General features: G+C 40.7%; 15 protein-coding genes, 1 long non-coding RNA gene and 1 other non-coding gene across 39 annotated transcripts in view; 12 read left to right on the forward strand and 5 right to left on the reverse strand.

Annotated features, from left to right (window-relative positions):
* Nucleotides 1-23,325: 23,325 nt before the first annotated feature.
* On the forward strand, nt 23,326-51,392 carry CTDSP1 (CTD small phosphatase 1). Its single transcript, XM_026665533.2, has 7 exons — nt 23,326-23,525; nt 38,504-38,652; nt 40,636-40,737; nt 41,320-41,376; nt 44,258-44,350; nt 45,931-46,116; nt 46,493-51,392. Exons 1-7 carry the CDS (start codon nt 23,459-23,461, stop codon nt 46,619-46,621), a joined length of 783 nt encoding a protein of 260 aa, XP_026521318.1. The 5' UTR covers nt 23,326-23,458; the 3' UTR covers nt 46,622-51,392.
* A 3,478-nt stretch (nt 51,393-54,870) lies between these two features.
* VIL1 (villin 1) lies at nt 54,871-104,040 on the forward strand. 3 transcript variants are annotated; one of them, XM_026665532.2, is made up of 22 exons: nt 54,871-54,983; nt 71,387-71,607; nt 71,706-71,843; nt 74,748-74,841; nt 77,679-77,753; nt 79,477-79,673; nt 80,733-80,841; nt 81,200-81,310; nt 82,596-82,798; nt 84,669-84,747; nt 85,544-85,642; nt 86,448-86,601; nt 86,909-87,009; nt 88,704-88,841; nt 89,623-89,781; nt 90,566-90,745; nt 91,043-91,188; nt 92,208-92,352; nt 94,951-95,139; nt 95,327-95,395; nt 96,954-97,091; nt 98,171-104,040. In XM_026665532.2, exons 3-22 carry the CDS (start codon nt 71,722-71,724, stop codon nt 98,282-98,284), a joined length of 2,622 nt encoding a protein of 873 aa, XP_026521317.1. In that variant the 5' UTR covers nt 54,871-54,983; nt 71,387-71,607; nt 71,706-71,721; the 3' UTR covers nt 98,285-104,040. The 3 variants fall into 3 exon arrangements, with proteins under 3 accessions (XP_026521317.1, XP_087806508.1, XP_087806509.1); XM_087950382.1 differs by having other exon boundaries at nt 71,387-71,580; XM_087950383.1 differs by lacking the exons at nt 54,871-54,983; nt 71,387-71,607; nt 71,706-71,843; ... (1 more) ...; nt 77,679-77,753; nt 79,477-79,673 and adding an exon at nt 80,083-80,204.
* On the reverse strand, nt 102,490-146,073 carry USP37 (ubiquitin specific peptidase 37). 4 transcript variants are annotated; one of them, XM_026665535.2, is made up of 24 exons: nt 145,947-146,073; nt 142,203-142,409; nt 141,173-141,341; nt 139,017-139,114; nt 131,966-132,141; nt 131,591-131,662; nt 126,880-126,977; nt 125,526-125,610; nt 123,977-124,132; nt 123,065-123,196; nt 121,798-121,921; nt 118,601-118,806; nt 117,695-117,812; nt 117,043-117,122; nt 116,195-116,359; nt 115,183-115,248; nt 114,327-114,471; nt 113,225-113,477; nt 111,809-111,975; nt 109,406-109,466; nt 107,573-107,688; nt 105,797-105,866; nt 104,858-104,996; nt 102,490-104,040 (listed from the first exon to the last, which is right to left on the reverse strand). In XM_026665535.2, the coding sequence occupies exons 2-24, from the start codon at nt 142,356-142,358 to the stop codon at nt 103,965-103,967; spliced, it is 2,928 nt and encodes a 975-aa protein (XP_026521320.1). In that variant the 5' UTR covers nt 142,359-142,409; nt 145,947-146,073; the 3' UTR covers nt 102,490-103,964. The 4 variants fall into 4 exon arrangements, with proteins under 4 accessions (XP_026521320.1, XP_026521319.1, XP_087806506.1 ...); XM_026665534.2 differs by having other exon boundaries at nt 109,406-109,469; XM_087950380.1 differs by having other exon boundaries at nt 145,622-145,960.
* Nucleotides 145,848-160,809, forward strand: CNOT9 (CCR4-NOT transcription complex subunit 9). 4 transcript variants are annotated; one of them, XM_087950385.1, is made up of 9 exons: nt 145,848-146,029; nt 146,213-146,372; nt 148,690-148,869; nt 153,164-153,279; nt 153,434-153,543; nt 155,971-156,080; nt 157,631-157,729; nt 158,376-158,467; nt 159,212-160,809. In XM_087950385.1, the coding sequence occupies exons 2-9, from the start codon at nt 146,349-146,351 to the stop codon at nt 159,378-159,380; spliced, it is 900 nt and encodes a 299-aa protein (XP_087806511.1). In that variant the 5' UTR covers nt 145,848-146,029; nt 146,213-146,348; the 3' UTR covers nt 159,381-160,809. The 4 variants fall into 4 exon arrangements, with proteins under 4 accessions (XP_087806511.1, XP_087806510.1, XP_026521324.1 ...); XM_087950384.1 differs by having other exon boundaries at nt 145,935-146,029; nt 158,376-158,466; nt 159,205-160,809; XM_026665539.2 differs by lacking the exon at nt 145,848-146,029 and having other exon boundaries at nt 146,066-146,372.
* An 11,510-nt stretch (nt 160,810-172,319) lies between these two features.
* PLCD4 (phospholipase C delta 4) lies at nt 172,320-223,796 on the forward strand. Of its 2 annotated transcripts, XM_026665541.2 has the most exons (17): nt 172,320-172,459; nt 184,601-184,664; nt 187,658-187,716; nt 189,721-189,879; nt 191,323-191,551; nt 191,997-192,126; nt 194,553-194,784; nt 195,119-195,320; nt 196,171-196,315; nt 203,151-203,303; nt 205,018-205,185; nt 205,817-205,973; nt 207,142-207,258; nt 214,346-214,524; nt 216,038-216,173; nt 218,993-219,142; nt 220,686-223,796. In XM_026665541.2, the coding sequence occupies exons 3-17, from the start codon at nt 187,692-187,694 to the stop codon at nt 220,787-220,789; spliced, it is 2,286 nt and encodes a 761-aa protein (XP_026521326.1). In that variant the 5' UTR covers nt 172,320-172,459; nt 184,601-184,664; nt 187,658-187,691; the 3' UTR covers nt 220,790-223,796. The 2 variants fall into 2 exon arrangements, with proteins under 2 accessions (XP_026521326.1, XP_087806518.1); XM_087950392.1 differs by lacking the exon at nt 184,601-184,664 and having other exon boundaries at nt 172,382-172,459; nt 220,686-220,891.
* LOC148133204 (Nuclear RNase P) lies at nt 205,508-205,765 on the forward strand. The gene has a single exon (XR_015746998.1).
* A 1,873-nt stretch (nt 223,797-225,669) lies between the features above and the next one.
* ZNF142 (zinc finger protein 142) lies at nt 225,670-240,886 on the reverse strand. 2 transcript variants are annotated; one of them, XM_087950387.1, is made up of 9 exons: nt 240,795-240,886; nt 238,135-238,343; nt 236,989-237,078; nt 236,379-236,900; nt 233,545-234,357; nt 232,745-232,922; nt 228,438-231,648; nt 227,104-227,209; nt 225,670-226,363 (listed from the first exon to the last, which is right to left on the reverse strand). In XM_087950387.1, exons 2-9 carry the CDS (start codon nt 238,295-238,297, stop codon nt 225,876-225,878), a joined length of 5,571 nt encoding a protein of 1,856 aa, XP_087806513.1. In that variant the 5' UTR covers nt 238,298-238,343; nt 240,795-240,886; the 3' UTR covers nt 225,670-225,875. The 2 variants fall into 2 exon arrangements, with proteins under 2 accessions (XP_087806513.1, XP_026521325.2); XM_026665540.2 differs by having other exon boundaries at nt 238,054-238,343.
* A 419-nt stretch (nt 240,887-241,305) lies between these two features.
* BCS1L (BCS1 ubiquinol-cytochrome c reductase complex chaperone) lies at nt 241,306-252,364 on the forward strand. 7 transcript variants are annotated; one of them, XM_026665544.2, is made up of 8 exons: nt 241,306-241,500; nt 242,982-243,367; nt 244,755-244,894; nt 245,117-245,311; nt 246,554-246,617; nt 247,642-247,811; nt 248,650-248,767; nt 250,833-251,228. In XM_026665544.2, exons 2-8 carry the CDS (start codon nt 243,048-243,050, stop codon nt 251,083-251,085), a joined length of 1,260 nt encoding a protein of 419 aa, XP_026521329.1. In that variant the 5' UTR covers nt 241,306-241,500; nt 242,982-243,047; the 3' UTR covers nt 251,086-251,228. The 7 variants fall into 7 exon arrangements, with proteins under 7 accessions (XP_026521329.1, XP_087806522.1, XP_087806523.1 ...); XM_087950396.1 differs by having other exon boundaries at nt 241,436-241,504; XM_087950397.1 differs by lacking the exon at nt 241,306-241,500 and adding an exon at nt 241,826-242,010.
* Nucleotides 252,365-252,486: 122 nt separating this feature from the next.
* On the reverse strand, nt 252,487-263,542 carry RNF25 (ring finger protein 25). Its single transcript, XM_026665542.2, has 10 exons — nt 263,442-263,542; nt 259,890-259,961; nt 259,463-259,565; nt 259,308-259,375; nt 256,636-256,705; nt 256,445-256,516; nt 255,818-255,958; nt 254,503-254,592; nt 253,813-253,947; nt 252,487-253,423 (listed from the first exon to the last, which is right to left on the reverse strand). The coding sequence occupies exons 1-10, from the start codon at nt 263,492-263,494 to the stop codon at nt 252,734-252,736; spliced, it is 1,494 nt and encodes a 497-aa protein (XP_026521327.2). The 5' UTR covers nt 263,495-263,542; the 3' UTR covers nt 252,487-252,733.
* On the forward strand, nt 263,543-289,057 carry STK36 (serine/threonine kinase 36). 4 transcript variants are annotated; one of them, XM_087950390.1, is made up of 27 exons: nt 263,543-263,601; nt 265,025-265,142; nt 265,425-265,565; nt 267,078-267,155; nt 268,161-268,291; nt 268,377-268,626; nt 270,175-270,268; nt 270,380-270,549; nt 270,651-270,847; nt 270,935-271,049; nt 271,156-271,299; nt 271,751-271,930; nt 272,700-272,797; nt 273,105-273,210; nt 274,616-274,748; nt 277,079-277,206; nt 278,090-278,194; nt 278,467-278,562; nt 279,022-279,116; nt 281,139-281,202; nt 281,799-281,909; nt 282,922-282,996; nt 283,411-283,582; nt 283,835-283,982; nt 285,608-285,767; nt 286,050-286,793; nt 288,296-289,057. In XM_087950390.1, the coding sequence occupies exons 2-27, from the start codon at nt 265,059-265,061 to the stop codon at nt 288,437-288,439; spliced, it is 3,963 nt and encodes a 1,320-aa protein (XP_087806516.1). In that variant the 5' UTR covers nt 263,543-263,601; nt 265,025-265,058; the 3' UTR covers nt 288,440-289,057. The 4 variants fall into 4 exon arrangements, with proteins under 4 accessions (XP_087806516.1, XP_087806514.1, XP_087806515.1 ...); XM_087950388.1 differs by having other exon boundaries at nt 263,553-263,601; nt 277,076-277,206; XM_087950389.1 differs by lacking the exon at nt 263,543-263,601 and adding an exon at nt 264,539-264,613 and having other exon boundaries at nt 277,076-277,206.
* Nucleotides 289,058-290,162: 1,105 nt separating this feature from the next.
* RETREG2 (reticulophagy regulator family member 2) lies at nt 290,163-306,906 on the reverse strand. 2 transcript variants are annotated; one of them, XM_026665549.2, is made up of 9 exons: nt 306,519-306,906; nt 301,672-301,778; nt 297,783-297,813; nt 297,239-297,374; nt 296,253-296,337; nt 295,567-295,704; nt 295,216-295,310; nt 294,077-294,212; nt 290,163-293,082 (listed from the first exon to the last, which is right to left on the reverse strand). In XM_026665549.2, exons 1-9 carry the CDS (start codon nt 306,764-306,766, stop codon nt 292,388-292,390), a joined length of 1,671 nt encoding a protein of 556 aa, XP_026521334.1. In that variant the 5' UTR covers nt 306,767-306,906; the 3' UTR covers nt 290,163-292,387. The 2 variants fall into 2 exon arrangements, with proteins under 2 accessions (XP_026521334.1, XP_087806519.1); XM_087950393.1 differs by having other exon boundaries at nt 301,672-301,736; nt 306,519-306,853.
* Nucleotides 306,907-308,644: 1,738 nt separating this feature from the next.
* Nucleotides 308,645-320,353, forward strand: CNPPD1 (cyclin Pas1/PHO80 domain containing 1). Its single transcript, XM_026665550.2, has 8 exons — nt 308,645-308,878; nt 312,369-312,471; nt 313,985-314,066; nt 315,033-315,153; nt 316,010-316,138; nt 317,027-317,088; nt 317,676-317,793; nt 318,724-320,353. The coding sequence occupies exons 1-8, from the start codon at nt 308,810-308,812 to the stop codon at nt 319,306-319,308; spliced, it is 1,269 nt and encodes a 422-aa protein (XP_026521335.2). The 5' UTR covers nt 308,645-308,809; the 3' UTR covers nt 319,309-320,353.
* LOC148133205 (uncharacterized) lies at nt 308,748-311,159 on the reverse strand. The gene is made up of 2 exons (XR_015746587.1): nt 309,302-311,159; nt 308,748-309,260 (listed from the first exon to the last, which is right to left on the reverse strand). It is a non-coding gene; the product is annotated as an uncharacterized LOC148133205 (long non-coding RNA).
* A 3,098-nt stretch (nt 320,354-323,451) lies between the features above and the next one.
* Nucleotides 323,452-333,747, forward strand: SLC23A3 (solute carrier family 23 member 3). Its single transcript, XM_026665321.2, has 12 exons — nt 323,452-323,658; nt 324,075-324,238; nt 325,518-325,612; nt 326,240-326,313; nt 326,888-327,069; nt 327,715-327,838; nt 328,187-328,334; nt 328,412-328,665; nt 329,640-329,745; nt 331,101-331,268; nt 332,025-332,120; nt 332,782-333,747. Exons 1-12 carry the CDS (start codon nt 323,560-323,562, stop codon nt 333,183-333,185), a joined length of 1,914 nt encoding a protein of 637 aa, XP_026521106.2. The 5' UTR covers nt 323,452-323,559; the 3' UTR covers nt 333,186-333,747.
* Nucleotides 333,748-334,589: 842 nt separating this feature from the next.
* NHEJ1 (non-homologous end joining factor 1) lies at nt 334,590-431,580 on the forward strand. Of its 2 annotated transcripts, XM_026665551.2 has the most exons (8): nt 334,590-334,854; nt 336,795-336,984; nt 338,739-338,948; nt 342,932-343,070; nt 343,531-343,589; nt 427,168-427,285; nt 429,376-429,506; nt 429,938-431,580. In XM_026665551.2, exons 2-8 carry the CDS (start codon nt 336,796-336,798, stop codon nt 430,016-430,018), a joined length of 927 nt encoding a protein of 308 aa, XP_026521336.2. In that variant the 5' UTR covers nt 334,590-334,854; nt 336,795; the 3' UTR covers nt 430,019-431,580. The 2 variants fall into 2 exon arrangements, with proteins under 2 accessions (XP_026521336.2, XP_087806524.1); XM_087950398.1 differs by lacking the exons at nt 427,168-427,285; nt 429,376-429,506; nt 429,938-431,580 and adding an exon at nt 355,396-355,695.
* A 16,541-nt stretch (nt 431,581-448,121) lies between these two features.
* Nucleotides 448,122-473,021, forward strand: IHH (Indian hedgehog signaling molecule). The gene is made up of 3 exons (XM_026665553.2): nt 448,122-448,822; nt 465,525-465,786; nt 470,184-473,021. The coding sequence occupies exons 1-3, from the start codon at nt 448,517-448,519 to the stop codon at nt 470,831-470,833; spliced, it is 1,218 nt and encodes a 405-aa protein (XP_026521338.1). The 5' UTR covers nt 448,122-448,516; the 3' UTR covers nt 470,834-473,021.
* A 34,353-nt stretch (nt 473,022-507,374) lies between these two features.
* LOC113410667 (motor neuron and pancreas homeobox protein 1-like) overlaps nt 507,375-520,407 on the forward strand; it is a 23,914-nt gene continuing 10,881 nt past the window's right edge. The window contains exons 1-2 of one of the 2 annotated variants that reach the window (XM_026665322.1): nt 507,375-507,437; nt 507,507-507,813. In XM_026665322.1, coding sequence (XP_026521107.1) covers nt 507,375-507,437; nt 507,507-507,813 — 370 coding nt within the window. Of the gene's footprint in view, nt 507,814-520,407 lie in introns of both variants that reach the window. The other variant, XM_087953738.1, reaches the window with a different exon arrangement.

The following is a 520,407-nucleotide window of genomic DNA, read 5'->3' on the forward strand; positions in this document are numbered from 1 at the left end:
GAAGATGTTCGAATCAAAAAAATATTCTTCTACCTTGTTAAAAAAAAAAATAAACCTTTTGAAATTGACAAGGAATGGCATGCCACATTGCTACTGGATTTATCTTTGTAGAAGAAGTCTGTAGAGATTCTCAGTCATCCAGGTCCTGGATGTCCCAAAGGTGCTTTTTCAGGAGGCAACTGGACTTTCTTTGAAGACATTTCGCTTCTCATCCAAGAAGCTTCTTCAGCTCTGACAGGACAATGGGGAATGAATTTTCTCATATCTCTCACCATTCCAGATTTGGGCCTGTCTCATCAGGGCCTTCCATTCCCCACTGTAGAAGTAAATTAGGTTAAGGGGAGAATCGGGGCCCTGCAATGTGTGGAGTTTGTTTGTTCGCCCAACTGTTGCATTCTACGAACCATGGTTAAAATCATAATGATTTAACACAATATGCTACCTTACATCAATCAAATCCTCAGAACTGAGCAGAAGTTTGGACTGGCAACATCTCATATCTAACTAAAACATTCCATCCACTGTGGCACAATCAGCAATCAGCACTTTAGTTGGCACTGATGATTATTAATGTTATGCAAAATCAAGCATTCTTTACAGTCAGTCAAGTAAGCAACTCTGCCATCTGCCTCCTGAATTGCTTGCATATCTTTCTTTCATCACATTACATTGCCCTGATCAATGCTCCACCATGTATCATGAAGCCACTTGTAGAGTTGTAATTGCAGGAATGTTCCAATCTCGGATGGCAAACCTCAGATAAAGAATGTTTCCAAGCAAATACAACTCAGGTAAACAAAGTCACTAATCTAAAGGAGGATTAGAGAGAGGAAGTAAACATATGTTAGACTTTAACTAGAGATAATTAATTGTATGGATTACTGTGCTAAACAGTAACGAAAGTTAAGCAGTAACAAGTTAACCAATGATGGAGGATAATTAAAAATGTGTATAAATGCAAGACTAGACTCCAATAAAGATCATCATGATTCAGTTGTTCATGATCAAACAACTCGACTGCCTCATCATTACAACAGCCACTCCCCATCAGCCCCATTTGGCAATGGCTAGTGATCAAGAAGGATGGGACTTCTAGTCCAAAGTCATTCAAGAGTGCCATATAGATTTTCCACTCGGATCCATCATCTCTGGTTTGGTTCCTAGGAGGGTCCCACAGCTAGCATTTCCCGATGAGGAGAGATGTTCTTTCACATGCTCTGGTGTGCAAGCTGAAATCCTTCATGTTTCCTGCAGCCTTTCCAGCACCAGCCTACATGAATTAGGAGCCCTTGAGATGTTCCTATCCAATTAGTGCCTTCTACAGGGACTAAGCTTTCTAATCTGAGCACCAGGCCTGTGGGTCTTTTCTACTTAGCCAATAAATCTGTGACTTCCAGGGGAATAAGAATTGGCAAGTCAGGCCCCCATAATTGGTAGATTGGCCTGTGAGCCGAATAAAGCATAAATGTGGAAGCCAGCATTGTCCCCAATACGAACCCTGTCTGCTCAAGAAGAACCCTCTAACCCTGCAATCTCCAACATGGCACTAACATGGCAAAAGACTTCTGGATTTTCTTGTTTTCTTTAATTAAAATAATAATAATAATAATAAGCTAGCATTCAGAGTAGCAGCCTCCTGCATTATGTTTAGCTCCAGGAAAGCCTCTATGCTCCATAGAGAGGTCTCACAAGGTTTCTTAGAAAATATGGATAGCTACAAACTAGAATTTTATAACGGGCATCCACCTGCCCAGAATAAAGGTAACAAGACTGGTAGTGGGTTCTTAAGGCTGAGAGTGAAAGTGACAAGTAGAATTTTGGGAACTTGCTACCATTTCATGAATGGACAAACCATCCTAAATAAAAGAAAAAAGAAAAATAAAAGAAACAATAGAACAGGTGTTGTAATGACGAGGCAGCCGAGTTGCTTGATCATGAACAACTGAATCATGATGATCTTTATTGGAGTCTAGTCTTGCATTTATACACATTTTTAATTATCCTCCATCATTGGTTAACTTTGGTTACTGCTTAACTTTCGTTACTGTTTAGCACAGTAATTAATTATCTCTAGTTAAAGTCTAACATATGTTTACTTCCTCTCTCTAATCCTCCTTTAGATTAGTGACTTTGTTTACCTGAGTTGTATTTGCTTGGAAACATTCTTTATCTGAGGTTTGCCATCCGAGATTGGAACATTCCTGCAATTACAACTCTACAGACAGGGACGGTAGGCATGTTGGTGCGCTTATGCACGCCCCCTACAGACCTCTTAGGAAAGGGTGAGGTCAATAGCAGACAGTCTAAGATCATCCCAGTGATCATGTCACAAGAATGTCCACTGCATACTTTTCAAATTCTTTAGCGTGCTCACCGGCTCTAACAGACGAATGCAACTCTGAACATGTAACACCAACGTCTTTCCAGCCAGGAACCACAACACATTTTTTACAAAGGTGATCAAACTGGAACTTTCTAGATCGACTTTTTAAAATCTGCTGATACAGCCTTTTGATGGTGAAATTGATAGGAATGCTTGCCTTGCGCATACTGAAAAGCAGCTTTCGCACAAGGCAGAATTCTGACACTCAGTAAAGGAAGTTAACCGAAGGTTATTATTGGCCACCTTCTGCTTTAGCTGGCTGGAATGTGCTTATATGTCTATGGAGATTCTCAGTCATCTACCCAGGCCATGGTTGTCCCAAAGGCGCTTTTTCAAGAGTCAAGCTGGACTTTCTGGTTTTTCTTTGAAGATGTGTCATGCCCATGTTGGAGTCTGATTCCAAGGGGGAGGTCAAACAGCTGACAGGAAGTGGGAATGTGGCTCCGGTGGCTGTGGAAGAAACTGAGGAAGGGCACAGTCTGTCTGGGCATTCAGAGGAAGACCCAGGCCCACCCCCTCTTCATCCTAGGGCACACAGGGAAGAACGGATAAGCAGGGGTGGGATTCTACCAGTTCGCACCTATTCGCTAGAACCGGTTGTTAGCATTCTAAGCAGTTCGGAGAACCAGTTGTTAGAAGAAATTACTGGTCTAATCCCGTAAGGAAGGCAGGAAGGAAACATTCTGGTGTTGCTTACAGAAACTGCCTCTCCGTTAACCCTTATTACATTCTTGGTAGGACTAGACTTCCTGTCTCAGGAACTTCTCTGGAGTTTTTTTCCCCTCCTTTGCTGGTACTTTGCTAGTGTTACAATGGCACTGAAAGTTACAAAGTTACAATGGCACTGAAAAAAGTGACTTATGACCATTTTTCACACTTACAACTGTTGCAGCATCCCCACAGTCATGAGAGGCCAGGCGAGGAGATGCGTGCCTCGATGTGAGTGATATTGAGTTGGCCATGCCCAGCCAATAACATGACCACCAAGCCATGCCCACCAACTAAGCCACGCCCACAGAACCAGTTGTTAAAAAATTTGAATCCCACCCCTGCGGATAAGGGAGCAACGTGGGTTATGGGGGAGAAAAAGGCCCTGATTCCCTTCATTAGCTACAGCTGGGGAAACAGGATAATGAAGGTGTTTGCGCACAGAACCTTGCTGGAAGCAAAGCGTGCATTATCTTTGTTTGTCAAGTCCTATCTGGGTTCTGGCATCCTCCCAATTGTATGTGTTTTGTTTTCTTTTGAGTTCTGCAATTCCTTATCCTGCCCTGCCTCATTAATTGCTGCAGCGTGGTTTGTGTTGGTCTTTATTTATAATTTATATGTACTTTTGGTTCCGACTAAATTTCTTCCCTTTAAAAACTGTTCTTGGAAGAGTTTTTTCTCCAGCCGATGATAACTGGACATTGGAGGCCAAGTTGGAGGAGTTAAAGGGACTTTACCTACTTTTGTGACTTTGTTGCTTTTGTGCCGTGCCCCGAGTCATCACAGGACGTTTCGCTTCTCCTCCAAGAAGCTTCTTCAGCTCAGAGCTGAAGAACCTTCTTAGACGAGAGGCGAAACGTCTTTGACGAAAAACCAGAAAGTCCAGTTTGCCTCTTGAAAAATGCTTATAGCCATGTAGAATAAAGAGTGAGTTTCCCATGAATTAAAATGAGAGAAGTGTTCAGCAGTCTTTAAACCATATTAAAATACACATGATTTGGAATTAAATACAGGTAGTCCTCGACTTACAACAGTTCATTTAGTGACCGTTCAAAGTTAGTGGAAAAAAGTGACTCATGACCAATTGTTACAATTCCAACCTTTGCAGCACCTCTATGGTCATGTGACAAAAATTCAGATATTTGGCAATTGGTTCGTATTTATGACCTTTGCTGTGCCCCAAAGTCATGAGATCACCTTTTGTGACCTTCTGACAAGCAAAGTCAATGGAGAAGCCAATTTCACTTAACCACCGGGGTACTAATTTAACAGCTGCAGCGATTCACTTAAGAGCTGTGGCTTGAAAGGTCATAAAATGGGGCAAAATTCATGTAACAAATGTTTCACATAGCAACAGAAATTTTGGACTCAACTGTGGTTGTAAGTCGAGGACTACCTGTATTGAGTTCTAGAACAGGTAAGTGACCACAGCACTGAAAAAAAAGTCACAACTGGCCTCACACTTGTGACCATCTCAAGATTCCCACATTCACGTGATTGTGATCCGGGCGCTTGGCACCTAGTCTGCATTTCTAATGGTTGCAGCATCCCAAGGTCATGTAATTGCAATTTGCAACCTTCCCATCTGACTTGCAAGAAGCAAAATCAATGAGGAAGTCATCAGGGAAGGACAGGAATCATGATCATGTGATGTCTTACTTAACAATTGCAGGGGGAGACATTGTAAAACTACCGTAGTTTTACCACCTGTGATGGTTTGTTTAACAACTGCACTGCTTAATGACAAACTTTACAATCCCAATCGTGATTGTGAATCAAGAACTACCTTTACAGAGAACCCTTTTGTACCCCATTGCTGATTTTTTAACATGAGTATAATGGAATTTATAAGGGATGCAGTAGCTCAGTGGCTAAGACACTGAGCTTGTCGATCGAAAGGTCAGCAGTTCGGTGGTTCAAATCCCTAGCGCTACTTAACAGAGTGAGCTCCTGTTACTTGTCCCAGCTTCTGCCAACCTAGCAGTTTGAAAGCATGTAAAAAAATGCAAATAGAAAAATAGGGGCCACTTTGGTGGGAAGGTAACAGTGTTCTGTGCGCCTTCAGCATTTAGTCATGCCAGCCACATGACCACGAAGACGTCTTCGGACAGTGCTGGCTATTTGGCCTTGTAACTGAGATAAACACCACCCCCTAGCACGTATGTGCGAAACAACTAGCACGTACGTGCAAGGGGAACCTTTACCTTTAATGGCGTTTATAACATAGACAATTAATGTTCCACTCCTTTTAGATATAGCTTCAACCTAACCTGAGGGATCTAAAACATCCTTTTAGATATAGCTTCAACCTAACCTGAGGGATCTAAAACATCCTTTTAGATATAGCTTCAACCTAACCTGAGGGATCTAAAACTTCTCTCCAAACTAAAAAAGTTGTAGTCAGATATCCAAACCCAAATATTTCCAAATTCTATGTGGGGAGCCAACATTTGTACAGCTGGAATAAATTAAGCATTCCATTTTCACAGCATATTCTAATTTCAGAACCTGAGAGTTCTCGGATTCAAGAGCACTAAGCTCCAGCCTTTTTCTCCCACTTACTAAAAACCGTCTATTTCAGGACTCCATCCAGATGCTCAAACAGCTTCAACTGCAGGAGGCTAGAAAAGTTAACAGTGCCAAAAAAAAACCTGGGAGTTAAAACAGGTTACCCTAAGAAAGATGACACAGGCCATCATAGATTGCTGTTGCCGGGGGGAAGGTTTGTGCAAATGTTCCTTAGAATCAAAGGGGGGAAAAAAGGAAAAGATAGAAAGATGACATTCTCCACATACCCCCATGCTCATCCATGAAGCATGTTCTTTATATGTTAAAAAAAAAAAAAGGAGCATATCAGAGGAATCATGCTTTGCCCTGGTTTTTTTTTTTTTTTTCCTTTTATGTTATTGTATATACCGCACTGGGTTCTTCCTCTTGACCTTTGCCACTGGAAAAGCATTTCATAAAAAAATAATCCCTACATTTACAGCTTAATAAATACCATTCACGACGAAACCTTTGCCGTTTGCGTCTCCCTAGACATTGAAACCGCGGGCTCAGGGTTTTTTTGTCCCCGACACAGGACAATTCTGCTGATGCCCTGGATTTTTTTTTTCCCTCCCTCCAAAGCCCTCCACATCCACATAGCACTACTGTTTACCCTGAAAGAGGCATCAATGCGGGTATTGTAAGGAGAGTCAGGGACTGAATGAAGAGGGAGGGAAAGAAAAGCCAGGAATTGCTAAGCATGCAGGAGCCATTGATTCGGGCTTTCACTCACAAGCCTGGAAAGGGAAGAAAGAAGCAGTTGATGAAATGGAACCAGTTCAGAGCCCCCCCCCCCACATTACTGGGAATAGGCAAGAAGCAGGAAGTGATGAGGGTGCAGCAGCTCCCGCTGGCCTCAGAAAAATAACCTTAGGAAATGAATGGGATTTTCACAGAATTAGCAAGTTTTGCTGCCGGGAAATAACCCCCAGAAAATCAAGGGACACCCAATATAAGCAACTATGTATAGGTAGCTCTCGACTTACAACTACCCCGTTTCGTTGAGTGACCATTTGAAGTTATAAGGGCACTGAAAAAAAACGGTCTATGATGGTTTTGCACATGACCATTGCAGGCTCGGCAGAGTCTTGTGATCAGAATTTGGGCACCTGGCAAGAGGCATGTATTTACGATAGTGGCACGGCCCTGGGATCATGTGATCACCATTTGTAATCTTCCCAGATGCTTTCCAAAGAGTAAAGTCAATGGGAGAATCCAGATTCGCTTAATGACTGTATGATTCACTTAACAACTGCATTGTAAAATGGGGCCTTCGCTTTTGTTGTTTTTTTTTATAAATAACCCAAGGTGGTGAACATACCCAATATCATCTTCCTTCTATTTTCTGCACAAAACAATCCAGTGAGATAGGTTGGACTAAGAATGAGTGACTAGCCCAAAACCACCCAGCTGGCTTTCAATGCTTAAGCCACACTAGAACTTAAGTCTCCCATTTTCAAGCCTGGTGACTTAAAGAACTTTTAAAAATGTTTGGTTTATCACATTTAGGAACATTTAAAAAAGCAAAGATGGGGCAAAGATTAATAATTACGGTACTCAAGAGAAAGAAACCGGAAGGCATTATTTATTTCTTTTTTCTTCTTCTTCTTCCTTTTCATCTTTTGTGAAGCCCTGTTTGCTTACAGATGTTTCTAATGCTCAACTAGATAACATCATCAGTTCAAGAGAGTGAGCAGATTTACCCCATTGATATACATTAGTTTGCCATGCTTGTTGGTGTGATTTATTTTATCTTTAGAAGTTTTTGATAAGGGTATTGTTTTCTGATCATTTGTCTAGTGTTCATCCCTGCTTATCTGGACGTGGGCTGCTGGAGAGGATGTGTCCTGCTGCTTTTGTTTCCTTCTTGGCTTTTTGATTATCTCTTTTGAATGGTGGAAATCTGATTTATTTATATGCGTCTGTTGATGGCTTGTAGAGTTGTAATTGCAGGAATATTCCAATCTCAGATGGCAAACCTCAGATAAAGAATGTTTCCAAGCAAATACAACTCAGGTAAACAAAGTCACTAATCTAAAGGAGGATTAGAGAGAGGAAGTAAACATATGTTAGACTTTAACTAGAGATAATTAATTGTATGGATTACTGTGCTAAACAGTAACGAAAGTTAAGCAGTAACAAGTTAACCAATGATGGAGGATAACTAAAAATGTGTATAAATGCAAGACTAGACTCCAATAAAGATCATCATGATTCAGTTGTTCATGATCAAACAACTCGACTGCCTCGTCATTACAACAATGGCTAATATTGCTGAATGCCAACCCTTCCAGAAATTCCCTAACATTTTTGGATTTGGGTTGATGTAGGATGCCCAATTTCCCAGTTGAAATTATGGTTGATTCTGACCATGTGTTGTAAAATAATGAGTTTTTATCATGTCTTCAAATTGCTAGTTGGTGTTCATGGATTCACCCTGCTAGTCTTCTACCTGTCTGTGTTATATGGTGGCTATTACGGTTCTTACTGTGTATTTTGTAGATAGACAGTTGTAACGTAAAATCACACATCGCAGTCACATGTGTCTCACTTAACAATCATGTGGGACTTTATTTTATTTATTTATATTTATTTGTCAGTCGCTTACAAGGTATAAGTATAAACATGAGTAAGAATACAAGAAATAGGTACGAATAAATGGGGACAATAGGACAGGGACGCTAGGCACACGATGGTGCACTTATGCAGGCCCCTTTCTTAACAACATGGCAAAAGTGAAATTGAAGTCATGTGAGGCCTCGCTTAACTACGGTGTCACTTAGCAACAGAATTGCCAATCCCAATTATGGTCATTAAGTGAAGACTATCAGTTCATTGTTGGTATTCAAAAATTAGTAACTCAAGAACTAGCAGTCCTGAATGAGAGCCTGCTTCCAAAGTGCCATGCTGAGTGGACCATCCCTGTGGTGGTTGAAATTTCATGGTTCACTACATCAGGGTTCTGTGGAATCCTGAGGAATTTCATGAGAATTTGACGGGGGTTCTGAAAAGAGACTAGGAGCAATAACCAAAAAAGTGCATTCGTTTTCTTATTACACCTCTGCTTCTTGTTCCACAATGTTTTTAAAAACACGTTTTGGGGGCTTGAAAATGTATGAAATCCCCTGAACTAAGAAGTGCCACTTCCAACTTGTTCCTAAGCAGACATGATTTGGCAAAGTATTTTTTCTGCTATGTCCCACAGGGTTGCTGGGATTCCTCCCTGCTTTCCTGGCTTATTTTAATCCTTGCAGTGAAAAAGGCTCAGGAGGAGCCCTGCAGTTCTGGCCTGCCTAATGGGGAACAGATAACAGGATCCCCAAAATCTCTTCGTAGAGAATTACTATATACTCTGTTCCCAAGATGCTTTTTCCAAAAGGCAACTGGACCTTCTTGTTGAATGTCAAACATTCTTTGAAAATGTTTTGCTTCTCATTCAAGAAGCTTCTTCAATTCAGGCCTTCTTGGATGAAAAGCGAAACATTTAAACAAAAAACAAAAAAGTCCTGTTGCCTTTTGGAAAAAAAACACCTTGGGGACCACCACAACGATCTGGATGGTGGAGAATCATCTCAACCATAGGGGTGAGGTACACCAGGGGTGTATATATCAGGGGTGTCAAACTCAAGGCCCCCCAGGCCGAATCTGGCCAGTGGGGTGCTTAGATCTGCGGGGCCACCCTGGAAACAGCAAGGGACCGGCCCACAGTGCCTCTGCCAGCGAAAACAGAGCTTGGGAGCCCATCTTCACCGCCAAAGGCCACCACAGGCACCCCTGACACAAGTCAAGTTGGCCACACCTATCCTGGCCACACACACCCATCCATCCATCCGTCCCCCTGAGGTCAAACACAACCCTGATGTAGCCCTCAATGAAATAGAGTTTGACACTCCTGCTATATACTCTGAATATATCTTGGAAGTCCCACGGTTATTACATTCGAGGTGGAGTCAGAATATGCAAAATGAATTCAACATACTCTCCTGTGAGGGCTGCCATTCATAGGCTATCACTGATGATGCCACGGTGGCATCTTAGGGATCCATTTTAAATCGATCGCAAGGGTAAATGTTACTCTAGTTAAGCGAATTGGTCAAAACCCCAGACAGAATTCAGAGGGGCAGTTCTTACAATGCATGAAAGGACAGTTTAGGAAGCCTTTGGAAGGAAGCATCAGAGGTGTTTTCCCTTATATTGTATACTACCGTAAGTACCCATGAATGGCATTTGGTCTCTGAATTTATGTTTGGAAAACAGGAAAGCAAAAACTGAACATCTTTCAGATTGCAAAGAGAGGGGAAGATAATGCAAGATTCAAAAGCCTCTGGATAGTCCAAACCTATTTGTGTGTTGTTGTTTTTAAGGAATTGGCCATTATGCCTATCTCTTTGCATCGATATCCAGAGTTTAGGAGGAGTATATATTGCTAACAGTTCATTGTAACAACAATAATCCCAAACACATCTATCTAAAACAATCACATTTTTTTCTTTTTATTCATCCGTCTTCTCCCTCCCCCTTCTGCCATTTATTTTTTATTTTGAGATTGCAATTGGGATAGGAACCTGTCAGGCCTAATATCTAGCAAATACTACATATCTGAATTGTAATATATAAATAATGAAGTAGAGCAACAACCAACAGTAGCACTTAAGGCACCAGGCGAGAAAAGGGGAGAGGGTCCCGAGTTCTAGTCCTGCCTTAAGCGCAAAGCTAGTTGGGTGACTTTGGGCCACTCACTCCCTCTCACTCTGGAAGGAGGTAGCAATGGCAAACCATTTGGGAAATCTTGCAAATAAAATTGCACGTACTTGTCCAGCCACCAGGAGTCAAGATTGACTTGAAGGAACACACAGAGAATAATAAATAACAACAACAACAACAGGACCATCAATGAAAAAGTTAAATTGCTCTGGGACTACAGAATCCAGACAGATAGGCACCTGCCACATAACACCCCAGATTTAACCACTGTCAATAAGAAAGCCAAAAACGTCTGGATAGTGGATGTGGCAGTGCCTGGAGACAGCAGAATAGAAGAGAAACAACTGGAGAAGATAACAAAATACAGAGACCTACAAATAGAAATAGAACGGCTATGGCAAAGGCAAGCAAGGGTAGTACCAATAGTGCAGTCCCAAAACAAGCGGAGCACCACTTGAACACCATCGGCATTGACAAATCAGCCATCAGTCAATTGCAGAAGGCAGCTTTACTTGGAACAGCTTCCATCCTGCGGTGATATCTGTAACATCATCAAACATCCACATTTGCCTATCCCAGGTCCTCGGTAAGGACTCGATAGGTAGACAAAAATGCCAAACCCAGTCTGAACATCTGGCTGACTGTGCGATGAATAATAATAAAACAACTATTGACAAGGTTCAGCTCTGAAGCAGGGGAAGAGAAATTGTGCTTCCTAAACAGAATTCTGCAAGAAAAAGGTTGAGATGACCAGTGTGCCTTGGAGGGAGGCTACAGTATTTGAAATACAGGGAGTCCTTGATTTACAACAGTTCACTTAGTGACTGTTTGAAGTTAGAACAGCACTGAAGAAAGTGGCATGACCGTTTTTCACACCTATGGCTAAAAGACAAAATACAGAGGGATGAAAGAAACAATGTAATCTGCAAAATCAACTGTAACCATTGCAACCAATCATACGTGGGACAAACATCAGGTCAATTAAAAAAAACTAGGATCCACGAACACCGGCTGGCAGTCAAATGCCACGATCCCAAATCCTTAATCTCTAACCACAGAGACACCAAACCAGCATCAGTTCGATTGGAACAACACACAAAAAATAACCATCGGCCACGCTACCACCCACCACACTCATGAGTTCATCGAAGCCAGGCACTCCACAAGCAATTCCACCAACAGACCCATTGACCTACAACCAGCCTCCAAACCCCTCAGAATCCAAATCAACCGCTCAGCCAACCAGAGACAGCACCAACCCTCAACCAACCTGCACAACCCCGCCAGCGGTTCACCTCCCAATGACCTTGACCCGATATAATCTCCTTATCACCATGTTGGCGAACCTATGGCATGCACGCTGGAGGTCGCCCGGAAGAGCCCCACTGCGCATGCGTGTGTGCCACCTGCCAGCTGATCGTTGGGTATCTGGCATGCATGTGGGAGTGTGGGGTGTGCGTGAGATGCATATGCACGGGGTGCAAAGATGCACAGGGGTCTTGCGCACATGTGCAGATGCATGGTGTGTGTGTGGGATCACATGCGCATGTGCAGGGGGAGTGCATTGCCTTCTGAGTGCTGGCACGCAAGCACACACACGCAGGCGTGCATGCAATTTTCGGCACAGAAGCCCCAAAAGGTTAGCCACCACGGCCTTATCACAAGACCCATCACAAGACTTACTGGTGACTCCCACTTGACCCATCACAAGACCCTCACTTGACACACCCACACCTGAAGCCCTTATAAACAGAACAACACTGAAACCGACATCCCCTAAATTCTTGTGAAGGTGTTACCTAGCCTGGTAAAGAAACATTCAGAAACCAACCCACAAGCTCGGAGAACGAACCTCCACCCTCACACTTATGACTGTTGAAGCATCCCCAGGATCAAAATCCAGGTGCTTGGCAAAACCAACTACCACTGCAGTACCCCAGGGCCACATGCGACCCCCTTTTTGCATCCCTTCTGACAAGCAAAGCCAAGTGGGGGAGCCAGATTCACTAAACCCCCACGTTACTAATTTAACAGACTGCAGTGATGATTCACTTAACAACGGTGGCATGAAAAGTCCTAAAATGGGGCAAAATTCACTTTAACGGCTGCCTCGCTTAGCGACAGAAATGTTGGGCTCAAATTGTAGTGGTAAGTTGACTCCCTGTGTGCACGGGGCAGAGGTTAGCTGGCGGAACTGCCTGCTACAAGAGACAGTTATGGCAGATGAATGCTACAGCGCCAGGAATAATCACACAGCAATTAAGAGAGGCGGCCATTATGTCGCACCCAAGGGCTCGTTCCGCTCCCTCCTTCGAATCACAAGGAGCGGCAGCAAAGAATAGAAATCTTCACTCCGCTATCCAGGACCACAGACGTCGTCGTGGGTTTATTTTTAGGCCTTCTTCTATCCTCCAGCACTTCCGGCGAGATCTGGTAATATAATACAAGGAGAACTCTATCTATGAAGTTACGTGGGGTGGAGTACGTGCCACTGCGCGCCCTTCCGTCGATCTGGGCCGGAGGAACTGAGATCCTCAAGAATTTGGCCCTGTGCTTCTCAAGGAAAGGGAAAGAATTTTTAACCGATCCCTTACTGTAGGACAGACTCTACGACCGGGGGAGCGGGAATCAAGGAAAGTGGTGCAAAAGCAGCCCAGAGGGGAAAATAGGTTCTTCCTGCAGGGACTGACCCGCCTCTCACCAACCGCGGCGCAAATGAAGCGTCGCGGCAAACTTAGTTAAGATTCCGGCGCATCTGCGCACTGTTCAAAAAGGGTCTTTGCGCCTTTCGTCGTTTGAGTTTTCTCTCTCCCTCCCTCTCTCTACCCCTCCCTCTCCTCTCTTCCGCTTTCTCTCGCTCCTCCCTCCTTTTCCTTCCCTCTCTCCTCTCCCTCCCTTTCCTTCTCCCTCCCTTCATCTCTTCCCTCTTTCCCCCCCTCTTCCTCTCCTCTCTCTCCTCTTTCTCTCGCTCCTCCCCTCCTTTTCCTTCTCTCTCCTCCCTTCATCTCCCTCCTTTCTCCCTCTCCTCTCTCTCCCTTCATCTCCTTCTCCCTCTTTCCCTCCCTCTCTCTCCTCCCTCTCCGCTTTCTCTCGCTCCTCCCTCCTTCTCTCCCTTTCATCTCCTCCCTTTCTCTTCCTCTCCTCTCTCCCTCCCTTTCCTTCTTTCCCTCCCTTCATCTCCTTCTCCCACTCTCTTCCTCTCCTCTCTCCCGCTTTCTCTCGCTCCTCCCTTTCCTTCTCCCTCCCTTCATCTCCTTCTCCCTCTTTCCCTCCCTCCCTCTCTCTTCCTCTCCTCCCCCAACCCCGCTCTCTCTTTTTCTCCCTCTCTCTGCCAATCTCCCCCAAGGCTTTTTATACGATTCCTTCTAATTCCTTATATTTAAGTTGGGAGGAATCTGTGTATGCCAGCCCCCAAAGGAACGAAATGTTGCAGGTTGTTACGAAGCTGCGAATTAGGCTTCTTTTTTCTTTTTTTTTTCTTTTTTGCACCGAGGGCGTCCCGCTTCCACCGCTCGTAGCGTTACTTCCCCGTCCGTTTCGGCCGCGACTGCGGAGCCTTCTTGAAAGACGCTCCCTTGACCGTTTCAAGTCTCCCCTCCCTTCCCCTCCCGTCTTTCCAAAAGCGCCGTTCGGTGCCTCCCAGTCCGCTGCGTCCCCGGATTTGAGGGCCGCTTTCGCTGCGAAAAGCAAACCGTTTCGGGGAGAACGGGCATTCCCCTGCCCCCACAAAGATTTAGCAGCCAGCGATTCCCTCGCCTCAGTTTCCCGCCCGTTCCCCTCGAATCTTCCCAAGTCTGGGGCGTCCAGCTTCCAGGCCCAAAAGCTTGTTTATGCGAAGAATTTCTCCTCTCTTAAAAGGGCGACGGCTGCATTGCACTAGGGACCAGCCTCAAGCTGTTTCGTGTTTGCGCGCGCGCACACACACACACACACACACTCGCGAGCTATAGATATAGGAATGACACAATCCCACTTCCCTCCCAGTTCCCAATCAAGTGCAGGTTGAACATGCGTATAAGTTACACCCGATGTCAGCGGGGCTCGGAAAAACACCAAAAAGAGAGCAAAATGTGGTTGGGGCATTTGATTCACCGTAGCAACCAGCTCTCAGTTACAGCCATTTGGCAAATAATTTCCGGAGCGACAACCGCGCGTCCTGTATTCTAATGCCTAGGCGAGTCTTTAGGATATAAGTTGAGGCTAAGCACTCGCTCGTTGTTCCAAGCTGTTCCGTGAACATTATATCTATATCTATCTATCTATCTATCTATCTATCTATCTATCTATCTATCTATCTATCTATCTATCTATCTATCTATCTATCTTCCAGCTGAGAAAACTGGAGAAATGTGCTTACAGTTAGAAAAACAAAGAGGAACCCCATTTTGCCTTCTGTTGACCCCCACATCCGTCAGTGTGCTTTGTGAGATACCAAAGATAATCCTCCATTGTTGATGTATGTCTAGGTCCTAGGAAGCTAGCTCTTCTGTGTTCAGAAATCTTGCCCAGACTGTTAACCAGTTAACAATCAAAATTTATTGACAATTTTGTAGGATACTTTCAAAGTGGGCTGAATTAAAACAAGTAAATGAACAAATTTTAGTGCTATAATGTGTAGTTTAGAAGCCAAACCAGAAACACTATGAGGCAATCTCCAGATGCCAGCCTGCCTCTAAATATGGTTGCAGGATAGAAAGATGCCTCAGCCTCCCACTTGTGAACACACCAGGGGGTTCCCATTTGCCCATGTGAGAAACAGAATGGGAGACTACCATGGGCTGTGTGGTCTGATCCAAGAGAGGACTTATTACATGATTGGGTGGGTCCTACCCAGTGGTGGGGTTGAAATTTTTTTACTACCGGTTCTGCGGGTGTGGCTTGGTGGGTGTGGCTTGGTGGGCGTGGCAGGGGAAAGATACTGTAAAATCTCCAGTCAGAGGTGGTAGTTGCCGGTTCTCCGAACTACTCAAAATTTCTGCTACCGGTTCTTCAGAACTGGTCAGAACCTACTGAACACCTCTGGTCCTACCACATTACACTCCAATCTATATTTCTACTAATTGGTCCTGCTTACTGGGAATATAGTATTTGCACTCATTTTCTGAGGGGAAAACATACATTCTTGAAATATCAACTCTTCATGTTTGCTATTCAACTCGGTTAATTGGACTGCAAATCAACCAAAGCTATTCACAAGATCTATTGCCCTGTGCAACGCCACAAATGGAACTGCCAAGTCTACGTGTCTATGCTACATATTTACAGATTTGTTCCCTTCCACAATCAATCCTCCCTTCAAATATACCTTAACCTCTCCCTCCCTCCTTCTCTCTCTCATCTTTGCCCCGTTTATATTTATATGTGCTTAGAAATTCCTTTGGGGCAGGGTTCCTCTTTTAACATTTAGATGCCTTTGTTTTGAGTGGCCTTGTTCAGTGTCCCACCTGATAGGTATTCCATCTATAGCACATCTTAACCTGGAAAGGAATCTTTCCTCCTTTAAATCCTTGCAAACTGGGAAATAAGCTTGTGTATATAATTTATCTACCTCAAAGACTGCTCCTCCAAGTGTATGAGGTACCTGCATTTGTCTAAAATCACAGAAAAGATTTTGTTTTTGTATCATTGTCATGCCACTAAAACTGATTGCAAACTTAGGAAACAAAAATAGAATGTAATATGTCCTTTGGACTGGAGGAATCACACACATATACAAAAACACAATCCAACATATTGGTGGCCCTTGTCCTGTTCCTTTTTTTTCCTTCCTGCGACTCTTCCTCCTTCCTTCCTTCCTTCCTTTTCTGTGCAATTGAAATAATATTTAATAAAATTCTGTGCAATTGAAATAATATTCCCCACCCACCCACAAGCACAAGCTAGGAGGCAGGAGGCAAATGGTATTTGTGATGACACAGCCATACAACTGCTGCGACTTACAACTTTGTGTCAGATACCATGTCACTGACTCTGTAATGGTGTGTCATTTGCATACTGATGTCATCATCTGCAGGTTTTCCCACCTCCCCTTTAGGTATTTTTGGCACTGCTGCCTGCAGAGGAAAAGAGGGCAGGACTGGAACTCTGCCTGCTTTTCCTTCATTATGATTTCTATGGTTCCGATTTAAAAAAATAAATGTGATTGGGCACCAAGTATATAGAATTTGAGGTGCTGCTTGGCTCTGAATCCGCACTGAGTGATCCAGCCATACTCCCGTGGGGAGGGCTGGATATCCCGATCAGTTCTCCTCCCTGCAGAACTGCTGCTTCTCCAGCTAGATCTGCTAATGTGACTTCTTTCGACCTTGCCTGATTTCCTTCTCATTCTTGTGGGTCTTCCTTCCTTTGAAGGAAACCAGGCAGAAGTGGTTTTGCTTCCCCATCTCTGGTTGGGATGCGATTCTAGCCAAGAAGGAAAGTGCAGACTTACTGCCCTTATCCGGTGGCTCAGGTGGGAGGAGTGGGGGCGGGAGGGTTAAATCCTTGGCCATTTTGGCTGGGAATGCCTCTGCCTCTTTTGCCCCACAAAATCTCTGCCTCAACAGGGAACACGGAAATGACCAGCAAACAAATTGGCTGAAGTGCTTAGACCAATGACCAGGCTGGGTTTGCTTTTCATGCTAAGCCATCATCACATGACCACAACAACCATGACCTGGATGACGGAGAATCTCCATAGACCATTATCACATGGTTTTCTTGCTTGTTTGTGATGCATAGGCTGTTGGGTGAACTCAGCCACTCGATGTGGTTATAAACCTTATGGCTCCAGTTGATGAGTGTAACCCAGTCTTTTTATGGGACACTCAACAAGCTATGGTTGAACAAAATTTACCTCTGTGGCTCTCTATGGGGAGGGCAGAGAGGATGAACTTAATCTGGCAGGTTTTTTCCTAAAGTCTCCATATTATGTCTTTATTTTATGGCCATGATAAACTATCTACCTCCACGTACTTCATTCCTATTAATCAAAACAGAAAGGGATTATTCAGAAATTTAACTACTAAGAAAACAGACAGGGTGTCCATGGAGATTCTCAGTCATCCAAGTCATGGTTGTCCCAAAGGTGCTTTTTCAAGAGGCAACTGGACTTTCTTGTTTTTTTCTTTGAAGACATTTCGCTTCCCATCCTAGAAGCCGAAGAATCCAAGAAGCTGAAGAAGCTTCTTGGATGAGAAGCAAAACGTCTTCAAAGAAAAACCATAAAGTCCAGTGCCACTTGTAAAAGTGCCACTTGTAAAAGGGAAAACAGACAGGGTGTGTCCACATTCTGTGTGCCAGAAACTACAGAATGACTGATACTGTTTTATGATGAAGCCCTGTCCATTTTGTACATGCCTCCATCATAATACATCCATCAAATGCATAACATTCTTTTTCAGTCAGTACAACACAGGGCTTGTGTTGTTGAGATAGGCAGTCGTAGAAATGGACATAAATAAAATATGAGTTAAATAATGTGTGAACTCTGCCAATATAAGGCACTTTTCCCCATCAAGAGTCTGGTATTCCTTGAAAGACAATTGGGAATGAAAATGAGGCACACAAAAAGAACAAACTGGAGAAACTTCTTCACATTGGTGACAGGAAATGAAGATTTCTAAGGAAATTCCTCACATTCCAGATACTCTACAGGCAGTGAAGAGATTGGACAAAAGAGAGAAGCCTTACAGTGGGCAAATTCAGTAGCTCCTCCAATCCTTTCCTGGGCTGGAGCAAAGATCAACTCCCACCCTTTCTCTGTGTGGTAAATGACTCTGTGCATATGGATGCATGTGTGTTTATGCAAATAGTCCAATGGAATCTCATCTGTACTCAGACTTCAATTTAGAGCAGAGTACAAACTGACAATATTTACCTAAACTTACAAGAGTTAATGATGGCTGTGGAATATCCCAGTATTCGGTTTAGACTGTCATAACAAGAACTTGTGCCATTTTTTTCTTCTTCTCATGATCGGTAATGTGATCCTATGCATACTTGCAGAAATAAAGCTTGATCGTTCCTAAGTCCCAAAGTTATGCAGATAAGAACCAGAGCTGGAATACACATTGCCAAAGCAAGGACCGGGTTCCAAAATTCGTCTCCCGATCTTTGTTTAACATCTTTGAAGAATATTCTACACAGAACACCTCCAGAAATGCTTATGCCATCACACACCTGGAGACACCATCAAGAGCCACATGACATGTTAAGAACAAGCCATATAAGCATGTGAGGGCAAGTTGCAGTGGCCTGATTTGTACTTCCGTGAGCAACGATCCCAGTCATTGTCTTTTTATGGGTCAGTATGTCACGTAAACCAGAAACCGAGTTCATTTCCTGACCTGACCACAAGCAATCTAAGATTTAATCAATTAATGCCCCTTTTGTGTTTCCAGGACAGGTGGGGCTTGTGCTGCTGAGAACGGATAGGTAATCCTGGACTTCTGATCACAATTGAGACCAGAATCTTCATTGCCAGGAAAGTCAGTTGTTAAGTGATACCCCATTTAACAATTTTTTTGTCATGGGCAAGGCCAATCACTGCAATTAAGTAATCATGTGATTGTTTTTTTAAAATAAAATTTTATTTCAGTTTTCCACATATTAAAAACATCTTTTTTTAGTGAACAGCATGATTCCAGGTTATCACATTTCCATACAAACATGACTTTAATTTCATACTCATCTTTCATATTTAATTTCATCTTACCATTACTTTACATATTTTCTATTATTTTTGTCAGATACGTTCCTCCAGCTTATTTTATATATTTTTTCAATTCATTACTTAACCTATTTTCTTAAACTTTAAATAACTCTCATATCTTTATATTCATTGTACTTTATGCTTTTATCTGCCAAGTTTCCAATTTCATCCCATATTCTTATTTCATCATTCCAAAAATTCCATCTCAATTCAAACATTTCAAAAAAGTTTCCCCCACAATTACCAATTAGAGTGTGCCACCCCTACAGCTTATATATCATCTAATTAATCCCCCTTTAAATCCCAACAATTATTTAACTAAAAAATTAATAACAATAATCTTCTAACAATTACATTGCATATATACCTTTTAAGTCAAATTCCACAAGTTTCCCCTTTAATTACATAAAAAAATAATTATGATTTCAAAAAGAAAAATTAATTCATCATAAAGACTGATAATTATTCTCTTTAATCATATGATTGCTAAGGGAATCCAGCTTACCCATTGACTTTGCTCATTGGAAGCTATCTGGCAACAGAGGTGGTAATTCAGCAAGTTCTGACCAGTTCTGGAGAACTGGTAGCAGAAATTTTGAATAGTTCGGAAAACCGGCAAATCCCACCTCTGACTGGAGATTTTACAGTATCCTTCCCCTGCCACACCCACCAAGCCACGCCCACAGAACTGGTAGTAAAAAATTCTGAATCCCACCACTGGGAAGGTTGCTAATGATGGTCACATGACCCTGGGAGATTGAATAAATACATACCGGGCTGCCAAGTGCCCAAATTTTGATCATATGACTATGGGACAACTGACTGTAGTAAATCACTTTTTTCAGTGCCACTGTAATTTTGAACGGTCGTTAACGAATGGTTGTTCAGTTGAGAACTACTTGTACAGTGAAGATTGATTTTCAGGGTTTTTTTCCCCCCATGTCTGCAAAGTCAACAGTTGGTTAATAGTCAGAACTCTCACTTTGTCCCCTCTCCTTACCATGTTTTTGTGGCTTTCTAGCTACTCTGAGAAATGGCTTTGTTGGTTCTCTTGTTATATAAAAAGTACTCTGGAAGAGGAATCCATAGGATGTGATCAGGGGTGGGATATGACAAGGTTAACTACCAGTTCGGGATTTACGAGCTTCCCTACACTCTGGGAGCCATGCGCCTGTAAATCGTCATCAGCATGCTGTGTGCAGAGATGCAGCCTTTGAAACAGCCCTCTTTTCCTGCTTTTTTAACTGCAGCTATGCCTCGTTCGGCAGCTGAAGTTGAAAAATCAGGAAATAAAGATCAGGTAAGAGCCTGGGTGGGTGGGTGGGCAAAAACATCAGCAGACATAGAACTGGTTCTATGTCTGTTGCTCTTCAGAGCTACCAGTTCTACAGAGGTGGACAGAACCGGTAGAAACCCACCCCTGGATGTGATAAAAAAAGCCAGGGTGGTGGAAATTAAAGCAACATGTTTTTAATGTGCATCGTAAAAAATATGTCGCATTTTGACTGCACCAATGCAGCCATCTTGAGTAGGAGGAAGCTTCCTCCTTTCTGGCCAATCACATCATTGCAAAAAGGCTGCAGGTCAGGGGTGTCCAACCTTGGCGACTTTTAAGACTTGTGGACTTCAACTTCCAGAATTCTAGAGCTAGCCATGCCGGCTGGGTAATTCTGGGAGTTGAAGTCTACAAGTCTTAAAATTGCCAAGGATGGACACCTCTGTTCTAGATGGTTTGGGGAAGGCAAAGCTTCCTGGGTGAATCAGGGATATCTCTTGTGGACCCAGCCAGCCTCCGAGGAGGGCATCACTCAAGACGCAAGTTAGCTGCTGACCGAACTGGGAAAGGGCCCTATTACACAGAGAATTGCAACTCTTCTTGTTGCTTAAAAAGCATACCTCTGTATCTTTATATGTAAACTTTATGTGTAAACAATTTCAGTTTATGCCTCAAAAGTACACCTGTGTTTATCCCTAGATATGTGAGCCAACAAATTCAGTGAGCGAGTTGCAGCTCACCCAACTATCCTTTAGCAGCTCAGTATTTGTTACTGAAATGTGTGCTCTGGTATCTAATCTAACACAGAAACGCTGTCCCAACTGCTGCCATCTGTTTTTAAAAGAGGGGAGGTTGGAATTTTAAACCTGTTTCTCTTTTGGGTCCTGCCCCTGCCCTGTTTTGAATAATCTCTCCTTCTCCATTGCCCCAGCCCCAGTATAAGGCCTTGAGCAGGGGGGGTTGGGCTAGAAAATCTCTTAAGTCACTTCCAGCCTTAAGATTCTATCTAGTTACAACCCCTCCTGAGAAAACATGCCCCACCTTCCTAAGATGGTTCTACACTTGCCCCAACTATGTGACACAGTCTAGCAAGCTCTTTTTATTTTTTATTTTTCCCCTATTCTGTCCCCAGGATATCGCTGTCAGACATTGGCATTAAGTAACACTATCTTCCTTGTTCCGATGCCTTTCAAGGCCAGCCTCCAGGTGTGTAAAATCTATTCAGCTTTGTCACCTTTTAGCTTGGAGGAGAGCCAGGAGACTGGCAGTGGTTGGAAAAAGATGTAATAAGAGGCCGACTTGGCAATGGCACAAGCCATGTTACGTACGTCAGTGGCTTTCTGGTGGGTCAAAGACAGACAGGTATTCAAACCTCGGAGGAAAGGCCCTTAGATGGACACATTTCTTAACTGCCAAACCAATGCACGGTGCTAAAAAGCCAGGTGAATACCTGCAGACCAATTTGTTTTATTCCCTTAAGCCCTCTTGCCATTTCTGTCACCCAACAAGGTCAACCATGAGCACTGACAACTCTTCCTTAGTAAATCATGAATTTTCTGGAAGGTTGGTGAATTACTCTTATTAAGGGAAGTTTGCTCTTCTGGAACAATGACCCATCAGGGACTAGCCAACACTTGGAAATTCCCTCTGAAAAGGATACTCAGGCCTTCTCACCAGAATCCCAAACTGGTAATATTTGCAGGAATGTCTGACAAATTCTCTGCTTGTTTCGGGGAACCCATCTTGACAAAGGAAGCAAAGATTCCCACAAGGAAGCTTCCACGTCTCCCCATCAGACCTGTGGCAGCGTGGGTGGGGGAACAAACTCCACGGCTCCACATTTCCTTCCTGGCTGCTATTTTTTCAGTTTTTCCCGGAACGCCATCACTCTGCTAAACAAATAATTACCTCAACACTGTCCAACTAAGTCTGCATTACTATAACTATTAATCCTTCCATCCTTCCTTTCATTCATCTCCTCCCACTTATGACTGGATGACTGTAACTTTGTATATTGACTGTTTTCCTAGCATGATTTGATTGCTGATTGTACCCTATGACTATCATTAAGTGTTATGATTCTTGACTCTTGACGAATGTATCTTTTCTTTTATGTACACTGAGAGCATTTACACCAAGACAAAATTCCTTGGGTGTCCAATCACACTTGGCCAATAAAGAATTCTATTTCTACAGGAGCAGGCCAGGGTCGCTCCGAAAAACGACTCCATCCCTGGAGACAAGCGGAGGATCAATCGATTCTAAATCCTGCCCCCACCTCACAAATCAGGCTAGGCGGAAAGGCCCAGCGGATCCAGCCACAACTTCCCACGAGCGCCGCCGGCCGCAGAAGGGGCTTTTTTTTTTGGTGGGGCGGGGGGGACGGGGGCAAGGAAAGGCAAATCGTCCAGAGTTTGGAAAGTCCGCTGGGGTGGGGGTGGGGGCGCAGATCTAAGATGAAAACCAAACCCCGCCGCCTTTCCCTCCCCCCCCGGCCCCCATTTCGCGCCCAGAGCGATCCCACATGTGTGGCGGCCTGGATGGGTGTGTGTGTGTGTGGGGGGGACCCTGCCTGTTGGAGAGCGGCGGCAAAACGTCGCTTCGTTCCCGAGAACGCCGCTGGTGGCTGTCCCGGGCGGCCGCGGGAGCCATTGCCCTTTTAAGGGGTAGCTTGAAACCGCGCCTGGGCTCCATGTTTGTATCAGAACCCGTGAAGAGGGAACTCCATGTTGTAACAAAGTTTCCTTCGCCGCCGTCTTTTTTTTTTCTCCCCCTCCCCCCTTTTGTTTTGTTTTGCTTTTCCCTTTCCCCCATCTCCCCCCGCCCCTCCCCCACCCTCTCACTTCCCTTCTTCCGTTTTCTTTCCTTTTATTTATTAGTTTCTTCCTTCCTTCCTTCCCCCCCCTTCTTCTTTCGTTCCGTTCTGTTCCGCTGCTGCCGCCTCGGTTGTTGTTGTTTTTTTAAAGAAAACAACCGGTGGAAGGACGGGGGGGGGGGCAGGCGGAGGAAATAATAATAATAATATATACAGATATATATATCTGTGCGAAGTCCCGGAAAAATTCCCCGAAGCGGCGACGGCGGCAGAGGAGGAGGAGGAGGAGAGACAATCGGAGGCGGGAGGAGAGCGCTCTGCGCGTCTGGTCTAATGGACAGCGGACCCATCATCACCCAGGTTAGCAAGGAAGAGGTGAACAGTCCTCTGCAGGAGAAAGGTAAGCATTTTTAACATCTCCCCCCCCTCCTCTTCCTCCTCCTCCTCCTCCTCCTCCCACGCGGGGCATCGGCGCGGGTGCTTTGGGGATCGCGCCTGCCTGCACTCCTTCGGGTGAAATGCCTGGTGGGAGGGGGGCTCTCTCTCTACAGGTCGCCCAAAGCGGAGCTGCAGAAGCCCGGCGGCCTTCTCGGGTTTGACAGATCGCCTTCACCCCCCCGCCCCACGGCCCGGAGGAGAGAAGCGCTGGGTCGCCCTGCGCGCTTTCGGTGCCAACGGCTCGGACCGGGGGAGGGGCGCTTGCTGACTTTCCCCCCCCCAAAGGGCCTCCGGAGTCACTCCGATTTGAGATTCCGGTGGGAAAACCGAAGGGGACGGGGGGGGGTGAGGGGAAAGCGGCGGACGGAATGTCTTAACACGCGTGTTTCTTCTGGGCTCGGAGATGCTCCCCGACTCCCTCCCACAACGTCGAAGCCGCGTCCCGCGAATTCCAGCCCTTCCCTAACGCGGGGGTTGGGGAGGGGAGGGCGGGCAGAGCCATCTTCAACCCGGGGCCCGCGGGTGGTTACACAGTTGCATGCCGTGCGCCCGTGAGTGGGGCAAGGGCGGTGGGAGCTGCAGCCTCACGCATCCGGAGGAAGCAAAGTTGGAAGGGTGGGGGTAAGCCCGCTCGGGACCCATCCCGTCCTCTGGACAGCAGGGCGCCGAGACCATCAGCGCAATCGCTTGGCGCACGTGTGCGTGCATTTTCTCGAGGCACGGTTGCGAAGTCCGCGCACGCTTTCCAAACCTAACCGTGCTCGCTTCTGTCGGGAGCTGCCGCAAAAGGCCTCGTTTTGCCATAGCGTAGCAGATCGCTTGATACCTCGTACCTGGGGAGAGGGGAAGGGCCTTGGGTGCGTATTTAGGGTCTTTGGGCGCCTCTGTTGCCCCCCCACCCACTCCAGCTCCTTTGCCTCGAATATTATGGCAGAAGTCCAGCAACAGGTTTTATTCAGAGCTCTCAAGACAGCCTTGCTTTCCTCAACCTGGTGGGTTCCAGGGATCGGATTACCATTCCCATGTTCTTGGCAGAATGGGAGCTGTAGTCTGAGCCATCTGGAGTGGGCCAGAGTGAGATAGATTAATGCAAAAAAACCGGCATCCTGTTGCATGCCCTCCCCACCCCCATATCCTGGATGCCCCTCCCCATCCAACCGTCTGTCTGTCAGTCACTGTTTTTCCAAAGGGTGAGAGAACTGGAGAGGGAGAGAACTGGGCCATTTGCAGTGGAGGTACCTTTTCCAGATGTTTCCAGCTGTGCGTTTCCGCTGTTGCTGCTTTGGAGGGATGGAAAGTAAGGACGGGAGGGTGGAGATGGGTGTTTTTTTAATTGGGGATGGACAAAATCTCCTAGCAGAGACTGGGCGCTGCATACCAGCCAGTTTTGTGCCAGGTATTAGTAAATCAACCAGAAGGCTCCTCTGTTGGACAGAAGCCAGAGGCACTGAACGGGGTGTTTTTATTGATGTCTCAGGATTGATCTCTTAACTTGCAGAAATCCAGAGTCTCCCTGAGCGGTAGGAAGGACAGCATTTTCTCAATCTTTTGGCATATCGCCTCCTACCCACTTTTCCTTCCCATATGGCTCATTTGCAGCGCCTAGATAGGAGCCCCTCTGATGTTCCGACAGAAACGTCCCATTGCTATCGTCCCTGTTTTGAATCGTGAACAGAGGTCTACCAGTGGCAATCTTAACAACAGCAACCACAAGAGGGGTGGGAGGAAAGAGAGAGAGAGTGTGACCCGTGTCTTTACGACTCTTCTAGACTTTCTACACCACTTCCTGGTGAACATTGAGGAAGGAGCTGGTTAGCAAGAAATCTGAGGCTGCCTTCATTAAAGTAATTCAGACCTCTTGCCCATCCGATGCTTTGACCGTGAGGCAAAAGGTGGTTCTTCACTGCTGGGCAGGCCGGACTTGTGAATGGAGGCATCCCTGGTCATTTGCAGCAATCTGGGGGAACGTAGCTGTTTGGTTCTTCCGTCCGATTTCCACCATTTGAGCCTGGATATGTCAAGCCAATAAAGAGGGAGGTGCAGAACCACTAAGGAGGATGGGGGAAATGGAAAATGGATTTCCTTCTGACCACAGTTCATCTGAGCCAGAGGATGCCATGGTTGAGCCAGGAAGACCACAGGGGTCTTGGAAGACAGTGCCAAGCTTTCTTAATATATGTCATAGGAAGGAGTCTTTCACTGGACTATGATGAAATAATGCTTGGTAGAGAGGCAATTCAAGGTTAGAGTCTAGGAGAAAGTATCAGGGCTGTTGTAAGCAGTGAGCAAAGACGTTTGCGCTAATTCTACTCTAGCAACTCAAGAAATCCCACCAGTCTACTTGAAAGTAGTTATACATCTGTTTCTTTGCTATTCATCTGAGTAAGCGAACCCAACCGGAGGCTTGTCGGGCTGCCAAATATGGCCGACAGGCTGTCTGCCTTCAGGAGCCCCATGTGGAATTAGGCCACGTATGTAAGACCTCATAATGACTCGGCGTGGTTGAAGAGTTTGCACCTCTCAGTGGACCACCAAGAAGCTGCCTTATGCTGCAATGAGCTACCACAGAAGGAATGTTGTCTATAATTAGACAATATGGACACGGTTAACTTCAGACCAACAATCAAGTAAGCAATACCCCAATCAAGACACTGCCAAAGAGCCATCAGTAAACAGCCCAACCAAAGAATCTCTAAGACACCCCCCACCCACCCACCCACACAGACAGGCAAGACACCAGAATATAAACTGAACGGCAAACAGCACTCATTACTCCCTAGCACTGATGTTGTTACCTAGTTTGGGTAATGAAACGCCTGCAAGAAAAGAAGCAAGCTCAGAGAGCACCAAGGATGCTTCACTGTCTATAATTATTGTTAATGAACTTTCAGGGCTCCTGGTTTCAGTTTTCCATCCTGCCTGAAGTCCTTGAAAGTTCATCCTTGAAAGCACAGAGAATCCAAGGTCTTTCTCCCATGCCAGGGAAGAGCCTTGGAACAATAATAAAACAGTAAGCTAGAAAAGGCAGAAATACAGGCAGAAAATAACCTGCAGGGATGCAGAAACTTAAGTTTTAAACATTTGGCAATTTTTATTTATTTGTTTGTTTGTTTGCTTGTTCACTCACTGACTCACTTACTTTGCACACTACCCATCTTGCCTAAGTGACTCTGGGCAGTTTACAGGAAGTCCTTGATTTAAAAACCATTCATTTAGTGACTGTTCAACGTTACAACGGCACTGGAAAAAGTGAATCATGACCGATTTGCAGACTTAATTACAACCATTGCAGGCACACACACACCCCTCCCCGGGTCACATGATAAAAATTAAGATGCTTGGCAACCGGCATGTATTTATGGGGGTTGCAGGATCCTGGGGTCATGGGTTCATCTTTTGCAACTTTCTGACAAGCAAAGCCAATGTGGAAGCCAGATTCACTCAACAAGCATGTTACTAGCTTTAACAACTGCAGTGATTCACTTAACAACGGTGGCAGGAAATGTTGTAAAATGGGGACAAAACTCACTTAACAATTGTCTTGCTTAGCCATGGAAAATTTGGGCTCCGTTGTGGTCGTAAGTCAAGGATAACCTGTGCAATACCACCATAAAAGTTAACAGTAGAAAGGTTAACAAGGCAATGGAAAGCTGTTTTGGAAAGCAGAGTATGTTATGGAAAGCAGAGTAGACAGTAGGGTAGGAGATATAGAGGCATAGCCAGCCACACCAACAGGCTGAAGAACATCTTCTACCTGTGGGCTGTCAGACTTCTGAATGGAAAATAACTTCATTTCAACATAGTATGATAGACTTGCGGGGCTGGCACATTGTACACATGTTATACTCGTGACAATAAAGGCAATAATAATAACACTGCAGATTTGAAAGACAGCCTAATATAGAGAAATTTAAAATCCCAGCCCTTAGAGAAAAGAGCCTTCAAAACAGAACTTAGGGAAAAGATTCAGGGACTTTCCGTGACAGGTGATTCCCACGTAGGACTACTGAGACAGGATTCACACATAATATTAAGTGGGGTCCTTAGTGAGCTTGGTTATTTGACTTATAATATTAAATTTTAGTCAGTTTCCCACCCCCCTCATAACGCTGAACCTTTATGGTTGTGGTTGCAGTTCATGCTAAGCCAGAAACAAGTGAATCGCATCATGGCTTATTGCTGTACTGTGTCCATTAGGTGCACTGGGATGGCAGACGATGGGGAAATGTGGCAAATGCCTTTGTTCATTCCTCTTCCCTTCAAATGCTCCCCTGAAATAGGCCTGCAGGTTCTATTTTTAATAAGGGAATGTTTCCAGACATGAATCGAATATATCCAGGCTGCTTGGAGGAGGTAGGTGTTGAATAGGAGTTCATCTGGTTAAATATTGTTTCCTCTGAAAATTGTCCTAAGTGTATGAAGCCTTAATCTATAAGGTTTACTTTGTTCTTCACAATACTTTATGGATTATAGTGAGAAAAGGCTCATGTTTAAAACTCCCTATTTCATCTCTTTTGGCAGGATAACTATATCAGGGTGAAAAGAAATTGAATTCTAGCTCCCTTTCTCTATTTTGAATGGTACTTAATCATTCTTCTCAAGCCTGTTGTGATAATTCCTTCTATAAGTTGAACACATTCAATTCCCATGGCATTTCACTGTGGAGAGAATTTACAAGCTCTTATATAATAGAAATTGTAATAGTTCTTCACAGTATCTATCCCAAAGTTTTGTTTTATAATTATAATTTACATATAATTATTTCTGTATTTATTTTTATCCCATTGTTATTTTATTAATAACTCTAGGCCACAAACATACTGTATCTAATACTCCTTCAAACAGTAGTTAGAATACAGTACTGCAAACTACTTCTGCTGACTGCCAGCTACCAGCAGTTTGGCAGTTCAAATCTCACCAGGCTCAGGGTTGATTCAGCCTTCCATCCTTCTGAGATTAGTAAAATGAGGATCTAGATTTATTAGGAACAATATGCTGACTGTAAACAGCTTAGAGACGGCTGTAAAGAACTGTGAAGCGGTATATAAGTCTTAAGTGCTACTGCTATTCCTCTTCCTCTTCCTCTTTTCCTCACAACAACAGCCCTGTGAGGTAGGTTGGGTGGAGGGAGAGTCTTTGGCTGGCCCAATGATTCTATAATATTTATTATATTTACAATTCATAATAATTACGCTAAGTTTTTAATTTATAAATATCATTTATAATTTACAATAAAAATATTTTATTCTGCTATTATGTCAGTTGCATAAAAAGGCTCAACCTGGGATGGAGCTGGGAATTGGGAAGTCTCTGATTCAAATGATACAACTTCATCAGGAAAGTTTCCTTCTGGAACCCCTCTCTTAGTTAACCCATTTGCAATATGGAAGATCATAATAATGGTGCACCTCTAAAGTTAATTGCAAGGATAGCAAATGCAAGTGAAGCAATAATAGCAAATGCAAGTGAAGTCATTTTTACAGGTGAATGTGTCATGCTAGGATAACTGACAATTGTATTACTTTAATAAATTAAAATAAAGGCAGGATACTGTAAACAGTCCATCTCCTTTATAAGTTAACATTCAACAGAGAAATGTGTTGCTTTTCTTAAAAATATGATTGAAGGCTAAAAATAAAAAAAAAAGATCCCACTTGATTACACAAGCTGGTTTTGTTTATGCTATTTTGTAAGAAGTAGGAGTTAAAAGTCCCAGACTTACTAAAATCTCCATAGGAAAGTGCCTCTTCATAAACAATAAATGAGTTTAAGGGGCAGCACAGTTCAGTCAAAGCTTTAGACTTAGACTGACTTGCTTCAGTTGTAATTTGGCTTTGGTTTGAGCTACAGAAGTCACAGCTATTGTGTATGCCTGACTCCCAAGCACACAGTTTGTGACCGTTCCCCCATCAAGACTGCACCTCCCCCCCAAAAGGGCAACATTTTCATCAATTTCAGTGGTCTTTGGGGCACAGTTAAAGTGTGGCTGGAAATAGCAATAGCACTTAGACTTATATATACTGCTTCTTAATGCTTTGCAGCACTCTCTAGGTAGTTTACAGAGTCAGCATATTGCCCCCAACAATTTTGGGTCCTCGTTTTACCCACTTCGGAAGGAATGGAAGCCTGAGTGAACCTTGAGCCGGTCAGGATCAAACTCCAGGCTGTGGGCGGAGTTAGTCTGCAATGCTGCATTTTAACCACTGCGCCATCATGGCATGCTGCAATGGGAGGCATGAAAGCCCCTTGAAAAGAAATATTTGAATGTGTTCAACTGGTTGTATTGGGACTGAAAACTCTCATCGGTTGCTTGGCCCATATTTTTTTAGATTTGGGAGGAGGCTTTGCGTGGGAATGAAAGTTGATTGCTCCCTGAAGGCTAAACTAAATGGACATTTGTCCCTACCCTTTGCTGGCCTCCTCTGCCTTCTGAGAGGGTGGGCAGTCAGTCATGGCTCACCTGGCTTAAGGTGGAGGGCAGACCCATCCATTGTATTATACATAAATCAGACCACTACAGTTCGTTCTGTGTGCATAAATAAACCCTGGCTGTGTGTTAAATGAAAATGCAGTCTTTATCTAAGAAAGGTAGGGCACTATTATATCTTGCATATATTTGTGGGATAGGGTGAAACGAAGACTTTCAAATCCCATAAGCCTTACCTAACACCGTTTGCAGTAAGGGATGATGGAAGCTGCAGCTCAAGTACATCTGGAAAACAGCATGTTACCCTTCCCCCTGGCACGAGGCCATGTAGTGACTTCACAGCTGAAGTAAGATTTCTTGGACTTTCTAGCCACTGCAGCCTCTCCTCCTTTAATTTATTGTTGATTTATTTGTTTTACGGTTATTTTTTTTTACAGCCTGGCCCCTAATCCCAAAGCTCTTGGCAGGTTAGAACACATTAAAAATATTAAAAACAACAGCAATAAAAATAAATCCGGCCCCCACCTTCCCCAAGATAGATGCCAATAATAACACTTAAGTAATCTTCAGGGCTTGGTGAAATAAAACTGTCTTCAATGATCTTCTAAAGGCGGTGAGAGAAAGAGTAAAAATGTGAGCAAAATCATTGTAGCAGCAGTCCAGGGAGAAAGGGAGTTGTCGGGAGTCTCAGGTAGCATATATATTGAATGGATTCAATTAAAAGGACAGCTCCTGTGTCAATCTTATTGCAGCTCCTTCTAGGTCTTGGCAGCTAAGGAGATCTGTCCAGAGCTTCTGTTGGAGGGTCGAAGCAGAAGCTGAAACTGAACTGAAGAAGCTGCTTGGATGAGAAGCGAAATGTCTTCAAAGAAACACCAGAAGGTCCAGTTGCCTCTTGGGGGAAAAAAGCACCTTTGGGACAACTGTGACCTAGATGACTGAGAATCTCCATAGACATCTCAGATTTAATCTCACCCCAGTGCAAATATAAAAAACTAGTACATCCTTTCCTCCCATTCCCATATAGAATACAGGGAGTAAGTGAATACTAACTTGCCTTAGAGGGCTGCTTGTAAATCTTACAGAAAACAACAATCAAAATAAAATATACTCTTTAAAGTATGATTAATATCAGTGAAATGTGGTGAGTTAGAGCCCGCCAGGAAGCTTATTGGGTGATTTTAAAGTAAACCATTGATTGGGCTGAAACATTATCCTAACAGTTTATTTAACCATGGTTTGTGAAATGAATCAGAGTGGCCTTATTCATACAGAACATCCCCACGATGTATACCATGGTTCATTCAGCACCACGGCAGCATACACACATTTGTGGCAAGTCAAAACCAATCAAATCTTGCTATAGTTTTGTATAAAATAGGAACATAGGCATGTTTAATCAGTGCCACTTAACTGCCCAATCATATTTTTCCTTGGTGATAGAAGCAGGAGAAGCATCAAGTTGCTTTCTTCTTGAGATTAGCTGTCATTTGTTGTGATGGGAGTGTGCTGTGTTTGTTGAGAAATAACTGTGTATCTTTTTGGAGCACTGCACCAGTGACTATAAACTCCAGAAAGTCATGACTGAGGCCAGAATAGAAACTGGATTCAATTTTGTTGTGATTAAACATAATCCAAATTAAATGTAGTTGATCTGATTATGTTCCAGTCATATGGTTAATCATTTCCCCTCCTGTCACATTAACAGTTACAATTGGGTAAAAACATATGGAGGTCTCTGGTGGTTATAATAAAGGGAGGGGGTACCAGCTGGACATCTCTGCACTAAGAAAACAGCTGAAATCTTCCTTTTTCTTTTTTCACTCTACATTGATAATTGTAATAAACATGTAAGTGTGCTTAATCAGACTTCTTGTGCAACTCTCTTAATTAGACACATTCATGGAAGGCACTTATGTTTCAATATTGATAAATAATGGCTTAATGTTAAGTCTGAATGTGGCCTTTATCTCAGAAAGACCTAATACAGTTAGTTCTATTAAAAGGATTTTCTAGGCTTAGGAGGGGTGACCACTGACTAACAGTTGCTGAGATAGAAGTTGTACGATCATCGTACTCCCACCTGTGGTTTGCAAGTTGGCTAGTAGGGGTAACAATGTAGTGTTTTAATTGGACCATAGGTCTAATTTGGGCAGTGAGATATTTTTGATGATTTCAATGCTAGCTTCAGGCAAGTGACCTGCCAATGATGGTTTATCTCCCCACCACTTAACCATTTTTGCAGTTCAAGGTTTCATTAAGCCCCTGGTGCGCATGGATGGTGAACTGTGGTTGGTTGGCTTGATGGGTCAAAAGGCGGCCAGGCCTGTTGCGGTGTGAAGTTGTGATCTTTTCTGAGCTCCTTCCCGCTAGTTTAGAATGTAGGCCTTGTGTTCCTACACAATCTCTGTGACCAATCCCATTTGCATGCCGTGTTCCATGAGTGCTTGTCTCATTTGTATATTCATAACAGTGGCATCATTTGCCACTGCCATCCTATGGAGGAGAAATCAGTGGAGTCCGTGGCTTTGCTTGTTTGGACTTTAGCCTTCCTCGTTAAATCTGGAGTAAAACTGGAGGAAGAACTGCATGAGCCATTTTATTTATGAGTTGCTTTAAAGCATCTGTACTTTGCTCTTTGCCCAGAAAAGCTCTAGTTGTTGCTAACAGATCAATGAAACCAGAACAGGCTGTCCTCAAGTTTTAATCAGTATACAGACACAACACAGAATTGGGAAGGGAAGGGAAGGAAAATATTTTAATATTGCTTTCCTCTCTTTTTTTTTTTTTGCAATGACCTGCTGAAATACAGCAGGACCCTTGATATTGATACAACAGTTGGAACAGAAATTGTGCTGGCAGGGGAAATTACAGAGCTTTCTGCTGAGCAGAACTAAGAATGGAACAAGTTTCCTTTGCTGGGCCTGTTGTAAAGAGGCCTGATTACTAAATGTAGCCATGACTAAGTGTCATTGGCAAAAGTCACTGTATACTTGGAATGTTTTCTTCAAGCTGCTTGTGGCATTCTTCTTTGCAAGGGTGGGAAACTACCTTCTTTGATTAGTAACAATCTCAGACACCAGATATTAAATATTGTTCATTTACAACAAGAAATCTCTTAATTCTGATCTCTATTTAATAATGGCAGGATTTTGGGGACACCTTAACATTTGGTATCGAATTCTTTTGGACCATTCCTTGGCCATATTTGTTATGGCTAATTTTATAGCCCTGATCAACTCCTGGTTGAAGAATTCTGAGAATTGAAACCCACAAGTCTTAAAGTTTCCAAGTTTGGAGATCCCTGTAGTAGGGGCACAGATAGGGGGGGTGGGAAACCCAGAGATCTGGGAGTGCTGAGAATGGGTTGTGACACTTGAGATTTTGCCTCTGATTTTCCAGGGGAAAAGTCCAAGCCAGTCAGATAATGTTAGTGCAACAATGTGCATTTAGTGAATCTTAGAATTGATAATATGAGCATTTGGATGTCCTTGGCTGCACCTAACAAAGACATTAGAGGAACGTACTATTCACAAAAGTCTGTCTTAATGGCAAATTCCTCAACCATAGCTGGTGGAAGAATTCTGAGAGTTGAAGTCCACAGGTCTTAAAGTTGCCAAGTTTGGAGAGACTCCTGCGCTAGTGTTCAGTGAGATTTTGTTTCTCATTTAGGCTGGGAAACCGGAATTGGGCTTTTGAGCATGATGGTTCTTGGCAAATGACAAATGTTTTAGTTGTATTTTGGCTCTGGTAATCCGTTCAGTATTCAGGGCTTTGCCTCAGCAATTCTGTGTTTTGTATTCATGTGGAGCACCCCAGATCTCAAGTTTCCTTAAAAAAAAAAAAAAAGACTGAATGGTTGATGAATTGAAGCTGCTTTACTTTCTGTGCTGGTTTGGCCCACCTTGAATTTTCTTGTGTTTACCTGATGAGGTGTATGATTTTCTTCTTGTTACCCTTGTTGGTAAAAACAATATTTCCAGTAAAGAACTGAATCAGAAAGAGCGGGCCTGAATAAGGATATGTTCCTCTTTGAACATGTTTACAATGTGCAGCTGCCAATCAAAGTGTAGGGTGTTCCTGAAACAGTCTGCGGAAGGTCGGAGAGGTGGGTTTGCCACTGTAAGGAAGCAAGTGGTTCTTGAAACTGAGGGCTTCTGGAAATTGAAAGCTTTTTGTGGTCTGAGAATGGCCTTGTTCTGTTCTCAACTAAGATCTGTCCTTCATAGTTACTCATTAGGATCTGCCTTAGATTTCCTCTGGTCACAGTGACAGCAGCTCCTAATGGCTCTAGATTATGAATGGGGGAATTTGTGGTCCCAGGCTCACTTTAAGCTACTTTGGATGACCCTCAGAGAGGGCTCGACTATCAAAATTTTGTCTGCCTCCAAAGGGGAAAAAAATAGAAAACAAGGTGGCTAACTTACAACCTATGGTAATGCCCTCCTCCAATTACCCTGCTGAAATTCAGCAGCAAAGTACAGAAATTAGATCATTTGATTGTTCCTGTAAAAATATCAAAACAAAATACTCCAATAAGATTGGTAGGCCTATTTTGGTTTCAACTCCCCCCTCAAAAAGGCAGAAAGGGAGAGATTTGCTGCATCTTTCCAAGGTCACCACTTTGCCTTCAGAAGCTCAACATGGTGGTGTATTTACTGTCTTGTTTCCTACCATTCGTGTTGAGCAATATCCTTGTGGTCATCGCATAGCTGGCTGAACAAAATATGTGACCCAACAATTTGTAACTCTTTGTTTTCATCACAGTTGGATATTCAGATTCATACTCGGCTTACATAGCTGGTGTTCTTCTTCAAGAAGGTAGGTAGGAACTACTGCAGTCAGGGCACTGTGCTTATATGTGCCTGTGAGAATGAACAAAAAGGAAAGGCACCTGCAGGCATGACGTACAACTTTATGTTTATTTTGCGCTGAACACATTACCATCAAGTGAGATGGCGGCTTTGTATCAGTCCATGAATAAGAAGGAAGTCAAGTGCTAGGCATATTTTGGGGACTACAATTCCTGCCAGGCCCACAATGCACAGCTAGAAGCAAAGGATTATGGGAGTGTTAGTCAATACCCTCTCGAGAGCACCAAACTGCTTTCGAGAGGGTAGATAAATCTGTGAGAAACTATTCCTTGTTAGGATGGAATTTTCATGTTTCAGAATAGCACGCCGCTCGTTGTGACTGATGGGTCAAATGTAAGAAGAGCCTCCCTGTGAATCTCCACATTTTCTATTTAATTGCCAAAAGATCTACCTGTGAGTCTGACCTAGCAAGGTGACACTAAACATTTACTTGATATGATCCTCTTTGACATTAATTTTGGCTGCAAGAAGGCTGGACTATGTCAAGCAGGTTGACAGTAAGGCTGCAATCCTAGACACACTTGCCTGGAAAGATCACACTGGACATGCATGCATTTCTGATTGCAAAGCTGAAGAAAGAGAAGATCTTTCCCCTTCCCCATGAGACACTAAGCAATTCCAAGGGCCCGTTTATTTATTTATTTATCATATGGCAAAAGTGTTAACAAAGTACACCACAGTTACGCTCTCAATGAGCAAATATGAAACTATTTTACTCTCTTTACAAGTTCAGAAGTAGACTATGTAGTCAATAAATGATGGAGTTGCATGCAGAAAGTACCTGTCTCCAAAGCGAGACAGTTCGACGTGTCGAGGAACAGTGCCCTCTGAGCACATAACCAGGAGCCTAAATGTTGCAGGACAATACAGCAAAGTGGGTATGGCCAAGTTACACATTTGGGCAGAACAAGGATTTTCCATTGTTTTGCCAAGTGTTTGCAGGCCATGGTGTGATAGTCGTGGTGGTAGTCGTGGTATACTTTTCATGTGTTTTCAGGCCTCAGAGAAGCAGGATCCAGCATCATTGACTTTTGGCAACTATACCACTGACATTTTGAGATAGGATTAAATGTGTGTGTGTGTGTGTGAGAGAGAGAGAGAGAGAGACAGACAGACAGACAGACAGACAGACAGACAGACAGACAGAGAGGGAGGGGGGAGGGAGAGGGGGGAGAGTGTTCAGGTACCATGTATGGCCCTGGGACTTCTCGTGTTCTAAATAAGTTCTGCTTATGTCTGAACCTTGTCCATTCATTTTAAAAATAAACATGGTAGAATACTTTTGCAAGTGCTACTTTGGATTTCATAAAAGCAACATCTTTCTACCACAGAGCATCCAGCCTTGAGTATGGTTAGGACAAAAGAGATCTGCTGGACTTAGATAAACTTACAACAAAGTGAGTTTAAAAACCAAAAACAGATCTTGTGACTCTTAGAGTAGGGTTACTGGGAGCAAAAGTGCTACTTTCTTGCTATGTAGGCTTTCTGGCTATTTGTTCTTCTGACCTACCATAGCCCTGGTCCAGAGCGTCTCAGGGTGAAGACAATCTCGTGATTTGGGGCTGGGTTAGAGAGCAGGAGCCAGGCATAGCATAGCAAAGAGATGGGAAAGTGAATCTAACTTAAAGCTTGAAAGATGATGCATGATTAAAACTGCTCTGGAGTTTTTCTAGTGTTGGCATCAGAGATGATATTCAGCAAGTTCTGACTAGTTCTGGTGAACCAGTAGCAGAAATTTTGAGTAGTTCAGAGAACCAGCAAATCCCACCTCTGACTGGAGATTTTACATTATCCTTCCCCTGCCATGCCCACCAAGCCACGCCCACAGAACCGGTAGTAAAAAAAAATTGAATCCCACCACTGGTTGGCATCCTTGTGTCACTAATGAAAATTTGGATGGGAGGAGGGGGGAAGAACACACACATATTTTCCATTTCCATAAAACAGATATAGATTTTTGTGTGGAACTTAGGAAGAGGAGTTGGTGTTTTCTTTTCTTTCTTGCAAAGTATGGCTTCAGTTGTCGGGGTCAGAAAATCAGAAATAGGAACAAAAATGTCTTAATATTGAAAAATATTTTCAACAGCTAAAATCAGATTCCTTCAACCTGGTCTCTTCTCACTTCAGCAGAGCCCTGACTAATCTCTCTCCCTTCCATAATTAGGCCTAGTACTTGCATGCTCCTTTCCCCCCCTGTTCAATCATACCCACGCATCCTCTTGGTCTGGCACTTTTCCATTTTTGGGAAAAGCTCCATATCTCCATTGAGGATCCAACCTGCTTGATTTCTCCCCCAACCTCCTACAAGCTGGTTCTGCTCAGATGCTTGCGTTTTTTAATCCCCCCACCCCCACCCACCCCAGTTCCCTGACCAGATAACCGTGTTGGTTGGAGGATGGTTGAAATCCAACTGGAAAGTATCAACCTGTGGGAAGCCTGACTTAAGAAAAGCTGCCGATCGGTCTTGTTCAATGTCTCCTTGATCCACCTTTTTCTCAAGTGAACCAGACCTACTTCACTTACAGAGCTGAATGCAGTTATGGGTTTATTTAGAAATCCATGATCCAACCAAATATCCTGCTTAAACCTTATCTTTTTTATTTTTTTCTTCCTTGCAATGATAAATGCACGCACTCATAGAGAGATGATATTTTTCATTGGCAGGTTATATCCATTGTTGAAGTAATAATTTGAAACGAATGACTGTATGAATCAATATGCATCCTTGCTAAAGTCAGCCTAGCGGGGTGTTAGGTAGAAAGCCATTGGTCTACAGCAGGGCTGTCAAACTCCCAGCATATGGGTCAGATGCATCACGTGCTGGCCATGCCCCCTGGTTTAGCGAAGGAGGGGAAAGTCCCGATATATCACATCACGCCACCGTGACAATGTGAGTTTCACACCCCTGGTCTACAGTATTCACTTAAATAGTGTTGTGGTTTCCCTCCCCACCTCTCAGCCTTCATCTCAGGAAATAAACTTATTTTGATCATAGGCATCCATGCACAATATGGTACCATGGCAAATGTGAGCTTACATCTTCAAAATATGAGTATGTGAAGAGAAGAGAAAGCTACTCTACTGATCAAGTAAATCCTATTATAAGAGCTGCCTAATAGATGTCGATAGTTTGCAAGATAATAATATCATATATTTCACATATACACATACTGCATTTGAGTATGGAACTTTCCAATCTTGCAATGGGTCAAAGACACTTTAAAGAAAGGAAGCTTGAAAAGGAAGAAGATAGATGCTTGGGTAAGGCTTTCATTTTGGGCAGAGGTTGAGTAGAATACCTCTCCTTAGGGCCAGCCTACTGTTAGGTAGAATGAGACAGGTGCTCCAAGCAACAAATTCTGGAAGACAGCAAAAGAGTGTTGGGTTTCAGAGCTGTAAATCACAGAGTCTTGTGTTCCTCAGCCAGCCCGTGGTTTTCAGATGCAAGGAGATATGTCCTCCTATTTCTGGGTTGAAGGAGAATTCCTCCTGCAGTCCACTTGGCTTGTACACATGGAATGCGAGGGATGCTCCTTGTTCTTGTCTTAGGCAGTAAAATCTTTTGACAGGACAGCTGTGCAGTTTCATTTCCACTTGTTTGTCTTTTCTGGCCACCTACCCCCCTCTCCAACCCTGCAGGTGTTCAGAACCAAACATCTTCCAAGAAACCCAGGAACCGCAGCATCTTCCAATCCCTTTTTTGCTGCCTTTGCCATGACAACTCAGAGCCTATCCCTGTCAACAACAATGCCCCACTGCTGGTGGAAGAAAACGGTTCGGTGACCAAGGTATGTTGAACTGTCTCTTTGATTCCTGGGATATATATATTTTTTGGTCATCAAGGGTCTTACAGGATGGAACCAGTCTCTTTGGTGCTCCTGAGAACAAGAGATCCATTTGTCGGAAGGAGTTCATACCCCAACCCATGACTTTCCAGATATGTGGGATTGAAACATCGTCCTCCTAGCAAGCAAAAGAAATGATTGTGCACCATTGGGACTGATGACTATTGTAGTCCAAACCATCCAATAGATGCTATGTTGGGAAAGGATATGTTAGGTTTCAGGAAAAGACTGTTGTCCACACCCTTCTTTCAGTTCATGATATTTCTACCCATTGAGAATTCTCAGGCCAAGTTTAGCTCCAGGTAAAATTCCCAAGCTCCTTGGTCAAGTGATAACATCTTCAAAACAGTAAGACTCCAGGCTCTAGGTTGGAGAAGGTGTAAAAACTTTAATGGATGTCATCAGGTGACATTAAGCTCTGGGAACCAGAAAACAGCTTGAGAAATTAGAATACCCATTGCAGACCATTTACTATGCATTAATCACCCTCCACAATGCTTTAATTTCTTTCTTAAACTTGGATAAGGAGAATTGGTTACATTCCACATAGATGGCACATCTGCCATGCAACCCAGAGATCTTTGAAATGCATTTGGCTGCAGCTCTTGTCACATGATCCCTTGTTGCTTAGCTGCCAATAGATAATGTCAGGTGACCAGCATGAGGGGATGGGCAAAAAGAGGCATGGCTGTCTTGCCTAGCATTTCTCTGATGTCTAAGCTGCAAAGATAGCAATCTAGTTAGAGATTGGGTTGCGTCTATATTTGAAAGACCACTCCGTAATAGAACAAGTACCCAAGTGGTATTTGCACTGGACTACACAAAAATCAAACATTAGCAACTTAGGCTGTCCACTCACTAATATTTAAGAAAAAGATTAGGACCTTATTAAGAGCCTTTTATATTTCTGGCATCACTCAAGATTTGTAGCTTGTTGCCTATAGGGGCTGGGCCAGAGGTGGTATTCAGTAGGTTCTGACCAGTTCTGGAGAACCAATAGTGGAAATTTTGAGTAGATTGAAGAACCTGCAAATCCCACCTCTGACTGGATATTTTACAGTATCCTTTCCTTGCCACGCCCACCAAGCCATGCCCACAGAACCGGTAGTAAAAAAATGTGAATCCCACTGCTGGGCTGGGCGGCCAGGACAATAACACACCCTTTAACCGATAGATTTTTTTTTAATAAAAAAAACAATGATGAAAGAAGCTAAGCTTGGTGCTAATGTATGAATTTTCTAGTTAATTTTGGGAGGTCACCAGAGCCTTTAATTATTCAGAGCTCCTGAGGTACCAACTCCCTTTAAATGCGACCCCAAGCTGATTCGTTTTTTTAGATCACCTGAGCCTTGATATACTAGTGCCCTCTTTTGCCCAGTTGTATAACTGCTAATGCTTAGGCTTGGCTTCCAAACTTCTTCCCCCTGTTTTCAATTGTAAAGCACCCCATTGCAGCTACTTTATCTTCCCAGCCTATATTTTATAGTTATGGAATCATAAAATAGGGAATGGGTGATAGATGGAGGGAGGGAGGGAGGCAGGGAGGGAGGGAGAGAGGGGGGAGGGAGAGAGGGAGGCAGGGAGGGAGAGAGATTCATTTATTCTAATCCTCAGTTTTCCTATCTTGGGTGCTGGCTATCCTTTTGTCTAATATTGTTCTATAGAGGACTGAGGGCAGAGTTTTTGATGCCTGCCAAATATTCCTTGATGCTAATATGGGGAAGCAAACTAAAAGAAGACAGCATCCACTTTTCACAAAACACACGGAGGACCTCTGATTGTAGAGCATTCATGCTCTTTACAGGTTAATTCCCATTGTCCCTCATGCCAGGTGTCAGAGGTTGAAATTCCTTGCTTCCATGTCTTTTTAAAATCCAGATGTTTAATCATATGCATACCTGTCTCTCTGTCTTTCTCACCCTGCAGAGCACAGTCAAATACCTGTTGCCAGAAATCAAACCCCAAGATGCCAGTAAAATCTGTGTGGTGATTGACTTGGATGAGACATTAGTACATAGTTCCTTTAAGGTCAGTTCTTACATACTTACCTCTCTTCTTTCTTTCTTTCTTTCTTTCTTTCTTTCTTTCTTTCTTTCTTTCTTTCTTTCTTTCTTTCTTTCTTTCTTCCTTCCTTCCTTCCTTCCTTCCTTCCTTCCTTCCTTCCTTCCTACCTTCCTTTCTTCTTCTTCTTCTTCTTCTTCTTCTTCTTCTTCTTCTTCTTCTTCTTCTTCTTCTACTACTACTACTACTACTACTACTACTACTACTACTATTACTACTAGTACTACTGTTACTACTACTTCTCCTTCTCCTCTTCCTCTGCTGATTTTTATTCGAGGCAGTTCTATTAAGTGAGATTTTTAACAGCTATATTTTTAAACTTTCTACATCAGAGCAGCTTTCCCCAAACTTACTCCTTCCAAACTATTGGAGTGGATGAAGGAAGGATATACATGGTTATTTGTTGGCAGAGCAAAAATAGAAGCTGATCTTGTTTCAGAAACCCAGGAAGTGTTTCCAACATAACTTTTTCAAAACCAGGGAGATGGGTAGTAGGAAGAAGTCTTTCAGAAGGTGTGATTTACCTTGTGCTTCCTTCCTCCTCTGTAGCCGGTGAACAATGCAGATTTCATCATCCCAGTGGAGATTGACGGGGTCATGCACCAGGTATGGAATCTATGCTGGAAAATGGGAGAAGAGAGATTGTGGCCAGTCTGGATGGTCCTAGCATGGCAGACAAATTTCACATTAAATCTAAATTGGTAATGGTTGCTATGGGATACCCCTTGAGAGCAGCATGAGGAGAAAGGTCCATCTGATAGTACAGCATCTGTTTCTGTGAGAAGATCTTCTACTCAACCCTAGCATGTCTAGATCAGTTAAGAAGAACATATCTGATCATTAGACCATGTGAACCCCAATGGCCTGATTCAACATACGGAAATCTCCTCTCTACTCCTAAACACCGGTCAGGCTGAGCTGTGATGGAGCTGAGGTTGAAACCCAAAACCTCCATATATATCATGATTGCTATTCCCAATTACAAAGGCTGCGGCTAGGTTCAAGTAATCCAGGATAGGCTGTAGGTACTGCAACCAGCCTGTTCTCGATTACTTGGCCTTGGAGGCAGCCAGCAGCATCAATCACAGTGGACATGACAGTTATACGTGCTCACTTTCAAAAAGGAATCAACGGCCCAGCATGCCTTGAACAGTTCTCAGATGAGATTGCCCAGTGGCATCATTCCGTACCTTGGAGTTTGAACCCTTTCAGATGGATGTTGTGTGCTACATGTTGAAATGTGGGGGAGCTTCTTGCTTTGATTCGTTGTGCAAAAGGTGCAAGCTATCTTTTCCCAGCCTTTCTTGGAATTGTGGAGGATCTTCAAGGTGGAAGATACCTCCATCTCTATCTCTGTGTTTGGTAAAAATCCAATAAGTAAAATCAGAGCAGGTACCAGAGAAGAACCACATCTAGAAGTACCTTGGCTTCATAGGTCAGTTAGAGGCTTTTGAGGTTGGGGACCATACATCTTCAGTATTCTTCAGGGTGTCAGCCCTTTGAGGTAAACCAGGCTTGAACACCAAAATCACGAATAATAAGAATGAACTTTTATTATAGGGTCACAGTAACAGAATCATACAACTCTGAATGTGCCTCTCCCATCCCTGCCTTTATCCTAAAGAGAACTAGGGAGGGTGCAATCTGAAATGCTTTCTCAAATTCCACCCCTGAGTTAAAGATTTCTCTTATTCGACTATTGCCTTGGCTACAGTTCTTCCTCCTGTTCTTCAAGGTTACTCTCACAGCCATTACACAGAGTGAAGTGTGGCAGGTGAAGTTCTGGGCTACTGCTACGAGAGGAGGATCATCCACACGTCCCCTCTTTTAACCCAGCATTGCCATTCTCGTGCTGTTTTTTATCTTCTGTACGAAACCTTGGGTAGATATCATTGGTCAGTTTGCAGTGAGGTATCTTCAGCATCCTCATGACCCTCGACAGCACATTGTCCTCTCTGCTGCGACAGAGCTGCTGGAAAGCCCTAGCCCAGTGTGTGTGTGTGTCAGGGGCGGGGGAGTGTTGAGGATCTGGATAGTAGGCAGAAGCTGAAAGTAAATTCTAAATTCCAGCAAGCTGGAGCTTCTAAAACAGTTTTGTGATTAGCTTTGATTAGGATTGCCCTCCCTCACTTGAAAAGGTCTGGAGCTTGGTGGTCTTGCTAGACTCATGGCTTCTGCTGGACTGAGTATCATCCCTTCGAGGAAGGCCAGGTCAGGAAACAAGACCCAGCAAGAACTCATGGAACTCTATTTTATTCTTATACGGGCATAAGAACAGAATCTTAAAACCCTTCCCTCTTCCCTCTCTTTTACTAAATCAAGGTGAGTTTATTATGGGCCTCTTTCTCTGGCTTTTCTCAGGCTGAGGTGTCATTTATTAGCTTTTTAATCTGCTAAGGGATCTTGCATTCTTTATTATCTCTGCCCTTCTCTCCCCAGAGGCCCTGTTTATCCAGGAGCAATCAGTTCCAGTGATAATTCTGAATATGATCCTGTGTAGAACACCACAGAAAATGTCTCTTGCTTGGGTTTCTCCAGGACTCACGTCTCCTGCTGGAGCAGTGGGTGGAGGTCATGGCCAGGGGACTTTTACCCAGCTAAGCTGGTACATTTGCAACCTTTACCTGGCAGTTGTGACTCATGCTCTTGGCAAGATATTTTCAGAGCACAGCAACAGGTTTTATTGGGGGCCGCTTTTGAAGATGGCTTGCAAACTGGAGTTGGTACTGATCCTAGTGGCCAGCCTGCTAACAGGGGGACATGCTACTGTGGTGTTCCACCAATTCTTTGATAGCTTTTGAGCCCAATTCAAAGATCTGCTTATAACCTATATAAAGTCCTACAGTATAAGGAGCAGTTCCAGTTTGCTGTAGGGGCTGCCTCCTCCAAATGGCATCTACCCATTCTGTGTGGTCTTTTAGGGGAGGAGACGCTTAGGATCCCCACCCCTTGTGATGGAAGGGGACATGAACTGAAAGAAAACCATCTTCAGGATGACCCCAATTGACAGGAACACCTGGTTGCTGGACATGCACCTACTCTCTCTGTTGTTGGTTTTCCATTAGGCAGGGAAATTCATTTCATTTGTAGGGGGAGGTATTCAACTTTTAGTGATTCAGACCTCTTGTTTAGTTGATATTTTATTCTGATCAGGTTTTATTGCTTGGGCCAGTTTTGTGGCTGTTCCTATATGCAGTGCTTTATTGAATGTTTTGATATTTTATTCTATTGCTGTTATCAACCACCCAGAGTCTTAGAAGAAAGGCAGAATATACATATGCGTGATACATAAATAAATAAATAGCCTATTTTCTGGGCAACCAGTTTTGCCATCTAGTCTTCAGGTGGGCTTATTCTGATGCTAAGCACTGCCTTCTTTTAGAAAGGAACTGGGTCCATTGGTTTGTTGGCCAAGTAAGTAGATGTAGAGCCCCCATCTTCAACTTGTTCCATGATCCCCTTCCATGATTTCTCTTACTCTCACCAGGTGTATGTACTGAAGCGACCCCATGTGGATGAGTTTCTGAGGCGGATGGGTGAGCTCTTTGAGTGTGTACTCTTCACTGCTAGCCTGGCAAAGGTATGATTCTCTTCTTTTGCCTATCGTCCTGTTTTCTTATGAAGTATTCAAAGTAATGGCCTTCAGTTTGGAGAAAGTTAGCCAACAGAAAGAGAGAGTTTAAGAAGATGCTCATGACAACCTTTTTGGCCAGTTAACTTCCTGATCCATTCTAAACTCAGAATTAATCCAGAAATTCTGGTCCCCAGAAATCCATCTTCCCTCTTGCAAGCTGCAGTAGAAAGCTACTCCCACTGATCTGAAATAAGATTCTGTGCTTTGGGTTTCTTCACCCCAGGATTTCTGTAACATTTTGTTCGATGAAAAATTCCGAAATATTTCAAAGTTGAGACATTCTTTTGTACCATTTTCCTTGATCCTAAAAAAGCAAATGTACTACAAGTAGACCTTGACTTAGAATCACAATTGGACTGGAATGTCTGTTGCTAAGCAAGGCATTTGTTAAGGAAGTCGCATCAGATTTTATGACCTTTTTGCCGCAGTTGCTAAGTCAATCAAAGCAGTGGTTCAGTGAAATGTGGTCATTGAGTAAATCCAGATTCCCCCATTGACTTTGCTTGCTGGAAGTCAGCTGAGAATGATGATCATATAACCCTGGGATGCTACAACAGTTGTAAATTGATGGTGTCCCAAAGGTGCTTTTTCAAGAGGCAAGTGGACTTTCTGATTTTTCTCTGAAGACGTTTCACTTCTCATCCAAGAAGCTTTTTTAGCTCTGGCTGGATGGTGAGGAATGGAAGGATTTATACTCCTTGCAGAAAGCTGGTCATTTGCATTCTTTTAGCAAGTCGTTAAGGTCACCTGGAAATATCTATCTCTTCAGGGTCACCTGAGTGGTGCACATGAGTGTGGAGCCTTCTTGGAACGGTTGAAAGGACTGTATTATAGACTGGAGATAGACAGTGTTGTATCCCTCCCCCTTTGTTGAGAGGGGGCTGTTCAACTTTGACATAGTTGGCCTTTTTGACCCCTCTTTCAAACCAGCAGTCCCCTCTATCCAAAATGTGGACTTTGCTGTCTTCAAAAGAGAGGACTTTGTCTTTTAAATGCAACCATGACCTGTATAACTAAGAATCTCCATAGACGTAAACACACAGCGGTAGCCAAGCACCCAAAATTTGATCAGGTGACAGTGGGGAAGCTGCGATGGCCGTAAATGCAAGGACCAGTTGTAAGTCAGTTTTTCCAGTGCCGTTGTAATTTTGAAAGGTCACTAAATGAATGATTGCAAGCTGAGGACTACCTGTACTGTAGATGTTGGGTTTTTCCTCTGTCTTTTGCAACTAAAAGGCAATCTGGACGAAGTCCTCAGTAGAAGTCAACTTTAATTAACAATTAGTTGGAAAAGCCAGGCCTCTTTTGGAGAAAGAGTTTATTAATCTTGATTTCCAATTTAGCCCTGAGGAATACAAAACTTTCAGGCTTTTGGCAGGAAATAAACCAATAGGAATAAATAGTGTATCCTAATGCTACACACACACACACACACACACACACACACACACACTCTTCCCATTAGAATGTCTGGAGAATCTAGTCAAACTGGTTTCCCTTAACTCCTGTTGGTCCTCCAATTTTAGTATGCCGATCCGGTGGCTGATCTATTGGACAAGTGGGGAGCCTTTCGTGCTCGGCTCTTTCGTGAGTCCTGTGTCTTCCACCGGGGCAATTATGTCAAGGACCTCAGCCGCCTGGGACGCGATCTGACACGGATCATCATTGTAGACAATTCACCGGCCTCTTACGTCTTCCACCCTGATAATGCTGTAAGTAGAGGAGGGAGCTAGCAACTTTCTAAATTGAGGGGGTTGGGGAGGCAACCATATCAATTTGGAAGCCTTGCCCTCTGCAGTGTCTCTTGAACAGACCTGAAAATATATGCCTGAAGAAGAGAGGACATGGGGATAACTTTCTACTTGGTACTTGGGCCCCAAAGGGTCTTTTTCTTAATACCATTGCATTGTGCAGATGTGTTTTTTTCTTTTTCAATTGAAAGCTAAATAGTAGAGCGACACCATATGCAATCCATAGCACCACATAAAGAAGCGTGCTTACATAAAATAGCTGCTCCTGGTAGCTTTTACTTGAATTACCAGTAGCCACCAATGCAGTAACCCCTTACTTTTTTTTCACCCCCGGCAGGTGCCTGTGGCTTCATGGTTTGACAACATGGCTGACACGGAGCTGCTTGACTTGCTGCCTTTCTTTGAAAGACTCAGTAAAGTAGATGATGTATATACCGTGCTAAAGCAGCACCGGACTACTAGCTAGTGACCAATGGAGGGGGCAGGGCTTTGGGCAGGGGAAGTCGGAGGGGTAGGTGTGCCCATTTTGGCTACTTCCTTCTGCTGAGCAGGATGGCCTGCTCCCTCGGCCTCGACAAGCAACGCAGTGCCCAGGAAACCCTGCAGGAGGCAGCAGAGAGCAATTATTCCCATGAGGCACTAGAAGAAACTTCAGCATCTGAATGTGATCTTGAACCCCAGGAAGGAAACCTCCTTGCTGCTATGGTTCAGAGTTTCTCCCCTTGAATTATGGGTTGCAGAAACCAGGACCTCAGCCCCTTTCCTCTCCACATACACACAAAACATCAAATGTAACCAAAGCTATGATCTAGCTATGGTCCTTTCCCTCCTAATCAGAACAGTTCTCCACTCGTTTGCCACCATCTTGGGGGCAGATACACAAATCTCTTTCCCAGGTATTCACTGCACTTCATTGTTGTATCTGTGCATATATCTCCATTGTCCCAACTTCAGGAAAAGTGATTTCTAAAATCACTGATCGGCTAGGAAGAGCCCAGATTGAAAACATTCAAGAAAAGGTGGAGAAGAAAAGCTAAAAAGAACAAACAGAACTAAAGTGGTGTGGATGGAGCAGGGATACAGAAAACTGATAGAAAGATGTGAGGAGGGGGTTGACTTTTTTTTAGTGGACTCAGCTCCACCCTTAAAGGAGAAAATGTTTCTGCTTCATCAAAAGGCTTAAAATTTAAGCCGAGTCTTTCACAAAGGGGCTGTGGACCGTGTATAATAACTATTACACATAAGCTATCTCTTGGGACTAATAGTGAGGTCAGTTTTGTCTTTTGCTCCTCTTGGAAATACCTCCCCCCTCCCCTTGTGGGAAAATTCCTAAATTTCCAAACACAGTGAGGGGAGAAGAGAGAGATTGGAAGAATTCCCAGTTTTAATCATTTCCCCCCTCCTGTAAATTAGATAATAGAAGGGCTGGAGATGTTTCGTAAGGAGGAGAGGGGGGGAAATCAGGTTTGCTTCTTCCTGCTGAGACTTTGGGCGAATCAGCTATGTCACCTTTACTAGCAAGAAAATAAGACGAGTTGAGTCCCTATTTTTTTTAAAAAAAAAATCTCTGGAAATAGAACTCTCAGGCCACTTATGTGATTATATTGGGATAAGGTGGTTCATGATACAAACATTTGCTTAGGAGGAAAGACTTGAGGTGGCATTGGAAGGCCGAGAAGGGTCTCCTTGAGATGTGAAATATGGCTGACAAGAAAGAAAATTCTATGGGAAAGAAAGGATAGTCAAGTTCTATAATTGAGAGAATCCAATATTAAAGAACAGAAGCTGGGAAGCCATGGTTCCATATGTTGCTGAAGAACATTCCTGGTTTCCTCAGCTGTTATGATATTGATGAAGGAGGCACAAGGGATCCTAAAGCAATAGCTGGAGAGCCACAGATCCCTCCCACAGCTTAGAGAAATGATTAATGATCCCGTCCTACAGTATTTACATTGAATGCTTTGGAATCTTCCTCTTTGCATCTTCTCCATATCGTGTGTCAGCCCTTCCTCCTTCCTCCTCCAGCCTTTAAGCCCTTTTTTGACACTGTCCTTTCAGTGATACAACATCAGTCAGAATTAGACTAAACAGAGAGATGGGATGTGGGAGGTGTATTCATTCCTTGACCACTGTGTGTGTGTGTGTGTTTTTTTTTGTCTTGTGCTACAGTCGGTGCCTTCAAATCCCACTGCCTCCCTAGAAATCTGTAATCTTTCTGGATTTGCGGAGTATGTGGGGCAAACTGTGCCTTTTAGAATCAACAGACTTGCTGGGATAGCATGAGGAAGAGAAAGCAGAGGTCATGTGCCAAAAGGAGGTGTCTCCATTTCTGCTGCTTTGTCCACAGTGCTGGGGGGGAGGGGCGCGGTTTCCATAAGGTGATGCTTCAGCGAAACTAAGCTGACCCATCCCTGTGGTTCACAATGTTTTTTCCTAATTTTTTTCCAGTATCTTTGAAGCCTGTTTAATAGAAAATTTTGATACCAAACAAGAATTTTCTTGGAATTCTGCCTAGTTACTATTTCTGGTTATGGATTTGCCTTGGTTTCCTCTCCAGTGCCATCTTAAATTTGCCTTAAAATATTTTCGGGATGTAAGAATTCCTTGTGCCTTTGCCCATTTCTCTTTTTTATTATTATTAAGATGCCGTAGACCCCAAGAATCTTAACTCAGGCATAGGGTACTGCAGATCTTGGTTGCTCATTAGTAGCTCATTTTGAACTTCACTGCTGTCTTCTTCAACATGAAACAACAATTAAATTTACTGTTACAATGGACCAGAAATGGTTGATGTAGCTGATCACTGCTGGTCTACATCTGGCCAGACAGTTCTGATTAACATACTGCTCCCTCTGAATAAGAGTGACAGGATGTTTAGAAACCACAGCTGTCAGATCAGGTATGTTTGAAAATGATAATTAAATTCAGGTCATCTTTCAACAATGCAAACTGCAGATTCCTTGAACAGTAGATAAACATATTCCTTTTTTATTTTATTTTTATTCTCCCCCAAAAAAAAAAAGAACCATTAAAAAAACAGCATTGTTCTAACAATCTGAAGCGAGTGGAAGAAAGGAAATATAATGGACGGTCAAAGAAGAGAAGCTTTGTTTTTCCTTAAGACTACTGTCATCATCTTTTTTCCTTCCTTCTTCTTCTTATAGGTATGGCATCGATTGCTAGTACTGTATGGAAAGACCGTGTAGGTCTAAGGTCTTTAGCAGTCCTTGAGAAATTGAACCTGGCGATTTTCTCAATGGCTTGCCAGATTTGCACTTCCTGGATAAACATGCATTGAAACACTGAAAATATGCATTGAATAACTTTCTCCAGATTTTATAGTTCTTCAAATGTTGTGTCACGGTTTTCAGCAGCGAAACTGTTTCGAAACACATTTTAAAATGTACAGTATTTCTAAAATATTTTTTTTTAAATTGATGTGAGGCAAAAGTAAAATGTAGTGCAAAATGATCTTTAATCATTCCATATGATCTTTTAAGCCAATCTATATTAATGTCAGGTTGAATTAACAAGGAATACTCTTGTGATGTTTTAAGGCTGGTTTTTGTTATTTCTCCAACCACAGAAACGCCTGTGGGGGCAAAAAAAAAATATGGTTACAATTTATGCACACACCGTTGGGCAGAAAACTGTTTTAAGAGTGAACTTTCTATTGTGTAAACTTAGACTGCATATTTCTTTGCTGCTTCAATGGATCATCTTGATTTAAGGATGGAATCAACCTCCTTTGGCCTGTACATAGTTTTTCCATTGGAGTAGCTAAATTTGGCCTGAACTGTATCTTTTTTTTTTTCCTTTTCTCACCCTACCTCAGTTGCCTCCTTAATGCTGTGTTCGATGGTATAAATTGAGAACATGAGAAATTGCTTCATTCTGGCAGGACCAAGAAATATTTCCTCCTTCCCTACCCCCAAAGAGGCCAAAGGCCAACTTGGACCCATTAGCTCCCACAAACCAAAAGATTCCCTTTAAAGATTAATCCAAATTCTGTGTAGGGAGTTGCCCAGTACACCCCATTGTGGGGTGGGAATGGCTTTTTTTATTTTATTTACAGAATGTAGAAAGAATTTTAACTGGGCATGCTTTTAGATCATATAAATATGTATACCATGTATATATGTGTGTATATATTAATAGGAAAAATAGGAAAATGTGGAATGGGAAAAAGTATGATGATTTTTTTATTGCTGTATTATAATGCTGTTCATGGGAGATGGTGATTATTTTTGTGTGCTTTGTTGTCATTTCTGATATAAAAGGAAATGCATTGGGAATGTTTTCTGCCCATGAGTTGATACTTCTATTGAGAAAGCCTCTGCCGTTTTTACCAAGTGCCTGAAACCTTCCCAGTCCTTCTTTGAGGCAAAGGAATGAAATAATCCACACAGTATTGGTCAGGGCCAGTGTTACTAGCCACATTGGCTAAGAGTTAACATGAGACTAAGTCAGTGGTCTCATTCCACAGAAAAACTCATTTTTTTCATCTGCATCAAATATACAAAGCCCCAAATTGTTCCGTGGAAGAGAAATAACTTCTTTCTCTTCTTTCTACTTTCCTTTTTCACATATTTGTGCTTTTATTCCCTTTTCCCTTCTCCACTGCTTTCTGTCCCCACTGGAGACTGGTTCTCATACCAAACCACCCCATCATAATCTTTTAAGGTAACAGCAAACAAGCCCCTTTTTAAACAGCTGCTTGAGCGACGCCTCTCTCACTTTCTCCACAGAGTTTCTTCCCACATCCTGTTTCATTTCTTGAATTAGGAAGGCTAACGGTTCAGTGCCAGCGAGCCAGTTTTGATTCTAACAAGAGTATTTGAAAACTCAGCACTTCACTGGGATTGTTTCTCAGTGCCAGTTTGAGGGCTCCAAAGAGCTACACAAATCTCCATCTAGATATTTCAAGGAACCGAGATAGGTTGGCTACTACACCATGCTCCTGGAGTTTCTGAAGTGGCTGAATAAGATGCCACATCCCCATCTTCTCACATTATTCATGTTACTAGTTCTCCTCCCCGTGAATGGAGAAATGATTCCCCATTCAGGTTTTTCAGGCTGTCTCTCTTTCTCTCTCTCTCTCTCTGAAGACCACAAGCTGAATCTTTAATCATGAAGGAGAGTGTGTGATAAAATTGCCAATTGAAAGTGCCTTCTTGTGGGAGTCAAAACTGTAAAATAATATCTGAAGAAAAAAAAATACAAAACTGTAAAAAACAGTCTCTGTCTTTTTGTGTAACAGAAAGTGAAAGCTGCGTGGGTAGAGGGAAAGCAATTGCTTGTATTTATCCAGCCTTGTTTATGTAAGGGAGTGTCTCCAATTTTGCGTCACCTCATTTACTCTAGGTCAGTAGTTCTCCTTGTCAGATAGAATCTCTGGGAAAAGAGACTTATAATGGCATGATAATGCAGCTTATTTTTTTTATCGGCCTTAAAACAGACGTGTTAAATTTTAAAAGGCTTGACTATGTTATTTTATTAAACCTCTCCAAGGTTTTAGAAGAGAGTTTTCTATGTGAGAACTCCAGCTCTGTTGTATAAATCACACCATTGTCATGTTTCCTGCTACCCATGGGAGAAAAAAAAAAGTTTTTAAGGTAGCTTTTGGAGGTAGAAAGTATCCTGCCCAGTACAAATGGTTTTTTGAAAGGTTTGAATACTTGTCTTCATTGGATCATTGGTCTGTTTTTTGAAGCAAATTAGAGAAAGAGGGAATGATAGACCTACTGGTAGTCCTTGACTTACAACAGTTCATTTAGTGACAGTTCAAGGTTACAAAAAACAGCACTGAAAACATTAACTTGTAATTGTTTTTTACAATTACAACCTTTGAAGCATCCCCGTGACCATGTGATTAAAATTCAGATGCTTAGCAGCTGATTCATATTTTTAACCATTGCTGTGTTCCAAGGTTGCTTGTCAGAAAGCCCTTTTGCCACCTTGTGACAAGCAAAGCCAGTGAGGAAGCCAGATTCACATAACAACAATACTAACTTATCAAGTCACTTAACAACCGTGGCAAGGAAGGTTGTAAAAATGGGGCAAAACTCACTTAACAAATACCTCACTTAACAACAGACATTTTGGACTCAATTGTGGTCATAACTTGAGGACTACCTGTAGATGATGATTTTAGTGCTTAGAAAGAGGTTCTTTTTTCAATATAGCAGGCAAAGCCAAGCCATTAGACATTTTCCACGATTTTATTCCTGTGTTCTTTATTTAGAACCCCTTGAGGAAAACAATGAGCACTGTTAGTTTGAATAACTTAGATTGTGTGTCCTAATTGGAGAGCTGGAAATATTACAGAGAAGAGAAGGCATCATCACCGTTATGAGCAAATAGTCAAAGTAAGGGTGAGGAATGGGTGTGTAACCCTCTACATGTTGGAAGACAAATTCCGTTATTTGGAGGGTCACAGACACCCAGATCTGGATTTAAGGAAATGGACAAATTTATGGGGAGGGGTCAGTTAGTGGTTTTGGCCGTGAAGACTGTATTCTTCTTTAAGAGGCAGTATAATCCTTGAGAAGAAATGCTAAGATAAATTAGAATGTCCTTGCAGGTGTCTGTGTTTGTGAGCTTTTTAAGCTGGTTGGGTGGACACTGTTGGAAACAAAAGATTTTATTAGAACTGCAGTAAACAATCAAATGGTGTTTATGTATTTGGGATGCCACAGTTCCATTAAGTTCTGGCCAGTATTACCAATGGTAAAGAATGATGTTAGTAACAGTCCTACATCTGGAGAGCATCAGAGTGGAGAAGCGTAGAATAAAATCCCAGCTTTCCCTAGTTCCGGGCCGCGAGTCCATTTCTTTTATTAAAAAGGAGGAACGAAGGACCCATCTAAAGGCCTTCTGTATCTTGGACTTCTGAATAACCTTCAAAGGAGGAGATTTCAGTATTGTAAAGGAAAGCAAGCCTCGTGAACAGAACTGAACTGCACAAGAGCCCAGAAAGATAATATCATTATTATTGTAAATAGTTTTGCTACTAGTTGGAATGATGTTGGGGGAAAGGGGCATCCGGCCATTTTGCACACAATAGATCTCCCCTCTCTCAACTACAGTTTCGTGCCAGTCTTTCATCACCTATGAGGCTCCTCCTCTAGATACCTTTGTCCTTTCTGACTCTGTTGCCATCACACCATATATCTTGCATGTAATGTTCCTTGTATAGGCTTGCAAAAGCAAACAAACAAAGCTAGAGGTTAATTGCTCTCCCTCACAAGCTAACCTCTTTCCAAACCCTTGCAAGGTTACTTTTAAATGATCAGAACTACAGAAGGTGGCACAACCTTACTTTTACAATGTCAGTGTGGTTCAGTGGTCGTTAGGGAAAATTGTTCACTTTCCGGAGAGGAATTGGGCTGCTCCAGATCAATAATCTACTATTGTGAAGTCAGGAGACTCTGAGTTCTAGTCTTGCCTTGGGCACAAAGCCAGCTGAGTGACCTCTTGGGTCAGTCACTTTCTGTCAGTCCTAGAAAGAAGCCACTTCTGAAACCTTACCAAGAAAATTGCAAAAGACTTGTCCAGGAGCCAAAAGTCACTCAAAGACATCGAAAGGACATCCAGTTGCTGCTTTCAGATATGCATGCACGGCCGTTACTTGAATTAAATCGAGTCATTTTGTCACCGGATTCTGGGTCATTCCTAAACACATGTACTATAGAGTTCTAAAGGTTTTATCCATCCATCCCTCTTTTTTTTTTCTTATAACACACTGTTGGGGCAGGGGGAGAGAAGTTGGTTTTGCTTTAAAGCGCAACTACACTTCTCCAAATTAAATCACCCCTCTAAAAATGGGGATTTGCCTTTCCCCTCCCAGTTGTATTTCTCAATGTATTCTGAAGCTTCATCTATTAATTGTTTACTCATCCATTCCTCCACAGGGATCTAACCAGGCACCAGTGGTGTAGTAACATGATTTTAGAATCCAGATGTAAATGATTTCCAAGCAGTTGCAGTTTGACTACTGTGGGTATCATTGGAACCAAGCATTGCAGAGAGTCATTATATAATTTTAAAACAATTAAATGAACATCTATAAATTTGTCCATGTTCAGCTGCTTCCTTTCTGATTTTAACTATTAAAAAAAAACAAGGAAAGAATAATGTGAGGAACAGCAGTAATATGTATGTTACCTCAAGAATTGATACAGGTTTGTTTGCTGCTACTGCTGGAGTGGAAAATTGTCCCTGGCTCCAAGCAGGCATGTTTGGGGAGGGAGATCTTAACTGCAGGGACACTGTACTGTGATCCAAAATCCAGCCACCGTGTGGAACCCATCTGAGTCTAGTACTGAAGCCAAATGTGTGTCTTTCTATTATGCGTTTGACCTCAGCCATTCATTCGACTCAGAGGCAGCCCAAAACTCTGTATTCATTGCCTTGTTTGCTTCTCAGCCTCTGATCTGTCTCTGTCCCTCTTTTTATCTATTATTGTCTCACAAACAAACACACACACAAACAGAAAGACACAGACAATCCATTAATGGGCTACTGTCTTCCCTAGCTGTAGCTTGACCATCTTTTGGTAAGTACTAGCTGGAATTCAGCTCATTAGAGACCAAAGTGAAAGGGGTGTGTGTATGTGTGTGTTTGTGCAAAAGCTGGTTGTCTAATGGAGCAGGCATAATCCAACGTTTGGCCACTGGCTTTCCCCTCCCTTTTTCAGGGTTGCGCTGCGCTCTGTTTCTCTCTCTCTCTCTCTCACTGAGAGGCAAGCATAGCAACCAAACCAGCAACAAACTCCAGAAAAGAATTTATATTGGGGGGCAATTTAAAACAGACATCCACAACACCAGGTAAGCTGTAAGGCTATTTGTTGCCTTTACCTCATACAAATGGTGGGTTGGCTTTCCCAGGTTATGGGCCTCCTCTGTATCCCTAACCACAGCTTGAGAGGCAGGTGTGGGATGTTTAACTCTGGTTCAGTTGTCAGCTTCGAGGCACAAGAATAGGCCAGGCGTTTTCTTTCCATGTTTCAACAGACCTAAGATTCATTGTAAAACTAGATTCAGTGTAAATGGGGGGTGGATTTAGGATAAGAGGCTTTGCGGAGATGGCTATGGGCAAGTGCTGAATATATTTCAGAAATAGGCTAGTAGGAAAAAGAGTCAAGAATTATTAGCAGAAAAAACTGCTAATTCAAGGGCTAAAGATATTATAGGAGAAGGGCCATATTAGTCGAGCTAGGACAGCTCAAAATCAGAAGCAATCTGGATGGTAGCTCTTTTTCAGATTAACAACTTTTACTAAAAGGCATAATTTTTGGTGAGATATAGCTTACTTCCATCTCCTTCTGATTAAGATTTAGAAGAATAACCTCAACTTTAGCAACTCAGTCTGCACTAAAAGTTTCTTTCAAGTTGCTCTCATGACTTCATGGAAAAATATATTACTTTCTTCACAACAGAGCAAAATAATTTTTTTGCCACATCTTTCTTGCAAGATCTTATTCAGTTTCCAAATCTATCCTATAGCCCTAGTTGTCTCTCTTCCAAGTACTAGCCTGTTCCAACTCTCCTTAGCTTCCAATCTAGAAAAGCTCAGTAAGGTGCTGGCAACAGTTATGGCTTTTCTTGATCTAGAAAATCCATTAAAGTAATAATAATAATAATGAGCAATATAATACCACAGATTTGACAATTGTTGATAAAAAAGACAAAAAAGGCTGGATAGTGGGTGTTATAGGACCCAAAGACAGCAGAATAGAAGAGAAAACTGGAGAAAATCACAAAATACAAAGACCTGCAAATAAAAGAATAATTATGGAAAGAAAAAAAAGGAAGGAAGGAAGGAAGGAAAGAAAGAAAGAAAGAAGAAAGAAAGAAAGAAAAAGAAAGAAAGAAAGAAAGAAAGAAAGAAAGAAAGAAAGAAAGAAAGAAAGAAAGAAAGAAAGAAAGAGGAGGGAAGGGAAGGGGAGAGAGTGAGAGAGAGGAAGGAAGGAAGGAAAGGAAAGAGAGAGAAAATGAGAGAGAGAGAGAGAAAAAGAGAAAGAAAGAAAAAAGGGAGGGAGGGAGAGAGAGATGAAGGAAGAAAGGAAAGAAAAGAGAGAAAATGAGAGAGAAAGAAAAAAGAAAGAAAAAGAAAAAAGAAAGAAAAGGGAGGGAGGGAGAGAGAGAGGATGGAAGGAAGAAAGGAAAGAAAAGAGAGAGAAAATGATAGAGACAAAGAAAGAAAGAAAATAAAGAGAAAGAAAGAAAGAAAGAAAGAAAGAAAGAAAGAAAGAAAGAAAGAAAGAAAGAAAGAAAGAAAGAAAGAAAGAAAGACCAATAATAATAAGCACCTTGGATGCGATTCCAAAACATCTGAAGCTCTTTGAACAGCATCAGCATTGACAGAATCACCAACTGTCAATCACAAAAGGCAGCGTTACTTGGAGCAGCTTACATCCTGCAGCTTTAACATTAAATAATAATATCTGGCAATCCCAGGTTCTTAGGAAGGATTCGATAGGTGGGTAAAAACGCCAAATCCAGTCCCTTTTTTCAGTGCTGTTGTAACTTCAAATGGTCACCAAATGAACTGTTATTAGTGGAGGACTACCTGTATGTGCTTTAATAATTGAAGGAACACAGAGTGCACCAAACCTGCAATCTTGAATCAGCAGGACAGGTGTCATGGAAAACAGGCAGCCCTTCAATGACCAGGCCCTATTGCCATATAAGGCTTTACAGCTAACAACCAGCACCTTGAATTACACCCAGAAGCAAATTGATAACCAGTGCAGTTTGTGAAGCAGAGGCATGCCCATTATTCTTCGCACCACCATTTTGTGGACTAGTTGAAGCTTCTGGATGATCTTCAAAGGCAGAGAGCATTGCAATAATCAAGCTGCAGGGTGGATATCCACAACAATCTGTTCTTTGTGTTTTGTCCTTACTAAAAGTATGTGGGCGGTAGGTTTTCTGCCAAATTTGATTAAACTAGAACTTCTATCCTCTCTACATTAGCACCCAAACTGATGGGAGTTGGAGTCCTGCCACATCTGGAGCACCACCACTTTCCCCATTGGTTTCTAATGTTACCTGCTGATACCCATACACCATAGTTATAGTGATCTTTCAGATAGAAAGGATGAATGTAACTGTTTGAATGTATGCCTTGTCTAGCAGGACATCAAATATGTAACAGGTTCTTTGTGAATGACAGAAGCAGAAAGCTGAACATTAAACTAAAAGCGTCCTTTTGTGAGGAGCTTAGGAAAGGTGATTGTACTGAATTTTAGTGCCTGCTAGAGAAAAATAGCAACATAATCAGCATAAACCCAACTATCTTTTTATTCTCTTGTTTTTAATTGCTAAGATAAATGATCATTTTAGGGAATCTTGTGAAGTGTTACGACCTAGGCTTCCTTAGAAAGTATAAAACACAATCTTAGTCCTGGCAAAACCTCTTTTATTTCCACAGCTGTGAATTACATTCATTCACAGCCTACAAGGCTTCACAGTCTTTCAGGGGAATGTTTATAAACACCCACCTTATCGCACTTGGAATGCTGCCAGAGAACTAACTGCCAAACGCAGGGCAAGGCCAAACTTGACACAGAGTCAAATAGAACTTTTCAAAACTTGAATCGACCAGATGAATTAATTGCTTCCTGCAAAAGCTCACGTCCCGTTTGCTCCTCTTTTGTGTCCTATGGGAGGGGCCAATCATCTCTGAGATGTGGCCTTACTCCTGAGTCGACCCTGCTTTCTCAATTATTCTTGTCTTCTGGTAGCCCTGCACACGCGCAGGCTGGGAACCAGTTCCAGACACTCTCCCGCCTCACTGCTGAGTCTGAAGGCAGGTGATGACTGCCAGCCTGCCCTGCCCCCATCCCTGCCTCTGTTGCAGAACCCTCATCTGAACCCTCCTCAGCCTCCAAGACTGGCCCAGGTTCCTCCCTAACCTCCTCGCTACTGTCCAACTCTGCTGCCACAACATGAAGAATCTTAGAAGAGAAATTGGGCCAGGCAGAGCATGTTAGTACCTATTATTTTTCTCAGGCCCCAACTTCCTCCATCTCATACTGGGCAACTCTGAAGTTCTTTTTAGAAAGTATGCCCAGCTGGTCCACTGGATGTCATCCTTCCAGTCATGTGTGAGTTTTCATCTGGGCTTCACCAACAAAAACAAGCATATCACAGCCCTGGAAGGTGTTTTCTTTTGTTCAGAGGGTGGATGGCTTTACACGTACAAGCCAAAATATAGTTTGCTTGGTTTGGGCACAGCTGATTATACAAATCCAGCTAAGAATAGCCTAGATCCGTGATGGTGAACCTACAGCCTGCGTGCCAGAAGTTGCACACAGAGCCCTCTCTGCCAACACGCGAGCCGTCGCCCCAGAGCAGGTCCACTGCGCAGGCACACCTGCCGCCCACCCATCAGCTGATAGTCGGGTAGCTGCCACGCATGTGCGGGAGACGGGGTGCGCAGATGCGTGCACATGGGCAGGAATGTGCGGAATGCAGGGGGCGTTGCACACGCATGCGCAAAGGTGCATGGCACACATGGGGGTCGCGCACACATGCACAGGGGGCATGCCCCCCCACGTGCATTGCCTTATGATAATATGGTTAAGCAAATCGTGGCTTTGCATGTTGTGTGAATGGCTGAATCTTCTCACTCACGGGAACATTTGAAACAGAAATAGATCAATAGGCAAAACAGGCTACCCTGTGAAACGTTAACAGCTGATGTTTTAATCCAGAGTTCCCCAATCTTTCCGGCTCGGCACAGTGACACTGACAGCAGCAGTGAGGGGGAAGGAGAGGGGATGGTTTCACATGTGCATGTGCTGCTTTCACAAATGCAACTGCGTACACGCGTGTTCGTCCACCACAGGCTGTGGCCTGGCAGAGGGCCACGGACCAGGGGTTGGAGGCTCCTGTTTTAAACAACTAACATAGACTTGAGATCATGTATCTTCCAGAGATCTCAAATCATAATTCTCCTCTCCTTTGCCATTAACCATGTCATAAGGTGAATGAGAATTGAAATACAAATTATTTGGACGGTACCATATTACTCAGCCTAGCCGTGGGCAAAAGTAAGCCTGCATGCAGTGTATGAGAAGGAGAGAGATTAATTTACTCCAGTGTATATAGTCACCTGTTTCCAAAATTCCAAAACAAATATATAATTAATATTCCATCTACTTTTCAACGGGGATGAGAACTAGAAACTGCAGAAATGAAGAGACGTCTTAGTAGAAAGCAAAGTCTTCTGTTGTTGGTTTTCGTGGCTAAAGAGCTGTGTGGACCAGTTCAGACCAGTAATGCAGAGGGCAATAGAAACAGCATTTTTCTGTAAGCTTCAAGGTGTTGCTGAAAGTAACACCATGTCACATCCCTGCTTCATGGTTACATGGGGACCTATTAAAATGAACGGTGGTCTTGCCAAATTGCCATTTTATATTTATCTGTTTATTAATTTTAAAGAGCATTGAAACCGGCCATTTAAGAGGAATGGAATACAGGTCCTTTCCATATGTAAAAACTACACCACTCTGGAAATTGTTAATTTCTACCAGCTAGTGCTTCAAAGGATAGGTGATAAGTATAGGTTTGGAGGTTTTTCAGTTGCAGGGTGACTGATATTGCGTTGGTGGGAATCGTCACTGTAGTGTATTTAAATAGAGACTTCTAGGGCGATGTTCCTATTGGTTAACAGAAGCAACGATACAATTGGTTAGTAATGTTAGTACCTGATTGGCCGCCAATAGCGGCGGGAAGTTTAACTAAATGTCATTGGTTGCGAGCCATGGAGCAGCCGCTATAAAAAGGGCTGCTGCGATTCGACTGCAGTTGAAGTTACTGTTATTATTAAAGAGCTGAATTCAACTCCAGTCTGCGAGTCTCTTTACTGGCGACAGAACAGTCACCTTGGCCCGGCTCCAGGACTTCCCCCTCCCTTCTATAAAGGCAAAATGCTGCAATGTCTGGACACCATTCCTCACCCACTGCACCCTATCCCCAGGGCCATTTTTTAGGAGCAACTGGATTGGAAGTTTTGCTCCTCTCCCTGTACAGCTATGGCAGAGCAGGATGCCCTCAAAGAAGCAAATGCAATAAAGAAACAATGGGCCCTGGAGGCATGAAAGCTACTGGAACTAAATGTTTGTGCTCCCCATCCGTACAAAGCAAGAGTGTGGCTCTTTGGCTGCAGCCATGAACTTTTTGCCGAGGTTAAAAGGTCAGAGGCCAGTGGCTGAGTGGAAATGTCCAATACTGGAATCAGCACATCAGTGCAGGAGTGTCTCAGTTACCCCCAGTTGTCTCTAGTAGTTAGCACTGAGAGACAATTTCAGTGTCTTTACTTTTCATTTCCCTCCAATTTCTCCAGTTCGTATATGTTTGTCCAATTAGATGAGGGAATAGAAGGGGAACTTACCAAATTGGCAGATGATACTAAGCTGGCAGGAATAGCTAACATCCAAGAAGATAGGCTCAAGATCCAGATGGATCTTGACAGACTGGAACACTGGGCCATATCTAATAAAATGAAATTCAATGTAGAGAAAACTAAAGTCCTACACTTAGGCAAGAAAAACCAAAGGTACACATATAGATTGGGTGAAACCAGGCTCAATAGCAGTAACTGTGAGAGGGATCTTGGAGCCTTAGTGGACAACCAGCTAAATATGAGCCAGCAGTGTGCAGCAGCAGCCAAAAAAGCTAACGCAATCCTAAATTGCATTAACAGAGGGATACACTCAAGATCAAGTGAGGTACTAATACCACTCTATAAAGCCTTAGTAAGACCTAAGAGTACTGCATCCAGTTTTGGTTGAGGTTCTAGAAAAAATCCAGAGAAGGGCAACCAGGATGATTAGGGGACTGGAGGCTAAAACATACAACAAATGGTTACAGGAACTGGGCCTGGCTTGTCTAGTGAAGAGAAGGACCAGGGGAGACATGATAACAGTGTTCCAATATTTGAGGGGCTGCCACAGATGGGAAGGGGTCATCACTTGAGACTTTCAAGAAGAGATTGGACTGCCATTTGTCATCACTTGAGACTTTCAAGAAGAGATTGGACTGCCATTTGTCATCACTTGAGACTTTCAAGAAGAGATTGGACTGCCATTTGTCAGAAATGGTGTAAGGTCTCCTGCTTAGGCTGGGGTTGTACTAGATGACCTACAAGGTCCCTTCCAACTCTGATTATCTGTAAAATTCAGTGATGAATGTTACAGAATATCTCTCTGTCCCAAGATGGTAATCATGTGTTTGATGATGTAGATGGTAGTTCACAAAAGCTTATGCGATAATAAATCAATTGGATTGAGATATAAAAATTGAATAAATAAATAAAACCAGCCTTGAAGGTATCAGAATATTACTTTTTTCAACTGTTAATTTTAGTTTGTCTCCAACCCTTCGCGTTTATTTAGTCATTCGGACAGTTCAGTCATCTGTCCATTTTTATGCTCTTCCTCATCTACTTTATTTACTTTTGTTTACATTTTCCACATGATGCACAACTTTTTATCTGTATCCATGTGTATGTCTCCTCCTTAAATGCACTCTTATGGCTCAGGATAACTCACAAGATATCCCTTTGCACAATAGTAACTATCAACATAACTCTGGAAATTTGAATGGACATTTTCTATGCAGCATCAAGGACAAAGTTAACTGAGAAAAAAGTTGTTCCAGAAATATAATGAGATGTAGCGTCCATTAACTATCTGGCTCTTTTCATGCTTTAATTAACTTCTAAGCTGTTGTAAAAGAAAGTAGAGAGTCCACAAGCTTGGGCAGAGTAAACATCATAAATGTTTTCTCATTTCCATTTGCTGTTTGTTTTTATTGGTGCCATAAGTGGAAGAACAGCTGGTTGATATTGGAATAAGCAGGTGGGTTAACCACCAGAAAACAGATGTCTCTCTCTGCAGCCAGGATGTGCCTTGAAACTCCCAAATTATCATTTTGGCTTAGAAGACAACTCTGCCAGGCCTTCTCCATTTAAAGAAATAATCAAAGAAAATATCTCTTACGTAAAGTTGCCCTTTAATTATCAATTCTGGATCCTTGTTCTCCCATACTTGTTTAAGTTGCTCAGCCTCTCCCTTGAAGGGTTCCAGGGGAGGGATTCTACCAGTTTGCACCTATTCTCTAGAAGCGGTTGTTAACATTCTAAGCAGGTCAGAGAACCGGTTGTTAGAAGAAATTACTGGCCTAATCCTGTAAGGAAGGCAGGAAGGAAACATTCTGGTGTTGCTTACAGAAACTGCCTCTCCCTTAACCCTTATTACATTCTCGGCAGGACTAGACTTCCTGTCTCAGGAACGTCTCTGGAGTTTTTTCCCTCTCCTTTGCTGGTACTTTGCTTGTGTGGAGTGACCACTCAAAGTTACAATGGCACTGAAAAAAGTGACTTATGACCATTTTTCACACTTACGACTGTTGCAGCATCCCCACAGTCACAAGAGGCCAGGTGAAGAGATGCGTGCCTCGATGTGAGTGATATTGAGTTGGCCAATAACATGACCACCAAGCCACGTCCACCCAGTCACATGACCACCAAGCCACGCCCACCAATTAAGCCACACCCACAGAACCGGTTGTTAAAAAATTTGAATCCCACCACTGAAGGATTCTTTTTAAGATGTGATCTTTCTACTCTGGGTATGTACTTAACTTTGTAACAAGGGACATCTCTTTTGTCTGTCCCTTCCCATTCTCTCTGCTAATGGCAACAGGAAAGTTAAACCATTTGCACTGAGGAACTCACAAAAAGCCATTTTTGAACACACCATGCTCATTATCTTGATTTCAATTTTGTGAGACTGATGGTTAGCAAAATAATAGCGCAAAAGAATAACATAATTACTAACTAGTATTCTTTTTAAAAAAAATCAGAACTCCCACTATTCTGAGCTATAAGTTCTCCTGTCTCTTCTTAGATTTTTGGTTTCTTAAGACAAGGTGAACTTTTCCTATGTTTTGACCCATTTGCAATGTAGTATCTTTGTGGACTATATTTTCATTTACTAGCTAGTGAAAATTAATCAATTTGGAGTACATGCCATGTCTCCCATTTTCAGGAAGAGATGTGTATATATTCCATTCTCCCAAACTTTTAAACCTTGAAAGACAAACTCAAATAACTAGCTATTTTGACAGTGAAAGAATGTTAATATTACATTCTTTGTTATCCTCATATGACAAACTCAATTGTCACAATTAATTGTTGTATTCAGTCATTAGATTTGTACCTTGTCTTTCCTTCAGGTGCTTAAGGCAACATACATAATGCTCTTTCCTTGCATTTTTTACATAACATAATAGTAAAATAATCACCCAGTGAATTTTCATGGCTAGGAGTAAGTAATACTTACCTATGGTAAGTATCCACAGATTTCAGTCCAGCTAATCCCTATACCTCAAGGTGGGTTTTCTCTTCCATATAACCATTACAGATCAGTGGTGGGATTCAATTTTTTTACTGCCGGTTCTGTGGGCGTGGCTTGGTGGATGTGGCAGGGGAAGGATACTGCAAAATCTCCAGTCAGAGGTGGTATTTGCCAGTTCTCCGAACTACTCAAAATTTCCGCTACCGGTTCTCCAGAACTGATCAGAACCTGCTGAATACCACCTCTGTTATGGATCTTTATCTTCTGTATCTGATTTTCCCATTATAAGAAAATCACCTAAGTTGCATAACCATCTGACAATGTCCCTATATTATAGATGCTACATTTTTTGGTTGCTTATTGCTTGTGGCACCATAGTGGAGAACATATAATACTCAGGGCTGAGTTGCTTCTTGTTGTTTTCTGAGCTTGCTTCTTTTCTGATGATGTTACCTAACATGGCAATGAAATGTCTGCAGAAAGAGAATCTTCAGAGGACATCCAGAATCCAACAAATATTTATTTATTTATTTATTTGATTTGCCAATTGTTTACAAGATAATAAGTATAAGTGTATACATAGTTGTGAATACATGAAATGGGTACATATAAGAAAAATAAAAGAAGAATAAGAGAAACAATAGGACAGGGACGGTAGGCACGTTGGTGCGCTTTATGCACGCCCCTACAGACCTCTTAGGAAAGGGGTGAGGTCAATAGTAGACAGTCTAAGGTTAAAGTTTTTGGGGTTTGGGAAGAAACTACAGAGTCGGGTAGAGTATTCCAGACATTGACCACTCTATTGCTGAAGTCGTATTTCCTGCAATCAAGTTTGGTGCGGTTAACTTTGAGTTTGTATCTATTGTGTGCTCTTGTGTTGTTATGGTTGAAGCTGAAGTATTCATTGACAGGTAGGACATTGCAATGTATGATTTTATATACCATGCTTAAATCAGACCGAAGACAGGCGTAATTCAAGGTTTTCTAGTTCTAGAATTTCAAGTCTGGTGGCATAAGGTATTCTACAACGAGTAGAGGAGTGGAGAACTCTTCTTGTGAAATATTTCTGGACTTTCTCAATTGTGCTAATATCAGATATGTAATGTGGGTTCCAGACTGATGAACTGTATTCGAGTATTGGTCTAGCAAATGTTTTGTATGCTCTGGTTAGTAGTGTGATATTACCAGAGAAAAAGCTACGTAGGATTAGGTTAACAACTCTTAATGCCTTTTTGGCTATGTAGTTGCAATGGGCTCTAGCACTTAGATCATTAGAGGTGAGTATTCCAAGGTCCTTTACAGAGCTTGGGTTATCAACAAGATCTTGACTATTCAGCTTGTATTTTATTTTCTGATTTTTTTGCCAATATGTAAGACAGAGCATTTATTTGTTGAGATTTGAAGTTGCCATTTGTTTGACCATTCTGATACATAGTCAAGATCTTTTTGTAGGGTAGCAGTATTGTCTGTGGTATTAAACAGCTTTACATCATCAGCGAAAAGAACGCAATTGCTCTTAATATGATCACAGAGGTCATTTATGTAGAGTATGAAGAGAGTTGGTCCTAGAACACTGCCTTGGGGACACCACTATTGACAGGTACAGAATTTGATAGGGCGCTCCCAATTTTGACCATTTGTTGTCTGTTTGCCAGGAATGCTTCTATCCAGTTATTCAGTTGTCCAGAGATACCACAGGATTTTATTTTTAGTAGTAGTTTGTCGTGTACCACTGAATCAAAGGCTTTACAGAAGTCTATGTAGATTGCGTCTATGTAGATTGTATGTGGTTCTTTACACTGGAACAAGTGAATGGGTAGGCAGGGCTTCCTTCTGAGTAGATGATTCTGTCCACATAGATTTCTGGGTAAGGAAGAAACTATTTTTTGCACTGAACCTAAATGTTCTGTATATGCCATTACAAGAACTCCTCAACTTGGTCAGTTTTGCTTTTCAGAAAGCCTTCTGCCGGCTGGCACAGGGAGTAAGAATTTCATTTGGTGATTTATTTTATTTCTGCTATCTTAATGGTGAAGATAAACAGAGTCTTTTCTTACATTTACAAAGAAATATATGTCACTATGTATATGTGTATATATATATATATATATATAGTGTGTGTGTGTGTGTGTGTGTGTGTGTATGTTGTGGCCCCGATTCCCAAGCCTATGCTGTCAGAGGAAGAAGACCTGGAAGATGAGGAGGAGGAACTGGGAATGCCTTCCTCCCCAGGACCTTCCTCCCTGATAATGCCTCAGGTTCCATCAGACAACCGAGAGGAACAGCCTGAGATTAATCAGGAGGAAGGCATATCGGAGCAGCCCCTGATAGGGAGTAAAGAGGAAGAGTGTTGGCTCGATCCTAAGCAGCAGGGAGAAACGTGAGCAGCAACATAGGAGGTGTGGGAGGTTCAGAGAGTGAGCTGAGTCATTGAGCCACACCCCACAGGGGATAAAAGTAGGTGTGTTTTCTCCTGAAACTTTGTACAAGACAAAGTTTAACCTTACTTCAGCTTTTCTTCGTGAATGACTATTTTTGTGGACTGCCTCATGATTTTCTGTGAGTAAAACTTTATCAGTTCGGACTTGGCAGGCAGGACATGTGGGAATGCCAAGAATATTATCAGTTCCAAAGAATTAACTCTGTGAAGTCCAAGCCAGCTTGCCTGCCTGTGTTGGTGTGAGTTTGTACTCTTTCATATTTTGGGAAAGAGGAAAGGCGAGACAGAACGTATATGTATATGTATATGTATATGTATATGTACCGTATTTGCCGGCGTATAAGACGACTGGGCGTATAAGACGAGCCCCCAACATTTCCACTCAAAATATAGTTTTTGTTATATACTCGCAGTATAAGACGACCCCCCACTTGGAGGCATGCTTTTCAAGGCAAAAAGTCGTCTCATACGCCGGCAAATACGGTAAGTTGTAACACTTGGGGTATTCTGGATATAATTCTTGATTGACACCCCCAACCCCTTTCCCCAAACTTAAAAAGCCACCAAAATGCTTTAGAGAGGCAGCTTCGCCTTTCTCAGGCTGGCACTCAATTCCTCTCCCTTTCTTTGTGACAGCCCCGCGTGCGTGCCATCGGGACTCAAGGGTGGGGGATGGACAGCTGCCAACTCTCTCTCTGTGTGTGTGTGTGTGTGTGTGTGGTGTGGAGGGTAATTCCGGCTATCTCTGGCCTCCGCTCGGTTTTAAAGTTGCTTGGCCGGTTCCCAAGTCGCAGCGCCCGCTGGCCGGGAGCGCGGCGCCGGGTGGAAGCTCGGTGCAGGGAGGCAGATCTTTCTCTCTTAAGCGGGGAGGGAGGAGGGGACAAGAGGAGGGACGGGACAGGGGGCGGGAGGAGATTGCTCGCCTTCTTCCACCGCCCACGGACCCTTTTCTTCCCAAGGGGACCCTGGAAAGCAGCTCGGGAGCCGGGTGGCCCTGCCCAGCGGGGTCCCATCAGGAACTTCCTGAGGACACCCCCCGCCCCAAGCACAGCCCTCCCGGTCTTTCAAAGAGGGAGGGAGAAGCGGGAGGAGCAAATTGCCGCCCCCCCGCTGCCCAGAAGGAGGGCGCCACAGTCCACCCCACCACCTTCTCCCCCCCACTCCCGGGCCATTACGCGCTCGGGGCTGGCTGGCGGCGGCCCCGCCAGAGACCCTCCCGCTCCACCCCCACCCCACCTCCAGATTGGCCTCCGCAAGCGCCCGAGCCGGGCGGAGGGTGGGTGGGTGGGTGGGAGGAGGAAGAGAGACTTCGGCTGGGCTTGAAGGGGCTTCGCAAGTTGCGGAGCTCCGCCCCGTCGCTCTTGCACCAGTGACAATGTATTTACCGGCGTATAAGACGACCCCCCACTTGGAGGCATGTTTTTAGGGCAAAAAATCGTCTTATACGCGGCAAATACGGTATATACACTACTCAAAAAAATAAAGGGAACACAAAAATAAGACATCCTAGATCTGAATGAATGAAATATTCTTACTAAATACTTTGTTCATTACATAGTTGAATTTGCTGACAACAAAATCACACAAAAATTATCAATGGAAATCAAATCTGGATTTGGAGTTACACTCAAAATTAAAGTGGGAAGAAACACTACAGGCTGATCCAACTTTGATGTAATGTCCTTAAAACAAGTCAAAATGAGGCTCAGTAGTGTGTGTGGCCTCCACATGCCTATATGACCTCCCTACAATGCTTGGGCATGCTCCTGATGAGGTGGCGGATGGTCTCCTGAGGGATCTCCTCCCACACCTGGACTAAAGCATCCCCCAACTCCTGGACAGTCTGTGGTGCAACGTGGCGGTGGTGGATGGAGCGAGACATGATGTCCCAGATTTTTTCCATTAGCCTCTCGTGTTTTAACGGCTTGGGTAATGAGTTGTGTGATGGGCTTGCGAGTACTTTTGTTGTGGTATCCTGGGTCCTGTGTTGTAATCTCCTGGGTTGTTTGTGTTTTGATCTCTTTTCCATTAGTCTCCTGTGTTGTAATAGCTTGGGTAATGGGTTGTGTGATGACCTTGTGAGATTTATTGCTGTGGTATCCTTGGTCTTGTGCTGTGATTTCCTGGGTCATTTGCTGTGTTACAACTTCTTGAGTTCTTGTGGTGTAATTTCCTGAGTTTTCTGATGTGATATCCTGAGTGGGTGGCTGTGATGTAGCATTCTGGGTTTTGGTCTGGCTTCGAGTTTGGGGTCTGGGTCTGTATTCTTGGCGTGTGTCAGCTTGTTTGGTTTTGGGGTAGGGGGGTGCGACAGCTGTTGAAGCAGCCGTGGTCTGGTTTCTGGATGGTGGTTGTCCTTCGTTTATAGGATGGGTTTGGGCTTGGGTCTGATGAAGGGGATTGGTGGTGGTGTCCCGTGTTGTAATGGAAGAGACTAATGGAAAAAAGATCACTACAAAACAAACGACCCAGGAGATTACAGCACAAGATCCAGGATATCTCCACAACAAAACTCACAAGGCCATCACACAGCCCATTATACCAACATCAACTCCATCAACCAATCAAGAGGCAGCAGCGCAGCCAACCAGCCCAGCACACCAGCCCCCACCACCAGTATTTATAGAGAGACGGCAGCTCCGATCACACACTGCTTGCACTGGCATGAAGCCAAAAGCACCAGCCTGAGGATGGCGAGTGGGACCTCACCAAAACGTCGCCAAGATACTCTCAATCTTACATGGGAAAAGACCCAAACTCGCCAAGACCTGCAGATATGTGTGTGTGTGTGTGTGTGTGTGTATCTCCTCTGACCTTTATGTAACAATTCAGTATATGTTCGAAGAACCATAGAGGACTTGAGGACAATAGATTACTAAATTATTTGGTAGAAATAATCCATGAGGTTAGTAGAGTCACTTCAGTTTATTTGAAAGTTCTTCCACACAGATTTCCCTTCTGCAAATTCTCTCTCTCCCTCCCTCCCTCTTGGACAGAGAATAGTTTGGACAGAGAATAGTTCCTTATATCTATTGATTTTCCAAAGATCATTTTTCTACCTGTTCTCTAAAATGATACAATCCAAGAACAGCTGTAACACTAGATTCTAGAACTGAAATGTGAATAAACTATAACCTTTCGGGATAAAAGAGAAAAGATGTACTCTCTCTCATTAATGCCATTGTTCAGTAAATATATATACTATACCCTGAAAGAGTATATTATGGTAAGAAGCAGGCTGTATGAAAAGTACCAAAGGACAACTCCTGTCTCACCTGTGATTATTGTGCTTACGTTGTAGAAAATGTTCTTGCAAAATCAAATCAAATTCATAAACTTGACACATGTTATTTATATCTTTATTCTATTTATGTGGCTGCCCATTTCACAAAAATCTGACTTTGGGTGCCATACAATAAAAAAAATGAAATAATATTTAAAAAATCCCCACAATTAAAACATTATTGTTATTAAAAGGCTAAGTGAGAGCATCAGATTGTTTAAAATGAGCCACCTCATTAAATCACCATTTCCTTCAGACCCATAAGCCTGTTGACACTTCATGTTTTGAGGGACACCTGAAAAGATAACTAGGATGGGGCCATTCTCACCTGGGGTGGTGAAGGGAGATGATGTTCCACAGGGTGGGTGCCACAGCAGGAAAAAAAATATTCTAGAGACAAGGCAGGAATCATTTGTATCTACATTACCAAGAATACTGGGTTTACTAACTGGCACTATGATGTTGTTGTGCTGTGGAAATTTGAGGCCACAAGGGAAGTATTTGCCACTGGTCTACCCAGGGTCCGGTTTCCTTTGGCATTTTTTGTCTCCTCCCTATGATGTTCTACTACTACCGTCAGACAAAAAGAATGAACTTTTCCCAGAGGACCATGGTTCAGCCTTGTACTCTTTTCTGATCTATGATCGTAATAAAAATATTTCATTGGATTGGATTCATCGTGGACTCTTGCACGCTATTAACTCTCAGAAAATCTGGACCTGTATTTCAATTGGACAGTTTTGACCTGCTTATCTTTTGTAACCTTCTTTACTCTTGAGTAATTTTTCCACAGCAGATAAATTAGATTTATGTTCACAGGGTAGTTAATAAAAGAATGAGCCTAATTCTCACGAATGTTCTTTCACAAAATGGTTGCCAGCCTGTCTAATCAAACAACCATCATGGTTAAAATATTGGACTAAGCCTGGGAAGGTGCAGTTTCACATGGAAACTCACTATGTGACTTTTGGGCCAATTACTCACTCTCAACCATCTTGTGGCAATCAATTGCAGGGATAGCCCCATATAAACTGTCTTGAGCTCTTGGAAGAAAAGCAGGATAGAAATATAACTAATAAGTAATAAATAACAGTACATAAGAATAATATAAACTAAACAAGACAAACAGAACGATAATGTTTTTAAAAAACAGAAGCATTGCTCCTTTGGGGAGTATATCACCATTATGAAGAAAATGATTTATCTTGAGCAGTGGTGGGATTCAAATATTTTTACCATTGGTTTGGTGGGTGTGGCTTGGTGGGCACGCTTTGCACACGTGCACACACTTTGTGTACATGCGCCAAACACACACTTTGCACAGACGCAGGGGCATTTGTGCAGGCGCAGAGGCGTTCTAACTCACCTCCTGAAATCCTGCACAATCCCGGTCGCTTCAGCAGCTGCCGCGCAACACTCTTCTGTGCCACGCAAAGCAGCTGCGCTTCAAATTCAGAGGATAAAGGTGAGTATGGGACAGGGTTGGGATTCAAATTTTTTAACAGCCGGTTCTGTGGGTGTGGCTTAGGTGGTGGGCATGGCTTAGTGGTCATGTTATTGGCTGGGTGTGGCCTACTCAATATCACTCACATCAAGGCACGCATCTCCTCGCCTGGCCTCTCATGACTGTGGGGATGCTGCAACAGTTGTAAGTGTGAAAAATGGTCATAAGTCACTTTTTTCAGTGCCATTGTAACTTTGAATGGTCACTCCACACAAGCAAAGTACCAGCAAAGGAGGGGAAAAACACTCCAGAGACGTTCCCGAGACAGGAAATCTAGTCTTGCCAAGAACGTAATAAGGGTTAACGGAGAGGCAGTTCCTGTAAGCAACACCAGAATGTTTCCTTCCTGCCTTCCTTACAGGATTAGGCCAGTAATTTCCTCTAACAACCGGTTCTCCGAACTGCTTAGAATGTTAATAACTGGTTCTAGCGAATAGGTGCGAACTGGTAGAATCCCACCCCTGGTATGGAAGCCTGGGCAGGCGGGTGGGCCCAACAGCAGAGCGACAGAGAGAACTAGTTCGGTTTCAGCTGCTCATTGCTGCTACCGGCTCAGCAGAACCAGTAGAATACCACCCCTGATCCTGAGCCTTAGTGGGGCAATTGACCATCTGGTTGTTATTTCCAAATTAGCAAGAAGACAAGGACCAAGGAGGAAGAGTAAATTAAATGCAATGAAATGATGACCAGTCTGAAGGCAAACTTTCAGCTATCCACTGACACTCAATAAACCATCCACCCATCTTTTCGGACCAGGATTGAAAAAAGGGGCGGTTTACCAAAATCAAGTGGCAAGCAGGCTGCATTTGTTTCTCTGGAGGTCACAGGTGAGTCCAGCTTCCTCTGGAAGACAGGTGAGTAGCCCTTCAACTGCAAGCTAGATCTTACCCAGGCCAAGGGCACAACTCAGGTGAATCTGCAGGGACTTTGGCTCTCCTTCTTACTTTCCTAGGCATTCCTGCCCTTATATGGCAAAGGCTGGTGGCGACAGAGGGAAGGAAGGAACAAAGGTTGCCCTGGCACTTCCTCTGTTCAGGCACAGTCTTTCTCCAAGGTGCTGCGTGCCCACTAAGCAGACACCCCAGCCAAGGTAAGACGTTTCTTCTGGGGATCTAGAGGGACAGCTCCCGGCACTGGCCTCACCGGGCCTGATCAGGAACTGTGGGGAATGGGTTGTGTGTGTGTGGGGGTGTTGCAGTCTGCTGGAGCCTGACCCCCAGCTTCTCCTTGCTCCAACTTGGTTTATATAATCCCACGGTTGCCCTGCTCAAAGATAAGGACTGAAAGCTGTGTGTTTGCAGTGTGATAGCTGAGACAAACCACAAGCTTTACAATCCAAACAGGAGGTTTTTCTCTGGAGCTGCTCTCATCCCTTGAGGTCTCCAGTGCTGTCATCGGTTCTCCCAGGGTGAGAAGCCTTTCTGAACTGATGATAACGGAATCCCCCTGCGTGTAAATCTTCATTTTGTACCGATAAAGGAGAATATTTGCAGCTCAGGGGTGACACGAGGGGTCCTTGGTGCTCTCTGAGGTCTCTTGTTTTCTTGCAGATGTTTCATCACCTAAACTAGATAACAGCATCAGTTACCTAGTTTGGGTAATGAAGACAAGCGAGCTCAGAGAGCATCAAGGACCCTTCTGAAAAGGCTGGACAGACGGTCTAGCTAGAGAATCAGTGTGAACCTTTGGAGGGAGAAAGAGTCACGTTCAGGAAGGAAGGAAGAAGCTTCCCACAGACCATAGATGTGTTGGGCCATGCCTTTGGATGAAAGGGAATTGCCCCCCCCCCCCCAAAAAAAAATGCAGAATGAAGAGTCTCAGATTCAGAAAGGACCAAGTGAACTTCTCCATGGGATCCTAAGAAGGTTCCTCTGAAGGCTGTCATTTGAGAATTAGGGACCCTAATGAGATAATAGCTGCATTTGCTTAGATTTGCCCTATTTCAAGCAACAGGTGGGTATAACAGATATCGGGAATATCAGTTCTCCAACAACAGCTGAAGCTTTTGGGTCTCTATTATCAGTCAGGTTTAACTACACAGGTAATTGTTGACTTATGATCACAATTGAGCCCAACATTTCTGTATCTAAGGAAGACAGATATTAAGTGAGTTTTGCCCCATTTTACGAGCTTTCACACCACAGGGAATCCCTGCATTTGTAAAAAGGGTAATGCGGTTCTTAAATGGATCTTAGCTCCATTTGAAGGCTGCAAAAGGTGATCACAGGACCTTGAGCCATTGCAACTGTCATGAATACATACCAGTTGCCAAGCGTCTAAATTTTGATCATGTGACCATGGGGATGCTGCAACTGTCATACAGATAAAAATTGTCATAAGTCACTTTTTTCAGTGCCGTAGCAACTTCAAATAGTCACTAAATAAATGGTTGTAAGTCAAGGACTACCTGTATCACCACATTTGATTAGACCTACTTCCAGTTGATAAGCCCTACTTCCAGTTGATTAACCCTACTTCCAGTTGATAAGCCCTACTTCCAGTTGATTAACCCTACTTCCAGTTGATAAGCCCTACTTCCAGTTGATAAGCCCTACTTCCAGTTGATTAACCCTACTTCCAGTTGATAAGCCCTACTTCCAGTTGATTAACCCTACTTCCAGTTGATTAACCCTACTTCCAGTTGATAAGCCCTACTTCCAGTTGATAAGCCCTACTTCCAGTTGATAAGTCCTACTTCCAGTTGATTAACCCTACTTCCAGTTGATAAGCCCTACTTCCAGTTGATAAGCCCTACTTCCAGTTGATAAGCCCTACTTCCAGTTGATTAACCCTACTTCCAGCGGTTGTTAACTTTCTGAGCAGTTTGGTGAGCTGGTTGTTGGAAGAAACCATTAGGGCAGAGAACCACTTGTTAAATTATTTGAATCCCACCCCTGCCTACTTCTTATATTGAACCCTGATATAAAGTTCAGCTACTTTGAGAAAAGAATTCAATGGTTTAAAACTGAAGCAATTTAAAAATTATATTATGTTAGCCAATCAAGAAAGTTGATCATTGTCAACATGATAGCAAACTATGCTAGACATAGCAATCTCCCCCCATTGAATTGCAAAAGGCATTCCCACTGATTCTGCTGCTTTATTCCAGATAATATTTATTAATGTTTCCAAGAGTGAGGGAAGTGAGGGAATGAATACAGCCCAGGAGTGCAAGGAGAAAGCCCCAAATGTAATTCCTGACCTCCCCAGATAATGCTGGAAGAGATTCCCATCTGAAATCATGCTGCCAGTCAATGAAAAAAATACTGAATTAAATGGATCAGTGATTTGTCTTGATAAAGGTTTCCATGCTCCTCTTCCAGAATTTGGGATTGTTTTCCTCAGAAATTGTCTGAAATTGTCAAATGCACAACAACAAAAATAGAGTGTCTTCCAAGCTTAATTAAATCTATTTTTAAGATTTCTATGCATGTTACTGAAAAAGCATATACATAAGGAAATTACACAAATGTCCTGCAGCAGTAATTGTGCATTAAGTGCACTGATAATTATATCTCACATTGGAATTTTTCTCCTTACTGGAAAATTCCCAAGGATGCTCAAAGGCCCGACCAGAAACTCACAGAGTAGAGGAAGGCAAAACCTTGTGTGCTCTCAGTCTCTCTTAAGATATATCCTTCACTGAGTTCATCTACCTAATAATTAAGATCGTAATTCTCCAAAACGGCACTTGCTAACTATTGACGCTCAAGCTGTACAGGTTTAGCATCCCAAGGAAGTACGAAGCATTCATTTAAGCGCATGAGCTGAATGAATACAAATGGTAAGATATTCCGTGTTTGTCTTTTTTTTTTAAAAAAAAAAGTTAATTAGCAATATCCAACTAATTAGAATTGAGTATACTGTAGAGATGAAGTCTGGGGATTCCAAGGCTGGTCGAGTTACATCTGGAAAGTTCAAATGTCACTTGGCACATACTATTTTTGTCCTGGGCTGTTGCTAATGTTCTTTTCCATCCCCTGTCCAAATCCAGCTACAAAGGATTAGTCACCATGCCGGAACTTAATACCAAAGTCACCAAGACTCTGAACAAAACCACACCTGGACTTCAAATATGGAGAATTGAGGTGAGAATGAATGTGAATATGCATAAAAGTGCACATGGATGGATGGACAGTAGTCCATAGAACGGATGGACAGATGTACTCTGTAGAAGAAACCAGCAGTTGATGGCATTTTTATATTCCAATATTCCACCAAGAGCTATTCAACTTGTAGCTTCCCAAAGGGTGAAACCAGCCTCAGGAAAATCAAAAAGGTGTTACCAAGATCTAATATTAATATTACAGAAAAAGGGATTCTTTAAAGAACAAGACTGAACATACTGGCTACCTTTAATAAATTCAAATTTAAATGCTTATTTTGGCCTTATCCGTTAGGCTTTTATAGTAATGTTCTTGTGGATTATAATCATAACAGCAAAAACGAATGCAAACTGGAAAAAAAAAATAGAAAGAACTGTTTACACTAGTAACTCAACAGCTGGTAGTCAATCCGCTATTTTAAGAAATAATCCGGGCATGTTTTATGGGAAACAATTTTCAGGGGGAAAAAAATGTAAGTCAAGGAAAGGGTTAAGACTCAGCAGGCCTACAGTGCTGCCCCCTCCCTTCCACCCTTCTTGTCATGTTTCCCAACTTAATTCTGCTCTACATATTTGACATTTATACAGGAAGCCACTTGTGACTAGCCTGCTCTGTACGCTAAGCAAGGCTACCTTATACAGGTAGTCTTTGACTTACAACTTTTTATTTAATGACTGTTCAAAATTACAACCTTCACTGAAAAATGTGACTTACAACCTGGAGCTGGAGCAAGCAACAGGAGTTCACCCTGTCGTGCAGCGTTTCAGGTCTCAAACCTGGGCTGTCCATTTTCAGCTGTTAAGATCAGCCCTACCCCCAGACTATCTGTATCGGATGCAAAATCCAGGCAACTATTAATTGGTAGCAAATGCCTTGATGCCATCTAGAGGCTTCCTGGATTTTTGCAGTCAAGTTTTGATAATCCTCATGGCAGACAGAAGGGTTTTTCCTCTCCATGCAAAAGGCAGCTTTAAAGAAAGGATCCTCCTGCAAGTGTAGAAGGGAAAAAAAAAAAGATTGAATTATCCCTTCCTGTTGACCAGTGCAATTCTTTCAATATCTCTGGGTTCCAGCAGATGCTATTTGCATGCATAGTTTTCTAAAGTAAAGTGGATCTCATTTTGCAGCTAAGCAAAGTGATCAAGCTTTTATTAGCCAATTCCAAGCTTGCTGGCTTGTTAGGAGACCTGACCAGTGGGAACAGAGAGGTGGGCATGTTGGTGAAGGCTCCCCTCCTATGAAACAGCTCCATTCAGGGCCAAGAACAGCCTCTTCCCTTGTGGTGGCTCATAAAAAACCCTCTTTTTTTTTTTTTTTGCTTATTCTGGAAGGCCTTCAGCAAACAAGAATGTGAGGCTGTGAATGAACATTGATGGATAATGAGTGCATTGTATAATGCTTGTTATTTTACACAATGAGGACCGTTGTGTTGTTTCAATAACTGGTTTTAATGATGTGCATTGTTGAAGTATAAACGGCTTAGAGCCGTCTAAAACTCAGGTAATACAATATTGCATAAACAAATCAGAATGGCCAGGAATTATATTCTGTATCAACTCTCCCCACCTTCCCCATCAAGAAAAAATCAGGAGATCCTGTAAAAAATTTAGAGAATTTTCAGAAGGAGAAGGATAGTATTATCTGGCTGCAATATGGTTGAATATATAGGATTCAAGTGAAGGACAGAAAAAATTGTCCCAATCAGTGCTTTTCAAAAGGCAACTGAACATTCTTGGGTATTTTTTTCTTCCTTGAAGACATTTCGCTTCTCATCCAAGAAGCTTCTTCAGTTCTTCAGCCTCTTGGATGGGAAGCGAAATGTCTTCAAGGGGAAAAAAAAATACCCAAAAATGTCCAGCTGCCTTTTGAAAAGCACCTTCGTTTGGGGCAACTGTGACCTGGATGACTGGGAATCTCCATAGGCAGAAAAGATATATTTTAAAAGCCGAAGAAATTTGCTGGAAAAACAAGCAGAACAAGTAGAGAGAATACAGATAGTCCCCAACTTACAACCATTCCTTTAGTGACCTTTCTAAGATACAATGGTACTGGAAAAAGTGACTTGTGACCAGTTTTCACACTTATGACCATTGCCAGGGTCACGTGATCGCATTTTGGGCGCTTGGCAACTGGCATGTATTTATGACAGTTGCATGGTCCCAGGGTCACATGATCACCATTTGTAACCTTCCCATCCGGCTTCTGACAGGCAAAAGCCAGATTCACTTAATGACTGCATGATTCACGAACAATGGCAGTGATTCACTTAACAGCTGTAGCAAAAAAATATGTGTAAAATGGGACAAACCAAAGGTGGTATTCAGCAGGTTCTGACCAGTTCTGAAGAACCGGTAGCGGAAATTTTGAATAGTTCAGAGAACTGGCAAATGCCACCTCTGACTGGCCCCGCCCCCATCTATTCTCTGCCTCTCGAGTCCCAGCTGATAGGCTGGGTCTTCTTTTGTTGTCCTGCACAGGAGAACAGAGCTGCAAAGCAGGTTAGTGGGGTGGGGAGAGAATGGAGATTTTACAGTAACCTTCCCCTGGAGTGGGGTAGGAATGGAGATTTTGCAGTATCCTTCCCCTGCCATGCCCACCAAGCCACAACCACCAAGCTATGCCCACCAAGCCACGCCCACAGAACTGGTAGCTAAAAAATTTGAATCCCACCACTGGGACAAACCTCACTTAGCAACTGCCTTGCTTAGCAATGGGAATTGGGCTTAACCGTGTTGTAAGTCGAGGGCTAAACTGTACATGAGAGATCTAGTTTTTTTGTTTTTAAGCCTCCTGATTCTTTCCCCCCGTTTTCCTTCCAGAACATGGAGATGGTGCCCATACCACCCAAGACCTACGGGAACTTCTATGAAGGGGATGCCTATATTGTGCTTTCGGTAAAAGGAACTAAGAAAAGGAGAGGGGGTGTTTCGTATCCCGTGAACTATGCGGGCTGAATGCTGGGACATAATAAGCTCAGAGGGAGGAAGGTGGCTTACACGGAAGTTTGTGCACAACTAGGGACAAATCTAAAAACGTTTGACACAGATATGCAAAGCTTGCTTTTTTTTACAAGGGAAGTGCAACTAATCCTGGACGATTGATAGTGTAGAATTAGAACAGGAGGAATGTTGCCTACTCTTATTACTGGTTATACATTAACACGGGGCTATCTGCCAGAGCTTATGTATAACTCTCATTAAACGGCAGGTAGTTTTCAAAACCACTCCTATTTACGTTCCCATCTTTCGATCATTTCTTTAGGTCAAAAAGCAAAATTTTGTTTTCTTGCTGTTTTTTTTTGTCAAAACTTGCCATGGTTGATCATTATATTGATTTTATATATCAGGAGTCCCCAACCCTTGGGCTGCAGCCCACTCCAGAGCCTTGAACAATTTGGAACCAGACCGTGGAAGGGGCGTGCGAGAACGTGTATGCGCATTCCCACTAGCACAAGTGCCATGTGAGCACGTGCACACACTCCCTTTGCACATGTGTCAAATAGAGCTGCGTGTGCTTGCCTGCCACATACTGTCCCCTCTCCCCCCGCCTCCCACCCTGGCCGGTCTGCAAAGCCGGAAAGAACCGTTGTTATATATTATGTAGTAGTAGTGGTGGTGGTGGTAGTAGTAGTAGTAGTCTTAGTAGTTAATGCAAAATGTATGAGTACATAGGTCTTGCTTAAAATCTGCGCATAGGTGAAAAACTGTTGAAAGCTGATGCAGCAGGTATTGCAGAGAAGACTGTAATTAATCAAGACACAGTGCACACCCAGGTCAAAGCTCATCTCTGGCATTAATTTTCAGGTGTGGTTAGGCACCACTCTTACTCAAACTGGAAATAATAATTTGTCTCTGCCTTATGTTAAAAGATTTCTTTTGAATCACTACAAGATAATTGGTTAGAGCTAAATTTAATCAGAATTGGCTATGGAATTTTCCAATGACTTCGATTAATCTGCTAGAAGTATTTAAGTACAAAAAGAGCTTTGAACAGTCTAAAGTCAAGTGATAAATTAAAGCTTGGTTTTTTTCTCATTTATTTTAAAAGCTATTACACTTTAAATCTTCTTTAAATGTTAGCTCAACTACTATGCTGTTTTTGCTTATTGGAAACTGCACTGAAAGTTATATTTGGCCAAAAACTAGGGTGGACATCCAAAATCTATTTCCCATATTCTATTCATTCCCACCTTTTTATTATTTGTGAAATGTGAGCATACACATCTCTTTACATTGTACATATTCTGGATTATTGACATAATGATGACCTGAAATGCAGATACTAGTATAAGAGATGGGTAGAGGCACAGAAGAAATTGAGTTAGATCAAAGCCCAAACCCTGTAATACCTTATTCTTTTGCATATGATACAAGCAGGTTAAATGTTACAAGCTTACCAAGACAGCTGAGCATTAAAAAAGAGAGCCAGGACTTGGGAGTTTTGAATAACAATAGAAAAATATAAGTGAAATGCAACAGTGGGTTGCTATTCATAGTAGTAAGCAGTCCTTAATATCATGGGTGGCACTGTGTTGTTTACAGAACTGAGTTTAGCTTTTCAGGGTTTTGAAACAAACAAACTTGATTTGATCTTAGCTCATTCTTTTTTCTAACTCAGACAAACAAGATTCAGAATACGTTCACCTATGACATCCATTTCTGGCTGGGCAGTTCATCATCTCAGGATGAACAAGGTGCAGCTGCCATCTACACAACACAAATGGATGAGCACCTGGGTGGAGCTGCTGTACAGCACCGGGAGACTCAAAATTATGAGAGTGACACATTTCGGAGTCACTTCAAGCAAGGCCTTGTGTACGTAAGGCTCTGGGCCATCTTTTTGGGACCAGTCTGCATAATTCTGGTGACTTACCCAGCACCCAGCTGGGGCTGAAATAGAGCTGCCCATGCTGAATAGATCAACATCAATAGTTATCTTGATTAGCAACAGCTGCCCTAAGTAGCTCTGCTATGGATTTAGAAATATGTCTGTTTTTCATGTGTTTTCCAAATGCAATTTTGGTCTTCAATATTTGGAATTAAGAAAAACAAAACAGAACAGAACTAATGTGGATGGGCAGAGCTACCACGATTATAGGGTGAAACTTAGAATTGGTTTAGTAGTGGCAGCAGGACTTTCCTGAAGACCTATGTAGCCGATAACAGAGCTTTGGATTGATCTGAAGCTCTGTTATTGACTACAGAGGCCTTCAGGAAAGCTTTGCTGGCTGCAGAAGAAATGGGCCCAGGTGTGCAAGGCTTAGCTGCAACTATCCGAAGGCTGAAGAAGTTACTGAAGGCCTCTAACAGTGAAGAGGAAGCTGGGGGTGATGCATCCAAAGTGAGGTGGGTCAGTGGATGACACCCCCCTCTGAAAATAAGACCTGGTGCCTTTTTTGGTGACAAAAAAAAATAAGACAGGGTCTTATTTTCGGGGAAACACAGGTATGAATATTTGTGGATTATGATTTAGTTCATATGGGGACTCCAAACTCTGATATGCTTAGCCACATTTTGTTGGATAAGCTATGCTTGTTGGGTTCACACAACATGCTAAGCCATACATCATAGCTTCTGTTCAGAATGGCTAGGCTCACACAAAAGGGAGCATGCCGTTTTGTGACTTAGTGTGATATTTATGACAAGGAGCAGCTTGAAAAAAAGGTGATTGCCTAAATGGCCTGAAGATAGAAATAGGAAGCATGAAAAACATGAAGGCGTACATGGAATTAGATAGTAAAAAAATATCTGGTTATTTTACATACGACAACCGGGGAAACATTTTCCCCCCCTTTTGTGGAGAGACTGAACTTGTTATCGTGGTGGAGTTATATCTTTTGCAGTCCACAATATGACCCTGTATTTCTTCTGCAGCTATAAGAAGGGTGGTGTGGCCTCAGGTATGAAACACGTGGAAACCAACACTTACAACGTGCAACGGCTACTGCATGTCAAGGGGAAGAAAAATGTAGTGGCTGGAGAGGTAGGTCAGAGATCAAAGGGGAAGGGGACGGCAAGGACTAGTAGATGAGCTGCTAATAAAAGCTCCTGGGTTAAAATACCAGGTTCTTTAGATACCATTTATGAAGGTGCTAAAACATCATATTCATCCCTGTACACTGGCATGATACAAATCTTCTATGAAATGTTTACTTTTTTTAGATGTGCTAGCACTTTTATCCTCACGACATAGCCATGCGATCACTACTTTTGCAAATGTTGTGCTTCCGTCTTTGGTAAAGTCTTCTACTCTCCCCCACCCCAGAACATCCCCCTCTGAGAATCCAGCTGTGCTTCCTTTACAGTTAGTCTTCTCTCATCTCTGCTCTTGTCTTGAATAGGTGGAGATGAACTGGAACAGCTTCAATTTGGGAGATGTCTTCCTGTTGGACTTGGGGAAGCTCATCATCCAGTGGAATGGTCCTGAAAGCAACCGTTTGGAACGGCTGAAGGTGGGTCAGGTGGAAATGGAGGAAGCTGGGTGGAGAGGCAGGGAAAGAGGAGATTGGATGTTGAGCTTTGCACAATGATGGGTATAAGGAAATTTGATACCTGAAATCGAAAAGCAAGAACCCATATAGCTAACAGAACATACATGTTAGAAACTGAAGTTGGGAGCAAATGTAGCCACTACCAGTATATCATCTGTATTGTTTTGTTTATGTGTATTTTTTGATATTTGGTTATATTGTTTTGGGTTGGTGGTGGTTGTGGTTTGTTGGTATATGTTTACGTATTGTTAGCCGCCTAGAGGCTCTGTGTTGAGATGGGTGACATAAATCACTTAAGGAAAAAAAGGAAAGAGAACAATGGGATAATTTCTTTCTTTTTCAAAGGCTGCCATGGAATATTTACTGAATCATCTTGAGAAATACTTCACTTTGGAAGCAAACAGCCACTCAGGAATAGAAATTCAATGCATTCAAAAAGCTATTTTTTGTCATTTTTGTCCATTCTATTCCTCAAATAGGTATACTTAACCACAAGATATTGAAATGTCTCTTAATTATGTGAATTTGCAAAAAGAGAGAAAAGAAATAGAGATTGCTGTGGAATTGTAAACGGTTCATCTTTGGAAATTGCATCTCTCCTTAGCAACACCCCCCCCCACCCCGGGTTATATTCTAGACATAAGATTTTTCAGGACATGCCCTTTGCTTTTTTGAATCAATAGCACAAATAAACAGGAGAGAGTATGAAGAATATTTTGAGTAGGTACATGCTACATGTTTAGTAATATAGCTTAGCCAATTTTAAAGCTGATGCTTTCTTTGTTCTCCATTTCTCCATATGTTAACTAGCTTCTAGTTTATTTCTACACCCATGAACAACTCAAGAATGCCTTCACTTTGAACAACATTCTCATAATTTACTTTCTTCAGAAATTTCCACTCATCTGTCCTCCAAATTCTGTTGCATGAAAAAAAGTCATGCTCACTTTCTTCCTGTAGCAGGAATGAAATCAAATGTCAAGGAATCTACTGTATGATTGTTTCAAAATCCAGAGATCTCTATGAGTTACTTGAAGTTGCCAAATTCTTGGTCTCCCTGTGTATGTGTGTGTGTGTGTGTGTGAGAGAGAGAGAGAGAGAGAGAGAGAGAGTGACACAAGCATGTAGGGCTTGAGCCACAATCAAGTAGCCGGTTTTATTTCTATAACTCTTTATTAGTTCAGCATTATTCTGATTTTCTTTTGCAACTTCTAACATTGGCTTGAGATGGTGACCTTTTCCATAGGGCATGAATCTAGCCAAGGACATTCGTGACCGAGAGCGTGGTGGCCGAGCACAGGTGGCTATAGTGGATGGTGAAAATGAAGATGCATCTCCTGCACTCATGAAAATCATGTTCTATATGCTTGGAGAGAAGAGAAACATCCAACCGGCCATTCCAGATGCTGTAGTGGACCAGAAACTGAAATCCTCTCTAAAGCTATACCAGTGAGTATTACTAGCAGGTTATTCTGGGAGCCAGAGGTAGGCAAAGATGTTGCGTGGACGATATAATTGCAGGAAAGAAGGACAAATCTTTAGGTGCAAATGGGAATGATCATTTCCTCAGTATTCAAGAAAATAAAGGTTCACTATAAAGCATTTTTACCCTTATTCTGCAGTGACGTTGCATTAGCCAAATAACTCTCTACTGAATAGGGGCTGTACTTAATGCTTTTAGAAAGATGAGGGCAGAAACATGGCAAGCAGGACAATAATACAAAGATGTCATACGATACATGTGGGTGAATCCACTATTTTGTTCTCTTGCACGTCTACCAAATACAGCATTAGAGGATATTTACATAAATAAAATGCTATTTTAAACTTTTATGTTCCCACCTCCAAGCGATGAAAGGCCGCACTGCTGTTTGTGGGCAAGTGTAATTAGAGAGAAGTCTGGAGGCCACATGAACAGGATTTGTGAGGCGGGCAATCCTGCTTCATCTCTTCATACAACCATGGAACTTCAAGTGATTTCAGGATAGTTACTCTAACAACCTGAGACCCCCCCCCCCACCTTTGTTATTTGGTAATACTAGCGTTGCCAAATGTTTCTTAATTTCAGTTCGTAAAAACTAGCCATGTTATATGAGTTAGTAACAGAAGGCATCTAACAGCCTTTTACGGCCTGCAACCCTCCAGATGTATTAGTCTACAGCCCCCATCAACAACTGGTCAGGAAAGAGAAGACTTTGAGGAAGGCTGCAATAGAAACAGCGGTCCTTAGATATTTGAAGGGAATATTAAGATAGGAAAAGAGGCCTTACGGGAGATTTCCCTTGCCCTCCAGTGTTTGGGGAGACACACTGCTATATTTGGGATGGCAAGGACTTCGCTGCAACTGCAACAATAAAACAAAACAAAAGCATTAAAAAAGAATCTTCTTCCTTTCCCTGCTCTTTGCATCGATCCTTTTAAACAATAATATGAAAGCTTAAAAGTAATATAAAAATCAGATTTTTGTGCAGGTGGGATAAAGAAATCATGTGTCATATATCTGAGGGAAAAAAATATAAATCTGTGTATGAGATTCTCTAAAAGATGAGGTCCCCTATGCCAGGGGTCCCCAACCACCGGGCCCCGGACCGGTACCGGTCCGTGGATCATTTTCTACTGGGGTGCCGGTTTGCTGGGCGCCGCCATCTTGTTTCGACGAGAAAGTGCTTCTGGATGAGCTTTTCCGGTTGGAAAGCGGCATTTGGGTCCTGAAGGAATCCTCGTGCCTTAGTTTCATCAAGGGGGGAGCGGCTTCGAACGAAGAGCCGTCCCGATGGCGGAGGAGATTAAGAAAGCACAAAAAGGTACAACGGAGGAGTTGAAGGTGGCGGGGATGGCTGGCTGGCCTTGTCATGCGTGCTGATGCCAGTACCGGGCTACGGATCATTTTGTGATGCCGGTACCGGGCCACTGCCCTATGCTACATATTAGCCCAATCTTCATTTTTTGTTGTGGAGATCTTAGGTTGTAAGCCAGAGTTCACCAACCTTTCTGGCTTTGAGGATCAAGGAGGGGAAGGAAGAGGGGAGAAGGGGATGGTTTTACACAAGTGGCTGGCAAGCAACCACACATGCGCACAGCTCCATTTGCGTGAGCGGCGGCACGCAGGCCTGCTGCTCCCACAAATGGAGCTTGCAGACACACACGCACACACACACTCACCCGTTGCTCACACATGTGGGTATGTGCTCACTGTTTCCACGCCCCAGTTCCAAATGACCCATGGCCTAGTGGTGGGCCACACCCTGGGGCTTGGGGAGCCTTGTGGTAAACAACCCCTTAAGATTTGTTCTGTGACAACACTCTGCTTTCTTCCAAGTGTCTCTGACGTAGAAGGGAATCTACTTGTGCAGGAAGTTGCCATCCAGCCCCTTACCCAAGACCTTCTGAAGCATGAGGTAAGAGATTTCCATTAGGTTGAACTTGCACATTTGTTGGTGGAGGGAAGAAGCAATGACATACCTCAGTGCACAACTCTCATAAATGGACACCTTCTACTGCCACTTTAATCCCAGACTGAGAAGCAAAAGAGGGTGTTGTGCTGTCCAGACAGTTTAGAGTTAATGGGATAGTTAGGAATTGTGAACTGTCCCCTTAAGGGAATGCATCATTGGTAAATATAGTTAAGGTATCCTGGGAAATGTAGTCCATGTCATGTGGTCACATCTGTAATCCTGACTGGTCACTAAATTGACCCTTGTTGGGTGGGGGGAGGCTCCCTCACTCTTGCCTGAACATCTATCCCATAGTCACAGAGGCAGGGGGTAGAGCCATGGTGGCAGCTCTACCCCCTGCCTCTGCGACTATGGGATAGAAAGATTAATATCATTTACACTACGATTTCAACTATGCAAAGAATTGGACATCAGATGCATCTCGACATAACTGTGAGTCACCTTGAGGATACATAATATAATCCAATAAAAGAAACTTTGTATGGAAGAATTTGTAGAGTTATTCTATCTGTTTTTATATTCAGCAAGTGAATCATAAAACAGAATAGTAAATGATATTAATCTTTCTATTCCATAGTCACAGAGGCAGGGAGGGGGTAGAGCCAGAGTTTGACAATAATATCTGACAGGAAAAAATATTCTGTTCACACAGCTGTCTCCTAATAAAACAATCTTAGGAGACACAGCTGTCTCCTAACAAAATAATCTTAAAACAAGAACTTGCTTTGTCTCTTGTTAGGATTGCTACATCTTGGACCAAGGTGGTATGAAGATCTTTGTGTGGAAGGGCAAACACTCCAGCAAGGAAGAGAAGCAGCAGGCCCTGTCAAGGGCTTTGGTGAGTCAAGATGTGATTATCTGGATAAATGTCTTTGGGATGGAGGCAAAGTTGGGACCACAACACAAAAGTTTCAGGAATCTTGACCATCCTAGAAGAGGGTTTCCATATTTGTTCTCCTAACTTTTAAAGAGATTCAATTCTTTTGACTCGATCGCCATCCATATTATTTTGAACCAACATATTGCTATTGCAACCTGTCTTTATTCTTTGTGTCCTTTTTCATTTCATAGGATTGGGTAGACATCAATAAAACAAAACAAGAAAGTATATCATATGCAGTGAAAACTTCCTCTATCCCTAATTGTAGGAATTTTTACAAGAATGTTCTTGGTTTGACAGTAAATTCCAGGAAATATTAACTCAGATTCCTCAAAGAATACAAAATGCCTGGCTATGAAATGTTAAGAACAACTACTAATGCTTACTAGAATTAATTGGAGATACTTTATGACACAAAGGAAAATACCATTACGAGGAAGAAAAATTATGTTTAGATAAAAAGATAATCTTGAGCCCCGCCCCCAAATGAATAAAAAACCCATAAATATTAAAATAGTTGCCTTTTTTAAAAAGAAAACAATCCATGGTTTATTTTAATTTCTTGTGGCATGATACCTGAATTATAATTCATCAAATAATTCTAAATATATGCTTTATTGAAAGCGATTTTTTCTGTTATAAAGAAGTTTCTATTTTAGATAATTTAGTGGAGACCAGTAAGTTCTCTTGAATGAAACTGTTGGCTCCCTATGAAAAAGAAGAATATGATTCCTATTGTGAATATTCCTATTTTCCATTTCAGGGTTTCATCAAAGCAAAAAACTACTCACCTACCACTAGTGTGGAGACCGAAAATGATGGCTCTGAATCGGCCGTTTTCAGGCAGCTGTTTCAGAAATGGACCATTCACAGTCAAACCACTGGCTTTGGGAAGACTCATACAGTTGGAAAAATAGGTAAATGCTGGAGTCTGTACACAGCAGAGGAGCAATTAGGCAGAGGCAACTTCTGTCAAGTATGGACTCAGCCCTTCCTTACTACAGGTTCTTTGCCGGCATGATTATATTGTAGCATTCAGAATAATAGAACAATAGCTAGAGGGTAACAAACAGTAGAGGACTTATATTAAAGTACCTTGTCACATATTCCATCCATACAATCAAAGCCTGTTCCATCTTGTTGCTACCTACTCTCATGCAATAAACTGAACTTGCACCAAAGAGCTGATCTATCCGTTAACCTTCTGTCTCCCCCTAACAACAGCCAAGGTGGAGCAAGTGAAGTTTGATGCCACGAGTTTGCATGCCAGGCCAGAGTTGGCTGCTCAACACAAAATGGTTGATGATGGTTCTGGAGAGACGCAGGTAAAGAATATATTTGTTTTCCTAAAAAACTCATAAAATAGAGCATCTGTATCAGTGATTCCACTAGTTGAGGAGTGGCAACATTTATGCCATGTAGGTACAAAGACTTACCCAGTAAAGGAGGAAAGTATACCACTTGATAATCTGGGATTAGTATCAGTCCATGGACCAATTGATTGCTTTGAAATAAAGAACCTTCTTTATTCCAATCTCATCAGCAAGATTTGTTGTACTATAAAGTTAGAATCTGTTAGATTCATTGAAGACAGTTTGATAAAAATATAGGAATAGAAGGTCTTAGCAAAATAACAAACTTCTACACTAATCCGGGAGATAATCAAGCATCTGCAGTAAGGAAGCCATTGGTTTAATTCTAAGTTCATTTATTCCAGGGGTGTCCAACCTTTCACCTTCCCTGGGCCACATTAGAAGATGAAAATTTGGTTTGGGCCGCACATAATTAAATTAAATAATTAATTAAATAATTAAATTAAATTAAATTAATAAATAAAATAAAATTATTATTTATTATTTATTAAAAAAATTATTTTTATTTTCCGGCCAAATTTTGCGGGGGAGAAGCTCGCCCGCCTCGTGCCTACCTCTCCTCCTGCAAATTATTTATTTTTTATTAATTTTCCGGCCAAATTTTGCGGGGTGGGTGGGAAGAAAGCTCGCCCGCCTCATGCCTACCTCTCCTCCTGCAAATGCAGCAGCGGTGGCGGCGGCGGCGGGGCAGAAGCAGCAGCGGTGGCGGCGGGGGCGGCAACAGCAGGAGGTGGCGGGGCGGGACTTTTGGGCTGCGGCTGCCCGCCTTTTCTGTTGCTCGCCTCGCCCCGCCTTGTGCCTACCTCTCCTCCTGCAAATGCAGCAGCGGCGGTGGCGGGGGCAGAAGCAGCAGCGGCGGTGGCAGGGGCAGAAGCAGCGGCGGCGGCGGGGGCAGAAGCAGCAGCGGTGGCGGCGGTGGCAGCAACAGCAGGAGGTGGCGGGGCGGGACTTTTGGGCTGCGGCTGCCCGCCTTTTCTGTTGCTCGCCTCACCCCGCCTTGCGCTTGCCTCTCCTCCTCCTCCTCACTGGATCTTTCATGAAGGTTGGGGTGGGCGTTGGGCCGCATTACGAGGCGACCTGGGCCGCATGCGGCCCGTGGGCCGCGGGTTGGACAAGCCTGATTTATTCAATTTGCATATGTTTCAGAATTACTTTTCCTAATCTTATAGCAGCCTTGAACTACGGTACAGCAGTTGTTTATTTCCCAGTATTCTTGACAGTATAAATTTATTGAGCTGCTTTTGTCTGAAACTTTATGCAAAAATATCCATATTGAAGCACATCACTGTAGCCACAATTTTTAAATTTGACTTCATAGACAGGTAATTTGTTTTAAATGAAAGTGGTGATTCTTCCATTTTGCACCTATAATTAATTTATTGCCCTTTTAAAAATAAGTAGAGCATCATCAATTGAAAACAACACTATTCTATATATTTATCACTCCCAATTTCCAAAATTTGATTCACTTTTCATAATGTGAAGGATGTTATTTTTATAGTTGGGGAGGGGGGGAGACATCAGACACTGTTTCCAGTTACGGGGATCCTTTGTGTTAACTTTGCCCACATCATTGGTTATGCAAAGGATTCTATTTTCTTACATAGCAGGCATCTTGCTCTAATTTTGTACTTTTTACTTGACAGGTTTGGAGAATTGAGAACTTAGAACTGGTGCCAGTGGAGGGTCGCAGCTTTGGGCATTTCTACAGTGGTGACTGCTACCTTATCCTCTACCAATATTTAGTTTATAATAAGATACACTACATCATTTACATGTGGCAGGTGAGCATGCCAAGAAAGGAACAGATAGAATGAAAGCATAGGCAGAGAGGATGTAGATTGAGAATCAAATGCCATTCAGGAATTCATTGAGAAATAGAATCATAGGGTTGGAAGGGACCTCAGAGGTCTTCTAGTCCAACCCTCTGCTCAAGGCCTTATACCATCCCAGACAAATGATTATGCAATCTTTTCCTGAGAATCTCCAGTGATGGAGCAGCTATGACTTCTGGAGACAAGTTGTTCCACTGATTAATTGTTCTCCCTGTCAGGAAATTAACCCTTAGTTCTAGATATTCAATGTTACTCCCTTAAATTTAGTAAAGTATTAAGAAAGAATCCTAACCAAAGATGACTTTGATCACAAGGCACAAATGTAGTCCAGGAATTATTTGCAAATTCGAGTCAAGAATGAAGCCTGAGATTCATCAGAAATGCACTACCTTGGAACTGTGCTACCTAAGCATCACATAGTCATCTTCAAAAGTTGAAACTGTAATTTCTAACAAGAAAGAGAACCAATACTGGGAACAATGATAACTGTACATTCATTTAAAATGAAATTTATTTTTTTACTGTGGTCTGGCACTTATCACTCAAAAAAGCCGACGTGATTCTTTACCAAAAGAAAGTTGTGCCCCTCTGCTGCACTAAATGCAGATATAAAATGCACCAGACGGTGAAGCATGGTAAAGTTTCCAAGATTCCTTAAATAGAAATCCTTTGAAGGAACAACTGGAATGTTCTCCGGAAGGATTCAGTGGGTTTTCTCTCTGCTCCCCAGGGCCGTCATGCCACCAAGGATGAGATTACTGCCTCTGCCTACCAAGCTGTCACTCTGGACCAAACATATAATGGTGAACCTGTGCAGGTGCGAGTGACCATGGGCAAGGAACCTGCTCATCTTATGGCCATTTTCAAAGGACGCATGGTGGTGTATGCGGTAAGTAGGGGAGAGGCAGACTGCAAGATAATTTACCTGCTTTCATTCCCCTCTTTCCAATAAGACCTAACAGAGAGGTGGTGGAGATGATCTCTGATGGGTTATCCCAAAGGCTCTGCCTGAGCAATGGCATTGGGATAGAGGCATTTTCCTTTTCCTGCTAAGCATTTTTCTAACCTCATTTGACTCCTTCTGAACAATGCTATTATAAGTCCTTCTGTTGGAGGAAGTTATTTCCATTTGCTTACCATTATGAAGACCCAGATTGTTGGGGGCAATATGCTGACTCTGTAAAGCGCTTAGAGAGGGCTGTAAATGCTATTGCTATTATGGTTAGTAGCAGTTTCTGGCACATGGGATAAGTGAAAGGACAGGCTAAGTATGGAAAAATGACAAGTAGTAAAGGATTAAGCACTTTGTCTTCTTCTAACTAGATATGGAGGGAGGGAGGGAGGGGAGGGAGGGAGGGAGGGAGGGAGGGAGGAGGGGAGAGAGGGAGGGAGGGAGGAAGGAAGGAAGGAAGGAAGGAAGGAAGGAAGGAAGGAAGGAAGGAAGGGAGTGATGGTTCCAGACAGCAATTTCCAGAGCCAAATTTATTTACTAACATACTTCTGTCAAAGGGATGGGTTTTTTTTTTTTTTTACTCCTGAATACATTTTCTGTTTTGAAAGAAAATGAGAGATGAACAGGGGAAACTTGGGATATTGATAAGTAGAAGGTACAGTACTCAGCTCTATTGTCTGCATTTAATTTCTATTTTTTTTTCTTTTGCCTTCTTCCCCAGGGTGGTACTTCCCGAGCTGGTAATACAGAACCAGAACCTCCCACCCGTCTTTTCCAAGTTCATGGGACTAATGAATACAACACCAAGGCTTTGGAGGTGTCTCCCAGAGCCTCCTCCCTCAATTCCAATGATGTCTTCATTCTTAAAACCCAGAGTTGCTGTTACCTCTGGTACGGTAAGGTAGGTACTGTACCATGATGGGGAAGCTCATGCATTAGAAATAAGCACAGAAGCCCTAATTTTAGTACTGCATGCAAGACAGTAGAACTTAATAAACTAGGACATCAACCAAGGACTAAGTTAGTGGATGGGTAGTAATTTCTAAGGGCCATAGTTTCCTGCTATGAGAAGGGAGACCATAACTGGCATCTAAGCCTCAAGCTGGAAAGAAACAGGCAAGGTATGGCTTAAAAAAATAGCACAGTTCAGATCCTCCCTGATCATTTCCACAATTTACCACATTGGTTCCTTCCACAGGGCTGCAGTGGGGACGAGCGAGAGATGGCCAAGAGTGTTTCCGACCTGATCTCCAGGACAGAGAAAGTTGTGGTAGCAGAAGGCCAGGAGCCTGCAGCATTCTGGGTTGCACTAGGTGGGAAGTCTCAGTATGCCAACAACAAAAGGTAACATCTTCCAAGCATCTGGAGAAGGGGGAAGAGGGGAAGAGCAATCTGCTCTAGTGCTGTGCAAACAACATTTGCAGCGGTGGCTCAGGGGTTAGAATGCAGTATTGCAGGCCAACTCTGCAGACGGCCAGGAGATCGGTCCTGACGGGCTCAAGGTTGACTCAGCCTTCCGTCCTTCAGAGAGCGGTAAAATGAGAACCTAGATTGTTGGGGGCAATATGCTGATGCTGTAAACTGCCCAGATAGGGCTGTAAAAGCACTATGGAGTGGTGTATAAGTCTAAGTGCTAATTGCTACTGCTATTTGCTCAGGCTACACCATGGGTGGCTGAAACTCTGGCCTATCACTACAATTCTCAACTTTTCCAACCTATGGGATATATGGGATGCTGGGAGTTTTAGTTCTACAGCTAAAAGGCCACCATTGATCCTGTCCCCTCCTTAAACCTTCTGTTTAACCACATCTGTTTCTGAACTTCCATAGCCAAGCCATAGTCTTTCTTAGTGATAAGGCCAGCATTGGATACAACAGCCAAAAATGTCATCTTCAGACAGAACTCCAGAACACTATCTGGGGATTACATCTACATAGTCTCTTTAAAAAACAACACCTTCAAAGCCAGCCGAATAAGTGCCATGTTTTGGACTCTTGAGAGCCAGTTGAGTTTTTAGCTAATGTCTTGATGAAAGGCAATTCTGTTGGAATTCAAAAAGGGAAGCAGGGGAACAATAGTGAAGAAGTGACCCATGGGCTGTAGTCAGTTTGAGGAGGTCCAATTCAAGGAGTGATTTGATAAACATTCTGTTTCATTCATGAAAGCTGAGGCTGTGATTATGGTTGAATAGAAAAGAGTTTGAGCAGAGAACTCTTAATCATTTTCTGCCCTGCCACCTCTCTGCTCTAGACAGCACCCCTTTCAATGCTGCTGAGTGGGGAAATCCTGTATCATAATTTCCCCACATCTGCCAGGAGGTTGTTCCAGCAGCACCTCGAGTTGCTTTATCTATCTTACGCAGATTGCAAGAAGAAACTGTTTCGATCACGCCTCGGCTCTTTGAGTGTTCCAATAAGACAGGCAAGTTCCTTGCCACGGAGCTCACCAATTTTACTCAGGATGATCTAGAACAAGATGATGTGTTCTTGCTGGATGCCTGGGACCAGGTGGGTATGAACGTGGAAGATGCAACAGAAAGAGGAAGACATTTATCCACAGTGACTATTTTTCTTTCAGAAATTGAAAGAATCAAAGGTGCCTCCTATTATTGAGCAATTTGCATGCCCACCCACATCACATCTGATCCGATTACTAATATAGTCCGCAGTTGATTGCAGTTGCCTGTGCTATATTGTCAAAGAACTTTTAGAACAGAATGTTCTCTTCCTCTCACTCTTCATCACTTCCGCTTTTTTTTTTTTTCACAGTTCTCACTTCTATCTCATAAACTGTTTCCCCTACCACCACCCCTAGCTTAGGAAGAGAATGCTTATTGGAATTATTCACTGGTATCAAACACCAATTCCCTTTCTGCTTTTTCCACTGTATAGCAGCAGTGGGCACCTCAAGGAACACCTGTAGCCACCTAATCCTTATTTCTCCTTTTCTGGACCCTGTGGAGATTGTCACAATTGAAATTCAGTTAATTGCCAGATCACAGAGGCAAAATTTTCCATGGCAACATGTAATAAAATAAGTGTAATCTCCAATAAGCCTAACACACATCATCTTTGACAAGAGTAGCTGGGCTTGAAAAAAAGATAGCCTATCCCTGTCATAGAAGTGGCAAAATCTGTCCGTTTCAAATGAAATCGGTGGATTCTTCTCCAAAACCTATGTAAAAGCCAATAAAAAAGCCACAGTATCATTGCAGGAGCTGGGCTCTGCCTTATTTTATGCTATCCTATATACAGACAAATGAATCCAAAAATAAAAATGGAAAGCATTCAACTGCTAATTTAACGGGGAAAAACCCACAACTCTTAAGTATTTGAGTCTGCAGACCATTTCTAACACTGCCACCAGTGGAATATATGCAACAAAGATCTTTTTCAGAAATAGATCATACATTTTCTTCTTTGTAGAACTGGTTGCAAGAGTCAGTTGTTAAATTGTGCAGTTACCTGATGGGTAAAGCCACCAAACAAAACAAAAATCAACCCCTTATCAAAGCTTAGGATTCACCGGTCAGCAGTGTTTGTGTATCTTTGTGAATGCGTGTGATGGGTGTTTTATTCATTCACCAGAAGATATACATAAGTAAGAATCTTTAATTCTTACTTTGACCTATTAAAGCAACTTTGTATTTATGGAGGGTGAATGTCTAACAGGAAGAATTGCCCAAGGAGCTGCTGATAGTTCTACAGAGGAATTATTGAGTCTGTCATCTGTACTTCTATAGCTGTCTGGTTTGGTTCTGCAACCCAACAAGACAGACACAGACTTCAGAGGATAATTTGGACTGCAGAAAAAATAATTACTATTCCTTCAATCAAGGACCTGTATACTGTATGAATCAGAGGGCTGTGAAAATATTTACAGACCCCCTCACTTCCCAGACATAAACTGTTTCAACTCCTACCCTCAAAGCGACGCTATAGAGCACTGCAGACCAGAACAACTAGACACAAGGACAGTTTTTGCCAAACACCATCACTCTGCTAAACAAATAATTCCCTCAACACTGTCCAACTATTTACAAAGTCTACATTACTATTATTATTGTCTCATCACTCCTTATTGCCCATCCCTTCCCACTTGTGACTGTATGACTGTCACTTTGTCGCTTGCAATCTTACAATTTATATTGTTTCTTAGTATGATTTGATTCCTTATTGTACCCTATGACTATTATTAAGTGTTATACCTGATGATTCTTGACTCTTGATGAATGTATCTTATGTACACTGAGAGCATTTGCACCAAGACAAATTCCTTGTGTCCAATCACACTCGGCCAATAAAAGAATTCTATTCTATTCTATTCTATTCTATTCTATTCTATTCTATTCTATTCTATTCTATGTATACTTCACTGCTTCAGAATCCCAATTGCTCCCCTTAAATTTATACCTATTTCCATCGCATAAATTTTTCCTGTGTACCTGAAGGAGGGGAAGAGGCAGGTAGAGCTAGTATTTTGGACTCTCTTGAAGAAAGTCATGGTAGTGGTTTTATCTACTTTCCTGCTTCCATTCCAAACACTCTTTTATGATTTGCTTCTCTTGACTCTCCGTTGACATAAATATCCTTTTATTACCGCATTCTCAATTAATGCAAGCTGCCTTCCAATTTGTAACAAACATACTTCCAGCCAATGTTTGTTGAAAGACTTTAACTCTTTTTAATTAACACCAGAAAGTCACTTTCGCTATTAATTTGTTAAATGTGTTATATTTAGTGTTGCCAGATTCCATCTTAATTCCCCAAATAATGTACATTCTTGCTTAGAGAAGAGGCAGATGGAAATTTGGAGATGGGATGGAACAGTTCTTTTGAAGACTATCCTTACTAGGTTCTAGAAAAGAGCTTTTCAATTATTTACATTAATATGGATTTAGCTGATTTTTTTTTTAAAAAAACCCTCTTTTATAAGGTTCTGTCTTTGCAGCTGTAATTCTATGTAATTCTGACCTGAGTTTTATGCTTGCATGGGCTTGTTCCTCATACCTGGATTCATTTTCAGCACGGTAATTCTAATCTTGGAACAGTGGTCCAAGCTGCATAGTTTTTTTATGATCAGAGAGACATTTCCCCCCCGCGTAGGTTTACTTCTGGATTGGTAAAGATGCAAACGAGGCTGAGAAAGAAGCAGCAGCTGTCACCGCCCAAGAATACCTGCGGACTCACCCAGGCTGTCGGGACCCAGACACTCCAATTGTGATTGTGAAACAGGGCAACGAACCTCCAACATTCACCGGCTGGTTTGTAGCATGGGATCCTCTCAAATGGACAGTAAGTGACAAAAGGTTCTTCTTTTGACTTGGAAAAGGTAGCTGCCTGTACCATGCGTGAAGAAAAGTGACCTATTCCTCCTCAGAATCTCAACGTTCTTCTTTGAGAAAGTCTGTAGCGTATTTTCATTGCCCAAGCTTTCAGTTATAAAGTAAAAAACAACAACATTCTGCCTGTCTCCCTGCAGGACAAGAAAACCTATGAAGAACTGAAAGCTGAACTTGCCGATGAGGACAGCCTTGACCAAATCACTTCTGTAAGTATGGCTGATAAGGCGAGCAGTAGCACAGAATGTTAACAGCAAGATACTGTACAGCTTTCCACTATGAAAGGAATAGGAAATCCTCTTTCAAATTATTTCAGTGCCTGTAAAGAAGTGAAGCCTGCATTGATCTACTTTCAGTTGAAGAGAAAAGTGAAGGAATATGAACCAAATCTATTCTTAAAGACCAAGCAAAAAACGCTGGGCCTTAGTTTACAGCTAATTCTTCAGATTTGGAACTTTCTCTTATAGCATACAATGAACAAGGAATGTTGGACTATTTTAAAAATTTAAACATTCGGCAAAAACTTTGATGAACTAAAAACTCCTAAGAGCATGTCTATGGAGATTTGCAAGTCATCCAGGTCACGGTTGTTCCAAAGGTACTTTTTCAAAAGGCAATTGGACTTTATTTTTCCTTTGAAGACATTTTGCTTCTCATCCAAGAAGTTTGTTCAGTTCTGACAGTCAGTACTGAAAAAGCTTATTGGATGAGAAACAAAATGCTTTCAAGGAAAAACAAAAAAGAAAAAACACCTTTGGGACTCCTAAGAGCACATTTTTCCACCTGGGGCATCAAATCTTATTATATTCATGTATTTGTTGGTATACATATGCCACTTTGGAGGGACAGTGCAAAGGTAGCAGGGAAGTCAGTGAAATGGAAGAAAATATAAAAATTACAACTCTGACAATTGTATATTAAATGCATACAAATTTCCCATCAGCATTCAAGCAATATTGAGGACACCATAAACATTCAGGAGATTTATTCTTAAACCTAAAATAATTTTTCATGAATATTGATGGTCCTCAGTTAGTGACAATTAGAGCTGGCATCTTGGTTGTTAAATGAAGTGGTCACTAAGTAAAACCGCAACTGTGCTTATGATCTTACTTCCATTTTTCTTCGCTTTACAGACCTGAGAAGGGCATAAGTATGGGAACTGATCATAAAGTTACTTTTTCATCACCATCATAATTGCAGCCGCTAAAAAGGCAGCTGCTAAACAAGGAAACCTGTAAAGGAAATGCAAAACAAGATTGAGACACAGAATAATTATAATTTGTTAAGGATTCTAATTTCCAGCTCTATGTTCCATGGCCTAGGCATTGATAATCCACAAAAAAACTCTGAAAGGTTTTTGACTGAGACAGCAATGGGTTTTTTTCATTCAGCTTATGATGCATCGGGGCCTGTTAATTCATACATTCCATCTTCTTGATCTCACTATTTACACTTACTGAATGACTCCATGATGCTGCAACTCTTTAGCACAAAATTGCCTTTTTACGTTGCGTCGAACACCATTTGTTTTTAAAAAGGACACTCTAAATGATTCTCACCAAAAGTTCCTCAACCACAGCATATTCATTGGTCATTTGCACTGCATTGTCCCTTTTCAAATACACAGCCCCTCCTATCTATAATGTTAAAGATAGTCAATTTAGAAAAGCCCAGCCTGTAACTCTTTCTTTTTTTTAAACGAATTCAAACAAGGACAAAATGGACATGGGAATAGCTTTGGGGCTTCCCCTTTTTCTATTTCAGGAAATCTTGGAAGGAAAAGAAATTTTTACTGCCAAGACAACTTTTGGCAAGTTGTCATTCTCTACATACCCCTTGGAGAAATTGGTGAATGTCGCTCCAGAAGACCTTCCCAAGGACATAGATCCCAGCCGGAAGGAGGTGAGAGATCAGAAGGCTATAGTCAGAGTTTCCATGGGGACAGTGAGGGCATTTCAAGAGGAGTTGCTGATATTTGCTGAAAATCCAGGATAAAAAACAGTTGCTCGTTACGAAGTTTATTAAATGGCTTTGGGAACTCTCTTTAATCTGATATGAAGTTAAAGCACTATTCTTGCCTCCTCCTAAAATGTTTAAAAGTTTAATTCAAACATTTTAGATTTCATAGACCAAGTAGTCCTCGATTTGTGACAATTGAGCCCAAAATTTATGTTGCTGAGACAATTGTGCATTTTGCCCCATTTTACGACCTTTCTTGCCACAGTTGTTAAGTGAATCTTGCTTCCCCATTGACTTTGCTTGCCAGGAGGTCGCAAAGGGTAATCACATGACCCCAGGGACACTGCAACAGTCATATTAGTCAGCTACCAAGCATCCTAATTCTGATCACATGACCACAGGGATGCTGCAATAGTCATAAGTGTGAAAAATGGTCATAAGTCACTTTTTTCAGTGTCATCGTAACTTTGAATGGTCACTAAATGAGTCGAGAAGTCAAGAATTACCTGTACTTTTTAAAATATATTTTGACATTTTATTGTACACCGTTCAGAGTCCCTCTTTGAGATAGGTGGTTCAGAAATGTTAAAAATAAATGTGAGTAAAACATAAATGAAACAAAATGAGAATATTCTCACTTTAGTTTGGTGTACGCGTAAACATTTGATCTTTGCTGTGATTTTAATGCCTGCAAACACACACTTGGTAAGTGCAGCTTACAAAGAATTATGCAAAACCATACTAGAATAGAAATGTTACTTCCATTGTGACTCGGGGGGGAAAAAAACCCCTTATATTTAATAATATACAGTACTTCAGGGGTGTCAAACTCATGGCCCGTGGGCCAGATGCATCACGTGCTGGCCCCATCCCGCCTGGTATAGCGAAGGGGAAAAAGTCCCGATACGCCACATGACGCTACCATGAGGATGCGAGTTTGACACCCCGATCTACTTCATTTACTTTTCTCGCTGTTTATAAGACTAGCTGTCACTTATATGTGCTTTTCTTCCATTCCACAGCAATACTTGTCAGAGGATGATTTTTTTCAGATTTTTGGAATGTCCCAACGGGATTTTGCAGCACTGCCTTCATGGAAACAAATGTCTCTCAAGAAGGAGAAAGGACTTTTCTAAATGGAAATATGCCTGCCATTATTTTCAGCCATTGCAGACCTTAATGTCATTTTTGGTAAAAGCTTGATAACGGAAGCATTCAGAATTTTCTACTAGCAGTTTTTCAAAGACAAAAGGGCTTCCTTTTTTTTTTAAAAAAAAGTATAGATAATCTTAGTGCAGACTCAGAACAGCTGCTTTAACATACTTTCTTCCAGTTATGAAGCTGCCCAAAACTATGTTGGAATCATTTACTCTTTCTCAATAGCCAAGTTCCAATCTGACTTAGTGACAAAGCTGGCAAATGGGGCTACCCTAAAACTTTATTGTGGAACAGGTGCAGAAAAGCAATTGGTGGATTTCCTGCTAGTGGAAGACAGAAAAAAAAAAAGCCACCACCATTTTTCCTAAAAGGAGGTTGAGCTGGGGTGGATTTTGAATGAGGCCCATACATTTTGCTATCAAAAGCTCACTTGTTTTCCAACTGCCTCTTTTTATAGGGAACCCCTATTTGCACCACAAGTCAGGTGTGCCAATTCTCCACCTATTGATGATTGCTCTTGTTCATCTCCCTTTTGCACATGCTGTAGCACTTTCTTATGCAATCTCTCAACTGCCTCTCTTTCTCACACTCCAGTTACTCTCAATTATTTTGTCCAATCTGGGGAGACTCCCTGAGCGAATCAGTGCTACTTTTCTGATTCAACTGCCCTTGAAAGATTTTCCTACTTGGAATTTTAAAAACACTTTGGACCAAAATCTTTCAAAGCAAGGACATCGCAATCTTGTAACCTGGCCAGAAACGACTTAAAAAGCAGGTAATTTATGCTGCTTAAAAACACAGCTTTGCCAATAGAAGTAAATATAACAGTCCAGGAGTACTGACCCTCCAAGTCTGCCTTAATCTGTTCTTATCTATGATCATAACTGTCTACATGATTATAGTTAGAGTTTTCAACTGCCAATGAAGAAGATGCCTCCAAAATAGTCTTTGAGGTGACCCATAAAACAGAAGGCATTCCAGATGGAACCACTGTTCTCTTATGAAATGTATCCCAGTGCAAATAAATCTTCTTCATGCAAACTGAGAAGCTATCCTTGTTTGTAAACGGCAAGTTACCACACCACTAACTCACAGAATTGAACAGAATTGGGCCATTTTATCATCAGGCCATTGCCATTGTAAATATAGTTTAAAGTTAAACTATGTTGAAACACTATACCTAGTCCATTTGGCAGAAATAGTCTGTCCTCAAAGAAAAAGCAAACAGGATTGACATTTTGCGGCTTACAATAGTAATTTTACCTTCAGAGAATGACAGCTATTGAAAATTAAGGACCCCACTGCTAATGGACATTTCTTTTCCATAATGAATTTTAGTACCTTTTTAAATATACAGTGATATCTTCTCCAACACGGTTATGTACTTTTAAAACAAACAAGAACAGATTTTAAATTAATAAAAAATGTGGAATATCTAAGCAAAATCAACGTGAAAAAAATACCATGATTTTTGTAGTGCCAATTTTGTGGAGGAAAAACCGCAATCAAATGGCAGTAAGGACAAATAGAAATGTAGTAAGGCACTGCATTGCTCTGGAAAGAAATATCAGATTCGGCATTAATAAAGAGCGTTTAATTTCTCAGAAATTGATCTACACATTATTTAAAAAGAAAGAATAAAAGCAGAATTTTGAGGAAGAGAAGAACAGGTCTGCTAAAACACAGAAAACTGCTGCTCCACATTATGTCAAAGGATACAAAGTGATTCCCAACATAATCAAAGCAATCTTCTCAATGCACCTAAGAAACCCTTGTCATTTTTATTTGTTCCCTTCCACCAAGATTTTACAAAGTAACTTCTTAAAGTAAAAGCAAAGGAGTAGGTTACTGCTGCAGGTCAACAGCAAAGTGTTATGAACTTTCTTTGATTTTCATTCATGGGCTATTAATTCTCTATTTCGGGTTAGTTTTAAAAAGCACCCTGTTCTTTTTCAGAAACACATGGCAATCTTTTTTTCCAGAATATTCACTTCATCGTGAAATATTAATTTTATGCAATTTAAAAGCAATTATTTTGCCTTTTACTTTGTTGCAATGCAAGCAGCTTTCTCTTAGCACATCTAGCAACAAAGGCTCATAATACAGAGAGCCATCCTTAAATGCTGTCAGGTCCTCAGAATGTGAAAAGGCATCTCAGAATAGAGAAATGTCCCTGAAACTTTTGCACCTTGTCACGTATGAATATTAGGTTTTATCCAAACAGAAGCAATGCTGCTTAATATTCTATAATTGCATAATTCTAAACTTTTGTTGTTGTTTTTTAAAGTAAGCTACCTGAGCTACTTTTAAATGTCACGTACGCACAAGGTTTGATTCACTTTTGAGAAGAATTTAGTTACTTAGTACAAACATGTTATGGCTATTTCTTGTATAAAAAATAAGTGCAGGAAAAAGAATTGACAGGTATAAGTGGAAAGGAAGAGAGGAATTTAAAATACACTGAAGTTCATCCACTACTGGATGAACTTATAAAGTTAGGCCTCATTTCAAAATCTAAAATCAATAATCCTAGAATTAAGATGTCTAGAGTTGTGCCATATCATGCTGTTTCAGAAATATAGTATAACTAAATCCAGTTGTTTTTTTAAACAAGCATTTTTTTAAAAAATACTAGCAGCTGCAGTTCAGGTTCCCAAGAGATTTTCCAGGTTCCTTGGTATAATTTCTCAAATGGAAATATGATAAACCATTTAATGTGAGGGTTTAAATATAATCCAGTATGGTCAGCAGTGTCAGAGTTAAATATTAAAACTTAGATGAACTGCAGCACAAATTCATTGCATTGCCACAGAATTTGATCTGATTTGTAAAATGCAAACCAGGCAGGATTAACAGTCACCACTTCTTACTGAATGAGAATTATTTTCTTCCAAAGGTATATAAATTTATCTCAGGCTACATACTTTTCAGGTTTAGATGAAGCAAATCAGTCATTACACACAAAGGGCAATTCTGCATTCTATTATAGAAGACACCAAATTAGAAACTGCATATATATTAGTTAATTTGGCTACACTGTTAAGTGTGGAACCAAAAACATAACTGCATAATTACAATGGGTTGTATAAGACCCTTCCATTCAGAGCAGGAAATGAAAGCTAACAACACTTTCTGCAAGAAGGGAGAATGGGAGATGTACCGTATTTTTTGAAGTATAAGACGCTTTTTCCACCCCGAAAAATGGGTGGAAATATCTGTCTTATACAGCGAATGTTATCAAAGCCCCACCCACCCGCCAGCCCCCACCCTTCAGCCTCTGCCTCCCAGCAATTTGCCTCCTTGCAGCAAACAGCCTGTTTCAGCTTCAGCACAGCCTGATTAGTACAAGCAGCCAATTGTCAGTTGGATTGGCCTGCCGACAATCAGCTGTTTCAGGCTGCAGGGATTGCCACTGCCTATTGCCACCTCTGCGTGCCCCATTTTTGGCCTCACCACGCCCCGTTTTCCACCGGTTCTGATCCCCACCACCTGGGGTGAAAATGGGGCGTGTGGAGGCCAAAAATGGGGCATGCGGAGGCTGAAAATGGAATGCAGAGGCTGAAAATGGGGCGCACAGAGGCGGCAATCGGCAATGGCAATCCCTGCAGCCTGAAACAGCTGATTGTCGGGAGGCCGATCCAACCAACAACCAGCTGTTTGTGCTAATCAGGCTGTGCTGAAGCTGAAACAGGCTGTTTGCTGCAAGGAGGCAAATTCTTGGAGGCAGAGGCAGATTTTTTTTCTTGTTTTCCTCCCCCAAAGCTAGGTGCGTCTTATACTCTGAAAAATACAGTACTTTTAATTTTCTCTTGAATCTGAGTTTGCCACCTCCCCTTATATTTAAAGGCCTCAACTCTCCACAGCCCCTTCTCAAGAGACCACAAGCACTGAAGAAAAATACCACCACCCCACAGAGTCCATTCATAAGGAAATCTAGGATGTATCTGGAGTTGGGTGAGGCAGAAGATGGACCAATGACTCAGAGTACCATTCACTTGAATGGAAGTTCAGCTATCAGTGCACTACAAATCCTGCTTTTTCCTGAATTGTACCAATAACTGCTCAAGCAAATAGAAATGCAGGTTCTTTTCAGCTTCTGTCAAATATCTGAAGGGTTTTTTCATTAACAGAGAGCTAGCCTTACTCTAGAATCAAGACTATCACATTCTGAGATATACTCTTCTTTACAAAGAAAATCTCTTTATTCTTTGTTAAAAACACATCGAAATACCTTTGTGAACAGTACAAAATTATGACAGAAGTTAGCATATTATGCTTTGGTGCAGTGTAGTTTTTGAGAACTTTATCTTCTACATCAGATAACATTTTACTCTGTTGGTATCTTCTATATTTATTTATTTAGAGTTCTCCAATACTGCCTGAATTATCAATAATCTTTAAACCTTTCAGCAACAAATAATTCTATTGTCTATGTGACTCATGTCTATTCTCAAAACATAGTGTCCGAAGGTTCTAATAGTAAAGAACAGAAAAATCCCCAACAAGTAGGGGCAAAATACATTTTCCCATGTAGCTGCTGTCTTTTTCAAAGAAAATATTTTTACTATGAAGCAAATCAAGAAACATCTCAATTATTAGCAATTTCATTGCTATGAAAGTGAAAATGGGATAATAGTTATTAACTTCCAACACTGAAATGAGGGTTGGGCACAAGTAATTTCTATATAATTTTTGCCAATATAAGTTATTCAAACACTTTTAAGTGTGTAAACTCCTCTACTGCTGCTCTGAAAAATCTTGCAAATGCTAATCATTTAAGAGTTTTATTTTTTATCAACCCCACGAGACGAAACTCAGTTATATTTCCATGTTCCTGTTACCATATTACTTGCCCACTTTCAAGCACATACAGCTCTGGAGGCCAGAGCAGAATTGAACTATTTCTGTTTCATTCACTGATTAGCGTCAGCTTGGAAAGGGACTGCCGATCACCACCCAACCAGTGCAACTCTTCCATGAAACACAAGAAATATAGAGATATATATACACACCCATGCACTCAAGGGCAAAGGGAACTGTTCTGCAAATGACAGTACTTGGAAACTAATGCCTTCAGAAAGAATAAAAATTTTAAAAAGGTAAAATATACATATATGTATATATTATTTGAAGTGATGAAAATGAAGGATTCTGGAGTGTTACAAATCATAGGTATTTAAGTCCATTTGTTTTAGCAAAAGACGGATCCTTCCATTTAACCAATCAGCCACTTGCACTTTCCAGGGCATAGTATAAATGTAGTATAGCTTATGCTTTTTTCTCCCCCTTTTTCTTCTGTAGGAAGAAAGTCAACCTATGTATGAGGTCTTCTCTATTTGTTAATAATAGGTGATCTTGTGGTCTTCTCTCATACTATGCTTTTATAAGTTTTGGAAGAAGTTTTTAAATTCTGTAGCTTGATCGTCTCCACTGCAGGTAAAATTATTTGAGTAGCTCAACAGAGAACAAAACCCAAACAATAAAAAGAAATCAGGATAACAGAAGATTAACTGCTGAAGTCAAAGAAAGGGGTGGAATGGCCCTTTCATATCTGAAGCAGCATGTCTCTCAACTACGCCCTGAAGTCTTCAGGTTTGTGTCTCCTGTGCATTAGGCAAAAGTTCTTAACTCTTTTATGCTCAGGTAAAGGGTTGTTCTTCAGACTGGCTTCCCCACTTCTGTGCCAGGCAGTTGCAGGTTCTTTTCTGTTTCAAGCAATTCATCCAATATATCCCTAGAGAACAGAACACATTAGGAACCTAAGAGAATCTATACAGAGCAGCCAAGGCATGTGATGTACCCAAGATAGCACTTAAAAGGAATGTTTTGAAAGAAGTAATAAGAGATTCTACATGGTACAGTATAATCTAGCTTCTTATACAGTCACAGAGATGTTCATAAGGACATTTGGAAAAAATGCAGGTTTGTTTTCTGAATTAAAAACGTAAACTCTTTGTTTATCTCTTTCTCTGTTACACACCCAAACTTTTATTTCATGACTCAAAATCTAGCTGGTCAGGCTTGGTATGAATTCTTAAAGAATCAATGCCAAAAGCCCTTATTGCAATACCCCAGTTCGTGTGATGGCTCCAAATTACTACAGTACTTCTGCCAATACTTGACTAATTCCAGTTGGAGACTCTTCTTGAGCCTGGTACCTCTCCAGCCCCTAAAGAATTCACAAAGAACTCATCCCTTGTTCTAAGAACTATTTCTTGTTAACTGGTCTTCATTCTGGTATTTTTCCACAAGATGCACAAGCTGAAAATCTGAATAAAACCCATGATTCTACAGTGTAGGTTTCAATAATATCGTCTTCCACCTTGTCTATTCAGTCATCTACATAAATAACACGGTAGAAGGCTATGTTAACACAATATTCTCCCTGCAACAGCTGTAAACTTCAGTTTCCTACAATTTTCATACTGAAAAAAACATGCAAGAGCTAGGAAATGGGGTGGGGGTGGGAGGGAGAGGAGTATTTTTCATCTTTTCACAAGGATGGAAATGAAATAAAACATGCAAACAGTAAATAATATAAAAATATTTACTTGTGCATATAGAAGAAGATATAGCCACTTCGGTCTCTATCACTCTGGACAGAGGCCTCTCGAGTTCTTGATACTGCCAGGTCATTATACGTGAACCATGCCTGCTTGCGAATGTCATATACATCACTAATATAGTGACCTTAAACATAATGAAACAGACAAAAAGAATTATTTATTCATTCATTCTTGTGCTGTCCATCTCAATAAGTGAGTTTGACAGGCGAACTGTTTTCAAACTTTTTTAAAAAAAAACCCTGTTACAAATACAAAAAATTAAAATACACAATAGTTGAGGAAGATACCACAACTGACAGTCACTAGTACAGCAAAGGATGGGGCCTTCACACACTTGGAGCTCCAAGTCCTTAGGGCCTTACAAAAGACCAGCCATCCTAATCGCGACAGAGAAAATGTTCCCTAGGGAAGGTGCTATGGCAGAGAAGGCAGGCCCCCTTGTAACCTTTGGGCTTCTGATGTCTTTCATGCAGAAATATACAGGCTGAAGTCTCTAATAAATGACGTCCTCTGCACACAAATTTGCTTTTATTATTTTAAATTTGACTCATCTTTACTGTGCTTCAACATCTTTTTATATGCCAGATTTATTGATTAATAACAAATTGTTTAATGGTACCTCTCACTCTGTAAAACTTGTCTGGAAACTGTTTTTTTAACCATAATATCAACATTTGCTAACTGTTGGTTGTTTTTTTATATTAATTTTATAGTGTTTATTTAAGTTGCCCAGAGTCATGTTTTGTGAGATAGGCAGCCATATAAATATGATGGACGGGACAGATGGATAGATTAAAATCAAGCATACAAAATCAACTATTTTTATCGCATTTCTTTCTTCATTTTGAATTCTGGTTACCTGAAAAGGCCCCCAAACACAACTTTGAAAAACAATAAGGATCAAAAGCACAGCCTTTTTCTTACCTGAGGAGGATGTATCTCCAATGTGACTTACAATGCTAATGAGACGATATGAATTAGGAAGCTCTCCTGTCTGTGAAAGAATTCTGCTATTAGTTTTAGTTTGCTTCTGTATATATCAGACATTTAACTTTATGAGACTTTATAGCAAACTTAGGACACACTGTATCGAACACTAGAATAATTCATTTCAAATTTGTAGTTAACTCAGGCTTTATAAAAATGTATTTTTTAAAAGATCCGTTAAATACAGGTAGTTCTTGGTTTACAACAGTTCATTTAGTGACCATTCAAAATTACAACGGCACTGAAAAAAGTGATTATGACCACTTTTTCACACTTATGACCATTGCAGCATCCCCATAGTCATGTTGACAAAATTCAAACACTTGGCAACTAATTCATATTTATGAGTTGCTGTGTCCTGGGATCATGTGATCAGCTTTTGCAACCTTCTAACAAGCAAAGCCAATTTGGAAGCCAGATTCACTTAACAACTGTGTTACTAACTTAACAAATGCAATAATTCACTTAACAGTGGCAAGTTGTAAAATGGATCAAAACTCACTTAACAAATGTTTCACTTAGCTACAAAAATTTTGAGCTCAATTTGTGGTTATAAATCGTGGACTACCTGTAATTCATCGAAGTGTAATCAACAATATCTTTTTCTCCTAGATTGAACTATAATCACAGACACCACTCAGAATAACTGAGTTTTTCCTTACTCCACCATAGAAAAAATATTTATTATTAGTTCATAAACACTCTGCTATTAAATACATATTTTTACTGCACATATCTTTGTACAGTAATAAACACAGGAAGGTGCCATCCACTTGTCATTCCTTCTTCACCTACACAATAGAAAGGCAGGTAATGGTAACTCAACTGGAATGCAACTTATGCCTCTCAATTCTCTTTCCAAGTACATGGGCAGGCAAAAAAGAAAAAGAAGGAAATATAAGAAGGTAAGAAACCAATCCATAATTCAATTGTTGAGAACCATAAGAATAATTCACAATCAGGCAGAGTTCCATTTTAATGAAATGTTATCATTTCCTACCAAATAATCATTGGTAAGAACACAACACCGGCACCTTGCAGGAAATGGACCTCAGAAACCAACTGGAATTTCCCAATGTGTTGTCTACCATTGCTGTACTCTCATTATAGCAGCACCTCATGGTAGGAGGAAAAATGGAATAAGACAATCCTCTACCAAAGCTCCATTTCCAACTCCACCCTCACCATATATGCATTGTTGGCCCTGTTGGCTTGCCTAGGCCAGACCAAGAAACCAACTCCACAAGTTAGACTGGAACTATATTTTATTGATTTCGGCTACAGTAACGGTACCTTGAAAGCCTGTGATTTTTCTTCCATCCCTTTTGTACCAATGGAAGTTAGGGTAGAGCCAGTAGCCAGATAGCCAAAGCCAAGCTATCCTTATCCAGGCAAATTTAACTAGCTGATAAGTCACTTCATGTTTCCAATGAATATTTTAATATTTTGGGGCATGAGGGAAACACATTTGCTTTTCACTTTAGGAAGTAATTAGTCTACCCTGAAGTAGGGATTTGGAACTGCATCTCCAAGGGCCGATATTATCAACAATCCACTATTGCTCACCATTGGTCATCACTGAGAGAGCTTAATAAAGATGATCCAGTGTGCCGTATTATGCAGACTGAACTATCCAAGCCACAAAACCTTGCTTAAGCATTTACCACCTGTTAAACATGCTAGTATTCTTCCCCTGGTTTCCCAGATCATCACCTCAGCATTTCTTTTCAGTTCCTCAGCTTCCGCTTCAGAGTACTCCATGTCTAGAAAATCCTCATTCCCAGAGTCCTCATCAGAACCAAGACTATCCAGGAGAGAACTGTTAAACTCTAAACAGCATGAAAAGAATACTGCATAAGATTCCTGATGTTGTGCATAAAACAGAGATGACAAAACTTTACATTCCAGTGCATGATACACTATCTCACTAGAAATACAAACTATTTAACCTCTCTTTATTAAAGGAAATAAACTACTATGCCAGAGCAAGTAATAAATATACAATGGGTACAAAGTTAGGATTTTTAGAATGTAAACAGATCAGTTTATGAGGGGAAAACTTTCTTTCCCAAAATGCAGTTTTTAAATGTTTTTGCACTAAGACGCCAAAGTAACACATAAACTGATTTGCATCAATAGAAAAAAAAACATGATACAATGCTGCAAGAAACAGAAAATGTATGCTAAACTCTTATACAACACCTTCACTTAAAAGAGTTTCAGTGAATTATTATAGCAAAATGTTTAAAATATTTTGAAAAAATTACCGCTCATCTCCCACTGCTATATAAACTAGCCCTACTTTGGAATCATGACTGAATTAAAATACATAACTCTTGCTAGTTTTTATAACTTTCTTTGCAGAACATCAAACCTGAGAAGAACACCAGGAAATTAAATCTACAGTTCATAGAACCAATAAATCTTTTAGCAGAAACCTCTCGTTCTCCTTTTTCACAAATTAGGAATCCCAGGCAGACTTACTTGCTTTTATCTCACTTAGGATTTATGAAATAGAGTCGAGTATGCTAAGTAAGATATAGTCAAATTGTGGTATAAATAAAACAGATTGGAGAAGCCACTCAAAACTGCTGAGACTCTGTATTCTGCTTGTTTACAGGGCTCCAGCAGTATATCCACTTAATACCAATGGCTAAAACGTTAACTATTTTTGTTTGTAGTTTCCCTATACAACATCTGATGCCAACTTGTACTTTTTCCTATTCAGTTTTATGTGGATTCATGGACATATATTACATACCACTGAAGTTGTATGTACCATTTGGTTCAGAAAAGACAACAATTTAATCTTTTAAAATAAAAATAATGACATAAGAGATTTACTGAAATTAGAAAATTACATTCTGGGAATGTTTGGGGGTTCTGTGCAGCCACTTATGTCTACTTTTCAAGCTCAGAGCCAGGGGTGGGATTCTACCAGTTCGCACCTATTCGCTAGAACCAGTTGTTAATATTCTAAGCAGTTCGGAGAACCGGTTGTTAGAAGAAATTACTGGCCTAATCCTATAAGGAAGGCAGGAAGGAAACATTCTGGTGTTGCTTACAGAAACTGCCTCTCCGTTAACCCTGATTACATTCTTGGCAGGACTAGACTTCCTGTCTCAGGAACATCTCTGGAGTTTTCCCCCCCTCCTTTGCTGGTACTTTGCTTGTGTGGAATGACCATTCAAAGTTACAATGGCACTGAAAAAAGTGACTTATCACCATTTTTCACACTTACGACTGTTGCAGCATCCCCACAGTCATGAGAGGCCAGGTGAGATGTGTGCCTCGATGTGAGTGATATTGAGTTGGCCACACCCAGCCAATAACATGACCACCAAGCCATGTCCACCCAGTCACATGACCACCATGCCACGCCTACCACCTAAGCCACGCCCACAGAACCGGTTGTTAAAAATGTTGAATCCCACCCCTGCTCAGAGCCAATCACTAGTTTACTTGTACAAAAGCAAATTTCATTCTTACTCTGAACAATTAAATTATGCTTTTAAAAGATGTCCGTTTTTCTGTTCTGTATCTCACCTTGTAGACTTAATTCAGTGGCACGTTTAAGATCATCATCCTCCTTCTGCTCCCGCGCCTCCTGCTGGGGTAGAGATTCAAGCTTAGTTCTCTGAGACACTTCCTGTTTTTATAATTGCTCTATTTTTCCTACTGATACTGCATGAGGTTAGTATGCAACCCGTCAAGTCCCTAATCTTACCACATGCTCTCAGCAAGAATATGAACTGCTTCCCAACAAAGTCCAAGGACAATTTTTTTTTCTCTGTGTAGTGGAATGTATGGTGTACTCAAATCTAGCTGAGGACACACACCTGAATAAACAGTATCGGAGAAATCGCCTTCATTTAGGAAAAAACTAGAATATCAAAGGTTTGCAGATACATGGCTTCTGTAGGTTTAGGTGCCTCTCCTTTCACTGGTAAACAATAAATGGGCAAACACATTTGAAAGTTTTTCTTCTTTCTTAACCTATTCACATGTGCTTCCATGTCCATTTTGTTTCTTTATGCGTTTGTAAATATTTATACAATATATATAAGAAACATTTTAAGAAACTAGTAATGAAATGAAGGATATCTCAGAAGGGCTATACTCTGCTGGTTGTTTTTTTTACGATACTGACTGACAGTTCCTCTTTGTGCAAACGGGGCCTTCCAAGCTATGCCTGAAGAAGCACCTTTCACATACTCCCATCTTTCTTTCTAATAAAAAAGTGAGGCATTGTTTTTTTCTCATACACACATCATTCTATAATTTATCTTTCCTTAATTATTAAGTGTTCTCAGTTTTGATTGTTGATCCTTTTTTTTTTAACAAATATTTCTATTCTGCCTGCTCTTTTGATTCTAGGCCTCTTGTAATTTAGAAGCAATAAAATCATAAGATCTGATCATAAAACCTAATGAATTAAAAACTAAACTATTAAAAACTATCAGCAGTCTCCAACTTACAACCTCAACTGGAGGTTGGACTGGAATAGCCATCACTAAGCACTGTGGTTGTTAAGTGAGTCATCACACGATGACACCCAATTTTATTTACCTTTTTCCTGTGATCATTAAACCAATCTGCCCTCTCCCATTGACTCCCCACCCCCCGGTCAGAAGCTGGTTGGGAAGGCTGCAAATGGTGATCACATGACCCCAGTGTGCTACAACTGCTGTAATTATGTGCTAGCTTTGTCTTGCTGATGATTACATTGCATGCTGTTTCCCACCCATCCAATCTAATTTCTTACAGCCTCTAGGCACCAGGTCAGAACTCTGATTGCACCTCCTGCTCAGCCTGGGAATAAATGATAAACCTCGGTATTATTATCATATAGATTGGACTTAAATCAAAACAGAGCTATGATCTACCCTGACTGTTTCAGACGGTTGCTGAATAAAATGAGAGATAGGGCTTATTAGTATTTGTGGATTGTGATTAAATTGCTTTTATTTATGTTTTTGGAGTTTTGTGCAGGTTTCATGGGTCTTTGGGACACAGGTTAACAAAAATCTCATCCAAGGAGCAGGATTATAGTAAAATGAAAAATAGTTTAATTATGGATATCATGTCAAAGGAGACAACAAAAGCAAAACTTTCCAAAAACTATTTTTCTTAACTCTGGAACTATTTTTTCAAAGATATAATTTAGAAGAAAGGAGATTCCAACATGGGATGGATACCTATAATCATTTAAATATGGATTCTTGAATACTAAATTATTAAATGAGGAGAAACCATGGGCTCAAAATTACTGTAAGTTATATTTTCAACTGCCCAAATATCACAGAAAGAAAACCTATGATCTCTTCCTTCCAGGTAATAAAGAATATTTTCTAAAATATGAGAAAGGCCACTAGGGAATTTATTAGAAGTAATAACTTTTGAAAGACAATGAGAAAATAGGTAGAAACAAAATATAAGCAGCGTGGTGGTGAAGTGGTTAGAATGCAGTATTGCAGGCTACTTCTGCTGACTGCCGACTGCTAGCAGTTCGAGTCTCACCGGCTCAAGGTTGACTCAGCCTTCCATCCTTCTGAGATCAGTAAAACAAGGACCCAGATTGTTGGGGGCAATATGCTGACTCTGCAAACTGCTTAGAGGGGGCTGTAAAGCACTGTGAAGCAGTATACAAGTCTAAGTTCTATTGCTATATAAGAAAAATATTACAGAAGAGCATCTCTGATGGACAATGACCTCAGATGACTTCTAAATCCAAATTTGCTAAAATTGATATTTTAAAAAACGCATTAAATTCATTATCTTGGCTAAAGGATTTCTATAAAAACCTTGTTCATAAAAAAAGATTTCTAAGTTTGCAATTATGAAACAAAATCATGCAGTGCCATATTATAAAGTGAGGTTATTAAGAGTTCTTTCCCTAAAAATAGTGAGACAGTCACATATCATTACAAAAGGTGCACTGGTTCTTACTTGTTCTTGGAGACTCTGAGCCAAGGCTTGCTGTAGTTCTTGTTCCTCCCTCTCCCTTTCCATATCATACTGTTGCAGCCAATCAACATCCCCCTGAGTGCCTTCTGGGGTTTTGTTTTCCTTATTTTCATCAAAATCTTTAGTTACCTTGGTCAAGTTGGCATAACCTATGGAAACAAAACGGTGTCTTAATATTTTTTGCAGGAGTTGTGGGGGGCTGCTAACTGGATTGCAACTGGCTAAATTAAGGATGGATAACCTTTTAATGACAATTGCATTTAATAGGGGTGTATGTGAGGATGGCCACAGAAGCCTATCACACATTTGAACAAGGTTTCATTTTTATGAGTTGGACTAGTTTTTGTATGCACATTTATGTTCTCATATTTAATGCCTATATCATCCTTACCTCATAAAAATAGAAAACTATGCTGGCAATTTTCAGCAGAAAAAGAAAAAACTTGAGAACCTCGTGCAGCTCCAGGACAACAGACTGCCTTATTCCTGGGCTAAATCTTTTTCATGCTATTCAGATCTCAAGAGCAAAATGAGCACATTAGTCCATGATCATTTTGAAAAAAAAAAAAAAGGATAAGGGGAGAGAGGAAATAACTGCTTTCAGTACTTATTTACTGTTTTCCGATTAAGTCAGTATGTGAAATTTATCTCCCATTTTTGCTCTTGCCTTTCAAAATTGTGACTAAAGATTTTTTAAAAGACATTCCTACAGTAAAAAAGATAGCTTTGCTTCATTTTTCTATTTTAGTTGAATGTTATTGACAATTATGAATCGTAGAATGAAATATGCCAGGCATAAACTTCATTGCACATTTTAAAATGCAAGCCATTAGGACATAACCATTCAGTCTTTTTTAAAATGCAATTTAATACAAATAATTTTACAATAATAAAAATAGACTCAAAATATTTTTGTCTATTGGTAGCACAACCCTTGCCTTTCTCCCTTCCCCAAATAAAGATGGGATTAAAATATAATAGTGCAGGAAGGTAGACCATCCCCACTCCAACTCTTAATACCTTCCTTGCAACTGTAAAAAAAAAAAAAAAAAAAGAGCAGAAAATTAAAGCACTGAAATCAGACGTCTACCCAACAGAATTTCAGCAGGGTAATTTTGAGGCTAATAAAAATTGAAAATAAAAGTAGGAATCAAGAGTGAGAGGTATTTGGAATTGTGTTGATTTCTATCCTTCTGTTCTCATCTCCCCACCTCCAAAATAACAATAAACAAACAAAAACCAAAATGAAACTGTCCATTCTGTAATGTCTCCAAGTCAACAGATTGCTTTTTGTAGCCTACTGGAGAGTCAGAAATCTGAAGAGGAGAATAGCTTAGTTGCTCACCATCCCACTCCATACATCGTCACTCAAATTCTAGCCTTTTCTTCCCCTCTTACCAGACTCTGCAGCAGCTTTGGATTTATCAGCGTCCTTAAGTTCTGTATTATCTGGCAATTCTTGCATGTCATCATCTCCAAAGCCAGTATCAGGACTATTTGTTGGCTTATCTTCATCGTGGCTGGACAGTGATGCTTCACATTTGCTAATCTCCAGGACAGCTGCTAGAAGTTCATCTTCACTCATTGTTTCGAGCCCACTGTTTCCTGACTCTGGGGACTTGGGATTTTCTGTTTTACTTTTCTTTGAGCTCTGCAAATAAATAAAAGGCAAAACTCACTGGGATCCATTCTCTCTCAGGATACTATAGCAATCACCACAGTAAAATGAACATACGTAAAACATAAAAATGAGATGGACACTCTGAACATATAATCGTAATTCCAACACTGCTCTAATATACAGAATTGTTCTGACATCACCAAGAAAAGACTGGCTTTGAGTGAAGATAAGCTATATTAAATAAATAAATAATGAATAATTAAAAAAATTCAGCCCTGCTCCTCTTAAAAATATCCTTGCATACCTGCCATATCATCTGCATCCACTAGAGGCCACTCTTAAAAGTTAAAAACAAAACAGTCCTCTATTTATGAATGAGTTATGTTCCAGACAGTGTTCGTAAGTGTGATTTGTTTGCAAGTCCAACAAAAATAAAAATGTGCAATGCAGTTCTTGCCTTGCACGGGTGGCATGCCAATGGGCTTTGGGTGGTGGCAGGACGGGGTTGGTTTCTGGCACACTGCACACATATGCATGGCATGCTGGAAACGGACCCTTTCCTGCCTTTTCCCACTACTGCAGAGGGTTCACTGGACCCTTTGCTGCAAACCTGTTGCTTGACTGGAATGAGAACTACGCTGCACCTGGCTGCAACTCCAGCTTATAGGGTACTGGAGGTCAGGAGAGGATAGGAGGGGATGTCACTATGTATAACAGTGCAAGAGAACCTGGCTGTTTCCTGCCTTCTCCTGTGACAGGTTTATTTGTATTGGCAAAAGCTCACAACTCAAAAGTTCATTACTAATCTTGTATCTAATTGCCACACACAAAAAAAATCTGATCACAATACATTCGTCTTCTACTAAGCTCTTTTCTTACTTTCTCAAGCTCTTCTTGCTGCTGTTCCCTGCTCTGGAAATCACACTGTTTCTGACTGTTTGCAACAGGACGTTTTATTGATTCTTCGTCGCTGTCTGAATCCAAAGAATTTAAAAGGTGACCTTTATTCTTAAATGCATATTTTCTGTAAAAGAAACAAAGAACTCTAATTAAACCCTTTCAAAAAAAGCCAACTAATGATGCTGATTAATATCAGTTTAAAAAAATATTCACAGAATAGCTAGGCGGATGGTAAACTATAATTCCAGGAATATAGTATAAGGATTTATTCAAACAGTAACCCTCTGCAAAATCTATTCAAAATACTACCTCAATCTAACATTTAGAAAATTCTTTATAACACAAACATTAATATTCCTGGGTTTTTTAAGCAGAAAATTGGATTGGTACAAATTTGGGGTCAACTTTTCTTGTTTTACAAATGAAACGTTTTATAATAGGCCAGTATATATGAACTGGAGTATATATAAAGTATATTAAGTAGAATGTTTCATGCAAAACTTCATTTCATAGTGGAATATGTAATGCTCTCATTAAATATTTAATGTATTTTTAAATATTAATCTTGTATTCACTATATTTTTCTCCGTTCTGGTAAAGGAAAACAAGTATGTTCCCATAAAGCTACCATGTGATCTATCCAGAGTACTTAGTGCCTTAACAATGCATTAGTAAAAGCTTTGCTGAGACTATGGGCAGTCCTCGCTTAATGACCTCGCTTAATTCAGCAACCAACCAAGTTACAAATATCAATGTTAACAATATTCAATAATGCACCAAATTTTCTTAAACATTTTGGTATTTTTTTCAGATACTTCAAAATCATGCTACTCACCGACAAGGTGTAGAAGTTGTTACAGAGCAGGAATTCACCATCTGGGACACTTTCAATGGCCGAGAACTGATTATAAAAAAAAGCAGTATTTATTTTGGAAAACTATTACCTATAGCCATTTTAATGGGGATCCAAGTTCATGCTACAATTTGAAGAAAATATGACCAGCAGTCTTTGGATTAACTGGTCACAGTTGACACAAAATTTATGAATTTTTTTTAAATCTGAGTTCTCTACAATGTTGTTTCATAGATCAGCATCACTGCATCTCACATTTTCCCAAAAGGCACCCTTAATCTTAATAATTTAGAAAAGTCTAGATTCTCTAGACTTCTGTCCATTATTTCAGGGGTGATATCTGAATGTAAATTGTATCTACTGTTGTTGTGGTTAGCCGGCAGCAGGTGCAGATGGCTGAGGAGAGCGATGGCTCTGATGAGGGGCCAGGACCATCAGGGAGTGGACTGCTGCCTTCAGAGATTGTGGGGGCTGACAGCAGTGATGATGAGGTTCCTGAGGAGCCTGTGCCAAGTGCACGTGCACGAAGGATTTGCTCAGAGGAAAGAACAATAATAGCAGCACATGTGACTAGGGAGTAAGGCTGCAAGGTAATGGCCCCTCCCTCAAGAGGATAAAAGCCAGGTTTGAAAAAGCATTCTTTGCAGAAAGCAAAGAAGCTCTTAAACTCAACTGGTGGACATCTTAGTTCGTGTTTAGAGAATTTTGTAAATTAGTTCTTATCCCTGGGTTTTTGGCAGCCTTGACAACAACTTGGCAAGGCTCTTTCTTGTCGGAGCTAATTACTGGAAAGCAGCTTTCAGAACAGAATTCGTTATTAAACCTTAAAAGGTGGGTGCTGCTGCCTTTGTCTGTGTTTGGTCTTTGGGAACCTGGTTGGGTCAGAACAATTGTATCCAAAGGCCATTAAAGAAAGATCAGGTAAAATTTCATTGTAACAAAAATAAACCAATCTATAAACGCTATTACTAGAACAAGGGTAGGAAGAACTCACACGACTGATTGTGCACTCCATCCAAGATTAAGTGGGGGCCTTGTGCTTTCTGTACAGTGTGACTGCAGGGTCAAAAATCTTGGAATAATCACTTGCTGTCCTACTTTGTGATTGAGGGAGAGCACCACATTGAAGCTGTACCGTTTCAGATGAAGTATTAAAACTCTTTAAGAGACAAGAAGGAATGGAAATGTATAAATTGTTTGCTATGTAGAAACAACTATTAATAATACATAAAAACCGTAGGCTCTCCCTCCTGTCAGTTCCTTATAAAATTATGTACTCTTAACTTATAAATGCTGTAGATGGATTCAGTTTTTCTTGTTCCAAAGTATGGAATCACAGCGAATTTCCATCCTACCTCCAGCCACAAGCAGAGGAAGGTAATGGTTCAGATTTCCTTTTCCTTCTGCAGTGTTCCCTCATTCTAGAACAACCCCCTCCTCACTATTCCACAGAGTCTGAGAACCTTCTAGAGCAAGTATTGGGGAATGAGGAATCTGCAGAAGGAACAGGAACTTAGGAAAATCCTTACAACTACAGGGGAAAGAATTGGGGTCCAACCTATCATTTTACATCTAGTAATCAATGTAAATGCGTTTCTGCTGCTTTGCCAGTTTTTAACAAAAAGAAATTTGCTTTTAAAATTTGATGGAAGCATTGTCAAGATGCTTTACTAAACTTCTAATTTCCAAGAATGACATTCTGTTCAAAATTTAAATTCATGTACTTCAGTTATTCTAGGACCGATATCAAGCACTTGTTTTTGCCCTAAATATTTTTATCGCATGGATTCTAAAAGTTGCCAATATTTTGGTATAACTTTTGTACGAAGTTCATATACCTACCTGGGAAACCGACTGAATTTGTGTGTAACAAGAGCAGATTTTCCACTGCACTTCTCACAGGAGTATTCTATTTCTTCTGCCTAAGAGTCACAATAGGTGCAAGGTTTGTAATCTGATAAAAAAAAATTCTTTACAATAAAGTCTTTTCTTTTCTCTTGTCAGTTTGGTGGAGTGCTTATCCTCACTAAAACAGGACTCCAAAACTAACTGTTTTGGTATTCCTCCCTCCAAACAATTGAATTCATTTACATCTAAGGACAGACAATCATTCATTACAATCACACCAAATATCCATGTAAAAGAACCAGAAACTCTTAACTAATTTGTTTTTGAGATTAATCCAGTTAAAGTTGGCCCAAAAGTTACATGACAACTCCTATACAGAATTAATACCTTCAGGATTTTTTTTACAATAAAAAATTCTACCCACTTACCCTCCCCAGTCCTTCCTCCATGAAGGAACTTCAAATAAACCCATGTAACTCTACTCTAACATATTTCCACAAGAACATATAACTTCAACATATAACTGATTTGCATTCAATTTGCAATCTAAAAAAATGTACAGTAGAAATAATATTCAGAAAACATTTATAAGAAGAAGTAAAATTTAAAATATAATAACTCGTAGAAGGATATATATATTGTATACCCGGAAAAAGAGGTCCAAAGAATCTTGGATTGATCGAGAAGGAAGCAGTTTTTTCCTTCGTGGCAAGTCAATGGAAAGATCATTAAATTGTTCCCGCTTGGTGACAGTTTCACCACACCTGCAGGGAAAAGTTTTACTTCATTTAGTTTACCAAATTTTTAATACCATACACAGATAACATTTTAGCATAAGTTAGAATGCAACACCTTTTAGTCCAGCTGGCTCATTTTTTTTGACATTTGTCTCTTCTCAGAATATTTTCCAGATGCTCTGGAGGTTCTCATAACTTTCTGTAACAGATTTTTGGGGATGGGATATGGGTAAGCTAAAAAAAGAAGGACCAAAATTGTTCCCATGCTTCTTTATTGTGAGAGCATTTGCTGAATGAAAAGCTGTGCCATAAGAGGAATGGTACTATTGGACTCCTCATAAGAGTTCAAGTATTCTTAAATAAGAAGAATACAATATTAAAATACTGACTGCAGCTCTTTCCCTGGACAATTGCAATCTCTGTGTTGGCACCTGTTTTCTCCCAGATGTTTCTGAATTACAAATCCCAAGATGTCATTAATTGCAAGCTGAGGTTCAAAGCCAATGGTTGGAAATACTTGTTTAGATAAATTAAAATATGCCCACTTTTCACTATTTTCAACATCTTTGAGAAAATATGTAGAGCCTCCTGAATTTCAACTAAACCAGGAATTTGAATAGGATGTTTATCTGTATATTTTTTCCAAGCTATGCTAGCAGTGACCAGTGAATGATGCTTAGTTACATTAGAATCATCCACTACTTAAATTACTTGAGAAGCTAGGCCTTGTGTGTATTAACATCACACTCAATGAGAATCATATGAGGAAAGGGAAGCAACAGGAATGTGAAAAAACCATCTCTTTAAAGACTTACATTTTACATATGATTGAATGCTGAACTTCAAATTCTAGATTTGCAACTACTGGACATGTATAAACTCTAGTGGCTGAAAAATCATCAGATATGCGTCCGGACAAGTTGTCTTCACTAGAAATAGGCTCACTCTTCCAAGTTTTGTTCAGCTTCTCCATGTCCTCCTTCAACTGATCCAAGCACTGGCTTAAGAATTCATGAGCATCCTAAAATCATCAGTATGTTTGTTAAAAGTACAGCTTTAACATCCCCTCAACATATTTATACATAGTATAGATTCAATAGTATAGTATACATCATTTAAAGCTGGTTCAATGTACTAGAACCACTGCAGATAGTCCTCATTTAGTGACCACAATTGGGACCAGCAACTTGATTATTAAGTAAAACAGTAGCTAAGTAAAACATCACAATTTTATGATCATTACAATTTTATGATCTTTAAAAACTTGTGAAATCATAACTTTGAGGATTGGTTACAAAGTTACTTTTTCATTACTGTGTATACAAACATTTGCTTAGCAAGACAGCTGCTAAATGAGAACTACCTCTAATTCAATTAAAATTGGCAACATTGGGATTCATTGTTAAGAATCATTATGATAGTGGAAATTAAAATTTCACATTTTATTGAAATGATGAATCCCCTGTACTTATTCATGTTTTATAATCATATTATTTGCTTTAAACTATGTGCTTACATTTTTCTTTTTCAAGTGGCAAAATACATACCAAGATATAAAATGTAAAGTTCAAGAAATAATTTCTGGACAGCGTATTAGGACCCCAAACTCTTTCCAGTATTTGCTACATTTTAATTGTTCCATCTTATCTCACCAACAATTAGTTTCCTAGAACTACATAGAACAAATCTAAGCTATTCTCAGTCACACTTTTGTTAAAGTTGGCTAAATGCAAATAAATAAAACTCATTAATTAAAAAAACAACTGTGAACTTTCCTTGTGAATTGAACAGACAATGCAATCAGTTATGTTCTAATATGCAGAGAGAAATGTCTCAACATTTCCTCAATTATAACTGGGTGTGTTGGTGTGCAACATCAATGCTATTTTAAGACTTGGCAGAAATTTCTCCCTTTTAAAATCTTTATGCAAGGGACAGTATAACAGACAATGAATGGTATATTATTCTCCACAAATACAACCATATTGTAAAGATATTTTTTAAAGGATTGTCAGAGTACTAGTCTGTTACCAGAGCAGAGGGCACGGTTTGAAACTGTAATTCAGTGCAAAAGCAACACAACTGAGGAAAAGAGAGAAAATGAAAATAGACTATTCTCCTTTACTAAACTATAACATTTCAAGAAACAAATTAGCTGTCAGCCTTATCCTCACTCAAATGATAATTGTAAACGTAATCTATGTAGGTTAAAACAATCATTTGTCAAAAAAAGCTCCTATTATGAGATTCCCCTTCTTCTCCAATGCTGCATCTATTCAACATCTCCCAATTGTCTAATCCAGGGTCATTATGGAGGCCAACATCTTAACTATTACTCAAGCTGTGCCAAAATTTTGTGTACCTTATAACAGGGATCCCAACCCCTGGTCCATGGACCGGCACTGCGCCTTGGCATGCCAGCAACCGAGCCATGCAAACAAGCAAAGCCCCAGGCACAGAATGCAGGCAGCATGTGAAACCATGCCCCCTTCTGGTCTGTGGAAAAACCTCTCTCCATGGAACTGGTCCCTGGTGCCCAAAAGGTCGGGGGACACTGCCTTATATGAACATCAGCTATGATAAATGTTAGCCACAGTTCTATCTTGGAGGAAAAGCTGCAGGTATACAGTGAAGATCAAGATTCCATAGAGGAATAGTTTACCAATTAGTAGCTAAAAACTATATGTTTGTTCAGACCTTCTGAGATAGCTTTTTAACCTCATGTGAAATTTCTTTACAAACTCAACTGAAGCAGCAGTAAGGTCAGCACAACTGAGCATGAAATAACTGAGTTTATACATCAATATATTTCAGGCTATCGTAGAAGGTCTAAACAAACAATAGTTTTCAACATTATAATGGTTAATTGACACAGAACATGTACCCCATGGGACCTTCATTTGCATAACAATCCAGTCTTGTCCTCCCTATTCTCTCCATGTATTTAAATCCTAGATCAGTTAAGCCAGGGGTCCCCAACCACCGGTCCGGAACAAATCCTACCGGGCCGCTGGTTTGCTGGGCGCCGCCATCTTTTTGATGAAAAAGTGCTTCCAGTGAGCTTTTCTGGGTAGAAAGCTCACCGGAAGCACTTTTTCATCAAAACAGATGGCGGCGCCAGTGCTCTGGTGAGCTTTTCCGGGTAGAAAGCCATTTCTACCTGGAAAAGCTCACCGAGCGCTAGGCGCCGCCATCTTGTTTTGATGAAAAGTGCTTCCGGTGAGCTCACCGAAGCACTTTTTCATCAAAACAAGATGGCGGCGCCCAGCTGATGCTTGCCGGGCCGCAGCGCCCAGCTGATGCCAGTACCGGGCCGCGGCATAAAAAGGTTGGGGACCACTGAGTTAAGCCACTCACACATCAGTTGAAGCTCATGAAAGTTGAAGCCGTGTGATAAAATGCATTACTCTTAAAAGCTGATATCAGACGCCAATTTTGAGTTACATAGATTACCACAGCTCTTTCTAGCACTGATTATGTTACCTAGTTTGGGTAATGAAACCTCTGCAAGTAAACAACCAAGCTCAGAGAGCACCAAGGATCCCCTCATATCAACCTTGAGCTACAATTATTCTCCTTTATTGACACTTCTCTCTTCTTACAAGGTTTATAGTAGGGGAATTCTAATAATTTTCTCTGAAATTTATTCTGATGAGCATCTTCACTTTTTTCAATTTTCTACTCTATACAGTGTTGGAGTAATACACTTGGCTGAAAAAAAGGTTAATAAGACAATCAACTTGTCACATTTATGAGAGATAATATGGATAACTGTTTTATTATTATAATTTTATAGCCATGAGCGAGCTTTCCAAGAAAGATTTACATCAAAAATCAAACCCTAAGGTCATCTAACAACTTGTATTTTTTCTGGCTCTTTTCCCAAATAAGATTACTTTAGTTTGGGGTACTTTTATGAAACAGCTTTTATATAAATACAATGTAACAAGTGACAAAGCTCATAAAGTAGCTCAAATTACTGACTACAGTTACTTCAGTGTATGATACTTACATTTTGCATATAGCCAGAGAATCTCTCTGCCGTAGCTGAAATTGAAGTTTTCACCTTCTTGAGTAGTTCTTTCTTTACTTCAGGGCTACATGAATCTTTTTTAGCAAGTAAATTGGTGAATCGTCTAGAAAAAAATACATGACAATATTTTGACATTAAAAAGCATGTTGGGGTTACCAGACATCTGGCAATTTTGTCTTCATGTCCTGTCTGACAGGCAGTACCTTAAAGTCAACTATTGTGGCTTTTGAAGTTATATACAAGCTTTCTGTTCCTGAGCACTTTTCTCCCACATTTCTTAATGAATGCTAACCACAAGTTAACAAGGTCAGCTTTGTGACCTTAATTAGTTGATTAGTACCCTCTGGCTGGGTTCTACCACAACCTGAAATTGGTAGGATCTTAATCAGTCACACACTGGAAGCTTTTACCTCCTAACCCACATTTGCCACATTCTTCCACTGAAAAGCCAGTCTTTCTGTTGCTGGAAAAAAATAATTTCATGCAGGCCTAAGAACTTTCATTTCTACACTCCTTTTCTAATTTTTGGCATGAACGCCAAGAAAGTTAAACAGCATGTCCTCCTTGATTCCTTTTTGTCCTCCTTTCTAAACTATCATGTCCTCCTTTGCCTATTAACATATCTGGTAACTCTAAGCAATGTTTAATTATAAAAATATCCTCCAAATTCCACTATCTTTGCAAACATGCTCAAAGGCAAGTAATTTTTGCTCTCAATTTTGCCATTATTCAAAAAGCTATTTATGTTTAATAGTACGATAGAGCTAGAACATCGCAATATATAGAAGACTGAAAACAAGTAACAAACAAACACCAAGAAAAGCTCAAAATTTGTTCTTGGTTGATACAATCCTTAACATCCTATAATTGCCTTTATAGGTTTTCAAAGTTTAGTTTTAAACAATCAAAAAGCAGCAGAGATTTCATAACAAAGCCAACTGATTTCAGGAAATATAACATTTTCCCTTTGCAGCATTATTAAAAAATGTTTTAAAAGTTGAAATAGGAACATCTCTTTTCAAGGAGTTTCACAATACTGAACGATCAACATTCTTGCATTTTCATCTCATTTTTATTTGTGTAGCTGGATTATATATAAAAGAAATACATTTCTATTTACTTTTGCGATTGTCAGATTATATTTCCAAGAAGGACAATGTATTTTAAGAGTTATAAATTGCATAAACCATTTGGATGCTTGAGATGATATTCATTAAAAAAATGTATTCCCCAAACTGATGCTTACCTGATCAACGCATTGAACGGAACTTTTTTCCATGGGATACTTTGCTTCAAAAGGTCATTAGCAAATGATTGAATTGAAAATAAAGACTGTAAAATAGCATTCATGTAACAAGTGTTTCCTAAATTTGTAAATCTGTGAAGAACAAGACATTAGGATCAAATTAAAATATTGGTAGCATTAATATAATTCACTACACAGGTTACATCATGCTTTCTTAGAAAATCTGCTATGGGTTGCCTAAACAACAACAGCAGGCTAGACAACACACTGAGAAAATGTAAATTAAATCTTCCTTGAAGACACAGCTGAGTGGTCCCTGGGGCAGCAAACCAAAGACCATAGAATAGCATAGGTCCCCCAGTCAATCTGTAGATGAGTGGAATACAGTCCTATCAGCAGCAAAGCTGCTGTGGGAGAATCAGAAAAGCAGGTATTCTGAAGCAGAGCTTGGAACAGCCAGGTCTAAAATTCTCACATTGCTCACCCAGAACTTGGCAGAAAGAGGGATAGCAGGAAGATACTGTATGGGAAAACTAAATAGCAAAGAGCTAAAAAAAAATGAGGAAGGGGGAAATCTATCTGATATTGACTAGTGGTCATTGCCTAGCTATCCTAATTACAAATATTTAATTTATTTATTTATATGTTTTAGAAATAAAAAAGGAAAACTCATTTGAGAAGACATTATAATTCTAACACTGTATTTGTGCATAAGCATGGTCCTTTCCTACTCATTATCTTAACAAGAAGGAAAGCAAACAGCACTTCCTGAAAATAAAGTGCTATAGAAAAGATAATAAAAATAACTGAATAAAGAAAATGCTGAGAAACCCGAAGTGAGTTTCTATTTCCTCAACAGTCAACTTAGCACATGTATACATAAAAAGAGATGTTGAAGATACAATAACCAACCCTTGTAACTGCTGCTGTGGATGAGTGGTAAGGGGGACTCGAGGCTTGTTCCATCCAGTGTAATCCTGATTAGATCTCAGTCTTTTGACAGAAAGAGGGGCTGGCTGAGAGAGAAAGCCTAAGCTTCTTTTGGCGGAAGGGTTCAATACATTAGACCTATAAAACAAGAGGGATAAAAACCCATTTCAAAGATGACAAAAATTATTACTACAATTATGGTTAGATTATGTGGTTAGATAAGCAAAGATGACACCTACAGAGAAATATCAAAGCAATAAAAGAAAAATATTGTACTTGCCTTAAAAGGTAAATTAGTTTTATTTTCATCTAGATAATTTAGTTGTAACAGGGGCCATCTTCAAATGTTATGAATAAAATGAGGGAAGCATATGAAGGAGTTTTTATCTAATAATTCTTGGTTGGGGTGCGACATGTTTTGAATTCAGCATTGCAAGTTCCTCACATAAAGCAGCCACAGATTTTTCAGATATGCTCAAAGAAGAGCTAATAATATACGGACAAGTTTTAAAAACTGATATATAAAAATAAACAACACAGTTTGGACTGAATCTAGCCAGTTGAAATAGCCGTTTGTGCAGCAATTGCCAAGTTCTCTGTTAGGTACATCTGTATCTGTTGATGGGACAATATTCTTCCTGAATGAACAGGTCTTTTTGGGAGTCCTAGGCTCCAGTTGGTGTTAATCGCACAGATGGCCTGGCATTTGTCTAGCTTCTGCCCTACATGAAGCAAAAGGACATGGTGACAATGTTTTATAACCCATCACCATTTGTGGGTACTACTGCACTAAGCTATACATGGGACTGCTTTTGAACATCACCTGGAAGATGCAATTGATACAAAATGAAACTGTCCCTATTGGAGAAAAGAGGTAAGAGTTGCCTCAGACAAGTGACACTAATGTTGTGAATGCTGCATCTGTTATCAATAGGTTTCCAAATGTAATTCAACATGCTGGTTTTAATCTTTAAAGCTCTACAAGGCTTGGGACCAAAATTCCTTTGAGACATTCTTCTGATAGGACTTATTTATTCTCTATGCTCATTTCAGGGGAACCTGAGGATACCACATAACAATAACTGGTTAAATGGTTCCTGGCAGGTCTAAATATCCATATAAAACCTTCCTCAAATTGCCCTCAATTCCTGGTGTCTAACTAAAGTTAACCATGTTGTTTTGACAGACCCAGTAGAGAAAAGATATGCTATTGTGTTTCCCAGTCTGGTTAATAACCCTCATTATCTCCTTAAGGGATACTAGGTCAACATTACTTAGCTTCTTCCTGGCACCTGCTGAGACTGAATATCTGTAGCTAGTCTTTTATACAATACTTGGAATGGCTTCTAGTATCCTAACCTAATTAAATCAGCTCACTTCTTGGCACCACAAAATGAAAAATATTCATTTTGGCAAGACTATTTTGATAAGCAGCAATATAAGATGATTTCACAGAAAACACAGATTCTTTGATGAATACAGCATTCTTATGATAAAGCATTTTAAAGGAGAGTAGCTCTTTGGTACCTACCTGTCCAAATTAGAATTACTAGCTGAATAATCCTTTGTGGAAGATCTGCTACCGTAAAATGAAGATGACTGTAAAGGCAAAACCCCTGGAAAGGAGACAGATACAACTTTTTGTAAAAACTTAAAGGCCAGCAATATCACTCAAACAAATATTCAATAATTCAAATGAGATTAAATTCAAATGAGATTCAGAATCATTTACTAAGCAAAGCAGAGACAGTTCTCAACAAAACTAAAATACTGGAAATTTATTTTGCAAACACCAAATTTCTCAAAATTCTATTCCCTGGCCAGTAGTATCACTTTTAATCCCTGTTTTCTTCTACTAATTATTATGTCATATTTCAGTTTTATTAGAATTTATTACCTGATCATTTATTTCAGGCAGCAGGATCATATCAATACGACCATATTAATCATATTCTTAGAAATAAGAAATGCATTAAATATTTTACATGCAACATCTTTAAAACCTGTCTAAGGCAGAACTTTTATATCATGTTACAGTATGGTTTTTCAAACTGGGTTCCCCAACCACTTGATGGGATTTAATAGATAATCAGAGTTGGAAGGGACCTTGTAGGTCATCTAGTCCAACCCCCCACCCAAGCGGGAGACCCTACACCATTTCTGACAAATGGCAGTCCAATCTCTTCTTGAAAGTCTCAAGTGATGGCGCATGAGAAACCATGGGGGGAAAGGTTCAGTTGAGCACAGCCAATTTTTAATCGACAGAACTCAGAGTCAGGGATTCTGAGAATATTTTTTTTTAAGTAACAGATTAATATGGCCTGAAAATTTGAAAATCCCTGTGTTAGAGTAGACCTGGGGAATACTTTCCCGATTTGGAAGCTGAAGTCCAATAGCAAAGGCATGGTCTCTTCAACTGGCATAGTTTATTAAGCACTTATTCTGTGACTTCATTTTCTATAAAATAGCTAATTTGTCTTAATTTGCAATTCACATGATGAGATAACATTAAAACTGAAACCTTCTAAATTTCTATTTTAGTACAGGATGCCTGATTCAGGATGAAGGTAGGAAACTTTGCTGTTTACTAAGGCCATTTTCTTATTAAAATTGAGAAGCAAAAATAATTTGCCACTGATGTAAATCAATGTGCTCTGTTGTTAATATTATTATAATTTATATGCCATCTGATTCTCAGTGACCCTGGGAGCTTCTAAAGAAATAATGACTTGGACTTTTATATTCTGAACTAATATATACAATTACATGTTAATTATTGACAATTATATAATTAGTAAACCAAATCCAAAATAATTCTACAATATTTTAAAATTAATTCTTAGAAAACCAACTAAGTACTGTCAAAAACAGTAGCATTTCTTTACCTGATATCCTGTTTTCTTCAGCCTGTTTCAAATTAATCTGCTTTTCTCTGCTATTGTGTAAAAATTTCCTTGATGGATCAGTCATGGCTTTGTTATTGCTATAGAGAAATACATGTGATCTTAATTGCATTATTTGTAAAATGTGGTAATATATTTTATTAATCATTTTATCATTTTCTGTAAGGCCTTTGAATACTAGCAGTAAGTCTAGGGAGATGTGGGCATTCTTGGTGGGGGTAGGAGTACCTTTGCTCATGAGTGTCTCATCCTGTTTTGATTCTGCAAGTTTAGAAGGAATAGGAAAATGGGTGAAAGTTCAAGGTACACAGTTGTGCTTTCTCATGGGACTTTCCAAACTTTCCCATGAGACTTTCCGTGGCTGTATGATCTCATCCTAGCAAGGTAACATCTGGGACTTTCCAAGATTGTGTGTTCTCATGCTGGTGAAGTAATCTCCTGTTGAGGTCATTGTTTTCTGAATATGCATACTGTATATTTGCTTGTGTTTTTTCTCAATAAATACTGCTACCTGAGTTCACTCAGGGCTGGCATTTTCTCAGAGACATTTCCCTGTGTCTCATTTCAAATGTCAGTCCACCATAAATGGTGACCCCGACGTGATAGCTTGAAGGCTATACGTTTCCCGCATCCTATACTCATCGTCGCGGACGCCGACTGGGCCCTCATCTTCTTCGCTGGACGAAGATAGATTCTTTTCGTGAGTATGGGGGAGATCTCTCGAAGGCTCAGAAAGAGCACATCAGGGAATTGAGAGGGATCATTGGGAATAGTTTTGGGTTTGGAATTGGCAGTAGGGGTTGTGCTGTAGGAAAGAAAGAAATTGAGGACTTACTACAGTATGTTTGGAAAAATATTAAGTCATATCCGGAGGGAGGTAGTATTAAAGTAGAGTCCTGGAAAAGATAGGAAATTTTTGCACGAGGAACCTCGTGCCCCTTCTTCAATTTTGTTAACCTGGAGGGTGATTATGGATGCGTTAGCTACTTATGAACAACCGCTCCTAGCACCCCCCAAAGAAGGTTTGCCGCTTTACCATGCGGTGCGTTTGTTGCCGCCGACGGCACCTCCAGATAAATCTGGGGACTGTCTGGCGCTAGAAATACTTTGTCAGAGGATAAGAGTTTACCTTTAAGGGTTCAGGTGGATGCAGTTACTGCAGCTATTCAAGAAGCAAAGAATAGAGGGGAACTATCAGGAGATGATTTGGTGGAGTTTGGAGTAGAAGTTCAACTTAATCCAGTAGAAATTGTCATGGATGCTGCGTTGAATCCGCAGCGGAGTGGAAGCCTTTACCTCTCAGGATTTTGAGGGAAGTTAAGCAAGCAGCAAAAAGAATATGGTGTTAGATCGCCATATACTCAGGCATTGTTAGAAGCAGTTGGTTATGGAAATAAAATGATTCCGGCTGACTGGAAAGCTCTGTTGAATATGATTTTAACTCCAGCTCAATATTTGGTGTTAGATCAGAAATGGAGACAGCTGGCAGTCCAGAGGGGAACAGCAAATGTTACCCCAGATCAGCTTTACGGAGCTGGTAATTTTACAACAGTGGAACAACAGAGAGATGGTATGCCTGATGAGGGGTTCGTTCTTCTCCCACAATTAATTTTTCAAGCTGTAGGGGCTCTCCCTGACGGCGAAGGTGGTGAGAAGACCTTTACTAACATCAAACAAGGGAACAATGAACCCTATGAAAATTTCATTAGCAGACTGAAATTGGCTATTGAAAGACAAATTGATAATCAATTAGCCCAGAAAGAGTTGCTTTTTAAGTTAGCAGTAGAACAAGCTAACAGATTGCAGAAAGATTTTAAATCCACTTGTAGCAAGTGGAGAGCGAAAATCGCGGATTTGATTAATGCATGTAGGAAGGTTGGGAGTCAGTCTTTTAACATGGAGACTTTAGCTTTGGCTTTACAAGCAGGACATGCTCAAAAGGGGAATTGTTTCAATTGTGGGAAGCCTGGACATTTTAAAGCGCAATGTCGGGCTCCTGGAGGAGGTCAAAGTCAGCAGAATAAGAGATCAATGGGACAGGGTGTTCATCCTAAATCAGTGTGCCCAAAATGTAAGAAAGGATACCATTGGGCATATCAGATGCTCCTACAGTTTTTACTGATGGAGGGAAAGTTTTTGGTGCTTGTGTTTGGAAAGATAAATCTGGAATTTGGCATACAAAAGTGACTTCAGAGCAGAAGTCTGCCCAGCAGGCAGAACTTGCTGCTGTAGTTTTGGCTTTTCAAAATTTTCACAATCAGGATTTTAATTTAATAGTGGATTCATTGTATGTGTATAATTTGTTACCCTTTGTAGCAGGTTCTTATTTGTCTCCTGGAATATCACCTGATATTTTAAGATTGCTTTTGCTGTTACAAGGATGTTTGGAGCAGTGTGTGAATGTGTGTTTTGTTGCTCACATGCCACGCTCAAGACCATGTTAACTAAATTAAATAAAAAAGGAGGGAAGCTCCTGGGGCTTCCGGCGATTCAAGATCAATTAAATCTAGCTTTGTATACTTTAAATTTTTTAAATTTGTCTGGTAACCCCCTGCGGCGCGGCCAGCAGGCATTTTTCTTCTCCTTCTACAGATGCGGTGAGACCTCGGGTGTTGGTGCGGTTTCTTCCGGATCCGGCATGGGTTCCTGCTGAGCTGATAACGTGGGGACGTGGTTATGCAGCAGTTGAACATCTTGGTCAAATTGGGGTTCCTGGTCGGTGTGTTCGACCTGATCATTCGCAGGCACCTGTGAAGGAAGTTTCGGAGGAGCAGGATGGCGCATCTGTGGTTCCTGATCCTGTTGATTCTGCCTAATCTGTCCTGGGCTGCTCGGGTGCGGAGAGAGCAGCGACAGCATGTTCAGCGTGCCGGAGATTTGGGCGATGATTTGTGGACAGATAATAATTACATTAAAGATTTGCGCACAACTGCCAAAAACTTGAACATCACCAATTGTTGGTTGTGTATGCACCTTCCTGGGAGAGTGGGAGAAGGACTAACATTGCATGGAGTGCCTTTTGAGGAAAAAGATTTAATAAAGAATGCAACCTGGAGAAAACAGTTGTCTTGTGCTACAACAGAGCAATTCCAGATGTTCAAGCAGAATCCGCAACAAGCGTGAGCTGAATCAGGTCTAACCATGGGAGGTAATCTATGGACACAAATTTCTCGAGGTCTTATCCCGCCTTTGGGAATTGCTATGAACTATAGGGATATTCATATTTTAAATAATTTTACTGTTGCTATGTTTAATGATACTATAAAGAATATTAAGATGATTAATGTAGAAATGTCTGAAATTCGTAAAGTTACTTTGCAAAATCGATATGCTTTAGATATTGTTAGCTGCTCAAGGAGGAGTTTGTGCTTTAATTCATTCGCATTGTTGTGTTTTTATACATAATTATGAGCCAAACATTACAAAGACTGTTCAGGACATGGAAGATCGTATTGCTCAGCATCAATCTGGAGCCGATGGGTTTAATGCATCATTCTGGGACAGTCTGTGGTCCTGGCTTCCTGATGGATCATGGTTTCGCTCCTTATTGCAAGGGGTTGTTATTATTATTGCTATATGTATCTTATTATGTTGTTTTATTCAATGTATTCCTAATCTATTACAAATGTGTACCTCAGTTTTCCGGCGTGTGGGATCAGGTCATGAGGGAACTGTGTACTATGCCACTAAAACACCCCCTATCTTTGAATAAATAAAAAAGGAGGGAATGTGGTAATATATTTTATTAATCATTTTATCATTTTCTGTAAGGCCTTTGAATACTAGCTGTAAGTCTAGGGAGATGTGGGCATTCTTGGTGGGGGTAGGAGTACCTTTGCTCATGAGTGTCTCATCCTGTTTTGATTCTGCAAGTTTAGAAGGAATAGGAAAATGGGTGAAAGTTCAAGGTACACAGTTGTGCTTTCTCATGGGACTTTCCAAACTTTCCCATGAGACTTTCCGTGGCTGTATGATCTCATCCTAGCAAGGTAACATCTGGGACTTTCCAAGATTGTGTGTTCTCATGCTGGTGAAGTAATCTCCTGTTGAGGTCATTGTTTTCTGAATATGCATACTGTATATTTGCTTGTGTTTTTTCTCAATAAATACTGCTACCTGAGTTCACTCAGGGCTGGCATTTTCTCAGAGACATTTCCCTGTGTCTCATTTCAAATGTCAGTCCACCATATAAAACACTATGCTATTTCAACTTGATATACTAATTCTTAAGTTTAAATTTATCTGTAGTCACAAATGGTTCTTTAAAACTTTCAGGCCTACAAAAAAATACACCCAAGTATAAATCTGCCTCTTTCAAACATTTACCAGTAATTTAGCTCAGCTTTAACCTCTCATCTCTGGGTTGTGTACAAATATGAAAACATAAAACTATATATAACATGTAAAAATAAGCAAAGATGGTTAAAATTCAATATTAAAGTTAATTAAAAGGCAGAGTAGGGCCTTCAGGGTGCTAACCAGCCCCACACTTCCATGCTCCTCTGTGAGCCCCAAGCAAAACATCAGAGCTTTAACTAGCACAACGAAGTACACAGAAAATACGCATGCATCCACACCCACCCACACACCCTCTCACACACACATATATACTCAATACTTAACTAAAATACCTAATAGTGAAAGTACAGAGAAAAAAAAAAGAATCAGAACTTAATAAAAACAAAAAACACACCTTGATGAATCATTTTCTTTAGGGTAATCTTCATTCATCTCAACTGCAGTGGGTGTCCTTTTCCTCCTTTCACTATTTCATAAAGGAAAAATAAACATCTGTTCATCCACAAGGAAAGAAAGATTTTTAACTTGAAAAATTAAAACAAAAAGCTTAAATACTTTTTTATTTATTATTAAATTTATTGGCCACCTGTCTTGCCGCAGGGCAACTCTAGAAATGGTTTCCAACATTTTCACATATATTCTAGACATTTCACTCCTACATAAAATCAAATTGCATGCACCTGAAAATCTATTTATTAATACACCTTTACAATCTATTCCTATTTCTACCATGAATACTGAAGTTGTGTTGCTTTTAAAGTTTTCATACCGATTTTCTAATAATCCATTTCTGTGGGGTGTGGAAGCAGCAGTAGCTGAAATATTAACTCTGCTGAAAGACATTCCAGTTACTGGAGAATTCTTAATTGATGCTCTTCCTGGGCTGACCAATACTTTACGAAATGAGGCTTCATCTTTATTTTCTGTAATCACTCTTCTAGGAGTCTAAAAAAATCAAAGAGAAAATGCTAAAATCAGTTGAAACATACTAATGGTGTGCAAAATACTTTGAAACAAACTAATTTCAAACCTGAGGTACCCATTTTTGATCTCATAGTTTTAAAAAGTGACAAAAATATTTCAAGATGACTGAAGCAGAAAATTCTGAAAATAAAACAGCTGATCATTCAAATTTGAAGTGTTTTACATTCTACAACTCATATCAGAAAGTAAAAATCAGGATTAGTGGAAGCCATCATGCAATAAATACAGAGTTTAAATTTGCATGAATCAGGGATTTGTTACAGTTGCAGTTTGCTTAACATTTATCTCTCATTTTCATCTGAACACGGTGAAAAAGGTTACTCAGAACTATAAGAAATAAAAAGCCTTGATGAATGTAGCTCTCTGTAATTTAAACAAGGGCTGCTCAGCTCTTTCTCTACTAGTTAAAGCAATAAGATTACTAACATGTCATCATGCCCAGAAAAACACCTTTCTATTAAGTTCAATACAAGTGGCAGCACCTGGAAAGTAAAGCAGAATTTGATTAGCTAGCATTTGGCAGACAACCGCTATAAATTCCAGAGCTACAGACTAGACTAGGAAATTTAAAAAGCACTCCACGGGAAAGTAATGGAAATTCACTTTCATGCTGCTGCTAAGAAACAATATAGGCATGTAGTCACCAGGATTAATAAATATTTTTACCCTCCTAATAAATATGTTGAGACCTTTCAATTGACCAATACCAGAGCCTGAGGTAGTTTCTCTCTCCCTCTCCCTACCTACCTACCATTCCCATAACCTTTAACCAAGCAAACGGCACATCATAGGACAACAATTTTTGAATGAAGGTACTTCAACTTACAGAATGTGTCCAAAATCTAGGAACTATGACTTCTCTGGAATTGAAATATAGCAAAATTTATTTTAAAAAAATATTTTGTGCTGGTGTTTGTGCTAAGTAATTCAACGGGCTATTTTTCAAGGCAGATACATCTCTGAACATATCACAACTTTTTTTTAGTGAAAGCAGTGTATAAGAAGTTCTGTCATTATTGGGCACTGAGGAATCTGGTAAGGAAATGTCTTTGAAAGAATGAGCCAATGGGTCATGGGTTGTCTAGTATACTACTAAAATACTCCTGTTTGTCTTGTATCAACTTTTCCTGTTATATTGGTGGCTCTTTGTTGATTCACCTGATTTGATTCCAGCTATCAAGTTCATTCAATTCATTGTGATCCTACAGTGTTATTTTTGCTATAAGTTCCCATTCTCTATTTCTTGATTTGAAATCTTTGTTTTTGACTTTGATCAAGACAACTATCTTCCCTCTCAGTAATTGCATCTGCTAAGTCCAATCATTTTAATGATCCTTAAATCAATGATTTTCATGGACAAACCATAAGCCACCCCATGAATACTGCTACTAAAACTTTAGGAAAACTATGACAACTAGATACAGTAGTTTTGACTTCAGTTTAGCTTCTCCATCACTATTATTAAACTTGCTGTGTAAGAAAATATATTTGGCTGTTTCTAGCTAACACTGCTCTGGAGTATGCCAACAGATAGCTGTGGCATTTTACTTAACTTAAAATTTCATGTGTATGTAATTTTATTTTGAAATTATCAAGAAAATAATGAGAATAGGTCAGCTGTTCTATTCCAAACACTGCTGTGCTTATATTCTTAAGTCTATAAATTCTAATCTCACCATTTTCACTGGAAACTGTTTTCCCAATAAATTTACTCATCCAACTGAATTATTTTCTTAAGACTTTCTTATTTTCCACTTTTAGTAAACATTAGATCCTTTTTTCTCCACTTTTTCTATCTTTAGTTGAAAATATTTAAGTCATGACTTTCATTACTCCACCAGTCTGATTCAAGCTACAATAATTAAACTGGAATCAAGAGTTTATCCACAAGACTTAAATCATTGGAAAGCTGGAGAACTGAATGCTTCCTATAAGTGCCTGGCTAAATAGAATTGCATAATGTTAGAAGATCCTTCTGATGGGCTTGAATATTGTATGTGCACAAAAACAAAACTAAATGTGATTGAAGAACGTGACTTTAAACAAGGGAGGGAGCTGTTTTAATCTTAATTTACTGTACTCTTTCTAAATTTGTTTACTAAATGCTTACTCTGTAAACTGAAAAACAGATAAAAATGTAGTTGTCTGAAATTCTTGCACAAAACTTACTGTTCATGTCTAGATAAGACATAAATGCTGGGATTCGATCACAATAGGCTTCCAAGTCCTAACTTGAATTAGGCCATATGAGTTTCAGATTCATAAGTAACAAAATTCTGTAAGAACATTGGTCTAAAACGGAACCCTGGAATTACTCTCAGTGTTCTTTCTCCTTGGAGATGGATTTACATCCTAAAGTTACCCCAACCTTCATTTACACAGACAAAGTACTTATTTCCAGTCTCAGCTATTAAAGGAAGGAAGCCTTTCCCCATTACAAGTGATAATCAGTTACTCAAGCAAAAATGTTAAAGAACTTTTGAAAACATTCTCTGTGACAGCCAAACTGATCTGAAACTCAGGAAAAGAACAGATATATCAAACACAGCAGGAAAGGAACATTTATTTTTTCTCTAGAAACTACATTTCCTAATTGTTTCCTTTTCTTTCTTCCTATGTCCAACAAAAGCAATATTCATGTTAAATATGATCTTCTTGTGAAACTATACCCTGTAGAAGAATGTACATTATTCTGAGAAGAAAAAAGACCTCACAGTTCTGGGACAGGTAATATAGTGGAGTCTTCATTTACATTATGCTTGAATGACATTCTCCAAAAACTGCACATAAAATGAATTCACATAAAGTGAGACACTCCATCAGTGGGATAGGGCTACAGGGTACAGTGTCAAATTTCATCATCCAAATCTATTGATAAATGTACTCAATTTTTAGGGCTTATTTTTAAGTACTATGTTATCCAAATATATTTTCTTCCTTGTGTTGTACATACAGTGAAAACGTTTTCTCCATTTTTTTCTACAATTAATTTTTAATGCACGTGGTTACCATGGCAGACAGACATAGAGAATGCATCATAGTGATATGAATCCTTTTTTACATTGCACACAGTACATTCACAGCAGGGAGGGTCTATGAAGGCATGAGATGTACCACATGGGTTGGGGGAGGTATGAAGGGAGATGTGGCTCAGGAAGAGTGCATGGGGATGGGGAGGAGGGGTTTACTGGTGCGTGAGCAGCTAGCATGGCACAAGTGCAGAAGGGCAGGGAGAGGGCGCACTGATGAAGGAGACACATCCCAGCCCCTTGCAATCTTCCCTGTCAGCTTTCCCTTTGACTTTCTGAAAAAAACAGGTATGGGATATAATAAATAGCAATTATGTGATTTCAGGGTGCTTGGCAACTGCTCATTAGTAAGATCAGGTTACCAAGGACCCAGATTGTAATCATATGACTGCAGGGGTACTAAGATGGTCAGAATTCCAAGGACCAATGGTAACAACTTTTCATTCAGTGCCATCATAATTTTGAACAGTTGCTGAACAAATGGTTGTAAGACAAGGGCTACCTGTAATGTATGATCAATTGCATTGTTGTGAATTCACATATAGCTAATTTCCATAAAGTAAGGAAAACCTGTAATTTCCTACCAAAAGTACCAGAGAAAATATATTCATTTTATAGTGATGAAAGAATTTAGTTACAAGTCTTAACAATGTCATTCAAGGAAATGTTTATATCAAAGATCACTAATAGGAGTGCTCTTTCTGCTCTGTTGGCCCTGATACTTTCCAGAATTGAAACTCATTGAGGTGAAACTGAATTAACAACCTACTCTGGACAAATTCAAAACCTTCTTGCCTTGGATAATTACCACAAATACTGCTATATATCATAAGCAGATGGCAAAGGTAATGATAGAGGGAGAACTGACAGATTCTATCGATATAAGAAAAGGAACAAGACAAGGATGCCCACTATCACCTCTGTTGTTTGTTTTAACTTTGGAAGTGCTAAATAGAAATATTAGAGATGAAAAGAATATAAAAGGGATGAAAATTAAAAAGGAAGAACTTAAGTTGCAAGCATTTGCAGATGATCTGGTTTTTATCTTAGAAGAGCCACTAGAAACAGCATCAAAATTGATAGAAAAGATAGAGACATATGGAAAGGTGGCTGGTTTGAAAATAAATAAAGATAAGACAAAGATCTTGACAAAGAATATGCTATCAAGACAAAAGGAAGAACTGGCAGACCTATTGAAAATTCAGGTTACAAATAAGATCAAGTACTTGGGGATATACTTGACAGCAAGATGCAGTACACTAAAAGAGAATAATCATATCAAACTTAAACAGCAGATAGTGCTAGATTTGGCAAAATGGGAAAATTTACAACTGTCATTAATAGGGAGAATATCAACAATCAAGATGAATATATTACCCAGAATTTTATATTTGTTTCAAACAATTCCAATTAGGCTTGGGAAAGACTACTTTGAAGATTTAAATAAAATTGTGTTGAAATATATATGGCAAGGTAAGAAAGCGAGAATAAAGTTAAAACTTTTGCAAGATGCTAGAATAAGAGGAGGATTTGGTTTGCCTAATTGGGAGTTGTATTACCAAGCTACAAATTTGATGTGGGTTAAGGAATGGATAACATTAAGAAATACTAGATTGTTGACATTAGAAGGACATGATCTGTTGTTGGGGTGGCATGCTTTTTTATGGTATAAAGGAACTAAAACACAGGGGTACTTTAGAAGACATTATATACGGGAGTCTCTGTGGTTAAACTGGGAGAAGATTAAAAGACAATGTTATTTGAAAATTCCAGTCTGGCTATCGACTATTGAAGCATTTTCTTATCCTATAATATACGAAAAGGAACAAACAGTTAGATATGGTGAAATATTGAAGGAAAAGGGTGAACTTAAATCTACACAGAAACTAGAGGAACAAGGTATAAAGATGAATTGGTTTTCATATGCGCAAATACATTCAAGGTATGATAAAGATTCTAAAACAGAAGGTTTCTATGATAAACTGACTGACTTAGATAAGATTTTGACAGGTGCTGATGAAAAGGTGACTAAAAAATTATATGGATATTTATTAGAAATTAAACTAGAAGAACAAGTTGCTTGATTGCTTGGGGGAAGAATTTTGGATATGGGATTGATCTAGAGAAATGGCAAAAATTGTGGTCTCAAAATTATAAAATGACAATGTCAACAGCATATAAAGAAAATTTGTATAAGATGTTTTACAGGTGGCATTTCCCCCCAACAAGAATAGCAAGAATGTTCAAGAATAAATCCGAAAAATGTTGGAAATGTCATCAGACACCTGGCTCATATTACCATATGTGGTGGACTTGTGCGGATGCTAAAAAATACTGGACTAAAATCCACACGTGGTTGGAAAAAATGACAAAAAAATATATAGATTTGAAACCAGAGATATTTTTATTGGGAATTTTACCTGAAATATATAGTAAAGACTGGAAATACCTGATTGTAAATGTATTAACAGCGGCTAGGATTGTATTTGCTAAAAACTGGAAAAATGGGAAAATACCATCACAGGAGGAAATCATTTAAAAAATTTTGGAATGTGCTGAAATGAATAGATTGACATTTGAAATTAGATAACGAGATGATAAACAATTTTATAAAATTTGGGATCTATTCTATCAATGGTTAGACAATAAAATATAGTAATGAAATATGTAGATTTTTAGAAAATAATAAATATACAAAGATGTATTCTTTTCTTATTATATCTACAAAATGATTCTTGGATAGATCTGGAATGATAATATGAATTGACATAAAACATATTAAGTAAAATATGATCATTTTGTAAAACATGAATGAATAAAAGTATAGTCAAATGATTAATAATGATATTAATGTATTTGATATTTGATTGAAAATACGAGATTATATACAATGTAATTATAATTGAAGACTATGAAATGGAAGCACAAAACAATTTGTAAACCAACCGGCACACTGTATGTACATATATGGAAGATGACTTGATGTTTTTATGTTTTGTTTATGTTTGTTTTAAAAACCAATAAAAATTAAAAAAAATACTGTAGTAACTTTGATATTAAGGCAGATATTCAATTCTCTACACAACGTGCTATTTATTCTCACTTTGGTGTAAGGGTTTGAGGCATAAAATTGCAAAGATTATCTTTGACAGAAAAGACAGAAATGGAGAAAACACAGAAATGGCCTTCACCATGCATAACTGATCAGTCAATAGTGGCAGAGAATTATGGTTGACTGACATAAAAATCTGTGGAATAATAGACGTAGTTAGTATGCAAAAAAGTATCTGGATCTAGGTACTCGTTCTGTAACAATTTTTACAGCTACACAGAGGTTCCCTTTAATTTGGCCCCATTCTGCTTTTTCTATGGATATAAAACCTCAAACTCCTAAGAGGTACGAACTGAAGCTGCTCATAGAAGTTATGCACAGAGATGGTAAGATGGGTTCTGTCATCTTATGAACATCCTTATTGCCATAAAAATGAATTTTGTCACTTATTTCCCAATTTATTCTAAGACTGCTTTTGCTCCTGAGAATGAATCAGAAGGGAATTTCCAATATTGATCATTGAGGTTTCTAATTTGCTCTCATTTCATCACTGAAATCTGAGGGAAGAATATGAATTAAATGCACAAAACATTATTTGGAGGAGTGCTGTCCTTTAGCCTAATACGAGAGCCCACTTAAACAAACTCAATTCATATTGTTCAAAAAGGCATAGCTCCAGTGCTTCTGACTGATACATCACACTGTAAGTCCCCCAAAAAGAGAGAAGATTAAAAAAGAAAAGGAAGAAAGTATACCTGGCCTTCGAGGGAAGGTAACTGTCTGTTAGAATCCTTCTGCATGGCTCTATTGCTTAAAACTCCTCCAAAACTGCCAGATCCATGAGATTTCACAACTAAAAGCAAATCACAATTCCATATCAATTTTACACGCTTTGTTTACATATAGCTACTACACTTCTTTTCCTGTAACACTAGAATCATTGAGAAAAACACAAATTTACATATTGATGCTGCTCACAAAAATGATATTATTTAAGGTCAGCTTTGTGAGTTTAAAAATTAAAATTCCCTTCACACCTCAAGGGAAATATACATCTTCCTTAACTTTGGTTCTGAGATCAGAGACCTGGGAGTTTGAGAGTGCACTGGTGTTATGTATTCTCCCAGTTTGTGCTGTTGGTTTTTCCGCTGTTACTTTTTGCACTGCAGTTGAGAGTACACCTTGGATGGTTCTTTGGAGAACAGAGTATTTATCTTCGTGGCCTCTGCTTCTCTAGTGTATCTCCTTAGCCTGGTAGGCAGTGCTGAGGACTTTTGTTTAGCAGTCTGTAGGGTTCCAGGTAAGTCAGGCCACTGTATTCTTCAGTAGCTGAGTCTTATTCTTAATCTTCATACCCTTCTGTAATTCTACCAGCTAACTAACCTCTCTCTAGTTTCCTTGAACTTAACCTCTAAACCTCATTTTCCAGTGATGGTGGATGGTAGGGGTATGTGCCGCTATTATTCTTGCTTAGGTAGCAAAAAATCTCCAGGGTTATAGCAGCTGTAGCATATAGCAGTTCATTGGCTTGAGTTAAGGTGGTAGTAGAGATTATCCTGAGGGCTCTACTAGCATCTCCTAGCACACTACCTGATGGTACATCTCTATCAAGCCTTGATAACTAGTCTCAAGAATTGACCGTATCTGATTTATCCAAACTCTTACGGCTTATATCAACTGCTGTGCTCAGCAACTGATGGAATGGTAGTGATGTTCCAGCTTCAGGTGCTGGTACAGTACATAGCTGAATGTTGACAAAGTTGTTCTCTCAGCTCTTCTTGAGTCTGAGGTGACAAATGTAATTGGTCTATCTCAAGCTGCGTGAACAGCTTCCTCTTCACAATGTTGAAACATTGGGTAATTAGCTGTTTTCAATTAGTATCTTTTGTCCATTCAGTTTCCTCACGTTTCATATATCCGCTCTCGTTAAATCCATTGCTGCAGTAGCAATCTATCAGTTCTAGGCTATCTTGTCCCATCCATGCCTGGTTTGTTCCAGCAGCCCACTTACTGTCAGACTGTCCTAGTTCCTCAATATCTGACATGAACCTTGTTAATCCAGGAAATATCCAGGCAAGCATGACTCTCCGTGTCACTTTCATATTTGAGACAAGCAGTAGAGTGTTACAGGTCTTTGCCCAGGATCCTAAGTGACAAGCCATGATTAGGTTAATGGACGGATGTTAGGATTGGTGAAGGTGGGTGGGATGCTGTTATAAAGAGTGCAGAGAGGCAGTTGCTCTCAGCGCTAGCTTTCTGTCTGCCTCAGCTTGGTACTGGATAGTCTTGTAAACAAACCACGTTACTCAGTTTTGTTGGTGAATGTTATAGGTTTATTTTCACAAATCCATTCCTGATAAGCAACAATGGAGATCCCAAGTAAAGCTAGCACTGAGAACAACTGCCTCTCTGTGCTCTTTATAACAGCATCCCACCCACTTTCACCAAACCTAACATCTGCCCATTAACCTAATCATCTCCCGCACCTCCTCCCCGTGCCTATGTACGCCTCATAATCACAGCTCCAAACTGGTCCACCTCCCTCCCTCACTAAACATGTCAGTGTCAAAAACTCAATGCCTAACGTTAAACATAGCTAACACGCTGTTCTCAGACCCCTGTCAGCTTTGAAAATGCTGTGGAGCAACTAATTCATCCTCCGCCCGTCAGCTGGCTGTAGAAGAGGCTGGACAAATGCAGAATAGCTGACCGGCATAGGAAAGCAATGTGGAAGACATCTAGCGCTCCGATAATGTGTCGGGCTGCAGGCATGCCCCACAGAGCCGGCATGCTCCCTGAGCTGGCAGTCGGTAGGTACTAGCAGGCATTTGAATGTATGTATGATGTGTGTGTGTGTGTGTGTGTGTGTATTCCCCACCAAGAAATTAGAAAATTAGTGTTTTATACTAACCTGTCTGAATCTTGTTTTGAATAGCTTCCAGACGCAGCTTCATTTCATTAGCATCTTTCGATGGTATTTTATCAAGAGTCAAAACACTAGAATCCTTCAGTGTTATCATCAAACAACACAATTTCCCTTTACTTTGTCGTACAACTACATTTTTTATATTATGGTTCAGCTAGAAAGAAAATACACAAAAACCATATATGAACAAACATAAAAGCACATATGAATAAAAAAGCTTATAACATAGCCTGTGTATATTCACAAACTCTATACACATCCAAACACAAATTCTAAGCACAATAACACTTTATACAACCTTATTACAAAGGGAAAGCCTTTCTGACAAACAGGGCAATATTTACATTTGTCTATATGACACCACAATATAAAATGGGACTACCATTCTTCATTTTAAAACTGCTAACCAACTTTCAAACGATAATTCCCATTCTAGGTCTCTTTTTAAAAAAATTAATAGAGTTAATATTTGTAATAAACAAATTTGATATTTCTCAGCTAAACATAAAGCAACTATAGACAAAAAAATCTGGGTGCTCTAAAATGTAGACAGAGGGTTACTCATTACTCATTTTATTCATTAGTAGGGCTTACTCCAATATAAACATGAATATGAAATTTCCAGAATTTGAGACACGATCCCACATATATTTTGAAACTGACATAGAAATAATGCATATAAAGGAGCAGAACCATAAAAATTAATCTTCAGTCTTTCAACACTAGAATTAGAACAAAATTAAGCAGTGATCAAACAGCTTTATCCTTAACATCCTAATTTTAAAAATGCATGATGCTTACAAAAAAACAAATTTAACATTTTTTCTTTAATAGATAAATCCATTGAACATACCTAGCTGAATAATTCCCAATATAATAATGTCAATGTTTTGGAAAAGTGAAATGAATCTCTGAGGAAAATTCAAGTGACAGTTAAATTAATTTGAAAAAGCTATCATAAAGGCCCAAATAATAAAATTCTTCAAATAAAAAAGGCTCTGAAAATCCAACTCACCGGAAATATTTTTGGAATTCCTCCAGCATTGTAGTGAACTACCAAAATCACTTTACTGTCTTTATCCACAATTTCAAATGTTCCTTCTTTCCATTTTGTAGTCCCAGTTTGTATGCTCCGCATGCGAACAGACCCATGTAATTTCAATGGAGTCATGTTTTCATAAAAATATTTTATGAAAATAATGAAGACTACTCTTTAACACACCTGTTTTTAAAAAATAAATTTAAGAAGTTGATTACTATGGTTGACATCTATTTCCAAACAAAAAGTTTGTACATTAATTTTCTAAAATGTGACTACCTCAAGCCAAAATGCAGCCTGACTTCAACTGTGCTTGCTTACCAGTGAAACAAATACCATTGATATAATTAATTCTCCATGACATTTGGGAGATCAATGCCCCATGAATCCCAAACTATTCCAGAATATTAAAGGACAGGAAAAAGTACATTGGAAAAAATGTTGAATGTTGACAATTTATCACAAATATAGCAGAGCAGAAATAAATGATATATTTTGATGAGTTACCAACTTCCAAGCATAACTGAATTGGATGAAGTGACTGAAAGAGATAACAGCTTTTCTAAAGAAATTTAGGAATATGTGGTGTGCAGATGTATACACAATGAATATTGTAGGATTGGTTTCCTAAAAATTAGCATTCAGTATTAAAGTGCATTATAAACCAATCCTACAATATTCAATGTGTTGAAAGCTGACTAGAATCATGAATTTAATTTTTCAGTTTACTGAATTTAAACACTTGTTGCAAAGTGGCTTTTATTCTTAAAATCTTAATTAGAAAACACACAGATTTTATATATCTACATTTTAAACGTAACAGATTTCTATTGTATATTTTAAAAGAAAAGAAAATTCCATTTTTAAGTTATACTCTTCGACAAAACAAGTATGAATTCTTCCATATACATTTTGGGAAACAATGTGTCACAAAGGACAAAAAGTTGCAAAGTGGATTTTCAAGTAATGTAGTTAATCACCACTGCTGAGATACGGGTTCAAAGAGACACAAATCCTAAAAAGATGTCAATAGATGCTAGTATGTCCTTATGACCATTTTTCTTATTCCTTCAACCCACGTACCCACAATGACCAATTGCAGTTGGGAAGATTTATAATAAATATCAGGGAGTAATCCCCTTAAAATGTCAACTAACAATACAAAAATCAAAGGCTACCACAGGTAGTCCTTGACTTACAATGGCAATCAGGATACAAATGTCCATCAGTAAGTGATGCAGTCATTAGGCAAAACACCATGTGACCGCACTGCTTAGCAACAGCAGTTTCAGTAGCCTCAATTGCAGTCGTTAGGCCAGGATAGCACTGTCAGTAGGTGAGGACCTTATGCTTCTCCTGTCCTACCATCTTCGCTTCAACTCCCCCAACCCAACTATCTCCCACTCACCTCTTTGCCCTTTTGGCTGCTCTGCACTCTGCCACTTACCCCTGCCACTCTACCCTACCCCCACCGATCTTTGCCATCTTCATCCTGCTTTTGGCCTGGAATCCAGAACTGGCAAGGGTGGAGTCCTGGGATGTGTGTGGTAAGCACAACAGGGTGACAGAGTTTTGAATGCCAAAGGAGTTTGCCATGCCCAGCCAAAGAAAGAGGAAACAGAGTTCTGCATCACGAGATAAGGCAGGAGAGTCGATGGCAACTCCAGTCACAGATGAAGCCTATATAAAGGTACTGTTTGAAGTAGTGGCAAAACCAAGGAAAACAGAGGGATGCAGGCACTTGTGGCACAGCGTAGTCTGCAGCTTCTGTTGGAAGGCTCCTGGAAAACCAATCTGCAGGCTTCAGCAAGGGGTAAAGGAAAGCCCATAACAAGCAGAACCTACCCAGACTCTCTGCACAATCCAGCCTGCAAAGCTTTGCAAAGGTCAGTAGCTTCCAACGCACTTAAACCTGCAAACTGGGTCTTCAGGGGCACTTTTAGAGCACTCTCTGTTAGAAGCTGCTGGTTGCTCCTGTGGCTCACTGGGCTTATCTTCATCTTTTCAGCACCATTGTAATTTTGAATGGTAATTCAACAAATAGTCACAAGTTGAGGACTACCTGCATAAACCAAATACTGACTGGCAGAATAAAATTTCATCTAAACTAGGATAAACACACAGTTGATTCCCCGTGTGTTCATTTTCTTCTCAGAAAGCCAGTTCCCAGTATAGTTTACAGTATATCTAATGCTTGAAAGGCAGCTTCAAAAGTTTCAAAGCAGCAAGCAGATGAACACAAGGCACCTGCAGCCAGGATGTGCACTTTCTATGCTGCCCAATTTTAAAAGTTTTGAAGTAGTTTATCAGTAGACAAGTATCATCTATATGAAGCTTTTCCTTCAACGCCATTTCCACGCCAAGGAAAATTCTACATGCCAGGTTTCTGCTAGAGATATAACAGCAAAGTCAATAGGCCAGCAACTACCCTGGTGGTCAACCTCTGAGGCATTTTTTGCATAGGATAAGGAGCCTTTGTTGGAGAAAATGAAAGCTAGATTAAGGTTTAGATTTCAATCTGGAGCAGCAAAAAAGTCAGATGGGGTGGGGCGATGGTAAATATAACAGGAAGACTACGAGGAAGTTGAGGGACTATGGGAAAACCTCGACTTACCACAGTTCATTTAGCGACCATTCAAAGTTACAACGGCATCGAAAAAAGTGACTTATGACCATTTTTCACACTTACAACCATAATAGCCATGCAATCCCACTTTCAGATGCTTGGCAACCGGTTTACATTTATGACGGTCGCAGTGTCCCGCGATCCCCTTTTGCGACCTCCTGGGAAGCCAAGTCAACGGGGAAGCCAGATTCACTCAACAACTTTAACTGCAGCCATTCCCTTCACACCCGTGGCAAGAAAGGATGTAAAACGGGGCCACGTCCACTTGGGCTCGATCGTGGTCGTAAGCTGAGGACCATCCACATACCAATGGTTAAAAAGGGTGCGGCGAGCCCATGTCATCACACCTCTCTGGATCCAAATCCCCCCATGAAGAAAGATGCGCCCGCTGCCTTCCCAGCAACTTAACTGGTAGAATACAAGCAGCTTTTTTTAAAAAAATACACCGTTGAGGTTGTGTTGCACTTGGGCGGGAGAGAAGGGGAGGGGGGGAGGAAAGAGAAGCAAAACGTCCAGAGTTCCCAGGTGTAAGAAATTGAATTTCGGCCCGTTCGCGAAGCTGCTACAAGTGGGGTTAGCCGTGGAGGCTCCAGCGTGCCACACCAGTCCAGCAAACAGCTCTCTCTCTCTCACCCGCCCCCCGGTCCCTTGCGGTATCCTCTCATCCCTTCACCTTTCGTAGCTGCCCCAAACACATCACCTCACCCACCCCCGGGCTAATTCAATAGGGATGGCGGAGGCGGCGACGGCACTTCCCCCCCTTCCTTACCTTCTCGAGCCTCTCTTTGTATAAACGCCGCCGCCGTTCGGGGTGGTCGTGGGGGTGTCTCTCTCCTCCCCCCCCCTCCTTTTTCTACCTCACGGCGCTTGCCAGCCCAGTTTCGGCAAGTGGAGCCCAAAGCGGAGGAGCCTCCTCCTCTTCCCCGTTCCCTTTCGGTTTTGTGGAAAAGGGCAGCTGGCGGGAACCAGATCAGCCGCGCGAACGTCCGTCTGACGCAAAGACGCACGTGAAGGAGGAGGAGGAGGGGGGGAAAGGTGGGGAGAGAAACAATCGCGGGTGAGAAATGAAGGGGGAGACCTCCTTCCCTCCTTACGTCATCACGGCGACGGCCGGCTGCCTTTCCCGCCGCAGACCTCCACGCGGATGACGGCAGGAGCAACTTTCCCCGAGACTACAGTACTGTACTTAGTTCGCGGGGCCGAGCGACGACTCTCTCGCGCTCGGCCTTCTGCGCACGCGCGCGGGGAGGGAAAGAGGAATCGGGCTCCTTCCAGTGCGCGGTTTTTTAAAGTGGCTTCAAAGCGGCCACGGCGCATGCGCTCCGTCCCCCCTTTTATTTCCCCCTCCCCTCGGGTCCAGAGGTCAGAGGTCACGACGGTTGGCAAGAGCGGCGGAGCCGGGAGGGCCGAGAGGAAGAGGCGGTGGCTTGCGCTCGGATCCATGATGGCGGCAGCTGAAGTTGAAGCGGCCTCCTGAGCTCGAAGAAGTCCCGACCATGCACAGTTTGGCCACGGCTGCGGTAAGGCCAGGTTAGGCAAGATGCCGATTGCGCCTATGGAGGGGAACGAGAGAGGCCTGTTTGCGGAGTCACTCATTCCTCTCATATGGGAGGAGGATGAGCTTAAAAAGGAAGGGGGCTCCGAGACCAAACCGTCCGGGGTTTGGTTGTTTTTTCCCGCCAAATTGTCCTCGATAAGAAACGCTCATCATCATCGCCGCCGCCCATCAGGAGCTGAGCTTGTCTACGGGGAAACGAGAGTAGTGCGAGCCTCCAGCGACCTGGTGGTGATGATTGCGTGCATTTCCATATGCTAAACTATGCGGGTTTGTAATTGCCGGTGCATAACGCCGGCACATAGGAACGTGGCTCCAGAGAATTAGTGATTTGGAGGAAGCTTGTTAAGGACCAGCTGCTGGGCGTGTAGATCCTAGGTAAAGTTCTGGGGATGGTATGTCGAATTATCTGCAGTCATTTAGTGTTATTCGTGTGTCTTTTAATTAAAAGTTTTTCAAAAAGTACTGTTTGGGGAGCCTATTAGTTATGGTTGCGTGAAAGTAACCCGAATAATTAAAAAAAAATTCTAAGTACCGTATATATATAGGATGTAGCTTTGAAATGGCAGTAGGTTGAGTTAAAGTTTCTACCAGTTACTTCTCAGCAAAGTAACAATAACTTGATGGAAGTTTAACTAAATAAAAGTATTTGAATAGGTAGTTGTGAAAAGCAAGATGCGATTTCTGTTAAAACCTGCAGTTGTAGATTGCTTTTCTAGGTATCAATGGAAAACCAAGGCCTCTTGTGTACTACTCTGTACTTTGCATACTGTAATGGTGGAATATAAAACTTTGGAAATAATGAAAAAAACATAATTCTTTGTTGGTGCTTGATACAGGTAGTCCTCAGCTTATGACTGCAATTGAGCTCAACATTTCTGTTCCTAATCAATAATAATTAAGTGAATTTTGCCCTGTTTCCTGCCACAGTTATTAAATGAATCACTGCAGTTGTTAATAACATGGTTAAGTGAATAAGGATTTTGCTTGTTAAAAGGTTGCAAAAGGTAATCAGTGATTCTGGGACGCTGCAACTGGTCATAAATAGGTGCCAGTTGCTAAGTGCCTGAATTTTGGTCATGTGACCACAGGGATGCTGTGACAGCTGTGTGAAAAACAGCCATGTCACTTTTTCCAGTGTTGTAATTTTGAATTGTCACTAAACAAATTATTGTAATCCCGGGCTACCTGTTCCAGATTCTTGTGAATGTTGCTGTGAAAAGACTTTACCTCAACTCTCTATTTAAAAGAGCAAAATTTTTTGCTGTGGTATAGTTAGGTGATGGCTACACACCCATCATGTTATGCCCTTGCAGGATAAGCAACATTATGCAAAGCACAAAACAGGAGTAAGTAATTATACTATACTATAGAACAGGGGTGTCAAACTGGCGGACCAGGGGCTGGATGCATCAGGTACAGACCACGCCCATCCCAGCTCTGCAAAAGGAAAAATGTCATGATCCCTAACATGATGACAGTGTGACATGGCAAGTTTGACACCAGTGTGGTAAAACATGATGTCAGGAAAGGAAATACACCTGAATGTAGTTAACACTTCACTATAACTCTCCCTGACTTTCTATTCTTGTAAATACTTTTGCTTTTATCATGTCTGTAAACTGCTTAACACTGTCTTTTGTTCTACTTTGAAAACTTGTCACTTTATTTTTTAGGATCTTGAATCTCTTTTTTTGTACTGGTCACTCATTTTTTATCCAGGCCATGTTATCACCCATTCTTTTATGAGTCTATATCTTGTTTTCCACAAGTATGCTGTCCCAAGGTTTTCACGTTCCTTCTGACATACCATAGATTCATAGTTTGGCACCAATTTATTTTCGGTCTTCCACCTCTCTTCTCTGTCCTGTATTACTGAGGCTGTCAGCTTTTTTTTTTTTTTTAACTAGGAGCTCACTATTGAATATAAAGTCATATCCCTACTCAATGACTTCTTTTTGATACAGTGTGTACTTAGGGCATCCAATACACTAATTAAATTCTGTTTATGGCATTTGAGGATACAAACAAAATGTTTTAAGATCTCCACCTTAACAAATTCACTAACAAATTCACTCCCATCTTGGTTCATTTGAGCTAACTGTAAGGGATTGATTGGGGAGCTCCACAGAGTAGGATGCATCTTTGCGTGATGGGCTCATGCCACTAGCCTTCAAAGAGGCAGAATTTCTGAAGAATGCCACGTAATCTGCTGCTTACCCTGTTTCAATAAGTTGATCACAATTAAAACGTTTCCTTAAGTGTGTTCTCTCTTTTTAAAGCCGGTGCCAACGGCACTTGCACAGGTTGATCGAGAGAAGATTTACCAGTGGATTAATGAACTATCCAGTCCTGAAACTCGTGAGAATGCACTATTGGAGCTGAGTAAAAAACGAGAGTCTGTCCCTGATCTTGCCCCAATGTTATGGCACTCGTTTGGCACAATTGCAGCTCTGCTACAGGTAGGTTGAATGCAACTTTTAATTGAGATAGCTTGCCCACCTATCTTAAAAGCAATTGATTTTGCACATATCTTAGATACACTACAACTTCAGCTGAGAAAATGAATACATGACAATACATGCCAGACTAATCTTATTGCATTCTTTGACAAAGTGACAAAATTAGTTGACCAGAGGAATGCTGTCGATATAATTTACTTTTGTTGATATAATTTACTTGGACTTCAGTAAGGCATTTGATAAAGTAGACCATAACCTACTACTAGATAGTAGAAAAATGTTGGTTAGATAGCATTACCACCAGATGGATTTGTAACTGACTGACCAATCACACTCACCAATCACTGTGGTCCTCAATGGAACTGCATCTACATGGAGGGGAGTATGCAGTGGAATACCCCAAGGTTCTTTGTTTTAGGCCCAATATTCTTCAACATCTTCATCAATGACTTGGACAAGGGGATAGATGGGGAACTCATCAAATATTCTTCAACATCTTCATCAATGACTTGGACAAGGGGATAGATGGGGAACTCATCAAATTTGCAGACGACACCAAGCTGGCAGGAATAGCCAACACTCCAGAAGATAGATACAGAAGGATCTTGATAGACTTGAACACTGTGCGGTCTCTAACAATGAAATTTAGTGGTGAAAAAAGTAAGGTTCTACATTTAGGCAAGAAAAATCAAATGCACAGGTGCAGTATATGTGGTACCTTGCTCAACAGTACTAACTCTGAGTCTTAGTAGCGATCTCTGAGTCTTAGTGGACAACCATTTAAATATGAGCCATCAGTGTACAGCAGCTGCCAAAAAAGCCAACACAGTTCTAGGCTGCATAAATAGAGGGATAGAATCAAGATCATGTGAAGTGTTAATACCACTTTATAATGCCTTGGTAAGGCCACATTTGGAATACTGCATTCAGTTTTGCCACGATGTAAAAAAGATGTTGAGACTCTAGAACAGTGGTTCCCAAACTTTTTCGGTCCACTGCCCTCTTGGTGCTACAAACTCATCCTCGGTGCCCTCCACCCAGGGGTGGGATTCAAATTTCTGTGGGTGTGCCCTAATTTGAGGGTGTGGTTTGCTGGTCACATGACTGGGTGGGCGTGGCTTGCTGGACATGTGACTGGGTGGGCGTGGCCAGGTGACTGGCAAACCAAATACAAGTGGTCCTCACTTAATGACCGGTTGTTTAGCAAGTGTTCTAACTTATGACTGGCCTCCCCAGAGCTACTTCACCAGTTTTTGGAGTTTTGACAGCTTTAGATCAGAGGTCTAAATCCCACCCCTGCCTGTGTGTGGGAGAGAGAGAGGTTGGATCAGATCTCTTTCTCTCCCACCAACGCCAGAAAGCCACCGTCAGTCAAAATTCATATTAGTGGTCTCTGGGATTTAAAGAGTTTGGTGGTCCCTGAGGTCCAAAAGTTTGGCGACCCCTGATCCAAAGGGATGAGCCTGAGAGAGAGAAAAGAAAGAGAGGAAGAAAATAAAGAGAAAAGGGAAAGAAAGAAAGAAAAAGGGACAAAGAAAGAGGGGGGGATGGAAGGAAGGGACAGAAAGAAAAAGAAATAAAGAGGGAGGGAGGAGAAAGATAATGAGATATCTATTCTAGTCCAATCACCTGCTCCAGCAGGGTTAGAAGGGAGTGTGTGTGTGTGTGTTCTTGTAATTTACTAATACATTTTGGTTTTGCCTTCTTCAGAATTGGCACTGTAATACATTGGGCAAAAGAAATTTTTAGGGTGGAGATCTGGTCCAATGGATCCTGTTTAAAGCCTCAACATAGTCTTGACCATATTTCGTCCACAAAACCTTTAACAGAAGCCAAAGATGTTTCAATGTGGAAAAGGGCCTCAGGATGTGGAACTAGGCCTCATTCAATCTGATGCATCAGGTCTCTCTCTTTTTCTCTCTCTCTGTCTCTCTCTTTCTTTCTCCTTCCCTCCCTCCCTCTCAGACTGGCTTTGCTCTACTTTCCCAATGTGCCTGCGGGGCCGGCACTTTGAACATGGATGGATGGATAGAGAGACAGACAGACAAGCAGGCAGGCAGGCAGGCAAACAGGCAGACCTTTTGGATGGATTGATGGACGGACGGATGGACAGACAGAATGCGACAGCGGCGGCACTTTGGGAAAGCGGTGGCAGCGGCATTTCCCAACGTGCTGCCGCATTCGAGGCACCGGTTCTGGAGCATTACTACAGTCAATGGGAGAACCTGCAGGGCCGGTGCCTCGAACGCCCCCCTGCCGCCTCTTAGCATCCCCAAGGGGGCCGGCAGAGGGGGGCTAAGAGGCAGCAGGGGTACGTTCGAGGCATCGGCCGGCCCTGCAGTTTCACCCATTGACTAGCACTGCTCCGGAGCCGCCGCCTCCAATGCGGAAGCGGTGGCACGTTACATGCCGCCAAGGCCGTGTTCGATGCGCTGCCGCCTCTTAGCGCCCTTCTGCTGGTCCCCTTGCGGATGCTAAGAGGTGGCAGGGGGGCGTTCGAGGCGCCGGCCTGCAGGTTCACCCATTGACTGTAGCACCGCTCTGGAGCCAGCGCCTCAATGGGTGAACCTGCATGGCCAGCTGGCGCCTCGGACGCCCCCCTGCCATCTCTTAGCGCCCCTCTGCCGGCCTCCTTCGGGACACTAAGAGGTGGCAGGGGGATGGTGCATTGAATGCTGCCGCAGTGACACATAACATGCCACCGCTTCTGCATTGGAGGCGCTGGCTCCGGAGCGGTGCTACAGTCAATGGGTGAACCTGCAGGACCGGCACCTCGAACGCCCCCTGCCGCCTCTTAGCGTCGCCAAGGGGGCCAGCAGAGGGGCGCTAAGAGGCGGCAGGGGCGCAGCACTTTGAACGTGGCTGTGGCGGCACGTAATGTGCCACCGCTTCCACATTGGAGGCACCGGCTCTGGAGCAGTGCTAGTCAATGGGTGAACCTGCAGGGCCGGCCGATGCCTCGAACGTACCCCTGCCGCCTCTTAGCCCCTCTGCCGGCCCCCTTGGGGATGCTAAGAGGCGGCAGGGGCGTTGAGGCACCAGCCCTGCAGGTTCTCCCATTGACTGTGGTAATGCTCCAGAACGTGCCTCGAATGCGGCAGCACTTGGGAAATGCCGCTGCCACCGCTTCCCAAAGTGCCGCTGTCGCATTCTGTCTGTCCATCCGTCCGTCCATCCATCCATCCAAAAGGTCTGCTCTGTTTGCCTGCCTGCCTGCCTGCTTGTCTGTCTGTCTCTCTATCCATCCATCCATGTTCAAAGTGCCGCCCCAGCAGGCACATTGGGAAAGTAGAGCAAAGCCAGTCTGAGAGGGAGGAGGGAAGGAGAAAGAAAGAGAGAGACAGAGAGAGAAAAAGAGGCGCAGGGGCGCAGCACTTGAACGTGGCTGTGGCGGCACGCAATGTGCCACCGCTTCCACATTGGAGGCACCGGCTCTGGAGCAGTGCTAGTCAATGGGTGAACCTGCAGGGCCGGTGCCTCGAACGCCCCCCTGCCAGCCCCTGCCGCCTCTTAGTGTCCTCCTAAGGCATCCCACCGCCCCCCAGGGGGCGGTACCGTCCACTTTGGGAACCACTGCTCTAGAAAGAGTGCAGAGAAGAACAACAAAGATGATTAGGGGACTGGAGGCTAAAACATATGAAGAACAGTTGCAGGACCTGGGTATGTCTAATCTAATGAAAAGAAGGACTAGAGGAGACATGATAGCAGTGTTTCAAGGGGCCGCCACAAAGAAGAGGGAGTCAAGCTATTCTCCAAAGCACCTGAGGGCAGGATAAGAAGCAACGGGTGGAAACTAATCAAGGAGAGAAGCAACTTAGAACTAAGAAGAAATTTCCTGACAGAACAATTAATCAGTGGAACAATTTGCCTCCAGAAGTTGTGAATGCTCAAACATTGCAAAGTTTTTAAAAAGATGTTGGATAACTATTTGTTTGAAGTGGTGTAGAGTTTCCTGTCTAGGCAGGGGGTTGGACTTAGAAGACAAGGTCCCTTCCAACTCTGTTATTCTATTCTAATATAGTGACAGTTGTCTTGAACCAAGTTCCAAAGGAACTTGAAAGATAGTAATAAAGAATTTGGAATCAAAACTATGAAAGTCTCCAAAATCAGAATTCATGTAATTGCTATATTTTATATCTTCAGCTTTTTTTTAATGATTTGCTTTGTCTAGTCAGTATATGAGCAAAAAAATTAACAATTCTTTCTGTCAATGGATCATAACTAATTAGTGGGTGTTCGGTAATGCTTCATTAAGAAATATTTTCACGCTAGTGTTTTTTTTTTTTTTTCATAGGAAATTGTAAATATCTACCCATCTATAAATCCACCAACTTTGACAGCTCATCAATCCAACAGAGTATGCAATGCTCTGGCACTTTTACAATGTGTTGCATCACATCCAGAAACCAGGTATACATGCTTTGCATATAGACATTGTGGGAATCATAATCGTTAGGTAATAAAGGTATCTTAATATTTAAATAGTTATTTTAATGTAAGTTATAAGAAAAGGTATCTCTTCCTGATTGCTATTTTGTCAACTGCATCTTTCCTTCATGTGTAGGTCAGCTTTCCTCGCTGCACATATCCCTCTCTTCTTGTATCCCTTCTTGCACACTGTCAGCAAGACTCGTCCCTTTGAATATCTGCGACTCACAAGTCTAGGAGTAATTGGTGAGCTGCTTTTTATGCTACCTATGATAAATCCTTGCTTTTGAGAAATGAAGAGTAATCTAGATTCATCAATAGAAAGTATAGAAAAGCATTGTATTAATTCGGGTGGGAATTTTCTGAAATTTGGCTTGAGAGTTTAAAACTATGTGGAATTATATGGCAGATTGTCAGTGTTAGAACTTCCACATTGGCAGTACATCTGAAGGGTAAACATGTTGAGAAAAGCTATACTAAAATGATCTATGCCACTAGATTTCTGACGTTTATCACAAATGCCAGCTCAACTAGAAGAAAACTTAGGGGATCCAGGTTAGTCCCACATGTATGCCCCACTGCTGCATTTTTTAGTTCTTTTTTTTAAGTCCATATGATTTATTTTACAAATTAATTAATGTAAAATGGAAGTCCTCAAAATATTGACGGAACTGATATAACTTTGTTTTTATTTTATGTGGTTTAAATGTGCCTATAGGTCCCATTGGCGATTTTGACAAAAACCACTTTAAAATTGTATTTGATTCATCTGAAGTTTTCCATAAGGTATAAGCTCCCTCTCGTTTGTGGGGGCTTTCTCCAAGAGCCTCATAATGCAAACACTCCATGTCAAAATCCTACTTGGGTTTGGGGACAGACCTTTTTCAGCCAGCCCCCAGAACCAAAGGGAATTGTTTTGGCAGGTAGCAGCTTGCGGCCTTCCCTGCCAGCTTCCCCATTGACTTCTGGGAAAGCCAGCAGAGAAAGTTGCAAATGGCGATCACATGATTATGTGGTGCTTGGCAATCTGTTGTAAGTGGGATTGCCAAGGGCCCAGACTTCAATCACTTGACTTGGGATGATGCAGCAACCATAGCTTCAGGCGTGTCGTAAGTCCCTTTGTTCAGCACCATTGTAATTTTAAAAAGTTGCTTGTTAAGCAAGGACCACCTGTATCATCTATGAATTGTTTTTATGATCAATCCTTAATAAGATAATGAAACAGGTTTAAAAAAAACATAGAGTTCCATATTGACTCATCAAATTTAAATCACAAGTTCATTTTTTATGCTCTGCATAGCTTCTGGCTGAAGAAACTACAGCCCATCATGCCTAAGCCTCAGTTAAGCTCTGGAGTAAGGAACAGCCAAGGAGAGCAAGGCATCCTGGTGGCAGAATGAGATAACTCACTGCTGCCAACTTGCCATGGCAAACTCACCACGGCCAACTAGCCACGGGACAATTAGCCACAGGATAATTTAACAATTCAATTTAATTATTTAAAATAAATTAAAAGCTATTTTAATTTTTGTCATTCACATTTCATTCTGTCCCTCCTTTTGCAGTCTTTCTTTAATAATTCCATTCTACCATTTCTTTGATACTGATCTAACTCTTGTTCTAAAGCAAGTTGTCCCATGGTGAGTTGGCTATGGCATATTGTCCCGTGGTGAGCTGGCTGTGGCGAGTTGTCATAAACCCTCCTGATTGCTGCCTATCAGCAACATCCTTGTTGGGAGGTCAGCATTATCCAATGACTGCCATGCTCCTTGGCCTGCAGATTTGCTAGCTGTTCCCATGGTTGCAGAATAGAGGCAGAATCTGACCCTTTACAAAAAGTTGATGGCCCCTGGAATAGCCTCTTATATCTGATGTAAGAGTTTATGTAGTATTTAAAAGGGTCCTTTGATTTGTAAATGATGTGATGTCACAATTTTTCAAATGTTTTTTATAGTTTAGATTAGGTATATCCAACCTGTGACCCTGAACAGAGCTAGTAAAATAGCCCCACAAAGAAATAAAAGTATTTTTAAAAATGAAGCTTTATTTATATGTTAACTATATTACATATTTATATGTGGCCCAAGACAAATCCTCTTCACTCCGTGCAAGCCAAAAGGTTGGACAATCATGGTCTAGAATTGTTAAGATTGAATATTCTTAAGAAATTATTACATACCTTATTTGAAACAAAGTTGAAATTTCTGGCCATTTTTTTCAATGGACTATATTCAAAGGGGAAAAAATGTTCCATCAGAAATCAAGTCTCTAATTCTACAAATCTTTTCTGTAATTCTGTCCACTCATTTAAAATTTGGTCAATGAAGGAATAAAAGAAAGCAAGGGCCTGTTAGTTGTAAACTTCTATAGTGAGTTTTAGATTTGTGACAGCAGACGTTTATTTATTACAATCATGAAGCAATGATTTTGCCTTGATTAATTTGTATCATAAATCAACATTATTTCTGATTAATGTAGATATATTGTTTAATTAATTGAAAAATACCAAAGTAGCATTTGAGCACATTTAGTTGAAATTGGTTTGTGGTTCTACCATCTTTCCATTAATAAGTTATAATTTACCAATTTTCTTTTAGCTGTGGTCAGTTCAACTTCCATTAGATTATTGTCAAACTATATGAAATTTTATCTCACCTTTCTCTGTTTTTAAAGGGGCTCTTGTGAAAACAGATGAACAAGAAGTTATCAATTTCCTACTAACAACTGAAATTATCCCTTTGTGTTTGCGCATCATGGAGTCTGGCAGTGAGCTTTCCAAAACGGTATTGCTTTCATTATTAATGAAATTATTCGAACTTCATGGTTGCTTTCTTTTATTTGCCTGTACATCTTATTTCTACAATACACCCAAAGTTAGCAAGTTAGTTATTTCGACCAAGAGAGTGCAGATGTACCTGTTCAAAATTGTCGTGAATTGACTGATACTGAGCTTTTAAAAATGCTACTGCTTTTAATTCTTTGATTGTGTCTTTTCCATTCAAATTATTGATACTTCAGTGCAAAACAAACTTGTTTTCCATCTAAGATTAGCAAGCTATTTTTTTCTCAGCAAAGTGATTGAAAATGTGGCTTTCAAATTATCATGATTCTCTGCTTCATTTGAAAAAACATTGCTTTGAAAACAAAGCAAAATCATGGAAGCCTGTTCTGCATCTTTTATTTTTCATTTCAAAGTAGCTTTATACTTATTCATACCATATGTAAATCTTAAATTATTATGATAGTACCACTCTTCCCTCTCTGTTGAGGGAGGGGTGTTCAAAGAATCCATCTATGTTAGAATTGACCTCCCCTCCCTCAACAGTGGGGGAAGAATGACACCACCTATCTGTAGTCTACAACGCAGCCTTTTTTCAGCAGTTCCAAAAGATCCCACAACCAATTGCACCCAGATTCGGGTGACCCTGAGGGACAGATAAACTCCCAATGACCTCAATAGCTCTCAGACAGAGTGCTAAGGACCAGATGATTGCAAAGAAACACAATCCTTTCATTTCCACCCCTCAAATCCTATCAGAACCTATCCTTCCATCCTGCCACCATCACAAGTGATGAAGCTTCTTAGATGAAAACCAAACATTTTCTTCTTCCTTGAGGAAAAAATAGTCCAGTTGCCTTTTGAAAAAGCACCTTTGAGATTACTTCGAGATTACTTTTGGTTGTATGTGAAGGAATGGTATAGTTTCTAGATGCTGCATCACAGTCTCTGTTGAGATTCCTCAGAGTGATGGTTCCATGGGTGTTCCTATGATTTGTTGTTACATTGGTCCATGAAACTGAAAGTGGGCATTGAGACAGAGTTTGATGAGGTCCACAGTTCTGGATATTTCAGTCTTAGTGTATTTGGTTAAGTTGGGTGTATTGTGTAGTACTGTTGCCTGGGTTGATTTGCTAATTCTGGGACTCGAGTGTAAAGTCTGCTGTGTTTATCTGTACATTTGAAATTGTTTATCTCTTACTAGCTTAATAATTACATTTATACACTGCCCAAATCCTAAACACCTTAGAGGTTGCTTATAATTAAAAAAAACTAACATGTAACAAACATGCCCAACATCTTACAGCTTGATGATTGATAGTATTTTATGGCATTAGGAAAGAGAGTTGCGATAATATTCTTTTTTCATCTAGTCTTTTTGCTGTGTTTTATGGGGATTGGATTCAGTTTTACAGTATGTAATTCTGAATCCGCAGATTTAAATATTTAAGTATTTGGCTTTGGTGATCAAGATACTCAGATCTGCCCTAGTCCTGTACCATTTTCAACTCAAGCAGTTACTCAACCTGCTTTTCTGTCTTTTCTGTCTTTCAGGTTGCTACTTTTATTCTACAGAAGATCCTATTAGATGATACGGGATTGGCATACATCTGTCAGACTTATGAGCGATTTTCTCATGTTGCAATGATATTGGTAGGCTGTTGTGTTTATAAAAACTTAATAGCTCAAGATAGGATCCTAGTTATTATGTTTGAAACTTTGCATGGCATGGAAAGTATATTTTTATAGGATCATTCCCCCTGAGGTTCCACTATGCTGGACAGGGTGGATAGTTCCAGGTCTCTTCCATTAAATGTCATCTGCAGGACCTAGGAAGTGCACTTTCTCCATAGATGCCTCTGCCCTGTAGAATACTCTCCCCCCTGAGGTCCAGCAGTTCTCCACCTTGAAGGCCTTGAAAAGCTAGATGTTCCCCCAAGAGTCGGGTTAGGGTCAGGCTGGATCTCTATAAATGTGCTTGTTAATATCTGGGGGATATGTTGTTTGAGGGCACTGGGAGTTATCTTTGATCATTGTTTATATGTTCACTTTTGTTTTGGGAGAGCTGTCTTGGGTTACTATACATACAATGGGCTACTAATTATGTTCTTCAAATAAAATAAAATCTATATACATACCATTGTAGGTGTAACATTTTGCAGCGTAATATATGAAAAGCTGTTTTGCTACCTAAAAAGGCTTTATGTTGAATTAAGCACTGGACAGCAAAGGCATTGAAGAATGACTATGAGGAAGTCAATATGTTTCTTCATTATTCTTGTTTTCTGTTTTAACCTAGGGTAAAATGGTCTTGCAACTTTCCAAGGAGCCTTCTGCCAGGCTGCTGAAACATGTGGTCCGTTGTTACCTTCGCCTTTCCGATAATCCAAGGTAGACATCTTAAAAGTTTCTAGGGGTCTTTTGATTAGGTTAGGGAGGATGTTACACTTGGAACTAGTCATAATTGCAGTTTAAAGTGCTAGGTAGTAATCCAGTTCCTTCCCATGTGCAGAGCATCTTTCAAGTGAAAACTGATTTCCCTCCAAAATTAGTACTGTTACTTGAGAGTCTGGATGTATTCTTAGGCTTCCTCACAGAGATTTTAAACAGCAACAATCAAATTGTTTAAACAGATGAAATAAATGCAGTACTGGCCAAACCTGTGATCATAAAATTCCAAGATCAGGGGATGGGTCTTTTATGAGCAGCAGGGGCCAAAGGAAACGTAGGAAAACTCTTCCCTTTTTCTAAGCCACTTGTAGAAAACAAGGTTATCACATAGCTATCTTATAGGAAGTGCTGTGCTGTCATCTTTTCATTCAAAACTAGTATTTACTGGTTCAAGGCTACCAATCGATCTAGCCTTTTACAGAGTCCAGGTACATTTCTACAATTATTTAGTTAAATAGCAGTCATGATTAACAATTAACGTCTTCCAGATGTTAATATTCAGCATTCCAGGGACTGTGATAGGACAGGAGAAGGATGCAGGGTATAGAGATGCAATGTGATACCTGGGCCAAGTTTGTTCCTTACATGAAGGACAGTAACTGTATACCCAGGTGAGGGGCATGCTCCCCTCTTGTCTCTGTGAGTTTATTTGTTGGCCCTCCTTTTTCTTGTCTCTTGATGTAGGGCACGGGAAGCCCTCAGGCAGTGCCTTCCTGATCAGCTGAAAGACACCACCTTTGCCCAAGTTCTGAAGGACGACACCACTACCAAACGTTGGCTAGCCCAGCTGGTCAAGAATCTCCAGGAAGGCCAAGTCACCGACCCCAGGGGTATCCCCCTTCCTCCACAGTGACAGCCAAGGAGGTGGCAGAACCCAGGAGGAAACAGCTCAGGTTTACAGAGAGCCAGGAACCAATGACCTCTTCCAAATCCTGTCAGGCATGTGTGGACAGCTCACTAGACTGTCAGTAGTCACCTGGACTGCAGGCCCTTTCTATAGCAACTTCTCACTATGTCTTTGAGGATTATGACACCAGCAAACACAGTCGGGACAGACAAGCCTATTTGAAGGTGTGGGCTTCATTGCAATGATCAGTTGAACACTGAGCTGGGCACTGCCTGCCTGGTTCAGTCGAACAGGCTTGGAAAGTGTTCCCCAGTTTTCTTGTGGTTCACTGTTTACATGTAAGTTCAATAAATGTTGATCTGGTCATTTGACCCTCTTACGAGTACCTTTGGAGCTGCATCTAGCTGTAAACAGGGAGGCCTCTTTGTTTCTTCCTGCCTAAAAAATGGCATTTTCATAAGAGTCTCTTGATTTGTTCTTTTTCATAAGGTTGGCCATCGGGACTGGGGTTCCTTAGACTTTTATCTCTTGGGGAAACGGAGGAGACAATAACGTATCCTCAGTTTCCCAAAGGATTGTTCCTAGCACATCAGAAAGCAATGTGTTTTTTTTCCCCTATTGTATTCTTCTAGCCACTAATTAGAACAGTTTTAACGGACGGCAGTTGAAATGGTGTCAAACTTTCCATGGACCCACATCTGTTAATGCCAGTCTGTGGGAATTCATAATACCACAAAAGGAGTACTGTTCCTTTAACATTCAGACACTATTGGAAGGAAAAGACTGTATGGCTGCTATGGTCTTTTGTTGCAGTTAATGCCCCAGTTTAATATAGAATGAATTCCAGGGTGGATAAATCAGACTGACCAAGAGCTACTTCAAGCATTTCAGTAAATATTTGCAAGCATTTCAGCCTTACAGACAAGGCTGAAAAGTGCAAGGGCTCTCATGCTCTTTTTCTTTCCTTGCTGCCAAGCTAAGTGCACACAGGTCTTCACTTTGTGACCCAGTTTGTAGGTGCCTGCCACAGCTGAGGAACCCATTAAGCAGTCTGCAGAGGCAGCCTTTTCCCCTGTTCTAAATGGGAGTAGCAAACAAAACAAAAAAAAGGGAAATTTAGAGAGAGGGAACCTTACAGGCTCTTAAGTCAGTTGCACAACACCTATGAGCGGTGGTGTGTACGCCTTTTGACCTTAGCTAATGCTGCTGCTTGGGTGGGAACCCATTTTCCTTTTACTCATTCCCATTTTCTTTCCCCCTGCTTCCCCAAATGGCTGGCCAAGCCAAGAGTGTAAACACTTCTGTCTACATAGGTTGCTTTTGCTCTTAACAGCAGCTCCCTGTTTTAAAACAGCCTTGTTTTTCATCCCTGCCTTGAGTGGACTTTACCAACTGCTTCTGTTTTGTAACTTGAATAAAAAATAAGCCAAATCAATCCTGACCCTCTCTGATTCACTCTTAACTTAATGCCACTCAGGTCCCAGGAGCAATATTGTATTTCTCTTTGGGGTGGACTCTGAGGGGAGTGATAGATCCCTCAAAGTTAAGATGATAGAAGTGTTAGCATTTTAGGATAAAGGAATTTATGGGGGGGGGAGATGGGGGGGATTGTTGTTGTAATCAACATAGACCAATGAAGTGAAGTTTATTATGTTGAGCAGTTCAACATGGTTTTAGCCAGACAATCCTAGTTCAAGAGTATGTTTTCATCCATATTGCATAACAGTTGATAGTCTTGACAGTCCTGCCAAACTAAGCTATATGGTCTTGAACATATTTACATGTAGACCTTGGGTTACATGTTTGACAATTGGGCTAGATTGCCACTTCTAAATCATGCGGTTGTAAAGTATGATGTCACAGGACTGCATTGCTTAGCAACAGCAGTCTTAGTTGCCAGGATAACCCCAAGGTCTAGAGTTGTTAAGCGGGAAGAACTGGGAGTCCCAGGTAAGGGTGCTAAGGAGGTCTTCTGCATGGGCAGGACAGTGAGGGAAAAGGCAGACTAGAGGGGGCTGCAGGGGGCTGTGAAACACAGCAGGTAGGTTGGCTGGAGCCACAGGCAAGGCCTGAAGGAAGCAAACAGGACTGGCAGGTGTGGGCTGGCACTGGGGAACATGGATGGGCTGGTGGACACACACTACAGTGGGGTTCCTTGGGGAAAAGAACGGAGCAACTTGTGATCTCTCCTGCTGGCTTCCCCATTGGCTTTGCTTGGGGGAAACTGGCTGTGAAAGTTGCAAATGGTGATCACATCACCTTGCCTCGCTATTATCGTTTTGTGCTATAATAATTTTGAATGGCCGCTGAATGAACTGTCATAGGTGAAGAACTACAGTACCTGTATTTTTGAGCCACATAGATGATGGAATTAATGATCCTAATGAACCAACAGACTTTTACATCCAAAGCTGTGGGTTCTAATGCCCATAACTGTTAAATTCTTGACTAAGGTAGTTTAAAACATTTTTGCCTCAAGTTTTTCTCATTTCCTCATATGGAACAAAATGTGTATTGTAGTTTGATAGTTTATTTGGAATGTCAAATATTTGAAGGGGCCCAATTTGAGTGTTCTGATTGCTCCAAGACTACAACAGGATTCTTCCTTGTCTAGCTTGTAATAAGTTATTTCCCTCCCCCATCTTTTTTCCAGACTAAAAAGTCAGAAACCTATTAGGTCCTAGCTGCTATTTGATGAAACAGGATGAGCTTATTTGGGAATGGAGGCTTGAGAGAGAGAAAAAGAGCAATTAACCATATGGCCAGATAGAAAAAGAGCTCGCAGCCACCTGCCTCCCAGCATACCAAGTTAGTGCTTTTTTAAAATTCATTTTGCTCCCAGAAAGAGCTCTTGTGGCTAAACGGGTGAGAGCTGGCTGTTGTCTGTGTTTTGCAGGCAGATAAGCAGGAATAAACGTATGCATCTGCATTCATTTGCTTCATCCCCCCCCCCTCTCCCCCCAAGGACTGCTAACACCACTGGAGTTGGAGAAATGCAAAAGCTACCAGGAGTTTGTTGGCTTGTGTTGTTTTGATGAACTTTGATTTGCAAGTGTATTCTGTCAATATTACAACAGAGAATTTTCCTTATTTATGTATTTATTTGGAAACAAGCACCTGCTGTGCAAGTAGATCTACTGAGAAAGTAGAATATAGTTAGGGTTTGGGGGGGCTTCTAGCAAGCAGGCTGGAGGAAAAAAAGTGCCTCCAGAAAATTAACCAACAGGATTACTTTAAAAAAAATAATAAACTTAAAATTTCTTTTTTAGGAATGATTCAAAGGTTAGTTGATGTTGTTCCATAATCTATCTGAGCAAATTGAAATGTTCATTTCGGGAAATTAAGGCTTCTGATACTTTTGGTGGTGAGGTAGGGTGACAAATGCACATCTAAACGTTTCAGTTGTTGCTTTAATGGGTTTTTTATGAGTTTGTAATACAGCGTACAAACAAAATACAAAAGTTAATAGGGAAAATAAGGAAGGGAAAAGGGAAAGGAAAAGCGAGGGAAAGAAAAGGAGAAAAAGAGAAAAAGACACAGACTTCTGACTCCCTTTGGTGCAGTAGAATGAGGCATTAACATCAAACCTCAACTTTTATTATTTTACCCCAAGACCATAAGTTGTTGAAAGCACACGCTACATTCCCATTATTTCTTATTTTCAATGTCATGTTCTTAACCAAACCTTTTTCAACATGGATTCCATTGATTATAACTTTACCTACTTTGCAATTCTGGAGGGAAAAATAAGGGAATAGCTACTTGTCCCAAGTCCCCCTTGATTCCTAGGGCTGGAATATTCAAACAAAACTGAAACACTGAAGTTGTTTGGAGTTTTTGTCCAGTAAAAAGGTGTGAACGTTTGATAGGGCTGCTTTGAATTAAAATACAGGTAGTCCTCAATTTACGACCCACAAACAGCCCAAAATTTATGTTGTCAAGTGAGACATTTCTTAAGTGAGTGTTGCCCCTTTATATGCCCCATTTGTTAAGTGAATCGTTATAGTTAAATCAGTGACACTGTTGTTAAGTGGATTCTCCATTGTCTTTGCTTGTCAGAAGGCCGCATATAAACATGGGTCTTCAAACTTGGCAACTTTTAAGACTTGTGGACTTCAACTCCCAGAATTCCTGGGCTAACATGGCTGGAGGGGGAATTCTGGGAGTTGAAGTCCACAGGTCTTAAAAGTTGCCAAGTTTGAAGACCCATGTTTATATGCCATAAGAAGCAGAGAACGGCAAATCATTTTTGAAAACGTTGCCAGGAAAGGTGCAGGGACTTGTCCAGCTGGTAGCCACAAGTCAACACTGAGCCTCAAAGGGACACAAAACATAAAATAATGTTTTAAGACAGTAATTGATACATTAAAACACAGGGTATTTCAACCCGATTCCAAAGTTCTTGCAAATTAGAAACCTTTGCCATGTCAATATTTTTATCTATCCAAAATGCAGACATTTACGATCATCCAAAATATCTTTGTATGTTGATAGTAACTCAAGAATTTTACAATGCTAGTAATGCCACAAGGAAAAATAAAAGTGAAATCAAAAGATGTTTTCATTGGCTGTGTTGCCATTTCGTGTTTTTAGACAATCCAAATTCCTCTTGCAATTAGAAAGTTTAAAATAAGACACCTAAAGTATATGACTATTTTTTTACCTTTTTTTTTTTACAAATATGTCCTGCTCTTTTCAGATTCCATTGTATACATTTATATGATTCAAGACTGCAATTGTACTTCCATCTTAACAAATGGTGGAAATAAAGTAGAATCTTGACCAAAAAAAGGGGGCCAAGCCCCAGCATATTTTAAAAGGTCACACAACTCTCTAATTGTGTCCATAAGGATTGCACACTTCTTGGTAGAATTCAAGATGCTAATACCTAGTTGTAAAGTCCTTAAGGGCACAACAGCACCTGGGTTTTTTGCAGGTCTACCTTATCTCAGATTTTTCTGCCCATCCAGTACGATATGAGAGGATCACCAAACTCCGAATCCCATCATCATTTGGTGGGGTCCAAGAGACATGGCTTCTCTATTGCTGAGCCTCCCCTTTGAAGCCGAATCTCCTTGAGATTCACTTGGCTTCCATCCTACCTGCCTTTCAAAAGCCACTATAAGCAACTCTTTCCCAGTACCAGCCATTGAATCAGGAAATCAAGTGATTCTACTACCTGGTTTTTTTTTCTGGCACATACACTTTTTTTTTTTTTGCTTTTTATTGTTCAATGTGTCATTTTAGATGGTTTTAATTGATGTTTATTGATGTACTCTATGTATACCACCCTGTCATGTGCCAAGTGGGCAACTATATAAATCAAACATTTTAAAGAATTCAAACACCAAGTGAGATCCCAATTTTTACAGATTTCCATAGATATCCTACAGCCAATGGGAAGTAAAGAATTCATTAACTAAAATGAAAAGATAGTAAACTACTATACAATACCTATGCATTTTGTTTAGAGCATCCATTATCATCCAGCAAAACCACCAATGTCAATTCCAGATTTTCTAAAAGGATCTCAAATATAATTTTTTAAAAAATTCTAGCCTTTATGTTTTTTCTCCCTTTTATAAAGCTAAATTGTTCCAAATGGATAATAAAGGCTTCTGTATCTGTGTACCAGGATTATTGTAAAACTTTGGGACCAACATTTTGCAAGAAAATTTGACAATAACCCATACATCTTAATCCTTACTAGCCTTCAAAACCTCATTGGTTTTGTAAAACCTCATTGAAGGAATGAGGTTTTAAAACCTAACTGAAGAAAAATAGGAAATGTATTCTATAAAGCATAAACCAATAATAAAGGATTAAAAAATATTTTATGTACCACTCAAAAGAATAGATCGTAAAGACCATAGGTTTTCTTGTCTTCTTAAATTTAAAATCCTATCTTGAAGAAATGTAGCAAGATATATAGCATGGCCATATATAAACTTTGAAACACCTACATTTAAAAAAATAAATTTGAGGGAGGGGTGAAATATTGATTTAATATTGTCAAGTTCAATATAAAAGAATTAATTATTTTAACAAATTAAGAGTAATATACTTTTACCCTGTGCATCCTTAATAGAAATATTTATTGCTGTTTTAGTATCGAATCTTCTCCCTTGCTTCTGTGTCCACTGTTTAAAGGGAATTAAGCTCAAATACTGTACTGTATAACAATGTTCACTTTATTGAATTTTTTCCTTGAACATGTGCTACAATATGAGCACAGGAATATGCCTTAAAAGTATTCCAAACAGCTATTACACTTATGGATTGTCTGTTCATTAAAAAAATATTGATATATAATCTGGTTTCATCTGTTTTGTGAAAATGTAGGTCAGACCTTTGAGGCAGGCAAGGTCAAAGGCAGGCGTGGTGGGGATTCCTGGAATGCTCTGAAGTGTTGTAGGATAGAATAACAGAACTTTTCTTTCTTTCTATTTCTTTCTGCCCCACCTTATACCAAACAAGAGCAAGAATTACTTTGAGCTTCCCACATTTTCCTCTTTCTCTGGACTGAATTATCTTTCCTGACAAACCCCCCGTAACGCGGACATTTACTCATTCTTTCCCCACCCTAGAGGCCAGGTCTACATTTCTTTGCAGAGGGGAATCTTTTCATAATAATGTATTTAAACACCATCTCAAAAAATTGTTTTCTTTCTTACAATAATTGATAATGTAATTAGAGCACGATCAGATAACGTAATAGAACCAGTGACTGGTCAACTAAGAATGAAGATACAAAAAAGAGTAACCTACTAAAAATAATAATAAAAACAAGAGATGGGGATTTTCTTTATAAGTATATTCTTCCTGTGAAGGTTTAAAATGTTGTTGCATATTCCCCAATTGAACAAAGTAAAAGTTTACAGTGCTACCCTTCACATACAGCAGAATTAAATTTATCTGAACAGTATTTGGGTGGGTGTGGGTGTGCTAAGTGTGTCCATATAAACCATTCTAACATTTGTTTAAAATCTCCATTCCTGATCCACGAGGACTGAAAGTTCCTTTTTAAGATTCTGATTTGGAAAATATTGACCTCTCTCTGCAGAGTTATTTGTTGTGAATTGCTTCTTTCTGAAAAGGGAAACTCTTGTTTGCCATTTATAGAATAGAGGTAGCTTTTAAAAGGTAATAAACTTTTGAAATATTTTACATTGAGTATGTCTTGGATCTTCTGTCCTGAGATGAATATGTCATGCTACTATTGCAGGAACAGACATTGAGAGGGGAGGGCTTGCTTCTCTAAGGTGGCAAAAAAGTCCAGAGGGGTTGCATCTATGGAAATTTATGCATTTTAATGACATTTGTTAGTTGGAATAGGTGCTATCATCAGACTCCTTCTGATTTATTGGGGAATGATTGGAATCTCTTTGGGTCTCTTCTGCATGGCTATTTTGGGCTCAAAATAGCAATGAAACATAGCTTAGTTAATGCAACAACAGTGGGTACTGCCAAAAGCATCAATCAGCAAAACTCCTCTGGCATGATGAAGCCTAAGCTTCCTGTGCAGAAGAGGTAGAAGGCTGGATTATGCAGAGAGTGAGAGGGGGAGGGAGGGAGGGAGGGGAGAGAGAGAGGGAGGGAGGTGGATAGAGAGAGGGGGAGGGAGGAAGGGGAGAGAGAGGGAGAGGGAGGGGAGGAAGGGAGAGATAGAGTGGGAGGGAGGGATAGAGAGGGAGAGAAGGGGGAGAGAGGGGGAGGGGGAGAGAGGAGAGGGGGAGGGGGGAGGGAGGGGCAGAGAGAGAGAGAGAGAGAGAGAGCACTTGTATTCACTAAATCTTGATGTTTTCAATGGTTCTGTGTTCTGCATCTCTAGCCAGCTAGAGTAGGGGTCGACCACCTTTTGGACCTCAGGGACCACCAAACTCATAATTTTAAATTCCGCGGACCAGAGACCCTGGGAAAATCCCAAAAAAGTCTGCAGGGAAATTCCGCACCCCCGTGTTCCTACCGATCAATCACTCTTTACTTGGGATCGCAGGATAGCGTCTCCAGCTCCATTCTTGGGGGGAAGAGGGAGGGAGAGAGAGAGAGAGAGAGAGAGAGAGAGACTCTTTTGGCTTCATGCAAGGAAAGCAGCAGAAGTCTTTCTTTCTCTCCCCCAAATTCCGCCAGAAATTAGTCTTTGTGAGACTTGTTGCACTGGCGCAGCCTATTGGAGCAGGATGCCTTGCAGGGTCCCAAAGTGTCATTTCTGGCAGAGTTTGGGGGAGAGAAAGAAAGACTTTTGCTGCTTTCCTTGCGTGCAGCCAAAAGCAGAAGAAGAAAGAAATGGAAAGAAGCAGCCCGGTGGCCAGGTCAGGCGCTTGGGGCAAGTGGGGTGAGTTCCCCCCTCTACCCTTTCCCCCCCCTCCCCTCACTACCTCGTGTTGTTTGCAGTGCAAGCAATGCGAGCCTTATGTTCCTGCAGGCCATGTGGGTGACGTAGCCTTGTGTTCCCACGCAACCTGGATTAATTGCTTTGGGGGATGTTTTGGGGTGACATTGCTCTGTGGACCACCAAAATTTTCTTGCAGACCACCAGTGGTCCCCGGCCCACTGGTTGGTGACCACTGAGCTAGATAAAGTAATGTGTATTCTATCCATATGTGCACTGTCCATCCGAATTTTCCTGTGTGTTGATGGAAACAAAACTCTTGAGTGGACTGCAGCTCTCTCTCATTTCTCAGCTGCTTTCCCCCCCTTTTTTTTACAGTAAGGGTGATCTGAGTCTATTTGTCTGTTTAAGTCAAGGCCATGAATCCAATACCAAAATAATGTATTTTTAAGGTTACGGTCAGTCATACAAAGGACATGTTAGTAACATTCCCAAAGTGAAATACAGATGTCAAGGGAATCCATATCTGAATACAGAGGAAACCATGGTAAGATAAACATCTGTATTACATTTTAGAAAAATAAACACTAAAAAGTTTCTTATCACTGTTGTACTACTGTATGTACCAGGTTTCACAATACTATTTAGCTAATGGTACCTAAGTTTAACCAAGAAAACATAAAGTTCTCTATTTTTCTACAACAGATTTCCATTTTTTCCACAAATTGCCGACTGAATTCTCTTCTAAAATCAAAGTACTTTGTTAGAGACATGTGGAAGATCTATTCTTGCACCGCAGCATGATTGTTCCCTTGGCGTTATTTTTAATTAAAAATTAATGAACACAAGTTTTTAGTTTGGGTTTATCATATACCTGGGGGAATCGGTCCCTGTCCTAATGTTGAGTGAGTCAATGTTGTTCGACTTTTATTTGCTCTTTGATTTTAAAACGTTTTCTAATCCCAGGAGATACACTTGGAATCTTTTCTAACTATTGAGTTGGGGTTGTCTCCATCCATAATTGGATTAGTTTTTTAAAAAAAGTACATTAGCAGATAATTTTGTTTCCTCATTACTGATTCCTTTCATGCTCTACCGCATCAGTTTAAGGTTTCTCAATCTAGGCAACTTTAAAATATATGAACTTCAATTCCCAGAATTCCCCACTCATCCATGCTGAGGGTTGAAGTGCACATGTTTAAAATTGCCAATGTTCCCATATTGCCTAATTCTGATTAGTCAGTTTGAGGTGATAACAATTCTAGAAGTTGAAATCCACATGTCCTAAAGTTGACAAGGTCCCCATTAGTGGTGGGATTCAAAAACATTTTACTACCGGTTCTGCGAGCTTGGTGGGCATGGCTTGGTGGGCATGGCAGGGGAAGGATACTTCAAAATCCCCATTCCCTCCCCAACCCACTAACCTGCTTTCCAACTCCGTTCTCCTGTGCAGGGCAACAAAAGAAGACCCAGCCGATCAGCTGGGACGCGGGAGGCAGAGAATAGATATGGGCAGGGCCAGTCAAAGGTGGTATTTGCCGGTCCTCTGAACTACTCAAAAATTCTGCTACCAGTTCTCCAGAACTTGTCAGAACCTGCCGAATACCACCTCTGGTCCCCATATTGTCTAACTCTATTTAGTCACTTTGAGATGGTTGGTCTTTTAGACTAATCCTGCTTCTTTTTGCTTTAAAAGGCTCTGTCTCCTCATAGATGGAACCGAAAGCTTCCCCTTGTTTGAACGACCATCTGGCAAACAAATAAGAAGACAGGCTTTGCAGTGGCCACAGTGGGAGAATATCTCAAAGGCCAAGACAAAATGTTTTGTATAAAATCCCTAATCCCAACACATTTTGGACCATTCCTTTCTCAAGAGCACTATAAAACCAAACTAGGTTATAAAACACTGTCCGCATAAAGTATTCATATCTAGTTAAAACATGATTAGGCTAACATTCAGCACAATGCATTATTTGAATCTACAAGAAAGGTAGGTGCATATATATTTTTAAAGGAACAATATTTTATAATTGTACTTATTTACTTTTATAAATAAATGTGTAGGGCTGTGTGTAATTTGTAACCCAAGTCATAACAGTGGATAACAATGTTTTTGTGCCTAACAGCAGGTTTCATACTCTGTCATTCTTTCAGCATTCAAGGGTAGAAATTGATGGCTTCAAATAGACCAGTCATTATATTTTTGACATAAAAAATAAACATAGAAAGAGACATTGATTTATACTTACAGCCCTTCTGGTCATCATACAGTATATGCTACCAGACTTTTATTTACACTGATCTTATGATTTATTCAAGGCTCTAGTAGAGGTCGAAGTCCAAATCTTCACCCTTGATCCACTACACATTCTGTTGCCCGTTTATTCTAGGTTTTCTAAAATCCCTCTTCATTTTCCTATTCTGAGAACACATCCATTCATATGTTCATAATTCACATGTAATTCAAATACTATATTTTTGTACTTAACATTTATGTTTTAAATCAACTGCTGTCTGGAAAGCTGCATCCAGTCTCCCAAGACCTGCAAAGAGGCAGGCGCATGTATTTTCAGGCATAAAGAACTTTAAATGTCTTTGACCTCTGGCATCTGAGATCATTCAATTAGCCCTCTGAGTTCTTATTTCTTATAAACACATGCTCAGTCTACTGGTAATAATTGCTTTCATTCTGCACGTGACATCAATTACAATTGTTGACCCAAAGCTAACTGCGAGAGGTAAATTTAGTTCCCCAGCATATTACTTCATCTGTATTATTGAGACAGAACAACTATGGACTCCTTATTTTGGCTGACCAATAACACTTAGCAATAACATTTAGATTATATACAGCTTCATAGTGCATTACAGTCCTCTCTAAGCAGTTTATATATTGCCCCCAACAATCTGGGTCCTTATTTTACTGTTCTCAGAAGGATGGAAGGCTGAGTCAACCTTGAGGTGGTCAGGATCAAACCGCTGGCAGTTGGCAGAGTTAGCTATCAGAGTTAGCCTGTAATACTGCATTTTAACCACTGCGCCACCACAAAAAAGCTATTTCCATTTCCAAAGGATCTACAGCCATCTGAAATCTGGGAACCTAATCATATATTAATTATTATTATTACATTTTTGACCAACCTTTATTACTATATTTTATAAGTAACTCAAGTTGGAAAAACATACCTATTTTACCCTACTTTCCACACAAAGTCCTCAGGATTAGATGATAATTGAATTTTTGGTCTTGTTTTATTGAGATACTTTGCCAAGAGTCATATTTATGCAAGTTGGATGGACATCTATGTATTTCCTAAATAAAAGCTTTTAAATCTAGTTTCCCGTTGGAGAAACTTTTTATATCTCAATTAAACAAGCTGAACTAAAAATAAACTACAAAAAATGTCCAGCCAGCATATTGAGATGAAGCTGATAAAAATGAGTTCTACAAGATAACAATGTGGAGTGTCCCTTATTGCTTCCTCTTTGCCTCGTAAATTGTTATCTTAAACACTTAAGTCTTTTTCAAAAAAACTAACTTTTGATTAAAAGTACAAGAAGCATTCTAATCAATTTGATGTATACAGGTTATCAGAAGGAAAAACTGCTTGTTTTGGTTTAGGAAAGAAAATCTGTCAGGTGCGAATAACCTGACCCACACATGTAGAGTTCAATCTAGCTACTTTATTTTTCTATGCCTATTTTGCAGGAATCTCCCTAGAGCCTAGACTGATAGCTTTCACCTGGGAAAGATTTAGATAGTCCATAGACATTGAGGGTGGGGTGTGTGTGTGTGTGAGAGAGAGAGAGAGAGAGAGAGACCTTGCTCTCTTGTGTTTACATAAGGGATCTAGGCTAAGTCCCCTCTTGAACCCTCCTCCTGTCTGGGACAGTTGCTCTCCAACAAAATCTTATTAATGTACTTCATAATATGATAGAATAAGATAAGTAAAGTTTCTTACTTCCTTCAGTTATATAAGCCCTTTATACTATTCCAAAAATAGATCAAAACATACTATTTCCAAAAGCCTTCTTTATCTACTCAATCATAAGAAAATAATTATTAAAGGAGCAAGTGAGTTTAGAAAAAACAAAATCATTAGTCTCTCGCCATCTATGGATAGCCATTTTTTCAGAAGAAATGAACTCTAGTCCACGCTTATCGACCCACTGTACAATGCAAATATTTTTGTGCAGAACTAAATTACGTATTTCCAGGAGAGAAGACTGGTTTCTTTTCAAATTTCAGACTCTGTGTGATGCTATAGCAATGATAACCCAAAAGAGTACTGACAAGCTGTGTGATATTCCTCACGGTTGGGTATATTTTATAAGAAATGTACCTGGTTGGTCAATGGAGAAAAAGGAGACATCAGATATCAGGACAGTCCCAAAGACCAGGATCAATCTATTTCATTGTTTGCCCTAAGGTGTATATAATCCACCTGAGCAGCTTTTTCAACTCTTCAACTTCCCATGCAAGTCAGACCAATTTTACCAAACATCTGAGTGACAAATGAGCATCTTGCTCTGCGCCTTTAAGGGAAGAGGCAAAGCCCCGGGCACAGCTGAGCTGCTGTGTGCATTTTTGCGTGTGCAAATGCAATTGCTGCGTCAGTAGCAGCTTCAAGTACCAACAGGATGAGGTGGTAGGGCAAACTCAGGATACTTGAAACAGAAGCCATCATGCTATCTCAGGGCATAGAGACACTTTGACACAATATTCACCCAAGCTGGGATTCTCTGTCCACTGGTAAGAGTTTTCATGCAAAGAATGGTGTATTTAGGAAACAGTGAGACTTTTTGCTGCAGTGCTGTTTTTAAAAAAGAAAGCGGGAGATCAGGAAAAACAAGTGCTTGAAGACAAACCAGGGCAGTGAGCCTTACGTTCCTAAAATAAGAGATGCTGCTGAACAAGAGTATTCATGAATGGTGCTGGAGGGATTTAAGCCTAATGAGAGACGGGGGGGGGGGAGAGAATGTGTATATGCATACACAGTTTGGTTAAGGAAAATAACTGTGTGTCTTCAGAGGTACAAAGTTATTTCATTTTCTATGGCTTAGTTACAGCACAGAAAAAAGACTCTGGAAATGTAAATCAAAAATGGAAGAGGGAAGTTAATGCTAACCGTGAGCTTATAAGCCTGTGCGTAAGTATAATTGCAGATGCAAATCTCAAGTGTGCCAAATGTTTACATGGAGGTGGAAGAGTGTGCTGTGAGTCTTGGATTAGAGCAGGATGTCGTACATCTCTTCTTTGATGCACGTCTAATTGGATTTCTGATTCTCAAGGACAATCCTGGATAAACCAAAGCTGCTGTTATATATTTGGAGAGGTTAAATCATTTCTTGAAAGAAAGCCCTTGCTAACATCTGAGCATTAGAATTTCAAAAAGAGTGAGACACGGAAGCACTTTGTGAAGGAACAGAGTCAGTTAATTTAAATATTGTTTTTAATACTGCAAGGAATTGGACAGCCATTGCTCTGAAAAACTGTTTGACTACTTCTTATTCTGCTAGTATTTATGCATTTTGTATGTGCATGCCTATATTTGATAGTAAAGTGGAAAAGGAGTCTTGATTCCTACCCACCCACCACCACAAATCTTTTAGAAACCTTCCTGAGAGTTTTATTTTTAAAATGTTCTAAAATGTTGAAGCGTGTTTACCTAGTTGCTGATCATGACATCATTTTGCATATTTCTGCAAGTTTAAAGATAATAGACCATAAGCAGAAAATAAATTGGTGATGATGGCAGAAAAACAAATGTTTTATTAATGGAACAGTAAGAAGTAAAAAACAAAGGAGGTTTGATTTTATTATTTGTTAAGTCTGCCCAACTCCAAGAAAACTTTTTGAATTTTCCTTGAGAATTCAGTTTATATATTCAAGGAAGGAGACTGAATGAGAGTTGTTTTTTAGAGGTGAATGGTGATTTATAAATAACAGCTAGGATTTTCAAACAAAGTATAGGGTTTTTTTATATAGAGGGAGGTTGAGGAACTTCTAACCCCCTCTCCATCTTTAGCCCGTCATTCCCAAATCACTTGAAAGCGGTAAATTCCCACTTCTGTCTGAAGAGAGAACGAATAGAATAGAATAGAATAGAATAGAATAGAATAGAATAGAATAGAATAGAATAGAATAGAATAGAATACTTTATTGGCCAAGTGTGATTAGACACACAAGGAATTTGTCTTGATGTAAATACTCTCAGTGTACATAAAAGAAAAGATACATTCATCAAGAGTCAAGAATCTTAAGGTACAACACTTAATGATAGTCATAGGGTACAGCAAGCAATCAAATCATACTAGGAAACAGTCAATATAAATTGTAAAGATACAAGCGACAAAGTTACAATCACAGTCACAAATGGGAGGGGATGAGTGATAAGGAGTGATGAGAAGATTAACAGTAATAGTAGTGCAGACTTTGTAATAGTTGAACAGTGTTGAAGGAATTATTTGTTTAGCAGAGTGGTGGCGTTCGGGAAAAAAACTGTTCTTGTGTCTAGTTGTTCTGTATGCAGTGCTCTATAGCATCGTTTTGAGGGAAGGAGTTGAAACAGCTTATGTCCAGGATGTGAGGGGTCTGTAAATATTTTCACAGCCCTCTTTTTGACTCGTGCAGTATACAAATCCTTGATTGAAGGCAGTTAGTTAGTTGTTAATTTTACTTTCTACAGTCTTTAGACATTTTAAAAGTTTAGCTTAACTTAACCACTAACATCAGAAGAATGTCTCTTTGCCTTAGTTGGTCACTTCTATTGCTAATATTTAACCTAACAACATCCTGTAGTAATCCTAGTTCTCATTTTACAGGCAGTAGACTGATTATGTACAGAGACATGACAATAAGTGTCACCTCTTAATTTGTTATCTTTCAGATTTATTATGCAGTGGAGGAATGTTTTCAGGATGCTGACAATTTTTGAGTACCTTCTAATATTTTCTGCCCCTTTTGTTGAAAGTCTGCCTGTGAATGGACATAATGTGATCCACAGCTCCATCAAAAATCAAGCATAGCCACGGGGGCTGTGGCTGTTTCTATTCCCTCAGACACTCTCGGAGGGCAACTCCATAGCATCTTTCAAAACTGGGCACCATGTTTCTGTAGAGCTTTTTAATTAGGCATGTTCCCAAATGTGCTCTTGCCAAATTCCACTTCATTCAACCAAGATTCTATTTTCCATTGCTGACATATACCTATAACTGCAATGACAGCACTATTGTGCAATAATTCAAAATGTGGATGTACCTTAGCTGCCTTTTAGTGTCATTAGAAAAAGCAAAAAAATGCAATATATTGCTACTTTTACTTGGATGAAAATTCATTTAAGGCATTTCCCTGTTGATTACAGTATCTTTAAGTCAGCAGAAAATCGTATTGATTTGAAATTTCTGTTCCCATTGCCAATCCACACTGTGCCTCAGCGGCCTCTATTTCAAGTCATTGCAGACATCTGACTTCACTCCAAAGTAAAGGGAGAACTAAACAAATTTGTAGTAAAGGGTGAACTAAACAAATTTGACACATCCTGAATAAAATTTGGAATAAGAGGGAAAAGATACTTTACCATCAATAAAGAGAAAGATGACTTAAGGCTAGTTCAGTTGTGGGCTGAGAGCAAAGTAAAGGCAACATAATCAGAAATGGCAGAAAAAAAAGATGTTCCCAGGCCATATTTGTGGTTTTGGTTTAGTATAAGTAGGGGCTGGCCATATACAGCTCATGAACATTAATATAGCAATAATGTTAGCTTTTTAGATGCTATATGATTCTATGGCTGCGTTGCCATGGCATGGAGAACAAAGTTATGGCTATTTCAATCTGGTCTCACAGAACAAGAAGGCTAAAATATGAGTGGCTGGTTTATGATTCATTGGGTTGTATCTAATTTTGCTGCAACAAACAAAACACCATTGTCCTGGAAGCAGCTTACCAAAGTAGCTTTTAGGTTCTTCAGAAATCATCAGTAAGAAGGATGGCACCAGTGGTGGGATTCAAATTGTTTTTACTACCGGTTCTGTGGGCGTGGCTTGGTGGGCGTAGCAGGGGAAGGATACTGTAAAATCTCCAGTCAGGGGTGGTATTTGCTGGTTCTCCGAACTGCTCAAAATTTCCACTACCGGTTCTCCAGAACTGGTCAGAACCTGCTGAATAACCACCTCTGGATGGCACCCCCCAAAATTATATGGATTGGAAGAGAGTTAAGATAAATTGTTATGTGCTACAAAGCAGCTTTTGAAATGTATCTGAAGAATATCCTATCGTGTTCCACTGCCAAACCCAACACATGCAAGATCGGGTGACATACACTCTTTCTCTTCCCTGTGTATCCACAGAGGCAGCAAGCAGTTCATTCTTGTGGGACTGAGATGAGAGATTATATTTCACTGCCATCCCAGAGGGGTACTAAATATACGCTCTGGCAATTCAACCTTGTATACATTTCCTTCAGCTTGTAGGGAAGCTTAGTATGAGACACATTAGGCTTGATTTTGTATTGATGAGGAGATCCCATACATCTGAATATGTTTTGAGAATCAACCTTTACAAAATGATCTTTTTACATTTTGGGAGGAAGGGAGGGAATCTCTTATCTTATTCGACAGAGGATCAGAGTAGGATCCAGCTGTTTTGCAGTAGTGAAGTTGATTGACTGCTCAGAGGACCAGAATCATTACCTCCTTAGAGAATATGACTCTAACTAGGACTAACTAGGATTGTTCCTTTACTTCTTCCCTGGAGAAAGAGGTGGAGGATTTGCTGAGCAATGATGCCATTTACTCATGAAAGCTCCCTGTATTTTGTGAATGGATTCTGGAAGTTAACAGCCTTAAGAACACCTCCAAAGCACCTCCAAATGTTGCTGCCATGCAGGAACTTACAGCCAGCTTATGACAACAAGCTCAATATTTTCTGCCACCACAAAACATTTACCAAAGCAAACTCAAAGGTTTCTGTATAGAAAGCAGCCATAGCAGTTTACGCCAGGAGACAGTCTGAAGAGTCAAAAGTTCAGGAAGAGCCAAGAACAGTGCATTTCCATTCCAAGGTCACAGGTAACCCCAAAATTGCAAATAGACAGGTATAAACATCCACTGTTACTTGGTACAAAAAGCCAGTTATGAAGTGTTTTTTTTTCTATTCTATTCCTATCAGTTTGACTAGTTGGTGGACCCATGCTCCTTTCCTTCTTCCTTTCCTTCTTTCAGGTGGGTGGCTTGACTCCTCTTCTTCATTTGTTTGGTGGACTCAGAGCCGAGTCTAGTTCAGGTTCTGGATCAGAGGGTCTTTAAACTTGACAGCTTTAAGACTTGTGGAACAACTCCCAGAATTCATCTTCCAGTCATGTTAGCTCAGGAATTCTAGGAGTTGAAGTCCACAAGTCTTAAACTTGCCAAGTTTGAAGACTCTTGTTCTGGATCAACTGACTCAACCGACAGCTGGATCTTCTCAGGTGTTCTCCTTTCAGGCAATTACAGTAGTGCAGGTTGGGGACCAGATTGGCCAAGCTCTTCTGTATCAGAAGATTCAGATTGAGGTACTTGAAGCAATGGTTTTCTGTTTGCCTAACCGTGGGGCTGGTTGTGAGGGTTACGATCTTCATGCCATGATGCTCTTGAGCAGCGTAGGAAAAAGTAGAAGGCAAAGCTATAATAGGCAGAAGTAGAATTTTGTTCAGAAACAAGGCTGCAGTATTAATAATGTATTGTCCTGTTCCATCTCTTAGAACAGAGATCCCCTGTTCAAAACCGGGCCCCACGCTCAGCTCCACTCATGAGAGTGGTGGACATCACGAAGCTCCACTCATGCGAGGGGAGGGCGCTTGAGTAGAGGGCGCTTGCACAAAGGGCACTTGCATGAATGAAGCTTCGAGCGAAGGGCACGTGCACTCATGCGAGAAGTTCCATTCATGCGATGGCGCTATGTGTGCAAGGGCCTTCTTCTTGCACAACTGGAGCTTTTGAACGCAAGCATGAGCACCCGGCACTCAAGCACCCTCTGTTCGCATTTGAAGCTTCATGCACACGTTGCACTTGCCCATCACTTGCACAGCCCGATTTCAAACAGGCCATGGCCTGGTGGTCGGGGACCCCTGCAGTAGAGCATGGTGGAATGATAGTGAAAGCCTACTCTCCAAAGAGTTCCATTAAAGGGTCTTTTCTCATGTTGCTAAGGAGTACACTCCCTCAAGAGTTGAGTCCAGTCCTCGTTCTTTCTATTTTTCAAGACTTTCCTCCTGAGTCAGGCCTTTTGGGTTTGAACAAACAATTTTAAATCCTTCACAATGTTTTAATTATGTTTTCATTGCTTTATTGTTAGGTGTCTTGACTGTTTTCCAGGTAGAAAAGAGAAATGTTGCTGACATAAAGGTCTAGGCACGCAAGGAAGGAATAAAACTCTGGCTGCGGTCATGAATTCTGTTTTTAATGGTCACAGATGACAAATGGATGGGATTGGTAGGGATTGAGCTAACAATCCTGGACACAAATCCCATTGAATCCAGTAAGTCTTAAGGAGCCTAATGACCGCAGCAAGTGAGATCTAGAAATATACCTGTATATTGCAGTGGGGTAGGCAGTGATGAGAAAGGGTCTTCTTTGTCACAATTTAACCTTGTCTCTTTATTCACTTGAGCAATCACCCTATGTAGACATAAATGCCTAGTTCATAAATGGAAGGTGCCAATGTAGAGAGAAATGAAATAATCTTTTATCAAAATATTAATAGGAACCAGGTCAGACAAGTTGGAACATAAATTTATTTTTTAGTTATTTTCCAATTCATAGAGATAGCCCTATTTAGCCTCCAGTGGTCAGATCAGGTCAATGCAATTCGGACTGCTTAACTTTAAAAAGAATTGAGACAAACTGAAGTGGATATAGAGAAGGCTAGTAACAATCATCTGTCAGCTGGAAACCAAGCTCTAAGAAGAGGGAACGAAGAGAGTAGGTGTGCTTAATCTTGAGAGAATAATGAATTGTAAAGTGATCCTGTACAGTGACATTATTCAGGGTCAGGTAGAAAAAGGCAGCAGACTCTTCTCTATTATCATAAAACGCAGGAGGATAGATTCCAGCTGGATGTATTCATGCAGACATTAGCTAGTCATGTCTCACAAATACTATAATTTAGATTCCTGCGCTCTGAGAAGGATTGACCTAAATAGTGCCTTCTAATTCTGTGACTTTATGAAATGGTTGTTAGATAAGAACTTCAGAGCTTACTGTGCATTGTCAATTAAATAATGAAACAGAGTTCTGGAATCTAATGTAACAAAGTAGTAGAAATCTGTACTAAAGTTCCATCATACCTTATTGATGTAAAGTAAGTCCAGTTAGCATTGCTATTGTTATTTAGTACCTGTTTATATCTAACAAGACATATTTTTTTCATAAAGTTGATAGGAATTGCACAATTACTGTAGTGAAGATGTAAATTCAGCTGGGCTATTTGTATTAGTGAGAACGTAAAGAAATTTCTACTGTATTGCTTAGTATGGATAAACTGGAGCTGAAGGGCTCTCTAGAGTCTAGACCAGGGGTGTCAAACTCAAGGCCCGGGGGCCAGATCTGGCCCGCGGAGTGATTAGATCTGGCCCCAGGGCCACCCTGGAAACAGCGAAAGACTGGCCTGCGGTGCCTCTGCCAGCAAAAACACAACTCGGGTGGACTGCACACAGCCCTCTTGAGCTCTGTTTTCATTGGCAGAGGGTTACTTACAGGAGGCCGTTGCAGCCAAAAACGGAGCTCAGGAGCCTGTTTTCTCTGGCAGAGGGCTCGGGCCACCACAGGCACCCCTGACACGAGTGATGCCGAGCTGACCACACCCACTCTGGCTACGCCCACTCTGGCCCTCCGAGGTAAAATACAATCCTGATGCGGCCTTCAATTAAATCGAGTTTGACACCCCCTGGTCTAGACTATATACTTAGCATACCTTCCCTTTTAGCGAAGCAGAGTGAGCGAGCCCATTTATATCGGGTAACAGAGGGAATGAGTCTGAAAGCAATAAAAAAAAAAGTACTGGAGGGTACAGCCATGACTACCATTTCATCCTGTTCTGCGGCCTCTTTCTGGCCTCCTGGCTTCAAATTTGGTCAGAAATTCTGCCCCGATACTACAGTGTTAGTAAAATTTGTCTGCCGGGCTAGCTGACTTTTTATAGATGAAGTGTTGATGGCATCTTGTTTCAGGAGGCAGCAAAATTTTGTGGCTGACCTTGACCTGAAGTAATGCATTTATTTTAATTGGAGTGGTTGTACCATATTAATAAGAGAAAGGAAGAGTTATATTTGTTCCCTTTAGAAATGTATCATTTTTATTTCTGATGTGATGGTGTTGGCCTCTTTTAAAAAGGTCTCTATTAAGTCATACATTTTGGATCTTGTTTTGGCCAACTTGATTAAAGAAAGCATTCTAATATCCAGATTATAATCATAGGCTACTCTTATATATTAGATACTGCTAATGATTCCAGTAAGCTTCGGAAACTGATGGCCTCTTTAAAGCTAATATGTTTATTATATCATAGATTTTTATATTCTCCTCTAATTATTGTGCAATATTCCTAAACAGTAAGAACAATGGAACTAATTTAGCCAAAAAGATGGTAGACTACATGTGTTCTGTTAGTAGCCAAATGTACATATGTGTAAAATGTACTGTATATATCATGGCTGATGCAATTACAAAACTCTTGGCAGCTCATAAGACAAAAAAGAACACTAAATAAAGTAAAACAAAACAAAACATATACCTAAAGCAAACAAAACCCAGTACTAAATTTGGCATCCACACCTAAGAGTTGAATATGATGGCCTTCTCATTCCTTCTGTATAATTATATACTCTATACTCATACTCAGCTAGAGAAAAAATGAGTACATATAATAAATTAATAAATTGTGTATATATATATGCACATATGCATAGTGCACGCACACACACGCAAATATGGCAGGAGATATTGTCATGGTGAGGCCTAAGAGATATTGGATCAGAAAATACAGTTATTAATAGTAGCAGAATAGCCATTGTTAATGATACAACAGAAATCCTGGCATTCATAAGATGATTAATTTTACAGAATGTTTTTTTAAACATCACACAGAGGGCAGAAATAATGATCCTGATATTTGCAAACTATATAATAAGTTTGAAAGACTCAGTCATGTTAGTTTCTTGCAGGAAAAACAAGCCTTTTGACACCTTGGAGAATACCAAATTTATTACTGCATAAGTATCCTACACAATACTCTACTTGATGAAATTAAAACACTGCCAAGCACTTTTGTTATGAAATAAACTGCCTAAAATATTACAAATGACCAAATGATGTAATTTGAATACGGCAGAAATAACAAGGAATCCCATTTTGAATCGATCTGTGGAATGTAGTAGTTTAGCTCCATCAGGTCATAGAAGGAATTATTTTTGCCACTGAGGAAACAATGTCCATTTGACTGTGCTCCAGGCCCCTTGTTCAATGTGATGGGCTTCTTCAGAAAAATATACAAACCCCACCCCTTTAGAGCAGTGTTTCTCAATCTTGGCAACGTGAAGATATGTTGACTTCAGCTCCCAAAATTCCCTAACCAACATGGCTGGCTAGGGAATTCTAGGAGTTGAAATTCATATATCTTAAACTTCCCAAAATTGAGAATCACTGCTCTAGAACCTACCCTTGCCTGTGTGTGTTCAGCATGTACATTAATGGTTGTGTACAGTATGCGTGTGTTTGAAGGAGTGAGAAACAGCATGTAACTCCAAGGTCGGAGTTATTTGAGTTATTTGACTTGAAGTCAAAAGAGCCATCAAACTATATGTACCAACAACAACTCCCAAAACAAAACAAAAAAGCAGATTACCCATAACAATAAGGAAACTTCAATCCAAAAAGAGATCACTCTGGCGGAAAAACAAATCTGGTCACGCCAATTTCAAAAGCCGATACAAAAATTTATGCCACCAGATAAAGACCGAATGCACCAATTATTACATTAAACAAGAGGAAAACCTTCTAAGCACCAATTCCACCCGTGCTTTTTACAATTTTGTAAACAACAAACTAAAAGACTCAAGGTCCATCCCACCCTTGATAGGACCTGATGGTAAAGACTGCAACGACACCATTAAAGCCAACCTCTTTAACACATTCTTCGCTCAGTATTTGTAAACAGCAACGGATCATGCCCAGTATTTCCTAGCCGTACCACAGATAACAACAATGATCTAATACATATCGATTTTACAGAAGACAATGTTGAAAAAGCACTACGCAATCTAAAACCATCTCTATCTATTGGACCGGATGGAATATGTGCCTACTTTTTAAAAAGCTATCCACTGCCATAGCCAAACCTCTAAGCATAATCTTTGAAAAATCTTTCAGGACCAGCTCCTTGCCTAACCTATGGTCACAAGCCACAGTCATCCCCATCTTCAAAAAGGGAGACCCAAGCCTAGTTGAAAATTACAGACCAATCTCCTTATGCTGCGTCACCTGTAAAGTCATGGAATCAATTATTAACCAATCCATCATCCTCCACTTAGAGACAAACAACCTACTCTCCAATAAACAATTTGGTTTCAGAAAAACTATCCTGTAATCTGCAACTCTTACACTGCAAAAACATATGGACGACACAACTCGACCAGGGCAAAGCAATAGACGCAATCTACATAGACTTCTGTAAAGCCTTTGATTCAGTGGTACACGACAAACTACTCCTAAAAATAAAATCCTATGGTATCTCTGGACAACTGAATAACTGGATAGAAGCATTCCTGGCAAACAGACAACAAATGGTCAAAATTGGGAGCGTCCTATCAAATTCTGTACCTGTCAATAGTGGTGTCCCCCAAGGCAGTGTTCTAGGACCAACTCTCTTCATACTCTACATAAATGACCTCTGTGATCATATTAAGAGCAATATGCGTTCTTTTCGCTGATGATGTAAAGCTGTTCAATACCACAGACAATACTGCTACCCTACAAAAAGATCTTGACTATGTATCAGAATGGTCAAACATATGGCAACTTCAAATCTCAACAAATAAATGCTCTGTCTTACATATTGGCAAAAAAATCAGAAAATAAAATACAAGCTGAATAGTCAAGATCTTGTTGATGACCCAAGCTCTGTAAAGGACCTTGGAATACTCACCTCTAATGATCTAAGTGCTAGAGCCCACTGCAACTACATAGCCAAAAAGGCATTAAGAGTTGTTAACCTAATCCTACATAGCTTTTTCTCTGGTAATATCACACTACTAACCAGAGCATACAAAACATTTGCTAGACCAATACTCGAATACAGTTCATCAGTCTGGAACCCACATTACATATCTGATATTAGCACAATTGAGAAAGTCCAGAAATATTTCACAAGAAGAGTTCTCCACTCCTCTACTCGTTGTAGAATACCTTATGCCACCAGACTTGAAATTCTAGAACTAGAAAACCTTGAATTACGCCTGTCTTCGGTCTGATTTAAGCATGGTATATAAAATCATACATTGCAATGTCCTACCTGTCAATGAATACTTCAGCTTCAACCATAACAACACAAGAGCACACAATAGATACAAACTCAAAGTTAACCGCACCAAACTTGATTGCAGGAAATACGACTTCAGCAATAGAGTGGTCAATGTCTGGAATACTCTACCCGACTCTGTAGTTTCTTCCCCAAACCCCAAAAACTTTAACCTTAGACTGTCTACTATTGACCTCACCCCTTTCCTAAGAGGTCTGTAGGGGGCGTGCATAAGCGCACCAACGTGCCTACCGTCCCTGTCCTATTGTTTCTCTTATTCTTCTTTATTTTTCTTATATGTACCCATTTCATGTATTCACAACTATGTATACACTTATACTTATTATCTTGTAAACAATTGGCAAATCAAATCAAATAAATAAATAAATAAAAATAAAATAAATTTTAAACTTAAAGTATTCACTTTGCACAAAGAACCAATGTTCAGAGGCTTGTACCTAGCCAGTTTCAAATCTTTTTCAGGCCTTTTGCTAGGATGTCCATTACTGTGAGGACTTGATTTTGTAATAGGAAAAAAGGAGTTTAGATGAAATTATAATTTCTTAATGTACTGCATGTATTTTGAGCAGTTGTGCCAAAAAGCAACAACCATTTGTTCCAAAAGCTCGGAGCTCTTCCCAGAAATCTATCACATCACTCCATTAAATGCATGCCACATGACCTTTCTTAACCCAGATTCTTGCCTCCAAGCAGGTACAAAATATTCCAAAAGCATTAAAGAGGAAAGGTGATGGTTTTAAAGAAAGGATAACATTAAGCATCTCCTTCACTTCCAGAAATAGAGTGCCAGTTCTCCACCTCTACTGTCAATTAGGAAAGGGAGCATTCAATCGAGATAGATTAAAATATATAGATGCATGATCATTTTAACACTGCAGGTAGCTCTGTGTAACTTGGAATGATAGAGGTCCGCTATCAATAATGAGATATGTTAAATTAGCAATATATGCCCAGATTTGTTCTCAATGGATGGTCACTGAAATCTAATCTTACTTCTATTATGCAGGTAGTCCTCAACTTACAACCACAATTGAGCCCAAAATGTCTGTTGCTAAGTGAGACAGTTTTCAAGTGAATTTTGCCCCATTTTATGAGCTTTCTTGCCACATTTGTTAAATGAATCTCTGCAATTGTTAAGTTAGTAACACCATTGTTAAGTAAATCTGGCTTCCACATTAACTTTGCTTGCCAGGACCACACAAAAAGTGATCACATGACCCTGGGACAATGTAAGTGAGAACCAGTTGCCTAATTTTGATTATGTGCTCATGCAACGATTGTAAATGTGAAAAATGGTCACAGGTTCTTTTTGTTTTATTTCAGCAAAAAGTCCATAAGGGATTTCCAGTTACTGACAACTGTAATTGGTTGTCTTTCCTCTGGTCAAGTAAGTTAATTTTGCCATCCCTGCAAATTGTTTCATCTTCACCAACCATTCCTCTGTTGTGGATATCTCAGCATCTTTCTATCTTTGGGCATATAATGTAATTGGAGGGAGGTAAACAAACTACCAATTGTTTTCTTTAGCCTGTCAGTTCAACATCTGTTGCCAGATGCATTCCTGTGATAGACTAGAAATTGGCAGAGAGGGGGTTGCAATTTGTACCTGCTCAAGGAGTGGGAAACAGCACTTTAATGTGCTTTGAGGCAGAGTCCTGAACATACTACCTTGAAATCCCCCCTGGATGCATTATCTTCAGAGCAACAGCACTTTGGATATCAGCATTGATTGTCAGATGCTACAACTTTTCTATCCTGCTCTACGGAGTGGAGAGTTGGTCTCTGACAGAAAGCCACATGAAGAGACTAGAAGCATTTGAAATGTGGATTTACAGGCAGCTGTTACGAATAAGTTGGGTTGACAAAATGGGCAGGTGATAGGCTGGGAAAGCCAAGGGAAATTATCAAAACCATAAAAAAGCGGAAGCTATAATATTTTGGACATGTGATGCCACACCCAGAAAAATACGGCATATTTCACTTAATCCTCCAAGGAATGATTGAAGACAAACGAGGTCCAGGCAGAAGAAGAACATCATGGCTTCAAAATCTAAAGGACTGGTTTGGACAAAACTTATCAGCACTTTTTCATGCGATTGTTGATAAAAATAGGATTGCCAATATGATTGCCAACATCTGATGACGGATATGGCATAAGAAGAAGAATTGGTTTTCTCTGTACAGAAATCCCTATTATTACCAGTGTGATGGTAATAATAATAATAATAATAATTTAAAAACACTTTCTCCAGTGTAATGGCCAGACTGGAAAAAGGTTTCCTAGAACAGTTTTTTCCAAATGGATGTTCTCCAAACATATTGGGATTAAAGATCTCAGAATTTTCAGCTAGGGTTGCCTAACTATTTTGGGAATAGTACTCTCAATACAGCTGGAGGATAGCCAATTTGGAAAAGGGAGAATTTTAAGGATCAAAGGTCACTTAAGACCAGCTGGTGATGGGCAAACACAAATAGGCCATTAGTGTTGACACTGCTCCAAAATATCCTTCCTTTTTGCTTTTAGATGCGTTTTACAAACAGCTGGAGATTACCATTCTCCTCCCCCCGCACCCTCCTCCCTCCCTCTCTCTCTCTCTCTCTTCCCTCCCTCCCCCCCCTCTCTCTCATACACACATCCCCCCAAAAATAATTGTCTACCCTTAAGTAATAGTGTTTAATCCAGCCAGTAGTCCCAGCTCTATTTTATTATAGAAGGTACAATACAATACAATATTCTTTATTGGCCAAGTGTGATTGGACACACAAGGAATTTGTCTCCAGTGGAAAAGCTCTCAGTGAACATATAAACAATAAAGTGATATAAACATACCAATAGTAGAAGGTAATTGGAAAAATGAGAAGGATAATACAGCCCTACTTCTAGGATGAATATCCTTAAACATAGGACAGTGCTTTGGGAATTAGGTGTTCAGCAGAGTGATGCAGAAGGTATGATCATGCCTTGAGCTTAAAATGCCATTATTTATTTTATTTATTACTTAAATAGATTTATATGGTCACCCACCTCACACACAGTGACTCCAACAGGCGTACAACATTAAACAACACTTTACTCAAGTGTTAGACCTGGAAAACAGATTTGTATGCCAGGAATATAGAAGCACTTGTAAATCATGCAGTGCTGTTGTGGACATAGAAAAATTGTATCACTTATTTTGTTTATAACAGTATGATGTAAGAGATCCTGTTAACAAAATCAGTGAGCACCCATGAGACCATTACATTTAAGATCTAAAATTTCCTAGCCATTCCACTCAAACAGCTTCTATTATCTGAAACCTTCATAATCTTCCTCAACAGCCTCTGGTGAATACTGCTAACCACAGGAATTTGTGATAGGAGAGTTGTAATTACCGAAATATAATTATTGACTGAAAGAATAAGCTGTCTGAATTTATAGCGAGCTGGATATTTTGAGCTTTGGCTTGGTTTAGCTTTGCTTTGATGCTATGTAATGAATGATGCTGTTTGTTTTTTTAAAATAGCATTTGCGGTCTTTGTTATACATTTTCAAAGAATCAATTTACATATTGTTTATTTGTCCTCATGATGGAACTGATCCTACCTCGGGAACTTTTTGTTGCTCGGAATACTACAAATTATATACTTTGCTAACCCATAAAAATATGATGAAGCTGGTATCTTCCTGAGCTCAGAAGTACAAAAGAAAGTCTCAAATTTGCAGAGCTATCCAGTTAGGGAGGCTGTGAGGTGCACAGAAATAAGGTTTGGGAGTTGCTAACTTTGTACTCGTGGTTTGCAACTTTTGCTACGCTCAATATATGCCAACCTTTCCTCTGGGGATTCAAGGTGTCATATAAATATTAACTTTAATTTTATCTCGTGTGAGGTAGACCAGGATGAGAGATAGGCCCTAAGTCATCCAATGTGTTTCCATGACTGAGTGAATTTGAACCTGGCCTCTTTCTAGTCCTAGTGCAATATCCTAATCAACCACTGTCTTAATCTGTGACATTATACCATTTCCCAAACTGATGTCCTTCAAATATATTGGTCTGCAACATTGTTCCCCAAAAAAGCAATACTCAACACAGTTAGAGAACATGAAGCTCATAGAAGGAATTCTAGTTCAATATAGAAGTGCTACTATGGTGTTGGAGAGATAAGAGAGAATCCTGCATCTAAACAAGACTAACTTCTACATCTTTCTAGTTACGGTAGAAGTATGCCTTATTGGGAATAATTTCCAAGTAAATGTACATAAGATTCCACTGCAGATATCTCCTTGCCATAGAAGTGCTTTTGAGATGTTTTGGGGAAGCCAAGAAACATAGTATTCTGTCTAGTCCTCCACTTGCTGCTTTTCTTTTCACCTCCTTCTACTTTCTTATCTTATAGGTGTCAATTTTTCCAAGCTAAAGGAGGAAGAACCATGTCTTCACTTCTCTATAATCCTCGTAAGTATTTTCTGGAATCTCTGAGAAGCTACTGCTAGTGGCAAGTTGTTCACAGTGGGCTTCTGTAATTAAGGCCCACACATCAATTCAGTCCTTGTAGCCATTTCCTGTATTGCTTACTTGTTTTCCGATCTCTCTGTGGGCCCAAGGGTTAGGGTTATGTTGCCACCCTCTCATCCATCCCAAACAATACCATAAATGCTTTAAAAAAATAAGTAAATAAATGCCAGAGGCTGCCTTAAGTCTTCCTTAGTTGTTCCAGCTTTAAAGGAGAATGTTTCCTCATAACTAGGCCACAAACAATTCCAACTTTATCATTACAAACTGACATGGTTTATTGATATTTCAGTGGAGTTAGATTATCCCTGAGCATTTATTGAGTACTTTTAGCTGGTATAGGCATCTCCACCTCTTCTCTCCTCCCTGGTCTCTGCTCTCCAAAACCAAACTGTTTTCTCCTCCATACACCAGACTTTAGAGGAATTAGCCCAACTAAAAACTGACAGGTGCAGAATATGATGTAAAGAGGCTATTGTGGTGCTATCCACATACATACATATCTGCCAGCTTTTTAAAGTTCTATTTTTTTATTTTAAAAAATGGGTTTAGAGCTGTTGTCGAAAAACACTAAATAAGCCCAGTTTGACAGGGATTACAGGATTCACAGTGGTAGGAGGGAGACTCCTGCAATACCATGGAACCCCACCATCACATGCCCGTCAGTTGTAATATCTAACAGGGCTGTGAGAGGTGGCAAGAGAAAGGAGGAACTGACTCTGATGTATCCTTGGAATCAGAACCTTGAGGACATTGAAGAAGCTAAGTAGCACACACACACACCCCATTCAATCTGCTGTTGGGGACTTGTGGATAGCACAAAGTATGTTTCAACCGATGGCTGAACCTGCAGATTTGTTATTTGCTCGAACTCATCAAGCAAATATGAAAGGAAAACATCAGCCTCCTTCTGACTTGAGTCACAGCAGCAGAATATGAGTACTGAGTTTAAAAGTTGCTCTGGGGTTGGAGGAGAAGGTTGAGGAGACAATAGATGCCAGAGGTCAACAAAGAGAAGCTTACAGAGAAAATGCTTATTATAGTCCTAATAAGCATTTTCTCTGTAAGCTTCTCTTTGTTGACCTCTTTGTTGACACACACACATTAACTCTTCCACCCTCCTTTACTACTTGTTTGAGACTCATCTCCAGTAGAGAAGAGAGCTGGTTCCTCAAGCAAGAAACCTTTCCTCAGAGGGGAGGAAGGGGCCAGAGACTTCTTAAGTAAAGAGTTGCTTCTATGCCCAAAGTTGAGGCTGAAATGATTATTGAGATTGCTGGTGTGAGGACAGAAGGAAAAGCCTCAAACTGTTGCTGTGAGACTTCTTGACTTCCTTGGGTGGACTCTGAATGTTACTTTTTGGTTTGGACTGCTGAGGCTCTAAAAAGTTTTCCCCCCCCTCCAATTCTTGTCCCTGAATGCTCAAGTGCCTGAAGGGAGTAAACTTCAGCAACTCCCTACATCTTATGGAAAGTCCAGAGTTTGCTTTCCATTCTAATAGCCAGATCCTCACTACTCTGTCTATAAGGATCCCTTCCGTATCCAGTTCCAGCTCCAGTCTGGCCCTTGGTTAAGCAAAGTGATTGGTGGATATATTCTTAGATGCTTAGCTGCATATAGGAAATGTTTGCAACCTGCTGAGTATTGAGTGAATTGAAAACCACTGAGTATTGCAAAGCAGTGAGTGAAAGGATATCTAAATTTGTGCACCTGTTAAATTCACTGGTTTCTTTTATGGAAACAACCATATTCTCAAATACTGCACACAAATAATAAATATGCATTTCAATTTGGAAAAATATGACACTTTAAACGACATATCAGATTGTGTTCACTTAGGAATTCACAAACATTGACCAGTGTGCCTAACCTTTGCATGTAATTGCATATGTTACTGTACTAGAACTAACACAAACCCTGACTAGAAATGTCTGATCCTCTTCTCAGGTATTCAACTGGATGACAATCTAATTCAAATGCAACAAGGAACAATGATGCGTAAGGTGAAATCTAAGAATTGGAAGAAACAACGATACTTCATGTTACAGCAGGACTGCATGACGGTCTGGTACAAATCTAAGATGTCTGGCAAAGCCAAATCAGCCTGTAAGTTTGATTACCTGCACCATATTATTTGCAAGAGGGCTGATTCTCAGAAACATTGTCTTCGAGTGTGGGCTTTCAAATAGTGTAACTGCAGAATAGAAAAATTGGGAAATCTTGCAGAAATTTACCTACAAAACTGTATAAAAATGTTTCTGAGTAGCAATTCTGAGAAAGATTTGGGGCTCACAATAAGTGTGGAAAGACAACTAAAGCTGTTATAAATATTGGTTTGCACAGCTTCAGAGAAGAAGACAAAGTTTCACATAATATTATGGGGAATGTAGATGCATATGTCCATATGTGTGCTCTCAAGCCTCACAATTTCTCATGTGTATGACATTTTCTAGAATAAATTTTGTAAGGTTTATTTAAAGTGTTTGTGTTTGAGAAAACAAGAGTTTGGGGTGTAGGTATAGCCATCCCCATGATTGTCTATACAATGCAATTATTATTGCTACTTCGACTAGTGAATATTATGCAATTGATCTCATCTAGAGGATACCAAATTAATAGAAGAATGTTGAATAGAGTAAATTCAGGCATTAAATATATTGTATCAAAATGCCAATCAAGGATATTTTTTGCTGCATGTTGTTGTATCACCCATAGAGGCACACAGTGCCTTATTGAAATTTTTCTGCTGCTGAATAAGTGGCATCCTGAGTGCAGTCAACTAATAATGAGAATCCTACTTTAGGATTACCCTGGATATTTTTTTTCAAATTATTTTTTTGACTCTAGTTAAAAGAAAACTCTAATCACTTCGATTCCTCTGTTTGTGTTTGTGTTTATGTTCAGATAGAGAAGCAAGGAATCTATATATATAAAAGTGAAATACCACTCATGCATCATCACAAAATCTCCAGAACCGTAAAGCCTACAAACTTGAAATTTGGCACATATGTTCCTCTTGGCTTCTAGGTGCTCACTAAGGAAGGATTTTTCGAAATGACCATCAAAACATTAGTATTTTATATATTATTATTAACATGCTCTGATGCTACTCCCCCTCCCCACCTGAAAAGAAATCTGTTCCAAATGCAAAACACAAGCAGAGGAAAGGAGTTTCAGTTTTAGTTTCACAGCAGCAAGCAGCTTTAGTACAGAACAGTTGAGCTATGGAAAGTTCAGAGTTTGCTTTCCATTCTAATAGGAATGGAATTCAATGTCCTCAAATGCTAAATGCTTTTAGGCTCCTTGCTGTCTCCTTCTTGCTCACACAGCAAATACTATTTCACTTTCCAAACAGCCCTCAACTCTCTCACACACTGACAGGACGCTAGCCAGATGAATACCGATGGATGCTGGTAGGCAGAGGCACAATTTGTTTTTCCTTATTTTCTTCCCCCCAAACTAAGCCCGACCACATAGTTTCATAGTGAAGCATGGGTATCGAACTAGTGCTTTTATAACTTAATCTTTTCCGGTTATTATTCTTTCAAGTTTCTGTCAGTGATGTGGAGACAATCCGTGAAGGACATCAGTCAGAGGTGCTGCGAAGTCTGGCTGAGGAGTTCCCTGCTGAGTGCTGTTTCACTGTTGTCTTCCATGGGCGGCGAAGCAACCAAGACCTCATTACCAGTTCGGCCGAGGAGGCTCAGTGTTGGATCCAAGGTCTGAGGCGCCTCATAGAGATCGTCATTAACATGGATCAGAAAGAGAGGCTTGATCAATATCCTTACTTTTAATTATCTGCCATCCTTTTCAGAGCTTTTCCCACAAAAAAAGGGAGGGGGGAAGGGAAGCTCAGTTTGAGTCTAATATGGGAGACACATTAATGCATCTATGTTTATTCCAGAATGACATTTTAAACGAAATGTCTTTATTTTTCCCTGTTATTTTAACCATTAATTTAAAATATAACACTTAGTTATAAAATGTAATACTTTCCTCCTTTAATAAAACATAGGTCAACAAACAAGACCTATAGGTCAACAAACAAGAAAAGAGTTTTCTCTTCCATTGCAGTTCCAGATCACTTCCATTACAATCTGTCCTGAACTAACAAAGTGTCAATGTGTGCTCGTTCCCAGTGTGTTTTGTTTTGACAAAAATATATACGTTTGTTTGCTCTGATCCCATGAGTCTCTTTTCCTTAATCCACACCTGAGTCTCACATGGATCTGTGACTGGTTTTTAAAAGCTGATAAAGACAATGATGGGCGGATGAACTTCAGAGAGGTACAGCATTTGCTCAGGATGATGAATGTGGATATGAATGAAGACCATGCCTTCCAGCTCTTCCAGGTAAATCTGTCTGAGCCAAAGTGGAGAATAGGTGGGACTAGGTTACATAAAAAGTGATTTATTTGCTAGTTCATAAGAAGGCAACACAAATTTACCATTGTCCACTGATGAGAGTACCGATGTACTTCTAGCCCTTCTTGGTCTCTGCACATAAGGTTTATCTTCAGACTGTTCAATTTGTTTTCAGTGACTCTATTTATAACCCGATGGAATATCCATTTGGCTGTGGCTCCTTGCCAATCTAAATGCTTTGTTTTCTGGAGTACAATTACACAGGCCAAACTGATGCCGTCAGTCATCAGTTTAATCCTCTCTCCCACAGTCAGCACAGTGGATGGAAGTGGTAGGATTTGTAGCCTGGCACTTTTAGAATACTACAATCAACTGTAAAATTGAGTGATAAAAGGGTTAACCAATAATTAAACAGCCTCTATTTTCTTATCTTGTCTGCTTAAACTAAAAGGCAAGTCCATTAGGTGAAGTTCACACAAAACACTGCAACACACAGTTCATGTAATAGCAGCAATGGTATTATTCTTCCTCTGTTGCTGAATTAAATTGTTCTGTAGTCATCTTTGCATTAACAAAAAATATACCAGGATGAAATTTATCTTCCCTTTGCCAATCCCTATTCCCCCTTCTCAGGGGTAGGCTGGTACCAGTTCGCCACAGTTCAGGCGAACCAGTAGCTAATTTTATTTGTTTGTTTGTTTGTTTTGTGAAACAATTATTAGATAACAGGTATAAATATAAACATGGTTCTAAATATATGAAATGGATACGAATACGAAAAAAAGAAACAATAGGACAGGGGCGGTAGGCACGTTGTTGCGCTTATGCACGCCCCCTACAGACCTCTTAGGAAAGGGGTGAGGTCAATAGTAGACAGTCTAAGGTTAAAGTTTTGGGGGTTTGGGGAAGAAACCACAGAGCCAGGTAGAGTATTCCAGACATTGACTACTCTGTTGCTGAAGTCGTATTTCCTGCAATCAAGTTTGGTGCGGTTTATCTTTAGTTTGTATCTATTTAGTGCTCTTGTATTGTTTTGGTTGAAGCTGAAATTTCATCATATTAATGACTACTTTTGCAAACTGGTAAATCCTACTCCTGGCTGGCCCTGCCCACCCCACCCCTCCCCTCCCAGGAGTCCCCACACAGCCTGTTTGGATGACAGGTAAGTACAGGGCCCACATGGAGGCTCGGGGAGGCAAAAAATGAGCCTTCCGGAAGTTCCGGAAGGCTGGAAACGGGCCCATTTCCAGCCTCCGGAGCATGGGGAAACTGTTTTTGCCCTCCTGGAGGGTCAAGGAAAGCCTCCAGAACCTGGGGAGGGTGAAAAATGGGCTTCTCGTAAGTTCTGGAACTTATGTTTCTGGACTCCAGAGGGCATCCAGAGTCCGGGGAGGCCCGGAGGCTCAAGGCAAGCCTCCAGAGCCCAGGGAGGGTGAAAAACAGGCCTCTCATAAGTTCTGGAAGGCTGGAAATGGGCCCGTTTCTGGACTCCAGAGGGCCTCCAGAGTCCGGGGAGGCCCAGAGGCTCAAGGAAAGCCTCCAGAGCCGGGGAGGGTGAAAATGTCCCCCGTCATGGTGCAGGAGGCCAACTAGGCCACGCCCACCATGGTCACACTCACCCAGCAACCAGGCACAGAACCGGTGCTAAAATTTTTGAAGCCCACCCCTGCCCCTTTAATTGCCTCAACCACTACCAACCACCTGATTTCCTTCCAAATCCTAATAGATGTTATACAAGTTTTCTTCAGGTAGGATAAGAATTGTTGAAGATGAGAACCCAGTGACACTGAGCGTTTAGAACCTCAAGACTACCCGTCCATGAGACAACTGTGAGATGTAGACAGAACATTAAGGATATACTCTGTGTGTTCTATATTTTATGAGATTGCTTAATTCAGATCATTTTTATTTTATTCATTAGCATCTGCGTGCAAACTCACACATGGCTTATAGTTTTTGATTCAGTGTCTGGTAACTACTCATTAGTTATGTGCTAGACTTTGCCTATCCTATAATATATTTCCTGAAAAATAAACCTTTTTGTTATGAAGTTATATACTTCATTAATATTTTTTTTCAAGTTCAGTTTTCCTAGTCTCGGGAATCATACACACATATACACAGAATGCTTCAGTTTTTAAGAAGATGAAGGAAAACATTGGTTTAACATCAATATGGATGATTGAAATTTGTCTCACTCGTGGATTCAAGATGAGATGAAAGCAACCTTATGGGAACTAGCAGAAAAAAAAGACCTTTGCTAGGGCACATTTGCTCTTAAATCCATGTGAAGAAAGGCTCTTAATTCCACTGGCTCCCTCAGTGGGTAGGAGGCCTTCTTTGCCTCAGTTTGATTGTTTTGTTGTACTTCCTGCCCAAGGAAACTGTTGGTCAGAGCCCTCCATTCCTTACAGATGGCTGACAAATCAGAAACAGGGTCACTGGAGGGAGAGGAATTTGTGCTGTTCTACAAAGCACTGACTCAGCGGGATGAGGTGCTTGAGATTTTCCAGGAGTATTCTGAAGATGGGAAGAAGCTGACCCTCTTGGAATTTGTGGACTTCTTGCAACAGGAGCAGATGGAGGTCAATGGCACCGATGAGCTTGCAATGGAGCTGATTGACAGATACGAACCCTCTGAGACTGGTGAGATGGTGGGGAAACGAAAGGAGAATTGGTGGGGCTGTAACTCAGCATCCAGAATTGGGACAGGTTGTCCAATTGGGACAGTGCCCAATGGTCCATCCAAGGTGTGACTTTCTAGTGTTAGCAGAATTCCCTCAAACCGGCATTGCTGTTTTGTAACAGTTACATGACTCCATTGTCCTAGAGACTTCTAAGAGCTGTTCTTTCCAGACTGATCGAAGGCTCCTGCTTCATTTCAGCCTTTATTTAGTTCAGTGTCTGTCTTAGCGGGGCTTTTGTCTTGAAAGGCCTATTTCGGTTTCTGTGCCTCCTCACCCACTTTTTCTTCCGATAGGCAAAGCTCGTCATATCCTGAGCCCAGATGGATTCCTCATGTATCTCTGCTCACCAGACGGCTCCATCTTCAACCCTGAGCACAGGAAGATTTTCCAGGATATGTCTCAGCCTCTCTGCCATTATTTTATCTCTTCCTCTCACAACACATATCTGATTGAAGACCAGCTGCGAGGACAAAGCAGTGTTGAAGGATACATCAGGTATCAAAATGAAAGGAGAGATGAAAAAGTAGCTGCATCAATAGTTCTTTCGCTGATTTTCCAAGCCCTTTCTCAGCTCATCATACCCCCTTGACTGATATCCCCAATTAGCTTTATGATTAAACTTATGGCTCTTCCTTACAATCAAGTTAAGTGCTATCCACCAATCTTTGAACTCGCAGAAAAAAATAGAAATGGTCCTTCCTGAGTTTCTAGATCTTATTGTGGATTGTGGTAGAATCCTCTAGGATTATAGTACTTGGAGGACTTCTGCTTGTGTGTCCTGGGTATGGGAACTAGTGCTGCTCAGGATTTTTTGATCCCCCATACAACCATGGGCTCTGGTAAGGGTAGTCATGTGTTAGACCTAGAATTTGGTTCAGACCCAATGGTGCAACATCAGAAGAAGAAAAAAACCCAAACCCAAAAACTTTAACCAAACCCCACCCCCCCCCCACAAAAGCAAAAAAAAAACACACACACCCCCCAACCCCCCCCCCCCCACCCAAAAATAATCATTCATCTGCATTACTTGAACTTTCTAATCAAGCTGAACATTACTAATTTCTCAGGCCCTTGCAAAGGTGGAACAATTAAGATAATCCTCCCCCTGCATCTGATAGAACCAGTTAATTTTTTTGGTTGACACTTGGGGATTTTCCCAGTGTTCTGAAGGTCAGTTCTGCTATGCATTCTCCCAGCTGTCTGTGGAATAGGGAAGGTGTTAGATATAGTTTTTCAAAAAATATTTTCTCCATGTTCACTCTTCAACCAGGCAACAGATGAGGAAACTGCTAACATCGTATTCTCAGGGCTGAAGGGCCAATGAATTGCTTTCTCTTTCTTGCAGGGCTCTCAAACGGGGCTGCCGGTGTTTAGAGGTTGATTGTTGGGATGGATCGAATGGAGAACCAATTGTCTATCATGGCTATACATTCACTTCTAAGATCCCTTTCCGTGATGTGGTGACAACTCTTGAGAAATATGCCTTCTGGGTAAGTTGTATGCCTCTACCACAGCGGTGTCAAACTTGCATCGTCACGTGACATATCAGGACTTTTTTCCCTTTCATTAAACCAGGTGGGGGCGGGGCCAGCACGTGACACATCCGGCCAGTGGGCCGTGAGTTTGACACCCCTGCTCTACCACAAGGAATCCCTGTAGGGCTGAACTCCACCTATAGGTGGGAAGGAGGTAATGATAAAAGTATGGATTTGTTAGGCTTGAGCAGAAGGAGTTCAATATAGCATATAGCATTTAGAATAATGCCAACTTGCAAGGTATATTTTGGGCTCAGCTCTTTTTGAACAAGTGTTTGGAGATCAAATCTCTCTCTCTCTTATTGTAACTCAGAATCCCTTCAAAAACAGCTAACAATGGCCAATTATTTACGGTGATGTTGATGATCATGACGACAATGATGACGATGATGAATATTTGTATGCTGCCCAACTCCCAATGAATAAGTATAGCTCACAAAAGTACTTTTTAAACACACAATAAGAGAAAAAAAATAAAAGTATAAAAGATGGTAAAAATACAAGACCTGGACAGGAATGAAAAAGAAACAAACTCACACAACCCAAGAGGGCTTCACTTGCACTTGACAAAGGTTTAGCAGGATGGGAACCATCTGGATCTTGGGGCAAGTCTCATTTCAGAAGGCAGGCATTGCTACCGAGGTGTGTTTCTAGGGTCCTGATAGATGGCATTGTTTAATCGAAAGTGTTACGAACTAAGCAAACGCGTTAGTTTAAAATCCTAAATAGTTTTGCTTCCACGGCAGGCTCGTAATCCTGCACTTCTGATTGGCCCGCGAACAGCGGATCGTGATTGGTCGTTTCTGGCTGATCTGATTGGCTGATAACGGGTCGCCGCTGATTGGACGCTCCCAGCGCGGCAAACTCAAATCATTGGTTGTTGTGACAGCAGCCAGCTCTATAAAAGGAGCTGCTGCTGCCCAAGTATTTTGCTCTGTTCTGAAGTCACTAATAAAGAGTTGGAGTCACTATTCGATGCCTCGTCTCCGTTCCTTGCGCCCACGCTCCAGACTTAACACTGGCGACGAAGGTGGGATGCGGAGACGATAGAGCTGACTGAACACTCACCGAACGCTAACAGAGCACGTGGCTGAGAGCGCACCAAGAAGCGGCAGAATGACCAGCAGCGCTATACCACCCGCTCCATTCGACCCGGCTAACGAAGACTGGGACTCGTATATAGACAGGTTCCAGATGTTCCTGGAGACCAACAATCTAAAAGATGCTACGCCTGGCAAGAAACGAGCTGTGTTCCTGACCCATTGCGGGCCCGCCATTTTTAAGATGGCGAAAGCACTTGCGAAACCGGCAGAAGTCAAGACAATGGACTGGGACAACCTCGCCCCAATCCTCCGGGCCCATTATGCACCGGCAGTGCCAATACTCATCAGGAGACACGAGTTTTACCAGAGGGACCAACAGGAAAGCGAAAGTGTTGGAGACTTCATCGCTGACCTCAGGAACCTGGGGGGACTCTGTGGCTTCGCAAATCTCGAGGAAGCCATGAGAGATCGAATTGTTCTGGGCCTAAAAGACCCCATGACCCAGAGCAAGATTATGGCGAAGGGAGACATCGCCCTCGCAGATGTCATCGCTGATACTACTGCAGCAGAAGTAACCAGAAAGTCAGCCGCTCGTATGCGCCGAGCGAACGCACCGCACCGCCAACTCGCCAGTGACACTACGCCTTTCTCCGAGAGGCACACAACGACCACCCACCATGAGGACCTCGAATCCTCATCAGAAAGCGAGGAAGAGGAGGTCAACAGACTCAGGTTAGAACGCGACCAGCAAGACCAGCGAAATCGCAAATCTCCATGCCAATGTGCTGGATGCGGGGGAAATCACCCGCAATCAGACTGCAAATTCCTAGACGCACTCTGCCGTTCCTGTGGAAAGAGGGGCCACATCGCAAAGGTCTGCAGAAGCAAGCGAGGGTCCAGCCCAACCAGAAGAGAAAATAATTTCCGGCAGACAACAGGCACCCCACCAGTAAATTGGGACCGCCTAAGCAATCAATGGAACCACCACTACAGAAATCGAGCACCTGCCACTTCATCCAGACGAGAAGAGGCTCATCAGACCATCACCATCGGCCACGCTTCATCCCTTGATGCAAGGAAAATACGAGTGAAGGTCGCCATTGAGAATCGACCATGTGTTATGGAGGTCGACTCTGGATCGTCCCTATCCATGGTCTCCTGGAAAACCTTCAAACAGCTGATCCCTGACATCCATTGCCAGGACCTCAGCACTCAAAAAATCATATTGAAAGACTACCAAGGAAACAGAATTCCAGTTGCCGGTTCCAGCCACGTCCGAGTATCCTTCAAAGACCACACCGCAACCCTACCTCTGACCATCGTTGATCGAGATCGGCCCAGCCTGCTAGGCTTGCAGTGGTTCGCGCCATTAGGAATTGAACTAGCTGGCATCAACCAGACCGGAAGTGATGACTGGGAAGCGGCCCTCGTCCAGGAATTTCAGGACGTGTTCACCGAGAAGCTAGGCAAGTACAAGGGATCCCCCATATCTTTAACCTCAGCCCCGAGGTTGTGCCCATTCGCCTTAAGCCTCGTCGAGTGCCCTTTGCACTCAAGCCAAAGATTGATGAACAACTGGACAAATTAATAGCCCAGGGCGTGTTGGAACCGATTGACCACGCCCGATGGGAGACCCCAATCGTAACCCCCATAAAACCTGACGGATCTTTGAGAATTTGTGGGGATTACCGGGCCACCCTAAATCACGCGCTCCAGCAGAGCGCTTACCCTGTACCTGTGGTCCAACACCTTCTTCATTCCCTGGGAGGTGGAAAAATATTCGCAAAATTGGACCTAGCTCAGGCGTACCAGCAGTTGCCCGTAGATGCACAGACTGCAGAGGCCCAAACTATAGTCACGCACAGAGGGGCATTCAAGTGTAATAGACTTCAATTCGGAGTGAGTGTAGCACCTGGCATTTTCCAGAGTTTGATGGAAAGATTGCTACAGGGCATAAAAGGGGTCGTGCCCTACTTCGATGATGTCTTGATAGCTGCCCCCACTAGAAGCCTATTAGAAAAACGACTCAGAATGGTTCTCCAGAAATTTAAAGACGCTGGCCTGAAGGTCAAAAAGGACAAGTGCCAACTATGTACAGAGAGGGTTGAATTCCTGGGGTACCTTCTTGACAAACAGGGAATTCACCCTACTGAGAAAAAACTGACTGCAATAAAAAAAGCCCCAAGACCTAGAAATAAAACAGACCTCCAAGCCTTCCTGGGACTCATTAATTTTTATAACATCTTCTTGCCTCAGAAGGCGACTGTTGCTGAACCCCTGCATAGGCTCCTCGACAAGAAGGCTTCCTGGGTCTGGGGACATTGGGAAGAGCGAGCTTTTCAGCAAGTAAAAGACCTTCTAACTTCAGATGCTGTATTGATACAATATAACGAGACTTTACCCTTAACTGTCACCTGCGATGCCTCACCGTTTGGGGTAGGAGCCATCCTGAGCCACGTCCTGCCAAACGGTACTGAGGCACCTATTGCGTTTTTTCAAGAACTTTATCTAAAACTGAGAGAAACTATAGCCAACTTGATAAAGAGGCTCTCGCTATTGTGGCTGCGATCAAACGATTCCATGAGTATGTATATGGAAGACCCTTTTCCATTATTACCGATCACAAACCATTACTTGGCATTTTAGCGGGAGACAAACCAACACCCCACATCTTATTGCCAAGAATGACACGTTGGTCAGAGTTTTTAGCCGCATACGATTACCAACTGCTACACCGCCCGGAGAAAGCCATTCCCCACGCTGACGCCTTGAGTCGCTCGCCGCTACCCGCAGTCATAGACGACCTAGCTCCAACCCTAGCCACGCTACAAATCGAAACCCTTCCTTCACCACCACTGACTGCACAAGACATCGCCTCGGAAACAAGGAAGGATCCTTGTTTGGCACGAGTCCTCAGTTGGGTGGAAAGAGGTTGGCCTGACAACGAACCCAACAACACCTTCAAACCATTCAAAAACCGACAGACAGAGCTTTTCTCACAAAGAGGATGCGTCTTGTGGGGAGACAGAGTCGTCATTCCGGAGCGGCTACAGCATAAAGTTCTGAAACTATTGCACGACGGACATCCTGGCATCGTGCGAATGAAGGCACTAGCGAGGAGCTACGCTTGGTGGCCAGGTATAGATAAGCAAATAGAAACCTGGGTGGCCACTTGCACCAAGTGTCAGGAAACTCGCTCAGCTCCACCAAAAGCCCCGCCAACTGAATGGGAAACACCCCGGGGTCCCTGGTCCCGTATCCACATCGATTTTGCGGGACCTACCAAGGGGCATACATTTCTCATAACTGTGGATGCCTATTCCAATTGGCTAGAGGTCCACAAAATGAAGAGCACCACCACAGAAGCAGTCGTTAAAAAACTAAATAGACTATTCGCTACGCACGGGTTGCCAGATGTCCTGGTTTCAGATAATGGACCCCAATTCACTGCTCTTGCATTTGAGCAGTACCTAGCAAACCGGGGGATACGCCACGCCTTAACATCGCCAGCTCACCCTGCGGCCAATGGCAGGGCTGAGCGAATGGTCCAATTCATAAAGAAAACTTTACACAAGATGGAGCAAGGGGACATCGATGATAAGGTGACCAGGATGCTCCTCCTCCAACATATCACCACAAACAAAACCCCAGCCGAACTCCTGATGGGCCGGAAACTTCGCTCACATCTTGACCGCCTACACCCTGCCTACACGCCGGAAAAGCCCTGGGGTCCAGCAGCAGGTATCACACGTTCAAGGTAGGCGATCCAGTTTTTGCAAAAAACTTCTCTGGTGACCCATTGTGGGTTCCCGCTACCATAACTCAACTTACGGGGCCCCGTTCCTACCGTTTACAAACTGCTAAGGGGAAAATGTGGAAGCGCCACATCGACCAACTTCGCTCCAGACTGGCACCTACTCCCGTCACAAGCCCTGAACCTCAAACCTGGGGGGGAAGGGAAATCGAGGGGGCCGGAAAAGAGCTAGCATACGACCCAGCACTCGAAACCCAGAAATCAGCACAACCAACCCTGGGATATTCACCTTCCGAAGGAGAGCTGGACCAGATGATCGCCTCACCACAAAGCAGCACTGCGACAGCAGCAAATCCAGGGAATCCGGATGACAGCCTTGACGGAAGCAGGGAAGACAACCCTGAGTCGCCCAGCGAAGAGGTTGGACCAGCCTTGCCGCTGAGCTCAGCGAACAGCCCATCGGAACCAGAATCAGGGCAAGGACTGGTGGAGCAACGCAGATCAGGTAGACAGGTGAAACGACCTGCTTACTTGCGAGAATACATCACCCCACCCCTCAGATGGAACCTAGGGGGGAGGGATGTTACGAACTAAGCAAACGCGTTAGTTTAAAATCCTAAATAGTTTTGCTTCCACGGCAGGCTCGTAATCGTGCACTTCTGATTGGCCCGCGAACAGCGGATCGTGATTGGTCGTTTCTGGCTGATCTGATTGGCTGATAACGGGTCGCCGCTGATTGGACGCTCCCAGCGCAGCAAACTCAAATCATTGGTTGTTGTGACAGCAGCCAGCTCTATAAAAGGAGCTGCTGCTGCCCAAGTATTTTGCTCTGTTCTGAAGTCACTAATAAAGAGTTGGAGTCACTATTCGATGCCTCGTCTCCGTTCCTTGCGCCCACGCTCCAGACTTAACAGAAAGAGCACACCAACCCTGCCAAATTGAATTTGATGGCCAGATATTTATACTGAGGTTTCCCATCTTAGAACAACTAAATATTAAAATTATTCAAAAAGAAACAAAACTCCTGAAGGGTGAGTTTTAAACATGAACAGTAATCAAAAATGTACTGTGTGCATTTAGTACCACAGATTTCGGCAAGCTGGCCTCCAATTTGATGTACAGTCAGAAAAAACTCTCTGAGCTTGGTTGTTTGCTTGCAGACATTTTTTGACCATCTAAATAACATCTTTAGTTTTATCTTCAGTAGCACTGAAGTTCTTACCTAGTTAGGTAATGAAAAGTCCACAAGCAAACAACTAAACTCAGAGAGCCCTAAGGGACTCCACAGTTCAGTCCTAAACTACATATATTCTCTTCTATTTTGAACAGTCAGAAGGCCTATAGTGATATAATTATGTCATGCGAAGCTGGTAAAAATAAAGGAGCCCCACCAGGTTCTAAAATTACCATCTAGATCAGGGATGTCAAACTCGTGTTGTCATGGCGGCGTCATGTGATATATCGGGACATTTTTCCCCCTTCACTAAACCGGGCAAGGGCAGGGCCAGCACATGACGCATCTGGCCCACAGGCCGCGACTTTGACACCCCTGATCAAGATTTAGAGAGCCATAATTACAGAGGCCCCTATCCCAAGACTCCTGCTGTCCCTAATGAAAATAATTTCAAAATTACGGGTATTGCAATGTCACAAATTACACAAATACATATGGGATGGAGCTTGTGCTTAGACATCACAATGGACTTTTTATTATTTGGCTTTTCTTGCCCCCTCCATGAACATCTAGGCTAGGGTTCACCACAGATCCTCCGGTTACAATTGACTGTAATTTTGCAACTTTCTTGCAATAACATTATTCCACAATACCAAGGATTTTCAAGGAATTTGGCTATTTTCAAATTTCCTGAGTAAAAAGGCAGCTTTGAGGATATCCATCCGTTTCCAGTGACAATAACTCCATTGTCCTCTTTCAGTTTCCGTGCTTCAATTTTAATCTCCCAAAAACTTGACCATCATTCTCTTATTTATCCAGGTTTCTCATTATCCCATCATTCTGTCTATCGAGAATCACTGCAGCATAGAACAACAAGACATCATGGCACAACTGCTGAAAGGCATCCTGGGAGAACGTCTCCTCATCAACACCATTAATGAACTTGTTCCTGTGCAATTGCCTTCACCTGAAGTAAGAACGTACAGCATAATTCTTTCATCTAATGATTATCCAGGCTGCCCCTTTGTTACATTTGATTGTAAAACTTAGTAGGAGATGTTTTCACATTCATAGATAAGCAGGTGGATACTGAGCAACTAAAATGCTGGAAAATAACATACAAGTTATTGAAGTTTTCAAAATTCTTCATCAGGCTAGATGGTACAAAGACCAGGAGAGGAAGAGGAAATAGAAATGCCCCAAAATTATGTCAGAGTTAGCAACAAAGTGAGCTTACATACAATCTTCTCTTGACTTACATCTACAGCAGTGCAAATATGCACAGCTAACCCCTCCTTTTTCCCCTGCTACATCACCATACTGTGTTTTTTGTCTCGTGCCCAATTCATATGAGACAGCTTTAAAACATCCTGTTTTCTCCCTTATGTTTCACAGATTTTGACATTGAAAAATGCATTTAATTGAAAAATGAGTACAGTCAGGTGTGCCACTTGAGATAGCATCAGGCTCACATCTCTTGGTCACTTTAAGCTGTTGTAGGTGTCAACTGATAAATTATTTCTATGGTCTTTTTAAAGTTGCCAACAGAAAGAGAGGATGGGAAAGGGGTTTGAAACAGCAGCTTGGAAATCGAAAGTGCATTCTATAAATAGTTTTTCAAAGATAGTAACTAGGTGACTGAAGTTTCTGCCACTCAAATATCTAACTGGAGAACATGATTGATGACTCTTGCCTATGGATGTGCCTCATTGGAGAATATGAATTATGATACACCCAGGGGGTGGGGGGGAAACCAGGGTGAAGCGTGACAATGAATTATGTGTCTTAGAGTTGGCTACATCCAGGCAGTGCAGGACATTTTAATTCCCAATAAATCCTTTTGAAGTTCTGGAAGTTTGGCTCTAGACTCATGATTTAATTGGGGTAACTGCCGGAATCCTGACAGTAGGCACATTACCTCCCTGGGCCTTGTTTTCCAGGACTGTTGGACATTTTCTAGGGCACAGGAAATTTCAGGTCTTTCCAACCAGGATTTCCTGATTCCCTGATTCAAATGACCTGATCATTTCCAGGCTCTTAGTTGGCCCCAGTTTAGAGATCTGCATGAAGATCTGCATCAGCATGAACAAAAGTTGAGTGGATAGCGGGACTGCATAGTGGTTCTCTGCTGCTTCATGGAGCAATGCTCCTTGAATTTTTAAACCAGTGTTTCTCAACCTTATCAACTCTAGATGTGTAGCCTTCAATTCTCAGAATTCATCAGCCAGCATGCTCTATGTCAGGGGTGTCAAACTGGTGGCCCACAGGCTGGATGCATCATGTGCAGGCCCCGACGACCCCAGCTCTGCGAAGGGAAAAAACATTGCGATACATCACGTGATGGCAACATGACGTCACAAGTTTGATACCCCTGCTCTAAGTAGTACTCTAAGTTTTGCTTTGGGTTGCTTTTTAAGAGGGATTTACTACTTTTCCGGAAAAGTGTGACGTCTGCATCCAAAAATATCCAGGAAATAGTTGGACATCCTTTGAATGCACCAATGCAAAACGTTTGTCACAGTGAGTTTTGACAGATATCTAAACTCAGCAATCTTGCCATACATCAAAACTCATTCTTGTGGAAATGCTGGGATCTTATAACCAAAAGCAACTTAGCTGGTCTGCTTCTGTCAAAAGCAATGGAATTATCTTCCTGTTCCAATCTGCTCTGTGTGTCCACATGCAGGAATTGAAGGGCAAGATCATTCTAAAAGGCAAGAAGGTTGGATATCTAGAAGATTGTCTGAATGAGCATCCAGACAAGATGCCTGAACGGGAAGAAGTTACTGAGGAAGAAGGAAACGAGATAGAAGAAGAAGAAGCCTTGCGCAGTGAAGACAAGAGAAAAGAGAAGGTATGTGGACACTCTCCTGGATGGCCTGCTGTTTACAATTAGAGAATGTAACCTGGATCCCTATTTTGTACTTACCACAAAGTTCCCCAAAATCATGCCACCTAAATTCATTGGCAAATCTTAGAAATAGCAATATTTCTGCTGATTTCATCCCAAAATGGTGTCCAGCAGATTCATTTATCTATTAATGTTTAATCCCTCCCTTCTCGCTTTAGCTTCTCTCCCACTTTTGGCCAAATGCAGCTTCTAGGAAAGTGCCACTATCATATTTTAACAATAGCCATTTTGGATACAACACTTGGGGTGGGAGGAAGCTCTAATTACTGGGAGGAAGCTCTCCATAGAGGCCCACGTGCTGGGTGTCCATCACCCTTTGTCCCGCCTCTGGGAAGGTCTGAGAGAAGGGCCAAGTTTGCCACCCTAGCAGGGTGCCACCTTCTGAAGGTGGGTGAGTTCCCAGCAATGCGGGTGTACACTGCTAGACTGATCAGTTGCGTAAAAGCCAGAACTTGAACAGATGAAATTACAAAGATGTCAAGCTCCATATGCAAAAAGGGATACTTTCCTCATTTTTGGCAGGAGTATTATTTATTAATAATCTGCAGATGAACATTATATATATATTTTTCAGAAAGGTAAACAGTCCCTTTCCAAGGAACTTTCGGATTGTATTATCTACTGTAAGAGTGTACCTTTCTGCAGCTTCCAGCATTCTTGCAGTCACTACAAGTCATATGAGATGTCTTCCTTCACTGAATCCAAAGCTCGCAAGCTCATCCGAGAAACTGGTGAGAAAGTTGGGATGAAATCTGCTGTCAGGCAAAATGTTTGGGCCAAGGATTAATGGGTGTACAACTCTGCCAAATGCTATTCTTTCTCATTCAACTTCCTCTACCGCTAGAATATATAGCAGATAGAGGCAGGCTGCAATTTCAATAACTTTGTATCAGATTGAAAAATATAAAAATATGTACAGCCAGCCATAAAGACACAATGAAGGTAAAGGTTTCCCTGTCAGTCATGTCCAACCCTAGGGCATGGTGCTCATCTCCGTTTTTTGGCTGAGGGAGCCAGCATTGTCCAAAGACAATTTCTGTGGTGATGTGGCCAGCATGACTATAGGCCCACATAATGTGTTATCTTCCCACCAAAGTGATACCTATTAATCTACTTTGAATCCTTTTGAATTGCTAGGTAGGCAAGATATAGTAAATAATACTAATACAGTAGAGCCTCTGGTCACGACCATAATTCGTTCCGTAACTTTGGTAGCAACCTGATTTGGTCGTGATCGGAAGTGAGACTGACTGAGCTTGGGCTTACAAAAAAAATGGTGCGGAAGGGGTAATCGGCACGGAAGGGGAAATTGGTGTTTGATCGCCACTCAAATTTGTTTGTGACTAGATTAAAAAATTTTGTGAATTTTTTGGTCGGAACCCAATTTGGTCATGGTCAAAAGCGTTTGTGACCAGAGGTTCTACTGTAGTATAATCATCATCATCATAATTATCATCATCAATGTTCATAAACTCAGAACTCTCCCCATGTGTTACTCATCCATGAGGGAATTTTCAGCACTAATTAGACCTGCAGCATTGGTTAAAATGAATTTTACTAAACCTGGATGATTCTGCAATTTACAAGCCTTGGAAGAGATGCAAGAAATGTCTATTTTCCTCCTTTTGTTATGAAGTAACTATTCTACTTACGTTAAGGTTTTCTACAACACTCTTTCTTATAGCTCTGAGAAGGGAGGGTCTCTTTTCTTAAGCTTGTCCTGAAGCCTAGCAAGGCATGCATACATAGCACCTTTGTGTGTGTGTGTGTGTGTGTGTGGTTCTCGATAAATGCTAGGTATTCTAGTATTAAAATCCTGCTAGGCTTCTTAATTAATTATATAATTAATCACTGCTGCCTTTACTGAATTCTTAACAATTGGTGCACTCTCTCTCATAGGGAATGACTTTGTCCGCCATAATACCTGGCAACTGACACGGATCTTCCCCAGTGGGCTACGGACAGACTCCTCCAATTTCAACCCCCAGGCAATGTGGAATGTGGGGTGCCAATTGGGTACGCAAAAGAGGAAAGGGACAAGGAGAAGATGAGGAGGGAAGAGAATGTACTGTAATGGTGAGGTTGCTTGATAGCCAGCACAAGGCACCTTGGCACTTTTACATAGAGCAAGGGGGCTAACTTTGTTATTTCTTGCTGCAAATTGTCCTGAAGATTCCCTTACTGAGTGGCTTTCAAAGAGCATCAATAAATGAATGAGAAACTTGGTCACAAGAAAGGTTAAAATGATCAGCAAGGTAGGCAGTTTTAAAAAGAGGTAAAACAAAGCCATGAGGCTATTAGAAGCTGCTAGTGGTTATCTACCATTATCAGAGTGAAATACACCCTATCAATGAATATCATTTGATGGAGCAAAATAGAAGGAGTGGGCTATTCTGTCATGTCCTTCATATTGCTGGACTCCTCAGACATAAGATCAGGGGTGGGATTCTACCAGTTCGCACCTATTCGCTAGAACCAGTTGTTAACATTCTAAGCAGTTCAGAGAACCAGTTGTTAGAAGAAATTACTGGCCTAATTGTTAGGAATAACCATAGTTACCTAACGTTGTTTGGGTAAATAATATATAAACCATGATAGCAAAGTTTAAATGTGTTTTTCACTTTAAACTCTAAATGATATAATTTGGGTGCGGTTGAGAAACTGCCATAAGAGGGAGCTAGAGAACCTGGATTACTACTAGATTGATGGTTGATTGTTCTGCGTGTTCCCTGTTGCTGACGTCGAAGGAGGAAAGAGTTTTGAATGCTGCATATCTAATCTACTGTGAGAAGATATTTACTGGACTGATTTATGGATTGACATTGTAAGTTAACTGACCTTTTCTTCGACACTGGATTTTTGCAATTGAACAATCTCCGGACTGAACTGATTGAACACTAGTGAATGATATTTGGACTGTTTGACCCTGCTAAACTCTTAATGGAATAAACTATTCAACTAAGACAGTGTATCCGTTTTTACTGAGTGTGTAAACTAAAAAACGCTTTCTCTCATATTCGCCTGAATGCCTGACTGCTGTGCACATTCTGCTAGGGTATATCCCTAACACTGGTTATGGGCCCAGGCTGCACAGTCAGACTAACCAGGATACAACAGGCTTATATAAATTGAGAGTTAGTGTAGTTACACAATACTGTAAACCGACAGCTGTGTTTTATTAGTTTATTATAGTTTAATATCCAAAGAAAAATGGCACAAGTCAATTTACCAAGTTTGTCTCTAATATCCAAACTGGATGGAACAAACTATGTTTCATGGTCTATGAAATGCAGTCTACTTCTACGCAGAGAAGGTTTGTGGAGTATAATTCAAAACCCACCAGAGGTATGATTGGGATCTGGAAGATGAGAATGATGCCCAGAAAATAAATGAATATAAACTGAAAAATGAGCAAGCTCTATGTATAATAGGACTGACACTCTGTGACCAGCAGCTTGTCCATATTCGTGGAGAAGAAACAGCTGCTAAGTGTTGGGAGAATTTAAAGAAGATTTATGTTCGAGACAATGTAGGAGCACATATAAATCTTACACGGAGGCTGTTCAGAACACATCTTCAAAAGAATGGAGACATGTTGACTCATATAAACACTATGAAGAGGATTTTTCAGGAACTGCATGAAAAAGAACTTATCTTCACAGAACTGCATCAGGTTTATATAATTTTGTCTTCGTTAGATGAGAGCTATGACGACTATGTAACTTCACTGGAAGTACTGCCAAAAGATAACCTCACATTAACTGACATTACTGGCAGATTAATTGAAGAAACCAGGAGAAGGCTTGAAAGGGATCAACTGAGAAGGGAACAACCACAAGAAGAGAAATTATCTTCAACAGCCTATACAATTAAAAAATGTTTTAATTGTGGAGGAAAAGGACATTTGGCTAGATTCTGCAAAAAAGGAAAACGCCAGAATGCCAAAAAGCATCAAAAAGATGAAATTTTTTTTGAAATAGCCATGTATACCAGCAAAATTGTAAATAATAATTTATGGGTTGTAGATAGTGGAGCGTCGCACTGCATAACAAAAGATAAGAAAAGATTTATTAAGATGTCAATGAGTTCACAACAGATATCGTTAGCTAATGGCTGGAAAATGAAAGCAAAAGCTGAAGGTATTGCACATTGTTCGTGTATAAAAGAAAATGTTAAAATGTTGTATGTACCACAACTTAAGTTTAATTTGCTTTCAGTTAGAGTTTTGATTAAACTAGGTTATGTAGTTACCTTTAGGGGAGAAAACTGCATAATAGAAAAGGAAGGTAAAAAAGTGACTGCAACTTTAAAAGATGAATTGTATGTATTGAATGATAATCAATTAGAGGTGGCTAATACAGTGTATAATAACGTTAAGTCTCATGACGAATGCATACATTTGCTACACAGACGTTTAGGGCATATCAATTTTAAAATGCTCAAGCAAACGGTTGAACTGTCTGAAGGTATAAAACTGAAGCCTTGCAGTAAGTATTTGCACTGCAATGCTTGCAGTCAAGAAAAGAGCAAGGTAATACCAGCAAATAGAATTAATGGATTTAAAACTAAAGAGCCTCTAGAGGTTGTATTTGCTGATATTATAGGTTCTAAAAAACCTAGTATGGGAGGTGCTCGTTATATATTAAGCATAATGGATCATTACTCAAGATATGGTTTCTGTTATTTAATGAAGAGTAAAACGGAAACATATCGGAATTTCTTTAATTGGTTGAAGTTTGCTGAAAGAAAAACTAAAAGAAAACTAGTAACTCTTGTAACTGATAATGGTACAGAATTTATAAATAAGAAATTCCAAAACAGACTGAAGATGGCAGGTGTTGAACATAAAAAGTCTGCACCATATAGGCCACAACATAATTCTTTTATAGAAAGACGAGGCCAAACAATACAAGCAATGGCTCGTACTATGTTGTCAGATTCAGGATTACCTGAAACTTTGTGGGGAGAAGCAATAATGTGTGGTAATCATATATTAAATAATGTTGTTAACACAACAACAGGTGAATTACGATTCACACGGTGGCATGGTAGAAAACCTGACCTAAGCTACATGCACACATTTGGAGCACCAGCATGGGTGCACATTCCTACACAACTGAGACATAAGGGGCAGCATAGGGCTAAAAAGTTATTATTTGTAAGTTATGAATCTAATCACAAATCATACAGATTCTGGGAAAAAGGTACATCTAGCATTTACTGTAGTGCTAGTGCACAAATCCTTGAACATGTAGGATGGGAAAAACTGGAGCAAGATTCAAGTAAGGATATAATCATAGAAACCTATAGAAGATCAAAACAATATATCAGTAAGCAAAAGAGTACAATTAAAGAAGAAGTACAGGAAGAGCTCATAAAACCAGAACAGGAAAGAATAGATGAACAGGATGAGGTAGATAAACAGGAACAAGTAGTACATGAAAGTCCACCTGTAAGCCCTGTAATACCTAGACATTCAACACATGAAACCAGACCACCTGACAGGTACCAAGCAACTGTAGTTTGCCAAGTTAGTAAAGTTCCAACTACTGTTGAAGAACTTAGAATGTATCCTGCAAAGGATCAAAAAAATTGGCATAGAGCGATGGAGAAGGAACTAAATTCACTGAAACAAATGGAAGTTTATGAAAACGTTAAATTACCTCCAGGTAAAAAATCCATTGGCTGTAAATGGATATTTAAATTGAAAACAGGTAAATATGGAACTGTTACCCATAAGGCTAGGTTGGTAGCTCAAGGATTTAATCAAACTGCAAGTGATTATGATGAAGTATTTGCACCGAGTCTAAAAGCAACAACCTTGAGAGCAGCTTTAGTGTGGGCAGCTAAGAAGAACTATATCATAAATCACTTAGATGTAGAAACTGCCTATCTGCATGCACCATTGCAGCACACAATATACCTAAAGAAACCTGTAGGAATTAAGAACGATAGAACAAATAATGACTGTTGGAAGCTTAAAAAGAGTCTCTATGGATTAAAACAATCTGGTTACGAATGGAACCAATATATTGTTAAGGAGTTAACCAATATAGGGTTTAAAGCAGGTTTAGCTGATTCATGTTTATTTAAGAGAGAGACTAATGGAACAGTATCATTGTTATTATTATTCACTGATGATATTGCCTTAATCACAAAAACTAATAATGAAGCTACTGAAATAATATCATTATTAGATAAGAGGATAAAATTAAAGCAATTAGGAGAAATAAAACAGTATCTAGGATTGACAATAAATAAAACCAAAAGTGGCTATAAGATATCTCAAGAGGATAAGATTTATCAATTACTAAAAACATACAAGATGGAACTTTGTAAGCCGGCTAAAACTCCAATGAGTCAAGAATTTAGCCACACTGATATTCAAAGTCCAAAGTTTGATAAAACTATCTATCAATCGCTAATTGGTAGTCTATCGTACATTAATAATTGGTCAAGGCCAGATATTGCGTATAGCGTTAATCAATTGGCACGATTCAACGCTGAACCTACTGAACGACACTGGCAAGCGACAAAACGTATCTTAAGATATCTTAAAAGGAAAATGCACTATGCATTGTTTTTGGAGCCAAGAGATGATCTGATTTTAAGTGCATATGCTGATGCAAGTTTTGCAACAGACATAAACACTAGGAAATCAACTTCAGGTACGGCTATACTGTTAGGAAAGGCACTGATTGGTTGGAGGTCAATTAGACAGCAACACATAAGTATGTCTACAATGGAAGCAGAATTTTCATGTCTATCTTTGTTGTGTACTGATTTGATTCTTTATAAACAATTGTTAATGGATATGGGAATAAATGTAAATGATTCCATTGTAGTATATGAGGACAATCAAGCAGCCATACAAATGGCTACAAATATTGCTGTGAAAACGAGAACTAAGCATACAGATATTAGATATCTAAATGTAAGGCAATCTGTACAAAGTAATTTGATAAGACTGGAATATTGTATGTCTGAAGACAATATAGCTGATCAATTTACAAAGGCCCAAGGTTCAATCAAACACAAAGAAAGTTGTGATGATTATGGGTTAAGATTGTAAAGAGATGTATATATTTTTATGTTACCCAAAAGGGGAGTATGTTAGGAATAACCGTAGTTATCTAACGTTGTTTGGGTATATAATATATAAACCATGATAGCAAAGTTTAAATGTGTTTTTCACTTTAAACTCTAAATGATATAATTTGGGTGCGGTTGAGAAACTGCCCTAAGAGGGAGCTAGAGAACCTGGATTACTACTAGATTGATGGTTGATTGTTCTTCGTGTTCCCTGTTGCTGACGTCGAAGGAGGAAAGAGTTTTGAATGCTGCATATCTAATCTACTGTGAGAAGATATTTACTGGACTGATTTATGGATTGACATTGTAAGTTAACTGACCTTTTCTTCGACACTGGATTTTTGCAATTGAACAATCTCCGGACTGAACTGACTTAACACTAGTGAATGATATTTGGACTGTTTGACCCTGCTAAACTCTTAATGGAATAAACTATTCAACTAAGACAGTGTATCCATTTTTACTGAGTGTGTAAACTAAAAAACGCTTTCTCTCATATTCGCCTGAATGCCTGACTGCTGTGCACATTCTGCTAGGCTATATCCCTAACACTAATCCTGTAAGGAAGGCAGGAAGGAAACATTCTGGTGTTTCTTACAGAAACTGCCTCTCCGTTAACCCTTATTACATTCTTGGCAGGACTAGACTTCCTGTCTCAGGAACTTCTCTGGAGTTTTCCCCCCCTCCTTTGCTGGTACTTTGCTTGTGTGGAGTGACCATTCAAAGTTACAATGGCACTGAAAAAAGTGACTTATCACCATTTTTCACACTTTACGACTGTTACAGCATCCCCACAGTCATGAGAGGCCAGGTGAGGAGATGCGTGCCTTGATGTGAGTGATATTGAGTAGGCCACACCCAGCCAATAACATGACCAAGCCATGTCCACTCAGTCACATGACCACTAAGCCACGCCCACCACCTAAGCCACGTCCACAGAACCCGTTGTTAAAAAATTTGAATCCCACCCCTGCATAAGATGATGACCGAGGTTAGCATTTGATCCGATCCAGTGTCTGGTTTCTTCAGCTCTTATTTACAATTATCCATCACAAATGACATCTCCAATCATTTTACCATCATTGCAGTTCTACTCTGTTGAAAAACAAAATGATGAAGTTATTTTTCCCTAGGGCAAAGTCATTCATTTGTGCTACATCATTTTTGTTATACACTTAATATATTAAAAATATCATTTGTGAAGGTATATGAAATTTCACTCTTTTCATACTATTTGTGTTTGCATTTTATGGCCTGAGTGAACAGTTTTAGGCCAGTTTTTTATAGTGCTGCTCTTTATATGGGAAAGGAACGTCCTCCTCCTTCTTTTTCCTCTCTTGTATGTATATATGACGAACACAAGGGATAAGGGGAGTAGAGTTTAGATGATAGGATAAACAAAAATGTGTGAGAAAACAACAGTAATGTCAGGTCACACTCTTTTTTCCCCAGCTACAGTACACATTAATTGGAGATGTGATCTGTATTGTACTTCCCCAACCTGATGTTTTTCATAGTTCTTATAACGACAATTCTCAGAATTTCCAGAATGGATGGCATTCATTTGAGCAAGACTGTTATAGATGAATAATTCACACAATACTCTTCATAGTTGTTTGCTTAACCAGGACTTACAGGGTAAGCTCCTCTTTGCAGAGTTTACACTTTGCACTGAGGCATTTTACAAACCACAATAGATGATTTCACATATCGTGTGAATTATTCTCTGCTGCACCATGGTTTATTAAAACCACAATCTACTGGCTATGCATACCAAGAAGCAACCCACATTATGGCTTAAAGTATTGTGTGAACTTGGTCAGTATGTTAGACTGGGACTTAATTTGTATTGCAGATAAAAAGTGATGTTCCTCTCTCTCTACTGCTTTTTCATTGGTCTCTTCTCTCAATTGATACTTATCTGGCAGAACTCTATGGAGGATAGATCTGAGATTCTAAGGGTAAAAGTAAATAATAAAATAACTGTTCCTTCTGATCTTTCTCATTTCAGTGGCCTTGAATTTTCAAACAGCTGGTACAGAGATGGACTTGTATGATGGATTTTTTAGTCAAAATGGCCACTGCGGTTATGTGTTGAAGCCAAGTTTCATGAGGGATAGAGAGACAGCCTTCAGCCCTGAGGACCCCCAAAGCAGGGGTGAAGGTAGTCCCTTGAGCTTAATGGTTAAGGTACTGTATGTGTCTGTAGCCATACTTTAACTTTAAAGATTTGGGGGAGGTTAAAAAAAATATGTATCTTCCTTATATTCATCCAGGCCAATGATCATAGAGTTTCATCCATCCCCAGGTTTTTAAAATTATATATATTTGTTACTATAGTTTTATGGTCCACAACAACCAATAAAAACAATAATTTCATTTTAAATGAATTTTCCCTTACATTTCCTCTGTATATTGGCAATTTCTATTGGAATGTCCCTTCTTTTACACCAGAAAGTCTACGTATGAGGAAATTAACCAAGGAACTAAATTTGGGGAGAGCTGCATTTTATGTTGCCTGAAATTGGATGGGGGTGTGGGGAGAAGGGCCACATGGCAAAAGGCAAAAACAAAAACAATACTCAAAGGGAAGAGTACCTTTTTCCCCACCTTTCCTTTTCTTATTACTGCTGCCATCCTACTCTTCTCCTCTCTCCCTTCAGTCAAACCAGTCATTTACTTTCGTTTGTATAAAATTCACATCTCCTCTTTCTTGGAGCACAGGTTCAGTTTTCTAGCCACACAAAAGAGCAAAGGATAAGAATAATCATTATCCAAGAATAATGGCTAGAGTATCTTCTAGCATAAGGGTCCCCAATCCCAGGGCTGTGAAACGGTGCCGGTGTGCAACCAGCTAGGAACTAGGCCACACAGGCAGTGGGCGGGTGAGTGAGCAAAGCTTTATCTGCCCATGCAGAGGATCTAAGTTGTGTGCAAAACTATCCCCTCCTGGTCTGCAGAAGACAATTTTTCTTCCAAAACTGGTCCGTGATGCCAGAAAGCTTGGGCACCGCTGCTCTAGCAGACCCTCCAGTTTCTGCACTCTAAGGAAACGCTGGTTGGAGACCTTTGAGAGCATTTTCCAAAGCAATGGCTATGTTCTGTCTTTAACTTTCTGGCTGAATATAAAGACGGTTAGTTAAACTCTACAAAGGCTTCCATAAAAAGTTTCTTTATTGGAGGCATCGTCAAGGTATAACTCACAGTTATGTTGAGATTCATCTAATGTCCAATCTTTGCATAGTTGTCCTCATACTGTGAAAATATGGTTATCTTCATCCCATAACGATGCAGCAAAGGGAAAGACACCAGCACGATGCTGGGGTCCAAGCAAGAATAAAGGAAACTGCCCCAACCCACCAAGGGTCAATTCAGTGACCAATCAGGATTACAGATGTGACCACATAACATGAACTACATCTCCCATGAGGCATTCCCTTACGGGGACAGCTCCCAATTCCCCACTAACTTTATACTGTCTAACCAGCACAGGCTGGCTCAGTAACATCAGTGCCAATGGAAAAATGGCACTTCTAGGGTCAACTGGCAGCTGGGGGCAAAAGAAGCCTTGGGGATTCTAGGATTCCTGATGACTTGGTCTCTGTGTTGAGCAGCATGTTGCAAGTTTCAGCAGTTGGTACTTTGCAGCTTCTGCCTTGTAGCTTTGACATGAGTTTCATGCTTGTGCGATTTTCTCTTTCAGATCATTAGTGGGCAGCAGCTGCCCAAGATTCCCAACAGCAAAGAAGGCTCCATTGTGGATCCATTCGTGCGAGTGGAGATTCATGGGATCCCTTCTGACAGTGCCAAGCAGGAAACCAAATATATTGACAACAATGGTGAGCCAATCTTACTGTAAAGATGAAGGAAGTTGGGCTTTAGATCTTACACATTTTCCTTATTTTTATTTCATTTCATTCAGTTCCTATAGCTGCCCACCTCATAAATGTGGCTCTGGGCAGTTTACCAGTTAAAACAGCAAAAAATGAACTCATAGAAATTAAATTTGATTTAAAAAATCAAAACAGATAAAACAACCAGAAATTTTTTTGTTAAATGAGATAGTAAAGCTCACAAACAATACAGCCACCTTGCAAGTTCCCATCTCCATGGGACCCCCAGGCCTGATGACATAGCTGTATCTTCAGGGACTTCCTAAAGACCAACAAGGTTGGGACCAATATAACCTCAGGAGAAATGTTGTTCCAGAGGGTAGGTGTTATGGCAGAAAGGCCCTCCTTCTGGGTCCTGTCAAATAGAAATTCTTCATAGGTGGGACCTGTGATATGCCCATTCTTCAATCTGTGCCAATGAAGTTCGGTTTCTAGATGGAATAAAATAAATCTTGCCACTGGAATAAATATGCAAGTTTCATCACCTCTCAGCCTTTTGGCTAAGATCAAGTATAATACACAAAAGTTCAACTTTTAGCCATCTTAAACTTGTCTTATATCAAATTCTCACAGAATTTCATTCATTGTAGGATTCAAACCTGGGTAATGGTACTCAAGAAATTCAAGGGCAGGCCAAATAAATAGAGAGCTCTGGAGACAGACAATATTATCTAAATATAGGTAGTCCTTGACTTACAACCTCACTTGAGGTCATTATATCTGGTGCTAAGCGAGACATTTGTTAAGTGAGTTTTGACCCATTCTGTGACCTTTCTTGCCACAGTTGTTAAGTGAATCACTGCAATTCTTAAGTTAGAAACACGGTTGTTAAGCGAATCTGGCTTCTCTGTTAACTTTGATCACAAAAAGTGATCAAATGCTCCCGGGGGTATTGCAATCGTCATAAATGTGAGTCAAGCATCTGAATTTTGATGGCAATACCATGGCAATGCTGCAACAGGTGTAAGTCTGTAAAACAGTCATAAGTCACTTTTTTTCAGTGCTGTTGTAACTTTGAAGGGTCACTAAATGAACTGTTGCAAGTCAAGGAGTATCTGTATGCCAAACTTCTTAAGCCACAGGGTATTATTGCAATGTATGTACCTCTCTGGATTAAGTGGAACAAAAACTAGTTGTGGCAAAGCCTTCCTCTCACAAGTGGAAAATATTGTTCTTGTGCTGTTTTATATCAATTCAATTTATATCCATTTAATACATAAATTAAATCAGTTATAGCTTATGCGGTTTTACAGGGCTATATTTATTTTAAAGTTTGTTATTAGATTTAGATTTTAGAAGGTTTATTTGAAAAGCATCTCAAAAGTATATTGGCTAAACATTCCTATACAACAAGACAGTGAAGTATAGGAATCATTGTTTAAAAAATCCCAAAACCGAATTTAATTTTACCTCAGAATGCAGCTGATTTGCTATGTTTAATTCAGTGAAATCTCATTGTGGCTAACTTTTTCTTCATAATTTCAGTTGCTTAATTCCACCCAGTTTCAATTACATTTTCAATTTTTTTCTTTTGTATTCGTGTTGGAAACACGAAACAATATTTTGGAAAGAAAGAGGAACTTTGCCAGAAAATATTTTTTTTCGCTGCCACTTTACCAGATTCCATACTACCAGTCATAAGGATTTCCCCCCAAGCATTCAGAATACAGTAACACTCTTCAAGATTAGGATGTTAAGATGATGGGAGGTTGTGAGGCAAGAAGGGAAATAGAAGACAACCATTTAAAAAAGCATATTAACAGTACTGAAAAAGGGAGCTGTGTGGGATTTTTAGGGATGATTGAAACAGTCTGTCCCAAAAGTTTTTTTTCAAGTGGCAACTGGACTTTCTTGTTTTTCTTTGAAACGTTTTGCTTCTCATCCAAGAAGCTTCTTTGGGACAACTATGACCTGGATGACTGAGAAGCTCCATCAGTGTCAGGTCCCCATATATCCCTATGGGGATGCTGCCATTCTGAGGGGAGAGGGCCTGGTGATGTTTTATGAGTTTTTATAATATCTGGCCTTTCCTTTCCTTTGATGTATCTTCCTGGGCTAGGGAGCAGGGAGGGATTGGCTTGGGGCTCTCTGTTTGGTCTCAGCTCTGAGGGGAATGAGCAACCTGCACCGGAGAACAACTTCTTATCACCTTCTCAGCTCAAGGTTCCCACAACAACTTCACACCTGTGGATTGGCTCGTCTCAGACTGGACAGAGGTTTCTACAATGATTAACCTAACAGATTAACTTCAGATCCTGCCTATTCCTCTTGCTATCACTATCTCCCAAAAAAGTTCCTTTTGAACTTTTGAAATGCTGCCTGTTTCAAGAGTTCTGCTTTCTTGAGGGGATAGAAGAGGCAAGTCCTCACTGAGGTGGCACAGTGGTTAGAATGCAGTACTGCAGGCTACTTCTGCTGACTGCCTGCAATTTGGCAGTTGAATCGCACCAGGCTCAAGGTTGACTCAGCCTTCCAACCATCTGAAGTGGGTAAAATGAGGACCCAAATTGTTGGGGGTAATATGCTGACTCCGTAAACCGCTTAGAGAGGGCTGTAAAAGCACTGTAAAGCAGTATATAACCCTAAGTGCTATTGCTATTAGTCTCAGCAATTTTAAGATGTGGAATTGCCGATTCTAAGAGCTGAAGTCCACATTTCTTAAAGTTGTTGACATTGAGAAACACTGGTCTAAGGGAAAGTTAAAAGAGACATTGAAATACCATTTAGTGATGGCATCTTCCCTTTATTTTGAAATTCTTAAACAGGTTTTAACCCACAATGGGGTGAGTCCTTTCGGTTCTACGTTTGGGTGCCAGAACTGGCCCTTCTACGTTTTGTGGTGGAAGATTATGACAAGGCATCTCGGAATGACTTTGTGGGGCAGTATACACTACCTCTCACCAGTGTCAAAGCAGGTATGGGACTCCTTATTACACTAGTCAAGAGGTAAAGTTACCTCACACCAAGTCTTGGGGCTAAAAATAATAACGGTCCTTATGACAAATAGGTTGGGGAAATAATTTGCAACTACATTAGATATTCCTTTTCCAAGAGTGCTGCAGTAAAAGTTAATTTTAATAGGCTATGATCTATCTGGCTGAATCTCCTGTCAGAATCTTATCTGTACTGCTGGGAATTTGTTAGGTCTCCTACCAAGGGGTGTCTTCCTTTCAGCCCAGCTCTAGCAAAAAAAGAAAAAAAAGTGCTTTGAATCTTTCTTCAGGTGGCATCAATGAGCTATATCATATACTTCCAAATTTAAAGTTCTACGATCCTTTATGTGGTAGCAACTGGCGTATCAATATGCTATACAAACCAATAATGAGCCTTCATCAAAATGTGTGTAGAATAATTTACTAAGTTCATTTTTAGTTCAAACATATTTTTTCACAAGTTCACTTTCTACTACAAAATGTCTAAAAGTAACTTGCCATATAGAAAAACAAAGATATAGAGACATGGACATGGATGGATCAACCCTAAGAAGTTCCCTCACTCTACTTTGTCCTCGTTATTTGGATTAATTTTTGCAAGTATTGCTTAGATGGGATTTTTATCTATGTCTGTTACTGTAGCAGCCAAACAAGAAAATGTGGTGGAAGAAAAAGAGATCACATTGTCTTGTCTTGTGAATAAGAAACTAATATTGTTCATGTATAGCCAGTGATGTGGTGGCCGAGCTCTCATGGAGCTCTCACCTCACTATCAGGAGGTTGTAAGTTCAATCCTAGGTAGAGGAAGATAGTTCTTTCTCTGGGCACACTGAGAATATATCTGCTGAACAAAACTCCGCATTGGAGACAGGAAGGGCATCCGTCTATTAAAACACTGTGCTAGCTCCCTTCAGTTGCCCAGACTGCACCCAACAAGGGATTATGGGGCCTTTAAAAGAAGATGGTGATAGCCAGAGTCACCATGGGTCAAATAAAGGTGATGGAGGAACACAAAATGTTTCAAAACTACCTGAAGGATCAAAGCTCAAAATGTGGTCCAGTTCAGGCAGGAATCAACAACTAAAAAAGGATGTTTCTAACAATAAGCATCCTTCTGAACTTCCCTCTGGCTATTTACCAGGGACAATCCAGTGTTTAAAGTAAAACTGCAAGCTATGTATGCAAATACTTCGGCATCTTGCTTTGCTGCTATTTCTTATATCTAAAGACTGAGGTAGCAAGAGTGGGAGAGAACTTAACAAACTGGTGGTCAACGAGAGGAGGCAGTTCTGAATGAAACAACACATGGGATTCTATTCAGGGCTAGTCTTATGAACCCAAGTGTCCAGCGCTGGCAGGTGGGAAGTGTTGCAAAATATGCTGTTAGAAGAGCTCTGAACTCCCCCAATGTGTCCTATGGTCTCTTAGTTAGCTTCTTCTACAGACGAAGAAGACAGAAAAAAAAATGGCCTTGTCCTGCTTAAAATAAGCCCCTCCTTTTTTTGCACCTTCTTTTCCTGTACAGGATACCGTCACATCCATCTTCTTTCGAAGGATGGCACTGGGATCTCACCAGCATCACTGTTTGTCCACATTCGGATAGGGGAGTTGGCAACTGAGAACGATTAAATGGCATTTCTGCATCACACAATGCAACTCTTCCTTCTCTGCCCCTTTTGGTTTGGAGAATGAGGGTGAAAGAAGGGGACAAGAATTAAGATTTTGTTTTTGTTTTTCAAAAATCACCCTATCTGCCAGCCATCTCTTACTTCTATGCAGAATGGGATTTGGACACAAACATTGTTTCCACTAGTATATTTATTTTTTTAAAAAAAGAATACCAATTGCATTATTTTGCCTGTTTGTTTATTTTTATGATTGTGATTTGCTCAGGTCTCACCTTATAATCTACCTCCACCTTGAAAGGAATCCAGCCTACCCTGACAGAGCAAAATTCTTTTAACAATGTTTTCTATAATCGTGGACTTACCAGAAGAGCTTTGTTAAAGTACTATTCACCAGGCCTAGATCCAGCAGAAATGTATGCTGGCATAAAGTGCGCTGCTTTTATTGCTGACTGGTGCTGCAACAGTAAAAGGAGGCTAATGAAAGCTTTATCCTATTGTGGGCCAAGTCTAAGAATATAATTGATATATTTTTTCCAGCCTGGTTTCCCTTATAGGCCCCAGTAGGAAAAACAGTCACTAATCACTCTCCCTTATATCGTTCAGAACTGGGTAGGGAAGGAAGGTGCTTAAAATAATGAATTAGCCACCTGTCAGATAGGGAGGGATATGTGGCATGAAGCAGGAGGAAGTGTCTTTAATCCTCCTGTTTGGTACAACTCTTTTTCTTCAGTGGCGACATGGCAAGAAAGCTTTTTATAAAAACAAGACTACTCCATTGTAGAAAGAGTACAAAGCCCCTGTCCAAACATTATGTGGCTGAGATGTATAGAAAGGAAAGAAGATGACCTCGACAGAATCATTAGCCAGGCAAAAAAAGCTGGGGGAAAGAAGATAATATTCAGGAGCAGATGCTCCCTAATCACAGGATTATAAGAAAAGGGAGGGGGAGAGGTACAACACAGATTTGCAAGACTGATCTCAACCTCGCTAAGCAAAACCAGAGAATGAGATCAACTCTATAGGAAGACTAGCACTATCTTTACTGAGATTGGCTGGACAGGTAGTCCTTGCTTATCAATCACTTCTTTGGCAACTATGCAAAGTTATGACAGAGCTGAAAGAGACTTGCAACACACTAGTTTCTATAAAAGGCAGCTTTTGCAGTATCTACATGGTCATGATTCAGGCATTTAAGCATTTACGATGGTCACAGCATCCTATGATCAAGTGATCACCGTTTGCGCCCTTCGAAAACCAGCGGCCAACAACTCCCCCTCTCTCTCTCCCACCCCCCCTCTCCCTTTCCCTCCCTCCCTCTCTCCCATATATATGATTAGGGGCTTGTCAAGATCCCATTGGATCCCTTCCAATTCATGAGAGAGTTTTGAGTTAGGATGCCCTTGGTAAAATCTTATATGTGAACCTGACATGTGTAACACTGTGATCTGTATTTTCTACATGGGAGCAATTCATGTTTAAATGGATGTCATCAAGCATTATAAATATATGAATTTGGGTGACTTCACTTTCAGGCAAGAAGTAACAAGAACATATTGCATTGATTATTATTTTTTTTGACAAACCTTCAAGAGGTTATAGGACCAGAATAACAATTGGAAGGGACCTTGGAGATCTTCTAGTCTAACCTCCTGCTCAAGCAGGGAACTACCATTTCAGATCTATTTCTTTTCTGAGATCAGTGGAGTAGCATTTGTTACCAGGAAACTTTTGAAAGCCAGGTGCAATCTATTAGTTTTATAAAAGAAACCAATGAGCTAGGATCAAATCTGGAATAGTTTTCTGAAATTCTAGCAAAAGATGTTTATGGATAGATTTATTTTTTCTATGACTCCTCTAGAATTTTTTTCTTTGAACAAAATATTTGGGAACATTACAAAACATTGAAATCTCTTTCCTGGTACATTGAAGTTGCTCACCAGCCATCAACTATTTCAGCTTTTTACATTATATTGAGAGGCAGCTTCTCTCATGTAGGGTATTTGTTGGAAATAGAGATTAGCAGCTGGAATGCCACTTCCAGAATCTAACAAAACAAAATTGATAGCTAACGAAGAGGGAAATTGCATGTTGTCTTTAGATTGAGTAGCATGCCATTAAGAATTTCATTTGAACCTGTTGAACCTACTTTAATCAGGACCAATATAGCCCTGAAAATCTATTTCAAAACTACTTTTCCTGGTTACAGCTTGCTCATCTGCTATGGACGCCGCATCGACGCTTTGCTCTCTAGCTCACCTAAACATTCAATATGCTTGGCTTTCGACATGGTTGTGCTTAATTTGTTATCTAATGTAACTGCAGTGTGTGCAAAACTCCCTTGAATTCCATTGTCTCTCAAGTATGGCTTCCTTTGTAAGAATCTATACAAATTGTTTATCCAAATAAATATATTACTTAAGAGAATGGTTCAAATTATATTTAAAGTACAGGGTTTTATTACTATTACTATTAATTATTTTTATTATTATTTAATTTCAGAGCAGATGTTATTGCAACATTTATTAGTGTGCGCATTAGAAAAGAAAGTAGTCTTGATCGGTGACAGTGATCATAACTCCAGCCTCTGAACCTAACATTAGTTTCATTAGGAATCTATCAACATAACAAGATAGATTCTGCAACCTAAGCTTCCTATTCCCCACTTTAGATAGCAATAGCACTTATGTACCATTTTACAGCCCTCTCTAAGCTGTTTACAGAGTCAACCTATTGCCCCCAACCATCCGGGTCCTCATTTTACCTACCTCGGAAGGATGGAAGGCTGAGGCAACCTTGAGCCTGGTGGGATTTGATCTGCCAAATTGCAGGCAGCCGGCAGTTAGTGGCCTGCAGTACTGCACTCACCACCGTGGCTCCTGATATTTTGGTGCCATGCGATATACAGGAAGAAATGTAAAAAGGTAGAGAATATTTATCAACCTCACCTTCTTATGCTTTTGGCTTATTTCCCCAAATGTGGCAATCCTTCAGCATTAGTGAAGGACCCTCTAAAAAAAAGTCTGGTTGAAAGTCTGTTTAATTATGCTGAGATTCGTTTCTGAAATCAGAATTGAAACTGAATCACACAAGTTACTTTTAAAAGTAAGAACATGTTTAGTGCAAGCAATTTCTGTTAAAAGTGTCAGAAAGTAGAGACATGCAGGGTATCTATTTTGTATGATTCTTTTCTAAAGTAGAGCAGAAAGTCTCATATAGCCTAATCTTATGCTTATTCACTCAAAGATGTAATACTTGGTCCCTGGGCAGGTTGCATAGGATTATATCTTGTTGCAACAGAACTTCCTAGCACAGATGCAAGGTTATGTGATACATTCATGGAGGTATAAGCAAATCAAAGTAAAAGGAAACAAACATATAAGCAACAGGATCAATCTGGACAAGAAAGAACTATAGACTCTAATGGGGAAGGTGCAATTATTTCCTTCTTCCGTTTTGCTACTTTTATATGCTTGCTTTTGATTGTATAATTTTGGTTTATTTGGCTGATGAACTGCAGGCAGAATAAAGAAGAAAAATTGAGAGCTGTATATAAAAGGGACAAAGAAATTATTATCCCCAAAATAATTATTCGCATGTTACTAGAAGAAATAAATACTACAACAGAATTTTGTTGATTCCGTGTCTTATAGAAACACACAAGCCTATTTGCTTATCTGAATATCCACAAAAATTGGCACATTTTAATTGTCGCATCCACAAACACAGCTTTTATGGTGTGTGATACATGTAAGAATTATGTGGCATTTCAAGCCTGGAAGACAAGGCTTAATGTGGAAGTTTCCCAGCCCAGCTTATAACTTAATCTTTGCTTGTCTAAAACACCTGGCAGGAAATATCTCAGGGGACAAAACTCTGCTTCCTTCTAGAAGACTGAAATGATATTACCAGAAAGGATGAGACCATATTTTCTTGACCGTGTAAGACTACTAGTAAGAAAGCTGCTCTATTTTACTCTTCATTTTACAGGCTGCTTTTTTTCAGAATTTAAGAGTAGAATGGCGACTCCACCTCGAGGCTCTCCCCTGTTCCCACTCTTAAAACATGTACTAAAATAAAAATGGGTCTGAAAAACAGAACCATCAGGCCACTTTGAAAGATATTTTGAAAAATCACAAGTGAAACATTGTACCATTGAGTTACAAAGTAACCATTCAGTTACTTTGCCACTTAATTTTGATGATACAATCTCTGGAAACCGGGAGGCAACCTGGTAGGCAATTGCTAACCTAGGTACTGCAAAGCAGCGGCTCAATAAATCCTCTAGGACAGGGGTGTCAAACTCACAGTCCGCGGGCCGGATGCGTCAGGTGCTGGCCCCGCCCCTGCCCGGTTTAGCAAAGAGGGGGGGAAAATCCCGATAAATCATGCAACAACATTGTGACGACGCAAGTTTGACACCCCTGCTCTAGGAGCTCTCATCAAATGATCTCATTATTTAAAAGCTGAAGCAACTGGATTATTTACAAAGCTCCAAGACTAGCAGGTTTCCAAGCACTTGGGAATATCAAAACCTGTCTTCCATCCCTACTCTGTTGCTAGTGTAATTATGATTTTAAGTTATCCTTGGTGTTCTTTGAGCTTGGTTGTTTCATTACCTAAACTAGGTAACATCATCAGTGTGCTAATAAAGTGCATTCTGTGCACATGAAGTTCCATCTGGAGTTATTTGCATGCATCTGTAATTCACATTTTGGAGGAACTGTCTGAACAATTTCAAAAAGTATGAAAAAGTATGCTTTTTAGAGTATATGAACTTAAACCAAACTGTCTCAGAGCTGAAGGCCTTATGGAGAAACCACCAGAAGTGTTATCACCACCATCATTCTTGCTCTACTCTGTAAATCAAGGAATTACATGCCATCAATGGAAATAGCTTTTATATAATCACATATTTTACATCCCATATATAGAGATAAATATAAACAACACGAGAGCACAGATAGGTGGTAATCGCCCTAGTAGACATCAAGCATCTTAGACCAGACCTCACACACTGCTGGGTAAGAAATTCCACCCAGTTCTGGCTCATGGAAACTACAGCCATGCAGTCTTGATGTACAAGTCCCTCAGCCATGTGGAGACATTTGAGCCGCTCTCTCCTCTAGGTGCTTGGAGGAGGAAATCTCAAGCTGAACATCATGCAGGTGGACACTGAGAATACTTGGGTCCTTGCCCACTCCTTTGCTGAGATCCCCTTCTAGTTCTTCTTGCTGGGGATGGTGCTTCTGTAAATGTTTTATCACTTGGAACTTCTGCTTTGCCTTGTAACTGCAGAAGCGGCAGAAGAAAGGGTGTTCGTTTGTGTGAATGAGATAGTGATGCCGTAGGCCTGCCGCCCACCGGAAACCACGGTAACACACATTGCAGATGTATGGCTTTTCTTCACTGTGCTTTTTTAGATGTGTCTTGAGGAGGAACCGAGTCTTGAAGGCTTTCCCACATTGCTCGCAGATGAAAGAACGGGCCTCTCGATGTCGTGTCTCCTTGTGAATACGCAGGGCATCGGCACGGTTGGTACAGTACTTACACTCATCACACTGGTATGGCTTGATCCCTACACAGGAAACAGACCAGAAAAAACAACCCACCAGAAATGGAATTGAGACAATATTTGCACATTATCAAAACAAAACTTTCACTTGGTGGATTTCCATTACAAGAGACCTTAATTCCACCAGATGATGCAGAATACCTCATGCCCCGCCCCCATGCCCCCAGGGAAGGGAAAGCTCAGAGATCATCACCCAGGGCTGCCGCATAGAACTAGATGGTAATATCATATGAAAATGAAGTATCCAAGAGCCCAATCTCCAGGCATGCCCAACAGCCACTGGAAATATGATAATTCTTAAGTTATTATTATATTGATTGATTGATTAGCCTATAAGCCATATCAGTGTATAGGTTCAAACATATATTACCAATCAAATTGTAAACAACCAATTTAAAGTAAGAGAAGGGTAAAATACAATAGTTATAGGATATGCAGTAATTTAATACATAAATATGTAAAATAGTATAAAGTGACATAAAAGTATATTTCTGTATCATCACTCTAACCCGATCAGGCCCATATATGCCAATCTCAGTTGGACCATTTTAGTCAGAAATTGTGCTGTATTAAATGTCATTTTCAGATTCTGGTCACACATGAGGTATGTTGCCTTAATATGGGCCTCTCACTTAATTCTTAAGTGAGAAATTAAAACAACTTATCCTTTGCCATTTTTATCCACAAATCCAGCACAGTCTGATCCCAGGACACAAGCCTACACCATTTGTGTGAAAACCTACCTGTATGCTTTGTCATGTGGTACTTCAGCTGATTCACCCACTTGCACTTGTAGCCGCATTCCGGGCAAAGATACTTTCGCTCCTCTTTATGGATACGCATATGATACTAAGTAAAGAAAAGAAAGGCAGGCCTGCGTGAGACACCAAAGCTAAGCTGCTAGCTGTTAACACCAAGTATTATAAACTTGATCAAAACCTTAGGGGCTGAATGGACTATGCAGAACTCAATAGACTTCTAGATATAACTGGTTGGTGAACTTTAATGAGTATAAAAACGGAATAATGAAACACGTTGAGTTAGTGTTGAATTTTAGTAAAGCTCTGTAACTTTAACAATGATTTAGTATAGGTGCTTTAGACTTTGCAGAAAGAGAACATTTATCGGCTGACCCCCTCAAGCTTCTTCTCTTAGACTTAGTGACCTCTTTAGAGTGATTGCACTTTTTTTTTCAGGCTTACCTACAAGTATGAATAAAATATTGTTTTAGTGAATATCAAACAAATACCATGCTCACACAGGAGCCAAAACACTGCTAAATCATTTCTAAGGTGGCATAGCCCTATCAGACAGTGAGCCATACAACTGGGGGTTTCTTTTCAGTTCCACAACTGAACTGGATTCACATTTTTAAAAAGTCCATTCTTGATTAGTTCAATTTGTTTTCAGAGTGTAAATTAAACTAAAGTTTAAAATTAAATATAACTTTTAAATTAAACTTTTTAGAGTGAGAAATGTTTGCTCATTTTCTCCAAAATGGTCTGTTGCTATAAAAGGTCTGAACTCCATTTTGAATTCAATTACTTTTCCATATCAAGAAGCAGGTTAATCCCCCCAAAAGACAGTAGCAAATTAAATGACATGGAAAATAAAGACAGAGATCCTTCCATTGGGAAAACAAATCTGTTAATCAAGTATTACATCGTAAAGATGGCTCAAGATTGTGTTTGTTTGAAGGAAAGAGATACAATCCACCGGGCTCATCATCCAGGGTTTTCACAAAATGTCAGTCTGCTCTGCGCAAGATAAAACAGATGCAAACACAGAGCTGACTGCCAATTATAGGAGCAGGAATGAATTCTTTATCATATACAAGACAAGACACAATGAGCAGAAAAGTCAATTAAGCAACGTAATTTAATGAGAAGCCATTCCTTAAAGTGTGGGTTATGCACCAGACTACCAGATCTATTCTCTTCTGCTCCAATGTCTTAAAAATCTGGTCCCTGAAATAACTGATAGAATCTCAACTTTGCCATGGCAATGCAGTTTGGTTTATATATCTCCCACAACAACCTTCCACTATCAACTCACCAAAGCTGCCCAGAGTTCTTACCTTGAGGCGTGAAGGGTCGGCACAGGCATACTGGCATTGATGGCATTTGTAAGGTTTCTCCCCAGTATGGATGCGGATGTGCCATGTGATCTTCTGCTTGTTCTTGGTGCTGTATTCACAGTCAGCGCATTTATAGATGCGGGTGCCACCATGGCCTTTCATGTGATGGTCGTACACCAGCTGATGGTGACAACCAAAGTCACAGAACATGCATTTGAGTGGCGGTTCAACACCTACAGAGGGTTCATGAGCCTCCAAATAGTGGCTCACTAGCTGCTGCCGTTCCTTGGCTGCAAAATTACAGATGTCACAGCGGTGATTGAAGTGGACTTTCTTATGCTCTTCCAACTCCTCCCGAGTAGTCAGAGTCTCCTTACAGGTGGCACATTCCAGATGTGGGTGCTGCTTCTGGACATGGCACTTGAGGGTGGCCTCACTGTGGCAGACAAAGGCACATCGAGGACAGCAATAGGAGATCTTTTCTTCGTGCTGTCTCAGCGTATGTTGCTTCAGGGCTGTTTCTGAGCTGAAGCAAGCTTCGCAGCGGGAGCAGGCAAAATTCAGCTCCCCTTGATGGCAGCTACTGACATGGCGAGTGATGTCATTCTGGATATAGCCACTGTAGTCGCAGAACGGGCAGAAGTGGGTGGGCTTCTTCTCGTGGACACGCAAGTGGTGAATGCGCAGTTTGGAATTGGTGCCAAACGTTTGGCCACAAGCGGTACAGGCAATGCGGCCCACACCGGTGTGCAGGGACTGGTGCGCATCCAAGCGGTAACGCCGGGTAGTGCTGAAATCACAGTAAGGGCACTTGTGAGGCTTCACGCCTTCGTGCTTGATGCGGACGTGCTGGCGGAGGCAGCGCACCTGCTTGCAGGTGAAGTCACACTGCCGGCAGGTCAGCTGAGGCCGGGCTTTGAGATACTTCCGGTGGAGCTTACGGTGGAGTCGTAGAGCTGCTGCAGCCTTGGAGGTAAAAGGGCACAGTGTACAGCGAAACTCCCCCAGCTTCAGGCAGCCACGCTTTTTGTGAGTCTTCAGAGCTCGTTCCTGGTGGCATGTGAAAGGGCAGGTAGGGCAGGAGAAGTGGCGCCTCTTCTGGGTGGCTACTGGAGGTGAAGGTATTACTGCTGCCAGCTCAGAATGCTGGGGGGTTTCCTCACAGCTGATGTGTTCATTTCTTTGTTCGGCTACAACCCCTGGGGATGTGGTGCTGTTAGACCTTTCAAGCAGGCTAGGGAGGAGAGCTTCAGCGTGTCCCTCTGACTGGTGGATCTTAAGTGCCCTCTTAGAACGAAAAGGCTTACAGCACAGGAGACACCAGGACTGCTCCAAGCCACGGCAGCTATCCTCTACATGAGAGCGGATGGTGGATTCTCTTGAACAGAGGAAGGAACAGGACTTACAGTGGAACTTGCCTTGTTCCAGGACGTATCTCTCTGAGACACAGCTGGCAGCATCTGTCATAGTCTCTGACAATGGTTCTTCTACCACAGATTCAGAGTCGTGATGAGATGACTTGTCCTGCGGGTGGAGGGCCAAAGACTGTGCATCAGGAAGTACAGTAGGCACAGATTCAGCATTAACAGGCCTGTGTTCTGCGTCCCAGGAAACTTCTGGCAGGTTGTTTACCTCTGCCTCATCTAGGATTCCTATATTCTTCTTTCTGATTGCTGTTCTTTCCAGAGTCCTTCCGCAGGGCAATACAGCAGCATGCTGCTCTAAGCGAGCTGCTTTTCCACTGTTCTTTTTCGTTAGAATTGGACATTTCTTCCGGAGATGAGTATTCAGTCCTCTCTGCTGCTTAAAGATGGCCCCACACTCCTGGCACACCAAAGGGCATTTCTTGCTTTGGCAATCAGCTTTGCAGTGCACCAACATTGACTTCTCCTTCCTGGTGATGTAAGAACATTTCTCACATTTGAAGACCTGGCTCTTGGACTGGACTACCAACATTTGCACTCTGCCTTCAAGGACCAAGGTTTCGGCCTGCTCTTTGTCTTGCCTCCTTAGAGCTTTAAGCACCGATTCTGACTGAGACACCTCTTCTGAAGAAAGTGCATCTTCCGGAGCAAGGGAAGTTTCAGGGCTACTATCAAGTTGGAGGGAATCTTGTTTTGATGCCCCCGACCAAGGCTCTGATTCTTTGTACCCTAAATTCTGCTCAGAACTAAGTGGTGTCTGCAAAGGTTCAGCATTCTGGCTATCGCCACCGCTGTTCTTTAAATTCTGAAGAGCATACTTTTCTCTATTTCCGCCAGTATCAAAGCGGTTATTTTTCTCCAAATCTGCACCGTCATGGATCTCCGCTTCTTCTTCAAATTCAGGAATATCTTCAAGGGTAGGTTCGCTCTCCTCCAGGATAAGTGAATCCTTGGAGCCCAACACTTGATAAGCTGGTTCTACTTCCTGGGTGTTTAGAGATTCGTCATGCTCTGACAAAGCCGCGGGCGTCCCATTGGACAGCTGCTCCAGAGCGGGTTCTGAGTTACACAAGGGCTCTAAGTGCAGGATACAACCTTCAGCAGACCTGTCAAGTTCCTCTGGACTCTCAGAAGATGCGTTCCCAGAGAGATCTTTGGAAGAAACCACTTCCGTGTTCTCACAGTCTTGTTCTCCCACTGATTCTTCTCTTTCTGTCACAGTGCTGCCTTCATCTGAACACAGGGCCTTCTGGTGGCAGTTTTCTTCCTTTGCCTCCAAAGCAGGGAGCTTAGCTTTATCCTGACATGGTTCTTTTCCAGGCAGAGAGAGACTTGACTCCGAATGCAGAGTCATGGCAAGGTTGTAGCTAAACAGCACTTCAGTAGAGGAAACCTCTAGCTCTCTGCTGGCATAGTTCTCCTGCCAGCCTTTGTCACCAGGCACATAGCCGTGAACCTTGCGTTTATGGAAAAAGAGACTAGTGTTGCTGAAAGTACGGTAAGTGCACAGGGCACAACAGAACTCTCTCTGTTTGGTATGCTTGCAGTTCTCATGGTTCAGGAGGGCTTGCTTGTACTTGGTCTGGTAGCTGCAATACTGACACTGAAAAGTGGGTATCTGATAATCCTGGGAATGTTTGGACTTCATGTGCTTCTGCAGCTCATATTTGCGTTTGCAGGCAAAGCCACAGATCTCACAAATCAAAGACTTGCCCTGATGGCGCAACTTGTGGCTGCTCAGCTGATCAGCCCGATGGCACCGATAGGGACACTGGTTACATTGGTACCTAGTATAAGAACAAGAGTGAATCAGAGATTGAGACAAAACATCAGCACAGGCAGCCTTCCCAAATCTGATGTTCTCCAGAAATAGTGGGACAGTTCTCCAAATTCCCAACCAGCATAGCCTTCCACAGGTGAGGATTAACTAAGCAAAAACTACTTTGCTTTATAGCAGAGTTACAATAATTACCACTTGCTTAAATAAAACTAATGATTTTAGCTCTTTATTTGCAAACTGGGAAACAGACAGAAGAAAATTGCTTATCAAGTTCACCAAATCATTTCACAGAGGAGCTGGGATATGCATAGGGGCTTCCCCAGCCTAAAACTCCTAACTCTCTTTGTGGTTTTTAACAAAGTTCAGCTCAGTGACAAAAAATGCACAGCTTCCCTTAGCTTGAAAGCAAAAACTCAGGACAGCTTTCTCTGAGGTTTTTAAATACCACCAGGTTGGAATTAGATTTTTTTCCCCTTTACACTTCCAATCATAAGAAGTGGATTCATTCTTTTTAACATTGTAATGCAGGAATGCAATAGACTTCATTATATATCTGTACTACCGTTTTCAAGATAGTTCCAGCAGAAAAGACAGAATATAAATCAAACAGGAAAACCAAAACCAAAACATTCTCCCTCAAATAATGCTAATATTTTTTATCAGTAGTTTATCAGTCAAGTACTCCCAGATACTAATGGGTTCAAATATTCAGATTACCATCCAGACAGTGTAACCAGTACCCGATTCATGAATATCTCAATATATCTTAACCAGAAATCTTGCCCAGTCTTTAACTCTGCATTATTTGATATTTTGTAACCGCGTTGTACAGTATCTAGTTTTAAACCATACCCATGGTGCAGGGGTGTCAAACTCGTGTCATCATGGCGGTGTCACATGATGTATTGGGACTTTTTCTCCCTTCACTAAACCAGGCAGGGGCATGACACATCTGGCCCGCGGGCCGTGAGTTTGACACCCCTGCCAAGTGGGAGCTTAGAGCTGGAGATGATTTCATGATATAGATATGGTGTTCAGTCAATTCTAGCCTTTACTTACTTAGAAAATAAGCTTAACATAGTGAGAAAGAGGCTGCTAACTACCTGAGATCTCCCGTGTGCTTCCGCATGTGAACATTCAAGTAGTGCTTCCACTTTGTCACATAGCCACATTCTGTACACATGTAGTTCTTATCGTCCGAGTGGGTCAGCATATGCTTGGAAAGATAGCTCACATCTCGGCAAGTGAAGTCGCAGAGTTGGCATTTGTGAGGCTTCTCTCCTAAAGTCACAGAGCAAACCGGAAGCTGTGGGTCGATGGCCCTGCCCCTTGAGGTCAGCAGATTAAATTTAAAATGGAGTTGTATTCTGCCCCTCCCCTCCCCCTTGAAAACTGATCTAGGACTTCTCACAGAGAGTAGAATAGTACAGACCCTGCTCAGGTTTGGTGGGTGAGACCAAAAACTCAGATGCAAAAGCTAAGTATTTTCAGAAAACTAGGGAGAAGGAAATATGGTAATTTAATGCCAGTAAATTTTATAAACAAACATTTAACATTTTTTTTTCAGGCGGGCTTGCTCCCAAAGCCCTGATTAGCTAAAAGCATTTAAAGTAACTTATTCTCCTCTCCATTCCAATAAATGAACGCATTAGGGATATATATATATATCAGTTATAAGGTATTTGTCAGTATTTGATCCTGTGAGGAAAAAGGGCCCAAGAAACTCCCCCAGTCTCTGCTTATCCACCGATATAAATTATGAAAAGCCAATAACTGACACCTGCAATGCTGCATTCTGGATTATAGGCCTGACTTGCAAAGCTCTTTTGGAGAAAAACTGAGGCAGAGAGGAAGGATGTATTTGTACGCATGCAAGTATCATCGAATTGGGAGGAAAACTTGCCTGTATGAAGAAGCATATGGCGGATGAGGACCCTCTTGTGGGCGGTGGCAAAGCCGCATTCTGTGCATTTATGTATCTTCTCACTGGCATGCATCTTGCCAACATGATCCTGAAATTCCACCGAGTTAAATGTGGCAAAGGGGCAGAAGCTGCACTGCAGCTCCTCATTTCCTGGGTGGCCTTGCTTTTTATGCTTGCGGAAGACATGCTTGTTGGAACAAATAAAATCACACTGTTGGCAATGGAAGGCATAATGGGTTTTACGATGGATCTCCATGATCTCTGTCGAGGGGAAAAGCAGAGAACAGGCGTAATACTTGCACTCCACTGCTTTGATCTCATGAACCTCCTTGACGTGTCTCAGAAACTCCTTGCGATCTTCGGTGCCATAACTGCAGCCAGGCTGAAAGCAGCTCAGTTGTTTGGGCTCTGTCTTGTGGGTCTTCAGATGTTCCTTGAGGGTCTGGCTCAGTTTAAACTTCTCTTTGCACACAGGACAAGAGTAAACATCTGAATAGAAATTGGAGATACCCTCGTGCATGCTGGCCATGTGCCGGTTGAGGGCATTCTTCTCAACAGAGCTGTAGTGACACAATGGACAGTGATGGGCTTTCTCTCCGGTCTCACGCATCATGTGGATCTTCAGTTTGCTCTTGCTAGTGAAGAATTTCTGACAATTTGGGCACTGCAGCCTGGGGTCTGGGAAGTGGAGGTGAAGGTGTTCTACCAAGTGTGTCCGCTTTTTGAAGCAACGCTTGCATTCTGGACACATGTGGGTCTTGAACAAATATTTGGACTCCTCAGTGATATTTCCTGCACAAGACAAATCACAGTTCATTAGAGAAAAATGAAAAGTGGAAGGCTGTTATGTGTTTTGTCTCACTTCCAGGAACAATCAACTTTTTGAACAGGAATCACTTTCCATGTCTCTTTTTATAGAACTCCATGTTATTATTAAGAGCAGGGGTGATTTAGAGCAACCCATTAACAGGCCGTGGCCTATATCAAACAGGGCCATATGAGTGGCGGACCGGCATGCAACATGCAAATGAGCATGCGGGGCTTTACTTGTGCAAGCAGCAGGCCGGCTTGCACATACATGTGCACGCATGTGTATGCACTGGCCCGCTGTTCGCCCAAATCAAACTGCAGGCATGCGCACCAGCTCACTGCTCATGTGGCTCAGTTGCTCTCTCTCCTCCCCAGCCAGGCATCAAGATGCAAAGGATGGGAACCGCTACTTTAGAGGTAATCTGAAAATCTCTCAAGACCGACCAGAGAATAGCTATTTTACACAGCGATCTATTTTACTCCAGAAAAAAAAAGACATCGGTTTAAATGATTTATCTTCTTTTCAACAGATAATTACAATCTTATTATCCCACCTCCCTATTAGATGCTATTCAAACCTCTTCAGCCTTTAGTTTAACCCACATTCTTCTTAATCTTCAAATCCATACATTTCTTTTTTTTTTCTTTCAGCAAAAAATCCATATAAGGTTTCCAGACTTTCAAAAGTTTTTGTTTTTTTTCTCTAACCAAATAGATCAGTTTTACCATTTTGCCAAATTCTGACATCTTTACCGTTCATTTTTCCACTGTGGGATTTCATTATTCTTCCACTGCTATGTACACAATAATCTTGCTGGAATTACAAAAATCAATCTACTATATGTCTTTTCCACTTCCTTGTACATAGATCCCAATAAAAAGAATTCTGGTTTCCTCACAATATTAATCTTTAAAATTCTTTGTGTTATTCTGTAAATTTGTATTCACGGTTTCTTAGCTTTCTCATAAATCCACCATGCAACACAAAATGTCCCTTCATGTTTTTCATATTTCCAATACTTATTTAAAATACTTTTGTATATTTTTGATAATTTCTCTAGTGTCATATAGCAGAATTACACAATTTTATTAAACATGTCTCTTATGGCACAATATAAATACCAATTACATTCTCTCCCAAGTGTCCTTCTCTACGTCATATCTAACATTAATAGCTCATTTGTCTTTTTGTTTCAAACCTTAACAAAAGTTTATACACTTTTGCTATTACGTGTTTATCATTTGTGCATAATTCAATTTCAAATTCCATTTTGTATTTTTCAATTCCAGTTGTCTTTTTATCCATATTAAACTTTTAACGGTGAATGAAAACCATTGAAAACTAAGTCTCTCTACAGTCAATTGTTCTCTTAACTTCTTTATTTCTCTGTCTTCCTGTATTAATAACTCTTGTTAGGCATTTCTCCCTATCTGCTACTTCTCTACTACAAAATGCTTCCTGTGCTGAGGTCCAGCACAAAAAGGTATTTTTAGGCACTGCCTGGATTTGCATTTATTCCATACTCTCAATTTGGCATAGATATGCAAGTAACTGCTTGCTGCAAGTGAAAATAACTAATTACAGAAATAGGAACCTCAAAGGGTTAAAGATGGATGGATATCAGATGGAAATCAGGCTCTGTTTAGCACAAATCAAGATGAAATATTAAAGTGTTCTCAAAAAGAAGCTGCTGCTTTTAATTTCCATATTCCTCTGAAACTGCTCTTCTTAATCCTATTTGCTTCAGCTATCATCCCAACTCTTGCTCTCTACTTCTACTTTTCAAATTACATTTCTCTTGATCAACATAAATTTGCAATATTCCTGGTCCGACACAGTTATGACAAAGTATGGATATTAATTTCAATAAAGCTGCAGTAGCTACTGTATATACCAAAATTAAATATTTCGTAATTCCAAAGTTCTGGGGCACTGAATAATGTGCATCAGTCTACAATATTCCTTTCCATCCACCCTAGTCAAGTCCAGAGTGTATGATTACCTGTGTTCAGAAGCAGATTATCCGTCAATCCCTTTTTCATTATAGAAGGGAATTTGCCCTCCACGTTTTCAGCAACCATCTCTATGTCCTCCTGCTGTATAGCTTCATGGAGATGGATCTGCCTGTGTAGGCCAAACTGCTTGATGTTTGAACTGATAAAGTCACAGTGATCACAATGGAATGGGAAGTGGTTCCTACGATGAAGCTCCATGTCCTCATGGTTTCGGAACAAAACCGGGCAGCCACGGTACGTACAGGCTATTGGTGATACTTGGTGAACATGCCGAAGATGCCCTCGGAGCTCCTTGCGATCCTCTGAACTATACTGACAGCCTTCCTCAGGACAGGCTTGGGCACCCTGGGGTTTGTGGTGTTCCTTAAAGTGCTCTTTCAACTCAGTAGGCAGTGCAAATTCCACCTGACATATAGGACATGGGAGAGGTTCAGTGCAGAATTGAGGGTCTTGTCTGCTTTCATCCAGAAAGTTCTGCCCTTCCACCTGACCAACAGTTGATTGTTCTCCTGAAACAGATAAGTTTTAATTAGTGAGGCTTAAGGATAACCCTTGGAGATGAAGGAAGTTTAGCAAATTGTCATTCGAAAAGCTTACCACACTGATGTTGGGAAAGAAGGCTGGGATCAGGGAAGCTTCGTCCACACTGTTCACAAAAATAGAGTTCCACAACTTTGACTAAGACCTCTGGGGGGGAAAAAAAGTTAAAATTTTATATTAAAAAACAAATATACCTTTCCTTTTCACCCCTCATTTCCAGTAGTTATAAACTTAACAGAAATTATATTCAATTCTTCTAATGTCCATCAGGAACAGTGACCATAAATGATTGTCTCTATAAACTACATCAAAACACTTATTATCATTTCTTTTAACACATAGAATTGGCATCAAATTGATTTGTGGGGTAAGCTTCCTATGCAACAGGTTCCCAAAAATGTTTTCAAAAGCAAGATTATAACATAATACAATGTTTAAAAAACAACAGTAATAACCTCTTCCAAAGTGGACTAAAATAAGAGAACTGAAATAAAGATATTTTTACAGATCTTCTGAAAATCACACTGGTTTATTGGGGGTAGGGGGAGAGGCAGGGACAACTTTAAGAACCTCAGGAGGGACAAAGTTCCAAAGTAGGGGGGCCACTACAGAAGAGACTATGGATTCATTCACCTCCTTTTAATTTCAAAGAGAGGGGAGACTTGGCCAGGAAGGGGGGGGGGGGATTGGTATCACTTGGAGAGTAGTGAGGAACTTTGGAGGAATTTAATCTGATCTTATTTTGCCTCATTTACACCTTGCAAACTCCAGACACCAAAAAGAGTTCAAGCTTCTCATGGCTCTTCCAGTTGATAACTTAGTGTCATAGCTAGCACAATTCAACCCATGCCTACACATGACCTCTACCAGCATATTCATGATGGTATTTGATCCATATAAATATATTAAATGCAAAAAGATCAAAGCATGCATTCAACAGTTCTACTACCTGTTATGGCATATCCTTGTCTGTTCATTGCTTAAGAGTAAAAAAGCATTGACTGGAGAAGTGAAAGCCCATGAAAACAGGAACATCTGAGGGGAAATCTTTTTTCCCCAGGCCATTATATTTTTATGATATGGAAACCATAAAAAAAATAATTCTATCAGAGCACAACATACCTGTAGGGTTACCCGGATTGCTGAGAGCCATGGTGCTACTCATGGCTTCTACAAATATTTCAACATCACCCGTTTCTGTACCTACAACAGAAGCCTCTGTTAAGAGCAAACTCTGTCCCACTGGTAGATTTTCATGGCTGTCTTCATTCACTGCAATTCCTGAGTCAGGTAATAACAGCTCCTGGCAAAGTCCACTCATTTTGTCGTCTCCAATGGATTCTGTTACTACTGCTCCTCTGCTCATTGTCTTTCCTCAAGCAGCTTTACACCATGACAGACAAATACAGATCCTGTTAAAGAGATACGAAAAAAACCCGCTCAATTTGTCTTCTAAAGGGAATAAGGATAGAATGGACTGATACAAGGTATTAACAAAAGGGGAGGAAAACAGAGGAAAGCATATGACAACCATCATAGAAAACTGTTCTCCATGAGAACTTCTTCCCCTTCCCATAGGGGAATTGCTAAGTTAGCTGTGGCAGAAGATATTTACAGAGGAAGGGACAAGGCTTCCTTAGCTAAACTCTGCCCTCCCTTTTAGGGCTATTACCACCATCTACCCTGTAAAAAATGGTACTAGAAGTTTATTTGCTTTTCAACATTTACTGCATTGTTATGTGTTGTTATATATATATTCTAAATGCTTTGAAACAATTAGTGTCTTTAAAAGTGGAATATCAATAACTGTAATAAAGAAATACATTATTAGCAGCTATAATTGCTCAGTATTTCTAGTAGCCACACCTGTATGGAAAAAAATGCAGTAGGGCAGTTAATATAGGATGTGAAATAATTCAGTACTTTGTTCTTCCAAAGAACTAAATAAAAGAGGAAGTATTATAATTGTACAGATACAAACACAATAATTTTCATACTAACACTCTCAAATACGTGAAACCCGAACTTATACCCATAAGGGTTTCCACTGTAATAGTTTAACTTTAAATACATAGGATTTTAAATGAGGGCAAACAAGGATTATAAGGGATTTGAAAAAAAGAGACTTTATTTTAATCTCATGAGGTCAGGATGAAAAGGGAAGTGCTAAACGTCTTCTACCAATATGTTCAAATTAAAGCTGGAATGTACTAGTATGTTATCACAGATTGTTGATAGATTCAAATACAATAACTGGATTTACGTTGCATATTAAGTTATGATATAGTTTGATTGATCCTAGCTTAGTGTTTTGTGAGAATCCCGTTGTTCCAGCTTGTACATCATAATCTATGACACACTGTTTTGTGTAAGATGAGTCAATTCCGATTTTTCACACAAATTATAAAGAAAACACGTGTGTTGTGTAAAGTCTGATTTATCAACAGGCATACTAATACACACAGTCTAATTAGCCTGAGCTGAGGAACCTTATCCCAAGGTAGGTTTATTATATATACATTTTCAATTTCAATCCAGAGAATATGCAAAATTTTGCTTGCTCTTTTTTCACTTTAGCAGATAGCTCAATACTATATTTTTAAATGCCTCTTATATACATGTGTGCATGGATCTATTTATCTATCTCATAATCCTAATAAAGCCATTTATTGAATTATTTAGAATTATATCTTATATAATTATGTTTCTAAAGCCAACATTCAGTGGCCCATTCATTACTCAACCATAGCTCTTCCTGATCTGTTTAGTTTTCAGCAAATTGTATTATTGATGAATGGCTACTTTATAGTATAGAAATCACATTAGGATGCATACATGTATTTAAATAAGACTGCTCTTAAGTAATTCCATAGGCTACAGGTACAAGGGAAGAACCAGCCGAAGGTATTTAATATTTCTGATCTGCATTATCAGAAATTTATCTACATTATACTTGATGTTATAGAAAGGCTGAGTGATTTAGTCACAAGCATGATTGTTTAAAGAACAAGTTTCACACACACACACATGTGTGTGTTATCTCTCTCTCTCTCTCTTTCTCTCTCTCTCTCTCTAGAGGAAAGTATACAGACCTGTCACATTCCTTTGTCATTCTGGAGTCCGATATTTCACCTGGTTCTCTCAATAATGTACGTTATATATACAGGTAGTTCTCAACTTATGACCACAATGGAGTTCAAAATGTTGCTGTTGTTAAGCAAGTTGTGCCCCATTTTACAACCTTTTTTGCTAGTTGTTAAAGGAATCACTGCAGTTGTTAAGTGAATCATGCGGTTAGGTGAATCTGGCTTCCCACATTCTCTATGTTTGTTGGAAACCAGATGGAAAGATGGTGATCACATGATCTCAGGACAGTTGAACTGTCATAAACACGTGCCAGTTATCAAGCACTCAACATTTGATCACATGACCATGGGAATGCTGCAACAGTCGTAAGTGTGCAAACTGTTCAAAAGTCATCTTTTTTGGTGCAGTTGTAACTTAGAATGGTCACTAAACAAATGGCTGTAAGTTGAGGACTGCCTATACTTTATATTATTTCACTGCACATTAGCCCATACTTTTATTTCCTGGACACAGGATTCCTTCATGATCTCTCTTCTTTATACTTTCAAGCAGCCCTAAGTTGTTGAGCGTTGGGTTTTATATATTGTTATCATAGTCATTGTAACAAAAAACATAAGCATTTGTGATTAAAAACTGTAACCATTGCCCTCTTTTTCCCTTCCTCTCCTCTTACTTTTCCATCTTTCTTTTCTTTGTATTTTATACTTCGATACACTAATTAAAAAAAAATGGTAACTGTCTGATTAGGCAGGATAAAAAATGATTAACTCACACACCCAGTTTCCTCTTCTTCTGGTGGGCTTCTTCTGCAATCTTCTGGATTCTGTACGCCAGGCGTGAACCATTCTTCTCCGCCTCTGAAGACCTTGCAAGAGAAAAGAAGACACAACCACCAATTTAATGACAGCATCTTTCGGATCCGAATGGACAAACCGCCAATTCTATAGGACTTAACGAATCTCAACTGGAGCCGGGGCCTGCTCCTCTCCAGGCCCCTCGCCGCAGAGCCCCCATTGCAGTACCCACATTCAAAAGCGCCTTCAGCATAAGGGATCCCCGAGAGCAGCACAGAAGCTCACCCCGCCATTCCCTTTCCCGCAAAAAGCCCATTCAGTCCTTAGAAACATGTCCTCTTGCCTTTCTGGCTACCTATTTCCCCCACTCCGCCGCCCCAGGAGAGCTCCGCTGCCGTCCCGACTCGCGCTTCCTCTCGCCTCTCCTCACCCTCCTCACCATTTATTTACAACGCCGGGATCCCCACTCCAGGCAGCGTGTCAACGATCCCTCCTTCCCCGCGCCGGTAAAAAAGCGCCCATGTTTTCCTCTCTAGCCTTTCTCTCTCTTCACCCCCGCCTCCCTCTTTGTTGTCGCTTCGTCCGCGCTCTCCCCGAGCAACTCTATGGTTAACTTTTGACGCAGGCCTCGGCGTTTGGGGAACGAAGGCACTGCCACAGACGAGGTGCGCAGAGCGTCTTCCTCGCGGTAGGTACCTTAACTTAAAAGCAAAGCGAGGGCAGGGCGGGGGGAGAGAGAGCTTTGTCGTCTTCTCTCAAATCAAAATCCCGATATTCGGATTCCCCGCGGCGAAGGTTGTATTATATAGGAAGTTAGGAACCCAATGCTTTCCCAGAAACCATAGAGTGTAGGATAACTTCATAGAAAGTAGCTAGCCTTCGGTTCCCCGAAGCGGAAGATGGGAGATAGAGCTAGGAAAAAGTAGAGTCGCCCATCCTGGTCTTCAGTCATAACGATCTCTGCTTTCTAATCATGTTTATTGTAAAGTGCAGTTTCCCTGCAGCTTTTCCGCCTTTGCAGGGAGAGGAGATGGCTCCGCGCGAGCAGCCAGCCAAGCGTGCGCGTGCTCGTGCTCGTCCACTGCTCGCGCAAGTGGGGATGAGCCCGTGCACTCGCCCGCCGCTTCCACGGCTCGGTTCCGAACGGCTCGCGGACTCGCGGGCTGCTCCAAAGCGGTTCCACTGTGCCTATATCAAAGTTGAGGAGGAGTCGATGGCTCCTTTGCGTTTTATTTTAAACCGTTCTTTCAACCTAAGGGTGGGGTGGGGGGACTTTTAAGTGACCTTCAAATGCCAGAATGATGGGAGGTTTCTGAGAGTTGGTCCAGTTAAAGACACCGAGGCTGCTCTATAAAACCGACGCCTGCATGCCACGGAGCTATCTCGGTAGGAACAAGAGGGTGAAGAAGACTATGGAGATTCTCGGTCATCCAGGGACCATGTTGTCCCAAAGGTGCTTCCCCCCCCCTTCCAAGGGGCAACTGGACTTCCTTCCTTTCTTTCTTTCTTTTTCTTTAAAGACGTTTCGCTTCTCATCCAAGAAGTTTCTTCAGCTCTGAAAAAGCTTCTTGGAGAAGAAGCGAAACATCTTCAAAGAAAAAAAGCAGAAAGTCCAGTTGCCTCTTGGAAAAAAAAAAGCTTTGGGACAAGAGGGTGGAACCACAGAAATGAGAGGGCGGCGCTGATTGCAAGAGGGGGAAGGTCCTTCAAGGAAGGGCAAGCAGGAGAGAGCGTGTCTTTAATAGTATATTGTACTCGGGGAAGTGGGTTTTTTCTCAAGCTCCGGTTTGGAGTAAGAGGTAGGGCAGATTTCTCGTTTCTTTAATCTGCATAAAGCTGCATCTTTCTCCAGTAGACCGGGAGAGATGGAGGGAGGGAGGAAAAAGACAAAATTTTAAGCTAAAAATCCAAGGAGATTCTCCCCAACTTATTTTAAGAAGTGAAGGACACTTATGGGAATCTGTACAGCTTTTGTTTTGTATAGACAGTAGAGACAAAGTTCTTTTTGATTTCTGAGTTTAGTTTGCTATGCAACTGCAGTACGCTAAAATGAATGGCGTGGTCTGCCATCTAGACATTGCAAAAAAGTCTGGTGTATTTGATGCAAGGTGTTTATGCCTTTGAGTTTTTTTGTTCATGAGTTTAACTGCTTTCTCTTTTATTTTTCAGGCTTTAAAAGAAATGCTGCACAGAGTGATTATTTAACTTCAGCATTATTTGCTCCTCCCGCACACAATGCCTTTTTCTGACTTTGTCTTGGCCCTAAAGGACAATCCATATTTTGGGGCAGGCTTTGGTTTAGTTGGTGTGGGCACAGCTTTGGCCCTGGCACGTAAGGGGGCCCAGGTTGGCATGATGGCTTTCAAACGGCATTGTATGATCACCCTGGAAGTACCAGGCAGGGACAAGAGCTACCACTGGCTGTTGAACTGGATATCTCACCATGCTAAGCACACCCAGCACCTGAGCGTGGAGACTTCTTACCTGCAACATGAGAGTGGCCGTGTCAGTACAAAATTTGACTTTATTCCCAGCCCTGGGAATCATTTCATTTGGTAAGGGAGAACTGTGAAATATCTCCAGGCTGGAAGTAGTGGGAAGATTGTGAACATGAATATTTATACTGTATTTTGCAATAACTCCCAAAATACTTCTATGGCAATAAGCAGGAGTTTGTAGTGCACAACTAACAGAAGAAAATAAATTTAAATGTCTACATCCTGAACTTCACATTTCTAAAATTGCAAAATAGGCAAAGAACCAAGAAAACAACAAAATGCATGTGCAGGAGTATAGAATGGATATTTACAAGTGTGCACTCAAAGCAAATTCTGTACTCTGCTGAATCTCAAAAGGATAGTTATTATGCCAGTGATTTGCAACAGTGTGGCTAAATGTTTGTTTCAGCAACTGTCTTATTTTTGAAACATCATGCTGTTATTCTATACTCTTATGCCTCCATATTTAAGAATAAATCCCATTGAACTCTAGGATTTAAAGGTAAGATAAAATCTCCCTTGAGCTCAGCTTAAATCCTTATGGGTGCATCTGTGCAGGATTTTTTTTTAGCAATCATGCTATTGCCTTACTCCACAGTGTTTTTACTTATTTTAGTTCCATGAATCAGTTCCAGTATTTCATTTTTTTTATTTTCTGATCTGATCAATAGGAATTGATTTAATTATCAACTTTGTCTTTTAAGATTAATATCAGCTAAGCACTGAATTTTTTGTAAGCTTATTTGATTTCCAGCAAACAAGCATACAATTAGATCTGTTCTTTACTCCTCCAACTCAGATCATGATGATACAGAACAATGTTAGGTAACTTGAGATATTGTAAAATATTTTAAAATGCTGTTATTTTAATAGCTAAATTTCTTTTTTTCACAATTTTGTGGTTTGCATTGTATACATATAGTTTTATTTTTCAATATGTTGAGCTATTCAAACAGTGGAATAGAGACATTTTAAATAAGCAGAACTGATTGGATGAATAACTTTTGCTTATTCCTACCATTGTAATGCTATAGGCTATATTGCTACACAAGCATAAAAAAAAAACGCACAGAACAAATTTCTCCTTCCTGTTTTCCTTTTTCAGAAGGCTAGAGAAAGTCCTGAGGAACATGAGCTATATGGCATGGCTAAACAGCAAAAATGGAAATTCAGACAAAAAAAATTCAGGCAAAAAACAAAACCCAAATATTTTTGCATAAGGAGAAATTTTTAAGCTTGTAGGTTGGGAGAGTAGGTAGTCACAAAAGAGATTTCCTTGTGTTATCTCTGCCACTGCGTTTTTTGTTTGGTCATAACTGAACATATGTAAATCCTAGGTTACCTTTTGTTTGATTACAGATCAACAGACATGGAAAAGGCTGTTTCTGGAGGTGAAAGTCCAGAAAAGGTTTTCCTGCTCAGGTGTTCCTTGCTCTGCTTTCAGGTATCAAAAGAAGTGGATCCGTATAGAACGGAACCGGGAGAACCAGATGATTGATCTCCACACAGGCACTCCTTGGGAGTCTGTCACGTTTACAGCAGTTGGCAATAAAAGAGATATTTTTTTCAACATCCTGCAAGAAGGTATGTTAGCACCAAAGCTCCTAACACCCCTGAATGGAATATTGCTCAGAGCAAAGTCCAGACCAACCAGATTTGGACATTGTGTCTAAACAATCTCTTCTATGTGGTATTTTGATTCTTTTGTTGTTTCTAGGGATGGGGATTTTGCTTCTGATTTGTCTTGTCTTCCTTCCTATTTATATCCAAATATTTTGTATAATCAACATTTTACTTTCTCTTCAGCCAAGGAATTGGCTCTGAGGCAGCAAGAAGGCAAAACAGTAATGTATACAGCAATGGCTACTGAATGGCGGCCATTTGGTTTCCCACGACGACAACGCCCACTCACCTCTGTAGTGTTTGACAAAGGAATATCAGAGAGGATTGTGCAAGATGTGAAAGAATTCATTGATAACCCCAAATGGTACATTGATCGAGGTGAGTGCATTTCAGAGGCTGACAGTTAGATGACATAATGCGCTGACTCTTCTTTATAACAGGATGTATTTGATGCCAAACAGACGGAGCATATTCTCTCATCTTGTCTTATGTCTGTATTCTAAAGAAGAGACAACAGGCATCCCAGTTTTGTCCCTTTTTGTATTTCACAAGGTTTTGTTAGTTCACAATTCATTCACAATTATTTATGCTTTCTGTGAAGTGTAGATCAATCTTATGCATTTACAGTAATAGAATTCTCTCCAAAATTCATATCTTCCAAAACTTTAACCAGGAAGATGCAGTTCAAATTTCCAAAGGCCTTATGTGCATCTAAGAAAATCAATGCAGCTTCTCATTATGCTGCTCTAAGTATTCCAAAATGTCCAAGACATTTGTTAAAAGACAGTCTTTTAAGTCAAACTCACATTGATTCTTATGAATGAATTCTTACAAAATTATTTTCATCTGGAGCCATGTAATCTGCAGGGATGCTGAAGGTGGAGCAGCCTGCTCTCCTTTCCCAATCTGAGCTCTAGGAATCAGTGGTAAGAAACCAGGCCCAAGGCCTGCGAGAACTCTTAAGAGCTATGAAGCAGAACAGGTGTTTGAGGGGCAAGCTATATGTAATAGCAATATCATTTAGGCTTATATACTGCTTTGTAGTGCTTTACAGCCCTCTCTAAGTGGTTTTACAGAGTGGTTTTTATATTGCTGCCAACAATCTGGGTCCTCATTTTACCCATTTCCAAAGGATGGAAGCTGGGGAAGTGCTGAAATTCAGGCCTGGGCCTATGCTAGGCCTTCCAGGGACTCTTCCACTCCGAAGAACCCTATGCTCAGCTTAATTATCTGCACAATCACTAGACCACACCATGTGGGAGTCTCATTTAATAACCATCACAATTTGCAGTTGTTATAGGCAGTGGCTCCATGATGGTTTTAAGTTGAGTACAACCTGTACAATAGTCTTTTAATAAAATTACATATAATGTCACCCAGGATAAGCCTAAATCTTAAGACTGTAAGAGAAAATAAGAAAATATGCTTCACTCAAATATAATGCAGTATTCTTGTGCAACTTTTTCACAAAATCTGGAGCTGATCGTTAGAAAACTGATTGCTTGTTTAGAAGTGGCAGAAGAATTCTCATGGACTTTTAGAGCATGGTGGTTATAATAACTCATAAAGTAGGAAGTTGGATAATTGAATAGTGTCTTCTAATGAGTTTTTTCTCAACAGGAATACCTTATCGGAGAGGATACCTACTGTATGGGCCCCCAGGTTGTGGCAAGAGCAGTTTCATGTAAGTGTGAGCTCTCTGTAGTCTTGATAATGAATCTGTTCTCCCCATCCTTATTTATCAGTGCTTGAGAAAATTGTATGCCAATGTGTTAATTGGAAGAGGTTTGATTTGATTCTAAGTTATCTCAAAGTAATAAAATGTTATCTCAAAGTGATAAAACCTGTGTTTGAATGGAATTAAATTGTCATTTGGAAAAAAGGGTTACATGTTTTAAAATTAATAATTAATCATCGGTAAACCAATTAAAACAAGTATTTTAGGATCTTTTTAAAGGCTGAATTAATGGCTGTTAGCTCTATTGTATTAGGAAGTAAGTTTCACAAATGCAGGGCATAAAAGTGATGTGATAAATGTACTTTTGATAAGGGCTTGTTAACCTAGTGTCTCCTTTCCTCACATTTGTGATATTTGGGAAAGAATTGTTCATGCAATTTAGATATTTATTGCCTCTTTCCCTGCAAGCTGATTATATCAAACTATATTAAATGGATAAAAATGCATTTGGTTCAATCTGTTGCACAGTTAGAATTTGCTGTTTTTAACTGCTCCAAGTGAATTTACCTGTAGAGTATCTGTTCCTAGAAGTTATTATAAAAGCCATCCTAGAGAGATTATAGTACATACACGTCAAGAAAGCAAGAAGTAATGGAGCTGTGATGTTGCAGGGAAAAAGGGATATAATTCTCAAAGAGATTTTTATTTCTAAACAAAACTTCTATCACAATAGATTTTCTTAAGAGTTAAGCTGATTCTGCTATTCTAGATAATATCTTCTTACTCTGAATCTTTTTATTCTTCTTACTCTGAACTTTTTTTATTCAATAGTGGTTTTGGCTAATTTAGAAATTTACCATGGTGTTTCCATGTGCGTAAATACAGAACTCTATTTACAAAAGATTTGGAGCAAACAAAGGTGTTTTAATTCTGAGAGGAACATGTAGGATTTTACCTTTTCTCCCTTGTCTTCAACCCCTTTTTTTTCTTGTGTGTTTACATTCTGTAATGAAAATCCCACATATTACAGCACAGCCCTGGCTGGAGAATTGCAGTACAGCATCTGTCTTCTGAGCCTGAGTGATCGAAGTCTCTCGGATGATCGCCTCAATCATTTGCTGAGTGTAGCTCCACAACAGAGTATCATTCTCCTGGAAGACATAGACGCGGCCTTTGTCAGTCGGGACCTTGCTGCTGAAAGTGAGTGAGAGGCACATCCTCCTTCTTGCTTCCTATTCCAAATTGTCTTATTCTTTCTTCCAGCTGGAGCCTAACTTTGGACATGTCACAGAATCATTGCACCATGGAGACATCATATGAAATGCCTCTTTGGAGCAGTTTTCCTTTAGTTCTTGGAATAAGCCACCGTCTCATGGCCAAGGGCTGCATTTAGTATTTTTCCAGCAAATTGGCTTGAATAGCACCACATATGTATGTAAGCTGGGGTGGTGGTGGATTTTTTTTGCCTTTTAATAGTGACATACATGCTAATTTAATACATGCTAATTTTGTATGCGTTCCAATGAAATGCATGGCTTCCAACTTCTAACATGGTTGTAAAACGACACCATCAGTTTTCTTCAGCCATGGTTGAAAGATGACCCAAGAACTACAAAATCAGGAATTGGGCTGCAAGTCATTCGCTTTTGCTTACCCCAGATTAACAATTGCTCTGATAAGCAATCAGTTGAGAACTTAACAGTAATATTTGTCTCCCTCCTCCCACATAGCAAAAGAGAGAGAAGAAAGGGAATAGTTTGCCAGCCTTAGTGTTGTATTACTGCTGGCAACCTGCAAATTCTTAAATCAGTTACCCTTGAAAGAATACAGCCCTTCATAGGGAAAAAAAGGGTGTTTTTGCCCCTGTGGTAGTGAATGATGGGAATATGAATAATGAGAATTGTAAAACCAATTGGTTGGGTAAATCTGCTACTATAACTAGGCAGAATGCAGTAATGTTTACTTATGTGTTTAGTCATATTGTTAATTTTCTATTGTTCCATATTTCTGAATAATGTTCTGTTGTTTTTCTCTTCAGATCCCGTTGCATATCAAGGCATGGGACGCTTAACTTTCAGTGGCCTTCTCAATGCATTGGATGGCGTAGCGTCTTCTGAAGCCAGACTAGTATTTATGACTACTAATTATGTGGACAGGTTAGAACTGATGCACAAAAGTGGGATAGGCTGGAATTATTAACTTAGCCAACCTTTCGACTTAGGAGAACATTCGTGTGGGCTAAGAACAGTTGTTGATATTGGTGACATAACTAGTTAGCAATTTTTGCTGCTAAATCAAAACCACAGAATAGAAGACAAACAGCTGTCATTCCCAGAGTTTCTTCCGATTTCTTTATCAATTTTCAGTCATAGAATTGTTTCCAGTAATGCCCTGTATCACCTGCACGCTGAAATGCTACTTCACAGGCAGTGGAAACCCTAATAGTTTGATAACATAAATCAACTCTTTCCACTGTATCTTATACAATATCCAAGCATATCATTAAGAAAATAACTATTTGCCACTCTTTTCTTTGACTTTTCTCCTGCTTTTTCCTCCAAAACAATGCCTTACTATATGTTCTATTGTCAGTCAGCACTTGCCTTAGGAGAGTTTTTACCTTTTCTGTCTTTTGAACAAGAGGGGCACCATAAGCTTCCAATCCATAATCAAGTTAGTTACATAATCCAGGAGTTGGGAGGAAACTAGTTTGTATAGTAAACCCAGCCTATCTGGAGGGGCCTATCTGGAGGGAGAGGAATAAACCTCTTTAAAGAAGGAAGAGGTCCACTTGGACAAAAAAATGTATACTGGATAATAGCAAGCGTGCACAAAGGAATCTGTTTACCTTCTTGGATACTTTGATGCAAGATCCCCAACCCCTGGCCTGCTGCCCGGTGCTGGACCACAGCCCGTTTGGAACTGGGCTGTGGAAGTGGTGGACAAGTGCATATGTGCAAAGCTGCATTTGTGAAAGCAGCGGGCACATGCAAAACCATCTCCTCTTCCCCCTTCCTCTCTGTCGCCTTGCCGGAAAGGTTGGGGAATGCTGCTTTGATGCATCAAGAATAGTTGGGACAAGTTGGATCCTATTCCCTGTGAGAAACAAAAATGCACCTTATGCCTTTGTAGGAGGGAGGAAGAAGTAGAAATGCAACCCTTTTGCAAAGAATAAATGTCATACTTCTCATCCCATCCATGAAAACTAGGAACAAGCTGAAAAGAAGCAGAATGGCTCTTGCGAAGTATCCTAGAAACCCCACCTGTATAATTTCAGCCTTTCTTTCCAAGCTTGGGGCAGTGCTAGCCATACAGCCTGCTGAGAAAGGATCCATAAGTCAAGTGTTATGAGTGACAAGGCTGAATTGTTAGATTGAATTGAATTCGGTCAAGAGTGGGATTATGTTTGTGCATTGGTGCCGTGATCTGAGAAATGTATAGGCAGTGGATTATCATTAATGGCCTTCGTCATGGTTTGAAACATTTGCAGCGTTGAACCTGCAAAATATACATGTGGTTTTCACTCTGTTACCTTTCCTGGCTCCATATTGGCTGCTAGGACTGTAACAGCAAGGAAGTGGGCAATTTCAAGGTACGTGATAGAGGAGGAGGAGGAGGAGGAGGAGGAGGAGGAGGAGGAAGAAGAAGAAATGTCTGTGTGGTAGGCTGTGCAAGTTTTAGATAGGATTTTGTAAAGGGGGTTTATAGTAGTATATGGGAGTGCAAGTATATCATTTGTCAGTGACTCATTATACTATGATTGATTCTAAGAATGTGCAATAGCTATGAAAATAGATGCAGCTGCTTTAATGAATCAGAACTGAATATGAAGTATTGCATAGTTATTCTGTGTGGAAATGGACACAATTATTTAAAATGCTACCTTTGTTCTACACACCTTAGAAATAGTTCTCTTATTCTGTGTAGGACCCTTTATTCTGGATTGAAGTAGTATAGCTGAGGAAAAACTTAAAAGATTTAATTAAAATAGGACTTCGATTGGTATTAATATATTTATTTGCCACCAAATTTATATTTTTTTCTGAATCTGATGACCAACTATGCAGACAAAATAAAACAGATTTTAAGATTTTTTTAAGCCTTGTTCTTGTTGGAATTTTAGAAATAATAGCATTTTGGGCTTGCGTGTAAAGAGGGAAGCTATATTTGCAAGGTTAAACTTTTAACTGAGCTCCTTTGTTACTTTTTCACTTCTTGCAGGCTGGATCCAGCCCTGATTCGCCCAGGCCGAGTAGACCTCAAACAATACATTGGGCATTGCTCGGAGTGGCAGTTCAAACAGATGTTCCAGAGATTCTATCCAGACCAGCCATCTGCTGTAGCGGAGCAGTTTGCTAAACGAGCCCTGTCTGTCTCTGATCAAATCAGTGCTGCACAACTTCAAGGTCATTTCATGGTACACAAAGCAGATCCAGTTAAAGCCATTCAGAATGTAGAGATGCTTATATCTTGATTCTGAACAAACACTGAGAAAACATTGAAGGTAGTTGCGTGGGCTGTTCACCCAGCACCCAGTAACTAAGGGTGATACCATCAATATTTCTGCCTCAGTGAGGTGGTCCTTTTTGTAAAAAATAAAAAAAGAATAAACCAAACAATCTCATTGCATATTTCTTAAAAAGAAATTGGGAGTTCAGATTGAATGACTTCTCCCTTCTCCTCTCCAAACGAGTCTGTGCCTCAACAACCACTTAGTAATATACTGAGAAGGCACTTGGCTCTTCAGAATGTGGATGGCTCTAGTCTCGGGCATACCATTCAACTTTAAGTAACATACAGGCTCCAGGTTAACTGTATGCCTGGGCAGTTCAATGGACTGCAAATAGATTAGTTTTAATTTTGCTTGGAGGAAATGAAATCTCTCTACTGGCGTTAGGAGTTAAATGCTTTTTATAGAATATGATATTGAAATAGAGCTGCTCACATTGCTCTATGTTGCTCTCGATCTGTTGGACTTCCATTCACTTTGTACTGAGAACATAGTGAGCCTATAACTGTTCCAGCCCATTCTTGCAAATACCATCAAATGCAGACAAGGAAGTTTCGTGCTACTCTTACTTTTCAACCATTAAAGAACCATTTTTTTTAGATCATTGTCACTAGCACACCCATTTGTGGGGCATGATAACCCTACAAAAGTTCTGGAAATTGTATATTGATATAAATTCTGATTTCTGAGAACTATTGAATAACATGTATGTGGGTGTATGTGAGCAAAAACACGTTTACATTTTCCCCTCTCCACTACTGTGGTACAATACAATCCTCTGATTCCAAGATTGGGTACAACAAATTTGGGCCAAAAATGGTAGAAGAGAAGAAATCACTGCTTGCATTGCTTTTAATATTTCTGGCACACTGACATTTAGAACTGAAGGCTCAGTGTGATCTCTTTTGAAATACAAGAATCTCAAAACTCTGGAGAGCAACTGTTTAATCATATAAAATAAAAGGTACTTTGGTACTGACAGTAGTGAAAAGATCACTAAAAAAAAAACTCCTCACATCCCAGTATGAAGCCTAACTGCAGACTTCTGTGGTTCAGAGGACCATTTACACATAAAAGGATTAATAGGATTAATTTCCAGGGCTAGTTCTACATTATGTAATCTAATATCAATATAGTGTACTCTTTTGCCATCATGTTTAGCACGAGTGACCATAAATAGTAAGCAATGTGGCAAAATTGATCCAAGCACCTGGACAATAAAGAGGGAGACCTGTACTTTTTTTTTTAATTCTAAAAGTGTTTAACAGTGCATTTTCCCAATGACCTTTCTAACTAAGGGATTTTACCTCCTGATCACTAAAACAATTCTATTTTGCTAGAAGATATTTCAATATACGTATAAACTGTATTTGATTGTCATTTATTGCTCTCTCAAATTAGACATTTGTCCCTCTGCAGCATTCTAATCACAAACAGAATATTTTTTCGCAAAGCTGATGCCACCCCAACAAAACATACTGCCAGTGCATTAGAGGAAACTCCCAAGACAGCTGGTAGGGGTCATTCCCCCCCCCCCAAAAAATAAGGAAGAGTCAATGTCTGAAAGGCAATATGACAAAGTGATCGGTGTCCTCCCTTTGATTGCCATCTGCTAAGAACTTCCTTCTGTCACTGGGTCCTGCGGTTCTTTCCGTGGCTTTGCCCTGGATTGCCCCCGGTCTCTTGGCACTCTAGGGTAGGTTACAAACTCTCTCCCTTTGGTTTTCCCCCATCTCTCACAGTTCTGAATACCATGCTGACTTTGCCATGTGTTCCGTCCTCTGAGCTCACCATAGCAAATGTCCACTTTTTCTCTGTTTGAGGTTTGAGTTTTTGACATTGGTATCCACTTCTCCGTGTTGTTTTTCTCTTCTTTGGTTGATGGGAGATCTTTGGCGCACACATCTTTTTTATCCAAGAATGAAGGCTCCTGGTTTTGGCTATAAGATTTTGAAATATCTTGGTTGTATCTCCCATAGTTCCACCGCCCTCTTTCCCTCTTCCAATTAGATCTCCTACTTAAGGCTTCAGATTCTTCCTCGACATACTTTCCTGTTGCCATCTCCAACGTCTTATAATGTAATTGCCAGCTAGGATTTTGTAAAGATGGCTTCTCCCCTCTCTTTCTTTCTCTCCTGTTGTGATGCAAAGTAACTGATGATGTATCTATATTTTTTAGCTCATCACTCAAGGGTGTTGTACTTTGAGTGTGTTCTGAAATGGCTGGTGACTTCAGCTCATTCTTAGTTCCCAGGTCGTTTTCTGAGGTGGCTGTATGGTCATATTCCTTGACATCAGAGGGCTGAGAAAAAAGCAAATAAATTAGGATAAAATGCATGAATCAGAAAGATCACGCAGCAAGGGCTAAAATATTCATATTCTTCAGCATGATTCTATAATAAATCTCTCATTGCAAAGTGGCTGCAATGTGCTCTTGACAACAACAGCCATCCCAAAATGGCTTTGATATTTCAATCTTAATTACCTAAAAGACACTTTATGGAATTGCTTAAGATGTAAATATCAGAGTCAGCTCTTGTGTTCCAAGACTGTCAACCAAGTAAAAGCTTACCCCTTTCACTTATCTTTCCCTGCAAAGAGGATTAATAGCTTCCTTATTTTGGATGGCATATTCCTTTTCTTCCTTCCTTAATAACTCTTGTTTTCTTTCTATTCTGCTTATCCACTCACCCTTTGCAGGGTAACAAAATAGCGATTTCTCTCCAGCTCCACGTCAATGATGCCACCTTTTTCTTGCTGCCTCTGGAAGTGGTGACGCAGCTGCTCTCTGTGTTGTAGGGTCTGTTGGTCAGGCTGGTATACTTCCTGAGGGGGGGAACAACAGCTTGTATTACAAGAGTGTAGCAAGTAGAACCTTTAGGCCCAACACTATAACTATGATGCACAGCTGGAAAGGTGCACAGTTTAGAAAAAGCAGGGGAAAAAAACTTGATACTGTTCTTGGAAGGACAAAAAGTTTAGGCAGACCTCCCTCCCCCAGGCTGAGTTCTCCAGACATCTCACACCAAAACTTGCATAATTTTCAGACCTACCTGGAAAAGCAGAAAAAAATATTTAGATTTTTCACTACACATTAGGCTATGTGCACATAGCTAAAAACTGTTATGCATAGTGAGAATGAGAACATGCTGTGGACATTTAGCCATTTTGTTTCTCCATCCCTCCCACACCCTGCAGAGCTAAAGAGCTCCACTGAAGTAACTATTTATAAATAATTCAGCAAACCTCATTTAGGGGGTGTGAGATTTCTTAGACGGTTTGATATATGACAAGTAGTTTAGGCCACAAGCCGCTTGTTTGTTCCATCTTTTTTAACAGTAATGGTTCCATGCAAAAGATCCGGCTGCCAATTTTCCTTACCATTGACTGCTGTGGTAGTGGTGCTGCCTGCAGTGTGGCCAGGTCATACGCTAGAGGCTCCCTGCACACAGGGCATTGCACTTCAATATCCTGTGCAAGAAAAGATGGCAGAAGCAACCGTGAGCATCATGTAATTAGGCCACACCATGCGATATTCTGTTTCTACTTTCAACTCCTCTGGTGCTCTGCCTTAATAGGTAACAACTGCTTTAGGAGAATTCTAGACAATGGCTACTTCTCAATCAAAAACAATTATCCCAGTACTAAGCATTAATGGAAAAACCTAGATCCCAAGCTTTTTTACCAAGGTTTTCTAAGAATGCCCTCCCCGGTGCCACAACAGAGAGGAAATGATATGACATACTACTAATTATGTTATTCATGATGGAGTCTACATGGCATTTCATGCTTTTTTTCTTTTTCTTTTTTTGCACTGCTGCAGCAATCTTACCCCTAACTACCACAATTCTTGCAATCTCAGGGAAAGATGCATTCAGTGCTGCCCTCCTCTCTTATTTTTTATGAAGGAAGGAAGGATCATTTCATACCTTAGCAAATAACATGTCCCACAAAAGAATTATCCAGAACATAAAATATATTCCCGTCCTCTTTCATTCACTAAAAAAGAACTAGCTTGGTCAAAACGTTACCATTTCCTTGAAGAAAAACTTGGAATGTGTTCTTCAAAAATAATGCACATGGTTTTTGTTCTTCTATAACAAAACCAGAAAGATTATCTCTATTCACAGAACCTTACTAAAACACTTCAGAAAGATATATTATTCATCTGCCACAAATTTTATTTATTTATTTTATTGCCTCTGGGTCAGACTTGATTTAAGATGACTACATGGACAGGCCCTTGCCATTTTCTTGGCAACATTTCTTCAGAAGTGATTTGCCATCGCCGCCTTCTTCCTAGAGCTGAGAGAGAAGGACTGGCCTAAGTCACACTGTTGGCTTGGTGACTAAGGCAGGATTAGAATCTGTTTCCCGGTTTCTGGTCCAGTGCCTTTACCACTACACCAAACTCTTCCCAGACTTAAGCCTCTGACTAAAGCCTCCCCACCCTTATACATAGGAAATGGTGACTGAGAACACAGGGCTTGCATCAGTTAAGAGGGAAGCGGTTTATCGTTTAGCCTTAATTTTATTAAAATCCATTGTTATCCCCAATATTTTGTTCATAGTACCATAATTGGATAAACTTAAATAATCTGGTAGTATTAACCTAGTCCTAGAGTAAGAAGCCATTCCTGAGCAAAAAAAGAGCAGTCAAGCAACTGCAATGGAAAAATAGCAAACCATTCATTACCTCTTTGGACACAGCTGTCAAATGCTGCATTCTTTCTTTCTTCTGTGCATTGATTTCTTTCTCCATATATTCTATATAACTAGCAAGACAACGTGAGTGGAAGTAATGGTAACATGGGGTTTTGGTGAAAGCCTCATTCTCCTGTGAAGATGAAAGAAGTGATTCTCAGGAGTACATTAAGTTAAGCATGATACTTTGTGGAAATATTGCAGAGGGCAGTGTTTGCCATGTGTAAATCCTACTTCTATAACGGGTTAATTCCAAAGAATCATATAAAACTTTCTGCATATAACTAAATTTATTAGATTTATTTTTTATTCCACATATTATAATATTCTGTTCCTTTGTGCGAAAAGCTGCTTCTGAGGGTGGGTGGGCAGCATTTTCAAGCAGGGTACAGAAACAGGAGTACTCTAATAAACTCCTATGCCATATTCGACTGTCCTAAAATCTCCATTTGATTCTCTTTTGCATCAAGTTAACTGCATCACAACCAAGAGATTCCTATCTGGGCATCTGTTCAAGAAGCTCACCCACATTTCATTTTTTTCTCCTTTTGTCAATGATTTCAATTCCTCTAATTCCCAAAATAATAATAATAAAGGTGCCAGTCCATCATGCTCTTACCTGAAAGCCATACAGGCAAATCACGCACTGCCCATGAGGGATGTTGTTGTCTGTGAGGATTTCTTTTCCTTTCTTGTTGAGAGAAAAAGCCAGTGTGTAATTTCACATCCTAAAGCAGAGACAGTCCAAGCTAAAAACATTCCTTACTACCACCCTGCATAACCTTGCAGGTCTCTCTCCTGTCCTCTTACCTCTATTAGTTCATACAGCACAGGTGTACCCAGTTGGCTCTCAGCAATATATTGCAGTGTCTGGGAAATTCTAGATAGGCAGCAAAGGGGCATCAAGAGAAAAAACAGAAGGCAATACTTAATAAGAATGGCTAAATTGATCAAAGGCAATGACAAGGCTTATTCTGAGAGACTGTAATCTGCAGCCCTGCACAAAAAGATACATCCAAACACTTTAAAAGGAATGACAATAGGAAACAACTATACTCTTCGTATACTATGTCATAGGGGTAGGCTACTACAACCTATGGAATGAGCACAGGAGAGGAACCCAAGCTGCCTTTGCTATGGGATGAATGAATTTATGATAGTGGCTTAATAATTTCAAGACTCCCCTCAATTTACCCCATGGTGGGGGTGCATTTCCCTCCTCATTTGGTAAGCAGCAACAGCAGCTTGGGTTGCCCAGCCTTTGAGACCCCTCTGAGGAAAGGGAAAGAAAAGGGCAAGGCCTTACAGAGATTGGTAAAACAGGAGTAAAAAAAAAAGGTGGAGCAGATAACTCTGTCCATTTAGTGCTTTAGCTGGTCAAAAATTCCTTCCATAAATTTCTCCTTTAATCCCCACTTCCAAAACAAATCCCATATACTGGACAGTAATCCCCCCCCAAAAAACACACACACACAAAAACCCAAGTTCCTGAAAAAGTTTTGGTGATTATGATAGACTTCTTCAAACTGAACACAAATATAATTTCAGAATGATTGCATCACATAGGAATCTTGAGAAACATGAAATTAATTTTTAATGACAATATTTAATTGCATAATGTTTCCGACCTGCTGCAGAGTTCAGCAAGGCTAAAAGTGTTTTGCTGCTGATTTTTGTTTATACTTAATGTCTGATGCATCTCACTCAACAGCAGTCAGACAGCACTGATAGATTACAGTTGCCCTGATACTGTTTTTCCATTGTGGCAATGTTAACTTTGCATTGTGTTCGTCACTGATTACACCTAGATTCTGGGGAAAGAAATCCAAATGTGGATACAGAAAATGAATCTTCAGTGACATGTTGCACTTCATGATCTTTTATATTGTAAGAAGTTCTAAAGCAGTTGAATGTAGGATAATGATTTGTAGTTGCCAAGAAAATTCTCTATGATATCCTTAGATGCTTTCCAGGCGATTTTCTCTGGTCTCACTAACAGACCTAGGCATTTTACAGCCCCTGGGTCACATCCAGCTCTTTGGTTGACCCTATCTGGCTCGCGTGAGTCAATCGGAAATTAGAAATCATGTAAATAAGACATATGTATTCTTAATAGCACTACTAATAAAAACCATTTAATTTACTGGTTTTTACAAAGCAATAAAATATTGAGCCAAATTGACCATCCACAACAGTCTCAGTTTCTTATGTGGCCCTGTGGGAAAATTAATTGTCCATCCCTGCACTAACAGTCTTCAAACTGCTTGTCACTGATGGTGAATCTGGTCTGTTGACCAATAGAAATGTGTTCCTTGATCTTGGTAACAGTTATTCTTGGAAACACTTGTCTCAAGTAACAAAAACCTTCATATCTTCCTTGCTCATTACTTTCACAAAATTTTTCATCAGTCTGGGTTTTATGTGAAGTTGGGAAAAATATCTTTGTTGGGTCAACAAATGGTTCATATGCCATGTTTTACTCTCGTGGAACCAAATTATTTCAGAGTGGTCATTTTTTTAGTATAATGAACGGTTGTCTTATTCACATATGTAACAACAGTACTTGGTGTATCTGAGCTGCATTCCAAGCAGCAGAGCCACAACTTTTAGATATCCATGTCAGGATTCTGGCAGTTACTCCAATTAAATCATGAGCCTCAAGCCACACTCCCAAAACTAAAAAAGATTCATTAGAAGTTAACATTCCGGCATTAGCCTGGGGGTAGCCAACTCTTGAGATACGTGATTCACTGTCACCCTTGATCCTGCTTTTCCTCCCACCCCTCTGGGTGTATCATCCAACAAAACACGTCCATAGCCAAGAGTCATCAATCATGCTCTCCAATTAGATTTTTGTGCAGAAGCTTCAATCATCTAATCAGTCTCTGAAGAAAATATGAATGGAATGTACTTTTGATTCCACACTGCAGCCTGCTCTTGGGGAAAAAAAGCTTCTTTCTGTTGACAACTATAAAATATGTATACAAAATGTTTTATACATTGACAATCCACAGATATGCTGGTTATATACTTGGAGTACTGGATGTGCTTCAACAACAGTTCCATGTTTTTGTTTTTGTTTTTAATGTGTGCAGCATAGCCAACAGATACTGAAGGATATACATTACTGTTGTACAAAAACAAACTATTTCTACAAAATGGTATGTGATAGGTTAAATTACATGTTATTTTTATGATTAGCAACCAAAAACCTACAAGATTCACTCAAAAGTGTTCAGGAAGCAAATCTCTGTTGCCCAGTTAATCCACAATTTTATATATTCTATATTTTATATATAGAAATTACCTTCTTTTCTCTATCACACAATGGTATCCTTAATATTAGAACAGAAGCATTATCTGAAGGACAGCTATGTATTAAGGAACAGAACTACAGAAGTAAAAATGGGTATCAAAAACCTACTTCCAAAGGAAGTGTGCAGCCAATCGATAATTTTGATGATAAAATCAAAAGTACTTACTTTTGGATCTGTTCATCTGCTAACCCTCGAGGATTCTGTATAGCAATCTTTGGTATTTCATTTGGATACTAAAAGAAAACCAAGCCAAGTGTAAATATATAGCACAGTCTTATACCATGATGAAATAACTAGAAAAAAAGCATTTAGATATTTACCTGCAGAGGCACAGACAATACAAGGGTGAAACAGACATACTGAGAATCTTGGTCCTCAGCAGTTGCTGGGTGTAGGGTGATGGAGATTTCCCAGGGAACAGATCTAGTTTGAGAGAAGCACAAGCTAAAGTCAATTGTCAGAAAAGAGAGCAAATTTTAAAAATAACACCTTGGAACTCTCCTACACTGATGACGTTAACAGACAGCTTCCTTTACAATCTTAAGGATTTGTATCTATGTAACTCAGAGAGTGATGTAGGAGTGATATGTCAAGTTTACTCCTTCCTTTTGGCATGTAAGCCAGAGAAGATTATCCAAAAGGAAATCTGGCCTCAGGTTTAATTAATTTGTAACTATTTACATATTAATACTCTTGTTATGTTTTACACTTGTAAGACAACAAAACATCTGACAATAAAACAAATACCTGTTTCCTTTAAACACATGAAGCTCATCCAAATAGATAGACTCTAAGACTTCCACTTCTGAAGGCAAACCCCTAAAGAAAAAGAAATATTACAGATATATCTCATTTTCTTAAAATTTCTTCCACCTGCATAGTATGTGATGTTTTTACAGTAACAGAATAGGAGGCAAGCTCCTTTCAATTGAGTCACAGAAACTGATCTTTAAAACAACACAAAGTCACTTTGAAAAGTGGTATTTGTAGAAATCATATAAAATTATTTGAATTTACAAAATGCCCCGAAAACTGAAAATTTTTTAGAAAAGGAAACATTTCCAGTCTCAGGGTTAGAATAGCACCATTAGTTTTACAATAGATAAAGATCAAAGTCACCATTACACTGCCCACTATTTTCTAATATAGATTTTCTATATGACACCCCACACTCATCTGTATTCAAAAGCTCCAGTTCTGTCAACTGCTTTAATTTCATACAGCAATCACCAAAAGAACAAGAGCAAAATAGATGAAGACAGTACTAAGTTTATAGCATTCATAAATGAGGGCAGGAGGGGAAAAGTAATTCTCTCTTAGAATAACTACTTCCTTAGTTTAAATCATTATATTTGTATCTTTTGTCCATTTTTTATCATCCCTTTGTCTCATCCCTTATGAAAAAAAGAAAATCAGTTTCTCCTGAAATCATTAATCAGAGTATGATGCCTTTCTATCTCCCCCTAAGTTAATCAAATTAATCTTTAAAATAATATCTAATACCCAATCAGATTTTGCTTGGTACATTCTATCTAACTAATACATCCAACACAATTAAGTGCATAATTAGAGAATAAATCCAAATATTAAAAAGAAATACTATAATAAAAATTTCATAATAACATCAATACCATAATTTTATTAAACTCTTTAATTAAAACAATATTCTAAACCCCTCCTATTATTAAGTTTTAAAACCAATCATTTTTAAACATTTTAACATTTTAATCTCTTATCAACTCTTAAACCATTGCAATACTACCATCTCATCTTATGTACCTTGCAAAATCTTTTTACTTTATCCATTATCCATAAAAATTCCTTTTTCCATTTAATTTCAAAACGTTGTAGCTTTTCTCCACCTTTTCCCTTTCTTTCTTTTCCCAACAAACCTTTCTACCCCCTTCTTCTAGCCTCTGCCTTACCGGCTTCCCTTCTCTGTCGTATTTCTTTTCCCCTTTGTTTACAATCATCATATTGGTTTTGCACTTTATTTTTCCCTTTCTTAAATGTTTTTTTAGATCTTAAGTCCTTAAATCCTTTAGTTTTCTTCTTTTCTCTTCTTTTCTTTTCTTTCTCTCTTCTCTTTTTCTGGATCAAATTCTGAGATTCATTAAAGATGGCTCCTTCCTTTCTTTCTTGTTCCTCTGCTGTCTTCATCTGTTGTAATTTTTGTTGATAATTAGTAAGCGCCATTTCTAAGAAAAGGAAAGCTTCTTCCACACCATTTCTTAGTTCCTCAACAGAAAGAGCCATTATAAATCTTTCTTTTCTTTTCTCCTTCTTTCTTCTTACAACAACCAGAATATTCAAAAGAAAAGAAAAGATAAAACAGTCCCAAAGTTATCAATCAGTCCAAACCAAGGCAGAGTTCTCACTTTCTCCTTCTGGGGTGATATCAATCAAAGAGAAAGAAAGTCCAAATCTGTTTAAAGTCTTGTTACAATATATTCTAGTCTTCAAATCCTTAAGGCATCTGCTCCAACAAATCTTAGCATACAAATATTTTCTTTTTAATCCTCTCTCTTCCCACTCATCGCTTAAAACCCATTTCCACCTAAAAAATAGGTTTCTTAATATCCAGTTATTTATTCCGTAGGAAAAGAGGAAAGCTATCCTTTCAGCACCTTCAAGCAGCCGCTTTTTTCCTCTTCTGGCAGGTATTATTCAGAAAGTCATACTTTTCAGGAATTTTATTAAATATGTCTTAGAGTCCTAGGAGCCAAGAAAAACTTTCTCCTCTCAATCACTTTCTCCACTTCCTCCTGCGCATTCTTACCCGGCTGCCAGCTTCTTTGTGGCGGCCATTACGGACCGCCGCTGCACTGTCCTGGGAAAAGGGGTTCTGCCGCCAGGAGGGGTCTGCAGCACCCCCAAACCCTTCTCCGGATCCCCCTACCTTCAGCTGCCCCTGCAGGGCAGCTAGCTCCGCACCCGGCTGGGTCGGAGCCCCAAAAATGGCTAGCGCGGCAGGGGATCGCAGCAGTCGCAAATCCCTGCCGCCGCGAAGCCGACAAACCGGAAGTCCCCAGAATAACTACTTCCTATACTTGTATAGCTAATGACTGTAACTGCTTTCATTCCTTCTTTGTAGGAAGGAAAGGCATTTTTTTAATCTACTAAAAAAGGAATATTGAAGAGTTTTGTCTCAAAGTACAAAACAAAGGAAACTACTCACATCTGTAGTAGTGAACTGAACAAAATTTAATTCCTGTTCCTTGAGTCCCTGAGTCAGACCTCTTATTTTTCTGTCTCTGTATCCTATGTCTGAAACAGTATCATATCTGCCTTTCTCTAATTTGTAATAAAAGCAACATAAAAACATTTGCACTCTTAAGTTACAAATATAAAGAAATAAATCAGAACGAGATTAAATATCTGCATATAATAATTCAGTAAAGAAAACAGGAAGAGAAAAGAAAGAGAAGATTAAATCTGTCATCTACTACAAGCCAATTTTTCTAGCTGAAAAAAAAAAAAACAGCCTGGCAGATAGTCCCCAAGGTGCTTTTCTGAATAAGCTTCTTGGATAAGAAGCAAAATGTTTTCAAAGATAAAAACAAAGAAAGTCATGTTGTATTTTGATAAAGCACCTTTGGGACAACTATGACCCAACTATGAACTATTAAGAATCTCCATGGACATTGAACCTGGCAGTTGCTAAAGAAATGCTACCATATATAGGCTCAAAAAAATCCAGATTACTATTAGATGGCAGCAAGAAATATCTAACTCTTTGAAAGTACTGATGAGCTTTCAGGCCGAATGACCCAGGTTACTTAGCTTTTGTCCCAAAAGTGCTTTTTTCAAGAGGCAACTGGACTTTCTGATTTTTTTCTTTGAAGACGTTTCGCTTCTATCCAGAAGCTTCTTCAGCTCTGAAGAAGGGGGGGGAGCACTTTGGGGACAACGATGACTTGGACGACTGAGAATCTCCATAGACCTTTACTCTGCTTTTTGTTCTGACGTTTCCCCATTCAGCCGGAAAGCTCATCAGTGCTTCATTGAAGCCAGCCGTGAAAGGCTAAGAAAAAAACCCCAACTTTTGGCTGCCATAATGGCGGGTCCGGATGGTTGCAGCTTAGATCTACTTGCCCCAACATTAATTATACTTCAAAGACAAGAGAATGATTGGAAGTTCTCAGTTAAACTCTCCGCTTCCTTATGAACTCTTAATTAGGGTTATGACATCCAGGCTTAAAAAAAAAAAAAAGGTGAGGAGGTTAAGTAGAAGACAGCAAGCAAGTACAGAACCCAGTTTTGGTCATCCGGACAAACCGACACCAACCGCCCTCTTACCAATCCTCCCCTCCTGTCCGCTCTTCTTCTTCTTCTTCACCTGCCGCAGCCATCTTTGACAGCCAAAAACCGGAAAGACGGCCAAATCGGCCACGAGTACTTCCGGCTCCAGGAGTTGCTAGGCGATAGGTTGGCGACGCCGTCGTCTGGCGCTTGGCAGGTAATGGGGGTCTGGAGCGTGCGGGCTTCCCTCCTTTCTCCCTAAACCACATCGCTCCCTTCCTGGCGAGGAGCCCCCTTGTTAATCCCCCTCCAGGTGGGTCCGGGGGAAGGGAAGAGGGACGACGGTGTTTTGTTATGAGCTGAATCGCTAGCTAATGAACCGTGCGCACGTTCTGCACGGGTACTTAGAAGTAAGTCCTAGCGGCGGACGAATGTTCGCTAAACCAGCGTGTGGACTTCAGTTCCCAGAGTCCTCACGCCTTAAAAGCGGCTGAGCTTGAGAAACGCTGCTCTAAATCGAAAGGGTTACAAGGAATTCCAGCCTTTCCGTTGCAGTGCATCTTTCCAAACATTTCGGAAAGAAACAGGTCTAAGCAGGATGGGATGAAGCCAAAGGAACTCTTGACAGCAGCTGCAGCTGTCATCCTTTACTTTCTTTGTTGGAGAATAAGCCTCTTCTCACTGTTGTGTGTGCTGTGTGTGTTGGAAAATACAATAAAAATTGGAGGGTGGGGAGGTGCCCTTGGGAAGAACTTTATTGCTTGTTGAAACTGTGTGGCAACTGAAATTTGAGAAAGGTTGCTGATTAAAAATAATAATAATAAAATATAGAATGAAAATATAATGAAATGACCAATGTCAGATAAAAAGAAGACAAAGGCATCAAAATAAATAACAAAAGTAAAATGCAATCTATAAATTCCCACAATCTTCTTTGAGTCTTCAAAAAGCAAGTGCCAAATAGCTGTCACAAGAGACCTTTCTTCCTTTCCAGTTTGAAGGATGAGTAAAGCAGAAAACTTTGATTTTCTTTGCTTAATGTATTGTGCCCCAAAGAAACGTGCTATGAAAAGTCATCAAAGATGTTTCAATGTTACTGGACTCTTTGATTTTCCAATTCTGTGGGATTTGTCTTGTATTTTAGGACTGTTAATGGAAGCCATCAGAGCCTAATGAAGTTTCCAGAAACTGGGAGATACACTGTGAAATCAAAAGGTTTTAAAACAAAGGTTAGAAAGATATGGTACATATAATAATGACCAGACTTCCAATGAGAAAAAGCAGCCAAATGTAAACCAGAGAAGAGACCTTGTATAATTTCACCAATGTTAATTGAAGTAAAGGTAGATATTCTTGCAGAATCTAGTTAATAGAGAAATTTAGTAATGCTAGTATTGCTCAGCAAAGATCTAATAATCAAGCTCCTTTGTTACAGGAAGACTCTAATACATGTGTGTGTGTGAAAAATATATCATAATTTGATATGGAGGCAACTTCTGAATTATAAAAAATCCAGAAGAGAAAAGGACAAATGTCAGAAAATTATTAGAGAAGAAAAGAGGTCAATTCAAGAATGTGGCAGAGGGAAGTACTGATGACTCAACATGCAGGAGCTAAGTTTCTGTTTCTGTACTCAACAGATTATGCACTCGTTGCTTTCCATACATTCTAATCATGGACAAGTATCATGTGTTGGAAATGGTTGGAGAAGGCTCTTTTGGAAAAGTCTATAAAGGACGTCGCAAATATAGTGCACAAGTAAGAGCAAAAGAGAAAAGTTATAATTGACCGAATGTTCAGTGGGGATTGTTCTACAAATAGATTGTGTTTACTTATTCTGATTAGCAATGATTTGTTGACTAAGCCACAATTATCTGGGCTTCCATAACATGCAAAATCAAAGTCAAAGAAATCTTATTATGGGTTATTAATTCAGACATAATTGGGAAAGAAACATTATTTGACAAAAAAAATTAGGAAAGAAGGCAAATAATGATTTAGCATGTTTCCCCAGCCTTTTCTTTTCTTCAAACATTATAGATTGTGGCCTTGAAGTTTATTCCTAAAGTGGGTCGGTCTCAGAAAGAGCTGAAGAATTTGCAGCGAGAGATTGAGATCATGAGGGGACTTCATCATCCCAACATTGTCCAGATGCTTGACAGTTTTGAAACTGACAAAGAGGTGAAAACATATACTTTAAAATTAAGTGTAGGAGAGATAGGAAAAAGTGTGCACTGCTCATCTTTAAAGCCCTTTCTGATGGATTATGTGCCATAGCTAGACCTTCTCCAAGAAGATTGAGGGCCGTAGAGCAGGGGTCCCCAACCACCGGGCCGTGGACCGGTACCGGTCCGTGGAACATTTCCTACCGGGCCGCCGGTTTGCTGGGTGCCGCCATCTTGTTTGACGAGAAAGTGCTTCCGGGTGAGCTTTTCCAGTTGGAAACCGGCGTTTGGGTCCTGAAGGAATCCTTGCGCCTTAGTTTCATCGAAGGGGGGCTTTGAACGAAACTAAGGCACAAGGATTCTTTCAGCACCCAAGGCAAGGCGAGCCGAGTGACCGTCCCGAAGCTGTCCCGAAGCGAAGCCCATCGACAAAGGTACAAAGGAGGAGTTGAAGGTGGCATGGAGAAGCGGGGGACGGCTGGCTGGCCGGTCGCTTGGCTCGCCTTGCCTTGTCATGTGTGCTGATGCCGGTACCGGGCCGCGGATCATTTTGTGATGCCGGTACCGGGCCGCGGCACAAAAAAGGTTGGGGGCCACTGCCGTAGAGCATATTTTTACTTCACTTCCCAATAAAGCCATTTCATTTTGTTCAACCAACCTGAGAATGTTTGGATTACAGTATGTTCCTCTTGTAAAAATCTGGGAATGGCTACCAGTAGTTTCTCAATGGGATTCAGAGTAAAGCTCCCTTTTGCAATTGACTAATGGTGATTTGGTCAATGCCAATGAGGTTGGAAATGTTTGGAATTTTGCCAAAGGCATCTATTACTACTGGTACTACTTTTGCTTTCTTTTGTCACAATTATATTTTGTAATTTTCTCTTGTTCTTTCTTTTTTTTCTGCTGTCTCTAGGTATTGCAATGTCCACTATCCAGACTTTTTTTTTAAAAAAAAACACCATTATATTCCTTTCTTTTACTTCTAACAATGTTAATCTTTAGTCCAATCAAGTAATGTCATAAAACTGATTTCATTTCTTTTTTGCGCCTTCTCAAAATTTATCTAAGCTTTAGTAAATCTCCTTTGTAAATCTAACGTATAAAATCATTCTCTTGGTTTACTATGTACAATTCCTTTTTGATTTTTAAAACATCGAATTATTTCTTTTGATGTCCAATGAGATCATTTTCCATGTCATTTGTAGATCCATTTCCAGTTTCAACACTCTGTCTCTGTCTTCTCAGATAAAACTTGTTTCTCTTCTGCCCTTTCCTCAGAAACATCTTTTGGACATAGTCTATCCATAAAAAAAAGTTTGGAATTGACATTATTGATGTTAACTTCTGATTCCATTTCTCAAAAGGGTCCTGCAATGTTTTCAATGTTATAACACTTTATAGTCATTTTGCAGCTGTTAATTAGATTTATGCTCAGTGCAGAAACGTTAGTCAAGTATCACTATGTTCTTTCCCTGTGCTCCTTTGTGAATTATTATATTGGCTTACTTTTCTGGATCTTGACTGCTAGGTGGTTGTGGTGACAGATTATGCTGAAGGAGAGCTCTTTCAGATCCTTGAAGATGATGGGAACTTGCCTGAGGAACAGGTAACCGCAGCCTGAAGAGTTAGACTGGAGAAATAGGCACACAAGCTGAGAAATATTACAGAGTGAGAAGAATACTGTAATAGCAGTATAGGGGTCGGATCTTGTTAGGTCATGTGCCCCATGCTGTGTACATGGCATGAGTTATTGCATCTGCAAAGAGTGAATGGGGAATCACAAGACTGAAGAGAGGCAAGAATTATCACAGGTCTCAAAACAGAAATTTATTTATTTATTTAGCATATGGCACGTGTTAGCCAGGGATCACCAAGGCTAGGGTTAGGGTTAGAAGTAGGGCTGCCTTTGTGAAAGGAATTTTTTTGGGCAGTGTTATCTTTATCCACGGGACGCCTGAATGCCGGTGGGCAGTCGGGGGAGACTCCTTTGTTGTCCCTCCATGGTTTATTCACTCACGGGAATCGAGCCACTGCGCTGTCGACCAAGCGGTGTGCAGGCCCAGCGTTTTACCATGTGAGTCACCGCAGCCCCTAAAGAAAATAATGAGGACCAAGAAAGTGCTGTCCATTCATCTGTCTTTTACCAAGACAAATACTAGAACAAATGATAATAAGGTCAATTTTGACAATAGTGCAGTAGTTAGTAGAATCTAATGTGGATTTTTAAAGAATGAACTCAGCCTATGTGTCTTCAAGCAAATGCTTGTCAGGTGTTGTTCATGGTTGAATCTGAATGTCCTTCAGTGGAGAGAAGTATCACTAAAGGACACTAAATTATGTGATCTCAGGCTCCTTCCTTATACCAAATCCCCCCCAAAATCACATTGCAGTGTACATTGAGAGCAAACCTCTAATGCTTGGCCTGCAAATAGGATAATATAGGTAGAAGTGTATGGTTTTATAATTTATTGGGGAAAATATTAGATTCAAAATTAAGCAGCATCAGAGATTATAAAAGTTATGAAGGTGTTATACTCAAACTGGGAGACGTTTTTACAATTGTAAGTAAGTAAGCCTCTTCTCAGGGTTAGGATTACAATTTCTCTTTCAGGTGCAAGTTATTGCTGCTCAGCTGATTTCTGCACTCTATTACTTGCATTCCCATCGGATCCTACACCGTGACATGAAACCTCAGAACATCCTGTTAGGGAAAGAAGGCATGATCAAACTCTGTGATTTTGGGTAGGTACCTTATGATCTCCCTCCATTTCCAATTCCTGATCTAAGCATTAAAAAATCTTGGTTGTGTTTGTTTGTTTTCTGGAAGGTTTGCCCGGGCAATGAGCATTCAAACCATGGTACTGACATCTATCAAGGGCACTCCACTTTATATGTCTCCTGAGCTTGTGGAAGAGAAGCCATACGACCACACGGCTGACCTTTGGTCAGTGGGATGCATTCTGTATGAACTGTACGTGGGGACCCCACCCTTCTACACCAACAGCATCTTCCAATTGGTCAGCCTCATCATCAAGGACCCGGTCAAGTGGCCAAAAAACATGAGCCCTCATTTCAAGGTAGCACTTTTTTTTTCCAGATCCACTTAGTAAGATTAAGGTTGATTTCTATATGAAAGCATCCCAAAAGTGCTTTTTCAAGAGGCAGCTGTATTTTAACCAGAAAGTGCCTCTTGAAAAAGCACCTTTGGGACAACCATGACCTGGATGATTGAGAATCTCCATATATGTGAAAGCATGTGTTCTTTTTTTCCATCCTCCTAGAGCAGTACTTTACATTGGTGCACCACAAAAAGTCAATAAGTGTGCCACATCAGTGAGCCACAAAGAAATGTTGGGAAGTGTTGTGCAGCTGCACAGCCGGAACCCCATCTCTGTGACATCACATGGGTCAGACTTCCTCTGAGTCTCCTTCCAGCAACCTGTGACATCATGGGACTTTTAAGATTTGTGACCTGGAAGTCCCGCCTATAAAATAGGCATTCACACATGTTAACACCTTGTAGTATGCCATGAGATGAAAAAGGTTGGAAACCACTGTCCCTAGAATTTTTAGTCTTTCAATGCCCTGTTACACTCAACATTACCTATATTCTCTTTGGCCCTTTGCTCCCTCACATTGTTTCTTAACTTTCTCTCACTATTTGTTATCTGTGTTCAGCCCACATGAAGACTTTAAACAGTATTTTAAAAGTCTGTGGAGATTCTTAGTCATCATCCAGATCGTGGTTGTCCCAAAGGTGTTTTTCAAAAGGCAACTGGACTTTCTGGTTTTTCTTTGAAGATGTTTTGCTTCTCATCCAAGAAGCTTCTTCAGCTCTGACTGGATAGTCTGGAATGGAAGGATTTATACTCCTTGCAGAAAGCTGGTCATTTGCATTCTTTTAGAGTTGTTAAGGCCACTTGCAGGTTTATCTGTGTCATCAGTGTCACCTGAGTGGTACAAATGGGTGTCGAGCCTTCTTGGAACTGTTGAAAGGACTGTGTTGTAGATTGGAGATAGATGATGTCATATCCCTCCTCCTTTGTTGAGAGAGGGCTGTTCAATTTTTATATAGCCTCTTTAAGCCCTCTTTCAAACCAGTGATCCTCTCTGTCCAAATATATATTTTAGTATTTTAAAAGAGTATTTTAAAAGATTAGCCTCTGTTACTTCTTGACTTCAAGCTACTGCTGTACATAGATTTGATGCTATCTAGGTTATTAAAATCTGCACTGCCATTATAAACTAACTTTTGTTGCTATTTCAAACAGTTCCAAATATACAATATGAACCTCTACCTTATTACTGGTTCGTGTCCTGCCTAATTTCTTGGTAGGGAGATGAAATACACTATTTTTCAAATGTAGTTGTCTCTTAAAGAATATTTTTGCACAATATTTTTGCTGAAACCAACAGAATTTTTAAGCCACGGTTTTCCTGAAACTTTAAGAACTGTAAATTTAAACATGGAAACAAAAGTAACATTCCAAGATGTCTTATGCTGATGATAGCCTCATATACAGTTGGATTACAGAGACTCACCCAGTCAAGTTCAGTGAGGTAAGCTAGCCATGCCTACCAGTTTAATCAGGAGAGCTTCTTTCATATGTTACATTACTTTATAGAGCTTCTTGGAAGGTCTCCTGACGAAGGATCCTCGTCAGCGTCTATCCTGGCCAGAGTTACTCTATCATCCCTTCATTGCTGGACAGGTGACAGGTAAGTATGGTGCTTTCCTTTCTACTATCTCCCCCTAATCTTGCTTTTGACTCTGCTTTAATGTATGCAGTCCATCAAAATCTGGTTACTGACTCGGATCTTTCTTTGCAGTGATCAATGACACAACAGAACAGGGTATTACAAACCCTTTCACTACCAAATTGACCCCTGAATTACAGGCTCTGAAAGACCAACAGGCACATTTCCTGGCCCCTCACAGTGGTCAGTCAAAGATTTTGAAGAAGGCACGTCAGAAGATGGCCCAGGAGGCTCAGAAAAAGGTGAAATGTATAGCCCATAATCCTTGGGAAGGGTCCTTTTGATATAGTGAGTCTCAGTCCACTACAGTAATGTAACATATGTGATTTTTTTGGTACTACAGGTGAGAGAGAAATCCAAGCCTCCTTTGAAAGGAGAAATAGCTAAGGAAGGCCAGGGCCTTCCATGGAAAACCTGCCTAGTTCAGGAAGATCCCAGAGAAAGGCATCCGGTGTCTTCTGGATCTGGGGAACAGAGGCTCTGTGTTCTAGAAAACCAAGGGGCAGAATGGGAGCAAGCCGAGCCACCTCCTACGCCTCGGTGAGAATTAAGTATTGGAGCTAAGGAAAGAACAGCTCTCTGCTGTGCAGTCTCACTTCAATCTTTATCTTTCTTCTTCATGGATAGGGAGAACAGAATTACACATGATTATGACCGGGAATTCCCAGAGGGGAAGCCAACAAATGGTGGATCAGAAGCACGAGACAGATGTAGCCTCAGCACTGTAGATCTGGAAACTGAGGTAAGCATATATGTCTATATACCTCAGCACTTTGCATAATAGCAAAGACATTTTTTCTTGACTTCCAGGACATTGTAGCCCTTATGAACACATTCTTTTTCTGTAGGAACTGGATAGTGATGAAGAATGGCAGCACCTCATTGATGCCACAGATCCTGCAAATGTACAGCTGTGTGCCCCACTGAGTCTTTTGGGAGACCCTGATTTTGTGCAGCGCATCCATACCCGAATCCAGGATTCTGGTCAACAGGTGAGATGTACAAAATGTCAAAGAACACCAGATATGTTTTAGGAACTGGTTCTTCAGAAATTAAACTACATGTACTTTAGAGAAAAGAGATGAGGACTTAAGTGGAAATACACTTCTGTGGTCAAACCCCTTTGGCAATTTTGGCCATTTAGCTATTATTCCTAGGAACTGGTGAGGCATGAAATTGAAGGATGAAGTAAATCTTTAAGGGTTGAAGAAAGTCAAAGTCAAGAAAGTCAGAGTTCTTGTAGGGGTCAAGGGAGTCTAAAAGCTAAGCCAGAACATGCCATTGATTCTGGGGGAAATGGCTGTAGGAGGTATATCGAGTGAACTTAGCGATGGTTGTGCATATTATTGAAGACAGTATGACTAGAATGAATAAACTGTAAAATGTCACACTTTAGGGGCTGGTAGTTTGCTGAATGTTTCTGTTTCTAATACGTTTTTACAGGTCTTAGAAGGAATGCTTGAGGGTGCTTCCCATCTTCGTCCTGTTCTTCATGTCATTTGCAACTTGTTAAGTACACAATGTAATTCAGAACTACTGTACACCTTCTGCAGGGACATAGACCTATCCCATTTCGTGATGCATCTAGTGAGGGACATTTTGGAGAGCTCCCGTATCAAGCAGGTAAGAAAGAGATATTATTTAAACAATCAGCTCAATTTCAGAAAAATGATCTGGGTGGATGGCAGGCATATTTTGCTGTATGTATTTGTTTAGGTTTTTTTTTATATGAGCATAATTTAAATTGGCATTTTAATGTTTGATTTAAAAGACAAAAATCATATTTATTGCGCTTCATCTAGCCAAAGTTGATAGCAGTATTGGAGTATTTGAAATGCAGAATTTGGTGGGAAGAATAGCAGGGAACTGAAGAGAATAGTACTACGGCTAGCCTCATCAGTTGATTTCTGGAAGTTTTCATTTTGCTCCAGTTTTCCATAGCCAGTGTCTTGCATTTAAAGTGCACATGAGCAATCAAGAAAACCAGCAGATTTTATTTAAGTTAAAGCTGAAATTTCATATCAAGATGCCTGAATTTTATCTCAATGCTGCAGGAGCCTCACAGTCATGCAAGATAGTTTTGTCTAGACAGATCTTTCTTTCTTTCTTTTCTTTTCTTTTCTTTTCTTTTCTTTTCTTTTCTTTTCTTTTCTTTTCTTTCTTTCTTTCTTTCTTTCTTTCTTTCTTTCTTTCTTTCTTTCTTTCTTTCTTTCTTTCTTTCTTTCTTTCTTTCTTTCTTTCCTTTTCCCCTTCCTTCCTTCCTGCTTTTTTGCATTAGTATAGTCTGCATCTTGCACAAAATTCAGCACTATTTATGCACTGAGATATTTATTGATCTTTTGCAGATGCCTAGACAATTTTCAGAATATGCACTCTTTTCTTTGTCCTACAGCAGCCATGGCATATTACACTGCTAATAGATCTAATTGCCGTGATGTCAGCCTTCTTTGCTAGTGATTTCAATCAAGAGAAAGATAAAGAAAAGCAAAGGTAAGAAACTTGCAGGATAAACAGAATAAGAAGGCAAAACAAGTTGTAATACTATTTTCAGCAGAATAGGGCAGGCAAAATTGAATCACAGAATGAATGAGTAGGGCTGAATAACCTGTGGTTCTATTCTCCTGCTATGTCTTTTTTTTTTTTTTTGAAAGCGGAGCATGGCAAATAATGTCTCCAAATAGAAGCCCCTATACTGCAAGAATTGAACTAGTTAGAGGATGGAGAAAACTGAGTTGCTGTGGTGGGGTTTCAGAGTTAACTCTTATGTCTTAAATCATAAACATAAATGGTTTTCTAGTTTGCAGGAATTTTACACGTCTGCTAGTCACTTCCTAACTCTGCTACCCATACTACTGACTCAGCCAACAGATCAAGAAAGCAGGCTGCGAGAACAAAGCCTTATGGTAAGTATCCATGATCTGATCTTTTTTTAAAATTTATCCAGCTGAGTTCTGTTGCTAGCTCGTTTCTTCTCCTCATTCAGCTTCATTATCTGTTGCCCCAATCCATATGTATGCTGATACACTCATCCCTCTAGGCTCTCCTCAGCTAAGGAATATGGCTTCATTTAATTAGAAGCCATTATAGTATTATTGAATTCTGTGTATAGGACAGCTTTTTTTTTTTTAGGTAAGAAAACCTTTACTGTAAATCTGATTTTTAAAAAGTCCTGCACAATCAGATGTGTCTGGTCCAGCAGTTGGTACCAAGGCAGGAAAAAAAAAATTGACAGTCCTCTTGTGCTTCTGCTTCTCAGTTTCTGGTATTCAGTAGCATAGTTTCTAAATATCTTCCATGATTAAAAGCCTTGACAAACTTACCCATATGGATTTGTTTGTAAAAATATACCAAATTATAAATCTTTCAAAAAGGATTTGGAAGCTTGATGTTTTCAAGTCTTCGTTTTCCAACATACTTTTCAACCTGTGGTACATTGAATCTAAGTCTCGTGTAATATTGTTTCCTTAATTGTAGGTAAATCAGGGAAATGGTCTTAAAGAAGGAATCCAATGACCATGAGGAAAACCCCAGTTGTAGAACACACATGTGTTAAATCCAGAGAGGCAGGAGAGCATTACAAAGAAAGTCAGAGTAGCCCCCACAAAATCCCTGAATCCATGACTGAGGTATAAAAGGGGGAGAAGGGAAAACATGGTAGACTTGCAATAACCTATTATTATAGCCTATCTTAATAATCTTACTAAAGTGTAATCCTTATCATCATATGGAGTCTATCTGGTCTACCTTTCAAGAGGGACAAGAAGGTTCAGATTACTTCACATACGTCTTACCATTCTATTAAAGAAAGATCTCAGAAACAGTTGTTGATTTGTTTACTCTCCTAGCCCAGGAGTTCTCAATCTTTGTAATGACATGGCCCTTTAAAATCACTGATTGTTTGGAAACACTCCAGAAATGATACTAATGGTGGCAGAAGCAAGGAGTGTCCCATTTTTAACAGCACCTACCCAAAATGCTGCACTTGGTGCTGTGATTTTTTGCTAGCTTTGAAAAGTGGTTGTACCTTCCCTCCCTTTCAGCTGGGTATCCGCATAACATGGGACTCTTCCCTCCTGCTTTTCCAAGAAGTTAGTACTCTGTAGGTTCTGCATTCCCCCCACCTCCCACTGTTCAATCCATTTGGCCACCAAGCAATCTGTGAAGTTTGCTAATGGACCTAGGGAGAGTATATTTATCTTATTTCAGCAGCACAACTTCCCTGTGTTGGTCTGGGTATTATTCTTTCTACCCACCTTTAAACCTGCTCCATCAGAATTGTAATATTTGCCCTTTTTTCCCTTCCTTTAGTGTTTCATCCATTTATGTGACAGCATGGATCGCACCTGTCCATCAATCTCCAACACTTTCTACACCAGCTTGCTTGAAGATCATCAAGCCCTGCTGGATGCGTTCTACCAGGGTGCAAGCTCAGCTCAAGAAGGTAATGGATGCAGTGGCAAAGAGACTGGCCTCCTTGAATTTTGAGGATATTACAAATTGGCCATTATATTTCTCCATCAGAACTTTCTCTGATTCTTAATCGATGGCTGCTTGCAAGCATTATGTTTCACTTATATTCTCACATAATTATTACAATGTTTTTCACCTCTGTGCTCTGGGCCAATTAGAGAACACATAGCAGATGTGATATTGATGTTCCATATAGTGCAATCAAATTGTTTGCATTACTGTTTACAGGGAATAGTAATGAGTACCTAAGTTTGTAAGCCACTCAGACTCACTTATGTGAGATGAATCCCCCAGTCTTTATGTAGATTAAACAAATCAAATAAGTTCTCATTATGATGTATCTGGGCTTATTCTTATCCCGTTGCCTTGAACTTCACTGAAAATGCCCCAATAAAGCCAGATTCTTCTCAACAGTGACAACGGTAGCTTTTAACATCTTAACGTATATTTTTAAATTTCATTCCATGTCTTAACATAATTACTTTGAAACCACATACAATTTATATTTATCAAATAAACACCCAAATGTTTTACATTTTTCTAATATTGAATTCTGTTTTGTTCATCAGTTCTATTTGCTCTTCATATTTCTGTTGTTTTCTTTGTCTTCAGTTTATTAATCTGAAAGCTAGCTAATGCACCAAATTCTTTTAATTTTCTCATTGTTGATGGTTAGACCGAAAACCAAGAAAGATACATAGTGATTCTTCCAAGCAGATTTCTTTATTGCTCCACACCTATAGACATAATTTTGCAACACTGAAGGACTCTACTACTTACATCAAATATATATTGTGAGAACTATTGGAGAAGGACTGTCTTCACCCTCTTTCTCTCACACCAACTATTTGAACAAATTCTTCTGGAATGCACTGCCTCTCTCTTGTGAAGATGGACCACAACCTTCTATTGCACGGGTATCAAATCCATGGCGTCACATTGCCGTCACATGATGTTTTGTGATGTTTTTCCCATTCGTAGAGCTGGGGTGGGCATGGCCTGTGCGGGCTGCCAGTTTGACACCCCTGTTCTATCGCATCATTCAATGCCCTTTAAAGCATCTTCCAATACCAACACAAATCTCTCAACTTGTAAGCCTCTTTTTTAATTTGTATACCCTAATATCCTCTCCTCTCATATCTCTATTCAAGGTTTCAAGACCCAAGATAAACAAGAAAGGGATAATAGGCAGCCTTGTCTTGTTCCCTTTGCATTGTTAAATCTTCATTTGTGCTTTCTGTGAGGTATAAATTGATTTTACCCATTTTATAAAATTATCTTCAAAGATAGTATCTTCTAAAACTTCACATAAACAGGCCACTTTAAATTATCAAAGCCTTTCTCTGCATCTAAAAAATTAGCACAGCTTGTTTTTTATTATGCTGTTCCAAGTATTCTATAATGTCTAATACCATTCCAATATTATCTTTTAATTGTCTTTTTAAGTAAAAATCCACATTGATCTTTATGAATAACTTCTTCCATAATTATTTTCAATTTGTCTGCTGAAATCATTGTAAATAACTTATAATTGCTATTCAATAATATTTGTTGCTGGAGTTAAATCTCCTCCCTCTTTATGTATTAATGCTATATTAGCCTTTTTCCAAGTCTCCGCCTCTATCCCAGTATAGAATTCATTATATTTTGGAGGGGCTGTAAAAATCTATATTCAAAGCATTTGTACTAAGAACCTGGTAACCCATCTGCTCCTGCTAGTTTCCCTGGTTTAATATTTTTTTTATAAATTCAGAAATTTTACTTATTGTTACAGGTCCATTCATAATCTGTCTTTGGTTCTCTGTAAGACTTGGTAAATTTTGTTTTTTAAATAATCATCCTTTTATTCCAAGGGAATCATCCTTTTATTCCAAGGGAATATCAAGTCCTTTGTACAAGTTAGAGTAACATTAATTGAATAGCCACATAGTATGTCCCTCTTAACATTTCAAAATCCTTTTCTTTCTCTGTTCTTAATTTATACACTAGCCATTTCATTCAAGTGTTGTTTTTCTGGTGAGACCAGTCTATTTAGCCATTTCACTGGTTTATTTTCAAATTCAAATTAAACTTCTATAGTAACAGATATCTCTGTGAACAATAACAGAAAGTGAACTATGTGAAGCAAAAGAATTCTGAATTTGCAGTAATCATTTTTGGGTGTGAGGCCTAGCAGCATGTCAGTACTAGTTGACTTGTCTCCATGTTGTACCATTGTAGACACCAAAGCAGGGAATTACAAAAAGGGTTTATTTTGTATACATGTAATCTTTCCATTGTATTCTTATTCCTTACCAGCAGTATTTCCAAAACCAGCTGAGCCAGCACATGGGTCGTGTCAATGCTTGGCAGCTGCTTTTACAGAAGCCCTGGCTGCATCCTGTGGCATCCCAGGAGGGCACCTCACGCTTCAAAAGGCCAAAAAGCAGGTGTGAGTTGACTTTGCATGTATACTTATCAGCCACTGGCAATATAGTCTATTAAAGCAGCAGGGGTTGGCAATATCATTGGCATCACTTGCAATGAAAGTGTTGCTTCCTGCTGGAGAGAAAACTTACTGCTTACAATGCAATACTTGGCAATGGTACTTAGCATTAATAATATCAAGAGCCACTTTGGTCTAGTGGTTAAGGTATTAGACTAGGATCCAGGAGCCCCAGAATTCTAGTCTCACCTTAGGCACAAAGCCAGCTGGGTGATTTTTCTCCTGAGAGTAACTTTCTCTCAGCCCTAAGAAGGACTAGTGTGGAGGGCTATTATTTTATTATGTTATTATTTTTCTTTTTTCTTTTTCTATATGGTGTTTTTATATTTTTGTAAGATTCCCTGAGTCATCATATGCAAATAAGTGGCAGTATAAATTTTTGAAATCAGTAAATAAAATAAATGAGGCATGGCAAATCACTTCTGGGAAATGTTGCCTATGAAACTGCAGGGATTCATCCAAGCAGTCTCAAGAGAATCAGACACAATTGAATGGAAGATAATAATAATAATAATAATAATAATAATAATAATAATAATAATAATAATAATAGTAGTAGTAATGGTACTAGTAGCCAAACCAGTCCTGCTGAATTACATCCTTGCTATATTTCTGATCTGAGCTTGTGATGTCTGGAGAGTGACTAATATTTAACCCTGTTGTTTGTGATGTGAAAGCAAGTTAAAGTAGATACAGAATCCTATAAAAGAGGACTCAGGCTCCAAGTCCCGTTGTCTAATATTTCTGAAAGAGTTGCTCCTGTTGCTTTTATTTTTCCCTTTTATCTAGTCAATGGACCAAGAGTTTCTCTTGTGGCTTTCTTGCAGATTTCCCAGCAAATAGCTGAAAAGCTCACCAAGAAAGATGACCGACTGCTTCCATGTCTTTTCTCATCCACCATGTGTCCTACTTCTTCTATGAGTGGGCTAAAGGTAACACTTTTGATCAAGGGTCTTCAGACTTGGCAAGTTTAAGACTGTGGACTTCAACTCCCAGAATTCCTGAGCTAACATGACAAGGAGGATTTCTGGGAGTTGAAGTCCACAAGTCTTAAAGCTGTCAAGTTTGAAGACCCCTGATTTTGACGGTTTGATCTTATTTGCAACTCATTATGGTGTAATGAGCCTCTTTTTCCTCCTTCAGCTGGGGAAAGAAGGGATAAGATTTCAGCAGTCCGTTGTTGTTTTGTCTTTCCATTGCTTAGGTCCTGTATGCCTGCTGCCATGTCAATCAGGCTCTGTGCCATCGCATAGCAACTCCAGAATTCCTGAGTCTGCTAATCTGCCACCTGCAGGGCAAGGTATTCATTTTCCTTTCATTCTTCACTTAGAAAGAGAGCTGCCTGTGTACAAATACAGATCCTTAACTCAAAGACTGCTCTGTTTTGTTCATGAGGAGAAAAAGCAAGTACCTACCTTCTGTCCTGTTAAGGTATCTATCCTAGTGCTTAACATTGCCAACTCTGATTGGCAGTGCTTTTTTTTCAGGAACTTTTCCCATTACCTCTTTCATCCATTAACTGGCAAAACTAAACTTCTCAGTATTTTGAGAGTTCATAAACTGGTAACCAGAAACAGTCTGGATGAGAAAGTGATGAGGTAAAAAGGGCGAGACAATAGGAGATGACAGGGAAGAAGAATTGAGGCAGCTATGAAATAGTACAGAAGGAATACTAAATGGGCTCCACGTTGACTAGATCTTAGAAAGGTGAAGACTTGGAGATAGAGTGCTTCAAAACTAAGGTCTGTGTCTTTAAAAGGTCTTGCTGCCTGAAGTTGCACGAGTCCAGGCTGTGGAAGCCTCATTGAGGCTCATCTCCCTGATGTTGCTCCAGTGCCAGATCCTACCTCCACAGTAAGTACCAGAGCAAAGCTTTTGAAAATGAATTGATGAAAATTAGCAGCAAAATGCTCAAAATTTGGCTGCTCGATTTCAGGTCTCCCGTTTGAAGTCTTAAATCTCTCCTGCAAAAATGCCAACAGGTAGATGGAAAACTTTTAGTCATATTATGGAATGCCTGAAACTCCCCCAAAACTGGGGAGTCTGGCTTGTAGCTCTGGCCTTTCAGGGGTTTCCAAGCCAGATTAGGAAGGAGGTAGGGGCTAACAGGGGTTTTTCTTAGTGTTGAAAATGAACAATTCTTATTTCCACAAGGCATGATCTGTAAATCCTTAAATTCTTCATTTGCCTTGCTTTAAGGAAATATTCTTTCATCACATAAAACAAAAGACCATTTACAACAGTGAGAAATGTTTGCTGTACACTGTAAATTTATAAGCAAACCTCTCTGAGTATTTGCCGAAATTACCTCAGATTCATCTGTAGCTGTTCGAAAGAGGGCATCCCTCAGCAGTGAGATGCTGCAGAGAGCCTCCTTTTTTTAAAGCATTCAATGGGAATTTTGCTGGCAAGATGTTAAAGGTTTTAAAGCAGGGAGGGAGCCATGTGTTTCAATCCCATACCCATTGTACATGAGGAAATATTGCTGAAATCAATAGGTTGTATTTCTCTGATTTACAGACCTTTGAGAATCTTTATCACTCTGCAGGGCAAGAGCAAACTAGGGGAATTTAGGATACTCTTTTCTTTCTACCTGAAGTGGCTTCTGATAGCTTTCAGAGGAGAACATTGTACTACATACGTCCTTCAATAAAAATTCCACTTGAGGACTTTTTTAAAAAATGGCACATAAAAAGAAAAATAAAGAAAAACTTTCTTCTTGGGCAAGCAAACACAAGTAATTCTTGCGTATAGTGAAATGTGAGTGGGTGTAATGAACTTCTTTTAATCAAAGAGCAAAAGCGAAGGGAAGGATACATGCAGCGCTTTCCACCAAAAATGACAATTGAGTTCTAATGAAAGTTGGCACTTCCTGAGAACTGAAAATGTCACACTTTTTTTCCCAGGAATGTATGAATTCTTAAATTTGACTGTCAGGCTTGGAAGTATTTGAATTGTGATGGCCCAGCAGGGAGTATATCTTAAATTTAATCCAAGCACATCCTCTACTCTAGATATTATAGGTTTGGGAAATAAGTTCAACCTTTGAAGGAACTTTGTTAAATAAGGATATTCCGGAGTCACTCTGCTGAAGCAGCAGTGATTCCACTATCATTTCATAGCACCAGAACACAGTAGATTATTTTTATGTTCTTTGCACATAGCCTTGTAAATTATCTTCTAGGAGTCATATGGTTTCCAGTTTGATTACCAACAGTTGTATGGACTGTACTTCAGCAGTTCTAGATGATTTACAGTATATAGACTAAAAACAACCTGAAACTGAAACATTACAATCAAACAATGTAATAGTTATCATGTAAAAATTGCAGTCTAGGAAAAGTTTCCTGAATGAATTCAGATAAAATCTTCATTCATGAAGAAAGTGGGGAGGCAACCTGGAGATGTATAATTTCAGGAACAAAAGCTGCTACTGAGAACGGTGTTCTATGGGTCCCAGCCATTCTGATCTCTCATTGGGTAGGCATCCACGGCACCTTTCCCACTGGATAAATGGCGGCGACGCGACAAAGGTGACTCCCCACAATGTTTTGGATGACAGATCATTCACCAACACCCAACCACAACTATTCTCAAAAGCATATCTGGTTCTCAAATGATTTTCAGAGGCTGTGGAAGCTGCATGAGCATGGGTCAGCCTTTCCAAAGGCAGATAATTCTAAAACTTAATCAAGAAAAGATACCTTCAAGTGATGCTCAACTGATGATTTCATGGTTATGTAGCCTCTGAAGTGCCAGTGCTTTATTCCTTGTACTTATTTTCTTAGTCACTGAGCAAGTGCTTCAGAGAACATTAGGGGTTTTATATGATTTGTTCTTTTTCTTTTAATTATATATATTTTTATGTTGGTTCAGGTCTGATATTGTGTTAAAAGAGACCATGCGGCTTTTCAACCACAAAGCAAATGCCTCTATTCTAGTGAGTATTCCTCCCAGCTGAAACTGAAAAGGATTTATAATTTCCTACTTAAATTCACCCACCTCCTAGACACAGTTCACTTGTTAATTCATTTCTGTAATAGACATTTAAGTAAAAGAGAATTTCAAACGTATTGCATTATAGATGATGGTATGACCAGTATTGTGCCCAAAATTTCTGTTGCTCAGACATTTGTTAAATGAGTTTTTCCCCATTTTACAACCTTTCTTGCCACACTTGTTAAGTGAATCACTGCTGTTGTTAAGTTAGTAACCCAGTTGTTAAGTGAATCTTGCTTCCCCACTGAGAGAAGATTACAAAAAATGATCACATGACCCTGGGACACTACAACTGACATAAATATGAGTCGGTTGCAAAGTTTCTGAATTTTGATCACATAACCATGGGCATCCTGCAAACATCGTGTGAAAAATGGTCATAAGTCACTTTTTTCAATGCCGTTGTAACTTCAAAAGGCCACTAAATGAACTGTTGCAAGTTGAGGAATACCTGTATATCTTTTCATATTTTCTCTTCTAATTTTTTCTTTATGTTTCTGTAGTTTTTAATGCTGTGTAACCTCTTTTGTCATGTAGAGTGCTGCAGGATTGTTACTGGCCTACCTGATCCAGTATGGCGCTTCAGTGAAACTGAGCCCAAAGCAAGCCTTGACAAATATAGCTTCTGCACTCGCAGAACCTGCAGAGGTAACAGTCCAACTATATAGAGCAGGGGTGTGAAACTCCATTTCATTGAGGGCCGCATCAGGGTTGGGTTTGATCTCGGGGGATGTGGGTGTGGCCAGGAGCGAGTGTGGCCAGGGGTATGGCCAGCTCAGCATCACTTGTCACAGCTCTGTTTTCAGCTGCGACGGCCTCCTGCCAGGAAAAATGGAGCTGGTTCTTCGGTGTTTCCAAGGCCGCCCACGGGCCAGATCTAAGCACTCTGCCTGTGGGCCTTGAGTTTGACACCCCTGATATAGCGTTTGAGACAAGTAGAGTAGAGTAGAGTAGAGTAGAATAGAATAGAATAGAATAGAATAGAATAGAATAGAATAGAATAGAATAGAATAGAATAGAATAGAATAGAATAGAATAGAATAGAATTCTTTATTGGCCAAGTGTGATTGGACACACAAGGAATTTGTCTTGGTGTAAATACTCTCAGTGTACATAAAAGAAAAGATACATTCATCAAGAGTCAAGAATCATCAAGTACAACACTTAATGATAGTCATAGGGTACAATAAGCAATCAAAAAATACTAGGAAACAGTCCATATAAATCGTAAGGATACAAGCGACAAAGTTAGTCATACAATCACAAGTGGGAGGGGATGGGTGATAAAGAGGGATGAGAAGATTAACAGTAATAATAGTGCAGACTTTGTAATAGTTGAACAGTGTTGAGGAATTATTTGTTTAGCAGAGTGATGGCTTTCGGGGGAAAACTGTCCTTGTGTCTAGTGAAAAACATGAAAAACAGAAGCCTCTAAATGGATTCATAAATGGATTCACACCCTTACAGAGTCGGGTGAAACCTGTGTTCCTCCAGATATCATTGAATCATAATTCTTTGCATCCTCAGTATTGGATGGACTTCTGAGATTCATCATTCAGCAACATCTTGAATGGACTGTTCCTGCCATATAATACAGTGGCCCATTTGTGATTTAGACATTTGGTGGTAGTCTATTGCAAACCCTTCTCATGTCTTTCAGCTGTACCTGCCTTCTCCCATGGGAGCTGGCTTCTATGATGGGCTCTTGTTTTTGCTGCTACATTTATTAAGCCAGGTATGGGTTTCCTTCTCCGTTCCACTAAGGAACTGCTCTGAATTGTTAAGAGTGTATAAGTTATCCAACAAATAAGACAGTTTTCTGCCAAATGGTAGTGAGTGAGAATTGACCCGCATTATTTCTTTGCTGTGCTATACCCAGTTCCACTATATGAATGAGTAGAAAAAAGGCTCCACTTAAATGTTGCCCCCCCTTTTTTTTTTTACAAAAATATCCTTGGATTGGGGGCAATATCAGAAGACTGAAAGAAAACGGAAAAAGAATCTAGAAATGGAAAATGCAGTTTGCCGTATGATTACACCAATATGTGTGGTATATTTGATAAAGGCGTGTCGGATTTAAGAGGGAACGTCTGCAATAAGACCTTCTGCCTTCAACCGGGTGGTTTGAATCTGGATTCTCTTGGACTAGGGAGATACAGCAACCGTGAGAGAATTTGTGGCCTCAGAGCTCTGGAGCATTGTATGGCATCGCTTTGCTATGGTGTTCCACTTGACCACTTGGCAGCCAGTGATGGAAGGTGAGACCCCGAGAGCTGGCCAGGAGCCACCGGTGCCTGATTGGAACCTGCTATCACCGCACGGTGAGTTTTATTTTCGTTAAGGGGCCCTGCGTTATAAAGTCAAGTTCGATCTCTTGGGAATCATTTCCTTCTGTCCACATAACTAGAAGACAAAATGTGGGAATTCTAGTCCATAAGGCTGAGGAGAGGCTGTATAACGTCAGGATGTCCTTGCTCTCTTTCTGGGCATTAGACGTGGACATGGGCGCTGTGAAAAAGGACAGGAAAGCATTGAGCGGATGCATCAGGGATGTTCTCTCTCTCTTGCTGTAGGGACCTTGCTCTTCCTCAGCTTAATCCTCTTCGTCTTTACCCAAGAACCTCACCAGTGCCTTTTCCAGCTGGCCCAACCCAGTAGTGTTATGATGGCAATGCTGAACAAGCTACTTGAACCCAGCTTCTTGAAACACTTGGCCCAAATGTGAGTAATCAACAATCCAACCTTGACCTAAAGAACAGACAAAATAGACGCAGCAGAGAGTTACGCTCGAAGGCCTACGTGCTTGTTTTCCGATTCCGATTCTGTAAATACAACCATAAGGTGCAACAAAACATTTTGAGGTGGAAATGGCATTGTGAAACTACATGCTTTTCATTCACCCAAACGCTACTAACATCACCCAAAACAATCATACCATCTCTCCTGCACCTAATGTTGGTCGCATTCTTCAGCACTGGGCTTTTCAAGAAGGATCTGCCAACAGGGGCAAATATGGAACGATGTGAGCACCCCACTCCCAGATATTTTCCTAATGTGATCACTTTTGAGAATATTTAAAATGTATGCAGCATAATTTGTTTTCCCACTAAAGATTCTAAGTTACTGGACTAAAAAAAAAATGCATTTTTAGTGTCTTTACCCATTCCAAACTTTCAGCACCTGTACTCATATTCTAATTAATATTCTCTGTATTCCTTATTATATTATTCCAACAGCAGCAAATAGGGAACCATCTGAGCACCCCACTTCCTCACGTCACTTCCAGATCCTAAAAATTACAATGGATTATAATGGATGAAGATAACCCTCTTCTTGCAGAGACCGAGAATTTGAGATAATTTAGTTTGACATAACGTTTTGTTTGTTCTCTATGAAACATATACAGGATTTCAGTCTCCTCCAAGTTCATCTTCAGAGGATACTTGGGAGTGGGCTTTTGGAGTGGTAATCCTCCAATTTTGGAATATCTTTTCAGCAAAGGTAGCATCTCTAGTCTAGTCCCTGTCGCTGCTAGGTGGCAAGATTTAGGAAAGCAAAAAATGAGACATTAATCCTCTTTATTACATTTTTTATGCAGGGAAAGGCTTTTGTATTCTTCCATGATGTTTAATATTTCTGCAGTGATATTTTTATTGCTGCTTGTACTCTTACCAGGGCATTACTTATTATTCTATATTTTTTCAGGTTTTGAATGTGTTTACATCAAATGTTGGATTTTCATTGTAAGGCACTTTGAGATCTTTTGAACAGGAAGCACTATATATCATAAATAAATTATACACTTTCCCCCTTGAAAGATATCCCCTAAAATTGAAGAGTGACAAGCCAGGGAGCAGTTGGTGGAACTTGGGAAGTTGCCGCCTCCTAAATCAGACCATTGTTCTGTCAACTGCTGTCTGCTGCACTGAATGGATGGCGCCTTTCCCAATTCCTGAATGAAAATGTCAGGCCCCGAAGCATCCCTTCCGTTTTGCACGGGAAGCTCTACCGCTGAGCTACAGCACTGCAGCCCTTCCTTTACCGCAGTTACTGCTTTACTGTTAACCTTTTGCATAAACCAAGGGTCTTCAAACTTGGCAAGTTTAAGACTTGTGGACTTCAACTCCCAGAATTCCTGAGCCAGCATGACTGGAAGAAAAATTCTGGGAGTTGAAGTCCACAAATCTGGAAGCTGTCAAGTTTGAAGAGCCCTGGCATAAACATTTCATTTGACTTAATGTTTTCTGAAGCCACTGATGCTTGGGACTGCAGCTGATATACTAAATCTGGTGGAATTTGATCAGCCTAATGCCTGACTTGCTGCTCTTTTTCTCCTTAATCCCCAGGCAGGTGCAGGAGGACAGTGATCCCAAACTGGTGCCCACTGTTGTGCTCCAAGTCTGTCGGGTATTCTGTTTCCCGTTTGCTCTGGATGTAGACCCAGAAACTTTAGAATGTATCATAGCAAGCCTGAGGGACTCTCAAATCCCTGCCCATTTACTCCAGGTAAAATCTGTTCCATCATTTAGGTACTTGCAAGGGGGTGGGGTCAGGGAGAATAGCCTTATAGTTCCCTACCTGTGCCCCGGCTGTTCTTTTTCCTGCATTTCATCCTGCTTCCCGTTGACTGCACATGTAAAGGTGGCCTAGATAACTAGAGAGAAGTTGTACTTTTGGTGTAAGATAGAAATTCCAACCTTTGGAAAACATAAACGGATTTTGATTCCATCATGCTGTTCTTCATAAGAATCTCAATTCATTCCTGGACTCCTTCCTCTCCTTTCTTAGGTCTCCGTTCAACATCTTCCCATCTCAGAGACTGAGTTGCCTTTGAGCCTTTTGTGCCGCTTGGTATTGAGTGATGAGGGAATCATTGGGCAAGTGGTGGAAGTAGCCACCTCAGAACAAGCCCTTGTCTTCTTGTCGGCCATTTTGCTTTCAGATCAGGTAGCTATTACTGCAGACCTGCTCTCTCTGCTCACTCACATAGCCCGGGCCAGTCCAGCTCACTTGCCTTTCCTGCAGAGGCTCCTGATCGACACCGATTCAGCTTCCCAGCTGTTGAACCATGTGCTTCGCCATCGGGATTGCCTGATCCGAGCCAGAGCTTGTAGCCTTGTAGGCAATCTTTTACGACATGGAGAAGGATTTCCTCATAGACTCTGGCACAAGGCTGGATTGCAGGAATTTTTGGTGGATTGTCTTTCAGATGAAGATGAGCACGTGCGTTGCTCAGCCAGCTTCGCCGTCGGTAACGCAGCCTACCAGGCTGGTCCTGTAATGCAGGGTGTTAACAAAGCCGTGCCTCGGCTTGTTCGGCTCCTGGGAGATTCTCAGGCAAGGACCCGTTGCAATGCCGCTTCAGCACTGGGCAACTTGGGACGACAGTCCGTGGAGGTGGGAGATTTGCTGATCCAGAGCAGAGCACCTGAACTTCTGTTGGATGCGGCCTGCCACAACTCCCATCCTGCTGTGCAAGAGGCAGCGCTCTTTGCTTTACGCTCCATTGGTCAGCAGTCCAAGATTCACCAGGTACAAAGTCTGTAATTTTGAAGGGTGATGATGGATGACTATGAACTCTGGTCCAGTGAGGAAAGGATTGGAGACGGGCAGTACTTTAGTGTAGACCCTCAATGCACCACAGAAGTTTTCTTCTCAAACTTTATTTACTAGGCCAGAATTAAAATATTATGCATTAGATCTAGAAAGGTTATTCTATTAGACTGTTATTTTTAGTCTTAAAGAATTCCATTCTAAATACTGGCACCCAACGTTACTGGAAAAGGAAAAGTCCAGAATGTTTATTTAATCTCATTTTGTCTCCTGGTTTCTATTAACGTAAGACTGGCACTCTCTATCCTCTCTTAACTTAATAAACAGCCATCAGGAAGCCTCCATTTTTTTGTACAACGATCACGATTGGGAATGCAAAATTAATTTTATGATAGCTAAGCATAGGATCTTTAGCAGTTTTGTCCTAGTATCAAGTGTTTTTAATATATTTTGATAGATATTTGTTTTTTAAAAATTTCCTGTGTCACAAATGTTTTGTTAACGAGATACAGTAGATTTTTATGTAAAGATATATGATGTAGCTTTTCTAGCTACTAGTTTGTGGAGGGAATAAAAGAGGCTATTTGGAAAAATAGAATCCTTAGTGTTCTCTTAGTTTGTTTGCTTGCAGACGTTTCAGTACCCATCTAGGTAATTGCATCAGTGCTGGTGAATGTGGAATTGTGTCTATGGATGCTTGATTTGTCTGAATGCCAAGCTTCCAGGAATGCCAAGCTTTTATGGATTTAGTTTGTTCTAGGCTGCTCAGTTCACCAGTTAGAACTATGGTTGAGTCTGTCCACGTGTTATGAGATTAAGGAGTCTTCCCACTGACTGCTGGCTGGGGTACCTGCATGCGCTTTGCTTGTCTTCTGCCTGTCTGTCCCACATGGCAGCCGCTACAGTCCTTACATTCCACACTATAGATGACGCCTGTTTTTTTCTTCTTGGCCTAGTGAGTCTTTTGATTTACTTAAGATGTTTTGGAGGACTTTAGTAGGTTTGTGTGCTACAAAGATGCTGTGTGGTTGTAATAGTTGTTTCTAAGATGCTTATGATGTATGGTAGTGTTCGTGTTTGTATAGCTTGTATTGGTTATGCTGTAGTGGGTTGAGTGGTCAAGCACTTTTTGATTAAGTCGCATGGTATCCATTTTGTTAGAAGTTGTTGCATAGGCGTTTACTCTTTCTGGTGTTTTGGGTTGCTTTACTCTTCTGAATAATGTTCTTACCCAGCTTTACTTGTGGGAGGTTGGGTTGTTACTTTGATAATGGAGCACTTACTTTGTGCAGATTGTTTTTCAACAGAATTGCATTTCAAATTTGCCCTTGATTCCTTTGCTGATCAGCATATTCAGGAAAGGTAGTGCTTTTTTTTCTTCTTCTTCTTGTGAATTTTATTCCTTTGAAAATGGAGATATTTTTAGAACTGATTGATTTGTGAGAACACAGCCCTAGATAACTATTAAGTTTCCTTTCTAGGTGCTGATGTCACTCCAAGCAAGTGAAAAACTGGAAGCCCTTTCCATTCATGGATCTCAGGCTTCAATGTATAGTAGTCCTCGGCCAACATCAAGGCACTGTAAGAAACTGATCCATCTCCTCCAGGCTGCACACAGTGTATAAGATCTGAAGAACAGATACAACTTTTCATTTTTTCGGAATGCTTTAGGTTTGGAGGACTGTAAAGTAGTAAACTCCATTGTAGATACTTTTTGAAAATAGACTTTAGTGCGCTTGGAATATCATTTTGATTCTTGCCTGAGATTAGTCACAAACTGTTTTTTTTAAAAAAACCAACACTATAAACTGCCTTCTGTAATGACAAGTCTACGCATATAATAATTCTTTCCTATTGTGAAGAAGCTATGCTGCACTGTTATCCAACATCTTGGAAGAAAGACTTTCATGAAGTTGATTCTTGTGACAGTTTTCTTTGGAATGCTTATGGTGGACATCTACCAACATATAACAGTCTCTGCTGAAAAGAAGAAAAGGTGTTAGCAGCATTGCTGGCTAAAATGTTTGCTTTTAGTTTTGCAGAATAACACAGGACAGAAGCTATAACACTTTTTAAAAATCTTGAATAGGAATAGAATTTCTACTTCAACCGACTGATCAATTTTGATCCTGCTCATGAAGGTGTCCCATTTTTATTTATTGAGAACTTTTCTAGAATATTTCCCTGGCTAGTCTCCTGCCTTTATTATTGTTAAGTCTTTGTAATAAAAGCTAGTGTTGATATCCGGTGTTCTTGCTTATCTATGTACCATTAGAAAACTGTAAAAGGTATTTCGGATTCTGAAAAGTGACAGCACAAACTGGGTCCTGTGCGTTAAATATTTAAGGATTATATATATGACTAGAAAGACTTTGAATATATTTTTCTAAATAAAAGAGAGAACAGATTGAAACAATGCTGAGAGGATGGCCTTTCTGGAATTTAATATTACTGTTCTCATGCACTTCCCTTCTTTTTCCTATTTAAAAATTATAACTTTACACTTGGAAATCAAACCAAAGATCTTCAGGATGATACAAGAATTATATTTTTCCTATCATTCCTATCATATCACCTATTTTTACAAGCTTAGTAACTTTCAAGACACTTAAGAGGTTCATAGTACATCTCTTTGGTGAAATAAAGAACATTTAGTATGAAAAAGAATTCTACATATATTCTTTCTAAGTGTTGTTCTCCTGCTCAAGGTTAATCAGACGCAACCTTCATTGATAAGTGACACAATTACCTGAATTTGTGTCTGTAACGAGCTTAACTGAATTGAAATGTACATTCAAATGAGTATCACCCTTGGTATGGTACAGGTAGTCCTCAATTTACAACCATTCATTTAGTGACCGTTCAAAGTTACAACGGTACTGAAAAAAGTGACTTATGTCCATTTTTCGCACTTCCATCCGTTGCAGCATCCCTATTGCCACAGGATCAAAATTCAGGTGCTTGGCAACTGGTTCATATTCATGACAATTGCAGTGTCCTGGCCTGGGGTCCTGGGGTCATCTTTTGCAACCTTTTGACAAGCAAAATCAAGGGGGAATCCAGATTCACTTAAAAATCATGTTACTAACTTAACAAATGCAATGATTCACAACAACTGTGGCAAGAAAAGTTATAAAATGGGGCAAAACTCACTTAATGAATGTTTCACTTAGCAACATAAATTTTGGGCTCACTAGTGGCTGTAATTCAAGGACTACCTGGAATAGCTTTCCGGCATTGACTTAGGAATCACTGCTCACACTTGCACACACTGACCAAAGTAAAAAAAATGTACAAACTGGGACTCTTTAAGTTGACTAAGAAAAAAAACATATCTTTCACCCAAAATTCAAATCTTTAAACTTTTTTTTTATTAAAAAGACTACATTTCATTTTTAAATATTTAGTCATAGAATAAACACTGCTACACAATTTAGAGCCTTTCACCTTTCCCGGGCAATGATAATAGCTATTTTCCAGCCCTTCATTAGGAGTCTCTATCCTGGAGCAGCAGGGCATTGCTGCCACCAAAGGAAAGGAAGAAAGCATAAAGAACCAGAGAGAAATATCAACACAATACATGCCTTCTGCACCAGAAAGAAAAAGTTAGAGCTTTTTCACCGAGTGGAAAAATTATTGCCAGGGCACAACACAAAGGGTGGGCAGGCTTTACACTCAGTGCCACAAAGCTGCCTGTTTCCAAAGTGCAGACAGTAAGAGGAAGCTGTTATTCACAGTCACCCCACTCCACTCCTTTTGAGGGAGGGGCAGGCAATACAGGACAGAAAAGGAGCCAGCTCTGGCTGACAAAAACAGTTGTGCTTGCAGACATCTACAAATTCATTGCCGTTTATCAGAAGTCTGAATGGAGAAAGAGAAAGAAGGCAGTAAGTACAGTTATCTTCCTAGCAGTTGCCAAAGGCAGGGGGAGAGGTTAAGTATGGAGGCCAAAATTGCAGAGCCATTTGGATTTCCTTCAGATGCCCTTCGTGCATCTTAATCAAATAACTTAAGAAGCGCAGTTTAAGGGGAAAGTCCTATGGGACCGGTAACAAGAGATCTGGAGCCTGCATTTATAAATCTAAGTTGTAGTTTCTCTTTATCCTAGCGCACCAACAGCTGGGTGACATACTGTATATTTTGAATACTTTACACAATGAGAGGACAACCAACTCATAATGCTGTTTTTGCACTATGGCTTGTAGTCCCTTGGAAAACGAGCAACAATACCAAGACTGACAATTCATGGGAAAACTGGCTGAAACGGGCAGAAGTGAAGGAACAAACTAAGAGCCATTCAATTAAGGAAGACCACTGCTAAACAGTTGTAGCTTTGCAGCAACTCTGCTGCTTTAAAATAAAAGTATTGACCCATTTTGTTTCCATTGTGTTTCCCGTAACATTTCACAATCCATCCCTATGGACATTGACCACTTTTGGGGAGGGAGGGGAGACCAACCATCTTGCCCAGTTCTTTCTCCTGAAAACAGAAATGGACCTATTGCTCTAATTAGCAAAGATATTGCAATTGAAATGCTTGGTCTTTCAAAAACGAAGGGAGTCGATAGGCAAAACGAGTCCCCTTCCTCCCCTTTGACACTAGAATTATTTCTTGTGTCTCACATAATGTCTTATCTAGCTGTTCTGCTTCTCTCCCTGAGGCGAGGCTAAGGGCATTAGAAGAACTCATTTTGCCCAGGATATTTTAGGGCAGGGTTGATACCAACAAGCAAAACTATTTGTAAAGTGCAGCAGAAAGGGAAAGGGAAGAGGAAAGAGGCTTCCAGATTCTACAACTAAATTTGAGTTCTTCCAACTGAATTTTTAAAAATTCCAGACAACTAGATGTGTAGTTCAGAATAAATAAAATCAGGCTGTGCCTTCCCAGAAACCTTGGGCATAGTGTATATTCACCCTATGTATAGTGGAAAATAGGCTGAAGGTTTAAAATATTTGAGAACATAGAACTGGTTCTTGGAACGGTAGAAGCACCTGCTTTCTGTGCAAGACAGTTAAAGTTCAGATTGCCTTCATTTTCCCAGAAAAAAAAATTCTCTATATGGTATCACTACATGAAAACATACTTTCTATTCCCCAACTTTCTGTGAAAAAGAAAACCCCTCCCAAATCTATTTCTCCAAGAATGTTTTTCCTTCCTGTTCAATTAACAGACCAATGTCCTCTTTAAATTATTTACACCCTCTCTGCTGAATAAAACTCCTTTATTTCCTACTGGATATATGGGGATGAGCAGTAAGTTGTAGTGGCAGGAATATCTAGCAGAAAATATGTGCGAAATAAAAACAGCAAAACAGACTAATACAGAAAAATTACAGCAGCAGACAAAGACTGCATCATCACTAAGAAGCATGGGCAGAAACAGAGGCCTGGTGGAAAGGCCAATACTAGGAGGAGGAGGACAACAACTTTCAATTCCAGACATAACACTGCAAATATGGGTGCTTTGCTTGGACTTTGGGTGCTTTGCCACACGTCTATCTGTCCTTCAGTACAGCCTAAACTTCTCTGTTTGTCCCTTCTGGCAGCTACGGAAACAGAACTGAACAGTGAGATCAGGGTGATGGTTCTTTAGGAGGTTGAGAAGGAGCTCCTGGAGCTTCTGTTTCTCCAGCAAGGCCTAGCTCTGTATCCATTTGCTCCAGCTCCTTCTGATCCAGCAGCTCAAAATCATCAGCTTCCTCTTCCTCCTCTTCTTTCCCAGGCAGAGGAGCTGCTCCCACTTCCTCATTCGCAGATAGCTGTGCCTGGAAACTAAGTCTCTCTTCAGGTTCAGTAGGCAAGAACTCAGAGAAACAGGGCCCTTCAGTGTCCTCCGAGGAGTGGAGCAGAGCTGACAGGGTGTTCTGCACAACTGTGCTGATAGCCGTAGTAACAATCTCTTGACTCAACGAATCGATGTGTAGCCCCAGGCCTTGTGCACAGGTAGCTTGGGATTCAGGGATTCCTCCCACCATGGCCTGCCCATTCCCATTGAAATGGGTATTTACAAAATGCAGGGGTGAGGCCAGGCACAGAATGGATGTGTCCGAATTCACGGCGGCAGCTACTGCTGATGCCGCCGCCGCCTCCTCCTCTTCCTCTTCAGCAGAATTTAGCTGTTGTGCACTTTGAATGGGAATCCCAAAATTGTCATCTTCATTGGATGGTCCCAAGTCTTTGGAATGGAACTCTTCTACAGAAGGGAATTCTGCTAAATCCTTGGAGAAGCATTCTTCAGGCTCACTGGGGAGGCTCTGCTGGTCCAGATCTAAAAAAGCAGATAGGCAGTTAGGAAGCATGTAACTTTCAGCACTTGAGATTACGGCTCTGAATCTTTAATGTGGCTGCTAGCTCCACTGTGGGTTTCACTCTTGTTTACTAGACAAATTTCTGAACATGCTTGTCTGGCTTTTGTTCTTTTTTTCCCCCTTCTGAGCTGCATTACAATGTTTTTCCGTCTGCTCTGCCTGAAGTTCTATAAGCCAAGAGCTGTACTGCTAGCTCAAATCTAAAAGTCACAATCCAAACAGGCATGCTTACTAAAACTTTTCTTTATTATATCTTGTTATAAGGAGAAAGTGCCATTGGTAAATACGCATTATACGATTTCAATCAGTTTATAAAGAACTCCTAATTATATTGGCCAGTCATAATATACAGCTTTGCATCTCAAAAAGTCATTTCTGAGTCTTGTCAAAACAGGTTTAATTCAAAACTCTCCACTCCAAACAATGAATGGAAAAATAATATTACAATATACTACCCCTGCTTTGGATGGATCTATAAGGAACAGAATTCCTCATTGACAAAAACCTCTTCTACAATTGTTTTCAGGAAGAGTTACAGGATAGGCTATGATCTAGGCCGGTGTGGTTGTTGTAAGTAATCATCTGGGTGCCATTTTGTTAGAGGATGGAGGTGAAGGAAAAAAGAATGGAAGAGCAGTGGAAACCAATTCAGTGAAGCAAAGTTTCAATTCAGTGAAGCTTTTTTTTTGTTATAATTCTGTACTATAACTGGGACAAAGACAGGGGAATTACTAATTACTTCCAAATTAATTAACAGTTACAAAATTAACATGCAAAAGACACTGCAATCTACATGTACTCTGAAGCCAGAAACATTCAGAATTATGTGATCCTTTCCAGTTCTTGCTTAATTTTTCTTAGTTCTGCCACAAAGCAATATAGAGTTTGTATTGTATCATTCAATGGCTCCAAGTTGAAATATGAAACTTGGTACGGGGAGAAGGAATGTACCACCTTCAGACACATCTGTCAGTTGTGGTGTTGTAGCTCTGGAGACGGTGAATCCTCCACTTTCTAGGATAGATGCCTCCTCATCGGAGAGTTCAGAATCTGTGATTGCTAATGCCAGAGCTGTCTTCTTCACATCTACCTGCAATAGAGATAACATTAAGATTATATTGCAAGGCTGGATTTGCTCAGTTAAAAACTCAATAGAGAGAATGCATCTTGAATGCCAACCCAGCCATATCCCCTATCAGATCAATGCTTGTCCTAGATGCTGCATACTCCTTCAACAAATTATGATGAATATGACAAGTGAAACGACAATCCAGAGCAGCAGCAAGTCCAAATAGCATGGTTAGCAAAGATATCCCATATGGATTGCTAGAATGCTCCTTCTGATTGTTTAACGAACTGCCACATTGGGAAAAGTAGTTCATAATTTAAAAATTAAGAGGATCTTACTACCTATGAACCTGAAGGAAAGGTGTTGCAAACAATCAACATTGATAGAATTTATATTATTATATTCAAAAACATGAAGAATCTGCCACTTTTAGTCTGCCAGCTTTAAGAATCTCTGGAAAAAATTGGTCTGAACCATATCACCTGCTTTTTCAGAGGAGGCTATGACATGATTATTGTTCAAAAATAAATAAAAATGTGTTGAAATACAGTTTTTTTAAAAATAAAATATAATTTCATTCCTGAGTTGAGGGACACTTGAATATACTTATATGTGAGTATAAGATTTTTTTAAAAACTTCCTTAAAATTTATTTACCCCTGCTGGACTTTAAGTATCTAATACAAGAGAACGCTATTTCCAGTGGAGTAGACTTATCAAAGTCAATGTGGGTTTTGAGATTTAAAAAAATTCCCTTCCCGTCATTACTTTGCCTCTATACAAATCATGAGAAACCTAAGGATGCTCTAAACAGGAAGCAGTCATGCTTAAAGAGCTCAAAGGCCTACTGGGTTGAAGCATCCAGTGATACAAACCAAATGACTGTCCTCACACACACCCTCCTCAATGTGAAGTTCACTCAGTCATTGTGTCAACATTGTGTCTTTATCGATGTCATGTCTCCAGCCTCCCCCTTCTTTCACCTGATCATGCTTCACCCTTTGCTTCTTTCCTTCCACCCTTACCACTGGAGAGTAGCCAGACAGTTCTGCTTCACTCTCACTTTCTGTTTCTGCCATTGGTTCATTGCCAGCTTCTGGCTCAATCTTTCCTTGACGCTCTGTAGAGTAAAACAAAATAAATATTGCCCATGGCTTCTGTGAGTTAGTCCTACAGAAAAGAAAATATTGTTTTACAAAAAGTTTCTTTTAACAGTGTGTGCTTCTTCGCATTCCTTGCCCCAATTTGCACACCGACATCCATACATTTTCTACAGGCTTACTATAGACCCTGTTCCTACTGGAGAAACCAGTCAATCCAACTTTCTTTAGTAATTTTTGATCTGTATTTTTAGTAGTAAGCAACAGTTGTCTTACTTTTCTTTTCATGTTTAAGATGCAAAGTCTCCACCTTCATACTGTAGTCCAGTTTCATTAGGATGGGCTCCAAACGAGTATACATTCTTTGAATGAGTTCATGGTAAACTACCAGCGGCCACAGTAGAATACTAAGTACTGGAAATATGGATAGAACTCAGAGACGTGTTAAAAGCATATATATTCTCTGGTGCTAAGTCAGTTAATGTCTTCTCTAGGACCATCAACTTATCAGTCCCTCTCACTGTTTCTTATGTTCAGTAATTCTTCCTGTGCCTGACATAGTACCAGAAGTGTACAAATTCAGCACTCAATCTCTCTATCAATGTTGTTAATAATGCATAAATAGGAAAAAAAAAACCTTAGATTCCACAGCTGAAATTGAATAAACTGCAGGTTTTTGCATTAGCTTCCCCCACACTAAAAACACAATTGCCCTTATTCCCCAAGCTTTATTTCCTCACGAAACTGGCAGAGGAAATATATATCACCATTTGAAAGCTCTACTACTGGCTTTATATAAAGGTTTTTACAATACCATTTGAAAGATGTGGCTGTATTTTCTTTTAAATTGTTTTGCTGAAAATGCCTGCGCCTGCCTAAAAGGTGCCTAGAAGCTTACAATATTTGTTATTAAAATGGTGTCTTTAGTTTTAAAAGGGATGCAAAGGATTAAACATACTCACAGGCAATGTAGGAGATCATGATGCCCGGAACATAATGTCCCACAATTGCTAGAATCAAGCATCCTGAGCAGATTCTGGCACAGAACTGGACAAACAGAAGGAAGAGGGATAAAACTAATGTTTAGAAAAAAGAAATGCTCACAGAATAGCTAGTATACGTAGCCTTCTTTGTAACAGATTTACAGTGCCTCCCAAATTACAAGGGCCTTTCATTCTTTAATGTTGCTTGCAATTATCCACAAATCTTTTTATATACTCTAAGACTAATCTTCATAAGAATAGCTAGCTAATATTTAGCTTCTGAAGAGAAGAAAAAACAACAACAGCAAGCTACATGCCTGAAACATATTGGTCACTGGCCTTCTTGCATATATTAATTAAGATGCTTTTTGCTTCCCTAGGACAAGTCATAATTAATCCACAGAGAAGGCCGCATCAAAAGAAGTAATATGCAAACAATGCACAAGTGCACAAAACTAAAGTTATTAAACTCTAAATTAATAAGTATAACAGTAGAAAACAGGAAATGCTTAAATTATGAAATTATGAACAAAAATTCTACGAAAGTCTTAAGAACAGCTTTGTTAGCAACAAGTTAATGCAAATAATGTTGTGAGTGGGCCATCAAAGAGATGCTTGTCCAAGGACAATGGTTGGGAAATAACTTGTGTTACCTGTATTTCGACTGAAGTGATGTAATAAAACCTCTATTACAGTTTTTTTGTTTTCACATACATTGGGCAATGCTTTTTATTAAGCTCACTACTTAAAACACTGTTTGTACAGCAGGATGACCATGTCCAAATATAGTTGTTTTAACATCCATGCAGAAAAATGTCTAGATATGAATCAGTTCTAATTCCCAGAGACAATGCATTTTAATGCCTTCCTCTGAAGTCAAACATGGGACAACTTTCCCTAGAACAACAGTGACTATAGTACGCTTTGGCTTCTTACATGAAAGGCCCTACAAATTCCGTGCCTACCTTGGCAGGGTTTTGCTTCTTATACTGCAGAAGTTCCTGCAGGTATAGCCTAAAGGTAATCCAGCTCTCAGCCAAGCAACGACAGAGTTCTGAAATACTGAGCAGGTGAGGTTGTGCTCCTGTCATCTCATGGTCACTGGAATAAAAACAACATATTAGTAAGCAAAGCCTTCAAAATGACCCCCAATATTGTATTTGATACAATAATTTTCACAAGAAGATACTCGGGCTAACCAAGGTCCAATTAAAAACACCACACTTTGTTTGAAAATGTAAACATATTTTCAGAAGAAACATCTACCCAGAGGAACAATTTTTGAGGGTTTGAAAATACAGTATGTTCGGTGATCTGATCTGATCGGATAAAGTAATAATTAAATGTTTGTATTTCAGTTCCCAATCCTATAAAGTAAGATCAAATAAATAGGTTAAAGAATATATTCTAGAAGGGACTTTTCAAATAATATCACAAATCAAAATACTGAGCTACATGAACAAGAACAAGGAAAAATGACCTTCCCCAGAATGTTAAGAGCACACCTACCTGTCTCCCCCCGGTTCTTCTATGGGTTGTACTGCAGGATAAAAAAAAGTGGTGTTTTTTTTAAAGCATTCATTGAGAAATGAAACATAGAAGTTCGTCTTTAGCAATCATCTAACATATACAGAGCTGAAGAACTTAGCTTTATAAGTGTAGGTATTACAAGGACTAAGGAAAAGCAAGACCCACACTTTGGAAGTTGCCCAAATACTGTGGTACTATATTAACGTATACTAACAACTATTTATTAACCATTTAATATATACTAACAATATTTCATGGACTAAATTAGGCACTGGAAGTCATGTGTCATATAAACTTAATAAACTTAATGTCATATTAACTTAATAATAGTAATAATTTGCAAATTGAAGTTGAACAACTATGGAGGAATATATCAATGGTTGTTCCAATAGTAATAGGAGCCCTTGGAGCAATAACCAAAGGGCCGCATAGATACATGGAAATTTTGAACTTACTATACCTGAATATCCTGACTTTGCAGAAAACCACCCTAGTTGGTACTGCCTATATACTCAGACGCTACCTTAACAGGTCTTTGGTTAGGACTTGAACTGTTAAATTGGTACCAGTCCCAGACTGTGAATTGAATTGAAGATTGACAACAACAGTATTTTCAATTGAGACTTTGAAATTTTCCAAATAGCACATAGATGTAGTTGACACTCGGAAGAACTTTCCTGAACACTTGAACATCTGGTCAAAACTAAATGCAGAACTGGAATTCTCATGGATTTTTCCATAAGTAGTAGCCAAATAAATAAATCTTAGCAAAAACACTCAGCATACTATACAAAAGCTTCCATACTGGAGAAATTCAAGTTCTTTGTTGTATTTTTTAAAGTGTGTTTCTGACTACTATGGTTAAAGTCATGAAAATATGAAAATTATAAAATGTTCCAATATTCAAATGTATAACTTATTTGCTATGCTTTCACCTACGACCTCAAATCATATTTTTTCCATTAATTTCACACCGTATTTTCAGATTTTTATTTTGCAAAATCTCTTTAATGTTGATTCAGTAATAATAAAAATATAACTAACTAAAATAACTATAAATACCTAAAGAGAATTGTTGAAGAAACTGAGACTTTCTTGGCACACAGCATGTCAAACATGGAAATGCAAAGCTGCCAAAAGAGCAACTCAGTTGTGCCCAACCATTTAAGTCTTAACCATATAAAACTGTTTGTGAAAAAACTCATTTGCAACAGAGAACTGAATCCGGAAAAGTTTCACCAGTTTTTAGCAGCTGTCATGCTGTTCTGTTCCTTATAATATTAAGGCCTGTATATAGTCCCTTACAAACCGCAATCAGGGTTTTTCTGTTGTGTACAAACTGAACAGCTCATTGAAACAATCTTGTGAAGTTTGTGGGCCAGATTTCGCAAACACAAGCACCCAATAATCACAGTTACTGTGCTCATATGAAAGACAGCGTTTATTCTATCACATGAAAAAGTACTGTTAATTCAGCAGCTTAACACAATGGGTATTTACTACATCTATGAATATTCTGAATACTGTGCTGCCTGCAAGACAGTGGAAGCTAGTCATTGTGTGTTGGAGCACTATGACTGGCTTACATCAGCCTATTTTGCTCTTCCTAGGAGATTAAAGGGCCTGTACAGCCTTAATTAACCCATTCAGTAATATTACCCCTGTTTTACCCATTTCACCCTATTTTATTTTGGAAGCTTAGAAAATGCAAAAGAAACTTCAATTCCCCAAACCGGTGCAAAATTGATAATTTGATAAATTTGATAATTGGGGTTCCCTGATTAATCCAAAAGAAACAAGTCTGTTTTGCCAATTTCCTAATTACAGAGCTTTAAGAAAATGCTCAGCATGATAAAACAGCATGCAGTATGATACTTAGAAAAAGAAGATTGTAGATTTCAGTTTGAACAATAAGTGTTCAGCAAAAAGATACCTAATTTTTAGAATTCCAATGCACCTCTGCAAAGAGCAGCTATATCAAAATGATTTATAAGTAAATCTGAAAAATCCCAAGAAATCCTTTTCTTGCTAACACGTTTTATGAAAACATATAAGTTCCTGAAAGCTCATGTTTTTTAATAAAAATGTTATTCAGGCTCCTGCTGATTTTTTTGCCACTATCAAGTATTACTGTAATCCATGTGTTCTTACAAAGTCTACAAAGGAAAGCATCAGGTTTAGCTATACGGAGTGGAAATATATAAAAATTATGAAGAAACTAGCATAAATACAAGCAAACAGAATTTTTCTAACCAAATGCAAGAAAACTGCACAATGTTACTCCTTTAAGAGCTGAAAGCGAAGAACCCTCTATTATGGACTACGGCTAAAGATTATGCCATACTCTCTCCATGAAATTCCTAATCATCTAATCATAACTCTTTTTAAGAACCAACAATGAATCACCAATGCCATATGTCCTCCGTAATTTCAACTACACCAGGATTTTATCAGAATAAGACAAGAAATGTACACTATGGAACTTATCTTCTTGAAGAAAAAGAAGATAGATTGTCCAAATTTCCACAAGCATCCACTCACCCGAATAGGAATATAGGAATGTCATATGAAAACTCCATTACTTAAAATATAGGGTAATAAACACTCCTGAACATTTATTTTGTAACATTATGAACACTGTCACCAATCAAAAATATGAAGTTAAAATGGCAAGATGCATTTCTTTGGGCAAAAAACATGGGAGAAAAATCAGGTTATTCATAAAGCATTAATTCAATGCTTACTTCTTAAAATAGGGACTCTGACAATTCCTTTCTTTTATCATTCACTCCTTCAACCAATATTATAAATGATATAACCCATTCATTGTTAATGAGCTATTAATTAAATGCATCATTATTAAATTCATGGAGATTAACATCTTGCAAACAGTTTCTTTCTTGCGATAGTTATTTTAATCTCATGCATATTGAGAAATACTATGTCTGCAGTGTTTTCTGAATAACTTTCAAATCCCAGATCTCCTACTACAACATACCTGTTCATTATCAATTATAGTGTCCATTTCTACAGTTGGTCATAAACAACCTTCACAGGATGAACAGATAAATGTACTTTTTGAGCAGAAAGAAAAGGAGGCTGTTGCATAGTTCTCAATTACGATAACCCTTTACTGAAAAGTTGGCTATGGTAGTTTTGAATCAGATAAGTTATCTAAAATAAAATAAATTACTACAAAGCTCAGAAGTCAAAACCTCTAGTCCCGGTGACCAACCCAGATTGGATCCTGCAGCATTATTCTGGGACACATATATTCGTCTTCATTTGTATATTACTTCACAACTTGCTTCACATACACAGGACTTGTCAGATGGATGTCCTAAATGTCCAATCATCAAAAGCTAAAGCTAAAATGAGGGCAGAGCTATCATAAAATCGTAATTGCGGCTTATGGTATTCAAATATTTAGGACCTAATAATACAAGATATGTGTTATTTTCTACAAATCAACCAAGATAAAGGATGCATATAAACAAGGAATCAAATACTGTACTTTTAGATGAAAAAAAAACCCTTTAATTCTCAGTGGATTCCAAAGTGGACAATACAATACCGTGCAAACCAACTGAAATACAGCATTGCCTTAATTCAGTTTAAGTAAAATCCAAGCAAATTGTGACACAAATGACCTCATGAATAGATGTGCTCCTCAGTCAGCAATTCCCACTGTCAAATAGTGTTTAGTATCAGTTCGTAGATCTGAAACACCCTTGCCTGCTACATAAAGTTCTTAAGGAAAAAGCCTAGCCTAAATTTCACTAGTAGGAAATAACAGAATTAGAACCAAAAGTAAAGAACTATATTTGCAAAAGACTTAACTTCTACTGCATTTACTATGTTCACTTACCTGAGAAATCCAATAAAAATTGGGGCTTCCATCTCTCCAACAGCAGAATACCAATAAAACCAGTACTAAGGAGGAAAAGGGGACGTAATGAAGTAGAGGAAAACAACCTGGAAAGTCAGAGACAAGACATTACATAAAGTATTGGCAAAAATATAACAAAAGATTCCATTTCTCCTGACTCAATTGTCTTATCAGCTATTGATTACTTTCCCTTTCCAAGTCTTCTGGACCATAGTGAATTTCAAGGTAGTAGTAGCTTCCTCAACTTGTGTCAGAGTTGGGGGAAAAAGGCAGAATGGAATTTCTCATCCAATTTTTGATCCTTCCCCAATCATTATAGGTTGGTTAACTTTTCTGTCCAAAGGTCATCCTGGTTGTCTGACCAAGGTTTTAGACAGCAAGAAACCAGCAGTCTGTTGCCACTTGATCATCTGGTCAGCAGAAAAACAGGTAGGGTTCTTTATGACTCCAAACTGAATATTTGTGATCTATAAGAGACCAGCATACTGCCTGCTCCTGGCCTAAGGCTCAGTAATGGCAACAGTGCTAATGTTCCATTTTTCTTTACCCACATTGATTTTTTTCAGAATGTTCTTGCCATAAGTACAAATAGATTGCTAACTACAGTACCAATAAAGGAGAATATTTGCAGCTCAGGATTGAAATGAGGGTCCTTGGTGCTCTCTGAGTTTGCTTGTTTCCTTATAGACCTAACCCTAACCCATTGCCCTAACTAGGTAATATCATCAGCACAAGTCTTGACTAAATATCCCAAAGGTGCTTTTTTTCCCCCAAGGGGCAATTGGACTTTCTAATTTTCATTGAGAAGTTGGAGCTGTGCTTTCTGCAGATGTTTCTGTCCTGTGTCCCTTCACTGTTGAAGACAGGCGCAGGCTGTTGGGAATGAGTCCGTTGTGTCTGCATCTCAAACTGAAGCGTAAATGATTCCTGTAGTGTGCAATATTTCTGGAAATCCATTCATACTCCTGCACCATTTGAAGAGCGTTTCTCAGTCATCCAGGTCATGGTTATGCCAAAGGTGCCATGTCCTGGATGACCGAGAATCTCCATAGACAGGTTGCTAAATAGATAGCTTTTCCTCTCACAGCTGTCTCATATTTTGCTACAGGGTTATGGATGAGACAAGGCAGAGAGATGTGTAGTTCTCAGAAATAAGTATTCAAGTATGAGTACTACGTTTGCAGATACTTGAACATATCTTTTGGGAAAGAAATGTAAGACCAATCAAAATCATTCACAGGAGTAGAAAGGGTTTAATTATACAGTAAATGCAGTCATGATAAAAAAAATTTATAATAGTTGCAGCTATATTAATATTTTAAAAAAAACATCCTTTTTATACATGAGAACAACTTCAATTACTTTCTATTGTTTTATCAGTATTCAGTATCTTTTTAATAGAGCAGCATCTATATTCCATCTTAATAATCTTGGAAAATTTGTTTTCTCATTATAAAAGAAAATTGGAAAAAAATAGCTTCAGAGCCCAAAGCAAGTCTTTAACCTTAAGTCTAAGATAGAGGTTTGACTTACTCAGAATCTGTTTTTTTTTTAAATTTGCATTTATACAGATATTTCAATTTTTATTAGATTTTTATTATTATTCCCTAGGATACGAGTGTACATCATAGAAACATATATTCTGAAAAATGAAGTTATATGACAGGCACGTACACATTTATAAGGGTTATGCAGATATTATCTAGGAATCTGAAATGACTGGTTTCTAAAAATGTAATAATGACTATTTTTCTGGTAGAGCCCCAATCAATTGTCATAGAGCAGGGGTGTCAAACTGGCGGCTGGGCCAGATAGATCACACACAGGCCACACCACCCCAGCTCCACGAAGGGGAAAAACATCGTGAAATATTGTGTGATGGCAATATAACCCTGCAAGTTTGACACCCGTGTAATAGAGTATCTAAAAAGTTACTACACAGAATAACAACAACATTCTCTGGCTATTTTTAATTCAAGTCTTCATAGCAGCAGTCAGTAGAAATACAATTCCAATCCCTGCATGGCTCCAATCCATGAATATGCTTTGCTGAGAGTCAGCTCATTGTCTCTAAGAGTAAACAGGATGTTTTGTTTTGGGGGGTTTTCCAGCAGTTGCTGGACTCTACTACTCAGCCTTGTTAAATGTTGCTGTCTGTGCAGAAACCACATAGCTAGAAAGGAAGGAATGTGCTAGCATAACAATTCCCAGCAATTATAGGCTTGACAAAATCTCAATTGGCAGAGGGTAAGCGAAAGCTTCTTGAGCTTACAACCTAGTACACACTGCCAGGAGTGACTAAGCAATCAGTTCCAAGATTTATACTACAAACCATGTAGTTCGTATGCAGTGAATACACAGCCTAATGAGAAACACACCTGGGCAAACCTCCAGGTATCTGTAACTACTAGTAACAGCTCTTGTTTATCACAAGTCAATCCTAGAACTCTTGGCAATACTTACAAATAGAAAAAAATCCATTTATCCACTGAGAATAAAGAACAAAAATTATTTATAAAGCCACAGATAGCAAATATTAAATTTTGCATGATGAACTATGACTACTCTTTAGATCAACCTGCAAAGAACTCTGGAACAGATAACCCAATGCATAATCTTCTTAGGTTCACATAATACTTTTTTACTTTGTGGTTCCACTGGAAGTAAGATTAGTGGTATTTACCTGAATAAGAACAGCACAGGATTGTTTATGTGGCATCACTCAGTGACACTCCCTATACTTCAATTGCTAAAAATCAGAGCCTGGCATTTACATTTCTATCTCAGGGCAAAGCTAGAAAGATTTTAACCTCTCTGGTGAGCTACCATAAGGCAGAGTAGATAATACTGGCATACTTTAGAGTTTAGACAAATAGAATACCTGACTATTCATCAAGTAGGTGAGTCATTAATTCTGAGATGCAATCCCCTCTTTGAACTATACTTTCAACCCAAGACACTGTACTGAATCTCTATATAGAGGCAACCAAAAACAGTGTCAAGCCTAATTTTGTTCAAGTAAAACCAAAATATTTGAGATTTACAATTTGCATCACATAGTTTCAAGACTCTTATATCACTGATACATCTCACAAAACAATTTTTACAGCACTCTATCCACAACTATCCATTTTTATCACTGATACATTTAAATCTTATTCTTTTAGATTTATCTAACTACTCTCCATTCATTACTGTATGGCAGAGAATGCTTAGATATAAATATTAAATGAGACTACATATGCCTTCTGTTTCACTGCCTAGAAAACATTTATTTTGGAAATTGGAAAAAAAAGTGGTGTGTAGTTATGTTGTTAGAAACAATGTATTGCAACAGCAAACATTATAGGATATATAAAAGAAATCTAGAAACTTCCAGAATGTAAAATCAAGAATACAGGCATCAAATAACACAAAAGGTCTATCTGTTATTCAACCATGTGATCTCCACAAATTATCAATTAACAGTATAATTTGATATTTATAACTTAATATCATGCTATCCTTCTTACTGCTCATACATTAGAAAAAAATTCTACTCTTACTAAACTGATTGCAATTTGTGGCTTGGATCACCCCTTGTTATATACGTCTAATTCAATAAACTAAGTGAGGCATTGAGAGAAATATCCTGATAGCAGGCAGGGGATATTTCTGCAGAGACATACAAAAAGTAATTTACATTTACATTAGAACATCAGATTCATTTATTTCAATCAGTTTGTATTACCACTCATTCACCAGCCTCTTGACAATAAACAAAATTCATTATTTTATTACTGCATATCAGATTATCAAATGATCCTTATTTCAACACAGCCATCATATTGTGCTGCAGTATTCAGGAATATATAAATAATTTACAATCTGCATTAGAAAATATTTTTCTAAGTACTGGACTTGATCTGAGAGAAACCTGGATACTACTAGACTGTATTGTACTATCTAGCACTGCCCACATCATTACTGCTGAGTTTAATTTACCACACAAAGTTATGAGAATTTGGGATAGCTCCCACTCCCACATCTCTACACTACTGACCTGAATTCTAAGTGAAGACTATGGAATCTTTAGTTTAGCCCTCAATTCACCATCTAATTATAGTTCTCACATATGCCCATCTAACACAGCGTAGATAGACCAAGTTTCTCATTCCCTCCAACTCTTTTCCAAGACAGCCAAAAGAATACGGACAGCTGATTGGTAAGATTAATGGGAATCGATCAGTGAGGAATCATTCTTAAGGCGGCGGTCCATGAGAACACCCATATGCTTAATTTAACCTAGGTTAACCAGCAACCAAATGCAACTTTCTATTTATCCACAAACCTAATTGGGTGACTTCAGTCAGTGGTTTGTTTTTCTCAACCCAATCTTCCTTCAGAAGATTGTGGTTTTTTTGTGCCCACGAGCCTATGCATGCCACCTTGAAGTCTTGAACTCCTTGAAGGAAAATGGGAGGAGAAGGGGACTACAAGACCCAAAGCGAGCATAAGATCCGAGATCTCACGCAGCCCTTTCAGGGAAAGATTTATGCGGTCATTTATGGCTCTCGTTGGGCATTGTTTCCACCGCCAGGAATCAATCCCTTCTCAGCCTCTGCAGGTATTTCGGGCTCCAGTGGCAGGCCTGCCCCCTTTTGTAACAACCCTCTTTCAGCAGCCTCAGTAGCCACAACAGGGCCAGGGACTCCGGCTCAGAGTCCAAAAAACAAAACAAACCCTCCCTCGGCACCACCTCTACAGCTCCGCTCGCCTTCCCCTCCGGGCCCTGCCCCGTGAGAGCCACGCTCTGCTTTGCGCCGCCGTCTCTTCCCTCCGCTCACCACAAAGCAGCTCCCAGCGCCACGGCCCCGGCCAGGCTTTGTGGCGGCCTCTCCCAAACCAAGAGCCGCTGCACGGCCGTCACGGTGGCTTCCCAGCCCCTCAGACGTCGCCTCAGCCGGACGGCTAGAGCCAACACCTCCTGCTCTTCCTCTTCCTCTTCCTCAGCTTCTGCCGCGCCGGGTCCGGACAGCGTCGTCACCGCCTCCCTTTCCTCTGTGAGTGGCACGCTCGGGCCTCCGCTCGCCATCGCTTCAGCCAGCGATGAGCAAAGAGGTAAGGGAGGAGCGCCGAGTCCTCCTGACAGCCGTAACCGGAAGTAGCAGCAGCGGCGGCAGCAACAACAACGCACGGAGGCCAACTTGGTGGTAAAGACAATCACGTGAATTTCCCCCCACCCCCTCGGCACGTGAAGGAGGATTCAAACCCCCCCAACACACACACACGCTCGCGCAATGCTAAAGTAGAGATAGCAACGGCTTGGAGCGACTGTTCGAATTTTCTGATTGTTTTTCCTTGGATAGTTGTTTCTGCCTCTGTCAGAGAGGAAGTGACAGCTTTTCGGAAGAATCAGAGGAGGCTTCAGAAGCCTTAATAGCCCATTAATAAAGTCACAGACCGCAGTGCTCCAAGAAGCTCCATAGTTCAAATTCATTTCCATGGAGACTTTATGATTTAAGACGGCTATATTTATAATCAGCGCCAGAATCCGCACCCTGCTGACAACCCGCAGCGATTTACCACTGGACGCCATATAAATAATAAAACCAACAGCTAATAAAACGTGATGCCTACAATTAATATTAAAATGGCAATAAAGCAAGCTGAAATTTGAGGTGTTCAGTGTGGCATGGCGGACTGGTTAGAACAGCGATGTGTGTCTATGGAGATTCCAGATCATGATTTGTCCCAAAGGTGCTTTTTCAAGAGGCAACTGGACTCTCTGGTTTTTCTTTGTAAATGTTTTGCTTCTCATCCAAGAAGCATCTCAGAGCTGAAGAAGCTTTTTGGATGAAAAGCGAAACGTCTACAAAGAAAAATCTAGAAAGTCCAGTTGCCTCTTGAAAAATCATCTTTGGGACAGAGGCAATGAGTGCATTGTTAAAAGAGGACCAGATTGGGGACAGATCTTCATGGAGAACATGTGGTCGACTTGATGGTGCATAATAATCATAGTCCGTCAGGGTGGCATGAGGCCATGAACTTTTGTGGGTATAGAGCCAAACTGATTTACAGCAGCACAGTACGCCTATCTTGTGGATGCAGGAAAAAAGGGGCTCTCTCTCAATGCTATTTTACCTCTACAGCACAACTCTGCCGTTTTCTGTGGATGTTAGATTGTTGTCCTTATGAACCATGGAACCAAAGCGCACAATACAGTAATATGTTCGCTTTTCCTCATTATGTAATCTAACCCATGCTGTGAATGAACCTGACACCAGGCTGTGAACAGAGTCAGACACCTATTTGCTACTTATTTAGGGAGGCTAAGAAACAAAAGAGCAGATTCTGAAACAGCTTTGTTCCCTGTGCCATCTGTCTAGTAAAAACTCACAAGATTCATTTTTCTCACCAGGCACATGTATACATCTGAACTAGACTGTGTTGTTTCTCTGTGTCATGTATGTGGGTATATGCATAATTTTGTATCTATTTTTTGTCATGTTTATGTAGTGTATATTGGAAGTGATGATGCTTTAAGAGCTGTATGCAACAAAATTTCATTTTAATGTATGCTGATTAGTGTACATTCAAAGTGACAATAAGGTCTGTCTATCTATCTACTTACCTATTTACCTACCTACCTACCTATCTTTGACTACTATCCTCTGACAGTAGGAGGGTAGGAGCCTAGCAGTCAGTCCCCTTATGCCTCCGACTCTGGGGCTAATTCCACGCTGTGCCAAGAAAGAAACTGCTCGGCTTCCCTTTCCAAAGGCAAAAATTCGTCCTTCCCCGCATGGTTTATTTGGACCTGAGGTGGAATTATAGCGTCAGTCGCTCCGTAACTCATCCTCCAACCAGACCGCCCAGCCTTTTACATCTGGCTGCGGCCGCAGAAAAGACCGCCTCTTCGCCCGCCCCAGGAAGAGGAAGGCGAGAAGCCGCGCCGGGCCTGGGTTCCTTCTTTTCGGAGGCGCAGCTCATCTAAGGAGCTGCTCGATCGCTGGGGAGCTGGGGTCCAGAAACCGGGGGGGATTCGGGCAGTGACAGACTCCCATCGCCGCTCCGCTCGAAACGGGGAGTAGCCTCGAAAGCCTCGTCCGGCACCTCTTCGCGCCCCTCGATCGAGATGGACCTAGACAAGCTTCTTCTGGACGAGGAGGGCGCTTTCTCCCTGAGCGGCTTCCAAGAGTTCACGGTGAGTTGTCGTCGTCGTCACTGTCGTCCAACCCACCCCGACCGCTAACGCTGTTTTGGCTTTGAATGGTCGCGGCCTCTTCCTGTCTGCCCTGTGCCTTTCTTTCTTTATTGATCGATAATCGATCTGTGACGCGCCCTTGCTTTTCATTCAGGCGGAAAGATGCGTCCGTTTTTATTGTTAGAACCGAGACAAAAATCTTTACTGAATTGTTTCAGATAGCCCCGAGATCTTACCAGCAAACCCCGCTTTTTTCCCTTTCAGCCCACTTACATTTCTTCCTACAATAATGCTTCTGTTTCAGTGATCCATTTCTTTAAAAATCACATTGAGGCTTGAGTTGTAACATCCCTTATAATTTCTGAGCCTGATTATTTACCTCCTTCTTCTGAGGAAATAAGACTGCAAGCCCTGTGACAAAACAAGAGATCAAAAGAATAAAATATAAATTATGATCAGACAAAGGTATAACAAGAGAGGTTTAGAAACAAGGACATTCTGTTGTGGAGACAGAGGTGTTGCCAGTTCTTCACTATGGCACCTTCCACATCTTCATAGGATCAACTAGATCTAGTCGTTTCTGCAGCAATATTTTAAAGCCTGTCTGTTTACTGTAATTTTATTTATTTATTTATTTTTATTTGTCAATTGCTTACAAGATAATAGGTATAAGTAAAAACATAGTTATGAATACATGGATACATATAAGAAAAATTTAAAAATATATAAAAGAAACAATAGGACAGGTACATTGGTGCGCTTATGCACACCCCCTACAGACCTTTTAGGAAAGGGGTGAGGTCAATAGTAGACAGTCTAAGTTTTTGGGGTTTGGGGAAAAAAACCACAGAGTCAGGTAGAGTATTCCAGACATTGACCACTCTGTTGCTGAAGTTGTATTTCCTGCAATCAAGTTTGGTGCTGTTAACCTTGAGTTGGTATCTATTGTGTGCTCTTGTATTGTTATGGTTGAAGCTGAAGTATTCATTGACAGGTAGGACATTGCAATGTATGATTTTATATACTATACTTAGATCAGACCGAAGGCGGCATAGTTCTAATTTTCTAGGTCTAGAATTTGATGGTCTGTATTACTCTAGATCTAGAAGATGCTATAAATCAAAAGTGCAGAAATTACCATAATAATGTTTTGTGTTTTCATGTATCAGCACAACACACTAGGGAAAGTTGTTGCTTTGTGCTTCATTTTCTTAATACTATTAAAATTACTTTGCCAGTGGAAAAAAGGCATTGACAAATAGAGAAGGACAAACCTGTGGTTGGAATATCAAACTAGACTGAAAGCAGGTGTTAAGAAAGGGCTGAGCTTAGAGACCTTGCATTGCAGGAAGTGGAAAAGGCCTAACCTCCCCAGAATCCCTGAAGCCTTATCTGACTATTCCCAAGGGAATGCAGTCAGTCTGGCTAGATTTTTCTAACATAGGTGACTAATAATAAAGCTTCTGCTTGAGACTATCCATGAAGGTTCTGGTTGCTTGCACCTGACTCCTCTCCACACTTGAAAGGGCTTATTGGCTTGTTTGCATGTATTAATGTTCTCCTAAGATACAGACTTCCATGCAAAAGAAGTGAAGAGACTTGGGGGGCTTATGTCATATTAGTTATTACCAAGTCAAACACTGCTTTCCCTTAAATTCAATGTACATTTCGATGGTTAAAATTAATAATACTTATTATATTATTCTGCACTCACTAAAAATTATAATTTAATAACTTTTGGGAGACTCCCGAAAGCCATATCAAAGCTTTGGATGACCTCCTAAAACACTGGGAATCTAAGGTCCTAGATTGTGCTCATTTGATAAGAATTGTTGAAGATCGGTGAAGTCTAGGAGAGTATAAAAGGGCTGGCTTAGTATTTACCTTCAAAAATAATGGAAAAACTGGTTGGAAACCATATATGCTTGCTTCTCTAATTCTTCCCATTTTAAAAAATTGCTCTATGCAATAAATAGCACATATATTACAACCTTATATATCTCTAGAGAATATAGAATAGAGTACAGAAGAGCGAAGTAGAAATTCTGGTTTGCGTGAAAGCTTTGTCCGTATTTGCGGCATGTGCACAAAATATGCCAAAACTAACCAATGAGCAGGAAATACTTGCGGTAGACATATGATTAAAGCATTATTCTTGGTAAATATGGACCTATTTGGTGATGACCATAGCATATGAAGGATTGCAACTTGAATTTAAAGAGGAAGAAATGATAGAGTGTACACTGAAAGAGAAAAGAAAAGTAAGAAAAGAAAAGAAAAAACTAAGAAAAAGGGGGAGTGTATAATTACAGAATAACAGATGTCTGATTTTGTCTAGTGGAGTACATACATGGAAGTAAAGTATAAGTTTAATTCTCATTGAAAAGGCCAAAATGTATGTCAGAAAGTGTTCACTGAAGTTCTAAGTTATATTGAATGTGAAGATATTGTGAAGGTTGCCCTACCAAGCCTGTTGCTGCCACAAGGTACTCCCAGTTTTTCAGCTGCGTGTCATGTTACTGCAAATATTTTGAATATGCATCTTGATCTCAAAGTCAAAATATGCTTTTCCCTAAGCCTTTCTTTTTGGAGGAAAAATATTTTGATCTTTTAAAATCCAAACTAAGATAAACAGAGAAAAAAGAGCTTCCCCCCAAAACGAGAGGCCAAGTTGAGAACCAAGGCTAAAGAGAGCAGCCTCAAAAATAATTTAATTGGAATTAGAAAGTGTGCGTGCACAAACAGTTTTGCTCTTGCATTAGGCTGAGAGAAAAGTCAAGGCCAGGATATTTATAATTGAGTAAAATTCATGAGATTGTAAAAGTAATTACTATTATGCTGCTGTTTATTTTGGTTTTATTATATAGTGAATTTGTATTTTACTACTATAAACCATTGTGCGGTGGTAGCTAAATTTCATAAACAAATCAACCAACCAGCTATACAATAGTGGGATTTATATAATTGCGGCTTTGCCTATGAAGCCAACTGTTGTGGTCTGTGACCTCTGAATTATCGATTACTGTATGTTATTACTGTATGGTATATGAACCCAAAAAAGTCATAGATCCTCAACAGGGCACTTTTGCAGGTCATGCCACTCATTGAAATGTTTTAACATGAACCACTAATTCTTTCTTTTCTGAGGGAAGACCTGTTTTGGAACAATTTGCAACTTGAATTAAGTCTGACTTAATTCTGATAATGAGTTTTTGGCCCAGCTGGCTTTCATGTCTAAAGTGGGTGTAGAAATTATAGGTTCCTGATTTCTAGCCTGACACCTTATCTATTACACCAAACTGGCTCAGTAATGTAGATCTAGTCAGATTTTTCTTAAGAACAAGTGACAAGATGAAAGTTGCTTCCAATATTCCTATAGGTGATTAGGACATGTTTATGTACTGAAATGTAATCTTAACTTGTTTGTGATTGGCATGGGGGGAAAGATGGTGTGTTTGCGTACTACAGTGTTATGGATTTCTTTTTTCAGTTCCTTCCCAAGCACCAGCAGTTGAGTGATCGTGTACGTAAACGACTTTATTATGGCTGGGATAAAGACAGTGCCCTTGATAATCTCTCAAGTCCAGTTGCAGGTGAGGTTCATTTGGAAATTTTATATTTGGCCTTAGGGAACGTTTAAGAGAGGGAAAAATGATATGCTGGAGAAAATTGCAAGCTATTAGAATTGGACCATGGCTTATCTTCACATGTACAATAAGTTGGCTATATAATCAATTCTGCAAAATTCTACCTTAGCTTTGAAATAGTTCAGGAATTCTCACCCTGATTTGCTCATTTGTCAGCATTACTGGGCTACTTAAACACCTGAGAAAGGAGTGGAATATATGTTCTCTGAATTATGTTGTGAATATACAATATTTCACAGGTAGGCCCAAGCACTTGATAGAAAGTGCCATAAACTAAATGGGAAAGGGTTCAAGAAAAAAGATCAGTGGTTTTTCCCATAAATTTTTCATTTTAAATAAAGTATAAGGCGAGGTGTGGGCAGTAGGTATATATAAGAGAGATAAAATGAAGAACAGAATAATAGCGCTCTCCTTCTTTCTGCATTTAGAAATTAATCATGAGTTGACCATTTCTAAGAACTAAATGAATGAAAGAATAAGAAGAACAATCGAAGTCTAGTCTGTCCCAACAGAGTATATTACTCTATTATTTCATTTAAAAATATAACAATCACATTTATTATCATGTGTAATTCCCCAAAGATATGCTTTTTCCTATAACTTTATATGAATTATTTCCAAATGATATTCAGTAAATTAGGTATTTATTTTTGTTGTGACAGAATCTATTGAAGCAGATCCTGTTGTTTAAGTTGACAATAAATTTATAATTTTGTTTACATTCCAAATTTTAGCCAATAGGTAGTTTTCTAACCAAAGTTCCTGATCAATACTGAAATTTTGGAAAATGTTCAACAGAAACAAAACAGCTTTTTTCAATGCTATATATTGGTTTGATGTTATTATTGCTTTTATTGTAATAAATCTTGCTAAAGAGAACTTGCTGAGATTGGAATACTTTTAGATCAGACAGCTACTAAAGTTCTAACAACAGACTCTTAGTACAAATCTGATTAATTATAGAGACACCATTAAAAGGTAAATCAACTTAAACAAAGGATTGGGGTTAAAGAAAATAAATCTCACAAATGCAAATCTATAGTGGAAGGAGTCTCTTTTTTCTTCTTTGCCTTCTCTCCAATAATCTACCCTGTAACTTTCTTATGTCAGAGAGGCTTCTGAGGGAAATCAGATGGAGAAAGGTGCAAAAGAATTTGTTTTGAAATATTTTGGTGTGAAATTTTGCAAATCATTTCCCCCCACCTCCAAGTGAGAAACTGCTACTCTGAGCATGAGACAGGCTGTTTTGAATTCATTCTCAGCATTTGTGATTTCTCAATCTTGAACAATTATTTTAATCAAGTGAGAGACAGAAAGAGACATAGAGAAAACAATTTCAGAAATGGATGTTACAATAGATTCTGTTATGTTACAGGAAAATGTGAGCAAGAAATTTCCTCAGCTTGAGAAGAAAGATCTCTTTGTATTGCATTGATGCTATATATTTTTTTGTGTTTAGATATTGCTGTTGAATTACTTCAGAAAGCTGCTCCTAGTCCAATTAGGAGACTTCAAAAGAAATACGTTTCTCATGTCTCCCGGTATGACCCAATTCTCTTTGTCTACCTTCGCACCAATTTTTTCTCTGCATTCATGTTTATTGTTGTACCTTTTTACATATGGAAGAAGATATTTTCTGGTTTGGGGGAAAGAATGGCTAGAAAGAAAAGTTTATTTTTCATTTTATTTTTTATTAGATTTTTATTCCAACTTTATTACTTGATAAGTAACTCATGGCAACAAACATATGTACTACTTCTTCTGTTTTCCCCACAAAAACAACCCTGTGAGGTGAGTTTGGCTAAGAGAGCTTAACAGGCCCAAAGTCACCCAGCCAGCTTTTGTGCCTATGGTGAGACTAGAACTCACACTCTCCTGGTTTTTATGCCACCATCTTAACCACTGCACCAAGCTGGCACTGTTGTATGATGGCTACTTATAATTGTGAATAATTACTTTATAATTAAGAATTAATATAATTAATATAAGGAGAGTTCTTTCCAAAAATTTCTGCTTGGAAAAAAAAATTAACAGGATCAGAAGGTAAAAAGTTGGCCTTGACAACAGATTTTTAGTGAGAGATGATTGAAAAAATGCTGCTGTAAATCCTAAGAACCCTATTTTTCGTGTTGTTCTTGGGACTTCCAAAAGAGCAAACTAATGTATCTAAATTTGCTTTAACATCTTGCAGACACTTTTTGGAATCATAAGAGGAAGCATGTTGGTTCAGAATAAAGAATCCTTCTGTTCCCGTGGTGCCCAATTATAGAAAGGCAGTAAGCAAAATGTGATCAGGATAGTATTTCTCATTTTTTAAAAACCCAATCAGGAAGGTTTCCACTTCTCCTTGTCAGCATTCAAGAGTGGAGCTTGTAAATACACAATAGCTATGTTGCAGAATATATCACAAGTTTAATAATGTTTGCTTGTGCAGCTAAAATGGCCTCCAGGAAGGTCTCTTATTTGAGTCCTGTGGGATGAGATTTTCAATATGCTGTTTCTTTTAGGGAGGCTTGTATTTCTCCCTGTTCCATGATGTTGGCCTTAGTTTATATCGAGCGACTTCGGCACCGTAATCCTGAATACCTACAGCAGATCTCATCCTCCGACCTTTTCTTGATTTCCATGGTGAGTAATTGGGTTGGGATGGAGGCAGGCAAATCAGAATGCTTGTGTGTGAGAGAGAGCATGCGTTTATTTATATAACTATCCGCACGTTTAATCATCTTAGAAAATAGGAGTTACATGTACTTTTATAATGAATCTTTTCCCAAGAAGTGTACAACTGTAATGCTATGAAGAAAATGTTCAGGATCTTTTGTCTGTACTACAAGCCGTCTTGATTCTTCCAGATTCCATCATTTCAGAACATTATCACCATGAAGATATGATGCCCAGTTGATAAAGATATGATGTTTTTAAAAAGTCTGAAAACTTGTATTGGGTCCTGAACTACTTGTATTTATGGAAAATATTGAACTTTAAAGTATTATAGGATGATTTTTAAGCATTACTGAACATTATTGTGATATCTATTGAACAATATTTCTCTTGATATATAAACTTTAAATCAATTGGTGCTATGTATCTAGTTGTAAACACCCCCAGGTTTAACCCATCATTGTTCCATTCCCATATTTTTTTCTTTTTATAATGCATTCCAGATGTCCTGTCACCTTTTTAGCTTCAAGTCGATCACACTGTTTATCTACACTGTATATATCTGCTGATATTTAGCTTTGTGAATTGATCTTTCTCATCTAACCTTTGGCATTTAATTTTTCACACTGGCTTTAAAATCTACACTGGAAAACTCTCCCTCCATTCCACTTCTCTAAATATCTTAGAATTTGGAAGTTGAGGATTGGGGTTTTCTTCCAATCTTAGAAATAGGGGAAATTGCCATTTTTTTACCCCATTCTTATACTAAAGCAAACCACAGTGATGGTGTTTTTAATATAGCCCCTCCTCCTGTTGCTTTCAGATGGTTGCCAGCAAGTACCTTTACGATGAAGGAGAAGAGGAAGAGGTATTTAATGACGAATGGAGTGCTGCAGGCAAGGTGGATGTACAGACTATGAACATGCTGGAGATGAATTTCCTCCGTGCCATTGTAAGACTTCTAAAGATGTGTTATGTGAAGGAGATGCACAAATCTTCATTACTTTCATCCAAAGTTCAGAGAAATCAGTGAGCTAAAAGGACATTAGAAGATATATGGACTTTAAGAGTGACCAAGCTGTAGGAGTTTGCAATTATAATGAAGATCGAATAATAGATAGCACTAGCACTTAGTTTTATATACTGCTTCGCCGTGCTTTCCAGCCCTCTCTAAGCAGTTTATAGAGTCAGCATATTGCTCCCAACAATTTGGGTTCTCATTTTATCGATCTCAGAAGGATGGAAGGCTGAGTCAGTCTTGAACCTGGTGAGATTCAAACTGCTAAATTGCAGTCAGTCAGCAGTCAGAAGAAGTAGCCTGCAGTACTGCATTCTAACCACTGTGCCACCACAGCTCTTGTTGGGTATTATGTTGTTAAAATGCAAAATAATATAGATTTCATTTAGTACTGTAATGCCTAAGTAAACTCAGAGCAATAGATTCATGAATGAACCCCAAACACTTGCAGCAACAACAATAACAACAATCCAAAGTGATAACAGTAATTGTCAAGCAGACGTATTGTTTTATCCAGATGTCTGCAAGACTTAAGGGATTTCTCTTCCACTTGAAATAGAAGAACATTCCATGAGCAGAACCCCACACCAGCTGCAGTTGAAAATTCGTTGAAGAGAAATAAGAGAGAAATAAAAGCATTACCTATGGCTGTTATGAGGCACTGCCCAAACTGAATATGGGGAACGTTTTTACATTTAAATGTAGTCAGCATGGCGCATCATTCAATCCTTCCCTCTTATATTTCATGCACTGTTCATGTAAAAAGAGGGATAGGTAAACGATTCTAGCTCATAGTTTCAATCATTATTTCCTTATCTACAGGACTGGAGTCTTTTTACAGATCCCAAGGAGTTTTTTGAAGTGTTCAGCTGGCTGGAAGGATGGTAGGTATTTTTGATGAAGATGCTAAAATTTTTCTAGAACTGGCATAAAAGGAGTTCTTTGAGTGGGATGGAAAAACAATTATTTTGTATTCTAAATGGACTGAATATGATCAGAAAGTGACTTTATGTTCTGCTGTATCTATAGCTAAACTGCAAGTCCTTGATGAACCACTGTTCAGCCAGTCTTCTGTCTTCCCACATGTGACTATACAGCGTATCAGAATGTACACTGTACATTTTTGCTGAATTTTGCAAAAAGAATGTGTTTTGTTCTAAAACTGGAAGTACTGTCCATGTGACTTAGTCAGCTTTGAAAATCCTCTCCAAAGAAGACTCCTTTTATTCTTCATGTTCCACTGGAGTGTGTGTGTGTGTGTGAAGTGAGGAGTGTTCTCTGACTGACACCGTAAATTGATTAGCTCTGTTGCTAAACTGTATCAGTGCTACAGTAGTAGTGACAAATATAGCAGCATGGATATGTCTGTCACTGTAATATAACAAGGAAGTGGTTTGTTTGTATAGGTCTGACGACACCAGAAATGGGGATGTTCTTGAGTAAAGGCTCTGCAATTTTTTTGTTCCTACAGTGTGGCTGAGAAGCAAGGTGTTAGACGTGGCTGGTTCACCTACACTGATCTGTGCGTTCTACTGGAGCAAACTTTATGGCAGCAGGCTTTGGGTCAATTCTACCAGCAGGTAGCCAAGGTAGGAACCAAATTGCCTAAAGGGTGTGACAAAGAGTACAAGGGGTTGTAAATGAGATAGGTAAAAATAGGGACAGGTCAATAGGCTATTTAGGGTGCGGTATGCAAATGAGAGAGAGAGATCCTAATTCTGAGGTCCCTCATATGTTTACTTGGGGTAAAAATGATAGGATGCTAGTTTTGTTAGCTGCCCAACTTGCCCAAAGGGAAAAAAACAAAGAGAAACTGTGGATTGATATTAATTGTGGAGGTGGGGATGGGAGTGTCAGAGAGACAGCAACCCCATCAATAACATGCTAAATTAAGGTTCTGTGACTATCTGCACCCTGCAAGGACATTGTATTTTCTTTGAATAGCTATTATATACTTTCAAATGTCACATGCGCTGACTGGTCCAAAGAAGCCGGGTATTCCAGTCTGGATTTCTGCTAGATAGAATTTTATAACCCTCTGTATTATTTCATCTGTGATTTTACAGATTTTCTACACCATTTTTCAATTTAGAAGCCCTTAGAGTGGTGACAATGCAGACAGATAAAGAAAAGTTAAACACTTATAAATCAACAAAATCCACAGTAGAGTGGGCAAACCATGAAGATTTGTTCAACCAAGATTTATTAAATAAGACACAATGACTATCCTTGTACCCTCAAAGTCGTACCGCATTATGGTTTAGAATGATATGTGTGAACTCTGCAATAAATACTCAGAAACTAATATATCTAGCAGCATTTGTCTCACTTGACCTTGCTAGATAATGGAAGTTTTTTCCTTTATCGGTTTACAAATTCCTAGTCTTCTGCATTTGAAAGGGAGTGGGATATATAACTGGAGTTCTTGGTGGACAATATATTCTGATCCAGTGGATTGCGTCAATTCTAAGACTAAAAACAGTGCATAATCCGGTTTCTTTTTTTCCCCCCTTCCACAGCTAGCATGCATTCTTGGTGTGGTGTATCTGACAGGTGTTGCTGCTGTATTTGCTTCAGCCGCAGTGATGCATCACACTGTCCATGTGAAAAGTTCTGGTCCTACTGCTGTTACCAGCACCAGAGATGCTCTGGTTTCGTGTCTGCCTCTTTCCTCTTCAGCCCAGAATATGGATTGCAAGCAAGAGCCACCATATTGTCCTTCATGGCCCAGAGTGAAGAATCGAACCTTACAAGATGAAAAGCAGCAAAGAGGAATCAGTGGGATTTCAGTTACAGCGCTGTATCTCTGGGGCAAAGTCGTAAAGGCATTATCTTATTCACCGGTCCCCATCAGCTCTTCACTTTGCCCACACTGCCATCAGCCCACTTCCTGCATGACAGCCAACCACACAGCTTGCACCTGTTTTGCTCAACAGTCAACTCGCTTTGGACTTCCCTGTTGCTCTAGCAACTCATGCTGGGACAGACCTCTTCGTTTGTCTCTTAATTGCAAAGACTGGCCGGAACCTCTAGCATTGCAACAGTGTCCTTGGCAGGCTTCCTTAGAGCTTGGCAGGTTCAAAACTTTTATGTTTCCTAGTTAAGGTTGGAAAAAAAGGACATAGCTTAGACGTAGGGGGTGAACACCTTGATAAATGCTTTGGTACATCAGAGTCATGGGACACAAGGCAGGAAAGGCCAGAGATGGAAACGAACCGCTTGATACACTGTATTGCCGCAGATATTAACTCACTCACCTTTTAAAATTTGACTTCAATATCTTTCTCTTCCCCCAAATTGACAGTGATGCTTAAAAAGCTTTAAGGAACTTATTGGAAGAATGCATCTCATCTGAAGTGTTGAGACTGGGACAGGGAGCGCAAAGTCTAATAAACCCTTCTTCCATTTCATATAAGCCAGTTACTTGCACTGGAGGCTGGTTTGAGTCCTTTCTTGCTGTATTGGGTGAGGACACTAATATCAGGATTGCTTGCATCAGCCACCATGGATCCTCCCAGCTTAATTGTACTTGTCGAGCAATTTGCCAAGTAGACTTCTCTGTGAGTTCAATGGGATCTCGCTACCACAGTGGCGAATAGCAGCAACTCTACACAATTTAGGTTTAGCAGTGATTGTTACATAATTAAGTATGTAAAGTCATTACTCGTATTCTCTGCCTGTGTCTTACCGGTTGTTTTCCTAAAAAAGCCATGCAGGTCTTGCCTGGGATTATCTTGTGCTGTTACATGAGGATGAAGGTAGGGTGGGATGCCACTTGCTGAGGGAAGGCTCAGTACTGTTAATTAGGGTATGGAAGATTAAGGATTGTTTGGAATCCCTGGTCTTATTTATGAGTGCTTGACTGCCTCCTTTGCTTTTTGTGACAGAAACGGGTAGAAGGGTGGCAGCTTTTTCTTATACCTGCCTTTTGTAAGCAGATTGCCTCCAAATATGTTGGATTACTACTTTCTGTGATCCCCAGTTAGCATGGCCAATGGCTGGGGGGAGTGATAATTCAAACTCTCTGGAGGATTCCTGAATAAGATAGGCTGTCCTACCCCAATTACTTCCAACACTTTTCTGCTGTAGTTTTCCACTGTAATTTGTAGGTGGGATCTCTTCTAATAAAGGTATTTGTGTGTTCCTGTCTCTTTGGGTTTTTTGTTTGTTTGTTTGTTTCATGATACCAAACTTTCATCCAGTACCATTAGTTGCTTTCTCTTCTTTCTGGGAGCTTAAGACAGTGTTTCTCAACCTTGGCAACTTTAAGATGGGCGGACTTCAACTCCCAGAATTCGTGGAATTGAAGTTGTCACGGTTGAGAAAACACTGCTCTGTGGTATGTGTGACTCAGAGACATTACTCCTGAACATTATGTTCTTGAGTATCTTACATTTTATTTTAAAGTACTCCCCATGTCCAGTCCTCTAAAAGTAGCAGAATAGTGTAGCTGATATTCTCACCCTGTTCTCTTTTGTGTATAGACATATCTATACTAAAATATTCAGAAGTAAAGGAGTCTTATGGATCTGTGCCTCAGAGCTGTTCAAAGATATAGTGTGATTCACTTAACTCCCTAATATTCTGGATATACGTAGTCTTGTGCAGAAAATGCTTCTGTAAGTTCTTAACATGCATATATAGTCCTAGAAAGACCTTGGGCCACTTTTTTTTCTTTCTTAGCTCTAGGGAAGAGGCAATGGCAAACCATTTCTAAAATTTGGCAAGAAAACTGAAGGGACTTCTCCAAACAGCTGCCAAGGGTCAAAACTGACTGGGGGGAAAAAACACGCACACACACACACATAAATAAATCTTCTATAAAGCCATGACTGAGTTGTTTATGTCTGTTGGACAACCATTTATTATTCTTTGAACTAGATTTAAACTAGATTTAAAAATTATATTGCACTAATGCATTTTGAGGAAGTATCAGAACATTCCTCTGGAGACTGGGCTTTCTTTGTGATATAGAATATAATGGCTGTGTAGAGTCATAGCTAGAATGCAAGAAAAGAACAAAGTCCTAAGGTAGGATTTTGAATCAACTTGAAAGGAGCAGTTGTGCAAGTTTGTTTGAGAAGGACATACCAGCACTGAAAAGGCATCTTGTTAAATAGCTATCCACCACACCTCATTTGACTGAAGCAACTAGAAAACGCCATGATACAGGAATATAGAGGGTAGATGATCTTTCAGATAAAATAGGCTTCAACAGATGACCAATATCAATTGCACTCGGAAAAGCTAGTGAAAATGGAAAGGTACTAATACAACAAAGTCATATTTCTAGTTAGATATTGATGTTTATTATTTATTAAACAAATTTATATAATCACACATAGGTGGTTGAGTACTGGTACGTATAATAAAAACTGATTAAAAAACCACTCCATCTGCCCCTGGCAGAAACAACAATGAAGTTGGCCACTTGATCGGCTCTGTCTCCATTTGTGTTCCCAGGCCTGCTGAGAAAATGGCCACTAAATTAAATTTACTTGCCACTAAATTAAAATGTCTTTAGCTGGAGGAATAGATCTAGCTCTAACAGGCTGAACTTCGAATGGTTAGGCAGAGTGCATTCTCACATTTTATTCAAAAGGTTCACAGCGAACAGCAATGGTGTCAAAATTACATATGCATGATGATGCAAATGCTACTGTCATATGTTTGCATCCCAGCATTTGACACAAGCTGCATTTTCTAATTCACTATTTGGCTACAGATACCCATGTTTGTATTGGGCAATACAATGCAATAGAGTGTTTACTATCCGGGTTCTTTACTGTAAAAAACACAATTTAGAACACTGCTTAGTTCTTTTTATCTGTCAATAAGTTTATAGGAATTAACCTTCCTATTGCATATTCATAGATAACAAGAACCAAAATGCCAAATACAAAATAAATAATACAAGTTAAAATTATTAACAATAAAAGTCTGACAATGGCTATATACCTTGCTTGGTGGGAAGGGGGAAGGAGAGTATAATTTTTTAAGGAATGTTTGAAAGCAATGCATAAGAAAACCCTTGCAGGTGTTAGTTCAATGGACCAGGTAGGAGAGGAATTTTCTGGAGATGGATCTGCAGATTTTAATACTTGGACAGATTTGTAAAGTGAGGTGATTTCTCAGATACCAAGACCCTCAACCACCTAAGACTTTCAAAAAGTTAATAAATTCATTTAATTTATACTTGGGAAAGAATAGGTAAATTGTGTGGATCTTTTAATATGGACATCATAAGATCCTGTGCATCAGTTAGCAGTATACAGTAGATGCCCTATTTTCTACTGTTTGCAACTTTTATACATATATAAAAAATAATCCCAAACAGAATATCTTGCAGTAATCAAAGTGAAATCAAAGTGAAATGTACAGTAACTAAGGCATGGAGGATAAAAACTATATTATTGCCAAATCCAACATTTTCTCTAGTGCTGGGTTTTTCTTTGTTTTATGGTATGTTGGTCTTTAAAAATATGTTTGACTTTTGGTAAAACAAACAGAAACCCTCTAGATCCTTGGTTATATATGCATATTGAAAATAAATAAAAAGTGCAGCCCAAGTAGTAATCTGCAAAGTGTACATAAAATATATTTGACTTTTGGTAAAACAAACAGACACCCTCTAGATCCTGGGTTTTATATGAATATGGAAAATAAATAAAAAATGCAGCCTTAGTCTGCAAAGTTGTAAATATGATACAGTCACCAGCAATGCAGCTATCACATCAAGACTTATATTAAATAACATGGAAAGGGGACTACAGGGCTGAAGGAGGAAATATAAATTTGAAGGCTGCTGTGATTAAATAGAGTTTCTGATTTGGTCTGAAGATCAGACCCTCAGGTCTTGCTCATTTCTTTAATCCTACTGTATTAACATTCCAGGAAAGTTGGTAATGTCCACAGAAATGCCAGTTAGGTAAATGCAGCTATTTTTCACCCAGATAATTCTTGTTTTCTCTCCACTTCCATTACGCCTTAGTTCAACATAAACAATGAATCAGCAATGAACAACACATTAACTTATGAACAGCATATGTTACCATGGTTCCTATTTTAGAACAGTGAGCAATATCTAAAAATGCTTCTCTCCTTTTGCTTCTTTCATCCCAGCTCATTCATGTCTTACCCTCCCAATGCAGGACGCCTGTTACTTGGCAAGCCAAGTTAATAGCTAATGGACTGAAGAATTGTGGCCTGGAAGGGCCAAAGGTGGAAGTTCAGACCCGAATAGCCAATAAAACGAACAACCAAAGGAAAGGGAGGAGCTGGAAAGAATCTCTCCTGTTGCTAGGCCACTTTCCAGACAGGAGTGCAACATTAAGGGAAAGGAAGAAGTCAGCAGCATGAGCAAAGCCAACAGAGCCTCCCAAAGCATCCTGTCCCTTGCTCAAATAGAGCCCAGATGGCCTCCCTGGCCTATAAGTTGCTTATTGGCTTTGCAGGTGAGTAGAGTTACTAGGAGGTAATAATTCAGTGGAGAAGAATTGAGACTGTCTTGTGATGGGTAGTGGCAGGTGAGAAATTGTTTCTAATGAATTGGAAAGTGATTTCAGCATGTTGGTTGTCCAGCATTAATCCTGATATGCATGTGTGTCACATTAGTAAGGCAAAATCCATGGAGTGTTTTAATTATTGGCTGATTATTATTATTAACTGATGAGTTACACCTTGATGTGTTACTCTAGGGGTAGGGTAGAAATTGTAGGTCTCATTGAAGATGTTGGCCAGCAATTCTGGAAATTGATAGACAAGCCTTCTAGATACACTACTGTGTTGTCTTATGAACAAGGACACTAGCTTTGTAAAGGTGTGTGTGTGAGAGAGTGCTCTACTCTAACCCATTGTTCCTTCTCTCTAGCATCTCCTGGTCCAAGTGTCTTTCCTCTGCGTGTTTCATTTTCTCTTAATTGCCAAACTGCCCAAGGAGCAACTGAAGGAGACTCCATCTTGGGATGGACTTCTAGCACACAATCTCTTTGCCTGTGGCATCTCTACGGCCATTCAGTGTAGTATGGGTACCAGGTAAGCTGGTTTTAATCCCTTCTTCCCCATATTCCCATAATCTGCCAAGGATTACCTTCTGCCAAGGATACCTTCTGCCAAGGATTCTCCCAAGGTGATTTGGGGCTAGTCACTACCCAGCTCCAAAAGGTTGCTGTTGAAATATAGTTGGAGGAGGGAGGTGTTTAATACCGTCTCTAAGAGGAAGAGCTGCCCATAGGTTTGACAAACAGAGAAAATAAAATAGGCAATCCACAGTGGCAGAGCTATTGGCATGGAATTATGTCATGGGAGGCTGAAGAGAAAGGAGGGTAGGCTGGTTGCTGCATTCTACGCCTTTCAGGTTATGATCCTTTGTGCTGCTGTTCTGGATTTTTACATTTTGCAGCCTTCCAAGACTGGGACAGGATGTCAGAACAACTAAGGAACAACCAGTATGTTTACTCTTTGTCCAACAGCCAGGATACCATTGGCCCCATGATCAAAGGAGATGATCAACATATCCAATATGGGTGTATTTTGTACTACATAAAAAAGCACCAGTAAAACTTTTACTGAAGAAAACTTCCCTCAGCCTGGGAGATAATTGTAGGTCTGCTTCAAATGTTCAATTTCAGGAAAAGATTGGTCAAAAAGCAGCTCCAGGTTGATATGCAGCTCAAGATACATTTGAAAGATAATGGATTTTCTGGTTCAATTTCAGTCAAGCTTTCAGCTAATAAATAAAATTTTCAATAAAATATCCTGTTTTGCAGTCTTGATTAATGACCTTCATTAGATATGGGATAGGAGAAAGAATGGCCTTCATCTGGATCTCTTGGAAGCTTTGGGTACCATCAACTATAGCATCTTTTTAGAACCTCTGGTGGAATTGGGGCTTGGAGCCATTATTTACAGTGGTTCTAGTCCTTTCTGTCAGACTGTGCCCAGAAGGTGGGAGACTATTATTCAACACAACAAAGGCATATCTTTCTTGATTTTCTGGATAATCATATTAACAGTTTTAAAAAGGAAGATAAAAGCTAACACAAACTGATAAAAAGAAAGGGGGAAAAAGAAAGACATCAAAGAGGAAGCTAAAAGTGCAAGAAATAAAAATAAAGAAATATATATATATATTAAAAAGTGCCCCCCCAAAGTTGTTGTACCTTATATAATCTTATGTTCCTAGAAGTTTAGGAAGAATATAGAAAGGATATTTTGTGTATCTGGAAAACTAACTTTGGAGATGGATAATAACTCCTCCGTTTAAGTTGCCACCAGTCTTTCCACATGTTTATTGCCTTTGTCATCCCTGCAGATTGCCTCTGGTGCAGGCTCCGTCATTTGAATTCCTTATCCCAGCCATGGTACTGACTCAGCAGATGGCTCCTCTTCATCTATCAAAAGAAAACAGTGAGTTATAATCTACAGCACCTACTACTGCTCCAAAAAACATATCACTAGGCACAAGGCATTGAAATGACAATAGCAAACCTGGCAGGATTCCCTATGCCACTTTCTTTGGATTTAGCAAAAGTTGTCATTTTTGTCAGTGGAAACCAGGTGGTGATGACAGGTATCTGATCTCATCGTAAATCCATCCCTTAGAAAACTAATGTAAGCATCTCATATTATATCAAGACAAAATGCACACCTTGCCTTGTCCAATCAGTAGAAAGGCCATCTAAAGCAGTCTTCTGTTTTGAACTGTGCTCCCTGTACAGGTAAAATATGGAAGGTAACAGCTGCCTTTTATCCTTACCTTTTGATACACTATCTCTATTTTTTTCTTTCCTTCCTTCCTAAATGATGAAAAAGTTTTAATCAGAGGACTGTAGTTAATATTTTCAGTTATTGTTTGGGTTCAGATTTTGTTCCATTTGCCCTTAGATTTCCATTCTTTCATTTAGAATCTTTTCTACAGTCAATTCTATAGATTTCTTTCACAAGATATTGAATTCTGGGGTTTCCCCCTTTCCCTAATATTATTTTTGTTCTGAGAACCCAGTACAAATTTACGTATCCTCCTTTTTCATCTAGGTACTGAGGCTCCTGAAATATGTGCTGGGCTAGGCTGTGAGAACACAAGAAACCCGATGCAATTATTCCATGAGGTTGGTAGGTTTGGTCTGTCAGAGAGCAAGAGAACAATTTGGTTATAATGCCAAAGCCATAGCTTCTTGACAGCAAGAAAGGAAATAGTTATTATGTAATAGTTGAAAGGTAAAGAAATGACTAGATTTTTCTCTTGCCAAATTGGTAGGTTGTCTGAATGTGTTTCCCCCCACCCCTCCAAATTAATCTATCTTGTCTGCATGGAAGTAGAAAGATGGAGCAGCAATCATGAGAAGGCATTGCTATTCCCCCCCTCACCCCGTCCTCACAACTCTCTTTCAGATTAGGATAAATGTAACTGGTCAAAAACCACTCAGTGAGCTTTAGAGTTAGTGGTGATTTGAATTTAGGGTTCCCTCAGTCCTAAATCAGCATTCCAATTCTGCTTCCCCAATGTGAGCATGCTCCCAGAAATTACCAGATAGTATGACCATTACTGAGAATTTTGGGAGCTGAAATTCACACATTGGGACTGATGAAATTGGTAAGTGGTGCTGTATTATTATATTGCTCTGGCTTTTCTGCAGTAATAAATCTTATAGCTTTAATAATATTTCCTCTCTTTTCCCCCAGATTTCAGGTGCAGTACTAGTCTCTGGTCTAGTACAGATACTGTTGGGAGTCTCTGGAGTCTGTGGATGGATTGTCCATCATTGTGGCCCCATGGTCCTGGCCCCAAGCCTTTCTGTGATTGGACTTTCAGCTTACAAGCCTGCTGCTCTTCTCTGTTCTGAGAACTGGATAATCGCTGTGCTGTAGGTTCTTCAACACTCTTTCCCTAACTCTTTTCAGAAAACCAGCCAAATATCAGATACCTTTTTCAACCATTATCTGGCAACCAGATGTTCTCTAGAAGTGGCATGAGTATCCCAGCTGATTGGTTCTCTCAGCAGAAAGCTCTAAGAGGGCTTCTTAATGCTGAAATTGAAATTCAGGTGTTCTTAAAACACAATATTTTTTCTCATTTTTAAACATTCATCTATGAAATTTTGAATTCCACAAAACTTTTTGTGAGGTAGTGGCTGACTTTAGAATTTTAAAACTTGAGTTTCCCTTCTAGTAATATAAGCACAATTTAAATATATGCATTACCCTCACATTTACTTTTAAATGCAAGATGTGCAAAATTCCATATCCTTAACTATTTTTGTGTGCTTGGCATTTCTCTAAATGTACCGCCTCTAATACCAGAATAGGGATTTTAAATATATATACGTTAATGCCCAGATATCCTCTTTGTGCAAAGGGGAAAAGGTTGTGTGTAAGGATGCTTCTGTTTGTGTCTTTCACTGCAACTAAAGAGAATAAAGCTCCTGTATAGGCAGATCTGTGTAAGACCAAGTTCCCTCTTCCTTTGGCAGTATATTACACAATCTCATCTATTCTATCATCTTTTTCAGGATTGTGTTGCTGTGTATTTTGATATCCCAGCACCTGGCCTCTTGCCGACTGCCTCACTGTCAGTGGAGCCAAACAAAGGGACTTTCTGTGACATTTGATGATCCAGCCCTGCACATGTTTTCGGTATCAATTCATGAGTCATGAGTTAAAAGTCAAGAATCAAACATCAGTGCAATAAAACAAATGGAAGGAGGTGATATCCTGGAGATCAACATCCCCAATATAGTAATGCATTTCACTCTCCTCTCTGAATCCAGGATTTGGGGAAACAGATATGTTTTCAAGGTCCATTTAAGAGATAGCAAGATTGGGACTACTTAAACCTTCAGAGTGATTCCCATTAGGTCACATCAGAGGATGCTGTGTTAAAGATGGGTGGATCATGCCTACTTAAACAAATTGGGGGGAATTGAAGACTCAGCCTCTATGTTGAGAAAGAGTCGTCTCACGCTCACTTTATATTTCCTGCAGGTTCTGCTGCCCTTCTCTAGCATCTGGGTTATCTGTGGAATTCTTAGTCCAGTTGCAATCCCTTGGGACAGTTTGCATCCTTCCACACAACATCTTAACCTCAGCAACAGCACTCTGCAGTCCCCATGGTTCAAAATACCTTACCCAGGTTAGTGAATTGGACAAGCCAGACTCTGCTTTTCCCTTGTGCTAATCTTCAGATTCCAATTCCTTTCTCTATTCCAGGTGAGCAGGGCTGGCCAGTGCTTAGCACCCATGCAATTGGTATTGGTGCTGCCATGGGGGTTACTGCAAGTGTGAACTCCATAGGCTGCTACCTGCTGTGCAGCAAAGCCCTAAAGAATCCACCCCCACTGCGGCATTCATGTAACAGAGGACTCTGTGCTGAGGGCCTTGGTAGTCTCCTATCAGCTGTGCTGGGATGCATGTCTGGAACTGCCTCCAGTATGTCCAACACCTGTGCCAGCAGCCTGACTCAGGTAACAGTATGGGTTGGGGCCATGGGATTGCTCAGTGCAGAGATCTCACATGGGAATCAGTAGGTACTTGCCCTTAAAGAATGGGGACATCAGCCCAGTTTCAGAAACAGCCTACAATATTCTCCATTTGCATATGAAGATATAGTGTCTAGGTTCATAGAAGAACCTAAGCCTGAATACAGTTTACCTTTTGTGGCTTAGAATGTTTTAGGATTCCATAGATTTGCATTTTATAGGCCACAGTTCTTTGGTAAATGTTGTGTGAGCCCACCCAGGTGAAATATATTTCATAACCATCCATGGCTAAATATCTTATGTGAACATAGACATTCAGGTAGATAATGACTCTATCTTTTTACATTTTTTCCCTAAGAATAAGCATATAACAATTTATTCTTTTTGATTTCTTTCACTTTGGGCTTACCATGTTCATTGAGCTGAACATACTTTATTGAATGATCTGTATTTTATTAAATTATTATGATGCTACAGTTATAATCCATTTTTCCTTTGGGAATTCAAGTCAATTTAATATGGAATTTCTCTCCAGTTTTTAACTTAACAAGTTATTGTTAACTTAAATTTAACAATAACAAGGAGGAGCATGATTTTGTTTGAGTTATTAATAGTATAGTAATAGTTAATAATAGTCATGGTAATCATGAGATTTCCACAATTTGAGCTGCAGGAGGAAGAACATCTGAGCCCATCCAGATATTGCGGGGAATGGGAAATGCCAGAGTAGTACAAAGTGAAGATTCCCACACAGTATGACACGTGCTCAAAAATCTGTTTCCAAACTAATGCGATTATCACGTAACTGAAGTTTTTTTTTTCCTGTTTGCTTCATTTGATGGAGTCCTTTTACTCTGAGCCTCAATTTTTAGTTTGCTGGCATGTAGAGAGATCTGTAAGATAATGTCCATGAGGCCAACTTAGTAGGAGATGAGCTTCCATTCTGTTTTCCATTTCAGGCTACCTCGTTTCGCTCAGTGTGGATTGGGGCATTGGCATGCGTAGTGTTGGGCCTCTCTCCTCGTCTCATGGGATTTCTTACCACCATCCCTCTTGGAATTCATGGTAATAAATTCTTTCTGTATATCACACTGGGCATAGATTGGGGGTATCTTGGACCACTACCTGGTTATTCACATCAGTGAGGTAAAATGGTCCTGCCTCTTTTTTGAACTGTCTTGAATACTTTATTTGGCCAAGTGTGATTTGACACACAAGACATTTGTCTCAAATGCAGAAGCTCTCAGTGTATACGCAAAGCAACAGAGTAATTATAATCACAATAATAATACCAATAAGAGGGGGGAGTGAGAAAGATAATAAGAAAGATCAGTAATAATGCTACAGCCATATTACGTGGGTAAATATACATAGACATTAGACAGCACTGGGAGAATTAGGTGTTCAGCAGATTGATGGCACAAGGGGACAAAAACCTGCCCCAGTGAATAATTATTAGGGCCTGCAATGCCCTGTACCACCATCCTGAGGGAAGGAGCTGAAACAGTTTATGTCCAGGGTGTGAGGAATCTACAGATATCTTCTAAGCCCTCCTTCTGACCTTCACAAAAGACAAATCTTCTATAGAAGGCAGGCTGGTTGCAATTGTGGTTTCTGCAGTCTTAACTATCAGTTGGGAGTACCTGTTCTGCTTAATTATTGTACCTAAATCAAAATTAAAAAACAACAACAGGTAATTCTGGAACTTTATTTCTGGAGACAGGAACTCTGCATGGTCATTTTTAGCAGTGCTCAATTCCCAGAAAATGTCAGGGTGCACTCCCTGATTGTGCGTACTTCCTGATAATTTTTAAAACTCACTCTGTGTTAGGACTCCGACATGCACCCCCATTCAAATCATAAGTCTCTAGCTGCATCTCTCAGAGTAAAGAAGATTGATTTATTAGGCGTTGACATGTCAGGTTTCCAGGTTGCAGTCGACTCTGACACATCATTCATTTCACCCAAGACCTCGGTCTTCCCCCCACCCCCTGGACAAATCCATAGTCAATGAGACACATCCATAGCCAAGAATCATCAATTATGCTCTCCAGTAATAATTTTGCGCACCAGAAACTTCGGTTACCAAAGTGATTATCTGAAGCCTTTAAGGAATGCACTGCTTTCCCCCTTCCCTTTCTGTTGACAACTACAAAGAAGTGTTTTTTTAGTTTGCATTCTGTCTTATTTATGGGATATTATGGGAACAGAGGCATTATAACAGATTTCTATTTGTAACACTATTTGCAACAGCCATTAGAATTTTTCCATCTTTTTTTTTCTTACCATAATGATTGGTAGCATCAGGAAATGGCCATCTAAAATTACTCTTTATTTTACTACTCTGTCCTAACATCAGATGAATTCTGTTCTGCTTTTTTCATTCATGGGGGATCTTTGATCGCTGATGCTGTCTTCAGGAGGAGTGCTTTGCGTAACATACAGTGTAGCTGTGGGCAGCGGTGTCTCCTACTTCCAATACACAGATATTGATTCGGGCAGGAATATCTTCATTGTGGGCTTCACCATGTTCATGGGACTTCTGGTTCCAAAGTGGCTATTTGGAGCACCTGGATCCCTTACTACAGGTACTGGCTGTGGGGTGAAGTGGGGTAAGGATTTCTACATGCTCAAAGCTTTAAGAAGTATAGCAAGACAAATGAAAAAGGCATGATTTTTTAAAAACCAGATGTTTTATTTTAATGACTTGTTTCATTCCCAACCAACAAGTCTATTTCTAATCCTGGCCTATAATAAGAGTTATAATCAAAATATCTTAAATCAGCACATTTAAACTCTGCCTGTGTTAATACATTCTACAAGTAAACTAGAATTTAAAAAGAAATAAAATCACTCTTAAAAGTCACTGAAACATGTTACTTTCCCAAGAAAGTACATGTGTGAACTGAGTCTTTTAATTGCAAGTAATTCTTTATGAAGTTATAATAATGAGAACACTTAGAACCATCAAACAATTAAGTGTTCCTTGATTCAGGCTGCTGAACTAAGCTATACTGAAATTAAATGAGTTTAGATAAATTGTTCAAGATGTTATCTTTCCCATATGAAGCTTCCTAAGTATGAAGATGTGCAGATTGGGCTTTATTTGTGTTATCACTCATTCTGTGGAGATTTAGATCTTCCTGGCTATAGGATTATTCTTTAGGAATTCCCTTTCAAATGTAATTGCTAGGCAAAAGCTCTATTTCAGCAAATATCTTTTTTTTTGCCACTTCTCTTTTTAATTCTTTGCTTTTGGATTAAATTCGATCAACGCGGGAAATGTTACATATAAAACATCAGGACATGACATTGTTAAATTAATAATGATGCTCTTTCTACAGGCTATATCCCATTAGACCTCTTTCTGCTTTCTTTGTTGATGGTTCCTTCTTTTATAACTGGATTCCTATCCTTCTTCTTAGAAAACACAGTCTCAGGTGAGGAGACAGATTTACTTATTCTGATGAGTTATTGAGACAGGTTTTCTAAAGTTACTCATAATTTAATGTTATTTAATGTCAGAGGACAATAATTGTTGCATGTAAAATATTTATATTTATGGCTATTCTGGTAAGACTTTTGGATTAGTCACATTGCTGAAAATTCTTTGTATATTTATTGATTAGTGGGAATAACTGTTAATTGTAAGCTTATTGGTATTTTGATTGTTATTCTGAAGGTTGTTTTCTCAAAGTTTTTTAGAGATGGGACATAACTGTTGCATTCTTTGAACAGAAGCATACTTGCCTAGACTATAAGATATACTGTTCTCAGTTGAGTCACCCTTTTAAAAAATTCTCTCCTGAAATGTTAGCAAGGTATTGTTATCAAAGGCAGCAAGTCAAAACAATTTTTTTACCAAATTTAGATACATTTGATTTTTAGCTGTTTATGGACTTCTTTTATTTGCTTACAACAGCACTTTCTGGCTAATTCAGTTTTAACATTGCAAACTGCTTTGAGGGTCAAAAGATGCAATTTATATTATTGTACAAACAATGAAAAAGATGTGGAGCCATAATACTCAAAGATAAAATTTCATCATAATTACAACTTATATTTATGGATATTTTGAATTGATGTGATCATTTTTTCAAGGTACTCTGCAAGAGCGTGGACTACTCAACCCTTTGTCAACAAGAAATTTAGAAACTGGAAGCAACTCGCTTCAACACAGAAAGGATGAGGATTCTGCACAAAGATGTAAACTACCTTTAAACCCACAAAGGCATTGGCCGCCAGCATGGTGTAAAGGGTTTCCTTTCTGTCTTCTCTGTTCCCTTGAGAAAAGCGAACAGGAAACTATGAATCATTATCCGTTATCTGAAGAACTGCACCATTTAGATGAAGAAACCACAGATCTACTGGTGAAAAGGGAAACCGTGAAACTAGAATCAGAAATAGAGCTGGAAACAGAAAAAGAATTTAAAATTATGCAAGGGAATTTGGAGAATCATAAGCATGGTAGATCAGTGGTTCATGAGATAATTCCTCTCTGTTGATTTAAAAATAATCCTTTTTCCTATAAAAATATTCTACAAAGACTATATAAATTACTTTGAAATTTCAAACATTTTGTTTGCAAACTACCTTGGGGACAAAAATAATGTGACAATCTTAAACATGTATTTTAAAATTCTTCCTTCAGCATTTCTTTCCCTGAGCTATTTGTTCGGTTATTTCCAACTTCCCAACTTCCATTAAGATATTTTATTTTTCTGCTTGAGTGAATAGAGTTACTCCACACTAAAGTGGACAGTGTACAAACCTAGACCAGAATTCTGAGCCCAATTATATTAAAGTGCTTATACTGGATAATGAATCTGATAAGGTTTTTTGTATTTCTCCTTCATTTTTAAGTATCTAAATCTGTAATTATTCAATGAAAACTTTTGACACTCAGATTGCCTAGTATTAGAACAAAGGTATTTCTCCCAGTGCTGTCAGATTATACTACGATCATCTTTGTTGACTTAGGCTGAAATTTTCTCAAACTCCAATAATTCTGAAGGTTCTACACACTGCAATTATGTATATTGGGTTTTACAATAAAAATGTAATTAATGATTTTACATATTTTAAAATGCATAAAATATAGAAAACGTAACAGCACAAAACATAGCTTATCAGATCTGAGCTTCAAAAATCTGAACTTAAGTGTCAACTAGAAGTTGTGTAATTTTTCCAGCCAAGAACTGGCAGTACACGTTGATGAAGGAGGAAGGATTTACAGTATGCTAATGTAGTGACAATTTCATTTTGGGGTTATTTTCCAACAGCTTGGAACATTTTTTTCACACAGGACCATTTTTTTAAACAAGTGAGTCACTTATCAAGATCCTTTTATCTGGTCAATCCCTCAAGTTTATGAATCAGAAAGAATATCTGTACTAGATTTAGACAGCATTTTTTGTTTTGTTTTGGTTCTGCTTTATTTTGCTCTTTTAAACGAGTAGCACATTACAGCTAAAATGCTAAAACGTTTCCATTTTTGTTTCCGGATTAAAGCAGAGCTTTCTTTTGGGACCGCTGGACTAGCGCAGGCTGCATCTTTTTTGGTTCTGAGCTTTACTATTATTTTACTACAGGCGTCCAGGGGTTATGTTCGTGCCCACTTTTAGTCGCAGGAGCCAGAGGAGTCAGGTAGTAAACAGCCTCAAGGTGCAGCAGGAGCAATAGGATTATTTCCAGCACCTTTCCACGCTTCCCACTGAGTAATCCCAGACATATTAGTCCTGCGTGCGGAGAGAGTCTGTCTGTTGTATGCTTATAAGGCAGGACAGCCAGCAAAGTACAGAAGTGCAATATTTGAAGTATCTTCTCCTGTCTCCACGTCGCTAATTCTTAAACAAACAAATAAACGCAGCACTGCCCACCATGTCCTACATTGTTGACTCAGCGGCGTCCATTTCCATTTAACCAGAACTTCCGGTACGCCTTGGTAAGATGAGAAGGGAATTGTGGGAATGGTAGTTTCTAACTGCTAAACCCTTTGGTAAGGCTGCATCCGGGTGGAGTAGAGTATGGCTCTTGGGAAACGGTGTTTTAAAAACCCCTCCTCGCGGCTGCAGTTCTACCTTTGTTGACAAAATGCTGTGAGAGCAAAGCCAAGGGAGGCTTTGTTGTTGCGACCTGTCTTTGGATCTTCCTTCCCGTTACTTGACCTTGCCGGTAGGATTTTTCCCCCTTTCTTTTCTTTTCCTAGCTCCTTTCCCTGCTTCATTCCCACATAGGTCTTGCCTTTTCCTTTTCTTGGAAACGTTTGGTGCGACTTACTCAGGTTGAGTCCAGCCTGAAATAATCTCAACATCTGTTGGTCTCAGAATATCTCCAAATTTCTCCTCAAAGCCGTACTGCCTGTACATGCAAATTTTTAGATATTTCCCCCCACTCCTCTTTCTCATCATTCTCATCTTTTGCTTCCTCGCCACAAGTTTTAGAGACTTTGAATACTGTGTACAGGTAGTCTTCGACTTACAATAGTTCATTTGGAGACAGTTCAAAGTTGCAACAGCACTGAAAAAAGTGACATGACCATTTTTCACACTTACGACCTTTGCAGTATCCCCATAGTCGCAGGATCAAAATTTGGATGCTTAGCAACTGATTCATATTTATGACAGTTGCAGTATCCCAGATCATTTGATCACTTTTTGTGACCACCTTACAAGCAACGTTAATGGGAAAGCCAGATTCACTTAACAACCAGGTTATTAACTTAACATCTGCAGTGATTCAACTTAAAAACTGTTGCACAAAAGGTCATAAAATGGGGCAAAATTTACTTAACAAATGTTTCACTTAGCAACAAAAATTTTGGACTCAAATGTGGTTAAGGATTTTGAATTGGTCTATAAAATGACTAAGGATTTTGGAGGTTTTGAAAGGAAAGCAGTTATATAAATCAAATATTTCTTTCTCTGGTTTACTTCCCCTGTTTTTAGTCATTCAAATCCAGCATGGCTTAGATTGTTTATTTCTTTATTTTTGTTTTCAGTTGCTGCCCCTTGATTATAGAGTTACCCCGGATGTATTTTCAATCAAACTAATTTGACAGGATTTAATTTGAGCTAATGAAGAACTAGTCAAACCGCCCTACACTGTCAAAATGTGTAATCCTAGGCATGTCACTTCTTAATCAAATTGTATATGATCAAGCTAGAAATAATTATATTTTTAGAATGTATATTGCTGGGTGAGCTATTGTAAACAATGGAAACACAAATAGCAGTCTGTTATTCTTGCTGTTCTACAGGCTGAAAGTTTCTGATTTTTTATCTCCAAGCTTTATCCCTGTTTTCATTCACCACTTTTTAAAACATGCTTGGTGTACCTTTTATAATGTGGTGTGCTTTATTGTTTATTTACAATATTTTATGTTGCTTTTCATTAAAAGAATGTCAAGGTGATTTGCGGACAAAATGAAGAAAATAAAAGTAACTAAAGTAAAACGAACATAGAAAACATGAAACAGTAAAAATAAAACTGATTACAGTAAAGCACTATAACCAACAGTTGTTAGATCAGATGACTTTCAAAGGGGAGATCTGGGGAATATCTGGAGGCAACTCTCTAAATTATTAATGTTTATCAAAAGTTTGTAAAACTTTCATATAGGGAACTGCTAAATTCCCATTAGAAGTATGTAGTACCGGATTGTAAAGCATCATCAGAACATAATTATTCTGTAGGCTGTGCCTACAGATTACCAACTACCATTTTCTCTTAGAACACAGGGATCTATCTGGCAGTGATAATTAAAATTATATCTAGGCATTAGTTTGTGATTACAAGAATATATGCTATATTTAATGCTGCATGGTTTTGTATCTATTTATGCCAAGAAAAATAAACAAAAAAATGCAGGCAGGTCTGGAGTAAGTCATGTTATATATCTGAACTTACAATACATTGAGAGCTTTTAATGAATTATACCAGAATTCAGAACACTTTTTTAGAATGAAAACTCAGACCTTCATCTTCAATATAAAAATCTACATTCTAAAGCTACGTTTTCCTATACTTTGGCATGCTGTGATAGGTGTTTGCAGTGCATCTTCAATTTATAACATATTTAAAGAAATAAAATCGAATGACATGATTGTTTACAGGATGGAGACTTCGGATGATCCACAGATTGAACTCCTTCTGCAGCCTTGGGCTTCGGTTTGTTTTTCTGAGCCTACCAAACTGATGGCTAAGGCTTGGTTTTGTGATTCTAGCTATATCTTGCTCCTCTCTGACCTCAGTAATATGTGGTATGAAAGTGCAAATACTGAAGTAATACAACAGAGGTCAAAGGTAAGTAAAAAATTAAAATTACGAAATGATCATTCAGGATACTTTATTCCAAAGGTAGTCCTCAATTTATAACTGTTCATTTAGTGACTATGCAAAATGACAAAGGCACTGGAAAAAAAGGCTTACGACCAGTTCTCCCATTTACAACTGTCTCAGAATCCCCAAAGTCACATGATCAAAATGAGAGCTTTCGGTAACTGGCACATATTTATGATGACTGCAACATTCTGCAGTCATGTGATCACCATTTGAGACTTTCCCAGATGGCTTCCAGCAAGCAAAGTCAATAAGGAAAGTTGGATTCACTTAATGATCTCATGATTCACTTAACAACTGCAGAAATTGGGTGTGACTCACTTGCCTTGCTGAGCAATGTCAGTTCTAGTCCCAGTTATGGTAATAAGTCGAGAGTTACTTCTTTTCCAGTTTGATGGTTCCCAGATGTATTGGAATATAACTTGAAAAATTCACAGCCTGTATGATATTGGATAGTAGAAGTTGTAATTTAGGACAGTGGTCCCCAACCTTTCTGGCTTGGTGGATGGGCGGGGAGGGAGAAGAGATGGTTCTGTGTTAGTGGCAGGGATGCCCACTAGCATATACAGCTCCCTTTGTGCAAGCGGTGTGCGTGCACCTCCTCCGCTTGCACAAATGGAAATTCACTCACAAGAGGGCGAGCCTGCCGTTCGTGCAAGTGGAGCTGCGTGCATGCTCTTTCCCGCCACTTGTATGGCCTTGTTCCGAATGGGCTGTGGCCCCAGGGTTGGGGACCCAGTGGTGGTATTCATCCGGTTCGCACCGGATCGGGTGAACCGGTAGCAAGAATTTGGCATGGGTCGCGGAACCTGTAGTAAATTCTGGCTGGCCACGCCCCCCACTTGGTCGCCTTCCTGCCCAATGCTCACTCACCCTGCCCACCTGCCTGACATTCGCCTAAGGTATTTCTTTCTTTTTTTCCCCCTCCTGATAATCAGCTGTAGATAAGATCAGCTGTGCCGGGATTCCCCTTGCTGAGGCCCAGGAAGGCGAACAATGGAGGGAGGAGCTCAGGCCCCCCCCTCCATTTTTTGCCTTCCAGAGCCCCAGAGAAGCCTTAGGGGAGCAACAACGCCCCCCCCCCCCGAGGCTTCTCTGAGGCTAGGAAGCGCCCAAAAACGGGTGGGGGTTGCAAAAAAAGCCACACCCACCCAGTCACATGGCCACGCCCACAGAACCGGTAGTAAACGTTTTTGAATCCCACCACTGTGGGGACCTCTAGTTTAAGATATCCAACCAAGGATGGGCGGTGGGGGGGGGGGGGAAGCTGAAAAAAACTGATGACTCTACTTCAGCGGGTGTGCTATTAACCTAAGTTTAAAGGAAAATCCTAAGAAAAGGAATCTGCAGAGAAGTAATTCTGAATTACGAGAAGCAGATGCTACATAAATTGTCATCTTGTTTCTCCACTTCACTAGGAAAAAGTCATCCAGGTCATCCAGGTCTGAAATGAAATTATAAAATGAAATCAATGTGTTATTCCTGAAACAAACCAATTATTAAGAAAGATGGTCCAATCTGTACAAAAAAAATGTAGTTTTTGAGAATATTGCTTCTGGATTGGGCAGAATAGGATTTCTTTAAAAAGGAAATGATTGAATCCGGTCTTCCAGCGATGTCTTAGCTTGGACAGTTTAGGTGCTTACATATACAGCTATGAAATGAGATTATATTATGTTCTTTGAAGAATATTATCATGATTATTTCATTTTATGTAGGAGCTGAATAAACGGCTAACTGCTCCTGTAGCCTCCATCCTGAACTGCCTGCGCAACCTGTTATCTCCTCTTCTGGAAGGGAAAGAAAACAGCTCTGTCTCCTTCTCCTGTCAGCTTAGCTCCAGCACATTGATACTCCATATGAAGAGTGAACTTCTAGGGTTGCCCTTCTACTGGGATTTTCACTGTGGGGCAGCACCTCTTGAGATGGTGAGTTGAAGAATGATGTTTTCAGATAGGAGAACAAGTTGAAAATGTTTGCTCTAGGGACATGGTGATGTTTGGCTATCAGAAGGTTCCTAAAATCTCCTTGGGTTTGGAATTGCTTGGATAGGCACAAATTGAAGACAATATTGATGTAATATATTGGAGTGCCACTTTTCTATTTGTAGCTTTGGGTTCAACCCTGCCTGTTGGAAGATGCTCCAGTTCTGCTAGTAGTAAATGGCTTATTTAGCTATGGTTTACTAAATAGCCTACAATTGGCTTTCATATAACACGCAAAGTCAAGATAAAGCAAACCTTATTAACTAAATGAGTCATTGTGATGTTTGGAGCAAAGCTACACTGATTATCAATTGTCAGAAGATCATCAATTGTCAGAATAGTGTTTTTTAGTGTAATACAGAACTTAGTGTACAAACATAGAAATATGGAGATTTTATACATACAGGTGTATGTTTGTGTATCTCTATGTTTTTACATTATGTACTATACATACATATACATACATACATACATACTTATATATATTCTTGTTGAGTTATCTATCTGCATCTGTACAGCTTCAAATCCACCTCTGTGCAGAAGGCAGAATATATGTATGTATGTATGTATGTATGTATGTATGTATGGTGCATTCCAGCTTTGTTTGAGTATTTTCCCACGTCATAGTAGTTGTGCTTTTAAAGTTGTGCGACGTTTTCGGCAGAATCTCATCTGCCATCATCAGGCTTCTGTATAGTGTTCATCTGTGAGTCAGGCTTTTACAGTGGTTTCCAGATTTGAATTTGGGGCAGCCTACTGCTGTGCCAGAAATGGTTTTCTTCATCCTGATTGGTTGAGAGTCTTGGTCTGTGTTTATTGGTCTTGGAGTTTGCTGTGTTCTGCTTGATTGGTGTTTTTAATATCTTCTGTCAGTTTATTTGGCTTCCAAATGATTGACAGTCTGGTGGAATCATCTCTTCTGTTCATGCTTTCTGGTCTTTTTCAATCTCTATGGCTTCTCTGATGATTCTGTGGCTAGGTTTTGGAGCCATTGAAGTTGATTTCACCAGACTGTCAATCATTTGGAAGCCTGCACTCACAAAAAAAAATCTCCACACCACAAGCCAGGCAAACACCAGGGCACAAACAGATCCCCCTGATACCTCCAGCTCAAACACACCCCCACCAGGCACCCAGATGAAACCTAGCTTCCTAACTAATGATAGCCGTCCATTTACCCGGAGCCAAGCTGCACTAAAGGCCTCCAATAAAGTAACACAATGTTGCCAGCAATCAAGATACAAAAGAGCCAAATAAACTGACAGAAGATATTAAAACACCAATCAAGCAGAACACAGCAAACTCAAGACCAAAAACACAGACCAAGACTCAACCAATCAGGATGAAGAAAACCATTCTGGCACAGCAATAGGCTGCCCCAAATTCAAATCTGAAACCACTGTAAAAGCCTGACTCACAGATGAACACTATACAGAAGCCTGATGATGGCAGATGAGATTCTGCTGAAACGGCTACAACTTTAAAAGAACAACTATAATGACGTGGGAAAATACCCGAACAAAGCTGAATACCATACATGTAAGTACCTGTGAAAACTTAAGAAAACACACACACACACACACACACACACACACACATATATCTATATCTATATCTATATCTATATCTATATATATATATATATATCTATCTTTGGTTATTCGGTTTTCTCCGATTGGAAGTATCAGCATTTGATGAAGTCTCATATATCTTCAGGCTTGTGTCTTCGGCTTTGTGCTTCTTGAATAATGTGAGCTTGCAGCTGCTTCTTCCTTTTAACTGCTAGTGGGTGTGTGACTTGATTGGGTGGAAGTAAGCCCCACCTGAACAGAACACCCCCAGTCAATCAGAACACAGCCAGCCCCCAACCAATCAGAACATAGCCAAACCTCCAACCAATGAGAACACACCCCCACCCAATCAGAACACAGCCAAGCCCCCACCCAATCAAGTCACACCCCACTAGCAGTTAAAAGGAAGAAGCAGCTGCAAGCTCACATTACTCCGAGAAGCACAAAGCCGAAGACACAAGCCTGAAGATGATGAATGAGACTTCATCGAAACGTTGCCTAGATACTTCCAATTTTACACGGAGAAAACCCAAATAACCAAAGATACATATACATATACATATACATATACATATACATATACATATACATATATATGTAGGTCTAGGTGTGTTCGGGTCTTTTCCCATGTAAGATTAAGAGTATCTTGGCGACGTTTGGGCAAGGTCCCACTCTGCAGTGAATTGGGAGACAGACAAATTTCATACATACATACATACATACATATATATATATATATATATACATACATACATACATGTGGTAGAGAGAGGTTCCCTGAGGATGGGCTCCAGCACAACTGAAAGCTTGGAAGACTAAACCTCTGGTCCCGGCGATTGACCCAGATTGTATCCTACAACATTATCCTGGAACATGTATATTTGCCTTCACTCACAAGAGGGGATTGATTTATTCTCCAAAGCATCAAAGGGCAGGGCAAGAAGTAGTGAGTGGAAGCTTTGTTAAAGAATAATCCAATCTAGAAATCATAAGCAATTTTCTGACAGGGCAATTAATCAATGGAATACCTTGCCTCTTGGAGTTGTAGGTATGCTATTACTAGAGGTTTTCAAAAGTAGACTGGACAACCATTTGACTGGGGTGGTTTAAGCTCTCCTGCCTTGGCTAGAAGATCTTCAAGGTCCCTTCCAGCCTTATGATACTATCTTCTAAGAAAATGGCAAGTGGATGATGTTTCAAATCAACTCTGCTATAGTAAATGGATAAATATACCATACTTAATGTTTAATTACAAGTTTTAATTTTGCCGTTGGTACACCAGGGGGCACTCCATGCTCAGGTAATGTACTTTTGCTGGTTCCCAAACATCTGGATTCCTTGTATTCTAAGTTCCACTATTACACTCATATTGAAATAAGAGACATGCCTTTAAAAAAAAAAAAATAGAGAGATGTAGTGACTTCAGTATAGAACAACTTTTTTTTAGTTTTGCAATCTTGCAAGACTTGATAGTATTATTTTAAAAGAATTCTGGCCAGGCTGATTGAGGATGATTTAGTATATTAAAAAAATGGAGAGAACTAAATTGGAGGAGGCAGATCTAGAGTATTACAGAAGGATAAGAGAGGGCTGTTGGTTTTTGCTTCTTAATACATTCTTAATACATAATACTATTATTCAGGATGAAAAAGAATTTAGGATTTTTCAGGGTAAGATGAATCTTACCAACACCAATTAATATAGTAGTATTTAAAAACTATGAGTGCATAGAATAGAATAGAATAGAATAGAATAGAATAGAATAGAATAGAATAGAATAGAATTCTTTTATTGGCCAAGTATTTGAATTATGAGATTCCTTTTTGCAGGAGAACCCCCCCCCTCTTCTATGTGGCCGGGGGGGGCCTGGCCGGGGGGGAGATAGATCGGATGCCTCCTGCAGCACCCTGCCAGCCAAAATGGGGTGCAGGCCCATTTTGGCTGGTAGGGTGCTGCAGGAGGCTGTCCAGGCAAAAAGGGGGGTGTGTGTGGGTGCACAGCCCATGCCCCCGCACTCCATTTTTGCTAGCAGAGGCACCTTTGTTATTTCCAGGCCGGTCTCGTGGACCAGATTTAAACACCCCATGGGCCGGATGCGGCCCGCGGGCCTTGAGTTTGACACCCCTGAGATAGACTCTTCCAGAAGACAACAAGAAGGCAGGAAGTATATGCAGCGGTTTGCAAAGAAATAATAGAGAAATCTTTTCAGGCTTACATATTACTCTTGCTGGTTTCTTATAGCAGCCCTCTCTAAAAACGTTGAGGCGAAACATCAGTTATAAATGGTTGTTACTTGGTTCTTGGCTCTCTGCTGTCACTGCTGCGGCTACTTATGCCCTTTCTTCTCTACGGCAGATGTCCCGCCACCTTCTGAGGCCTCTCATGGCAATGAGTTTGGGCTTGCATGATCAGGTGCAGGAGTTGGCATCTTTGCTGCTCCAGAAGGATGCAGAGATTGAGGACTATCGGGAGAGTGGCGCTACTCTCAGTCTAGGTGAGATGCTGTTTGGTCTCCACTGTGCTTTACCACTTTCCTTCATCATCAATGCTGGCCCTAAGGGTTCGACTCTTGGTCACTATCCAGCCTAACCTTGCCCCTCCCCCCCCCCGCTTTAAAAAAATAAAAGGCTTTTCCAAACTACTAATTGTTCTAGGGGACCAAAAATGTTAGATAGTGACCAGCAGCTGGATTGCTTAGGGGCCTCTCAAAGAGGTCTTTGAATGTGTGCTCCGGACCAAGAAGCTACAGCCAGTGCCTGGCTGTAGAGAAATTTGAATTGGGTAGGTTTTTTTACTTTCACATGTGTGAAGGTCCACTAAGAATTTGGAGCAAATGGAAACTGCTTTTCCTTCATTCTCTCCATCACAAAGTTTTAAATTTCAACAGCAGTAGGGAGCTTGCAAGCATGGCTATTTCAAAACGCTTCCTATTTATTTTGATATTTCTATTGCAGAACGTCTAAAGACAGAACCCTTTAAGGAAGAATCTTTCCTGCACACATTTGAGACTAAGGTACAATTTTCCTTTTATTATTTAACATTTGTGCACTGGGGAAAAGATCTTTCTTTTTACCTGAGGGCAGGACAAGAAGCAATGGGTGGAAGGTAATCAACGAGATAAGCCACTTAGAACTAAGGAGAAATTTCCTGACAGTTACAACAATTAATCAGTGGAACAACTTGCCTCCAGAAGTTGTGAATGCTCCAACACTGGAAGTTTTTAAGAAGAGATTGGATAACCATTTGTCTGAAGTGATGTAGGGTTTCCTGCCTAGGCAGGGGGTTGGACTAGAAGACCTCCAAGGTCCCTTCCAACTTCTATTCTATTCTATTCTATTCTATTCTATTCTATTCCTATTCCTATTCCTATTCCTATTCCTATTCCTATTCCTATTCTATGTTAATGTGACAAATTGTATCATAATCAATTATGCACTCTACTGGTACATTGTTTTGGATGTTTTAATATTATATCTATTGGGCATCCTATTTTATCCAATATTTTATTTTGGTCCCATGCCAGATCATTTGATTGCTCTTTCAATAAGCTTCATATATACTGATGAGCATTGCTTTGGTTGGGCCATGGGAATGGGAAGGAAGGACTGTTACATTAAGGCAATGTGGCTTTAATATAGGATGATTTAATGTTTGTCTTTCTATGCTATTATGCACTCATGCTTTGAACCCCAAAGAAAATAAAGCATTGTTGCATTATGCTAGGTAAAGGAGCAGTTAGCGTGATATCTAATTATATCATGGAGAATAAATTAGCTTGGAGTTGCAATGATATATGAATGTTACCGATATAATATTAGCTTTATTAGATAATAATAGTAAGCAGTAAGTAAATAATTGAAATAATATGTGAAGTAGCTATTGATTCTGTGAAATTCTCATAACCTCAAAGCTACAATCTCCATACTTCTTTGAGAGGATATAATGTGATTAAGTTGATATCGAACAAAACAATTGGTATGACAAATATTTAAGAAATTATTTCCTCTTGCCTGCCATTACTATTAAGATTTCAGAGATCTCCTGTAGAAACTTTTATCTTGATAATGCCAATGTTAAAACCCTCAAATGGCCATAGCTGAGAATATTAAACACTACTTATTGCTTTTATTAGCTTATTCTTTGTCAGCTCTGTTTTTTATTATTATTATTATGGTTGGTTGCATAGTCAGACAGATGGTCAGACTGGATTCGGCACTCTCAAGTCCTTCCCAAGGATTTGGAATAGGCAATGTTGTTGACTGATGGTGTTAAAGGTATTGTTTTGGGGTGTAAACTGTTCCAAGTAGAGCTGCTTTTTGCAATTGATGGATGGTAATGTTGTCAATGCCTGAATAAGGTTGCTGGGCAATAGCCTTCTAACACGCTAAGGGACGAGAGCTGGAGATGTTTCACCTCCTTTATTACCATAGCATAGGGTATGCACAAACATGGCCAACACCTATGCTTGGTCAGATACAACTTTTGTTTTCCTCCACCAATACTCCAGAGCAGTTTCTCATTGATTTGCCAGACAGTTCCTTCAAGGGCCTGGTTGTTTACTGACTGTAAGAGCTACCAGAGCCCTTGATGAGACTGTACCCAAGCAGGGTGACAGAAGAGACCTCTGGTCTTATTTAGAAGCTGAGGCACCCTGAATTTAGTTTACATAAAAACAGTAGTAAGAATATTCTTCAGCCTCATGGTCAGGTATGCAAGAACTCAGACTGGTTTTATCTAAGAGGTCTCATTTGGAAGTCCTTCCTACTTTTTCTCTCTCTCCCTCCCTCCCTCCCACCCTCTCTCCTTCTCTCTGGAGTGGCTTTCCAAGGCCAAATAGCCCATCTGCATAATTTCCTTTAAAAGAACTGCCAATATAAAGCCTGATGTTCCTTTTAGGACAGTACAGTGTAATTAACAAATCTGAAAGCAATTAATGTGTATAGTATAACTACCTCCCCCCACAGAAAATTTTATGCAGCAAATAAATTTACCGTTTGTCTGGTGGGGCTAATTCACTTTACTAGTTCTCAGATTATGCAGAATCTTAGCAATTGCCAAGTTATTGAAAGTTCTTCTCAATAAATTGTTCTAGTTGGTGATAACCAGGGAATTGTTCTTGGTAATTCGGTAGCTGTACCTCAGTGAAAAATAAAATGTGTATAAAGCTTTTCTATTTAATCACAGACATCTCCAAGCAGGGCTGCTAAAGATTCCTGTCAGAAACTCGGGAATGATACTATTGATGGCCTGGTTCATGCAACACGTTTAAGCTATAATTTGCTCTGTATGGTACTTGGCATGAAGCCAAGTGTTGTGGTTTATAAATTTTTATGGTTTAGTAAGTGGTATGAACAAAGCTGCACTGTGGCTTGTTCAAGAAACCATGTTTAAAGCAGCCATGATGTGTAAACCGAGCCAGCGTCATACTCACTTGATGTATTATTTTTGAAAAACAGAAGATTGTAGACGTTTCCTTGACTTGAGCTACACTTTTGCCATAATTGTTCTTAGAATTCCAAAAATATATATGGACTAAAAAGACTAATTGAAAACCTTTGCTGAGAAAGGAAAGATTAGTGAGTCAGTGCTAGATTGTTGCAGTGACAAGCTTTGAGAAAACTAAAGACAAATTGAAGATGATCATCAGATCAGAATAAAAGTTAGAGGAATCTAAGATTCTAGAGGAAGAATCACCCTTCAGAACAGGAATGTGTGGATGTGACTATATTTTCATATATGTGAAATATTAAATGTTTCACAAAAGAGGACATGTGCCCAGGTGAGGTTCAAGAACATTTTTAATAGGCCAGTTGAGATTTTACTTTGAGAATTCCTCTTCAGTTTTGTAGGAGTAACAAGACAGTGAAAATGGGATATGTAACATCCAATGTGTTTTTAAAAGAGAAGGTTAATTTGTAATTATGTTCGTTATAAAATCTTGATTGAAAGCTTCTAGTGTTAACAGTTTCATGCGTGTATGAAGCTTCTCCATTCTGGTGACTAGATAACTATATTCATCAACTCCAACCAGCATAGGCCACACATTTGGGGAATTATGGGGAAATCCCAGTACATTTAGAGGGCTCCAGGTTGTGGAAAATTAATCTATGAGATATCTGTACTAGGCTAGACAACTGTTACCTCACCGAGTTGCTCTGCAGGAGATTTTCCTTGGACATTATGTATTGTAGGGTTTTATCAGTAGCCAAAACTATGGCCACGAAAAGCTCTTGTGCTCATGAGATCCTGGGCTGAAAGCTTACTTTGTCCTTGGTTAAGAGAAAAAAAAATAGCCATGTATTGCAAGTTGCTTAGGTATAACAGATTTAAATATTGCCTGTCTCTTGAAAAAAAAATTGCCCAGAATATTTTTAAGTACTATGGTCCTGATTTTGCTGCACATCTGGCCATACTTGCACAATTTTCTCCAGCAAACAGGATGTGGAAAGGTGAAAGATCAATCTGGGCTGGACCAGAAGGATGTACCATCAAAATAAACAATGCTGAAGAGGAAGATAAACAAACAGGCAGTTCCCCAATGTGCCTGTCACTCCTGGACAGGCTAAAAGCAACAAGTGGACTATCTATGAGAGTGTGGGTCATATTGACCACTGACGTCAGTAAATTCTGGGTCAAAGATATTATTAGAAGAATTGGAAAGATCATTGGGAGGCAGGGGTTTCTTGGTTGGGCCTGGGGAGGTCTAGACATGGGGTATATTTGCATGTCTTGGAAACTATATAGGGACTGTGGAGCAGGAACTAAAAGACCCACTTTGGAATGTTGAGGTAGAGAACGTGATGTTTTTGGCCCTAACCTCTCGATGATTGAGAATTCTAGGAACTGTAATCTTAATACATCTGGGGAGGTGCTCGCTTGGGGAAAGTTTTTTATTATTATTATTCAGGGTAGGAATATAGACTGAAATAAAATCCAGGACTTCTCCACATTTGACAGAACGTCACAGTATAAGCTGGCTGAAGAATAAAATTTTTGTAGACAATACTTTTTTGAAGAGAAACAAGGGTTTTTGAGAATGCTCTCACTATTTTAACCAATTATAATTCCAGGATGATTAACTTAAACGTGTAACAGGCAAAACTTTTTTTGTTTTGAGGTGTATTTCAAAATTTAAAACAGCCTCTTGTTTGGGTCCTCCAAAAATAAGTGGGCAGTGTGGGCAGTGTTCGATTCTTCTGCAAATAGTTTATTTATTTATTTTATTTATTTGATTTGTCAATCGCTTACAAGATAATAGGTATAAGTATAAACATAGTTATGAATACATGAAATGGATACATATAAGAAAAATAAAAAGAAACAATAGGACAGAGACGGTAGGCACTTTGGTGCACTTATGCACGCTCCCTAAGTTCTTCTGTTGGGCTTGGCTGTTCATCAGACTACTGGTTTTGTAGAGAGCAATCTGGTGGAGATTACTCCCTAGCTTCCTTGTTCATATGTGGGGGAGAGTGGGCAGGTGAGAACCCTTTCAAAAAAAAAAAAGCTGGAAATACTCATCATTTAATTTTTTAAAGAATGTTAATGAGCCTTGGATGCATTTTTATGAGTAGCAGTGATGCTAGAACGTGATGCTTTATTGTGTTATCTGTCAATTTTTGCACCATGCTTTCGATACATGATTGGTACATGACACATATGAGCATTCCTGCAGTTGTTGAAGTTTGGTTGAAAATCTTTACTGCTGAGCTGTATTTGGTGGATTCCCACTCAGTATTCCTTTGTTGTTTTTTTTTGAGTTCCCTTTGACCATCAATAAGGCTGCATCTGAAATTGTTCTCTTTTTCACCAGACTTTTTTTAATTGATAATTTTTCTATATCTCACATTGTTGTCACCTCATCAGGGTCTTTTTTGTGTCATATAGAGCCCTTGAAAGTTCTGTTTAGAAAATGCATTCCCTTAGGCAATAATTGTCAGTCTTTGTGTATAGGTGAGGGGGCACTATTTGTTTCTTGCTGCCATTGTAAAGGCTTTGTTCACTGCAGTTTTTTAGGCCACAACTATTCTGTTACTTTACTATTTGGTTGTGATATTGTGTAATTCTGTGTTTTCTTTGTAATGAACTGCCTGGAATCTTTTTTATTGTGGTGGTTTACAAATCTTGAATAACAAAAATAAATAAATAAAATGAATGACTAAGGCAGGTTCAATGCCAGAAAAATCTACTCCCCAAAAGTTTAGAAACCAACAGTAAAATGCACCGGTATCTAAAAAGAAGCCATTTATCATAATATTGCCTTCCTTCCAACCCTGCTGGATATGACTTAGAACAATACTCTCAAAGCATACTTATGCCATTATTCCGTGAGAACACATAGTAATGCAAACAACAATAATAGGTATATTGAGTGGGGTACTTTACAGCACTTGAGAAATAGCACCATCATCTACAGCAGTGATCCCCAACCTTTGATCTACAGGACATCAGGCATCAATACTTACACTGCTGTCATGTGCAGAATTTTTCTCATCCAAGAAACTTCTTCAGTTCTATCCTGCCCATGAACCAGTGGATGCCTCATAGTTTTCAAGGAAAACTATGGCCATGGTGGTCTCAGGGATGCTTTTCCAAAAAGCAACTGGGCTTTCTTGGTTTTTGTTATTCTAAACCTCTTCCGTAATGTAGATATGACTTTCTTTTTTTGGTGAAATACTGGTGCATGGTCTACAATTTGGCTGAGATAAGCAGGATAAACGGCAGTAAACTTAAAACTTATCAAAGAAAGGTAGGCCCCATTCTGTCTAACACATAGTTTAATTTCTTGTGATAGTATGCGGGTGATCTCAAGGAACCAACTGGCAGAACAGGATTGCTTAGCCTTGATTGTAAATAGGTGGCTTTTTGTCATTGTGACCTGTGAAAAGATTAAACCTGTTGATCTCAGTTTCCTTGTTAAACTAGAAGCTCACTCCATACCTATTAACTTTTCACAAGTCCCTCAATATTTAATTACATTATCAGGCCTGGGAGCCCCAAGGGAACAATTGTTAATATCTGTTGATTTCTCCTTGCGTTTTGATTATTATATTTATAATAATATAATATTAAAATAGAAAATATATTGTTTGCTTTCATATAATTGTTTTTAATTTTTTATTGTATGCCACCTGCCTTGGCAATATGATGAATAAATAAAGCTCTTCTGTGAAAAGAGTGGTGGTTTTGCCTCAGACTAGCTCCCTATCTTTCTACTGTCCCTTTCCCCATCAAAATTTGATGCCTGGTCAAACAGTGTAGCATGTATTATGATGGCAACCTGAAGAAGAGAGGTATTCATTATATAAAAATTCTTGCTTCTTCATGTGGCTGCTTAGAGCTAACTCACATAGAAGAAACCCGTGGTATCTTTCAATCTGTGTACTATACAATTTTGAATGTTTTGAGAATGATTACTTATCTTTATAATTCTCCCCTTTAAAAGTTTCCTTGAATATGATAAGCATATACCAATTATAAAGTGGTAGGCCAGGATCTCTGCGTAATGGAGCAGTTCAGTATATAGCCCCACTTTGAATCACTGGTCATATGTGGCACAATTTGGAAAGAATTTTATTAGAGAGGGCAAAAAATGTGTCTAGCAATCTTGTTGTGACCTTCCTCTCAGGTGTGTGTAGCAACAATATCCCAAGCTCTGTAAGGAGAGGGCCTACAGTACTTTGCCTTCTATTGCTAAAATAGCACCAAGGTCATTGGTGAAAGAGGTAGACCAGGATCTCTATAAAGTAACCTGCTTGTCAGAGAGGCCCTGGTTTACTGTTTAGATACTGCCTAATCTGCCTGCTATCATTCAAGAAATTAAATCAGATCTTCTCTAAAGCGGCTTGCTTGTCGGATTGATCCTGGTCTTCCAGTTAGAGAAATACCGGTCTAACAGCTATTGCTAAAGCAGCTTCCAGATTATTAGAGAATGTCCTAGATAAGGACTGCTTTTGCCTGTCAGGCCACTGTTTATTCCTATGTGGATCTGCCAAGCAAGTTGGACTACGATTGCTAGATATTCCTATTTATACGAAGGTTGCATCAGATGGCTAAATTTGCTACTCTAGCCCTCAGAATCCCCAACCCCTGGGTACATTAGGAGGACAATTGGTGAATTGTTTTCTGACTGGTCTGGTGATCAGTCAATTAACTTTTCCTGCAGAAATCTGTTAGGACAGTGCCACCTACTTGTAATGTTAGTGAGGTATCTTATGCCCCATACTTTGCTGTTTCCTCACAGACTGGAAATAAACATATTAAATCAGCTATTATGTGGATGGGGTCAAAGTTAGTATTTTTCTATTTTTTTCATTTTGTGTTTTTTAGAACTCATGAAGTTAGAAACTGAGAAACATAAAAGGCTGTTCAATATGGAATAGATTGCTAGTTCTTCCCCAACATACATAACATGGACTTTTCCATTGACTATGAATGAATCTGAAATTATCTGAGCAATGTTTGGTGAAGTCTCAAAAAACAGAGTTAAATTATCTAAAGTTATCAGGGAATATTTCTCTTAATTCCTGTCATCATAAGATGCACATGGTTGCTAGAAGCTGCACAATACAGATTGCTTTTTATTATAACTTTTAACAGTTTCTTTTAAGGGCAAAATGTATATAATATTTCCTTCTCCTAGAAACCATTAGTTTGAAATAGAACAAAAGGTATAGCATAGCCCCTGAGAGAGAAGCTTCAAACTCTAGGACCTTTATTAGGCGTTATATTTTGAATGTTACTTTAGACTGCCTAGGCTCCAAAAGGTTTTTTTTTTTTCTCCATTATTTCAAACCCCATTTCTGAATGCTCAAGATATTATGGAGAATACACTTTGGTAGTTTTCTACCCCTTTGGGAAGTCCACTCTTTGCTTTCTATTACTCACTAGTCAGTTCCCCATTTAGCAATAGCACTTAGACTTATATACCTCTTCACAGTGCTTTTACAGCCCTCTCGAAGTGGTTTACAGAGTCGGCATATTGCCCTCAACAATCTGGGTCTTCATTTTACCCACCTCGGAAGGATGGAAGGCTGAGTCAACCTTGAGCCTGGTGAGATTCGAATTGCCAAATTGCAGGCAGCTGGCAGTCAGCAGAAGTAGCCTGCACTACTGCATTTTAACCACTGCGCCACCACGGCTCAAATCATTTCTTGATTTACAAGGTCTCTACTGCACTATAAAGCCATGGACCACTTCCAGCTCTGGAGGATGTTAACCATAATACAGTTAATCTTTGCTTAACAACTAGCCTTTTTAGTGACCAAATTTATGCCTGATCATTTTTATGACAGGTTTGTTGCAGTATTCCTGTGGTCTAATAATGAAGATTCGGACACTTTACATCTGGTTGGTGTTTATAACTGTGACAATGATCCATGGTCACATGATGGCCATTTGTATGCTTCACAGCTGGCATCCAACAAGTAGGGTCACTGGAAAAGCCAGCAGTGAAATTATAAGTCTTGGCCATGTCTTGCTTAAGAATTGTGAGTTGCCAGGCCTAACTGTGGTAGTTAAGCAAGGACTACTTGTACAGATAAAAAATGATGTATGGAAATATACTAAGGCAATAAGAACAATGAGAGAGAGAAAGGGTGGGGGGTAGATAGATATTCAGATTCAGATTATGGCTGATTCTTTCTTTTTCTTGCCTGTTATCTTCCCTTTGAAGTTTAAAAATTACCAAATATCTAAATCTGAGCTTCCCTTAAAGCTAAGCTGAATATTACCTTTCTCATTGACCTGGAAACCTATTTTTGCCATTTTCTTCAGTTATGTTAGTGCATCAAATCAGATGCATTCCATATCTCTGAAGGGTTGGCTTCAGAGGACGAGGATTTTCAAGGAAAGCAAGGAAAATACTGCATAGGTGGTGATTAATGTGCTTGAAGAAATTTATGTAGTACTTGAGATGTATGCCTATTTTGAGATGCTATTGTAGTTTCATATTCACTTCGATATCTATGTATCTCTCTATTCTATCTATCTATCTATCTATCTATCTATCTATCTATCTATCTATCTATCTATCTACCTACCTACCTACCTACCTACCTACCTACCTACCTATCTATATAGACATACGTCCCTATACTATACTACTATACTACTATACTACTTTGGTGTCGGAAGCGCTGAAGCACTTCCGTGGTGAAAGGATCAGCCAGTGACATCACCATTGCCTGGGGGACACCCATTTGGGGGCTCCTTTCATATCCCCATTAATGGGCCAACCAAAGTGGTACCTATTTATTTACTCGCATTTACACACTTTCAAACTGCTAGGTTGGCAAGAGCTGGAGTGAAGGACAGGAGCTTGACATTCCATAACACAGCAGTACTCAAACTTCGAATGTGGAGTTGTAAATTGTCAATTCAGCATCCTAACCACACCAGTCACTACAGTCTATAGATACCTCCCTAAAATGTAACATATGAAGAGACACTTAATTACATAAGTGTTGTTATTCCAGTTAGATATATTGTAGTATAATAAATGGGGGGAAAGCTAAATGATATGGATTTTCCAAATAATAATTATTTTAAATATTGTGACTTTTTCATTATCCACCACCTTGACATTCCTTGGATTTTATTCCTCAACTAATGGATTTATCACACAAGCTGCTTTTATCAGTCTCTTTAATTTGGAAACTCAATTTGCTTTAAATATCAGAAATATTTTGTTTAATTTTAAATAGTGTTTTAAATCACTGGTTTCTGATAAGCTTGAAAAGTACAGTGTTAATTTTTCAAGCTCATATATGCTATTCTACTTGATAGAAGCATCATCTAAAGCAAGGGTCTTCAAACTTGGCAAGTTTAAGACTTGTGGACTTCAACTCCCAGAATTCCTGAGCTAACGTGACTGGAGGAGGAATTCTGGGAGTTGAAGTCCACAAGTCTTAAAGCTGTCAAGTTTGAAGACCCCTGACCTAAAGGATAGCATTTTGAAAAAGATTGCCTACTAAGAAGAATGTTTGGGGTAGTTTGTCCTCCTAGTGGTTGTCTTCTACTAATGACAAAATTTTCTAAACGTTCTTCTGATCTAGATTTACTCCAATCATTGGCAACTAATCTGAGAGATGTTGTTTTTCAGATTGCTGTTTAGGGTTGAGATATATGGAGATCAGAATTGGATGCCCAGAACTTTTGTGGTTTTTCTAATGGGGACAAAAGTGACTCAGTGTAGGGAGAGCTTTTCCAAGCGCCAATCCCACACAGGAAAATATTGAAGCAACACTAGCCTCATCCCTCAGAGGCCTTCTTCTCAGCTCCTTTAGCTGGATGAAATGGCCATTATTCTGCCAATCTGCATATGCCTAGACTGTCCCATTCTATGTACAGCACTCATGGCTAAATATATATATATCTTCATGTGGAAAGTTCAGAGACATGCCCCATCTCTATGGCCTCTTTTCATGGCCAGTGCTAATGAGATTCACTTCTTCCCCAGCTGATGTTTTGTGGGACCAGGGGCTTGTCAACTGGATGATCTCTGGCATGGGTCTTGGCAAATATTTACCATAAAAATAAGGTGGGGGGGGGGAAACAGGTTCCATATAAATTTAGAATCCTGAAAATAGAGATCAAGTGAGTGGGAGAAAAAGAAAGAAAGACCAAACCAGAAAATACAGCCTAGTCTGTTCACGAGCAAGGGAATAAAAATGGAAGATAAAATGAGCAAAACCTCGGCAGTAAAAACAGCATCTTGGTAAATAGTCTATTAAAAACCCAGCTGACCTGCTTTATGGCTTTCTTGGCTGCCATTCAGCAGGCGGGGGAGGTAGCAGGAGCCGGCGGGCGGCTACTGCGCTCCCCTCTTGGAATGGGGTGTTAAATTTAGCCACATAATAACGGCCCTGAGGAAGCAGCCTCTTGTCGACCACACAGTAATTACTGCTTCCCTTCTGCATCTTATTTTCTTATTATGTGCCTCCTTTCCCCAAATGGTGCAAGAATTGTGCAAGAACAGTGATCTGATCTCTGCCTCATCTGTGGCTGCAACTTCAGTGAACATTTGGGAAGAATTTGAGGCAGTGCAAAAAACCTGTATGTGTGTATTGGGTGAAGGATTTAAATTGAACTGCTCTGGTCTGTTAACCTGTACATCTGTAATCTCGGCGTTGGGTGACGTTCATGGGGACCTGTCTGCCTCCCCCGCCGAAAAAAATTGGAAGACTAGGTAATAGTTTGGATAGTCAGAAATCTTTAAGTCTACTTTGACCTGTAACTCTTACATCAAAAATTTTGAGTCTCAAAGATAGATAGTAGGATAGACTTTAGAATTAGAATTCTTTTATTGGCCAAGTGTGATTGGACACACAAGGAATTTGTCTTAAAGTGTCTTCTAAAAATCTAGTTTAAATAATTGCTTTGTGAAGTCTCATTTTCTATTTCATTTACTTCTTAAACAAATAGGAGAATATTCCTGTAATGAGAATGCTATTTGTTTGCATTAGAGTCTTTATTCTCTAATCCTATTCTTTATAGCATTCTATTTTAAATTTTCATAAACTACAGTATGGTTTAGGATAGCACAATATATGAACCCAGCCATTGTGGCTGGTTCAATAAAATATGGCTCCAGCCAGCTAACTATAACTTAGTGTGAACGTCATTCTAGTGTTTTATGGAAAGACATCAATTCAACTTCAGGAAACAATGTCAACAAACTTTTAAAGAATGAATTTAGATGTAATTGAATTTCTCTCAAACACTTTAAATGGTTGAAGTTTTTAAATAATATGATGTATGCAGAAGCGATTAATTGTCATATTTAAAACATTCATTTTTATCGATGGGTCTTATTTTAGTACTCTCCAATCTGGGCTGCAGAAATCCTGATGACCAATAGAAGACAACAAAGTTTTGTATTTCTTTGCAATCCTTCTAGTGATTGTCTTGACTTTTCCAGTCTAAATATGAAACCTTTATTTCATACCAGGGCAATACTCTCAAAATCAGAATTCTTTTTTTTAATCTCTGCTCACAATTTTAGGGGGGGAGAGGGGGAATCTGCTGTATGTTTACTTCAGTGAATGTAAAGCCATAAAGACCTGTAGAAATCTATAGTCTAATACAGTAAAACAGCCATCTGTGTTTTGGTTATTGATATTTCTGACTAATCTTTTATTTCCAGAATTACTCCATGGTACAGCTAATAGTAATACAATACAGTCCAAATCTAATGTACTCTCAGCAGCAAATAAAAGGACAGTATTAATTTAAATACAATGTACTTAAATTGTCACAGCATCCAAAATACCCCCTTCTCTAGCCAAGTTCTTTTCAAATGAATTGGGACCTCAACTCTTTGGTTGGCTGAGAATTCTGGGTGTTACTTCATTATATTTGGATGAAGCCTGTCCAGTGTCACTTAGCTGGTGTCTTCTGGTATGTTTTCCTATATAGCAGGAAATACTCGATGAATGGCAATGGTAAATCAACCTACATTATGACATATGGGGCATGCATGGAAGACATAGTCTATCAAATAGATTATGGTTAGATTAGATTAAGATTAGACAAAAAAAAGACCCTCAGTTCCTCATACCTTGATGGCCAATGCTAGACATACCATTCTAAGTGAAGCAAAGCCATCTTTTGTGCTTTTATTTATTTTTATGTATTAATCAAATTTATATGGATGCCCTTCTCATGAAATGTGCCTTTGGGCAGTATACAACAATCCAGGAAGAAGAGGCAATAAGACAATCATTAGTTAAAATTATTACAGAATAATGATTAAAAGGAATTAAAACTCAGAGAAACAAAGCTAAAAGAGGAGAATAGAATAATGAACTGAGGGAGGTTAATAATAAGAGAGCCACCTCATGAGTTCACCCATCCCCGGAGTTCCCAAGCCTGCTGGCGTAACCAGGTATTGAGGGGATTTTGGAAGTGGTGGAATGATGAGGCCAACTTATCCTGGAGGGAGAAGATTTCACAATTGTGATGCCACAGCAGAAAGGGCCCGCTGTCTAAAACCCGCCAAAAGTAGCCCTGTAGACATCAGAACTTGTAACTTACTCATTCAGTGAGATCTGGTGAGATGGGTGGATGAAATTGGAGAGAAGTGGTTCCTCAAATAACCAAGGTCCCATGCCATATGGGGCTTTAAAAGTCCATACCAGCACCTTCAATTGGACTGTAAACAAACTGGTAACCAATGCAGCTCACGCTCTACCAGAAAGACACAGTTCATTGTGTGTCACTCCATTGACATGTTTATGTTAATAGGGTCTAAAAATGGTATGTGCCTCTCCTTATCATCATTGCATTACTGAAATATTTTTAAATGCTTGCAATCAACCTTATTAATTGACCTTTGGTATTTTTAGATGGCTTTCTTCCCATCAACCACCTACTGAGTCTTTAATTTTTAGTAATATATGCAGATCTTCAGGAGCACAGATAGTGAAAGTCCTAATTCTCTGAAACTAGGATGTTTCTAGTCTGGAGTTCTTTTTACAGCCCCTTCATTTTGCTGTTTCAGAATTTAAGAACAGAAATGTGCTTCACACCTTTTTCCTGCTCATCTTTACAAGCTTCCATATCTTTATGTTTGCGCAGGGAAGGGGTTTTTAGCCTTTCGCTTGTGCTGGTCCAGTTGGGGGACCCTTTTGGCAAGGCAACAACATTCCAATAAAGGTCTCGTTCTTGGGCTTGTTTTCCCAAAACAAAGGAAACAGGCTTGCATTGCTGGAAGTGGCGTGCTTGGGTTGTACTGCCTTGTTATCATCAGATAACCCATCGACCCTGATGTTGCCCTGTTCCTCACCCAGCAGCCTCAGGCTAGGGGATGTGAACAGCTTCCGCACACTTGCCCTTGTGCAGATCTTCACCTTCCTTTCAGTCCATAGCTTACATACAGACACACATGGAAGAATAGCATTAAGGAAGGAGGTTCCTGAACCTTCTCCTTCTTCTTTTTACTCACCAATTGGCAATATTATTTAGGTGTTTGTGTAGACTGGCTATCATGGAGGCAAATCCTCTGGATTTCCAATATTGGGAAGGCTGTTTTTTTATTTCACTGTGAATGTTAGGAGAATGCATTAATATCCAAGTACTACCTTGAGAACTCGTGGCATTTAAAAAAATCTTTTTAATCCTGCTTGATGAAGAGTTACAGAGAAATTGAATTCAAATACAATATTTTGGGTAATAATTTATTACCCAACTGTGGATTTTGTATATATGTCTTTTTAGCTATCCTATCTACATATCACCTATATTATGTATTTGTATGGTTGGGATATCTCCCAGACCCAGAGCATTCATACTGGCCTGCCTTGATTCTCAGAGGTTTCAGCACCACTGTCTCTGGTATCTTTCTGGTCTAGTCAGAAGGCTGTAAGTAGGAGACATTTTTATTAGGGTTGGTCATAGAGTCAGCCAGATGTTGAGACTGGATTTGGAATTTTTGCCCTGCTATTGAATCCTCCTAATTTACCTGGAATAGGTAGATGTTGTTTAATAATAAAGTAATTACTATTTTATCTTGACTTTTTAAATATATTTGGAATTTTTGTCCACCAGTTGAGTCCTCCAAAGCAACCGGGATAGGTAGATGTTATTTAATAATATAATTACTGTTTTATCCTGCCTTTTATATATATTTCAAGGTGATGTGCATACCTATTACCTAATTCTCTTGCCTCCTATGTTTTTACAACAATAACTTTGGGGAGTGGGTTGAGAAAGCCAGCCAGCCAGCTTTCAAAGATAAGGGAAGCCTATAATTCACACTTTCTTGGTTTCTATATCAGCACTTTCACCAGTATATCAAACTGGCTCCCCAGGTGTTAAGGCCAAGATGATAGGTGAGCCCATATTTGGGAGGAGAATGTGTGTTGATAGGCCCCAATTGTATGATATTGGCATATTACTTTTTATGAGATAGTTGATACTATTGGGTTTTTTTCTTTGATTTTATTGATGTATGCTATGTGGAGTTGTGATCATGGGTAGCCTTATGAATTCCAATAAATAAATCTGAAAGCAGATTGTACAAACGAAGATAGTTACACAACTCAGAATGATCTAAACTTCTATTATTTCTTCAGTTAACTAATTCAGTTTACTTAGCTGCCCACTCACAAGCAGCTCTGGGTAGCTTATAACATTAAAAGCAGACAAAGAAATGCAAATAGTGTAAATCCATAAAATAAAAATGTCACAAAGAAAGATATACAAACACCTATAGTGCCAGGATCAAAATTCATTTCACATACTTTAGCACATATTAATGGTTCCCTTGGCATCTCACTTGGCCTGAGGGAAGAGTCAAGTTTGCCAAATATTAAAGGTATGTTTCTTGGGTCCCACCAGAGGAGTAGAAAGAGATAATCCCTCATATGGCCTGGTCTTTAGTCTGTGCATGAAGGGCTTCTCAGCATTGCCCTTAAACAACTCTGCAGAGCTGATAGTTGATTTATGCTTTCTCTTGCACTGTGTACTCAGTCATACAATCAAGAGGCCATCGATGTCACAATTTCTATGGACTGGAATATTTAATCAGTGATTTAAAGCATGTCTTCAAAATATTAGCTTTGACTTTTCCTAGTTTCCAAATTTGCAAAATTCTGATTTTTGCACCTGGAGAAAAATGCTAAAGATGTGAAGACTTTTTGCACATCTTATGTAGTACAGTCTGAATATAAAACATGATTATTTTTAACATACAATATAAACCTCTTATCCCAAATCATATTTTTGATCTTTTAGCCCAGCATTGTTTCCTTTAACTTTTAAAAGAAATTAAATATTAAGTCTCTGAAATCTTTAATTGCATAGAAATTGTATAATATGTTTAGTGCTGCCAGTGTTATCTTTGAACTCGAGTTGGATCAAACTGCATTTTTTATATCTGTTACTAGGATTTTGATGCAAACTCTGTCTTCATGTCTTGAAAATAGATCTCTTCAGTTTCTGAGGATGAAGAACATTGTTAAAATTTATTGAATTACATTAATTATAATCAGGTGGCTGGATTCCTGAGACAGCTAATCTTGGCTCATCCCCATCAGATTTCAGGGTTTAAGTGTGGCTGGGAAGAGAATGGTTGCAATGAGGAGAACAATCAATGTTAGGCATGGGTGGACAGATTAGAAAATTGGTGTGACATGCAGTATAAAACAAAGTATTTGGGACAAAATAATAGCAGATAGTTTGTGCATTCTTGCTAATAAATCAACACAGACATATTCTTGTCACCAGGAGTAAAACTCAGCTTTAGATTTCACCTTTCATCTATTTAATAGTGGCCTCCTTCCATCAAATTTAATGTTCTATAATATTAGATAACTACATTATAGTAACCATTTTGGGAGATCTCTGGGAGTTTCACCAAGGCTTTCAGGTCCTGGATGTGAACTGGAGCCTGTGGTTGTTTACAGAGAGTCTTATGCATAAATCATCTGAAATAGTTACCTTGGAGCACTAGAATATGTGTGTGTGTGTGTGTGTGTGTGTGTGTGTGTATACACTTTCATCTAAACCTGGAGATAGATTTTATATATATATATATTTGTTTTCTTAAGTTTTCGCGGGTACTTACATGTATGGCATTCGGCTTTGTTCGGGTATTTTCCCACGTCATTGTAGTTGTTCTTTTAAAGTTGTAGCAACGTTTCAGCAGAATCTCATACAACTTTAAAAGAACAACTACAATGACTGCTGAAAATAGTAACAAAAATGATTTATCCTTGCTATACTCTGGAAAAGGAGTCAACCAATATGTCATCTTTACCACAAGTTGCCTGCATGCCATAATGAAGGAGGTTTGTATTTGTCTATGTATTTGCTCATCATTGCTTCTTATTCATTGTGATTTCATTCTCCCCCTCTCCTCTGGGTCTCCTCTTTCCACTCCCACAATGTACTAGATCTTAATTTGTTCTATAACTTCCTCCCCCCCCCCCCTGAATTTCTACTTTTAGCATTGAAAACAAACATTATTTTTAGCTATTCCCTGCTGAAAAAAATCATGCTTGGTGCTTCTTTGCTAGTCATTTAAGCTTCCATCCCACAGATGTGCATGAAGGACAGCTGAGACACATAATTGGCATAGTAAATGAGCAAAAAGCCTCTCAAATCTGGTCTCTATTGAAGTCTGGTTTTGTGTGGCATAAGAGGGATGCGCCCTGGAATCAGTCAGCCACTAGCGTGGGCTAGCCTTTTAATAAAAGCTAATCTATATATATTCCACTTTGCCTTGAAATAGTCTAAGGAGTCTTTCAAAGGGCCTTTCCCCATTTGGGGTAAAGGAGGATTGGAAAGCAGCAAGAAATTTGTGAGTGGGTGGGTGTTCCAAGGATTGTGTGTACCTGTTTGCTTCCTTTTAAAGATGTGTTGTTGAGAACCAGTTCCTGCATGGAGAGAAGAAAATGGGAGGTCTTCTCATCTTAAAGCTGCATTTGGAATGAATCCAGGACTAAAGATCTGTGCAAAGTGCTTTCAGCATGTTGCAGTTCTATTTTTTCCTTCTATTTTTCCAAAAGCTACCCATTTCACAGGCTATTTAACGATGCAATGACTCCCAGAATTAAACATGCATTTAAATGTTTTCTCTGCTGTGCTTTAGGTGACTGGGAGATTTTAGAATCCCGTCTCTTAGGCTTTCTTGGAACGTCAGGTTAGGGCATCTTTTTACTGCCTTAAGAAAGTAATTTGGACTAGCTGACTCTAAAAAGGTGGGGTTTAAAGGAGGTTCATGGGTCAGCTAGTCCAAATTACTTTCTTAAGGCAGTCTTGGTTAATGGCTACATTTAGAACTCTGAAGGAGTATCAGAGTCCCCATCTCAAAATGACTACACGACAAAATGGCTGGATGGGGCAAGGGCGTCACAAAGGAGGGCAGCCATTCTTATTCAAAAGATGTTTGAAGATTGAGTCCCCACAAATCATCCTCCTATCCTTGATTTGATTGTGCGGCAAACAAGTCAATGTCAATTTTTTGTGACAGCATTTAAACTGACCATCTCTGAGATGATCTGTCCCCAACCTGACTCTTTAAATCTTCAAATGGCACCTGTTGCTGTCAGTCATAATCCTTATCTTTTTTCTTCCCTTTGCAGAACTACTAAATGTGATAATTTTGGCCTTCTCCAACAGCAAAAGCATCAATATTCTTCCTATCCTGCTTCTTTAAAAGTCCAACTTTAAGTGTTACGTGGAACACTTTACAGGGAAAAGTTGCATTATTCTGATTTTTATAGATATACCGTGTTTCTCCAACAATACGGCCTCCACCAATAGGAAGCCCCACCATGTTTTATTGGCCTAAAATCAAATTAAGCCCCTCCCCCCCAAATTAAGGCCCATATTAAACATGCAAAATGGGGGGGGGGGAAATGGCAGGGGGGAGGCTTGCCCTTAGGAAGTACTTTTGTTGCATGCCCGGATATGGTGCTGCCATATGGGGCACTTCATGGTGGGGCACTTCATATCGGGAGACCTTCCACCATTGCTTTCCCTTCTCCCTTGCTGCCACGGCGTTAGGCATTTGGCGCAGCCATGTGTGGCCAGTCAGGGCTCCTCCCTGCAACCAGAGCCCTGAGGAGACACTTGGCTTCAGGCGCTCCCGTCTTCCCTTTGCTTTCGAAGGTAAAGCGAATTATTTTACAAAGCCTCCGGCTCTGCCCAGCCCGCACGGCTCTGGCACGGCCCTGGTAGGCAGCGAGCACCTCCCCACCAGACCCTCCGCTCATCCCACCCGTGAAAGCGAGCCGCGGGTGCGTGCATGCCTCCTCCTGCCCCTCGTTCCCAAATCTCGCCTGGAAAAGTCGGTTGGAAGCAGCGTGGCTAGGCTGGCCGCGGAGGCGCTTGGTGCAGGTGCCTCCAAAGGCGGGAAGGACGGGCTGGCGCTAACCTCGGTCGTTCTCCCCGCGTCGGGCTAAGGGTGATGGCTGTTTCCGCTGCGAGCGGCTCGGAGCCGCTGCTGCTGCTCCGCAGCCGCCCGCCTGGTCTTTCTTTGAGGTGGAAGAGCTCGCTGGGCTGAAGGGACCGGCGCATCAGAGGCGCGCAGTGTAGGGAGGTCGGGGAGGAACCGAAGAGGCCCCGGGAGATTAGCCTCCCCACGTGGGGTTGGGCTGCCCTCTCAGGCAGGGGAGGCTTTGTAAAATAATTTGCTTTACCTTCGAAAGCAAAGGGAAGACGGGAGCGCCTGAAGCCAAGTGTCTCCTCAGGGCTCTGGTTGCAGGGAGGAGCCCTGACTGGCCGCACGTGGCTGCGCCAAACGCCGCGGCGTTGCTCTAACGCCGCGGCAGCAAGGGAGAAGGGGCAGCAAGGGAGAAGGGAAAGCAACAGTGGCCCGAACCCGAAGGTCTTCCGAACATCCAAGCTGTCGCCGCCCGCCCACCCACCCACCCGAGGATGCAAGGGGGGAATTAAGTCACCCCGAAAAGACGGCCTAGCTGTTTTTTCGGGATAAAAAAAAAAAAGGCCCGGCCTTATTATGTGAGAAACACGGTAGATATAATACGGCATCTGAATATCTTTTCCGAGACCTACATTGCTATCCTATCAAGTGCTAATCTGTAACTTATTTCTTCACTGCTGGGTATTTTACAGTCAATAGTTTTAAATGTCAGAAGCTTTCCATCGTTGTCAATTCATTGTCAATTCTAAGGCTGGTTGCTGTACCTGTTATCATTATTTTGATTTTCTGTATGTTAAACCTTAGTCCCATTTTCCCCTGTGGTCCTTGACTTTTGTTATTGGCTCTTGCAGGTGATTTGCAACTATCAGAGTGGTGTCATCAACACAGTGCAGATTTTTTGTTTCCTCCTGCATTTTTTAAAACTATGCTTCTTCCAATGAAGCTTCCTTCAATTTATATTCAACATATAGGTGTATAAATAAGGAGAGTTTAGAGGTTTGTCTCACTTTTTTGTCACTCTTAGCCAGTTTGTTTTGCCACTTTCCATCCAGACTGCGAGTTCTTGTCTTGTGTATAGTTTCACACAGGGTGGGATTCAAATTTTTAACAACCAGTTCTGTGGGTGTGGCTTAGGTGGTGGGCATGGCTTAGATGGTGGGTGTGGCTTGGTGGTCATGTGACTGGGTAGACATGGCTTGGTGGTCATGTTATTTATTGGCTGGGCGTGGCCAACTCAACATCACTCATATCGAGGCAGGCATCTCCTTGCCTGGCCTCTCATGACTGTGGGGATGCTGCAACAGTTGTAAGTATGAAAAATGGTCATAAGTCACTTTTTTCAGTGCCACTGTAACTTTGAATGGTCACTCCACACAAGCAAAGTACCAGCAAAGGAGGGGGGAAAAAACTCCAGAGACATTCCTGAGACAGGAAGTCTAGTCCTGCCAAGAATGAAATAAGGTTTAACAGAGAGGCAGTTTCTGTAAGCAACACCAGAATGTTTCCTTCCTGCCTTCCTTACAGAATTAGGCCTGTAATTTCTTCTAACAACCGGTTCTCCAAACTGCTTAGAATGTTAACAACCGGTTCTACCGAATAGATGTGAACTGGTAGAATCCCCTGGTTTCACATGAGGGCAATGAGATGTTTTGGGATTTCTCTTTTTCTAATAACTTTTTCCAACTGGACACCGTTGATGCAATAAAGGGCCTTACTATAGTGAATGAAGTACCCTGATTTTCTTGTACTTTATTATTAGTCTTTCTCAATTATTTAGTATAGTATAATCAAAAATAATGTATCTTGTTCCTTGGCCTTTTCTAAAACCATCTCAGGCATTTGGGATCTCCCTTTTCATGCATGGCTATAATCTGTGTTGGATGATTCTAAACATTATTTTAACAGTATGTGAAATTAAGGATATTGTTTGATAGTTGCTAAACTCTGTTAAGTCTCCTGTGTTTGATATTTGTATATAGGCTGATCTTTTTCAGTCTTCTGCCAGTGCTGCAGATATACAGTACTAGTACAGAGCCTTTACTGATTTCTCTCTTGCTTGCTATATTTTTCTATAGATATTTCATCCAATTTAACTTCCTCTTTGGTTTTTGTAAATGAGAAATATCTTCTAAAGTTTCTTGGATGTCGACAGTTCAGAACTTCAGTATTTTCCTTTCTTTGATCTTCAAATTGGTTACTATTTGTTGGCTAGCATCCTTCAGCATACCAATTTGAGACTGGGACCTCTATCTGAGTGAGTTTGGAGATCTTTTGGAAGAGTTTCCGTGTTTTTGCAATGTCTTGATTTTGTATTTATTTATTTTGTCATGTTTATGTTGTGTATATTGGAGGTGGAGACCCTTTGAGAGCTGTATGTAACAAAATTTCATTTTAATGATGCCGATTAGTGTACATTCAAAGTGACAATAAAGTTAGTCTAAGTCTAAATCTGTTAGTTTTTCTTTTCAGTGTCTTTACAGATATTATTGTGATACTGCTTTTTGTCTTTTCTAACAGTTGTCCAAAATGGTTTGTTAAGTTCCTTCTGAGACATTCATCTTTCTTGACTTCGGATTCTCTTCTCTTCTCTTCTCTTCTCTTCTCTTCTCTTCTCTTCTCTTCTCTTCTCTTCTCTTCTCCTCTCCAAATCCAAATCCAAATCCAAATCCAAATCCAAATCAATTCTTGATACTATCCTTGAAAATTATTGATATATGTTCATGATCAGAAATGGTTTGGATTTGTTTTCTTGCTTAGGTTGACTCGGATCTCCTACCTTTCCAATCATTTAAAAATGGGTTCTTATTCCTTGTAACTAAAATGTATTTTAAAAACCGTTTGCTTCCCATTTCCCTAATTCTAGAGACTGGCTAAATAAAGAAGGAAACCGCTATCCCCAAATACTTCTATAGTAAGAATTTTTGATGTGAGAGTGGACTCTCATTCCCATCAGCAAATTTCAAGGAGAAAATTATTCCCTTCTTCTAGTCCACATCCATCAAACTCAAGGCCTGGGGGCCAGATCCGGCCTGGGGGGTTCTTAGATCTGGCCCGTGGAGTTGCCCTGGAAACAGCAAAGGACTGGCCTGCGGTGCCTCTTGCCAGAGAAAACTGTGCTCTCAGCCCTCCCGAGTTCTATTTTTGCTAGCAAAGGAAGCTGTTGCAGCCATTGCAGGAGGCCGTTGCAGCCGAAAACGAAGTTCGGGACCTTGTTTTCTCTGGCTGAGCGCTTGGGCCACTACAGGTGCCCATGACATGAGTGACATTCAGCTGGCTACGCCCACACTGGCCAAGCCCACTCCACCCCCGAGGTCAGATACAACCTTGATGTGGCCCTCAAAGAAATCAAGTTTGACACCTCTGCTTTAGTGGGACCCTCGGTGTGTGGGAGAGCCCATTTCCTTGCTATGTCAATAGTTGTTTGGATGATATCTGGATGCTATGGGCTTTATTTGTTATATTCTCTATTTTATCTATTTCATTAAAAGCCACTTTAAATCACATTTGTGAGATGAATAGCTATATAAATTGAATTAATAACAGCAGCAGCAACATAATTTTTTTTTCTTACAGGTACTGAAAAAAGTTAGGGAAACTTGATGACACTCATAGACTTCATATCACTGATCCCACTTTTGAAGCATATTTGCATAAATCATATCTTGGTAATATTAGCTTTAGGTGACATTTCTGTGCTACTCTTAAAAGTTGATGTGGCTAGGGATAAAATGGTATGGTAGGAATGAAAGTGGTCAGAGCAATAAAAAAAAAGTGAGTGAGAACTTTTAGGAGAGTTTATGTAGTATGCAATCCATGCCATAGGTAACTTGCCTGTGGGTAAGATTTAAGATGGATCAGACACAGGATGCAAATCTTGACTCTTCTGTTGAGATCCATTCTTGATTACATGGCCAAAGCTGTTTTATGAATAAACAGGTACTCTTGGGGTATAGGGCAATTAATACAATGTTACTGTCATTTACAAATATGACCCCATGCTGAATTTGCAATTATATCACTTTACTAATTCCAGTGCTAAATTGGAAGGGATTTCAGGAGAAAGTTACTGACATCAAATAGGTTGTTGCAATCTGTAGAGTGACTCTGGTCTTAATGTAGATATACTGTTGTTTCTCATGAACATCTTGTACATCAAAATAAAAGTGTGAGAATTTATTAATGTGATTATGTACCCAGACATTGGATTTTAATTTTTGCATGAAAGCACTTTCTGTAGAACATGGGTGTCAAAACTTGTGGCGTCACATTGCCGTCACGTGATGTTTCAAGATGTTTTTCCCCATTCGTGGAGCTGGGGTGGGCATGTCCTACTCATGATGCATCCAGCCCACGGACTGCCAGTTTGACACCCCTTCTATAGAACAACAATATATAAAGTAACAAAGCAATCTTAATTTGTGGAGTTTAGAATTTCATTTGCAGGCAATCATACCTTCACCACATATTGAAAGATATTCCTGGTGATTTTTTAAATCTATACTTGGATTTCAGATCACCTTGGGCAATAACCTGCAGGTGTTTTGTAGGGTTAGCTTGTAGCTGTTATAGAGTATGTAATAGAACCTGTGTAGATCAACAGTTAATCAAGTTGCTTGTTCTTTGCTATCTCCAAAGACTTTGCTGTATCAAAGTCTGTTTGCTGCTTAACTTTCTATCTATTAAAATCTCTCTCCCCCCAACTTTTTAAAAAGTACTTTTGAGTATGCCTTAGTCTTGACTTGTAGTCCATGTATTATTATTCTTTTAAAAACAAATTCCACACAAACTAGCTTTATTAACCCTCACTGAATTGCCCTTTTTCCCCTGAGTGTCTGGAAGCTGGAACACTACTGGCTTGTTTGTCTGGGTGTCGGTAGGTTGAGTGAAAGCAACAATGTGAAAGGCCAAATAATTCCTGGAGATTCTGACGCCGAGGAGGACTGCGGCTCTAAGCAGCCTTATTCACGCCTGAAGCTCTATAAATACTTTTACAGTGTGGCAACTAGGAAAACTTCAGGCCTTTTTATTAGTGCTGCATATAGTATAGTAATTGTGTGCGGCTTAAGTGTGATTCTCAATTCTGGTTTGGAGTTCACATTCCTCTATGTCCTAATGATGGACAGAGATGGGAAATCTTTGAGAGAATCTTTGAGAGGTGACACCAGGATCCTTCTTACAAGTGGGATCCTTGGGATGCTTATAAAATTGGCGTGGAGTTTGAGAAGATAGCGAGTAGACTGCCTCTTGCCCTGCTTCTCTGAGGGCCTTATCAAAACAACACTTGTGGACAGCTTTTTAGATCCGTTTGCTCTTTGTTGGAGATTAGGCCTCACCTTGTTTCACTGGTGAGCTTATTTGTCCACTAAGGCAAATGGTGGTAGATAGATGCCGAGAAAGGTCTTCACATCCGCTCTCTGTTTCTGCTTCTTACCAGGCCTATTGTTACTTAAATGAATCTGTGTTAAAGAGTCCCCTCTGCGTCTCTCTTGTGTTTCAGATGACATTCTCACATCCTTCCCAAACTGCAGGATGTATTTTGGGTACAAGTGAAGTCTTTTCTATCCATGTATTTCTTAATATGTCTTGCTTTTACTTCATGTACAGAATATGTACATATTCTGAATTCAACACAATTATATTCTTTGTGGTATTTTAATAATAGGACATTGAGCTATTTAATGTACTCAGGATTCTTTCAATAATCTGTTCAGGATATGCTAAAGTGGAGATATCCACGAACAAATTCAAATCTCTGACACTATTCTCCCCATTGGTTTTCCCCTAATGTTCACTCCATTTTTTTTCCTCTGCTCTATTCTTTTGACATCTCAAATCATTCTACTGCAGTTCTCCCCCTCTCTATTTTCCCAGCCTACATTTCTATTGCATCATTTATTTGGCTGATATGGAGGTTGTTTTAAATTTCTTTTAATCTATATTTAGTCTTTGAATGGCTGGTCAGGCTTTTGGTTTTGAAGCCTAAATGGAGCAGGAGCTTTGCCTCAGCAACAAGGCAATAAGAAGTCTGTAAGAAGTTCCTCCATTCTTTTGCAGACTTTAAAATGTATTTTGCTTGAGCCTGTGTCTTGATTTGCATGTAAAGAAGGTGAATTGGGAGCTTGGCAGAAGTGGTATTCAGCAGGTTCTGGAGAACCGGTGGCGGAAATTTTGAGTAGCGTGGAGAACCGGCAAATCCCACCTCTGACTGGCCCCGCCCCCATCTATTCTCTGCCTCCAGAGTCCCAGCTGATTGGCTGGGTCTTCTTTAGTTGCCCTGCACAGGAGAACGGAGTTGGAAAGCAGGTTAGTGGGGTGGGGAGGGAATGGGATTTTGCAGTAACCTTCCCCTGCCACACCCACCAAGCCACACCACGCCCACCAAGCCATGCCCACAGAACCTGTAGTAAAAAAATTTGAATTCCACCAATGGAACTAGGTTGTCAAATGAAGAGTTTAGTGGTGTTCTATCCAAATTGAGTTTTGAAGCCTTGCCCCCCTCCCCCAGCCCTCCCCCAAATTTATTGATTTTAACATCAGTAGAAAATGTGGAAACTGTTTCTAAATAAGAAATACATTGGGTACTTATTTAGATGTTATTGGTTTAACTTGGTCTTTCCCAAGCTGATGTCATGCAAATATTATGGACAACCACCATCATAATCCAAGTTAAGGATGGTAACAATTGTAATCCATTCCATGGCGGCGGGGGGGGGGGGTTGTCACAAAAATTATAAGAAATTGATTCTAGCCCAATGCATATGGCAGAATGTCAAAGTTGGAAAGGCTGACGTAATTGATCATTCTGATGCCCCCTCAGGAACAATAAGATTCTTCCTAATGCAGGGAAGGAAAGTGGCATTAGGACTCCCTAATTCAATGTTCCTGGCAATGTTCTGAAAGCAGTGTTCTTCAGCTTCCCTGCAGCTGGTGTTCTCATTAGCCAACAGTAACATTAGACCTTCTTACCATTCTTGTTGATTTTCCTGCTTACTAGGTTTCATCCATATTCATAAGTCTACAGAGACCTATCCATATTTATAAGTTTTCCATCATGATCTTCTCCTTCTTCTTCCTAGCATATTCCCACAAGTGCAGGGTCCACTTTTCGGATCATTGAACATCACTTTGCACGGTCAGCTGTGTCTCCAGGGCCCAGGCCCACGGCTTGCATATCTTTGTTGATGGTGTTTTGCCATCTCTGTTTTGGGCGCCTGTGAGGCCGCCGACCATTGGTAGGCAGTCTTGGCAACAGTGGAAGGTGCTTCTCTCAGGACATGTCCATACCAGCGGAACCTGCCTTGGTTTCATCCATATTCATAAGTCTACAGAGACCGATCCATATTAATAAGCTTTCCTTATATTTACATACATATACTGTACATATATGGATGTCTAACCATGTGGCCATGCCACTTGTGAGACACAATTAGACCACAAAATGATTTTGTCAAGAGTGTGGCCAAGACCAGGAGCAGGAATTAGGGGAAACAGAAGAGGAAAACAAAAAATCTTCTTAAATGCTCCACTGTCTTTTGGAATAGGATTCTGTAGAAATTTCCTTTTTCTGTAGTAATCCTGACTGTGGCTTCTTTCTTTTCAAATCTTGTGAGCAAGCCTTGTTGATGCTGAAAAATAGGACCAGTTAGTATATAAGTTCCTAGACACAAATCTTATGGATTATCCCAAATAATTCTGTCTCTTGACTTATTTCTAGAATGCTCGTTCAGCCTTCAGACTGCCTTTAGAATGTCAGTGGGCTGCCCTGGTCACATGATGTCACTCTGTGCTGAAAAGCTGTGAATATTAGGAGTATTAGAGAAGATTAGGTTTAAATTAAAGAAGGCTTTTTTCTGCTGACACTTTAAAAGAAAAACAGGATTTTTGCCATGTTCTATATCCTCTTCCTAGAATTTGCAGAATTTTCTCCAAAACATGTCATCTGTGTATGAATATGTGCGTGGTGTTTATATCCCCATGCTTCAACACTGACCGATATACTCTATTTTTTATTGATACTGATGCAGATACAAGAAAATAGAACCTAAAATTGAAAAGAAGAAACCCCCGAGTGCTTCTCACAACTTCATGAAATTTGGAGAAATTTTCTCCTGGAAAAAAAATGGTAAAAAGTCTCACCCCATTTCTTTACCTGTTAATTTTCCAATTTCTTTGCACACAGTTTAAAAATCACCCTGATTGACAGCAGAAAAACAGGACAAAAATAAGTCGGAATGCACTAATTTTGGACAGCAGCATGGAAAAAAGGTCATGACATAAAGGCAGGGATTTTTTCCCCACAACTTTGTTAGCAAGGTTTCTTCACAGCTTCTCCCTCAGCTAAAGAACCCTATTGAGAATGTTTCCTCCTTATAAATCTATGAGCTTTAGATGTTCAGGAAGAAAATTGAACTTCGGAAATAGTTTAATCTAGTTTATATTATTATTATAAAGCTGCTTCTTTATTCTCCCTTGCTGTTACCACAGAATTTAATCTCCCTTGATTAGGCTTTCTGGTGAACAGTTATCTTCCTAATGAGTTTAAGGTTTAAGATCTGCTCTGAGTTGCCTCCTCTATAAGGAGAATGGGAACTGTAGGCATATAGAAGAGTTCATTATATGTTCTTTAATAGTTTTGTGCAAAGGTCTTTTGAAAACAATAAGCCCAGCAAAAATAGATGATCTGTCGACTTTTTTAACAGTCTAAATGGCATATATGCAGATTCCTATTTTGCATGGGCTGAAAGCACAGGCTTTCGCTCAGTTTTCTAATCATATGTAGAGATTCAGGTTAGCTACAACCAAAGAAGAATTAACTTTTTTATACTACAGACTTTTATATAACAGATAAATCAATGTTTAAGGGAATACAAGCGATCTTTGATGGCTTTATGGTAACAAAGATCAGTTTTCTCCCCTGAAGTATAAGGAAAAATGACAGACGGATGCCAAGATAGTGATTTTTATGATATGCAAAAGTAGGGCTGGGTTTATTCACATGAATGGTTATTTCCAGTGGTAACAAACTAATCCCACAGACCTTAATTTTCTCTGCCCTCCCCTTCTTGAAAGATTTGTCAAATTGGGATGAGCTTACAATCCATGAAGCCCAGTCCTTAACTGTCCTGTAAATGACTTGGCAGGTGCTCTCACAAAATAAGCTTGTCCCTATTTTACATACGGTATGTACAATATTTTCTTTCTAGTCCTTTGATATTCAGAGTTGAAGTTGAAATGTTATTTTAGGTTGGATAATTGTGTGGGGCTGGCGGTTGTGGGGGATCCCTTGGGAATATGTCCATATATAACCCAAAAATACTATCAGCAATGTAGAAAGTGGAGGGGGGGGGAGAGATGGACTGGCGGTGGGGGGAGGAGAAGACCCATTTGCTCTTCTGCTGCTAAGCAAGTTAGAAACTCCTGTTGGTTTTCTAGTTCTCTCTCAACTCCCTTAAGTGCCCTTAAGAAAACTAGAGCTGGCTAGGGAAATGTTTATTGGAGATTGGGTGCAAGCAGGAGGCTGGGTTTTGTGTGTGCAATGTGTGCATGTGGGAAGACTCTTGTGTGGACTGCAAATACTAGTGACAACAGCTGGTGATGCACAATCAGTAAGAGAAGAACAGTGTTGGCTTGGGAGTAGATGAGATGGCTGAGAATGCATTTGAAATCAGTGCATTCAGGATTCCACCCCCTTTAGTTTCTGGTGGAATCCATCTGGAACTCTAGGATTCCACAGAATGGTGGGTGAAAAACCCTGACCCTGAATGTATGAAGCTCTGAATTAACTAGCTTGTCCCTGGCTGACACCTCTAATTGAAAAGCCTTTTCTTATATATGTTCATAGCCCTGGTTGCTTAGTTCAAGTTGCAGTCTAAGTTAGTTTTTAGCTCCCATATCAATTCCCTTAAAAAATTCTAGCTTTTTATCAGTATTGTATCCAATGGTTGCACTTTAACTCTACAAATCTGGTTGGCCACTAGATAGCAGCCAAGACGTACCAGAATTCTCAGCTCTATGCTTCCCCTGATGGTTGACTAAGCTCAGGCAGCATGGCGGACACCATGGCTGACCATTCCTTCCATAGCCGTAAGGAATGAAAATAAAAGTTTTGACCGTGACAAGAACGGTAAAAGAAAAATAATAGCATTGTGTGGGTGCCATTTGGAGGAGCTTTTTCACTTGGTAGATGATATTGGGCAGGCCTGGAATTTCAGCCACAGAAACAGACAAACATGGCCCATGAACTAAAGCTAAATTGATAGCAATGCATGTAGAGAAAGGGCATGCTGGAGAGACAAAAATACTAGGGATTTCTGTGAGCTTGAGGATAGAAGAGCGGTGTGGCAAAGCAGCTATGTGGATGTGGCCAAAAAAAGTGGCTATCCTTTTAGAAATTGTAGCGAATATGGTCGACAACCCTTTTATAAAAAAAATCCTGCTGCTATTCTGGATTTTTTTTCCTGATGACCTTGTTTCTACAAACCTTTAGGCTGTGGTTGTTAGGTTGGGGCAAGACATTAATAGAGAATTCCTTTTAGAGAGCCATAGCAAGAGTGACTTAAGCCTCTCATACTCATGAGGAGATGAGACCAAGGCAGCCTCATGATGGCACTGTGGAAGAAAGATATTGGCATAATGTTTTTGTGCTGCGGTAATTGCAAGTGGAGAAAAGTTTTGGGGTAGACCTTATCCCCCATTCCTTCAAGCAGCTTCTTCTGCTGCTGGTTGCGGAAAGCCCAAAACTCTGTTGCATTCTATGAATACTGAAATTTAGGTTAGTTATATTTAATGTAAATTTTTAAATATCGGTGATGCTTTATTGTACTTCCAACTCCACATCTTAGCTTCTTGCTGTCCCTCTTTTGATTTAGTTTTTTGTAACCAAGTATATTTCTGATACCAAGGCAATAGGGATGGCAGAATATGTAGAGCCTTTGCCTTTTAGGTTACCTTTGGGGTCATTTACCTTTCACCAAAACAAAAACAAAAAACAGCCAGCAGGAGGCTGCACTGACATACACTGCTCAAAAAAATAAAGGGAACACTTAAACAACACAATGTAACTCCAAGTCAATCACACTTCTGTGAAATCAAACTGTCCACTTAGGTAGCGACCCTGATTGACAATCCATTTCACATGCTGTTGTACAAATGGAATAGACAACTGGTGGAAACCATAGGCAGTTAGCAAGACATCCCCAATAAAGGAGTGGTTCTGCAGGTGGTGACCACAGACCACTTCTCAGTTCCTATGCTTTCTGGCTGATGGTTTGGTCACTTTTGAATGTTGGCTGTGCTTTCACTCTAGTGGTAGCATGAGATGGAGTCTACAACCCACACAAGTGGCTCAGGTAGTGCAGCTCATCCAGGATGGCACATCAATGCGAGCTGTGGCAAGAAGGTTTGCTGTGTCTGTCAGCGTAGTGTCCAGAGCATGGAGGCGCTACCAGGAGACAGGCCAGTACATCAGGAGATGTGGAGGAGGCTGTAGGAGGGCAACAACCCAGCATCAGGACCGCTACCTCTGCCTTTGTCCAAGGAGGGACAAGAGGAGCACTGCCAGAGCCCTGCAAAATGACCTCCAGCGGGCCACAAATGTGCATGTGGCTGCTCAAATGGTCAGAAACAGACTCCATGAGAGTGGTATGAGAGCCCGACGTCCACAGGTGGGGGTTGTGCTTATAGCCTAACACTGTGCAGGACGTTTGGCATTTGCCAGAGAACACCAAGATTGGCAAATTCGCCACTGGCGCCCTGTGCTCTTCACAGATGAAAGCAGGTTCACACTGAGCACATGTGACAGACGTGACAGGGTGTGGAGACGCCGTGGAGAACATTCTGCTGCCTGCAACATCCTCCAGCATGACCGGTTTGGCAATGGGTCAGTAATGGTATGGGGTGGCATTTCTTTAGAGAGCCGCACAGCCCTCCATGTGCTCGCCAGAGGTAGCCTGACTGCCATTAGGTACCGAGATGAGATCCTCAGACCCCTTGTGAGACCATATGCTGGTGCGGTTGGCCCTGGGTTCCTCCTAATGCAAGACAATGCTAGATTTCATGTGGCTGGAGTGTGTCAGCAGTTCCTGCAAGACGAAGGCATTGATGCTATGGACTGGCTCGCCCGTTCCCCAGACCTGAATCCAATTGAGCACATCTGGGACATCATGTCTCACTCCATCCACCAATGCCACGTTGCACCACAGACTGTCCAGGAGTTGGGGGATGCTTTAGTCCAGGTGTGGGAGGAGATCCCTCAGGAGACCATCCGCCACCTCATCAGGAGCATGCCCAGGCGTTGTAGGGAGGTCATACAGGCACGTGGAGGCCACACACACTACTGAGCCTCATTTTGACTTGTTTTAAGGACATTACATCAAAGTTGGATCAGCCTGTAGTGTTTTTTCCACCTTAATTTTGAGTGTAACTCCAAATCCAGACCTCCATGGGTTGCTACATTTGATTTCCATTGATAATTTTTGTGTGATTTTGTTGTCAGCACATTCAACTATGTAATGAACAAAATATTTAATAAGAATATTTCATTCATTCAGATCTAGGATGTCTTATTTTTCTGTCCCCTTTATTTTTTTGAGCAGTGTATATTTTGCTTAATATAGGATGGCCTTGGCCCCACACCACTGCAAGTAACTTCTGAAGGCAGGTTGATTTCTGAGGAGGAAAGTACAAGGTGCTTGAATTGAGAAAAAAAAACGGGATTGTGAAAGTAGCTTATAAGAAATCAAAGCAATGACTATACAAATGGGAAATAGGTTTTGAGGTTTTTGCTTTTGTTTCTTAACATTTAGGGTTAACAGTGCAGGACCAGCCATAATTGCTGCTTTAATAGGGCCTTGAAATTATGGTGAACCTGTGCCTTTTTTGAGGAAAGAGCCGACTCCATTTTCTAGCAAAAAGCTGCTTGTCTCTCCCCACCCCTCACTTCCTTTCTTAGCAGAGTGGAGGCCCCTGCTTCCTCATTTCCTCCCTCAACATCCATGACAGCCCATTTTCCATCCAAATTATTTACCTGGAGCTGATCTCCAGTGCCAGAACTTGAGGATGGTTCCCTGGAGAAAATGTCCCAGCTTGTCACATCCTACCGCATTCTATTCCCTGGATTGTTTACTGTTCTTTTGTGGGCTGGGGGTTTCCATCATGGTGGAGGGTGCTTTGGGAGAAGAGGAGGAGGTGCCTGGCTGCATGAGGATTAGGAGGGCCAGCAGTACAAGTCTGGTCTTTATAGAAGCCCGTGGGCTGCATGGTTTATAAAACAACCCCCGGAGAGAGAGAGGGATAAATCACTCAGGTGCTGGCATTGGTGGTTACCCACAGTGAGACATTGGCTTTGCTTTGGACAGGTCCCAGACCATGAGCTGCGAGAGAGCAGAAAGGTTGTTCAACCTCAGACAGCCTTTTCCCCCCACTTTCCATTCTGCCTGCCTTGTCTATTGTTTCTCCATCAAACCCAGTCTTGCCCTCCATTTTTATCCCCCCTGATTCTGATGTTTTAAACTGACCCCTTGAGGCAGGGAGGATAGATCAAGAATGCAAACGTGTTGTTGTTACGTTTAATGTCAGCTCCACTGTGCTGTGGCTGGGAGGTGATGCTCCCTGCTGCTGAAGGGAAGCATTTCCAGATGATTTGCTTTGCTTGGGTAACAGCTGGATTCCCGAAGTGGCAAATGGATGATGAGATAAATGTCTTGACTACTACTTTGTGTAGTCAAGAAAAGACTACATAAAGGGATATATGTGATGGTGTGCCATCAAGCATGGAAGGGTTTCATCAAACTCTGGCATTTTGCTGCAAAAGGACCTCTGAAATGCACAGGTTTTATTCAGAGGAATAGGTGACTTTGCTTTGATTCTGTTTTTATCATGCATAAAGAAATTAGTAGTGAGATTTCTTTATCAACAAAGATTAAAACATTCCTTCTAAATCCTTCTGTTTGTATTTCTCGCCAATACTCGTTCTTAGGCAAAGTGCTGGAGCATGTGACGAGGGTTCCAGAGGTTTCTGAATGATATGCAACATTCTAGATAACCTTTTAATTTGATTTCTGACTTTGTTGTTTCTGGTGGAAACGATTTATTGAAAACTGAATTAAGCAAAACACCTCTTTGTTTATTCAGGTGCCTTAGGGAACTTCTCATTCCATTGGGCATCATGTCCTTGTAGAGTATCTGAAATTTTGGAAACTCTGTTTGGAGCAGTAATTTCAGAATATGAAGTATGCTGGTCTATCTGGTCTCCAACAATTGAACTAGATTATTCACTAGTATTGAGGATTATCTCTCTCTCTCCCCAGTCTATCAAATTTAGTTCTGTATTTAGGGCCTGATTACAGTAGTGACCTAGGGATGGTGGAGGTTTAGTCTAAATATGATTGGACATTTGAAAAGTAAATAAGATAATAGATATTTAACCCACTATTGGAAAGATGCATTCATTTTGAAGACTCAGGTATGCAGTATATACTCAGGTATATTCCTGGAGGCATCCTGAGAACCGAGATGCAGAGGTAAATGCCAACTGTGCTATAAGAATTGACCACATAGATGTATGACTTACTTGTATTCTGTTTGTATGATTGCCACATGCTCTGCATGCGGCTTTCTTTGAAAAATATTTGGAAATAGTTTACAATACTGTAGCTGGTTTAGAATGCTTTGGCCAGACTATAGACAGGTGCTGAGTATACAAGCATGTGACTTTGTTATAACAAGCAGCACTGGCTATTAAATCTCTTTTCCACCACAATTTTAAGTCCTTGTTATCATTAGTTAATATTTAGATAGGAGACACCAGGGAATATTAGGGATGTAGTGAGAAGTTGAAAATATTTACTAGAAGAAAGCAGTGGCAAACCACTCCCATATCTTTACCAATAAAAGTGCATGTTGATGAAGTAACCAAGAGTTGGACTCAATTTGTAGGACACTATTGGTTTTGGGGACATTTTAAACCTGCTTAAGTTGAAACCACATTCTTTGACATGAGTCTCATGAGAAATCTTTCTCTCTGTTATGCCATGACTGGAAGCACAAATATGGCCCAGAAGCTCCATCACTTTATTCTTTTTGATACCTACCAAAGATTTTCATTCCCATTTGGCATCTAAGCTGCTGAAGTAAATTTTAGCTTGTTTATATTTATTGTTTTCCTTATTGATTTCTTTTATTGAAGTGTTGCTGTTTGAATAAGCTTTATTTTACCTGTATTTTGGTTATTGCCTTGAGTGCCATTTTTAGTGGAACGATGGCATATAAATTTAACCCGTTAACATTTGATGATATTTGACTTCAAGATTCCCAACTTCCATAACAATGATACATTTTTATACATTTTAAAATACATTTGGCTTCTGAGGCTACCCAAAGGCTCAATATAAATGAGATAAGAATGGGCAGGACTAAATGTTTTGTACCAGGACATTCATGTTTGGGGTGGATTCGGGACTTTGCAGACAACAAACATGTGAACTCATAAGGCTGAAAACTGGCCTATTTGCTGCCAAATTTGAGCAATGTTCAAGCATGATTTGTGGATCTCAGAGTAGGTGTTGGGGACAGTGTGTGGTTTAATTGAATGGTTTCCAGGCATCCCAATTAATGGCTGGAAAGAATATCTCTCAACATGCTTTTAGTCAATCATTGCTTGCTTATCATGCACTCCCAGGCCATATAGCACCTGTGCTTTTATACTGAGGCTACTGTCATCCACAGAGCTACTTATGGAATTTCAGAAGAAGTGTGAAAAACCATAGAGCGTTGATGGTGTTTCTTTCCCTTCTACTTTGAATATGAGAGTTCTGGAAGTTTGACTGAGAAGCTGGATGACTCAGAGCCTTGATTTGGCTGATGGCTGTTGGGGTGCCAAGTCTTTACTGAGGAGTCAGGATTGTAGGAAGGGCGGCGGGCAAATTCAGAGCAGAACTTTTTTCACAATTTCCATGAACAATTTTCTGCAATTCTGCAGTGCAGCCTTCTCCCATATGCTATGCTGGATTGCAGTTCCTCTTATCCATAGCCATCACAACAATTAGCTTTTCTAAGAGCAGAGGAGTGCTGGAATCCCACATGGTTGTAGGGCACAAGGATGCAGAAGACTGCTGAAATATATTAGCTGGCTCCTTCCCTGCCTCTATGGCTTTTGGCTCTATTATAGCTCCTGGGCTATCCTTTGGGATTAGTCTCTGATTGGAAGCCGATTTTGTTTCCCTTCTCCCCTTTACAAGGCTCGTCAGTCCCAGAAGGACAAAACGATTAAGCTGAGGTTTGGAAGGGAGATTTTATATTTTGGAACGTCCAGGATCTTTACATGATGGATTCACCAAAAAAGAGGAGGGGCGGGGGGAAATCCTCAGGCTTTGCCTTTCCTACGGGGGCCCCTTTTCAAGTGGTTTTGCACAGTACATGTCTCTGGGCAGCATGAATCTCAAACAGTTGCTGGTAATTATAGAAGCCTCTTTCCCACACGCCCATTACTCAAAGGATTCCTGTGTGTTTCACAGAGTGTTGCTTCAGCCTGAATCAAGACTCTGTTCAGGATTTCCGCGACCCGGGATAGCAAAGCATCTCCCCTTTTCTGTGCTGCCTGCATCCCTCTCTGTCATGGGGTTTCAGACAATTCAGAGCATTGAGGCACGTGTAATAAGGGGGGGGGGGGAATCCTTCTTGGCCACATATATGTGCACATGTCCCCTAAGCAGGTTTCTCCACATCTTATGTGTGTGCCTACACAGTTTCATTCCATTTTGCAGGTTGTATTACCGATAGAGGTTAGGGGCCCTTTCAGTCAGCTGCATGATGGAAGATGCTTCCCCCCCCCTCTGTTGAAGCCTTGTGGGGAGGTTTAGGGAGATGGAGGGGAAGGAGAGAAGAAAAAGGGGGGAGGATCAAAGAAATTCTGCAGGCAGAACCCGGAACCCTCTTCTTGGGTTCCAGACCCAGAGCATGCTTCTTGTGCAAGATCTAACATGATGGGTAAGATACTGCTGGAGACAGACTGTCCCATAAGCCATTTTTAAGCCATGAAAGGCTGTAAAGATAACCACCAGCACCTTGAATTGCATCTGTAACCAGTGCAACTCATGGAGAGGAGGTGTCACATGTGCTGAATGACCAGCACCCATAACTGTCCATATTGCTTCATTTTGTACCAACTGAAGTTTCCAACTATTCTTTATAGGAAGCCCCATGTACAACATGTTACAATAATCCAATTGGGGTGGTGGTGGTGAATGTTTAATGTTAGAAATAAGGATTTAAGGTGTATAGAACAGGGACATTTTAAAGGAGTTTGGGGAACAAGGAAGAGTTTCAAACATTGGAGAAAAAACATTATGCTTTTCCTTGATGCTTTTCCTTAGTCCACTTTAACATTCCAGATTTGACTTAAAAAATAGACAGCCCATGACCCTGTTGGATATCCTTTGAGAGACATTAACTTACCTAAAAGATAAACAAAATGATCATGGACAGGCAAACAGCAGTGGGAGCAGCACTGACTTCCAACTTCCTGCCAACTTCCCCATTGAGTTTCCTTGTGTGGGAAGCTGGCAGGAAGTGTCATAAATCATAATGACTGCAGCTGATCACAGTGGTGCTGCAATGGTCACAGCTTTGCAAATATAACCAGTCTGAAGATCCCTAAAAATAAAATGATGCTGGTTTGGGGCCCAAATTAGTTGGGGGCTTTGAAAAGGAAAATTTGGGGGAAATGGGTCTGAAAATATCATTACCGAAATATGTTGGAAAGAATGGTTTCACCAGTAAAATGTGAACAATAATTTGAAGAATTTACTGGACAACCAGAATGACACAATTGCAAAAATTGCACTCTCTCAGAAACTGAATCTGAATTCTTATACTTATGAGGTGCTGTTGCACTGGAGCACATAACCACAAGGAGGCTCTGTAAAAATCTCTATCACTACCAGCAGCCTTCAAATGCTGTCATTCTCCCAGTCTCTGTAGGTTAAATTGTATCTGATAAAATGCAGTATAGAAATAAGCAATAGCAAAACTGATGCCTATATAATAACGGTGTTGAAAAGCAGAGTGCGAGTTACAAACTTCATTGCATTCAACACAAAGTGACCTTTTTTTTTTCCTTTGAGAAAGTGGGCTATGACTGGGTTATGATCCTCAAGGTGAAAAGGAGAGCTTTGAAGAGAGAATCCTATGACCCGAAGAGGTCCAAGCCATTCACGAAAATTAATCTCTGAGATTTGTTGACCTGTTTTTCCTATGTATGTCTGTAATAATGAGAAACCTTCTTAAAAATCTTGCATGATATACAGGTCAGTGTGGCATCTCCTGAATTTTACAGAACATTCTTTGCTTTCTGACTCAGCCTGTTTCTGGTTTGTACCAAACCTGCGTGATTTTATTTTGGGTTTTTGGAAAGCTTTGGATCTGTTTATTGCCCATAGGAATGTTCCCAAGCTGACTGCAAATTAGGACCCTCTTCCTACCCTACCGTTACCCCACTCTCATTGTATCCTTGTTCCACTTCAGGCTTGGTCCATCCAACAAACCAAGCACATAAAGTAGCTGTAGTCATCCCCATTTATAAAGCTGGTAAATATATTGCAACCAGTTTGCATCCCCTCCAAAAGTCAATATTTGTGCAAAGTTTAATTTTAACTTAACAAGGAACTGTTTATGTAACTACTCTCTTGTTTTAGTTCCTTGCATAGACTATTGTGTGCCCAAAAGTTCTGATGCTACTTCCATATACTCTGAGCATAGATATTAGGGAATGATGCAATTCACGTTAAATCTATATTAGCAATTTAATACAATATTTGTAAAAGCAGAGCTCTGTTTTAGTGACAGATATGACTTTACCACCTCTGCTTCAAGAATTACTATGTATTTGAAGTATTAGTGTTGAAGTACTTCAACATAAATATTGAAATGTGCATTTCAGTATTAAAATACATAAGAAAATATATTAAATGCATATTCTCTGGACAGTCATTAATTTTCTGTTCACATGTTTAGTCTATCAATTGATAACACTTGAGGCTACTGTTGTGTCTCTTTACATTCTTTTACACCTTCTTATCATGAGTTCCTATCTCCTTCTATTCTCTCAGGTTTTTTATGCTGATAGGTTAATGTTTATGAATATGATGTTCCATAATACCATCAACCTCAAGGCGTTATCAGCGAAGGTTGCATGAGTATTCCTATAACCTCCACAAGCACAATTGTTTTCTTCTTTGGCAGTAATTTTTCCTCATTCTCTTTCATCTTAGATGTGTCTACACTTGCACTCTGGTGTTAAAATAAAGTTAAAAATACACTTGCAATAAAGCTGAATATTGCAATGTTGATATCAATATCAGATATGTCAAACTATTGGCAGAGTTACCGAGTAGAAATTTACTTTATCTTTGCTGAAGTCTGGAAAGTGAAATTTGTTAATTTTGACTTTTTAAAAACAAAAACAAAAAACAAAGCTCTGCTATGAACTTTGCTGGAATAATTTGTTCACTTAGATGTACATGTCCACTAACAACTTGTGGGTAGGATTTATTCCTTCTACCACATAGACATATATAACCGATGTAGCAAACCCATAATGCTGAAATACACATGGCACTCTCATACACAAACATTAACACTGCATAAAGACATACTGGAATCTGAGCAAATCAGTCTGGATTTTTTAGCAAATTGGTCTTGTGGGAAAATCGTCTAGCTTATTTGACTATTTCTTAGCAGATCTATTCATACCCCGGCACTCAGAATGAACAGTTAATTTGGGGAAGAGAAGTCTTCCTTTGTTTCCCCATAGCCAGAGTGCCAAAGTTACTTGTGAGAAGTTTATTAAGAATGCTCCTCCACATCATCATAGAGATGTGAAGTACTAATCAAGGGAGGTACTAATACCACTCTATAAAGCCTTAGTAAGACCACACCTAGAGTACTGCATCCAGTTTTGGTCACCACACTATAAAAAAGATGTTGAGGCTCTAGAAAAAGTGCAGAGAAGAGCAACCAAGATGATTAGGGGACTGGAGACCCCTAAGAACAGAAGAACGGTTACAGGAACTGGGCTTGGCTAGTCTAGTAAAGAGAAGGACCAGGGGAGACACGGTAGAGGTCTTCCAATATTTGAGGGGCTGCCACAGAGAGGAAGGGGTCAAGCTATTTTCTAAAGCGCCTGTAGGCCAGACAAGGAATAATGGATGGAAACTGAACAAGGAGAGATTTAACCTGGAAATAAGGAGAAACTTTCTGACAGTGAGAACAATCAACCAATGGAACAGCTTGCCCTCGGAAGTTGTGGGAGCGCCATCACTTGAGACCTTCAAGAAGAGATTGGACTGCCATTTGTCAGAAATGGGGTAGGGTCTCCTGCTTAGGCAGGGGGTTGGACTAGATGACCTACAAGATCCCTTCCAACTCTGATTATTTGTTAACTTCTAAGATTGGTGACCAAAAAAGGCTGGTGCCTTCAGCCCAATTCAATTGTTAAAAGTATTGGGACAAATACCAAGAGAGAACTTTTGCTGAAATGTGTTCTTTTGCTATTTGCAATGCTGTCCTGCCCTCTTATATAGCATAGGCAGAAATGTCAGGGCATTGGCTGGGAGGTTGCTGTTGGCAACCAGAAGAACAACGAGAAACCACTATGGGATTTGCATACCACAGTGAAAACAAGGAACCTTGTGGCACCTTAAAAACTAACAGATTTATTATAGCCAAAGTGCTTGGGAACTATAGTCTACTTCCTTATAGGCAGGAAATGTTCTCTACAGTGGGCAGATACAGAGTAGATAGATTTTACAGACTGAGACCAAGGAGCCATGAAATTCCAGAGTTTTAGTAGGCATATTGCTTTTCTATGCAGTGTAAATATATTAAGAGTCAGTTTGTTTTATATAAATTAATTTCTGCATAACATCAATAGTTTTTTTGGAGGAGGGGTTCTTCAGATGTGACTTTTATCATACTGTCCAAAGATAACCCTACTGCAGTTTCTCTGCTCCAGTCTTAATATCCTCTAGCTCACCTCAGTCTTATTCAGCATTGTTATTAATTTAGAGTAACAGGAATTGCAATCAGATAAAAGTGGAAGGACCTCACGTTACCCTGCCTATTTAATGTAGGGTTCATTGCTCCTGTCACCCTCAGGCAACAAGGCCAATTAATATGAATTCAACAGGTTCCATGCAGGTTGTTTTATCACAATAACAGTTTTTGTATCTGATGGTGTGGGACATAGTCCATAAAAGTGCATACTAACTTTCTCTGACCTTGTGCCTTTAAGAAGTGCTGAGACTACGGTTTCCAGAATTTTCAACCTAGCCAATGAGTGGGAATTTCTAGAATTGTAAAAAAAAACAAAAACCTGCAACTGGGGGACTGCCTATGGGAAAATTCCTGCTTACACCACAGTAAGCATATTAGTCTTTTGATGAGACATAAAAGTTTTATTGGGTTGATGCTACTCTTCATTTCATTGCAACCATCTAACACTGTTTCCCCTCTAGAATACCTGAGTGAATATTTTCAGGAATTAGGACTGAAGATGTTATTGTGATGAAGCTTCTGTCAACCCTGAAGCTGACCTGACCGAAGCCATTTTTGACCACTTCAGGGTTGCCACACTGGAGCTAAGGGATAGGGAAGGGGGATTTGAGATAGAGAGGATTCTGTAGCCAAAACAAAATCTTTTCTCTTGGGAGCCAAGGACATTCTCACACCTGGTGGGAGGAAGGTGGAGTGATGCCACCCGGCTACCAGTCTGCATCATGATTGGACCATATAACTGATTGTTTTGAGAAAGTAGAAAAACATTACTTTTTTAATGATGTGAAAACCACAGGAGACTTCAAAGTTGGTTTTCACCAGATATGTGCCAATATGATATTACCAATAAAGCTATTCTTTGAGGAATCTACCTGCCTTGGAGTTTTGCTTGCTATGAACTTATTACTTGGAACCCTGACAGCTTCCCATTTCAAAAGACCTAAGTGGAAGCTTTCCTATATGCAAGTGTCCTTCAAGTGGAACTCAATCTTGGACATACTCAGGCAAAATGTTTTGCTCCCATTGAAACTCTTATTTCCTTGTTCTAGAATGTGAGTGTGCTTTATCCAACAAATATGGGCAGAAATCAAATCTTACCTAGCCTTCTCAGTGATGCCCATAAGAAGTGTTGCTTCTTTCCTTTGTCATGAAAAGATAAGAAACAAATGAGACAGAAAGAAGTAAAGGATGTATGTGTCAAGGAGGCTGGGTCCTCTACTTGTGGCTAGTAGTTGTAATTTACCCCTTCCTCCAATACTCTGAGGTTGACCTGTGGGTGTTGTGGTTTGTGGGTTTGCGCACAGCTCTAGTATACTTTGTTGTTCATTCCCCTCTCCTTGCCAGGTCCTGAACAACCAGCCACAGTGAAGCTGCTTTGGTCCATGACAACATGGGGGGAGGGGCTTTGGGGTGTAAACAGAGGCTTCTTGATGGCCAGTGAACTCATCTTGTGACAGCCAGCCTGTGGCTGTGCAGCAAAAAGCAGTGGTTAGCCATTCCCAGAGGAGCGGTTCTATTTTCCTGCTGTTTGGTGCCTGTCTAACGTATAAACTTTAATGGCTGGTTTAAATGGTTCCTGCCGTGAGCACTTTGGTGCCAGATTTAGTGCTTTAGTTTGGAAAGTTTCTCCCTTTGTGGTCATGGGAAGGAAAAGGTCTTGGGCCATTTGGGGCCAGTCAGGAGGATCTGTGGGTGTTGAGGAGACAGAGCTACCAGTTGCTGATGGCATCGGTCTGGGTTGGCTGAGCTCGAGCAAAGGCAGCTGGGAAATCGTTGTCATTGTTACACTACCACCCCCTCCGTTTCTCCACATACAGAATATGGCATCACCATGGCTGGAGGACATTGTGGGTTGTATCTCTATCTTCCAGAATAGGGCAGCTCCGTATGCACATCTGGACTTCTGAAGCCATCTTATCTCAGCTGTAAATTTCAAAGCACACACATGCTTTATAATGCATCATCGTCATCATCATCATCATCATCATCATCTACTGTGAAGGATTCGCCTTTTGTCTACATTGCATTGTCTCTCGGGACAGCTGAGAAAACATAGTTAACCTCACCCGTATCATGGGTAGATAAGATTACAGAACAGTATTTATCATTCGGGGCATAAATTGCAATCAAGAGTGTTTTCATATTATTGTCCATTTTATTTATTTATTATTGTCCAGAATTTTACCAAAAATTACATATGAAAATAATCGGACTGGACTATGTTAATATAGTTATGATGGGAGATTTCAATGGAATTGTAGACAAGATTACAGAACAGTAGATGAAAAGGATTTGGAAGTCTGATCCAGATTATGTGCACCAAATCAGGATGCTCCATGAGCAAAAGTGTATGTATGCCTGATGTGATTTGGCTCAGATTATTCAAAATTGAATTCAGTTACATAAATACAGTACCCATGGACAAGTTATTCCAGAGCAAGGGATTTTCTATGGAAAGAAATAATAATTTCAGGGAAACAAACCCAGCTTCTTCAGGGCAAATAAATACTATTATCAAGACTAGAGGACAGTGACATTCTCAGTATTAAACCTATAGTAGAAAATAACTGTTCAACTTAATTTATCATGCAGTTAATACAAATTGACTCTCACACTGTTGCCATTTTTCTGTTGCCACTCTAAAAGAGGCTCTGTTTGGGCTTAATTTAAGCATAGTTTGTATGGACTAATCTTTCTGCTACGTTCACAACTGAAAATTTTTACTCTTTTTTGTTTCATTTATTTTATTTACAAGTGAGCTTTCTCAATATGCATTGCTCTCTATCTATACATTTTATCTTGTGCTCTTTATATATATCAAGAGGTTTTCAGACCATTGTCATGAGTCTGGTTTTGGTCATTGGTTTAATAAAAACTTGTTTCTCTCAAATCATATCTTGTATACTCCTTTTCAGGTTAACTCAAGGCTTGCCTTAGTAATTAAGTTAGGCTAGTTAACACATCATCCCAAACACAGGTAGAGGGCGGGATCATCCTTATCTGCATTACAATATCTTATAACTATCACTCAGTAAAAAAGATAAGATGGCCTAGCTCACATGGTAAGCCTTAAAAACTAATTTATAATTCACAGTATGCTGATCCAAAATAAAACAAAACCATGCTTTGTTTTAATGCATGCCTAAATCCAATCAGTGTCTGGGTAGTAAGCTGAAAGTAGAGTTACAGCATGCAACTGCAAATTGTAGATTGCTGAGTAAATGCAGAATTGGAAGTACAGGTTCTGACGGGATTTGGAATGGACTGCTACCCTGAAACTGTGAAGCAAAACTGTAAAAATTGGTCTTTGTAAGCCCACATGTCATTTGGAGAGGATGATCTAAACCAGGGCTGGAAATCTTTAATCCCTCGGAAGTTAGCTCCCATTGGGTTGTTTTTTTTAACCAGCTACATGGCTAGAACTGAAAAGAATTACAAGTCCAATATTTGTTGCCTTCTTCTGTGGTTGTCCATTGAACAAAGGAGAAAGGACACATCCAAGAACTGGAATGGGACAACTCACCGCACCCAATTCGCCATGACCAACTCTCCACAGCCAACTCACTGCAGAACAACTTGCCATGGCCAACTCCCCACAGCCAACTCACTGCAGAACAACTTGCCATGGCCAACTTGTTGTGGGATAACTTGCCATAGGACAATTCAATAATTCAATTTAATTATTTAAAATAATTTTTAAAATAATTTTACACTTTGTCACTTACATTTTATTTTGTCCCTGCTTTAGCAGCCTTTCTTTAATTATTCTATTCCACCATTTCTTCGATATTAGTGTAACTCTTGTCCCACAGTGAGGTTATCTTGCAATGAGTTGGCCATGATGAGGTGTGTCACAGGGAGTGGGCCACAACAAGTTGGCTGTACTGAGTTGGCCGCAACGAGTTGACCTTGGCAAGTTGGCCATGGCGAGTTGTCCTAAGCTCTAGGGAACTGAAAGGAGACTGGCAGGTAGCAATGGCATCATGTTGAAAAAGAACTTTGAGAGGCATAGTCAAATACTTATGGTCAGGCCAAATGAGGAAGAATCAGTGGACTGGCTGGAACAGGCTTGAGACATGGAAGAAAAGTATTGCTCCTTTCTTCCTCTATTTGGTAATTGCTAGTACAGTAGTACAGAAAAGGAATCTGAAAACTGATCAGTTAGCTCCACTCCGCCTCTGATCTTTTCATGGCTTTGTTGGAATATCGTTTGGGTGAAAATTCAGGTGTACACCCAGGTAGGCATGTAGCCTCTTTGGACTATCCTTGAAGATCTATTTTGAACAAGCTGTGGAAATGGGTTGCTGCCTTTTTAATACCCCAGGACAACAGTTGATTATGGTGGGATAAACTGCCAAGGGGTGGGGGAGATAGTTTGGCAGAAAGCTGTGCCACAAGGATCGAGGGAAAACCCATGGTGGGCATCAAGCTTTCTATTTATAGAGAGGCAGAGGAGCGGCTCTGCTTTCATACCATGTTCCTTTCAAGTGGTTGGTGTGTTCCTTCCACATCAACCATTTGTGCAGCTGCTTCTCTAGGGGGAGACAGGGTGGAATGGGTGTGGCTGGGAGGGGAAATTGTTCTGTTCTTAGCCAATTCAAGGGATGAAGTGAGTTGGATGCTGCCTCTGAACTTTCTGCATTTTACTGGCACACAGTAGCACAGGGCTGTGTCCTATTGTGGTTTTTACCCTCCCCTCAACATGCATATACTTGGACAAAGTTAGAAAAACTGGAAATGCTTCGCTTAATTTTAAGCCACAAAGAACAGCGTACAGTAATGTCATATGTGATTTTGATAGGAAGAAAATGTTAGGAAAAGGAATTCTAAGATGGAATGTTGTGTTTTGATGGCAATGATTCAAACTGTAGGTACAGGTAGAAGGAATTCGTCTTGCTTTATCTGGTTCTCCTTGTTTACCATTGCCCAGATTAAAATGAATATATTTTCTCCTGACATTCAGGCCTTAAGAACACCTCAATGCAAGAAAATTCTTCTGGGCACTTGCTTCTCTTTTCATGGAGACACAACCATGCTTGTCACATATTCATTGCCTGTCAAGACAATGCAACGTTGAGACTTGCAATGATGACTTTTTCCACTGATGGCATCCCAAGTAAGTAAGGGGTTTGAGGTATTCTATAAAAACTCAAGATGCAAAACAGAGTGCAGAATATTTTTGAACGCAGGAAAATCTTTGCATTTTATAGTGGAGTCAAGATACCTAAGGATCTGAACTTGTAGAACAGTTGTATGTAATCTAGTTGTGGAAGGTATCGTTTAGGAGCAGAGAAACCATTGCTGTTTGGTGTGGTCTTTTCCATTTAGCATCCCACTACATTTTTGGCTGGGAGAATAGATCTTTTTGATGTCCTAAATACACGCCATAGTTCAAGTATGGTTTTGACTTAAATGAAATAATTAAATAAATATAGCTTTACTAAGTATAGCATTCACGATTAAGAGAAGCAATTCAACAGAGAGTCAGTGGGACTAGTGACTAAATTATTTATCCACATTTCTAAAACTTGTGGGCTGAACGTTACCTTTTCAAGATTCATTTTATAATTGATTTAGTGCAAAATATTAATCTGTCCCGATGCTAGGAATAGCATGCAGTTAATAGGTACACATGAGAGTGTCTATTTATTATATTTTTATACTCAAATACACACTCTTAACCAAAAAGTTGCATGACTAGTTCACAATATAAAAAGAAGCTTTCTAGGATACAGCAGGCTTTTTATTCTTCCCAACCCAACAGAGTGTTGGAAAAAAAAAATTATGTAAAGGAGCTCAGGAGTCTTCCTGTCTGTCCGTCAGCAGGAAAAGTCTCAATTGAACCAAAGTGGACCACGTTTTTGCCATGGAAGGAGCAACTGACAAAAGAAAAATAACGGCTTGAAAATGGGCCTGTTCAGACAAGGTGTTGCATAGACTAACATTCCAAAAATAAATCCTTCATTACGCTCCAAGGAAGGAGAGGCAGCTGGGCAGCGGCACAGAATGTCACCGACTGTTCCATTCTTTTCCATTTCTCCCTCCGTTTTGGTCATGTAACCCATAGAGGAACATTATGCAGACATGGATGCAGTGTCAGGAGAAGCAAAAACATGCAAATGCAATATGTTGATTCATCATACCAAAAAATAAAATAAAATACAGCCCCCTTCTATGACAATGGTTGATAAAGGGCTTGGAAAGAATCCCAGAAACCACGCTTGGCAGTCTTTCCCTAATTAGTTATCTATAGCTCTGACCTGACCCTTGTTGAATTGTTAATTCTCACTTCGTGTCCTAGTTGTTCACTGAACACACTATCTCTTGGGGGAGGGGTCTTGAGATTGGGTGGGTTTGTTTAAAGAACAGTGTGTCAGGCGCAAAGGTTCAGGACCATACATTAAATTTCAGCCCAAAAGATTTATTTCTCAGGCCTATACACAAGAATCTAGTCAACTGAAGCTCAATGGTGAATTGGTGCCAGATAAGAGTCAATGGAATTGAAGAGGTTTGTGGGAACTTAATGACTCTAGAGTCTAAGCTGATGATGCACTTACTTCCACCCTACAGTTCTCCCTACTCTTCTCCTACACGTTGTTATAACTGCAGTATCTAGAAAACCCACTGCTCCCTGCAGGTTAGCTCTTCTTTTATGAATTGCATAATATTTTGTAGTACTGCTGAATTCTGTGTCTGTTCCTGTATATTCTGTGTATACTGTTCCTGGCTCTTGAGTCCAAATTTTAACTTTATGTGCCAGTCTTGGATCATTCTGACTAAAGCATACTCTGATTTTGACAAATACTGGTGCCAGAGTTCTTAACTGCCTGATCTGGAGTTCTGTCCATTTTCTTCTAGACCCACTCTTGAGTGCATTGAGTTTTGGTGCAGCTCCTGAACAGAATTTTGTTTAGCTGTTTTGGTTATTACAAGAACACATTTTATTCATATGTTTAGTTAGCTCTTTAAGTCAAGCTAAATATGGAGCCTGCAACAGTCCATTGATGGGTCTTATCTGTTGTGCTCTTGCTTAGACGAAGCCTGATATACTAAAAATATTTGCATCAGCCAAATAGAGTCATTATCCACTCCCTGGCATAGAACAGAAATCATTCTGTACATAACTTTTAATAATACAGCTCTTTCAGCTTTTGTCTTTTATTGAGATCTGTAGAGTCTTTATAGAATTACAAAACCTGAAGACATTATCTGGAAAGTTTAAGGCAGTCGCCATGATTAGGGTATGTCTGAAATATGCCTAACATCAGTTGGGCCACTCCAGGATTTTCTTGGAAAAATCTCCAGAAGGAAACCCCTTTATAGGTAGTCTCTCCAAAACTGCTGATTCCCTTTCTAAGTTGGGTGATTTGTAATACTTATCTTAGTGTATTTCTTTGCTAATGTATTTATAGTTGAACATTATCATTCCTGTTGCTATCTAAATGTTGTCAGTCAGCAGCATTTATAATAGGCAAAATCTGCCAATGTGTAATTTTCTTTTCAGCAATAAACTTAATACAGTTCTCAAGATGCCTTCTTTTGCATTGCAAAAATGGTTGATTCATGCCTGTTTAATAATCCATCATAATTTCTATTTTTTTTCCTGGCAGTGCTACTTACTAACTAGTCACTTATTCACCTAGCTAGGATTTCTGCATTTCATTCTGCAAGTCCAGTACAGGAGTTTGCTAGTTCAAAAAGTGTCCGTTTCTTCTTCAGTTAAATGGTAACATTCAGCATAAGGATAATTGGCAAAGCCCAACCATTACAACTTGAAAACTTTGTGGAGTGAAATAATTGCCATTATGCAGGTGGCAATGGAGAGCTAGAGGAGGAAGGGAAAGGAGGAAAATATCTTAGAAATAAAATTAAAAGTGGTGAAAGCTACAAAGTACAGATTTGACCTTTGCTTATTTTTACTATGCAAATGTGGTAAACCTCTCTCTGACTAATGCTATTGCAAATGGCTGAGGGAAACAACTCAAGGTAGACAAAAATCAGGCAAGGTTTTTGTACTTTTTCCGATTCTATTAAAAGACATAAGCTTTCATGACATGCAACTAATTCCATCTAACATCTTGTCCATTGTGTCGTGTCAAGTTTGAAAAAGTTAGATCAGTAATTAAATTCAGAAGTCGTTTTGTGGGGAGGGGGTGTACAATCAGAAGCCAGAACTGTTACTGAAAATAAAAGCATGAAGGACAATTTAAGCATGTATTTTAGATGTAGTTCTACTATAACCCTTCACCTCAGGATTCCTTATAAATGGATGCATTTGTTTTCCTAAAATTTAATTGAAAGGGATATGAAATCACTTTGTTTATCTCAAATTTAGGGGCAAATTGAATTGTAAATATTGCTTCTTTGAGACAGTGAAATTAAATATATTTCTGGAAAGGGATGTACAAAACATTCAGTGCTTTACAAAGCATGTTTACATAATAAAATGCACCCTTCTCCCCAAAGTAAATCAGGTGCATTCTTCAGGAAGGCTTGCACATCTGTTGTAATGCTCAGATGCTCAGACAGATGAAGATAGACTTTGAAGCAGTTACACAAGCGTTCCAAAAGAGGTGGCTGCTTTAAAGCTTCAAGAAAAGGTACTTTAATGCTTCATGCAAAGGTACTTCACTCTCATTTGCATGCTTTGTAAAATCCCTCTTTTGAGTGCTTTCACAGTCCTAATGGCAGTTCTTGAAGCTTCTGGGCTAGGAAGATTATGCATTAGCAATTTTGACACATAGCAAAAGATCAGATAAGAACTGTGCATGTTGTTTTTGGATTCAATTTTGGTATTTAGGAGATCCTTTCACAATAAAGAGGACATGTGTTTCTCTTTGTTCTTCTTAGTATCGGGTCAACATCTTCATTTGTACAGAATACTTAATCTGCCCTCTGAAGTGTTTGCAGTCTTTCTCTGCTCTGTAGCGTAGTATTTATACCTTGGATCATATTCATATATAGACGGTACAGTATTACTGGGAATAATTTAAATAGCAACTTGGTCAGTTGAACGATTGGAATGCCGCCTTTAGGAGCGGCCCTTTCAGTTCATTTCTGGAGAACATTTCTTTCTTTCCAATATTCAAAGGTAATTTTAAAAAATATATTCAGTCTCCTTCAATTTGAATTTGTCACGTTTTTCTCGCAAGCTCAAACGAAGCAGGTTTTTCCAGGGTTGCTTTAATTTTCCAGTACGTTTATTGCCTTAATTAAAAAAAAAATTAGAACAATATAACACAACAGATAAAAAATAAAACAACAAGAAAAACTTGAAAAGAAAAAGGAAAGTAAGTGAAAATATATGAATATAACTTAATTTTTAAGCAGTAGGTTAAACATTGACCACACAGAAGGGCGTTGGTCAATGTTTTTAATGCAGTGATAAACATTCATTGGTTAAAAAGTAAGCACATATCTTCACTTTAGGATTTTAAATCATACACACACACACACACACACACACACACTTCTTCCTGTCAAATAAAGCAGCATGTTTGACTAAACTCCTTGTACAGTAAATCCAAAGTTTCTCAACTTATTTTTTTAATTTTTTTTCATCTACACCTCAATATAACATATTTTCCTTTAAAGTTTATTTCTATTTCCACCCCAATATTAACAAATCTACAACTATTAAATCAAAATGAGGCAACAAGCCCAACATATGCATAAGAATCTAGTTTGACAAACTGCACTTCCGACATCATGAAGTTGATAGCTAAACATCCTCTGGCATGTTCAATAAACACAAAAATGATCATTTTTGATTAATTGCATGTTAAGATATATATTTAACATAATTTGATTTGCTAAAACTGAATAGCTCAACTCATTTCAAAATTTCTTGCACATTACCAATATGTATTTTAGTAGTACAGTATTCTTAAATTGTTTATTTAAAAAATCTATAGCTTTGGGACCATACAAAATTCTTTCTAGTGATAATTTAGGAGATTTTGACACTGTTAACACATCCTATCCAAAATGTAGAGTCAAAATAAATTTAACTGAATAGATTACCATTCAGTACTTTTAGACAACCCAAATTCCTAGTATTCTTCTTCAGCTCTGAACTGAAGAAGCTTCTTGGATGAGAAGCGAAACTTCAAAGAAAAACCAGAAATCCCTCTTGAAAGCACTTTTGGGACAACCATGACCTGGCTGACTGAGAATCTCCATAGATTAAGGAATAGGATACTTTAAAGTATTTATATGGGAAGGATTGCAGATGACCTCCAGAAGAAAAGTTTGCAGACAACTTTCAGTGGTGATGGCCTTCCATTGGAAGTGGTAACCAGGTTAAACCTTAATCATTTTTTCTAGAACAGCCAGAGTTAACTTGGTGCTTTCATATATTGTTGGTCTCACATTCAGAGTTTCTTCACTGTCAATTTTTAAGCATTCCCTTCCAGAAAATTTTCTCCCCAAAGAATGCTAAAATGGTATACACGTGTACACAGATGTTTTTTTCTAAATATAGGCCACGGTCTAAAAAAGTGTGCATGTCCTTTTATCTTGTTAGCATCAATCCCTTACTTGCTGCATTGTAAATTATTTCAGAAGCTGCAGAGGTCTCCAGAGCTATTTATGACACGATAGGAAAGAACAAAGTTCAACAGCAACAAAGAAAATAAAAGAAATTTTTTAAAAAATCATGCTAACTGCGTGCAATCATTTGTGTTTATATAAGAAACTTATTGGAGTGTGTCCAGAGCCAATTGTTCCTTAGAAGTAAGAGTGTTTAGTTTAGTTTAGTTTAGCAGAGCATGCAATGTAAAGTGGAGTCTATTGCTACAGTCAGGGTTATATTTATTGACTTTTCTTCAGAAAGCCCAGTGCAGTATATGTCACACTGTACCTTGTGCCTTGTGAAATGGGTTAGGCAGAATAAATGAGATTTATAATAAAATAATCTCTGTGACTTTTTGTGAATTTCAGATTGGGTCTGTCTGACCTTCGCCCAGAATTGTATCTTCTGAACTAGCTTTGAATTTTATTGTAAATGGAACCGTGCAGTGACATATTATGGCTTGCATTATGCAAGAGGTGATATTTTTGGATACATCATCAAATTTTAAAACATTCATAGTGGTTTTCAAATATTGTCCAATGACATGAAGGATTCCACACCCAAGAATTGGGGATAAGAGATTTTCTTAGTGATCTTGCTGCAGAAGGATGTCTGGTTCTAGGTTATTTTCCTTTATGTGGCAAGTTTTGTTCATGTTATTATATAATCCTGAAAAAGGGGTGATTTGCTGAAGAGAGGCTAAGATGGCATCAGAATGGTAAAGCACTATACCTTATAGCTAGATCTGAGATTACAGTTATATTAATTTCAAATATCTGCTCTGCAGGAATGCACGCTTATCAACCTTTCAATATACTGCTGTTTTAAATTTGATTTTTTTTAAAATTCCTGCCTTGTGAGTTGATCTAAAAGTCTGAAGGTAAGATATACATTGGCTTTTGATATCCATATTTCAGTATTTGTTTTGCGTATAGGCTTGTTTCAGTGGTGTTACATACGTTTCTTTCCACTGTTCTTTAACAAAGTCTATATATATCAACTCCCATTTCTGGAAATTATATGAGTTCTCAGAATGTATCCAGTAATGAAAAAGAGATGCTTCTCCAAGGAAGCTTGAAAGAGAAATTTAATTTCAAAAATGTCCAACATATTTCAGAAAACTTTCTCTGTCTACTAAAAAAAGAAAGCTTTACACAAGCTTGAAGATGAGGAGGTGGACTGAACATTTTTCAATACATATTTTTGATCTAGGCCTCCTAGGAGATTAATCTCTTCTTCATTACTGTATTCTTTATTATTAGCCTATTCAACAACAACACTGTGGTTCTGCATTATGATGGCCTTAGTTGTAAGAGAGAGATCATTGCTCAGCGATGGTGCAGGCACACACTTTGCCTTCAGACTCGTTATCCAGGGATCTACTAGCAGGTGATTGGAGACCTAGTTTTACAACTTTGGGAAGCTTCTGCCAGTCAGAGAAGAGATAATGTTGTGCTAATTGATCAGATAGTACAAAGTAGATTTCCGCATATCAGAGGATGAACCTCTGTTTTGGCCAAGAAGCATCCAATTGGTGAGTCCAATTTTATTGACACAAAAGCTTGTTTTATCTTAATGTACAATCACAGAAAATATCACGAGAGCTGCATATGTTCAATTTAAAATGCAAGAAATATTGAATAGTATTTACAAAGAGTTCCAGCAGAATATGTTGAACCCTAGAAGTGTTTTTATCACCTTCACTAAAGCTGATTTTATGTAATGGAAACATTCTTTAAAACTATTTAGCTTTTTTTTTAGTACAGTTGAAGTGGAAGGTTGTTCTTCTACATGAGATACTGAAGGTGTGTTTGCCTTTGATGTTAGAAATATAAAGGACTGTTGGTTGTACAAACAAGCTTCTCTACTCAAGTGCATTTTATGACTTATATTTCCTTTGGAGTATGAATCCTTGATCTTTGCTATGTTTGCATTGTGCCTACCAATAAACAATTTAAATAATTGAAGAATCCTTAGGGCTAATAATAGTAGTAGCACTGAACTATGGAACTACACTGGGGAATCTCCTGCATCAATGTAATTTTGTTGATCTGTTTTTGGAGAAGAATGTCCTTAGAGAAGTGGCTGGAGAGGCATGCATTGGCAGCAGGACTTCATTACCAGCAAGAAGTTCAGGGTTCTGTCATCATCTTGATTACTAAGCAAACCCCATTGAGACTGGGAAGGGAATGCTAAGAGCAATGCTCTTGGCATTCCAATGGAGCATTCCATTGAGAGAGCCTGTTTGGTCTAGTGGTTAAGGCACCAGGCTGCAAAGCGGGAGGCCAGGAGCTCTGATCCCATCTTAGCCATGAAATTGGGCCGGCTGACCTTGGGCTAGTAACACTCTCTTTCAGATCAACAAACTTCACAGGGTTGTTTTTGTGGGGAAAGAAGAAGGAAGTAGATACTTTGGATATGCTTGGCTCCTCGAATTATTTATAAAGATAATGAAGGCGGGACACAAACAAACAAACAAATACAGGTAGTGCTTCAATTTACAACCACAACTGAGCCCAACGTTTCTCTTGCGAAGTGAGAACATTTGTTAAGTGAGTTTTGCCCCATTTTACAACCTTTCTTGCCACAGGTGTTAAGTGAATCACTGCAGTTGATAAGTTGGTAACCTGGTTGTTAAGTGCATCTGGCTTCTCCATGGACTTTGCTTACCAGGAGGTGGCAAAAGGTGATCACATGACCCTGGGACACTGCAACAGTCATAAATATGAGTCATCATATGATCATGGGGATGTTGCAAAGGTTGTAACTGAAAAATAGTCATAAGTCATATTGTTCAGTGCCGTTGCAACTTTGAACGATCACTAAATGAACTGTTGTAAATTGAGGACTACGAGTAAATAAAATAAATGCCAGGCACATCCCCAAAGTGTTTAGTTGAACCAGCAGGGACCAAAAATCACCACTGAAGTCTGTGAAATATATTAATGGCTTATAGTACTTCCCTGCCATTACTGGTAGCTTCCTTAGTGTATGTGCAAATATGTGTCTCTTTGTAATTGTGCACCTACCAATTTTCCAACATGAAGAAAGTTCTGTATAGGAAATTCTTTTTGTGTTCCCTTTACATATTTTGTGAACGTATACCTGCCATCTTAAAATGCTTCCTGCATCTTGGGCATGCCAAAAGACTATTGCATTTTGTTGCAAGAATCCTAATCCTTTGGAAGATGCATTTCCTTCCTAGGTGTATCTGAGTATATTAGTTAGGGCCAGGCTCTAATTCATTCATACGAATGAATTAGTGAATGAATGAATGAATAAATGAATGAATGAATGAATGAATGAATGGGAGCTCCGTTGAAAACCAATGTGTGAGAGCTGGTTTTGACATTGAGTTCAGGAAATTTGAGTACATGTGTCAGCTCTGAAGGTGATAATAAGTAACGTGCTACTTCTCAGCCTCCTTTGGCTCATCTGTAGAGTAGTTTAATCAACAAGTGATGATTATGATTCCTACAAGTGAACTCATTCACTTGTAGGAATCATAAAACACTTAGCTCTTAGCAAGGACCACAGAAATGATGATACATGTAAGGAATGCAACTGAAGCGTCTTTCCTTCTGCAACCTAGCTCAGAGGTCTCACATTTAGTTCTCCCCCCCCCCCCCCCCCCCCCCCCCCCCCCCCCCCCCCCCCCCCCCCCCCCCCCCCCCCCCCCATTCTATATTACAAATATAGTCCTAAAAGTTGGAACCACAGTCGTGATAGTGCCCTAACCTATATATTAGGATATTGTGATACCACAAAATGTAAATCAGGGATTGGATAGGTAATATATCCTTTTCACCCCTTTTTGCTCAGTGAAGAACTATTCTTCTTTGCCCAAGAGACTTCCCATGACAATGAGTGTTTTATTAGTGGCAGGTGTTTGAGCATCTTTTGAAACCTGAGCCCTATATGTCCCCTCACCTGGCGATGAACCCAGAGCCAGGGCACCCCTGCCCTGTGCCAGAGATTACTGCTGCCCATAGTCTTGACAAGATCATCCCACTGCTGGGGACAGGCATGTAATACACAATTTCACAGTAGCATGGTGCTCTGTTTGTTTGGTGCACTGATCTGTTGTGGCTCTCCCCATCTCACAGTCTTGAGGGCTGTCAGTTTGGGATTATGGCCACGATTTAGTGATTGCCATAATGCTTCTTCAGCGACTGCATCACTGTCTGGCAGGAAACGAAAGGGAAAACCACCCCAGGAATTTGAGGAAAATTGGCACCCGGAGACCGAGAGGCCTTCCCAGTATATAACATAGGGGCACTCTTCCCCCAAACAAGAGGGAGTGCTGAAAGAGCAACTCTATTTTCAGTGCGTTTAATTTCCCGTGATTGATACCAAGGTCAGTTCATCTGCTTCATGGGAAGGAATACAAGTGAACTTGGATGTCTTTGAAAAACCCATCTCTGGAGTCATTGGAGAATCCATCAGCAGTCCGTTTTCGCATTAAAGCCTTTGAAGAAGTAATCAGTGGATTAAGAAGAATGCGTACAGTATTATGGAGTTGTAAGAGAGGGAGGAGTAATTGGTAATAATCACAAGTTTAAAAAGTGGTTGAAGTGAGATGAAGGCTTCCAGATACAGGCCAGAGCTTTTGTCCATTGTTGGATTGGATAGCCTTTGGTAGTCCTCTCCAGGTTAAGAAAGACGCTGTGTAATAAGATTAGGATAGTAGTAGGCAAGAAGGCCAAAATTCCTGAGAGTTCTGTGTTTTATTTTTCACGGAAGAAGACTCAAGACTCTTCTGGCGATAAGTGAGATCAGAAATGCAGAGCCTGGTATATTGAAAACTGCCATCGATCAGTTCTAGGATGCTTAGGGTGTCTTTATTTTAAAGTGGTGCCATTTTACAGCTTGGGTTTTTAAAATTTCACAACATGTGGCTTACTCATTCTATTGGCTGCCCCTTTTCTTCTGTGGCCATATCCCATCAAGCTGTATCGATATCATTTCCATGTGTGTGCTCTGAAAATTGCGTGTTTAATCTATGGTTTCGTGAGGGAGAGGGCTCTAGCATCGATTCTTCCGAGCACCCCTCAGCCTGGAGCGTAACCCTCCCTCTTCCGCTGCCCCAGGCTTCTCCCAAAGTGTCACTTCCTCATTGTTTCCCTGGACCCAGCCGCTGCTGGCTTTGTTGGCTGAAGCAGTTTTTAGCTCTGACTGGTTGTACAGTGCCCTGGAATGCAGGGCCAGGTTGGCCCCCTGCCAAACCAAACATCCCCACCCTAGCGCACAACATGAGGTGATAAGAAAGAGAGCTTGGAGCAGACCAGGATCCCTCATGGAAGGGCAGGTATCTTGTGTCCAATCCATGACCTCCCTACCACGTGACCTTAGAGGCCATTATTAAGATGTGTGTGTGTGTGTGTGTGTGTGTGTGTGTGTGAGTGTGTGTGTGTGTGTTTCTCTTCCTTCAGCATCCATCCTTATGAAATGCTCTCAGTGCCTCTGTCAGCCAAACCCACAGTGCCTGCTGCCCAGGACTGACTCCAGGCAGACGGCTTTGATGGGTAGGGGCTTGACTATATATTTGGCATTCCAGCTGCGGCACGTGGAAGCTGTGAAAGCCTTTGCTTGACAAATTCAGAGGGCTGTCACCTCCCAGCTAACCACCAGGCCACGGATATTTTTAGGCTCGAAATGCCAAGGAATTTTTCACTTTCTTGTGTTTTTTTTTTTCTTTCTTTCCCCGGTTTGTTTTCTTCTTCTTCTTTCTGAAGGGAATTTTTTTTAGTGCAGGTGATGAAAGGTGCCCCTATAGGCTCACTGTCTGAAATCATTTCATTATCACCAAACAAGTTAACATTTCTTCATTTGGCCTGTTTGTATGATCCACACAATAACCTTTCCACTTGCCTCCTACGCTCATGCCTGTCCCCAAAAGATCTGTATCCCAGCTGCCAGGGGCTTTGGGAGATCCCTACTTTTATTCCTATGATCATTTTCATTAACGTTCATTAACATTTGGGATTTGGAGAACACTTCGGATATTTCGGACAACTATTTCCCGAAAACACATACAGGTATCCTGTCAGGGGCTTGATTTCCCCACACATCTAAATACTTCCAGGGTCCTCATTTCATTCTAAGGGATTGATGAGGGTAACTTTTAAATTGTGTCGTATATAAAGAGGGCAACATTTTCTAAATACCACACAGTAGCTTGATTTGGGCCTCCTGGTCAAGGGTGCCTTGTTAATTGTATTAATTGCGGTGGTTCCCACCAGGGGGAGCTAGCTGCCTTCTCTTTGGGAACAAACTTCAACAAGCTTGGTGAAGACTAGGCTGAGTTGGTGCCACCAAGGTTATTGCAATTACTTTTTTTTTTTTAAGTTTCATAAAATTAACTTTGCCTTCTTGGGGAAAAGAAGTTGAATTTGAGGAGTGATTCTACTCTGAGGCGCCATATTATCACCTTTGTAGTTAGACACCTGAATAATTCAGGTCATTATGCAATGACAATGTCTGAGAGACAGGAGAAGAAGACAGGAGGTCGTCAGTCATGGAGGACAGTGTAATAATATCAGGATCAAGCTTCCAAATTCCTAGTTCCTGGCTGCTAAATAACTCCACCGTGGAGACTTGTGCCATGTTTGTAAATCTCATTCCATACAGTTTCCGCTTAGTTGACACTGTCTGGTACCTTATGCCGCCTTATTTTTTGACTGGATTTTTTGCTTGTCCATTTTGAAGCAAGGCTGTTCAGTGTTGAAAAATGTACTTTCCAGAGATGCATTTTACAGATTCTGCAGTTCAATCAATTTGCATCTCACCTTTTGTCTTCTGTAGATTCTCCATGTGTCCCTTTTGTATTATCAGCATTTCTTGGTGGCCTTACTTTCATTACAAAATGTATTAAGTATAAGCAATACTGTAAAGATCTTCTAAGAGCACCTTTTCTGATTCAGGATGGTGACTTGAAGCAGTAATTATAAATCAAAACCCACGGTTGCCTCTGCCATCAAAATAATCCTGACTTTTGTGCAGGGAAAAAACAAACCAACCACTTTTTTTCCAGGAGAAAAATCTATGGGAATATAAAGTAAGAAGCGTTTTTTAAGAGGTTTCCCCCACAGCAAACAATTTGAAGCATTTGTGCTTCTCAGATTTTTTTTTTCCAGGACACCAGCAGGAAATCAGCTTCTTTTTCATGTGGTTACTTGAAAAGTAACTTGTTGGCATCACAGGGATCTGCTCAATTTACACTTTCATTCAGGCTTTTTTTACATCACCTCTGTTGTTACATAGGTTTCGCTTCGGAAGTGTTACGCTGCCCACTACAAAACATACTAGCTAACAGAATCCAGATGAGGGGAGTTGTAGCAGCAGGTGTCTGGGAGCCTAAACTAAATGGGGAAATGGAGGCAGAGAGACCTGCCTCTCAGATTGGTGAATGAGACAGTTGTGCAACTCTTGATCTACCATTTCCTCTTTAACAGAATATTAAACCAAAATGCAAGAGACCAGGCAGATGGGCAGGTATTGCCCACATAATAAGAGCCTCGGTGGCACAGTGGTTAGCATGCAGTACTGTAAGCTACTTCTACTGCAGCCAGTTGCCTACAATTTGGCAGTTCGAATCTCACCAGGCACAAGGTTGACTCAGCCTTCCATCCTTCCGGGGTGGGTAAAATGAGGACCCAGACTGTTGGGGACAATATGCCGACTCTGTAAACCTCTTAGAGAGGGCTGTAAAGCACTGTGAAGTGGTATATAAGTCTAAGTGCTATTGCTATTACTATAATGCCTCACCTGTCCAGTAGCTGGGAATCAAATGCCTGTTCACTGCCATTCTCCAGGCAGTCAGGCAAGCATCTGCATGACTAGACCGTGCACTCTCCCTAACAATGGCTGCCAGGTGCTTTGGATAATATTTCTCTTTTAACAGTTTTCCAAAGACATTTGGTTCAATGCTGGATGGATAGATTGTTCCTCTGGGAAAATTTGGTGTCCAGATTTCTAGATCAAATGCTTCCTGGGAAGGAGCCTTGGAAGCAGTAAGTAAGGACTATCCCAAGAAACTTGCAGGTAGACATCTACTTCTCTGATTAAGCCTTGTTCTCCTTCCCTGTTTTTGTTGTGGTAGCTGAGGCTCTTGACTCAGTGGAGACTTATCTGGGCACACACCACTTCCTCAAGATGGGATGCTGTTCCTTCATGCTTTCTCTTTCCTGTGCTGTTCCTAGGCCTATCCAGCACTGATGGAGACTGAGTGTCTTATCTTTACTCAGAACCTCAAAACCTTCATCCCGACCTCCTCTCCTGGCAACTGCGCCCACTTTATTTCCAAATGCACCTGGATTCCTTCATAAGCCTTATAACTGGGTTGGCTTTGTTGCAATCCTTTGTATTTTCGGTCTGCATTGTCTCGCTTAACCCTGACAAAAGGTGTACTCGCTGTTGCCTGGCCCATCCTTGTGGCTTCTGGTTTGCTGTCAGCTTCTTAGATTTCTGTGCCACTAGCGAAGGCTCATGCTGTGCGGCTGAGAAAAACACATAACATTACTCCTGTGTTCCTTGTAAACAGGGCTTTCCCTGACTTGAGCAGTAAATGAGAAATGGCTAGAAATACGTAATAGCAGTGTTTCAGACCCCGCTTGTGCCAAATTATAGCCTTGTTCCATTGATTAAGTTTTGCAGCTCATTAAGAAAAATCAAAGAATGCATTTCGAAGGTTACGTTTTGTGGTGTCTCCTGGAGCAGGGAAATTTGAGCAGCTTTTCCTTCAAATACTCTTCTCTATAGTAAGACATGTACCAGACCAGGTGTGGTCTGTTACCACAGCTCAAAACAAGTGGGAAGTGCAGAGTTCACTTTAATGCAGGAAAAAATCCCCTTTCTGGGATTTTGTCACATTACCTGTAATGGCTCTTGACACACGTACTCTATAAGAGGTTTTTGACCTTGGATATTTGTCCCCAATCCTTGCATCATATACAAAGGAGTCTGAAATACCTTTGTAGTGATAGCTAGTTTGCATTTTCAACTTCCGGGGAAAATCCTAGATTGGGGCACTAGAAAAACAAATGAGATCAAAGCCCTATCTGATTATGGTGAGTATAACTAGCATAGTCAGTATGATGTCGCACAACCCTCCCTGCCTTTGGAAGCAGTGATCAATAGTAACTCTTTTCATACTCTGGCAACTGTCAATATAGTGGATGGGAATTCCTAAAGGTTGGAGTTGCTAATACTGTGTCTTTCCTGTACTGTTCCTGGAGAAGTACAAGAGACTTGCTCTGGTGCTCTTCTCTCTGTGCTGCTGGGAGCTGCCTTTGGCTCCTGTTAACACTGTGTGGTTTCCAAAGTGACTCATGGTGGGTAATAGGATCAAAGGTGTCTCTCCTAGCTCAGACAGGACAGATTCCACCAACTGCTCTGCAGTGTATTTTCTTTCCACTGCGTCCTCCCAGGCACTTATTTACCTTTTTTGCTTTCTCTCCTTATCCAGCACGGAATAAACCCACCCTCTGTCTTCCCCTCCATTTTTAATGGCTTTGTAGGCTTTGCGTGGCCTAGTACTGTGCATGAATGGCTCTTTCTTTAGGGGTGAAGAGCAAGACTACAATCCTCCTCCCTGCTATCAGTTTGTTACAAGTAGTGCACTTTGGGCCTCTCTTCACAGTAGCCCGGCTGCGTTGGCATGGGTGCATTCCCATATGAAAGTAAGAATCTGCGTTGTACAGGTTTTTGTTTGGTTTTTGTGGACAGCTTGTGAACGTGAGCTGCCAAAAACGGAAGCAGAAATATTCCATGCGCAATTAAGATTTGCTTCCATTTGTTATCTCACAGAAGTGGGAGAGCAGATCAGGTCACTGTAGTTTTCAGTAGGAACTGAGAAAACACAAGATTACGACTATAAATCTGGGAGCCTACCATGCTCTAAAACAGGGGGGGTCAAACTCAATTTCATTGAGGGCTGCATCAGGGCTGTTGTTGACCTTGGGTGGGAGCGCGTGGCCGACTGGGTAGGTGTGGCCAGCTTGACGCCACTCCCCAAACTGCTGGCCCGATGTTTCCTCTTTGCATTGGGTAGACTGGGCCAAAGCAATGTGGGTAGACCGGTCCAAAGTGACGCGGGCCAGCCCCTTACATTTTCCAGGACAGTCCCACAGGCCGGATCTGACCTGCCCACAGGCCTTGAGTTTGAAACCCCTGCTCTAGAAGAAGAGTCAAAAGAACAATTGTCAGCTTCTCAGAGTTAAAACCCAATGAATTTACTGCTTCACTTCAGTGTTAACCCTTAGCTTGGTTCAACAAGATTTAACTGATAAAAATTGAAGCAGTTTTTACCAGTCCGATTACTTGGTTACATATTTTCTACATCAACATGTAGCTGCTTAATAGAGTTAGAGCTAGGAATCTCCCCACTGATACCTGGATGTAGTTAAATTTAGCTGTTGTTGTGCAATAAATGTGTTTTGTTCTTGAACAGACAACAGAACACGGAGTAGAAATGATAGGGAAGGCAAGTGAGAAACAAGGTGCACAGACAGCATGGAAGTAAACAAAATAAGATAAAAATAAAAATCAACTAGCTCATTTGCTTTCAAAAATAAAGCATTAATGGTGAGATACCCAGATTCTGATACGTGCACATCGTTTGGTATTGAAAATAAAAAAGATAATTTCATCTGAGAGGTTATGAACTGGAACACTGTCGTCTATATTTTAAGCCTGAAATTATGAGTTTTGTCCATTAAGAAAAAATAATAATAAAAGAAAACGTGTTGTTTTTTTCCTTGTGAAGCCTGTCTAATAAAAAACAGGATCAAAGTAAAGGACAAGTGAAATTATGGTATGTTGTAAAGGACAGAAGAAAATCCCTGATAGGAGATAAGGATTGTTTTTTTCTCCTTTACAGCTGAGATGGATTACCGGGCAATAATGAATGAATTGGGATACTGAGGATATATCCAGAAAGTATAGAAGGTTCCATGATAAAATTGTCCACCAAAGTACCAAAAATTAGGTTGTATATTTAAACATGGCATAACTAGCAAGGCTTTTGAACTCCTTAAGGCTGGATTTAAAAAACAAACAAACAAATTTTCTCCACTTCCCATCTGCCATAATATCTGGAGAACACACAATGGCCAATAGACTGGAAGGATCAGTCTACATCCCAAAGCAATTTGTGCAATGTCCTTTAATTTCACCTGCTAGCAAAATATTGCTTAGGATCATCCAATGCAGATTAGAGCCTGAAGTGCCAGATATCCAGAGAGAAAAGGCTGAGGAACATGAGGCATTATTTCTGAGGCAAACTAAATAATTCAGAAAGCCAGTAATACCAAAAGGCAATCAATAGGCCCTTCATTGTAGTCAACATTACTTTGGTTGGGTTTATCATGTCAAGCTGTGGAATGTCCATAGGAAAATGGAAATCACAGAACATGTCATTGATTGTTCTCATGCAAAACCTATGAACAGGACAGGAAACCACAGTCTGAATGGAACATGGCAAAACAGACTTATCTCCAGGTTGGCAAAGGAGTGAGACAAGGCTATAAACTCTCTTCTTAGTTATTTAAGCTATGCACTGAATATATATCGAGAGAGATTGGATTAGAGCAGGGGTCTCCAACCTTGGCAACTTTAAGACTTGTGGACTTCAATTCCCAGAATTCTGGGAATTGAAGTCCACAAATCTTAAGGTTGCCAAGGTTGGAGACCCCTGGATTAGAGAACAAGAGTGGTTTTAAAAGTGCAAGAAAAAAACATTACCTTGTGCTATGCTGATGTCAGTCCTCTATCAGCTGAAAATGCAAATGATCTACAAGTTCAAATTAAGGTGCCCAGTGAAAAAAATGGGATTAACCTAAAATATAAAAACCAAACTAAGGACAACAGGTACAACAAGCAGTCTTCGAAGTAAAAATGAAGGTAATGGAATGGTAAATAGATTCTTCCTTTTAAGATTAACTATCAACAGTAAGGATCCAGCAATCAAAATAATACGTTAGAGACTAGCACATGGTAAGATAATGATGAAGTCCTTTGAATAGGTAATCAAATATGTGACATAAAACAATCAGTATCATGCAGATAGTGCCTTTCCTTGCAATCGATGGAAGCAGAAGTTGGACTTTGAAAAGCAGGATAGAAGAAATATTGACATTTTGAACCTTTGCTATTCGAGAAGACTCCTGAGAATTCATGGTGAGCCAGGAAAACAAACAAAACCATCACAGAACAAATCAATCCAGAGTTCTCACATGAGGCTCAAAGTATCATATCTTGGACACATAATATAAACATTTAGTTTTCTTGGGAAGTCTATAATGCTGGGAAAGGTTGAAGGAAAGAGAAGAGGATGACCAGCAGTGAGATAGATGGGCTCAATACTAACAGCAGTGAACATCTCATAAAGTAACCTAAAATGTTAATTTGAGGATAGATCATGATGGAGAAAATCTGTACGGTTGCTAAGAGTCAGCATAGACTTGATGGCATATAATATCCCCCCCCCAACCCTCACAAACATTTTTTTAAAATTTTGAATTCTAGAGATTCTTCTTCTCATGATTAGCATCCTCAAATCATGCGCCATCAAATACCCAGAGATATTTCATTTGATATAGTGACAATATAGCAAACATTAGTAAGGACCAATCCAACATAGCAACATTTAGCCTTCCTGTTTTAAACAATTGCATTTATTTAATCAGTATGAAACGGATAGAACGATGGCAAGCACTAACAAAAGAGATGCTTGCGGGGGAATCAGATTGTTTCAGGATGTATTGATCTGTGTGACAAAGCATCATGATTTGAAGTCCTATGCTTTAAAGAGCTGGATTTTACAAAAACAGCTTAAAATGGAGATGTCTACAAACCTAGGCAGCAGCTGAATTTAGGAAGAGATAGCCTGGTGCCTCACAGTCCCTTTCTATTGGGTGGCTCTTTGGGCTTTAGCTGTTTCAGAGAATAATAGTAATACTGAACAGCTGGAATAAAGATTGCTTGTATGTGTATTTGGAAGTGACCCCCATTTAAATTTGAAGGTTCTCTTGATCCAGCTTTTTAGTAATTAATTAAATTTATATGCTGCCCATCTTACTATCAAGCGACTCTGGGTGGCTCACAACAGATTAAAAACAAAAATATAAAAACATTGAGATTAGGTAAAACTAGGAACCAATGCAGGAAGGAAATGGAGTGGGATCTTCTTTCTTAGTCCACTAGCCCCATCTAGGTGGAGCACCCCATCGAGACCTCAAGCCAACTGGCAGAGCCAAGTTTTGTTGCCCTTTCGGAAAATTAAGAGGATGGGGGTATATCTCACCTCCAATAGCAGCACAATGTTCTGATGGGCAGGGGTGACATCAGAAAAAGCTCTTCTCCAGGACCCCACCAGCCAAAGTTCTTTGACCAATGGGTCTGCAACATGCACCTTTTGCCAGTGGGGCAGGCCAATCCCATTGGGGTGAGACAGTTCCTCAGGTAGCATGGTCCCATTCCATGCAAAGCTTTAAAGGGGATAACCAACACCTTGAATTGGACTTGGAAGCAAAGTCTTATCATTCCAGCACCATAAACTCCCTTGCTATTTCTTTGGGTTAAACTGCACTGTTTCTTCCTTGTCAGATACTGACTGATTCGTTGCAGTTTTTCCATTGATAGATTGATAGAAACATTTCTGACTGGGTTGAAATTGGCGTTTCTGCCTATAATTTGCAATATGAGCTTTATATCTGCTGATCTTCTTGGCTATAGCTGTTATGTGCTGCTAATGAAATGGACAGATGGTTGGAAGGCCTAACAACAGAAGTATTTCTGACCCCAGTCAAATTGCTGTCTAGTCTGGCAATATGCTCATAATCAGCACCTTCGTGTAAAGGTCTGATATCTGGCATCATATGCGACAATAAGTAGATACGTTAGAAAACTAGTATTCTAATTCAAAATGAAAAATTTAGAAGGATGGAATGAATGTTACCCAGTTTCAGGGGGGGGGAAATTGCAGAAAACTGCCTTTCCAGTAGTTCTATAGAAGAATGGAATGTGGCCCTTTATGGCTGGCAAAGATGATTATAATTGTCCCAAGGAAATATAAAATACATAGGTGTCAGAAATAAGTTGGCTGACTGCAAAGAAAAAATGGCTTTAAAAATAATGTTTTTTTCTTTTTTCCTTCTTAATAGCGCTTGGTGTACTCTAATTCTAATTGATCTAAATCAGGTGTCAAACTCAATCGCATCATGTGATGTTACGTGATGTATCACAATGTTTTTTGTCTTTTTGGAGGCAGGGTGGGTGCGGCCTACGTGTGACGCATCCAGCCCTCAGGCCACCAGTTTGAGACCCCCGATCTAAATATTACAAACCTATAAATAAAAATTAAGAAAAAATAGATGTAAAATAGGTTGAGAGAAAATGAAGGCTTCAGAACTTTGGATCGTTGTTAGATTTTCAGAGGAAGCATTTTCAAAATTTCTGATATTTTTATACTTTGGGGTTATGAGGGAAAGAGTCACTTTGTCATCAGTATTAACTTAATGGTTTCCTTGAATTCTTATTAAGGCATAGTCCCAAATCACGATTGCCTTATATGATATTTTCACTTAATAGTTTCATGGTTCAGACATCACAGAACTGTTATTTAAATCGTCAGAAAAGTGGCAGATTTAAAGAACACAGTGAAAACTACTGGAACTTTGTAGCCACAAAAGAATGTTCATTTGGTCTACTGGACTGATTTCTTCCAGATGATTATAGAAAATGTATTATTGAGGGTTTATGGATTATTGAAGTGCAAATATTGCAAGCATTTTGTATTACTTTTGGCTGTGTTGTACCCAGCTTGAAGCAAATTTTCTCAAGCAATAACAGAACAATGATGGGAACCTAATTCTGAAACAAACCCAGGTATCTGTTTTGCCGCAAGATTTATACCAATAGTACCATCACAAGGCCCCACAAAATTAGAGGCTCCTTTATATGCTTGGTGTCATCATCTACTAGCATTAGCCTTCTGGATTCTACATACAGCAAACAGAACAAACTTTGTATAAAAGAATAAATAGACACAAGTTTGACATCAGGACTGAAAATAAAAACAAAATAATATCAGAACATTATTCAGCAAGCTCACCTGGAGTTCACAGGACTAATGTGGCAGAAGAAGGAACTTAACTCATTCATCTAAGCTTTGGGCCTTCGTCCAAACTACAGGCCTGTTCACTTATCCTTGGTTTCCTTTCTCCCAAGCGCCTGTAACTCCATCACCAGTGGTGGGTTTCAAAGAGGTTTACCACCAGTTCAGTGGGCATAGCTTGGTAGGCGTGCTTTGCGTGCGCGCGGACACACTTTGCGTATGTGCGCGTGCCAAACACACACTTTGCACATGTACAGAGGCTTTCCTGCTCACCTCCTGCAATCCCTGCAGCTTCAAGAGCTGACGCAAAGCAGCTGCGCTTCAAAAGCAGGGAATAAAGGTCAGTAGGGGAGCCCGGGCGGGCAGGTAGGCCCAACAGCAACTCCTCAGAGAGAACCGGTTCGGTCTCGGCTGATCTTTCGCGCTACCAGTACGCCAGAACCGGGCCAAACTGGTTGAATAGCACCACTGTTCATCACCTTTCCTCTGGCTCTGATCCAGAAGAACGAAGAAGGCTTCCACTGCTCTTGTAAACAGGCCAAAAGGGCACCGAGGGAGGGGAGGGGGGGGGAAATCTGAGGGTGGGGAAGATTCCACAAGGGGCCTTCACAATGTTGTTTCCCCCACCCCACCCGCTTTCTTCCTAACAGAGAGCTGTGAGAAAGGATTGTAGGCCAAGCCGGGGAAAACAGGCCGAAGAGGAAAGAAAAGGTGATTGAGCAGCGGGCAGGGCTGCTGTGGTCTCCGAGTGAGCATAGACCGTCAGTTGTTAGGTGGGTGCCTCAGTGGGGAAAGACTGCCTTGATTATGCATTATGCGGCAGTTACACAGGGACAGCAGCCCTGCATTCCCCGTTCCACAGAGCTGGCCTTTATGTGTCTGACATTTACTCTCCAAACTTTGGGGCTATGGGGGGGAAAGGAAAACACTGCGTGCAGCACTTGGCCACGCTGGCCTGTCTCTCTCTCTCTCTCTCTCTCACACACACACACACACACCCCACTTCCGCTGGCTGCCTTCTTTCTGTTTGCCCCATTGGCTGCCCCGCTTATGACCCCTCATTCCCCCCCCCCTCAGCCCATTGCTTGACCCTCCTAGGGCTTTCCTCTTTGGTGGGGTCCCTGGGATGACCTGGAAGCTGAGACCTCCTTTCCTGTTGTTGAGCAAATCTCTGAGACTTGGGATCAGGCAGAAAGCAGCTGGGACGACCAAACCCTTCTGACCACTTTGGATAAAGCATGGCACGAAGCAAAGCCAGATCGGCTCCATTCCCCTAAGGGAATCAACGTTTGTTCTTTTAAATCAGTTTTGCTGGTTCTCCTCTTTCGGAGGACATCCTTCCCTATTCGTTTTTTGGCAACTGGTTCTGCCAGCACTTCAACTTTCTTTAACCTTTTTTTTACTCGCCTAGGTTATCCTTGGCGCCTAAGATGCGAATACATAGGTGGGATGATTAAGTATTAAAGCACCCCACTGCTTCGTTATCTAGGAAGGATTGAGGTCCTAAAGTCTTCAGTACAGGGTTCTGCCATCACTAGCTTCAACCCAGGGCCCATTCCAGGAAATAGATTCACGGAGTGGGCATGAGCATGGCAAGAGCGTGCTGTTTGCCTGTCCTTCCATTTCATTGGGGGGTATGAAGGCTGGCCTCATAAAAATTAATGTCCCCCACTTGCTGACTTCTTCATCAAGCACAGGGATGGGAACTTACATCCTTCCGAGGGAGTCGAGGAATATCTTCCTTCAACCTGCATCTACAGATAAGAGATAAAATCGTATAGTCCAACAACCTCTATAGAGCTGCAGTTTCTCTACCTATGCTCAAGGTTTTTCTTCTTTCATTGGCAAACAAAAAAAAAAAAAAAAACCCAAGGGTTTTTCAGCAGGATTTAGTTAAGGTGAAGCACTAGAACATGAGGAGGAGGTAGAGGAAGAGTCTTCTCCATGGTTCCAGGGCACTTTATTGTCCCAGAGTAGTTAAGAAGAAACCAGGACATCTTTAGGCTGAGTGCCTCTTCTTGTTTCAAAGCTTCGATGGTCCCACAATTCCTCCAGTTCATTCCCTCTGGCTTGGCATGGATGCTACCAATCCTGGGTCTTGGGTCCCACCCTTCTGAGCCACGAACCAATACTCGGGCCCCCTGCTTGCTTCCTCCCCCCCCCCAGCACTCTCCTGGCCACAGAGTGATTTATTAAGCAGGCCCTCCCTCAATGGAACATGTGCTGAGGTTGTCCACGGGAATGTGGGCAGATCTGACAGTTGCACCGCCACAGCCCAGGCTGTAATTTCAAAGCCTGCCCTAATCAGTTAAAAATATATTAAAAAATGGGAATGCGGGTTTTGCCAGGGAAAATATTTGTAACCACTTGGCAGGCTCTGGTGTGATAATGAAAGGGTCCAGCCTTACCCCTGGGGAATGACCGATTTAGAGATTGTACTCACAAAGGGACTTGGTCCCGGGAACCTTGGCACTCTTTCCCAGTATGTTCCCCCTTTCCACTCCCAAATGCAGATTCAGCCTTCCCAAGTGTTGTTGGCTTTCTGTTAAACTAGACAGAGGTAGAGGATTGGGGTATTTTGTCTTGGCTAATATTGCCCTAAACCTGCCCCCTTCTAGGCTGCAGACCATGTATAGCCATGGCCTTGTTGTGTTCAAGTGACTCAAAGAAATTGCCAATGAGGCACTGTAAAACCCTCTGTCCAAAATATATTAACAGAGTTTCTAGAGATCTCTTCATGGCCAGAGTGGAAGATGCTGGCTATGTCCTGGTTCACAACGTCCACCTCCTTTCTAATTTAGCTGGTGCTGGTTGACATCTAGTCACAAAGTACTTTTTAAGGACAGGTTGGAAATCAGGAGGTGGAAGGAAGAGATGCAACTTCTCTTATACATCTGCATAGGGTCATGGGCTATGGGCAGATAGGAACCATGTGAACAAAGTAAGAGAAATGTAATTAAATGAATTATATTTTATAAACTAAGGTACTGTTGATCACAGCAAAGATAACAGAGTAGGAATTTGTGAGTAGGGGTTGCAACTAATAGAACATATGATTCCCATACCAAAAAAAAAACCTGGTATTTCTGTTGTAAAAACAAAAATGGATCAGGTAGTACCTGATAGTCATGAGACCAAGATACCTACCATCATAATAATGGGCCATAGATGCACAGAAAATCTGTTGTGCATTGCTAACTTGCTGTTGCATTCCTAACTTATTGTTTGCTTTGAGACCTAAATTGTAATAATCATGGAGACATCATCCCATCCTTTTAATATTAGTAATGTAACATCCGTTTCTATCTGATGTTGGGTTAACTTGCAGGGTTCCAGCTGTTATAGGACAACGATCTTCAGATGTGATAGAAGGATTCTTATTTGAGCAAATTACTGTCTGAAGTTGAGTCTTAATGCAACATGCATTGTAGACTATAAAATTCATTGGGTATTCCACCTAGGCAAGTGTACACATCACCCTTCTAAAACACTGACTCCCAGCCAGAATTATCCATGCTGGCTGGGGAACTGGGGAGTTTACTCCAACAAATCTGAAGGGTTATTGAGGTTTGGGAGATAAGCATAAATTAACATTTATGTAGATACTGTAAGATATGAAATAAAGATATGGAATGTTCTGTAATTATTCCCTGCTTTCTTTAACCCACCAGTTCTCATTACTGTCATCGATTTCATTATAATATAAGAAGTCCTCATGTTTGGGAGCATATTCAGGCTAGGCTGTCATGGGTACAGGCAACGCCCATTAAGCATTGCCAAGATCCTCAATAAATTTAGCTTGATCTAAAATAGGTTATGTATCGTCTCATAGCCATATATTGTATAGAAAAGATTGCAACTGGTAATAAAACTGTTTTCTCGAAGACTGTTTTCTGACCATATTGATCTTAATGAGAAATCATTCAAAAAAGCTTTGAGGAACCTCCAGTTGCCTGGACTATAGTTGCAAGCTATAGATCTTATCAAAAGAATATCCATATTTGCTTTCTTCAAAGGCCACTTCTTTCTTTCAGCTGGTCTGGCTAGCAGGCCAACCCTTGGTCAACTAAGATGCAAACACAGATATAATTGCCTTTCTTTAATCTTGCCTTCTAGTCAACAAAGTGATCCCTTTATTTCTAAATATACCTTCCTGGGCAGATAAATGTCATTAATCTAGTTTCTAGCACAATAAGTTAACTTTACTAAGTAGGATGTGGTCCCTCCTAGATCATTTCCTGCAAAGTAAATGCATGTTATCCGGTAGTCATTGTTGGCCTATCCTCATGTTCAAATTACGACTTGGATTTCAGAGGGAAATGAAGTTTGATGTCCATATGACCCTGTTCATGGTGCACTCCAATTATCTCTGGGCTGAAATCTAGCAGAACGTGTTGTTATTGTGTTAATGAAAGTTTTTTTTAAAACAGTTAGCAAATAGCTTGCTTAAATGTCAGTCCAAAATATGAAAAATTATCACTTTGCCCAAAATATAAAAATTCTTAATACCAGCTGTAGATGGAAATTGTGTAGTCTAAGAGACTTGACTTTTTCAAGTATTACCACATAAAAGTAAAGTCTCTTTCATCACTTCATGGACACATCTACATAGCTTTCTTGGCAACAGTACAGAAGTGATTTGCCATTATCTTTTCTCTGGTTTGTTTTTATTTTTCATTCTAGCCTACAACCTTAAAACCAACTCGGTGGCTGTTAGATTTTGCAGCAGAAATTCAAATCCAGAAAGCACACACAGATGACTGATTAAGCAGGATTCATTAACTTCTTTATATACATAATAATATGAGTAAAATATACAATACCAATAGTAGATTATTCCAACATAACACAAGCAAAACACAAGCAGCAGCTTCAGAGCTCAGAGCAGAGAGAGTTTGGTTTCACTTTAAACAGTTCAGATAAGTTTTGTTCCTTCAGAGCTGAGCACCAAGCTAAGCCACGCCCAGACTCCTTCCAATCTCAGCCCTCAATTCAGCTCCCATTGGCTGACTTTGTTACCCATGTCTCTGCCAGTTCATGAATATTTTGAATGTGGCCTCCCATTCAAGTATTAATTAGGTCTGGCTCTTCCCAACGCAGATAAAGTTGACCAGGTGCTGCCACTAATGCATTTCTATCCCTATGCACAGTGTAGGAAATAAACAGGGGGACTAAAAATCTCAACTCAAGAAGGCAAATGTGATATGATAGGCATCACTGAAACCTAGCAGCTAAAACTCACAATCGGCATGTTTGGTTTATTTAACAGGAACAGACCAGGTAGAGCTGTTGCACTCTATGTAAACTTTTAAAAAAATGCAGGAAAAAGAGTATGTTTGAGTAAGAATAAAAGGAGAAATAAAAGTGATAGTTGTGGGAGTTTACAAGGAACCTAGAACAGACAGAGAATACAGACCAGGCCTTTTTTTCCCCAAATGTCTAGAGTGCACATCAAGCGCTTCCAGTTCAGTTTAGAGGGAAGTATCAAATGGAGGGCACCCAGGCTCTGGCCTAGCACTGTGCCACTCATCCTTTTCATTAATGACTTGCATGAGGGGGTTAAGGGAATCTGGAAACCACAGCCTTTGAAGAATGGTCAATGGGTATGTTTCCCCTGTAGAAGGGAAGACTGAGGGAAGATATAATAGCAGATCAGTTGTCAAGAGAAACTTCTTGACTGCAGTTAATGAAACAAACAACCATACGAAGTAGTGAGCTCCCCTTTGCTAGGGATGTTCAGGAGCTGGACAGCCATCAGTCAGAGATGCAAAGACCTGCATTGACGGAGAATTGGATTATATGATCTCTAATACCCTCCCAGCTCTACAGTAAACCTGAACATCCCACCTTTTCATAGTTATACTAATTTTAAAAAGTGGGAGTGCTCCATCACTGCCACTAAGCATACCTGTTTAAACGTTCCTTTGGCTTCTCCAAAGCTGCTTCTGTCTGCTGCACTCCATCTCTGCTTAGAAAATTCTCTTCTATAAATGCTGATAGTTAAATGGGATTTCTGGATATTGAGTGCTTGGGTAAACAGTCAGGGAGACCCCGCCTGCCCTCACACAACCTTTGCAAGTGACTTAGAATTGCTTGTCCACCAGATGGATGCAACGTGTTCCCTCAACATTTTAACCATACCTCTCTCAACCTGTATTCCTCATTATGTACTGTATTTTTCAATTATACCATCTGCCCTCTCTTGCCAACAGCTATGCTGGCTGGGATAGCAGGAGTCATCAGCCAAAACTTCTGAAGAGTTGAGGAGAACTCTCCAATAGAGAGTATAAGTCAAAGGAAGAGTTTGAACAAATCACCTTTGGAGCAATGTTTCTGCTACACCAGAACATCCATTAGATAGATAATGAACCAAGGAAGATGCTCAGGCCTGCAGATGAAGTAAAAGGCAATAATTTTTCAAGTAGCATATACTGCAAGGGTAGGCAATTAATTTTCCCAAGGGGCCATATGAGAAACTGGAACTGTGGTGGAAGGCCATCACCACTGATGGCCACTGCTGATGTCCCACCCCTGCCACCAATGCCCCATCCACACCCCATCAAGCCAGTCCGCTATTGGACTGTGACAGACTGTGGGCTGGATGTGGCTCGTGGGCCATAAAATGTCCAATTGTGGAATAGAAAGTAACATTGGTTACTTTCTATCTCAGCTATTTGTGCCTGTCCACTTGTTTTAATTTCCAAAAGGTATTTCCTCTGATTGAGCATTGGTATGGTATAAACTAAGGACATTGTCTTGGTGTAGCTGAAGATAATATCCAGATTCCTCTTAACAATTTTTATCTACAGTTCCTACCAGATTTCTTACCTTTAAAAAAAATGTTTGGTATGGGAAATCTTTAAATGATGTTTCTTTGTCCTTCACTGTTTTGTTTATGCATTCGTGACCAGCTCGGAATCTAAGTAACCTGGATCCAATGTTACTTCCTCATTACAGCCTTGTTACAAATCTGTAACATAGGTTTATCGAGGTAAACACTGTTATCCTGCCAAAGATCTAGCTCCAAAGAGAAAATTAAAACCAAAACAAGAATACTTGAATGACCTACAACCATTTTTAAGAACCTAAACTTAAGGAAATTTTTAAAACTTTTTTTTTTAAATTAAGGGATGGTTTCATTGACCTCTAACACTGAAAATCTAGAGAGAACAAGCAAAAACGATCTTGCATCTCATGGAGAATATAGACGGGGACGGGGAGAAGAGGAAGAATGTAGCCTACCTATGATCAGCTTGGGATGAGGACCCTCAGCAATCTTTCTTAGCCATTGGCTAAGAAATCCTGTTTAATCTCATTTGATCTTGTCCTTTGTCACTGCTTAAGTTCGTACCAAAAAATGTGGTGCAGAAGCAAGACTTAATCTGAATCAAGGTTTAGTTTTAGGGATTGTATTTAAATGCTAGGATGAGCCTCAAAAGCTTGTGACAAAAGTGGGGGGGGCATTTTTCCACATGCCCCACCTCCCTTCCCAGTGCTTATTTGAGTGCATCTAGGTAGGATTGGCAGGACATTCAGATTAGAGATTATGCCTTCTGAAGCCTAATCTGTCTCCATCCAGGAATTACCAAGTGATAATTTTGAACTGATAGAAACCCAAAGTTGGGCCCCAGTTCTTCCTTCTTGCAAGCAGAGTTGACCGATCAAGCTTTTTCCACAGATTCTTTATCTTTGTTTGTCTGTCTCTCCTTTAGTTTAGTCTCCTTTTGTCTAACCACACTATGTCTAGAATCTAGTTCTGTTTTGTTTTTATCTCTTGAAGGGAACAGAGATTTTTCAAGACCTTTCCTCATCTTTGCCCGGGTAGCCTGAAAACCATTGTGCTCCTGGTTGGTAAATCTCGTCCTCCTCCTCTCTTCAGCCTTGAGCTGCCATCCTCTGATACACACTTGGCCTTGCTGTCATGTAGCCATAATATAGGCAGAATATCCACCCCTTAATATACACGGCTGGCATTGCCATCCTCCAGGCTTGGCCTGACGTCAATCTTCTCATGGCAGCAGCTCTGGGCAAAGGAATTTACGTATTTCCTCAGTTTGTTAACTTCCCTCATGAGGGGCTGCAATGAGGATTCTGAAGGAAAAAAACCTTACCACGTTGCATTTCTAATGGAAACCTATGATGCAGGGGAAATTAGAAATGCTGCTTGATAACATTAAAGAACTCAAAGTTTTATTGATCATTTCACCTCAACTGTAATCCATAAATGGCGCTGGAAACTTTGGACTAAATTGTACATAGAGCCATTTTTGAAAGCCATAGAGAGGCAGCTGCCATTAGTGATCTGTTACTGTGTCAGGAATTAACTGTTAGTGTGTTACTGGAGAGGTTACTGCAAGTGTGTGGTTGCAATTTGGCACTTCTTTCCAAAGAAGCACTAGCTGTCTTAAGCAGGACTTGGGAACTGCAGAGATGCAGCATGTATAACTTATGTGTGGCTATGAAAAGGAAAAGGTGTTTTGTATAATTTCTGTTTTTCTTGCTGGATTAAAATGCACTGTTAAAGATTAGCTCTATGTAGAAGCAATGAGTGCACTGCTTCTGTGAATTCCCAATGTAGATGCTAAAACGAAGAGCACTAATGTAGCTTTCCTGGTGGTGTACTCTGTCCCTGTTTTGCCATTTGATTCATAGAGACTGTTTTAATTGTTTACACTTCTATTAAAGGTTAGACCTTGAGATACATATTTTAATAAGTCTGAAGCTGGATTAGCATCAGAGGGCACCAGCATGTCCTCGGACAATTTAAATATACTCCTATGTCTTATCCCAGCTGCTTCCAGATGGATCATTTATAAAGTTTGCTGAGGTATGCAAAGCAAACTCTCCTGCCATCAGATATGCATACATTGTTCACATGAATACTATATTCTACATGTAAATCTGTCCTTGAAGACCTCAATTCATTTTCATTGTTATCAACCCAGGAATATTGATGTTGTGATAGAACTCCACAGTAGTTTGCAACTCTGGGACTGTAGTTTAAACCATTGCGTAAAGGAGGTGTGTCGAGATGCACAAAACACCAACACACCTGCTCACATTTGTGTTTAGGGGAGTAAATAGAATTTTTTAATTGGCCAAGCGTGATTGCACACACAAGGAATTTAAACAGGAGCAGTGGGAGGGAGGGAGATTGATATTTGGGTGAAAGATATGTAGAAATCCAAGTATGTCCTGTTGTGATCCATCTATTGAGGTGAACGCTGTGCGGCTGGTTTCTCTACAGTTCAAAATGAAAATGGAATGAATTGCTTCTTGTAGCTCCACGGGTGAAAAATAGACAATGATTGAATATGAAAAACTGTTCAAGAGCCTTTTTAAAGGCACCTTAAAGAACTACATACAAAATATATGCAGGGAAATTTCCTAATCCTAAATAAGACTATGCTTAACTAAGAGACCCCCACTCCTAGTCATTCACAGTGACACAATTTTCCTTCCAGAAGAAATACCAAAACAAATACAGTTCTTTTCCTGTCTGATTATGAAGCCCAGTATCTTCGTGGCCTGAATGAGGTCTCGACTCTGTTTTGAAATGTAGTTATAAGTTATCTTACAGAGGATTTGAGGAAACATAGAGAATAGCAACTTTATGAAAGTGGGGGTGAGGGGGTTTGCCACGCTCTGGGATTTCTGCCTAGGCCTTGCCAGTATCCCTCAGGATGGTTGAATGGATGGCAAGGAAAAGAAAGGCAGCAGTGACCTGCCACATTGCTCGCCCGGGTACATGATTTTTCTTCTGGGCCAGGCTCCTGTGGTTTACTTTGCCCTGAGTTATGACTGTGTTTTTGCCTTTGATCTGGCGTCTCCAGTTGCCTATTGGCTGTTTTTGCCCAACCTTTGGGGTTCATTCACCTGTCAACTCATTGTACCCTGGATACCACAAGAGAGCTGATCCTCAGTGGCTCAGAAGCAAAGCTCTCTGTATTTCTGATCCTTGTGGTAGCGTAACCAAGAGCGAAAGGGTTATCTTGCTGAGCAGCTACTTCTGACTCCCTGCAGAAGAGTCTAATCCTTTGTGCTAGTAAAGGTGCAAATCAGCTTGGCCATGCCAAGCAAGAGTATCAGTTCTTATGCTTATAGGGATTAAAAAAAAAAAAAACACCTTGTGGATAAATGGTGGCCTTTTCTCATTCTTTGTGTTGCGCTCATTTTGTATTTTGTCATTTGATGGCTTTTAGAGAAGCACACACAGCTGTTCTAGTTCCGCTGGTTTGTTTTACAGTCCATGCTATTTCAATGAGGTGGGGCACTGCCCCCTGAAATTGCTGAGGCATATGGATATATATTATGTTGTATTTTCAAGCATTATTTAGCTATTTGGGGCAACTGATTCCTGCAAAAAAAAAAAAAGTGTATTTCTAATTGACGAGCGTTATTTTTGCTAAAGAAGCTGCAGTCTTTTCTGAAGATCAAAAGGAAAAGACCATATTTTACTTCTGATGATTATTATTCTAGGTTTGTGTTTTCCATGACATTAATTGAATCTGCACTAAGTGTGACTAAATCTCAGCTAATGGGAGAAATGAAGCAACTTTTATGATGCCCAGGCAGGTTTTATCTCAGTAGGTGACATAATCTAATTGATGTTAGTTGATGGCCCGCCAAAAAAAGATGAACAAAGTCAGGCCTGGTTATTTTATTTTGTTTAAAATTTCTTGATTTGTTTAAATTGATTTATCTGGCCGCCTATTTCACTAATGTGACTCTGGGTGGCTAATAATTAGATTTTTAAAAATATAGTATAAATGCAGTATAAAATTACTGTCCTAATCTAATGCTTGGATTGGAAGCCACTAAATAATTGCAGGACTAGATTAAGAAATTGAAAGAAAATTGTGGAATAAAGTGTGGCAATCCAGTTCCTCATTGCTATTAAGAAAATGAATGTTCATTCAAATCTTTATTTTAAATATTTTAAACGCTTTCCTGCCCAGTATTTCCAAGAAAGAAAAAGCAGGAAGAATAGCTTTGCAGAAGATTTTGTTTTAAAAGATTCATGGCATTTATACTACACCATCGGTAAGGACTCAAACCAAATCAAACCAAATCTGGAGAAAACAGATGCATATTAAAAAAAAAAAAAATCTACCGAGGATTACAGAGGAATCAAAAACGATTATGGATGGACCTATAACAATAACTAAAGTTTACAGAGCTATAAAAAAAGGATTAAAACCAGATGGATTTCCAGGATCTTGTTATTAATGTTTTGAGGATTATTCACAGCCTTTACAAAATATGTTGAGCTCTATTTTACAGAGAAGAAAGAGGCCAAAGAGATGGGATGAGGCTAATATAGCATTCGGCCCAAAGAGAGGCAAGATTTGGCTTTAACAAGACACTAATGCCTGACATCCTAACAATTTTGCCTGAGAGGCTGAAAATAATTTTGCAAGAATTTATACATGAGGATCAATGTTGTTTTTCATTTCAAAGTTAGTTAATGGACAATATTAGCAACAAAACAAAAAACAAAACAAAAAAAAACAAGTCACCATTGATTTTCTTAAATGCGGAGAAGGCCCTTGAAAGTTTGAACTGGACCTTCCTGCTCGAAGTTTTGGAGGATATGAACTTTGGAGAGAATTTTATTAAATGGTTAAGATTGATTTATATGTCATAGAAACTACAAATTCAAGGAGCCTTCAGCTTACGATCACAATTATGCCCAAAATTTCCGTTGCTTAAGCAAGACACTTGTTAAATGAATTTTGCTCCATCTTAATGACTTTCTTGCCACAGTTGTTAAATGAATCGCTACAGTTGTTCAATTAGTAACATGGGTTGCTAAGTCAATCTGGCTTTCCCAGATTGACTTTCTCATCACATGTCCCTGGGGCACTGTAGCCATCATAAATATGAATCAGTTGCCAAGCAGCTGAATTTTGGTCACGTGACCATGCTGCAATGGTTTTAAGTGTGAAAAAACAGTCATAAGTCGCTTTTTTTCAGTGCTGTTTCAACTTCAAGCCGTCGCTAAATGAACTGTTGTAAGTTGAGGATTACCTGTAATAGCTAGCAGAGATCTAACAAAACAGTGTGAGATGCAAAAGGCATCAAGACAAGAATGCCCATTGTCTCCTCTCTTGCTCATTTTGCTTCTTTAAATATTGAACAGAGATATAAAACAAGGTGAGAAAATTATGTAAAGAACAGATTGAAAACAAAGTTAAGGAAATTGGTGGATGTCCTGGCTTTGCAGGATCCTTTTAAGTTTTTCCCACTGATGTTTCTATTCTCTTTAAAAGAATTTGGTGCTAAATAAGTATGTTAAGACATGGAGTGAAGTTTAAAAACTCATGCTATAAGGTCGGAGAAGTTACAGTGGTCATTGTTGGGAAGAATTTCTGTGATAAAAATGAATGTTTTTCCTAGAACGATGCTTTTATTTCAGATGGAACAATGGGAAAATAAGTGGTTGAAAGACTTGAAATGTATATTAGGTTAAAGTGTAAAAGAGAACTTTTAAAAATGATGTGCCCTTCTGCTGGATGACACCCGAAAAGTTATCTAGAATGTAAAAGGGTACTTGAGAACTATTTTGGAAATGTGAACAACCGAAAGAGTCATTTTATCAAGCTTGGTGGACGTATAAAAAAGCTAGAAGACTTGGGGTTCAAATGCCTACACTGAGTCAGAGGACGTTAAACATTAATATACAACGGAAATCAGAACTTTTCCTTGAGACTAATAAACAGTTGGAAGAAGTCATGGAACTTTGTTTTGATATATGACAACCACAGCAAAATTATTGTATGCCCAAAGAGGAAAGACTTCGCAGCACCTATAAAGAAGTGAAGATGACAGAACTTGCCGAGATGGCTAAATTGATCTGTTTGAGAGAGAAAAGAGAATCTCTGTGTTTATTGCTGAGTGGAAACACTTTATGGCAGTGATGGCTAACCTTTTCCACGTTGTGTGCCAAAACTGCGTGTGTGCACTCGTATGCCTGCACCCATGATGCAATGCGTGCATGATTCCCCCACACCCCTGTGCATGTACACATGACTGCCCCGCACTACACGCCTCTGTGCATGTGCACGCAACCCCCCTGCACACCACATGCCTCTGCGCATGCATGCATGTCTCCCACACATGCATCTCCCATGGGCATGCGCGGCAGATACCCAACAATCAACTGCCTGGCAAGGGGCATGCGTGCATGTGCAATGGGGCTCTTCTGGGTGACCTCTCGTGTGCTGGCAAAAGTGGCTCTGCATACCACTTCCAGCACGGTTCTGGTGAGCGTGGCTTGGTGGGCGTGGCAGGGGAAGGATACTGTCAAATCTCCAGTCAGAGGTGGGATTTGCCGGTTCTCCGAACTACTCAAAATTTCCGCTACCGGTTCTCCAGAACTGGTCAGAACCTGCTGAATACCACCTCTAATGCGTGCCATAGGTTTGCCATCACGGCTTTATGGGCATTTTGCGTTACACAGGAAAAAAATAGACTCATGATTTATGATTTTGATTATTAGATACAATAGAATAAGAAAATAAGAGAATCCCTATGTAGCTTTAGAGTAAGAGGAAGATCTACAATTGTAATTATAACTCCTGTAAAAGATTGGAAACCACTTTTCATTATCTTTTTCCTTCCTTTTCTGTTTTTCTTGTATCTTTCTTCTTTTTGAACTTTAGCTTTCTTTTTTATTCATTTATTTTTCTTTTTTCTTTCTTACTCTACTTGACTTTGTACTGATTTTTGCTCTTTTGTTAAAACTTTTATTATTATTATTAAATATTATTATTATTATTATTATTATTATTATTAATAATAATAGGAATTAAATCCTATTTAAATGGCAAGATCACTAGACATATAATGGACACATTATCTCTCCGCATGGTCAATATTGCTGCATGGCAAAGACTCAGAATGCATTGCATTTTTAATCACATAATGCTATATTTTTAATGTTGCAAATCTTACATTGTAAATACTGCCCATTTCTGGAGCCATTGGATCAGAATATGCTAACATACTTCTTCACTGGGTGATTGTAAGACTCCACTCTGCATGGAGCTGCGTTGCGAAAATTGCCCTGGCTATCTAGATGGACAGCATATAAATTTAATAAGTAAAATAACAGTGCTCAGAACGTCCTAGTAGTTCAGACCCCTGCAGCCACTTTACTGATAGGTGCCTCTACTTAGAAGGAATTACTTCCTGGTTAAAGCAGTTCCACCAGCTATCAAGTATGTTTCTAGGCCTATTTCACACTCTTGATGATAACCTATTAAGCTGGAGGTGGCTTGCATTCACACCATTCCATAAACCCTGCTGCCCTTTAGAAGCCTGCCCTGGCTTGAGAACTTATTCTCAATCTTGCCTCCATCAAAAGTAGCCTCTCTCATCCATTCCTTGGTTCTAACCACAGCCAGAGCACAACTGATGGAAACCTGGAGGAGGAGGAGGAGGGGACCACAAAGCTTTTCCAATGGTCTGTGATACTCTTTGCCCTAGAAAAGCTGGTTAGGGTACCCCTGGGTGGTCTTTCACAATGTCATAAATAGCTTTTGGGGGTTTGTTTTTATTCTCTGAACGTGCAAATTTTAACTCATGCCTATTTTAGCTGATGAATTTCCCCCCTCTTTATTGTACAGGTAGTCCTCGACTTACAGCGGCTTATTTAATGACTAAAGTTACAACAAAAGGGACCTAGGATGACCAGCCTTCCCATGGTCACATGATCAAAACCCAAATGCTTGGCAACTGACTCAGATTTATGACAGTTGCAATGTCCCAGGATCGTATGATCAACTTTTGCAACCTTCTGACAAGCAAAGTCAATGGGGAAGGCAGAATTCACTGAACAAATGTCTCACTTAACAACAGAAATTTTAAGCTCAACTGTGCTAAGTTGAATACATCTGTACCATGTATTTTTGTTTAGGAATTCAAGGAAACCTAGCTAGCCCTTTTTATTTTTGTAGCTTTGTGTGTGATGGGCAGACACCAAAGGGATACGGTATACAAACAGGTGTATATATGCATGTTGGTACGTGTATAAATAATCTTCACTTCACTTCCTTCCTTCTTTCCTGGAGTGCCCAGGTCATCTTTTTTAGAATTATCTCTTTCAAGGGGAGATGAGAAACAAGCATTTCTACTTCAAACGGAAAAGCCTCTTTTACCCAAGGAGGGGAATGTCCTTGTAGCTGAAAATCAGAATTCCTGCTTGGCATTGCAGAAAGTCCCAGGTTCAAATCCCGGGGATTTCTAGTTTAAAAGATCCTGAAAAGGACCAGACCAGGAGAGCAGGAATACTAAAAGTGCTTTCAGACATTTAGTCCAGAGAGAAGCTTGAGGCCAAGATGGTCCCCTTTAAGGCTCTGGAACAAAGGTGGGAGTCATCATAATGCCAGTATATGATTCACTCTCGCCTCCCACTCCATCCTGCTAGGGCCAGTGGTGGATAACTTTTTCAGCTCCCGTGCTGATAATTGCGTGCGCGCTCGCTTGCGTGCCAGCACCCAGAAGGCAATTCGTGCTGGTCCCCCCACGCCCCCTGCCTATGCGCGCACCCCCCTCGCGCCCCAGGTGTCTGCACATGCATGCGAGATTTCCCCCTTGCACACTGCGTGGCTGCACATTCACGTGTGATTCCCCCCTTGTGCACTTCGCATCTTTGCGCATGCGTGTGTGATTCTCCCTGCGCATGCGCACACATCTCCTGCGCACTCCCCCTCCATCCCCTGTGCATGCATGCCAGATGCCCAACAATCCGCTGTCGGAAGGCGGTGCACAAGCGCATGCGCAGTGGGGCTTTTCCGGGCGACCTCTCATGTGCCGGGGGAAATAGCTCTGCGTGCCACTTCCGGCACGCCTGGCATAGGTTCACCAACACGGTGCTAGGCTGTTCCCTATAGTATTGGCTAGGAGCCTTGTGCCATTTCTGCAAGCTGCAGTGGGAGGAGTGGGTGACCGGCAAAGCTTTGGACTCTGGCCTTGAGCGCCTCGGTGCTTGCAGAGAGACTGGTCTGTTATCTGTTACACTTTGTTCTCCTGTCTGTTTGGGTGTGGAGCAGCTGCAGCACATGGAGGAGTTATATCTGGAAACCTTTGAAACGTGGGCAGCCAGCAGGATTCTGGGCTCTCTCTGTCCAGGATTTGGGGAGGTGGGGGTGGAGTTGGGCCTTGGGCCTTGGTCCCTGTGCCTGGATGCTACAGAGTACCTGTTCTCACCCTTCTGGTCCTGCTGGAGAAAAACAATTTCTTAGCATTTATTGGTGGAGAGGGGTGCGTGTGTGTGTGTGTGTGTGTGTGTGTGTGTGTGTGTGTGTGTAGCACTTAGAATAGAATAACAGAGTTGGAAGGGACCTTGGAGGTCTTCTAGTCCAACCCCCTGCTCAGGCAGGAAGCTCTATGCCATTTCAGACAAATGGTTATCCAACATCTTTTTTAAAACTTCCAGTGTTAGAGCATTTACAACTTCTGGAGGCAAGTTGTTCCACTGATTAATTGTTCTAACTGTCAGGAAAGTGACAGTTGTAACTTTCTCCTTAGTTCTAGATTGCTTCTCTCCTTGATTAGTTTCCACCCACTGCTTCTTGTCCTGCTCTCAGGTGCTTTGGAGAATAGCTTGGCTCCCTCCTCTTTGTGGCAGCCCCTGAGATATTGGAACACTGCTGTCATGTCTCCCCTAGTCCTTCTTTTCATTATATTAGGCATACCCAGTTCCTGCAACCGTTCTTCATATATTTTAGCCTCCAGTCCCTTTGTTGCTCTTTTCTGCACTCTTTCTAGAGCAGGTGTGTCAAACTCAAGGCCCGGGGGCCAGATCTGGCATACGGGGTACTTAGATCTGGCCTGCGGGACCACTCTGGAAACAGCAAAGGACCAGCCCACGGTGATTCTGCCAGCGAAAACTGGCTCCTGAGCTCTGTTTTCACTGGCAGAGGGTTGCAGGAGGCTACGGCAGCCGAAAAGGGAGCTTGGGAGCCCATTTTCACTGGCAGACCGCTCGGGCCACCACAGGCACCCCTGACACGAGTGACATCGAGCTGGCCACTCCTACCCTAGCCACGCCCACCCCGGCTCACCAAGGTCAAACATAACCCTGATGCGGCCCTCAATAAAATCGAGTTTGACACCCCTGTTCTAGAGTCTCAACATCTTTTTTTATATCGTGGTGACCAAAACTGGATGCAGAGTTCCAAGGGTGGCCTTATCAAGGCATTATAAAGCTCCTGCTCTCAACACAACAGTCCTCTTTCTGAAAACGGAGGAGCGAGGCACTTCTCGAGCTAAGCTTTTAGTACCATTTCTATATTAGAAGTGGGAAGTGATCGAAATTCAGATGCTTAGCAACTGACTCATATTTATGACGGTTGCAACATCCTGGGGTCATGTGATCGCCTTTTGCAACCTTCTGACAAGTTAATGGGGAAGCCAGATTCACTTAACAGCCATGTTACGAACTTAACAACCGTGGCAAGAAGAGTCGTAAAAATGGAGCAAAACTCGCTTCACTGTCTCACTTAGCAACAGAAATCTTGGGTTCAATCGTGGTTGTAAGTCAAGGACTACCTGTAAACAAAAGAAGCTATTTTATATTCTGTTTTATTCTCGGGTCCCCTTTTTTTCTACTTTGACTGGCAGCCTCCTCTTCAAAGATTGGACGCCCTCAAAGGCTAATTCCCTCCTCTAGGTACCAAAGTTCTTTGTAAGTGAAAAATAACAGGGCACCCATTGCGTGCGGAGTACAGGTGTTCCATGGAATTAGGGCCCATACCTGATCTTGACCTTTTACGTACAGTATTGCAAAATCACTCCTGAATTGCCCTTCATATTATAGACGCTGGTACTATAGCAATGCTGCCAGCAAGGTTTCAGCAAGCACATTTTTTTTAGGTGAAATGTAGTGTGCTTATTTCCTGTGTTCTATAATCACATTTGTAGCCTCCACCCTGCACACTATCTCCTCTTTTGTTTTTCAGACTTTGCCCCAAGCCTGCTGCCTGGGAGATGGACGCTTGTTCACTTCTAACCTAAAATCGCTCTATTTGGCAGTAACCCAGCAACAAGCCAGAGCTGCTTGCAAACGGCACCAGGCAGGTGAGTGGATCCAGTGTGGGAAGGGTGTGTCTGCTGTGCCATCATCCCTTTAGAACAATGGTCTCCAACCTTGGCAACTTTAAGACTTGTGGACTTCAATTCCCAGAATTCCTCAGCCAGCAAAGCAAAGGTGGCCCAAAAAATACGAATAGATTAAGATTTTTTTGTAAGGATATTCTGTTTTATGAAATACATCTTGCTTCTTTGCACAGTGTAAGTTACTTTTTGCAAAAGTTCCGCTAATTGGGTTGAGTAGTACAAAATCAAGCACAAATTTCCAAGTAGTTTAAGGATTATTTGGGAATCTTTTCCAAATTCAGTTCATGTCTGTGACTGTTGTCTACAAATGCGTTCCTCTAGCTTTAGATTTTGTCATTACATCCCCATTTTGTCATTACATCCCCAACAGTTAGTGCCAGAGAAGATATCTAGCTGAGGAATTCTGGGAGTTGAAGTCTACAAGTCTTAAAGTTGCCAAGGTTGGAGACCCCTGTTTTAGAAGGCAAGCCTACTTATCTCAAATGACCAGAAGTAAATTAATTCAGTTGATTTTGTGCTGTTATCTGGCTAAGAGAAAGTCATCTTTCAAGAGAACCAAACAACCTTTGAGGCTCCTAGTTTTCTCCTTCCTGGATTCCCTTACCATTTCTTCATGCAATTTCTGTTTGCAATATCTTGATGGTACACAGTATTCTGGCTCAGGGTCAGCTAATTTAACATCTTTCAGATTATGATGATTGTAATTCCAAACAATGGAGCCCACCAAGCTGCTTGTCTTCGCTTAAACCACTGTAATTACTGCTTTGATGGCCTTCAACTTAGCCTACCATGAAGTTCCCTCTGCCATGACAATATTTTGTTGCCGTGTGTGTATGTCTCCAGATCTTTCTTGCTTTTGCTATTTTACCATTTTGGCTTGTCCATGTGATGTACAGTCTTGGTTAGGATGCTTAAGAATTTTATTCGGTATATGTTTGAAAGCAGCCAGGCTTGATTTTCATCACCGGAACCAGTGTATGAATCGGAATGCAAATAATACTACTAGTAGTTCCACATTGCTATGGATTTTGCAATGCAGCTTTTGCAATTTAACTTTAAAAATGTCTCCTTCTATTCGAGCTCAGTTCTTGGTGAAATGTGAACAACAAAAAATTGAAATGTTTTTCAATCATTTTAAACAATTAAATTAAATTGTTGAATTGCCTTGTGGTGCGTTGTCCTGTGGCAAGTTGGCCCCTTCTGTCTTGAGGGAGTAGCCTTGAAATTAAAAGGTTAAGGATAACCCTGCACAAAGCCTCTCTGCGGTCCAAGTCTTAAGATACCTCTGTTTTTACACTTGTTGAGAGGGTGATGTTTCTGCAAGACTCTCGTTATCTCAGCCCTTCCCAGACTTGGTTCTGGTAATCCTGGGACAGAATCTACCATAGTTTTGCAGTTGACCTACTGCAAAAGAGAGATGGGGGCGCGTTGATCTCTTGACCACTGATAGTGCTGGCATGAGGACCCTGTGTTTCAATAAATGAATCTCCCTCTGCATTTTGGCCATTGTGTGTTGCCACAAGGCACTATGTTTGTCTCCAATGTTATTTAACAGCTACTGTATATGAAGCCACCAAAAGTATTTTTTTTTCTTTTATCAAAGCGGTCAATTTAGTAGCCATCTCTGCTAAGTCCATTAGCTTTTGCAACCATTCATCCATTGTAGGGATCAGAGTGTCCTTCCATTTTTGTGCATAAAGTAATTTTGCTGCTGTCAACATACATAAATAACATCAAAAGTTCCAAATTTTTTCCAAGTCTTTTTCCATTAAATCCAAAAGAAAAGTTTCTGGTTTCATCTTTATATTGACTTTAAGAATCATCTGTATTAGAATATGAACCCTTTGCTTTAGAATATTAGAATATTTCTTTGCTTTATCCACCATAAATAATAGGAAGTCCCTTCTTTACATTTGCATTTCCAACATTCATTTGAAGCACCTTTATACATTCTTGATAACTTACCTGGTTATAATTTCTATACTCTTGATACTTTAACCAAGGCACTATATTGCCCCACACCACCATTTTTTATCTTCTTCCTTTGGCAGAACCAGAAGACCCTGGATCCCTTAATCATGCTGCTACCCAGGACCCTACAGAAAAGCCGGTAGATTTGCCAGTGACGGAAGAAAAGACAGAGACTCAACTGCCATCTGCACAGCATTTGGAAGAAGCAACGGTGGGTCCCCGATCACTAGATACACGTAGGAAGGGGGTCCTCAAAGGGTTAGTTGTAACTTGGAGAACCATATATCCTCTTTCCCCGATGAGATCAACTCTGCTTCTTAATCCTCTTTCAAGAGCCCTCTTGAAAGAATCCATAGTAATCTCTTCTATTGCTTATGCATGTGAAGTTCTAACCCCATGGAGGCATCTTTGTGTCTGAAATGTGTGGGTGCCATTGATATTTTCTAACTAGTCTTCTCTACCACCACTGCTTGCTGTTGACTGCTATTTACATTCCAGAGAAACGGCACATTCCAGGTCTCAGCTGTGGAAGTCAGTGTGAAACGATGAAATCTTATTTGGTTACATTTGGTTGACTTTACTCCTCTTTATTTGGATTGGCTGGTTGACTTACTAATTCTGATCAGTGGCTCTTCTTCCCAGGTCCCATCTTCCCAAGCCCAGAAAGCACAAATGCCTGTTGTCAAGACTAAAAGGAAGAAGGCGAAAGGGCTGTTTGGCTGATGCAACTGATCACTTTACATAGACAGGGGTGCTGATGCAGTTTTGAACTCCCCTTTGTCTTCCTGGAACGTCTAGAGAGAGAAAAAAACAACAACTGGACTTCATATTGAAGCTCACAATTGTATCCCTCCACTCCTTTTGCCATGTTAAACATGTTAAATTTGTCCAAGGGAACCTCTCCTTCTGCACCAGAGCTATCTTATTTTTTTTAACCCCTGCTTATTCTTTCCTGCTGACCCAGAATCTTAGAAATGATGGACTATTACTATTGGGTAGAAGGAAAGAAGCAGAACTGCATCCTGTACTTTGCTTTGTTTTGTTTGGCTACAAGTTGATTACTCGGTGCAGTGATTTCCACATAAGCACTTTGTAATACAAAGGGTATCCTTAAAAGGGTTCTGTGAAATTACAATTGGTGAAAAATGTGTCGATTTCTTTATTTTAATTGGTGCTCAGGAAATTACAGAGTATGTGGCAGCCAGGCTGCTGACTGGCATAAGGTTCAGAAATGATGATTCCTGTTCTGAAAGGGCTGGTCTGTCTGCCAATTCCCTACTGAACACAATTTAAATATGGGAGTTGATCTCTCAATGGCTATTTCTGTGGCTGCCTCTTCCCCTATGAACCTGTTCAGTTACTCCCTTCTAGAACTTAGCTATCTTGCTATGCAGGATTCACTTCTCCTGCCTTGCTTCAAGGCTTTGGATAATTATCTCAAGGTGATGGACGTGACCTCCCATTATTTCAGTATTTAGGACATGGCCAAAGATACCTCTTTAACCAAGGTTGGAGTTGCTAATTGATTTTAATTATAAATAGTTTCGATTTTAATTGCATTGATTTTACTGTTGTGTTTCATATTTATATCTTGTCCTTGAATACATGTGTATGTGCTCTATCTTAAAATAATACAGGATTTCATGCCCTAAGAAAAGCCTACCCTAACTCACTGCAATGCAAACTTACTATGGGGATTGATGGGATGTCTACAAAAATATGCCAAGCAACAAGATTCATAAAAGGCTCTAATCAAATTGTGCCAGAAAATCTAGAGATGCTCTTCAGGTCTTCCTCGGTAGCATGTTGAATGCCATCTAACCTGAGAGGCTACTTTGGTTTATTGGTTAAGGCACCGGGCTAGAAAGCAGGACACTGCGAGTTCAAGTCCCATCTGAGCCATGGAAACCAGCTGAGTGACTTTGGGCCAAGTCATTCTCTCTCAGCTCAACACACCTCACAGAATTTATTGTTGTTGTGAAAGGGGAGGAGGAAGGCGTGTTGGATATGTTAGTCCAGAGTTTCCCCAACCTTTTCGGCTTTGCAGGCCAGCGGGGGCAGGGCAGGAGGGGGATGGTTCCGCATATGCTTGTCCACTACTCACACAAGTGAGGATGCATGTACGTGCTTGCCCACTTCCACCGCCCAGTTCCAAAAGGCTCAAGGCCTGGTAGTGGGCTGTGGCCTGGCAGTTGAGGATCCCTGTGTTAGTTGACTTGAGATATTTGTAAAAATAATAAAGGTGAAATACAAATAAATTAAATAAAAACATGCAGCACCACTTTATATTTCTTTATATTGTCTGTCCGTGTGGTTTTCTTAATCAAATACAGGAATGGTTGCCTCTGCTTTCTGTCACGCCATGTGGATGGTGCCTTTGTTGTTTTCACTGAAGTGACCAATTGCCTCCAGCATCTTCCTCTGTTGCTGCTGCCCAGTGCAGATAGCTGCTTGCCTTGACTGGGTCCCAGGGATGACCTTCCCGCTAGGAAACATATACTCTTGACATACGTATCTAATGTTCTTTCATCCCTTCCAAGAACACCCATCATCACCACGATGAGGCAACACAATAGGACTTCAGGGGGTCAAAAGAAACGGCACACCTCTTTTGCATATATTTTTTTTGAAAGCTCCCATACAACCCAAAAGACGAAAAGAGAAACTAAGTAAAAATATTTCTCACCACCAGTGATGTTGCTGCTTTCTCAGGACACTTTAGAACTGCAAGCTGACTACCTTCTAGTCAACCTTTCCTAAAAATTTGTCCAGGTCTTTTGGATCAAGCAATGGCTTCTTCAGAAGGGGGGCAAACTCTTGCCTCTTTCAGAGCTAGTAGGATCAGCCTTCTCCCAGTCAAGAAAAGGGGATGGATCTAGAACGCAGGTGGACACATTAACAACTCCTGGGATCCTGTCCACTTCCTCGGGATAGTAAGATTGAACTCCTCCGAGATAACTGTAGGTAAAGTGGTATCTCAATTCCATAGGACCTTTACAATGAGTCCTAAGCCAGTGTGAATCTGAGCAATTCTATCCATCAGGTGCCAAGAACAGTCCTTGCAAATGATCCCTTGCCTTTTTTTTTCCCCCAAGAAAGTTCATGTCACACTGCACAGGGCTGCTGGCCAGTGCTCCAAGGATGTAGTAAGCAGGGAAAGATTTAAGTTGAGAAAGTAATTGGCCCAATTCTGTGAGTTTTCAGGGCTTAGAAAGTTTTTGACCATCTGTCTCCCAATCCCAGTCCAAGAGTTTAATCACTACACCACATTAGTTTTGACGACCGAAGATTCTAAGAGGAAGCAAAGGTACTTTATTGTAACTGCAGGGGGAAGTTTCTAACTTTTTAACCACACGTAACTGCTTCCAAGATCAAAGGACAGATTAAAAACTGGCTGCTCTGGCCAGGGGAGTTACAGACTGTCCTTGCTAACTGGAAACCCACACCCACAAGAGAAAGAGGGGGGGGGGGAGAAGAAAGAAAAAGAGAAAAAAGGGAAGGAAGGAAGGAAGGAAGGAAGGAAGGAAGGAAGGAAGGAAGGAAGGAAAGAAAGAAAGAAAGAAAGAAAGAATAAAAGAAAAAGAAGGAAGGAAGGAAGGAAGGAAGGAGGGAAGGAAGGAAGGAAGGAAGGAAAAGATTTGTAGAGCAAGTGATGTCCAACTGTTAGCTATTCCTCAAATTCTTTCTGCCAACTGGACTTTTAGGTGCAAGACTGTCCCACTGAGCCATTCCCAATGGCCACAGAAGCATTCACATGACATTCATTCCACTGACCTTAGTCATGTTTAGCTGGAATAGCACGTAACTCTTGCGTGCTAACAAGAGATTAGGAAAGTCTAGTGGAGTGGGGATGGAACTGAGGCAGGGAAAATTCTCTATTCTTTTAGGCATCCACAGATTGTAGGTGTAATAAAGCATCAGGTGCAGCTGGTGGTTCACCTGGCTGCTGGCATGGGTGAGAGAAATGAATGGCGAGTGGATTCTGTAACCAGCCCTTTGCTCTTTGCAGTGTGGTTTAATGTGGGTTGTGTGAATCTATCAAAGTCATAATATTTTGTTCCTTCAAGGTAAGTTCCTCCTAGGCATTCTGAATGGCCACTCTACAAAAGACCGACCCTCAGGCATACACACACACACAGACGCTCTCTGGGGCCATAGCAGACTGTTTTGCTGAGCTTTCTTTTTATCATGTTGTGAAGGCAGTAACAAAACCATCCCACCACAATCCTAACTGTCTTCGTGGGGAATGAAATCCTCTTTCATGGCTGTATCTTTCCAATCCCAAAATTCAAGGACGAAAATTGATCGTTTTATATTGCCTCGGCCTGCCTTGAACGCATAAGAGACAGCAATGTCTGAGGAAGGGGAGACGTGGTTATTCACTAGGTTCTCTTCCACTAAACTAGGATCCATTTCGGAAATACTCATACCTTGCTTGGTTTTTTGTCCCTGGTTCAGTAGCAGCCAACCACTTGAGTTTACTCAGAAATTCAAATAAGTGATTCATGAGATGAAGTAGATAGCCAGCTGGATTAGTATTGTGTGTCCCTCGGTTACTTTGTCTCCTGTTGCCCTGATGGGTATGGATATGCACCCACCCAATCCTTCTTGAGTGACTTCTTTCTCATTTAGTTTGGATGGCACACTTTGGCAACATAAATATCCTTTTTATCTGGCTTTGTATCTTAATATTTCTGATTCCTTATCCTCACTTTTTTTCCATGCGGCTTTTGGAGGCATAAAGTGGTATCCAGTATGAAGGAAAAACAGGCCAATTAATCTTAGGGTCCAATCTGGTAGCCAGATAATACCTTTCAGCCCCAATTATGGCAAATTTCTTAAGAGTGAAACCAAATTAAATAGCGTAAAGGAAAGGAAACCATAGCACAGGGAGGGAAATTTCAACATTCAAGCTGCTTTAGTCTTGCAATGCCATTCTTTCATCAGAATAATAGTTGCGTTGATTCCATAGACAAGAACACCACATTTCTCTTAACATTTCATATTCAGACCCCCTAACTCTCCTTGAGACCAGCAATGAGATTTTTCACTATCTTTCCCACTTTGAATTTAATTAGAGCATCTGCATGATAGGAATACTTTTAATTTACTTAATTAAAAGTCAATTATCCCAATTATCTGGCTTCACATAATCTTGAATCAAAACCAGGACTGCTTTGCACAATATACCAATAATCAGCTGGTCCACTATTCAAAATGTTGTGTGAACACTGGAAGAAAATGAAGTGCAGGGGATAATGTACCTTTACCTACCCATTATGACAAATTATGTATATTGTTCATTCCTAAGGTTATGATGGGGTTCTGCTAACTATTGGCTGAACTTTACTTATCCATTCTTTTTGCATTTGTTCCAGTCAGTGTCATATTGTTTTCCTTTTACAATGCAACTTTCTAAATGATGTTACTGGCTGTAACATGTAAACAAGATAAACTTTGCAAGAGCTGCACTTAAGGTAGGTAAGATAACTTTACAAGACGTCAGATAAGAATAACCCTTGCCAGGCGAAGGAATCCATAACAAGGTTACTGTTCAGCCTTGAAATATGCCACAGGGAAGTACATGGGTGTTTTTTTCTTCGGATGTATAATTTCTAAGAATCTGAATGTATTCAAATACTTAAAGTAATTTTGTTAGATTAGATGATTAAGATTTGGACTGATGGAAACAGGGTAAAGGGAATTGGCACAGAGCTTTCTAGGCCAAAGGAAAGGACTCATTCTAGATTGCCAGAAATTGCCAGGGTTATTTTTTTTTATTTATTATTTGCTTTATTAAGTAGCATAGGTGATGAACTGAAGGGGTTTGTTTCTTTTCAATCACCTTTCTTCAGCTTGCTGATTTCAGACGTATGATTTGGTGTGATGCATTTGCATAAACACTAGGGGAGTCAATCTTGGAGATTTACAAAAAAAAATCTGGTCAGGAGGTAACATATTTGTCCAGACTAATGATCAGCCCTTCTTGCAGTATCTGCTAATGCCTGAGTTTCTGTAATCCAGCAAAACCAAATGTATATGAATGCTGGTTGAAAAAATTAGTAGTATTATTAGTACCTTTATAAGTGAGTCCTTCCTTCTCATTAGGTGGCCAAAAATAAGGAAGGCCACCTAATGAGAAGGAAGGACCCACTGAAGAAGAGCCTAATGCTGGGAAAGATTGGGGGCAATAGAAGAACGGGACGACAGAGAATGAGGTGGCTGGATGGAGTCGCTGAAGCAGTAGGTGTGAGCTTAAATGGACTCCAGAAGATGGTAGAGGACAGGAAGGCCTGGAAGAACGTTGTCCATGGGATTGCGATGGGTAGGACACGACTTCGCAACTGATATTCTCTGCAGAGACATTCTCCAACCTGTTTCTCCCAGAGCAAGAATTTATACATTAAAAATACATGTAATTTTCATTGCATGGTTCCTGAAAATCCTCAGCAAGTTTCTGAACAGTCAGAGAACACCATTGAATGAGTAAAATGGGATTAAGCTCGGGGAACTGTCTGATTCTGGGAAAGGACTATAGCTCATTGGCTTTCCTGATGTTCTTTAACTTAATCCCCAGTTATTCCAGATGGACCTGGGAACTTCTGTAGCACCATTTCCAGTAACCAGAAGACAGGAGTGAACAGCCAGCATCTACAAGCAATCCTTAGCCTGGTTTCAAAGTCCACTGCAAACATTTCAGTCCTGACAGCTGATATATAGCACTACATTATAATATTAGTCAGCTTCTATTCTTTAGCACTGATTTTGATTTTTCTCGATGACTTTTGTGTTTGCTCTTTTAAATAATATATATCTACTGATTTTATTCTTATCTTACTTTATGGTGATCTTGCCAGTTTATGTGTTATGTGATATTGTATTGGCTATGTGATATAGCCCTCATAGCATTTTAAACTGATACCATACCCAGATTATATTTATTATTGGTCATCGTTTGCTCAACTAACATTTGATTAGTGAATGACTGAAAACATGCTGTACAATAATGTGACATAACATCTACTCTCTGCTACCCACATCCAGATTGCTTTGAATATAAATAAAGGACATAAATATATGCTGTTTTAACTTTTGATTAGCAACTTCACAGAGTTGGTTAGAAGATGGGCAGCTATATAACTTTTTAAATAAATAAAACATAACAAATAAATAAGTCTTTTTGCACTATGTTTTTTTACTACTGTGATGTGGTAAGATATATCTTATTGTAAAAGACAGTCCTATTATTTTTTATAAACTCACTCTTGTGTTTTATTTAGGTCATTTAACTTTTAGTATACAAATAGTACCTTTTAAAGCATACTATTTATGTGGAAAATATGGAAACGGAATTGTGTTTTTAAAATAAATTTACATATATCATTTAAATTTAGATATTTTATTAGAATATGCATGTTTGTGAAGTTTTCTTGGTGTTGCTCGTGAATTTTTCTTCGTAAAGCAAGGTTATAAACAATTTATTTATCGTTATGGATCTCTTTTAGATATGCCCCTTTTTCAGGTTTTATTTCTTTTCCCATGAAAATGTGGTCATCGTATCTTTTAATCAATGTTAGACCTTTTCCGTATTTGTCAGCAGTTCAAATATCAGGGCATCCTTGCATCTTAACTCCTAATTCTTTCTACCTCCATCTTTTAGCAAAATCAAAACCCAGCTATCTTGACCCACTTCTTCATCCAGCAGCCCCGCCAGTGAAAAGAAAGACATCACTTCTGTTCAAACTAAGCTGCAATTTCAAATCAAGCACTTGCCAGGCATGACCAGGTCCTGAGCTGGCAAAGAACAAAAATCCACCTCTTTGTCTCCAATGTTCAAGCAGAAGATTCTTGAAAAAGGCGAGGCCTCTACTTGTATGGATCCACATTCTTTCACTACCCTGGGTTCAACCAGTCAGAGAGGACTAAAGCATTTTCCAACATCCAGTGCAAGTTACTTGTTCAAAGGCCCCATGGTCTGCTGAGTTTGCTACAAAAACGAAGCCTTTCTTAAATTGAGTTCAATTCCCTTTAAAGCACTCGTCCCTTTCTTAGAGCCCTCAGAATGTGCTGGAATATGTCTCTCCTGAGCTTCTGCCAGGTCACCCACCCAGTGCAATGATGGGACTAGTAGGGCATCTTGAGAGCAAATGGCTGGGGCTGGTTGCTTTAAGACAATATTTGTCCTAGGCTGAGAGTGTCCTGAAGGCTGTCCTTGCCAGCCACCAGCCAACCGAGTGGGCGTAGGCTCCGTCTGCAAAATAGCAACTTGGCCCTGTCCAAGTGGTGCTTCCCAAGCAAGCATCTGCTTTTGCTATTAAGGGCCCATCACCGGCCAAAGGAAAAACAGAAGCGTGGATTAGAGGGGATGGCATTCCTGTTCAGAGGCTGCTCCTGACTTTCACCCTTGCAGTAGATGTTTCCTGCTAGGAAATCAGGTTACAAGGGATAGGGGAAGCTTCCAGGGACAACAACCACCACAATCAGAACTTGTGTGCTTTCTTATGAAGAAAATTCCTGAATACAAAACAGCAGAGCTAAACATATTAAGGCTGGGGAGGGAGGCAGCTGCAAGCCGAGGGTTATCTACATCCACATGGAGGGAAGCACGCAGTGAGGTATCCCAAGGTTTTGTCTTAGGACCAGTACTCTTCTGCTATGCTGTATTATGCCACAGAGAAGGGGAAAGTTAGCTCCTGTCTTTGTATATATAGAATTAGAATCTATATATATATAAGTGAAATGCCACTCATGCATCATCACAAAATCTCCAGAACCGTAAAGCCTACAAACTTGAAATTTGGCATGTATGTTCCTCTTGGCTTCTAGTGCTCACTAAGAAAGGATTTTTCAAAATGACCATCAGAGCATTAGTATTTCGTATATTATTATTGACACGCGCTGATGCTAAGGAGTTCTACTCCCCCTCCCCACCTGAAAAGAAATCTGTTCCAAATGCAAAACACAAGCAGAGGAGATGAGTTTCAGTTTCACAGCAGTAACCAGCTTTAGTACAGAACAGTTGAGCTAAGCCACGCCCAAGCTCCTTGGTGTCTCCTTCTTACTCACACAGCAAATACTGTTTCAGGTTTCCGTTTCCTCAACTCTCTTACACACTGACAGGATGCTAGCCAGATGGATGCTGGTATTTTCCTCCCAAAAAACTAAGCCCGACCACATAGTTTCATTGCGAAGCATGGTTATAGAGCTAGTACAATATAAACTCTACTTAGTCGTTTGACCATATCAAAATATAAAACTAAAACAAATATACAAATAGATATGAAGAAAACAATGGGACACGTTCATGATAAGTCATCACCCCTACAGTTAACTCCAATATGATCTAAATATTCTGTCCTCTTCAAAATGGTGTTTGAAATAAGAGTGTAGTCTTACTAGTGATAACGCCTATACTTTTTAAAAGGGAGACGTGTATATGTGTGTGTTAGTTTTATATATATATATATATAGCATTCTTGTGAAAGTGCTAGTCCTATTTTTTAAACATAAGAGTAATCCTCATTTTAAAAATGTATAAAATCTCTATATAAAAGTAGTTGGATTCATAGGTCACATGTGCATAGAAAGGGTTGTGAGAAGCAATGAAGGTGCTTCTTTCCACTATGCTAAGTACTGATGAGTATACCTATGCTTGTGAACTGTCAATCACTCAGAAGCAAAGACATACACATTTGATCTTCTGTAGTTATTTGCATTGACAGAAATGTGTCCATGTAACTGAATGGGTAGCTGAACACTTCTACTTTTTTCGACATTAGTGCATGTTGAGTGGTAATGCTGACAGTAAGTGACCAAGCAGTCCAATTTGACCATTTGGCCCAAAATATCCTGAAATAGCCTAGAAATATGCAAAACTATCAACAACAGAATGGCAACATGAAACTCATTAACCACTTGTGAAGAGAGGAGCAGAAAATCTATAATTGGCACTAAAACAGATACACACTGATTTGGCACTAAACCAGACATAAAACAGTTAGTAGATCTGAATTTAGGTGTTTTTCCTGGTTTAAATCAACCATATGTGCAGTACAGGATTAGCACTTTCCCCACAGCGTTAAACTTGTTTGTTAAAGAAATAGGTTTAGTGCTTTTTTAAAAAGTGCCAAACCCTTGCAAATAAGGAGTCTGCACAACACCTTACTAATGTTTTTCAAAGCCAGGGTCAGGTGTTGTGTGACAAATGCCTTTAAGTAAGCCAGATTCCCACTTTCTCCTGAAATCCAAGCTCAAGGAAGGCTATGGAGAACATCTCCAGTGACTTGAAAGGTAGGGAATACGCCACAACTAGCCTAAAATGATTAATATGAGCTGGACAAACTCCAGCCACTGGTTCTGTCATCAACCACACCATTAAGGAAGCCTTGTCTATCATGTCCCCAACCAAAATTCTGTTGGGGTAGAACAAAAATATTACTCTAAAATTGGACGACTACATACGACTTCAAGTTGCCTCAGCTGTAGGCTTGGACTGAGATAATATGATGAGATCATGGCATTTAAACACAGCTGGCATCTCTGTGCTGTGACAATATGCAGATAAGTCCTGAAAGATCACTGATAAATTTACAACGGATAGGGAATCTAGTTCCATTTATTTAAAAGCAGCAGCAATAAAATCAATGTTTCCTTCCACCCATTTCCCCCTTGAATTACAGGTTGGAAAGCAAAGCAGTTTAAGATCATCAGAAGTGGATTTTTGTGAGAAAGATCCAAGAGCTTTGTTCACTTCAAAATCACATTCCTGGGCCTCGGAATTAGTTCATTCTAAATATTTTACACAAAGCTCTAGTTCAGAAAAAATATTGCCAGCCATTTGGAGCTGATGTGTATACGTTGCATTTTGAGGATACATATACGGTATTCTTCATTTAGCAACTACTTCATTTAGTCACGACTGCAGTTACGATGGTGATGGAAAAAAGTAACTTTGCAATCAGTCCTTGCATTTGTGAACTTCACAGGTCCATAAAGCAAAGGAAAGCTTTACTGTAAGACCATAATAAGCACAGTCGTGGTTTCACTTAGCAACTGCTTTGCTTAATGACAGAGTTGCTGTTCCAAACTGTGGTTGCTTAATAAGGACTACCTGTATGTAGTGGAGCCATGGCCACTTAGCTAAAATACCATCTCTCCTTCCCCAGCAGGATACTCTCTCCTATCCCTGCTCTCTTTCTCTCTTTTGCTCTTTTCCTGGAGACGTAGGCGTGCTTCCAAGCAAACCACAGGGCTGCAACCGGCTATCCCTTTTATCCTCAGGAAAGCTTATGGGGCCATCTGAGGCCCAGGAGGCATTCTTGAAAAGAAAGTTGAGGCTGACATTTTATTTTGCATCATTATAGCTTCTACCACTTTCTTTAAAAAAAAAAAAAATTACACAGTGCAGTAGGTAGTTTGGCAAAGGAGGCATCTGTGCACATCCTAGCTTTGTTTTATGGTCTCATCACTTTACTAAAAGCAAAATAAGTTTTTACAAGGCATTATCCCGCAAGGCATTCCAGTATGGCTTCCAATCTGGAATATCACAGTAGTTTATCTATCCTGCTTTGCAATGTTTCCAGAACAAGTAAGAGACAGGTAGTCCTTGACTTACAACCATTTGTTTGGCAAAGTTACAATGGCACTGAAAAAAGCAAGACCTAACCACAAACTCTCATGCTTGCAACCATCGCAGCAGCCTCACAATCGCATGATCCAAATCTGGGCACTTAGTAAATGACACTCGTTTTATGACAGCTGCAGTATCCAGGGGTCATGTGATCATCACTGGCAACCTTCCTAGCAGGCTTCCATCAAACAAAGCCAATGGGGGAAACTTGGATTCACTTAATGGCCACGATTCACTTAAGAACTGTAGTAATTTGCTTAATAACCATGGCAAAAAAGGTCATAAAATTGGGTGCAGCTCACTTAAACAATCGTCTTGCTTAATAATTAAAAAGTTGTTCCCAACTGTGGACATAACTTGAGGACTAAATAAATAAATCAACATAAATAAATAAATATAAATAAATTGAGTCTTAGCCTTTCTACAGTCATATGTCCCTATCTAGACTAATCTCATGCTCTGTTTAAAATATTTATGTGCCACTTATTTAAAATAAAATGAGAGTAGTTCACAATAAAAGCCAACAATTAAAATAATTGTAGCAGACTTCAGAATTTATTAGGAATCTGATTTCGGGCGTTAATAGAAATCTATTGCCTGGACCACAGTCCTGAAGCTCAACACTGTGGAATAGATACCAGGTGTGATAGCCTACACTGGTAATTAAAACAGTGATTTATAATACTAAAATATATAGTAAATATATCAAATATTCAGAAAAAAAAGCAACAATGGGAAAAAACACCAGTAGAAAATTATTAAGTGGGAATTATTTTTTATCACTTTATCACACTTTCAGAAGATTCTCATCTAATAATTGCCAATATAGACACACAGGCCAATATGCAATTCATGCAAACACCACAAAGATCTGCCAATCCTAATATTCCCCTCTGACCATACAATGCAAGACTTGGCTTCATTTCCAGCCCATGTTTTAAATAGCCTTATGCCAATCCTTTCTGTTTAAGAAAATAACCAGTTTTTCCTGTTTAATCTAACCCTGAGTCATGGTACATAAACTTTATTGTATTTCGCTCTTTTTCAGAGGGTAATCCATGTGACCAGGCCAACCTTGATGAGTTCTTGGTAGTTTTCCTGGGAAGGTGCCTGTTATCTTATGAAGAGCAATAAAAAACAGATGCCATTGGCTACTCCTCGGCCAATCAGCATCCTCAAAATATTCTCTGACCACCGGGGATGATAATTGTGTGTATATGTGTGTGTGTGTGTGTGTGTGTGTGTGTGTTAGGTATCCAGGACAACAAAGAGGAATCAGCATATCACTGCCTTGGCAAAACAAGGTATTAGAATGTTACAGCAAAGGCTCATTTAAGCTAATGAAAAGCTGTCAGCCAAAAACTATGTTTCATAATAACTCTGTATAAGCTAAGGCTGATTTGGGGATGAAATAGTTACTAATTCTTGGCTGTTTTTAGGCATTTTAGAAGCTGAAAACTACTTGTACCCCTCTAGCTTTGTCAATATCTATTTTGCAAGCCTCCTCCTCCTCCTCCTCCTCCTCCTCCTTTTTTTAAAAAACATTTTTATCTTCTTTGTTTACATTTGGATAGGTTTACATCTTCCATCATGGCTAGCCAAGAGATGCAAAGGCTTTTCTTATTGCTCAGATAATCCCCAGTTGCTACAGACCTCAGTCCCCATAATTCCAAATCAGACTTTTCTATTAATAAAATGACAATGATCAGTCATAAGAACCCTAGTTTCTAATAAACAGAAGGAATCTGGTGAATTCCAGGAAGTTTTTTTTTTCCATTTTCTTTTGGGGCACATTTCAAAAATATGAGCTGGTGCCATTTCCTCTTGTTATCATACTTTTAAGAATGTCTGTGGGGCCTAGGTGGAGCTGAGATGCATTTATTAGAAATACAACTAGAACTAGATCTAGAAATTCATCTTCTGACTGGTTATTTAACAACCATTCAAAGTTATGATGGTCTCATAAAACATCTCTCTCTCTCTCTCTCTCTCTCTCTCTCTCTCACACACACACACACACACACACACAGGGGGGGAGGGAGAATGAATCCTGTGATCACGATCTGGTGCTTGGCAATCTGTTTGCACTTATGATCAGTCGCCAAGCACCATTTGCAATCTTTTCTGCTGGCTTCCCCAGAAGATCATTGGGGAAACCAGCGAAGGAGGTTGCAATCTGCTACTGTGGCCTGTTGCACAGCAGAGATTCAATGCTGCAGACAACCCTTGGAGAACGAAAGGGCTGCTGGCCGAGAGAAGGGAACTGCTCCAAAGGGCTGCAGAAAAAGAGTTTAGCTCCATGAAAGGGAAGGGCCTGCCCCCCCCTTTAGCAAACAGCTCTTTTGCTTCATCTGGGTAATGACCCATACAGTTGCTTTAACAACTGCAGCTGGGAGAGCAGGGATTGTGGTGGTTATTTATAGAAGTAGTCATGTGGATATCTCACTTAACCTCTGCTCCGTTCAGTGACTGAGATTCTGGTCCCAACTGTGGTCATAAGTCAAGGATGGTGAAATTATAGATGATGCTTTATCTTACACAATTGTATAAAACGAGAGCTGGAAGGGGCTTTACAGATAGATAACTTAGTCCAAGATTTTTCAAACGATGAGAAAAAGAATGGGGGGGAATTGATAAGCCACCTACAGCCAGGTTTAAAGAAAAATGGTCACATCCCAACCATTGGACATTGGTTTTGTTTTAAAGCATCTGTCCAATGAATTGTGAAGTTCAGGTTTTAATTTTTGCACGTTGGAAACATTAATGTTATACGTACAATTAAAGTCAGCTTTTTTAATATTTACAATGAGGAGAGGAATTTTCTGGGACAATGTGGAACATCCATTTTTGTCCATTTGACTTTATATATTAAAGTCACTGGTGTTTCGATAAATAAATAATGAGCATAGGTTCCATTTTATTGCCAGTTTTCGTAGTGGTAGAGCATTGTTTACCTTGAGCAGGGATTCCTGGATGTGGATTTTTTAAAATGAAAAGGTTCTACGGCTTGAAAAGGTGTGAAAAGCCTGATCTAGTCGAACCCCTTGTCCAGGAATCTCTTACTACAATGCCCCAAGCAATACACCTTCAATTTAAAAAAAAAAAAAAAAGACTCCACCTAGAGAAATTTGTTCCATCTCTTTCCTTGTAGTTTAAACCTTCTGATTCTTGTCCTGCCTTCTGAAATAATTCTGAACAATTCCACCCGCTGCTTTACATGGGAATCCTTCAGATATTTGAAATCAGCCATTCTGGCTGTCTGCAGCCTCTCCTCCACAGGGTAAGCGTACTCTGTCCTTCTGACCATCCTTCAAACATTTTTCCTCCCAAGCCAGGCAGTACCATTGAACTGCTCTTCCAATCCATCCCACCAGTAGTTCTTCCTCTGTTTTTCATCTCTCGCCCTCTTTGCAGCTTCTGCATCTGCTGCCCCTGCCTTGTGCCCACGTTCAGGTGATGGTCTCCCTGAATCCCAAGGAATCATTTCCTGCCCCTGGAATTCACAAGGTCGCTCTCTTTCTCTCGCCCTTAAAAACCAACACTGCTCCTTTTTTTTTTTTTTTTTAGCATAAAAGCGGCTTTCCCCCAAACGTCGCGTTCTCCAGACCGCAAAAGTGCCGTTTCCTAAGTCAACATGATCGGCAAGATCGTTTTACAGTCCAAAATTTCTAGCGGGCACCTTGTTGGAGAAAGTCGCTCTAAATCAGCTTCCACGGACCGGGAGGTGGGGAGGGAGCGGGGGGTGGGGTCGCCTAACACGTTAGCACCCCGGGAAATGGGGCGGGGCTTTTAAGGCTCCTTTCGGGGAAGGTAGCTCAGAGGCAAATCTGATTCCGTCGTTCTTGTTCACCAAACTCCGGGGTCTACAAAGTGTGAGCGTGGGAGTTCAAGGCATCAGTTGATTTCACACTTATTTAGAAAAACTCCGCTTCCATGTAATCAGCTTGCAGGGTCTCCAAAGATTTTACATATAGAGACTTGATTCGTCTTCTCCCTCACGGCGGGCATGGTGTGAACCCTTTCCCCCTACTTAGGCTTACCCGCGATCGGAGGCGGGACGGCAAGAAGTAAGCTCTTTATTGCCCCGTTGTAAAGATGCCTGCTTGGATTATAAAACGCCCCAGCAGCACACTGGAGGCACACGGCATGTTTACCTGGGGGGGGGTCAATCGCCCGCAGTACGCGCGCACGAGCCTTACCAGCCGGACCCAGACGGGACCGCGTGGACGCTGAGCCCAAAGCACGAGGCTGAGCCTCTTCCAAAATCGAACCTTTTCCGTTCTTCTGTCCGAGAACTGCTGGATTTGAAAAATAAGGAAATAGCGCCCCCTGGACTGCGTGTCCTCTTGCGGGGAGGCCCTGCCAGGCCAGGGCATCAGCCCGCTTCTTGTCTCCTTGCTCAGCGCCGCCCTTGATTCGCGTCAGAACCAGACACAGCCCCTCCACCCATAGCCCTGGCTCTTGAACGGTTCGTGTCAGACTTCAGGGAATTGCAAAGTCCGCACACACACACACACACAAGGTTGGACCGAGGCAGGGCTCTTTGGGAATATAGTTGGGATTTTGAAAGGAAGCAATGGATGCCCCTCATAAAATGCATGGCGTGGAGCGCACGGCCATTCAACCTTACCAAAGAGCCAGACAGCAGTAAAATTATGAATGACCACTCTAGGAAAAAAAATTATGAGTGACCACTCTAGGAAAAAAAAATTATGAATGACCACTCTAGGGAAAAAAATTATGAGTGACCACTCTATGAGTGACCACTCTAGGAAAAAAAAATTATGAATGACCACTCTAGGAAAAAAAAAATCCAGAAAGACCAGAGAACAGGGATACAAATTTGTGGGCACACTGTAACCACTGCCAGGTTGAAGATCCAGAATCTGGGTGTAAGATTACTATTTTCCTGAATTTTGAATAAGCATCTTCTTGGTGTTACTTTTTTTTTTGGGGGGGGGGGTGCATTTTCAAGCTGTGTTACCCTTGAGGAAATTTAAATTGAAACCAGCCAGGGCAAGACAATTAGAATAGCTGAAAGTATTTTTTTTTTTTTAATATGGCTGGGAACAGCCTCGCCACATCTGGTGCTCTCCAGAAGTGTGTCTGGGCTGGCAACAATGAGAATGACAGCAGGGTACAGTTCGAGGCCACCCCATAAGATACACCAGCTCACACTGTAGGATCAAAGTGCCTTGGCCCATGACGAGGTGTCAGAGATTTCTTGAGGGCAACCACCTGCTTTGGCTTCCCGGTTTATTTGCAGTTCAACTTTTCTGAACTTGAACCTTCCCAGATGCATGTAAGAGCCAGTTCTGAAGAGAAAAGACGTTCCAGGCCTTGTGCCTAGATAGCTAAGGAGAAGAAAGTCGGCTGTTGTGCCATTGCTATCTCCACCAGATGCTAGCAAGGAAAAATCCCAGGAGATTGTTTGCAGAGATCCTGGGAGCCTTTTCTCTGTCCCATCAGTTCCACACATCTCCTGCCTGGTTTCCTGTATCTTTTTGATCCGCCATTGGTTGGCTTTTAGGTCTCCTTCTGGGCACCAGGCTTCAGGATGAGGACCCCGGGGATAGCTTAATCTGGTTTCCACTGCAAATAAATAAATAAATAAAAGCTGCTCTCCAGATGGAAAACTCTTTCCCCCTTCCAGGTCTGCTGCAGGATCTCTCAGCATGACTTCTTTTCAAGGGTGCCAAGAAGTGACCGAATGCCACAGACAATGGGAGTGCCTTAACACTTCCTGCTGGCTGAAGTATGACCCTTAAAGAGCGCATGCACCAGTCAATGAGTCCCAGGTTCTACATGCAAGCTCGGGTTTCATGTGGTTTCTTCTGCCATCTTCCTCTCCCATTTTTACCAGCAGAGAGCTTGGGCAATTGGCTACACTTCAAACTCCGACTCCGATGTCCTACAGAAGGGATGGCCTTGCTCTTCTCGCTGGAAAGGGAGTTTCTCCCAAGCGGCTCATTGTCATTTCCCCTACCTGAAGCGATTCAGTTGCACGTGGATGCACACAGAGGCTCCTGGTGGTACAGAGCTGCAGATCCCAAGTTGTAGAAGGTTTTGATACAAGCCTGCCAGAGAGACCCTGCCTAATAGGGCAAAGAAGCAAAGAGGCAGATTGGAATAAAGGTAACCTCCCTTAAGTTTCCCTTCATATCAATAAAAGAAGCCCGAGATGTAGTAAAGAGGGAGAAAGGAGGCTGGCCATTTCTAGAAAAGGGAACCGCCTTGCATTCCACCAGGGCTTCTTCGACACAGAAAATAACTTTGCACATGCTCTGGGGGCGTCTTTTCCTTCCTGCGGCTTTGCCAGCCCTCCGGGGCTGAACTCTGGCACCGAAATAGGTCCGGGACTAAAGGCTCGACTCCCACGAAGTGCTCTGGCTCCTCCGGGACTGTGCTCCCGGGCCTTGTGTTGACTTTGCCCGCTGGCAGCTGCGAGGGGAAGCCCGGCCCAGGCGGCATTGTTGTCTCAGCCGGTTAATCAGATCCTACGAGCCGCTGTGGAAATATCGGGCCTCCGGCCGAACAATAGGGCCCCAGGAGGTGGTGGTTAAACTTCAACCAGCTGAGCTTCCCCTCCCTGCCCGCCAGAGCCCAGAGAGCTGGGCACGCGAGCGAGCCAGGGACACCCCAACACACACAAACACACGGGTGGGGCGGATCGAAGGACCGGGTTCCAGACTGCGAAGTGAGGGGGTAGCCCAGAGCCGCCGTGGATCAATGCACCTCCCAGCCTTTTTATTATTAGCCTCAGATTACGCTCTGGGCCTGGAGGGCCTCGCTCTCCCACCCTTCTCGACGCCCGGGGACGCTTTGGGGAGCCCGAGACCCAACGACAGTCGCTTCGGCTGCGCCAACGCCGCCCCTGGCACGAGGCAGCGCTCCTCCTCGGACGACAGCCTCGATGACCTCTTTGGCACCTTCGGCCCCGAACACGTGGAGACGGGAGCCTGGCGGGAGCTGGGGGGAGGCGAGGGCGAAGGCGAGGGCGGCACTCCTGAGGCGGAGGCGCGCGTCCGCCTCCCCAATGACAGCAGGTGAGCGAGCCGCGGAGGTGGGTCGGGCGGGCTTTTGCCTCCCCCTCCCGCCCACCTCCCGGTCGGCGGGGCCCTGGCAGCGGCAGGCAGGTTCCGCGAGGAGGAGGAGGAGAAGAGGAGGAGGAAAGGGAGGGCGAGAGGGCCGGCCACGGGCTGGGTGCGGTCCTGGCGGTCCTCGATCCGGATTTCTTCAATTTCCCCTCTCCGTCGCTCACTCGTGCCCTGCGAGCTGAGGCGCAGTCAGAAAGAGCAGCAGCTCCGGCGGCAGCGCTGACCGCTAGAGCGCGGCGGCGGCGGCGGCGGCGACGCTTTAACCGCGGCAGCCAAAACAAACGGAGCCTTCGCTATTTATTGGCGGCGGCCAGAGCGGGCCGGCTCAGAGCGGCCGACCAGCTCACCTGCCCCCCTCGCCGCATGGCCGCGGCCGCTGCTCCCCTCCCGGGGCAGCCCGGCCGCCACCGCCGCGGCCGCCGCCGCCTTCGCTGCTGCTGCTGCTGTTCCTCTTGGAGCGAGTCCCGCTGAAGCTCCTGTGGGTCCGTCAGAGCCATGAAGGCGGCGCGGCTGCTGCTCCTCCTCAGCGGCTGCGCGCTGCTCCTGTTGGCGCCGGAGGTGCGCGGCTGCGGGCCGGGCCGGGTAGTGGGCAGCCGTCGCCGCCTGCCCAGGAAGCTCATCCCTCTCGCCTACAAGCAGTTCAGCCCCAACGTGCCCGAGAAGACGCTGGGCGCAAGCGGCAGGTACGAAGGCAAGATCGCCCGCAACTCGGAGCGCTTCAAGGAGCTGACGCCCAACTACAACCCGGACATCATCTTCAAAGATGAGGAGAACACCGGCGCCGACCGCCTCATGACCCAGGTAGGCGCCGACCCCGGCCCCCTTCCCACGCCTGCTGCCTCTCTAGCCGGGTTCCTTGCCCCAGGGATTAGCGGGATCCCCGGGCTGGGAGCGGATCCCGCGCAGGTGCCTTGCGCGCTCCGCTCTCCGCCGGCCGAGCGCACAGCGCGGGGGACACCTGTTTGTCCCATCCCGGCTCCGGACACCTGTCTGGCGCCCCAAACTCCAACCGTTCCGTTGAGTTTTGGGTGGGAAAGGAAGCAAAAGGCAGTTATGGGAGCCGTGATATGGCAGCTTTGGAAAAGCCTAGGCAGGATTCTTCGGGTGGGCTCGCTTCCACCTCGAGATTTAGGATCTCCTTGTGAGGGGGGGGGGGAGAGTTTTAAAAGGGACGGCCGCCTCACGATAACTACCTTCCCTATTTTCCCCGTTTAAACCAAATGGCAGTTTTAGATCGCCCCTTTGACGCGCCAAAGACAATGGATGGTTAGCCACGAGTTCCGCGTGCGCGGGGTCCCGATCCTGCCGATGTACTCCGGACTCAAAACTATTATTTCAGGGCTATGAAGGAATTAGTAGGATGGGAAAAAACCAAAATATTTGGATATCGTCTTCCCTGTTCCTAAGGGGCGGGGGAGGGGTGGGAATGTTCTTTTTTGCTCGTTCCAAAGGAGAAGAAAATGAGGCACAATTTCTGCAGGGGAAAGAAATGACTTGAGTGATAGCAGAGAAATCTTTGCTCTTTGAGCTATGGTCCTAGATCCACCCGCCTGGAAACAAATCCTATGGAATTGAGCAGGATTTGCTTCGGAAGTAGGCATATCAATGATCCCTCAGGCAGCAGCAGAGTGGCTCTGATTGTTTGGACGGAAAGGATAATTGACCAATTTATCCTTTCTTTTTTATCTTATTCCCCCTTGCTATCTTTCAGGGGGGAGGAAGACGACCCAGTACGATGTATACTGAGTCCTTTTTCGGTTTTAGTCCCTCTCAACCCAACTGTGAAATAGAATAAGTAAAACCAAGCCATTCAGTGAAAGGGCTTGGATGAGGTTCCTTCTTTCATCCCAGGTTTCCAAGCTCAGCCATTTTTTTTTCCAGACCAGTGCTTGTCTTGGACTACAACTCCCATAATCTGCTAGGGGTTAATGGAAGTTTTAAAGAAACGCATGAGCAGGGAAGGCTGCTTCTAGTGGAGGCTAACGCTGTTCCCCAGGCTCCAGCTGTCTGTATGGATACTGAGTAGAAACCTGGTGAAGCATCACTCTCTCTTATCTTGAGTAGGCAGTGCTTTGGGGTAATGCTTTTTGTGCCTCTTTGTAGGATTTGCACATACAGTATATGGCTTCCCAGGGGAACAGGAGCGACCACGTGCCTTTCCACCGGCTTTCTGCCCTCCCCAGTTTTGCAAAGACTCTTTCCCTAGCACTTAATTCAGGGTCAACAATGGCAATACCAAAAGACCTGAGAATTCAGGAAATTCTCAGCTGAATTGCACCATTGGAAGACAGTTCATCTAAACCCCATAAAGCTTCTATCTTCAGAATCTGGATGTGCAGTGAAGTCGTCGTGCCTGTCCGCAGTGTCTTAGCACTGTGTTTAGAATTCAGCTCAGATCTCCTTGTACTCAGTCTAATATACCCAACATTGAATCTGAAGGTGTGATACATACAAAGTGGTACAGTCACTCGAAACTAGTTCAGATTGGAAACTCCGTTAAGTGGAAGTGTAATTTGAGAAGATGCTATTACTTTCCAAGGATAAATGATTTTTTTTTAAAAAGGAAATGTCTTAAAGCAAATTGGTCTAGAAATCCTACTTCAATCATACAAACCAAATAATTGGAAATTTACTTACTTTCTCAATCTTTAAGAAGGTAACATGAACTTAGGCCTGAAAGGTGAGATATAAATAATTCGACAAATATAAGCAAAACCTGGCTGGATCAGATTAAGTCCTTATAGTCCAGCAACCTTTACAAGAATCTGTACAACCAAATGATAGATGGGCATCAGAACCTAGCCACTATTGGATTATGGGGTCCATTAGAACTGCTAGCCAAGACAGCAAAAATTCTAATTTTCATTGTTGAGGCTGTTTGTAGCATGACTTATCAAATGCTGGGAATGAATATTTCAGCATGTAGATAGTTCAGCATATTCTACTTCTGGACCTTACAAAAGGATTGGCTAAAAAAAGGAGATAGAAGCTGAGCTACAGTATGTGGACTACTGGTTTAATTCACTGTGGTATTTTCCAAGCGCTTCTAAGCTTACTATCCTCACTGTAACTTGTGATAAACCAATCATACAGCTTCATGTCAGATGATGTAGCAAGCAGCAGAACCAAAAAGCAGCAATGGTCCAGATATGTTAGGCCAGGAATGCTTAGAGACATGAGCATGGTGCCTCTAAAGCATGTCTAGGAGTCTCAGGAGGACTAAATGGGAACACTGTTTAAGCGCAAGTTAATGCCCTGTTCTAATAGGCCCCTGGCTATTCTAACTTTGGTTAGCAAAAATGACTTTTCAGGCCAAAGATGTAGATTTGTCTGGACTATGATAGTCTAGTCCAAATCTTTGTCTATAAAAAGCAGAAGTTTTGCAAGGCACAAATCAATGAGAACTCTCCCCTGAATCAATTGTCCTTATATTTTTCATTAATAGCAATAGTTTCCCCCTCCCCACAAAAAAGCTTAATGGTAGGTGCATGGAGGGCTTGCATCAGGGGCAGGAAAGATTAACCATCCTCTCCATCATGTGCTTCAAACTGCAAAAATCTGGTCTCTCAATCTGGCAATTTAAAATATAGATAGGGATGGTTGAGGAAGAAACTTTCTATTATTGCCAATACAGACATTAGTGAAATGACAGGGTGGTGGTGGAGGACATTTTCAGGTATGCATAGATTGTGAGGGAAGAGTTAACCTTCTCTTCCCTGTGCCCCATGGATATCAGCCTTCTCCCACATAAAAATTAAGCTTATGGAGAAAGCTTTAGCTATAATCAGTTCTCTTCAAACTAGTAAATTTCAAGAAGGTGGTCAAGTTCTATTGATTAAAAGTACTCCTAAATGGGATGTTTTGACAGTCTTGGTTGATGGGGGTTGGGGGGAGGGGCACACATAAAAGATTTCCAGGAGTAAGTCGTTTTTGAGGGCAAGGTCTCCACTGAAATCTTATTCTACTGTCCCACTAGATTAAAGAGGAAAATAGGACCAAAGCTACTCACAACCTGGCTAAAAGTTATGTCCTAGATAGATAAACTTCAGCACTTCCAAATTAATTCAACAAGCAGTCAGCAGTAAAACTGGATATAATTTAAGTTGCTGAGCTACTTTGTTAGAACTTTTTACCTGGACAAAGCAGTAGCTGTGAGCACCTCTGATTCTGGAAAACAGTGTGAAAGCCAATAGAATGTTGGACTCTGAATTTTCCTAGTCCAGGAAGTTCCTAGCCATAGAATTGGAGGTGAGAGGTGAGAATGACAACCTCACATTAAAATATATCACTAGCACTGAGAAAATCGAATTGAAATTCCTGCTGGAATCCTGCTTTTGTGACTATTAGGCTACTTACTCTGCAACCCAAAGAAAGCGTTTTTACACCTGATGCCCCCCAAATAGATAAATAAAATGTGCCATGAATGACTATTAATGAGATAAAGAAAGTAGGTTATCCCCTTTTAAAACTAATAATGCATATTCTAGTCCAGCCCACCCCAAAGCGGTATCCTTCTGGGAGCCTGGCACTCTTGTAATTCCCCAGCCAGCACGGCCAGTGGAGGAATTTTAAATTTACATTCTAGATACAGAAAATGAAAAACAAATTGATGAAAGCCTCACCTTTGAAAATGTCCCAAAACAAACATTGCCTACTGAAAGAGAGAGAGAGAAAATGGAGGGAGGGTGGAAGGGAGCCTTGAGTGACCAACCCTGGTTGGCTTTCAGTTATTAAGAGCCAGGATTCTTTTTTTACTTTTCTAAAAATATGCATCTTTTTTTATTTATCTTACATACATAAAATTCATGCTGCAAAATGGGGGTGGATGGGAATAAAATAATAAAATGAAATCTTCTCTCTTCTGCTTTGCAAAAAAAGTGGTGAGCTTCAAAAGATTTGGAGCAGGGAACACAAGCAGCAGTGCCACTAAGGCAAGACCAAAGAAAAAAACATTCAGGGTTACATTCAGCAGCAGCTCTGACTTGGGTCAGGGGTGGTACACCATAGTCTCTTAATAAGCAAAATACACCTATATTAATATCTCAAAAGGAAGAAAGGGGACAAAAGAAAAAAGAAACGAAAGTGTAAAATTACCTAACTATTCAGAATCCAATCAGGGTCATTCACTGGGACCAGATAGGTTTTGTCTTCCGAGCTTTTGGACTTATGCTGGAGCTCATCCTCAAGGAATTTCTGTCTGATAGTAACGCACTCTGCTAGAGAGAGGTTCCCTGAAGATGGGATGCACCACGAGTCCAAAAGCTCAGAAGGCAAAACCTCTGGTCCCAGTGCATGACCCAGATTGGATCCTGCAACATTATCCTGGGACACATATATTGACCTTCATGAGTTACCTAACTGTATCCCTGAGTGGAGCCATGATTCATAGCTCGGTATAGTGGTCTGTGTGTGTGTGTGTATGTGTGTGTTTGAGAGAGAGAGAGAGAGAGAGAGAGAGAGAGGGAGGGAGGGGAGAGAGAGAGAGAGAGAAGCTAGATAGGTTTAAGATTAAACTGGAAAAAACCTATTTTTAAAAGCATGTGTTATATAGTTACCTTCAACAGAGTCCCTCTGAAACTACTCAAAAGTAAGCCCTACTAATTGCAAATAGAATACTTTCATACTACCTAGGAAATATGCCTACAACTGCAGCCTTAATTAATCATTTATCAAGATTTTCACCCTGTCCTTCAGTTAAATTCCTAGGGCAGTTTGCAGAGGAATAGTAAAACATTAAAACATACTAAAAGCAGCAAAAGCCTGTGAGATTTATTTGAGGACCTTGCTATAACCCTTATCACGGAGCTAGGAAGAACCCCCGGAAGGAAGATAGGGATGACCTGGGTTCACTGAATGGGTGTACAGAACAAGCAGAATAGGACCTTTTCTGCAGTTTGAAACCCAGAGCCACTGCTACTCCCCCACCTCCAAAGTGCAGGATGGATTCTGAACGAACAAGCTGAGTTTTCCTCCTCTCCCCCCTCCCCCCATGCCTCAGTTTCCCCCTTCTCCCTGCGGGCCAGGGTTGCTGGGAGTGTGTTTGAGCAAGGTGAGTGCCGAGCAGCAGAGGGGCTGTGAAGATGTTGACATAAGCATGACTGAGATGCTTACACAGGGGACGATTCCCTCTTGTAAATTCCACAAGTCTTGCCCCATTGGAGCAGGAAACCAGGGTGGCGACAGCAGGGGGGGGGGATGGGTGGTGTTGGGCCGAAAGTTATGTAGGGCTCTCTGGTATAACCGGGGGAAATGCCTGTGGGATCCAGGAATGCAGATAAGACGCTTTGCACCATCTTTCGGGGGAGGGGGGGGCTTGCCCTCTGCTAGCCAGCCAGGATGATGGTCCTGGGCAGCCCCTGTGGTGGAACTGGAGGGCTGCTGGGTCGGTAGCCTCACCTGCCTTTGTGGGCATCAGGGTGGCTTAAGGAAGGGCAGGATTCTTGATTGCAGGAAATACGACTTCAGCAATAGAGTGGTCAATGTCTGGAATACTCTACCTGACTCTGTGGTTTTTTTCCCCAAACCCCAAAAACTTTAACCTTAGACTGTCTACTATTGACCTCACCCCTTTCCTAAGAGGCCTGTAGGGGGCGTGCATAAGCGCACCAACGTGCCTACCGTCCCTGTCCTATTGTTTCTCCTATTCTTTTATTTTTCTTATATGTACCCATTTCATGTATTCACAACTATGTATACACTTATACTTATTATCTTGTAAACAATTGGCAAATCAAATAAATAAATAAAATAAATAAATAAAGATTCAGTGAGCGAAATCAAGACCAGGCTGCTACGCTTTGAGCACAGCAGGCAAAGCTATTTATTTATTTCAGAGTTTAGGCTACGTATTCTGAGATGTAAGCAGGATGGAGACCAGATGCCTAACCCCCAGATGCCTATGCAATTCTGGGGTATACCCTGGGGACTTGGGATTTCTCCATCTCCCCATTCCAAGGATAAACTTCCAGCAATGAGGAATGAAAACCACCACTCTGCAAATCTTGTTGTTGTTTTTTGTATCCCCTTCCACAACCAGAACCCTAAAGTGGGCATTGATGCTGGGAGCAGCGGCCCACACACATCCCTCCCAACTGATGCAGTACCTGGTGATCCTGGATAGTATGGAGTCTTTTTCAGTCTGCAAATTGGGATTTCTCCTATGGATCCAGAGGTGATAATATTATTCCCTCTGAATTATTTTCCATGCTTGGGCTGTGTGATGTGTGAAATAGCAATAGCGTTTAGACTTATATACCACTTTTTAGTGCTTCACAGCCCTCTCTAAGCGGTTTACAGAGTCAGCCTCTTGCCCCCAACAATCTGGGTCCTCATTTTACCCACCTCGGAAGGATGGAAGGCTGAGTCAACCTTGAGCCATTCAGGATTGGATTCCTGGAGTGAGCAGTGAGTTAGCCCCCCAGAACTGCATTCTAACTGCATGTTGCCACCACGTCACCACCAAGAAATACTACACACATGGGTGCTAATGGGCTTATCTTTTTACCAAACTACAAACACATTAAAAACTGCATATCGAAACCGTGGTCTGAGTGCGGTAGGTCTCTCCTCTGCTTCCCTTAGCAATTCCAGGGAGAGAGAGACGATGCTGAGGTGGGTTTCAGAGGGACAGGCTCCTGAACAGTCAAGGTAGGGACTCAGCTCCTGTTCAGCTCCTCCTTCACTTTCCCCTGCAGATGGAGTTTCATCAAGTCCAGGGGTCTACATATCCCTGGGCAACACCCACCTGCTCTTATCACTCCATCTTTTTCAAGAATTTCTGTCTCTGTTTGCTCGCGGTGCCTGAGCTGAGATAAGGCCCAGGCCTGGTTGCCTCACCTCTTCCCCACCCTGCCTGGCTTCCTTTGCCGATTGGCTTTCCAAGCCAAACCCCAACATCCCTCTGTGTGGCCTGCAAACACTAAAGCCGGGCCCAGCCCTGCCAGTCTGTGGTGAGCTGCTTGTTAGGGCCTTTGCTTCCTCTCCTCCAGATTGGCAGGGGGGAAAGAAATGGAGTCTTGAGCATTCAGAAACACGAGCTGCTTCAGCTCCAGCCAAGGCAGGACAAGAAGCAATGGATGGAAACTAGTCAAGGAGAGACTTAACCCGGAAATAAGGAGAAAATTTCTGACAGTTAACCAGTGGAACAACTTGCCACCAGAAGTTGTGGGAGCTTCATGGCTGGAGGTTTTTAAGAAGAGATTGGACAACCGTTTGTTTGAAATGGTGTAGGGGTTCCTGATCGAGTGGGGGGGGGGGTGAACTAGAAGACCCCCCAGGTCCCTTCCAGCTCTGTTATTCTGTAAAGGCTTCCTGCTTGAATAAAGAAGTGGTTCTTCCAGGTGGTCCACCTTGGTCTGCTCCCTAGAACCCTCTTGTATCCATCAATGGATCCAACCAGGATGAAATGGTTTGCTTTCTGAACCCAAGAGAATGCAGGTTTTCGCTAGGACGAGGAGGACTGGTAGAGGAGCTACTTTGGAAATGTGGTTAAGGGACCAGGCTAAAGAAGACTATGAGCTCTAGCCCCACCTTAGGCACAAAGCTAACTGAGTGACCTTGGGCCTGTCATTCTTTCTCAGCCCTAAGAAGGAGGCAATGGCAAATCTCTTCTGAAATCGTGACAAGAAAACTACAGAGACTTGCCCAGATAGTCAACAGGCATCAACACTGACTTGATGGCAACACCCACAGGAGGGTTGACATCCCCTTTGTAGTAATGCTTTTTTTCCCCCCCAGTGAACTTCAGGATGGAGGATGAACCTGCTTGTCCATCTCAGTCTATTTGGAAAATCCCCACTATATAGCAACAGAACTTAAGACTTATATACCGCTTCACAGAGCTTCACAGCCCTCTCTAAGCGGTTTTACAGAGTCAGCCTCTTTCCCCCAACAATCCAGGTCCTCATTTTACCCACCTCAGAAGGATGGAAGGCTGAGTCAACTTTCAGCCTGGTGGGATTTGAGCTGCCAAAATTGTCTGAACAACAAGAAGTGGCAGCGCTTATTGCTGCAGATTATGCTTCCCATGTATTTAGCACAAGCAATACGCACATTGCTGCATAAAACAAGGCCATCCTTAATTTTATCGGCTGTCTGGCTTTCTCTTGCTTTGTTCTTAAGTACCATCTTTCATTTTTTAAAATCCCTATTTCTCCACCAGGAGCAAAATAGAGCCATGCATGCATTCTTCCAGTCGTTGCTAACATTGCTCAACCTGTATCTGCAGTGTAAGTTTAGGTGAAAAATGCGCTTGGTGAGAACTAGCATGCCGCAAGGACTCGATTGACAGGGTTTTACTTTTTTTGCCTAAAAAGTATATGGCAGACACAGAATGGGGAACCAATGGGCCATATCTGGTCCAGGGACTTTTATTTATCCCCTTCTAGAGCAACCATTGACATTGAGCAACAGACTAAGGAACTTTGGAAGTGGGATTTCCTGCTGTTATTTGATGGGAAACTAATGAAATAAGGACTACTCCCTGATAAATTGGGTTAATGTATGTAATTATTCAATTTATTTAAGTCATTTTATCGCTGGCGTAAGATTTGGCACAGTAAAAGAAATAAGGAATAAAGACACCCATCCACCCCACCCATCTCTCCCACTCTCCCTTCTTCTCGCATCTATTGCTTGAAGCAGATGCCTCACTCTACCCAACAGCAGGATTTCCCCGTACCCAAGGCAAATACAGTGCGAGGGATGGGGGCTGCTATTTCTTTCTGGTAACTATGATTATTTGTTGAGTTGTGAGGAGGGGCAAAAATGTTTTGTATTTTTTCAAGGGCTCGGTGTGCTACAATAGGAAAATCCCACTTGTCCCCCGCTTCCCTGTAAAGGCCAGACCCCTCTAAGCTGGGGCAGGACTAAGCGAGCTGTTGAGATCTAGAGTGACTTAGTTAACTTGGCCTGAACTGAAAAAGATGTGGGTCAGCAATCTCAGCAAAACTGTTTTGTGAAGGCTTTCTTCCTCTGTTCCTCCAACATGGCTGGCTGTCCAGGGGGTTTAAGACTTCCCAGGATCGTTCCCTGGGACCAGAAGTTAGAGACCTTTCCCAGAGGTCCAATGGCTTTTCCTTTGCAGCTCTCCATTGACCCCTGCCGGCTCTAATAGGAATTAACCAAGATACAAATTATAGTAGTTCTGAGCTGAGCATGTGATTTTTCTAGGCAGTAAACGTTTTCTCCGGAACGATCCATGTGGGTAACTCTTCAGTATAGCCCTGAACTGGAATAATAGCACAAACGAGATGGTTTCATATGTGATGGTGTGGAAAGCAAATAGCTGTGAGTAGTGCATAGGTGTACGTGCTCATTACTTCTTGTCTGTGGTGTTGACTCCATGGCTTGTTGGCTTCTGTCAAAAAGGGATCAGTAGAAAGATTCCCAAGGGATTATGCAATGGGTCTTGTTAAAGAGCTAACTTGGACTCACACATTGCATTTAATACACCATGTGGGTTGGATTCATAATAGTACGCTAAGCCAAACCAAACATTATGACTTAACATTCTGTATGAATCTGGGCGGTATCTCAAGAAGGTGTGATTTTTAGCACCTCCCGAGTTAAGGAACACCATCTCCACTTTGTCCATAAAGCCCAAAACAGGACATTTCCCCAGTGATCTCTTTGTTTCTGGGCTGAATTAAGGCGGTAATTTTGTTACCTGCTATCTCAGGAGGATTTATGAGCCAGAAGATAGTTTAGGGATCTAACTTGGAAGCTTCAATTCATCTCTCCTCCTATTAGGCATTTAATAAGAATAAACATTTCCCTTTTTTGTAGGGTTTTTGTATCCTTCTATCTCACCTTATCTCTTGAGGCCCAGAATAAACAACAGAGTATGGTTGTAGAAACTGGAACAGCCCTTTGTGCCTCTGCTCTCCTGGGGACAAAGGCCAGCCCTGACAATATAACCTTTTTTCTGAACGTGGGGAGAATTCAGCAATGGTAGCTTCCCCATTTTCTCAAGGCTGATACAGAAGTGACCTCAGGAGTGGGAGGCCCAAGTCTTTTGCCCTTGCAGACAGTTTGGCCATGTTCCAAGGTCAGAGATGGGCGCCTGGCTGTCTTACTGCCCTTTCTGATCAGTTAGGATCTCCTTCTTACCCTTTCTTTTTACATGGGAGCTGTTTCCACATAGTTCAGTCTCAGATTTTGGGGAAATGTGCAACATTTGAATATCTGATGGTTTGCTGGCATGCCGCAGTGGGAGCTGAATGAGAGCCCCTGAGTAATCTGGATAAAGAATCCCAATTTTAAGACAAGTTGTTGCTCCATTCACAAGAAACGTATTTCACAATCCTTCGCTTGTTTCTAGTGAGTTTCAGGAAATAGGATGAAACAGATTCTTTAGTGCAGTGGTTCTCAACCTGTGGTCCACGAACTCCTTGAAAGGGGGCGGGCACGATGTCATCACAGGGGGTCCACAAAATCTTGGAAGAAATGTTATGATTTAAATCTTGAGTTAAATCTTGGTGGTCTGTGGCCATGGTTCGTGATCACCAAAAGTACTTAAAGGCGGTCCATAGTGAAGAAAAGATCAAGTACTGCTGCTTTATTGCATTTTATTTCCTACTTAGAGCATGGTGTGTGTGTGTACGTGTATCACAAGACAATTTGAGGACCATCACAAATATTTTGGGGGGCCTTGTACAGAGATATCTCTGAGTGTTTGGGAGGATTGACAAGTCTCAGCGCCGTGACAATATAACTCATGCGGTGGCTCTTTTTATGTGAATGATGGCATCACACCTATCTGAGAAAGGGGAAGAGTGGCAAGATGCTCCTTTCCTGGATTTGACCAAAGTGGTGGAGGTTGCTGTGGCCTCTGCATTTGTAGATAGGGAGCAGTGCTGCTGCCAGAACTCGGCCTGGACATGCCAGCCTTTAGTCGGTATAGGTAAAGCCTGCAGCACGATGGGCTAAAACACCAGCTCTGCCTAAGCAAGCTTGATGGCTTCTACGTGGAAAGCTTGATCACTGTCAGGACTCATCCTGCTTGGTCTGGCAAAGCCAACAGCAAAGTCAGAACGTTGCACAGCACCTGTTCTGAAGTTGCTTGCTTTTATCATTATTGTATTGAGATATACAGATTTAAAAGGAAGGTATAATAATGTGTTATTATTTCTTACACAATCCTTATCCTAATGAAATCACAAATCCATCACTTTCCATTCATTTATTATTTTAGGGTTCTGTAGTGTTTGAAAGAGAGCTAGTGCAGTGTAGGATTAAGGCATCAAGCAAGAAACAGGGAGACCAGGGGTTCTAAGTCCTGCCTAGGGCACAGAGGCGGCTGGGGTGGGTGGGTCCTTAGGCCAGTCACTTTCTGTCAGTTCTAGGAAGGAGGCAATGGCAAACCCTCTTGTGAAAAACCTTGCCAAGAAAACTGCAGAGATTTGTCTAAGCAGTCTCTGAAAATCAGGCGTGATTGAATGGAAGGAAAAAGTGTTTTGAAAACTCTTGAGATAATGCAAAGAAGTTAGACGGTACATAAGCAAGGTGAAGGGTGGTGATCTGGGTAGAAATAGGAAAGCATGTTACATAACATTCCTTATACACATTATATGTCACTTCTTGATATCAGATTCCTGAGATTCTGAAGAAACGATGCAGGCTGGTATACAAAGTAGACTCAACTTTGCAAAAATAAAATAAATGAGAAGAGACAGTGCCTTTAACAAACAATTGCCTGTATAACTGTTACATTTTCAAAAGTGAATAGTGAAGCACTCTTATTTGTACAGGACACTGGTCTACACCCAGACTTCATGGCACCCAAGGAAAAAACATGTGACAACCACAACAATAAATACAATGTTTTAAGGGAGCTTCTGCTACAAAAGTGTTTTGAGAAAAAGACCGAACTCTTAAAGAATAATCCCTCCAACCCGCTGTAGCTCTGAAAGCAAATAAAAAGCCACTAAAACATGTAGAAGAAGCTGTAAAAAAGTTGCGATGAGTTGTGGTGATGGGTCCTCCTGAAATCTGGTGGCCCCGGAATTTTGCTGAAGTTAAGAGTTATACACTTCCGGAATTCTTTCAGCCTATAGCAGGGCTGGTTAGAAATGACCTACTGGAAGATCACTCAGTTATGTGCAATATATCAGGAAAGCAATTCGGACTCTCGGTGATACTTTTTTTTTTAGCAATGACATCAAGTACTAAAATGTAATGAAACAACAAATCCTTTTTTGCTGCAACTGGCATTATACAGGTAGAGCTTAATTTATGAGCACAATGGAGCCCCAAATTTATGTTGCTAAATGAGAAATTTAAGTTTTGCCCCATTTTACGACTTTTCTTGCCACATTTGTTAAATTAGTAACTCGGTTATTAAGTGAACCTGACTTCCCCATTGAGTTTGCTTTCCAGAAGGTTGCAAAAGGGGAATGACATGACTCCGGGACACTGCAACCGTCATAAATGTGAGCCAGCTGTCAAGCATCTGAATGTAAATCACGTGACCATGGGGATGCTGCAATGGCCATAAGTGTGGAAAATGGTCATAAGTCACTTTTTCAGTGCTGTTATAAGTCAAGGACTATCTGTAATTGCTTATCTTTTAGCTCAGGTGTCAGTCATATGTGAAATAGAAATATCGTGCCTTTGCCCAAGTCATTATGTAACTCAGCAACTCTCAGATTGAGAGTTTTATGTACAGGTATATATTTGTGCGCTAGTACCTCAGGTGAATATTTTGCTTCCCATCTCCAGTGTGTGACTCATGAAGTGCAAAGAATAACTGACCACTTAGCATCCGCCTATGTTTCAAGTAGCTATGATGTGTGAGCAGCACAGTGACTCAGCGGTTAAGGTGCTGGGCTTGTCAGTTGGGAAGCCAGCAGCCTGAGTTTGAGACCCAAGCACCACAAGACAGGGTGAGCTCCCATCCCAGCCTCAGCTCCTGCCAACTCAGCAGTTTGAAAGCATGCAAATGCAAGTAGGTAAATAGGTACCGCTTTGGTGGGAAAATAACAGTACTCCATGATGTCATGCTGGCCACATGACCGCAGAAATGTCTTCAGAGGTTCAATGGCTTTGAAACAGAGATGAGCACCGCACCCTATAGTCAGCAACGACTAGCCAAGTAAAATCCACAGGGACTTCTTTACCTTTACTTTATGATGAGTGGGCTTCCCGAGTCTAATAAAAAACAGACCCCCAAGGGCACATGAATTTGCAAAGTCTTGGTCTAAAAGAGTCTGTAAACACTTGGAGAAACTGTGACCCTCTTGGGATAGTTAAATTACAACTTTGATTATCCCTTATCGCTAGCTAGCCTGATTGGGGCCATGGTGATTGTATTGTTGCAGCACTTGATGGGTTTATTAGGTCCCCACCATACTGTCTGATAAGAGATAAGACCAAAGGGGAGAGGAAAGGAGCTGTGTTTTATGTCCTTTCCTTCATTTTCCCTATGCTCTTTTGGTCGAGTTTTCACCATTCCAATTTCCAACAAGGAAGGAAATGCAGTCTGGGTTTGCTAACGCCATTAGCTTAAAAAAGGTGTCCAACTTGAAGCTGACAATGGTTCTGCATTTTGCCCAGAAGACACATCACAAAAGTCTGCAGTTGCTTTTTAAATCCAGTCAATATGTTTCTGTTGTCCCTTAGCAGTGGTCAGTAACAAAGAGTGTCTGAACAGTATCTGCACCCATTTGTTGTCTCAATTCTCATGCTTTCTTTTCTTTTTGCTATAGTTTTCCTAATACTGGTTTTAGGATGGAACTGGGAACCTAGAGCCTGTTATTGGTCTGTGTGATCAGCTTTCCCTTAGATTTTGATGTATGTACTTAAGCAAATGTTGCTTTCTCCTTCCACTCAGTCTTGGCTGAGAGCACTATTGGAACCAGTCCCTGATACTTACTGGCTATGATGGCAGAAAGTGTAGTGAGGGGTGGGAGAGTTTTATACCAAGCCAATCATAGAACCTGAAGCTTCTTGGAACAAACAAAACAATCTTAGAACAAAACCAGGGTTTTTCCCCCCAAGATTAAGACAAACTTTTAAAACATGGCTGCAGTTTCAGGTTTGATTCAGGACAAATTTTTGATATTGAAATGTTTTAAACTCAGTGGTTTACACAACCCTATGAGAGGAAAGTATTAGAGATGCTGGAGGAATATTTGTGAATATTTGTGGGACAAATACAGTAGGAACATAGTTTTCCAATAATTTTTGTACCTGCCAAATATATCTGTGCATTAATTCTTAAATAGCTTGCCTGAACTCCCTGCCTCCCTCAGCAAATAGATTTATACATTTTGAAATGTACATGGGAATAATCTAAAATATATTTAGAAATATGACATAAGAAATTTGGATTTACAAGATCCTTAAGGCCAGCATTGTTTGAAAAGAAGATTCACTCATGTAGAAAATAAGCAGAAGTTAATCAGAAAATTCTGTTCTATCCTCTCTGGCTTGAACTGGAATTACACTTTTTAACAACATCTACATTAATTAGTGTTTTGTTAGAACCAATACTGATTTGTTCCTAGGCACAATAATTATGTTACAAGTGTATAATTATCACTGTCAGACTTTTTCTTGTCTTCCTGGCCTTGCTCCTCTCTGCTATTCACTCCCACCAACAAAATTTGTGTGCTCAATGTCTTCTAATTTAGGATTACATATTCGGCATCCGATGAATGCAATTCCAGAATGTAATTCCAATCATAAATATGTCAGTCTTCCAGGTGCAACAGACCTTTTCTGCTGCAGCAAATTCTGTCATTCTGTTCATTTGGAAATTCACATTTTGATAGAAAGTATTGGTAAAATTATTATTTAACGGTGAATTTTTAAATAGGTTAATGAGCTAATGGATAGATGAAATACGGATAATAGGCTAGACTGAGAAACCAAAGCCATATGAGATCTTAAAACTACTTTCATTGGAACAGACAGATAATAACAGAATCTTGCAAATTTGAATGTGCTTTTTCTCTCCTTCGCTTTATCTTTGTATGAACTAGGAAGGGGCCTGAATCATTTACCCACCTTACTTTCCTGACCTGGGCTCAGGCCCTTTTAATCTGACTGTTGCCTTGGTAGCAGCTCTCTCTTTTGTCCATCAAGGCCATTCCCTCTTCCCTCCACAAATGGAGAATTACCCCACAGCAAGTGGCTACACTTAACTGACCTTGGCTGAATTGGAAAAAAATAAGTGGGATGGGTGTTGGACTAATTAATACTTGGGTACAGCAATCCCAAGGCTATGAGCTATACCAGGAAGGTAAAAGCAAAGCAGCATCCTGGAAGAATGTATTGACACCCCCCCCCCCAAAAAAAAAACCCATATGGACCTATTTATGCAGTTTACCAGGCATTGACGCAAATGTCTTTATATCAAGTTTTACCTTATTTTAAAGTGGATCAGTTTAAACTCTAATCTGTATGCAGTTCTAGAAATGAATCTGTATAGTCTTCTCTATTCTGCTTGTCTTGAAATGTTACATAGCATAAGTCAGGTTGTGATTTGGTGTTCTGCAATGTAACTTTCTCAAGTTACTCCCATCCAGAAATGGTGATTCTTCCACTGCTAATTGAAAGCAGTCACAATTTCTGCTTGAGGGAGAAGACAAGTGGCAAAATGTTCATCACGGTATCAGGCAAAAACTGAATTACATATGCACACCAGCCATCAAGTTGCAACTATACAGAGTGGACTTTGTGACATAACCTTTTCTTGCGTATGTCGGTCATTCTGATGCGGTCCTGGGCTGCTGCCAACCTCTATGAAGGGAGGGGTCCATTTTGCCAGCAAGACAATTGGATTTGTGGTAGATATCTATAGCTGGAACACAGAACACAATCCTTATCTGAGCAAAATGAAGATCTCGGCATTTTAAGTTATATTAACTTATTTCTGAATAAAAACTAATTTAATGTGAGTAAAGGTCTAGATTAAATAGGGAATAGAATGAGATGGAAAAACTGCAGGCTGATAGAAGAGACTATACTATTTTCAATTGTGAATGAGAATGTCATATTCTGATTACTGTATTATTCTTTTAAATCGAGGTTTCCCAACCGTGGCAACTTTAAGATACATGGACTTCAACTCCCAGAATTCCCCAGCCAGCCATGCTTTAGATTGTTGGCATGGGATCATATTATTACTCCATTATGTTTTTTTTTTTAAGTATAGAAATAAAACTGAAAAAGATGGATTGCACCTTTCCTCCCTCCCTACCCCCCAGACATTCAAGGATGTTTGGATTTTAAAAGCAACCTTTTGTAAACAAACTCCCCTTAGTGATTGGAAGTGTCAGAGTCCACTTGGCTTCAACAACTTCTCCCCCTTGGATCTGGGGTACCCAAAGCCTTGATATCAGCAGAACCGCTGTGGATATATTCATAACTGAGTTGTTGCACCGGATACCATGGCCTGTCTGTTGCCAAGCTGGGATGGTGGCTATGGAATAATGCTTCTTTCCAGGCTGTGAGCGTTGCACTGCTGATCGCTTCCTCTTTTGCTGTTCTTCTTCCGCAGCGTTGTAAGGACCGCCTAAACTCCCTAGCCATTTCCGTGATGAATCAGTGGCCAGGGGTGAAGCTCCGGGTGACTGAAGGTTGGGACGAAGATGGACACCACTCAGAGGAGTCCCTGCACTATGAAGGCCGTGCTGTTGACATTACCACCTCTGACCGGGACCGCAACAAGTATGGGATGCTCGCACGCCTGGCTGTGGAGGCTGGTTTTGACTGGGTTTATTATGAATCCAAGGCTCACATTCACTGTTCTGTTAAATCAGGTGAGGCGCTATTTTGAGAGCGGCATAAAATGCAACAGTGGAGATAATGGGGTCTCTGAGGAAGCGGGAGACACAAAGATAAGAAAGATAGAAGGATCTGTAGAATTTCGGGTGGAAGGAAAAGATGGCGCCTTATTATATGTTTTGCCTTGGTTGCTGCATCAGCAACACCAGTGTGATCCCACACATCTGCTGTGTAGTTTCCAAGGACTCTGTCCTCGTAGCTGATGGCATTGAGGCTGCCAATGGAACTGATGGGAAAAAATTCCTTGATTCTTGACCAAGGACTTTTTCTTTCCCAGAGTTAATACGATAGGTGAGGTGGGGGTAATTAACAAGAAATGCCATCCCATTTCTGCTTATGGTAAGGCAATATAGGATGTATATTTCGTATGAGGATTTAGATAACCTTTGTTGGGCATGGCTTCCCCTCAGGGTCTTCTCCACTGGGCCAGAGTAAGAACTCCCACCTAAGTTGAGGTGCTTATGTTAATGCTGCAGGAAAGGTGGTTTTACAGAAGGTACTTCTCTTATCTCACTTACTCTCCACCTAGCAGCTAGTTCTTGTGTGTGCGTGTGAATGCGTGTGTGTGTGTGTGAGAGAGAGAGATGTAAGACCAGAAGTGTAGATTCTGTCCAGCAGAAGGCATCCCTGAGCCATGGCCCAGTCCTAAGGCCTATGTTGTCTGTTGGGATTATGTGCACCAGTTTCCCCCTGGTGGCCAGAGTACCATGCTTTGACTGTGGCCTCTTGTTCCTGTCCTTTGACCATTAGCATGACCTGCGGGTGTCCCGGCCCTTTCCAGACCCACAGGCTCTGTCGCTGATGGGAACGAAGTGCCTTTGCCCGGGCTTGATCTTACAGTGCTTGGCCCAGCAGCCAAATCTCCATCAATTGACTGCAAGCCTATCCAGAGTGAACGGCGCTGGAGAAAGAGACTGGCCCAGTGGAGTGGAGCACAGCCCCTCCCTTCTGGTGTTAGGATGGACAATGCTGCCTTGTAGACCACTGGATGGAGCTTTGCCAGCCAAGTGTCAAGAAACTTTGTCCAACAGCTTCTTCCCCTTGGATTTTTGGTATCCAAAACCTTGATAGCAGCAGAACTGCTGTGGATATATTCATAACTGATTTGTTGCACTAGATACCGTGGCCTGTCTGTTGCCCTAGCTGGGATCCTGGACTGCTGGTAGATCACTGCCAGGCGATTTCCCCAGATCATATATTTAAGATACTTCCTCTAAGCTCTGCGGGCAAAAATAGCACAGCAATTTTGCTTTATCTTATTAATGTCGTGCGCACTGTTGGGATACTCTGCTGTTTCTGGATGCTCACATTTCTAAATGGATGTTCCAACATTACAAATTATTCAAAGACAGAAACATTCTCATGATAATGGACAACTGGAGGAGAAGAATTTTGCAGGGGTAAAGAACTGGTCACTGAAGAGAGAATCCAGTGTCTGCTAGTAGTGAGAACCGGCACTTGAGAACAGACAATCTTAAAAGAGATCTTCATCCAGGATTTCAGGCAGATGGAGGTTAGAAAATCTAGTACAGATAGGCTACCTTAGCCCTGAGCTGTTTAGAAGGGTTGTAGAGAAACTATATAATGATAAGGAACGGGCTGAATGGCAATTGGATTTTTGTGTTTAATCACAATTATGTGACTGGTAATGCTGTATACCCTGATATCTGGCCTGATAACAGTTGCTAAACATCTGTATCAGTTCTGTAACCTGGCTTATGTGTCTGTGCTGGTTAGACAGTATATAGTGTGCCTGGGACAAGAAAGTGTCTGTCCATCTCTTATCTTGCTTGGACTCTGTAAATATCTATGAAATATTGAAAAACAAAACTGAACAGTTTAATTGTTTTAATATTCTTCGTAGCACAACATGTGGTTGGTTCTGGTAACAAAAATTATTTTCCCAGTACAATGAATTTCTAGAACAAACTTGGAAAATTTTCACATGGAAGAGTTATTTCCAATTTAAGCTTAAACCAATCTACTTTCAAATGAATGTCAATTTATTATTTGATTTCTCATCCATGGTTACTGTTATGCTATTGTGCAGCTCTCTGTAATGACCCCCTGGAGAACATTGGGATTCCTGAATTACAAATCTACATATACTTCTCTGTTCCATCTATGGTCAAATAAGATAACATAGTTGCAGAATAGCTTTTTTCCTGTAGCAGCTATGTGCAGAATCCCAGGGAGATATACCAAGACTTGACCAAAGAAGGCAGATTGATCTTGGCACATAGGAAATACAATCATGTTTAAATTTGAACAACAAAGTTATGCAGAAAAATTACGATTGAATTGTATCTGCCATATGTTGTTCTTTTATGCCATCATTTGTTTCTGTGCAGTGACATACAGTAAACAGGAGAAATCAATACATAAATCTCTCCAATCTCTTCTCTGAGAATGAAGAAGTGCTTATAGAGAAAAGGGAGGTTCCTCTTTTACTCCAGGACTTGAAGAACTACCTCTGGAGTGCAACTGTTGCTGGCTAGGAAATAACATTGCTTGCTGTCTCATCTGCTCTTCTCTTATTCTCCCTCCTACAGCAATACAGACATTTAAGAGACAAAGGCATGTAAAATTGTGTTTTGTTGTCCAAGTATTTGGAGAACAATAAGATTGTCGACCTTTCGAGTGAAGGATGGATTTCCTTATCTGGTCCTTCGGTTCTATGGGCCACAGAAGTGGTTCTTCACTCTTTTTTTTTTCCTTCAGCAAAAAAATACTTGGGGTATATTTGTACAATGATGAATTTGGAGAAGTGATGCAGGGAGATTGCCAAAGAGGTCTGGACTCAGAATATCAGTGATAAGCTCTGTCATGCAAGTTGTATTTGCTGAAATTCTCTCTTCCTTACAGCTGTTGAGAGCACTCTTGTTCCATCTTGAACCTGTTCCTGTCATAAGAAATTTTCCCCAAAAATCTAATTGGAAGGAGTTGGAATAAAAGTTGCTTTCAAGTACTATGACCAAAGAACAGATTCTAAAATTCTTTGGGAAGTTTGGGAACAATTAATTGATTTTGATTTTGATTTTTAAAAAACCCAATACAGATTAATTCTATATTCATTAGCAGCACAGAAGTTAGAATGGCTGAAACGGATTTCACCCCATCTCTTAAATTGTGTAAAAGAAGGAGTTTCCCTTTTTTGCACAACTATTAACTGATTATCCTTCGTACAGCGCCATCCAGGTGGAACTTTGGATGTGTCAGTCATTCCAGATTGAGAAACAAACCCAACTTTCATGCGTTGCTTCAAAACTGTTTTTAATAGAAAATTTTAGTTTATTGAAAAAAGATTAAAATACAAAACACCAAAATATTTTTTTAAAAACAAAAAAAAAAAAACACAACAAAAAAGACATTAACAAAAAAAAGTGTCTTAAAGAAACAAACTAAGTGTCTTAAAGAATCTAACATCCTCCCTAGTTGAATGCTGATTAGTATAATACAGCAATGTTGGTTTCCCATTCCTAGCATAACAGGCTAAAATAATTTCAAACTGTTAAACTACTAAATCTATTTACAAATTGTTAACCTGTCATTTATGAACTATATTAGTAACAAAATGGTTAACAGTATAACCAATAATAATAAACTTATTATGTAAAAGTAGAAGAATAAGAGAAATTGTAGTCAGCAATAAGAAAAAAACAAAATTGGGATTCTAAAACCCTCTGTTAACAAGCTGTTATTATGATCAACTCATAAAAAATTTACCATGGCTTCAGTCCCCAATCATCCCAAATATTAATCTTAATTGATCCTGGTTCAAATATCCACATTTCCTTCTTTATACCATCGCTTATCAATTGCTGATCGATTAAATACAATATGCCAAGTCTCCAAAGTCAATCTATCTTCTCTGCAAAAAACAAATAAAATTGTTCCTTAATTAGACGTAGAAGTCCATTTCCCATTCTCCATCCAACCCCTTAAAAAAAAACATTTGCAATTCATCCACCCAGAGAATTAATTGTCTGCTATTATATAGAAGCAGTGTTAAAGCTTCCAGAAGGTGTATGGAGCCGGCTCTATAATTTCAGAGTCTATATTTCTTCCTGGCCAGGTTGCAGCTAGAAAACCACATTTCTTCTATATGTTCTCCACCGTCTGTGTTATTTCTGTGTGTATATTTCTTCCTGACAAATCTGCTGCGGATGGCTTCAAAACTGTTTAATTGGATAACCACGGAGAATGGCTTTCCCCTCTACCACAGCAGCAAGACATTTATTTATCCAGTCCTATTTATCCAATCTCCGGAGACCCTCCCACCCTATTCCATCTCCCATGAATTTTTATGCCTGTCTTTGAGTTGCCCTCTTTCTAATAACCACACTGCGACTCTTTCTCTCTTTTTGTTCAGAGCATTCAGCCGCGGCAAAGACGGGAGGTTGTTTCCCAGCTCGAGCCCTGACAACTCTAGAGAGTGGGACCAAGATTCCATTGTGGGCACTGAAGCCAGGGCAGAAGGTCCAGGCCATGGATGCACAAGGTCACCTCGTCTACAGTGAGTTCCTGGCATTTCTGGATAAGGCAGTGTCACCACGGAGCGCTTTCCATGTCGTTGAAACCCAGGACCCACCCCGCCGCTTGGCTCTCACGGCAGCACACCTCCTTTTTGTGGGGGAGAACGCAACTGCACCCATGAAGACTATTTTTGCCAGCCTGGTCCAGCCAGGCCAATACGTGCTGGTAACTGAGGGGGGACGGCTGCAGCCGGCCAGGATAACGGCTGTCTCCTTGCAGGTGGATGTCGGTGCCTATGCCCCCCTCACCAGCCACGGGACTCTGGTGGTGGATGAAGTGGTGGCTTCTTGTTTTGCTCTGGTGCGGGACCACCACTTGGCTCAGTGGGCTTTCGGGCCCTTGCGACTGTATCACCACTGGGCAGGGCGTGACTGGACCCAGCCAGAAGGTGTGCACTGGTACTCTGTCCTGCTTTACCGCCTGGGCCAAATGTTCCTAGCTTCAGATAGCTTCCACCAGTTGGCCACAGTGCAGTTTGAGAGCTGACTGAATGTTTTCCATTGCCGCTGAGACAGCTGAGACAGGGAGAAACCCAGTGGCCTCCACTGGTTCTTGGGAGGGACTGCCAAAACCCTAATGGGTGGGGGAAAGGAGGTGGGACCTCTGGCTTCCCATCACCTACACCAAGAACAAGAGTGGAAGGAAGGTTTCGATTTTTGTTTCCGCCTTCTTTGTGCTGTTGGCTACAGAAGGGAGTGCCCAGCAATGGGGCCATATGCTGCTATTTTTGGTTGAAGAGCCTCTTGATGCAAAAAAGGAGAGGGATCCAGATGAAGACCCTCAAACCCAGGATGAATGAATGAATGAGGTGGCTGGGAAATTCTGCAACTCTGCATTGCAGAGTGGGGGAGTGCCGTGTGACTGTATGTGCAAGGAGGCTCCAGGGAGAGGCTGAGGGTGTGGTTGTGAGACTTCTCCCAAAGACACCTCCTTTTAGGAACTGTACGCCTCCTGGCACTGTTCTTTTGAGGCCAAAGCAGCTATACAGGAGACACTCCTGGATTCTCACCCTTGGGAGAAGAAGGACGGAAATGCTTATTTCCAGCTGAAAGTTCACCTGAATCTGGGAGCAATAAGCACAGAAAAGAAGAAGGGCACATCAGTTATGGTGAGGGAACAGGCAATAGAGAGGGAAGGTGTGTAGGTTATCATATAATCATCTTTGGATCAGTAGACTATTGGCCTGTAGTGATGAAAGCCCTCTCTTTGTCTTGTGCATTCACTAATGCAAATTAAAAGAATCACTCCACCTAAAAAATGTGCACTGAAAGAGGAAGACTACAGGGTGGCACGGGAGGGGGGAAGACCTTAGCCTGCTTTAAGAAGCCAACTCTAGCTTGATTCACCAAAAAGTTGTTATTGTAGTAATATTATTTAATCACCTCACCTGTGGCTGGTCTTGAAAAATCACCAGGAGGAACAAAATTAGAAAACAGAACTGGGGAATTCTCTGCTCATGGAGGGACAGATTAAGAGTCGGGGAGAGGAAATGGGTTGTTTGTTTTTCCCCCAAAGTCTTTTATTGCTTTTTGAAGGCACAGGAGGGCAGGTGTTTTTCAGGAGCTTGACCCCCTGTCTTCTTGGCATCCCAAAGAGAGGGGTGCAAAGCAGAGGATCTGATATTTGAGCTTGTGTAAGAAAAAGGACCAGACCCAAAGCCATTTACAGAGAAGAATTGCTTGCTCGCTCTGGCAATCCTTTTTTTCTCTGCATTAGTTTGATAAATATGGATCTTTCTTTGCCAAGGCAATGTGGAAAGCTACCTGTAGGACAATTGTATGCATTATGTATCGATCATGTTTCTGCAGAGTATGCCTGAGATCAACTCCACCCTGTTTGATGCTTGCTGACAAAATTATTGTTCTAGATGAATAGCTGCATTTAAAAAAAGAACTAGTAAAGTGCTAGGTTTACATGCAGAAAAATAAAACTGGTTTGCTCGCCATCTAATGCAACTTACTAGAAAATAGCTTTCAGCTGTACAGGAAAAGCATTAGTGGCTCAATCTCTCTCTCTCTCTTTTTCTCTCTCTGGATCAGGTTTTTGGTTAAGTGGTAATGGATTTTTTGAGATGTGGTAAGTTTTCAAGCACACCCAGCATTTCCCACATTAAGTTAAATCCATGTTGGAAATTGTCACGTGTGAAAACCAGGTCCACATCTCCCAGTTTTAAGCCTCTCCTTGAGGATATTATGCTGCAGTGACATCTTTACGCCAGCAATTGGTCCTCCTCCACTTTCGATTCTGACAGCTAACATTTTGCTTCCATGTAGCTATCAGCACAGCCCATTAAGTAGCCACCAAGAATAAGTTTCTTTTTGCCCACAGAGGGAATCCTCATGCCTCTCCACCATCCTTCTCAAATCTGACCCTCCCTCCCTCTCCCGGGTTGTAGTAGATGAAAAGGAATCTTTGCTCTTCACATTGGATTTATTTATTTCCCTGCCCTGCTTAGAGTTCTCTGCTCGGCAAAACTTCCTGCTAAAAGAGACCAAAGGGGTGGGGGATTGGTTGGGGCAGTTGTTTCTAATAAAAGTATTTAAGGATTGTTTCAAAAAAGCACAGCTTTTTATGTGATCTTGGGCAGGGTGTGAGGGAAGTGTAAGCATTTGTCTTTTCACTGGATGTAAATTTCCCAAATGGATGAGAAGTCCAATAAATTTCTTGACTCACACTGGTTGTCTTGCGAGTGTCTGTGACTAAAAAGACAGCATGGCCCTTAACACACCACATATCCAGCACAAAAGACAGGATCCAACTGGGCTGTGGGATTGAAATGGGGAAGGGGAGAAGCAAAACCAGCCGGTTCTTAAGTCTGAAGCCAATTCACGCAGTATTTCAATTGTGGTGCCTATTTCTGATTTGTGCTTCTAAGATCCTGCAGGATTTTTATCTAAGATAACTGAGGTTGTATGATTATATGCATATCTACATATCAAAGGATTGAGAGGCCTGCTCACTCCTCTTCACCTCTTTTTGAAAGAAAATGGTAACAACTCCCAGGAGAATATATGCTAATGTAATATGTGCTGGGGGAAATGCCCCATGATTTGGTTAAGAGGGCATCTTAAAACAAGTACAACTGATCACATCACACTAAGCTACAGTTTGAACCATGGTGCATGCAATAAACCATAATAGTTAGATTCAAATATGCTAAATCATAGACCGCAGTTTACAAACCAGAATGGATGGGTTTGTACAAAACTAATTCATGGATTAGCATAATGTAGTAACCTGCCTTTACAATATTTTCAGATGACATTTGCTGGAATCAGCATGGGAAAGAATAAATACTACTTAAAATCTAAAGTATGTGATTTCATATGGCTTGTTCCCATTATTTCCTCATTGTTGCAAGAAATCCATTAGGGAGAAAATGACCAGATAACTATACAATCTCTTTGGATAAGTATGTTAGGCACCTTCAGTCTGGAAACATCTTAACTGAATTAGGTTCTCTTGGTGAGTTTCATACCCTTTGAATCAGCCATGAGTTGGGCTCATGAATTGCACTAAGCCATGGTTGTCTGAGAAATTCTGAGAGTTGAAGTCCACTGGTATTAAAATTGCCAAGTGTGGAGATGCCTGCGCTAAACCAAGACCAAATCACATTTTGGCTCAGCAGCCTTTAGTGTGTCTCTTTGTTCCATTATCTTTTAATGCAGAACAGAACCTAGATCAGCCTAAAATCTTGCTTAAGTCATCTTGATCAACATTAACTTTCTAGCTTTGGTATGAAATTTCCATGCCTTTTTGTTGTCATTGCAGCAACATTCAGCCTGATGAAGAGCTCTGAGCACCTTACATAATTGCTGTTCACTTTGGGACTTTTTGGTTCACCCTAATAAAGAAGTTGTCTTTGTGTGAATGCCTGTGGTTTTTTTTTATGGCCCTATTCAAGCTGCCTTGGTTTTTGCACAAACAGGCTGTTTTTGTATCCACCCAAGCTTACCTTCTTATGGTGTCACGTGGACTTAAAATGCCTCCCGTTCAGCAAATGAAAAAGAATTTGCTTTTTAGCAAAGGAGCAGCAGACTTGTTTCTAAAGCTATTTGTGTGTGCCCATGGGGTGGATGGAAACTAATAATCTTGCACATCTGGAGGGTCAGGTGAAGGCCGGCTGTACTACTATAGGTAAGGCTGCTCTTCCTAGCACTGCCATAGCAGGAAGTCCAGGGTTGGAAATCCAAGAGTACCACCTGGTGGCTAAAAAAGGAAAACTGTCCAGAGATTATTCCTAGGGTGCACTTTTATTGATTCCCCCCACCCAACATTTCCAATTTATTCCAATAGCTACTTGTTCCAAAGAGTGTTTCAGTTTTGTACTACCTACTCCAGCATCTTAGGGGAAACTATATACCAATGTGATCAATTGGCACACTTAACTGCTGGGGTAAACAACGGGGTTTTGTTCGTTTGCAAAAAGAATGGTGGCTACAAAGTCTGTTCTTCTGATACTAAATGTATAAATGCATTAAATCTTATTTAATGAATAGATTGTTTATTCTCTGCCAATGCAACATTTGTGTACAAGGGCTTCTTGAAGAATACAGAAAAGCAATTAATTTTTCAGATGTATGGATTATTTAGACAAATTGGACTATTGGGAATGGAGACAGGGGAGTGACTTCATGATAAAAAGCTGCAGTATTCCAAATCCATAATGTATCAATCAGCAAAAGTTAGAGGCTGTTTAATATGACATCTAATTGAGTGGCAATTTAGGAAATTGCCTTATGCCAAGTCCAAATACTTGGGCAAAGGATTTTTTTTTTCATTACTTGTTAAATGAATAAGGTATTTTATTGATTCTGGGATTTTCTGCAGACTCTAGTTTTGCAGTTCTACTTATTCCTCTTCATAATGAATCTGCTCTTCCCTACTTAAGAGAAATAAAGTCCGGTAAAGAAAAATCTCCTTTGTCACTAGTTGGAGACATGAAATAAACAATATTTTTGAATATTTGTCACAGCCTATACATTGTTCATATTTATTTATTTTATTTATTAAATTTGTTTACCACCCAATGTTGCTGCAAGGTGACTCTAGGCAGCGAATAGCCAGCATTTTGCATTTGGCCTGATGGATGATCATTTGTGCAGGCCAAAATTATAGTGGTTTATTTTAAAAAAATCCCTATTTCTGAATGTGCAGGAGAAAAAACTTACTACACCCACAAATATACAGACTTTCACTCATTAGAAAGAAATAGAACTTTACAGTGATTTATTTATTCAGAAGTAACAAACTCGGCACTTTTCTTTTTCACTATAGAGAGCAAAAAACAATCACAATTTGTCTTCTGTTGTGGCAAGAAGGTATTTCTCCACTTCTAGAAACAGGGAAGAGATCAGGAGTAACTTGGAGACTAAAGCTGGGAGGAGGTTGGATATAGTTGGCCCAGAGAAGAAATAATTATATCTATCTTTGAAAGGCGTCAAAGAAAGGATGACCAAATTAGTTTCCTGCTCTTCCAAAAGATAGGAATTGGAACAATGGATCCACGTTAATGTGAAGGTTTTCTACCAAATAGTAGGGAAAATGAATATCTTTGAAGGTAACATTCTTTCCTCCATCAACTTTTTTTCAGTAGAGATGCTGGCTACTATCAAATGTGCTATAAGGATCAGTTTTGCAGTGGCCAAAGATGAAACTGAGCTACATTTATAACCATCTTTATTTTCCAGTTTTATAAAAAATTAAAAGTAAGCCTTGCTATTATTGTCATATTTATTAATATCTCCATTTGTTTTAAAATTCTTTTGAAACAAATTTGGAAGCTCTAATTTTATTCAATATTTTGCTCAAAATATTAAATTTTGATGAACTGACATGTTCCGGAGATACTGCTCACTTGCGAACTAGTATATGGTATGCTTCTGGGTAGCTTCATGGATGAATAATGATTTAAGAAGACTTTTGTTGACAGAATGCTATAAATTATTTTTAATGCACAGACATGTTTTTTTTAAATCAATGAATAAGTGATTAGACAAAGAGACTTGATTGGCAACAAGAAGAAACTTAGTGGAATGATAGGTTTGAGATAAACATGAGAATGTCTAAGTCAAATTGGCATACATATAAAAGAAACTCTTCTAAATACAGAATTCAAAGTATTGCCTCTGCCTTCTGACAGGGACTGCCAATTAATTTCTTTATCTTGGAAATATTCCATAAAGGGTCAGCAGAGGGTGCTACATATTAGCAGATACTTCCAAGAAAAATACGCTTAATTATACTGCTGGAGGATTCCTCCCTCCTCTTCCCACACAGCTGGTTAAACCAAATGTTCCATTTTTAGGAATACGCCTTCCCTGCATGGAAATCGGGCATTTGGAACTGGTTTCAAAGACTCAGTCAAGAGAACTAGGATATTCAAAAGTGATGCTTCAATATGGAGTGATTTTGCTTATGCAGAAAGGGTAGATCATCATGAGTATCATTCAAAAATAACAATCTAATAAATTAGTTGGAGTGCAATTCTTAGGGCAGCACTATTTGCCACATGCTCCCCATTGTTACCTGCTAGCCACAAAGGAGTTTCTGGAAAAGGATTCACAGCTAAGGAGAATGGCATTCGGATACATGATGGTGCACTATGAACTTAACATTTAACAAGCTTGTTCCTCCTCTCCTGACAATTCCTCTGGGAATAAACTTCAAGAAAGAAATTGATTGTATATTAATTGTTCAGCCTGAAACTTATATTTATATGAAGTTATATGAGCCACGGTGGCACAGTGATTAGAATGGAGTACTGCAGGATACTTCTGCTGACTGCCGGCTGCCAGCAGTTCGGCAGTTCAAATCTCACCAGGCTCAAGGTTGACTCAGCCTTCCATCCTTCTGAGGTGAGTAAAAGGAGGACCCAGATTGTTGGGGGCAATAGGCTGACTCTGTAAACCGCTTAGAGAGGGCTGGAAAGCACTGTAAAGTGGTATATAAGTCTAAGTGCTATTGCTATTTCCTCCTTATATTAACTTATTAGTATAAAATTCTAAACAATGAGGAGAGCCACCAATTATGGAAGTGGGTGGGCATGGATTAGCTGTGACAAAGGTATGATAGCACACCAGCTCCTTTCAAAAACAAACCACTGCAAAAAAGGGACTTATGTTCTCGAATTAAACTTAGTATGTTTGGCACTACTGTAGGGAAAAGAGGCAGCTTTTGCAAATGTCCTGCAAATCTTCCTCCCCCCACCCCCCACCCCCGGCCTCTCCAGGTTCAAAAGTTGCACAAACATTCTCTGTAGCACAACAGCCACAGCGATCCATTTGTGTTCTGCCAGGCTCTGGATCATTGATTAAGTGACAAAAGTTGAATGTATGGCTTTTCAAACAGGGTTTAAATCAACTCTCTTTAAACTGGGGCTTTTCAGGTGTATTTGAATTCAACTCCTACCCTCTGCAGCCTGGATTGGGATGGTGGGAATTAGAAATCCAAAACTCTAGGTGCCCTAAGCTGGGAAAAGCTGCTTTAGTCCATTGATGAATTATATATAGCTTGATACATCCTATGGCACCACATCTATATAACTAGTCACTCTCTGTTAAGTGATTTTAAATAATTGCATTAGGAAGTAACCTTTGCTATCTCTGTTGTTGAGAATTGGCTTCCTTCCTTTCTCCTTGACAGACAGTTTCAAGAAGTTCTGAACATGCACACGATATATAGGTTGGTCTCTTTTGGATTTCCTGGGCCCTCGGACATTTAGACTAGGTTATGGTAGGAGAAGTATATTTGTATAATTAGACAGCAAAGAACTCATTTAAAAGATGTTATTAAAATCTCTGAAATGCCCAAAATCCCAACTCAATTTAGGCTACTTCTTCATCCTACCTGGTCAGCTAAAGAATAGGCTGAATTGGAGTGTTTTCTTCACTCTTGTCTTTTTGATTCCATAGCTCTGAGATCTAATTCTTATCTCTCCACGATGAGATATTTATTAAATTACAGAAACATCTCTACAGCACTGCACCTTAATTTATTAGAGATGAGCATTTTACATTGCAAGATCTTATGCCAAACTATTACCGGAATAGAGAAAATACCTGGCACATACAACCCAATGCTTAGAGAATTACAAATCTAATAATGATAGGGCAGTGAGAATATAAATGGTGTTGGATCACTTTCAAGTAGGCATTAACTTGCACCCTGGGCGCAGATCTTTTCTAAATAATAGATACAAAGAAAACCTCAGAAACCTATAAATATAACAATGTTTTTATCAGGAAAATTTTTTGCTTTTTGTTTCAATTATGGTGGGATGCAAGTTGCTGGACCAAGTGTAGTTGACTAGTGTGGAATAGAGCCAATTATTATTTTGGAAGATGGATAAATGTGCTTATATGAAACCTATATATAAATTAATGAGTTTTTGGATGAGTCATATCGCCAGCAGGATACTGTTCAGCTTATAATGGACCAAATTGCTAGACTGGTTTCGGTGTTTTTTTTTTTTTGTATTTTTCTAAAGGGTGCATGGTTCTGATAGTATTATAATGTCTGTGTACCATTTTAAAGAGAGAAAATAGACAAGTAGAGTGGATATACAGATGTTAGATGCAGTTCTCCTGCCTGTTAAAGGGCTGCAATTGTGTCCCTTGTTTTTGTGCAGAAGGACTCTGTTCCAAAATAATTTTAAGCTGTGCTGATAGGAAAGCTCCTTTGAAAATTGGAACAAAAGAAATGGCATGGTCTTTAGGAAGAAATATCAGATTTTGATTCCAAACATCACCAATTAAAACAAATCCACAGACCTAGATTGGGGGTGGGGGGGAATGCCCCTTTTCTCTCCCTGCTGAGACTGTGATCAGAATAAATACTATTTATCACAGTTCTACATGAAATGTATAGGTCATCTTAATCAATCACAATTCTGGGCAACTTACAAAATCAGACAAGAAAATAAGAATGTACATAACCTGAAAAAGAAAAATAATCCAGAGAAATGAACTATCAAATAGACCTAAACATCACATAACAGGTCTGTCACCCCCTCTAACCCAAGCTAGAATTGAACTAGACAGACAAAAGATCTGCTTTCATACTACACAACTCTGCATTGTGTTGCATTTTTTTTTTTAAAATTTGGGTCATCAGACTGACTTTTCTCCGCCATCAGGTTTCTCTTAATCAGCTAGCAACCCTTCTGCTGGCAAGATTCAACCCCGGGGGAGCAGTTCTGTTTTTAAAGAAAACAATTCTCTTGTTTCCTTTTGACTTTGCGTGACTAACTCAGTAGGCAGCCATGACTTTGGGGTTAAAAAGAAGGGTCAAAGAACATCTGATGAAATAGAAAAGGCTGACATGACAACGGAACAGGAGGGAAGAGAACACTCCTACCCTTGTTAACAACTCAAAGCTAATGGAGCTTTCCTAATTGCTTAAATGGGTATAAGCACACAGGAATGGACTGCGGGGAATTGGGGAGAAGGTGGAGAAAACTGGTCAAAAGAAATGGGGCGGGGCGGGGACACTGAGTAGGAGGAGTCAAAGCCTATCAAACCCCAGTGAAAGGGAGGGGTGATTATCCAGATGGGACCAGCAGGCCTTATTTCCCCAGCTGCCCATTCTTAGCCATGCCATTGACATGGAAATGAGGACAAATTGATGGTGATGTTTCTATTGTGGTGGATCCATGGCACACCAGGCCACCCATTCTGCCACCCACTGCCAGCCCCCATGCCTCATGCTCACAACCGAGAGAAATGTTTGCCACAGATCACAGCTCCAGGCCCTCACTGATAGGATTAAACATGCTATAAATAGCCCTTAATAGAGTGAAGCAGCTCCCTTATTCCTGTCCTGCTTTCTTTTTTTAAGTGCTCATGTTGAGGTCTGTCCTCTCCAGTTTTTAAATAGTACTTGTGGCCCATCTAATATAACCCCTCTATCTATCTGCCTGCCTGCCTGAACATCTATCTTTCACAATCAATCTACCTACTTTGTATTGGTATGGAATGTATTCATTCATTCAATTTATATCCTGTGTTTATTATTTTTATAAACAACTCAAGGTGGCAAACATATCTAATGCTGCTTCTTCCTCCAGTTTTCCCCACAACAACCACCCCAGGAGAGGGGTTGGGCTGAGAGAAAGTGACTGGCCCCAAAATCATGCAGCTGGCTTTCACTGCTACGGTGGGACTTGAATTCATGGTCTCCTGGTTTCTGACCTGGTGCATTAACCACTAGACCAAACTGGCTCTATTTTTGCTTTCTCTTTGCAATATTTTTGTGAAGGTTGAATCAGAATATTGCAAGGAAATGGACTTCAGCTAAGATCAGAAGCCGCAGATGAAGCTTTTGAAGATTTCCAACATGAATTCTACTTGGCCCTGGAAACATCAGAGAAGCTTCTTATTCTTTTTCTGTTCAAGTATAACTGATGGTGGATACTTAGATAAGATTAGCCTTATGATTAAGCATTCGTCTAGAAACCAGGAGATGGCGAGTCCTGCCTTGGACACAAAGCTAACTGGGGGACTTTGTGTCAGTCACTTTCTCTTAGTCCTAGGAAGGAGTCAATGGCAAACCACTTTTGAAAAATCTTGCCAAGGAAACACCAGGACTTGTCCAGGCACCTCTGAGAATCGAACATGATTACATGGAAAAGAAGAGGAGGATTACACAAAACTTGTAGCCTGTAAGCCTGACTGTAATCCAGCTAGCCATATACTGAGACAGAAAGGATGCTAAAAATCAGGAACAAGACTGTATAGTTCAGTTTAATTCCTCTTCCATTCCCAGTACTGAAGTAATAAATATACTCTATTACCGGTAGTAACACATCCACTGTAATGTATTGCTTATTAATTTAATGCATTTATAAGGGTGCCCAGTGTAATTCTGAGCAGTAACATAAATCCTTTAATAGTTATAGTACTTGATTAGTTCATGCCTCAGGCTCAGTTACTAGGGGGACCTCCAGCAATCATTACTTTTCAATCTAATTGAACGTAGGTTCTGACTATGTTGGTTATTATCTGCATATTTCCTAGGGCTGAGAGAACGTATTAGGCCTAAGGCAGGACTAAAACTCATGGTGTTCTGGTTTCCAATCCCATGCCTTAACCACTACACCAAACTGGCTTCCCTTCATAAGACATGTTTTCTGCCTGCCTACCTTCCTACCTCCCTGACAGCCCTTGCACGTCACTAGTTTCCTCATTTTCTCAGGCTTATTAAAATTTCAATATCTTTTTTTTAATAAATTTTTTATTAATTTTCAATAAACAAACATACACAAACAAAACACAAAACATGAAAACATAAAACTTCTTTTTGGAAAGCGGCTTAGTCCCGGGTTACATCTTTTTGTACAGACATAAATCAAATTCATGCTCCCTTTATATACCATTTCATATCTTATTTACCATTCTACATTTTCTATATAGCTTCTCCCCTCTTTTCACTCTCTTAATTCTTAAGGCTTATACATCCCTACCTGCCCCCATCAATGATCACATTTCCCTAGAGGTAATTTGGGGAGGGGGTGTTAATAAAAGGGGAGTAGAAAAACAATAATAGCTGGAGGAAGCAATTATCTGTATGAATGATGAACAAATCTTCTGCTAATATTATGTGAAAGGCTTACATGGCTATTAAATCATTGTTTTAATATAAGCTTCTATATTTTGGAGTTTCTCTCTGGATTCTGTGAAACACATCAAGTTAATTTCAATAACACTGAGCTACATTCAATTCTCAATATATAAAGATAGTGGCTTAGTTTGATTGTAGTACAATATATATTTTCCTAATTTCTGGTATTTTCAGCACCATGGAGAGCATCCTATAACTACAATAGACTTCCATCCTTCCCCCCAATGAATATATTTTCAATTGCCTTTGTAGCATAATTGGTTCCCAGTTCCTGCATGCAGAGCTCAGTTGATACAATAAACAAAAACAAGGTTTATCTAGTGCTGAATGTAACACTAAGCAGGAAACTGTCCCATATCAACATGGGACAGGAAACAGGATAATTCACTCTAAAAATGAACCAGCAAAATTAAAAGTATTGTATATATTTATAATGTAAGCCTAACAAAGTTCAAGCTGAAATGGCTCCTTTATGTATTATCCATTACACAGGAAGATAAATTCCAATACTGGAAATACAATTATGAAAAATGTTAAAAGGCCAGTTAAAAACAGTAGATGAAATGATGTTGAGTAGATATTAACAATAATTCCAATGTTTAGCCATTGAAGTATAGCACAAATATTTAGGAAGTGGTTTGCAATTGGGGAAACAAATAGAAGTGAAGCAGAGAAAGTATTACCAAAAGTCTTTTTCATAATGTTTTTACTTATGCATTAAGTAGAGATTATTTGTTTCCTACTTTGCTCTATGTATCCTTTTGTTCTTGAGTTATTTTTGTCTCCGTAGTCTTTCAAAGCTTGTATAAAAAATAAAAAGTTCATGGTGATAAAAAAAATGCACAAAAATATAATTGATATGATGATGCAACAATTGAAGATTAAATCTATAATGTTCTATCCCCAAATTGACAAACCATATACTACACTAGAAAAGCAGAATTAACTTTGACAAAATGAGCAGGATACAATATAAATAAACAAACAAATATTTGATGTATCAGGTCAGAATTCTGTTTGGTCTCAGGCTTTTGTATGTGATCTTTTCAACACAGTACAACAGACCCATCTAGGCCAAACTTAAGTGGAAACAAGTAAGAAATATTGTTATGACCTGCATGCTTGAAACAGCTTTTGAGTTCTCCAGAGTTATATATGCAAAAATAGGCATTGATGCTTTGCATGCTTGATCTAAACATCCTTATATGTACATTACATTACACCACAGATTCTTCTCATCCACAGCTTCTAGAAATGAGTAAGGGCCCCAGACTTGCAGGGCCTTGTTATATATGGCAAAGTCACAATATATATTAAGCTTGTCCTTGAATGTTCTGCTTTCTCACCTTTCTGTCTCTGATATTTAAATTGCCAATTTTTCAACAAAACAGTTTTCATATATCTGCTGTTGTGCCATCAATTTTCAGCCATCAAAGACAGGGCCACCTCCTCAGATCTCAGAACAGGGGACATTTCATTTCTTTGAGGGCATCACCCTTTGAAATGACAAATCTGTTCTCCCCTCCCATAAGCCAAATCCTTAAGAGATTCCTCATATAGAAAAACACAGAAAATATAGTAAGCTGAACACAAGCTAAATTACGAATTCTACATTCATAAGGACTTACATTAATTATCATAGTTCTTTTGAATTCATTTTGAATTCTTCTGATAAAAGTCTTAGCAGGAGACAGTAGATACTAATCCTGGGACAAAAATGTATTCATGTGGTTTTGTATATGTAGAAAGCCCTCATTTTCAGATGTACTTATTCCTGGGGGGGGGGATTCTGCTCTACTAAATTTGGCATCTGTCACATGACAAATGGAGCCCACATCTTTGAACCAGTGGTGGCATTCAAATCTTTTTACTACCAATTCTGTGGGCCTGACTAGGTGGGCTTTGTGTGGCTTGGTGGGCGTGGCTTGGTGGGTGTGGCAGGGGAAGGATACTGCAAAATCCCCATTCCCTCCCCACCCCACTAACCTGCTTTCCAGCTCTGTTCTCCTGTTCAGGGCAACCAAAGAAGACCCAGCTGACCAGCTGGGACTCGGGAGGCAGAGAATAGATGGGGCGGGGCCAGTCAGAGGTGGTATTTGCCGGTTCTCCGAACTACTCAAAATTTCCGCTACTGGTTCTCCAGAACCTGTCAGAACTGGCTGAATACCACCTCTGAGGTTCAAAAATATAGATCCCCCACCTCCAATTCTACTAGTCCCTAAATTGCCTTTGAGCCTACTGGCATTCAGAACTGGCTGAATACCACCCAAATGAGGATCAAAAATATAGATTCCTCCACCTCCAATTCTACTAGTCCCTAAATTGGCTTTGAACCTGCTGGCATTTTCTTTTGTTTTTCAATGACTTCATTTTGGGGACAATATTAACAACATTTATTAGGGAAATGAGATAGCAATGATCTCAATAATAGTAAAAAGTTAATAAGATTACAATGCGTAGATCTTCTTTAACTCAATACATTAATAGAGGAACAAAACTGCATTGCACATTTGTTGTGTTCAAAGATATAAATGATTATTTATTAATTTGCTGCCCATCTGACTGCAAAAGAAACCTTTTTATATCCCAGATATCCCCATACATTCATATATCTCCATGTACTTTTTGTAGCAGATTTTAAAAAAACCATCAAAAGAGAATGTACATCCACAAATATGTGTAGTTATTTTTAATTTCCCGATTAATAGTTACATGCAGAAATGATATTCTTTTAGCAAATAATTAATATACTTGCAAAATCTTGAATAAAAACGTCATTGGTTAAAAAGATGTTCAAGACACTTTGTGCCAGCTGAAAAGCTAATATAATTTGCTATGTGTCAAACACTTCAATACCATTGATTCAAGATAAGAAACTTTTACATTTCCTATTTTTGTCATTATGAGTGTGACAGCTGCAGAAAAAAAGGGAGCTGATCTTGATTATAGCCAAAGCAATGGGACAACTGGCAAAGCAAATTCATACTTGCAGCCTTCTCAGGTGAAAATATTTGCAAGGCTGCAGAGAAACTTCACACCAAAGCCATTTCCACCATCCATTCAAGAATACCAATTTCACCCCAAAAAAGTTTTTTTTTTACACAGAAAAGAATGGAAGATCCCATTAAAAAAAAAAAACCCAAACAAAATATGCACTGATTTGGGCAATAAAATCAGCTGAAGAACATTGACTGCATCCAAGCAATGCAACGGTTTGTTTATGTCTTTCCTTCAAGGCAGAATTCACAGCGCTCCCTTCCCCCTACAACCGTGTAAATTCTACAGTGAGGGGGACAAAAGTCTAAAAATATGCATTAAAGTAAAGGAGGATTTGTCCCAGCAGAAAAATTAAAGCACAAGGTGCTCGGGTAAATTTGAAGCCGGGAAGCAGCTCTCTTCAGCACATGCCAACCACTCGTCTAACTACAGACCCATCGACGCAACCTGCCCTCTGTCCGCATTGCAACGCAAGGCCTCCGGAAAGCAGCCGCCACCGCCGCCTTCCAAGCCCCGCCGAAGCGCCACTGCCTTACATTACCCGACTCTGCGTCCCTCTTGTCCGGCGACTTTCAAGCCTCGCGGAGGGAGGCATGTCAAACTTCTTCAGGGGGAGGGGAGCAGAGGGCAGGACCTTGGCGCGCGCGCGCACGCGCGACGGGGATAAAGGCGGGAAAAGTGCCGCGGGTGTTTGGGCTTTTTTTTTTTTTTTTTGCTCACCTTAAAGATAATTGCCTCTCAAAAGCTGCTGTTGGTGCAAGACTGGCACACCAACTACGGGCTAAATGAGGAGGGGCGGATTGTGAGCAACTCCAAAATGGAGATGATTCTCAGTAATCCAGGTCGTGGTTGTCCCAAAGAATGCAAATGACCAGCTGTCTGCAAGGAATATAAACCCTTCCATTCCCCACCATCCAGTCAGAGCTGATGAAGCTTCTTGGATGAGAAGCGAAACGTCTTCAGAGAAACAAATAAGAAACTCCGGTTACCTCTTGAAACGGTCATTGGGGGGTGCCTGTTTTGCAAGAAAGGGGAACCCTGAATAAGTAGGCATTTATAAATTTGATTCCTGGACACATTTTTTGGGCGGGGGGTCTGTTGGAGAAGACATAGAAATGAGAGACAGCACTTTGACAAAGGAACAACCCAGCAAGTGTGACAAAGTTGTTGAAAATCTTCAGAGAAACAAGGAACAAACAACTCTTCTCATGTTTTCCCCCTTTGTTCCTCTCTAGGCTCTTGCCATGTAGGAGAGAGAGGGAGGGAGGGGGGAGAGAGAGAGAGAGCATCCTGTTCCTTCAAATAAAAGACACAGCTTTTTCTCTTGCCCTAATCCAAAAATTTGGATTAATTACAACTGTTTAAAAATGGCTGGGAGATTTAATTCACCTAAAATGCAGACTTGAAGCAGGAAGCAAGACTCTGAAATGCAATTGCTTCAGGGTATAAAGATTCTGGGAAGATTTGGTGGAGTGTCTTTTAAGGCAATCATAATTCTCATCTTTCCTCTTGCTTTTGCCCCATCACATTGTCTCTCATCACTTTAGGTACCCTATGATTTTGAAAGAAGAAATGGGGAAATGCTATGGTGTTTGTGGAAAATAGCTCTTGTTGAACAAAACCTATATATTCCAATGCCATATGTGATCTATTACTGCTCTAAATTGCCTTTCTAAGTATATATATATATTGAAATATATATATTGAAATAAACTGCCATAAGACAAATAATATAACAATCACTCAAAATTAACAATAAAATATCACATGGCTGAATATTTTCAATTTCAATTTATATGCGAGCACTGGAAACATTAGATATTTGTTGGTTGGTTCTTTGCACAAAAGCATGGCACCAAATAAAGCATTTTAATGGCATGACCTCAGACTAATGAGTCAGTGACATTACAATACTAACTACATACCTCTGCACTCCAAAAACCTTAGGAAAGCTGCAATGACTTTCAATGAAAATATAAATGAAGATATAGCAATACATACAAATAACAATGTTTAGTTTTACCTATTACCATTTCTGAAACATCTTCAAAGATTCTCCACTTCAATCTTTTTTTAAAAACTGCAGAACTCATCACTTTATTGTAATATCCAGATATAAGTTAATTAGGCTGCTTAGAGTGATAAATTTGTGTTTTAGATTATTTGGTGTTTCATTCTTAAAGTCAATGAGGTCCATGAGTCACCTTTATACAAATGTTTATCCTTATGTTGTTTCCTACTATTTTTTTTCATCTTGATAATAATGTGTAACCAAACACATGTTTTCAATATACATTTTGCTTTCTCACCCAAAATGTAAGCTTTTTTTTATTTTAAACATCTTCTGTTAAGAGCCAAGTTTGGTATAGTAGTTAAAAAGGCACCGGGCTAGAAACCAGAAGCCTTGGCCAATGAAAACCTGCTGAGTGACTTTGAGTCAGTCACTCTCAACCCAGAATGTCTGATTTGGGTGACAGACTGGTCAGCCAATTCCTATTACAAACAAATGGATCAACATTTGGTTTATCTGAAAAAAGTGGATCCTGCCCTTTCAAGAAAGCACTAGGAAGCACTGAAAATGTCATAACTGACAGTAGATGTTTAAAATTTGGGGTCAGATTTAATACTACCCTTCTTGTTAAGATATGACTCCTGGGCATTCCATTATTTGGTTTAGCTAGTACATTTTAAGAGATGTAGAATCTTAGTTCTTTGTTTTTCTCTATCTATTTTGACCAGAATACATCTATTGCACAATCATTGATTGTATACATGGAACAATGGAACACAGGTTCAGTGTCATAAAGGGCCTCCTTTGGGGCATGTAATTTCAGGTACCACAGATATTACTCTGCAAAGTAGAGGCTTCCTTATTTTTTTTAATGAGCCTGTCACACTGCATTTGGCAATGCCATGCATATATAAAAAGCTTTGGGTCAAACAGGATCCAGTTCTGAAATATCATCTGTGAGATTAGAAAAAAAATGTTTATGAGTGCCAAAGTATCATGATGTGGGATAGCTCTATACTTAGCATTAATCAACATTATACAAATTTTATGCATATATTTACTTTGCTGATTGAGTTATCTTTCAAAGTTCCATGCAAATAAAGAATTGGGAATTAATAGTCAACTTCAGCTTTCCCTATTTGACACAACACAAATCAAACAGAATTAGCTTGCGTAATTTAGATAACATCTCATTTGACTTTGGCTAAGAGTAAGGAAATAGTAGTTCCCCTTATGGAACCAACTTCCAGCTTGCCAGTCTTTTAATTTCAACTGTAAACATTTTAGATCCAGTCTGGTCTAAGAATATAAGAGAATTCCTAAAAGCTTGCCTCTGAAAAACTAGCCATTGGCAACATTCAAGTAATCCTTGATTTATGGCCACAACTAACCCTGCAATTTTAGTCATGTCATTGCGGTCATAAGTCACCAAGTAACTAAACTTCAGTTTATGACCGTTCTTGTGATGGTCATTAAGCAAGTGACTGTGGTCGTTAAGCAAATCACTTGGTTGTATGTTCAAATCCATCTTATCCATTGGGCATTTTTGCCAGATGTGATGTGATCACGTGACTGGAATGCTGCAATTGATCATAAAGGTGAGCCAAGAACCTAGAATGACTGGGGTGGAGCAGCAGTCATAACTTCGAGGAAAGATTTATAAGTAACTTTTTTCAACTCTGTCATAACTTCAAAGGGTTGTTAAGTGACCAATCACAAGTCAATAACTACAGCTGTGTGAAAAGTTCTGCATGCTTTATGGTTTACGGTTTATGTCATTTTTTGGATAGGCCATTGATTTTATGATATTTTATGCTAACTGATATGCAAATATTGTTATATTTAAATAAATACTGGTGGTTTTTCAGTGAAAAGCATAAGCTTTTTACAATTTTGAAAAAATATTCCAGTTCCACACAAGGCTAGGAGAACAAGCAAGTATATCTAAACAATGAAAACCCTTATCTCCCCATTCAAAGCACTAATAACCTTACCTCATTGGGTAATGAAACATCTCTAACAAGAAAATCAAACTCAGAGGCCACCAAACATCTCATATTTTCTCAGTTTTAAAAGCATAATAAATAACACGTTCAAGGGAAAGAAGCCAGAAAGGGCCGCCTGCTGTTCAAGAAAGTCAACCTGAATGAGTTGGATGAGCAACTCTTTTTGTTAAAACACACAACGTGGATAGAAATTTTGTAAGCTTTTGGATTTCTGATTTGAGGCTTGAATCAACAAGTCTCCCGGGCTTCCCATTCGGCGAGCACACTACAGTTGTGGGGTGTTGACACCAACCATTTCCTAGTGACCTTCTGGAAAATGACTCATTTGGGAGCAGTGTGTCTGTCTTGGGAGCGGGGATACGGTTGAGACTATCTTGACAGCCTATACAGCGGAGTTGGGGAAGGCAGTCAAATCTAATCAGTGCCCTTTCCCTTAATACATCGTTTGTTTTAATCAAATGCCCACCCTCCCCACATAATAATTCACAGCATCGGGGATCGACCGCAGCAACAATGCAGTTAATGGAACAATATATTTTCCTAATGGTGCTGGGCTTTCTGTGAGTGGGAGAAGGGGCAAGTGGGCGAATAAGCCTGGCTGGGTTTGGGGAGTGTGGGGGAGCAAGACTTTCTCATTAGTGAATGAAATTTGATGTAAGTCTACAGCAAGATGGATTTGCTGCCTGACAAGAGGCTTTTCAGTGCAAAGCACCTGTCAAGAGACAGAAATTAAATTATTTCTAATTCTTCAATAACCTCCTGGGAGTCACTCTTCCACTGGGAAAGGTGGAGCTAATATTTTAAATAAACAGGCAATTGAAAGACTGAACAGGAATGCGCTGACATTTGGTTGAGGGGGGGGAAGGACAGTGGTTAGGCATGGATCTTAAAATATGTGTTTTTTCTTAAGCCTGTATTAAAAATAAGGACAAGACCTAGGACCTAGGAGATTTCAGTATAAGGCTAAGTGTATTCAGGGTGGGATGAAGTGTATTTATGTGTGTGTGTATGCATCTAGGAGATATGTTGAAATACATTGATTTAATTTGCCTATTTTTCCTCAAGTGTAATCCTTTTTTTCTTCCCCTAAGCTCCTTTATATTCTCTCTCTCTCTCTCTCTCTCTCTCTCTCTCTCTCTCTCTCTCTCTCTCTCTCTCTCTCTCTCTCCCTCCCTCCCTCCCTCCCTCCCTCCCTCTCCTCCTCCTTAACATATTTTGTCAAAAACTGGAAAAACAGACAAAAATGGAGAGAATATCCTGACTGGGAAATATTAGGGAATGCTGGGCAGCACAGCTGAGGGAAGAGGCAGAAAGGGCAAAAAACTCCTTGATGATGGGGGGGGGGGGGCAGAGCTGATGCTGCAGTGACACAATGGAATCCCTAGGGGTTTCTGGAAGGACCCATCAAAATCCTGACAGCCGGTGGTCTACTTGAGCTAGTTGGGAGTTATGAGGGTTGGAATTCTCTGCACCCTTGCTTCAGTTTGCATATCACTTCAGTTTCGGTAATCTATCTTCCTTAATATAGATTTCCCCAAGTAGGGTAAGAACTGCAAGCAATCCACACCAAGGCTGCTTAAATCCTAAATTCCTCTGGTGCTTAGCCAAGTTGAGATGCAAACTGATCTACAGAGAACTCAGAATGAGATCTGCTTGCCACCTAACATCCCGGGAGTCCCCACTATTGAGAGGTGATTGCAGAGCTCCAACAACTGAACCAACTGCATCTTCTCTTTAAACTCACCACCCTGCACATTCCTTGCACCTTATTCCATCACATGCTCACTACAAACAGCAGGCTCTTCAAACTGAAAGGATCTGCATCTGCATTTCGGCTGCAGTCATCAGTCGAATTGCTTCAGCTGTACTGGTGATAAATAAAAGCAAACCACAGAGTGTAAAAAAAACCCACTAAGGTGGTATAAATTAATCCTGTCCAAATAGTGAGATTCTAGATTTTAGGATATGAAGTTTATTACAGATGAAGAGTTCTACATCATTAGAGTTACTTTGGAATCAGTAAAGAGTATTTAATCCTTCAGGGAAGTACTAATTCCTCGCATTCTAAATTGGGGGTTATCAGTGCATCTGTTAATGCTTTAATCATGCAATTCACCTGTAATTTCTATAGCTTTTGAAATGCAGTGTCCCAGATCTACCACTGCTTCCAAGCAAAGTTATCTGCCTTTTCACTCCTATTCTTATAACCAACAATACTTTGAAACACCGTTCTTCCCGGAAATCCAGGGAAACAGGATATTTCTCATGTTAATCTCAACATTTCGTGTCATTATTCACACCTGTTTTGTGAACCAAGCTGAAGATGTTAATGATTAAATGTTATCTGATACCAGTTCTTTACAACAGAAGACTGCGTTCCAGGCAGAAAATTGAGATTTATTCCTCCTTGAATCAGAGAGCAAATTTGGTCAGTATTACTATTATTCTTCTAAAACTTTAGACTAGCCTTGGATACTGAAGGGGGGTTTTTTAGAGCTGCAGCATTAAACATCTGGACAGCACCACTTTGGGGAAAGCTAATTTAGACTAAGCAGAAGTTGTGATGGTTTACTTGGAATTGCTTTCTTCAGCTTGTGCAGAGCAGATGCTGTATGCAGTGCCTATCAGAAAACATGACACAACTGGAATGTAAACATATTGGGATTGCAAAACGGAGAATTTCCCCCAACAATTTCTTTAGATGCTTCACTGACAATCCCCCTTCATCTCCTCTGCAGAAAATATCAGAAAACCTAGGAACTGTCCAGCAATGAAACATCCTGAATTTGAAAGTATTGATTCTTAACTGGACAATGCATAGTTCTATTGCCAAGCAGAAATCCGAATGAATTTCCTTTCCCAATTTAGCCTCTTTAGGAAGTGGAAACGGATTTCAGTGATTAATCAACGAACAGTGGCAGATCAACAGAGATAAACAGAATCCTGTTTCTTCATTCTTCAAATAGACAGTGCAGTAGATGAAAGACTAGAATGCCCCCTTTACAATTTTACAATTGTATTTGTTTTGATTTCCTCTCCAAAATCTTTTAAGTACAAATATTGTATTATCTTTTGTTTTGCTTTGTACTTTCTTTTTGTATACATGTTTTACCTAACAGTAAAATAATGAGATGTTAAATAAACAACTGAAACATTTCAATAGATTTTAATTACATCTTTTTCAACAAGAAATAATATTTCAGAAATAACCTTAATGTTGTTGGAGATGCAGTGAAATTAATGCTTTCTGTTCATTTCGATAGGAAGCAATTACGTGCATTAACTCAACTTTAAGATTCAATATTTTCAGATGTCTGTATTCTTTTGAAGTTTATCTTTGTGAGAAGGGAGTTAAAGACTTACAGTTCATCCTTGGAAAGACAAATATATAACTGCAACTATTCTGTGGTTTGCAGAACTGAATAATGTAGAGCACCCATGGATAACTGTAACGTATTCAATTTATTGATACTTGTATGTGTAGCAATACACATCTTATAAATTATTTGGGGAGGAAGCTCCCCTCCCTTTTATATTATTATTATTAATATTATTATTATTATTAGTAGTAGTAGTAGTATTAGTAGTAGTAGTATTACCGTAGTATTAGTATTATCAGTATTTTATTTTAATTTATATGTGCTCATTTTCTTTGGGTAGTTTTTTGGTATGTAATTTAAAAACAGCAGTGGGGAAGGCTGACAACCTATTAAATTGCTTAGAGCCTGATTTTCATAAGGGCTTCCTATCCCATGCTCCTTAGATCAATGGATGAAGACTTCCTGAAGAGACACCCACTGCTGGCAGCTTGACTATTAGGTATGTTGGGAAGAACCTTCTCCTGTAATACCCTCAGTGTGTGAATTGCACTTTCTATGGAAGTGAGCTTGTCTCTCTCTTCCCCCAGTATTTAGAAAAGTAGGCAGAAAACATACTCTTTGCCAAGTTGTTGATGACGATTGGTTTATATGACACCAGATTTAATTTTGATTGTATTGGTTTTATTCCCACTCTATTTTTCATATTCTGTTTTATCACGTAACCACCTGACTGCTCACATAGGCCAACCTGTGGTCTATATCAATGCAATAGTATGTTTTAAAAATGCACTTTTTAATTCAATAATACAAACATACACAAATGTTCTTGGCCTGCAGTCCATTGAGGCATTTCAGACCACCCTACCTGGATGGTGTAGGATAGATCATTCTGTCCTTTCTCAAGTGCTGGAATGCAACAGCCTTCGCGGTTAGAGTTAAGAGCCTTATATATAGGGTGGGTGGGGGGAGACAGCAGATCAGAGAGCCAAGTTGGCATATTTGTGAGGACTCATCAGACCCTTTTTGTGTTCATTTTTTAATTATTATTTGTCCTCTCCAGTATGAATGGAAGCGTCTCAGTTTCTTCCGGATCGCTTCGTTTCAATGGGATAAGAAGGATCAGGGGAGGTAAATCCTTGTACACAAACACACACACACACATGAGAGAAAGAGAGAGAGAGAGAACCCTTCGCCCTTCCCAACGAGCCGAGATCTTGCCTCTTCCCCAAGCAAGGCCACCCTGCCTGTCATGAATCCTCGCTTGTGGCGCAAGCGGGAGCCGAGCCAGAAGGAGCTCCATGGCTTCCTGTCTCCCCCCCCCCCCGCCCGCCATCCCTCCTCCTGGCCGCAAAGCGCCCGAGAAATTTAATCTGTTTAATCTATTCCCCGGGCAAGCAGTCAATAACCCAGCGGCGCACCTCGGAGGTGTCAGCGGGCCGAGGTGAAGTCCTCAGCCTGATTGATCCGCCACCGTTCCTGCTAATAGGGCCGCGCTGAGCGGAGTGATTGATATAATGGGGCTCATTAGCCTTAAAGGCTGCCGGGGAGAGGCGAGCTGGCGCTCTTCGTCCGGCGCCTCAGTCGCTGGAGAAGGTCGTTTGAGGGTCTCGCTCCCCGGAGGAGCGGAGAGAATGGGCCGCCCGCCCCTCTTTCTCTTCCCCTTCCCTTCCCTTGAGTAAAACGCCGCCCGGCGCAGGGAGATGCCCTTTTCTCCGAGGCAGAAACGGCCTTGAAAGGCATTGGAAAAGATGCGGTGGGTGGGTTTGGCCTTCGCCTTTTCTTCCTGATCTGTTTGACTCCCTTGGCTGTGCTGCTTCTTCCAGGCCTTTATGCCAGTAGAGCTCTGGCAAACTTTAACCTTAAACATTAACTTTTACTTTAACCTTAAACTGTCTACCGTGGACCTCCCTCCATTCCTAAGAGGTCTGTAAAGGGGCGTGCAGAAGCGCACCAGCGTGCCTACCATTTATTCGTACTCAAATTATTATGTAGATACTTATACCCGTTTGTACTTAACATGTTTATATGTTACGTTCATTCTTAATACTTGTTTTCTCATACATGCTTGACAAACTAAAATAAATAAATAAATAAATAAATAAACCCGGGGACCCCCAAATAAATTGGACTACAGCTCTCATAATCCAGCTTGCAAGGTCCTAAGCATTTGCAACCAGGCCAAACAGCAGATGAGAGGGGTGGGTTTGAACAGGAGAACACTGCTAGGGAAGTCTGTGGAGGTTTTCAGGCATCCAGTGGTGGGATTCAAGTTTTTTTACTACCAGTTCTGTGGGCGTGGCTTGGTGGGCGCAGCAAGGGAAGGAGGGCGTGGCAGGGGAAGGTGGGCATGGCAGTCAGAGGTGGTATTTGCCGGTTCTCCAAACTACTCAAAATTTCCACTACCGGTTCTCCACAATTGGTCAGAACCTGCTGAATACCACCTCTGATCCAGGTCATGGCTGTCCCAAAGGTGTTTTTTTTTTCCAAGAGGCAATTGGTCTTTCTGGTCTTCAAGAAAAACAAGGAAGTCCAGCTGCCTCGTTAAAAAAAAAAAAAAAAAAACACTACTAAGGAAGGATGATACCTGTTCACCTGTTATATTTGTTCCTGCAATAACAAAAGAAAAAAGACAAGAAAAAGACAAAAACTATTAGATCGATCTGACGTAGCTTGCAGAAAACTGTTCATATTCACACTTTTGGCTCCTTTTATCCATTCATTATATTCTCCAGTAACAGAATGCAAAATTTAACAGCTCATAAGATAGCTCTGTGCTGGCATTTGGCTGGATGGGAGGCTTCTAGCAATGGGAGAGAAGAGAACCCCTCCCAGACCTATGACAATTGAGGCTCCAAGTTCTCTCTATGTGGACCCATCTCATCCATCTAACCCAGGGGTCCCCAAACTTGGCAACTTTAAGACTTGTGGACTTCAACTCCCAGGATTCTCCAGCCAGCATAGCTGGGAGTTGAAGTCCTGGGAGTTGAAGTCCACAAGTCTTAAGGTTGCCAAGTTTGGAGACCTCTGATCTAACCTCTAAAGGAAGTGCACACAAATCAAATCAATAAAATAAAATAAATAAACCCATCTACATTATTTTTATCAATCTGATTTGTGTAATCATGTTTCCCAACTTTGGTAACTGTCAGATATGTGAACTTCAATTCCTAAATTTTCCAGTAAGTTGTCTGAGGAGTTCAGAAGTGGAAGTTGCCAAAGTTGCAATGTACTGACCTAATTCATAGATCCCAGAGGACTGCAAACTCTCTTTCTCACAACAAAGGTACAGTATAAATATATCTGATTCCTTTGGTCACCCTGCATTCCAATACATCCATGAAAAGAGAGCATGAATAAATGTTATGGTACATTTGAAATATATTGTTTTACGTTCCCTTTTTTTCTTTCTTTTTAACAGAGAAAACTACCCAAACTAGGGCTTTTTTGCTTTGTGTAAAATATCATGCTATTGCCTGCTTCTTAAAAGTATACAATGAAATCATTTTAAAGAAGAATCAGGTTCTTAAACAATACTAGATATTGGAGATTCCTCCATCCCTGTTCAATGCTTTTTTTAAAAATGCAAAAGATAAATATAGTAAATTATAGTGATACAGAAGTAATCAGCATATACTGTATATTTTTGACACATGTATAAAGTACATGCTGATATTTGTCACAAGCCTGGTTTAAAATGAAATCAAGCATTCTGGTTACCTGATAGGGCCATTTAATGTGGCATTTCCTTTTCTTACTGGTTTCCTGGATTTTCTTGGGTTTTTTTTCCCCAAATGTTTAAATGTATCAGATATTACATGTCATATCATATATCATATCCTAAGCTTTAGTGATGTAGGCACATTATGCATTAACCAACCAATCGGGGATTGCTCTAATCAAAGAGGAAGGGGAGTAGCCATTCTAATAGTGGGGTTGCCCCCACCAAAAAGGTAAAATGCGAAGGCTCCTTCAACTTGAATTTAGTTCCTTGTGAATAAATGGATACTGCCATGCATTTTTCTTTGGCAATGATACAAAAGTAGTTTGCTATTTTTTTCCAGTATGTTCTTTCAACTTCCCAAACTATAGGCAACTAGGATTTCCTAGTTGTCTCCTGTTGTGATACTAACCAGGTCCAACTCCACTTCCTTATAAAAAGAACAAGAAAAAAGTCAGATGATATTGACTACTAGAATCTACTCCAGCTCTCAAAATATCATAAATTATGTATATGCCACAGAGTATGGGTTTAAGTAGCACTGTGTCTAGGGCTGATCATTATTCTTCCTCCTCCTCCTCCTCCTCCTCCTCCTCCTCCTCCTCCTCCTCCTCCTCCTCCTCCTCCTCCTCCTCCTGTCTTTTGAGCGATCTCCACGGTATCTCCATGGCAGGCAGCCTTGCTTACCACGGATATCCATGTATATATTGTCACATTGTGGAACTTCATCCCATCAGTCACAGACCTCCTGCCAGACCCTTCTCCTAGGCTGCCACCTCTGAGCTGCAAAAGTAAAGGTGACAACGAAATGGCAGCAAAAAAGATATGGACAATTTTAATTGCTCATTTTCATGTAGTAGTCTGGATTTTTATAACCAAGAGCTGGTAGCTTTACAGTTCCCCGCTGCAAAACTTGGCTTCTCTACTAGCTGACTCCTTTTTGTTATTCTGCTACCAGATTTCCCACCCTTTCTGAAAGCAACCTGCCTTACCCATTTTAATTTTAATCTTGCAGCAGCACTGGTGTGGTTAATCAGCAGCCAGAGAGATAATAATAAACAGCTACTATCTCTTTAATGAGCTGACATTAATTAACACCCAAGGTCCTGGGAAAATGGGCTGGTTTAACCAGGTCCTCTTGATGATGCTAGAATGTCTACCCAATGAAAATACCATGAAGAAGGTATGAGGAAGAGAGGGCATGTTATCAAATAGAATGGTGGGAATGAAGCAACTTCTCCAGACCAGTGCCTTCCAGGTGTGCCATTCCATCATTCCCAGAGAGCACTGGGACTGAACAAGCTGGTCTGGGATGGTGTTTAGCACATCAGAGAAAAGGTGCATGCTGGAAGTAGAATCCATATGTTCTAAGAAGTCCTCAGTCCTGAAAGTCTGCAATTTTGCCCTTCCTACCTTGCAAAATTTGGTGACAATCTTGGACAATAATTTCCATTTCCACAGGAAGGCTGAGCTTAGCTCCCCTGACTGCAGCTCCCTGCCTGATTATCCATGCAGTGGTTATGCAGAGAACTTGCCACTGATTTTTATGGAAAATGTGGTCTACTTGCAACCTCAACATTTGAAGAAAGTTGGCTCTCCATACTTGCCAGTTTACAATCCTTTCTTTTTGTATGAATGAATGAATGAATTTTTCTTTTAATGTGGGGTGGAAGAGGAGGAAAATTAGACCTTGTTTTCACTTCTGCCATGCAGAGTGTTCATCTTATCTCCTAAACAAGGTAAGACAAGGAAGGAACATTAGAAGACCTAGGTCTTCCTCAAAAAAAAAAGAAGAAGAAGAAGTTAGTCATGAAGAACCACAGAAAAAGTTGTGCATTTAAAAAAAAATCACAACAGACAGACATAAAAAGAGATTGGGCTTCAAACATAGCCACTTTCTTGATACCCGCCCATCATCTTTATAAAAAGGGCACAGTCTGGAAATTCCAAATGTGTCAAAAGATTATTAAGGAAAGGATATCATGATCCTTATTTGACTCTCATAACAGCAAAAGGCTGTAAAATATATGTGAAAAGGGGGTGTTTTGCACACGGACACAGAATAATCCTAGGCTTGTAGAGATTAATGCTCACTTGATTTTGCCCTCCTAACCATAGAAGGGGGGCAGGATAGCAACAGGAACAAACTAGAGGGTGGGATTAAGCAGAGGTATGGGAGAGCTAAGAGTTTGCTTGGAGGAGACCTAAGAACTGGAACAGGAAAGGAAACTATTTTGCCAAAGCTAGTTATGAAATAGGCTAGGAAAGGATTTCCATGGGGAAAGTCAACATGGTAAATTTCCTCTCAACCTGTTACCTCTTCAAAGATGCAGTTTACTTAATAAAGCTGCTCTCCAAATAGCCTCCACTGAGTTTAATGAGTTGTTAGGTCAAGTGGAAAAGTGTGCTAATGAATTGCTTCTTCCTGAGGTTTGGGTGGCTGGTTGGGCTATGGACTCTCTGCACTGATACTGCATGAAGAGGTTTGAGCTATTACATTTTTAAAATAAAACAACAAAAAAGTTAATAGTCAAGAGAGATAATAGAAAAGAACTCAGAATATAGAAAAAACAGCAGGTAGCAGTGCAATAAAATAAAAAAATATAGAAAATACATAAAAAAGAATGGCTTCCAACCTGCAGCAGATATAAATAAACCTAGAATTCAACTCTTGCTCTACAATTACAATACAATATGCATATTAGTAATATTTATAGATTATAAAAAATACATTTACTTTTTTTTATAATCTATAACTACTACTCAAATCCATATGTCATGATTTTATTTTATTTTTTCTTTCACAGAAAGGAAGCCTCCAATTGAGCTTCCAATTGATGGTGTCAATGTCTTTGTTCTAATCAGAGTCTTCAGTTTTGGCATCCCAGGCAGCCTGATGTTTTCTGAAGAGCCTGGCTCAAAATGACAGCCTCAAGTGCCTTCGGAGCAAGAACTGGTAGTTCTCCCTCTTTACTGAACTACAAATTCCAGCAGCCCCAACTGGCAGGGCAAGTGAGCGATCCTAGTTCAGATCCTAGGTCCTAGATCCTAGATCCTAGTTCAGACTCCCCTTTTCTGAAAACACCCACCCATATTTTTTTTCAATAACCCTGCCTTTTTCCTCAACCCAACACTTTTCTCTATTTTGCTTCATTTCCATAAACTCCTGTGCAGTGTGTTCATTTTTAAACATAGGGTTTATAAGTCATGTGTTTTAATTACATGGAGGTTTTGGAGATTCAGATTGCTTGTTTTCAAGTTTCCATGACCTTCAGTCCCCTTGCAATCTTTCTTCTGGCAAGGATTTCATGTTTATGGACACTCTGTCACCTCGGTCCTGAGTTTCCCCAAATTTGTCACTTATTCCACCCTGCTGCTGCTGCCGTCCCACGCCATCCAACTGTAGGTGAATCATCTTCCGGTCCTCTTTCTTTTTTTCTGACAGGGAAGCAATAACCACATTTACCATCTCCAATCTCCTATTTCTTCCCTACGGCTGGTCAAGTGAGCTGTCAGCTGAGTTGTGATTGATGAGAATGGACTCCCACCTTTCTTCAGTGGGAAATGAAGCTAATCAGAACCTGGACACCTTAATATGACTGGGATCTGATTGATGGCCTGCAGACTCTGAACTCATCAACGCTGCTGGCATCTATCACTCTCTGATGTCCGCCCCTTCCAGCCAGCTGGTCTATTGAGACCCAAGTCCTACCGTTGTTCTCCTTGGACTTTGCTCAGACTTTTTCTCCTAGTCTTATCCCTGCTGTTCCTCAGTTATTCCCTAAAAAAACCAATAGCCACAAGAGGAAGATTTCATTTTTCCAGAATATTTCGCATCATTTGGGACTCTCTGGATTTGGATGGAATGGCAGTATCCAATTGTATTGACTAGCTCCTCCATTGGACAATAAGGCAGATTTAGTGATTAGTAAATGCTATCAAATCCATCTCTGGTTGAAAGAATGGCTAGTTCCACACATATGTTCCACACATAAAGAATGGCTAGTTCCACAACCACGGGATAAGCCATGTTTTTTTAATTGGTGAAATAAGTCCAGTTGTTGAATGCTAAGGCCAAACCAAGCAAAACTACATTTGGCTTAACCATGATATGCAAGCCTTTGCAGGGACTTGTCAAAGTGTAGGTTTTTTGAAATGGTCTCTCCTTCATAGGTTGTATATGTTTCAAAAGTGATTCAGAAGCCCTTCAAATGTCCTGTGACCTCCCAGCTCTTCACTACTGAATAAAACTGGGAGGGAAAAGATGAAGCTGCTTTAATAGTTGCATTAACTTTAAAGCAGTTGCATTTTTGATGCTCCTTGGTTTTTATTTTGTAGGACAGAGCTCCCTCTATCTTCTTCCTTTGTCCTGGGCCTTGTAAGGCAGTTGTTGGGTTCACGCGGTTCACACTAAAGCAGAACCAGAGCCAAAGGAACCACATTATGGGTTAGTGCATGAGATAAATGCAGTCAGTATGGTACTGAAATGAAGAAACATTTGTCTTTCAGGCAGGCAGCTCCTGGAATCACTTGCCTGGGGTCATGATATTTTAAGCCAGCCTCCTCAACTGAATCTCTACCAAATATTTCAGAATACATCACTTCTGGCCTGGGATATTAGCGAGTTCTTGATAGTAAACCAGCGTATCTGTAACTGCACCAAATTGTGCCAAGAATTATTTGATCTCCTTTCTGTTTGAGGCCAGGAACCTTCGCCACCTCGTAATGGCTGGCAGGGGGACACTGTAGGTCTTAATTTACGACATCATTAGCTTAACTTGCTTCTGTTGTCTGGAGGGTGCTCAAGGCAAAATATTGTGAATTGTGACTGTCAGAAAAATAATTTGGGGTTCGAACACAAGCCGGGGTTGTGCAAGAATAAATCAAAATGAAATCCAGACAGCTGTTAGGAAAGGAGATTTACTTATTCACCAGCGCAAAGAGGTTTGACTATGGGGGTAGCTACAGAGAAAAGAGGTACAAAAGGGCTGTTTTATAGGGGAGTTTGTCCTTGGCGTGAGTCTTGAGGTTATGAATATGTGTGCATGCTGGTTCTAGGGTGACACTTGAGTGGGGTGTGTGTGGGTGTACTTGTTGACTTGGAAAAGGGGTTGATTAAATCAAGTGATGTGAATTGGGTTTCTTCATTTGAACTGTGAACATTATAATTCTGTTTACACTGCTTTAATTGAGTTTTGTATGTTTGCTTGTGGGTGTTTACAGTTTGAAATAATTGTTAAATTAATTTGTATGTTTGCTGTAAGTTTAAAGGATTTCGGAGGCTATTAATCAGTAACTTTGTTGGAGACCTGGGTTAATTAACATATGATTTCCTATACAATATTTCTATCACAGTTATATAAATTAATAACTTCTTCCCACGTGACAGAAGAGGAAAATGGTCAGAATAGCCGATTTTGGAAAAGATTCTTCATGGAAGACCCAGTAAGTGCAGGAAGAAAATCTGTTGGTCCTGAGGGAATAGAATAATATGCAAAATATTCCAGAAATGAATACAATTTTGAATAATTACTAAGTACAAGCATCAAGAGAAAGTCAGCATTTTGAGTAGGCCCAGCAGATATTTTCAGTTGCCAATTTAAGGCAGATTAATTTTGCTACATTTTATTTGTTTGGTGCCTATCTTTTTTTTTTTTTTTTGGCCTTCTCTCCAGGTTTCCCAGCAAAACATAAAGACCTTCATTTGCTATTTAGAGAGATTCCTCATGCAGAGCAAATTGTTGACTTTAGATTGACGCATGGACTCTTTAACCTTTGATCCATGCACTTCTCTCCCTTAGAAGAGAGAAGGGAGGGGGCATAGAAAATGCTAAATTACCACCAGAAGAGATAAGGACAAAATTAATTGTTTGGCTGATTCCTGTCTTTATGAAAAGCTTATTTCCCTCACATGTTTATGGCCTTGGTAGAAAGGAAAGAGATGCTGGGTAATGCTAACTCTTCTTTTCCATTGGCAGAATCCTTTCTGGCACAGGCAAGGTGTTATCTGTGGGTTTTTTTTAATGACTTCTTTGGATACATACACACAGATGCACATGCATAGATAAATAAGGAAGGAAAGGTTAAAAAAGCTGCATAGTGTTTTGATAGCTTATTTTGATTAATCTTCCCATTTTAAACAATTATGAACTAATTCATAGCTATGGCTTGCCCAAGGATCCATCATCTTGAATAAATATAGTTAACTAAAGGTGAGTGACAATTTCCTCCTTCCTGCTCCCAGACATGCAATTTTGCACATCCAATTTTTTCTCTCCAGAGGAATACACCAAGCATATATATTTTTTCCTTTAAAAAAAGAGCATATGTTGTGCATTTGTATATGCCCACAGTTACTGCTGATGAGTCAAAACAATTTAGGTAGATATGAAAAAGTACAAATGAAGAAATAGCACAAATGATTGATTAGAATCTTTGATGAGTCAAGGTTGAAATACTTGGAACTGATAACGTAGCAACACACACACACACACACACACACACACAATACTTGCATTAACACACAGTTTTAGAACAATCTGGGATAAACTGATGATTGATATATCTAAACAGCCCTTTTCTAACTTGGCTGTATATTTTTAGAATTGTGGGCACTGCAGGTGGCAGTACCTACTGATTTTGGCTGATCTTAAAAACCAAATAAAACCAAACCAAATCCTAAAGAAGATCAGAGCTGATTAGTATTTAGTACCTGAGGACCAGGAAAACCCTGGATTATAGATTGCACTGAGAAGAAAAGGCACACCAGCAATATGAAAATCACAATCATTCTGAAAAAGGCTTTGGCAAACCAATTGTTTATGGTTTTTTTAAAAAAGCAACTGAGCTTGGAAAGAGAGAGGGAGGGAGGGAGGGAAAGAGAGAGAGACAGAGAGAGAGGGAGAGGAAAACTTATATTTTAGTATCCAATTCAGCTATAGCACATGGTTGGGAAAGTCTTCTCTGGACAATCAGTCATAATTTAGGATTGAAGCAACGTTTGAAGAAATATCTTCTACTTATGGTAAAACATGTCCACGCCCTAGATTTAGAAAGAATTTGCCTTTAAGAAAATAAGTCAAAAGATGAATTATGTGATAAAACCAATGGGCAAAGTGAACACCTTTACATCTGAAATATATGAAAACAAAGAAATTATTTGCTGCTTTCTTTGAGAGAAAATTACATTATATCTATATCTGCAAGTAGAGAACATTCAACAGTTTCAATGAGAAAGACAATCTGTGGATTATTTGAAGTTATATTACTTGTGTACTTGTCCAATAGGATAGTCTTATAGCAACAAATTATCAAAGATGAAATAGTAAAAATCAAAAACCTTCTAAAAGTTGGTACAAAAGTCATTGGTCTTCATGATTTCATAACAGTCATAATCATTTAACACAGGAAGCCAATTCAGTAATAATAATAGTCTTGATATCAATCAGTCAGCTATGTGAAATACTGAAGATGTCTGAGTAGGCCATCTTTCCTGAAAAGAGAAAATATATCTGTGATGTCATTAGAGTAAAATTAACAAGAACCCCAACAAGATGAAAACGGGCAAGCAAGTATGCCACAAGTGGTCAGCAAATATGCAGGGCAGGTAGATGTCATTATGTCACAGCAAATGACAAAGATGTCACAACAAACAACAACAAAACCCACAAGCCCAAAAGGCCAGGGATTGCATCCTGATGTCACAGTCCACATTTTGGGAAGTTTGCATTCTTGTAGTTCGCCCCTGATGTCCAGGCTAGGTGCAGATATAACCAGCTAGGATAGAAAAGTGCAATCCTTTCCAGGTCTATTCAGAAGTAGGTTTAAGCTTCCCAAGACATGATTTGCAGGATTAATTATTAGAGATAATGTAGGAATGGTCAAAATGTGATCCTTTGAATGTTGTTTAGCTCCAGCTACCAACACCACACCTGCCTATCAAGAAGAATGTTGGGAAGTTCCCAGCCTGGCAAGGAGGAGGTTTCAAGTGGAAAGTTAGTCTGGAATCACTGCACAACTGCAAAAGGGCTGGCCAAGTTTCTAAGGGCATCATCTCCTTATTCCCAAGAGCAGGCTGCCAGATTTGGGAGTGTCCTGTATTATATGCAGAACGTTATCTTGAACTCTGCACACGTGAATCTGGTTGTTTGCACCTAACAGGGAAGGAATATAGAGTTCTATAATATTTAAAGGCAACCCATTGCTGTATAACACCATAATATATTATTTCATTGTCCTTAAAAATGTAATGTTGGAGCTAAAGGGGGAAATATTCTGTATATTGGATTGCATTTTTATTATTTATGATTATGTGTTAAAAAAAGAACAGAATACTGATGGAATGTTATAACATCATGCACAATGCAGGAAGAAATCATCCATTTACTTTAATCCTATTACTAAAAGTGAAGCACAGTTCAGATAATAAAACTGAGTGCTGAGATAGTCACCATAGAGTTATCTAGTTTTTTAAATTTAAAAATAACAATTGTATTAATTTTATTAGAACTACATGAGAATTACCTCTCCAAATTATTATTTATTTACATACAGTATATCATACATGGACTAGCTCTATATATTAACATTTCACCTAGATTATATTAGATTTAGATCAGATCTCTCCAAAGTTTGAATATAATTCAAACAAAATGATTAAAAAGAAAAAAAAACTAAATAGAAGCTAATAAATGAGCAGGTAGTGCAATATTAACTTGTGGAATTCACTGTTATAAGATACACTGGTGACAAATTACTTAAATACCTGTGTAAAATAGAAATAGAAAATAATGCTGATTACAAATTGGGTATTAGCCACAATAGAATTATTTTTGCTCCAAGATCATCTTCACATTCCTACGTGAACTTCCTTGTGGGAATAAAAAAAAAAAATCAGGGTTGGGAACTTTGGGTTAGAAACTCCTGGAGTCTCTTTCAGTTGAATAATCCCACCAGAATTCTCCAGAAGGGAATAAGAGATATCCCTTCTTGTAACCTGCCAGGCTTCTCAGCATCACAGCAGGTGTTTAGCCTTCACTTAGGCAAAATGTGACAGCTATCCCAGAGAGCATTCTGAAAAGAAAAAACATTCAAACTTATTTTTACAATCTGTTGGACACTCAGGGATCTACTACAGGTTCCATTCAACTTTGTTGCTTGTATCCTTGCAATTTATATGGACTGTTTCCTAGTATGATTTGATTGCTTATTTGTACCCTATGACTATCATTAAGTGTTGTACCTTATGATTCTTGACGAAAGTATCTCTTTTTTTTTATTTACACTGAGAGCATTTGCACCAAGACAAATTCCTTGTGTGTTTCAATCACACTTGGCCAATAAAGAATTCATTCGTTCACTCATTCATTCATTAATGGAAATCCACATCCCAAGCAACACCAGCACTATATTTCTATTCAGAAAAACCACCCCCTCCAGCCCCTATCACCAGAGAAGGGTGGGGAGGATACAGTAATGTAAGCTCACATTTTATCCCCATATTCCAACACTTTGGAGGCTCTGCTTTCTGTCCCTACATATCCCTCACTTTGCAACTTCTGACTTCTTTTTAACCAAAGCAATCAGATCCTATGATTAATTATCCAGTTTAATTAATAGGGATGGCTTAAGGATAAAGTGGAGTAGTGAAATGGGGAAAAAAAAACCCACCTATTTAAATTCTGTATTTCTGAGGCTGGCCCTCTGTGCTTCCGATGTCAATAAGGCGCATATGGTTAGGAACCTAGTTGTGCATCGCCAGGCACATTCTTAAGCTACACAAGCCCCTTCGCATGAAATCCTTTGAGAATGTGCAGCCTCTCCTTGGGTGACTCTGCCTGGGAAAACCTCCGAGTCAATCCTTTTCCATGTAGACAGAGCTGGCTCAAAGAAAAACGACCATGTCTCACTTTCTGCTCGAAGTGGTCAGCACAAAAGCTTCATTCTTTTCCAGCTTAACTAAAACTAAACGGAGAGTGGACCCAACAACACACACACCCTTCTGTTTTAATTCCTTGCTAGTGGGGGCTGCTATCCTAAGGCTGCGAATGAAAAGATCTCATTCGCAGCACCTTAAGACGATAGGCTCAAGATCCAGATGGGTCTCGACAGACTAGAACACTGGGCCACATCTAACAAAATGAAATTCAATGTAGAGAAAAGTAAAGTCCTACACTTAGGCAAGAAAAACCAAAAGTACACATATAGACTGGGTGAAACCAGGCTTAATAGCAGTAACTGTGAGAGGGATCTTGGAGTCTTAGTGGACAACCAGCTAAATATCAGCCAGCAGTGTGCAGCAGCCGCCGCCCAAAAAGCTAATGCAATCCTAAGTTGTATTAACAGAGGGATACAATCAAGATCAAGTGAGATACTAATACCACTCTATAAAGCCTTAATAAGACCAAACCTAGAGTACTGCATCCAGTTTTGTTCACCACATTATAAAAAAGATGTTGAGGCTCTAGAAAAAGTACAGAGAAGAGCAACCAGGATGATTAGGGGACTGGAGGCTAAAATATATGAAGAACGGTTGCAGGAACTGGGCTTGGCTAGTCTAGTAAAGAGAAGGACCAGGGGAGACATGATAGCAATCTTCCAATATTTGAGGGGCTGCCACAGAGAGGAAGGGGTCAAGCTATTTTCTAAAGCGCCTGTAGGCCAGACAAGGAATAATGGATGGAAACTGAACAAGGAGAGATTTAACCTGGAAATAAGGAGAAACTTTCTGACAGTGAGAACAATCAACCAATGGAACAGCTTGCCCTCGGAAGTTGTGGGAGCATCATCACTTGAGACTTTCAAGAAGAGATTGGACTGCCATTTGTCAGAAATGGTGTAGGGTCTCCCGCTTGGGCAGGGCGGGGGTTGGACTAGATGACCTACAAGATCCCTTCCAACTCTGATTATCTGTAAGACTGCCTAGGGGCGGGGGTGGGAATCCCTTTCCTTTTAATTCCAGTGCCAATCCTCGTCATCGAGATGGGGGAGGGGGCGCGACCTCCGAAACGCGTCAATCGGGCAACAGCTCATGCCTGGAGGAGGGGGGTGGTCTGGGGCAGTCTCGGTCGGAGGGGCGAGGGGCGGGGAGCGAGCGGACAGGTGGGGAGGGGATTTGGAAGCGTCGCCTCGCCTGTCTGCCCGGAGGGGAGAGGGAGGGAAAGGAGGAGCCACCCCGCAGTAGCGGCTGCAGAAGAGAGAGGGGCAGCGGCGGCGCGGCCGGGCAATCGGGCAGGTGTGTGTGCCGAGGAAGGGGCTGGAGCAACGCCGCACGCCCAACGCCGCAGCCGGGAAGGTAGGGCAGCGCGGGGCCTCAGAGGACGGGCCGAAGTGGCAGCCAAGGCTCCGAGAAGCCGGCATGCAGAAGCCCATGGAGAAATCCCAGAACTTCCGCATCGACGCCCTCCTGGCTGAGGAGCCGGCCCGGCCGGTGCCCAGCGTCTCCCCGGAGAGCTCAGCCGGGAGTCCCGGCGCCTGCCTGCGGACCGAGACGCCCTCTCCTTGCGCGCCGCCGGTGGGCTTGGTCCCTCTGCCCACCGCCGCCTTCATCCCCAAGCCCGGCTTGCTGAACCTGCCTCCGCCGGCGCTCGGCGGCTTGCCAGCCATCTACCCGCCCCCGCTTTACCCCATCCCAGCTCTGGCCGGCCAGCACTCCGCCTTCGCCTACCCCGCCGCCTTCTCCCCGTTGTCGCAGCCGGGAGTCGAGCCTCTGAAGGCGGCCGCGGGGGTCGGTTCCTTCCAGCTGGAGCACTGGATTCGAGCCGGGATCATGGCGCCCCGCTTCCCGGATTTCCACGGTAAGAGCCCAGGGCTGACCGGCCCCCGAAGGGAGTCAAAGGACCCAAAGCCGGGGAGAGGGGTTGACCCCGAGGAGTGAGTCCCGAAAGGAGCGCCGCCTTAGCCTGGGTTGTTCCGCTGAGAGCCCGGCTGCTGCGTTGCTGCTCCTGGGTGAAACCCATCCCTGAAGAGCCAAGAGGGCCAGGAGAGCTCGGGCGGGGAAGGGGGGCAGCGGGGGCTGACGGCTCCAGAGCCAGCTGAAGGCCAACAGGTTTTGAACCGCGGTGGGAAGTCGCGTTGGCTCAGGCCAATGGCCACGGCCCGGGTGTCTCAGCCCCCGCTGCTTATCCGAGGAAGGGGAGGAGGTGGCTGCTGCGGGGAATCGAACTCCGAATTCGAACTTTCGAACTGCTCGCTGCAGGAAATCTCCGAATCTTGCAATCCGCGAGTGGCCTCCGAGTGTTTCCATTGGAGGGGGTGTGTGTTGGGGAGAAGGGACGGCAGGAAGAGATGCTCGGCTTCTCTTGGGCTTGCTTTCTGTGGAAAAGGGATCTGGTCCCCCAGGGATCGCTCGCCGAGAGGCCCTGCTCAACCCATCCGCTTCTTTCTCACACTCACACACACACACCCCCTCAGTGTTCTCTCAGCATCTCGCTGATGAGCCCTAAATGTTTCTGTCAAGATCTTCCAGCTTGTTGAACTTGCAGCTTCCCTCTCCTGCACGCGAGTTGCAGACCCACAAATCTGGAAGTGCCGCCGGGTCGGGATTAAGTTTAATACTGAGGTCATTCGCGCGCTGCATTTTGTCCCGGAACGCGTTTGTCTGTGAGGCGAAGGCTTTCTCTTCGTGGGAAAAAGGCTGTCTTTTGAAGGGGAGAGATCTAACCGAGGACACTCAGAAATCGAAATATGCAAAGCCGGGATTACCTCGCAAACTGACCTCACTGGTACCGCTGAGCTCTTCGGGCTACACAGTATAACTACCCTTGCTTGACACGTGTAACGGAGCTAAGGTGAAGAAATGTCCTCACCGGCTTTAGAAAACAAAATAACCCCTTTGGTTGCCTCTTCCAGCGTGGGAGCTGGCCGGGAGGGGGCGACTCTTCCTCCCTTGCAACTCTTCCAAGCAGAGGCGTAGAAAGTTTGTGGGTTCTGGGTTTTCTGCCGGGAGAGAGCTTTGGATTGGGATGGTCTTGGAAGCCCCCTTTCCGAGCCCCGGTGCTGGGAAAGGCCAGAGCTTATGAGCGGTTGGTCGCCAGAAGCAGCTCCTGCTCTACTATTAAGTTCCCCAACCACAGAAATCAAAGGGCCCAGGTGAGATTTTAGCTCAGCCTGTCATATGGCCTGTGTCCAATTCCCATTCGCTCATTCCCAGCACAGGCGCACGGATAACTTTACACCCCTTGTTGGTGAGATCCAGGCTCATCGCTGATCTAGGGCGGATGGATGGAGCCGGCCAGTCTTCCCTTGCCTGAAGTAGATTACGTGGAAGGAAAGACAGGAGAGATCCTGGCAGCGCAATACGTACCTACGACCATTAAATTCATGGAGCGAATTTGCTAATTGAGGGAAGGTGTGAGGCATTTCTTCTGGTTTTATAGCCCCACCAGAGAAGGATTCCGAGAGCTGTAATTCAACCCGTTCAGGGGGAAATGGATTGGGCACATTTAAGCTGAAGTCCAGGAGAAACAGATGCCCAGATTCCCTAATTTGATAGGAAGAAATCCTGCAAATAGGAGCTGCATCACTACAGCTTCCTTCATCCCCAACCAGCGTGGCCAACTTATTACACCGGCTTGAAGGAGGCTGGGCCAAGGGGGACGCGAGACTCGAATAATCAGACCCGTTTCGGAGGCAGGACGGGGTGAAGGATGGAGAACTCGGAGGGGTTCAAGGCCCCGTTTCGTCGGGCGATGGGCCTCATCCAGCAGAAAGGAGAAGGCAGTTCGGGTCAGAAAGGGGAAAAAAAAAAAGCTATTTGGCTACTTTGGGAGATTCAATTCGCTTGTTTCCAACACAGTTGCCGAACCTGGTTTAATCCCCGTCCCATTAAATTGCCGCGGGCTTTGTTCTCGCTTAGAATAACCGCGCAGTTTAGCAGCCAGTGTGAACCCACCGCGTTGACTTATTCAACCAGGTTTAATGAAAGAGAGGGGCAAAGCGATGTAGAGAGCGAGCCGCGATCGTTATAACTTCGTCTTTAGTTATTATAATCCTGGTTTAGCATGACATCTAGGCATCCACCCGGGAACCGAGCGAGAGAGACGTGTCCCCGCCCCCGCCTCCTGCTGTCCCGAAGGCAGCTTTTCCCACATCAATCACCCGACCCGAGGCAGGGGAAGTTGTAAAAGGTTTTGAACTTTAATCCTTGGTTGGGCCAAAGCGGGCGGCGGCGGTGTGGAATGTGTGTGTGTGTGTGTTCAGTTAATTTGTTACCAGTTTGAGGAGAAGCGAGGTCTCGATCTTCTGGTGGTCTGGAAACATCCAGGTAGACCGCGGCACAAACCCAGAGTAGATCCCCTAGTTTGGAGGCTTTTGCGCCTCTTCCTTTTCCACCTCGTCCAGTTCCTCTCCTCGAGCCAGCTGGTTCTTGCCCTAGTTGTGGCGAGGGAGGTAACGCTAAAACAACTAAATGAAAAGGGGAAAATTTGAATTTAGATTCCTTCTACCGGTCGGAGGGATTGAAACCTTAAGCTGCCATTTGCCAAAACTTAACAATAGATGCCCCGAAAATAGAAGCCTCCCTTACTGCTAAGTTATGTAGGGCGGGGGGCTGGTTGATTGGCAGAACTTTGGGAAATTTGTGGCAGGTGGACTGCCAATCATATCGAGTCCAAACAATTCATTCAAAGTGCATCCAACATTCCTCTCCATCCTGCTTCTATAACTCTGCTGTGGGAAGAGGAGGGGGAGAGCGTTGCCTTCAATCTGTCACCCGGAGCAATTTTTTGTGATCTGAATGCTTCCATTCTCTGTGTATGCGGGTGTGGCGTTTGTTGTACAAACACACACACACACGAATAACAAGTAGTGGACCTAGAAAGTTTTCAAACCTGCTCATTTTTGGTAGCTGCTTAGCTGTCCACAGGCACTGATGTAAAACAATCCCATTATATGCAGCGCGTTGGTTTGGGAGGGAACGTGCTGAGAATCACATCTGGAACCTAAGCCAATCATACCCCCTAAGCAATTGCAAGCGATTGCAAGCTCAAAAATGTAGCTAAAGTACCCATCGTAAAAACGTGATATGTCTGTCTGTATCCATCCATCACTGTCTGTCTGTCTGTCTATTTATCTGTCTATCTCTAGTTTGACAACAAGAATCCAAATTGAACAATCATGGAGGTTTATTTTAAAAACGGAATCATTTTCCCTCCAACATTCTCCCTGGCTAAAATAAGCATGAAATGTTTTTTCATTCTCAGATACTTCAATTTAACAATTTAACAAGTTCACCAGCAACCCCATTTTTAATGGTCACAATGACCCATCCTGAAGTCATTTTTTTTTAAAATACAGAGCAGTTTCTGCCATTGATACTGTAAAAAGTAACAGAGATGTTTTAACTTTTGGAACTGACCTATGTTGACGCTCTGCCATAATATATATATATATTATATATAATATATATAATATATATATATCCCACCGTCAGACTCTTCAGAGCCCTTGTCCCCAATAGACTACACTACCATCATCTTCCCTCACAGAAGTTGTAGTCCAACATACCAGAAAAGTAGGAGGTTGAGGAAAATCGTTCTGTGTTATAATTTTACAATCTAATAATTTGGGCGAGTAATACAAGAACTGGCCTAAGATGTCTGTTCAAGACTAATTTTTGAGCCCTCATTCTTTCGCCCTTTCTTTACATTGGCCGGGCTGTTTCCTTGAGTGCTTTTATTTCTGTAAAGTTTCTGACAAACGCTTGACGAATGGTCGTCTTTACCCTTTCACCTCACGTTTTCGAAAAGGGAGGAGGGATGCAAGTGGACAGAGATGCCCCGCACGGACTGCCTCCTCCTCCTCCCTGCAACGCAAATCAATGAACGAGCAAAAGGCCTCTGTCTCGCAGGACCGAAGGGATTTCCTTGAATGTCCTCGCCCGGTCAGGAGTCCGAGCTGGAGGTGGGCGAGAGGGAAATCTTGTACACAGTGGAGCACCGTAAAGCAGACTAAGCACGTGCTTAGGGCACCAGGCCGAGAAAACTTTTATGTAGCCTAAGCTTGGCTTCGTTTGTATAGTATATGTACAAAGAAGAGGGGAGGCCATCAAGATTTGTCAGTGCTTAGGGCACCAGTGAGCCTTCATCCACCACTGCTTGTACAGCAACCCTTCACAGAGCTCTCCTTCTAACGTCTGAATCAGTCCGCACTCTCTAAGGAAAAGGCCCTCTCGATTCCATCAAGCCTATTTCCAAATAAAGTCCCAGAGCATGATTGGTTTTCCGGGGTCACCGAGTGCTAAAACTTTTTTAAAAGGGGGGGGGAGGGATGGGGGGGGAAGTGACGGCCACGGTCACACAGTTACGTTTATAAGACGCTTTTACCGCGAACCAGGAACGTCCGGAAGAAGAGCCGTTCTGAACTCAGCCGCAGGAAAGAGTTGGGGCTTGCTTGCTTAGAGCAAAGAAAAATGTTGGCGCTGTCCTTCTCCTCCAAGTTCTGTAAAAGGCACTTGGTTCCCACCCTCCGTTTCTGCAGAAGAATTCGCATCGCTCTGGAAACAAACTGGGTTTGGCCAAAGGTGCTTTTTTTTTTTTTTTTTCAAGAGGCAACTAGACTTTCCGCTTTTTCTTTGAAGACATTTCGATTCTCATCCAAGAAGCTTCTTCAACTCTGGAGAAGTGAAACGTCTTCAAAGAAAAACCAGAAAGTCCAGTTGCCTCTTGAAAAAAAACAAAAACCTTTGGGATAAACCATGATCTTGGATGACTGAGAATCTCCATAGACAAACCGGGTTTAGTTACTTGGCCACTGAAGTAGCCTTTTTAGTGTGAGGATATGAAATCGTCGCTAAGGGAGCGGAGGGTGGCTCTTGTCCAGCAGAGAAGGAATGGCCTAACAGAGTTTGTCTGGGCAGGAAAAATAGCACATTGAGACACCAGGCGAGAGTTTCCGGGGTCACGGAATGCTAAAACTTAAAGGCGGAGTGGGGGCGGGTGGGGGGGCGACCACGGCCACGCAGGTAGTTTATAACGGGTTTTTTTTTTAAATAGAAAACCAGGAATATCCGGAGGAAGAGCAGTTCTGAACTCAGTCTCAGGAATCAGTGATATTGTCTGACCTTGGTATCCTGAAGACTATTACGACGGGGAAAAAGGCAATTTCGTTTGCTTTGGGGTTCTCCCTCTCTCCCTCCCTCCCTTTCTCCTTTAATACGAAAAATACTCTTCAATAGGCTGCGTGTCTTTCTCCAGAGCCGTGCTCAATTCACATCGCGCTAAGCCGGGTTTGGCTCAACTACTTCGTAAGTCGCCCTCGGCTGGGAACGCTTCGCCTCTTAGGGCAGAAGAAGCCTAAAATCACAATATGGTTGAAAACCAAACTACTTAGCCACCTCCAAACCTTCTCTAGTTTTCCGGTGCACAGCGACTTACGGTTCACAATAGGAAACTGACCATACGAATTTGGTTTCATGTTGGAATGTGGAAAGCAAGTAAGAGTCTAAACTGCAAAGCAAACTCGGGGTTGGATCAAGGGATTTCCCGATGACTGTCTTGTTAATACCGGTAGGTGCCCCAGTTCAGAAGTCTGGAACTTGTGGTTAGGCTTCAATTTTTTTTTAATTTGTGGAAGCTGGCACAACGAGATCACCTAATTCGACCAGTTTTCAATTCTGTATTCATCCTTTTGGGCTGCAAGATCGTAGGGCTGGACTGAAATGGTCGAGTTTTCCTGACATCAAACCTTGTTTTTTCAACGGAAGCCCTTTACACATTCACTGTGAACTTCAGAAACTCGCTTGCCCTATCGGTGTGAACCCATTAAACCCCCTTTTTTATTGCCCTGGTTTTTTGGGGTGTGGGGTAAATACGCATGTTTGTGCCTGTTGTCATTACTACCAGTCATATTTGTAGGTAGATTTTCATAATCGCTAGTTTATAAGCTGGGAAGGCTTTTCGTTCAACAACCGCGGATCCGGAGAGGCCTAGCGGTTAAGAGTTTCTACAAACGTGGATTAGCCGGAAATCATCGCGGGCCTTTTTCAAGCTATTTTCCCAAGGACCCTCTTGGATCGTGAGTGGAATCGGGTAGCGGGAGATCCCAGAGTTGGACCGGAGACAGGGAAAGGGCGCACAGGCGGACTGCGGGATTGAAAGGCTGCAGGTTGCACAGCCCGACACCGCACCCCATCCCGAGGCGATAAGTGCAGAGAGGAAATGGTTCTCAGTGTAAATCCCTTGTAATGTTTCCGCTCCAGCGCGCAGGGACAAGGCTGGATCTCACGCCTCATTAGCTGGTCAATGAAACTGGGCGCCTGGCCGTGTTAGGGGCGGGCTGACCAGGCGAACGCCATTCAAGAAACGAGAGGGTGACAGAAGGCGACGAAGGGGAGGAGGAAGGAGAGACGGCCAGCCAGCTGTGTCCCCCTCCCCCGTTGGTTTTTGTAGTTGCGAGACGGGTGGGAGTCCTGGGAGAAAATTAGCTGATTACCCAATTAGGATACCAATCCTCTCTGTTCGGCGGAATGCTTTGCCCGGATCTTCGTTTCCGATATTTCTCCCCTCGCGTAACCTTGTAACTCCATGCCTGCGCTGTTTCTCTGCCTCTCCTGGTAGGATCGTGTCGTGGTTCCCATCGCCATCCCGTGCAGGTGTAAGAGTTGGGCTTGCTCGCTTAGACCAAAGAAAAAAATTGACATCACCCCTTTTCTCCTCCATATTCTGAAAAAAGGCGCCCGCTTCCCAGCTTCCGTTTGTGCGGAAGAATTCTGCGTGCGAGTGGCTGGCTTTCCGCGCATTGCTCTTTGAAACAAACTGGGTTCACACAGGTCAGAGGTCTCCAAACTTGGGCAACTTTAAGACTTGTGGACTTCAACTCCCAGAATTCTCTAACCAGCCTAGTCTTAAAGTTGCCAAATTTGGGGACCCCTGAGATAGGTAGTCACTGGAGCAGGATTTTTAGAGTGAGCGTGGGAAATCACTCCCTTAGTTAAGGCAGTGGGGGATGGCTCTTACCCAACACAGAAGGAATGGCCTAAAGAACAGCGCGTTGAGACTCCAGGCGAGGGTTTGAGACAGGGATGCCAGCCGCTTTTCTTAAAAAGAAAAGAAAAAGAAAAACAAGATTTCGCGCTCAAAGAAACCCAGATTCTATAACCCCAGACATCAACAAAAACCACAGTAAGTTTTAAACAAAATTAGCTGAGCACGAAACACTGATTAAATATATAAACATAAACCCAGATTCTACACACACAAAACAAACACAATGAGTCAGTTTTAAAGTACGTTATTTTTTACTTATTTAATACATCTAGTGTAATGTATAGGGAAACTTAGATTTTAAAATGACAAAATAACAACCTACAAATCCAGACTGCGACCCGAGTCCTGGGTTTAAGAACCCAGCACTTAACAACCCTGCTTTGAGAACCTAGTTCAGAGCTAGCCCAGAGAATCATCCCCTCCCCCTCCTCTAAGTGAATGGTATTTTTTAGATAGGAACGAGGGGGTAACTTATTCCCAGCTTTTGGGGTAAGGGGCTCCTCTACATTAAAGTTGAGTAGGTAGGGATTCATTGGTTCGCCGGAGTCTGGGGTTTGGACGGACTGCGAAAACGATCGATACGTAAGTAAATAAAGTTAAACTTCGGATACTGAAATCACATCCAGGCCGCTGCCGAATCAGCGAGGCTATACAAAGTAAAGCCTTCTCGGAGTTTTAACCTCGACTTCTGGTGACTTCGGAACACGATTGCCCCCCACCCCATCAGTCGGGGAGTGCTCCCCTCCCCACTCCCCGTCCCAGCAATTTCAACGTAGACATAAGCCAGAAAAATTTAAAAGAGCGCGAGGGTTGCTCATAAGCTGGTGAATCGGAAGGCGCAGGTGTCTCTCTATGTCTTCGCGCGCTCTCCATCCGGGCTCTCTGCGTGTCTCTGACACACCTGGGACTGTTGAGCGGGAAAAAAGTTCTCTTCATAAAATCTGCGCTCTGGTTCCCATTCTAGATATATTCAGAGTCGACCCAAAGGTGCTTTTTCAGGAGGCAACTGGACTTTCTGGTTTTTCTTTGAAGACGTTTCGCTTCCCATCCAAGAAGCTTCTTCAGCTCTGAAATCATGCCCCATCATCTAATCAGAGCTGAAGAAGCTTCTTGGATGGGAAGCGCAAGGTCTTTAAAGAAAAAGCCCCTTTGGGACAACCATGACCTGGGATGACAGAGAATCTCCATAGACCAGGGGTCCCCCAACTTGGCAAATTTAAGACTTGTGGCCTTCAACTCCCAGAATTCTCCAGCCAGCTATGCTGACTGGAGAATTCTGGGAGTTGAAGGCCACAAATCTTAAAGTTGCCAAGTTTGGGGACCTCTGCTTCAGAGTGGAACCAAAACGCCCTTTGGCAGGATATTCAAAGACAACCAGAAGATTAGGGCAACCGATTGGGGTTTAGATGGTTCAAATTCTAACCGGGCTCTGGTTTAAACCATCGGTAATGAAAGACTTCCCCCGTGGAGCTTCTCATTGGAAGGGCGTGCCCAGAGAAATAATCCTGGCGGGAGAAAACAGGCAGGACAAGGCAAACACATCGGAGAAGCTTCCCTAGGACATGGCCCCAAAAGGTGATGCCGGAGGAAGAGGAGGACAAGCAAGGGGAATGGCCTCAGGCAATCAGCTATTCTTTCTCCCGCTTTCCTTTGAAGCGGCGCAGCTGCCTGGGGAATCCCAGAAACTTCCCACCCAAATTCGACGGGATCTCATTTCCAGCGCTGCGGATAGAACTGCAGGACATTTGGGGAAAATGGTGGGAGGCTGCCTTGAAGTCCGGATAATGGGGACCAAGAGTCTCCCTAAGGAAAGGAGTAAAAAAAAAAAAAAGGGAAAGTGGTGACTCCAGTGGTGCAAACTAGGCCCCGCCCCCCTCGCCCCCCCTCCTCCCTGCAAGTGGCCCTGTTGTACCCAGGGCTTCCTTCCTCATTTCTGTGCCATCTAGATTTACGGGAAATAAAAGAGTGGAATTCCAGTGTTTGGTTTGGGGAGGGTACAGATTTAAGCAATAAACAGTCATTTGAGAGAAAGAAAATTAAATCACTTTAAAAAAAAAAAAAATTCACCTCTCTCTTTTAAAAAAAAGATCAGTCCATTTGTCCTTGAATGCTTTCATCTTTAATTTCTTGCTGTGGTCCAGCCCTCTCCAGCCTGATGATTCCTGTCCTTCAGATTTCTGCCTTTAAGTTACCAAGGTGTCCCATTTGCATTGACTCCAGGAGAGAATATCTGGAAAGCAGGTGTACACATTACAAATAATTAATGGAGGCATCTCTCTTCTCTCTGTTTCAATATCAGTCCCAAGTGTCATTGTTTAATTTTACGTCACTCATTTATTTAGACTGCTTCATGGAAATCCAGAGATAGGGACAATAATTTAAAACCAGGCCAACCAAACTTGATGCAGCTCCTATTTGCAGGATTTCTTCCTATTCAATTAGGAAATCTGGGCATCTGTTTCTCCTGGACTTCAGCTTAAATGTGCCCAATCCATTTCCCCCTGAACGGTTTGAATTACAGCTCTAGGAATTCTTCTCTGGTGGGGCTATAAAACCAGAAGAAATGCCTCACACCTTCCCTCAATTAGCAAATTCGCTCCATGAATTGAATACTTCTTTTTCCATAGAAAACCCGAGTCCTTTCTCTCTGGGTATCAACCCATTGTAATTTATCCAAAGACAGACTAAGCATTTGGCCTTGTTGGCAGTGGGGATGCTAGTGGCACAGTCCCCTTAGGGACCTCCTCAAGCTTGGCAGCCTGAAGGCCTTGATAGTGGACAGGAATAAAAGAAGGAAGGAAAATGAAGAGGGAGAAAAGAGGAAGAGGGAAGGAAAGCAAAGGCATGAACGCATGGATGTTTTCTCTGAGACCAGAAGCAAAATCCTTCTTCCGAGGATTGGGAGCTTTAGAAAGTTTCCTCAGGTTGCAGAATGAACAAGGCCCCAAAAGAGACACACAGCTAGATTTCAGAAGCTGGAGATGCTTCCTTTGCTCCTCCTGAATGATCTGGATGATCATTCATAACTCAGTCTTATTGGATAAAATACAGTGGTTTAATAATTTTACCCCAGTAGATAAATAGGACATTAAGATATTGTGAGCTTTAAAAAAAAAACCAGGAGGAGTAACAGAATTAGAGTTTATATTGGTTCATTCCATTTGTAGTCCATCTTGCTGTTTAAAAATGTTTTACCTTGAATGTGGAAATGTTGTATATACAGTATTAATAGGCAAAGAAAACAACTTGTGCAGATTTCACTATTTGAAAGTGCCTGGATTCTGCCCACTCTGATAGCATGGATGAATTATGCCAAAATGAGTTGGATCAGTGCTAAAAATATTTATCAGTGGATCAGTGCTAAAAATATTTATTTAGGAAAATAGATATAAATTACTTACCCTTGCTTTTTAGTTGCACTTTGTCTCAATTGCACTCTGGAAACAGTGCTGAATCTAAGTCATTTATTAGCTACATTTTACATTTCATACATTACTAAATGCTGATATATTTGTATCACAGTATTTCGGGCATACCATGTTTTTAGTATTTGATAGTATTGATAGTTAATATGCAATTAGATTTAGTGTATGGTAGCATCTGTTAGTATTCTATGCTACCATCCAGTAGTTAGTGGCTTATGAGTTTTCATGCGTGATACAATTTAAAAAAAATTAAACACATTCAAATTTTGATGTATAAGTTTCATGCCAGAGTCCACACCACCATTTATACTTTGAATTCTGAGTATTTATCAATATTCGCCTTTACTTTAGTCATCTTAGCCATGGAAGCTTAATGTTAAATTGCCTATCTCCCATCCTTGGTTTCTTTCTAACTTCAAAACTTCATTATTATTTTGTTGTTGTTGTAGCTAAATTTAAAACATATTGCAAACTGCATATAGCCTCTTATGCTGCAGTCCAAATAGGCCACATTTTATATACTAATCTGGAAAGAAACCCCACTCATCTAAAAGATGCTTGAGTAGGCCCAGGCTGTGGTTAAGGTGCTGGGCTAGAAACCAGGAGACTCTGAGTTATAATTCCAGTTTAGGCCTGAAAGCCAGCTGTGTGACCTTGGGTCAGCCCAACCCCTTCACAGAGGAGTTGTGGGGAATAAGGAGGAAGGTGTGTTAGGTGTATTTGTCAGCTTGAGCTACCAGTAAAGGTTGGGTAAAAATCTAATCTAATAAATAAAATTGCACTGTTAACATCTGTGATTTTTCTATACTGCAGTATGTGGTATCAACTATTCTGAGCCACAGCATTGGTTCATTGTGAAGAGATCCACCACGTTTCTTCAACCTGTTGCTCCAGCAAGACTTTCAGAAAATCACTTCACAATTTGTAGAATTATAGAATAGGTTACAACCATTGAGGTCATGGAGTCCTGCTCAATGCAGGGAGCCAAATTAAAACATTCCAGACAGCTTTAATTTGTAAGCATCCAAAGAAAGTGATCCTAACACTCTGGGTAATTGGTTCTACTGTCAACTGTTTTTATTATTAGGAAAGATTATTTTCTTCCAATATTCAAGGGGAAATTTGTCCCCTGTAACTTACCGTATTTTTCGGAGTATAAGTTGCACATCCAAAAGTGGGTGGAAATGTGTGTGTGTCTTATACAGTGATTATGGGCCCATTTTTGGCCTCCCAAAGCCTCCATGGCAGAGGTGGTATTCAGCAGGTTCTGACCAGTTCTGGAGAACCGGTAGTGGAAATTTTGAGTAGTTTGGAGAACTGCAAATACCACCTCTGACTGGAGATTTTACAGTATCCTTCCCCTGCCACACACACCAAGCCACGCCCACAGAACCAGTAGTAAAAAAAAATTGAATCCCACCACTGTTCCACAGGTCCTGTTTTTCCCTCCCTGGTGTCCACAGAAGCACTCTGCAGGCCAAAGACATGCCCAGTGTCGGGGAAGCCAAAAATGGGTTCCATGGAGGCCTCCGGAGGCCAAAAATGGGCACTGTCTGCTTCCAAGAATCCTTCTTCTGCTTGTCTTTCCAGCTGCCATAGAAACGGGGGAAGGGAAGAATAACTGGGCCTCATAGGGGGAAGGGTGCTGGAGGTTTAAGTTGGTGAAATGTAAAAGTTGGGATGTTTTCTTGACTATGCTTATTTGCTTACTGCGCAGAGGTAGCCCCTTATCTCTCTAGGCCAAGGCCAACTGTCTTGGCATACCAGATGTGTGAAATGCCAACTGAAGATGCCCCACCTGACATTATACACACCTCAGATTGGACGGCCAGTTTGAACTATGGGGGTTGGGAACATGGGATAACTTTCTATATGCGATTTTCACACCTATTGCCTCAGATCTTGTATTTCTTCTAATGCTACCACTTCAAATTCGGTAAAAGTCCTTTTCTCTATAACAATGGAATCTAAGGTTTTCTTT

This window comes from Notechis scutatus, chromosome 1 (genome assembly GCF_049901735.1).
Source record: "Notechis scutatus isolate UNSWTSFEM ecotype Mainland chromosome 1, rNotScu1.2, whole genome shotgun sequence".
NCBI classification, from domain to species: Eukaryota; Metazoa; Chordata; class Lepidosauria; order Squamata; family Elapidae; genus Notechis; species Notechis scutatus.

What these genes read in the sequence shown, in the direction of transcription:
- RETREG2 (XM_026665549.2), bottom strand. Translation starts at nt 306,766, where the DNA reads ATGGCGAGCGGAGGCCCGAGCGTGCCACTCACAGAGGAAAGGGAGGCG. An exon ending in GCGCTGGGAGCTGCTTTGTG is followed by an intron (nt 301,779 to 306,518) that starts GTGAGCGGAGGG and finishes CTGACTTTCCAG; the next exon opens with GTTGTTTTCCTCTACTTCAT. An exon ending in TGTCTGGCTACTCTCCAGTG is followed by an intron (nt 294,213 to 295,215) that starts GTAAGGGTGGAA and finishes TCTCTATTGCAG; the next exon opens with GTAGATGTGAAGAAGACAGC.
- CNOT9 (XM_087950384.1), top strand. Translation starts at nt 146,349, where the DNA reads ATGCACAGTTTGGCCACGGCTGCG. An exon ending in GCATCACATCCAGAAACCAG is followed by an intron (nt 153,280 to 153,433) that starts GTATACATGCTT and finishes CTTCATGTGTAG; the next exon opens with GTCAGCTTTCCTCGCTGCAC. An exon ending in GCAGTGAGCTTTCCAAAACG is followed by an intron (nt 156,081 to 157,630) that starts GTATTGCTTTCA and finishes TCTGTCTTTCAG; the next exon opens with GTTGCTACTTTTATTCTACA.
- NHEJ1 (XM_026665551.2), top strand. Translation starts at nt 336,796, where the DNA reads ATGGAGACTTCGGATGATCCACAGATTGAACTCCTTCTGCAGCCTTGG. An exon ending in GGGCAGCACCTCTTGAGATG is followed by an intron (nt 338,949 to 342,931) that starts GTGAGTTGAAGA and finishes TCTCTACGGCAG; the next exon opens with ATGTCCCGCCACCTTCTGAG. An exon ending in AGCATTTGGAAGAAGCAACG is followed by an intron (nt 429,507 to 429,937) that starts GTGGGTCCCCGA and finishes TCTTCTTCCCAG; the next exon opens with GTCCCATCTTCCCAAGCCCA.
- PLCD4 (XM_026665541.2), top strand. Translation starts at nt 187,692, where the DNA reads ATGTCTTCACTTCTCTATAATCCTC. An exon ending in TTCACTTCTCTATAATCCTC is followed by an intron (nt 187,717 to 189,720) that starts GTAAGTATTTTC and finishes TCCTCTTCTCAG; the next exon opens with GTATTCAACTGGATGACAAT. An exon ending in TTGAGAAATATGCCTTCTGG is followed by an intron (nt 196,316 to 203,150) that starts GTAAGTTGTATG and finishes TTATTTATCCAG; the next exon opens with GTTTCTCATTATCCCATCAT.
- VIL1 (XM_026665532.2), top strand. Translation starts at nt 71,722, where the DNA reads ATGGCAAAGGCTGGTGGCGACAGAGGGAAGGAAGGAACAAAGGTTGCC. An exon ending in TTCAAATATGGAGAATTGAG is followed by an intron (nt 74,842 to 77,678) that starts GTGAGAATGAAT and finishes TTTTCCTTCCAG; the next exon opens with AACATGGAGATGGTGCCCAT. An exon ending in GCCTTGACCAAATCACTTCT is followed by an intron (nt 95,396 to 96,953) that starts GTAAGTATGGCT and finishes TTTCTATTTCAG; the next exon opens with GAAATCTTGGAAGGAAAAGA.
- BCS1L (XM_026665544.2), top strand. Translation starts at nt 243,048, where the DNA reads ATGCCTTTTTCTGACTTTGTCTTGGCCCTAAAGGACAATCCATATTTT. An exon ending in CAAATGGTACATTGATCGAG is followed by an intron (nt 245,312 to 246,553) that starts GTGAGTGCATTT and finishes TTTTCTCAACAG; the next exon opens with GAATACCTTATCGGAGAGGA. An exon ending in ACTACTAATTATGTGGACAG is followed by an intron (nt 248,768 to 250,832) that starts GTTAGAACTGAT and finishes CACTTCTTGCAG; the next exon opens with GCTGGATCCAGCCCTGATTC.
- RNF25 (XM_026665542.2), bottom strand. Translation starts at nt 263,494, where the DNA reads ATGGCTGCGGCAGGTGAAGAAGAAGAAGAAGAGCGGACAGGAGGGGAG. An exon ending in TATTGTCTGTGCCTCTGCAG is followed by an intron (nt 259,376 to 259,462) that starts GTAAATATCTAA and finishes GTTTTCTTTTAG; the next exon opens with TATCCAAATGAAATACCAAA. An exon ending in GCAGATGAACAGATCCAAAA is followed by an intron (nt 256,706 to 259,307) that starts GTAAGTACTTTT and finishes CTGCCTATCTAG; the next exon opens with AATTTCCCAGACACTGCAAT.
- IHH (XM_026665553.2), top strand. Translation starts at nt 448,517, where the DNA reads ATGAAGGCGGCGCGGCTGCTGCTCCTCCTCAGCGGCTGCGCGCTGCTC. An exon ending in CCGACCGCCTCATGACCCAG is followed by an intron (nt 448,823 to 465,524) that starts GTAGGCGCCGAC and finishes CTTCTTCCGCAG; the next exon opens with CGTTGTAAGGACCGCCTAAA. An exon ending in TCACTGTTCTGTTAAATCAG is followed by an intron (nt 465,787 to 470,183) that starts GTGAGGCGCTAT and finishes CTTTTTGTTCAG; the next exon opens with AGCATTCAGCCGCGGCAAAG.
- STK36 (XM_087950388.1), top strand. Translation starts at nt 265,059, where the DNA reads ATGGACAAGTATCATGTGTTGGAAATGGTTGGAGAAGGCTCTTTTGGA. An exon ending in CCCAGGAGGCTCAGAAAAAG is followed by an intron (nt 270,550 to 270,650) that starts GTGAAATGTATA and finishes TTGGTACTACAG; the next exon opens with GTGAGAGAGAAATCCAAGCC. An exon ending in CACTCGCAGAACCTGCAGAG is followed by an intron (nt 281,910 to 282,921) that starts GTAACAGTCCAA and finishes CATGTCTTTCAG; the next exon opens with CTGTACCTGCCTTCTCCCAT.
- USP37 (XM_026665534.2), bottom strand. Translation starts at nt 142,358, where the DNA reads ATGACTCCATTGAAATTACATGGGTCTGTTCGCATGCGGAGCATACAA. An exon ending in AAATTCAGTCGGTTTCCCAG is followed by an intron (nt 116,360 to 117,042) that starts GTAGGTATATGA and finishes TGTCTCTTAAAG; the next exon opens with AGTTTTAATACTTCATCTGA. An exon ending in ATCTTCTTCTATATGCACAA is followed by an intron (nt 104,041 to 104,857) that starts GTAAATATTTTT and finishes TCTGTTCTCTAG; the next exon opens with GGATATATTGGATGAATTGC.
- CNPPD1 (XM_026665550.2), top strand. Translation starts at nt 308,810, where the DNA reads ATGGACCTAGACAAGCTTCTTCTGGACGAGGAGGGCGCTTTCTCCCTG. An exon ending in GCGGCTTCCAAGAGTTCACG is followed by an intron (nt 308,879 to 312,368) that starts GTGAGTTGTCGT and finishes TTCTTTTTTCAG; the next exon opens with TTCCTTCCCAAGCACCAGCA. An exon ending in TACGTTTCTCATGTCTCCCG is followed by an intron (nt 314,067 to 315,032) that starts GTATGACCCAAT and finishes TGTTTCTTTTAG; the next exon opens with GGAGGCTTGTATTTCTCCCT.
- ZNF142 (XM_026665540.2), bottom strand. Translation starts at nt 238,297, where the DNA reads ATGAGCAGAGGAGCAGTAGTAACAGAATCCATTGGAGACGACAAAATG. An exon ending in CCATATGCTTCTTCATACAG is followed by an intron (nt 232,923 to 233,544) that starts GCAAGTTTTCCT and finishes CTGTGACTTTAG; the next exon opens with GAGAGAAGCCTCACAAATGC. An exon ending in CCGACCCTTCACGCCTCAAG is followed by an intron (nt 227,210 to 228,437) that starts GTAAGAACTCTG and finishes TTCTTTACTTAG; the next exon opens with TATCATATGCGTATCCATAA.
- CTDSP1 (XM_026665533.2), top strand. Translation starts at nt 23,459, where the DNA reads ATGGACAGCGGACCCATCATCACCCAGGTTAGCAAGGAAGAGGTGAAC. An exon ending in TAGTACATAGTTCCTTTAAG is followed by an intron (nt 40,738 to 41,319) that starts GTCAGTTCTTAC and finishes CCTCCTCTGTAG; the next exon opens with CCGGTGAACAATGCAGATTT. An exon ending in TTGACGGGGTCATGCACCAG is followed by an intron (nt 41,377 to 44,257) that starts GTATGGAATCTA and finishes TACTCTCACCAG; the next exon opens with GTGTATGTACTGAAGCGACC.
- SLC23A3 (XM_026665321.2), top strand. Translation starts at nt 323,560, where the DNA reads ATGAGCAAAGCCAACAGAGCCTCCCAAAGCATCCTGTCCCTTGCTCAA. An exon ending in CGATGCAATTATTCCATGAG is followed by an intron (nt 326,314 to 326,887) that starts GTTGGTAGGTTT and finishes CTTTTCCCCCAG; the next exon opens with ATTTCAGGTGCAGTACTAGT. An exon ending in GTGCCAGCAGCCTGACTCAG is followed by an intron (nt 328,666 to 329,639) that starts GTAACAGTATGG and finishes TTTCCATTTCAG; the next exon opens with GCTACCTCGTTTCGCTCAGT.